The 576716-nt window shown below is 41.4% G+C and overlaps 10 protein-coding genes and 1 long non-coding RNA gene across 28 annotated transcripts in view; 8 read left to right on the top strand and 3 right to left on the bottom strand.

Annotated features, from left to right (window-relative positions):
- LOC134219598 (multifunctional protein r-like) overlaps positions 1-2320 on the bottom strand; it is a 6712-nt gene extending 4392 nt beyond the window's left edge. The window contains 1 exon segment of the mRNA XM_062698388.1: positions 1534-2320. Within this exon segment, the coding sequence (XP_062554372.1) occupies positions 1534-2320 (787 nt within the window).
- LOC134224115 (bromodomain-containing protein DDB_G0280777) overlaps positions 1-23930 on the top strand; it is a 379875-nt gene extending 355945 nt beyond the window's left edge. For all 11 annotated transcript variants that reach the window (XM_062703369.1, XM_062703368.1, XM_062703364.1 and 8 more), the window contains 4 exons: positions 9562-9652; positions 19275-19548; positions 19628-19728; positions 19790-23930. In XM_062703369.1, coding sequence (XP_062559353.1) covers positions 9562-9652; positions 19275-19548; positions 19628-19728; positions 19790-22576 — 3253 coding nt within the window. In that variant the 3' untranslated portion in view covers positions 22577-23930. The remainder of the gene's footprint in view (positions 1-9561; positions 9653-19274; positions 19549-19627; positions 19729-19789) is intronic.
- LOC134219591 (endochitinase-like) lies at positions 7299-7959 on the top strand. Its single transcript, XM_062698361.1, has 2 exons — positions 7299-7314; positions 7370-7959. Exons 1-2 carry the CDS (start codon positions 7299-7301, stop codon positions 7957-7959), a joined length of 606 nt encoding a protein of 201 aa, XP_062554345.1.
- Positions 23931-57245: 33315 nt separating the features above from the next.
- On the top strand, positions 57246-146909 carry LOC134224096 (potassium channel subfamily K member 18). 4 transcript variants are annotated; one of them, XM_062703336.1, is made up of 7 exons: positions 57246-57505; positions 57862-58631; positions 89660-89725; positions 105690-105787; positions 105995-106163; positions 145436-145638; positions 145707-146909. In XM_062703336.1, the coding sequence occupies exons 2-7, from the start codon at positions 58160-58162 to the stop codon at positions 146400-146402; spliced, it is 1704 nt and encodes a 567-aa protein (XP_062559320.1). In that variant the 5' UTR covers positions 57246-57505; positions 57862-58159; the 3' UTR covers positions 146403-146909. The 4 variants fall into 4 exon arrangements, with proteins under 4 accessions (XP_062559320.1, XP_062559319.1, XP_062559318.1 ...); XM_062703335.1 differs by having other exon boundaries at positions 57246-57632; XM_062703334.1 differs by having other exon boundaries at positions 57246-58631.
- Positions 146910-164952: 18043 nt separating this feature from the next.
- On the top strand, positions 164953-169952 carry LOC134224095 (inactive rhomboid protein 1-like). Of its 2 annotated transcripts, XM_062703331.1 has the most exons (7): positions 164953-166388; positions 166779-167873; positions 167936-168163; positions 168230-168568; positions 168638-168892; positions 168962-169219; positions 169289-169952. In XM_062703331.1, the coding sequence occupies exons 1-7, from the start codon at positions 165504-165506 to the stop codon at positions 169778-169780; spliced, it is 3552 nt and encodes a 1183-aa protein (XP_062559315.1). In that variant the 5' UTR covers positions 164953-165503; the 3' UTR covers positions 169781-169952. The 2 variants fall into 2 exon arrangements, with proteins under 2 accessions (XP_062559315.1, XP_062559314.1); XM_062703330.1 differs by having other exon boundaries at positions 164953-167873.
- Positions 169953-181238: 11286 nt separating this feature from the next.
- Positions 181239-205004, top strand: LOC134224094 (tRNA pseudouridine(38/39) synthase). Its single transcript, XM_062703329.1, has 6 exons — positions 181239-181429; positions 181504-181637; positions 181826-181917; positions 182075-182933; positions 182999-183150; positions 204673-205004. The coding sequence occupies exons 1-6, from the start codon at positions 181322-181324 to the stop codon at positions 204771-204773; spliced, it is 1446 nt and encodes a 481-aa protein (XP_062559313.1). The 5' UTR covers positions 181239-181321; the 3' UTR covers positions 204774-205004.
- On the bottom strand, positions 204917-494441 carry LOC134224093 (uncharacterized). 3 transcript variants are annotated; one of them, XM_062703326.1, is made up of 9 exons: positions 493265-494441; positions 453269-453297; positions 377821-378536; positions 347568-347690; positions 219470-220835; positions 206177-207297; positions 205951-206121; positions 205440-205557; positions 204917-205378 (listed from the first exon to the last, which is right to left on the bottom strand). In XM_062703326.1, the coding sequence occupies exons 3-9, from the start codon at positions 378482-378484 to the stop codon at positions 205339-205341; spliced, it is 3603 nt and encodes a 1200-aa protein (XP_062559310.1). In that variant the 5' UTR covers positions 378485-378536; positions 453269-453297; positions 493265-494441; the 3' UTR covers positions 204917-205338. The 3 variants fall into 3 exon arrangements, with proteins under 3 accessions (XP_062559310.1, XP_062559311.1, XP_062559312.1); XM_062703327.1 differs by having other exon boundaries at positions 453273-453297; XM_062703328.1 differs by lacking the exons at positions 453269-453297; positions 493265-494441 and having other exon boundaries at positions 377821-377983; positions 378427-378536.
- LOC134219547 (uncharacterized) lies at positions 241621-242965 on the top strand. The gene is made up of 2 exons (XM_062698291.1): positions 241621-241745; positions 241822-242965. Exon 2 carries the CDS (start codon positions 241826-241828, stop codon positions 242732-242734), a length of 909 nt encoding a protein of 302 aa, XP_062554275.1. The 5' UTR covers positions 241621-241745; positions 241822-241825; the 3' UTR covers positions 242735-242965.
- LOC134219545 (uncharacterized) lies at positions 244344-245125 on the top strand. The gene is made up of 3 exons (XR_009981603.1): positions 244344-244400; positions 244459-244697; positions 244763-245125. It is a non-coding gene; the product is annotated as an uncharacterized LOC134219545 (long non-coding RNA).
- Positions 494442-522439: 27998 nt separating the features above from the next.
- LOC134219536 (YTH domain-containing protein 1-like) lies at positions 522440-523809 on the bottom strand. The gene is made up of 2 exons (XM_062698283.1): positions 523358-523809; positions 522440-523280 (listed from the first exon to the last, which is right to left on the bottom strand). Exons 1-2 carry the CDS (start codon positions 523786-523788, stop codon positions 522626-522628), a joined length of 1086 nt encoding a protein of 361 aa, XP_062554267.1. The 5' UTR covers positions 523789-523809; the 3' UTR covers positions 522440-522625.
- A 15167-nt stretch (positions 523810-538976) lies between these two features.
- Positions 538977-540696, top strand: LOC134219535 (arylalkylamine N-acetyltransferase 1-like). Of its 2 annotated transcripts, none has more exons than XM_062698282.1 (5): positions 538977-539199; positions 539274-539448; positions 539504-539709; positions 540197-540327; positions 540449-540696. In XM_062698282.1, the coding sequence occupies exons 1-5, from the start codon at positions 539050-539052 to the stop codon at positions 540594-540596; spliced, it is 810 nt and encodes a 269-aa protein (XP_062554266.1). In that variant the 5' UTR covers positions 538977-539049; the 3' UTR covers positions 540597-540696. The 2 variants fall into 2 exon arrangements, with proteins under 2 accessions (XP_062554266.1, XP_062554265.1); XM_062698281.1 differs by having other exon boundaries at positions 538978-539199; positions 539259-539448.
- Positions 540697-576716: the final 36020 nt, after the last annotated feature.

Below are 576716 nucleotides of genomic sequence, written 5' to 3'. Positions count from 1 at the left end.
GCGTTCATAATGCTCATGCTCTAATGACCCTTTCGCCCAAATGACCCTTTAGGCCAAACGACCCTTTCGGCCAAACTACCCTTTCGGCCAAATGACCCTTTCGGCCAAATGACTCTTTGGGCCAAACGACGCTTTCGGTCTAATGGTCTGTTCGGCCAAGTGGTATATTCGGCAAAACAACTTTCGGCCTAGTAGTACTCGGTCAAATGGCTTTCGGCCGAATGGGTTTCGGCCAAAGGATCCTTCCCCCTTCAGGAGATATAATCAGCAGACTTTATCGTCCATAAGTCAAAAAAGTATACACTCCTGCTTCAAAGGATGCATTTTACCGGCATATGGCATAGGAAGATACGATTCTTGTTTTTCAATAAATGCATTTTCCCGACATAACACAAGGGAGTATATGTATGGTTCCTATTCGTAACGTATGCATTTATTAAGTACAAGGGAAAGGAAGATATACTTCCTTCTTTCAAAGAATGCATTTGCTCGGTAAAAGGTAAGAGAGGAAATAATTCCTTCTGTCAATTCAGGAATTTGCTCGGTTTTAGGCAAAATATTATATTATGATCCCTTCTTTCGAAGAATGCATTTTCCCGAAAGAAGGCAATAGAAAATATGGTTCCTTCTACCGAAGGACAAGACAAAAGACAGACAAAATACGATCTGATTCCTTATTCCAATTCAGGCATTTGCTCTGTTTAGGGCAAGGGAGTATATTATCCCTTCTTTTAAAGAATACATTTATCTGGCAGAAGGCATAAAACGACATAGTTCCTTCTTTCAATTCAACTTTGGATCGATTAGAGGTAAGGGAAGATATGCCCAGTCAACACAAAGTCGTATATGATGCCACATAAGATGCTAAAGTGGAGGCCATATACGTACAAGTTGTATGGAGAAGTACGTATATCGCCTCCACTTTAGCATCTTATATAACATCATATGCGATCTTGTGTTGACTGGGTGCTCCCTTCTTTCGAAGAATTCATCGTCCCAGCAGATGGCAAGAGAAAATATTGTTCCTCTTTCAAAGAATGCATTGTTGAAGTTTCCCTTCGTTGTGATAAAAACACACGGAATAGGTTTGAGAACTGATAACTATATTGAATTTCATCGTCCGTATTGGCTAATATTTTACATGTTATGGTTGTGAAACATAAAATATTATTTATTAAACAAGTTGTTTTTCAGCTGAACTGGCTGCACTGCCCGTGCAGCCATTTGGATAATTCGAAATTGAAACTCTACAAATGTCATATAAAATACATCCTACCACAGTTGACTATTACATGTATATTAAGGGAACGGGTGAAAAGAGAATTGTTTACAAAACAATCGTGATGGCCTCACGAGAGTTGTTATTGTTTATCAAGTGTTCTACTCGAGTGAATCGATTGGTATTTCAACACTTCCCCTCAATTCGAACGTTCAGCCGTTCAAATAAATATCTGTGTTGTGTCCTGGGTAGTCCTTTAGTGAAGGCATCTGCAGGTTGTTCTTCAGAAGAAAGGAACTTCAGTTTTAACTGACCTTTCTTGATCAAATCGCGGATGAACATGTACTTGACGTCCAAGTGTTTCATCCTTTGGTGACTCCTGGGTTGCTCCGCATACTTTATACAAGGGATGTTATCTTCCATGATAATTAATGGAATGTTGGCCACATCCAATTCTTCCAAAAGGTGTGTTAACCACAAACCTTCCTTAACAGCATATGATAATGCTATTAACTCTGCCTCAGAAGAGGACAAACTGACTGTTTGTTGTTTCTTCGTCGCCCATGCGACAAGATTTCCATAAACCTGGAAAGCATATCCAGATACAGATTTGCGATTATCCTCATCATTTGCGAAATCTGCATCTGCATATCCTATCAACACACTTTGAACCTTATGTTGTTGATACACTATGCATGTGTCCATTGTTCCACGCAAATACCGTAGTATTCGTTTTAGTCCGGTCCAGTGGATTTGTAATTTCATCTCATTAGCCATGGATAAAATTGTTCGAACACTCTCCATCTTTGCGACTGGAGAAAATGTTTCGCCATAATCGAACCCGGGACGTTGCGAACAGCCTTTGGCCACTAGCCGTGCCTTATATCGCCCGTCCTCCTTAATATTAAAAATCCATTTCGACTGAATTGGCTTCTTGGTGATGTTTTTCTCTGCCATTCTCCAAGTTTGATTAACTTCCAAAGATTGCATTTCACTGTCGATTGCAGCTTTCCACTGTTCCCAATCGTCTCGCTTTTTCAATTCTTCAATGTTTTGAGGAATCGGATCAACCTCCGAAAGCGATGATGCAATTTTGGCCATTTTATAATCAGTGTACCTAACCGGTAATTTTCTTTCTCGATTACTTCTTCGTACTCCTTGCGTATCAGATTCATCTTCTGAATACTGATCTTCGAAAGTACTTTCATAATCACTTTCTAGTGATATTTCTGTTAGTGTATTTTCATCACTAACCTCGTCTGTCTAGAGATGTTTTCTTCTCTTTCTCTATTTGCTTCAGGCTGTTGAATTTCTTCTGCATGTGAAATAGGAATATACTCGATTGTGATATTTTCTTCAGGGGAACTTTCATCTTTCTCATCTCCAAGATTGTCTGAATGATTTTTAAATAGTTTCTCTTCATCAAATATTACACTTCGTGATGATTCAATTATTCGAGATTTATTATTCCACAGCCTGTATCCATTATTTGCGTAACCCACAAAAGTAAGACATTTAGTCTTGGAATCTAATTTCAGCCGTTTTTCCTTAGGAATTTGGGCATAAGCTGTGCTCCCAAATATTCTCACATTACTCACATCTGGTCGTTTATTGAAACACATTTTATATGGAGTCTTGTTTTCCACAAGTCCATTCGTTGGGCATCTGTTTGTGACATAAACAGCACAATGTAGAGTTTACCCACATTTCCTTTGGCATTCCGCTTTCGTGTATCATCGCACGAACTTTTCCATCAAAGTCCGGTTTAATCTCTCGCTTACTCCGTTTTGTTGAGGAGTGTAGGGTATTGTGAATAACATTTGAATTCCGTTAGCTCTACAAAAACCTTGGAATTCATTTCCAATGTATTCACCGCCATTGTCACACCTGATCTTGGAGATACTTCGACTGAAGTGTCCTTCTACCAAGACTATATACTCTTGAAATTTCTCAAAGACATCGCTTTTCCGTGCTATTAAATAAGCAATAGTAAAATGTGTATAATCATCGGTAAACGTAACGAAACACCGATACACCCAACCGGCGGATGTTAGATTTTCTAACAATTCTGTATAAGAATCTACCAAAACCTGCATAAGAACTGGACATATGCGAAATTGTTAGATTCTTATACAAGTATTGTATAAGAATCTAACAATTTTGTAAGCTTTTCTAACAATTTTTGTTTGAGAGCTTACATTTTTTGCATAAGAATCTAACAATTTCGCATATGCCCAGTTCTTATACAGGTTTTGGTAGATTTTTATACAGAATTGTTAGAAAATCTAGCAACCGCCGGTTGGGTGTAGCCATTATACGTCTTCGCTTCCATAGGACCGCATACATTTGAATGTATGATTTCAAGCGGCCTGTTGGATCTTGGAAGCTCCTGATGCTCGAATCGCTTGCTGCTTTGTTTCCCTGCCAAACAACTCTCACATACCTCTGGACTTTTTGCTGTAGATGAACATTGATTGATTCCCTCAACCATGTTATGCTTTATCAGTTTTTCTATCCCAGAAAAACTCAAATGCCCCATACGCCTATGGAGCTTTTCCTTACTTACGTGGTTTGCACCAACCAACGCTGATGGGTCGATAATCGAATCGTGGAGAAATTCCATACAAAAGAGTCCATCAACCACTCTCCCTTTAGCAATAACCTCACCAAAGCTAATGAAAAGAACACTGTCGTTTACAAAAACGACTTTCTTCCCCATTTCAGTTGCCTTTCTTACCGAAAGAAGATTCGAATCCAGACCAGGAATAAACAAAACATTGTACAGCGTAATGGGTGTCATTTTATTTAATCCAATTACCGATTTCAATTTCATTTTCCCACTCTTCGTAGCCCGAAGTACCTGACCGGATTTTGCTGTCGAAATTGCAACGGGCTTGTCCAGCACCTTGACGTCCTCCAAAAGTGACTCGTCGGTGACCATGTGCTCGGTTGCCCCAGAGTCTACAATGAAGCGAACCTTCTTCTTCTTCTGCGCCGTCATCTTTCTTCCAGCAAACAGCGCGTACGCTCCATGCTTCTTCTTCGTCTGCTTCTTCGTTTTCGGACAGCGATTTCTATAGTGCTCCGCTTCACCGCATCCGAAGCACTTAACCGCGCTCTTCTTCCCTGATTTATTAACCAAGGCAACACTGGATCCATCCGGACGACCTCCGATGTGGACCGAAGCGAGTTCGGCATCCAGCAGCATTCGCTTGATGTCGTAAATCGGCTTACGACACAGCTCCTCGTTCGAAAGAACAGCCAGAGCGCCTTTTACATGGCTGTATTTTTCCGGTACAGCCATCAGCAAAGCGTGAACTTTTCGGAGCTTGTTAGGTTAGCGTTCATGCGATCTAACTCGCGTATGATTAGATCATACTCATCGAACAGTTTTCCTAAACTGTCGAAGCGCTTCATTTGGAGCACGCATAACCGCTGACGCATACTCATGAGAGCACCCGTGCCTGTCTTTTCATACGTTCGGATGAGTATGTCCATCGCATCTTTCGCGTAGGTAGCCCCTACTATTTTATTCAATACATCATTGCTGATTGCCATGACTAATTCGTCAATAGCGTCGGTGTCTTCCTCTTCTAGTAGCAACGAGAGTCGGACTAACAATCCTTCCCTTCCTATATGACCGTAAGGACGTGGCCGGCGCCGTTATTGACTTAGCTCCCGAAACGTGTACATTGAGAATGGGTAGCTAGTCCCAAGCCCCATTTATTGTGTTCTCTGTACAATTTCGCAAGTTCTAGTCAATCACGGAGTAGCAACTACGAATTGTGTGGTCATAATGCTCATGCTCATGCTCAATAGCGTCGGTGTCTTCCTCTACTCTCTTCCTATATTTCTCCAAACGCTCTCTTTCTTCCTCCGGCGTTGCACCAGCAACTGGAACGGCATACATCTCTTCGTCCGGCGTTCGTCGGAGGCAATGGATGAGCTTCATCTTAACCAGATGGTGCTCCATGCGCCATTTCCACGCCGGGAAATTTTTCTCGTTGCCATCGAAGATGTGTGTTCGATCGCCACGGAAAAATCCTACCGCCGTGTACGATCTCTCGACAGTGACCCTGCCGGTTCGATCGCTCGGTTGACCACCAGAGCTACCACCTCCGCTGTTGCCGCTGCCGCTAGCGATTCCACTGCTGCCGCTGAGTCCACTGCCGCCGCCGATTCCTCTACCGCTCGCGTTTTACAGCTATCCGCTGGGCCCATAACCTGTTGAAGTTTTCCGTCGCTGTGATGAAAACACACGGAATAGGTTTGAAAACTGATAACTATATTGAATTTCATCGTCCGTATTGGTTGTGAAACATAAAATATTATTTATTAAACAAGTTGCTCGTGTAGCCATTTGGATAATTCGAAATTGAAACACTACAAATGTCATATGAAATGCATCCTAAGTTGACTATTACATGTATATTAAGGGAACGGGTGAAAAGAGAATTGTTTACAAAACAATCGTGATGGCCTCACGAGAGTTGTTATTGTTTATCAAGTGTTCTACTCGAGTGAATCGATTGGTATTTCAACATGCATTTGCCCGACAGAAGATAAGAAAATGTATGGTTTCTTCTTTCAAATCAAGCATTTGTTCGGTTTAAAGCAGGAGAAGATATGATCCCATCTTATGAAGGATGAATTTTCCCGGCAGAAGCCAAAAGACGATATGACTCCTTCTTTCAATTCAGGCATTTGCTAGGTTCAATGCAAGGTGAGATATGATCCCCTCTTTCAAAGGATGCATTTGCTCGCTTTGAGGCAAGTGAAGTTATAATCCTTTCTTCAAAATGAATCCTTAAAAAAGCACGCATTCTTACTCTCTTTGGTTCTTTATTATAAAGCATGCATCAGTTCTGTCTAAAAAGAGAACTTGGAGCCTGATAGAAGGCCTGAAGTTCCATAATGTTATATACCAATAGACTTTGTTCGACAAACAGAAGTGATGTCTGCATGTATGAGCGTTTTAAGAGAGCGCAAAAATATGATTTCTTTAAAAAAAAAATACTTTACATAACACATGAGCGAATTTCTCATTTAAATGGGAGAAATGGTCAAGTTTCTGTCATACTCTTAAATGAAAAACAAAACTAGCTACCAATGACAAATTAATTTAATGTTGATTTATCTTGCTGGTATCACCCAAAAAACAAATCTGACAATTATTGTATAAAATCTGGGCATATACAATTCTGTAAGCTTTTTATACAAATATTGTATTAAAATAATACAAATCTGTATTATTTTAATACAATATTTGTATAAAAAGCTTACAGAATTGTATATGCCCAATTATTATACAGTTTCTGTAGGGTTCTTATGCAGAACTGTATTAAAATCTGCCATCCCCTGGTTGTTCCAGTTCTAACCTATACTGCCGTGAATCGCATATCTGTCCCAACTTTGCTGGGTTTCCTATTCATATGGGACAAATATGCGATTCACGGCAGTATAGGTGTGTCAACATTTGAAAAATCAGGTACTACCCATATGGTGGAAATAGGTTTCTAAGCCGAGTTACCATTTTTGCATTCGTATATCATGAGGCTAACACGACGATACTTTATAGCCGCGCCAATCTTACTTATCATTCACTCTAATAACTCTAATAACAATTATGCCAATTGACCGAACGGCCAAACGGCCGTTATGCCCAACGACATTATTATGCCAAACGGGCACAATCCACGCCTGCTTACCAGACTGAAGCTTTGAGTTGAACGTCAACAGTTATAGTCAATATTTAATAATCTTCTTTGAAATTATTATACTTCAGAAAGAATTTGTAATCAATGACAAATGCCGACGTAACTTACTGAAATCGCTTTTTTTGCCTTTACCGATTTTTTTTTAATTAAAGGGAATGCACATTTATTTCAGGATTTTACTGGGAATCACTTTATCCTAATCAGTGTGACCCAGCCCAAGTTTTATCTTCGTGTTTTGGTCCGTGTAGTTTGATAAGGAATTTGATTCATTGACGCATTCCATTGCATTCAGAATTCCGTTATAAAGAACATACTTAGCAGTTTCTTTTACAGTTCGTCGTAAATGGGTATAGAGCTTCGCTATGAACTTCTTCAAAGGTAATTTGTTTTAAAAAGAATATTTTCCATTTATTACCATTTATTACTATTACAGCATTCTTATGTTTTCTACTTATGGCCGCCATAATAGGCACAGTCCTCACACAAGATCTTTCTTGCGCTGGAAATGTGGGACTGAATAGTTTTCCAGATCCAATAACTTGCAACGCATACTTTCTATGCTTTGATGAAACGGCGATCCCGATGACCTGTAACGAGAATCTAATATTCGACATTTTCTTGCTGAAATGCAATTTTCCTGAATTATCCGTTTGTCTGCCAAACCTACTCTCAACTACAACTGCGGAGGTGACATCGGAAGTGATAGAAGTGACCACACTATCGCCTACAACAACCAGCACAACCACAATCGTGCCAACAACGACGATTATCCCAACGGCATCATCTACAGCTACCACAAGTGCAATCATCACAACTCAGTCAACAGAGATTCCGAGACCTAATGAAGAGCCCACCTGTCCCGATCGAGGACTGCATTTTTATCCGCACATGAGTGACTGCCACCGATACTATAAATGTTTCTACGGAAGACTCTACGTGATGTCTTGCCTGTTCTCGCTGGTCTGGAATCAAAATATTTTGTTCTGTGACTTCAGATGGAATGTTGCTTGCAGTGGTGCTTAGTTAGTGCGATGTTGATTATAGATTGCAATGATAGATGCAAAAGCATTCATAAAATAAAAGTATTTTAGAAAATTAAAGTAGTTTTATTTTTATTTTACTAAAAAATGTTCATTGTGCAATTTAAATTAAGTATGGATAAAATTATAATAAGCAACCGTGCAAAGATTGTGTTCGCTTCCGATTCGACAGGTACAAGACGGCGTTGAGCACAGCGAGCAAGGTGGGCAGACCAGGTGTAACACGACTTGGCGAGCGTGGGGCGCATTCGAGGATGGAGAGATTCGGCCTCGAACCGTGTATTGTGGCGTCAAATTGTTGATTCAGTGTTATCTGTTTAGATGTAACCTAAATAAATGAATGAAGATTATAATAAAGGTAGGGTACCAATATGCTTTTTAACTTTTTAGATCATTGCTGAATTATTAAACACACAATCTTCAGTCATGTATGGAGAAAAAATTCGATTTTACGCAACGTGCAGTACAAATAAACCATTTGTTTAATAATCTGCATTTGCGATATTTTCAACCAAACGAAGGTTTTAATCATTCATTAGAGAAACAGGATTTGAAAACATTAAATATGAAACTGTGCGAGTGACACCAACAACACTGCCTTCACAAAGACAAATAGCCTCAAATAGTTAGGCGACAACAGCTAATAGTCTTGTGAGAAAATTCATTCGTATTTCCAAAATTTTATTCGTATTGTTGTGATATCTACGTTAGTCAGTCAGTCAGTTATAATCTATTTAGTTGTGTAGAGAAATGTTCAACACCACTCAATCAATAGAGAATGAGCATGATGACCGTGCATTTCGTAGTTGCTACTCCGAAATGTTCAACACCACTCAATAGAAATTTTTCTTATTTTTCAGTTGCTCTACATTCCAACTGGAACTTGGCCTGCTTTTCCACTTAGTATTCTATTAGCATTTCCTCAGTTATTAATTGAAAGCTTTTCCTTGCCGCCATTGCATGAGTATGTATTTTATGCAGCAAGTACAATGGATACACTACCCCACGTGTGTCGAGAATGTATCCAACCCGAAAACATTCTATACCGGACCGAGAATCAAACTCACCATCTCTGGATTGGCAATATTACGCCTTTGCTCGCAAGGCTGCTGGAAACTCAAGAGTGAAGAAATTATACATATATAAAGGAAAGACCAACATTCAAAAGTATTGCTAAATAAATCCGAAAACAGTAAAGATTTGAAGAACTCAATAATTCAATAACAGAAATTTCGATTAAAGGAAATACAATTTGGTACCGAATTGATCAAATTGCAGAAAAAGCTGGAAAAGATTTGGTTAGTCTTCAACACGTTCAAAATTAAAGTGTCATTCACTCAAACATGTTTGACATATTTTCTATTAGATACTATTTTCAAGTTCGGCAATGAGAACTGGTCGCACAATTCATAAAACCATAAAATGATAAATTAATATTATCGCCTGTTATATTTCAACCATAGCTGCGCTTTGGTGGCACTGATTGTTATCACGATACCTTTTATAATGCCACGCCAACCAACAATCATGTACTAATTGTCCAGTCGTCATAAATAATTTTATTTTTCGCTTTTCTCTTCCACAGTGACATTAGCCGCGATGGCTTGTCCCAGTCCCATGACAGCGTTTTCTCGGAGTCCGCCGGTACCGCTAGCAGTCTATCGATCACGCTCAAGGTAAGCTTTATGATCGTTTACAATTTTTTGACTTCTCTCGCATTATTGATGCTGTTTTGATTCAAATGCCGAACAGACTCATTTTTCGTCGTTATTATTGCATGAATAAGCAAATTTTGTCGGTACGAAGTGCGAAGGACATTATAATTGTCCAAAAACGAGATAACGTTGAAATTTTGCATTCTAGTGCATTTATAGCGGTATTCGAAATTTGTGATAATTTTTACTATGCGGCACTTCATTTTATAGCTCCCATGTCCATCCCATCAGAAACAAAGCAATGGGAATTTGGTTTGTTTTTCTTATTTTTGTGATTTATGCCTTTCTCGTACAACAAAGTTGAACCAGAAGGCTATAATTTCACTCCAAAAGTCAAATTTTGATAGGAGGCTCAAAGACCCATAGTGTTATATACCAATCGACTCAGCTCGAAAAAACGTCTGTGTGTCTGTGTGTGTGCCCGTGTTTTTTAAGCAATGGAGGGGGAATCTGCTCAACAGACTTCCTGGGTTGGACGTCCAGGAAGTGCGGGGTTATGGACAACCTCCATCAGGAAACGAGGGAGGCAGGACTACATCTCCGACCCGCTAAACCGTTTCCATTGCCGCCAAGCCCATCGTTCCTTCGGTACAACCAGAAAGTATTGCTTCAAAGGGGGGCAAGTGTCAGAACCGGTGTAGATACTGTCTGAAGCAACCATGGCCTGTAAGGACCTAGGTAAGGTGGAAAGTGATTTCCCCATGGCGCCTCTTGACCCACGTACCTATCTCCGGTATCAACCTATGTGTCCATCTACCCTTAGTGGAACTGTCCCACGCACGTTGCCATTTGACCATTGAGGCCAACCTGACAGTCCTACGGATGCCTTTCGTGCCGTGCATTTCGAAGCACTCTATGTCTTCACCGATAACGATGTCAATAGGCATCATACCGGTGATGACGCAAAGTGCATCGTGCGACACGGTACGATACGCGCTCGCAACTCTTAGGCACATGAGCCTATACGTACTTTCTAACTTCGTTCTGTAGCAGTAATACGCAGGGCCGTGCCCCAAGCTAGCCCCCCATACCTCAGTATGGACAGAGCGACACTAGCCAGAAGCTTGCGCTTGCTGGCATAAACTGCAGAGCTATTTGACATCATCCGGGACAATGCCACTATAGCTGTGGAGGGACGCTTGCAAGCGTAATTGACGTGGCTACCAAAGGTTGCCTGCTTTTATCACCGCTTGTTTCTACGACTATTGTGGTGAGCCAGTTCTATCTTCCTGGAACTCATCCACCTCTCCACAATTACGATCGAGTGGGCTGCAGTCAACTGCACCTCTTCGATCGATTCGCCGTAGACCTCCAGCGTAATATCGTCAGCAAAGCCGACGATTACCACGCCCACCGGGAACTTCAACCTCAAGACACCGTCGTACATGACGTTCCATAACACCGGACCCAGTATGGAACCTTGCGGAACCCCTGAGGTTATGTCAACGCACTTCCGCCCCACCTCCGTGTCGTATACCAGTACTGTCGTATACCATTCTGGAAGTAGCTTCCGAGAATCTTGTACAGGTACTCGGGAATTCCAAGACGTAGGAGCGCATCTACAATAGCACTATTGAATGCATTCCTCACGTCGAGAGTCATTTCTGCACAATAGCGAACTCCCCTCCTCTTACGCTGGATAGCTATCTACGCGGATTTGGTAACCGACAAGATAGCGTCTGATGGGGCCCTCCTTAGCCGTGCGGTAAAACGCGCGGCTACAAAGCAAGACCATGCTGAGGGTGGCTGGGTTCGATTCCCGGTGCCGGTCTAGGCAATTTTCGGATTGAAAATTGTTTCGACTTCCCTGGGCATAAAAGTATCATCGTGCTAGCCTCATGATATGCAAATGCAAAAATGGTAACCTGGCTTAGAAACCTCGCAGTTAATAACTGTGGAAGTGGTTAATGAACACTAAGCGGAGAGGCCACTCTGTCCTAGTTTGGGGATGTAATGCTAATAATAAGAAGAAAACAAAATAGCGTCTACGGTCGACTTACCCTTTCGGAAGCCAAACTGGTTATTCGATAGACCATCCGCATCCTTCGTGCGTATCAACAACCTGTTGAGGATGATCTTTTTGAGCACCTTCCCCACCGTATCAAGCAGGCATATTGGTCTATATGCCGACGGATCTCCCGGTGGTTCTCCCGCCTTTGGCAATAGGACCAAGCTCTGCCTTTTCCATGCTTCAGGGAAAACTCCCTCGTCCAGGCATCTCTGCATGACAGATCTAAACATCTCGGGAGCTTCAGCAATGGCCGCTTTGATGGCCAGGTTCGGAATACCATCCGGTCCTGGCGCCTTACCTACACTAAGGGACTGTACAATCCCCGCAAGTTCCGCCACAGTTACTCTTCCCTCGTCGGCCACAAAGTGAGGCCAGGGACTTGGGTCATGACGTGGGAAGAGCCCCGCGATGATCCTCTCTAGCATCTCTGGAGACCGCTCTGTAGGGGCCATCGCCCCACGTGTCTTGTCCATTACGACCCTGTAGGCTTCACCCCATGGATTCGCGTTGGCACTTTGACACAGGCCCTCGAAGCAGGCTTTTTCGCTTGATCTGATCTCAGTCTTCAGAGTGGCTCTAGCAGCCACGAACGCCACCCGTCGTTCAACACGCTCCTCTTCTGTGCGTGCTCGCTGCATCCGCCCCCTTGCCCGTAGGCAGGCGCGGCGCAGGTTCGCAATTGCTTGAGTCCACCAGTAAGCCGGTGGCCTCCCATTCCTAGGACTTTCCTAGGCATGGTGGCATCGCATGCACGCGAGAGTACTGTTACCAGCTGCTCGCCGCTCAGACCGAGAGTATTGTGCTCGCGGCGGAGCGCTTCCTTAAACACCTCGTCGTCGAAGTATGATGTCTTCCATATACTAGGCCTCGCCCCTTCTTCCGTCCGCTGAATGCTGGTCGTATAGTCGATACTGTAGCGAACCGCCAGGTGGTCGCTGTGAGTGTAGCCATCATCTACCCTCCAGTTCGAACTACTCGTTTGACCAGGGCTCCAGAACGTAACGTCGATAATCGACCCCGTTCCAGCTGTAGGTACTTTTGGTACCGACATTAGCCAAGTCCACATCCAACATGGCCAGTGATTCCAGCAGGATCTGCCCCCGTTGATTCGTGGATCGGCTTCCCCATTCAACGGCCCAAGCGTTGAAGTGCCCCTTATCACCACCGGCCTACGCCCCATCAAGTTAGCCGTCAAACAATCTAGCATTCGACCGAACTGCTCGATCGACCATCGAGGAGGCGCATAGCAGCTGCAGAAGAAGACCCCATTGACTTTGGCAATGACGAAGCCCTCGTGTGTCGACGACACCAACTCTTGGACTGGGTATTTCCCCGATGTCCATATCGCCGCCATTTTAGACCCATCGGTGACCCAATTACAGTTCCTGGCGAGTACCCTGTAAGGATCCGCTATGATGGCGATATCCGTCCCACATTCAGCAACTGTCTGACACAGCAGGTGCTGGGCTGCAACACACTGGTTCAGGTTTAGCTGCATTACCTGCACTGTGATTTTGCAGCACGCTTAAACGCCGGGTACTTCGAACCCCCCATGGGGTGCTTGCTGTTCGCAGCTTTGCTTTGGTTCGTACAGCATTGTGCCTTATGCAGGGCTGGTAGCAAGTCACTTTTTAGTGACTTGGTCACTGTTTTGAGCCTAGTCACTAAAAAGTCACTATTTGCATCCAAAAGTCCAAAAGTCACTATTTTTCGGAAAATGGTCACTAAAGTCACTATTTTCGCACCACCGTTTGTAAAAAAAAAGTTCAAAATAAAAATCATTTGTACCTACCATTATCATCAACCAAATCAAATGTAAATCTGTTAGCAAAATATATAATGTTTGAAAAATTGCTCCAAGCCCGTCTTATGAAAGGCAGAGTGGGTTCGAACCATGGACTTCGGGATCGAGAGACACACAGACAGACCACACAGCGAAGATTGGGCATACGTTTAGGCAACGCCGTATATAAAGCGCAGGATTGTTACGACTACGAGGATTTCGCGATTTTCGCGGTTTTTTGCTATTCTCGCGGATTTGATACGGATTTACATAACGGTCGAGGCTTCGTGCGGATTAAGTTTTGGGTGGAAATTTAATAAATAAGGAGCGTAGGGTTTTGTTTTCGATAGCAAAATGTCGTTGAGAAGGGACTCAAGTCTATGCTTACCCAATTTTTTGGATATTTCCAAGCCATTATTGAATGCATTATACTTTTGAGAACTCGTTTAACAAGCATTATAAGGGTGAGAACTTCACTTGTTGTCATTTTTATTGTTTCTGAATATCCATTTCTTGTCACGTCAATTTTGACATAATTCCGAGATATTTCTTGGTTTCTGATTGATTAACCCCTCTAGGGGCCGTACACATATTACGTAAGCACTTATGGGGGAAGGGGGGTCGGTCAATATCTTACGCTCCATATAAATAAAAAATAATTTGTATGGAAAATATCTTACATGGGGGGAGGGGGGTTCGAAAAATCCAGAAAAAATGCTTACGTAATAAGTGTACGACCCCCTACGACGAACCACACAGCATGATATTGTCGGCGTAGCACCACATTATAATTCTATAGAATTCGGACATCGGGACTTCCGAACCGAATTTTCTTCCGAAGTTTTATCTGTCAAACTAATTGATGCGTTGTTTAGCGCATCTTTAGGTGAATCCAGCGCACTACTTCCTAAGTTAGGTAAGTTGCCTGTATCTAGAGAAAAATCCACCTTCGTTATAAAAAGCTTCCTAACTTTGTTTCTCTTAGAAGAACTTTCACTATAATTTATGTAGCGATGACCGCATAAATCTTTATGTAAAATTTCGTAAAAATTTCGCCTTGAATTTGGGAAATAATTTTCGGAAGGTTTTTCTTAGGAATTTACCAAACAATATCTACAGGAATTCTCAAAAAGCTTTCTACCGGAATTCATGATATAATCCGCTTGTATTTGAAGGAGATTTTTTTTTTATCAGGGATTCGCGGAGAAGTTTATATAGTAATTGACGTGCAGTTTCCGCGGAAATTCCTGAAAGACAGTAGGAATGTCTACAAAATATTCTGCCTCGAATTTATGGTATGAAAGAATTTCTGGAAGTTTTTGTACTGACATTTGCCATCGGATTTCTGTTGGAATTTCCGTTTGAACTCCTGGAGAAAAATTTCACAAGGATTGAAGTATTTTCGGCACAATATCTGAAAAAAAAAATCTAAAAATTTTCACTAGGTTTTCCACATAAAATCAACTTCCGCTGAAATTTCTGAAAAAAATTCAGAGTTTTCCAAAGCAATTTCTGCATCAAATTCAAGATTTTAGATCACATTTTACGAAACTTGAAACTTAGGATTCATTAATTCGGTAACATTCATGTTATATATAAGTTAATGTTTTTAATGAAACCGAGATCAGGGTTTCGAAAAAAACAAAGGCAAATGGATTCTACATGTATTTAAATTTGTTTCAATTAAAAATGTTATTTTCAATTATTAAAAATCGTATTTTAAAATTGTCATCATAATTTTGGATTTTTTAAGTTTTTTTAACATTTTTTTCCTTATAAAGATTCATAAGCTTTGTGATTCCAAATAATTCACTGTCTAGTAATTGATTAGATCATTTTATTTATTTTTTGCCGAAAAACCGTATTAATTTTTCAACGTGCCAAAACGAATGTTCACACGTTAGCGAAAGCCCAATCCAAAACATCCTTCTAGCACTTTTTCATACTGTCTTGCAGCTGAATCATCTATATATGGTGAAACTTTTGGGAATATATTTTAAGGAGACAATATTTTTTGATCGATAGTAAAAGACAGCGCAAAATTTGTTATACTTCATTCTGCCTTTTTCATACACAAACTGCAGTTTCACGAAAAACTTCGAGTTCATGTTAAACTTTATTACCACAATGCTGTAGAACTTGCTTCAAAATCGTTGTTGAAATTATAAGCATGGTTTAGTGTAACAACTTGTAACTCGTTACCTGCTCCCGTGTGCTACGGAATAAGGTTTACCATGGTCATATTGCTAGCCTCTGGATGTCCCAACGAATACCTTCCTCAATATCCAACTATGTGGTATTTATGATGGTGTCGCCAAGTCAGTTGTCCTCTGTTAAGTTCCATCTTCTCCCTAGTTACGATGAAGATGCACACGGCCAGCAGTAGTAATCCTCATGATTTTGTAAATTTAGTCTTTTCTTCTAACAAAAATTTGAAAAAAAAACATGATATCCCTAGTTTCCGATTTACTACGAGTTACTCAGTAACAATACGAATGCAGCTCAGCTCACTACCTGGTTAGTACTTCATACAAAAGTCACTAGTTGGTCACTTTTTCTGGTTCTGAAAGTCACTGTTTGGTCACTTTTTTCGTCATCGTTGGTCACTAAGTCACTATTTTGAAAGGCATTTATCGCCACCAGCCCTGCTTATGTCCCTCCAATCCGCAGCGTCGACAGAGCTTGCTTCTGTCAGGGCCTTTGCAGTCCCATTGCTTGTGCCCCGGTTCCAGGCACTTGAAGCAAACTTCGGGTTGCTCATATATGCCCACAGGGCACACCGACCATCCCACCTTGACGCTCCCTAACTTAACTACCTTGGAGGCGTCCGCTGCAGATAGCCGAACCAATGCTACCTGTGTCCCTGCCGGACCGAACGGCTGCGGTGGGCGTCTCCACTTCACACAGTCACCGCAGTGCCGTGACGAACTCTTCGACTTCGGTGATCTCGTCCAGGTCTTTAACCCTTAGATTCAACTCCGTCGTGAGTCCCCTCACCTTGACCGTCTCGCCTAGGACTTCTTCCGCCAACCCTTTTGCGAGACGCCCCGCGGCGCCCTTTTGCGTGCCCCGCTTTAGCTTGAGGATCATCTCGCCCATCCGGGTACGTCTCATTCGACGTACGTCGGCGCCGAGTTCACCGAGCTTGACGTCACTCCTCATCGCCTTCAAGACGTTCGAGTATTTAGCCTCGTCAGTTTTGAGGACTAGGGCATCGCCCCTGGAGCGATTGGCGCCTACCTAGACTTCTTGCTACCCTCATTCGCCTGGGCCTTCTTTTCGGCCCTTGACGTCTTCGGTTTCCTTTTGTTCGTGACCAGGGTCCAGGAGGCGTCATCCCCCTCTATTTCCCTGGTCTGGGGCGGCTGAGAGCTCTCAGCCTGCCGTAACCCCTTACCATCGTCTTTCCTGGGTGGACGGACCTTTCCAGGTCCTTCCTCCCCCGGTTTTGGAGGTACCTGGAGGTATCCTGGACTGGATCCCCTGGAGACTGTCTCCCCCGACGTGCCCGCGAATACTTGAGCCTCAGTCTGGGTAGACTTTGGCACCACCGTCTTCGCTGGGACACCCTGGCACGCCTTGCCCGAGCACGCGAATCCTTGGGCCACAGTCTGGGTAGACCTCGACTTCACGGGTTGCACGGGTTTGCACTTGGCCGTCCCGACCGCCTTCTCCAACTTGACGTCCAACATCGACTTTCGAAGTTTCAGCAAGCTCCCCTTGAGGTCCTTGCTGATATTATGCTTCGATGACGCAAAGATGATGGCGATGATGGCGTCCAGCTGTTCCGTCGCCACCTCAAAGGCCGAAAGCCCATCGCGTTTGCGGTTCATCGCCCCCACAAGTCATGGGCCGTCCATAACCTCTACCGGCCTACTACCACTAATTGAAGAATTGACTTGGTTTTCCATTTTGGTCCCACGAGTTACTCGGGAATAGAGGTCCACCACGCCAGAGCCCAGCATGACGCGGTAAGGGACAATTACTGTGGAGTAGGGCAGTTCAAATTTCAAAAATGTTCGAAAATTCCAACTCCCATATGTCTATTAGCATCATTTTGATAATATAGGAGTCCTGGCAAAATTTCAGGCAATTCGGTGGCCATTTGGGGGTGGCGCGAAGTCAATTAATGTTTATATGGAAATTTGTATGGGAAAAACTTAAAATTTATTCAAGTTTCCCTACAATTGTCAAATTGGGATGAATTCAAATAAACATCCCCAACCTCCCTTTTTGGAATCTATATAAGGGAGACCTCCGGATAACACATTAGTTATGAGTGGATTGAACGGTTCTATTGACAGTGTGAATATGAGATAAATGGCTAAAATGGTGTAATTAGCCTCAACGTAGCAGTGTAAATATAAATCAAAATTAATGAGTTATCCACTGGTTGAGCTCAAATAGACTCCAAAAATGGAGGTTGGGGATGTTTATTTGAATTCATCACGATTTAAGAGTTGTAGGGGGATTTGAATAAATTTTATTTTTTTTCCATACAAATTTCCATATAAACATAAATTGACTTCGCGCCACCCCTAAATGGCCACCGAATTGCCTGAAATTTTGCCGGGACTCCTAAATTATCGAAATGATGCTAATAGACAAATGGGAGTTGGAATTTTCGAACATTTTTGAAGTGTGAACTGCCCTACTGTGGAGGGTGCCCAGGTACCCCACAGGCTCCGTTAAAGGCCTAGCTCATTATTTCCCCACCCCCTGGCCATGCATCCCCTCGGCACGGGTCGCTTAACGCCTTGGGATTAAGGGTTAGGGACGATGATCCCGTTGGGCGCACCCCCTCACTCTAGCTGATGTCAGAAGGACAACAGTGTCCAGGCTGCACTAACAGCTAAGTATCTAAGCTAACCCTTAGCTGGCGGTCGATTGTCATCGGAAGACCCGTGGAAGCGTGAGATTGGAACTTGTGAGGACCCTTCCCAGACGTCAACTCACCATTTCGCAGCCCGTGTATGTCTGTGCGCAAAAAATGTCACTCATTTTTCAGGTACTTATCCTTAATCGATTTGCTAGCAACAAGTTGCATTTGACGCTCTCTGAAGTATCTCTGAAGTATAATATTTCCTATTGAAAATTGGCCAGATCGGACTATGAGCTCGGATGTTATGGCCAAATACCATTTCTTTATAAAAAAAATCGCGGAAAAAATTTCACTCATTTTTGGGCACTTATCCTCAATCGATTTACCCGCAATAAGTTGCATTCGACACAGAATTCTGTCCCATTGTCCCATTGAAAATTGGGCACGGAAGTAATGAACAAAATACATTTTTTATTTGCACGAGAAAGGCACCATCACCACTAGGTGGATTAATAAGGGTTTTATTAAATGTCTCAGCTGTTGATATTGCAGCACATTTTCGAAATGGACAAATTGATATGAAATTTGCAAAAAAGAATCCACGTGCCTTGGAGGGACTCGAACCCTCAACCTCCTAATCTCTAGATAGACGTATTCCTTCGTCAGAAACCTAGTTTTCACTCAAACAATTCTTCACGACACTCCAGGTTTGCTTACATGAACTCAGTTTGTAGTTGACTGGAAGATTGTCCTATGTAATTATTTTGTAAAATTCGGTCTGTTTAAAATAGTATATTTGGTTTTTAGTGTCCGTAGAAGTAAATTGGCCAAAACGTCCGTATAATGATCAATGAAAATCCCTAACATTGGTTTCCTTAAAATAGGAAAAACGTGCTCAGTATTGTTTTCCGTTCTAATTTCCATCACACTATCATAACTGATTCTGAAAACTTGTTTTCATTTCCAGAACGAATTGGCAGATGTGCTACGGAAGCGACGAAAAGATCGCCACCATGAGGCCTCCGATGAGGATCTTGGTCTACCGCAAAGTCCCATCACGCCACAGCGCAAAGATCGAGGAATCAACAAGAGCGAAGGATCGCTGAGCATTCTCAGCATGACCAGTTCCGATTTGGATTTAGAGGAACGATCAGCGTCCAATGCCAGTGGCAACAATCTGCTCCATCTGGATTCATCCAGTTCCAGTGTGCACAATCGGTCCAGTGATCCGGATGAAAATGGTAACGTGAAAAGTCGTTCAATGGTTTGTTATATTGATCTAAGCAATGCTCACCGTATCTTCATTTTATACATGTGCAGACTCTCCAGCATCGAAGCTCAGTCATTCAGCAGCCAGACACAAGCTAGCCGTTAGACCGAAGAAGAAAGGGCCAACGCGTGCCCGCGCTCGTCCACGGGAGGTATATCTTGGAGAATCATGTGTGTTTGGCAAAATCTAATTCACTTCTTTTTGTTTTACAGTCCTCCGTCTTACCAGCTACACCGGAGGTCAATGAAGACTCGTTTAAACTATCCACACTTGACATTCCAGCTGAACTTTCTCCTGTGGCAAATGAGGATGAGGAGAAGTGCCACTCTTTACCGTATATGCATCCAGGAGCTCTAACCACGACAACCCAGTCGGTGCTAACCAGTAGCAGTAGCACTACTATAATAAATAAATCGCCTGAGCAGCAACAGCCTCCGTTGAACTCTAAATTTTCTGCGTCGGTTTCATTGTCTGCATCGGGTGCTGCAAACCCCAATTCATCAATTTATGTCAACAGAAACATTTCTAAGAGCTACGATTTCAATGGTTTTAGTGGCGAACATTTCATCACCGAAGAAATCGACCAGACGACTGGTAGCAAGAAGGAGGATGATGGATTCTTCAAAAGGATTCTCAATTATAGCTTCAAAAAGAAAAAGCATGATCAAGGATCGAAGGACGAGCTGTCGACTGTTATTCCCGTAGCTTCGACAAGAAAGGAAGATAACACAAGTACGGTTTACATAACTCCTGGTATGAGCATCCCTTCGGAACCTAGTGTGAAGCTATCACTTCCAGTTTGTGAGGGGGATGTACCCGATATGAGCGGGTACAAGAAAATAAAAGCGGGACCAGCTTCTAGGCAAAGAGTCTTCCCGAAAGATATTTTCAATTCCGAAGTTGATGCCCCACGTGAAGGACAGCGCTATTCGTCTAATGTTGAAGTGAACCGTCATTCAACGTCATCCAATGGGAGTGGTTCGATTGTCATTAGCGGCGACTCCAAAGCTGTGCAGCACAAGAGTGAAGAATATTTGGTATCGAAGAGTCGAAAACTGTCAGAGCGTAGCTTTGACGATGAAGACGATGATGAAGAAATTGGACGCAGATATAATTCTAATGTTGATAAGCTGAAAAACCCTAAAATTTACGGATTGAGTCCGTATCAACAGAGAATTGCGAAAATTTCGGTCAATCAGAATGAGTCTCCTAAAGAAAGTCCTTCGAAGCGTAAAGCAGTTGAAAAGTCCAAGAGCTTCCGGGTGTATAACGATAAAGTGTCAAACAATTTGACCAACGCCAACAACTTGCCTAGTTTACCCAATTTGACCAATTCGTTGTCCATTGGCAACTTTAGCAATAATTTCTTGGAAACCGAGCACAAATTTTTCAGCATGACTGAGAATATCAACGTTGGGAATCAGAAAATATTCAAAGACTACATTTCAAATGTAGATGAACAGATTGGTGAAGATGGACGCGCAACAACGTCAACGTCTTCATTGCAAAAGTTTGAAATAAACGACAATAATCTGTTGAACCCGCGCGAACAGGAGCACGTGGACCATCAACCTAAGTCGATTGTGCTGACTACAAACGCAATCCCTCCACCAGAACCGAACGGAATTTTGCACAAGTCGAATCAAAATATTTCCCAAATCGAAGAAACCATCGATAAGTTGGTTTCGTCGCCATTCGTCAGCATTATCAAAGACGCAGGAAGCAACGATCGGTTGGACCAAGTTGATCCCCAGCTGTTGACCAACAATGTGCCAGAGTTCATGAAGATCCAGTTGAACCGCGTAGATACGCCTCGATCCAAATCGACAGTGGTGCTGTCAACTGCTACGCCGTTGAGCAGCACATCATCAACGCCGCCACCTAGTCCAGCATTACCGTTGTCCGTAGCAGATGAGTCTATCAAGACACGACGCTTCAGTAATGAGAACATAGAGATTACCGAAAGTAAGCCTCCCTTGCCACCGTCAGCAGCGATCGTTGCTGCCAGAAGTAGCTTCATTGAAGCACCGAAAAGTCCTCCAGCTTTCAAACGTGCTGACGTTGGATCGAAGCGCAATTCGGTAAACCTGTCTCAGGAAATTTCCGACGATAGAAAAGTGATTCTACAGCGCAGAACATCGGTAACCGAAGAAAAAATAAAGTATGAACGAAGGATTTCTTCATCGTCGGAGGACATAAAAATAGAGAGGAAAAAGTCTGGATCGGATGAAATATTGGAGAAACGGAGCAGCAATTATAACAGCGGTTCAAGTAGTGGAGACGAACTTGTCGTACTGCGGAAGAAGTCCATCGTGGATTCGATCAAAGACAAAGATAAGGATACTCCGGAATTGATGAAAGTATTCGCACGGAGATCGTTGAAACTTCGTTCCGATGAGGAGTATAGACCTGGAGAAGCAAAATCTTTGCTGAGCGTTGATAGTGATAAAGAGAACCAGTCGAGCGAGGAAAAGCTGGATAAAATTGTAAAACCCGATAACGCGCCGGTTGGATCAAAGAACATAACGGCCGGTGTAACCAAGGAGCATACCGATGGAAAAACAACACCCGACAACAACTCCAACGATGTTCTACGGAAAAGTACTACAAAACCGTTCGGCGTACCTAATCGGTTCGGAAATACTACGAATGTGCAAACCAGGAATACAGCCTCGTTCGTAGAACTTCGGAAATCGCTGATTCCAACCCCCACGGTAACCGTCAGTAATAATGCCAACAATAATAACTTTTCGAAGACCACACCGGATGGTAATGAGAACAATAGTATCAATGGAACCAGTAACAATAACAACAATAGCAACCGCCATACAATCGCTACCATGAATCAGTTCAATTTGAACGCCAACAATAATAATACCAATGGCAGTACCAACGGGAACTCCCATACTATAGAAGCCATTGGTGAGGCGAATGAGTTCAAGGGTATATTGCAGAGAAGGGCCGAATGGGAGAAAAGGGCAAAGGAGGGATTCAAATGAAACAGTTACGGATCTGAAGATTCTATTCAAGCGAGCAAAAAATCACTGTAGACCGGTGTAGTTCGTTTACTATGTGTAGAATAGCGGTTGGAAAGACTAAATTATCACTTTTGCTCATCGGTGTTTTCAATGAACTAGATGCTCATAATGTATACCTAACAACACACGAAAGTCGATATTTACCACAAAAACACAAGATTTCCATTAACAGTGAAGGCTTCCCAATGTTGCAAATGTCTACCCACCGAGTTGCATCCCCCAATGAACCGTAAATCAGCTTTGTTAGTAATGATCAATTAAGTGGACAAATGGTGCACTCGACAGAAATTTGATATTTTCGCAAAGGACGCAACTGATCAACCGAACTGATTTTAATTGTGAAGACAATACGAAAATTGTAATTTTAATTTGCCACACTCCAAACAGTTAGCGACTTGCTGTTGGGTCCGACGTGAAGAGCTTTGTTTTATAGCAGTTTAATTTGTTCCCTGCAGTTCCCTCCTTGGAAATGCATATTTAAACGATAATCAAAACACGAAATCAAAACTAATTTCAACACTAAACAAATGTGATAAAAATATTATAGTTATGTAAAAATATATTCGAACGCGATATTTTTGTTAGAATCTATACTAATGCATGAAGTTAGGCTTTATTATCTGATTATCCCCTTCTAAAAAGAAATCCACGATAATAACCATTTTTCTACTCGACTGTGAAATCGGTTTTACACAACAATTGAAGTTTTCCGTAAAATATGCTTAATTAGCTAAAACGAAAGTTGTTGATTCAAGTTTATACAAATCAGAACTGTACATACGGAGCGATTAAAAAATTGTCGCCCCCCATAGCTTTTAGTGGAGGATCATCGGCTGAACCAATTTCTGTAAAATCTTAGAATGGACATATTTATACGTATAGTAAAACCAATATCATTTAGTCGTACCAAGAACAATGTTATGAAGATACATATGTTTAGAAAAGTAGCTGCATCGAAAGCATGTTGAACATTGACAGATTGATCAGAGATAGATTGACGCCTTTTCAAGGTAGACCGCATATATTTACCGAAAGTTAGAGTATTTTATCAATCCAATTTTTCCGACATTTTCACATAGCATTCACCAAATCATTCACAAATTCAACCGACTACACACTTAGATTTCCATCATTGTCAACTGTTGATGGGTGAGAGAAAGAAGCTTTTGAAAGAAGGGATATTGGTACTATCCTGTTGACGATGATACGGCACGGAACGAGATAAAGCAAGAGTAGCAATAGCATTCAGTGTATATGTAGCTCCTATTGACGATACATAAACTGCTAATAAATTATGTACGATGAAAATGGAAAATTCCTAACTAATTTTTTTTCGACAATATCACATTCTAGTTGGCAGGATATAGTAACACCGCACTCGGCCAAACAGTGGCACATTGATAAAATTTTGTAAATGTTTAGGTTACTGCTGAAGCTGCTGAAGAGATTTGAAGGCTCAGTCGTGTGTGACACTTTGCGGAACCGTAATTCTCAAATATGATATCAATACAATGTATATCATCTTATCATTAACAGCTAGTTGGGACGGGACAAAGCCAAAATACTCGTGATGACTCAAGGTTAGAGATTACTTCATTCAGAACGGACGGGGTAGGGATTTAGGTTTAGGTTATTTCAGCTGCACATCCGGGTTATTGACGTCGATGTCGCATGGTTATCGTTTTACTCATTTTGCAAAAAAAGCAATAACTTCCAAAAGCCCCAATCGGAGCGCCTGTTGTCAATATCAGAGTCTATTATATAGAGTTACGCAAAGAGGATCTTCTTACACTTATTCTGAATGATGCTCTTGTTATTCTGTTTCCAACTTTCACTTTTGTTCAACCCTTCAAGTGACTTCACGGGAGCGTTCACTTCTAAAGCTTTTTAATTCGATAACCTAGTCACCCACAGAGTGAAAACACGTGAGTTTCTTGTTGCTACTTTATTGGGGAATGTATTGATGTTTTTTGAAGCTGTTTCTAGATCAAATCTAATACATTTCAATTCATGCGTTTTAATTCGCCATAATAAATCATTACGCAATAACAATACTTTCGCCTCACCAACAAGCATTTATTTACTTTGCTCGATAGGTAGACGGTTTGACAGTTCAATAGGTAGATTTGGCTTCACTCTTTGCGCAACTCTAGGGGAAGGTGGGTAGAGTTGATCCCCGGGGAGACTTGATCACCCCCTGTTTTATCGAGGACTAAAGTAGTTTTGTTCTAACGTATTTTTAGTATAGATCCTCTAGATAAATGACCTTTATGTGGTAAGTTATTTTGTAGATTGGAAGCCTTATTCGTTCTGCAGGGCGGTTTGTATATTTTGACCTTCCTAAAGATTATTTTGTTGGCCACGCAAAATTTGAACAACTTTTCATAACAATGACCAAATGCTTTCGTTTTTTCACAGCATAAAGCCATAAATATGCTTAATGATCTGTACTGATGAAAATGTCAACATTCCATCAAAGTTTTATGATATTTGGATTTGAAATTATTGCCTCAATATGGGGACACTTGATCCCCCATTAGTCACTCATACAAAAATTTGACGAAAAAATTCAAAAAAATATAAATCTATTCTCAGGCTTCTAATTTTTTGTAGATTTGACAGATTTGATGAAGAATTGTCAGAAAAAAAAAATATTGCGTAGATATCATAAAAAGGGGATCAAGTCTCCCCAAATTTTAAAATTTCATGTGCTGTCAAATTCACTAACAAAAATCGTCCCTGTATACGCACAGCAATTCGAAAATTCCGCGTATTTTGTAGTAAAAATATGTAAAAAATCTGAGGGCACCTTTCTAATTTAATCAAAGCAAGTTCTTGGAGAGGGATCAATTTCCCCCGAATATTTTAAAAGTCTATTTTTGACAGCACTCCAAAAAATCGATTGTGTATCAATAACAACAATAATTTAAGGACTGTTCTACATCAGTAAAGTTAAATACTATATTTCTAAGAGAGTTTATTTATTTTTGGCTGAGATACATCGGAAATCAGAAAAGGGGATCAAGTCTACCCAGTCTCCCCTATATATAATAGACTCTGATCAATATCTTACGCTCCATATAAATAAAAAATCATTTGTATGAAAAAAATCTTACATGGGGGGAGGGAGGGACGAAAAATCCAGAAAAATTGCTTACGTAATATGTGCACCACCCCTAATTCAGATGAAATTTCGAGGTGGCTCAAGTCGATTTAGTGTTTTGAGCCATTTTCAATTTTGAAAAAAATCTAACCGGTGATATGAATGCTTAAAATCATCGCAACGGAAGCGGAAGCTTTTGATGTGCTCTACAAATCTTGTGAACATTGCGATTCGTTCCGCTTAGGGACGATTCAAATATGACGTCCACTACTTTTTGAGATTTCTAGACCCCCCCTCCCCCCTCTGTCACGCTTTTTTGTATACCTAGTATATGCAGTGTCACAAAATCTTAGACCCCCTCCCCCCCTAAAACCTGTGACATCATTGTTGAACGACCCCTTACGACCATGTAAAAGTGATTTTCAAGCTTTTAAGTGCATTGAAACCCTGTTTCCCCTAAAAGTCGTTGTTCTACAAAATTCTTGAATGTATTACAAATTATTGCTAATTTATAATATTATTATTCCTTTTTTTCCAGGTCGAAAAGTAATATATTGTCAATCTGCGATTTACCGATAAAATCTTTAAAATCTTAAGCTGAACATTTGTCAGAAATTGTCACGTTAGGATTTCTTCAAAGAAGTTGTTCGAACAAAGAAGCTTTAATTTCACTTGTTCCTACGACGCACTTGATGGTTGAAGCATCAAGTGGTACAATGTACTAAATTTGGAAGTCGTTTATTATAAGAAGGAAAAGAAGACACAATGAAGCAAAACAAAAGAAAGAAGGAAGAAGAAGTAACAGGAAAAGAGAAGAAAGATGGAAGAAATGAGGAAGAAAGAAGGGAGAAATAAGGAAGAAAGAAGATAGAAAGAAGAAATAAAGAAGGATGAAAGAAGGAAGAAAGAAGGATGAAAGAAGGAAGAACGGAAGAAGGAAGAAAGAAGAAAGAAGGAAGAAAGAAGGATGAAAGAAGGTAGAAAGAAGAAAAGAAGGAAGAAAGAAAAAGAAAGTAGGAAGAAAATCAGGAAACAAGAAGGAAGAAGAAAGAAAGAAGGAAGAAAGAAGAAGGAAGAACGAAGAAAGAAAAAAGAAAAAAAGAAGGAAGGAAGGAAGAGAAAAGAAAGAAGGAAAAAGAAAGAAGAAATACGGAAGAAAGGAAGAAGAAAGGAAGAAAGAAGGAAGGAAAAGAAAAAAAGAAAGAGAGAAGCAAAAAAGAAAGAGTAAAGAAGGAAAAAAAGGAAGAAAGTAAAAAGAAAGAAGGAAGAAAAATAGGAAACAAAAAGGCAGAAAAAAGGGGGAGGAGAGAAAGAAGAAAGAGAGAAGAAATAAGGAAGAAAGAAGGAAGAAAGGAGGAAAAAAAGAAGAAAGCAAGTAGGAAGAAAAAAGGCAAAAGGAAGTTACAAATAAGGTAGAAAAAAGGTAGAAAAAAGGAAGAAAAATGAAGGAAGGAAGGAGAAAAAAAATTAGTAATAAAGAAGATTAAATATGAAAGGAAGAAGGAAGAAATAAGTGTGAAAGAAGAAAGGAAACATATGAAGTAAGTAGGAAAAAAGAAAAAGAGAATGAAGGAAAAAGGAAGAAGAAATAGAAAAGAAAGAATAAAAAAGAAAGGCCTCTCGTCCTTTCGACCTTTTGATGCAGTGTTTTTGTTTCGACCTTTTGTCCCTTCGACCTTTGGTCCTTTCGACCTTTGGTCCTTTCGACCTTTTGACCTTCGACCTTTCGTCCTTCGACCTTTTGACCTTCGACCTTTTGTCCTACAGCCAGGAACCGGTAGCACCTGTCCACTGAAGTTGGCTGGAGCACGCTTACTGGGCATACTGACCAGCCGATCTTCAGCTTCCCTTTCTCGGTGACCTTTTTGGCTTCCGCCACCGGTAGTCTGAGATAGGCTACCTGCGTGCCAAAGAGTCCCCCTCTTAGACGAACAGAGGACCGCTCCACTAGATCTGTCTTTATGCTCTAATTCACTATCATTAGATTGCACGTGGAAGGTAATCCAAGATCCCCATGGTAGCGACTACATGCCTATAGTCACCACAATCAAAAGCGGCTATCAACGATCAGTGCCAGTTAATGTTCCTTTCGACCTCACGAAAAACATTGACTGGCAAAAATTTGCATCGGACGTAAAAATTGGTGTTGAATCAACTGATATTCTTCCTCCACTGGATGAGTATCGATTCCATACCGAATTGATTCATAAAAGCGCACTAGAAGCTCAGAAACGACGCGTACATCTGTCTTAAGAAGACCAGCCACTCCTGGATGGGATGATGATTGTACTAAGTTATATTCCGAGAAATCTGATGTCTTCAAGGCTTTCTGTAAACACGGAAGGTCTGAGCTTTTCGAAGAGTATTTGAGGCTTGAAAGAAAGCTCAAAAATCTTCTCAAGGCAAAAAAAAACGTAGCTACTGGCGACGTTTTGTTGAGGGACTATCACGAGAAACCTCAATGACAATACTTTGGAAAACGGCCCGCAACATGCGGAACCGCATTTCCACCAATGAGAGTGAAGAATACTCCAATCGATGGATATTCAACTTCGCAAAAAAGGTCTGCCCAGATTCCGTACCAGCAGAACCGCTATTTCGAGAATCAGTCACTGATCCCGGTTCTTTGGGTGGACTATTCTCAATGCTGGAACTTTCTATGTCTCTTCTTTCATCAAATAACTCTGCTCCGGGATGCGATAACATCAAATTCAATCTTCTTAAAAACCTCCCAGATATCGCAAAAAGACGATTACTTGACCTGTACAACTGTTTCATGGAGTACAACATCGTACCACCAGAATGGCGACAGGTGAAAGTAATAGCTATTCAAAAGCCTGGGAAACCAGTGTCTGATCACAATTCATACCGACCGATTGCCATGCTATCGTGCATGAGGAAATTATTGGAGAAAATGATCCTTTCAAGAATTGACCATTGGTTCGAGCAAAATGCATTACTGTCAAATACTCAATTCGGTTTTCGAAAAGGTAAAGGAACAAATGATTGTCTAGCGTTGCTCTCTTCAGATATACAGCTGGCCTATGCGCACAAGGAGCAACTGGCTTCAGTTTTTTTGGATATTAAGGGCGCTTTTGATTCAGTTTCCATAGAAGTACTGTCAGACAATCTGCACAGTAGTGGATTACCCGTTATTTTGAATAATTTCTTGTACAATTTGTTGTCAGAAAAACAAATGAATTTTACACTCGGCACTCTGACAACTTCCAGAAATAGCTACATGGGTCTTCCCCAAGGTTCATATTTAAGTCCCTTGCTTTACAATTTCTATGTTAAAGATATTGACAATTGTTTGGAAGGACAATGCACGCTCAGACAACTTGCAGATGATGCCGTGATCTCCCTAAGAGGTTCATGTGCAAATGTCCTGCAAAGACCATTGCAAAATTCCCTAAATAACCTGACAGTTTGGGCCAGACATTTAGGGATCGAGTTCTCTCCGCAAAAAACTCAATTGGTAGTGTTTACTAAGAAGCGGTACCCAGCTCAACTGAAACTAAAGCTGTTGAAATATGACATAAACCAATCTTTATCTTCTAAATACCTTGGGGTCGTGTTTGATTCCAAGTGTACCTGGAAAACACACATTGACATATTGATTATTTGTTCTATCTCCGGAACTTGGTGGGGCGCTCACCCGGAATACCTCATCAAACTCTATAGAACGACTATTCTCTCTGTTTTAGAGTATGGCTCTTTCTGCTTCCTCTCAGCAGCTGAGTGCCACCTAATCAAATTGGAACGAATTCAATATCGTTGTTTGCGTATTGCTCTTGGCTGTATGCATTCAACGCATAACATGAGCCTGGAGGTGCTTGCTGGAGTCACTCCTATAAAGCACCGTTACTGGGAGCTCTCACTTAGAATACTGATCAAATGTGGAACAAGTAACACACTTGTATTAGAAAACTTCGATAATATGCTTGAACTGGCTCAACGTTCAAGATACCTGCGAGTCTATCTCAACTACATATCAACTACATATCAGATCTCTGTCTTCCATGTTATAATCCACCTCGAGTTCACTTCGTCAACGACAGTTCCTCAATTGAATACGATTTGTCCATGAAACACGCTATTCAAGGAATACCAGATCCAAGGTGAATACAAACAGGTGTAGCAGTATGCCAATTTCATGATTCAGCCATCTTGGATTTTTATATGGGGCAGCCACCGAGTTTGTTTATGCTTTGTACTGAAAATGAATTTTTCACCCCCGCGCTAGTCTCTCCCATCTACTGTCGAAGTTCGTAAACCCTGATAAAAGAACCCTGACCAGACCATCTTCGACAAATATCTATCCCTTCCATTTTTTTTCTGAAAAATATGAACATGTCAATTGCAATAACAGATATTTCACTGATGGTTCTCGCATCAACGGATCCACTGGCTTCGGTGTTTTCAATGTAACTTCAACCACCTTCCAAAAACTTCAGGAACCGTGTTCGGTTTATGTTGCTGAGCTGGCAGCAATTAACTTCGCTTTGGGGATAATTTCCAATCAGCCCGTAGACCATTATTTCATCTTCTCGGATAGTCTTAGTTCTATCGAGGCACTCCGGTCGATGAAACCTGTTTAGCACGCATCTTACTTTCTTACAACTATAAGAGAGCAGATGCGTGATTTGGTCGAAAGATCATTCAAGATTACCTTTGTATGGGTCCCATCCCATTGCCTAATCTATGGCAATGAGAAGGCGGACTCGCTAGCAAAGGTGGGCGCACAGGAAGGTGAAGTTTATGATAGACAAATCTCGAACAACGAGTTTTTCCCATTAGTCCGTCAGAGTACTCTTCAAAATTGGCAAATGAATTGGTCACACAATGAACTTGGACGGTGGCTATTTTCCATAGTTCCTAAAGTTTCTGCGCGAGCGTGGTTCAGAGGTGAGGACTTAAGCCGAGGCTTCATTCGCACGATGTCGAGGCTTATGTCCAATCACTATTCACTAAACGCACATCTCTATAGAATTAACCTGGTCGATAGCAATCTTTGTAGGTGTGGAGCCGGTTACGATGACATCGATCACGTAGTTTGGTATTGCAAGGAAAATGGCGCCTCAAGAGAGCAACTATTGGATACCCTTGTGGCCCGAGGTAAACAACCCTTCCGGGAACTAAGAGGTGTTTTGGGAGATCGCGATGTGGTTTATATGCAGGCCATCTATGCCTTTCTTTGCTCGTCTGACATCAAAGTCTAATACTTCAATTTTTTCTTTCTCATTTTTTTTTCTCTGTCTTATTGTTCCGTGTACCATGAAGCTCTGGCCATCCGGAAAATGCTCCCTGAAGAACCAAAACCCGAGCACGACGCTACGCCAAACCAGACATGACGTCAAATACCCGGATGAGCAGCTGAAAAACCTCCAACCTAAATCCCAACCCCGTCCATCACCAAATTACGCAATCTAACCTTGAGTCGCAACGAGTATCTTGGTCTTAGTCCCTTTCCCTTACTAACTGTTGATAATAAGATGATATCGATTGTAAATATCATTAAGAGTCTCGGCTCCGTTAAACAAAAACATACAAAAACTCGGATAACTTTTTTGTTATAAGAGATAGATCCATGGTTCTTTAACAAAAATGTGCGTCTTCAAAAGTCCTAAAAGTGCTCGGAACAAAGATTATGCGAGAAATGAATGTATAAAAAGTTATGTGAAGAATACCGATTTTTAGGGACCGCCCTAACGTATTTATTAAAAAGCTCATAACTTGCGAACCATAAGTGATAGAAAAATGGTTTCTTCGGCAAAGTAGCTCAAAATTAATTGCTCTACAACTTTGTGGAACATTGCACAAGTCTTTACCGAAAAATTAAAAAATTGATATTATGAACTTCTGAAATATAGGTACCACCCTAATTTCACTACATGGAAAAAAATCGTCAAAAAATATGATTTTTTTTTTCAAAAATACACTATATATCTAAAACTAATAGTTTTGGTGCAAACATTTTTGTCTTGCTAGATTCGACTCTGGGACCATTATTGTGCACTTGTCATCCGCATACAAGCTTCGTGATCTGTAAACTAGCCTTAAAATACTTGAGCACTTGAATCCAACGAAAAAATTTCCCGACGTTCGATGCGATGCGTTAAGCTGTTAAAATATCTACAAAGATAATTATAATATTATCTTTGTAAATATTTTTTTCATGTTTTTTTTGTTACAGTTAATGCTCAGAATTATTCAGAAAGCTTAATTCTATTAACTCATTCAGGAAAAACTTGCCTACCAATATTATTAAAATGAGGGAATTGCCTTCTCCGACCCGAAAAACGCTTTATTTCATCTCAACGAAACGAAAAGTACGAATCCTGTTGGACATAGATAAGTTTTCAATGAATAACTTCTTCTTCTTCTTTTTATTGGCATTACATCCCACACTGGGACAGAGCCGCCTCACAGCTTAGTGTTCATTAAGCACTTCCACAGTTATTAACTGCGAGGTTTCTAAGCCAAGTTACCATTTTTGCATTCGTATATCATGAGGCTAACACGATGATACTTTTATGCCCAGGGAAATTGAGACAATTTCCAATCCGAAAATTACCTAGACCGGCATCGGGAATCGAACTCAGCCACCCTCAGCATGGTCTTGCTTTGTAGTCGCGCATCTTACCGCACGGCTAAGGAGGGCCCCAATAACTACAGTAATGCTAATAGAACTCTAAGTTGAAAAGTGAGCCAAGTTCCAGTTAGAATGTGAAATAAGGTGGACCATAATGTGGAATTATTGAAAAAGTAGAAGAAAATTATGTGTCTTACCCATCACCATGTTTTCGAAAGTTATTTCATTATATTAGGGTAAATGTTCGATTTTAGACCCCTAGAGAAAGTGTATGCCGATATCTGGAAGACAAAAAAATTATAGCGCAGAAGATTTTAATTTTGGTCTTAAAAAGGGGGTTAGTAATGGAAGGGTTGAGGAAGATAATAAAAACAATCACATAAAAAAGGTCTAAATAGCGTTTTAGGCAATTGGGTTCTCATTTTATCCTCCCTTTACATTTAGGTATTGCATTTATTTTTGTTCATAACAGCGAAAAAAATATTTTAAAAAATCACTCTTTTCTTGGGAGGGTGCTTCAGGGAACAAAACGATGATTTTTCAATAACTTAAGAAAGCAAATTCCGATCGATTCACTTTTCAATAGGGAACAATGGAGCCCGATTCCACGTCGAATGCTACTTGTTGAGAGTAAATCGACCGATGCTTTATTAAAAATAGTGTGTATTGGAGTGATTCAAATTTTGACTCCCAGATGCTTCGACGATTGCATTTGCCATTTTAATAATCATTTGATTGATTTAAAGTTTGAATAGAAATCACTGTTAAAATCGACACTTATCTGAGAGACCGTTCCGTTAGGTGGCTCATGAACTATTTAAATATAATTGACACGTTGACTACATAGAATAGAACACTTCCTATGTTTAAAGCTAATTGTTGTTGCGAAGCGATTCGTCGTTTGGAAGCAAAGTTAAGTAGAAAACAAAAATGCATTAATGATATTTGATGTTATTCTTTTACGTGTTAAATTAAATTTTCCACGATTCAGAATTTCCTATATAACAGAGTTCGTACTTTTCGTTTCGGTGAGACGAGAACAAGCGATTTTCGCTTGTCATAAGACGAGTTTGTTCTATTCCATTTAATTCCACTACTTTATTGTACCTTTGACAGATACGTATCTCGACCATAACAGTAAGGCCGTCTTCAGTGCCTCGTACTTTTTTTTTATTGTCTTTATTAATGAGGTTTTCGGCCCTTGACCGGTTCACCTCATAGCCTCGTACTTGACATTGACACTGAAGACGGCCTTACTGTTGAGGTCGACATAGGTATCTGTCAAAGGTACAATAAAGTAGTGGAATTACTCGTCTTATGACAAGTAAATACATTCCACTAAAAGTTTTAAATAATTTTAGTTAAGCGACTTTCGGGTCGAATGAGAATCTGTTTTTCATGTCTGTGGTGAGAAACATCTTTCACTCGCTTCTTTTTTCTTTTAGAACAAGCCTGAAAGATAAACGAAAATCCTACTTGATGAAATAATTTTTTCGATTCGTTATTCTTATTCCTCACTCATTTTTCACAAAAACTTTCGGTAGGCATTTATAAAAAAAATTATAATCGACCGGGATTCAAACCCAGAGTGACAAAAATAGAACTGGGTTGCGCTCACTTTAGTCGTACCACCACATCTACTACCTATTGAGAATGGGTTATATGTTGCCCATATCTGAACCACTTCCCTTAATATTTTCATCATATTTGAAAAGTTTCACTATGACGTTACATTTCGAAATTAAATCATTTTTTTTAAATCACTAAGTGAATTAATCAGGGTTTCGCTCTTCTTGTATGTACAAAAAAACTGTACTCCAAAATCAAGCTTTTTATACAAGGCATTCGACTATGGAACGTATGGAATTCACATTACTATGCTCCATGAAATGAAACAAAAAAAATACATCAGAGCTACAGTGGGTCCAGTCATGAGGCACACTACGACGCGTTTATACTGTCTTCTCAAAGTCTATTATCATCACGCTGAGTGGTTCCTTACATTTTTTGTGCCTGGCGCCGCTAGTTCTAGTAGCCAGTGCGAATAGTTCATCGGACTTGTGAAGGTTCAGAAAAACATCTCATAATGGTGTATTCTCGTTCATTGTGCATTGTAATAACCTAATTTAAATGACCCAAGTTCAGCATCTACCAATAAATCACACCCGACGACGATAGCTAAATTATTTGTCAGTTTGGATAATAGTGATCTTTGAGTTCAGGTCTTTTCACATGTTAGTCGTAAAATATTCCATATGTTTAAGGTGAAGGTGGGTTGAGTACCAAAACAAAGCTTTGATAGTATTGGTACAATAAAAACTTTCATATACTGTAGTAGTATTGGTGTCGTATTTATAAAAAACAAAGAATATTAGTAGGGTGGTTCAAAAAACGACCCAGCACCACCACGCTCACTCGATTCCGTCCCATGCTCCGAGTGTCCTCAAAAAACCGATTTTAATAAAAACTGGTTGAGCGCAAACCGGTTTAAGTTTGTATGAAAACTATTTTTTTTATTGTCTTTATTAATGAGGTTTTCGGCCCTAGACAACTGTATGAAAACTAGAATGGGAAACTAAACCTTTTATTACACTGGCTACGGCGCTTTCTCTCCAAACGCTGGCGAAAAGAGAACCCACATAGCTAAAAGCAACATTCCAGAGACTTCAGTGAACGAAAACCGCACCGCAGGAAAGATCCATTGATTACGTAACGCAAATATAGCATTTTATACTCCACTCACCCTTATGTCACACTTTTTGTATGAAGTATCTGCTCCTGGTACGATAGTGTAGACTAGACTAGACTAGAAGTATCTGCCCCTGTTGCGATAGATATCACAGACAAATTCTGGGTATTTTGTTGAATTGTACGTTTCACTGATGCCTTCTGAGAAGCCTAATTATCATGCGAAAGAATCGCAACCTCGATTAAAATCGACTCCGAACTATTCGAACGACCATTCAATATGGATTGTCTATGGAGTTGAAGCTCTTAAATATTTCATCCAGTCATATGGTCTCGCCCCTCGCCATCGCCCAATGACGGGGTGCCAGAATCAGAATAATGTTAAATTCAACCTCGCCATATCAACTGTCATACAAACCTGAAACGACCTGCGCACGGTAAGCCTCTATTCAAACCAGCCCAAACCATTGGATGGCACCCAAATTTTAAATCATAATCAACTGAGCGTGGCGAAGCAAAATTATTTTTTGAGCCACCCTACTTATTAGTTTGCTGCTGCCGGTGCCGGTGCACCGCGGTGTTTACATTTGCCCGCGATCAGTTTTAATCGTTTTTTCGGGCAAAACTAGCAGTTTATACTAAGTTTTCGGTTCAAATAAGTGAGTGATTCCAAAAAGTGGTGTTTAATTTGCATTCTATCAACATTACGGGCTGCTCATGTGCGGAGAAGTGAGTAAAAAATTGATTTTTCCAATGCCCTTTGAGAAGAAGTGAAGTGCAGTGGTGAACGCACCAAATCGCGAACGGCTATTAAATTGGCACGAAACTGCTGATTTATGCTACAATTCAAGCCGGAATACATAGGATTCATTGAAGAAACATGTTCATTATCACGGGAAGTAAGGAAATATGCTGTGAACAGGTTAGTAATTTGAATATTAAACTTTTGTTCGATGCTGTTCGATGCATTCGAATGTTGGTGGGAGAGGAGTGCGGGAGATGTGGGGTTGGCCCGTGGAAGGTCCGGTGCCATATTGGCTGCCATCGTGGTACTCTTCCAACTATGTCCTTAACCGATGATCATATTTCTCCTCGTAGCTATTTTTCGGCGGTTACTAACCAATTAGACGCCAAACTGGCGCCTTTAAACTTCCAATTAGGTTACAATGCAACCACGATGAAAGCTTTTTGGCACGACAATCAATTATGGCAATTTTCCAGTTTTTCTGTTGCTCCGTTGAAATTTCTTTAGAAATTTCAACTGTGGTGATGTTATCGTCGGCGGTGTTCCTTGAAGCCGGCTATGCCAAGTCAGATGATGAGCTCAGTTTGAAAATTGTTGCTCTAATTTATGCGAATATATTGCATTGCTGGGTGAAGTCAGTTAGGAAGATACAATCATCTATGGCTATCCATAGTAAAGCGGTGACAGTTTTCCGTCGGTTCACTAATGACGTAAATCGACTGTGCTGGCGGATTGTGATTCACACGCTGCTGCATGAATGAGTGGGCTTCCTAATAATTCTTGCATATTTTCCCCTGCTTCCTAGAAGTTCCGTGGATGATCTTCAAGAGAAAATTAACTATGACGAATGGCTTAAAACGCATAAACCATTTCATGCGAAATACTCTGCTGAACCATTTTGTGATATGAACTCAAAGTTATCTAAATTTAAGTCTATCTCCAACTAAACTAGTGCAGGCATTTTTCCTATATTGCTTGGATTCCTTTCCACGTAAATCGAACAATCTATTGTCGTATCACAATCAGTAAGTAACTGGAATTAGTGAATGACTTGCCGCTGTAGAATATTCGCATTAGATCGTATAATTTAATATAGATTAATCTGGGCTCGTTTTCTCTAGTATTGTGACCTGGAGAAGATGGTCAAAATGCATTATTTGAACAGATGTTGACATAGCAATAACTCCCATTTTTAAAATACATCCAGGTTTTTTTACATGGTTTGGTTTTAGTCGTTTAAGACCTTCAGCGTCAATGAAACAATGTGTTAACCCCACGAAAAAACTCACAAAAAATCAAAGAAAACTCGGGTGGTATTTAAAATGATGTAAAAGTTCAGGTTAACCGAGAAATTAATGAATTGCAACTGCGTAAAAAATCTGAAGACTTACTGAAGAAGAAGACTAACTGCATGTCTCTCAATATGCTCATTGCTCATGCTCATGAAATTATACCAAAGTTTGGGTAAGAGGGGATGCTTTGGCTTAATCAGCCCGCATTTTAAATAATTTTTTGTATGGTGGATGCGCAAAAGTGAACTTTGAAGGTCCGTTAAGGTGCTTGGAACTCAATGTGAACCAAAAGTGAACCAATTGGTTCGTGTAGGAACAAATTCAAGTAAAATCGGAACTTTTGGTTGCTTGGGTGACGATTGTTGCGGCCTTGCGACGATGATTCTGCAGCATCACGCCGACGATGCCGATGCTGGGACCGCAATCCGCTGGACGCAACAGACTTCGACGAATGTCACTGGTGGCGATACACCGCTCTCCGTTGAATCTCGAATAAAATGGCTGCGCGGAAAAGTTGCTTTCTTATATTCAATATAGTATGCCCATTATCTTCAACCCCTTTATTAATCGCTACGGATGCAAATTTTATGTGCTCTTATTACGAATAACGATGAGGCGGAGCTAATTAGTTTACTTCATTAGACACAAGAATGCAGCTTACTCGCGCGTGCGAACCATTTTGTTCTAGATTTCGCAGAGAGCTGTTCAACGCGGTACAAGCATCGCTACCAGCAACCAGCGCGCGCGTGCCAGTTAGTTCGAGATTCTTTGGAAAGCGCTCGAGCGGTCCCAGATTTTGTGCCAAGTGGCGACTTTTCTAATATTATTAAACAAATTCTATTGAGCGCTTTCGATGCTGATGACGACCGCAAGATGATTTCCAGCAAAATAGAAACGAACTTGGGAAAGCAGCTTTCTGAATTGACTTGAAAAGACTTGAAAAGATTTCTTCGCCGGTAGCGGTCCAAGTAACATATTTGATGGCTGTCGACGGCGGTTGAAGAAAAATTTTATGCTGAAAGCACACTACGATCTATTTGGAACGTAAATATTTTACGCTCCACCTAATTATTGGTTAAAATTTGTTATTGTGTCAAGTATACAACCTAATATTCAAATGATTTACTATTAAAATTTTAGTAAGAGGTTTTACGTAGTTCAGGTCGAGCAATCATATCTTGTACACAACCCTTCTATTTTTTTTAAAATTGGATTTTGGGGAATTATACAATCCCAAAGAACCACGTATGAAGTGAAGAATCGGGAACTTTAATAATGCCTAACGTCCGTTATGCCTTACGAGCTCGCGCAGCCTACGAGGAAGGGCAGTGTGACCGAAAGTTAATTTGACGAAAGCTATTTGGCTGAACAAACCACTAGGGCGAAACCCACCTGAACGAAAGTCATTTGACAGCAGAGATTGAATCCAAAAGAGGATGAAAAATACTCTCACTTATTATCTCTGTATTGTTTATTGTCTATTGTGTGATTTCATTAACAGACTACAATTGGCCCTAATGATGTATGTAAATAATAATTAATACTAAAAACGCACATAGTCAAGAAAATATAACATAGCAGCATTGTCAAGATAAAAATTCAATCCAATCAACGAAAAAAATCAGAAAATATACGACGAAGAACATTCCGCGTCAAGTTGAAGTCGAACATGGAAGAAACTCTATTAAACGTTCTCTGGAGGCCGTAGATTGCAGTTTCTGCACCGTAGTTAGTGCGATGAAGGCTCCCTGAGGCTGAGGCTCCCCAGCATCGAACTGTTCCGTAGCGGTCTTGGTTGAACGTTCATGTTGACTTGCTGTAAAATTCTTTCGCAATCTATTCTTCCTTGAAGTACATCAGCTACATATAGGGCTCTGCCCACATCCCGGCGGATACGCAGTGGCTCTAAGGAAATCAAGCGACAGCGATTCTCGTAACTAGGAAGATGCAGCGGGTCTCTCCAGTTTAGTCTTCGAAGCGCAAACCGCAGGAAACGCCGTTGTTGTAATACGGGCTCCATACTGACGAACAATACTCTAATGTAAAGCGCACCAAAGAACAGTACAGCTATTTCAGACAATAGACGTTCGTAAAATTTTTCGCTGTTTTCATGACAAAGCCCAGGGTTCTAGACGCTTTGTCGACAACGTATGAAAGGTGGTGTGAAAATGTCAGTTTTGAGTCTAAAACCACACCCAAATCCTTCACGTGATTCACCCATTCGAGTGTAGTTCCCAGCAAATGGTAATTGAAGATAATCGGCTCTTTCTGCGTGAAAATGGGAGGCACTAAACACTGTGTTGTTTTTCCTATCTTTTGTCTCTTTCTAGCATTTTCACCTCGTAACTTTGGTTTATTTTGGTTTTCAGTTGTTTGATGTAACTGTAAATGTATCAGCATGTAGATCGCGAGTAAGCACGCGCCGGTGATACTTTTTCAAAATCATATGTGTTGTAGAGAAAAAGTTAAGCATTCAATGATGAAAATGATGACGATTTGATGATTGTTCGTGCTTCCCATGTCACCTTAACAACCATCCGGTTCGTAGTGCACCAATCAGCGAAGGCATTGATTTGACCTTGGAGAGTATGGCAATCAGTAACCGAGCAGATACGTAGGAATATCTTGAGATCATCAGCAAATGATAATTGTGGACCCTTATAGCCTATTCAGATTACGCCATTAATGACATAATAATTGGCGTTTCAGGGTAAATACGCTTTATGATGTCATTATTTACGTAATATTCCATACATTTTGCGCTGTCAAAAGATACCCGCTAAAAAGAGTCATAAAGAATTATTTAGTACGAACAATTATTACGAGATGGCTTTCGTTCTAACTGGAATGCAGGGAGAAATTCAACAAAACAAAACTGACAAGCGTCACGCTCTCTTTGCCAGAGAGAAAATTCTCTCTGTTTTCATTTCGTTTCGTAGTTGACAGTCATGCTCTTTCTGTCGCAGCAGGGTCAAATGCATGTTAGATGGAAATCTTCTGAGCGCTGAAGAATAACTCGGATTGTGATGGTTTTGTGGAAAGCATTTTATATGATGAAAAATAATGATGATAATTATTTATTCTCCACTTATTCAACATGAATTGTTTAAAAACAGATGCTCTCTAGAATTAACATGAAGTATTTAACTTAAACCTAGATTTAATAGAACAAATCGAATAAATTTTCAAAGTTCAAGGGCCAATGCGGAAGACAATTTAAAACGTAGGAATGGTTGTAAAACGAATATATTTGATGAATAAACATGATTTCATAAATTGTTTCAATTCTGCTCCTTGAATGGCTTAATATACTTTGGATTTCAACATTTTTCACGTGGGACAACTGTACGATTTGAATGGGATGTATATATAAAGTAGAATAACCTTAAATAAAACATGGATTGGTAATGCATTAATTCATCCAAAATCCAGTTTAAATTATATCACATTCACACGATTCGATTTTGTTAGAAGCTGTATCATTGATTGTCGAGTAGAACGCAATGGTTCAGTTTCAATTTTTGAAAAAAAAAATTAATTGCTGAGTTGCCCTTCATACATGGAGATACTGGTGGAAATACATTTTAGTTCGATAATATTTCTTGAAAATTGGTACAATCGTCCTTTTTTTATTTATTTGTGAGAATTCCCAAAAGTATCTAAATTTTTCTATCAAATCTCCGTTCGATCATAGTACAGAATCAAAATACTTTTTAAACTTAAAAATAAATTGAGGAATAAACTGATTCCCCGAAGAACGCCACCCAACTAATGAATGTAGCTTCGCTCATTATCCTTAATGAGAGCTTCAAATATTCTTCGAAAATCCCTTTTCATATTTTTTTATATTTTTTTTTTTTCGTAGAAACTTTGTTCAGAAAAAAATCAACCGTCTAAGACGAATTAAGTACTGTCCATTTAATTTCGATCTTATTGAGCGTCTGTTCTCCATGTCAGGATCGGCTCACAACAGCGTCTGTTCTCCATGTTAGGGGCGGCTGATCATTGTCCGAGTGCCAGCTAAGGACTCTAAGTGAAACTGTGCACCATGGTCCACCGGAAATAAGGAGGAATGGTCCTCCGGAAATTTAGGGGGTTTGGGAATCTATGACAAAAGGTCGAAAGGACAAAAGGTCGAAAGACAAAAGGTCGAAAGGCACAAAAGGTCGAAAAGGACAAAAGGTCGAAAGGGACAAAAGGTCGATCAAGAACAAGTTGATAACAAGTTGGGTGTATTCCGAAAGAATTTATGAAATGCATTTAACTTCAAGTAGAAATAACACACTCATCACATCAATCAAAGTTGAAGAATGAGCAATTTTCAAAGAAGGAGTAATTACTATGAAACAATATTATGAATATCTAGATAGTTCTGTTAGAGATAAAAAGATTGTTTATTTAGGAAATGAATAAAACTTGTATTGTACGAGACAGTTGGCAAAAAAAGTTGCTCTTTTATTTTAAACTATTTTTAGCAATTAAATAAAATTTATTCAAATGCAAATAATAGATGAAAATCTAGGTTTTCTGAATGTCGCTTCGAACTGTCAAAATAGTACACTCCGCAGCAACGCAGGCGCACGCATTGAAAAAAAAAAAACACTGGCGAGTAATATACGCCGGTGTATTGAATGTGCGGCGTGCACCATTTTGACAGATCGAAGTGACATTTAGAAAACTCAACATCCATCTATTAGTTGTACTCACTGAATGAATTTTATTTATTTGTTAAAAATTGTGAAAAATAAAGGGCAGAGTTTTTGCTAACTGTGTAGGACAACTCTGGTGCTAGATTGACTCTCTCCGTTTCAGGTGATTATAAAATAAAGCCAGAAATCGGCCATTTTGTAAACCACGTGCTTTTTCAATATTTTTTCAAGAGCACGCGATGAAAGAACCATAACGCGTATGGGGCTGAAATAATGGTAGATCGTTTGCTTAGTTATGCTGAACAATCATAATTTGATTTTCGCCTCTGTACGAAAACTATTGGAAATGTATGTAGATAAACGCGTGGTGAATATGAAATTCACCACGGGCTTCATTCTATAATTACCTTCAGTTCCTTGTCCATATCACCCTTTTGATCTTATTGATCTTTAGTCGACCTTTTGTCTTTCGACTTTTTGTCCTTTCGACCTTTTGTCCCTAACCCGGTGTCAGGCCCTGCAAGCCAGCCAAAAAAAAACATAAGCAACGAATAATCAACAAGAGAGTACGGACCGGAACCATCGGCGAAGACCACTGCGACGAAAAGGGACTAGCGATTGTAAACTCGTTTCGTGGAACTGCAAATCTCTCAACTCCATCGGGAGCACACGCATACTCGCCGATGTGCTCAAGGACCGTAAATTCGGAATCGTAGCGCTGCAGGAGGTTTGTTGGAAGGGATCAATGGTGCAAACGTTTAGAGGTGATAATACCATCTATCAGAGCTGCGGCAACACACACGAGCTGGGAGCAGCTTTCATAGTGATGGGCGACATGCAAAGGCGCGTGATCGGGTGGTGGCCGATCAACGAGAGAATGTGCAGGTTGAGGATCAAAAGCCGGTTCTTCAACTTCAGCATAATCAACGTCCATAGCCCACACTCCGGAAGAACTGATGATAATAAGGACGCATTCTACGCGCAGCTGGAACGTGAGTACGATAGTCATAGGAGATTTGAACGCTCAGGTTGGCCAAGAGGAGGAGTTTAGACCGACTATTGGGAAGTTCAGCGCACACCGGCTGACGAACGAAAACGGCCTACGACTAATTGATTTCGCTGCCTCCAAGAATATGGCCATCCGCAGCACTTCCAACACAGCCTTCCGTATCGGCACACCTGGAGATCACCACTGCAGACAGAATCACAAATCGATCACGTTCTGGTTGATGGACGGCACTTCTCCGACATTATCGACGTCAGGACATATCGTGGCGCTAACATCGACTCTGACCACTATCTGGTGATGGTTAAACTGCGCCCAAAACTATCCGTCATCAACAATGTTCGGTACCGACGACCGCCGCGGTATGACCTAGAGCGACTGAAGCAACCTGATGTCGCCACTGCATACGCGCAGCATCTCGAGGCAGCGTTGCCGGAAGAGGGTGAGCTCGATGGGGCCCCTCTTGAGGACTGCTGGAATACAGTCAAAGCAGCCATTAACGACGCAGCGGAGAACAACGTCGAGTATATGGGACGAAGTCGACGGAACGATTGGTTCGACGAAGAGTGCAGACAGATTCTGGAGGAGAAGGACGCAGCGCGGGCGGTCGCGCTGCAGCAAGGTACCCGGCAGAACGTGGAACGTTATAGACGGAAGCGGAGACAGCAGACCCGCCTTTTTCAGGAGAAGAAACGCCGCCTGGAAGAAGCGGAGTGCGAGGAGATGGAACAGCTGTGCCGTTCTCAAGATACACGCAAGTTCTATCAGAAGCTCAACGCATCCCGCAAAGGCTTCGTGCCGCGAGCCGAAATGTGCCGGGATAAGGATGGGAGCATCTTGACGGACGAACGTGTGGTGATCGAAAGGTGGAAGCAGCACTACGAGGAACATCTGAATGGCGCTGAGATTACAGGTAGTGAAAGTCAAGGCAGCGGAGGAGATGACTACGTCAGTTCAGCGGACGATGGAAGCCAACCAGCCCCCACCTTGAGGGAAGTTAAGGATGCCATTCAACAGCTAAAGACCAATAAAGCAGCTGGTAAGGAAGGTATCGGATGAGCTGAGCTCATCAATATGGGCCCGGAAAAGCTAGCCACACAAATTGATAGTCAGAATCTGGGAAACTGAACAGCTACCGGAGGAGTGGAAGGAAGGGGTTATATGCCCCATCTACAAGAAAGGCGACAAGCTGGAGTGTGAGAACTTTCGAGCGATCACCATCCTTAATGCCACCTACAAAGTGATACCCCAGATCATCTTCCGTCGTCTGTCACCATTAGTGAATGAGTTCGTGGGAAGTTGACGGCCGCTCGACAACTGACCAGATCTTTACTGTACGGCAAATCCTTCAAAAATGCCGTGAATGCCAGCTCCCAACGCATCATCTGTTCGTTGACAGTATAGACCGCGTAGAGCTATGGAAAATTATGGACGAGAACAGCTTCCCTGGGAAGCTTACCAGACTGATCAAAGCAACGGTGGATGGTATGCAAAACTGTGTGAAGATTTCAGGCGAGCACTCCAGTTCGTTCGAATCGCGCCGGGGACTAAGACAAGGTGATAGACTTTCGTGTCTGTTGTTCAACATTGTGTCATGCGGAGAGCCGGGTGTAACAGCCGGGGTACGATTTTCAACAGATCCAGTCAATTTATTTGTTTCGCGGATGACATGGACATCGTCGGCCGAACATTTGCAAAGGTGGCAGAACTGTACACCCGCCTGAAACGTGAAGCAACAAAAGTTGGACTGATGGTGAATGCCTCAAAGACAAAGTTCATGCTTGTGGGCGGAACAGAGCGTGACAGGAGCTCGCCACACAGTGTTACGATAGACGGGGATACCTTCGAGGTGGTCGAGGAATTCGTCTACCTCGGATCCTTGCTAACGGCTGATAACAATGTCAGTAGTGAAATACGAAGGCGCATCATCTGTGGAAGTCGGGCTTACTACGGGCTCCAGAAGAAACTGCGGTCGAAAAAGATTCGCCACCGCACCAAATGTGTCATGTACAAAACGCTTATAAGACCGGTTGTCTTCTACGGACATGAAACATGGACAATGCTCGAGGAGGACTTGCGGAGTATTCGAGAGACGGGTGCTTAGGACCATCTTTGGCGGTGTGCAAGAAGACGGTGTGTGGCGGCGAAGAATGAACCATGAGCTCGCCCAGCTCTACGGCGAACCCAGTATCCAGAAGGTAGCTAAAGCCGGAAGGGTACGATGGGCAGGGCATGTTGCAAGAATGCCGGACAGCAACCCTGCAAAGATGGTGTTCGCTTCCGATCCGGCAGGTACGAGACGACGTGGAGCGCAGCGAGCGAGATGGGCAGACCAGGTGCAGCATTCGAGGATGAAGAGATGCGGCCTCGAACCGTGTATTGTGGCGTCAAATTGTTGATTCAGTGTTATCTTTTTAGATGTAGACTAAATAAATGAAATGAATGAATCTTTAAAATCTCAGTATTAACCCGCTATTAATCCGTTATCGTCGCCATCGTCGTGAATGAATTTTTTGCAGCAAACACCTCCGACGACCATAACCGAATTGGATTTGGATTTGGATTGGATTTAGATTGGATTTGGATTGGATTTGGATTGAATTTGAATTGAATTTAGATCTGGACTTGATCTGGATTTGGTTTGACTTGAATTGACCTGACTGGATTGACTTGATTGACTTGGACTGGACCTGGATTGAATTTGGATTGATTTGATTGATTTGGACTGGATTTGACCGACCTGGATTTGACTCAGACTGGATTTGGATTGACCTGACTGATTTGGACTGGATTTGGATCTGATTCTGACTGACCTGGATTGATCTGACTGGATTGACTTGGACTGGATCTGGACTGATCCTGGACTGGATCTGGACTGACCTGGACTGGATCTGACTCGATCTTGGACTGACTGACTGGATCTGGACTGGAATTTGGACTGGATCGACCTGGACTGATTTGACCGATCGGAATCGGATCTGACCAGACCTGACTGGACCTGGACTGACCTGGACTGGATCTGGACTGATCTGATTGGACTGACTTGACCTGGACTGACCTGGATTGGATCTGGACTGGACCTGGACTTTGACCTGGACTGACCTGGATCGACCTGGACTGATCTGGACTGACCTGACTGGATCTGGACTGGATCTGGACCGACCGACCGACTGACTTTAGACTGACCTGGACTGACATGTGACTGGATCGACTGGATCTGGACTGGACTTGACCTGGATCTGACTGACCTGGACTTGACTGGATCGATCGGACTGGACCTGACTGACCGACTGGACTGACCGACTTGGACTGGACCTGGACTGGACCTGGACTCGACCTGGACTGACCTGACCGACTGACTGGATCTGATCGACCTGACTGATCTGGACTGACCTGACTGGATCTGGACTGATCTGGACTGGATCTTGGACTGACCTGACTGGATCTTGGACTGGATCTGGACTGACTTGGACTGGATCTGGACTGATCTGACTGGATCGACTGACTGGATCTGACTGGATCTGGACTGGATCTGGGACTGGATCTGGACTGACTGACCGATCCTGACTGACCTGGACTGGATCTGACCGACCTGGACTGACTTGGACTGATCTGGACCGGATCTGGACTGGACCTGGACTGGACCTGGACTGACCTGGACTGGATCCTGGACCGATCTGGACTGACCTGGACTGGATCTGACCTGACTGATCTGGACTGGATCTGACTGACCTGGACTGACCTGGACCGATCTGACTGGACTGACTCTGACTGGACTGACCTTGGACTGGATCTTGACTGACCTGACTGGACCTGGACTGATCTGGACTGATCTTTGATTGACCTGGACTGGATCTGGATTGACCTGACTGATTTGGACTGACCTGACTGGATCTGACTGGATTTGACTGATTTGGATTGACCTGACTGGATTTGGGACTGATCTGATTGACCTGGATTGATCTGGACTGATTTGGATTGACCTGGACTGATCTGGACTGGATTTGACTGGATCTGACTGACTGGACCTGATTTGACCTGGATCTGGACTGTACCGATTTGGACTGGATCTGATTGACCTTTGGATCTGGACTTGACTTGATCTTGGACTGACCTGGACTGGACTGGACTGGACTGGATTTGACTGGACTGACCTGACTGACCTGGACCGGACTGACTGGATCTGGACTGACCTTGACTGACCTGACCGACTTGGACTGACCTGGACTGGACCTGGACTGGATCTGGACTGATCTTGGACCGATCTGGACTGGACTGACCGGATGGACTGACCTGGACTGACTTGGACTGACCTGGATCTGACCTGGATCTGGATCTGGACTGGACTTGACTCGACTGGACTGATCTGGACTGGATCTGACTGATCTGACTGGACCTGACTGGATCTGGACTGGATCTGGACTGACTTGACCGACTGGACTGACCTGGACTGGATCTGACCTGGACTGACCTGGACTGGATCTGGACTGATCGGACTGGACTGATCTGGACTGACCTGGACTGGATCTGGAACTGATCTGGACTGGATCTGGACTGACCTGGACCGACCTGACTGACCTGACTGACCTGGACTGGATCTGACCGGACCTGGACCGATCTTGGACTGACCTGGACTGGATCTGGACTGGATCTGACTGACCTGGACTGACTTGGACTGACTGATCGACTGGACTGGACTGGACTGATCTGGACTGGATCTGGATCGATCTGGACTGGATCTGACTGACCTGGACTGGACCTGACTGGATCTGATCGACCTGGACTGATCTGGACTGACCTGGACTGGACTGACTGGATCTGACTGACTTGACCGATCTGGACTGACCTGACTGGATCGGACTGGATCGACTTGGACTGGATCTGGATCCGATCTGGACTGACCTGGACTGGATCTGACTGGATCTGGATCGACTGGATCTGGACTGACCTGGACCGACTTGACTGGATCTTGGACTGACCTGACCGACCTGGACTGACTGGATTGGACAATTTGGACCTGATTTGACTGACCTGACTGATCTGACTGGATCTGGACTGACCTTGACTTGGACCTGGACTGACCTGACTGGATCTGGACTGGATCTGACTGACCTGACTGGATCTGACTGACTGACTGACTGACTGGATGACCGATCTGGACTGACCTGACTGACCGATCTGGACTGGATCTGGACTGGATCGACCTGACTGGATCTGGACTGACCTGGACTGGATCTGACTGACCTGACTGGATCTGGACTGACCTGACTGGACTGGACTGGATCTGGACTGATCGACTGGATCTGGACTGACTCTGGACTGGATCTGACTGACCTGGACTGACCTTGACCGACCTGGACTGACCTGACTGGACTGACTGGACTGGATCTGGATCGACTGACTGGATCTGGACTGGATCGACCGACTCGACCTGGACTGGACCTGACTGGACCTGACTGGATCTGGACTGGACTGACTGGACTGGATCTGGACTGGACCTGGACTGACCTGACCTTGACTGGATCTGACTGACTTGGACTGACCTGACTGGATCTGGACTGGATCTGGACTGACCTGACTGGATCTGGACTGACCTGACTGATCTGACTGACTTGGACTGACCTGGACTGACCTGACTGGATCTTGGACTGGATCTGGACTGGATCTGACTGGATCTGGACTGGATCTGGACTGACCTGGACTGATCTTGGACTGGATCTGGACCGACCTGGACTGACCTGGACTGGATCTGACTGACTTGGACTGACTGACTGACTGGATCTGACTGACTGACCGACTGGACTGGATCGGACTGACCTGGACTGGATCTGACTGACCTGACTGACCTGACTGACTGGACTGACTGACTGGATCTGGACTGGACCTGGACTGGATCTGACTGACCTGGACTGGACCTGGACTGACCTGGACTGACCTGGACTGATCTGACTGGATCTGGACTGGATCTGGACTGACTGACTGGATCTGGACTGACCTGGACTGACTGACTGACTGACTGGAATTGACTGGATCTGGACTGATCTGGACTGACTGACTGGATCTTGGACTGGATTTGACTGGATCTGGACTGGACTGGACCTGACTGGATCTGGACTGACCTGGACTGGATCTGGAATCGACTGGATCTGGACTGACCTGACTGGATCTGGACTGACCTGGACTGGACTGACTGGACTGACTGGATCTGGACTGACCTGGACTGGATCTGGACTGGATCTGGACTGATCTGGACTGGATCTGGACTGACCTGACTGACCTGGACTGGATCTGACTGACTGGACTGACCTTGACTGACTTGGACTGACCTGGACTGACTGGACTTGACTGGATGACCTTGACCGAATGGATCGGACTGACCTTGGACTGACCTGACCTGACTTGGATCACCTGACTGGACTGACTGGACTTGGACTGATCTGATTGACCTGGACTGACTGGATTGATTTGGACTTGGACTGACTGATTTGACTGACTTGGACTGATCTGGATTGGATCTGGACCGATCTGGACTGGATTTGACTGACCTGGACTGACTTGGACTGGATCTGGACTGACTGACCGATCTGACCGACCTGGACCGACCTGGACTGATGGACTGGATCTGACTGATCTGGACTGATCTGACTGGATCTGGACTGACCTGGACTGGATCTGGACCTGGACCTGGATCTGACCTGACTGACTGAATCTGGACTGACCTGGACCTGACTTGGACTGGATCTGACTGACTGGACTGACCGACTGGACCTGACTGGATCTGACCGATCTGGACTGATCTGACTGGACCTTGGACTGGATCTGACTGGATCTGGACTGGATCTGGACTGACCTGGACTGACCTGACTGACCTGACTGATCTGACTGACCTGGACTGGATCTGGACTGGATCTGGACCGGATCTGGAACCGATCTGACTGGATCGGGACTGACTTGGACTGACCTGACCGGTCTTGGATCTGACTTCTGGACTTGACTGGATCTGACTCGATCTGACCGACTGACCTGGACCGGGATCTGGGACCTGGACTGACCTGGACTGGATCTGGACTGACCTTGGACTGATCTGACCGACTGGACCTGGACTGACCTGGACTGGATCTGGACTGGATCTTGACCGGACCTGGACTGATCTGACTGACCTGGACTGACCTGGACTGGACTTGGACTGGATCTGGACTGGACCTGGACTGGACTGGACCGACTGGATTTGACTGGACTGGATCTGGACTGGATCTGGACTGACCTGGACTGGATCTGGACTGATCTGGACTGACCTGACTGACTTGGACTGGACCTGGACTGACCTGGACTGGATCTGACTGGATCTGGACTGACTTGGACTGATCTGGACTGGATCTGGACTGACCTGACTGGATCTGGACTGACCTGGACTGGACCTGACTGGATCTGGACTGATCTGGACTGACCTGGACTGGATCTGGACTGGACCTGGACTGGATCTGACCGATCTTGGACTGACCTGGACTTGACCTGGACTGGATCTGGACTGACCTGGACCGGATCTGACTGGATCTGGACTGGATCTGGACTGACCTGGACTGATCTGGACCGATCTGGACTGGACCTGACCGACTGGATTGGACTGACCTGGACTGATCGGACTGGATCTGGACTGGACCTGACCGACTTGACCGGATCTGGACTGACCTGGACTGGATCTGACTGACTTGACTGACCTGACTGACCTGACCGGACTTGACCGGATCTGGACTGGATCTGGACCGATCTGGACTGACCTGACTGGACTTGATCGGATCTGACTGGATCTGGACTGGATCTGGACTGACCTGGACTGATCTTGACTGGATCTGACCTGGACTGACTGGATCGGACTGGATCTGGACTGGATCTGGACTGACCTGGACTGGACCTGACTGGATCTGGACTGACCTGGACTGACCTGGACCGGACTGGATCTGACCTGGACTGGATCTGACTGGATCTGACTGACTGGACTGGATCTGGACTGACCTGGACTGGATCTGGACTGGATCTGGACTGACCTGACTGGATCTGGACTGGATCTGACTGGATCTGGACTGGATCTGACTGGATCTGGACTGACTTGGACTGGATCTGGACTGGATCTGACTGATCTGGACTGGATCTGACTGACCTGGACTGACCTGGACTGGATCTGGACTGACTGGACTGACCTGGACTGACCTGACTGACCTGACTGACTGGACTCTGACCGACCTGGACTGACCTGACTGGATCTGACTGACCTGGACTGGATCTGACCGGACTGATCGATCTGGACTGGATCTGACTGACCTGGACTGGACCTGGACTGACCTGGACTGACCTGACTGGATCTGGACTGGATCTGGACTGGACCTGACTGGATCTGGACTGGATCTGGACTGGACTTGACCGATCTGGACTGACCTGGACTGATCTTGACTGGATCTGGACTGATCTGGACTGGATCAATTTGACTCGGATCTGGACTGGATCTGGACTGACCTGGACTGGACCTGACTGGATCTGGACTGACCTGGACTGGATCTGGACTGACTGGACTGGATCTGGACTGGATCTGACTGACCTGGACTGGATCTGGACTGATCTGGACTGACCTGACTGGATCTGGACTGACTCTGGACTGACCTGACTGGATCTGACTGGACTGACCTGGACTGGATCTGGACTGGATCTGGACTGATCTGACTGGATCTGACTGATCTGGACTGACCTGACTGGATCTGGACTCGACTTGGACTGAACTGGATCGACCTGACTGACCTTTGACTTGACCTGGACCGACTTGACTGGATCTGACTGGACTGGATCTCTGACTGACTTGGACTGGATCTGGACTGATCTGGACTGGATCTGGACTGGATCTGACTGACCTGGACTGACCTTGGACTGATCTGACTCAGATCTGGACTGGATCTTGACTGATCTGGACTGGACCTGGACTGATCTGGACTGGACTGGACCTGGACTGGACTGACTGACTGGATCTGACTGATCTTGGACTGGACCTGACTGACCTGGACTGACCTGGACTGGATCTGGACTGATCTGACTGACCTGGACTGGATCTGGACTGACCTGACTGACTCTGACTGGATCTGGACTGACCTGACTGATCTGACCGATCGATCTGGACTGACCTGGATCTGACTGGACTGATCTGGACCGACCTGGACTGGATCTGGACTGATCTGGACCTGGACTCTGGACTGGATCTGGATCGACCTGGACTGGACCTTGACTGACTCTTGACCGACCTGACTGACTGGACTGACCGGATCTGGACTGACTGGACTGACCTGACTGACTGGACTGGATCTGGACTGGACCTGACTGGATCGACCTGACTGACTGACCGGACTGACTGACCGATCTGGACTGACCTGGACTGGATCTGACCTGACTGACTGACCTGGACTCGACCTGGACTGACCTGGACTGGATCTGGACTGGATCTGACTGACCTGGACTGACTCTGACTGATCTGACTGACCTGACTGACCTGACTGACCGGACTGACTGGACTGACTGGACTGACTTGGACTGACCTGGACTGACCTGACTGATCTGGACTGGATCTGGACTGACCTGACTGGACTGATCTGGACCGACCTTGGACTGGATCTGGACTGATCTGATCTGGACTGGACCTGACCGACCTGGACTGGATCTGACTGATCTTGACTGGACCTGACCGACTGGATCGATCTGACCGACCTGACTGACCTGGACTGACCTGACTGGATCTGGACTGACCTGGACTGACCTGACTGGATCTGGACTGACCTGGACTGGATTTGACCGGATCTTGGACTGGATCTGGACTGACCTGGACTGGATCTGGACTGACCTGACTGACCTGACTGGACTGACTGGACCTGGACCTGACCTGGATCGACTGACCTGGATCTGGACTGGACCGACTTGACCGACTGACCGATCTGGACTTGACTGGACTGGACCTGGATCTGACTGACTGGACTGACCTGATCTGGATCTGACTGGACCGACTTGGACTGGATCTGACTGACGGACTGACCTGGACTGGACTTGACTGACTGACCTGACCTGGACCTGACTTGACCTGATTGGACTGATCTTGGACTGACCTGGACTGACCTGGACTGACCTGGACTGGATCTGGACTGGATCTGACTTGGACTGGACTGACTCGACTGATCTGACCGACCTGACTGGATCTGACTGACCTGACCGACCTGGACCGACTGGACTGGATCTTGGACTGACCTGGACTGGACCTCTGGACTGACCTGACCGTATCTGGACTGACTTGACTGATCTGGACAACTGACCGGACCCGGATCTGGACTGGATCTGGACTCGACTTGGACGACCTGACTGGATCTGGACTGACTTGGACTCGATCTGGACTCCTGACTGGATCTGACTGACCTGACTGGACTTGACTGACCTGGACTGACCTGGACTGATCTGGGATTGGACCTGGATCTGGATCTGGATCTGACTGGACTGATCTGGACTGACCTGGATCGATCTGACTGGATCTGACTGACTGACTGGATCTGACCTGACTGGACCTGGACTGGATCTGACTGGATCTGGACTGATCTGGACTGGATCTGGACCTGACTGGACTGGATCTGGACTGGATCTGGACTGGATCTGGACTGGACTGATCTGGACTGGATCTGGACTGACCTGATCTGACTGGATCTGGACTGGATCTGGACTGATCTGACTGGATCTGGACTGGACCTGGACTGGATCTGACCGATCTGGATTCGATCTGGACTGACTGGACTGGATCTGGATCGACTGACTGGACCTGGACTGGACCTGGACCGACCTGGACTGATCTGGACTGGATCTGGACTGGATCTGACTGGATCGACTGATCTGGACTGGATCTGGACTGGATCTGGACTGACCTGACTGACTGGATCTGGACTGGATCTGGACTGACCTGGACTGATCTGACTGGATCTGACTTGACTGGACTGACTGGACTGACTGGATCTGACTGACTGACTGGATCTGGACTGACCTTGGACTGACCTGGACTGATCTGACTGGATCTGGACTGGACCTGACTGGATCTGGACTGGATCTGACCGACCTGACTGGACTTGGACTGATCTGACTGGATCTGACTGACTGACTGGACTGATCTGGACTGGATCTGGACTGACCGACTGACTGACTGGACCGACTCTGGACTGACCTGGACTGATCTGGACTGATCTGGACTGGATCTGGACTGGACCTGGACTGACTCTGACTGATCTGGATCTGACTGGATCTGACCGGACTGACTGGATCTGGACTGGACCTGGACTGATCTGGACTGGATCTGGACTGGATCTGGACCGGACTTGGACTGGATCTTGACTGGATCTGGACTGATCTTGACTGGACCTGGACTGGACTGACTGACCTGACTTGACCTGACCGATCTGGACTGGATCTGGACTGGATCTGGACTGACTCTGGATCGACTGACTGACCTGGACCGACCTGGACTGACCGACTGACTGGACTGACCTGGACTGATCTGACTGGATCTGACTGATCTGACTGATCTGGACTGATCTGGACTGGATCTGGACTGAACCTGGACTGACCTGGACTGACTTGGACTGGATCTGGACTGGATCGACCTGACTGGATCTGACTGGATCTGGACTGACCTGACTGGACTCGACTGACTGGACTGACCTGACTGACCTGGATCGACTTGACTGGATCTGGACTGGATCTGGACTGGATCTGGACTGGACTTGACTGGATCTGGACTGGATCTGGACTGATCTGACTGGATCTGGACTGGACTTGATCGATTTGACTGGATCTGACTGACCTGGACTGACTGGACTGGACTTGGACTGGATCTGACTGACCTGACTGGATCGACTTGACTGGATCTGACTGGACTGACTTGATCTGATCTGACTGACTGGACTGACTGATCTGGACTGACTTGGACTGGATCTGACTGGATTGACTGACTGGACTGACTGGACTGACTGACTGATCTGACTGACCTGGATTTGACTGATCTGGACTGGACTTGACTGATCTGACTGGATCTGGACTGATCTGACTGACCTGGACTGACTGAATTCGACTTGGATGGACTGACCTGGACTTGATCGGATTGGACTGGATTGATCTGGACTGGATTGATTTGACTGATTTGGATTGGATTTGGATTGGATTTGGATTGGATTTGGATTGGATTTGAATTGGATTTGGATTGGATATGGATTAGATTTTGATCGGGTTTGAGGTAGATTTTGATTGTAGTGGACTCTATTGTATTTGCAAAAATCTTTGCCATTTTTTATTTTGTGTTTTTGTTTGTTGTCCAGCTTGCCTCCATCTTTTTCGGATAACGAAAAAAGGCCATTGACTTCATAAAATTGGTTGTTCTTTAGTCACCAATTAATTCCGTAGAACCATATCTAATTCCTTGAATAGATTTGTGGTACAGAATATGGTTATAAGAATGTATCAAAAATAGTCTTTTGCGACCCACAGTTCGAGAACCCATGTTCTAGTGCAATGTTGAACAAAGGCACGAAAGTCCATCACCACCAAAATCTATGACAAAAAGATCGATGGACACAAAGGTCGATATGACAAAAGGTCGAAAAGGCAAAAGGTCGAAAGGACAAAAGGTCGCAAAGAAAAAACGTCGAAAGGAACAGAAGGCCTAGAGGACAAAAGGTCGAAAGGACAAACGATCGAAAAGGATAAAAGATCGATCTAGAACAAGTTGATGGCAAGTTGGTTGTATTCCAAAGGAATTTGTGAAATGCATTTAAGGTCAAAGTGAAGTAATACAGTTGAGTCAACCAATGCTTTCCTGCGTCACAGCATGTGTGGAATTATAAAAATGACAGTTGTGCGTGGCTTCCTTTTTGATTGAAGGGGGGAAGGCCTTGAAAACGCGAGTACATTATGTTTTGGATTCCGGGAGGCTTGTCCTTAAGTCCTTCGCTGGCACTCGCACGATAATCACGGGGAGGTAGGGATAGCAGTTGCTGGGTAAGAGGCTAGTGATCGCGAAATGGGCTCTATTGTATTCCTTCAGGTACGCGATGTACCAATATTTCCCATACAATGCTTTGTATTATGAATATGGTAACTATAAAAATGAGTAATCGACGATGGTATGTCATTTCCCTGGAACTTATTGTAAAGAAAAATGTTCACCGGAAATCATTTTCCCAGGAAACCGTTCTCCAGAATGCACTCATCCCTAGAAAACTATATCCAAGACAAATTCATTCCCTAAATAATACTAAATTGTGTTGAAAAGGAATTCTTTTCCCCTATTTCCTTATTTCAATAAAATCTTCTACAATCTGCCTTTTGAAGAAGGAATCATACACTCAAAAAATTCGGTAGATATTAATACAACAGTGTATTGAAATCTTACAATTATGTATTATTTTCATACAGTATCTGTATGAAAAGCTTACATTCATTGTATTAAAACCTTGCATAATTGTTTACAGGATTCTTTTTACACGATTTTTTTTCGCTCGTGTTTTTGATCGTGTGATTTCAATTTACCACCAAAAGCTTCGCAACATGTTTAAAAAACCATAATAAATGAAATAAAATCACATGATAATCCCCGCTGGTTGGGTGTAGGATCACATGATAATTAATATGCGTTAAACATTTACACCCAATAGTTTTACTAACAATTCTGTATAAGAAGCTACCAAAATCTGTATAAGAACTGGGCATATGCGAAATTGTTAGATTCTTATACAAAAAAATGTAAGAAAAGCTTACAAAATTGTTAGATTCTTATACAATATTCGTATAAGAATCTAGCAATTTCGCATATGCACAGATCTTATACAGGTTTTGGTAGATTTTTATACAGAATTGTTGGAAAATCTAATAACCGCTGGTTGGGTGTAGGATGAGTGGAAAATTGAGAAAATGTAAATCGTGTAAAAACAGAATACAGTGTATATGCCAAGATTTTATACAATAATTGTAAGATTTGTTTTTGGGTGTACCCACTTTTGCCTTGACAAATGTAAAAGCATACATTTGAATAATTCTTTGCAAGTAATGCAAAACTATTCGTTTGGTCCTAAATATGTTCAATTGGTGGTCCAAAATACAAAAATGTTTGTTTAAAATAAAATCTAATAAATCTAAATTTGTTATAAAGTAATTCTCGCTGAGATCGAAACACTATTTGCACGAGGTTCTCAAAAATGCCTTAATTTATGTTCATTTGAAAGCTTTCGGCGAGTCTATAAAGGATCAGAGCTAAATTCCTCAGAAAGATGGACCCCTCTGAACCTTTTAAACTCAATCTACTTTCGCATGAAACCTATGCTTTGCATAAGCGCATATTGCGGTGTAATAAACGCGTACAAGACCATTCTCCTCATACAAGTAAAATATGAACGGAACGCGCGCGAATCGTGTGCAAGATGCAAACGAAAGAAACCCCGTCAATGGAGCCTGTCTCCGAGTTCACAGGAAGCGCATTAGGTTCTGCATCAGTATGGGAAGGGAACTAAACTCGTCCGCACAGAGGGAGCGAAGCGAACCAAAACAAAAATATTGCATGGTTTGGTCTCGTACCCGTACCTACACATTACCTCATTATACTCTTTCTCTGAAGGCGACCGGGTATTGGTGAAGCTGTAGCTTTCCTCAGTACGAATTGGACCGGCTCCGTGAGAACATCCGAGCGTTTGCCGCGAACAGCAGTAGCTCGTTATAGGATCGTACGGGAATAGGCAGTTGTCTGTTTCCCTGGACTGAGGTGCTGATCATATTATTACGTTTCTGGCGCGGATTTGTTTTGAACCGCATTTGGACCCCTACCGATTACTGAACATTCAAGTTCGGCGGAACGATTGTTTTGTTTTCTGTGGATTAATCCGTTCAAGGTTGGCGGTCTAACGATTTAGGAGTAAACAGCACAGTGTGAAGATATCAACGGTTTTAATTGCTTGACACGCGTGACGGGAATCTGTCTACAGTGTAGTGTCCGAGTGATTCTAGCTGAAATGAAAAGTTTTCATGCTCGATGTGGTTCGGCAATATTTGGGAAATTTATCGTCCGCAAGTGTAGTATTCCTACGGTCAATGCCATTTGATTTTTCTTCTATGCTGTAGAATGTGACCAATGAAAAAAATGATCGCTTAAAAGTGTCTCACATCGTCCGACGAAGGTGTCCCGGCGAGTCGTATTTTTGTGAATGCTGGAAATTCACAGTGCAGTCCGTTTTTCAAGTTGGCCGTAACGGAATGCAGATGTTTTAAATATAGAAAGTGAAATCGGTGAGCACAGAAGAATGTCATCCTGAGAAAAAGTAATTATTCTGTGGAAAAATAATCCTGGAAACAATAAAGTGAAAGTGAAAGGCACAGTGTTTTAAAGTAAACGTTTGGCACATATTAAACAGCCAAAGCCATGACTCACATGGAGTCTCGCCCAGGCGCCCCACAGCGCCCCAGGATCAACATTACGGTCCCGCCAGTCTACATGGCGCCTCCGATTCATTCAGCTCAGTATTCTCCAGCGCACTACTTCCAACAATACCATCATCAGCAGCACCAGAATCCATTGTACCAGCCACCGCCTCCAGCCAGTCCGTCGCGAATATCCGTGGCTAACGATGGGGTCAATCAGCCACCCGACTATACCGACTACTACTCCATGTACCCCGCCAAGGCTGGCGAATTCGTGTTTAAACAGTTCGAAGGATTCAGGGATTTCACGATGAATACTGCCAAGTCCGGGCTGGGTGTAGGAGAAAAATCAGTGTTTTGGCTGTACACAAAAATCACCAAGTGGTCACGGAACTGGTTCACCCATTTTTTCCTATTCTTGATGCTGTTCCTGTATAGTGTGGCTGGTGCAGCACTTTTCATAGCAGTAGAAGGTGAGACCATCGTTAAAGTTTTATTTCACATTTCGTTGCCGGTGCATGCAAATCAAACCGGCACAATTGCTTCGTTCCAGTGTTTTGCTAATTAGTTTTTGAATTTGTTCGGCCCGATATTTCATAATTGAATGGAAAATGCGACCCAATGGCATCTTACGGGAAATGGTTCCATTTACAAACTGTGACATGTGTTATGAGATAACGAGTTTTCCAATTAAGATAAAACAAAACTTGCGGTTTTCCAAAGATAAAGTAACAAAACTTACACTTACAGGTTGGAATCCCTATTAGCGAAATTTTATTTTTGCTTCTATTATGGGTGGAAACTTCAAATGGAATAGCTCTAGGGTAAAAGACCCAATAGTGGAGGAACTGAGCAAGCTCAACCAATTCGTGTTCCTATAATTTACTTGTTTTCTGTTATTCCGTGTAATGGCAGATCAACAAACTGATAGAACATATGGGTTGCTGCGTTTAATAAGTAGATTGTGTAGAAACAACACTATCGCAACTATAGGAACACCCAAAACTATTGGTAGCTTTACCCCAATAATATTTTGGCCTGATTATATGAACGTTCTTTCCAAAACATAAATCTCGCGCTTAGTTTCATAGGGGTGTAGCTGTATTGATCGATTTCTCTTAATCGATTTTATATTTTGTTAATAACACATCTGTTCAAAAGCTACAACCGTGATGCAAGATACAATCATCCTTCATCACACCAAACCATTAAATCATCCACAAACTAGCGCGATTCTGTACAATAATGAAAAGAAAACATCGACGAAGAGAAATCGATCAATACAGTTACACCCCTTGAAACTAAGCGTCAGAAATGCAAATAGCAGATAGCAATATTATTGTTAACCTTCCTTACGTGTTTGAGCCAATATCAAATTGTAAAATATACTTTTTAACATAACAATGTGAAGGTCTTCTCAATTTCGTGTAAAATTATTCCTGAACTTTGTGTTGTACGACGTTCCTGAAGGCCTCCAAAAAAAACTTAACGGGTCATATTGATATCGATTTGACTAAGCGATATCTCAGGCGTTTCTCAGTCAAATTCAAATTTATTTATTTATTTATTTTTTTTCGTCTGACAGTGTCAATTGTTATAAAATTTTAACGTTGCCGAAATTCTAATGTACTGATGTCAAAATCGAATACAATGAAACCTTCGTTAAAACGGCGAATCATGACGACGAAGCAGCTGATAGCAGCATAGTTGGTGTTTTGTACTGCTTCAAACAGCAAAACTCTAGGCCGAAGTGTTCTAGAAGCATGAGCATGAGCATGAGCAGGATAACCGTACAATTCGTAGTTGCTACTCCGTGATTGATTAGAACTTGCGAAATTGCACAGGGAACCAATTGAATGGAGCTTGGGTTTAGCTATCATTCTCAATGTGCAAATTTCGGAAATTCAATGCATTTTACTAAGTCAATTACGGCGCCGGCCACGTCCTTACGGTCATCAAGGTAAGGAAGGATTATTAGTTCAACTCTCGTTGCTACTAGAGACCGAGTATACCTCTGCATCTCCACGATAGTCTTAGGCAAGGAATGTAATTGTCGCTGAAAAATGCAAGAAACATACGACAAAAGAGAATAGCGATAACTCTTTGTCCCCATCTGCAGAGGATAAAGACATTGTTGCGTTCAATTTTATTTGCAACAAACATGGAGAGGTAATTGTTGTGAACTTTTCAAAATGCGATAACTTGTATATTTCAGAAGTAAAACGCAAATCATGTCAACAGATGGTTAAGTTTATGTCTAATCTATGATAACTGATACTAATTTAACCAAAAACATCATCGGAAACCGACTACTTCTCAAAATGCGTGGCAGGCGATCATTGTCCTATTCTGTTGCAGTTTGGGACAGATAAAGATAAAGAAAAAAAAAAAAGTCCCAACATTTACAAGAGAGGATAATGTTGTTGTCATTGGCAATGTTGTTATTTTACATTCCTTGGTCTTATGATAGGATATTGTGTTAGTATGAAGGGATATATTATCTGGATTCACCTTGGTAAGTGATGCGATCTATGGGATAGGAATATATGAATGAGAATTAGAAGTACTAGAGTAATGAGAAAGTATTAAGGTCTGAGGGAAGCTCTCTCGCGGTAGAGCGCAATTTTCGTACTAAAATGTCTATAACTCGGAATTGGGAATGAATGTCGCTTATCCCAACTGACAATCTCTTTGAAATTTATCAAGGAATGTTCCTACAAAATTTCATGGACCTACTATTTCCCAAATTTGAATTAAGCTTCTAAATTGTAGAACTGAAATTTTCGCTTCTCAGTACCTCTCTCCGATGATTTGAGGCACAAAAGAACCGAATTTCGCAAAACCCAACTGACAAAAGTTTTGAATTTTTCCAACGATCATTTTGATGTAATAAAAAGTATATGTCACCGCAATAAATTTTGCAGGAAGCTCGTTCTACTTCAACCAAGTTTTTTAAATTCCATACAAAAGTAACCATTTCGGGAGAGCAGCCAACAGCATATTTTCTTGTGGCGCACGGCAGGAAAGGAGCAATGAGAGCGGTAGAAAGACCGTCAACTTTGTATGTAGCGTGACACTAGAAAAAAGCGTATTCCTATTTGTGAACACGAGGATACCAAATATTTAAATTGAAATCTCATATAGGAATGAGATGAGATAAACAATTGAAAATAAATAAGACAAATAAGAAAAATAAAACAAATAAGCAAAATAAAACAAATAAGACAAATAAAGCAAATAGGACAAATAAGACAAACAAGACAAATTCCTACGGAAGTCCCTCCAGGTACTCCTCCAGAAGTGACTCCAGAAGTGCCTCCAGAAGGTCCTCCGGGAATTCCTCCGGAAGTTCCTTCGAAAATTCCTTCGGAAGTTCCTCCAGAAGTTCCTCCAGGAATTCCTCCTGAAGTTCCTTCAAGAATTCCTCCTGGAATTCCTCCGGAAGTTCCTCCAAGAATTCCTCCGGAAGTTCCTCCAGGAATTCCTCCGGAAGTTCCTCCGAAAGTTCCTCCAGGAATTCCTCCGGAAATTCTTCCAGGAATTCCTCCGGAAGTTCCTCCAGGAATTCCTCAGGGAGTTCCTCCAGGAATTCCTCCGAAAGTTCCTCCGGCAATTCCTCCGGAAGTTCCTCCTTCAGGAATTCTTCCGAAATTTCCTCCAGGAATTCCTTCGGAAGTTCCTCCAGGAATTCCTGCGGAAGATCCTCCAGGTATTCCTCCAGAAGTTCCTTCAAAAGTTCCTGCGGGCATTCTTCCGGAATTCCTGGAGGAACTTCCGGAGGAATTCCTGGAGGAACTTCCGGAGGAATTCCTGGAGGAACTTCCGGAGGAATTCCTGGAGGAACTTTCGGAGGAATTCCTGGAGGAGCTTCCGAAGGAATTCCTGGAGAAACTTCCAAAGGAATTCCTGGAGGAACTTCCAAATGAATTCCTGGAGGAACTTCCTAAGGAATTCCTGGAGGAACTTCCTAAGGAATTCCTGGACTAACTTCCGAAGGAATTACTGGAAGAACTTCCGAAGGAATTCCTGAAGGACCTTCCGCAGGAATTCCTGGAGGAACTTCCGAAGGAATTCCTGTAGGAACTTCCGAAGGAATTCCTGTAGGAACTTCCGAAGGAATTCCTGGAGGGATTTCCGAAGGAATTCCTGGATGAACTTCCGAAGGAATTCCTGGATGAACTTCCGAAGGAATTCCTGGAGGAACATCCGAAGGAATTCGTGAAGGAACTCCCGAAGGAATTCCGGAAGGAACTTCCGCAGGAGTTCCTGGAGGAACTTCCGAAGGTATTCCTGGAGGAACTTCCGAAGGAAATCCTGGAGGAACTTCCGAAGGAATTCTGGAATTCCGAATTCCTGGAGGAACTTTCGAAGGAATTCCTGGAGGAACTTTCGAAGGAATTCCTGGAGGAACTTCCAAAGGAATTCCTGGAGGAACTTCCGAAGGAATTCCTGGAGGAACTTCCGAAGGAATTCCTGGAGGAACTTCCGAAGGAATTCCTGGAGGAACTTCCGAGGGAATTCCTCTAGGAACTTCCGAAGGAATTCCTGGAGGAACTTCCGAAGGAATTCCTGGAGGAACTTCCGAAGGAATTCCTGGAGGAACTTCCGAAGGAATTCCTGGAGGAACTTCCGAATGAATTCCTGGAGGAACTTCCGAAGGAATTCCTGGAGGAACTTCCGAAGGAATTCCTGGAGGAACTTCCGAAGGAATTCCTAGAGGAACTTACTTTATTTTTCTTCTTAGTCTTATCTATCTTATTTGTCTTATTTGTCTCATTTGTCCTATTTGTCTTATTTATCTTATTTGTCTAATATTTGTCTAATTTGTCTTATTTTTCTTATTTGTCTTACTCACACCAGCACCACGGTTATCACCCAAATACTTTTCAAAGCTTGTGTGGAAACCTTGTACAGAAATCCTCCCACGATATTTTCTAATGTTGTTCTAGAAACGGCTCATGTTTTCATTTTTCAAAACCAGCTGGAGTTTGTTTATTTTGATTTCCTCATTGCGTGATTGGTCGGCGCTGCTGCTGTTCTCTCGCCGAACCACTGCATGAGTGATAAATTTCTTCACCATTGTTGCCAATTCCTTTTGTTCTCCGTTTACGGCAAATTCTCAAGCAATTGTAAACTGCATAATGATGAAATAATTTTCGCGACACTGACAGCGTCATTCTGGCGGGCTGAATTGAGCAATTTTCTCTCCCAGAGAGTGCTACCACGTGCTTTTTTAACGGAAAACCCTTCCCTCAGACCTTAAAGTGAATTCTAATGGGATTCATTTTTTACAATTTGAATTTGAATGCTATTGGATTTTAATACCACGCACACGTCTACCACACCATCGCTACCCGCACATCAACCTCACACATTCTTACTTGTATGAGGCCTGCACGAGCATAGCGACTGTATATAGCATTCGTATGCGGGTACAAATGAATACCAATCTATTTTAACATTTTTCATTTACTGCTACTAAGTAACAGGCAGCTTTTTATAACAATTCTATATTTAGAATCATACTTGCTAGCAATGAGAATTTGATTTGCAAAGAGATTGAGTTATATGATTAACGAAATTATCTAATAGGAAATTGGAAAGGGCCAGGGATCAAACCCCTAATCTCCTGCTTATGAGGCAGAAGCAGTGACACAAGGCCACCAAGCACCCGGCTCTAGGCCGAAGTGTTCTAGAAGGGGCATAAAGTTGTATCTTACCTTGCAAATCAGCACGTCATACTCCGATAGTAGAAGTTTGGCGATGAAATCTGCTTGCCCACATTCCACAAATTTGGCTGGTCACTCCAAGGTAGATGTCGCAGTGCATATCTGACGAACTTGTGTTGAACAGCTTCCAACCGAGCGCGGTCCATACAGCTTGATAAGGATTCCAAAACGGCAGAAGCAAATTCCAGTTGAGAGCGTACTAACGAGCAGTAAGGTGATTTGAAGCACACAGGAGCACGGAATTCACTGAACATTTTGAAAATGAATCCGAGCAGGCGATTTCCTTTATCAATGGTAGTTGATAGAGTACAGCAAGACAGCAAGAACCATCATATTCCGATCACACCAATCCTTGAAAATGTCCTAAAGCTTCTGCAGTTCTTGGCAGTCCGTGAATTTTCAAACAACGAGATACATTTTGAGATCGTTCGCGAACAACAGCAAGCCCCCTCGCTGTAAGATTAAGGTAACATTATAGATAGTGGAATATATAGATGAACGAAGATAAATCCTCTGTCTCCAAACGAACTGTCAAACGTGTCTCCAAACGAGCATGACGTCACGATTTCAATGGAAACGTTAAGGGCTGTGACGTCATATGCTCGTGTGCACGGGCAAAAAAATCGACTCAGCCATGCTTTCGCTCATCTATAGATTCTACTAGGGTAAATCACTACTTGGGCCTATGGACCCGATTCCCGGCTCACTGCACAGACAACTAAAGATTTATACTTTTTGGAAGCCGTAGGCTTATGATTGATAATTTTAAAAAAGTCTCCCGTTTATTTCGCACAATACTCAATATTTTTAAATTATTTATTTCACTCCTAATTGGTCCAATTATAGAAAACAAAAATGTAGATCTCGAACATTCGCTCTCCGTTGCTGCACCACTGAGCCGAAGTGAATCTTTCCACTTTTACAAAACGGTATTTTCATATAAACACCTACCTGGAAATCGCCACAGTACTCGATACAATCATTGGTTGAAGCTGTTAATCACCACACAATAATTCTAAACTCACACACTTTCATCTTTTCTAGTTGTTCGTTTCACAAGGACTAATATAAGCATATTAGAATACATTTGAAAATGTATCCTCAAACCAAACAAAAATTCACCTCGGCATAAAAACTTCTAGCCGCACCGTGCTGCCAAAAGGCCAGGATTTTTTTTAGTATGAAAAAAATCCTTCATCGTTCATAGTAAAACTATCTAATACGTTGACGCTATCATGTTATTTATAATTCTCTCGATTACAAAAAGTGAAAAAATATAGTTTTTAAGCGTTTGGAAGTAATTTGAATGAGCGAATATATCTTTTCAACCAAATAAAAATTATTATAAATAATAACATCTGGCATCATGTCGACGTTGAACGTGCATATTTTTGTTTACGTCGCATCGCAGATGTTGAGAGATTGAGCGAAATTTTGCTTAGGCCGGGAACTAGTTTGGAAATGGGCCGGATTTGAAATCGCTATGACTGAAATTAGTGCTGGACATCGTTTATTTAAATCAAATAAAAGCCTTTTCAAACGATGTTTACCAAGAAAAGCTATTTTTAAGCAGAAGTGAACCCCATTGCAGTATTGCACGGCCCACGAAATTGAGGAAAAAATGCTTCCTGTCATAAATATCAATTAAATAATGCAGTCGTATGCATGTTAGGCCGGGAATGGGGTAAGAAACCCTATCTATAGGTAACATCATTCACGAAGAGCGAAAACAGCAATGGACCCAGCGTACTTCCTTGAGGGACACCCAAAGCGTTAGAGAAACAGTGGCTTCCTATGATGACGGTAACTTGACGTTGCACAAGGTAGGATTTAAGCCAATTGCAAAAAGTTGTAGAGCATCCAATTTTCCCCAATTTAGCGAGCAGTATATCGTGATTAACTTTATCACTGCTTTATCGCTGCTTTAAGATCCGTATACTCGGCATCAACTTGAAGGTTTTTGCTCATGTTGTCCATACAAAACGATGTAAAGCATACGAGATTCGTTTCCACAGACCGACCGAAAGAAACCATGTTGACACTGAGTGATATATTTCTTACAGCAGGCAAATAACCTCTCGTAAATAATCGACTCAAACACTTTAGGTTCAATACCAAGTGCAGTAATTCCTCGATAATTTCTCACGTCACATTTGTCTTCTTTTTTGAAAATAGGAAACGTTGTAGAGCATTTTCAATGAGTAGGAAATTTTTGCTGTCGGAGTGATAGGTTGAATAGTATGCACCGAGGGATAGACAAGATGTCAGAGCTTTTGTAGGCCAGAAATGAAAATGAAAGACGATTTGATTCTGTCGACGGTTAGTAAGAGCACGGAGTGCTCTAGCGCGTCCCGTTTGAGACTACGTAGAACAGTATTAGTCTATGGTGGCTTTCTTGGAGGTTTTTGCTTCGGTACACAGGCAGATACACAATCGCGTAAAAGGCAATTAGAACGGCTAACTGCTGAATCGATGTCCAAGTCTTTCAAAACGTTCCAGACGAATCTGGATAAGCTGAGACGGAGCAATTGGAAGTCAGTCTTACGAAAATTCAAGCAATCGACTTCTGAACCGTTATCAAAGCAAACATGATGGCTATTCACGATAAATGATAAATATCAAGAGGATCGATCCCATCAGGTGCCTCATGGACCCAACACCAAAATAGCATTTTTGGTTTTATGACGGTCTGCAAAACCATAATGTGCTCTTCATGGCTATCATGAAACCAGCATAAAACCAAAATGTAACTGGGGCAGTCAAGAAGTGAATTTTCTTTTACGAACACCAAATCGAGGAACTGCGGCGAATTGTGCATTGTTGATGTGTACTTGCCTGCATTAGGTTTTCGGAAGACCCCTTCGCCAAACCCATACACAGGGCCGGGATGACTGTTGAATCGCTGGCTGGGAAAGCAAGACTGTGATGGAAGGTCCAAGGGTTTCAGGCTGGCAGGCTTGTATCCCGGAGATAATTGATGATTGAGAAGCCAATTGACTGGAAAAGACAGCTTCATCAGGTAGTGAATGATCACAGATTAAAGCGCTCTTGCCTGGAAATGCGGGCTGGAAGACACTTTATCCGCACCCATACACAGGACCATGACGACTGTTGAACGCTGGCTCGACTGTGACGGGGAGATATGGGCCTTCCTAAATGCAAATTCCGGTGCGTCCCAGGTTGATATAATTTAGCTGAGATCCATGACGAGAATAATTCCAGGAGAAGTATCTTGAAGAACCAGCGGCGACATTGGCTTCCTCATTTTCAGCGGTATTCGAAATTTTTGGGAACCGTAAGCACTGCCTTTCTGCTAGGGATCCAATTAAATTTTGAAAGAAAAAAACTTCATCATCCTTAAGACAATATCCTTAGCGACAAGTTCATAAATTTGGCGAAGCTGACAATCTGTAATCGTCGGAAGAAGGATCGTCCGTTGGCCACTTTTATATACGGACAAAAATTCCACAATAACACCGTGCAAGAACGATTTTATTACTGTGTTTTCTTAAAAATGTGCTCAATACTATTTCCTAGATGAAAAATAGAGAGTGCAGCTAATATTTCTACAGATGTTCAAGGTTCTCCAAAGCAATCTGAAGTTTAGAACCTTCATCTACCAGGTCAATTCTTCTAGGTACAAAACCAAAGCATCCCATGGTGTCCATAGATTATGTAGAGATTATGTAGATTTACGATTCAGATATGTCCAAATCGGATTTTCTAAGTTCTCCAAATAATTTTGAAGTTAAAACCAATTGATCCTCTAAGTGAACTGAGCTCGGTGCAAAAACCATGATGTCTATTAAAATCGGTTTTGCTCCACAGCGCTCATCTGATTCTGTATCATGTTCTGAGTGACTTTTGAAAATTCGAGCTCATTTGGATTAAAACTGATTTAGCACAAGCCGTTTCAAGTTTGCATGCAAATTAGTATGGGGGAATTTATTTTTTCATTATACTGTTAATGACGCTTCCCCATTAAGCGCAGGTTAGAAGAAAACCTCCATAGCTAGAAGAAATACTCAACAGCTTTCACCCAAAGAAAACCGCATGCTGATTAATCACCCCAATAATTAGTAATCGATTTTAAGGCATGTTGCGAATCTTTAGTCATGATCGTTAAACTTCTTTGAGGGCAACATAGTAGCCTGATTTTTTGTGTGCTATCTTTCGCGCCACGAGCAGCAATGTTGCCTGTTGAGGAGCTACGCAATTAGCTCCAGAAAATCGTGGTATAGATTAAATTCGATTACTAATTATTAACGATTAATTAAGATGCGGTTTTCGCTGAGTGAAAGCCCTTTAGTATTCCTTTTAGCTATGTAGGTTTTCTTTTAACCTGCGCTTAATAAGGAAGCATCATTATCAGTATAATGAAACAAATAAATTTTCCCATATTAATTTGCATGCAAACTTGAAACGAATTGTGCTAAATCAGTTTTAATCCAAATGAGCTCAAATTTTCAGAGGACACTCAGAACATGATACCGAATCGCTCATCTGATGGGCTTTAGAGGTCATGTGCATGATTTTCGATTTAGGTACGTTGAAATAGGATGTTTTGAATTATCCACATCATTCTGGAAGTCTGACCAATTGGTCTACTAAATCAACTTGCATCAGTACAAAACCAAAAGCAACCCGCGGTGTCCATAACGGCTTTTTGAAGCCATGTGATGTACAATTTAGATATGTCCAACTATGATGATCTTAGTTCATAAAATCATTCTGGAGTTCAAACCAAATTGTCCACGCTTAGTACAATCCTTTGGAAACAACCAGCACCATGTGTATGGTTTATGACTTAAAACGTGTCGAATATGACATTCTAAGTTCTCCAAAACTTTGCATTCAATACCAATTAGCATTCTATCCCGAACAGCAAAGGTCAGGGTGAGATGGTTACAGCAAATTGTTTGCGACCTATTCTGATCATATTTAGCTTGCAGGAGCCTGTAGAACATGGGTATTCTTAGGATGTCCCCCCATGCGTATGATCAATAATTTGTGTTTATGTGCTAGTAATTTACGATTTAAAGCTTTCGGAGCTTTCCAAATCGTTCGGGATTTCAAACCAATCAGATTATTGTATGAGAACTTCTCAAACAATAATCTGATTGCTTCGAAATACTGAACGTTTTGGAAAGCTCCGAAGATCGTATTTGGACAAACATAAATCTTAAATTATAAGCATGGTTTGTAGTGGTCTGTATAGCCATGATGGGTTGATATGGATTTTGCGGACCCCCCGTAGACTGCGTGGTTGGCGACGTGCGTCCATGGACTGAGCTGAATGAGGGCGTCTTTGATGAACTGTAGAGGCTACTCCAGTAGCCGTTGGTCTTGAGCGATGTTCTCCAATTTCCCCGAACGTTTATGGTTCAAGGTCTGATTCCGCGTACAGCCAGCATGTTCGTGGCCTTCAATCAAGTCGCTGGCCACTATCTGGTTATTTGCTGAATATTGTTTTTGCTATTCTTTCTTCCGACATTGACACTAATGTCGTTTTCGATTATTGCTGGGTCGAACCTAGTTCTGCCCCGGATCCGCTCTAACTGCTGTCAAAACGTTCGGTTATTTGTTCAGGTTGGACCGCGATCCGCACCAGATCCGACCTAAAACGAATGAGGTTCGCTCTGCCACTTTATCTAGGTTCACCAATACATTCAAACACAAACTGTCAAACTGGTGTTTATGTTTACGCTAAAGGAGAATGAAAACGTGAAAGACACGGATGGGCATTTGACTTTTAATCGTTTTTGTTTCATTTGTCAATTTTGTTGCTGTCTTCCAGGTAAGAATGAATTATTTTAATTAGTGGGATAGACAACTTGGGCAGGTTTTGTTCTACTATTGGCAGGGGGTTTTTGTCGTCCAAATTTTATGAACTTTGGCCACAATATTCTTTGGTATGCAAAGAATGCTTAGGCCAAATTTGAGCCTAGTCAGTCATAAAAACCACCCTGCCAATAATAGAACAAAACCTGCCAAAGCCGTCATTCCCCCTTTGTGTTGCCTTCAAGTTTTTCTGATGGTGAAACGAATTCAGGTACCGACATATTTTTCGCTGATTACCTCAGAAGGTTAAAAACAAAATGAGGGTTAAAAATTTTGTTGAAAATGTGATTGATAAAAGCAGTGGCGAGAAGGTAGCTGTAGCTGCTATTTATTCACTATTACGTTGTGTATTCGAAGATATACTTTCTATATATAGGGTATCTGTTCCCATATTAATAACAGCCCGTATATTAATCCTAACCGTCGAGGAACCAAATAAAAAATCAATTTTTTTTACAATTTTTCACATCGTACGTACACAATAATGGATGGAACACATTCTTGAATGTTCGGATATTATTCAAGATTTTGTTTAAGTACTGTTTTAATTCACAATAATCAAATTATTAAAAGATAAAATTGTAAAGCACTTTTATTTCCATTTTCCTACCTCTATACTGATGGTTTGATGCACTGCTCGATTGCTACTAGCATAATGTGACCAGATATATTTTGTGCCAGCGCGGGACATTTTTTTTAAATCCTTGTTTTTATTCAAAAATGTGCTTAAGTCAAAACTTTAAAATTTGATAAACCCCTCTGGAACTCGCTTGGCCCTGGATCAATCACACAATCCCACCTCTGTTGAATCTGTTCAACTTTTTACAACGATGCAAGTTCCTGATGGTTAAACTTATTTGTATTGGTTGCATGATTCATTTAGCTAACATTCAAAGTGATCATATTATTCGTTTTATGCAATTAGGCAGAGCGCTCAAATTTGCTTAAAATGTCTACATCTTACTCAGTTTTTTTATTATTCCCCGCAAACTGACAGACGATTTATCATAAATTTTTCCATAAGCTCGAAACAAAAAAAGATCCGAGCTTCTTAAAATTCGTCGAACTTGCTCAGATTTCAAGTGAAGTTTTTATTGAAATAATAACATACGAACACGGTGTGAGTTGAAATTGTTGAGCTAGGGATCCCAGGGGGAGAAGGCGGAGCACTGAAGCCCTACCCCGACATGTGCGACATCTGGATTTGGTTCTAAAATGTAAACAACAGTGTTAATTCTCTACCACCTTTTTGTTATGGTGAAGTAACTTTTATGCACACTTTTGTTTTCGATATTTTATCAAAAGAAAACACTCAATCATGTAGCAATATAACGATGTAGTATGCTTGAGATACCTGCACCGGTTCTAAGCTTCGATGCAGAGTACACGAGCTTTGTTCGCCAGTGACAGGCGTACGGGGCCCTTGAGGGATCCTACATTCAAAGATCTTGAGCCAATCGAGCATTGAGAACTGTCAGAATCTAAGCCAAAGGAGCATTGTTGGAGTCTGATTTATTAGAACATATTTTTAAATTTTGTCCAGCGTTTCGTCGAGTTCGATGTCTTCTTCCAGGAGAAAAAAAAATGATCGCTTTTGTTAAGTATGATAGGCGTTCCATTACAAAGAGCAACTATTATTTTTTTTTCCTGAAGGAGACATCGCACCCGATGCCGAAACGTTGGACAAAATTTAAAAATTTGTTCTAATAAATCAGTCTGCATAGCCGAAAAATCTCGAAAAATTTATTATTTCTGTAAATTTTAAAAATGATTTCAGTTCTTCACTTTAAAAGCATTGTTATTGTTGCAGATTGAGTAAAATATTTCTCTATAGCACGTTCAAATCTTCCATTTCACTTATTATAGCTCTTTTAGTAGGTATCCAATTGAACATCTTTCCTCGTTCTCGTGTCCATGTGGACACCAAAGCAGGCTTGTCAAAATTCCTCAAACTCGCTAGAGTTCAAGACGAAATAAAATTGGAAACTAACAAACACGTGTTTAAAGTGAGTGCTTGTGCTGCCGCTAGTAACATTTTGGCTTTATACTGGTTTTATCACACTCTTGTAGAGTAAATTATGGTCTTCAAGAGCGTTATAAAACTAAAAATGTTACTTGGGAGTTATAATTTTGTGGGTGGGAGACGGAAAGATACAAATGACGTTGATGACAATATGAGAAACCCTTGGGGAAACCTCTTTTCGGCGTCCAAATTATATTTCTTACATCTTAAATAAAATTATCATTAGTAACAAACAGAGTAAGGAAGAGCTAAACAAGCCTCCGAAGAGATGCTTTGTATGTGACGAAAATCGAAAATCATTAATCAATATAATTAATTTTCAAGTTATTGAAGAACGTTTACTAAATTACTGCTATTTATTAAATATTTCTTTATTTCGCGGGACATTATCTTGAAATAAGTGAAACGCGGCACGTTTCACGGAACTCTTTTCAGCGCGGGACAAATGACGAAAATGCGGAACTGTCCCGCGAAACGCGGGACGTCTGGTCACCTTATACTAGCAGATTCATCTGTTTTCACGCCGTTGTTTTCCGCTCAATTTCAAGCTAAAACAATTCTATTCCTTCAAAATTCACTTCACAGCACATAAAGCACATCACATTTTCACTATGAATATAATTATATTTGAAAAACCAACGCGATTTCCTATAGTTTGATATAGGTTTATTTCGAACAACGTCTAAATTATCCTTGTCCGTATTCCAAACTGTTTACATGGCTTGCAGTACTCTCAAGGGTTGCCGAACTAGATTTTTATTTCAAAGCGCTTGAATGAACTTTCACTGTGAAATTCAACTCTTATGTTTGTAAAATAAATTATATCGAAAAGATAAATTATGACAAACACAAAATTGAACTGATAAGATGGAAAACTGCAACAAAAACAGCAATTTTGTAATTATATTTCAACTCAAATACAAAAAAATGAAGAATTCGGCATCACTGCAATCATATCGTTACGTATACACACAAGTAATAGTGTGCGTATTTTATGTTGGAAACAGTATTATTGATATAGGTACAGGCATAGGATTAACTGTTTTTGAATGTTATTGAAATAGGTGCATGGCGGTGATGATGTTTTTTAGCTAAATACTTCTATAATGTGATGAAAATTTTATTTTTGAAGTTATCAAATTGTTTTCAATTAAAAATTACATGAGCCGAGCATAATTGAGGGGGTCAAACGCAAAGGGGTGACAAAAAGTTGGTTTTGAGAAAAATGGGTGCAAAGTTTTTCAATATTTTTTCGCTTCATACAAATTGTATGGAAGTTAAAAAAATCACAAATTTTCTGTGAATTTTCACATTTTTTATAAACATCGTACAGACTATATCAACATATTGCCGCAAAGCTTGAGAACCATAGATTTGTTTGCTGTAGTCAACTCAATTTTGACCAAAATGTCACTTACACCCCTCTGCTTCTAATCCCCTCAATTATTCTCATGGTTCTTGATTATTGGGTGAGAAATCAATGCATTTCATATGCGCATTGCCTTATTGTTATTGATATAGGAACAGATACCCTACGGAATTATACACTCTTTCAATGGAAAAATAGCGTACCGGAGTATCGGAGTATCATTTATACCAAAATGTTCGTACCATTATCCCAAGTAACACGGTTTGTTGTATGAGTGTAAAAAATACATCTTTCGAACATATAGTATGTTACGTTTTAGTATGAAAAACTGCTTTGATTACTTTCACACGACCCAAGCAGCGCAAAAATTATCGATATTTTCAACATCTTTCAGTTGCAACCTTGTTTTTGATTGCACATTCACAAGACTAAACTTAAGTACTAAGGATGTTTTCAGTAACCGACTTTCAACATGGTTCTGTCAAATTGAATAACAAAACAAAAATGCTGACCAACACGTTCAAAGAAAAAAAAATTATACAAAAAACGAATGAAAACAAGCATGCATGAAATGATGAACACCATTTTATTAATAATAATAAACATATACAAACTGAATAAATAAATCAAATTTGTTTCGAAGTCTCGGTCGAAACATTATATGCGGCTCATGTTTCATTGGCTAACTTTTCATTTTACTTCTCCTAAATTCATGCGCCATTGATTGAAGAAAAATATAACTATGCCGAAGCATAATTTTGAAATTGATATGTAAACAAATTCTCGAATCTGCAAAAGAAAAACAATATGGCGAGTTGTCGATAAACAACAGGGTCGATGAAGAACGTTCATAACATTGATCTTAAAAGATGTTGAAATTACGTTAAACTTCTATCATTGTGGTATATATTCTGACGAAACAAATGTCAAAAAATGAATATGTTATGACATTTTTCGTAAAATCTTTCTGTAGACATGTTTTATGTTGTGAGAATGTAAAACGAAACATCTCAAAAAACCAAACAAATGTCAAAAATTGACATGTTATCAGCAAGTTGTGAGAATGTAGTATGAAACTTCTTCTCTGATCAAATTGCTGTATGTTTTGCAAAAACCTTATCATAGCTTTCCTTGAACATAACATGTTTTGTATTTCATTTTCCCGACCTTTATTCAACATCATTATTAGATATTCGGTAATAATGATGTTTTCGGTGTTACTTGGGATTTTATTCGTTTGAGATTACGGATTTGAAGAATATAAACATAATTTATTAACCACGTTATTAACCTTTTATAAGGCAATGGTGACTATATTGCCATGATACGTTTTTCTGATTCTTTACAATAGTTTTACTAATTATTCACCTTGCAGAGGGTATATTTGCTACCTAGTAACACTCCAGATGATACTTGGCCAGAAAATAAATTCAAATGTAAATTCAGGAACAGTTTTTATACGAATTGAGCATAATTTTAGAGTGGAAGAAGCATTTTTAGTTGTAATTCGTTAAAAACCGACAAAGACATACTTTACCTCATTGGTATTTATTATGTTGAATCTCCTGTTAGCTATGTTAGCGGCTATGTTCCAGAGCGCCGACATTCCTTCACGGCAATCCACATTGCCGTCAACATTCATCACAAGTTCCTAATCACATAAATTTATTGATGGATTGATAGTCGTTTTTAAAATTAAACAATTAACAGAAGATAAATCTGACTCCCCCCCTGACTTCATAAAATAGGAAACAAAATTAAACTAATAACAAAATTGAATCTAATAAAATATTTCTATTTCTGCCAGCTGATAAAAGTGCGAACTGAAAACAAAACAGATGATAGGGCTTGAGTTCTCACTAACACCATCATACTGACTCGATCCCGATTCGTTTTTCGTTCGGTTATTCAGAGTCGGGGTCGGACCTGACTCAGGTTTAAAACCGAAAACGACATAAGTGACCAGCTCACTGAAGCCTACCATATTTCATACGGCTAACAATATTTTCTTCGTCATACACTTGATATAGCACCTGGTTCATACGTCTGGCCACACACCATTTTTCATTTTCCCTCTGAGTATTGTATATAGAACTTTTCGCTCGAAAACCCCGAAAGCTCTCCGGTTCTCCTATTTTAAGGTGATTTTAGAATGAAGCCCGTGGTGAATTTTAAATTCACCCCATGTTTATCTACATACATTTCCGAAAACCCTAATCTGGCGTAATAGTTTTCGTACAGTGCCGAAACTCAAATTATGATTGTTCAGCATAACTAAGCAAACGATCTACCATTATTTTAGCCCCATACGCGTTATGGTTCTTTCATCTCGTGCTCTTGAAAAAAAATATTGGAAAAGTACGTGGTTTACAAAATGGCCGATTTCTGGCTTTATTGTATAATCACCTTAACGCCCACGCTTCATGTCTGTAAATATCTAACAAGACTAAGGAATCACTCGACATGGGAAAGCAGAATTGCAGATGCCTTTCCCGCGTAAGGATCTGTTCTGGACTGAGAGGATGACGATGCACCCCCTGTGTTGCTTGCGCTTACCGGCGCTTCGACGCAGCAGTGCCAAAACACTTGGGCGTTGAATCTGTCATCATCGTCATTATCAATCATGCGCGAGGGGTAAGAAGGCATGACAGTATGAGCCTTGCATGCACCTCACATCCCCCTTCCACCAAAAAAAAAATCATGCTCATTAATTTTCATGCGGCATATATATTCTATACACAACAATTTCAACTATTACATCACCCGCATACATTTGATATGCTTAGAGCGCTTGGTACGAAGAATAATTATAACAAAATATTTTATTATGTTTCTATGCATGTCCCGATTTAGTGTGGAATCAAGCTTTAAGTTATGAAACCAATAAGTACAATTAGTTATACAATTTATATTTCTGCTCAGCGTTTTTACTGCATTTATAAATATAATCTTCTCTAAAGATTGGTTATTCATCATCCTCTCTAATATTAACTTTGGATAAGATGGGAATTCAGTCAAATTGTCTGTATTCTAATGGTTCTCAGAATCATGTTTGCAAACCCCCGCATTCCACAACTGGAATATTGATGCCTCGTGCCTCCCGAGTAGCACAAGCCAGTTAAATCTGGTTTCAGGAACTTGATTGCGACTAAATCTTTGTGGAATATATAAGTATATTATATATAAGAATATAATAAGTTATAAGCTGCAAAGTTACTAAGTCAAATACCATTTATGCTTCCACATATCTCGTGGCTAGCAAGGGTACTTTCATGTCCTGGGTAGTTGCTTAAATTTCCCCCACAAAGTAGCACATGCACGTTCAAATATATTCAAACATTTGCAGTTGTTGTCAACTTTTCTTACCCATTCAAATGCACTTAACCAAGTTGATAAAAAGTTATTGATACCAAGATTATCAGGAATATTTGAAACAAGTTTATTACATTGTGGCCAGTGGTATGTTCGATTTTCTGGGTTCCGTAGTACAGAACGTTGTATCAAAATTTCAAGAAAATGGTTAAGCATTAATACAGGACATCATTGTGTGGAAAGCTACCGCAATAGCTCTACTACTTACAACGCCACAGAAAAGTATATGGATCGTTAGCCATTGTAGGTAGTAATGTCCAGGCAACCATGGGGCATTAGCTAGATGGGGATAAGTTCCTGGTTATCGAGTTGAGCGACTTAATCGTCATTCAAGACCCCGGTGTTTTACCTTGCCAATTGGTCAGGGCGTTAACACAGTAGTCGCGTTCCGTTGACGTTATGTGTCTGTTTAACCGAGTGGCTACCTTGAGTGCTGCAAGCCAGCCGATACGGCTCAGTGGTCATTTGTAGCAGACTCGACATACCATACAATTTACGGAAGGTCGCAAATCAGCTTTCACGACTCACGCTGCTCGATGTGTTCCTCGCCTTGTTGTACCCGTAGGAGCGCTTTCTAGAACCATTTTCACCTCGTTGTAGTCCGAAGTTCTTACTGTGTGCTAGGCTCACTGCAGTCATTCGATTGTGGCGATGTACAATTAATCAGAGCTCAAACATATTCAACAGCATGAAGCCCATCGCATGATTATTCAAAACGTAGAATGACATAGTCAGACTACTACTTCATCGACTCATTCATTCAACTGTCACTGAGAGTGCTCACTATGGGCAGGAAAAAACATGATTAGCAAGGTTCATATTGACCTTCACTGCTGAAAGCGACTCACGGTTGAAAATCTAACTCAGTTCTATGTGATACATTACTTTTCTCATTTAAAACGTGATTAAATTTGAAATAATTCGGTTTGTAGAATGTGCATAAATATTCAATTACCAATATTCAACCGAATATTGAGCTAACAAGTGAGGAAATGTGGACTTCACCAAATAATTCCGATTATTTCACACTCTGCATGTAAGAGGTCACTTAACAACTGATGAAACTAGTGGTTTATTTGCCCCCTCCATGTTCTGTTTTCTATCTGCACCACACCATATATGCATATCGACACTTTCTAAGACCATGTATGCGGTGATCCTCTGCAAGCATTGTCTAGGACTCGTGTCCATAGAGGACTACCGGTCTAATACGCGTTTTGTGGATGGACAATTTAGCACGACAGCGAACCCTATTCGATTCAAATGTACTGCAGAGTCTAAAATAAGTATTATTTCTTGGCATGATGCGTCTCCGAATTTATCTGCTAGTATCGGTATCTGCGGTCTCCAGTGAGCCCAATTACGCGATCCCATCATTTCAATTCCGTTATAATATGTGCAAACTCGTTATAGGTCACTAACATTATCTCCACTTGAGCCTCTTCCTATTATGTACTTCGCCTTCGACGGACTGATGAAATTAGTCCGATCCGCTTAGTTCCTAGTCAGTCTTGAACTTTCTTGAAAATTTATTCTGAAAAGTGACATGCTAATATAAATGTCGTCGGCGAGGCCAAATAGTTTTTTTTATTGCAGGAAAATGTTTGCACTCATGTCAATCCCTGCTCTTCGCATAATTATTTTCAAAGTGATATTAAATAGCAAGCACGAACAATCATTACTGTGAATTATAAAATTGTAATTTTAAATCATGAGTATTCAATGCGTTTTATTCCGGCACCATTACCCGGCTCCATGTCCGGAGAGGACCACCACTCTTATGTGCGTTCTGTACATGATACATTTAGTACGGGTGTTAATCTTTTTTGACCGCAGTTTCTTCTGGAGCCCGTAGTAGGCGTGACTTACACACATGATGCGCCTTCGTGTTTCACGACTAACACTGTTATCAGCTGTTAGCAAGGATCCAAGGTAGACGATTTCCTCGACCACCTCGACGGTATCCCCGTCTATCGTAACACTGCTTCCCAGGCGAGCCCTGTCGCGCTCGGTTCCGCCCACAAGCATGTACTTTGTCTTTGACGCATTCACCACCAGTTCAACTTTTCTTGCTACAAGTTTCAGTCGGGTGTATAGTTCTGCCACCTTTGCAAATGTTTGGCCGACAATATCCATGTCATCCGTCAAATTAATGGATCTGGATCTGTTGAAAATCGTACCCCGGCTGTTACACCCGGATCTACGCATGACACCTTCTGGTGCAATGTTGAACAACAGGCACGAACGACCATCACCTTGTCGTTCGTCACCCTTGGCGCGTTCCAAAAAAAAAGGGCTTGAGAACGACCATGAAATTCGAATTATGATTCTTGACTAATTTTGTCGGTTTATCCGGGAATTTGTGCTCATGCATTAGCCGCCGTACCCGGTCTTAAATTATTTTTTTAAAAAATCGTATACTCTGCTTGCAATCTACTCCCATTGTATAATACTATCATTTTTTCCTCTAGCAATGCTCTTTGCTATTTGAGAGAATAAATGTTTTCATCTCTGATCTCTTATGAATCTTTTTTTTTATAGTTCGCTTGTTTGCGCGCCTCGCAGATTAAAAAATTATTCTAATCTTTTCGAGTTATCTTTATTTAAATTATGTGTATATTTTTTCATTTCTTTTTATTGGGTTCTATCAATCGTCTTGTTTCTACGTTTCTACAAGTTTTGCCTCGTACAACAAAGTTGTACCAGAAGGCAATAATTTCACTCCAAAAGTGTGTATGTGTGGAGCCCATAAATATCTTTTTTGTTAAACGCGTTTCATATAGAAAGACTTGACCGATTCGAGTGCAACTGGTTTCATTCGACGGAGCAGATTTCCTAGTTGGACACTATTGTTTTTGGTTTTCAATAAATCAAGTAATTTGGATTATATTTCTATTTTCCAATCAACAAAAACACTGTTTATTATCACACATTGAATCATTAATCATTTTAGCCGTGGTGCAATCCATTTCTCCCATAATTGAGTTATTTTATATCAAATCTTTTCACCGCCGAAATATAGGCAATAATCACTGCATTTACAACATTAATTCGAATTCAACATATTGAATCGAGAAAGGCATCATCACCACTAGGGGATAAATTTGGGTTTTTTTTTGCCTTTCTCGTACAACTTAGATGTACCGAAAGGCTATCATTTCACTCCAAATTCGAACTTTTAATAGAAGTCCCGGAGACCCATAGTGTTATATACCATTCGACTCAGCTAAATGAGCTGAACAAATGTCTGTCTGTCCGTGTGTGTGTGTGTGCACAAAATGCCATAAAAACATTAGCCAAATTTTTACATAGAAACTCTTAACCGATTTTCTTGCAACAAGTTGCATCTGACAGAGACTAAAACGCTGTTGATCACTATTAAATTTCACAATAATTGCGAATTGCAAAAAATAGATAATATTAAAATAGTGATGAGACATAGTCATATAGAACAATAATGTGTTATAAAAAATGCCTTGCATCTATGAATACTTTTAAAGATTATCCGTGACTTGCTCCCATTAAGAGTTTCATCGTACTATCAGGATGCTCGTGTTGCACGCATTTAGGCGTAAGTATGCTCTTCGTTCAGTTTCATAGTACTATGAAATTGTCCGAAAGTCAAAATTCGAACATACGAAATTCGAGAAATTTTTGGCAGCGCCGTCTGTCGTCTACTAGTGTAAATTTTCAATCATAACATTAGACGTTTTGCCTTTCTTGTACATCATCGAGGTGTAAGCGTAAAGGCTACATTTATTACCTTTTTTCGCGAGAAAAGGCACCATCACCGCTAGGTGGATTAATCTGTTTTTTTTTTCAAACGTTTGCTAAGAAGTGTCGTTGGTTCCAGGCATCTTTTTACCTGGCGATGTTTATTAAAAGCCATCTTCAGTTAAAATAATATTTCAAATGTTTTTCCATGCCCTTTCTTTTGTTTCTGGTGATCTTTATTAAAGCCCATTGACTTCTCTCAGCTTTTTCCATTACGTGTCGTGGTGGTTCACTATAGTCGAAACATTCTACGAAGGCGGTGTTCATTACACGCCATCATTTACTTTGTGGTCAACTATAGTTTGGCATAATCTTTATATCTAGCGGTCTTCTTACACACCATTTTTAATCAGCGGTTTTCATTACTCGCTCACAGCAATCGTAACATCTTTAATCCTGGAACCTGGAACTGGAAATGGTTTCTTCAGGAACCGTTTTTTTTTCAGGCGGTCTTCTTTACGCACCATCTTTTTCTACCAGCTGTCTTCATTACACGCTATTTCTCATCCTCGGCAAGTCTCTTTAGTTGCCATCTTTTAGTCAGGCGGTGTTCATTACTCGCCGTCAATTTTTTTTACTTTCTTTGCGTCTTCTTTACGCGCTGTTCTCGATGGTTCCAAATCCCATGCAATTATGTTCGACCTTGGCGGTTTTCATTACACGCCCTGTTTTCAGCGGTATTCTTTACGCGCTACAACTTTCCTTAGGTGCTTTTCATTAGACACCTTTTTACATGGCAGTTTTCAATACTCGCCATTTGTAAATTTTTCTTACCTCAACAGCAGTTTTCATTACATGCTGTGCTTTGTTTCTCTCTGACGATCACCGTTAGACCAAACGATCTTTTATAACACTTATCACTACACACACTCTTCAACAACCCGCATAATCATTGACCATACGTAGACCGCATCTATTATAATTGCAGAGAATAAGTGTTACTGTAGCGATGGTCTCACTAATAGTAGTTAACCATAAATTGACAGTCTCATATACTGTTTCAACAGTAGCTCAGATGGTAAACGGCCAAATGACCATATGAGTAATAGGCGGTTAAGTATAATTAACGTTTAAAACAGGTCGTTTTCAGAACAAAAATTTCGATGTACCATACATCAGTTGGTAGATGTACAATTGACGAACTATATAATTACACATCGACAGCATGGTATGTATTAACAGTAAGTGTTGATATAGGGTTGGTATGGTAAATCAAGCTTAAAATTGTATGCTAACAATGAAGCGAATAGTGACAATATATCTTATAACGCATATGTAATTTTGACTGCATGGTATGTCGTTTTTCATTATGCGGGAAGCGCTTTCAAAGCGCCCCATGGCAAGTGATTCCTTATATGTTTATTCTTATATTTTTCCTTGTTTATTTTGCTCCTGGCAGGATCGCCAATGTAAATATCTAACAAGACTAAGGAATCACTCGACATGGGAAAGCAGAATTGCAGATGCCTTTCCCGCGTAAGGATCTGTTCTGGACTGAGAGGATGACGATGCACCCCCTGTGTTGCTTGCGCTTACCGGCGCTTCGACGCAGCAGTGCCAAAACACTTGGGCGTTGAATCTGTCATCATCGTCATTATCAATCATGCGCGAGGGGTAAGAAGGCATGACAGTATGAGCCTTGCATGCACCTCACAATGTCCGTAAAAGGCAACTAGTAGAATCAGGGTTTTACACAGAGCAAATTTTGTTTCCGTCTGTATGTCTTTTCATATCACGGGAAACGGAAACATCATTGTCACATGCTACAAGTGTTCCGAGGTAAATATATTCTTCAACTATTTCAAATGCATCTCCATCAAGTACTACCCCAAACTAACATCACTAGGTCTTTCTCTATCTCTTCTGGCAACTATGTACTTTGTCTGCGATCAATTAAAATGAGGTCCATGTCGTCCACAAAGCCCAGGAGCATATGCAGCCGTGTGTTGATAGTGCCCTTTCTTTGAACCCCAGATCTCCTAATCGCGCCCTCGAATTGAACAATAAATTCGAAAGTGTATTACCCTACTTCAAGCCATCTATGGTCACAAACGAGGTGGACACTTCCTCAGTTATCCGAATTATTGATCTTGAGCCATCAAGCAAAGAATCCGAAAAATCCGTATCAGTCTAATTAGTTTCGCTGGAAAACCATGTTCGGACATTATCTGCCACAGCTCATTTCTTTTCACTGAATCGTACTCTACTTTGAAATCAAAGCACAGATTGTGAGTCTGCAAGTGATCCTTTTGTAATTGGCAAAATCTAGTATTTATTTATTTACTAGCAGACCCGACGAACTCCGTTTCGCTTAAAACTTTTTTATTCTCTGATGAGTTGATTGAGCTACACAGAAATTATGTTTCATTTGTATGGGAGCCCCTCTTTCCAAAGGTGGGAGGGGATCTCGAACAATCTTAAGAACCTTCCCCGGCCCCAAAAACCACTGCACACACATTTTCACGCAGATCGGTTCAGAAGCTTCCGAGTCCATAAGGGTCAGACAGACAGAAATTTATTTTTATGTATATAGATTATCAGACTAAGGCCGGAGTGGCCTGTGCTGCACATAAAAGTCTTCTCCATTCAGCTCGGTCCATGACTGCACTTCGCCAACCACACAGTCTGCGGAGGGTCCGCAAATCGTCCTCCACCTGATCGATCCACCTTGCCAGCTGTGCACCTCGTTTTCTTGTTCCCGTCGGATCGTTGTCGAGAACCATTTTCACCGGATTACTGTCCGGCATTCTGGCTACGTGCCCGGCCCACCGCAGTCTTCCGATTTTCGCGGTGTGAACGATGGATGGTTCTCCCAACAGCTGATGCAACTCGTGGTTCATTCGCCTCCTCCACGTACCGTCCGCCATCTGCACCCCACCATAGATGGTACGCAACACTTTCCTTTCAAAAACTCCCAGTGCGCGTTGGTCCTCCACGAGCATCGTCCAGGTCTCGTGCCCGTAGAGAACTACCGGTCTTATAAGCGTTTTGTAGATAGTCAGTTTGGTACGGCGGCGAACTCTATTCAATCGGAGCGTCTTACGGAGTCCAAAGTACGTACGATTTCCAGCCACTATGCACCTCCGAATTTCTCTCAAGTACACGAATTCTTCAACCACCTCGATTTCGTCACCACCGATATAAACTCGTGGTGGGTGGCTTACATTGACCTCTCTTGAGCCTCTTCCTATCATGTACTTCGTATTCAACGTATTGATGACTAGTCCCATCCGTTTAGCTTCGCTTTTCAGTCTGATGTAGGCTTCCTCCATCCTCTCAAAGTTACGTGCCATGATATCAATGTTGTCGGCGAAACCAAATAACTGGACGGACTTCGTGAAAATCGTACCACGGACCATCACCTTGCCGTAACCCTCTACGCGTTTCAAAGGGACTCGAGAATGCCCCTGAAACTTGAACTACGCACATCACCCGATCCATCGTCGCCTTGATCAACCATATCTGTTTATCCGGAAATCCGTTTTCGTGCATTAGCTGCCATAGCTGGTCCCGATCGATTGTATCATATGCGGCTTTGAAGTCGATAAATAGATGATGTGTGGGCACGTTGTATTCGCGGTATTTCTGCAATACCTGACGTATGGCGAACACCTGGTCTGTGGTGGAGCGTTCACCCATAAATCCCGCCTGGTACTGCCCCACGAACTCTCTTGCAATTGGTGTTAGTCGGCGGCATAAAATTTGGGAGAGTACCTTGTAGGCGGCGTTCAGCAATGTGATTGCGCGGTAGTTGCTACAATCCAGCTTGTCGCCCTTTTTGTAGATGGGACACACGACACCTTTCATCCACTTCTGCGGCAGAACCTCATCCTCCCAAACCTTGGTAATCACCCAGTGCAGCGCTCTAGCCAGTGCCTCACCACCGTGTTTAAACAGCTCTCCTGGTAGTTGGTCAACTCCAGGGGCTTTGTTGTTTTTCAGACGGCCGATCTCCTCCTGGATTTCCCGGAGATTCGGAGCCGGAAGTCGCATGTCCTGCGCGCGTGCTCCTAGGTTCATTACCATACCGCCACCGTTGTCTGCCATATCGCCATTCAGGTGCTCTTCGTAGTGCTGCCGCCACCTTTGGATCACCTCACGCTCGTTTGTAAGAAGGTTCCCGTTTATGTCCTTACACATATCGGGCTGTGGCACGTGGCCCTTACGTGGACGGTTCAACTTCTCATAGAACTTTCGTGCGTTATTAGCGCGGTACAGTTCCTCCGTCTCTTCACGGTCTCGATCTTCCTGGTGGCGCTTTTTCCTCCGGAAAATCGAGTTTTGTCTGTTCCGCGCCCGTTTGTATCGTGCCTCGTTCGCCCTCGTGCGGTGTTGCAGCAATCTCGCCCATGCTGCATTCTTCTCTTCTACTAACTGCTCACATTCGCCGTCATACCAGTCATTTATCTGATCCGGGGGCACCGTGCCAAGTGCAGCGGTTGCGGTGCTACCAATGGCGGATCGAATATCTCTCCAGCCATCTTCAAGAGACGCTGCGCCTAGCTGCTCTTCCGTTGGAAGTGCCACTTCCAACTGCTGCGCGTAATCTTGGGCTAGTCTACCGTCTTGTAGCCGCCCAATGTTAAGCCGCGGCGTCCGACTTCGACGCGTGTTGTACACCGTCAAGAGTTTTGAGCGCAGTGCGAACGTTCGCGAAGTTCGAGAAGGATTTACCGTCAATTAGAACGTGGTCGATTTGGTTTTCCGTTTCGTCGTTAGGTGATCTCCATGTGACCCTGTGGATATTTTTACGGTGAAAGAAGGTGCTTCGGACTACCATTCCGCGGGAGGCTGCGAAGTTTATGCATCGTTGTCCGCTATCATTCGACAGGCGTCCGGCGTGCAGGCGTCCTACCTATGCGTTCATATTGCCGATGACGATTTTAACGTCCCGCAGTGGGCATCCGTCATATGTCTGCTCCAGCTGTGCGTAGAACGCTTCTTTCTCGTCGTCGGGTCTCCCTTCGTGTGGGCAGTGCACGTTTATGATGCTATAGTTGAAGAATCGGCCTTTTATCCTCATCTTGTACATCCTTGCGTTGATTGACTGCCACGCAATCACGGGTTGGCGTATTTTACCCAGCACTATGAAGCCGGTTTGCAGCTTGTTGGTGGTGCTACAGCTTTGGTAGAAGGTAGCCGCTCGATGCCCGCTTTTCCACACCTGTTCTGTCCTGTCCAGCAGATTTCCTGCAGCGCTACACGTCGAAATTGCGGGGATGTAATTCATCGTAAATTATGCTGTCCCAACCTGCGAAGCCTAGCGACTTGCAGTTGCATGTTCCAAGCTTCCAATCGTGATCCTTTATTCGTCGCCTAGGTCGTTGCCGATTAATACGAGTCATATTATTTCTTATATTCCTTGTAATGATTGGTTTTACAGGCGCAAACCTCCTGTCTCGTCGGAGGTCCGTCGTGTCACGTCTGTTTTGTGTCCCACCTGACACCAGGACTTGGGCTTGTACGCTTTGAGCGGCACACGGTCGCTTTGGCGGGGCCTACTTGCGGATACATGCAGCTTTTTATATGAGCTTAACAGAGCCCACTGTCAAACCCAACCTTATCCTAGGCAAGCCCCACAACCCGCAGATGGCCTGGGGAGGGATCGTCAAGCCCTTGGACATAGTCCCTGCTGCCCTGAAAAAGGTCTTGGGCGATATTCCTCCTATTTCCCCGAACTCTTATGGTCCCGGGTCTAATTCTACCACGTGCACTAGGGTGGCTCAAAAAACACTTTTTCAAATTTTTTGATTGGCCGCCCTCTTATTCGTTTCTATTTGATGCCCTGATGCTCTGGACAAAATTTCAGCCAAATCGGTCAACGTTTGGGCAGTGCTAAACTCGTTGGAAGTTTATATGGAAAAATGTATGCAGAAACATCCAAAAACAGTGATTTGCAGTTGGAAGGCACAATTTACGATCAAGAGCCATGATACTCATTCAGCTCTTGTAAAATAAAATACAGAATGTTATGCTGAAAACCGCGAGAAGATTAGAGTTTATTACGCAAAGATATTAGCATTTTACTGGAGTGTTGTAGGGGCGAATTTATTTCTTTTCCAAGGTAAAAGAAACGAAATTTGCTCCAACCCCACTGCAGAGAAATGCTAATAACTTAGCAGGGCAAACTCGAATCTTCTCGCGGTTTTCTGCATAACATTCTGTATTAAATTCTCCAAGATCTGAATGAGTATCATAGTTCTTCATCGTAAGTTGTGTAGTTTAGCTGCAATTTACTGTTTTTGGATGTTTCTGCATACATTTTTCCATATAAACTTCCAACGAATTTAGCACCGCCCAAACGTTGACCGATTTGGCTGAAATTTTGTCCAGAGCATCAGGGCATCAAATAGAACCGAATAAGACGGCGGCCCATCAAAAAAATTGAACAAAGTTTTTCCCATACTAATTTGAGCCACCCTAACGTGCACCCAGCATGTTTGTGGCCTTCAACGAAGTCAGTGGCATCTATCCGATTATTTGTTGAATATTGTTTTTGTTATTCTTTCTTCCGACATTCGACAACGCGACCAGCTTACTGAAGCCTACCACAAATTTTGTATCCGACTGCATGTTGTGGGTCATAAGCTGGTTATTTATTCCGTAGACGGCCCTATTTGCAGCAGCAATACGTCTTTTCACTTCAGGGGCAACGTCATTTACAAGCGTTCCGAGCTAAACAAATTATTCAACAACTTCAAACGCACCTCCATAGAGCACTACCTCAACACCAACATCACTAGGTCTCTCTCTACCTCTACCCGCAACCATGTACTTTGTCTTGGAAGAGTTAATAGTTAAGCCTATCCTCGCCTTCTCCCTCTTCAATGGGACAAAAGCCTCCACTACTACTCCGCAATCGATTCCAATGAGGTCGATGTCGTCCGCAAAGTCCAGTAGCATATGCGACCGACCCTAGTCTGTGCCCTGTCTTATCTTCTTCTTATTGGCATTACATCCCCTACATGAACATTGCCGCCTCGCTGCTTTGTGTTTATTCAGCACTTCCACAGTTATTAACCGAGGTATATCATGAGGCTAACACAATGATACTTTTATGTCCAGGAAAGTCGAGGCAATTTCCAAACCGAAAATTGCTTTCACCGGCACAGGAAATTGAAGCCAGCCACCCTCAACATGGTCTTGCTTTAGAGCTAAGGCTAAGGAGGACCCCATTTCAATTTGATATTGATATCAAAATATGGGTCCTCCAGTTAGCTTGCGAGCAAGGGCGTAGGATTGCCAATCATTAGATGGCGAGTTCGGTGTTTTCGGGTTGGAAACATTCTCGACACCCTGAGCATAGTGTATCCATTATACGTGCCACACAAGATACATACTCATGCAATGGTGGGCATAGAAAAGCTTTCAATTAATAACTGACGAAATGCTAACAGAATACTTAGTTGAAAAGCCGGCCAAGTTCTAGTTGGAATGTAAAGCCATAGAAGAAAAGAAGAAGTGATTCCAAAATATGTTTTCTGTTTGCTCTCATTATAATTTTGCCTGGGTTTACCGGCTTGAGGACACTTTGTGTGTTGAAGGTGGCAGACTAATCTCAATTTATGCTTATTGTAACCCTGCTGAAATAGAAGCTCAAGGGTTATGCGTAAATATAAAGAACAAATCTTTTCACCTTAATCCTATCTAAACGTCTCAAAAATAGGATAGGATCTATTTCAGATTGGAGAACATCCCAAGTGGTAATTAGTAGAGTGCTGTCGCAGAGTTGCTCTAGATATGCGCGTTAAAGCGCACGTCCTTCAGCGCCACTCAGTGCCACCATCCGTTGATTTTGGTCACCCGTGGGATTTTTCAATTTTCGCGCTGTCAACCGGCGATGCATGATGGTTCAGAAGCAGCCAAACAACAGCGGGGTTATCTGTCTGCCGTGTGCCATCAGATGGCAGACGACTTATGATTTATGACGCAGGTGTGGGGTAAACAGCTCCATCGAAAAGCTATAAATTTTGGACATTTCGTAGAATAATATTCGGATTTGTTTAAAAGGCAAAGGCATAGATGGCGATGCTACTCACGAGATTTCGAGGCACTGGCTTCAGAAACGGCACCCCATTGAAACCATTACCTCAAAACCACCCACTATATGACAACATATTTTCCTTCAACCATGACATAAATATTGGGAGACGAATGATTCTGACATGACATTTTTTTATTCTACTCTTATTCTCTTTATTCTCAAGGAAAAGGAAAAATTATAAGACTTAGAATAACGCGCATGTTTTTTTTTTATTAAATCATGAAGTTTATGTCTTCCATCGTTATATCTTTACGAAAAATATTTCTCGATTGGCCAAAGCTCATTATTTACCCTATCAATCTAAAACAAATTGTAACACACTGCCCTAGGAATGCATTATTATAACGGACATGTGTTACTCAAGGGTCCATCGAGAACGAAGGAGATGATCACGCCGTTCGGATTCCATCAACAAGCATCGTCAGCAACAATTGACATAGTACACGCTGTAACAGCCAACGAACGTTGCTGCGGTCGCACTTTTCTCCATCGTCCGTTGCCGGCAGCGGCAGAAAAAGACAATATTTGACTCTAGGGGAAAGTTTAATTTTAGATAATGATTAACCGAAAGTATTGAGGAAAATGATGAAAAATATATAAATATAGAAATTGGTGCCATCTCCACCGAAATGAGGTAAAGGAGTGCAGCAGTTGATGATGATGTCGTGGTTGCCTATGTGATGACACTTTTTTGACGTAGGATGGGTGACAAAACTAACAGAACAAAACTGGAATGTGAAATCCATCCGAAAAACGAATTATTGGTAGAATTCCAAAAGTGTCGTATTCGTATACGATTTATCTCAGCTCGCCGAATTGAAGTGAAACCGCATATTGAATTACACAATGTGCAATTACACAATTTATAGATTCTATTTTTAGTAGACCACTAACAGCACTGACGAAGCCAATAGAAATAGGCCTATGGAATGTTGGTTAGGCAGTTTAAGCCAAAACACTGTTTTCCATATTGGAAAATAGCCTATCACAACACTAATACCGAATTTTCGTCCATAAAAAGAACTTAAATGAGTATAGGTAAAAAATAGTTGAATAAGTGAATGTAATTTGATTAAAATTTCTTAAATTTGTCTACGACCTTGAGACAGGCTTTACTTGCATAATCAAATTTATCAGCATACCAAACAAACTATCTAACTCTGCATTTACACATTTTATTCTCTAACATTCGTTGCTACTTTTCCTTTTTAATTTTGCTGTATTTGAAATGCTTTGCGATAAGTTCTTTGCGCTTATAGTTTTTGTAAGTATATTTGCTAACCCCAGCACTAATGGCCATATCCTTATTATTCTTTCCCTCTGTAAATATGTATATGATACCGCGACAGATGCAGGCGAAGCAGAAAACGATTTTCTTGCCAATGACATACCTTTCGACGATAATAATATGACAGGTGAGCAGGATGATTTATTATTTCCCATTTTCCCTAATCATTCACACTCATAACATTACTTAAACGAGTCAATCCTCTTCCTGTGAATAACAAGAAAGCATCTCATCAACTTTTCTTTATACTTTCCTACAGTCCATAAAATTTGAGTTTGTTTACATAACTTCTAGAGTGCCACTCCTGTTTACTGCAGGAGCAGCGATCTTCGCTCTTTTGAAAAATAGAAATTATTTACTACCGGCCCAATAATAACTGCGACTTTCAAAAAAGATCGTCTGTTTACCGGACTGTCCGCCGAGCCGCGCCGGTAAATTTTCATCAGGTTTATTTCTTTTAGTTACGCTGCCGCTGCGATGATGACGGGAGATTTTCTGCATTCGGGAGCATGGAAATGGAGGCGATCCTCGATTCCAACGAAAACGATGACGACATGGTTGGCCTCTGTGTTGCGGTGAGATCGTCGAATATTTCATCGGCTGGCACCAGTTCGCACGTGGGATGTTTGGTGCTTCTATTTACTAATAATGTCACGAAAATGTTTTCTTACTGCGTGATTATTAGTAATTTGGAAGTGTTTTTGATTTCCGCGCTCATACTTGGTCGGGGGAAATATGTGAACTTTGTTGTCGTGGTCCAAAACGGCACGGCCGCCATCAGAGTCGGATTTCAAAAATAACTGGTTTACGCGGTAGATCGCGGCTTGAGGGACGTCATTGATGATTTAATGAGGTTTTTCCCCACCACTGGGAAGGTCTATTTTCACAAGGGGCACCGACTATCCGTTTGTTGGCTTTGCAGTCACATCGTGCAAACATTGAGATGATTTCTAAACCTAATTAAATTACCAACGAACCGGATGAAACAGATGTTGAATCTGATGGCATTGTTTGTTTTTGATAAATAAATAGATATTTTAATGGTGGCATATTTTGAGACTCATTACGTCATTGGTGGAATGGTCAGCTATGATGTTTTGAGTGAAAACAATGATCGATTAAAACTGTAATTTGCTTTTTGGGATTATTTTTCATATCAATTCCGGCATACAGAAGTAATCATATTTTCGAACGATGCCACAGTTATTATGAAAACCTAATAAGGTTCTGCAAAATTGCACCAATCATATTTTTGATACATTTTTCATTCATTTATTTAGTCTACATCTATACAGATAACACTGAATCAACAATTTGACGCCACAATACACGGTTCGAGGCCGCATCTCTCCATCCTCGAATACGCCCCACGCTCGCCAAGTCGTTCTGCACCTGGTCTGCCCATCTCGCTCGCTGCGCTCCACGTCGTCTCGTACCTGCCGGATCGGAAGCGAACACCATCTTTGCAGGGTTGCTGTCCGGCATTCTTACAACATGCCCTGCCCATCGTACCCTTCCGGCTTTAGCTACCTTCTGGATACTGGGTTCGCCGTAGAGCTGGGCGAGCTCATGGTTCATTCTTCGCCGCCACACACCGTCTTCTTGTACACCGCCAAAGATGGTCCTAAGCACCCGTCTCTCGAATACTCCGAGTGCTTGCAAGTCCTCCTCGAGCATTGTCCATGTTTCATGTCCGTAGAGGACTACCGGTCTTATTAACGTCTTGTACATGACACATTTGGTGCGGTGGCGAATCTTTTTCGACCGCAGTTTCTTCTGGAGCCCGTAGTAGGCCCGACTTCCACAGATGATGCGCCTTCGTATTTCACGACTAACGTTGTTGTCAGCCGTTAGCAAGGATCCGAGGTAGACGAATTCCTCGACCACCTCGAAGGTATCCCCGTCTATCGTAACACTGCTTCCCAGGCGGGCTCTGTTCCACCCACAAGCATGTACTTTGTCTTTGACGCATTCACCACCAGTCCAACTTTTGTTGCTTCACGTTTCAGGCGGGTGTACAGTTCTGCCACCTTTGCCACCTATCTTGATACTTTGTCCGTAAAATTAAAACAGAAACATATTCGAGGGTGGTTCAAAAATCGATTTTGCCACGCTCATTCGGTTGTGCCTCTTGTTATGAGGGTTCTCCTAAAATTTGAGTTGAATTGCATAGAATTTCGTTTAAAGTTTCCATGAAAATTCTTTTTCATGAGACGCAGACAAAAATATAACCCACATATTTAAAAGGAATAACCTCAACGATAACCGCATTCTAATTTATCTTTCCAATAATAAGTAATCGAATTTCGAAATGAACCACTCTCAATTCATATCAATTTATACGTATGTTTGCTATAGAATACCCTTAGCTACGGACAAAAACGGGCAAAACAGTGAATGATTTTTCAATTGCTCTTGGTGCGGTTTAATGGTACTTCGATCATATATACGACCGTTCTGATTATTTGTTGGTTTTTAACATTCAAAACCCAATTGAAACAATGGTGCTTGAGATAAATTGTTATAAATAAATAGTGGAACAGTGTGAAAAAAATCAAGAGGGTTGTTGTTTATAGTTTTTTTTTGTTATTAGCCATTATTTGATCACAGAACTAATTACGACTTCAACAACCCATTTGATTGCGTTACGTAATTAATGGATCTACCCTAATGTTAAAACTTCAGTCTAACTTGAGTGAATACATCTTCTTGAACAAATAAAAATTATTATAAATAATACCATCTGCACAGCAAAAAAAATGTAATATCACATCAGATTTGATGCACATCATTGCCGTCGTAAATCGCGTGTATTATTACATCTGTTTGGTGTAACAAAAAATGACGTAATTGCCATTTTGTCGCCAAAATTAATCGATGTAAGACGTAATATATTCGACGTAATGGGGAAAACGATGTAATAACCAGCCAACAAAAACTTCGCATTCGGCGGCTGGATTAGAGGTGTTCGGGTGATTTCTTTCATGATTCCAAAATCCTTTTTCAAAAAAGTTAAACTTTATTTTATTTTTTATAATTTTACTCGTCAATATAACAAAATAATATAAATAATATAACAAAATTAATTTCCACTCCGGGTGGCTTAATACCCGGCATATAGGCAATTAACTTTGAATGTACTGAAAATAAATAATTAAATTTGATCAATATAACAAAGAATTTTTGGAAGTAGTAAAAGTGCTCTATAAAATATGGCCCTTCCGGTACATTTTCGGTTTTGGTGTTTAAAAAAAAATATCCTTAGATTTTCAGTTTTCATGATTAAAGAATAGTTTTTTAAGATTTTTGGATTTTTAGTAGACCTGTGTGCCGATAGAAGTATTGTCGGCAGCGGCGTGATAGAATATTTCCAGCCGGCGGTGACAGCGTGGGTTTACGTGGGTTGGTGTGGATTTATTTTATACATATATTTTTTGTCAGTTTTTGATTTATTTCACTTGAGAATTCCTTCGGAAATTTCTTGAGGAGTTTCTCCACAAATTTCTCCTGCAACATCATAAGAAATTTTTTCTCAAATATCTTCGAAAAGTCGTTTAGAAATTCCGCAAAAATTTGTTCAGGAATTCCTCCGGCAATTTCTCCTGCAGTTCCTCCCAATTTTTTTTTTCATTTTTTTTCTTTATTAGCGAGACTTTCAGCCAAAGGCTAATTCGTTTTGTCACCCAAAATTCCTTCACGAGTTCTTTCGGAAAGTCATCCAGAAGTTCATCCGATAATTCCCCCAGGACTTCTATCGGAAATTCTTCCATGGAATGCCTGCAGGAATTCTTACGAAAAATCGGCCAATTCCGCCAGATAGAAGCAAAGATGTTTATACAATCAACAAGCATTTGGCCGTTCAGGAGTTAATCGACATGGGGTCGCCAACTGATACGCTACTTATTTGCGGCGATTACAATCAACCGCGAATGCATTGGTCATCGGATGAAGAAGGAATTCACTGTGTAAATTCGTCTCAACTGCCCCTTACATCATCTACTTTAATGGACGAAATGGATTTCCTCAATCTCGGTCAAGCCAATCTTGTGCGTAACTTGCTCGGCCGTACACTGGATTTGTGCTTCTGTTCGTTCGAGTGCCCTGCTGTTGTAGATTGCTGCACTGCTCCTTTGCTTCCACTGGACTCTCATCATCCATCGCTTGAAATTTCAATTCCAGCCGTAACAACTAACAATGATTCGTTACATGTACCGCCGGATGTCTCACTAAACTTCCGTAAAATTGATTTCACGGCGTTGCAAAACTATCTGCTGACTGTTAACTGGACGCAAAGTCTCTCATCGAATAATGTGGACGAAATGGCAGAGACGTTTTGTGCAGAAATCGTGTCGTGGCTGCACTCTAATGTGCCGCATAAACGACCTGCAGCGTCACCTGCTTGGAGCACCCGTGAACTAAAGGAACTGAAACGCACACGTAATGCACAGCAACGTAAGCTTCGAAACTTACGTACCCCGGAGACAGTACGTTGCTTTCATCGAGCCAGTAATGCATACCGCCATCTGAACGCATCTTTGTACAAATCGCATGTGTTACGAGTTCAGTTAAACTTAAGAAGAAACCCTAAAGGATTTTGGAGTTTTGTAAATTCCAAGAGAAAGTCTGAATCTGTCCCATCAACCGTTTACATGAAACGGAATCTAGTTCAGCTGCAATGTCCTGTAAGTAGCCTCTGCACAAGAAGCTGAGTTAGCGGCTCTAAACGTTCCGATGAATGCAGTTGACCTCGAAACGTTTACGATAACCCCAGAAATGATTATGGTGGCAGCATCAAAGATAAAGAACTCCTACTCTCCTGGACCAGACGACATTCCAGCCGTAATATTTCGTCGCTGCAAAAGAGCTCTTACACAACCCTTGTGCCACATTTTCAACCGTTCATTCGCCGAAGGAAAATTTCCTTACGTATGGAAACAATCGGTAATGATGCCGGTATACAAAACGGGTGATCGTCGTAACGTGAAGAATTATCGAGGGATAACTAACCTTTCAGCTGCTTCTAAATTATTCGAAATCATAGTGAGTAGTGTGATTCTCGAGGGCACTCGAAATTACATTTCCTTTGACCAGCATGGATTTATGCCCGGTAGATCAGTTTCTACTAACTTGATGGAATTTACATCGACGTGCATAACACAGATCGAGGATAAAGCGCAGATCGATGTCGTCTACACGGACCTGAAAGCTGCCTTTGATAAAATTGACCACCGTATACTTCTTTGTAAATTATCTCGACTTGGATTCTCCGTACAACTACTGTCCTGGCTGAATTCGTATCTAACTGGCAGAGCATGTGTGAAAATAGGCTCGTGTTTTTCGACGACTCTTTCTAATAAGTCAGGGGTCCCGCAAGGTATCAATCTCGGTCCTCTCTTGTTCACATTGTTATTCAACGACGTGACGTTGCTACTGCGAGGTGGTTGTAAGCTAGTATATGCAGACGACTTGAAGCTGTATTTTATTGTACGTTCAATTGAAGACTGTGAACGCCTCCAAGCGCTGCTCAATGTATTCATCGTGTGGTGCAGCAATAACAAGCTGATTGTTAGTGTCCCTAAATGCGTGGTGATAACGTTCCATCGCATTGCATTAACGGAGTATCGCTGACCAGGGTACAACAAGTAAAGGTCTTAGGTGTTATGCTAGATGCTAAATTTGTGGCGAGATTCTTCAAATCTTCCTCCGTATCCGGATCGGTGTAGACTTCTAGGGCTGGACACGTTACAACGACGAAGGAAGATCCAGCAAGCGTTGTTTGTTGGGAAGCTTCTAACTGGAGAAACTGACTCACCGCATCTACTGTCACTTTTGGATTTCCGTACACCCCCAAGGCTGTCGCGTACCACGAATCTGCTACAACCTAGATTCCACAGAACGTCATTTGGATATCACGAGCCGATTACAGCGTGCCTCCGAATGTTTACGCAGGTGGAGAACTTGTTTGAGTTTGGTGAAGCGTCCAGTAGATTTTCGAAGAAGCTGTACAATTCAGTGTTAATTTAGTATTGTAGTAATTGTAATTTAATATTATATCATTCATTAAGACTTTGGGTCAGATGAAAAATTTTAACAAATAAACAAATAAACAAATAAGACAATTTCTTCAAAAGTTCCATCAAATATCCCTTCAGCAGTTCCTTTGAGAATTCTTCCAAGAATTTCTCCGTAAGTGCTTTTACGGATTCCCGAAATTTATCCAGAAGATCTTCCGGAAACTTCTCAAGGAGTCTTTGAGGACATTACCCCAGGAGTTCCTTCGGAAATTCATGCAGAGTTCCTACGGCATGTATGCCAGGCAATTCTTTCCTAAATTAATCCAGGAGTTCCACTGGAAATTACACCAAAACTGCTACTGATATATCTCCAGGAGTAGTCTTGGAATCCCTCCAGGATTTCATCCGGAAATCTCTTCAAAAGTTCTTCGAGAAATTCTTTCAAAAGTTCCTTCGGAAAATTTCACAGGAAATCCTTCGGAAATTCCTCAAGGAGTTCCTTCGCAAATTTCTTTGAGAATATCTTCGGCAATTCCTTCACTCTGAAAAGTCTACCAGAAATTCCTCCTGAAACTCCTCCAGGAGTTCCTCTGAAAAGTTCTCCAGGAGTTTTTTCGAATATTCTTTCAAGAGTTCTCAAGGAAAGATCCTTGGGAATTCCTTCAAAAAATACTCCCGGAAATCCTTCAGGCGTTCCTCTGGAAAATACTCCAAAAACTGTACTCCAAAACTGTACAAAAATACTTCCACTAAATCTTTGAAAACGCCTTTAAGAATTACTCCGGAAACGCTCACAAAACTATCTTCGAAAATTCCTTCAGAAGTTTCTACAGAAATTCCTTCAATAAATCCTAGAATTCCGGGAGTACAACTTGCAGACACATCATCTGTTTATTGATTTCAAGGCGGCGTACGATTCAGTGAAACGGAATGAATAATGGCAAATTACGCTTGAACATGGTTTTCCGGCGAAATTGATACGGCTGATTCGTAGAACGTTGAACGGATCGAAGTCAAGTGTAAGGGTTGCGGATGAAATATCGACGTCATTTGTTACCTTAGATGGATTAAAGCAGGGTGATGCACTCTCGAACCTACTGTTCAATATAGCGCTCGAGGGAGCGATTAGGAGAGCTGGTGTGCAAAGAAGCGGTACCATTATCACAAAATCGCATATGCTCCTGGGATTTGCGGATGATATCGATATTATCGGAATTGATCGCCGTGCCGCGGAAGAGGCTTTTGCGCCTTTTAAGAGGGAGACAGCGAGGATTGGACTCACGATCAATACCAGCAAAACGAAGTACATGGTCGCTGGCAATCAACGTGGGTTCATTAGTTGTGGTGGTAGCGAAATAGTGCTGGATGGTGAAAAATTTGAAGTGGTAGAAGAATTTGTGTATCTTGGAACATTAGTGACGTGCGATAATGATGTTACCCGCGAGGTGAAAAGGCGTATTGCAGCTGCAAATAGGGCTTATTACGGACTTCGTAACCAGCTTAAGTCCCGTAGTCTGCAAACGAAAACAAAACTCGCGCTGTATACTACTCTGATTCTTCCGGTGGCTTTATACGGCCATGAGACATGGACGTTAAAGGAGGCTGATCGGAGAGCTCTCGGAGTGTTTGAGCGTAAGGTGCTGCGGACAATACTCGGCGGTAAACAGGAGAACGGTATTTGGCGGCGTCGCATGAATCACGAATTGTACCAGGTGTATAAAGGGCTGGATATTATTAAGCTTATACAACACGGCAAACACTGGCCACTTGCCTGCACAAACTGATAGTCAGAATCTGGGAAACCAAACAGCTACCGGAGGAGTGGAAGGAAGGGGTTATATGCCCCATCTACAAGAAAGGCGGCAAACTGGAGTGTGAGAACTTTCGAGCGATCACCATCCTTAATGCCGCCTACAAAGTGATATCCCAGATCATCTTCCGTCGTCTGTCACCATTAGTGAACGAGTTCGTGGGAAGTTATCAAGCCGGCTTCGTTGACGGCCGCTCGACAATGGACCAGATCTTTACTGTACGGCAAATCCTTCAAAAATTCCGTGAATACCAGGTCCCAACGCACCATCTGTTCGTTGATGTCAAGGCGGGCGGCATACGACAGTATAGACCGCGTAGAGCTATGGAAAATTATGGACGAGAACAGCTTCCCTGGGAAGCTTACCAGACTGATCAAAGCAACGGTGGATGGTGTGCAAAACTGTGTGAAGATTGCGGGCGAACACTCCAGTTCGTTCGAATCGCGCCGGGGACTAAGACACGGTTTTCAACAGATCCAGTCAATTTATTTGCTTCGCGGATGACATGGACATTGTCGGCCGAACATTTGCAAAGGTGGCAGAACTGTACACCCGCCTGAAACGTGAAGCAACAAAAGTTGGCCTGGTGGTGAATGCCTCAAAGACAAAATACATGCTTGTGGGCGGAACCGAGCGCGACAGGGCCCGCCTGGGAAGCAGTCTTACGATAGACGGGGATACCTTCGAGGTGTTCGAGGAATTCGTCTACCTCGGATCCTTGCTAACGGCTGACAACAACGTTAGTCGTGAAATACGAAGGCACATCATCTGTGGAAGTCGGGCCTACTACGGGCTCCAGAAGAAACTGCGGTCGAAAAAGGTTCGCCACCGCACAAAATGTGTCATGTACAAGACGCTTATAAGACCGGTTGTCCTCTACGGACATGAAACATGGACAATGCTCGAGGAGGACTTGCAAGCACTCGGAGTATTCGAGAGACGGGTGCTTAGGATCATCTGTGGCGGTGTGCAAGAAGACGGTGTGTGGCGGCGAAGAATGAACCATGAGCTCGCCCAACTCTACGGCGAACCCAGTATCCAGAAGGTAGCTAAAGCCGGAAGGGTACGATGGGCAGGACATGTTGCAAGAATGCCGGACAGCAACCCTGCAAAGATGGTGTTTGCTTCCGATCCGACAGGTACGAGACGGCGTGGAGCGCAGCGAGCGAGATGGGCAGACCAGGTGCAGAACGACTTGGCGAGCGTGGGGCGTATCCGAGGATGGAGAGATGCGGCCTCGAACTGTGCATTGTGGCGTCAAATTGTTGATTCAGTGTTATCTGTTTAGATGTTAACTAAATAAATGAAATGAACACGACAGACTACGGTGGGCTGGTCACGTTGTTCGTATGCCGGAAGAACGTCAAGCGAAGATAATATTTAATAGAGAACCCGGAAGAGGCCGCCGCAGGCTTCGTGGAAGGCCGCATACACGATGGCTTTTTGCAGTTGAAGAGGACCTGAGGGCGCTCAATGTTCAGGGCGACTGGAAGCGATTGGCCCAGGATCGAGTCCAGTGGAGAAGGATACTCCATGCGGTGTAGGTTCATCGAAGAGCTGTAGCCCATCAAGTATCCAGTAAGTAAATCCTAGAAAAATTTCTCAAAGAGTTCTTTCAGAAATTCCTCCAGGAAGTCCTCCGGAAGTTCCTAAAAGAATTCCTCCAGAAATTCCTGCCGAAGTTCCTCCAGAAATTCCTGCCGAAGTTCCTCCAGAAATTCCTGCGGAAATTCATACAGGTATTCCAGCCTCTTCTATGAATATCTGTGGATGTTCCTCCAGCAATGCCTGCCAAAGTTACTCCAAGAATTCATGCTGCAGTTCTTCCAGAAATTCCTGCGAGAGTCCCTCCAATAATTCCTTTCGAAGTTGCTCCAGGAATTCCTACGGAAGATCTTTCTGAAATTGCTCCGAAAGTTGGTCCAGGTTTTTTTTAGGAAGATCGTATAGGAATTCCTCAGTATGTTCCTCCAAGAGTTCCTTCATAAGATCTTCCAAGAATCCCTCCGGAAGTTCCTCCAGAAAATTTCTCCGAAATATCCGCCAGGAATTCCATCGGAAGTTCCTCAAAGAATTCCTGTAAAAGTTTCTTAAGAAATTCCACAGAAAGTTCCTTCGATAGTTCCTCCAGGAATTCTTGGGGAAGATTCTCCAGGAATTCCTGGGACAGATTCTCCAGGAGTTCCAGCAGAAGATCCTCCAGGAAGAAGTTCCTCTAGGATTTGTTGCAGAAGTTGCTCCAAGACTACTTCCGGAAGTTCTCCAGAAAATTCCTCCAGGAAATCCTGCGGAAGTTCCTCCAGAAATTCCGGCGGAAGTTCCTCCTGGAAATGCTGCGAAAGTTCCTCCATAAGTTCCTGCAAAAATTCATCCAATAATTCCTTCCGAAGTTGCCCCAGGAATTTGTAACTAATGGGGCGATCCCTACCCAGCACTAATGAACGCATTCCCACTTTATTAACGTCTTCGTACACAGGTACCAGTCTTCCCACTTTCTTACGCCCTAATTCCTACCTCAACTCTCTCCCACTTTGATACGATCACACGTCGGCGAGGCCCCGTTTTTCGATCCACCGTTCCACCTACTTCTCGTTCTTCCTGTCGTTAGTCCAGACTGCTAAAATGGCCACTGAACACTGTCGGCTGGGAGTAGCTACTTGGTTGACCAGACACAGGACGTCAACGGAAGGACACAGCGGATTTTCACGCGATCTCCAGGTTGGTGGTTCCAGGAACGACCACGTCGTTAACGCCGACGCCAATTCCGACGGTAAAACCCCGGGGTCCTGGATGGTGATGGGGTAAGTTTTTGGCGGTTAACGATGGCGGTGGATGATCGAGGAGCAGATTAGTGATGGTATTACCTGGATGATTCCCAATATTCACTTCCGTTTTTCTCACTCCGTTTTTTTTATATCGCTAATATTGCTTTAAAATAGCTAGTAGTTTCCTTTATCGGAACTGGTAGTCGCATTCACGTCTTTCTTATACAAAAGTTGCGAACTAATGGTTCTTGCGATGGCGGTTAAGTCGCTCAACTTGATAACCAGGAACCCATCCACCCATCCAGCTAATGTCCCATGGTTCCTCGATTTTACCACCCATAATGGCTGACTATCCATATCGTTTTTTGTGGCGTTTGGTGGTGAGTAGCGGAACTATCGTGATGTGTTTGCGTTCTGCACAGTGGGTGTTGGGTGGTGTCCAGTATACATGTTTAAACAGCTTCTTGTTATGTTTGTACAACACTATATTACTAAACACAAAAACACGAAAATCTTAAAGGTCTTGGACAGATCAACACACCACTGGTTACAAATTCCTGCGGAAGATCCTCCAGGAATTGCTCCGAAAGTTTCTCCAGGTTTTTTTGAGGCAGTTCCTACAGGAATTCCTCCGTATGTTCGTCCAAGATTTCCTCCGGAAGTTCCTTCATGAATTCCTCCGGAGGTGTCTCCAAGAATTCCAAGAGTTCCTCCACAAAATTCCTGCGGATTTTTTTTCCGAAAGATACTTCAGGAATTCCTGTGGAAGTTCCTCAAACAAATCGTGTGAAAGTTCCTCAATGAATTCCTGCGGAAGCTGCTCCAGGAATTCCAGAGAAATTTCCTCCAGGAATTCCTGCAGAAGTTTCTCCAGAAATTCCTGCGGAAGTTCCTCCAGGAATTGCTCGCGAAGTTTCTCAAGGATTTCCTCTCGAAGTTCCTCCAGGAAGTCCTCTCGAAGTCCTTCTTCTTCAGGAATTCCTCTGGAAGTTCCTCCTAGAATACCTCAGGAAGTTTCTTCAGGAATTGCTCTCGAAGGTCCTCCAGGAATTTCTCAAGAAGTTCCTCCAGGAATTCCTCAGGAAGTTCCTCCAGAAATTTCTGAGGAAGTTCCTCCAGGAATTCCTACGGAAATTCCACCAGGAAATCCTGCGAAAGTTCCACCACAAATTCCTGCTGAAGTTCTTCCAGGAATTTCTCCGGAAGTTCCTCCAGGAATTCCTCTGGTAATAGATGTCACGCTTCTCACTTCTCTCTAATAATTTCTCACTTCTCACGGTGAGTAGTGTGAAGTGTGAAAAGAGATGTCTCACTTCTCACTTTTCAAAGTGAGAAGTGAGAAGAGAGCAATAATTAGTGTGAAGTGAGAAGTGAGACTAATAATTTTTCCCTTCTTACTTTGCACGGGAGTGAGTTAGACGTATCACTACTCACTTCGCACTTCTCACTTTAAATAGTGAGAAGTGAGAGATTATTAGTACGAAATGAGAAAGGAGACGTCTCAATTCTCACTAATCATTTCTCATTTCTCACTTCTCACACTGAAAAGTGAGAAATTCGAAGTGAGTAGTGAGACGTGTTATTTCTCACTTCTTATTTCTCACAAATCATCTCTTACTTCTCACTATGAAAAGTGGATTCGGGAACAAAAATCACGTTCTGAAAAACGTGACTGGTGCTCCCGACATTTCCACAAGAAAAACGTCGTAATATTGGGGACCTGAACCGCTTACGTCAATCTTAAATAGAAGCACTACGATGACTTGAAGTCAATTTAGTGGAAAACAATCGGATGTTGTTATTTTTTGACAATGAAAATCAGGATGAAAAAATCTCGATTTAAAAGTATGCGGGTGAAAAGGACATAGTGTGTGGGTAAAACGGACATGTTAAGGGTCTGTCTCATTTAGAGAATTAAACTTAAAAGTGACAGTTCGAAAACTAAAAAATCACCCCGTTATAAGAATGGCTGGTGCTACCCAGCAATTCCAATAGGACATCGATGGAAAATGATTCGATATCTGTCAAATGTAATCTTGCTCTGCGAGCAGGGTTATTTGATAATTATTGAAATGTCACTTTTAAGTTTATTTTAAGTTTAATTATCCAATTGAGACAGACCCTAAGAAATCAAGTTTAAAACAGTGAATTTAGTTGATGAATTGTATGCATAGGGTAAGCATTTCTAAAATAACCCTCTGGAAATAAAAATGTTGGATAATAATTAATATATTGGTGACTTACAATGATTTTACTATAAAAAGAATGTTACAACATACCATTTTTGTCTGAACAAAACTCGGAAATTTGAATTTCCTAATGACTTGGTGTTTTCGTAGGTAAAGAATACAAACCTTTCAAAATAAAATTTCGTTGGTGAAAATGTATGTACTTCATATGGTCCATATCATGCACACCAGAACGTGTCCGTTTCCACCGTGATCCAATTTCTTAAAAAAATATCAAAAAATCACATTTTGAGATAAGTCATCAATTCAACCCGTACACAATCTTTGGATAGACTAAGTTTGAGATTCCCAAGGATCATGCGGATTAGTTTTGCCGATTTCTGTTTAAAAAGCTTAAATACTGCACATCAAAAATTACATCATCATTGCAATTCAGCCATAGTTTACATTAAATCTTTAATAAACATAATAGTTTTGGCCATCTGCCTCTTTCGTCATAGTAACATCCGGAGAACACCATATATGTCTCCTTGGTGAAGTGGATCCGATCCTGCAAACGATGGCCGACGGCGGTCTCTCCCAGTGGCGTTGATTCACTGGCACGGAGCAAGGAGCTGGCAATGAAGTCCTCTAAAGAATAATTGAAGGTTGAAATTGGAGACCTCGTACGGATGAATCTGTTTCGACCCGTGGAGTGGGGATCGGTGTCACTGTGCACAACTTAATAGTTTCGAACGGCCTGTCTGATCATCAAATTGCTGTGTTTGTTGTCGTCAAAGTTCGAACCCGTGAAGGAAGCTAATTCATGTGCTCGGCGATTCTGCTAACATTATATCAGGCAGGCGCTTTGCAACGTCCGTCTCTTACCTATACCAAGCCCTGATTTTGGAAGCAAGTCAATCAAGATTTGGACAACAGTTGGAGAGCATCCAACTATGCCCAGTGGCGGAGGGTTAAGAAGACTACCGCTTACTGGATCCACACACCCAATTTAAAGGATCAGAAGATAGTCTCCTGGTTTCGAACTGGACATATCCGTCTCTCACATAACTTTCGTGGGGGTTCTTTCCGGATTTATGTTTCAGTGTTCCAGGTTTCAAATAACTTTCAACCGTAGTGCTCTTGTGGACGATGTCGTCAGTCTTAAGGCCCTTACCTCATTTTTTTCACAAGGGAGAATGCATTCACGCACGACTCAGCACACGTGCTTAGTAGAGTTGCCAAAATACCATATACGGTAGTATGCTGGAGTGTCGGACTCGTCCAGTGACAGGCAATAGCGACTAAACCCACCTTGGGCTTCGCCATAATTTCCCCCAGGAGCTGCCTCCCAGCATTACTTCTCTGGACTCTCATTATGGACGGACCTATTGGGTTGCTCAAACCGGGATCAGTTCTCATACTCAGAGGGAACGGACCCTTCCTGGGGTGACATTGCGCATCTCGATTCGAACGTAATTCTATCGAGTTGATCATGCGCATTACGGCTTTCGATTCGATCTCGAAAACGACTCATCGTTCGAGTATGCTCGAGGAGGTACAAGAATAACGAGATGGTTTGGCATTATGGAAACTCGATAGCACCCTGAAAACGACTCAAGTCGAATGAAAACACTCGTCACCTTTATGGCTTTCGAATCTTATCATAAGACGAGTTTGTACAATCCCATTTAATTCCACCGCTTAATTGTACCTTGACAGATACGTATTTCGACCTCAACAGTAAGGTCGTTCTCAGTGTCTCGTACTTGACTCTACAGCTCCATTCAAAATCTTGTACTGCGACTGAATGAAGTCGAACGAAATACATAATGCCACATTTTTTTTCGAAACAAATGCAAAAACGATGATTCGATTCGAGATGCGCAATGCCACCCTTGGTTTCAACAGCGTTGCTAGTTTCCTTTCAACAGTTACCGAACATCCATGGAACCACAGTGTTGGTAAAATAAAACCAATTTGGGGGCAATTTTTTGTTTACACATGCAAGAGTATCCTTTGTGCTATGCGATGAACGTCAATTCACTGTTTTTAACGAAGGAGAACAAAAGAAAACCTACGATGATTCAAATGGATGATTCAATTAGGGGAAGAGGCCCCAAAACGCCACTTTTTTGAAATGTGAATATTATCAATATGATTGAGATTTTTGACAACTTTTGAACGGCATCAACTAGCTATCTTGTTTGACTGATGCATAATGTAAACATACCCATGAATAGCGTTACAAATAAGACAATAAAGCAGTGTTTGCTTAGCTAGGGCATATTGCCCCCTCTTCCCCTAAGCCTTGAGTGTTTAGGTACTGATTTGATGCGTTTCAACTCATGCTTGATTTGAATCGCACATGAGTTTTGAGATTTTGAGTTATTCTCAACACTGGGCACCACAACCTGAACCAATAAATCGGTCGTTGAAATTAGGGTTGGGCTGAAATATAACCGGGAATAATCTATGCCGAAGCAGTCCTTCAAAAAAGAATCTCCGGAGAACAGCGCGTGTCGTACATAATCTCGTTGAAGTCGGGAATCCAGATGCCCTGTTCGGCTAAGGTCTGGTCCCGATAAAATTCGGCAGGCATCGTCTGACTTTTGCGATTAGCTTTTACCCATTTCTTGGTATCCAGCTTTTTAATTACCTACTGATGTTTCCTCGATTTTCTTGTGGATTTTTTCGTGACGTTAACCCAACTTTTGATAACTCCAAAGGCCAGAAATAACCCCAGTGTAACGTCGTATCGTGTTGCATATGTGAAATATGCGATTTTACAGCAATTGCAATTAATGTTGTTAGTCCCTATGCACACTTTCACCTTCTATTAAAACAGAATATTTCACTCTCGTCACTCGCTTGTGGTAATTTTTAGTTCTTTTCTACTTTGAGCTCTGTTTATGCTAGTTTACCGCAAGAAGAATTAAAATTTAAAAAAAAATCTTGTGAATTACCTACACCCAACCAGAGCGGATGGTAGATACTAATACAGTACTGCATAAGAACCTTATAGAAGCTTTATAATAATTTGGCATATACAATTTTGGAAGAATTTAATACAATTGTTGTATTGAAACCATACAGATTTGTATTATTTTAATATATCTGTATAAAAAGCTTATCTTATGCTAAGATTTTATACAATAACTGTCAGATTTTGGGTGTACATACTCATTTGGCAAAAAATGCACATACATAATTTTTTGTCTTTCGGATCATAGATATACATATAAAGAGGTTTAATGGGAGAATTTATGCAAACATCATCTATATATGATCATTTAACCTAAAAGTTCAAAATCTATTATTCAATCTTCCCAGGTACTCACGAGAAAACCATGGAAACGAACATACATCATGCGAAAAAAGTACTAGCAAAGAATTTGCGAATACTGGCGTTGGATCGTGAAAAATTGGAGGTGAGTGAAGCATAAATGGGAGCCAACATACCGAACACTGACCAGACGCGCTGCGCCAGGCAATAAATAATAATAAACTAGTGATGATGAAGACGTGTTGATGAGGGAAGAGTTAATGGTCCCGCGAATTAAATACTATACGCTTATTACCATCGTCGATTTCGTTTTAATTTTCCGCTATTCCGCATACATTTATCTATTTTTCAGAATCCCGATCCAGATCTCTGGGAAGGCCGAGCAATCAATCTGGTGGAGGAGTACAGTGCACTACTGTACGAATCGTACAAGCAGGGTTCGTTCGAAAACAAGCACAACAAAAAGACGTGGTCCTTCTGGAATGCGGTGTTTTATTGCGGGACAATCTATACCACTATCGGTAAGTGAAGGGATTTTCGGTCATAGACGGGGATGGGCTAATGGAAAAATGCTTATCGCGGGCCAATGTTGGAGATAAGTGGGAGTTTGATTATTAGTCGTATCATATGTTATTTGTTGGAACAAATAGAAAATCGTGAGACACCAATGAAAGTTTACGTTAACAGAAGTAGAAGCATGTTGTGTGACATATATTCGAAAACAGAACCCATGGCCACAGAAAACACGAGTGGCTCAGCAGCTCAATGTTTTATTTTCGATGTTTCTGTGTCACGAAAGATTACTAAATTTACGGTTAACATATGTTGGATCATGTCTTACTCAATAATAAACAATTGTAAAACATAGGTATAATATCATAAGGTTTATTTATACAATAAGGTCAGCTGGTAACCGGTTCATTCACAGATTATTTTAAGATTTCGTGGTCGCTTTATTTGATACTCACAGCTACGCTGTTACGAATTGATTAATTACATTGATTGAAATCTCGATTTTCTTTTGCCGTTTTGTATCTTTTCTCAGTTACTAGTGCTGATAATCTAATAATTATCATCCCATTCATTTATCGAAATGGCTCAATGTCTTTTCATTGGCTCAAATTGCATCAGCTAAATTTAAAAAAAAAACTTTGAATTCGCGAATCCTACAAACAGCTAGCGTAATTTTATTTCTTCTTTTTGTTTGGTGGGATGTCTGATTCAATAGTTTCCAAATAATTTATTTCTTAGGGTGTCTTAATTTGTTCGGAGCAAAATATTAGATTGGATATAACATTAATTTTAATTACAATGCCATTGACGGTGGCACATTTGCCCAAACAAGTTACTTCTCCATCAGACTTGGCATCAATCCCTTACAGTTCTCAAATTAATTGAGAGATACTTCTGATGACCTCCAGGGCATCATCAAAATGTGATATGGGGGACACATATACTTGTGATGGAAGTTCAGTGGACACTTCCGAATCGCAAGTCTTCCTTCCTTGTCTGCCTTCCTAAAGAACTTTTAACAATATCCAACCAATCCAACCACTTTAATTCAGTATTTGAAAAGAAATCGCAGTTTTTAGAAAAAAATTATTATGGTGCTTTAAGAAATTAGGGTGGCCCATCATATAAAAAAATAGAAAATATTTTTTGTATTTCTCGGAATAATGGCATGTTATGTTCTTTGTAGAACTTTTTTTTTTTCTTAAAAGTATACTTTAGGCCGAAAATGCATCTTTTCTCGTTAATCTTGCAATACGGATCCACGGTATCCTCGGTATCCACTTTTGAGAAAAATGTCATTTTGACAGAAATACGATTATAACTTTTGATCAGAAAAAGATATTGGGCATATTAACCCATCAAAAGTTGCATTTTTTTGAGCTCAAAAAGTCACCCGAAAAAAGCAGATCAAAAATACTGTTTTTAGGTACACCTTAATCCAATTACGTATAGTTGCTCTAAATCAGCTAATTAAGAGCTACAGAAAAAGCTTTTTTTGCGAAATTTATTGGAACAAGCTGCGCTACAACTTTGTAGAACATAACATGCCATTATTCCGAGAAATAAAAAAATATTTTCTATTTTTTTATATGATGGGCCACCACCATAATGATGACCTTACTATTTCTAACAATTTTGTAGAATAACATTTTATTTTAAAAAATATAGTTTTGGCGTAAAACGCATCTTTCCACGTAAAACTGTATCCTGGACCTACATCTACAGGATCTACGTGCAAAGTCATGCTCAGTTGGTTTAAAAATCAATGTTGATAAAGTAACTCACCACCATGACTGTAGACCGCAAACATTCCTTTTTTAAACGTTCACCGGTTCGCCGCCATCTGATCGAATCACATTATTTCACTCATCACGGGTTCATGAAATGCGGCCCTTGGCCCACTAAATATTTTTTTAGATATTTTTTGCGGACAACCATTGCTTCTTAAGTACTACTCTGCCATTGAAACGTTTCCTTTGAAGGCGATTTCGTACGGATTGCGACGTAAGTTGAATGGAAAACTCACTCTCAATCTGTTCGCAATTTTCACAGCTGGATCGGGAACTATATCCAGCGCCGCCTTCCTCATCATAGTTCTTTCAATTCGGCCAGTGGCTTTGAAGGACGCTTCGATCGCCGGTAAGATAGAACCACGATTTTTGTACATCTGCAAAATCCTAGCGACCGTAGGCTCTAGATAGACGTGACAACCCCTACACAATAAGGTATGAGAATTTAAAAAATAAAACTGTTGTGGAAATCACATTTCTTTACCGATTCCTACGCAACAAGTTGCATCCGATCCGATCCCAATTTTTGATACATACTGGTCATTGGGTCAATCCTCCGGGGTCAGCTGTCCTCGGAAAAAGTGGTCATTAACAAATTTAAGTCAAAACAGGTCGTGTGACACTTAAAACTTCATGATTTCATAAAACAATGATATGAATGATATTTCTAGGGGTCCTGGGTCACCCGGGTTAAATCCTCATGAATTACAATTTTCTAAATTGAGCCAAAATAACAAACTTAAGTCAAAACAGGTCTTGTGACACCTCAAACTTTATGATTTCACAGAACAATAATGAGAATAATATGTTCAGGGTTCCTGGGCCACTCGGGTTCAATCTAGTCACGTTGGCCAGAATTCGGAAGACTTTCGAAATGGCCATTTTCTAAATTGAGTAATAAGTCGTGTGGCACCTCATACTTCATGATTTCACAAAGCAATGATGAGGATGATATTCTCATAGTTCCTGGGCCACTGGAGTTTAATCCAGCCACAATCCAGGAGACCGCCGGAATGGCCATTTTCTAAATCGAGTCAAAATAGGTCGTGTGACACCTCAAACTTCATGATTTCACGTAACAATGATAAGAATAATATTTTATGAAATTCCTGGGCCCTATGGTTTCAATCTGGTCACATCGAACACAATCTGGAGGACAGAATGGACATTTTCTAAATTGAGTCAAAGCACATCGTGCAACACCTCAAATTTCATGATTTCAAAATGCAATGATGAGAAAGGTAAGACGCGCGGCTACAAAGCAAGACCATGCTGAGGGTGGCTGGGTTCGATTCCCGGTGCCGGTCTAGGCAATTTTCGGATTGGAAATTATCTCAACTTCCCTGGGCATAAAAGTATCATCGTGTTAGCCTCATGATATACGAATGCAAAAATGCTAACCTGGCTTAGAAACCACGCAGTTTATAACTGTGGAAGTGCCTAATGAACACTAAGCTGCGAGGCGGCTTTGTCCCAGTGTGGGGATGTAATGCCAATAAGAAGAAGAAGAAGGGTAATGGTGTCTTCCAGACATTTTATCAGTAAGTAAATAAACTTCTTTGGAGGTATTCACCTTAATGATCAATTCCCCAAAAAGTGAGATGATAGAAATGTATTTTTTTATTGTCTTTATTAAGGGGATTATTAGCCTAAAGCTGGCTCGTCTCCGCTGTATTTTCATATATTTTACAACATACAAGGTTTGTGTATTCACACAAGTTGTAGCAAAAGTTCTCCTGAAAAACTCATTACTTTTGTAACTTTATTATTTTTTTGCCAACAAGTTTTAAACACGCATACGGCTTATTTATTTATTTATTTATTTACTTGTCTTCGAACTAATCGTACAGACAGATACTACCAGCTTATTATACACCCAGATTTTTTTTACGAGAGGGATACATACTTCGTAAAACAACGCGTTAATTCGAAAATCCGTGAAAAAAAATACCATCAGAAAATTTTCTATTCATTGAAAAAGACTTAGAAAATTTACTGATAAGTGAAAAGTTTCTCAGTCTATTTGATTGACAAAAACTTAGAAACTGGATATTGCCGGAATGGGCTCGATGAGTGTAAGCCGGAAATTGATGTTTGGCGCCATTTTGCAATTCAAAATGGGCGACTTCCGATTTGCTAAAATGACTGAAAACCCATGCAATATGGATATTGCCGTAACGGGTTCGTTTAGTAGAAGCCGGAAATCGGTGTTCTGCGCCATTTTAGAATTCAAGACGGTCGAGTTCCGGTTAGACCTATGATTTTCTTATGCCGTCGCCGTTGAAGGGCATTGTACAATTTTGGTACTGTTGAGTTGATAATCAGGCCAAGTTCCAGTTAGAATGTAGAGCCATTGAAAAAGAAGAAGATGGGTCCTGTATGCCTTCGGTGGAGCAAAGGGCCAACTTGAAAGATCTCCATCCTGAGCGACGTCCAGCTATCGCTTTAACCTGTTGCCAGGTTAGATTTCGGTCGACTTCTTCTATGAGCCGTCATGAGCCTCTGGGTTTGCCTCTGCTGCGATGTCCCGCTGGGTTCCAGTCTAATGCTTGTTTGCATATTTCGTTTCCACCCCTTCGTGAAGTGTGGCAGACCACTTCTGATCCAGAGTTTCCGTTACTATCGGCCTCGGCCTTACTATCGGACGACGGAGCTCGTTGTCTGAGATCCAGTTGTGACACCACCAGGCACAAATTATGTACCGTAGGCATCTGTTGATAAACAACCGTATAACAGTACAGATTTCACGTTAGAGTTGAAAATTTTATTTTGATGCATTATATCTGCCTGTTCTTCCAGATATTACTTAAACTTGCAAAGGCAGCCCTTGCTTACTTGATCCGTGCCTCTATGTTGATCTTGGTGCCGCCGTCTGACGCCACTTGGCTTCCAAAATTTTGGAAGTTTTCAACAACAACCACGATTTGGTTTGTTGACTAAACCTGCGGAAGAGCAGTCGGCAAAGTCGTTGAGCTTACTCTGCATATCAGAGCGCCGTTGAGCGAGAAGTTCAACATCATCAGCCAATTCAAGTCGTTTAGATTCTCCATGGTTAAAGGCTGCCATAGGTTTGTCACCTACCAGAATCTCGTCGATTACAATAAGGAACAGTAACGGTGATAGAATACATCCTTGTCTCACACCAGCTACGACCCGGATAGGGCCAATTGGTGCAGTACTCTGCACAAAAAGGCCTCGTACTGTGCCTCGATGAGGCCGATGATTTTCTCAGGAACCCCCTTGCGTCTCAGGGTCACCATACATTCTCGTGATTGAGACAGACAATAAGGTCCACACAGGATCTTCCGGCACAGAACCCGGTCTGCTACCGTCTGAAAGTCGCATCGATCTTTTCCTAAATCCGGGCTAGGATAACTTTGCATAGAACTTTAAGGACGGCACACAGCAACATCATATCTCGTCAGTTATCGCACACAGCCAGGTCACCCTTTTTGGGCACCGTCACCACAGAGAACAGACGTTGAAGCTGCACTCGCTACGTTGTGATAACTTTTTACTGTTCATTTTGAAATAACTTTGGAATGTTGCCGTTATTCTGTGCAAAATCAGCGCTAGCATCAGCAAAAAATGCCGCTGTGCGCTAGTGTCGTTTTGCATACAAGAGTACACCAGCGCCATCGTGATGTGAAACAGAGTTTGTGAGTTGCAATGTCGACGTCGATGGCGTTGAGGTTCGGTTTGATTTTTTACACATGTTTTGGCCGAAATTTTGTTCGAGCCTCTATGTCTGTTCTCTGTGCCTTCACCAAGATACTTTGCAACTAATCGACCGGAAAAGTTGCGGTGTCCTATATATTACGAAAAAAACGATGCAGAAGTTTAGCAGATGTCATGGGGTCTGCTTTGAGCATCTCAGCTGATATGCGATCGACTCCTGGGGCTTTATTCTATTGTATGCATTGGATGGCTTTTTGAATCTGCAGTGCATTGCTGAGTGCATTGCTTCAATCTAGTCCCAAATCAATATCTGTGGTAACGGATGAAAATGATGCTACTCTCATACAATAGTCCAGGTTTGTACCACCTACGAATTTGTGCATATTGCTCAATGCTAATGATAATGCTAATGCTAATGGATGGCAGTTTGAATCTCTAGCAGTGATGGCGCTCCGGTGTTGACGCACATTACACGTCGAATCCTGGGCAGATCATGCTGAGTTTGTGGTGGCGTGGTTGGCACTTGAGAAAGTTGTTCGAAGTGCTCGAATTTCAGCTGGACAGTTGGGTCGGTTGCCTTCGAGATCAGTTTTATCAGTTGTTTTCAGGCAGACGTGTCCGTGAGGCGTGACCCCAAACGCCACCGTTAAGACTGCGCTGCCGGTGACTGACGAGGGTTTGGTGGAGGGAATGGGAATCGAACCCATGTTCATTTGCTTACAAGGCGAACGTGTAGCCAACTACGCTACGGGACCCCCTGCCGGAAGAATTCCTTTGAGGATCTTCCGGCGGAATTCCTTTGAGGAACTTCCGGCGGAATTCCTTTGAGGAACTTCTGGCGGAATTCCTTTGAGGAACTTCTGGCGGAATTCCTTTGAGGAACTTCGGGAGGAATTCCTCTGAGGAACTTCCAGGGGAATTCCTTTAAGGAACTTCTGGAGGAATTCCTGAAGGAACTTCCGGAGGAATTCCTTTGTAGAACTTCAGGAGGAATTCCTTTGAGGAGCTTCCGGAAGAATTTCTTCAAACAACTTCCGGAGGAAGTTCTCTGAGGAACTTCTGAAGAAATTTTTCCGAGAAACGTCTGGAGGAATTTTTCGCTTAACTTTTCAGAAGGACCTAAGTAACATGTTTGAATGAATTAATTTGGGTACTGCAATCAAAAGCTTTCATATTGGTCTGTGGAATGCAATATTCAAATTATTCCAGGAAAAAAATGTTACTCAGGTCCTTTTGAAAAGTTAAGCTAGATTTCTTTGAGGAATACTCGGAGCATCTCTCGGAAGAAATTTTGGAGGAACTCCCGGTGGAATTTTAGAAGGAAATTTCAAGATGAATTTCCGGAGGAGTTCTTGGAGGTCTTGCATGGGTTTCAGGTCGTTAATCAAACCGGAAGTCAGCCATCTTGAATTCGAAAATGGCGCCAGGCATCGATTTCCGGCTTCTACTCATCTAATCCATTCCGGCAATACTTATATTGTATGCAGTTTTACACTCCACTCTGCAAAACAATCGTTCCCACATCCATAAAATTATTCTAAGTGTTTTCCATTCAAAAAGACTTCAGCTGGGTACCGCGTTAATTCAAAAATTCGTGTAAAAAAGCCTCGTAAAAAAATCGTGTAAAAAAAACCTGGGTGTACTACTTTTAAACACACACTTGGTCATATTATAATCAAAATAAACATACACTTCATTAAAACGTCGAAAACAAATATCAAACGGGTTATTTTGTCCAAAAACGGTGCGGTGTGCCGGAAGATCTCGCAGGAACGTTAATGTTGACATTAATCAGGAGCGACGGACATTCAATGTTGCGGCACAGGATATCGAACACGAACAACCAGCGCCGTAGCGTGTGGTTGGCCAGGTTGGCCCCCGCCAAGGGCGCCATGCTTCAGGGGGGCGCCGAAAACCAGAATTGTACTATGGAAAATGATGACAAATCGCATCAACGTTTTTAACGCGGTTGGATACCACTTGAATTTTATTTGATTTTTTGGGGTGATTACTCTTTGTTTATTAATGCTGATGATCTCAACCGGCTAACATCAAACCATGCAAAAAAAAACTATTTACTCAAAACTATTTTCAAATTCACCGGTTCAAAGATTTTCAGATTCTTTTCCGTTATTAGCTGATATAGATATCAGAACGTTGGATCAGGAAGCATCCTCACTGATGGAAAAGGAAGTGAAAAAAAAGGAACAGGAAATAGAGAAAAGAAGAATGGAACAAGCTTCTGGGGAAGAAGCCCTAGATGAGGACTTCAATACGCCAAAGGCGAAACACAGAGCAGACTGTTAAAAACGCGAATATTTTTGGTTCTTGACTAAGAAATCTAAGCCGTTTTCAATGCTAGATACTACGAAGTAGTGATAGGGAGTTTGTATAAATTTGAGATACATTATGTCATTGTATGCAGGCAAACTATTTGAGGTTTAAACACGGACCTCAACAATGGCATGTGATCCAGTGACATATTCGATACCTTCAAACTATACACTTATATGATGGTGAACAAAAAGAAAAGCCGTTGAAAATTCTATAAAATGAATTCATTTTTTAGGTCCATAAAATCTGGTAAAGCTTCAAACGAAGACAAATCTAAAGACAAACCGTATATGAGAATCTGCATCAAGGTATTTCAGTAATGATAGCAACTGATCAACTTCAAAATTGAAATGTATTGACCTTACCACGTCAACCAATGCGCCAAGTTACCGAGAGCCCAGGAATTAATATATCTTGATCCGAATAAGTCCGGCGTTTTCTTGATACGACTTGGTCCAAACACTATTCCTACCTTCTACCAGTTCTACTTTCTACCAAAGTAGAATTTCATTTAAAGGCCTTTCAAACCACCACCGACCAAGTCACTCTAGATTTGGTTTTTTCTTTATTAATAATTACGATTCATGGTCTAATGGTGATTCCGAAGGTTATTCAATGCACTCCAAAGCAGGATTCTTCTTGATGCGACTACGTCCGATAGTGACCCATCCACTGACCGGCAACTTAAACGATGGAGGTTAATTGGCTTAGCTTGATCCACTAATGCATGAATTCACACTAAGTATAAGTCTAGATTTTTTTGTCGGCGACACACGCACTATTGGATCTAGTTTTTTTTTTATTTGCGTAGGTTTATTTAATCTTTCACAAAATCGTCAAAATTTTTAGATTTTTTTTTAATAATCCTTACTTCCTTTTTATTGGAATATATGCGGCTTAAGGAATTCATAAAGCAAACATTTAGCAAATGCACCACGCAAAAAAAAGTTCAAAAATTTCAAAAATATCCCATCTCGCTCAATAACGGATTTGCCAAGGGCGCTGGGAGTCCACGCTACGGCTCTGCGAACAACCTTTGAAGAAGGATTCTCCTGCTAGCCAGAGATGACAAATGACAAAATCAATCCACAGCGATGCTCATATTGGGGGACGCGGACGGGGTCATTCCACGGGAGTCGACGAAGCGCAAATCGAATGAAATTTCGTTGAATTCCCTCGATCCGATTACTCTGCACTACAGGATATGGGGCCCACACGAGGACAGCTTATTCCAGTGTACTGCGGACCAGGGCACAGTAGAGAGTTTTCAAGCAGTATATATCTTCAAACTCCTGAGCGTTTCGTTTTATAAACCCAAGCATTGCATACGCCTTGGCGGTTGTTGTAGTTATGTGCAAATTGAAGTTGAGCCTGGAATCTAGCTGGACGCCAAGGTCCTTGACGGTGCTGACTCTTGTGATACTGGCGGCAGACATATTATAATCGAAAACAGACGGACTTCTCGATCTACTAAGCGATATTACATTGGATTTTCTGACGTTGATTTCCATTCCATTTAGCGTGCACCAGTTTACCAATGCATCTACGTCAGCTGGAGGGCACAGCATTCTACCAAAGATGACACCACTCGAAAGAATTTCTAGTCATCAGCGAACATCGCTTTCGGGGATTCAATTGTGGTGCAAAGATCATTCACAAAAAGCACAAATATGGAGACGCATGGTACATTGTTTCAACAACTCCTTGTGGCTAAACATTTTGTAAGAAAATTCAAGGTTTATAATTATCTGCATACCAGTGAGACCATATTTGCTTCAAGTTATGGTCAAAAACAACATGGCCTGAGGTTGAGGTCCACTTTAAGTTTCACAGGGGCAATGACAAAATACGGAGGATTGGTCAGTTTGGTACGGTGGCCAGCTCTATTCGATTGGAGTCCAAAGAACGGACGATTCCCTGCCACGATGCGTCCTCGAATGTATCTGCGGGGTTTTCGTAGATCATCAGCTAGGCCAAGTAAAGTGAAAAGATTAACTTCTAACTTTCAATTTTGGTATAAATATTAAACTGAACCATTTTGACCGCAGTTCATGGCAGCTAAATAAAATTTCCATTTGAAATTAGAAATTTTCCATAAACAATTAGGAAATTGCCAATAAAAAAATCAGGGTAGGAGCAATAAATAATTATAAAATTTCCACAAATAAAACAAAATTTCCATAAACTATTAAGAACTTTCCACAAAACAAAAATAAATAAGCACTTTTAAAAGCAAAAATAGCAATTATAAAAGAAGAATTTTCCATAAAGAAATAAAAATGTTCCACGAAAAAAATACAAAATTTTCATAAATAAATCAATATTAGCAATAAACAATTACAAAATTTTCCACAAAATAAATATTTTTTTTCCATAAAAAAATAAAAAATTTCCACAAAATAATCAATAAAGAGCAATAAAAAAATAAGAAAATTTCCATTAAAAAATACAAGAAAGCAATAAAGCTGATGAAATTTTTTCATGAACTTTAAACGCTTTTAAAGAAGGGGTCATCTATGGAAAAAAAGCATGATTTCGTGGAAAATTTTTATTTTGTTATGGAAAAAATATATTTATTTTGTGGAAAATTTTGTTATTTTTTATTGCTAATATTGATTTATTTATGGAAATTTTGTATTTTTTTTTCGTGGAACATTTAATTTTTTTTATGGAAAATTCTTCTTTTATAATTGCAATTTTTGCTTTTAAAAGTGCTTTTTTATTTTTGTTTTGTGGAAAATTTTTAATTGTTTATGGAAATTTTGTTTTATTTGTGGAAATTTTATATTTATTTATTGCTCATACCCTAATTTCTTTATTGGCAATTTTCTATTTTCTTATGGGAATTTTCTAATTGTTTAGGGGGAGTATTTATTTTAGTCGCAGTTCATATTTTTCACACAGTGTTAAATCTTACCAAAAACGAAAAAATATTTTCGAAATATATATTTTTTGAAAATCTGTACTTCTCTCTAGTTAAATTATAGTTAGGGGTAATGACGGCTTTGGCAGGTTTTGTTCTATTATTGGCAGGGGGTTTTTTATGACTGATTATGATCAAATTTGGCCCAAACATTCTTTGCATATCAAAGAACATTGTGGCCAAATTTCATAAAATTCGGTCGACAAAAACCCCCTGCCAATAATAGAACAAAACCTGCCAAAGCCGTCTGTTCCCCTGTATAAAATTATATAATTATAAATAGTTCAAATAGAGAATAATGATGCAAATTGTCTCCTTGGATAAAAAAAAGTGCATATCTCGCACTTTGTTTCATAGGGGCGTAACTGTATTGATCGATTTCTCTTCGTCTATGTTTTCTTTTTATTATTGTACCGAATTACGCTAGTTTGTCGATGATTTTATGGTTTGGTGTGATAAAGGATGATTGTATCTTGCACCAGAATCAATAATCGCGGTTGTAGCTTTTGAAACAATTGAGTTATTAACAAAATATAAAATCGATTAAGAGAAATCGATCAATACAGTTACGCCCCTATGAAACTTAGCTCTAAAATAACAATTTTGAAACCAAATTTTCGTTTCCGGTGGAATCGCTAAAATACCCGAAACAAATTTACCTGTTCACGCCCGGTGTGTAGACAAAGAATCGCTGAAAGTTCTCATGAGCTGTTCTATGTATAGTAAGCTAAAGCAATTTATTGTATTAATAATATATTATAAATGGTTTCAACAAATTAAGATGTTTGTGAGTTGAACAAACACTAAAAACCTGGTCTAGAAATAAAGTGAGTTTTAAATAATATAAAGGAAGCGTTCCAAATAATTCTCTGCCAACAGCTCCGGTACACGCAACATCTTCTAATTTCGAACATACATCGTATCGCACGCCCTCCACCATCTTACGTGTCGTACAACATTCTACGCTGTATCACATCCCACTAGCTGAAATGAGCTGCGACACTTCGGAAAAATCATATGTTTTCCTTCTAGTAGAAACACACGAGTCTTCCTCTAATAGGTGTGCGCCAAAGCGAGCCCCACCAGTTTCACGCACACAAGCTTCCTATCCTACTCGGAAAACTGTTGAATGGCCACATTTCTGTTTACTGCATTGCACCAAATCTACACATTTACCACATCTGTATGATTATATGGAGAACCAAAAATCAAAACAAACTGAGATTTGCACATTTCGTCTGTAGTATGAAAAGTCGAAATGAGAATCAATGTCGTATTCATTCAAATGGGATTACATTATTACGTTTTACTAAAGCTTAAATATAAACACAAAATATGCACTTAACCAAGCTTCGATATGCACATACAATATTGCAGTCGAACGAATAAATTGCACTCGATTGACGCACTACTATCGAGTCTAGTTTGCGAAATCAATTCGCTACATGGTGCGTTATTAGAAAAGAAAAAATATATTCCAACAGCATAAAAATTACTGTAAAAGTGGTTATTCAAACTAATTAAAATTTTATAACATTAAACATATTAATATTGAGTACGCCTTCACTGGAGTCGCTTTTCGCGTAAGTTTTTTTTTTTCGCACTTTTGAAATAAATAGGAGATTATTTTCAAATTTTAAATCTTGATAGTGAACATTACACCCGGTTCTTTTTTTACACGGGTGGGTTTTAGATGATTACGACCTAGCGTTGATGAAACTATGAGTTAACCCCATGAAAAAATTCACAAAAAATCAAAGAAAATTCAGGTTACCACCAAAAAACTGTGAAAAATCAGGTTAACCGGGGAATTAAAGAATACCTACCGTGTAAAAAATATTGGCCAACAACTTCCATATTATAACAATGATAACTGGTAATAGCACGAGTTTGTACGGAATGTGCATACTAGTTTTTGGGCAATAGAAGCCATGCAATTCAGAGATGCAATTCCTGATCAAAATAACTGGCTTTACAATTGGTGCTTTAATGATCATTATACAATTTGAATGGATTTGATAATAGTAGTTTGTGCAACTAGTTGCAAAAAGATGATTTTTTCAGCACGAGTTGTACGTTCATCCAACGAGGTTGGATAAATACTACGAGTGCTGAAAAAATTGAGTTTTGCAACGAGTTGCACACGCTAGTTTTTGCAATGACGAAAAATGAGCTTTGTTATGATAAATCTGTACCAAAATAGTAAAGATCGATTTACTCCACATGATAATTCTTGCCAATAAATAATGTTGCTGCAGAGAACAATCAGATTCTATGTTATCATACCGCATCGCATAGCTCTACAAGCCTTGAAGCGATAGATGAACTCGTCTTCGGAAAATTCTTATGTTTTGTCCATCAAACTATTTCATTTATTACGCGACGCAGAGAATACACTATCTGAACACTATCCCAAGCTAATTCAGCAAAATGTAGTCATGTAACTACTGTTCCGATGTTGGATTTTCATTATAGCACCCAAATGAGTGCTATAATGAATATTATGCAACCCATTTGAGTTGCATAATGTTCATTAAAGCACCCATTTTGTTGGTATGGAAAAGTAGGCCGTTTTATCACTCAAAGACGAACTGTAAACCAGGTATTATGATCAGGAATTGCAAAAAATATAATTTGACACGATGACATGAAATCTGATTGTTTTCGGCAGCAACATGATTTGACACGAATGATTGTGTAAAGTAAATCATCTTTTTGCAAATAGTTGCATAAGCTACTATTAACTGTTTTACATTTCTTTTTCATGCCCTATAGGGTAAAACGACCCATTATGGAGGGGTTAAGCACCGTGTCAAAACAGAATTGATTACAAAAATTCTTCAAAATTTACCTGTTGGTCGATTTCCACATTGTAGTAGTTGAATAGGATGCTCGTTAAGTATAGTTTCCTAAATATTACGTCAATTGTGCTGTACTTATGTTGTTTTGTTTTTATCACAATAAAAACAAACTACCGCAATAATAGGACGCAGTTGCCTATCGTTGCGATATTTTTTGAAGGTCAGTCCTATTGATGCGGTATTGCATGTAATTCTTATGGGGAGCGATACCGCAACAATAGGACCTTAGCACTACCGCAATAATAGGCTCAAAGGATTCAAATTTTTAACGAAAAATGTTGATTTTTCATCATTTTGAACGGAATTTTGTCAAATAAAAGCTATTCTAGTCGTTGATCCGAAGAGTTTTAGCGTACCCACAATTGTTTTCAATGGTATTATATCCAGAACGGACTACTTTAACACTACCGCAACATTAGGGCATACCACAACGATAGGACGTTTTACCCTATAATGGATGAAAATGACATCAATATCACTACTTATAACATAAATTCGATTTTGTTATTGTTGAACGATACAGCCCCCCACAGTCAAGAGTCAAACACATTTATAAGCCACTTTGGTATAGAAAAAGCTGACAGGCCAGATAAGAATGCTACAGATTTTAATGCATTCTAATATCACATTATGGTTAATACTTATTAAACGAGTAATTCTCAGTTTAGAATAGTTTTTCGACTTATTTTTCATTAACAATAGCGCCCTATGATTCCATTCACTTTAATGAAAATCTATGTCCTTCCTTCGTCATAGAAAAAGCTATTATTTGTGTATTTTTATTTTATTACAGCAACATCAGAATTTGTTATTTTTGCTCTAAAATTGTAGACAACTTCTAAATCTGATATAATTCCGCTTGTAATCATGATATTCATATTATCTGTAAAGATATATCTTTAATTTCAGAATAACTAAATTCATCAGTTCCATTCTAATATTTACCCATACTGTGCAGCGCTAAATACCCTCTTTTCCAATGCACAGAAAATTCTCAAAAGGCAAACATCAACCAACATTACTGCCGGCATTTCTCTCGCTTTCTGAATAATACCCTCTACTAACGCGCGCTGCAGCAACGATTGCCTGGCAGTATGTCGGTGGCGATGGATATTTTCGTTATTTTTAGCTCTTTTCGCTCACAATTTTCCGAGCAGCGGTCCTGAACGGTCCGGCTCCGTAATTTGCTAGGCGACTGCGAGAAAAATTTTTCGATTCTATTTGCCCTTAAATGGGCTAAGTGAAGGCACGATCTCGGTTCAATCAGCTGATGCATTTTCGAAAATAATAATCGTTGATTGGTGGAGTGATAAACGTGGCTGGACTTCAAACGACAACGACCATGTGTGGCAGCTCTTGGAAAGGGTGAAAATACTTTCCCCGTGAACGAACATCAAAAATAAAACGGAAAATCAGAAGGAAATGTGATACTGTGTGTATATAAGTGAGAAAGTTTAAAATTATTTTAGGTGCTAAAACGGTGACTGAGCATCTGTGGTTCGTGACATCAGTGAACGGTGACGGCATCGCATGGTTCGCATGAATTAGAACATCCTAAACGGTAGAAAATGGATCCCAAATCGGATGTTCCTGTGGTGGCCCGACGGCGAAGGAAAGTGGCTCGTCAGCTGCGTGAGTCAACGCCGGATCCATCGCAGAGGGGGGCAGTCACCGATGGAAGCCAAAGTCAAGTATCAGATGATCAAAGTGGATCGGAGGGTAGAAGCACCGGTCAGAGCACAGTGGAGTCGAGTCCCCGTAGCTCGGTAAAAAGTAAGAAAAGTTTTATCGAACGAGCAATGGAATACAGCAGCCATCATAACAAAATCCTCAGCAGAAAGGACAAAAAGCTGACGGTTGTAGCAGCGAGAAGCCGATCGGTACCGCGCGACAGCGAGGAGGTTCCCAGCAGTCCGGAGATTTTCTCGTTGCTACGTCGTGCCAAGAAGAGTTTGTCTTCGTCGCGGTATGTTTGTCAAGCTATGTGACTACAATTATACTGCCATTGACGATATGGTGGTGACGATTACGGAGACTATTCGAGACATTTGACACGCGACTTGACCAGACAGCTAGGTGACATGACCGGGTGAAATTATTTGGCACCTTTTGGTGACTACGTAGAAAAAATTTGGCAACCTATCAGCAAAAACTGTGTTTGTTTATGAAAACGCGGAATGCCGTTTTCAAAATTACTTATTCATTTGGTTCGTTTGTTCGCTAAAATAACTCAACGGATTCGAAAGACTTGGTAAATAATTACTCAAAATCACTAAATAGTAAAATAAAGTATTAAATATAATGCACCATGAAATTATATAGCATATAGTAGAAACAAGAGAGATCATGGATTTTGGAGGATTCTTAGCCTTTTTCAGTGTTTTTCTTCGGAAAGTCATAAGGCTATGTATTTACCGTTATGAGCATTTCGATAGAGGGAATATTCTTTTTTGCGCCTATACACTGCGTAGTGCGTACCCCGTGTAAATGTCGGTGAGATTAAAATCAGTTCGTGTTTTTTAAATGACTAGTTAAGCTTCTCCAAACCCTTCAAGTGTTGTTGGTAAAACATGACACAGTCCCGGTGGTCAACGTCAACCAAATACTAGGAACAAGCGCACATTATTGGTTTCTGCGGCAGATTTGTGAACAAATTTCGACTTTCCGATTGAACACGATAGGGTAAAGTACCCAACCCCTAACCAATAGTGGACCCTTCAGCCGTTTTTACATTATTACAGTACAATGTTGATATTTTGCTATGAAATTTTATTGGGAGAACCTACCTTACAGTCCCATGATTTGATTACTACATGTATTGGAAATACTATTTAAAGTAAAATTATAGGATTTTTTACAATTCTATAAAAAAAACACGAGTGTGTCCATTATAGGAATATTTTGGGCGGTCCACAATAGGGAAGAACGATGTCCCGAAACGGAACATGAAAGCAATTTCCAATTATGGACTCCCAGAGGCAAATTCAGTCAGACTTTAAAATGCTTATTTCAACGAATAACGTCGTATATTTGATTGTTTTGTGTATGTATAGTAAAGAGGAGAATTTGTTATTAGATATCAAGCAGAATTATTATGTTGAAAATGTCTACTCCTTAAGACAGGAAGAGCCAAATTCCGATACTAGGGGTCAACTATTGGGTATTTTACCCTAATTTTCGAGAGTTTCCATCAAGGAAGGTTTCGATCATTTGGTACTTTTGGTTTGATAATTTAGTACTTTGTAATTACATCACAGAGCCTGAATTTCGAATATGTTTGTATGGTGAAGTTTAGGCAAAACTTTTGACGTAGGACTACGTCTGTGTTTTCTATATTGGGGTACACTTTACGATTGCGAAAATCGGGGACCGTCACGAAAATATGATAGACTTTAAACTTTAATATCTAAGCCGTTTCTCGATGGATTTTAAATTATTTTTTTTGACCATTCGATCAAGGATGAGTCAACGCTTCTTTGTATTTATTTTAAAATACTGATTTTTAACTATTTATTATCGATAATTGATAAAAAGTTTAGAAATAGGTGAACTAACCAATCACGTACATGCATCACTAGCACAGACATCAAAAATCAATCACTTGCGGGTTTGGATCTAATCCTCAGTTTAAACAAGATTTCACGCATAGCAGACGCATCAAAGCGATCGTAGCGAAGCGGACACAGCATCACGGAGGCGCTAATAACATTTTCAAAGAAAATCCATCGCATTGGTGGTGGTGCCCGATGTGTTGCTGCAGATTATTCAACCTCAACGAACCATAATTTCATATGGAGAAAAGGTTGACCATAAAAATAGCACTGTGGCGTTCCCGCACCGCCAGTGCCGATGCTGAAAATTTATTACAAATTGTGGTGTCAGTTAGTTGGAAAGGAACAATGAAAAAAAATGGTTCTTTTTAGGACCAACATTTTATGAAAAGAAAGAGTTAATTGCGAAAATGGACTGTTTCGGTGACATCGGGTTTGGCGTGGTAGTTTGGTTGCTGTAAGTGATTCCATCCATTCAAATTCACTACATCATCTCTCTCCGACGCGCTATCAAATTCGCTATTTACGATTGAGTTTTGCACTTTGAAGAAAGTTTATTTCGGATAGTCGGATCAACCTTCTTTCGTATAAAATCAATGAAAACGCCACCTCAGTGGAAACTATCTACAGCAACCACTCATCGGTGAACGTCGCTCGGACAGACAGATACCGAAAGATAATGTTTTGTAATATGAAGAAACTTCGTCTTGAGTCAAATTTCTGTTGTCATTCCTCGCAACAATGCATCTTAGATAAACAACATCTCATAACCAAATTGAGAATCTTGCGAGAAAGTTTCATTGGATTCTTGGAATTTATCATTCTCCGAACGGTCCGTTGTCTGTAGAAACCCGATAGAAATGGCTCGCGCGCGTCTTAAAGCAGCTTTCTTATATCTAATGAAGTAATTCCATTAACCCCGCCCCTTCATTAATCGTTATGAGTGCACATTATATTTACACCCATATCAGCTGGGCTTACGGGTTGAATTTAATAAATAAAAAAAAACTGCTGTTCGGCGCGCGCGAGCCATTTTGATCGGGATTCCACACAGCAGCACGAAGTGGGTGGCAGTGTGGCAATGCTGCAAATTTATTTCAACCTTTGGAGGCTTAGCGAAAAATCATCAAGTGGCGGTCGGACAGTTGAATCGCGAGGTGTCGACAAGCGATTGGATGCAGTTAGTTATTGGAATGGGAATTGGGAAAAGAAAATTGGTTCTTCTCAGGACCAACATTTTATGAAAAGAAAGAGTTAATTGCGAAAATGGACTGTTTCGGTGGCATAGGGTTTGGCGAGGTAGCTTAGTTGCTGTTGGTGATTCCATCCATTAAAATTTACTGCATCATCTCCCTCCGACACGCTATCAAATTCGCTATTTACGATTGAGTTTTGCACTTTGAAGAAAGTTTATTTCGGATAGTCGGATTAACCTTCTTTTGTATAAAATCAATGAAGACGCCACCTCAGTGGAAACTATCTACAGCAACCACCCATCGGTAAACGTCGCTCGGACAGTCAGATGCCAAGAGATAATGTTTTGTAATATGAAGAAACTGAGTATTCTAACAGTAATCTGCTAGAATTGGAAATGAACTATAGATATAGAGCTCGTTTCCTACATCCAATTAGAAATTCCATCAGTTACCTTCTCCTATCTATCACATTGGCAGCTCGTTAACCAAGACGGACCTCTGCCTCTCCAACCTAACCCAGAAATTCTAACAAATTCCGCATGAACTCGTGGCAAGTGCAGAGGTATATTCGGCTTGCAGTGGGCGAGTGATTGCATCATCATTTCCTCCCCCTTCCCTACATTGACTTGCATTCTGACGTGGAAGGCGCCAGTATGACCTAACAAATGAGATCACCAGTACTTGTACATTGAAGATGTGTGCTAGTCCCAAGCAAACATCTGTTGGTTCCCTGTGCAAGAACAGCTGATCTGGTCATAATGGAGTAGCAACTACGAGCAGTCAATCAAGCTCAAGTTCAAGCTCAAGCTGATTGCGCTATTCAAATTAATTCATGAAAAAAAGTTACTTAGGTCCTTTTGAAAAGTTAAGCGAGATTTGATTGCGAGAGTTTCTGCAGAAAAGGTCGAAGTGAGCCATGCTGTGAATCGGACGTATATTTTTCTCGCGCGTCAAATTTTGTTCAATCCGTAAGTGAAAAAAACCAACTTCAATTTTCCTGCAAGCAAATTCTACTGATGGAAGTTTTATCAAAATAAGAAAAGTTAATCGTTTTATGTGGAACATTTGATATGCAAAACTATTATTTCTGGATGGAGAGACGGTGAAACATTTACTGAAGATGCGACAAGATGCCACTCCATAACGATGTTGTTTCCGAAAATACAATTGGCGGTATCCTGAAGTTTGTTAAGTACTTTTACTTTTATTTATATATTATATTACTATTTAAATCGTAGGGGAATATGGGGAGACTTGACCTGTTTTACCAAGAACCGTAGGAGATTTTCCTGGTGTATTTTTTAATAGATGCTTAAGACAGATGATCGATTTGACTAGCTCCTTTTTTGTATGGCAACCGTACTAATTTTACAAGATTTTACGGTTTATGTGATTCGAACCTCCTAGAGATCTTTTTAGTGGTCACAAAAAAATTGAACGGCTTCTCCTTACATTGACTAGATGATATCATTTTTTCACAGCGAACTATTTAAAATATACAAACTTATCTGTACTAATGAAAATTTCAACATTCCTTCGCAATTTTAGGATTGAGTTGTTAACTCGATATGGGGACATTAGTCGCCAGTAGTACAATTTGGTGAAAAGATTTATAAAATATATGAAATTCGTTTTATTGAGTTTAATTTTCAAAAAAGGCTTAACCCTTAAAGGCGCAAGGCGATTTTTTTTTTAAATCATCGAAAGTATTTTCAGCGTAAACTACCATTAAAATTATTAACATTAAACGTATTTTCGGTTTGTTGTTTTAAAACAACATTGCGCATTTAAGGGTTAAAAGAGTATTGGCTAAGGGAATATCAAAAAATGGGATCCCCAAATTGTAAGACTATATGTCTATGTAAGACTAGTCTATGTATTTCGGAAATAAAAAATCGGACAGATTTGTACTTTTATTAAAGCTTGAAGAGAGATCAATTCGCCGCGAATGTTCTTAAATTAGATTTTATCAATATTTCAAAACAGTCGACAGTGTATCAACAACAATTTACATACCGCATATCAGTGAGTCTGTGTTAAAATCTCGTAAATTTGTTCAGTTTTGATTGTGCTATGACGTTAAAGAGACGAGCGGACCAAGTTTCCTTAGTATCCCCTACAGTAAGTCTAGAAACCTTAGCATTGATATGAGATTCCCTTTGATAAAGCAAAGTAACTAACAGTGTTATCAAACCACACCGAGATGTAAAAGCACCATACACGAATAGAGATACTTACAATACATTCTAAAGATTTTGTGACAAGCTTTCTGCCCTTTCTGGTGAGTCCGCATCTGATCGTGTTTCCTTCAATACGCAGAACGATCGCGCGATCTTTTAAATAATTTGTTCTACTTTGTACGGATGAGTAAATTAATCAATAAGTTTTTCTTACATCGCACAGATCAATCGCGCGGTCATCCAAATTATTTGTTCTGCGCTACGCGGTCAGTAATTTAATTAATTAGTACACGTTCGATTATGAGTTTATTTAACTTCGATCAAAATACACGCTACACCCGGCATACCGTTTACCAAAACGAACCCTGCTACACTCCCTACCCCATATATCCAACATCCCTGTGATTCCTCGTGGAAATGCAGATGACTCGTCGGCTTCCATTAAAGCGAGTATCACGTCAACATTTTCCTACCTATTCCCTAATTGACCTGCACTCGGACACGGCCGGCGTCGGTATTGCCTTAATTTTTGGTTACCAGTTCTTACACATTGAGGATGATGTTAGTCCCAAACATCATCTGTTGGTTCTCTGTGTAATTACAGCTGACCTGGCAATAACGGAGGAGCAACCGTGGGCGGTCAATAATGCTCATGCTCACGCTCATGTTCAATTTATGCATATTCTATGTCGAACGAATATCTAGTCTATATTCGGCAAAAGCTTTCTGAAAGTCAGAACTGATGTCGAGTTGCTTTTGGGTCTAGGTCCGCCAACATAAAGCAAGGTTTTTTTATTAAGTACCAATTTGCTACAAAGAACCTTACAACTGACTAAAAACTATATTTTACAATAAACACATATATTGTATTGTTTTAAAAACATTTCTTTGTTATTCCATTTTTTGACACTAATTTGGCTTTTCAGATTGCCTATACTCCCATCTGTATGGCTTTTGGTACAATATGTTATCGTCTCCACTGTCAACCATAAAGCTGCTTTATATTTACAGTTTTTATTTGCAATGCCACATTGAAGTAAATCTAACGTGTCATTTACCCTAATGTTGAATTTGTTGCTAATCCCACGATTTAACCAGTTCCAAATATGTTCAGTGTCAACAGTGTCGATTCTTCCACAAGAATCACAAGTTGGCGAATTAGTCCCTCGTACTTTGTGCCTATATAACTTTTCTATACACGGAATGGTATCCCTAAATACAAAAAATAATGTTGATCTGGATTCACTAGTTAGAAAATTTTGGCTTACGTTTTCATAAATCGCTTCCCAATGGTAATTTGGATTTTTCTCCTGCTGTTTTATTTAAATATTTAGATTAGTTGTTAATCCATACTAAATTTGTTTGCTAGTTTTGAGATTCATTTCGTTAAATGTTGATGCTTGTTCAATCCATGCACGTGTGTTTCTGGACAAATCTTTGTTCAAAGCTTGTCTTATTATGAAATCATCAGTTGTACCATTTTTACTCGAACAAAACAAGCTTTTGATGGAAAGAGCTTTAGATTTAGATTCGACATCTGTTAATGAGAGACCACCTTTGACTACTGGAGCGTACAGCTCATTCCGCTCCACCTTATAGAAAAATTCTTTCCATATAAAATTTCCACACTTTTTTCTAAGTATGGCGATGTGTTTGTTATCAGGCGGTATAATTTGTGAAACATACACGCTTAAAATCAATAACACAGAGATGTGTTTGCATCACACAAAACGGACCTAATGCGGAACATCCCCTAGATGAGCGATAGTTACACAGCCATAAAAATAGCTCGTGTGGCTTTATTGAAGCTTGGATTTCAATATTTTCAACAGTATTTGGTTCCTCATGAAACAAGGAATCTGTACAAACGTTTACGTGTTGAAAAGGACCGTTATCACGACCGTACGAGGCATTTTTGTGCCTGTGTAACTGTCGCTCATCTAGGGGATGTTCCACATTAGGTCCGTTTTGTGTGATGCAAACACATCTCTGTGTTATTGATTTTAAGCGTGTACCACAATTTTGAAAGCACATATATATTTAGAATCCATATTTTTTGAACGAAGTTAAGTTTTCTGCTGAATTGTAGTGCTAAGCTATAAGTAATGTTTTGTATCAAGTCTTCGTAATTAAAATCTATCATATCTGCAAATTTTTCTGAGAATTTAACTCCTAAAATCTTCAAGTTTTTTGCTTCAGTTATCAACTGCGGACCGAGAAGGCAATTGTTAAGTCTCAAATATTTTGATTTTTGGAAATTTATTTTGATTCTGGAGAATATACTGAAGTAATTTGTCAATTCCAATGCAACACTAAACTCCGCATCATTTCTTAGCTTAGCTTAGCTTAGACTGACTGTACATATCAATGGTTGCTACTCCGTGATTGATCAAAACTGGTGCAAATTGCACTACGATCCAAGTGAATAGTGGTTGGGATTTACCAACTATTCTCGAAGTGCACGTTTCAGCAGCTCGCAAATGTTGATCAATAACGGCGCCGGCCAAGTCCTTACAGTCAGTTGGGAAAGGGAGGAAATGTGAGGGTGTGGTAATTGTTGCTACTAGAGACCGAGAATACCTCTGCATCTCCACATTTACCACGGGAAGGAAGTAGTGTTAGTTGGGTGGGGTAATCAGTAACATAGATCGGGATTCACCATGGAAAGTGATGTGACCTATGAAACTTCTACACAGCAGTATTAGCTAGAGATGGGCAAAACGGATCACTTTAATGAACGGGTCAGATCTGGGTCATTCATTCTAATGATCCGGATCTTTCAACCAGGTCGGATCCTTAGAACAAAACGCAAGAAGAATGCAAAATAGTGAAACGTTTGTCATTCAGGCTCACACTTTTGAACCGTACTGACAATAACTTCACCCTTTCTTGTTTAGAAGCGTATGGATTACAAACAATGGACTTTTTATTTTATTATTTCCTTACAAATAATTATATAGTTTGCTGATCTGGTGATCCGGATCTTTTAAAAAATGATCCACGAGCCATTCACTCACTTTAAAGATCCGGATCTTTTTAACGGTTCCGGATCTGAACGCCCATCTCTAGTATTAGCATTTCCTTAATTTGTTCAATTGTTCATTCTTCGCGAGAATAAACAATCAATCGCTCAAAGTGAGCGATTGTTCATTTGAATTTCGGATTAGGCGCCCGCGTTATCATTTTATTAACGTAAGAAAAGTAAAAAAGAGACGGGATTAAAATTGAAGATAATTTATAGTAATCGAAAGCTTATGTTATTCAGCAACCCTTATTTTATCTCTATTTGACGTTAAGTAAGAATGTAAATTTACGTTCATTTTACATGTCGTTTATTTTGCATTACTTTCGCGCGCGTGTGTGTCACTTGCCTTGACCAGTATACCGTAATCAGGATCTCACTGGTATCAATCCTGATGTGCCGGTTGGCACTCGTGTTGGGCTTGTGCGCTTTGAGCGGCACACGGTCGCTTCCCAGTCTACATAAAATCGCACATGGTGCAATACAAGATGCTAAATTGGAGACGATATACATACATGTTGTGTGGAAAAGTACCTCTATCGCCTGCACTTCAGCATCCTACACGACACCATATACGTTCATGTGTTGACTGGGTTTGATAGGGCCTGCTTATGGACACATGCAGCTTTTTGTAGAGGTTTAACAGAGCCCACTGTCAAACCCCACCACATCCTAGGCAGGCCCCCTAACTCGCAGTGGCCATGGGGAGGGGTCGTCAAGCCCTTGGACATAGTCCCTGCTGCCCCTACACTAAACTCCGCATCATTTCTTATAAAAATATTCAAATCATCCGCATATGCAATAATTCTTATGAAAACATCATTGACTAATACACCTTTAATGTTTTTATCTATCATTCTAAGCAAAGGTTCGATATACAAAGCGAACAGAGCCATACTCAATGGGCATCCTTGCCTCACAGAGCATTCAACTGGAAACGAGCTTGTTAAAAAACCATTGAATAATACTTTTGAGGTTGCATTTCTGTACAACTTTTGAAGGCAGTATTTAAATATTTCAGGAAACTCAAATTTCTTCAAAATCGCCCAGAGAAAATTGTGGTCAACGCGATCGAAAGGTTTTTCTAAGTCTATGGACATTATAACACCTTTGAAGTTTCTACATTTGTTTGCTTTAATAATGATGTTTCTAAGCAGTGTAAGATTGTTGACAGAAGAGCTATTTTCAATGCTTGCAGCTTGTCCAGGTCCCAATAATTTATCCATGATAGGTTTCATTCTGTTACATAGAATCTTTACAAAAGATTTATAGTCACTGTTAAGCATACTTATAGGTCGTTTGTTATCTAGACTAAAACTATCGCCTTTTTTCGGAATTAGTGCTATTATACCAGAAGAGAACAGACCGGGAGCGTATTCACCTTCGACATAATAAGCATTGAATAGTACCACCATTTCATTTTTAAGCAAGTCAAAAAACGTTTCGTAAAATCCGTAATTAACACCATCCGGACCCGGAGAACTATTTTTGGAAGCCTCTTTAATCGCTTGTTCAATTTCCCCAATCTCAATCGGTTTAGCTAATTGTTGCTTGTCAATTTCCGTCAGATGTTTATCAAGAGGGTCTAGAACGTTATTGAAATCACCTGGACAAGAATCGTTGTTGTTTTTAAATTTGTCTTTGCATTTGCATTTGCAATATTGCATTTTTCAAACTCGAGGGATTGGTCAACTTCAATTTTAGCATTTTTGAGTAAGATGAACGATTAATGAAAGAAGTAACATGAAAGAATGAAAGTTTTTCGTCGGAATGCAAGGAATGTGATCACAAAAACATTTATAGTAGAAACTTTTTTCTCGTGTTATCTGTTGATTCAAATGAAACGAATCTCCTAATTCCGTTTTTCAGATCATTGTTCCACCAGAAACTGATGTTTTGAAATGAGTGTCTATTTTTTAACTGGATGTACACTGATTTAAATTTATCCTGAATTTCCCTGTCATAAATCAAACTGGAGTTTAGTTTCCAGTAACCTCTCCCATATAAACTTATTTGTTCACTCCTTTTTACCCCCATGGTCATAACCGATAGCGATAGTTTCGACTTTCTTAACCTGTTCAATGAAAGCTTTCGACCCGTAAATTCTATCAAGTCTTGATTTTGAATCACCTCCCACAAAAGTAAAACATCGATTCAAGTTTTTCGAAAGCTCTACATCCGACAGCTCAAGTCCACTAACCAGTTTTTTTAGTCCAGCACATATATTTTTAGTTGTTCCCAGGGAATCAATATTCGAGCAACGCCTAACAATATACCCTTTGTCGTCAACAAAGTTTGTTACTGACAAACACACCTAGCGACAAACCTTTATCAGAACCCGAACACAATATGACAAGAATCATTTGCCTTGCCTGCTCTTATATTTCCGAGAATACGATGCTAATATTGTAACCATTGTTGGATTCTCGAATATTTCCATAAAAGCAGAAACTATGATAGCATAAAACCGAAATTTGCTCTAGAAATAATGCAAAATAACGGGATGAAAAGTTAGCAACAAGATTGTCTTCTTTTTTGTTGCTGACAAAATTTTTCGGATCTTTGTCATTATTATCTCCGACAAAAACAAAGCTTTGTCGTTGGTTCTCTTTTGTCGCTTGTTTCGCAAGCGAATTTCAGAAAAATTGATTCCCTGGAACTGTTGAATCTTGTCTATCAAGTATGCAGTTGAAGTCCCCAAGAAAAACATTCTCTCTGAACTCACCAATGTGTATCATCATATTCTCAGTGAACAGAATGTCTCTTTCTCGTTTATACTTCGAGCCTGAATGCGCATAGACGTTAACAAAGTTCACTCCCTCAATCACAACCGATGTAATCCGACCGTTAGTGTTCAATACCAGATTTGAGTATTCGATATTAGTGCGTACTAAAACACCCGTCCCCTTCCCGTCATCACTAATATTCACTATTGATGTGTGTGTCGGCAAGAAAGAGAAGTTCTCAAACGTAACTTCTTGCATGAAGATAACATCAAGATCGTTATTCTACACAAAGTCGTCTCATCTAATCGACTTCACATATCTAAACATCTAATAGACTTCAGATTGATCGTAGCAATTTTTCGAATGTATGACATCAGATTCACGTCAGAGGGCCACTTATTCACACTCACGATGAGTTCCCCGTAAGCTACCACGAGAGACTCCCCTAGAGCGACTTCTACTTACACTATCACCGGATGAATTTTCAATGTGCGGTTTCTTTTTCTTTCCTCGTCCTCTACCTTTTTCTTTCTCCTTGTCAGAACTATCGTTTTCGATGTAGAAACCGATGCTGGTGGTCGTTTCAAATTGTTCTCCTCCTTGCTCGCACGTGATGTATCATCCATCTCCATCGAACTGTTAGTTGTGTGTGTCACTTGCACATCAAGCTCATTCCGTTTCACCGCGACATTACTGTTTTCCCCAAAGTTAACCACACTTTCTGGATGAGAACTCCCTTTGCCCGTTGCCACCTCCTGACTGATTGATTGTTCTTCTGATTCTCCTTGGCTCAAGGTCTTAGAGCTTGATTGCTGCGGTACTTTTAACACCGTCATGGACGATACAGGTACGTTTTCGTTTTCATTGTAGCTCGTAGCGATCCGTATATTCGCCGCCACCTGACTGTACAACCGATTACCTGTCATCACAGAGACCGCTTGACCTTTCATATCCGCTAACTTGGGACAGTTAGCTTTGTTGTGTCCCTCTGCCTTGCAAAAAAAGTACTTGTTTTTCAACCCTTCATAATAGCATCGCGCTCTGAAATGCCAAATGTACAAATGTGCCAAATGTATAATGTTCCTCCATTGTTGCAGCGAAACGGTTAAAACTGTTATTGTCCAGGAATTTGACATAAAATCGCTGATCGTTTTCATCTTTGTATAACGAATGAACATCGGTAGCAGGAACTTTCAACACGCGCATCATGAACCGTAAAACATCCATGTGTAGAGGAATCTTTGCAGATTGAGCAAAAGCCAGTTTCAAAGTGTTATTTCTGGTTTCCATGTTAGATCTATTCGATGAATAGATTCCGCAAAACAAACAAAAATCGCATTAAGTGTGAGCAACCGTTTATCACTTGGTAATCACTCTCGAGTACGTGCTCACTCTTCGGCGTCCGAGTATAAAGTGAGGTATTGGCATTGCATTGTAGACCCAAGCTTGATTTGTGTATCGGATTTACTAAAATAATCCTACAGGACATTTCAGGAGAAGTTCCATGAAGAATTTTTGAAATTTCTGATCAATTACAATAAAAAAATATTACTGAAATTCATGTAGGAATTTTTATTTATTTATTTTTTTTTATTTATTTATTTACTAGCAGACCCGACGAACTTTGTTTCGTCTAAAATTAATTTATTCTCTGATTAGTTCTCGAGTTATGCAGAAATTGGTGTTTCATTTGTATAGGAGCCCCCCATTCCATAGGAGGGAGGGGTCTCGAACCATCTTAAGAACCTTTCCCGGCCCCAAGAACCTTTGCAAACAGATTTTCATTACATTTTCATCATCCTATTTTATCGACATGTGAATTAAGATACAGCAGGCACAAAAAACTTAAAGGCTAACATTAAACATTGAGGAAAATTCTGCTCTTAATCTAGCAAAATTTTCTTTAATGTTGAGTCTTCCATGTATCATTAACCCTTTATAAGGCAGACGAATCTAAACAATAAATTAACAAAAACAACAATAGGATGCAATGTTGACATGGTATCAAACTCAAATGTATGTTTGTTATACGTTAAACAGTTCAGAAACATGGAAAAATTGGTGGCAATGTAGTTGCCACTGCCCGGCAAGCGGGAGAACAGGTAACAACAAAAATAAAATAAAGATTTTAAAAAATTAGGTTTTACGTGAAACCGGTCAAATCAAGGTACGTTACACTTTTTGGTGAAGAGTTCTAGTCGGAAAACGCATTATAAGTGAAAATTTTTTTTTGCGCTTTTGTTCCCAAATCAAATATCCAAAAACCAAATATACAGAATGGCAAAGCTTTTTTCACGCTAATTACGTAATAATCTAACACAGGAAATTCAAAATAATTAATACCAACTGGAAAAAATATATCTTTATCGTTTTTTAACGAATTATAAGTGAAAATCCTTCTTCCACTCGGAACTTACGATCTGTTCGTAAAAAAATACTGTTCTCAAAATGACATTTCGATTTTTTCATGGCTCAAATTCACCTGGGGTGTTACTAGGAAGCAAATAAAGCCACTACATGGGAAATAATAAGTAGAGCTCTTGTTAATAAATAGAAAAATATATAATTTGTTGGTGGCAATATAGTTGCCACTGCCTTATAAAGGGTTAAACCTTTGCACAAATTCACGAAATTTTATTCCTTTAGGCCATGTGAATGCATTCATCACCTTTGCTTTTTAATTCATTTGCATCACAACTTTGAATGAAAAATAATCAAATGTCTTCCTTGGTAGCATTTTTTGCAATGTTGGTCAAATAAAGCGAAAACGTTTCAGGATGACTGACTGGCAAATGTGACGGCAATTTCTTTTATGATGCATTCCTTTATGATGCAACGAACGGAAGGACAAAATAATCGTAGCAACATAGATAGTCGTGCGTTCTCTTTTCTTGTAAAACAATACCATACAGCATGATAGCAAGTTTACCAAACTTGTATACAAGTGCGAAAAAACAAAATCGGATAGACAGCCCCCACCGAGAAGTGAAGATATCTCGCTCATTTTGCTTTGGACACCCTTTTTTTGGTCAGATGTGTAAAGCAAGTTGAAATGCAGCATCATGCAGCAAGTTGCTTACAGCTTGCATGCAATACTGACGGACGAATTACGTCAAATATTGTAGGGGAGGAGGGGCCCTCCTTAGACGCGCGGCTACAAAGCAAGACCATGCTGAGGGTGGCTGGGTTCGATTCCCGGTGCCGGTCTAGGCAATTTTTGGATTGGAAATTGTCTCGACTTCCCTGGGCATAAAAGTATCATCGATATACGAATGCATGATATACGAATGCAAAAATGGTAACCTGGCTTAGAAACCTCGCAGTTAATAACTGTGGAAGTGATTAATGAACACTAAGCTGCGAGGCGGCTCTGTCCCAGTGTGGGGATGTAATGCCAATAAGAAGAAGAAGAAGAAGATTGTAGGGGAGGAGGTTCGGTTGTGGGTACCCTTTTGTGTTTGGTCCAAAACTTTGGCCCTGGTTGATCTTATGTCGACATTTGCATAGCAATCGAAAGCTAAACTTATAACCTTACTACTAGCAAAGAAATTAATATGATTTCATCGATTTAGAAAAAATATTGACAAATTTAGAAAATTTGACATTTTTGGACATTTTCATTTCGTGGTTCGGTTGTGGGCACCCTTGAAAACTTAGCTAAAAATAAAGAAGCATGAATAAAATCCACCCAGATTTAAAGACAAGGAATAGTTTATTCATTCTAAAAGCCAGGAGACGCTAAAAAACTCAAATCAATTCACCTAGCAGTGATGATGCCTCCCTCGGTGCATTAAGGAGGATGTTGAAAAAAATCACATAAGAAAGGTCTAAAATAGCACTTTAGGTAAATGGGTTTTAATTTTTCATTGATTTACGTTTTATTGGTATGCATCACAGTCAAAAAAATCCTGATTAATCACCCTAGCGGCAATAGTGCCTTTCTCGTTCATTTAAAAAAATAATATTTTGGCCATAAATTTTGATCCCATAGTCCGATCTGACCAATTTTCAATAGGAAACAATGGGAAAGCATTCCCCGTCGAATGCAACTTGTTGCAAGCAAATCGGTCAACGCTTTGTTCCAAAAAGTGTGTGTATAATGACTAGACATGCCCAAAGAACAAAAATATTAAATAAACTCATTATTTCGAACAATTATGTCAAACTAATTATAAAAACTTATTATAAAAATAAGTTAAGGGCCAAGTCAAACGATATTGAATGATTTATCAGTAAAATGAGGGTGCCCATAACCGAACCAATAAAGGTGCCCACAACCGAATTTCGCAGCCTTTCTGGAACGAGAAGAAAAAAAAATTCGCGCTAACATTTTTTATGGCAATCGACATTGGGCCTCAAAATAGATTAAATTTACTGTGTAAATACGCATTAGAACTCACTTTTTGAATTAAATCCTTTAATTTTTGACACTTTGAAAGGCCAAAAAAAACTTTCGTGTTGTTTTTTTTTTTTCCAAGTTCGTTTATTTGGTAGGCTCAGGCGTGTATAACACTTTACGGAGCCATATTTCTTTGTGATATATACAATCAATGACATTTTTTTTTCAGTTAGTAAGAGAGGGATAGGAGCCAGCGTACTCGTGGTGACTCGAGGTTAGTTTACAATATTAAAGGATGGACGAGGCTTAGGATTCGGAATCAAGGAATTTCGGCTGCTGATCCGGGCATTTGGCGTAAGGGACGATGTGGCGTGTCGTCGTGCTCGAGGATTGGTTCTACTGGGAGCGTCTTCCGGATGGCCTGAGTAACGGAGATCTACGGAACATAGAGACAGAGACAGTACAAAAAAAAACTTTGACAGAAGAAAAAAAATAGATTTTGATGTCAGAATCACAAATGAAACTATAAATGGCCTGCATATAGACCGCATCACGATCCCCCAAAACACCTCGAATTTCCCTGAAGGGTTGTTTACCTCGGGCCACTAGGGTATCCAATAGTCGCTCTCTGGAGGCGTCATTTTTCGAGCAGAACCAAACTACGTGATCGATGTCATCATAACCGGCTCCGCACCTACATAAGTTGCTATCGACAAGGTTTATTCTGTACAGATGTGCGTTTAGTAAATAGTGATTGGACATAAGTCTCGACATCGTGCGAATGAAGCCTCGACTTAAGTCCTCACCTCTGAACCACGCTCGCGCAGAAACTTTAGGAACTATGGAAAATAGCCATCGTCCAAGTTCATTGTGTGTCCAATTCCTTTGCCAACTTTGAAGAGTACTCTGACGGACTAATGGGAAAAACTCGTTACTCGAGAGTTGTCTATCATAAACCTCACCTTCCTGTGCGCCCACCTTTGCCAGCGAGTCTGCCTTCTCATTGCCGTAGATTGAGCAGTGAGATGGGACCCAAACAAAGGTAATCTTGAATGATCTTTCGACCAAAACACGCATCTGCTCTCTTATGTTTGTAAGAAAGTAAGATGCGTGCTTAACAGGTTTCATCGACCGGAGTGCCTCGATAGAACTAAGACTATCCGAGAAGATGAAATAATGGTCTACGGGCTGATTGGAAATTATCCCCAAAGCGAAGTTAATTGCTGCCAGCTCAGCAACATAAACCGAAAACGGTTCCTGAAGTTTTCGGAAGGTGGTTGAAGTTACATTGAAAACACCGAAGCCAGTGGATCCGTTGATGCGAGAACCATCAGTGAAATATCTGTTGTTGCAATTGACATGTTCATATTTTTCAGAAAAAAGTGAGGGAATAGATATTTGTCGAAGATGATCTGGTATTCCTTGAATAGCATGTTTCATGGACAGATCGTATACAATTGAGGAACTGTCGTTGGTGAAGTGAACTCGAGGGGATTATAACACGGAAGACAAAGATCTGACGATATGTAGTTGAGATAAACTCTCAGGAATCTTGAACGACAAGTTAGTTCAAGCATATTATCGAAGTTATCTAGAACAAGTGTGTTACTTGTTCCACATTTGATGAGTATTCTAAGCGAGAGCTCCCAGTAACGGTGCTTTAAAGGAGTGACTCCAGCAAGCACCTCCAGGCTCATGTTATGCGTTGAATGCATGCAGCCAAGGGCAATACGCAAACAACGATACTGAATTCGTTCCAATTTGATCAGGTGGCAATCAGCTGCTGAGAGGAAGCAGAAGGAGCCATACTCTAAAACAGAGAGAATAGTCGTTCTATAGAGTTTGATGAGGTCTTCCGGGTGAGCACCCCACCATGTTCCGGAGATAGAACGTAGAAAATTGATCCTTTTCCGGCATTTTTGTATCAAATACTCAATGTGGAGTTTCCAGGTACATTTGGAATCAAACACGACCCCAAGGTATTTAGAAGATAAAGATTGGTTGATGTCATCATTCAACAGCTTGAGTTTCAGTTGAGCAGGATACCGCTTCTTAGTAAACACAACCAATTGAGTTTTTTGCGGAGAGAACTCGATCCCTAAATGTCTGGCCCAAACAGTCAGATTATCTAGGGTACTTTGCAATGGTCCTTGCAAGACAGCTGCACATGGACCTCTTAGAGAGACCACGGCATCATCTGCAAGTTGTCTGAGCGTGCATTGTCCTTCCAAACAATTGTCAATATCTTTAACATAGAAATTATAAAGCAAGGGACTTAAACATGAACCTTGGGGAAGGCCCATGTAACTAGTTCTGGAAGTTGTCAGAGTGCCGAGTGTGAAGTTCATTTGTTTTTCTGACAACAAATTGTACAAGAAATTATTCAAAATAACGGGTAATCCATTACTGTGCAGATTGTCTGACAGTACTTCTATGGAAACTGAATCAAAAGCGCCCTTAATGTCCAAGAATACTGAAGCCAATTGCTCCTTGTGCGCAAAGGCCAGCTGTATATCTGAAGAAAGCAACGCTAGACAATCGTTTGTTCCTTTCCCTTTTCTAAATCCAAACTGAGTATTTGAAAGCAATGCATTTTCTTCGACCCAATGGTCGACTCTTGAAAGGATCATTTTCTCCAATAATTTTCTCATGCATGATAGCATGGCAATCGGCCGGTATGAATTGTAATTAGACGCTGGTTTCCCAGGCTTTTGAATAGCTATTACTTTGACCTGTCGCCATTCAGGTGGCACAATGTTGTACTCCATGAAACAGTTGTACAGGTCAAGTAATCGTCTTTTTGCGATATCTGGGAGGTTTTTAAGAAGATTGAATTTGATGTTATCGCATCCCGGAGCAGAGTTATTCGATGAAAGAAGAGACATAGAAAGTTCCAGCATTGTGAATGGTCCACCCAATGAACCGGGATCAGTGACTGATTCTCGAAATAGCGGTTCTGCTGGTACGGAATCTGGGCAGACCTTTTTGCGAAGTTGAATATCCATCGATTGGAGTATTCTTCACTCTCATTGGTGGAAATGCGGTTCCGCATGTTGCGAGCCGTTTTCCAAAGTGTTGTCATTGAGGTTTCTCGTGATAGTCCCTCGACAAAACGTCGCCAGTAGCTACGTTTTTTGCCTTGAGAAGATTTTTGAGTTTTCTTTCGAGCCTCAAATACTCTTCAAAGCTCTGACCTTCCGTGTTTACGGAAGGCCTTGAAGGCATCAGATTTCTCAGAATACAACTTAGTACATTCATCATCCCATCCAGGAGTGGCTGGTCTTCTGATGACAGATGTACTTGGAACGCGTCGTTTCTGAGCTTCTAGTGCGCTTTTTTGAATCAACTCAGTAAGGAATCGATATTCATCCAAAGGGGGAAGAGTATCAGTTGATTCAATACCAATCTTTACCGCCGATGCAAATTTTTGCCAGTCAATGTTCTTCGTGAGATCGAAAGGAACATTAACTGGCTCAGATTGTTGATAGCCACTCCTAATTGTGGTGACTATCGGCATATGGTCACTACCATGGGGATCTTGAATTACCTTCCACGTGCAATCTAATGATAGTGAATTTGAACATAAAGACAGATCAATACGGCTTTGTTGACCATTAGGTCCTATTCGAGTTACTTCACCAGTGTTCAAAATATTCAAATTGAAATCGTCACACAAATCATAGAAAATAGGCGCTCTATAATCGTCATACGTTTCGCCCCATCCAATACCATGTGCGTTCATATCACCCAATATCAATACTGGAGATGATAGGAGGAGACTGCGCTCCAAAGATGCCGACGATTACTAGCGGCATTTGGAGTAATGTACCCTGACGCTATGCAAAGACCTTTATTCTTTACATTGATTTGGCAAGCGACGATCTCTAGGCCATTAACAGACGGAATGGGAATTCTGTAGAAAGAGTAGCACTTTTGATCCCCAAAAGAACGCCACCATAATGATCATCCTGATCTTGGCGAATAATATTAAAATCGTGGAAGTTGATTTCATCTTCAGAAGAAAGCCATGTTTCACAGAGTGCAAATATATCGCAATCGGAATTGCGAATCAAAACTTGAACACGTCTAATTTATTTTTCAGACTATGACAGTTCCACTGCAGCACAGTGATTGTATCTTGCATGGCCGTATTATCCATCGAAAGATACAATTTCTGCAAGAAGGGCCATGAAACAGTCAATTGCTTCAGATAACTTTCTACTGTTGGTATAAAGAGGTCAATGAGTGGCCTCAATGAATTCGGAATATTGAACAAATTCAAAAACGGTCCACGAGGTCCTTAAAGGAGATCAATCCTCGCTTGGACGGAATATTTTTTCTGGAAGTGCGAATTGCATTTTTCTTTCATTGATTCTTCCTAACCGGATGTTTCTTGAAACATCGGTTTTAGGCAATGGCGGGAATGTCTTGCTGCAACTAGGATCCAAAGGAGCAGTGAAGACAGATTGCTTCGGGATTTTAAATAATCCCCATTACCTTCAGATTTTGGCAAGCTTTTATGGATGACTTTTGTTCTCTTACGGCGCGATCCCGGGGAAGACGGTTGCTTCCTCTTTTCGGGCACGTGTACCTTCGAAGAATCATCCATATCAGCTACGTCGGAGTCCAATTCATCAGTGGCAATAGAATCGTAGTAATCACTTACTCGAACGGCAGCTGAAATAGCAGCCGTGGCGGTGGTTGTGGCGGATGTGTCTTGCGACTTAACCATTTCCGCATACGACTGCTTGGAGCGCTGTACCAACGAGCGCTTCACTTTTTGGGTGCGCTTTTGTACACCGGGCATTCTTAGAACCATGGGGAGGATCCATGCCACAATAAGCGCACTTTGTAGCTTGTTGTTGACAGGACTCCTCCCTATGCTTTTCAAAACATTTGCCACAACGGGGCTTGTTGTCGCAAAACTCGGCAGTGTGCCCCAACTGTTTGCAGTTGGTACAATTGAACACCCTCGGCACAAAAAGACGCACCGGAAATAACATATTTTCAATATCTTCATATTTTGGGAGAATCAAACCGGCGAACGTCACCCGAAGCGAACCTGACTTAGAATACACTCTTTTACCATCTACCATGGTAGCTGAATGCAACTCCTTGCAATCCAGAATATCCACAGTAGACTCCATTGCATTCTTTAAGCGGCCTTTTCCCGCAAGTACATCCTTGCAAGTCAGGCTCGCTGCGTTGATCACACCTTCGATTTCGACCTCCCGCGAGGGGACATAAACCAAATATTCAACATTGTAGGCCTTGTCTTTAGCGATTTCGTTTGCATCCTTGTATGTAGGTGCGGTTATGCGTAGTTTGTTCCGATTTACCTGATGGAAATCAGTTTTCGGAAAACGACGCGTCAAATCTCGCTTAATGCCGAGAAAATCTAGGCTTTTCACTTTCTGCCGAAAGTAAACAACCCAAGGCCCAGGAGAAGATGCATGGTAGAACCGTGTGCGACCACCATCTTTGGGAGGCCCACTGCCCTCCGCAGTCTCCGCCTCCATTATCACCTCGCAAGGTGTTGGAAGTATAGTTATTACAAGCTAAGAACTAATAACTATTAACTAATTAGAAAAAAAACTAATAAAAAACTAATTCAAACTATTCTAATCAGACCCACTCTGTGGGAGAACAATACAACAATCTTTGCCACTTATCTGCGGCTGCTGCTGTAGGTAGCAGCAGTAACAATAGCCTGCTTCACTGGCGTCGCCAGAAGCAGCTACTTCCCCTCGCCGACAGTGATCGCCTTGGATCCGTAGGTAGGATACGCACCACACAATAGCACTCGCACTACCGAACAAAACCCGTGATGAGACACAGCACACACGTCTGGCTCGTTCGAACTATCGGCACGGAATGAACTTTCGTGTTGTTTTTCTTGTACGAAAAATTTATTTGTTTCTAGTTCAAAGTAGAGATGCCCATCTTTTTTTTTTTTTTTTTATTTCTTTATTAGAGTGATTTTTTAATATTTGATTAAGTTCATCACTGAGATGCCCATCCGGTTTGATATTGATCACAAAACATCATGCTATTATAGCAAACAAATGACGGTTGTCAGAATGACAGCATCTCTTATCTGTCAAAAGTTACATAGGGGTGCCCATAACCGAACGGTGCCCACAACCGAACCTCCTCCCCTATATATTTAGGCTATAATCCGCGTAGAATTACGCTGATAATGGCGTTCCATTTATGTGCATGATTTTTAGCATAAATTTCATTGGCTTTTTGCTATCTGTGTATCGTAAATGTATACAGAGATGATAAGCTAGAGATTTTCTCATTTTCTTTTGGATTCAATCCCTGGATCCAGATGATGTTTCCATTCGACAATGCACACAATTCACTTTCGGTCAAACCAACAAATTCAACGTGGAATGATCGACCACAATCTCCTTCGAACACAATAAACGTTTCTATATACATATCTTTTCCTTGGCGATTGCTCACAATTGATTTCTTCTTAATCTACGTTGTAAAACACAATGCAAACAAATTCGTACACTAACGGATTTTCACGATCTAATGTTACCTAAGTCCGAAACGATTCTTTGTAGCAACTTGTAGCAACTTATTGAACGTTTGACGAAATCTTAGCGAGAAAAACCTCAGTGCAACGCGCAACGAAACGAACAAATGTTTGGGGTGTGTGAGGGTGTTCCACTTTGATCTCAAAGGATTCTAAATGACTTGGTTGTGATTATGTTCTGTTATCTATGAAATACTTGAAGCTGCTTGGAGTAAAAGCGTAGGGTTGTTAAGCCGGAGGTGGCGAGTTCCATTCTCGGTTTTCGGGTTGGAAATTTTCTCGACACACTGGGCATAGTGTATTCATTGTACTTACCACATACGATACATACTCATGCAATGGCGTTCATAGAAAAGCTTTCAATTAATTACCGAGTTGTAAAGCAGGCCAAGTTCCAGTTGGAATGTAGAGCCATTAAAGAAGAAGATAAATCTGACGTATTTCTTGATGACTCTGGTACAAAAAGCTTTGTATTCCGTTGACGCACAGTTCTAGACCTGAAGACCTCTAAAGAACACTGACCATTAGTAGTTTAATTATGTAAATTGCGATCTTTAACATCCTACAATCCAACAACTTATCTGTACAATTATAGCAAACCCAAAACAGACGATTCCAGCGATGGCGGTAAAGTGTCGGACACCGAGGTTCGCAAACGTCGTGAACGAATCGAACGTTACCAATCGGAGCGAGTCAAAGACGGCGATCCAAAGTCGTCACAGCTCCAAAACAATCTCTCACGCTTCAACGAAGAACGACGCAAATTTGAGTTGGAAAAACTCAAATTTCTACAGGAGAAACGAGAACTGGACCGGATGAGGCTGAGGCGGTTTGAAAAGTATCGCGAAGAAATGTTGGAGGAACAGCGAGCTAAGTTGCAGGTCGAGCTACGAAACCGGGAACGTGAAGAGCGATCCAAGAGTATTGAAGCTCCGATTCTGCCTCCAGCACCACCAACGAGATCCAAAACACCTGTGTCGCCTGCAGCGACCAGAAAGAAAATTTTAATTATTCCAAAAACGTCCAGCCCATCGGCCTCGAGCAGCGAAGAAGAAGGGAACATCACAAGCGACGAGGAGAAGACAACTACCATTAGAAGGAGATTTTCTCCTAGAAAACCTAAAAGGCCCAGATCTACGAAGCTCGATATAGCTCAATCAAAAACGCCAGAGCCCGCGACTTCCCCTGAACCTGAGTCAGAGCTTCCCTCGGATTTTCCGCCTGAACCGGAACCTTCGGAGGAGGCGCCAATTGTCACAGCAGAGGTTGAATCGGCTGTTGCGGTTGGCGCAGAACCGATAATTGTGCCGGAGCAAGCGAAAGAAGCGGAAATGGTACTAACCCAGAGGAAAGTTGCGAAAACTGATAAAGATGATGTCAAAGAGGAATCAGACAACAAGCTAGTTGTTGGAGAGGAAAAGGCTGCAGAGGATCATACGGCAGATGAAAAGAAAGACTTGGCAGATGTTAGCGATAAGAAAGTCGAGGGACCTAAAGAGAAGAAGCGCAGGCGAGCGCTGTTGATTTACGTTGAGAAAAAGGATGACTTGTTTACTTGGAGCGAAATACTGAGCGAAATGAAAGACTTCTGGTTAGACTTTTTAGATGATAATCCCTTGGAAATCCGAAGAATGAGGTTGCAGGTTAATGAGTGTGTGTACTATTTTGGAGTAATGGTGATGCTATGTGGAATTGGTGGCGTTATATTTAGAGTCACCGAAGGTACATTCGAGTCACAATACAAATGTGGCGTTAAAAGAGTTAAGCGGGATTTCATCGATCAGCTTTGGGTATCCAGTCATAGTCAAAGGTATTGTTTGATACAGATGGGTTGAACTTTTGGTAATAATTCATGATTTCAAGGGAGGAGGACTGGAAACAGACTGCTAGAGCAAGATTGAGGAAATTTGAGGAAGAGTTGCAGGTTGCATTCGAAGCTGGAATGAAAACCTATAGTGGCAATACGGCATGGAATTTTATCAACGGCGTGATCTATTCTTTGACTGTGGTGTCAACAATTGGTAATTCTATTTGTTCCAACAAATCATACCGTTTTGGATTTCTCATTGAAGATATTGCAGAATTGTGTATAACAATCCGTCACATGACTAACTCTTCTTCCGCTTCCAGGATATGGCCACATATCACCATCTACAACGACGGGTCGAGCGTTGACCATCATATATGCTATCATTGGTATTCCCATATTTCTTATAGTTCTTGCCGATTTTGGCAAATTGTTTACTAGAGGGATCAAATTTTTATGGGCATACGTCCGACGGTTATACTATACGGGATCTATTCGCAAAGTGCGAAAAACAGCTCAAGTAAAGGTAAGAACGCTGAATATGTATGCTTGTCTATCGCCAATATTAATTAAAATTTCCATTTCCCTCTGCAGGAGGTTATGAAAGGACTCAATGTTGTGTACGACATGGTCAGGCGTCCCAGCGGTGAACACGAACTACAACCGACCAATACGCAGGGCACAGATCTGCCTCAGCCTTCCACTTCAGTGGAAGCACCTCCAACATGCGAATCACCGGCTACTCCCGTCCCCGAAACGTTCGAAATCGATGACGAATTCAATCTTCCAATATCAATTGCAATCTTTATACTCGTTGCTTATATGCTTTTTGGAGCAACCATTTACTACACGTGGGAGAATTGGTCTTTCTTCGAGGCTTTCTATTTTGTGTTCATATCGATCTCAACTATCGGATTCGGAGACTTCGTCCCCCAGCATCCCATCTACATGATGTGCAGCATTCTCTACTTGATTTTCGGCTTGGCTTTGACATCCATGTGCATCAATGTTGTTCAGCTGAAATTGAGCGATAGCTTCCGACAGGCTAGTGCTAAGATTGGAGCGACCATTGGATTGCAAATGGCTGAAGCCGCTTCTTTACAGCAATCGCAATCGCAATCTCACATGCACACCCCGGTGGAGCTGAACGCGGTACACACGAGTACCCCGACTAGCGCGAACGTCGGTCCGGAACAAACTCTTCCTCCCCTGAATGGCGATGCAACCCAAGTGCTTCCAGAAAAATCTGATAAAATAAGCAACATTGTTGCTAATGATAGCAAGAAGTAGGTAACAAAGTTGAAAGCGGATTTAATCTCGAATGTTGACTGAATATCGAATGGAAGTTGTGTGAAAATGAATTAATTATTAGCTGTTAAAACTGCGATAGTTCTTTCCGGTGTTAATGAATCTATTTTCCTAGAATAAGCGAATATGCCATGCACAATCGCCATATTAGCCAATAAGCGCCTTGCGAAAATGAATTTCATGAAATTTTTACAATCTGTAGTTATTAAGAACAAAATGTACCAAACTCAACAAATGAATTATATTTTTGAACTCTTCGTCTTAGTTAGAATATGGAAAATTAAAATTACCATTTTTGCTGATTGACTCGTGATTAATGCAACAGTGTGTTTGATAGAACTTTGTTACATGACATAGGAATATAGCGGCAGCGTACTAAACCAGAGGAGGCATAAAGCGAAGGATGCTAGCTTTTACAATGAATTGTTAAACATTATTTTTGAAGTTTTGCCAGTGCTGAATGAAAATAAAATCGAAATAAATAGTAAATTCATTTCGTTTCTTTGTGGATGACAATATGATTTTTAGGGTTTGGATTTCTCACTCACTCACGCGACAACTGATCACTCCACCATGCATTTTATCCGGATAAATTACAGTGCGATAAACTCCGGCACAAGCGATGGTGCGAAAAATTGTTATCCTTCTTCCCATGTTTCGCGAAAATCAAATGCTGCTTACTCTCCTCTGATTACCTCTCCAAACTGATTGAATCAGACAATGCGCCACGATAAGCAGAAGTTTAAATACAGCAGTTTTTCACTTCACTTTCAATCAATTCATGTGGTAGCGATAAAAATGCTGTGTGAGAATACTTCCTCACAGGGGAACATGAAAAATCACACTCCGGCTTAATGGATTAATCGCAGGTTTTTATTCATATAAGTGAGAATTGATTTTAGAAAGCTATAAACGTCCGAGTGAAGGATATTTGAAACGCAGACCATTCAATAGATCCGAAGTGTGATTTATTAGCGAAAAAAGGGTTACATGAACCAGAAGAAAAGGAACCAGAAATATTATATTTTCAAAAAAAAACCCAGATTAATCAACCTAGCGGTGATGATGCCTTTCTCGTGCGGTAAAAAATAGTATTTTGGCCATAACTACCAAGCCTATTGTCCGATCCGTCCAATTTTCAATAGGAAAGAATGGGGCAGTATACTGCGTCGAATGCAGCCTGTTGTGAGGGAATCCGTTCAGGGTAAGTGCATTAAAAACGAGCTGGGCTTTTGTCCGCGCTTTTTGATGAGAAAAAGTATTTTGGCCATAACTACCAAACCCATTGTCCGATCCGTCCAATTTTCAATAGGAAACAATGGAGTAAGATACTGCGTCGAATGCAGCCTGTTGTGAGGGAATCCGTTTAGGGTAAGTGCATTAAAAGTGAGCTAGACTTTTTTACGCGCTTTTTATGAGGAAAAGTATTTTGGCCATAACTTCCAAGCCCATAGTCCGATCCGGCCAATTTTCAATAGGAAACAATGGGGCAGTATACTGCGACGAATGCAACCTGTTGCGAGTAAATTGGTTGAGGGTAAGTGCAAAAAAAGTGAGCTAAACTTTTTGCTCTTTTGGTGCGCACATACACACACACACACACACACACACACACACACACACACACACACACACACACACGCACACACACACAGACATCACCTCAATTCGTCGAGCTGAGTCGATTGGTATATAACACTATGGGTCTCCGAGCCTTCTATAAAAAGTTTGTTTTTGGAGTGAACATATAGCCTTTACGTATACTTAGTATACGAGAAAGGCAAAAATAGCGCTAGAAAAATATGAAGAATTTTTTAAAACTCTTCGCACAAATTCTAGAAGCTATTTAATTGGGAACATTTAGCAATACGGGGTTGGACTTTTCTTATATTATATAAAAAAACGTAGTTAAGATTTTGATTTTTATTTTGTGATATTGCACTCTATACTACTCGACCCCCGTACTGCTAACTACTTTTAAATAAAATGCTTCCAGAATTTTTGAAAAGAGTTTTAACAGTTTATTCACTTTATTAACCAATACGGTTGGTAAGCAGGCGGTTACAGAAAATGGTCACTAAAGAAGGTCGTGGGTTTAATCCCAGGCCAGTTCCATTTATTCTACTTTGTATCTTTCCATATATTTGTCATGTTCTAGCAATTGCCAAAACTGGAAATGGGCTTTCATACCGCAAAAAGAATTTTTGCTAAAATTTTTAGTATTACACATGATTTATTGATCGTTGGATACTTTTAAATACATTCACTTGTGTCTTACATGAGGTATTGTAATATCTCTCCACATTCAGGCATATGAGATGTTATACGATCTCCAAATTGTCCTGGAAGTGTATCAAATGCTCTACCGAATCAACCAAGGCTTTCACGATGTTCCCAGAATCGGTGTCAACTTAATTATGTCCTTCGATTATTTTTCTTTCACTTGCGTCTTCAATTCTTCCATGTATGAAGTTGTAAGATCTCCAAATTGTTATCAGCCGCGGTATCATTCCAATCATGCCCTCCGAGTATTTGTCTTTAACTTGCGTCTTAAGTCCAGATATATGAGATATTTTAAGATCTCCAAATTGTCCTGGAGTTTGAATCATATGGTCTACCGAATCAACCAAGGCTTCCACGATGTCCCCAGCCGCGGTGTCAACCCAATTTTGTCTTCTGAGTATTGGTCTTTCACTTGCGTCTCAAATACAGGCATATGAGATGTTGTAAGATCTCCAAATTGTCCTGGAGTTTGAATCAAATGGTCTCATGAATCAACCAAGGCTTCCATGATGTCCTCAGCCGCGTTGTTAACCTAAATTTGTCTTCTAAGTTTTAGTCTTTCACTTACGTCTCAAATACGGGCATATGCGATGTTGTATGATCTCCAAATTGTCCTGGAGTTTGAATGAAATAGTCTATCGAATCAACCAAAGCCTTCATGATGCCCTAAGCCGTGGTATCAACCCAAATATGTACTTCGAGGATTTGTCTTTCACTTGCGTCTCAAAACAAGACATATGTGGTATTATAAGACCTCCAAATTTTCCTGGAGTTTGAATCAAATGGTCTAATGAATCAACTAAGGCTTCCATGATGTCCTCAGCCACGGTAACCCAAAAGTGAATGTCATTAAGGTTTATATGCGTATTATGGGCTGTGTACGAATAATGGGCACTATCACTGAAATAATGAACCACCACTCGTATCACCGCTCATTGCGAACAATTTCCATTGAAACTTTTCTGCTCTTTTTATTCACTTTTTTTATGTTCCTATTCACACTACCACAATCTTACCAGCCCACCGTAGCTTGTCGTATTGTTTGGGATCCTCGCTGATTTTGTTGTCGACAAGCTGACTCACACCGTTGTACATAGTACATCACCTATTAGGCGAAGCCCGCTGTTCACATCACAATGCAACCGATACTGCATGAGTGATCCAGGAGCAAGCAAACCCCTGTAGGTTTAATTGCTAGTGATGAGCGCATTCGATTTTCTTCTTCTTCTTCTTCAATGGCTCTACATTCCAACTGGAACTTGGTCTGCTTTTCAATTCAGTATTCTATTAGCATTTCCTCAGTTATTAATTGAAAGCTTTTCTATGCCCGCCATTGCATGAGTATGTATCTTGTGTGGCAAGTACAATGGATACACTATGCCCAGGGTGTCGAGAATGTTTCCAACCCGAAAACATCCTAGACCGGACTGAGACCCTTAGACCATTTTCTAAATGAGCTATATAGCTTCTAGTCGTTTTGCTCATTATGCACCTTTTTCTGGTATCAGCCGAGAAACTGTCATTTTATTATTTCATTCGTCTTTCTGCTACATTCCCGTATAGATAAAAAGCAACAATTTTATTTCAAAGAGTCTTATTGTTTAAAATTGACGCAAATTTGTCTGATTAATATTAGAACACTGTTGGCTTTTTAAGTTTCCTGATGTGCCAATTGCATACCGAGCCTTTTGATTCCAGCATGTTTGCCAACAGTTCAACAGTAATGGTAAGAGTTTGGTAACATGCAACCGTAAGGCTCTCGAGCAGGCATTGAAAAAATCAGATCATGAGAAAAAATAAGGTTAATCTAAGCCAACTTGATGCTCTGCCGCGGGGCAACCTTAATTCCCCCTTAATGATCTTCAACGCTCACCAATGAAAGCCTATTGAGTGAAGCGAATCACTTGGTCATTACGGTGCGCTGATAGAAGAAGCCATTCAAGCATTCTAAAAATGAAGACCTCTATGAGTCTGGAACTCTAGCACACTGAATGGGAGGCGTTGATACTTTCTCTCGACTATGCTTGAAAGAGCAGACAAGGCAGAATGCATAATGTGGTTGGATTGTTTCGTTTCCTTGTACTAGAGCAAAAATCGTAGCTTACATGGAATTTTTTCATGGAATCGCTGAATATTGAGTGTTTGAGCATCAAACAGGCAAGTTCATCGATGCACCCCTTGGCGAAATATGCGGCTGGTGGTTGTGCGTAACCACCCATCTCCCAAGAGAAGGTTTTTCTCAGTAACGGTGCCATTCCAAAATTGATTAGTCTACTACCAGCCAATGAACGGTTCGGACAGGGTCCAAATTACCGAGGAATTGTATCCAAAATATATGTTTAGTGTTTAAGTAAAATAAATGTAGTTTCTGTTAAATAAAGTGTTGTTTAATAAACCAATGTAGTGTGATGTGTAATGTGCTGTGGACCTTAAGCAAATAAATATGTAACTGTGTAAAAGGCGTGTTGAATTTGGACCAAAAGCCCGAGGAAACCAACCCAAAGCCCACGAATAGAATCCCAATCGGCCGCCCAAGATTGTGTTCACCTCAGCCCCAAGAATCCCCTTTGGAAAACCGCCAAATTATACAGTCCACTTCGGAGGTAGAGGACCAGCTCCCAAACATTGAGTAATGATAACATCAAACCTGTCGTAAGACGAGTTTAGTACCGCTACTTATGTCTACCTCTACCGTAGGACCGTCTTCAGTGTCTTGTACTTCACTCGACTTGATTTGACTATCTGAATTTACATGAGACGTCAAGATAGAATGAAGTCACCAATTCAATTAGCTTTGTAGGCGTCATGAAAGACATGTATTTATTCATTACAGATATGTTCCGATTTTGTCACGCTCCGATTTTATCACCCTTCGATTTCGTCAATAAAATTATTCCGTTTTTATCATCAATATTTTTTTTAGAAATTTAGCTTTTTAAATTAAATAACTTGGGTTAGTGTCTGGCCAAATGTTGTATTTATAGTATTTCAAACACTAAATCACGGTAATAAAACCGTAACTAACAAGACAAGGTTTCTCTTCACCGACTTCCCCTCATCGATATAAAAGGGACAAGATGCTGGTTTGTTTGCACTTTATCACTTCAGGACGAAGGATTACACTGTTATCTGGCGTTCGGATATAACTGAAAATTGTTGAGAAACTTTTTCGGATGTTCTAGGCCGTCCAAACTGTTCTGGAGTACATATTCTCGAATGCATTAGGATATATGTCTACAAATATAATATTCTAAGCTGGGATATATGTCCTGATGTCCCTAAGCTGGGATATATGTCCAAAGGCACGGCAAATGCTGGGTAAAGCGTACCATTGGTACTTCGCGTACCTGAAGGAATAAAATAGACCCCATCTCGCGGTCCTTAGCCTCTTACCCAGCAACTCCTATCCCTACCTCCCCGCGGTGCTGGCCGGGATACGAGCAACCTTAGGGAAGATCGGGTAACCAACCCCGGTGGGAACTATGGTCGTATGCTGACAGGGAAGGGGGGGTTTGCTCCTCTCCGGAGGTGCAAATCTTATTGAGCGTCTGTTCTCCATGTCAGGATCGGCTCACAACAGCGTCTGTTCTCCATGTTAGGGGCGGCTGATCATCGTCCGAGTGCCAGCAAGGGACTCTAAGTGAAACTGTGCACCATGGTCCACCGGAAATAAGGAGGAATGGTCCTCCGGAAATTTAGGGGGTTTGGTGTCAGGCCCTGCAAGCCAGCCAAAAAAAACTCACGCAACGAACAATCAACAAGAGAGTACGGACCGGAACCATCGGCGAAGACCACTGCGACGAAAAGGGACTAGCGATTGGAAACTCGGTTCGTGGAACTGCAAATCTCTCAACTTCATCGGGAGCACACGCATACTCGCCGATGTGCTCAAGGACCGTGGATTCGGCATCGTAGCGCTGCAGGAGGTTTGTTGGAAGGGATCAATGGTGCGAACGTTTAGAGGTAATCATACCATCTACCAGAGCTGCGGCAGCACACACGAGCTGGGAACAGCTTTCATAGTGATGGGCGATATGCAAAGGCGCGTGATCGGGTGGTGGCCGATCAACGAGAGAATGTGCAGGTTGAGGATCAAAGGCCGGTTCTTCAACTTCAGCATAATCAACGTCCATAGCCCACACTCCGGAAGCACTGATGATGATAAGGACGCATTCTACGCGCAGCTGGAACGTGAGTACGACAGCTGCCCAAGCCACGACGTCAAAATCATCATAGGAGATTTGAACGCTCAGGTTGGCCAAGAGGAGGAGTTTAGACCGACTATTGGAAAGTTCAGCGCTCACCGGCTGACGAACGAAAACGGCCTACGACTAATTGATTTCGCCGCCTCCAAGAATATGGCCATTCGCAGCACCTACTTCCAACACAGCCTCCCGTATCGGTACACCTGGAGATCACCACTGCAGACAGAATCACAAATCGACCACGTTCTGATTGATAGATGGCACTTCTCCGACATTATCGACGTCAGGACATATCGTGGCGCTAACATCGACTCTGACCACTATCTGGTGATGGTTAAACTGCGCCCAAAACTATCCGTCATCAACAATGCACAATGGGGAAATCCGATATCAAAGGTGGAAAAAATTGACAACTTTCTTCACGAACAACTTACAGAAGAGATCAAGAGCTTATTCGAAAGGGAATTTTGCAAAGAATTCAGTGAGTGCTGTTTCATGGACGTTTAACGCTTCTGTATGTAGTTATTGAGCTCGTTTTGCCCTAATGCCCCATATATTGCGAGTTTCCAAACTATTTGTCATTTTATCTTTAAGACATTGTTCTAAAATTGTGTTTATCTCTTCACTGTGGATCCACAGAAGGGCACTAAATATAATTTGTTGGTAAAAGTTGGAAATTTAAGGGATTTTGGGGTCAAATAAGCATCAAAGTGCATTTTATGTGCAATTTTCATGTATTCTGTAAAAAATAGTAATATTTACAGATAAGTGTTGATATTATTGACTCAAAGTGTTGAACAGATGTTGACAAATGTTTGCCGAACAAAAATTAATGAAATAATTCGTTTCACAAATGTTTTATTTGGTTATTTATTGAGTAAAAAACGATTTTTAAAAACTTTTGAATAGCACCGATGCCAAACATTTCCAAATCATACCCGATAGCACAACTAGACGAGAATAGTCATGTGTTATGAGTCTTGAAGTGATCATAGATAGGAGGTGATGGGAGATACTCTTTTTCTTACCTTTTTGCCCAAATTCCCCTATGAAATAATATAGCTCAATGATTCTGAGCAAGAAAATTATGTAGTAATGTTAATTTAATTGATATTTTCTAATGATATAATGAAAATAACAAATAATCATATATTTCATTAAAAATATTGAATTATAGGGGATTTAGGGGTCATACAGCTCATTTAATGTAACTTTTTATACAAAATGGGATAACTTTTCTCACGAGCGACTCACAGATAAGGTTAAGGGCTTATTCGAAAGCAAACTTTCCAAGAAATTCAGTGAGTGATGATTTATAGACATGAGACACTTTTGTATGTAGATGGTAGATGAGATGGTTTTGCCCCAATGTCCCATACATCAAAATTTTTCATATTTTGGTACTTTTATCTTTTAAAAATTACACTGAAATTCTGTTTTCCCCTTCATTGTAGATCCATACATATCACTATACATATTTTGTTGGAAACAGTTGGAAATTTAAGGGATTTTGGAGTCAAATAATCATCAAACTGCATCTATGTGAATTTTTCATGTATTCTGTAAAAAATAATGATAACCAAGAAATCATTTGCACTATATTACGTCGAATAATCATTTAGGGTTAATATACGGTGATTTAAAAACTTGTAAGCATTAATGTAGCTCTACATATGGTCAATTTTGGCGAAATCTACAGCCGATTGATTATTCGGATATTTATAGATAATAGGGTAGAGAACCATTTGGGCAGCACCCCCTATTCCCGTCAGCAACGTTCATTACTCGAGCCTATTACATCCGAAGTACTTGTTTTTAAGTACATGGTTAGTTTCTGTCGATATCTAGTGATGTACAAACAATCAAGCCATTTGGTTGTAACCCGGTCGAGTTATCAACGTTGTGGACGGGAATAGGGGGTGCTGCCCAAATGGTCCCGCTCCCTAGTTGATATTATTGTCATAACTTTTTTTAACAGAAATTGATACCGTAAAAAAACAAATATCCATATATAACATTAAAAATGGATTTTTAAGGCATTTTGGGACAAATAAGTAATTATGTATTTTAAAAAAATGGTTCTGAGCCCTGAACCCTTGGATTGTTTTTCAATGCAATCTACGAATATTTGTTATTTTTATAGTATCATTGACAAATTATAATTGAATCAATGTTACTCCATCATTTCTTAACCCAGTATCATTGAGCTACATTATTTCATAAGGGGAGTTTGGGTAAAACGTTATGAGAAAAGAATATTTTCTATCTATTCCTATCTATTATCACATCGACTTATATATTTACTCTTTTATAGTTGTGCAAACGGATATGGTTTGGGAATGATTGGCATCGGCACTTTTCAGAAGCATTCAAAAAATCGGGTTTTACCCTATAAATCACAAAACAAAACACTTGCAAAATAATTTACTTCATTAGAAATTGTTTCGTAAACATTCAAACATCAATGTCTGTAGAACATTTTTGGAGAATAATAATATTTTTATTAATTTTTACAGAATACATGAAAAATTCACGTAAAGTGCAATTTAATACTTATTTGACCCCAAAATCCCTTAAATTTCCAACTTTTACCAACAAAGCATGTATAGCGCTTTTCTATGGATCTATAATGAAGAGAAGAACACATCTTTAGTACAATACTTGGAACATAAAAGCACGAAACATATGAAAACTGTGATGTATGGGACATTGGGGCAAAACGAGCCTAATAACTACATACAGAAGTGTCTCATGTCTATAAAACATCACTCACTGAATTTCTTGGAAAGTTTGCTTTTGAATAAGCCCTTAATCTTATCTGTGAGTTGCTCGTGAGAAAAATTATCCCATTTTGTATAAAAAGTTACATTAAATGAGCTGTATGACCCCTAAATCCCCTTTAATTCAATATTTTTTTTTATTTGTTATTTCCATTATATCATTAGACAATATCAATTGAATTAACATTACTACATATTTTTCTTGCTCAGAATCATTGAGCTATATTATTTCATTGGGGAATTTGGGCAAAAAGGTAAGAAAAAAGAGTATCTCCCATTACCTCCTATCTATGATCACTTCAAGACTCATAACACATGACTATTCTCGTCTAGTTGTGCTATTGGGTATGGTTTGGAAATGTTTGGCATCGGTGCTATTCAAAAGTTTTTAAAAATCGTTTTTTACTCAATAAATAGCCAAATAAAACATTTGTGAAACGAATTATTTAATTAATTTTTGTTCGGCAAACATTTGTCAATATCTGTTCAACACTTTGAGATAATAATATCAACACTTATCTGTAAATATTACTATTTTTTACAGAATACATGAAAATTGCACATAAAATGCACTTTGATGCTTATTTGACCCCAAAATCCCTTAAATTTCCAACTTTTACCAACAAATTATATTTAGTGCCCTTCTGTGGATCCACAGTGAAGAGATAAACACAATTTTAGAACAATGTCTCAAAGATAAAATGACAAATAGGTTGGAAACTCGCAATATATGGGGCATTAGGGCAAAACGAGCTCAATAACTACATACAGAAGCGTTCCACGTCAATGAAACAGCACTCACTGAATTCTTTGCAAAATTCCCTTTCGAATAAGCTCTTGATCTCTTCTGTAAGTTGTTCGTGAAGAAAGTTATCAATTTTTTCCACCTTTGAAATCAGATTTCCCCATTGTGCAATGTTCGGTACCGACGACCGCCGCGGTACGACCTAGAGCGACTGAAGCAACCTGATGTCGCCACTGCATACGCGCAGCATCTCGAGGCAGCGTTGCCGGAAGAGGGTGAGCTCGATGGGGCTCCTCTTGAGGACTGCTGGAATACAGTCAAAGCAGCCATTAACGACGCAGCGGAGAACAACGTCGGGTATATGGGTCGAAGTCGACGGAACGATTGGTTCGACGAAGAGTGCAGACAGATTCTGGAGGAGAAGGACGCAGCGCGGGTGGTCGCGCTGAAGCAAGGTACCCGGCAGAACGTGGAACGTTATAGACGGAAGCGGAGACAGCAGACTCGCCTTTTTCAGGAGAAGAAACGCCGCCTAGAAGAAGCGGAGTGCGAGGAGATGGAACAGCTGTGCCGTTCTCAAGATACACGCAAGTTCTATCAGAAGCTCAACGCATCCCGCAAAGGCTTCGTGCCGCGAGCCGAAATGTGCCGGGATAAGGATGGGAGCATCTTGACGGACGAACGTGTGGTGATCGAAAGGTGGAAGCAGCACTACGAGGAACATCTGAATGGCGCTGAGAGTACAGGCAGTGAAAGTCAAGGCAGCGGAGGAGATGACTACGTCAGTTCAGCGGACGATGGAAGCCAACCAGCCCCCACCTTGAGGGAAGTTAAGGATGCCATTCAACAGCTAAAGGCCAATAAAGCAGCTGGTAAGGATGGTATCGGAGCTGAGCTCATCAAGATGGGCCCGGAAAAGCTGGCCACTTGCCTGCACAAACTGATAGTCAGAATCTGGGAAAACGAACAGCTACCGGAGGAGTGGAAGGAAGGGATTATATGCCCCATCTACAAGAAAGGCGACAAACTGGAGTGTGAGAACTTTCGAGCGATCACCATCCTTAATGCCGCCTACAAAGTGATATCCCAGATCATCTTCCGTCGTCTGTCACCATTAGTGAACGAGTTCGTGGGAAGTTATCAAGCCGGCTTCGTTGACGGCCGCTCGACAACGGACCAGAGCTTTACGGTACGGCAAATCCTTCAAAAATGCCGTGAATACCAGGTCCCAACGCATCATCTGTTCGTTGATTTCAAGGCGGCATACGACAGTATAGACCGCGTAGAGCTATGGAAAATTATGGACGAGAACAGCTTCCCTGGAAAGCTTACCAGACTGATCAAAGCAACGGTGGATGGTGTGCAAAACTGTGTGAAGATCTCGGGCGAACACTCCAGTTCGTTCGAATCGCGCCGGGGACTAAGACAAGGTGATGGACTTTCGTGCCTGTTGTTCAACATTGCGCTAGAAGGTGTCATGCGGAGAGCCGGGTGTAACAGCCGGGGTACGATTTTCAACAGATCCAGTCAATTTATTTGCTTCGCGGATGACATGGACATTGTCGGCCGAACATTTGCAAAGGAGGCAGAACTGTACACCCGCCTGAAACGTGAAGCAACAAAAGTTGGACTGGTGGTGAATGCGTCAAAGACAAAGTACATGCTTGTGGGCGGAACCGAGCGCGACAGGGCCCGCCTGGGAAGCAGTGTTACGATAGACGGGGATACCTTCGAGGTGGTCGAAGAATTCGTCTACCTCGGATCCTTGCTAACGGCTGACAACAACGTTAGTCGTGAAATACGAAGGCGCATCATCTGTGGAAGTCGGGCCTACTATGGGCTCCAGAAGAAACTGCGGTCGAAAAAGATTCGCCACCGCACCAAATGTGTCATGTACAAGACGTTAATAAGACCGGTTGTCCTCTACGGACATGAAACATGGACAATGCTCGAGGAGGACTTGCAAGCACTCGGAGTATTCGAGAGACGGGTGCTTAGGACCATCTTTGGCGGTGTGCAAGAAGACGGTGTGTGGCGGCGAAAAATGAACCATGAGCTCGCCCAACTCTACGGCGAACCCAGTATCCAGAAGGTAGCTAAAGCCGGAAGGGTACGATGGGCAGGACATGTTGCAAGAATGCCGAACAGCAACCCTGCAAAGATGGTGTTCGCTTCCGCTCCGGCAGGTACGAGACGACGTGGAGCGCAGCGAGCGAGATGGGCAGACCAGGTGCAGAACGACTTGGCGAGCGTGGGGCGTATTCGAGGATGGAGAGATGCGGCCTCGAACCGTGTATTGTGGCGTCAAATTGTTGATTCAGTGTTATCTGTATAGATGTAGACTAAATAAATGAATGAATATGTCCAAAATATCTATGTGATCATAAGACATAAATTGATCGAATATTGAATAAACGTAAACTATTTCAGGGTCTCCAAAACGCCCTGGAGTTCAAAACATGTGATATACCCGATCAACCAAGCCTTGAACGACGTATTCGTGCATCGTTTAACATTTTTGCAGGTACATTGAGCCGACAGGATTTCACTCGTTACTTTTACATGCAACTATAGGCCTTTTAGATTCTCCAAAACATCCTTGAGTTCAAATCAGTTCAGAACATGTGATCTAGTTGATAGGCACATGCGCATCATTTAAATCCATTTCACTCAATGATGTTCAATGTATTCTAAAACGTTCCCAAGTTCAACCCAAAGTATCTACCGGGCAACCAAGGCTTCTTGCAATGTCCTTAACATCGATATGTACCTAACCTGGTTCAATAAGCATGTGCGCACCATGCAAACTCTTGAATTCGAGATGTACCTGTGTATCGCTAAACATCCCAGCAGGACCGTCGAGCCGAAAGAATAGTTCTCATTACTTTTACAAAATACTACAAGTATTTTCTGTTCTCTAAAACGTCCTGGAGTTCCGAACATGTGATCTACCCGTTCAACCAAGTCCTAAATGATATATCCGTGCATAACATCATAAACATTCCAGCAGTTCCATCGAGCTGGTAGGATATCACTTAATTCTTGTACAAGCTACACTGCCGCTAATCGCAAGTCGAGCACATCTGTATATGGAGGCCCATATACAGATGTGCTCGACTTGCGGTTAGCGGCAGTACAGTGGACCCTTCATAAGTTGATATTCTTAGACTCTATATCAAATCGTTGAAACAAATGATGCCATACTAAAATGTTTTCACGATTACTTTGATATTACTATTACTTTCGATCAATTTTCCAAGAACTTCTGTTCCACATCTTAATACCAACTGTAATACACATCTCTTCAAAACGTCATTCATCTCAGATCATTTCAATACCAAATTTTCAAAACGACTTTGACCTATACAATGATCCAACTTATGAATGATGTTAGGTATGATATCCCAGTAAGTCCATTTAGCTTATATGACATCAATCATCACTTGTACTAGCCATTGCAGGCCTTTACGGTTAACTAAAATATTCTGGAAGTCGTATTGTTTTATGTTAAATTTATGTTTATGTTTATGTTAAATATCATCGAAGTCCGTTTTACGCCTCAACAAGAAAGTCCGCAGCTAAATTGCTCGACACAAACACCTCCTTAGTTATTGTGCATCTAGTAGATATCTTGATCTTAACTAAAGATCATTTTGGAGGACCTTGGACATCTTCTTCTTCTTCTTCTTTTGCTATGGCTCTACATTCCAACTGGGACTTGGCCGGCTTTTCAACTTAGTATTCTATTAGCATTTCCTCAGTTATTAATTGAAAGCTTTTCTATGCCCGCCATAACATGAATATGTATCTTGTGAGGCAATTATAAAGGGAACGCTATGCTCAGGGAATCAAGAATGTTTCCCACCCGCAAATATCCTAGACCGGACCGGATCTAACTCAGTCATCTCCGAATTGGCAATCCTACGCCTATGCTCACAATGCTAACTGGCGACCCCTTGGGCATCTTATGCTCATGGAAATTAGGATTCTATGATTTTTTAACTGGATTTGGTACATATCGATGTTGAGGACATTGGAGGAAGCCTTGGTTGCCCGGTAGATACTTTGGGTTGAACTTGGGAACGTTTTAGAATACATTGAACATCATTGAGTGAAATGGATATGAATGATGCGCAAGTGCCTATTGGACTGGATTGGGTATATGCCGATGATGAAGAATTTGCATAAGCCTTAATTGATTTAGTAGATACCGTGGGCTGAATTCGAGAACGTTTCGGAGAACCTTTAGCATCTCGTATTCCAGAAAACTGATCACTGTCTCAACGATCAAGATGACTAAACTTGATTGGATGTTCAGACAATGTAATATAGGATCCGAGTATTTAAGATTCATCTGCAAGCTGTCAGAACCAAAATCTTCCCAAGGTTTTTAATATCTAGGTCTTCAGGGTATAGTCAAACTTGACCTCCAATATTTTTTCTAGGTAGCCAACATCCTGATAAAAATTTTTGCTGAAGAAACTAGGGACCTATCTCTCCTCGGTGGTTTTTCATAGTCAATCTCAAACGCTGGGCATGTATGACCCATCCGTCCCGAAAGGGTTAAGGAGGTCAAATATTTTCAAATTTATTGTTATGTTATCAACGGATGCCACCTTATCTTCCGGAACGTCTATAAATTATGTCACGCTTTTAGTGAGAGGGAGGGGGTTTCTAATCGTGTGACAACTCATATCAATTTATTAGAAATTTGATACAAAAAGTGGGAGAATGAAAGGAATGATTGAATTGGTTAATTTTTGCGTAACATCATTTATGGACGTTCCCTTGATGCACTCCTTACTTGCCAGGAACTTCAACCAGTCACCATTGATGATCAATATACATTTCCTATGTCTTTTCACTAACCCTTGCCTCTCATTAGTATGTTCACGTGGTTTATAGACAGTCCCTTAGCATTTAAAAATGTTAGAACCTGAAAATCTCACATTTTTCCAGCAATAAATCATTTTTACTAAAATTTTAGCTAAAATAAATAATCTAAAAAAATTATTCCGATTTTATCAACTGATTTTATCAACTCAACTCATATTGTTTAATTTCTGATTGTAAGGTACTCCGGGGCAAGTTGAAACGGTTTTTTCAAAGTTAAAATTCGAAGTGCTGTAAAAAAATCACCCTTTGGTATATTTTGAATCCGTTTGCGGTGTTTGCTAGTTCGGGCCAAATATTATACATAAAAAATAAGCAACCTTAACAAACTTTTTTATAAATATTTTTTATATTTAAATTATTTTTTTATATGCATCGTTTCAACTTGTCCCGCGAATCGGGGCAAGTTGAAACACTGTGTTATATTCAGACGTAAGCTAATTTTGTCGTATTAATAACAAAATGTATGTACTCAGTGACACTCAAGAAGCACGAGGTTGTAAAGGTGACTATAAAACTGCCAGGATTCGCATTTGCGTCCCATGTAAGTTTTTGACGTTTTTAATTTTCTTTCAGAAATTAGCTGAAAATTGTCTCCTGTTTAAGAAAAACTGATGAAATAGTAGGCTTTGTTCTAGAAATTTGAAAGCAAATCCCACTTTTGTTGTCTCATCTTGATATTTACTCGCATAAAAATCAGATTCCAGATTTTGATAGGTACTCTTTTACACAAAAAAAACTTATGGTTCACTTAATTGTCCTACAGCCATAAATATGGAATTGAAGAATATTATGTAATTGTTTTGGAAAGATACCAATTTTTTTCAATTTATTATTTTTTTTGTATTGCCCAATGTAAAACAAGTTATTGATAAATGCAACTGCAAATTACTCAAGTCCGCGAAAATGACATGGGACTCTTATGCGAATATGGGCAGTGTACAACAAAGCCACAAGCGTATTTTCAGAGACCAAATTCGGTTAAACGCACTACCCTGAAAATTTATCGAATTGATTTCCTCCTACTGATGACCACTCGGATTACTATTCAGGATGCTTCATTATTTGGTTCACTTGTATATTGCGAAGTTGATTAATTCGATTGTGGCTTCTTCACAAATGCACATTAACTAACATGCCATCATATTTCTCATAAACTCTTCTATTGGAGAAAGAGGCAGATGGGGAAGTGGAAGGTGGAGTTAACGAAAAGTTTACATACCGTCGTTCGGGGTGACATTGGGCCGGGGGTAAGATGGGGCCAAAAATTAAAAATGTTTCAACTCCTAATATCTCAGAAACTGTTACGAATTTTGATGAAATCTTCAAACGGTTCGAAATTATATTGAAATTCACGTCTAGGAAATCACAAAACAAATTCCAAGAACTAATTGTGCTCGTACGATAATCCTTGGAATTTGAATGTAAAACTATTGAGCGAATGAACCCGTATTAAAATAAAGTCAGTAATGCCCCACAAAGCAATTACATAACTAGTTTTTAGATCGATGTATACCTGGTTATCATGTTACGATAATCTGTTGTTGTTTCATCGAATTTTAATAATACTTATATAGCGGTTCTGGTTTTTCGTAGCAACGAGCAATGCACGCTGAAAAGGGGTGAGATTGGGCCAAGCCTTTGGTTGATTTGCCATACATAGTTGGTAAGAGCCGTAATGTATGCAATTATTTTGAATGAACGATTAAATCGTTCCATCGTCACCGCTGAACTATTTCATTTGGCCCAATGTCACCTCCTGTACGGGGTGAGAATGGGCCAATTTTGAACAACATATAACTTTGAAGAATTTTCATAATTCATTATTTTTTTCCCACACAGCGGTAAATTTATTATTCAAGCTTGTACCAAACTAATTAAAACATGATTCCAATGTTAACTACTAGAGCTTTGTAACATTTACTTGGAACATACCACATTTTGGCCCAATGACACCCCCGTTGGCGGTACTCTATGTTTTATTTTTCTGAGAGTCAGTGCTCGTAGATTACGAATCTCAAAACTGCAGTTTAAACATGACCCCTTTTCATTCTAGTGGAGATTGTAGGAGGGTTGCATTCATGACCGAATGGGCGAAAATTTATTAAATATTTTATAAATTTGTGTTTTTTGAATGTATGTTTTTTTAAAACCATGCTGAATTCTGGAAAAAAATACTTTTAATTGCAAGGGTGCTGTTTTGAATTGTTGTTTCAAATTGCCCCGCATCACGCATTTCTATTTGCCCCGATGAGCTGAACATGCAGAGCAATATCAAACAACCAAAATACAAAAATGAAAACGGATCTCTCATCGATTTTTCATAATCATTATGCTTATTCAACATTGATTGATTACCTGTCGTGAAAATTTGATGAAAAAACTCTTCCAAACATTGTTTTGAGACCTGTTTCATTGGCACGTTGTTTTGGATTTTGCAAAGAACGAAAAATGAACAATTGCAGGGATTGCCTTTGAAAGCTGCAATCTTTCGGGAATAACAGTCAGAAGGTGCGTTTAGGCGAGTAGTTTGTTGAAAAAAATTATCAGAGCATTCGGTCTTTTCATATCTGAATTACAGCTTCCGTTTCAACTTACCCCGCATTTCAACTTGCCCCGGTGTACCTTACTACAATTTTGGAGTTATTGATAATATCGCAAAATCTCCTACTGTCGTGCATTCTTTGAAGATAGTCCATCTATTTTGTAGTACATGTTTCAAGTATATAACCACAGACAAACATACGTAAGAGCTTGAACATTTTTCTGAAAAATCCATCGCTCAATTCCTCTACCACCATCTTGCGAGCATGTTATACGAAACAATGTTTCGTATGACATTGTCACCAGAAGGCGCTAGAGTCAAATGTCAAACTCGAAGGATTCCGACGCTAGCGCCTCTAGTTGTGAAACGCTCAATCAATCAAATTCAAATTGGTCGTTTAAGTAATGATTGATGGTATTTTCTATAGTGTTACGTCTGTTTGTCTGTGATATAACCATGGACTCAAAAATAAATTAAATTTTATATGAAATTTTTTCCCCGTTTCTGGCTAAATCCTCATTTTTGCAAAATAAAAATCCCGTCGTGGTGCCAAAATCGGGAAGGGATTATAATATCTAAAACCGTTTTTTGTCAAATTTTCTGCCCATCAATGTAAACCGTGCAGTTACAGAGAAATTACGAAATGGAACGCTTGAAGGATCTTATTTTCTCGGAATGTCTACTGTATTAATCATAACTGATGTTCTTGTTTTGCTACAACTCTTACGATACTAAGACCTTAGAAGCAATTGAAAGCTGTCTTGACGTCCTTGGCGAAATTTGAAGATGTAGATACAGATCAGCAGGACAGCCCAACCACTTGTTTGCCTTCATCTTCATTCCGGACGCAACCAATCCAACGAATATGTGGCGAAAATTCGCTGCACGTGGCAGGCAAAATCATGTGTCTTTTGTTTTCGTCGATATAGCGCGTAGCACGTGTCATGCGCACATCGTGTCCCCCCGTTTGTTATTTGGAATCGCTCGAGCCAGTTTTTCCTCTCTCGTACGTATATTTACGTACCACAGTAAGGACCAAACAGGGATATGGATGGATAAGGGGAGCTTGTTATGGTGTTTAGCACCAGCTGGCCGTTGTCAAAATCCAACGCTGCCAACCCGATGGTGGAAAAGTGTTCTGTGCTGGGAGAGCTAGTATCACTAAAAGATATACAAGAGGGCTGGAAATCTCTGCTGTTGCTGGTGGACCATGGCTCTAGAGTGAGTGCAAAAAATCACGAGAGGCAGGACGTGAAGGAAAAAGGATTCGTCAAGATTTATGTTCGTTTTCACATATCTTCTGAATTTAGGCTAATTGTGATATAAGCTGTTAATTTTCTGTTACCAATCGACAAATCTCCAGCTGTTCGGTGCTGGTGAATGAACGCGCAGTTAGATTCAAAACGGGTACCATAATGAATGTAGTGAAAATTTTCCATAGCTCGCTATCTGTTCTGGGGTGTGTTTATTTTAGTGAGCTCAGCCATTTTGGAAAATCATTTCCTTCGCATAAGTAGAAAATTCTGAGCTGAATATTAGTGAATTTTTAGTAAATGGTGTGAATAGATGTGTAGGATAATCGGAAATTTCGCTGATGTATAAGTAGTAAAATAATTCCAAAGGAGTACTGAAATGAGCAGAAGCCGTCGTTCTTCATTTGGGCATAGCCACTATCAGCAGCAGTTTACTGTCACTTCAACAATTAACTACGGCGATGGATTATGTGATAATGGAGCGAATGCGCCTCAAAATGGGGCTCCGTCTCCTTCGAGGTTTAGCGAATCATCCTATTCCAACTTGGGAACCCGTTTGACGGCATTTGTGACCCCTCCTAGTGGCGAGTGCTACCGAAATGATGAAAATTTGCGGCCTTGCTGTATTCCTCCACCATCCTCTACAGCACAACCACCATCGAGCGATCGATATTCCACCAGCTCGGCCCCCACATCCATTATCGCGTATCCTGATAACAGAAATGCACCTCATCATCGCTCAATGTCACCCAGTTCCAGAACGCGCTATCCTGTCCCGGAAAGGTTTCGTGATCCCCCGGCACCCAAAACAGATCAGTTTGGAAATTATTTGATTAATAACCCTCCCCTAATGACCAGTTCAGAAAGCTACAATTATTTGACCTCGACTGTACATACACCTGTTAAGCGTTATATACCAACACCACCCCCGCCGGAAAACTATCAACAAGACATGGGAATCGGCCCTACCATAATGGCCGGACTGATAGCCACGAAAGGAGGAATCAACATCATCAACCAATCAGTTCCAAGGACACCTATAGTAAGCACTCTACCATACCGTCTGAAAGTAGAATCCAAAGTATCGTCGGGGCAACATTTATCCGAAGATGCAACCGATCATTATGCCACGCCTCCTCGTGCAAGGCCAGTTAAATGCCAGCAACCACTTTGCACTTTTGCGCAATCTGCCACACTTGGAAGGCAAACACTGCAGCTGTGCCCCGGAGCTTCGGAGTATTCAATGCTTCGTACACCGACACCTGTAAGTATCATGAGTGAACCCATGAGTGCAAACCCTACCGATGAAGAAAATTGCTACCACTGCAGTAGCCTCCGCAGAGCCACCGGTGTTCATCAAACCACTCAAACTTCCGGTCCAATCAGCCCCCAACCACTGTCTATTTCATCCGTATCGATGTCTGAAATGGAACGCCAATCCCCACTCAGCCCTCCGTCACTTGTATCGCACACTTCCTACTCCCATCAGCATCCTCTGGTAGCTCCGGGAGATGACGGTCGAAATGCATCCTCCCTAATAATCTCCCAGTCACATACGCTCAATAGTTCGTGCAGCAACCCATCAATTATAATCCAGTACCAACAGCAACACATCCAACACCAACAGATCCAACAGCAACCTCTCTATCAACAGCTTCAACAACTGCAACAGCAACACGCACAGCATCAACATCAATCGCTTCCCCTCCAGCAAATCCCTACGCCCAGACTACAACCAGATTCAACACCATCTACGCTTCAACGCAACACTCAACCGCAAATGCGAACTCGACTGTCGCACAAACAGCGCATAAAAGAGTATCTACGGCGAAGTACTTCGCAGTTCTTTGGAGTTGATCAGTTCAACGAAGAATACGAACAGCAGAAGTGGGAAGACCGCCAGAAACGATTAGCCATTCGACGATTTGGACCACTGAAAGAAGACGTTGTGGTGGGAAGAGTGAACGAAGTCCACGTGGATGTGTTGAACGAACACAGCGATCGGCCAGACGTTCTGCCTGCACAGAGCCAAGACGAACCGGAAACGGAACAAAATCGACGCCAGCGATTCAACCCGTACTACAGACACGACGGCAGCGATGGTTTTCAAGTCGAACGAAAGCCGTCTGTTTCACAGATGATTGCGAATGGGTTCGTTTTCGTGGTACAAAGCTTGAGAAATCGAATCCCCAGAAGACAAAAACAATGGTCTAGGAGCTTCGCTCCTGGGCACGTTGCTTTGAACAATGATGATAACGACATGTGCGATGGGTTAACGCCAATCCAAGATGACGAACTGTTTTTCGATATCCCAACGCTGAGCAACCAGCAACAGGTAGATCACGACTTGGGAGCAGATGGTTCTCGGCAAATTTACATGATCGATCCAAACCGAGCAACGGTCAGCAACGGTTGGATAACGAAGTCAGCGGAACTCCAAATTCAACAGCAACGACCCGTACGTGGAAGGAATGGTATTTATCAGTACTATGGCCAACGTATAACGGCGCACATTTTGGATAGCGTATTAGACAACTCTCGACGTCCCTCCGGCCACAACATCAAGCTTCTGAGGCCAGAATCGCTAGACGACCGCTACGATTATCGGCCATTTTTCGCCTATTGGGTGAACACGACGCATATATTGGTGCTGCTGCTCACACTTTTATGTTACGGAATAGGCCCGATAGGAACGGGCTATGAACCGAAAACGAGCCAAGTTCTTGTAACTAGTTTAAGCTTACAGATGGTCAGTATTCGTCATAGCTAAGTTCAAACCACGAACGGTTTTAATAAGTTTATTCACTTTAGGTAACTCACTACGAGCACCAAAATATATGGATCGGCTTAAGAAGAGATGACCTCGTTCATGTGGGGGCAAAGTACGCCCCGTGCATGCATCGAGATATGAAGATAATGGAATTGATATCGAAAACACGGAAGCAAGAACGAGAAACGGCCTGCTGTATACGAAACGATGACTCCGGATGTGTTCAAAGTTCGCAAGCTGACTGCTCCGTCCGTGGACTGTGGCCAACGGTGGGTTCGAATGTTGATCCTTTAATCGACTGTCTATCAAAACATTTTGCAAACACTTTGTTTCAGACTATTTCAACGTGGAAGAAATGGTCTCCCGGAGATTCGGGTCCAGGTGGACGGATATCTGGCAGCGTGTGTGGTCTAGATCCAAAGTTCTGTGACGCTCCGGCGTCGATCGCACCTCATGAGTGGCCGGACGACATAACCAAGTGGCCCATCTGTAGGAAAAATAATCAAGTTTCCCAAAAGTTTCGCATGAAGGATCACACCGCCGAGCATATGGTGTGCGAGGTTATAGGTCATCCATGCTGCATGGGAATCACGGGAGAATGTCGAATCACCACTAGGGAGTATTGCGACTTTGTGCGAGGATATTTTCACGAAGAGGCCTCGCTGTGTTCACAGGTTTGTTTGCGCCATAGCTTTTAGATTTAGGACATTAAACTCATCAGTTTTTATTCGATCCATTGACAGGTTTCTTGTCTGAATGATGTGTGCGGAATGTTTCCATTCATCGGCACCGACATGCCGGATCAGTTCTATAGGCTGTTCACGTCACTGTACCTTCATGCAGGTATTTTGCATATATTGCTTACCTTTGCCTTCCAGCACATTCTCCTGGCGGATTTGGAGCGTCTGTTGGGATCTCTTCGTACCGCGATTTTGTACATTGGTTCCGGCATTGCTGGAAACTTGACGAGTGCAATTTTTGTGCCGTATCGCCCGGAGGTAGCGTCTGCATTGGAATTAGAAATATTAGACGCCTTCTAATGGCCTTATCATTCGTATTTTATGTAGGTTGGACCACTGCCATCACTAGCAGGGACGATTTCATCGCTCCTTACGCTGCTGATTCTGTGCCACTGGCGGAATCTCAAGCGACCCCACATAGCTTTGCTCAAAGTAATCGTCGTAGGAGTTTTAGTGTTCGGTATGGGAATGGTGCAGTGGCAGCAGAACTTCACCGGCTTGATATCGGGATTGATCTTTGGATCAACGTTCACGCTGGCTCTTACACCGTACCTTCACGTGAGAAAACACACGAGGAAACGAAAGGTATGGCTGTCGATCTCATAATTAAACTCAGTTGAACAAAATATTTCAAATTGCGGTTTTAAATTGCAGATAAACCTAATCTGGACGTGTTTCGTACTTCAGTTCGTGCTTTACATGTTTATGTTTCTTGCGTTCTATCTGTTTCCGTCTCCATTCTCGCTCAACTTTGTGGATGGTAATCAAATTTCCAGCATCAATGACAATGGCGGTGTACACGATAGCTTCAATCCTTACGATACTTTCAACTACTTCAACAATAAAAATAGTGATAGAAACGGCTTGGGCGGTTCCGCCGATAATGGGGCTGGGGGCGATCAAACTTCAAACGGGCATCGGGAATACGATCGAGGTGGTGGTGGCGGAGGAGGCCGTGGAGACAGCGGAGGACGTTACGGAAACGGAGGAGCTATCAGCATGTCTGGCGGAACGATCAAGAATATTAACCCGAAATACAATAATATGCATAGCAGCAGCAACGCAGATCTTAACGCTAAAACTAATACTTTTAAAGAGGTAGCTATATGTGAAAAGGGGAAGTGCAATCTGCGTCCGAACGCATGACGTCGAAGTGTTTTATGGTTTATTCCATTGCAGTTAGTTTACATTTTTTTCATTCTCGCAATTATTATTGTAACGTTACGCGATAACGAATATATACTGATATACTATATATACTATGAATAAAGAAAACAGGAAAACGGCAAGTAAACGTCTGATTTGGTGGAAAACATAATCTGTTTATTTTCATACGATTTTTAATTGCCACATATCTGAAGTAAATAACAGCTTATTTACTATATTACGGTAAAAATAACTATAGCAAGGGCATAGGCACGAACGACTTTCAGCTGAAGATTCACCCACGTTCGCTTTTCGAATTTATCAAAATTTTGATCATAGCTTCCTATCGCTTAGTCTGATCTGGCAAATTTTCAATAGAAATCAATAGGACAGAATTCCCCGTCGAATGTTACTTACTTGATACTTGATATGCTACATCTCTTCGATGAACCTACGCCGAATGGAGTATCCTTCTCCACTGGACTCGATCCTGGGCCAATCGCTTCCAGTCGCCCTGAACATTGAGCGCCCTCAGGTCCTCTTCAACTGCAAAAAGTCATCGTGTACGCGGCCTCCTACGAAGCCTGCGGCCTCTTCCGGGTTCTCTACTAAATATTATCTTCGCTTGACGTTCTTCCGGCATACGAACAACGTGACCAGCCCACCGTAGTCTGCCGTTTTGTATAAGCTTAATAATATCCAGCCCTTTATACACCTGGTACGATTCGTGATTCATGCGACGCCGTCAGATACCGTTCTCCTGTTTACCGCCGAGTATTGTCCGCAGCACCTTACGCTCAAACACTCCTAGAGCTCTCCGATCAGCCTCCTTTAACGTCCATGTCTCATGGCCGTATAAAGCCACCCGAAGAATCAGAGTAGTATACAACGCGAGTTTTGTTTTCGTTTGCAGACTACGGGACTCAAGCTGGTTACGAAGTCCGTAATAAGCCCTATTTGCTTTAGCTTAGCTTAGCTTTGACTGACTACACATATCTATGGTTGCTACTCCGTGATTGACCAGAATCAGTGAAATTGCACAAAGAATCAACTGAATGATTGACTGGGATTGTTCAAGCATTCTCAGTGTGCAAGTTTCAGTGACTCTAAAATTCAAATGATCAATAACGGCGCCGGCCACGTCCTTGTAGTCAGTTAGGAAGAAGGAAGGAATATTAGTAGGTGGTTTTTGCTATTTGAAGACCGTGTTTACCTCTGCGTCTCCACAAAAACCACAGAAAGGATTATCAGTTAATTGGTGGGAATCGTTGGATCTGGATTCACTCTGATAAGCGATACGACCGTGCCATTCTTTATACACAGTGATTTTACCTAGCCATGAATCGGGCGCGAAAAGTAGTACAAACTAACTACCGGCCTACCGGGCACGCAATGCAGAACACAATATTTCGGCCGATCGTGCGATCGTTCTGCTGTCCGAAACAAGAGAAATCTCGCACTGAACTGATTTTTATTACCGGCCGCGCAAAGCAGACCACAATATTTCGGTCGATCGCACCATCGTTCTGCTGTCCGAAACAAGAGAAATCTCGCACTGAACTCTCCGTAATAAGCCCTATTTGCAGCTGCAATACGCTTTTTCACCTCGCGGGTAACATCATTATCGCACGTCACTAATGTTCCAAGATACACAAATTCTTCTACCACTTCAAATTTTTCACCATCCAGCACTATTTCGCTACTACCACCAACTAATGAACCCACGTTGATTGCCAGCGACCATGTACTTCGTTTTGCTGGTATTGATCGTGAGTCCGATCCTCGCTGTCTTCCTCTTAAAAGGCGCAAAAGCCTCTTCCACGGCACGGCGATCAATTCCGATAATATCGATATCGTCCGCAAATCCCAGGAGCATATGCGATCTTGTGATAATGGTACCACTTCTTTGCACACCAGTTTCCTAATCGCCCCCTCGAGCGCTATATTGAACAGTAGGTTTGAGAGTGCATCACCCTGCTTTAATCCATCTAAGGTAACAAATGACGTCGATATTTCATCCGCAACCCTTACACTTGATTTCGATCCGTCCAACGTTATACGAATCAGCCGTATCAGTTTCGCCGGAAAACCAAGCATAATTTTCCATAATTCATTCCGTTTCACTGAATCGTACGCCACCTTGAAATCAATAAACAGATGATGTGTCTGCAAGTTGTACTCCCGGAATTTATCAAGGATTTGTCTCAGGGTAAACATTTGATCCGTCGTTGATCGGCCATCACGAAAACCTGCTTGGTATTTGCCGACGAAGGACTCTTCAAGCGGTCTCAATCTGTTGAACAGAATACGGGACATAATTTTGTTCGCCGAATTAAGGAGGGTTATTCCTCGGTAATTGGCGCACTCCAGTCTGTGCCCTTTCTTAAAGAGAGGGCAAATGAGGCCGTCCAACCAGCTAGCAGGCATTTCCTCGTCTTCCCATATTTTCGACATAATATGGTGCAGAACTTCATACAGCTGCTCACTGAGAGAAGTTCAGCCGAGAGCTGGTCCTTCCCCGCAGCCTTATTGGTTTTCAGCTCTTTGACAGCTTTTTCCAACCTCATCTAGTGTAGGTGACTCCACAGCTTGTCCATCGTCGCTAATATTTATTCTGTTCACCGATGCACCATCACTTCCTCCATTCAACAAAGTCTCGAAGTGTTGCTTCCACCTGGCAGCCACTTCAGTTTTATCTGTCAGCAAATTCCCTTGTTGGTCGTTGCACATGACGGGAGATGGCGCTGTCTTTCTCTGCACGCCATTGACAGACTCATAAAAACCTCCGCATATCGTTCTGCTCCATTTTTTCCTGCGCCTCACTAATCACTTGTTCTTCGTACTCTTTTTTCTTCCTGCGTTGGGTTCGTTTTTCGGCTGGTCTTACTTCCTTGTACCGATCTCTATTCGATCGGGTACCTGACACCAACATCCGGCTTCTGGCAACGTTTTCGTTCTCGTCTGTCACTCTCTGACACTCCACATCGAACCAACCCGTCCTGGGTCGCCTCTGTGCAGTGCCTACCACTTCTCGTGCTGTAGTGCTCACCGCTCCATGGATCGACTCCCATAGATCGTTGATGTTGTCGCTAACGTTGATTGCACTTATCCGTTCGTCGAGCTTCTGGCGGTACTCAGCCGATACTCGCTGGATATTGTAACGCATCGTTCGCTGTGATCTTTCGTTCGATACAGTTGACAACCGTGATCGAATTTTACTGACAACGAGGTAGTGATCAGAGTCAATGTTCGGACCTCTGAATGTCCGCACATCGATAACATCCGAGAAATGGCGCCTATCCACCAGAACATGGTTTGGTTTATCTGGTTGCAAGTTTCACCATTTGGGTGTCTCCAGGTGTGCTTTCGGATGTTCTTTCGTGCAAAGTAGGTGCTACTGATGGCCATCCCTCTGGCAGCAGCAAAATTTACTAGCCGGCTCTCCCTACCGATTATGGGACGGAAAAAGTCCTCTCTACCGACCTGAGCGTTAGCGTCTCCGATAACAATTTTCACGACATGCTTTGGGCACTCTCCATAGGCTTTATCAAGACATTCATAAAACGTGTCCTTCACGTCGTCGGATTTATCGTTTGTCGGTGCGTAAACGTTGATTAGGCTGTAATTGAAGAATTTGCCCCGTATCCTCAACCCACAGATTCGTTCGCTAATGGGTTTCCACCGCATCACTCGCTTCATCTGCTTGCCCATCACTACGAAACCAACTCCATGCTCTGCTTTTTCACCGCCGCTGTGATAGATGTTATACTTGAATGCAGTGTTGGTCGTGGGGTCCACGGCTCGGAATTCACGTTCTCCGGATCTAGGCCATCGGACTTCTTGAATAGCGGCCAGAAGGCTCACTCGTCCAGGTTCATTTAGGGTCCTGACATTCCAGGTACCGAGTTTCCAATCATAGTCCTTATTTCGTTGCCGGGTCGGTTGCCAAAAATAACGTTCTCTTTTTCTTCTATCTCCATTTTTCGTGGTGTTTGAGAGGCTTCAGTAAGCTACCTTACCGGGGTCGCGTTACCTACATCGCGATGATGGGGCTGCCACCTTAGGTATAGCTGACGCGATACAGCATTTCGTTAATCAGCCGCTGGGTACCAGGCAGACACTGTTTGAGCCGCACCTGCTGGTGAACAGACGCTCGAGGCGTACCTCGATTTTTTCAAGAAAAACAGTGATATCTCTGTCATCCACCAATGAATTTACTCGGTTATGTAACCAAAACGTGCATTTTCTTTTGCTCTAAAATTTTTTGGAAGACGTCACCTCGATGAAAATTAAAACTAAAAAGTTGCAATCAAAATATTGATTTTTTAAGGTCACCCTAACATAATTATTTAAAATTATCTTAACAAACGATACAAACGACATACAACAATGGTTTCTTCAGCAAAGCGCCTCAAGAACTTCGTACAATGCTAAAATTATAAATACAGAAGTTAAAAAAATTATCTCAAAATATAGTGGGACCACCCTATTGCAACAAACTTAAAAATAAAGCTTAAATAATAAGCTTTGACATTGCTGAAGACACTTTGATCCTAAAATATTATCATTATGGTGAAAATATTTTTTTCCTCCTAATTTTACGACGTGGCCCACTGTGCAATGGTAGTGAGAGGAACACACGGAAGTTCTTATTACTGAACAAATTCTCTTTCTTGAAATGGTCTCGTAGACAGAGCTAAATCCCGGGTTGCTTCATTGTCTAGTTTTTGGAAAAAACTACGAGTTTTAGGCGTTGGGAAGCCCATAGCCGACGACGTGTGCCCTTTCGACCCAGATACAATCAACAGTTATTTTGCGAAGCACTTTACGAACGATGTTAGTAGTAGCTTCCGTCATCACAACACCCGATCAGCAGCAAATTTTCGTTTCCAGCATATTAGATCCTTTGAAGTGGTGAAAGCTTTCTGCAATGTCAAGTCAAGTGCAGCTGGTAGCGATGGGATCACTAGGATCACTACGAGGTTTTTGCGCATTATTCTACCATAAATCATTAACCAAATTGTCCACTTGTTCAACACGGTGATCGACACATCAAAGTTTCCTTCTGCTTGGAAAAACGCTATTGTCATTCCACTGCGCAAAAAGACACATCTTAATTCAATCGATAATCTTCGGCCAATCAGTTTGCTGTGTGTACTATCTAAAGTTTTAGAGAAAGTTCTAAAGTCGCAAATCAACGCATTTCTTGATGCCTCACAACTTCTCTCTACCTTTCAAGCTGGTTTTCGTGAAGGCCAAGGGGTAAAATCAGCGCTACTACGAGTTTATGATGACATTGCTTCTGCCGTTGATAACAAACAGAAAGCTGTGTTACTCCTACTCGATTTTTCTAAGGCCTTCGACACTATTTCGCATCGACGACTATGCCAAAAACTGGAAGATCGGTTTTGTTTCGAATCACCTGAGAAATCTAAGAAACTCGTATCTATTTGGAAGAACGCAAGCCGTGCATTGCGCAGGAACTTCATCCACCAGTATCATGGTTACTTCAGCTGTCCCACAGGGATCTGTTCTTGGACCTTTGCTGTTTTCGCTATATATCGATGACCTTCAAGATACTCTTCGTCACTGCCAGGTTCAAATGTTCGCTGACGACGTACAACTCTTCTATATCCATTTGGATTCTTCAACTGCAAACAGGCTTATCAACGAAGATATTCATTTTTTGTCAATATAGTTGTGATGCAAAATTAAATTATCACCTAATTTCACGTCAAAAGTGACGCTCGAATATGTCGTTGTCACAGCACCTAAAATTACATGATTATTTTTAGGTGTGTGTACAATAAAAGTCGCTACACATCCGTTCGTCACCTACAGGAAAGTTTACTTGGATGTCCATTTCGTCGTTTTTATCAGATGAGATGCTGCCTTTATATACATAAAATCATTGAGCGGCGCGCCCCACCCTACCTGTTTCAGAAGCTGAGGACATTTCAAGGACGCAGAACGAGGAACTTCATTATTTCTCGTCATAATTCATCACTCTATGGCGGCACTTTTTTTTTGTGAGAGGAGTGGCTGTTTGGAATGCGCAACCAATGAATAACAAAAATATTTCTTCGGAAACATTGTACAAGAAGGCTGTTAAAGAATACTATAATTTTGCATAGAACCATTCTGTAGTTGCTAGTACTTATTTGTTTTAAAACTATTTTTTTATAACGATATTGACATTTTATAAGACTTCGTCTTAAGTCATGTGATAATAAACAAAGAAAGAGAAAGAAATCCCGGGTTTGTAGCTTTACTGGCGATATTCTAGAAGCAAGACAAGGATGTGGCTAGGGCTCCGATGTATGGCCAAAAACAGTATTACTGTTCTGTTTTCTCAAGACAGGATTGATTTCCTATTGATAAGGGGCGCGCCTTCAATGGGATTGCTCTCTGTGAAGGGTCTAAATAGCGAGACCTTGTCATGGTGCTTTTGAGAAAACAAAACAACAACTGTATCGAAACCGATACTGCATTGCTTATCAATAGCACTGGAGTAATTCGACATGCACTTAAACACTAGGGATACGGGTAACGCTACAATAGATCTAATAACTGGTCGCAGTGGCACACCCGAACAGGAAAAAAAATGGTGGGGTGCAGATGGCGGACGGTACGTGGAGGAGGTGAATGAACCACGAGTTGCATGAGCTGCTGAGAAAACCATCCATCGTTTACACCGTGAAAATCGGACGACTGCGGTGGGCCGGGCACTTAGCCAGAATATCGGACAGTAACCCGGTGAAAATGGTTCTCAACAAAGATCCGACGGGCACGAGAAGGCGATCAGGTGGAAGATGACTTGCGGACCCTCCGTAGACTGCGTAATTGGCGACGTGTAGCCATGGACCGTGCCGAATGGAGAAGACTCTTATATACCGCACAGGCCACTTCGGCCTTAGTCTGAATTAATAAATAATAATAATACTAAGTCCTTTTTTGTTGTATTGATGTATTTCTTATTTATTCTGATTGCTGTATTATAAGTATATTTTATACATGTTTGTATAATAATAAGATTTATGGGACATTTGTATCCTTATAGTCATTCAGACTTCAGATGTCAGAAGACGATTATTATTAAATAAATAAAAATATATAAATAAATATTTCTCCTACAAGAATTCCTATAGAAATTCTCCGAAATACTTATTCAGGAATTTTGGGGAATTGCCACTCCAAACGATCCTCTTACACGAATTTTGTGGAATCTCTCCTTTTATAATTAAGCTGAATTCCTCCTTAAGGAATTTGGAGGAATTTATCCTCCGAGGATCCTGGCAAATTATTCACCTCATCCTAGAAATTATAGATCATTCTCTCTCTAATAATTGTGAGGAATTTCTTCCTCACGAAATATGAGGAAATCTTTTCCTATGAATTATAGGAAATATCTTCTCCTTGTATTCTGGGGAATTCCTTCGATAGGACTTCTAAAAAGTTCCCTTTACAAGAATTCATGTGAAATTGTGTGGGAAGGTTTTTAATTCACTTCAAGAATTCCTTATCTATGAGTTTTAGGGGATCCAAATTCTATTATCAAGAAGTTCTGAGGAAAGAATAATACGTGTCCCAGAATTTCTGGATAGGGAACTCCTGGGAAATTTCCTTCATCATTTCCTGTAAATTTCTGTATGATTTTCGCATATGTCATGCAGGAATTCTCTCATCTGATCTTTTTTGTTGACATTATATCCCCATTTGAAAATTGCAGTATCGCAGCTTGGTGTTCATCAAACACTTCTACAGTTTTTATCTACGAGGTTTCTAACTAGATTCACTATTTTTGCATTCCAGTATCACTGACATGATGATGCTCAAAGGCATAGGGAAGTACTAAAATAAACTTACACCGTACCGGGACATAATTAAGTAGATCCAATCACCTTCTGCATGGCTTTGCTGTGAGGTCACCAGGTTAAGGAAGGAGTAATTCAAGATTTTTGATAGTGTCTTCACTAGGAATCAATGATGGACATGCAAATATTATATAAAAAAGTAAATGTTCGACAAAATGATAGTTTGCAATCGCGCCGCCAATCGATTGCAACAGCTTACGTTGCAACAGTGCCCCTAATGAGACCTTTTTATAGTATTGCTGCGGCGACCAAAGCTGCTTAGTAAACCAAATCAAGTCTGGGTAGTTTTTAAAACCCATCAGAAAGTTCCAAATTCTTTCTTATTCAACTTTTAGTTGTCTTGAAATCTAAAAGTTTTACTGAACCAAACAGAATCTTAAGAATCTTAGCGTGATAATTGGAAATTCAAAATTTTCGGGAAATAGCAACTAAATCCCCAGAACACTTTAATAGACAAGTTTGCAGAAAGAAATCCCTTCGAAATGTTTAGATTCGATACAGCCTTTCGATACGTCAGATTGAGCTTGAGCTTGAGCTTGATGACCGCACAATTCGTGGTTGCTACTCCGTGGTTGATCAGAACAATCAAAATTGCACAGGGAACCAATAGTTGGGGCTTGGGATTAGCTATCCAACCTCAATGTGCACATATTGAGAGTTCAAGACATTATAGGATCAATAACGGCGCCGGCCACGTCCTTGCGGTCATCTGGGAAAGGAAGGATTATTGGTATGACAGCTGTTGCTACTAGAGACCGAGAACACCTCTGCATCTCCACAGTTGTCACAGGAGGGATTCTCATAAGTGGGACGGGGTTAATAATTGCATGGCTCTGGATTCACCTTGGTAAGTGATGCGACCCATGCAACCTTGATGAAATAAATCAGATATTTAATCCTTTCAACTGGTATCTGGATACAAATACACGCCGTCACCATAAATGACGAACTGTTCAATTATTTTTAAATGCGAAATGTATCAAAAATAAGTAGATGTTGATTCATTGTTAGTATTAGTATCTTTACTGGAGGTTTTGATACTTGTTTTGAAAATTTGTTCTAAAAAGTGTACATCGATTCTTATTGTGGCGAACTGTCAGTTTTAAATTAATTATATACAGAAATTATTATCACAGACAAACAGACGTAACAGGTAAAACTTTTTTTTTAAATCCATCAAACAATTACTCTACTACCCTTTCGTGTTCATATGCTGCTCATAATAAAGTTTAATACAACAATGTCAAAAGAAAGCGCTAGCGCAAAATGTCATTGAAATAATGGAATGAATTTAAAATGAGAAATTCATCACAGTTGTGTATGCTTGCCTTTGTTATTGTCATTCGCTTTATCACGAAATGTTACGCGGAATGGACACTAGTCATAAGTGAAATGTAATCTATGATTTCAAACTAAGACAAAAACGGTCAGAAAAAGATAATAAATAAAGACTGAACTCTACACCACCCATATATTCGGGCATGTCCGTACTCACCTTACCCACATGTGCGAAGGAAATGTTGATGTTGAACTAAGGAACTTCGGAAATAATGTTAATAAATATGCACATAAAACACTCTTTTGGTAGGCTTTTGAATAACCGATACGATATGCATCAATTTTCTGTATATCTACTGTTGATTATTTAGAATGAATTGGTCACTGTACTATTAATTATAATGAAAAATCAGTTTAGTAAATGAGTATTCGCCTAGCCCATACCTCGAAAGACAAAAAGTTGTATGATTGAAATTCATACCACTTTTTTTAGATCGGCAAGACATCAACGTTTGCTATTCGTTCAACCAATAAAATCCCCCTATAACCAGCTAATAAAATTGTCAAACTTAATCAAGTTCAATAATAGTCAACCGCGTACTGTTTCTCGTAGAATGCAACTTCTCATTCAAAACAAAAATTTTAGTTTTTCAAATGCAAATATCTTCCGATTTTTTTACTTTAGGGAACCAAACGTATCACCTATTCCCCGTGCAAACACACCTGCTCACTTTATTGAGCCGCATAGCCAAAAAAACATTTATGAAGTGAAGCAATTCTTTGTTACGGGAGAGGCAAAAGGCAAAATGTATACAATTAAGAGAATAATTATAAATTATGCCACGCTATTACAAATAAAAACTAGAGGTCCAATACAATTAACATGTCTTTAGATCATTATAGGTATCAAACTAAAGCACTAATATAAAAAAATACTTCCGCGAAAAAGGGTATTCACTTATTCTCCATGATCACGCTTCCACAAACACCATACTTCCAATGGAACACTATTGAATTTATAATAAATCTTCTTCTGGTTTGCTTTAGCTACCATATATCAGCCAAAAGTATGCAAACGGCTGATTCATAGCCTTTCGATACGTCAGATTGTTCAGATATGCAACGCTCTATTAGCATTAGATTTAGTAAGAAAGCTTAAGATCATACGTTGCAAAATCAGGATTTGTTAGAGATTGTACGGTAACCTAAGCAATAGTAAGCACCCTATGTCATTTGAAACTAAAACCGCTTAGGGGGGATTGGGCAATATGGGCATCCTAAGGAAATCGTTCCTAAACGCGCGGAAAAGCTAAAACAATGATCATTCAAATATAGTTGACTTATGCTTGGGAGTGTTACCTTTCATGTTACGTCGATGAATGATGAAAAATGCGTTTGAAGATTTATGGAATGCACTTTTGAAAATGTATTGATATTAATGTGCGTTCCCGACTATATAGGGCAATATGAGATACCATTTGGGGCAGTATGGGCCACCAATCCAAAACGTTTTTTGGGAGAGAAAAGTGTCGTAATATGGATGACACATCGCACATTGTATGGTGACAATAGCCCTCTACTCAGGTGTTGTAGACTCTTCAACGAGGGTTATGATATCAAGACGATTTTCAAAAATAGATTAAGATCACTACTTTAAGTTATACAATCTGTGCAACAAACAAATGTTGAAGATTTGCCCCAACTGCCCTATCCAAAATTTCACGTTGACTCAATATCAAGATCATGTATAGGTCGATCGGGATGGCAAATGTTAGTCTTAACCGTGTGAAGCCCAATATGTACTAGCGAAAGATATTTTTTTAGTTACAAGATAAAGATTATCACTGTCGTCGCTGTCCGGAACATCTTTTGCTGGCGAGGATAGGGTGCTAAATGTCAATGAAGGAAAAATACATACGATTTGACAGTTCGGTACCAAACATGTTTCGGAAAGCAGAACGAAGGGAACCGAAGCGACAATCTTTATCTTGTATCTAATATAATTTTTATACTAGCATACAATCCACATTATCCAATCATAGAGGAACGCATGTTTTCTAATGATTTAAAATATAAATCTCTGCGGTTATAGGTGCAAACTTTTGACATTTTGACGTTTATATGGCTGCGTACTTAAACAGGAAAAGAGAAAAAGAATACGCTTCGCCTAAAAGTAGTCCCTCAACCATACATTATATAGTTGAGGGACTACTTTTAGGCGAAGCGTATTTATTTTCTCTTTTCGGTTATAAGTACGCAGCCACATAAACGTCAAAATGTCAAAAGCTTGACCGTGCTCGTGCACGGTGGCATTGCTGACGTTTGTTTGTAAATAGTAATTAGTTCGTTTCGGTGTGCTGTCGGCTAACAATTTTGAGGAATTGTTTATATGCGATTTCTTATTGCTTATAATTTAGATGAAATGGATCTTGACGTGCAAGTTATTAAAAAGTCCAAAAGGCATACGCGGGATGAGTTAGAAAGCTTCTCACAACAGGTAAGAGTTTTCACTGTTTCAAAACCCGTCATAGGTCTGATATTTCTGATTCGTTTATAATGTTTTCATAACAGCAACTCGTCGACCGAGTTATTCAGCTTGAGTCCCAGAATTTCCAGCTCAAAAACATCATTCAAAAAGTGACGGGAATCAAAGCTGATGACCCTAAGCCAAACGATAAAAATCAACGGAAATTTGATTTTGCAAGGTTTGTTTGTATAACAATTTTTACACGTGTTACTAGGGGAATATGGGGATAAATGTGCAATGATTATTAGATCATTAGATAAAATTGAATGCATAATATAAAAATGAATAAAGAAAACTTAGAATTGACGCACATGTCTGCAAATTTTTCATTATTTGAATAACCTAAACATTTCGAATTGGTTTCAGTTGCCACAAACGACACATTTTATTGAGGTTCTACTACTTGGGCTGGGATTATCAAGGCTATGCCTCACAGGAAGATTCTGCTCGTACAATTGGTAAGTACTAGTATGGGTCATGGGTCTCCAGTAAGCTTTGCGAGCAAAGGCGCAGGATTGTCAATCCAGAGATGGCGAGTTCGATTCTCAGTCCGGTCTATAAAACTGTATTAGTCGAAGTCCCACCTATCTAAAACACACTTCATTCTAATTGTAGAACATCAGCTTTTCAATGCACTGACACGGGTGTGCCTTATCGAGAGTCGAGAAACATCCAACTATCATCGATGTGGCCGTACGGACAAAGGTGTGAGTGCCTTCCATCAGGTGGTTAGCTTGGATGTACGCTCCAAGTTCGCCCCTGATAGGCAGCTGGACCCCGAATCAATCGCCAACGAAATCAACTACTGCCAACTATTGAACCGTGTTCTACCGCAAGACATTCGCTGCGTAGCCTGGATGCCGATGGTAAATCCAAACTACAGCGCCAGATTTGACTGCCGTTCCCGGACGTATCGATACTTTTTTCCTCGCGGAAACTTGGACATCGCTGCCATGAGAGAAGCTTGCACTCATCTGGTTGGGGCACACGATTTCCGCAATCTGTGCAAAATGGACGTGGGAAATGGCGTTGTTACGTTTACTAGAAGGATATCGTACGTTTCAATTGAGGACTCACAGGGCGATGCGAATGAATCTTCCTATGATATGCTGTATCTCGAATTGCGAGGTAAAGCGTTTTTGTGGCATCAGGTACGTTGCATAATGGCTGTTTTGATACTCGTGGGAGAGAGGAAGGAAAAACCAACGGTGATCAAAGAACTGCTCGATGTGGAAAAGAATCCGTGCAAGCCGCAATATAGTTTAGCCAGTGATTTACCGCTGAACCTGTACGAATGCGAATATCGTAGCAAAGGTGTGTTCGATCCGGCTGTGTTCGATAAAAATGCTCCAGTACAGGAAGAGGACGAAGAGATGGATGATCATTCGGATTTGCGAGAGTGGGTGTATGAAGAGGAAAGCCTGACGCGAACGATTTCTGAGTTGCAAGGTCTGTGGGCTGGCAATAGTATCAGGTTAGAAAAGCATAGAATTCTGCATACTATTGTGTTTCTCACAATGAATTTTGTTTTTCTTACAGGTCAACAATGTGTCGAGAAATGCTAAAAAGTTTGCAAGTCATCTTTGATCAACGGTTTCCGAAAACGGATAAGCCGATTTGTCAACATGCGATACTTCTTCAGGGTGTACAATCGCGCGATTACAAACCGTTGATGGATCGGAAAAAATGTGGTAAGTGATCAAACACTACAGTTACTATGTACCATTATCGAATGGGACAATGTGTATGGCATTCCGTGCCAAGATACACCCTTTATCAAGAGATAAACTGTCGACTGTGAGCAGTAAAGCTCGTGATCTAAATAGACTACCGTTCTTTGCGTGATCTAAATAGACTACCGTTCACCTAAGGCAATGCGGCCTAATTATGATCAAAAAACGCCATTACGATGTTTGTTTGAAATTTTTCGTACCGCTGCACAGTGGCTAAACTCGTGTTTTGGGCGCGTTTATTTAATATTACCTTTATTATGCTATTTAGCGTAACGGTGTCTTCGAGAAATTTAATCAGTAAGATAATGCGCTTTTTTGGAGATATTCAGCTTACTGATCGATCCCCCTAAAAGTGAGATGAAAAATTTACTTTTTCCGCTTCACAACATATAAGGTTTGATTCTTTATAAAAGTTGTAGCGAAAGTTCTTCTGAAAAACTTTGTCCAAGACACCAAGTTCGTAATTCCGTTACTTTTGGAGATTTTTTACGTTTTATGATGACAACCCTTTAAATTGGGTTTTTCATCATATCTTTTTCTTTTTCATTTCTGCATTTTTTGTATGTTCTGGAAAGTTTTGGATAATATTAAAATACACCGTTAGGTGACTATTGTGACTTGGAAACTTAAAAAATAAAAAGGTTTTAACAGTTTTATTGGATTTTTTAGTCATATTTGATTTAACTGCTACTTGACACCGGGCAAATAGTTGCAGTCAATGTCATACGCATAACAAAGTACAAGTAATGATCTTTAACCCGTTTCGGTCTGACCTAGAAATCAAAATTAAAATAACCCGTGTAGGCTCATTTTTGGTCCGATTGCCATGAAATTTTCAGGAAAGAAGCGTCATCATGTCTATTTTTTGGTACATGACTTGATTTGACCATGGTGCCAATCCGGCCGGATTTATTAAGGGGGGGTCCTGGGTCAGATGCAGTCAAAAACGGGTCATTTTTTTAAAACCATTGATAAATGAACGAAAGTGACCAGAATGCTGATGCAAACGTGGTCAATCATAATTGACCAGCATCAGAAGTTAGTTTTGATACATTTGAATCACCAGGACATGGTTCCGAATGTTCCGGGAACCTGGTTCCCTGGGGTATCCCTGGGGTGGTGGACACTTTTCAAGTGGACACAACCCAGTCTTGCGACATATCAAACTTCATGGTTTTGGAAGATAATCCTAATAGATGAGTTTTTGGGAGGTTTTGGACACATTGGCCACATCCGGAAGTGTTCCCGGGAGCCTGGTTCCCTCAAGAAAGTGGACAAATCTCGATTAGCACCGAAACCCATCTTGCGACACATCAAACTCCATGGTTTTGAAAGACAAGCTCAATTAATGGGTTTTTGAGAGATTTTGGACACATTGGCCACGTCCGGAAGTGTTCCCGGGAACCTGGTTCCCTCAAGGAAGTTGACAAATTTCGATTAGCACCGAAACCCATCTTGCGACACACCAAACTCCATGATTTTGAAAGACAAGCTCAATAGATGTTTTTTTAGAGATTTCGGACACATTGGCCACATCCGGGAGTGTTCCCGGGAGCCTGATTCCCTCAAGGAAGTGAAAAAATTTCTATTGGCACCGAAACCCATCTTGCGACATATCAAACTCCATGATTTTGGAAGACAAGCTCAATAGATGGGTTTTTGAGAGATTTTGGACACATTGGCCACGTTCGGAAGTGTTCCCGGGAGCCTGGTTCCCTCAGGGAAGCGGACAAATTTCGATAAGCACCGAAACCCGTCTTGTGACACATCAAACTCCATGGTTTTGAAAAACAAGCTCAATAGATGGGGTTTTGAGAGATTTTAAACACATTGGCCACGTCCGGAAGTGTTCCCGGGAACCTGGTTCCCTCAGGGAAGTGTACAAATTTTGATTAGTACCGAAACTCATCTTGCGACATATCTAACTTCATGATTCTGAAAGACACGTGTTATTTTTTAGAGGTTTTTGACACATTGGCCTCGTCCGTAAGTGTTCCCGAGAGCCGAAACCCATCTTGCGACACATCAAACCCCATGATTTTTACAGACAACCTCAATAGATGGATTTTCGAGAGGTTTTGGACACATTAGCCACTACCGGAAGCGTTCCCGGGAACCTGGTTCCCTCAGGGAAGCGGACAAATTTCGATAAGCACCGAAACTCATCTTGCGACATATCAAAATCCATGGTTTTGAAAGACAAGCTCAATAGATGGGTTTTTGAGAGATTTTGGACACATTGGCCACGTTCGGAAGTGTTCCCGGGAGCCTGGTTCCCTCATGGAAGCTGACAAATTTCGATAAGCACCGAAACCCATCTTGCGACACATCAAACTCAATTGGTTTTGAAAGACAAATTGAATACATGATTTTTTTTGAGATTTTGGACACATCCACTCACTCACATGTGACCAGATTTAGTCGCAATTAAGTTGCTGCAACCAGATTTGCCTGACTTGTGCTGCTCGAGATTGGCAACGACCGGAAGGCCCAGGGTTTGCAGAAATCGCTCTCAATAGATAACGAACAACGATAAAAGAGAGGCAAAAACTGTTCCAAATCATAACAAGCCATGATAACAAATTTATCAAATTTGTATGCAAGTGCGAAAAAAAAAATCGGATAGGCAGCCCTCACAGAAAAATGGTGATTCTCGCTTTGTTTTCGCTCCTTCCGTGTTGGTTACTGCACAGCTGTGTAGAACAAGTTGAAATGCATCATCAGAGCCAGTGCCCCCCGCATTTGGAGCTTTCTAAAAGAAATTTATCATGGGGTATAACATCCCGAATCAGTTCCACTTTCTTGATGCAACCAGGCTCCCAGGAACACTTCCGAACGTGGCCACTGTGTCCAAAACCTCTCAAAAACTCATCTATTGAGCTTGTATTTCAAAATCATGGGGTTTGATATGTCGCAAGATGGGTTTCGGTGCTAATCGAAATTTGTCCACTTCCTTGAGGGAACCAGGTTCCCGGGAACACTTCCGGACGTGGCCAATGTGTTCAAAATCTCTCAAAAACCCATCTATTGAGCTTGTCTTTCAAAATCATGGAGTTTGATGTGTCGCAAGATGGGTTTCGGTGCTTATCGAAATTTGTCCACTTCCCTGAGGGAACCAGGCTCCCGGGAACACTTCCGAACGTGGCCAATGTGTCCAAAATCTCTCAAAAACTCATCTATTGAGCTTGTCTTTCAAAATTATGGAGTTTGATATGTCGCAAGATGGGTTTTGGTGCTAGGCAAGATTTGTCCACTTTCTTGAGGGAACCAGGCTCCCGGGAACACTTCCGGATGTGGCCAATGTGTCCAAAACCTCCCAAAAACTCATCTATTAGGATTATCTTCCAAAACCATGAAGTTTGATATGTCGCAAGACTGGGTTGTGTCCACTTGAAAAGTGTCCACCACCCCAGGGATACCCCAGGGAACCAGGTTCCCGGAACATCCGGAACCATGTCCTGGTGATTCAAATGTATCAAAACTAACTTCTGATGCTGGTCAATGATGATTGACCACGTTTGCATCAGCATTCTGGTCACTTTCGTTCATTTATCAATGGTTTTAAAAAAATGACCCGTTTTTGACTGCATCTGACCCAGGACCCCCCCTTAATAAATCCGGCCGGATTGGCACCATGGTCAAATCAAGACATGTACCAAAAAATAGACATGATGACGCTTCTTCCCTGAAAATTTCATGGCAATCGGACCAAAAATGAGCCTACACGGGTTATTTCAATTTTGATTTCTAGGTCAGACCGAAACGGGTTAAATTAATACCTGAACTGTAGAGTTGTAAGCGAATGTAAGTAATGTTTCAACAAAAACCATTTCCTACTTTGCACGGTAGAAATCAATCACCCATCACAAGGAGTTGATGAACCAATGCACCATGCGTCTCCATAAGAGTGTATGATACCAGTATTTTGCGCTCGATAATGGCGGCCGAGTGAGTGCCTTTTTGACATTCAAGAGGTAGAAAATATTTTCAAATTTTTATCAATGTAGGCCTTGATTAGTTGAAAAATATTGGCACTCATACGGAATCTACAAATAAACAATTGTCAAAATATTCTCCATTATTTATGTTGTTCAAAGATCATATAGTTTTCCTATGCATACCTATTTTGTAATTATTTAACTTAATTTTATAGGAATGTGAAAGACACCAAGATAAGGACGAATCCATAATGCTTATTATTGATGGTTTTATAAGAGGAAAGGAAATCTGCCACCAGACACTTCAGTGAAGTGATACTAATATAGTGTAAGGCTGAATAGACTACGCTAGACTCACTAAAACCAACTTCCTTTGCAATAACCAATTCCATCTGACCTTAAAACTATATTCTATGCTATTGTCCACCTAGGCCATATTGGTTAACTTGGAGCCACGAAGCAGAAGAATATGCTCACATACTTGATAGACTTGTTGTTATCCCTTAGTATATTCATTGTCATTGCCGCTAAGGGTCAGTAAGTCTCATTCAGTTTAAGTGGTCTGCTAAAGGTGGCTACATGTTGGTAGTAAAATGCTTTAAGTCCTGTAACCTGTCCATCGGCTGCGGACACTTCAGCCGCCCTGGTAGAGTCGAAATGCTTTTGGGCACATGTAGTGTATAGGAAAAGTATAAATGGGCGTCGATGTGCACGAAGTGCACGCAAAGCAGTAGTTAAGCGAAATGCTCTACAGTAACTCTTAAAGAATTGTTGGGAAAATTGGCAAAAAGAGGGTGCAAATGAAATTAGTTTCGGGGAATTTCAGTGAATCGAGGGTAGTGAATCCAGCCGTAAACTATCTGAGTATTGCCTCATCTAGGTGTCAGGTTGCAGATTTTTTTTTCTCAAGAAAAAAACACTGATCATAATTATTATAGATTTGTCCTTACCTTGTGGCTTTCATATTCCTATAAAATAAAATAAAATAAATGATGATAATTAATGCATGAGAAAATTACCAAATTCTCGCAGAACATAAAGGAAAATATTTGACATTTGTTTGTTTGTAGATTCCGGGGTGAGTGCCAATGTTTTTCAATGAATCGAGGCCTACATTGATTAAAAAGTGTAAATATTTTCTACCTCTTGAATGTCAAAAAGGCACTCACTCGCCGCCATTATCGAGCGCAAAATACTGGATACATACATCGAAAATGTTCAAAACTTTTTTGCATAAAATGCTATAAATCTCCAAAAGTAATGAAATTACGAACTTAGTGTCTTCGACAAAGTTTTTCAGGAGAACTTTTTCTACCAGTCTCGCGAAGACATATATCTTCCATGTTGTAAAGTGGAAATAAATAATTTTTCATCTCAATTTTAGGGGGATTGATCATAAGGCCGAATACCTCCAAAGAAGCGCGTCGACTTACTGTGCGCTGTCGTGTTCAAACCGAATATCAGAATTCTTGTAAACCCCGGCTAACCACATTTCTGCAAAGTATTCACCGATTTTGGCAAACCATGTTCTGATCAGTGGCATATGGACAGCAGTTCTTTGTTAGTGGACTCGAGACTCACCAAAAGTCTCCAGATGAGGCTTTAGGAACAGTCTGAACCATTTTATACAGAAAAGCCATAATGGGCTGTTTGAAGCAACAGTGGTGGAAAAAGTATTCCCGGTTAACAAGCTAATGATCAAAACCCACGATATCTCAATGTTATTCCTTTGAAACACATATTTTTCTTCCTCAGTTCAAAGTTAATATTCTATTCGTATTATTGAAACACAAAAAGTCCAGATCGCATCGTTCTGGATAAAAAAACCTCTTAGAAGTTCACGTCTCCACGCTCAGCAATGAGCAATCATAAAAACAAGACACAGCCAACCACAGATCGTATATTAAAAGAGAAATTTTATCGCATATATTATTATTTTATATCAAACTCATACATGACTACTAATAAATATTACCAAAACATAATTAATTATTTATTTAAGGCCTACATCAACAGACTACTTATGTCCTAATTATGTTAATAAAAAAAATATAAGTATACATATCGTCAAAAACTTGGAAAAAAATGGACACAAACACTAAAACAGCCATCTATTGCGATGTGAACATTTTTTGAATCTTCGACGCAGCGTCTGACGAGGCATGTTGAAGTCGAATATTGTAGAAACCCTGTTGAATATACGCTGTAATCCTTCAATACTACCGTTCATACTGTAGTTAGTCCGACGGAATGGCATTCTTAACATAGCGTTATTGCGAAGTGTTCTCGGCTGTACGTTAATATTAATATGTTTCAAAATGTCACTACAATCTATTCGGCCTTGCAAAACGTCTGCAACAAGTACAGCTCGAGCGGTGTTACGGCGTTCTCTTAGCGGCTCCAGATCGATAAGTCGACAGCGGCTTTCATAACTTGGCAGGCGTAATGGATCTCTCCACGGTAGCCTACGCAGAGCAAATCGTAGGAAGCGTCGTTGCACGGACTCAATTCGTTCGGCATTGTTCGTATAATTGGGATTCCAAACGGCGGAGCAATACTCCAGTATCGACCGCACCAGTGAGCAATACAAAGACTTTAGACAGTAAATGTCAGAAAATTCTTTACCCATCCGAAAGATGAAGGCCAGGGTTTTGGAAGCCTTACCTACAACGTATGTGATATGCATTTTGTACGTCAGCTGGGAATCCAAAATTACGCCCAAGTCTTTGACATGACTCAGACGTTCTATGCTGGTATTCAAAAGCGTGTAGTCGAATCTAACGGGATTTTTAATCCGAGAAAAAGTGATCATCGAGCATTTTGCCGGATTGACTATCATACGGTTGACGTTGCACCAATTGGCAAAGGATTCTAACTGACGTTGAAGGAAATAGCAATCGTCGATGGATTGGATTTGCAAGAACATTTTCAGGTCATCAGCATACGATAGGCGGGGAACTTCGAGTACAAAATTCACGTCATTGAAATATAGTAGGAAGACTAACGGACCCAAATGGCTTCCTTGGGGTATTCCCGATGTAGCCACGAAGGAATCAGATCTGCAGTCGCCGATAGCAACCGTTAGTTGGCGGCCGGATAGATATGATCGGAACCATTCCAATAGAGTGCCATTTACTCCTAACTTGTCTAATTTGACGATAGCGATGAAGTGGTTTAACTTATCAAAAGCAGCTGACAGATCTGTGTAGATGACATCTGTTTGAGCTCTTTTCGTCATGCTGTTCGTGATGAAAGATGTAAGGCACAATCAATTAGTACTAGTGGAGCGACCGGCTATGAATCCATGCTGAGTTTCATGCTTTCAGTTTCATCCATGCTGAGATACCGTTCTCCTGTTTACCGCCGAGTATTGTCCGCAGCACCTTACGCTCAAACACTCCGAAAGCTCTCCGAGCAGCCTCCTTTAATGTTTTATGGCCGTATAAAGCCACCGGAAGAATCAGAGTAGTATACAGCGCGAGTTTTGTTTTCGTTTGCAGGCTGCAATACACCTTTTTATCTCGCGGGTAACATCATTACCGCACGTCACTAATGTGCTAAGATACACAAATTCTTCTACCACTTCAATTTTTTCACCATCCAGCACCATTTCGCTACCATCACCACTAATGAACCCACGTTGATTGCCAGCGACCATATACTTCGTTTTGCTGGTATTGATCGTGAGTCCAATCCTCGCTGTCTCCCTCTTAAAAGGCACAAAAGTCTCTTCCACGGCACGGCGATCAATCCCGATAATATCGATATCGTCCGCAAATCCCAGGAGCATATGCGATTTTGTGATAATGGTACCGCTTCTTTGCACACCAGCTCTCCTAATCGCTCCCTCGAGCGCTATATTGAACAGTAGATTCGAGAGTGCATCACCCTGCTTTAATCCATCTTAGGTAACAAATGACGTCGATATTTCATCCGCAACCCTTACACTTGATTTCGATCTTGACGTTATACGAATCAGCCGTATCAGTTTCAATATCAATTATATAAATTCAATATAAATATAAATCAATAAACAGATGATGTGTCTGCATGTTGTACTCCCGGAATTTATCAAGGATTTGTCTCAGGGTAACATTTGATCCGTCGTTGATCGGCCCTCACGAAAACCTGCTTGGTATTCACCGACGAAGGACTCTTCAAGCGGTCTCAATCTGTTGAACAGAATACGGGACATAATTTTGTACGCCGAATTAAGGAGGATTATTCCTCGGTAATTGACGCACTCCAGTCTGTGCCATTTCTTAAAGAGAGGGCAAATGAGGCCGTCCAACCAGCTAGCAGGCATTTCCTCGTCTTCCCATATTTTCGACATAATATGGTGCCGAACTTCATAAAGCTGCTCACTGCCATGTTTGAGAAGTTCAGCCGGGAGCTGGTCCTTCCCCGCAGCCTTATTGTTTTTCAGCTCTTTAACAGCTTTTTAAACCTCACCTAGTGTAGGCGACTCCACAGCTTGTCCATCGTCGCTAATATGTATTCTGCTCACCGATGCACCGTCACATCCGCTATACAACAAAGTCTCGAACTGTTGCTTCCACCTGGCAGCCACTTCGGTTTTATCTGCCAGCAAATTCCCTTGTTGGTCGTTGCACATGATGGGAGATGTCGCTGTCTTTCTCCGCACGCCATTGACAGACTCATGAAACCTCCACTTATCGTTCTGCTCCATTTTTTCCTGTGCCTCACTAATAACTTGTTCTTCGTACTCTTTCTTCTTGCTTCCTTGTACCGATCTCTATTCGATCGGGTACCCGACACCAACATCCGGCTTGTGGCAACGTTCTTCTTGTCTGTCACTTTCTGACACTCCACATCGAACCAACCCGTCTTGGGTCGCCTCTGTGCAGTGCCTACCACTTCTCGTGCTGTTGTGCTCACAGCTCCATGGATTGACTTCCATGATCGTTGATGTTGTCACTAACGTTGATTGCACTTATCCGTTCGTCGAGCTTCTGGCGGTACTCAGCCGAAACTCCTTCCGCCGACAATCGCTGGATATTGTAACGCATCGTTCACTGTGATCTTTCGTTCGATACAGTTGACAACAGTGATCGAATTTTACTGACAACGAGGTAGTGATCAGAGTCAATGTTCGGAGCTCTGAATGTCCGCACATCGATAACATCCGAGAAATGGCGCCCATCCACCAGAACATGGTCTATCTGGTTGCAAGTTTCACCATTAAGTGGCTGAGTAGTACAAGGGTAGAGTATCTGCCTTCAGATCCAGTGATCGAATGTTCGAGACAGTATTGTTTACATTTATTTTTCATTATTTTCACTGGATCGTAACAATGCAGATGGAAACTCGTGAAACTCGTTATTCAGTATGTATATGGCCTCCACTTTAGTAGGTATATGGCGATTCTGTGCACTATATACAAATAATTTTCAAAATGTTGACTGGTGAGGAAGGGGGGGGGTCGCTGAATTCTCCCTTCCATCCAAGAAACAAGGTTTCAAGACCGTCCTGCCAAAGCGCGGATAAAATAGAAGGAAGCTGGAGACTTCAGATATTCCTTCTAACTCTAACATTGGAAATAATTCTTCTCCTATCGAACTGAGCAATCAGTTCGATTTGATTAATGACGAAAAATCTAGCCCAGGTGATTCGATCCATGCGATGTTGCCGAGTTCTCTGGCTTTAGGAATGGGATTTTGAATAACCTTCAGGGGATCAAGGTTTCATTTCAGATTGCCAGAAAGGGTGACTGCCGCGTTTTGCCGGGATCCTTTGACGATCGCAAACGTCTTCAGTATTTAACTGAGAAGCGCCATAAATTCTTCACATACGACGACAAAACTGAGCGATTGTTCAAAGTCGTTTTGAAAGGTCTCCCTAGTGACGACAAATCACTGGATGAGATTAAAATTTAAATTTCTGAATTACTTGGATTTTTACCAGTCCAAGTAATTAAGATGAAAAAGAAATCTCGCTCTGGTACTTCCCAGAGGGGTATTTCTCAAGAATTTTATTTGATTCACTTTAACAAAAATGAACTAAATAATATGAAAAGTTTTGAAAAGGCCTGTATTATGTCCCATGTCCGTGTTACATGGGAACATTTCCGCAGGCCTGGGGGAAATTTCCAAAACCCCACTCAGTGCCGTAAGTGCCAAAAGTGGGGTCACGGAACTAAACATTGCCACATGGATGCTAAATGCATGATTTGTGGTGGAACCTCTCATGCCAAGGACGCCTGTCCTGTGAGAGAAGATTCCAATAAATTTAAATGTGCCAGTTGTGGGGGCAATCATAAATCCAATTTCTGGGAATGCCCTTCACGCAAAAAAGTTTTGACTTCCCGTGCAAAATTGATGACGGGAAATTCCAATCGGATCCCAGATTCGACGGGTAGAAATTTTTCAAACGCTCAAATTTCGAAACCAGTTACCGGTCGAGCAATTCATACCCACCACAATTCACAAACAAATTTTGCCGCTCGTCAACGGGTAGCAAGCACTTCAGTAAATTCCAATTTTTCGAATGTACCCACGTATGCAAACATCGCTGCTGGTAGACAAAATTTCTCTTCTCAAAATGAGGTTTATACCCATGTCCCAACGGAAAATAATGGTCATGTTGCCGATTCAGGTAGCATGACTGCTTCCGATTTTGATTTTTTAACTGAACAATTGCATCACATGATTGATGCAATGTTCAAAGCAAATACCATACCAGAAGCTGTTCAGGTTGGTATAAAGTACACAAAAAAATTGTTATCGGACTCCGTTTTAATGGATCTAAATAATTGTGTGAAAGTTCTAAATTGGAATGCCCGCTCTCTAAAGGGTAAGGAAGATGAATTATTCAACTTCCTAACAGTTCATAATGTGCATATTGCCATTATAACTGAAACCTATTTAAAACCAGGACTCTCCATTAAACGAGATCCAAATTATTTTATCTACAGAAATGATCGTCTTGACAGCGCCTGTGGTGGGGTCGCCATTGTCATTAATAGACGTATCAAACATAAATTATTTTCTTCGTTTGAAACCAAAGTTTTTGAAACCTTGGGAGTTTCTGTTGAAACAAATTTTGGTCAATTTTCCTTCATTGCAGCCTATTTGCCTTTTCAATGCAATGGGCAGCAAAAGAATTTGTTGAAAGCTGATCTTCAAATTCTGACTCGCAACAAATCAAAATTATTCGTAATTGGTGACTTCAATGCCAAACACCGTTCATGGAATAATGCTCAAAGCAATTCCAACGGCAACATTTTATTTGAAGATTGTTCTGCGGGATATTATACTATTCAATATCCCAATGGCCCAACTTGTTTTTCATCCACTCGAAATCCTTCGACAATTGAAAGCAATACCGTAGCTGCGACTGAGCGTGGACGTGGAAAAAGTTGCTTGTCAGAAAGCCCATTTTGATTTTTTTAATGGATGAGCAGCTGATTGGAACCCGATTCCAAGTACAATGAATCCTTCAACCTCATAGATCTACTTGATTTGCTGACTATTTGGATGCTGTTGTGAAACGGCTGGAGCATAAATGCTGCCTAGAGCTCGTGAATCTATAAAAATGCTTAAGATTTTGCTCATTCACCCGGACTCTTTGTGTACCAGCGAAGTACATTATGCTGTAGAATAGGTATTCTTGGAAAAAGGTAAACATCGGTAAAATCGATCGGAATGTCTGGAGCCCATAGCCCTGTTGATGAGCAGTTATTTCGGTAAGATCCAACCATTTTACTTAGATGCTTTGTATAACCGTGGCTCAAAGTTGCGTGCCTACATAGTGAATGGGTTTCTAACCCGTTCCGGCCTGCTATTGTCCCAGGTGGAAGATTTCCTCCACTTACCAGGGGCATGCAGTATGAAATTTGATTGGACAAAGAGTTTAAAAGCCTCGGAGTTAAATATTGTGGAACTGCTTAATCTGAGCTGCAATGTCCAACTTGTGAGATGCAGAGTTCGACTAACTTTCGGGAAAATCTGAATAATTTCGTCGTATATGATTACAGAATCCAGGCAGGCATGAACAGGTTTATTTTATATTATTTCTTTCCATAATTTATTTTTTATTTAGAATTAAAAATCCATATAAACTCTCCTTAAAAAATCAATAAACACTTAACAACAAATTCTTCGAAAGCTTTTGAACTCATATGATGTTTATGGTTGTTGTAACCCTTTAAAACTTTTTAATACTTATTGAGTCTTAAAACTTTTTTTTAATATTCTAGGAAACGTTTTGAAACCCCAGTCATTTAAAAAAATAGTTTACGTTATCGCTGTTTTTATTTTAAAATTTTCTAAAAAGAGTTCGCGTTCACTCATGCAGAACAATTACGCGATCATCATTTTTTCTGCTTTGTACGAGCAAGTAAATTTTATTAGCCAGTGAAAGTTTATAGTGTGCGTCCGATCGTGATCGTGCAGAAGGATCTCGCAATCATCGAAATATTTTGTTTGTCATAAGACGAGTTTGTACAGCTCCATTTAGCTCCACTACTTTATTGTACCTTTAGACAGATTCGTATTTCGACATCAAATGTAAGAAATATTTTGTTTTGCATTGTGCGAGTGAGTACATTTATTAGTAATTAAAAGTTCTATGTGCGGCTGATTGTTTTACGCAGAACGATCGCGCGATCATCGAAATATTTTGTTCTGCGTTGTGCGTGTGAGTAAATTAATGAGTAAGTAAAAGTTTGGGGCACATCTGTTCGTGTTACCTTTGGCACACAGAACGATCGCGCGATCATCGGTATATTTTGTTCTTCTTTGTGCGGTCGGTAAGTCGATTAGTTAGTGTGCGTTCGTGTGTGTTTTTGTTTAACATCGATCAAACTACACGCTACACACGGCATACCGTTTACCAAAACGAACCCTGCTACACTACCTACCGCTACCCCATGTATTCAACATCCCAGTGATTTCTCGTGGAAGTGCAGATGACTCGTCGGCTTCCATCCAAGCGAGTATCACGTCAACATTTTCCTACCCATTCCTTAAATTGACCTGCATTCGGACACGGCCGGCGCTGGTATTGCTTAATTTTTGGTCATCAGTTCTTACACATTGAAGATAATGTTAGTCCCAACCATCATCTGTTGGTTCTCTGTGTAATTACAGCTGGCCTGGCAATAACGGAGTAGCAACCGTGGGCGGTCAATCAAGCTCAAGCTCAAGCTCACTCGAAATCCTTCGACAATTGATTTGGTTTTAACGGATTCAAGTCAGCTGTGTGGCCAATTGGTAACTCATGCTGACTTTGACTCTGATCACCTTCCTGTAACATTTGAAATCTCACAAGAAGCCATTTATAATCCAATCAGCTCTACTTTTAATTATCATAGAGCTGATTGGGATTTATATGAAACGTGTATCGATGGGAATTTTGATGTTGATATTCCTCTCGATACCAAAAGTGATATTGATAATGCTCTCGTATCTTTGAAAAATTTAATTGTCTAAGCCAAAGGCATTGCAATTCCTAAATGTTAAAATAAATTCAACTCCATTATTATTGACGACGATCTTCAGCTACTGATCCGTCTTAAAAATGTGAGAAGAAGGCAATACCAAAGAACTCGCGATCCCGCGTTGAAAGTTATTTGGCGAGATTTGCAAAATGAAATTAAAAAACGTTTCGCTATTCTGAGAAATACCAACATTGAGAATAATGTCTCGAAGTTGGATCCCAGTTCGAAACCCTTTTGGAAATTAACGAAAACTCTTAAAAAACCTCAAAAGCCAATTCCAGCGCTTAAAGAGGGAAATAAAATTTTATTAACAAATGGCGAAAAGGCTCAAAAACTTGCTCAGCAGTTCGAGAGTTCCCATAATTTTAGTCTAGGTCTCACTAGTCCAATTGAGGATCAGGTTACACGGAGCTTCGAAGACATTCTCAATCAAGAGAATGTTTTTGACCCTTCGTTGGGAACTAATTTGGATGAAGTGAGATTTATTACTAGAAAATTTAAAAATATGAAAGCCCCGGGTGATGATGGTATTTTCTACAAACTTATCAAAAAACTTCCTGAGAGCTCTTTATTCTTCTTGGTTAATTTATTTAACAAATGTTTTCAACGGGCATACTTTCCAAATACATGGAAAAACGCCAAAGTTGTTCCAATTTTGAAGCCGGACAAAAGTCCAGCTGAGGCTTCTAGTTATCGCCCAATCAGTTTGCTTTCTTCAATAAGCAAACTGTCTGAAAAGATTATTTTAAATAGAATGATGGTTCATATAAATGACAATTCTATTTTTGCTGATGAGCAATTTGGTTTTCGCCATGGGCATTCAACCACTCATCAGTTATTAAGAGTTACGAATTTAATTCGGCTCAACAAATTTGAAGGATATTCGACTGGAGTTGCTCTTCTTGATATAGAGAAAGCATTTGACAGTGTTTGGCATGAAGGTTTGATTGTAGAATTGATGAATTTCAATTTTCCTCTGTACATCATTAAACTGATCCAAAATTATTTATCAGATCGCTCACTGGAGGTAAACTATCAGAACTCTAAATCTGATAGATTACCTGTAAGGGCTGCTGTTCCCCAAGGCAGCATACTGGGGCTCATATTGTATAACATTTTTACTTCTGACTTACCTGATTTATCACCAGGGTGTCAAAAATCTTTGATTGCAGATGACACGGGCCCTTCAGTCAAAGGGCGAAGCCTTCGTGTCATTTGTAGTAGATTGCAAAAAAGTTTGGATTTTTATTTGCATTATTATTTGCAGAAATGAAAAAAATCTTCGAATGCTTCAAAAACTCAGATTATAATTTGCCCACATAAGCCGAGAGCTTAGTATTTGAAACCTTCTAGCAGACTTATTGTCACTATGAATGGGGTTCCAATTAATTGGTCTAGCGAAGCCAAATATTTAGGACTTCTGCTGGACCAAAAATTAACTTTTAAATATCACATTGAAGGCCTTCAAGCCAAATGTAACAAATATATTAAGTGTCTATATCCACTTATAAACAGAAAATCAAAACTTTGTCTTAAGAACAAACTTTTGATTTACAAACAAATTTTTAGACCTGCTATGTTGTATGCTGTGCCAATATGGACTAGTTGCTGCAATACCAGAAAGAAGGCATTCCAAAGGATTCAAAATTAAATTTTAAAAATTGATTCTGAAGTTGCCTTCATGGTATAGTACCATGAGACATTTCAACAAATATCCAACAAAATAATTTCCAATATTAGACAAAAATCGTTGCAATCTTCTATTGCAACGATTAGCTCCTTGTACTCTTAGTATAAATTAGGTTAAGTCTAGTTTAAGTTGAAAACATTGTAATTCCTAAACCAGTGTTCAATTAATCCAGAGGAAAAATTTTAACTGCCAGAGGCAATTGAAATGTAATAATAATAACTAAAAATGTAACATAGCAAATAAGGATGATAGTGTTAAGAAAACACGAAACACCTAGTCTAAGAGATAAATGCATGTATTAGATAGTTGGCAAATAAAATTATTTAAAAAAGAAACATAAAAAGTATGATGTTGAGAAGATTTGGGAGTTCCATGCAAAACATCGTTATTCTCACTTCGCTGATATGGAAGAAGAAAACAATCCCCGGCGAAACCGTAGAAATCGTCTTCGTTGGAATCCTCACCCTCCCTTTTTCTATTCGAACAGCTACACTGGTAGACATTAAAAAGTGCCCACTTGCCATTTTTCATACAAAATGGTCAACTCTAGATCTCGGTTGCCCGTGAACCGATTTTGCTGAAAATTTGACCAGAACCCAGTTGTAACCTTAATGATTCACAGGGTAAATAATTATTGCGGTAATACAAAAATGATTTTTTTTTGCAAGAATTTATTTTTTAAATAACTTAAATTCTATAGTTTGTAGTCTGGTGACATGTTCAGCAAAAATGCGTATTCTGGCAATACCAAAAAGTTTGCTGAAGATACATGTACTCTAAGAGTTGTAGTTTTTTCATATTTGAAAAACTTTATTTTTTTCAAAAATATCGTTTTGGTATCACCGCAGTAATTGTTTAGCCTGTGAATCAATATTGTTGAAACTTAAGTAACTTAGAAACTTAGGCTCTGGTCAAATTTTCAGCAAAATCGGTTCACGAGCAACTGAGATGCAGAGCTCTAAAGTTGACCATTTCGTATAAAAAAAGGTAAGTGGGCACTTTATTATGTCTCCCAGTGTACTTCTTTTTTACCTGGGGCACTTTCTCCACTGGTAAGGTGAGTCTTCTTTCGGTCAAAGCGTTGCAATTATGGCAGTTTCAACTGGCGTTTATGCGCCAAAATGATTCTGCCGCCCAGAGAAATTTTTGATACTGTCGATCAAACTCTCTCTCTCTCTGTTTTGTAAGGTAAGATCCATTAATTACGTAACGCAAAAAATAGCAATTTTCGATCTATGTACATGGCAGCTCAAGCTCTTTGCTTTACTGCTACTTCCAGCATGTCTTAGCTCTCGTCGAAATTGATGAAATAGCAACAAATCAATTTAACATCCGAACTGTCGGAAATTTAACGTAGACAGGCTTTAGTTTGGTCTTCCAGTACATGTTACGATTATTGAGAATATGTTTTTATCTAGTGAAAAAACCTTATGAGAACGGAAGGTAAAATTTTATCAAAAGAAATAAAAAAAAAACAATTTTGTTTTTTTTTTTAAATTTTATTATGGATGTCTTATAGCCTATTCAGATTGGGCTATTTATGACTTTGTTAAGTGAGAGGGTACCGTGGGGCATCGAAATCCGTACACTTAAGCACCTTAGTATATGAAAAAGTAATTAGAAAATAGAAATCGAATGTAAATAAAACGTTTGTCATTGACACAGGCGCATGAAGGCTTCTACTTTTGAAGTGTTTCACATTTACTCATTAAAAACTACGAAAAACATGATAAAATAATGAATTAAATCAACAACTCCTGACTCGAAATCCGTCCATCGTGGACGGATTACGAATCAAAGGATCAAAATCCGTACAGCTATTTCGTCTACAAATATTTAAATTGAAACAGTCTGATTGACTAAACTACCACTGTAAATAGTTCGATACGCACCTTGAGAAGCGATCCCTTCGATTTGTATTCCGCTTATCTTATGTAATGATTTGTAATTAGCAATTAAAACACAGTTACTTTTTGTGCAATTATGCTCTACCCGAAAACAAAATGGCGGCACAAACTCCGCGTTTGATGGCTGGAGATTTGTTTTTGATTTTTGTTGTTTTAATCTCAAAGCCTTCTTTCCAATTCTATGCCCTAGAAGCTGACTGTCAAGTATCTGAACAGGATAAGATTAATTATTTCTACATTAATTACCTTTAACCTCCTTTAATCTATTGATATCTCATGAGGTGGACGGATTTCGATGCTGTACGGATTTCGGTTCCGCACGGTATCCAATTATTACGAGGTGTTCAGACTGCAGCAAGATAATATATCTTGACGTTTCCATGTTTCCTCATTTGCACGCTACAGGGTTGAATTCAAGGAGAGTTTTAAAATTTAATTTGCGAAATCAAGCATTTGTGTGGCGACAATCGAACATTTTTTTCTGAACAAAGTTTCTACGAAAAAAAATATGAAAAGGGATTTTCGAAGAATATTTGAAGCTCTCATTAAGGATAATGAGCGAAGCTACATTCATTAGTTGGGTGCGCCGTTATTCGGGGAATCAGACTATTCCTCAATTTATTTTTAAGTTTAAAAAGTATTTTGATTCTGTACTATGATCAAACGGAGATTTGATAGAAAAATTTAGATACTTTTGGGAATTCTAACAAATAAATAAAAAAAGGACGATTGGACCAATTTTCAAGAAATATTATTGAACTAAAATGTATTTCCACCAGTATCTCCATGTATGAAGGGCAATTCAGCAATTTTTTTTTTAAATGGAAACTGAACCATTGCGTTCTACTCGACAACCAGCTTCTAACAAAATCGAATCGTGTGAATGTGATATAATTTAAACTGGAATTTGGATGAATTAATGCATTGCCAATCCATGTTTTATTTAAGGTTATTCTACTTTATATATACATCCCATTCAAATCGTACAGTTGTCCCACGTGAAAAATGTTGAAATCCATAAAGTATATTAAGCCATTCAAGGAGCAGAATTGAAACAATTTTTGAAATCATGTTTATTCATCAAATATATTCGTTTTACAAACGTTTTAAATTGTCTTCCGCATTGGCCCTCGAACTTTGAAAATTTATTCGATTTGTTCTATTAAATCTAGGTTTAAGTTAAATACTTCATGTTAATCCTAGAGAGCATCTGTTTTTTTTTAAACAGTTCATGTTGAATAAGTGGAGAATAAATAATTATCATCATTATTTTTCATCATATAAAATGCTTTCCACAAAACCATCACAATCCGAGTTATTCTTCAGCGCTCAGAAGATTTTCATCTAACATGCATTCGACCCTGCTGCGACAGAAAGAGCATGACTGTCAAATACGAAACGAAATGAAAACAGAGAGAATTTTCTCTCTGGCAAAGAGAGCGTGACGCTTTTCAGTTTTGTTTTGTTGAATTTCTCCCTGCATCCCAGCTAGAACGAAAGCTCTCTCGTAATAATTGTTCGTAATAAATTCTTTTTAGCGGGTATCTTTTGACAGCGCAAAATGTATGGAATATTACGTAAATAATGACATCATAAAGCGTATTTACCCTGAAACGCCAATTATTATGTCATTAATGGCGTAATCTGAATAGGCTATTAACCATTATTTTAAATTTAGTGATAGGAAAACATGTTCGGGCGTCAGCTGTCATCAGTTATGTGACTTCATTCAGCCAGTTATCACATATTAGCTGACTGAGCTTTAAGTAGATCCAGATGGACCAGCTTACAGCGACTAGGGTAGCTAGGCAGGTTAACCGGGTCACTCAATCTGAGACGACGTAAAGAGCTCCAAATCATTGAATTTCACAATGGAACAATATAGAGCCTTCAAACAGTCGTTGATCTGTTTTCCACAACGGAACAAAAATATTACCTGTGATGTAGCTTTTGACACAATAATGTACGAAGTGTGTACTTTGAAGGTCAATTTAGTATCGATGAGTAGGTACTCCCAAAGTCCCAAGTCTTCCACTTTTGTTCACTGTAGGACGAGTGTTTGCATCCGAACGAAATAATCGAATAATTGGACACATTTAATGACATTCAATTGATGTGACACCATTCGGCAAAGGCTTTCAGTTGTCATAAGACGAGTCACGCTATGTTTAAAGGCAACTATTATGCAAAGTGAATGCACCCCGGATGTTAAGCCGTTAGGTCATAGTTTTTGACCTCTAGTTTAAGGATCTGTGTCGATTGAAATATTTCATCGGTGAAAATTTGACTTTTTTACCATTTAAGGGGATATTTTTAACCTAAAAATCTATTCTGATTTTTTTTAATTTTTTTGAGGCAAGTTTTATAAAATTCAGGTACTACATTTTTTTCCTGACGCTTCAAATAAAATTTTCATATAAAAACAATTTTCATATGATGAAAGTAGCAGAAGTTATACTAGAAATACTGTTGATATCGAACATATATTGCATTTTTCGATAGCGAATTCTTGTGTTACTGCATATCTCATACAGTGTCTATTAAAACACCAGCAACCCTGCACCACTTGTTACCATAGAAACAGAATTTAACGCTGGACAGGTCAAGGAAGATGCTCGATTATATTTCAATTGTGTTCATAATCATCTACTGGAAGGAGAAGACTATGACACAATTTTAGACAAAACCCTTCCTCCAGCGCTACATTAGCTGGTGGGATTGGTCTACTAAATTTTCGGCCCTGTAGCAAAAAAAAAACCATCCAGACAAATCTGAAGTCTGGACAGAGGTCAACGCAGCTCATCACGCTCAACTTGGATTCACCGGGCGTTACTGCCGAAGTCTTTTAGTAAAACGAGGTGTTTTGAAAGGAAAATAATGCAATGGCTATTACAAGGTCTACTACAGGTAGTTGATTGCTGTTTAAATGTAACATTGTTGGACTTCTATTCAAATGCCATACGAGTTTTTTGTGACAGTTGGATAACAGCCGGGCTAGCAATCACCGAAAAATTTCTTATTTTGAAATTCCATGTTCTTGAATTTTGTGAGCGCATCACAGGGAGGCCTTACAAAGTATACGGAGTAAACAACGGAAGACATCCACAAAAAAATCAATACTACCTAGCAAAACTAAAAAATGCCAGATAACCACGAACAGTATGCAAGTAAACTGTTATCCACGGTGGTAGCATATAACAGTGGTCACATAATGTAGTCGTCCATTGAGGTTCAATCAAGTTTGAAATACAGAACATAAATACTACTTTGAACTAGTGCGTAGTTTTAACTTTTTGTTGATTGGAAATGTTTAATAATTAATTAATTTAATTAATTTAATAATACTTCTTCTTATTGACATTACATCAACCACTCTGACATATGCCGCCTCGGAGCTTAGTGTTCATTTAGCATTTCCATAGTTATTAACTGCGAGGTTTCTAGTCCAAATTACCATTTTCCCATTCGTATATCATGAGGATACGATGATACTTTATGCCCAGGGAAGGCAAGAATATTTCCTAGACAAGACCGGGAATCGAACTCACCCACGTTTAGCATGGTCTTGCAGTGTAGCAGTGTAACTTACCGCACGGCTAAGGAAGGCTCCATATCTATTCATAATAAACCGTAAGAACATTTAAGACTTGCAGTAATTTTAATATAACTTCTACTATTTTCATCATATGAAAAATGTTTTTATATGAAAATGTTTATTAGAGCATCAGAAAAAAAAGTAGTGGTTGGATTTTATATAACTTGTTTCAAAAAATTTAAAAAAATCAGAAAAGGTTTTTAGGTTAAAAATATTACCTTAAATAGTAAAAAAAGCCAAAATTTCACCGATGAAATATTTTAATCGATACAGATCCTTAAACTAGAGGTCAAAAACTATGATTTAACGGCTTAACATCTGAGGTGCATTCACTTTGCATAATAGTTGCCTTTAAACATAGCGTGCGAGCACAATGTGGTGCGAGTTTATACAGTCCCATTGAATTCCACCACTTAATTGTATCTTGACAGATACGTATTTTCTTATCAATGGCTTTCAGTTGTGGTTGCAGAAAGGCTAAGCCATTAGTCCCTTTTATCGTAAAATATAGCTTGAGAACGTCGGCATATGGCAGTTTTAGGCACTTCAAAACAAGATGTACATCTTCTATATAAAGCAGGATTAAGAATCGATCGAGATGGCTGTCTTGAGGAACATCGGACCAAAATGAAAACGGTGAAGAAACGTGGTCTCCGAATTTAACAGACATTCTGCGGCTAGTTAAAAGATACGATCGAAGCCAGACAAACATGTTTCCATTCATGCCTAGTTTGTCATACATAATCCTGCAGTCCAAATTTAAAATTGTTTATAGTTTTTTTTTAGTTTGATGTCATAATTTCTGAACAATATTAGTATCAGCCTGAAATTGTTATCAAATATAAATTTTCAATTCTGATGAATTTTTTTATTATTATATTTTTGTACAGAGAGCCTGGAAAGCCGAATTGACCATTACTCGAAAAAGCGTCGCATCCAGGTTAATTCCAAAGAAGTGCCAGCCAATGAAGTGGGAAACGATACAGCGTAGACGCGGCTGCCGAACAGTGACGAAGACAAATTTGAGAGCTGAATTCATAATCAGTCCAACGAGACTTAATTATTATTCCAAACCCGTATGTGCAGAATACATCAATGTGAACTGTGAAGTGTGTATTAATGGAAACGAGTCGATGAAAACGAATGAGAGAAATCTAATCTTTATTACCTTTGCATTGTTATCACCTTAATAAAAGTTTTGTACAAACATGCTACAAAGAAATCTTTGATTTTTTCGTGTTTTTCCTTTTTTTGCAATCAATAACCACTATCTTCGAAATATTCTTAATTATCATCCGTCATATAAATTTAAACCTAATTAATATTAATATAATCTATCTTTTGAAATATGTAAACATTTTCGCTACGATGTTAGAACAGAAAAAGTGACTAGAATAAAGTGCCGAGAAACTCAGACTAGCTGCTGTTCATTTTGGCGTAGCACGGAAGTTGTCGAAATAATCGTGTAGGGAGTGCTGAACGTCAGGACAGAGTTGGTCATATTTGGAAAGTTCTAGGTGCATTGGAGAAAGCAAAGAAAATCGGCCTTGTAAATCTCAATTTGGCAAATTATCCACTGATTTGGCGCGTTGATATCTGAAAAAAAAGATAATAGATTAAAAAGTGTATGAAATGTTTCGTTCCAAAGAATTCTCACTTCCGTCTTGCAAGCTTCAGTATTACTGGCCCTTCCTTGATGTTTTTGAACAGTCCAATAGTTTCAGCGTGACTCATTCCGTGCACTGCTACGTCATTTATTGAAATTATTTCGTCACCTGCAGTTAATAGAATTCAAACGATAAAAGGGTTCTTCAAGAGTTTCAAAATATAACGAGTATTAAAAAAAGCATTTTTGTGACGATTATTTTTTTCCCATCAATAATCAAAGTTTATTTCAAGAATTTTATTTGTATTAAGTAGATTAAGAAGATAAAAATAATATTTCTTGACATACTTTCTCTTTTTTATCACACACATATTTTCATTAGTTGTTATCGTCTAAGGTCGTTCAAACATATTAGTCAAGCATAGGTATTTATTATCATCCAATTATCATTTGGAGTGATATTTGGGATAATGGTTAGAATTGAAATGATGATAAAAAGGAATAATTCGAAAGCGGAAGAGCGTTATGCAATCGCACATAGTGATTCAGATGGAGTTCTTACCTGCCATGAGGTTGCCATCCAAAGCGGCCTGTCCACTGGGGAAAACTGTCTTCACGTAGATTCCCATACTGCCCTTTGGAGAATCTCGACCACCAACGATACTGAACCCAAGTGATTTCATTCCGACGCCTTTATAGAAAGTGACCGTCAAGTAGGTGCATTTATGGATTCCTAAACGACACCAAATTTAGCATAAATGACATTCGGAAAGAAATACAACACTTACCCTCGATGTACGACGAACCCTCTTCATTGATTAGGATTCGAACACCCGATTCGTATTTATTGTGGTCCATCGAGTTGTTAATTTCATCCTTGTTGCTGATATTTTGCTCCGTTTTAGAACGCTGCAACGGAATCGGATCCATGGGATCATCTTCCGAGGAGGTACTAACTTCGCTCGAGTTAGAACTTGACCCACTACCGGGTTCGTTACAGGACTTCAGTCGGATTCTTTGTACTGTCTTTGGCAGGTCCTCTGGCTTTTTGATTCTTATCGAACGGTAATCCAAACTGTTTTGACGGTTACTGTTGCTGATACTGCCAAAGGGTACATTCCTTCGGATAGTGTCCGAAATAATTTCCACCATTGTGATTGGGCTGGCCGTCACGTCATCATCATCGTCACACTCGACATTGCTGGCAAGATGTGCGATCGACGAGTGATGACTCAGATTACCTTGTGATACCGGGCGGTAGAGTGTGCGAAGCCCTGCTTCAGTTGAGTGACCACCATTTGTCGCGGCGGGTGGCACTATAACGATATCCTCATCACTATCTTTGATCACTCGTTTCGATCCAAGAATCTGCGAGTAACCACCCTTCCCGAGAGCTTCGCTCCGTTGCTTACTTAGCATTTGCCACTTTTCATCGTCACAGATAGTGTTGGAGATCGAGATACGATTGGCATAGACCGGAACGTAGTCCGCTGGTGAATAGATCGGTGCAATTGGAAGGGAAGCTTTGGGTTGTTGCTGAGTTTGTTTGATTCGTCCGTTCGAAATTGAGGTTGAGTAGTTAATTGTCGTCATGCATCCTGGCGCTCCAAGGACAGACTGTTGCCTTGGGTTAGCATTATAAGAGCCAGAATTGGTTGATGATGGTCCACTGACTCCGCCGTTGACCTCCAGCTCGCTGACCTGCTTGGTCGTAACGCTGGCGTCTATCTTGATCTTTCGATGCAGGTCGGCATTGAACGTAGTTAGCTCGTCATGTGCTATGACAAGGTCTACAATGTTGTTGACAAAAGTCGATAGTATGCGCTGTACCGTGCTGGGAGATTGCAGGCCACGTAAATGGTGTCCGTTTACGTTGACAATCTCGTCGCCATTTCGTAGGCGGCCGTCTCTGGAAAGGGTTTAGGATAATTTGGTGAATTTTTTTACAATCGATCCATTTAATGAAATATACAAAATAAAAACTAGCTTATTGTAGTTGTGATGCAATTGGGAGGGAAACCTCTACTATCAATCAAAGTGCTGTATCGATCTCAACAAATTCATTACAAGGCCAACCCAAGTCACCTATTTTTTATTTTGGGAGGTTAGAAAGGAATCTGAAGAATAGAACCTTCGGTATTACCTTCATAGTCTTTATGTTGTTCTGAGACCTTAATAGTGGATTAATCGTTCGTCAGAGAAGTAGAAGCAGAAGTATAATATAATTATGGAGAATGTTGGATTGTTGAGTCTTAAAAACAAATATTATTCCGAGATAGCGACCACGGCTGCATGTTTATAACAGTATAATAACTAACACAGGGCCAAATTGTTCACCTCTGCTTCTTAGGCATTGGGGTCCATTTCGACCAAAGCACACTGCTGCGTACAAAGCCATATGCCTTATCGCTGAGCTAGGGATGGTCTCTTGGCCACTGAACAACAAGATAGCATACATTTGGCCGATCAAATACCAAAGGATATCTTATTATAGAGAAAGGAGAATCACGAAAGGTAGAATTGCATTGGGCTGTTTGATCTCAGGCGGACATTTTTAACCAACCGTCTTGGCCGTCTGGCCGTATGATCGGCCAAGCGCTTAGTTAAATCTGCCTTTCGTGATTTTGCCTTTTGTGATTCCGCCTTTTGTGTTTCTGCTATTTGTATTGTTCCGCCTTTCGTTCATTCTGCCTTTTGTATTCCGCCTTTCGTAGGACGCCCGACCCTCATTTGACTGCCTATAACACAATGCTGTATAATTAGAGAATCCATTTCCCGACATTTTTTCTTTATTTTATTTTATTCTATTCTTCTTCATCTGTTTGATACTTAATGAAATGTGACGAGGAAAAGCCAGTTTGAGTAGTAGAGTAGAAATTGGCATAAAAACCTCATATCTTGACACGAAATTCGGGCTTAGTTCACAAATCGCCACACCAACAGCAGCAAACATCTCAAATAATGCAGAACTTAGTATTCAATCGGAGACCTATTTTATCCTCTGAAGCAGCTGTTCTCAACCTGGGGTACATGTACCCCTGAGGGTACCTTCGCCGGGCTCAGGGGGTACCTTGGATAAAAATGCATAATGGCGGATTCTAATCAAAACTTATTGATAAAGTTTTGAAATATGTATAATTTTATTTTATTTCAAAATTTTGCCCGGAAGCCTCCTTTCAAGAGGCCCGGAAGCCTCCTTTCAAGAGGCTCTTAAGCCTCCTTTGAAGAGGCTCGGAAGCCTCCTTTGAAGAGGCTCGGAAGCCTTCTTTGAAGAGGCTCGGAAGCCTCCTTTCAAGAGGCCCGGAAGCCTCCTTTCAAGAGGCCCGGAAGCCTCCTTTCAAGAGGCCCGGAAGCCTCCTTTCAAGAGGCCCGGAAGCCTCCTTGCCCGAAAGCCTCTTTCAAGAGGCCCGGAAGCCTCCTTTAAAGAGGCCCGGAAGCCTCCTTTCAAGAGGCCCGGAAGCCTCCTTTCAAGAGGCCCGGAAGCCTCCTTTCAAGAGGCCCGGAAGCCTCCTTTCAAGAGGCCCGGAAGCCTCCTTTCAAGAGGCCTGGAAGCCTCCTTTCAAGAGGCCTGGAAGCCTCCTTTCAAGAGGCCTGGAAGCCTCCTTTCAAGAGGCCTGGAAGCCTCCTTTCAAGAGGCCTGGAAGCCTCCTTTCAAGAGGCCTGGAAGCCTCCTTTCAAGAGGCTCGGAAGCCTCCTTTCAAGAGGCTCGGAAGCCTCCTTTCAAGAGGCCCGGAAGCCTCCTTTCAAGAGGCCCGGAAGCCTCCTTTCAAGAGGCCCGGAAGCCTCCTTTCAAGAGGCCCGGAAGCCTCCTTTCAAGAGGCCCGGAAGCCTCCTTTCAAGAGGCCAGGAAGCCTCCTTTCAGGAGGCCCGGAAGCCTCCTTTCAAGAGGCCCGGAAGCCTCCTTTCAAGAGGCCCGGAAGCCTCCTTTCAAGAGGCCCGGAAGCCTCCTTTCAAGAGGCCTGGAAGCCTCCTTTCAAGAGGCCCGAAGCCTCCTTTCAAGACGCCCTGAAGCCTCCTTTCAAGATTCCCGGAAGCCTCCGTTCAAGAGGCCCGGAAGCCTCCGTTCAATAGGCCCGGAAGCCTCCTTTCAAGAGGCCTGAAGCCTCCTTTCAAGAGGCCCGGAAGCCTCCTTTCAAGAGGCCCGGAAGCCTCCTTTCAAGAGGCCCGGAAGCCTCCTTTCAAGAGGCCCGGAAGCCTCCTTTCAAGAGGCCCGGAAGCCTCCTTTCAAGAGGCCTGAAGCCTCCTTTCAAGAGGCCCGGAAGCCTCCTTTCAAGAGGCCCGAAGCCTCCTTTCAAGAGGCCCGGAAGCCTCCTTTCAAGAGGCCCGAAGCCACCTTTCAAGAGGCCCGGAAGCCTCCTTTCAAGAGGCCTGGAAGCCTCCTTTCAAGAGGCCCGGAAGCCTCCTTTCAAGAGGCCAGGAAGCCTCCTTTCAAGAGGCCCGGAAGCCTCCTTTCAAGAGGCCCGGAAGCCTCCTTTCAAGAGGCCCGGAAGCCTCCTTTCAAGAGGCCCGGAAGCCTCCTTTCAAGAGGCCCGGAAGCCTCCTTTCAAGAGGCCCGGAAGCCTCCTTTCAAGAGGCCCGGAAGCCTCCTTTCAAGAGGCCCGGAGGCCTCCTTTCAAGAGGCCCGGAGGCCTCCTTTCAAGAGGCCCGGAGGCCTCCTTTCAAGAGGCCCGGAGGCCTCCTTTCAAGAGGCCCGGAGGCCTCCTTTCAAGAGGCCCGGAGGCCTCCTTTCAAGAGGCCCGGAGGCCTCCTTTCAAGAGGCCCGGAAGCCTCCTTTCAAGAGGCCCGGAAGCCTCCTTTCAAGAGGCCCGGAAGCCTCCTTTCAAGAGGCCCGGAAGCCTCCTTTCAAGAGGCCCGGAAGCCTCCTTTCAAGAGGCCCGGAAGCCTCCTTCAAGAGGCCCGGAAGCCTCCTTTCAAGAGGCCCGGAAGCCTCCTTTCAAGAGGCCCGGAAGCCTCCTTTCAAGAGGCCTGGAAGCCTCCTTTCAAGAGGCCCGGAAGCCTCCTTTCAAGAGGCCCGGAAGCCTCCTTTCAAGAGGCCCGGAAGCCTCCTTTCAAGAGGCCCGAAGCCTCCTTTCAAGAGGCCCGGAAGCCTCCTTTCAAGAGGCCTGAAGCCTCCTTTCAAGAGGCCCGGAAGCCTCCTTTCAAGAGGCCCGGAAGCCTCCTTTCAAGAGGCCCGGAAGCCTCCTTTCAAGAGGCCCGGAAGCCTCCTTTCAAGAGGCCAGAAGCCTCCTTTCAAGAGGCCCGGACGCCTGCTTTCAAGAGGCTCGGAAGCCTCCTTTCAAGAGGCCAGGAAGCCTCCTTTCAAGAGACCCGGAAGCCTCCTTTCAAGAGGCCCGGAAGCCTCCTTTCAAGAGGCCCGGAAGCCTCCTTTCAAGAGGCCCGGAAGCCTCCTTTCAAGGGCCCCGAAACCTCCTTTCAAGAGGCCCGGAAGCCTCCTTTCAAGAGGCCCGGAAGCCTCCTTTCAAGAGGCCGGAAGCCTCCTTTCAAGAGGCCCGGAAGCCTCCTTTCAAGAGGCCCGGAAGCCTCCTTTCAAGAGGCCCGGAAGCCTCCTTTCAAGAGGCCCGGAAGCCTCCTTTCAAGAGGCCCGAAGCCTCCTTTCAAGAGGCCCGGAGGCCTCCTTTCAAGAGGCCCGGAAGCCTCCTTTCAAGAGGCCCGGAAGCCTCCTTTCAAGAGGCCCGGAAGCCTCCTTTCAAGAGGCCCGGAAGCCTCCTTTCAAGAGGCCCGGAAGCCTCCTTTCAAGAGGCCCGGAAGCCTCCTTTCAAGAGGCCCGGAGGCCTCCTTTCAAGAGGCCCGGAGGCCTCCTTTCAAGAGGCCCGGAAGCCTCCTTTCAAGAGGCCCGGAGGCCTCCTTTCAAGAGGCCCGGAAGCCTCCTTTCAAGAGGCCCGGAAGCCTCCTTTCAAGAGGCCCGGAAGCCTCCTTTCAAGAGGCCCGGAAGCCTCCTTTCAAGAGGCTCGGAAGCCTCCTTTCAAGAGGCCTGGAAGCCTCCTTTCAAGAGGCCCGGAAGCCTCCTTTCAAGAGGCCCGGAAGCCTCCTTTCAAGAGGACCGGAAGCTTCCTTTCAAGAGGCCCGGAAGCCTCCTTTCAAGAGGCCCGGAAGCCTCCTTTCAAGAGGCCCGGAAGCCTCCTTTCAAGAGGCCCGGAAGCCTCCTTTCAAGAGGCCCGGAAGCCTCCTTTCAAGAGGCCCGGAAGCCTCCTTTCAAGAGGCCCGGAAGCCTCCTTTCTAGAGGCCCGGAAGTGTAAATATTTAACATAAAACTCTAATATTATTTAAATATCAGCTACATTTCTTACGAATACCGAACTAATATTAAACTAAAGTTAAAACGTAGAAAACGACTTTGAATAAAATAAAGAATAAATAGAATGAATTACGTAAAAAAAACATAAATCGAAATTGAATACGTGCCCGCTCATCCCTACCTTCCTCCAAAAACCCGTCATCGCTGGGACAGGCTCTCTAGAAGGTGAACCGCTCTTATCATATAAAGTTCTCGTGGCACAAGGGGTACATCTTTATTTCTTCTCGTTTGCCCCTTAGGTGAACATTGATTGTTCGTATCAACGCATCCATCCTAGAGGTAGGGAGTAGTTTTTTCCAACTGGTACTCGTCGCCAATAGTGTGGAAAGTGTCGCGATGTGCGTTTAGCTCCATTCGACTAGAAGACAAGTGCGGTTTGCCACGTTCCGCTTCGGAACGGCTCCGCCTTCTTGTGAAGCCCTTGTTCGATCCCCGCCGGGAAGCCACGTGTCGATTTTGGTACGGAATAATAGATTTGAATAATATCTAACAAGGTACCTCCAAACCCGGGGGAGGAAGGACCTAAAAAGGCGTCTCGCAAACGGGCGCCGCCTACAACGGGGGCAGATTCTGCTGGAATCACAGGCCATGTTGGATGTGGATTTGGCCAATTTCCCCAGTCAACATTTTGGTACCCATATCTCTTGATATAGGTTATTATATAAGAACCAACTTAATCGTATATAATGCACAGATTGACTATATACGTACCAAAGTGGAGGCGATATAGATACATACGAGTTTTATTATACGATTTTTCCGACATCATGAGAACAGTATTACGATTATACATAAAAATATGAAAAACAAAAAAAATCTTACCAGCACCAAGTCTTGAACATGCGATCTTTGGATTTGCAGGCGGATACTCTACCATTGCACCATACTGCACATCTTGAACTGATTCGGATTTTTGTCCAACATAAACTACACAATTTATATCTTTATAACTGCTTGAAACTTCAACGAGCCGTTTGGACTGAAGTGGTTTCGATTGTTTTACGATTCACATAGGCATTCATTCGCACTCATATAGGATATTGCAAGGAGTATAAGTCTTTACGAGTTTTTATTCACACAATTACGATTGATTTTCACTACGGTAAAAATTATCGTATACGATGCATTCAATACAACATCCTTTGACAATAATCTGACAAAGTTTGATATACAATGCGATTCAGATTTTTGATGGACGCAAATGCGACTTTATTTGCTGTTTGTTATACGATATGTGGTTTACTGGGTCGGTACCAAAACCTACAGCTGGAACGGGGCTGAGTCGATTATCGATGTTACGTTCTGGAGCCCTGGCTAAACAAGTAGTTCAAACTGGAGGGTAGATGATAGCTACACTCACAGCGACCACCTGGCGGTTCGCTGCAGTATCGAGTATACGACCAGCATTCAGAGGACGGAAGAAGGGGCGAGGCCTAGCCCTCGTATGTGGAAGACATCGTACTTCGACGACAAGGTGTTTAAGAATGCGCTCTACCGCGAGCACAATACTCTCGGTCTGAGTGGCAAGCAGCTGCCACCAGCTGCATGCGATGCCACCATTCCTGGGAAAGTGCACCCTAGAAACGGGAGGCCACCAGCTGACTGGTGGACTCAAGCGATTGCGAACCTGCGCCGCGCCTGCCTACGGGCACGGAGGCGGATGCAGCGAGCACGCACAGAAGAGGAGCATGTTGAACGACGGGTGGCGTTCGTGGCTGCTAGAGCCGCTCTGTAGACTGAGATTAGATCAAGCAAAAAAGCCTGCTTCGAGGGCCTGTGTCAAAGTGCCAACGCGAATCCATAGGGTGACGCCTATAGGGTCGTAATGGCTTTGTGGAGCTGCCAGGGGCCAGGGTGGCCGACGAGGGAAGAGTAACTGTGTCGGAACTTGCGGGGATTGCACAGTCCCTTAGTGTAGGTAAGGCGCCAGGACCGGATGGTATTCCGAACCTGGCCATCAAAGCGGCCATTGCTGAGGCTCCCGAGATGTTCAGATCTGTCATGCAGAGATGCCTGGACGAGGGAGTCTTCCCTGAAGCATGGAAAAGGCAGAGCTTGGTCCTATTGTCAAAGGCAGGAAAACCACCGGGGAATCCTATCTCAGATTGAACTATGGCAGCGGTTCTCAACCTTTTGTTGAGAGGTACCCCTTCGAACTTTTGCATTAATTGAGGTACCCCATATTTTTTGCTGTAAATGAAAATAAGCGTAACCCATAAAATTCTTGAAAAATGGACCTGAAATCCCTTGAAAGTTTGCTTCTGCGCCTCTTGATAGGGGGCTTCCGAGCCTCTTTAATGGCGGTTTTTGAGCCACTTAAAAGGAAACTTGCTAGAATGTTGAAAGGACGCTTCTGAGAAACTTGAAAAAACGCTTCCAAGTCTCTTGAAAAAAGAATTCCGAGCTTCTTGAAGGGAGGTTTCCCATCCTCTTGAAAGGAGGCTTCCGGGGCTCTTGTAAGGAAGCTTCCGGGCCTCTAAAAAAATAAGCTTCCGGGCCTCTTGAAAGCAGGCTTCCTGGCCTCTTGAAAGCAGGCTTTCTGGCCCCTTGAAAGCAGGCTTCCGGGCCTCTTGAAAGGAGGCTTCCGGGCCTCTTGAAAGGAGGCTTCCGGGCCTCTTGAAAAGAGGCTTCCGGGCCTCTTGAAAGGAGGCTTCCGGGCCTCTTGAAAGGAGGCTTCCGGGCCTCTTGAAAGGAGGCCTGGGCCTCTTGAAAGGAGGCTTCTGGCCTCTTGAAAGAAGGCTTCTGGCCTCTTGAAAGAAGGCCTGGGCCTCTTGAAAGAAGGCTTCCGGGCCTCTTGAAAGGAGGCTTCCGGGCCTCTTGAAAGGAGGCTTCTGGCCTCTTGAAAGGAGGCCTGGCCTCTTGAAAGGAGGCCTGGCCTCTTGAAGGAGGCTTCCGGGCCCTCTTGAAAAGAGGCTTCCGGCATCTTGAAAGGGACGTCCGGGCCTCTTGAAAGGAGGCTTCGGAGCCTCTTGAAAGAAGGCTTCGGGGCCTCTTGAAAGAAGGCTTCGGGGCCTCTTGAAAGAAGGCTTCCGGGCCTCTTGAAAGGAGGCTTCTGGGCCTCTTGAAAGGAGGCTTCCGGGCCTCTTGAAAGAAGGCTTCCGGCCTCTTGAAAGAAGGCTTCCGGGCCTCTTGAAAGGAGGCTCTGGGCCTCTTGAAAGGAGGCTTCTGGCCTCTTGAAAGGAGGCCTGGGCCTCTTGAAAGGAGGCCTTCCGGGCCTCTTGAAAGGAGGCCTGGGCCTCTTGAAAGGAGGCCTGGGCCTCTTGAAAGGAGGCCTGGCCCTTGAAAGGAGACTCCGGGCCTCTTGAAAGGAGGCTTCCGGGCCCTCTTGAAAGAAGGCTTCCGGCCCTCTTGAAAGAAGGCCTGGCCTCTTGAAAGGAGGCCTGGGCCCTTGCAAGGAGGCTTCCGGGCCTCTTAAAAGGAGGCCTGGCCTCTTGAAAGGAGGCCTGGGCCTCTTGAAAGGAGGCTTCTGGCCTCTTGAAAGGAGGCTTCCGGGCCTCTTGAAAGGAGGCTTCCGAGCCCTCATAAAGAAGACTTCCGGGCCTCTTGAAAGAAGACTCTGGCCTCTTGAAAGGAGGCAGGGCCTCTTGAAAGGAGGCTTCTGGGCCTCTTGAAAGGAGGCTTCGGGCCTCTTGAAAGGAGGCCTGGGCCTCTTGAAAGACGGCTTCCCGTCCTCTTGAAAGGAGGCTTCCGGGCCTCATGAAAGGAGGCTTCCGGGCCTCTTGAAAGGAAGCTTCCGGGCCTCTTGAAAGGAGGCTTCCGGGACTCTGGAAAGGAGGCTTCCGGGCCTCTTGGAAGGAGGCTTCCGGGCCTCTTAAAAGGAGGCTTCCGGGCATCTTGAAAGGAGGCTTACGCGCCTCTTGAAAGGAGGCTTCCGAGCCTCTTGAGGCTTCCGGGTCTCTTTAAAGACGGTTTCGGGCCTTTTGAAGGGGGGCTTCCGGACCTCTTAAAAAGAGGCTTCCGGGCCTCTTAAAAGGACTCTCCCGAACCTTTTGATAGAATGCTTCCGAGCCTCTTGAAAAGAGACTTTTGAACCTTTTGAAAAAATGCCTTAAAACCTCTTGAAAGGAGGCTTCCGAACCTTATGAAAGGAATCCTCCGAACCTCTTGAAATGAGGCTTCCGAGCAGTGACGGGAAATGTCATTTCGATGTCATGGGACTAATTTGCTAATAACTTTTTTCACAAGTAATTTACAATTATGTTTTTTATCAAGCCCTTAAAGGACCCGAAAACTTTTTCTTACAGAAAATTCCATCAAATATGATATTGGCGGCGTGAGAGCCGAATTAGTGCCATTCCGTTACATTTTTTTAATCTCCCTCTCTTAGCTCACACTTTGTATTTAGAACAATAATCTGTTCGACAAAGTTTTGAGACCCTTTAAGTACAACATGTTGATTAAAAAATCCGAGCTGTAAATGACTATTAAAAAAAGTTATTAGGAAATTAGTAATAGTAATGCCATGACATTTTTTTTGACATTTACCATCACTGCTTCCGAGTATCTTGATAGGAATCTTCCGAGCTGCTTGAAAGAACATAGAAAATAGTTTTGAATATTCAACGACGTGTTAAAATGCATTCGATGTTCAATTGAGATTGACTGGATTTTACAAGCAAGACCAACTTAAAATGTATTTCGATTTAAAATAACAGTACCCTTATTTTCATGCTGCAAATATGTGCATGAAAATACATCTGAAACCACAACATATTTTTATCTGTGAATGTTTCCGAGCTAATTGGAAGAAGGCTTCCGAGAACCGTAGAACAATGCTACCAATCCTCTTGCAACATGGCAACCGAACTATTCGAAAAAAAACCCAGATTAATCCACCTAGCGGTTATGGTGCCTTTCTCGTTCGTACAAAAGGTTTGGAAAAATCTCAAATAACACCAATATGTGGATTGGTCGATCCCATAGTCCGATCTGGCCAATTTCAAATAGGAAATAATGGGACAGGATTCTGCGTCGAATGCAACTTGTTGCGAGCAAATCGGTTGAGAATAAGTGCCCGAAAAATGAGTGACATTTTTTACGCGATTTTTTCGTATGAATTTGTATTTTGACCATAGCTTCTGATCCCATAGTCCGATCTGGCCAATTTCTAATAGGAAACAATGGGACAATATTCTGCGTCGAATGCAACTTGTTGCGAGCAAATCGGTTGAGGATGAGTGCCCGAAAAATGAGTGACATTTTTTACGCGATTTTTTCGTATGAATTTGTATTTTGGCCATAACTTACGATCCCATAGTCCGATCTGGCCAATTTCAAATAGGAAACAATGGGACAGAATTATGCGTCGAATGCAACTTGTTGCGAGCAAATCGGTTGAGGATAAGTGCCCGAAAAATAAGTGACATTTTTTACGCGATTTTTTCGTATGAATTTGTATTTTGGCCATAGCTTCTGATCACATAGTCCGATCTGGCCAATTCCAAATAGGAAACAATGGGACAAGATTCTGCGTCGAATGCAACTTGTTGCGAGCAAATCGGTTGAGGATAAGTGCCCGAAAAATGAGTGACATTTTTTGAGTAGTTTTGCGCACACACACACACACATACACACACACATACACACACACACACACACACACACACACACACAGACATCACCTCAATTCGTCGAACTGAGTCGATTGGTATATAACATCATGGGTCTCCGGGCCTTCTATAAAAAGTTTGTTTTTGGAGCGATCATATAGCCTTTACCGTATACTTAGTATACGAGAAAGGCAAAAAGCCTTCATGCATTTCAAACGGAGGCTTTCGAACCTTTAGACTCTAGATTTTAGTTCAGAAGCATATTATTACCATATTATTCAACATTTTGTTTCGATCAGGTAGATTGCATTGAAGAGTTTTATTTTTAATTTGTTAATTCGAAATTTTGTCCTTTTGATCTTTTGTTCCACAGCCTGTCATACACTGTGCTGGTTGTTGAAGGCAGGATTCAATTGACTTTGATTTATTGATCGCCATGCATATTATTTACAAGTTTAAGGCAAAGTTATAAAATAAAAAATACACTAGTATCAAAACTTTATAAATGAGTTTTGATTGGAATTGTAATACGTCCGCCATTACGGATTTTTGTCCGAGGTACTCCCTGGGGCCAGCGAAGGTACCCCCAGGGGTACATGTACCCCAGGTTGAGAACGAGAAAGGAATCATCGCCGCTAGGTGGATTATTCTGGGTTTTTGTATTTCTTTATGGACATTTTCATATTTTTCATGTTGTTATTGCTCTTTATTGATTTTTTTTTTGTGGAAAGTTTTTATTTTTCTGGGTAAAAATTGTGGAGCTTTTTGCAATTGTTTATTGCTAGCAATAATTTTTATAAAATTTTGTATTTCTTTCGATGGAAATTTTTTCTGTCTTTTTGGAAAATTCCTCTTTTATAATTGCAAGTTTTGCTTTTAAAGTGCTCATTTATTTTTGCTCTGTGGAAAATTCTTATTTAATTACGGAAATTTTGCATTATTTAGGGAAATTCTATATCCATTAATTGCTTGATTTCTTTATTAGTACCACCTTCGGTATAACTTTAACCGACATTTAAAGTTGAACCAGCTGGACAAAGTTAATTGCCTACAGAAGGGATAATCTAGAGATCCTAGGTTTATGTATCGTGTTTCGCTCATTTGTATTGCACTTTTGTTATAGTGACAATGCTTATTTAAGGTGACTCGGTGAGGCACTGCACACCGTGTTATTTTTCCTATCTTTTGTCTCTTTCTAGCATTGCCACCTCGCAACTTTGGAGCGGCGTATTTCGGTTTTCAGTTGTTTGATGTAACTGTAAATGTATCAGCATGTAGATTGCGAGTAAGCACGCGCCGGTGATACTTTTTCAAAATCATATTTGTTGTAGAAAAAAAAATTAAGCATTCAATGATGAAATGATGACGATTTGATGATTGTCTGTGCTTCCCGTATAAATTTGGTTGAGGAATGCGTGAAATATTGCTAAGTCAAATCCGGGTCATATTGACCCGAACACCGTTAGTGTGAGTTTTTTAGCCCTTCAGGAACGTCGTACAAAGTAGGTCAACGTTCAGGAACATAGTTTTCCACAGTTTAGTCTCCTTAATAAAGACACAAAAAAAAAAGTTTTCCACAAAATAGGAAAAGTTAACAAGTTTCAGACCTTCACATTGTTGCTTTAAAAAGTTATTACAATATGAAAGTGCGATTCGGATCATATTGACCAAAACACTGTAGGAAGGTTAGAAAAGTTCAAGAAGTTTGTGAAGAAACGTGGTTATAGGCACATCTTACGAAGATCATGAAGGCTTGGAGCAATGGGTACACATCTGCTGAAAGAGGTTTACCCGAACACAGTCCCAGTAGATAAATTATTATCACGTGAACTTTTCATGGTCGAAATTTCACTGCCCTTATCCCGCGTAACAATTTTGCCTTAGAAATTCAGATTCAAAATATACCAGACATCGCTAAGAGGCACCAATTGAACTCGTTTAAGATTTCATAACTTCTCATCATTGTGTGTGTCCTGTTCATCTTCATGATTCATGATTCTTTTCCAGCTTTACAAATGGGTTTAAACGGTTTAAACAGACGATTTTTTTCAAGATAGACAGTTCGGCTTTCGAAAGAACCAAAAGGAATGACTGTTGCGTACTGCTTACTTCACGTACTGCTAACTTCACATCTACGCTTATTCAGTGTGAAGACAGGCTACGAATAGTTCAGTTTACTGCTCATACCTATAACTATTCGTACAATCTTTCAACAGCAATACAACCAACAATCTTACCTATAAGCAATTCCTTCCGGGTCGATTTCCGTCACCAGATACCTAGTTTCGCAGTCTCCCTCGTCCATGTTTACCGTCTGCGGTGTCAGTTCTATGCCGATTACCTCTTCAGCATTGTGCTTCTCCAGCTTGATCTGCCGAAATCGTCGTCGTATTGTGCTACAGTCCAGATTCTGCACCGATGCAATCGAGCTCGACGATGACAGCCGTCTCCGGCTGCCAAACATGTACGATTGATCTTTACTTCTGATGGCATCGGCATACGGATCCACCAGACTTGATGCGCCGTGCTGAATCGTAAGGCTGTTCGCTGCCGAATTGGATCCATGTTCGTCGATTTTGTCTTCAGCGTGCCGACCGTCACTATCGTAGCCAGACTCGTTGCTGCTAAGGCAGCTGCTCAATCTTTGGTAGTTGCTGACAAAACTGTGATCATCTGTTAGCGTTTTTATGGAATTGTTACGTGATATGGAACTTAAATCGCACGTCGTAATCGATTTCGAATCGTTTCCGGACAAAAACACATCTCCATTGTCGGAAATGTTCAACTGGGAATCAGTGATGGAAATGTTATCCAGATCTGATCGTAGACTGATGACCGATCCGCGATTTCCCGAACGAAGAAGGTTTTCTTTTATTCGATTGTAATTTATTACTGAGCCACCGTTTTCCTCCGGCAGTACCGACAACTTGGAACGAAGGAAGGCATACGGAAAGTGATTTTTCTTCGAAAGCTGTTCTTGTGTCGCCGAAGCTTTCGCTATGTCGTCGCAGCTGGATGATTTTGCCGAAGAAGACTGCTTCGGGGTAGATTGTTCCATCGAAGAAACGTTCAGATTTGTACTGCTGACAGCGTTTTTGTGGTTTCCGTTAGCCAAATTGATTCCTTCAGTCGGGTCGTCGCACTTGATGTAGGACGAAGTGTTCAATTGGCTGGTTGAACTACTGCGGTACAGCGTAGAGTGTCCATCGTTTTTGTTTTTGGTTATGAAGCCCACTTGGGATGGCGTATTCTGCTGTGGACTTGATTGCTGCGGTTGGGGTTGCTGCTGTGTGTTGGTTTGTTGCTGTTGTTGTTTTTGATGTTGGGTCGAACGATGGTTGAGCATTCCAGTAGATCCCATGCGATAGAAGAAATTCTTGAATGTACCTGACGATCGTTCGCTATTCAACTTCACCAAAGGATCATTTGCCGGTTGATATGCTTTCAGAGGAATGGTTTTGCTTTTCTTGATTGTATCCGTGTTGAAGATGGGAACGCAGCTGGGTGTGTTTGTCGATGAGGGTGACGTTGGAGGCTTTTGAGCATCACTACCGCGGCGTAGGAGATCGAATTTTTTGCCCATTTTTCGACCCCATGTGAAAACTGGAAGTAGAGAAAATAATAGTACAATATTAGCAATAAGCAAAAAACAGATAGATGAGAGTTTTAATTAAGTATAGCGGTCGGCAATCTTCTGAAAATAATATTGCAAAATCAACTCACGCGATAACCAGCACGATTCTCCTCCCCCCAATTGTTCAAGCTTATTTTACACGGAGATTAAAGCTGGTCACCTGACATGACAAAACTTTACAGTAGAAGTTCAGGCGTTGCGATAACTTGGTTTCGGTTCCTGAACTGCTGAGAACACATTATCGCAGACATTAGCACCACTGAGCAGCGGCAATATTCATTGCTATCACCACTTCCCTCGAAGCGTTTCCTAATTTTTTCACAGTCTGACCAAGTTTTCTGTGCCTTGGAACGAGCCAATTGAGAAATCTATACATTCCATGATTAAATGAACCCTCGCTGGTACTTTAGACATCGATGGAAAAAATACGGTGACCACTTCGCCGGAGTCGCTTATCAAGTCAAATGGATCATAGGTTAGGTAAAGTTAAAATCTCTCCTTCCCTTATTCAATATCAGGTTCTTTGACATTGTACAACCCTGAATCGACAATTTCCCTAAAAATCATATTTCCATAAAAAATCATTTTCTCAAAATAAACATTTGGTCGAAATTAATCTTCCTTGTTAGTTGGATCGTCGATATAGGGGGAGATCCCCCAGTGCCGGACACATCAGCCATTTAACGAAAAACTCTCTAGTTATTCGGATTATGTATACTTATTTACCATATACACAAAATATGATCATTGATGATTCATACAAACTATATTTGATCACTTGAACACGTTTTTCGACGATGTATTTGATGATGAATTTTGGTGAAAATTTTCGTTGTTCAGAAAAGTGTGCCCGAGTACCGGACACTTTTCCACCATGTTCAAATATGACCAAGTTCCTATTACATGAGTAGAGACATCATTTAGAATAGTAATATATTTCCCTTGCCTCAAGTTGTAGATATTAACAAGTTTAGAGCTTATTTGATTCTCCAGCTCAATTTATTACACCCTACTCAAAATTCCCTCTATTTTCAAAAACATCTTCAATTTTTGTTTCTGATTATTTTTGTGGTTTTCGAATACCCCATAAAGGAAAAACATTTGAATTGAAGTAAGTTTAATAAAACAGGTGCAAAGAATGGCTATTTGATCACATGAAAAAACTCACTGTCCGGACCTGGGGGACAACTACCTAATACAGAAATTGATTTTGCACCATAGATACATTATATATCTATCAAATCATGATCGCTATTTGATAAATGACTAATATTGACCATCTCGGAATAATCAGAAGGCATTCGATTGATTTTAATATTATTGATTCAAACCTTCTAAAATAAGGCAATACATGATTTTTTTTGACATTTTTGTTCAATTTCAAATTTTGTGCAAAGTTTACAACATGAGGATCTGATATTCCATGTAGACAAAGGACTTTTCAATAGACGATGGAGGGGTCGCTGCAAGTGTTGTTTTCAGATGTGTCCGGTATTGGGAGGTGTCCGGCGCTGGGGGATATCCCCCTACCTATGTCTGTCGTATTACATTCCGAATACCTTCGAGCCATCAAGCGTTGCATATATTAGCCTAATAAGTTTCACCGGAAAACCATGTTCAGATATTATCTATCACAAATCGTTTCTTCTCACTGAATCGTATGCTGCTTTAAAATCAATTAGCAGTTGGCGAGTCTACAAGTTGTAGGACCAGAATATATCAAGGATTATCCGCAGATTCGACATCTGATCTGTTGTTGAACGACCCTCACAAAAACCTGCCGGATATTCACAGGCGACGGAATTCTCTAGCGGTGTCACTCTATTAAGCAGAATACGCAATAGAATTTGGCACGCCAAGCTCATAAGGATGATCCCTCTGTAATTGACACTCTAGTCTGTGCCTTTTCTTATAAATCGGGTATATGAGGCCATCCAGCTAACCGGTAGGGTAGTCGTTATTACCGTTTGGTTGAAATTGACATTTCGCCGACAATAACATATCATCAAAAACCATTTTTTCTAGCAAATCAAAAAAACAGATTTTTGTCAAACCCACGCACTGCTAGATCTTGTTGGGTCAATAATTTCAACTCTGGAAAGGATCAATCGATGCACACGGCATCGCTATCGGACCGATTCAGATTAAGAAAAATCTGCCTCTAGAGTGGGTTTGACGATGATATGGAACCATCCGAGTGGCAAAATTCAGCCGGTTTTAGCTGCAGCGGCTTAAATACAACTTGATTTGGTCATACATAAATCATAGGAACCGATTTATAACAAGTGTGTTGCTTGGACACTACTGTACTACTCTGTACCCACTGTGAATCTATGACAAAAGGTCGAAGGACAAAAGGTCGAAAGACAAAAGGTCGAAGGACAAAAGGTCGAATGGACAAAAGGTCGAAGGGACAAAATGTCGAAAGGACAAAATGTCGAAAGGACAAAAGGTCGAAGAGATAAATAGTCGAATGGACATACAATAACAACTTATGTCCTTCAAACAATTCTTCAATTTGAGTTATCCATTTATTATTGAAATACTACCAGTTGTTATTGCTCAAATGTTATTCATATAAAAATCAGTTATTATTTTTTGTTATTTTAACTCTTATTCCGACCATACGAATAACTAATAGTGGTATTTGAAATTAATACCTCGTCAAGTTATTCATAAGTTATTTTTTTCTGCTCGGAAAGCGACGGCCGATCACCAGCTTGGGCAGTTGTTAAATCTAATCTCCTCAGTTGTCGGTTAATTGCCAAGCAGGCACTACGTGCGCTGAGAGATTTGTTTAGCTCGTGATCGATGTGTTATTCGCCTGACCCACAGAAAATCGATTGTTACCGTGTGCGGGAATTAAAACCAACTACTTGTGGGCAGTGAAGTGGGTGATTAGTGATGGCTTAGAAAAAGGTAGCAGCTCTGCTATAAAATAAGAGTGATTATGCTAATTTATGTCCACCCCACAGCCCAAATCATAAAAATGATACTCCTGCTCCACGAAGCAAGTAGAATGGAGTAGTGAGTGTTTTTCGAAGAGATCGGTAAGAAGTTCAAAAGCAAATCCGATATTACTGTGATCTAAGTGACCAACCCTCCTTAGCCGTGTGGTAAGACGCGCGGCTACAAAGCAAGACCATGCTGAGGGTGGCTGGGTTCGATTCCCGGTGCCGGTCTAGGCAATTTTCGGATTGGAAATTGTCTCGACTTCCCTGGGCATAAAAGTATCATCGTGTTAGCCTCATGATATATGAATGCAAAAATGGTAACTTGGCTTAGAAACCTCGCAGTTAATAACTGTGGAAGTGCTTAATGATAACTAAGCTGCGAGGCGGCTCTGTCCCAGTGTGGGGATGTAATGCCAATAAGAAGAAGAAGAAGAAGTGACCAACAAAGTGATCCATCATAATGTACCTCCAACAGGCCTTTCGTCCACTGCATACAATTATGTGACGTGTCCTGTGAGCTGCATTCCAGAGCGATGGTGGACTGGTGGCTGGCACGGATAGCTGGCATGGGCCGGCAAGCATTCGCGTTCTGTCCGGGCTAACATCAAGGTTTGCGGTCGCCGAAAGATACACGGTTACACTGACACACACACACACAATTTAAACTTAAGGTTAAGGATTTAGCGTCAGTACACTAATATACATCTTTAAAATGCATGTGAAATTTATGTTTTTATTTTGTTGCAATGATTCCGAGTAGTGCTTTTTTTATGGGTCCACTATATTGTTCTCGGAGGCTCGGAAGCCTCCTTTCAAGAGGCTCGGAAGCCTCCTTTCAAGAGGCTCGGAAGCCTCCTTTCAAGAGGCTCGGAAGCCTCCTTTCAAGAGGCTCGGAAGCCTTCTTTCAAGAGGCTCGGAAGCCTTCTTTCAAGAGGCTCGGAAGCCTCCTTTCAAGAGGCTCGGAAGCCTTCTTTCAAGAGGCTCGGAAGCCTCCTTTCAAGAGGCTCGGAAGCCTCCTTTCAAGAGGCTCGGAAGCCTCCTTTCAAGAGGCTCGGAAGCCTCCTTTCAAGAGGCTCGGAAGCCTCCTTTCAAGAGGCTCGGAAGCCTCCTTTCAAGAGGCCTGGAAGCCTCCTTTCAAGAGGCCTGGAAGCCTCCTTTCAAGAGGCCTGGAAGCCTCCTTTCAAGAGGCTTGGAAGCCTCCTTTCAAGAGGCCTGGAAGCCTCCTTTCAAGAGGCCTCAAGCCTCATTTCAAGAGGCTCGAAGCCTCCTTTCAAGAGGCCTGGAAGCCTCCCTTTCAAGAGGCCTGAAGCCTCCTTTCAAGAGGCCCGAAGCCTCCTTTCAAGAGGCCCGGAAGCCTCCTTTCAAGAGGCCCGAAGCCTCCTTTCAAGAGGCTCGGAAGCCTCCTTTCAAGAGGCTCGGAAGCCTCCTTTCAAGCGGCTCGGAAGCCTCCTTTCAAGAGGCCCGGAAGCCTCCTTTCAAGAGGCTCTGGAAGCCTCCTTTCAAGAGGCCCTGGAAGCCTCCTTTCAAGAGGCTCGGAAGCCTCCTTTCAAGTGGCTCGGAAGCCTCCTTTCAAGATGCTCGGAAGTCTCCTTTCAAAAAGCTCGGAAGCCTCCTTTCAAGAGGGTCGGAAACCTCCTTTCAAGAGGCTCGGAAGCCTCCTTTCAAGAGGCCCGGAAGCCTCCTTTCAAGATGCTCGGAAGTCTCCTTTCAAAAGGCTCGGAAGCCTCCTTTCAAGAGGCTCGGAAACCTCCTTTCAAGAGGCTCGGAAGCCTCCTTTCAAGAGGCCCGGAAGCCTCCTTTCAAGAGGCCCGGAAGCCTCCTTTCAAGAGGCCCGGAAGCCTCCTTTCAAGAGGCCCGGAAGCCTCCTTTCAAGAGGCCCGGAAGCCTCCTTTCAAGAGGCCCGGAAGCCTCCTTTCAAGAGGCCCGGAAGCCTCCTTTCAAGAGGCCCGGAAGCCTCCTTTCAAGAGGCCCGGAAGCCCTCCTTTCAAGAGGCCCGAAGCCTCCTTTCAAGAGGCCCGGAAGCCTCCTTTCAAGAGGCCCGCAAGCCTCCTTTCAAGAGGCCCGGAAGCCTCCTTTCAAGAGGCCCGGAAGCCTCCTTTCAAGAGGCCCGGAAGCCTCCTTTCAAGAGGCTCAAAAGCCTCCTTTCAAGAGGCTAAAAGGCCTCCTTTCAAGAGGCTCGGAAGCCTCCTTTCAAGAGGATCGGAAGCCTCCTTTCAAGAGGCTCGGAAGCCTCCTTTCAAGAGGCTCAGCCTCCTTTCAAGAGGCCTGGAAGCCTCCTTTCAAGAGGCTCAGAGCCTCCTTTCAAGAGGCTCAGAGCCTCCTTTCAAGAGGCTCAAGCCTCCTTTCAAGAGGCCTGGAAGCCTCCTTTCAAGAGGCTCAGGAAGCCTCCTTTCAAGAGGCTCAGGAAGCCTCCTTTCAAGAGGCTCAAGCCTCCTTTCAAGAGGCTCAGAGCCTCCTTTCAAGAGGCTCGGAAGCCTCCTTTCAAGAGGCTCAGAAGCCTCCTTTCAAGAGGCTCAGAAGCCTCCTTTCAAGAGGCTCGAGAAGCCTCCTTTCAAGAGGCTCAGGAAGCCTCCTTTCAAGAGGCTCAGCCTCCTTTCAAGAGGCCCGGAAGCCTCCTTTCAAGAGGCTCAGGCCTCCTTTCAAGAGGCTCAGAAGCCTCCTTTCAAGAGGCTCAGAAGCCTCCTTTCAAGAGGCTCGGAAGCCTCCTTTCAAGAGGCTCGGAAGCCTCCTTTCAAGAGGCTCAAGCCTCCTTTCAAGATGCTCAAGCCTCCTTTCAAAGGCTCGGAAGCCTCCTTTCAAGAGGCTCAGAAGCCTCCTTTCAAGAGGCTCTGGAAGCCTCCTTTCAAGAAGGCTCGGAAGCCTCCCTTTCAAGAGGCCCGGAAGCCTCCTTTCAAGAGGCTCAGAGCCTCCTTTCAAGAGGCTCAGGAAGCCTCCTTTCAAGAGGCCTGGAAGCCTCCTTTCAAGAGGCCTGGAAGCCTCCTTTCAAGAGGCTCAGAGCCTCCTTTCAAGAGGCTCAGAAGCCTCCTTTCAAGAGGCCCAGAAGCATCCTTTCAAGAGGCTCAGAAGTCTCCTCTTAAGGTGCTCGGAAGCCTCCTTTTAAAAGGTTCGAAAGCCTCCTTTTAAAAGGCTTGGAAGCCTCCTTTCAAGAGGCCCGGAAGCCTCCTTCCAAGAGGCTCAGAAGCCTCCTTTCAAGAGGCCTGGAAGCCTCCTTCAAGAGGCTCAGAAGCCTCCTTCAAGAGGCTCGGAAGCCTCCTTTCAAGAGGCTCGGAAGCCTCCTTTCAAGTGGCTGGAAGCCTCCTCTCAAGATGCTCTGAAGTCTCCTTTCAAGATGCTCGAAGTCTCCTTTCAAAGGCTCAGAGCCTCCTTTCAAGAGGCTCAGGAAGCCTCCTTTCAAGAGGCTCGAAGCCTCCTTTCAAGAGGCCTGGAAGCCTCCTTTCAAGAGGCTCAGGAAGCCTCCTTTCAAGAGGCTCAGAAGCCTCCTTTCAAGAGGCCTGGAAGCCTCCTTTCAAGAGGCCTCAGAAGCCTCCTTTCAAGAGGCTCAGAAGCCTCCTTTCAAGAGGCCTGGAAGCCTCCTTTCAAGAGGCTCTGGAAGCCTCCTTGCAAGAGGCTCGGAAGCCTCCTTTCAAGAGGCTCGGAAGCCTCCTTTCAAGAGGCTCGGAAGCCTCCTTTCAAGAGGCTCGGAAGCCTCCTTTCAAGAGGCTCGGAAGCCTCATTTAAAGAAGCTCGGAAGCCTCCTTTCAAGAGGCTCGGAAGCCTCCAAAAGTCCTCAAAGCCTTATAAGAAGTTCGACGTATAAACTTAATTTGAATTGAAAGTTTCACTGAATAGCGAAAACTTTAGACAACTTTTTGGTGAGCCATATACAGTAGACGTTCGATAACTGCAAGTCATTTAACTGCAATGCTTTTTAACTGCAATTCGATAGTTGCAACAGTTTTGCAGTTATCGGACCGCTAAACTTCAAACTGATGTCAAATTCAATGACAGCTGCATTGCGCTGCACATTTAGATGCACTTTTATTGCATCTGACGTCGATTGACAACTGTTTGACGTCTAGAATGCGTTGCAGTTATCGAACGGCATTCGTGAACTGAAAAGTAAACATTTTGCAGTTATCGAACGGCTACTGTACCCAGTTGGTTTTCTGGTCATATGTCTTAAGTGATGCTTATTTTCATTAACAGCTAAAAAAAGAGGTACCTCAATGAAGGTCAATGCTCAAATGTTGAATTTCATTTATTTAGCGTACATTTAAAAAGATAACACTTAATCAACAATTTGACGCCACAATACGGTTCAAGGCTGCATTTCTCGATCCTCGAATGCGCCCATGCTCGCCAAGTCATTCTGTACTGGGTCAGCCCACCTCACTCGCTGCGCTCTATGCCATATTGTACATGCTGGAACGAAAGCGAATGCCCTGTCCATCGTACCCTTCCGGCTTTGGCTACCTTCTGGATACTGGGTACGCCGTAGAGATGGGCGAGCCCGTGGTTCAATCTTCGCCGCCACACACCGTCTTCTTACACAACTAAGCACCCGTCTCTCGAATACTCCAAGTGCTGACAAGTCCTCGAGCATGGTCAAAGTTTCCTGTCCGTAGAGGACTATCGGTCTTATGAGCGTTTTGTGCATGACACATTTGGTGGGAGTGTGAATCTTTTTTGACAGCAGTTTCTTCTGGAGCCCGTAGTAGGCCCGACTTCCACAGATGATGCACCTTCGTATTTCACGACTTTGTTATCAACCGTTAGCAACGATCCAAGGTAGACGAATTCATCGACCACCTCGAAAGTATCCACGTCTATCGTAACACTGCTTGGGCTCTGCCGCGCTCGTTTCCGCCCACTAACATGTTTTTTGTCTTCGATGCAGTCCAACTTTTGTTGCTTCACGTTTCAGGTGGGTGTACAATTCTGCCACCTTTGCAAATGTTCGGCCGACAATGTCCATATCATTCGCGAAACAAATAAATTGACTGGATCTGTTGAAAATCGTACAACAACAGGCCCGAAAGTCCATCACCTTGTCTTAGTCCCCGGAGCGATTCGTTACGAACTGTAGTGTTCCCTCGAAATCTTCACACAGTTTTACATACCTTCCACCATTGCTTTGATCAGTTTGGTAAGCTTCCAAGGGAAGCTGTATTCGTCCATAACTTTCCATAGTTCTACACGGTCTATACTGTCGTATTCCGTCTTGTAATCGATAAAAAGATGGTGCGTTGAGACCTGACCTGATATTCTCTGCAGGACGATTTGCCGTACAGTAAAGATCTGAACCGGTATCGAGCGCCCATCAATGAAACCGGATTGATAACTTTCCACTAACTTTCCATAACTCGTTCACTATTGGTGATAGACGACGGAAGATGATCTGGGATATCACTTTGTAGGCGGCATTAAGAATGGTGATCGCTCGAAAGTTCTCACACTCCAGCTTGTCGCTTGATGAGCTCAACGCCGATACCATTCTTACCAGCTGCTTTATAAGTATTAAGCTGTTGGATGATATCCTTAAGGTGGGGCTAGTTGGCTTACATCGTCCGCTGAACCCCCGCTTCCTTGACCTTCCATAAACAGATATTAATTGATTTTTAGTTATTTATTCCATCTAATTGTTCTTGGCTCATGGTTTGAAAAAATAATGTCGTATTATTAAGTTTAGTTTCTTCAGCTATAGGCTCGCCTATATGGACCAATTTATATGAGGTTTCTGTTTCTGATCTGGAGTAGATGTTTTCACAGAACAATGTCTGCCGTGTTGCTTCTCCAATTTGGCAATAATCACAGTGGTCAAACGACCTGAAGGCTTGTAGTAGGAAGATAAATTAATTCAGACAGCTTACCATATCGGAGCTTTTTTTTCCTGATGCACCATATCGCATTACATAATGTCATGTTCTAGGTCCATGTTGTGGCATTCAACCAGCGTACGACTAGTGCCGTGAGGGGCTTACGCAACATATGAAACCACGCATGACCAACCAGTAACCACTTTATCGCCAAATTTGATGCACGACGCACGACGCAAACGGAGCTCGCTTTAAGGGTAAACTAGTTTCCATGTTTGTTTCTATTAGTTTTGATGGGAATCTGCTCAGGTGATTTGCCTTTAATGTTCGGCGTAAAACAACCAGGTTGATCGCAATCGTAACACATTACTCGAGACAAGAAAGAAGCAACATGCAGTCATAAATTAAACACTAACAATCCCAGCCTGATTGCCCAGCGGCTAGGATAATTTGAATGTGAACTACATCGTTATCCTTGACCCAATTTGGCAGATAGGCAGACTCATATTTCAATTTGCACCCAATTCTAGCCGCGCACACCGCGGGTTATTGGAGTGCATATTTCATTCTCCTACGCATACGATGCTCATAAATTTCGAAACCGCCAGATCAGGCTGCGACTTCATCGAAGCACACTGCACTATGGCTACTTCCCGTAAGACTTGGTGACTATTATTGGCGTTTGATACATTGTTAAAAAAAACTTAAACGCGATTAATTAATTTTTAAAGGTTCAAATGATTGAGTCAGCATGAACATTTTATTTAATTTGTTCATGACCTAGCGGTAGAATGCGCAGCTACTAAACAAGACCATGCTGAAGGTGACTGGGCTTGATTCCCGGCCCGGTCCAAAAAAATCGGATTGGAAATCGCGTTAGCCTTAGATAATAGGTACGAATGCAAAAAATGATGACTAGGAACAACTGCTAGGCAACCTTACAATAAATTACTGTGGGAGCACTTAAAGAACATTGAGCGGTCCAGTAGGAGAAAAAGGAGAAGAAGAAGGGTGTTTATTATTTTAACTACCTAAAATTTTGCATACTAGGGCAGATTTCATTGATCCGAAAACAAAATTTACTAAAGTTTAGACCGTGTAGCGTTGTGACTAATAACTTCGATCAGATATTTCATTCTTCTAACTTTTCCTGCCTTGTAGATGTATCATCACATTTTGTTCAAAATAAGTCTTTCAAATTATCTATTCGAATTATTTTAGATCTGTTTCTGGTAGGCATATATTGGAAATTATTTTCATCAGCAAGTTTTGAATATTGCACAGAAAAAATCTTTATTTTTTAAATGACTTCTACCTCCGTTACTCGTCTATGATCCATACTCTTCATTTCCTTCTGATCTGATCGATAACTAACGGTTATTTGCGCCATAGAATGCTTCGCTTGGCCAGGAATGTGTCCATATTGTGACTCATACTCAAATATATGACCACAGAGAAGCTTCCATCATATCGCATCGTGCTCTGCATCTGTTCCGTATCAGATCCAAAGTTGCTGCTAAAACAAGCACGACTGGACTGCTCGCAGCCCCGTACCCAACCAGTTGGAAGTAATGTTCAGTGTACAGTGTCGCAGGCAAACAAGCTGCGTTTGTCGCCATCGTTGATCAGGTTTCCCGCGAACCGTGGCTTAGTCTGAAGAACGTTGCTTTATTCGGAATAAGTGGATGTATAATTTATTACCCACTATCGGCAAGGTATTATGTCATCTTTAGGGGACACCATTTCTAGCCAGCTCGCTTCTGTCCATTCTTCATCACAGCCCGGACTGGCACAGATGGTGTTTTCATCTACGGGAAAAGGATGGTCCAGATGCAGTGTTGTGAACGTATATAGGCGGGCTTCTATCGCGCCGAGGAAGGTCAATATGGCGGTGTGTGTTTTGTAGATTTTTTTAAGCAAAACAGTGAGCAATCGTCAACTTGGGACAAACTCTAAGTGTCAACCCTCTACAATCCATCTATCGGATGGAATTTCAAATCACTTTACCTTAAATCTTGTATTGATTCGCGGTGTACCGCAAAGCAAAAAAAAATCTAAATTTGTTCAAAATGTAATTTACTTGGTGCTTATGGTTCAAAGACAAGATCAATTTTGCCACAATGTTTACAGATGTCGCTTGGATTTGAATTGTTTTATCTTTTGCAGAGCAAGAAAATTTTCTGGATTAAAAGACGATTACACCTCGAGTATTAAGCCGATCTCTTCTGCTTTTGGCGCAATATTGAACGACAGACACAAAACACCTACTCAGTCGGATTCCATTTAACTGTGTAATATGAATTTATCGAATTGTGTGTTTATGGATCTACTTTCATACCGACCCACCGTCATTGCGAAAATCACATCACTAATGGTAGCCCCTGGGGCAGGCAGTCACATTTGTGCTACCGATCGATATATCAACGATGAGCAATTATTCCATCGTTTGAGTTTCTTTTCCTAAATGGTTACGCACACGCACAGTCCATCCCAGTATGGCAGGAAGGCTCACTATCTTATCGATGCTGCATCGGATGATGGCTTAGCACTGTCCTGCGGTGTGGCCCAGTGGGATCCCAGAAGTCCGCGGGTAGATATGTCAACAACGGGACAGACGACGTGTGTAACCTGTTTCAATTAATTGCCATTCTACGAATTGCAAATAAAGCTAAACCCTAGATCGCGACCTGAGGCTGAATGCAGCTGCCGCGAGCGATAGGCTGTGGTCGGTATCTCGTGAGCTGTGGTTTGTTTTGACTGGCTGGCCGAGGCTCGATTTCTTCGTACACGTCGCGTATCTTCACGTGCCCACTACCAGATAAACGCACTTACGTACATGGTAGCTAACTGTACAAATGGTTTCAAACAGGCATTTGTCATCTGATTTTATCCTCGGGTATCGTCGAGCCGTGATTGCGAACTATTCCCGGGAATTGAACGGACCAGGTGCAACATAACGAGACATGTTTTAATTGTGGAGATTATTGATTCAATTGTAGCTTTGCGCCCTTGAGTCAACTAGTAGCAAATGGTAGATAAGGATGGTATTTAAAGATCGTGTGGTTTGTATCGCAATTTATTGCTTTGGAAATTACCTGATAATTATAATTAGAAAACTATACTTTGCAGTTATTGAAAACTGTTGATAAGAAAATTGTATACTTTATGTACAAATGATGTCATGCATAAATCGGACTACCGCTAAGCTCAAAAAAACTTCTAAGAAAAGAGGAATAGTTACACTGCTACTCGCGGTCTTTCTTAGCCTAGCAGTAAAATGTGACTGGGTTTGATTCGCGGTCCAAAAACATCGCGGATAACAGCTGTTGAAGTGCTACATAAACACTAAGCTGTGAGTTGACAAGGTCCCAATGGGGAATGGCCAAAACAGTAAAAGAAGAAGATTACCCCAGACAACATTGTGCGGAAGTAAAATTCCGACAAGTGATGGTAATCCTACAGGGACACCGTTTTGGAAAAAAAACCTCTTAGAAGGTCACGTCTCCACGCTCAGCAATGAGCATTAATAAAAACAATTCTGAATTCTCCACTTCCTTCTAAGAAACGAGGTTTCAAGACCGTCCTTCCAAAGCGCGAAAAAATAGAAGAAAGCTGGAGACTTCAGGTGTTCCTCCTAACTCTAACATTGATAATAATTCTTCACCTATCGTACTGAGCAACCAGTTCGATTTGATTCATGAAGAAATTGAGCAAATCGAATCTACCTCTAGCCTGTGGTATGTGGTATCTGTTGCCGAATTTTCTGGCTTTCGGAATGAGATTTTGAGTAACCTTCAGGGGATCAAGGTTTCATTTCAGATTGCCAGGAAGGGTGACTGTCGCGTTTTATCGGGATCCTTTGACGATCGCAAACGTCTTCTTCAGTATTTAACCGAATTGCGGCAATTCTTCACATACGTTGACACAACTAAGCGATTGTTCAAAGTCGTCTTGAAAGGTCTTCCCAGTGATGTTAAATCACTGGATGAGATTAAAATTGAAATTTCTCAATTACTTGGATTTTCACCAGGGCTCTTCGTATTACCCCTTCCAAAGCAATGTTGAATAGCGACAAGAAAGACCATCACCTTGCCGTAACCCTCTGCGGGTTTCGAAGTGACTCGAGAATGCCCTGAAACTCGAACTACGCATATCACCCGATCCATCGTCGCTTTGATCAACCGTGTCAGTTTATCCGTTTGCGTGCATTAGCTGCCATAGCTGGCCCCGATCGATTGTATCATATGCGGCTTTGAAGTCGATGTATAGGTGATGTGTGGGCACGTTGTATTCGCGGCATTTCTGCAGTACTTGGCGAATGGTGAACACGTGGTCCGTGGTGGAGCGTTCGCCCATAAAACCCGCCTGGTACAGCCCCACGAACTCCCTTGCAATTGGTGCTAGTCAACGGCATAAAATTTGGGAGACTACCTTGTAGGCGGCGTTCAGTAATGTGATTGCGCGGTAGTTGCTACAATCCAGCTTATCGCCCTTTTCGTAGATAGGACATATGACACCTTCCATTCACTCCTGCGGCAAAACTTCCTCCTTCCAAATTTTGGTAATGACGCAGGGTTCTAGCCAGTGCCTCACCACCGTGTTTAAATAGCTCTCCTGGTAGTTGGTCAACCCCAGGGGCTTTGTTATTTTTCAGCCGGCCAATCTCCTCCTGGATTTCCTGGAGATCCGGAGCCGGTAAAATTATGTCCTGCGCGCGTTCTCCCAGGTCCTTCACCATACCGCCATCTTCGTCTGCCACATCGCCATTCAGGTGTTCTTCGTAGTGCTGCCACCACCTTTAAATCACCTCACGCCCGTTTGTAAGAAGGTTCCCGTTTATGTTCTTACACATGTCAGGCTGAGGCACGTGGTTCTTACGTGAACGGTTCAACTTCTCATAAAACTTTCGTGTGTTATTAGCGCGGTACAGTTGCTCCGTCTCTTCGCGGTCTCGATCTTCCTGCTAGCGCTTTTTCCTCCGAAAATCGAGTTCTGTCTGTTCCGCATCCGTTTATATCGTGCCTCGTTCGCCCTCGTGCGGTGTTGCAGCAATCTCGCCCATGCTGCATTCATCTCTTCTACTAACCGCTCACATTCGCCGTCATACCAGTCGTTTCTCTGATCTGGGGGCACCGTGCCAAGTGCAGCGGTTGCGGTGCTTCCAATGGCGGATCGAATATCTCTCCAGCCATCTTCAAGAGATGTTGCGCCTAGCTGCTCTTCCGTTGGGAGTGCCACTTCCAGCTGCTGCGCGTATTATTGGGCTAGTCTACCGTCTTGTAGCCGCCCAATGTTAAGCCGCAGCGTCCGACTTCGACGCGTGTTGTACACCGTCGAGAGTTTTGAGGGCAGGCATACTGCAACGAGGTAAAGGGCAAAACATACTTTTGCATATAAACGATAAAGACGGATCCATAAAAAACTGGAAAACGATCCATAAATAACATCTGAATGTTCCTTAAAATGCTACCATAAATCCATAAAATAGATAATGAGATAATTTTAGAATAAGAATAATTTTTCGATCCATAACTAAGCTCAAATTTAGCAATTAATTGGGAAATATGTTCCATTAACATGGTCAAGAAAAACAATACAATTCTTGCTATTTTCCCATGAAAGTATGACAAATGATCCATAAATCTTTGTTAATGATCCATAAAAAACTACATTTTGATCCATGAAACTTCAAATTTGCGCATTTTTTTTATCGTGATGATGATCCATAATTTCAGTAATATGATCCATAATTTTAGTCATATGATCCATAATTCTGGCCATTTGATCCATAACTTTGTTCAAATGATCCATAGTTTTGGTGATATGATCCATAAATTGATCCATAGATTTTATAAAATGTGTGGATCAATTAATATGGTTTCATTGTACTTCTTTCCAAGCATTATGGATCACATTATCAAAATTATGGATCATATGGCTGAAATTATGGATCATCATCAGGATATAAATTGTGCAAATTTGAAATTTTATGGATAAATATATAGTTTTTATGGATCATAAAAATATTATTTGGAATCTCTCGAACTATTTTATGGATTTATGGTAGCGTTTTATGGAACATTCAGATGTTATTTATAGATCGTTTTTCATTTTTTTATGGATCGTTTTTCCACATTGAACGGTGCAAAGTAAGGGCTGCCGAGGTAAAGGTCGGATTCAATATTCGCACTGCGGTAAGTGCGGGCGTTCGTGATGTCGGAGAAGAATTTACCGTCGATTAGAACGTGGTCGATTTGGTTTTCCGTTTCTTGGTTAGGTGATCTCCATGTGGCCTTGTGGATATTTTTGCGAAGAAATAAGGTGCTTCGGACTACCATTCCGCGGGAGGCTGCGAAGTTTATGCATCGTTGGCCGTTATCATTCGATACGGTGTGAAGACTAACCGGTCTATACATTTCCTTCCTTCCTACCTGTGCGTTCATGTGGCCGATGACGATTTTTGACGTCCCGCTGGGGGCATCCTAACACACGATGGCGCATCTTACCCAGCACTATGGAGCCGGTTCCCAGCTCGTTGGTGGTGCCACAGCATTGATAGAAGGTAGCCGCTCGATGCCCGCTTTTCCACACTTTCTGTCCTGTCCAGCAAATCTCCTGCAGCGCCACGACGTCGAAGTTGCGGGGATATAATTCATCGTAGATCATTCTGTCGCAACCTGCGAAGCCTAGCGACTTGCAGTTCCATGTCCCAAGCTTCCAATCTTGATCCTTTATTCGTCGCCTAGGTCTTTGCCGATTATATCGAGTCGCATTATCTCCTATATTGTTCGTAATGATTGGTTTTCTAGGTGGCTTATTGGGCCTGCGCAAACCTCCTGTCTCGTCGGAGGGCCGTCGTGTCAGGGCTGTTTAGCGTCCCACCTAACACCAGGACATGGGATTGTGCGCTTTGAGCGGCACACGGTCCCTTTGGTGGGGCCTACTTGCGGATACATGCAGTTTTTTATAGGAATTTAACAGGGCCCACTGTCAAACCCCACCATATCCTAGCCATGCCCTACAACTCGCTGATGGCCTGGGGAGAGATCGTCAAGCCCTTGTACATAGTCCCTGCTGCCCGTGTATTAAACAATTAGCAAATAAAAAAATAAATATTAAGGCGTATTATAGTGATTCTGGTGGCGTATTAGGTCGCCCATTTTCGGATGTCACTTCACGAGTTTTACGGACTGTTTTGACGTAAACTACGTCTAAGGGGAAGACTCAGATACAGGGTGTAAAACCGAAATTTCCAAATTCGAGACCGTCACGAAATTAGGATAGATTTCAAACGCTAATAGCGTCTTTATCTTTCGATGGATTTTCGACATTTGCTTATCAATCGATTCAAAAACTCTCCAGCAATTTGCCAATTCTATTGATACTATTGATTATCAACGTTAAACTATTGAAAATGTTGTTTCTTTCCAAACCGGGTGAAAAATTAAATTCCGTTCATATATCCCCAACACGGACATCAGATTGCAGTAAGGTACGGGCCTTTTGATCCACTGCTTCGTTTTCCCTGTATATAAAAAGCCCCGTGTTTCGCGTGCGCGCGTCATTTTCATTCTGGATGTCACTGCGAGCGGACCAGGGCGTCCAGAAGCGGTCCCAGTGACAACGGCTGTCTCAGCGGTGTGGTGGTGCGGATGAAATTTTTTCGGTCGGTGGTGGTGGCGGTCGTGGAAGCAGCAGCACATCATTTTCATCCGTGTCTCATCTTCGGCGGATCTGGCAATCGACGGCGTTCGTTGAGCCGAATCATCGGATGGCGGTCCCCAGTGCCCAGTGGCTGCTGATAAGGCACACTAGTGGCAATTAATCGGTTCTTTTCAGGACCATCATTATATTTGGGAGGAAGGTTAAGTTGAAATAATTTTCCTAAAGTGCAACCGTTAGGAACTGGAAAATTTTTCGGTGAAATTTTCTAGCGTAATTCGGAGTTGTATGATTTTAGTGATTGAGAATGTTGATATTAGACAAACTTTCTTCATAGAACAAAGCATAATTGTTTGGCATCGGTAGCGGAATCATAGCATTAGTGCCGGTCCGAGCATAGGCTGTCATCGGAAGATTGCTACAACAATTTATTCACTAATGTGGCGTTTGCAACGATTTGCATGTTGTCGGCACAACATGAAATTTTCCCGCGAGACTAATTTTGTATTTTTCCTGTTGATTGAAAAAGAAATCGGATCCGAGATGAACTTTATTCAAAGCGCAACGCTGACGTCGGTAGTTGAATCCCATGCAAGTATCGGAAGGAGACCATGCAAACAATTGATTCGCATTATGACTGAAAAAAAATGTATGGCGTCAGTCAGATTTGCTACAGATTTTTTGACGTAAGCTTCGTCTAAGGGGAAGACTCAGATACAGGGTTTAAAACGGAAATTTCCAAACTCGAGACTGTCATTATTAGTTGGGATAGATTTCAAACGCTAATAGCGTCTTTATCTTATTTTCGACATTTGCTTATCAATCGATTCGGAAACCCTTCAGCAATTTGCCAATTCTATTGATACTATTGATTATCATTAATGCTTAATTTTTTTTCTACAACAAATATGATTTTGAAAAAGTATCACCGGCGCGTGCTTACTCGCAATCTACATGCTGATACATTTACAGTGACATCAAACAACTGAAAACCGAAATACGCCACTCCAAAATTACGAGGTGACAATGTTAGAAAGAGACAGAAGATAGGAAAAATAACACGGTATGTAGTGCCTCCCCTAATCACCTTAAGGGAAGATCCTTTAATTACGTAACCCAAAAATTGGGCATTTTCAACCCCCCCTCCCCCCTATATCACACTTTTTGTATGAAGCATCTAAAAATTATGTAGGGTCGTCACACTTCGCCCAACCCCCCTCCCCCTTCTAAGCGTTACGTAATTTGTGGACGCTCCCAAGAGCCACTTTCATTGATGGTAGCCGATCGTTACCCTAGCAGCACAATTCACGTTGATTTGGTTGAAATAACTCATATATGACCAAATTTAGTCGTATATGAGTATAATAGACTGTTTTACAACATGTGTGTTGCTCGGGTAGTACTTCATATCAAATATCATATCATATCATAACATATCAAAGAATATTGTGGCCAAATTTCATAACATTTGGTCAACAAAAACCCCCCTGACAATAATAGAACAAAACCTGCCAAAGCCGTCATTCCTCCTACATCATACAAGAAAATTTAAACTAAGCGCTGCTAATGTTAATGACGACGACCGCGCGACCCACCCCATCGCCGGGAATAAAATTTCCGGTAGGAGCTCCGCCGATGCCGAAGGTGGTACCACGGTCTGTTCTCCCGCGACATCTCGAACGAAATGGCTCGCGCGCGCGGAAGAGCTGCTTTCTTGTAATCAATAAAGTTGAACCTGTAGCCACGCCCCTTTGGTGAGTGTGTGACGGTTACACAATATTTGCAGTCATACCGGACAACAAAGAGGCGGGACTAATGAGCCATCTTTATTGATTATAAGAAAACTGCTCTCCCGCGCGCGCGTGGCCCATTCCAGTTCGAGACAGCAGCACGTACGGACGTGTTTTTTGTTCGCGCATTTTGACGTTAACTACGTCTAAGGGGAAGCCTCGGATACAGGGTGCAAAATGAAAATTTCCAAATTGGGGACCGTCACGAAATCATGTAAGATTTCAAACGGTAATGGCGACTTTATCTTTCGACGGATTTTCGAGATTTTGTTATTAATAGATTCGGAAACTTTCCACCAATTTGCTAATTGTATTAAAACTATTCATTATCAACGGCAAACTATTGAAAATGTTATTTCTTTCCAAACCGGGTGAAAAATTCAAAAATAATCAATCCCGTTCATAAATCCCCAACACGGACATCAGATTGCAGTAAGGTAGGGGCCTTTTAATCCACTGCTTCGTTTTTCCTGTGTATAAAAAGCCCCGTGTTTCGCGTGCGCGCGTCATTTTCATTCTGGATTTCATGGAAAGCGGACCAAGGCGTCCAGATGAAAATTTTTCGTTCGATAGTGGTGGCGGTCGTGGCAACAGCAGTACATCTTTACATCCGTGTTACAAGCAGCATTTTTGGATCTGGTAATTAACGGCGTGCGTAGAGCCGAATCATCAGATGGCTGTCGCGCAGTCCAGTAGTTGTTGTTGGTGAGGCACATAAGTGGCAATGAATCGGTTCTTTTCAGAACCACCATTATGTTTGGGAGGAAGGTTAAGTTGAAATAATTTGTCTATAGTGCAAACGCTAGGAACTAGAAAATTTTTCAGTGAAATATTCTAGCGTGATTCTGAGCTCAATTATACTAGCACTTAACTACTCTTCTTGCTGTGGATTAAATTTTGAACAATGATTCAGTGATTGATAAGTGATTGAGAAAGTTGATATAAGACAAACTTTATTCATAGAACAAAGCATTTGTTTGGTATCGGTAGCGGAATCATAGCATTACTGCATTACTATGTATTCGCATGGATGGAAATAAAACCTTAAACAACCAGCAAGCTACCTACTAGAATTATAATCTTGGTGGGAAATTTCACTTGACTGTTACTGCTATCCACGCGAATAATTATCGGCAGCGTCTTTTTATAACGCGCGCTTGTGATTCTGCTACCGATGAAAAACAATCTGCCATCACCAAGCAATTAAGTTTTACCACAGAGAACAGACATGGAGGCTCGAACAAAATTTCTTGCAAAACGTGTGTAAACAAACACACCGAACCTCAACGCCATCGACGTCGACATTGCAACTCACAACCCAAGTAACCATACGCATTATAAAGTTGCTTCAAAATAGCTTCATATCCATGTATAATGCAGTCTTTTGAAGCAAACAAGCATTGTATGCTAATAAAATGCCAAATTAATGCTACAAAAGGCGAAATAGCGTGCCAATGTAATGCTATTTGATGAGAGCACTTGTGTAGCACCACTGATGCTGTTTAAATGCAGCGAAACTGCTGTCAAATCGCACAGCCCGTTTATAGCATTGCTAATGTTATTAGAAAGTTAAGATTTTATTTTTATTGCAATTATGAGAAAATGATTTTTTATATGTTCTGAAGTAGTTTTATCTCAATGAACATGCAAAATAAAAGATAAATAATCAATATCATAGTTGTAAAACTTGTTTTTACAACTTCTATATACATTTATTATTTTACTCTAATATGAATTGGCTGATATCAACGTAATTAAATTTAACTTCTCTTGGTCTCGAACTGAGGGTGCGGTGTCGTTCTTCTCTGGAGTGCTTCCTTGCTGCCTGAGCCATACGGGATATGCATGATTCCGATGAAAAGTGATCTATTTAACTCGGTTCGTTTGATTTGAAGCTCAAATGAACAGTGGTGCTAGTATGCACCTTGTAGTCGCAATATTAAATTCGAAGATAACGAAGTTTCCATTGCTTTTGTCCTTTCGACATACACATATACATTTACGTAATTAATGGACAATCCCAACGAGCCATTAATTTATAAAAATTAACCTCATAATTTATACATCTTATTTATACTATAGTTTATTTTATATAATTTCATTATTAATAAAAATGACGAAGTTTCATTTATTGAAAAACCGGCAACTCTGCTTAGAACGGTCGATAATAAGAGAAACGTCAAATTAGATTTGAAAACAAATATTGCTGATTTCTTTGAAGCATGGATTCTCAGCACAATTCGCAAATCACACTTTTTACTGCTGATAATAGTTGCCAGTAAAACTAGAGATTTTTTTCTTTTTCTGGACTTCATGCTCAAGTACTTTTTAATCAAATTGCACTACTAAAATATCTATATTCAACATGTATAATATAAACACGGTATTTAAAAAAAATGTTTCCTAAAAATATCTCGAAAATGAAAAAAAATATTCCCATGAATAAGTTTATAATTATGTTCAAATATATTCCAGCCATTCTGGCAACACTGCTAAATATAATGACAGTTCACGTTCATGCACAAGAAAGATGGTGTAAACAAAAAGCAAGTAAACGAATTAGCCTGCATCTAACGGTAGGCAAGAAAATTTCGGTCTGTTTTTCATTGCCATTACCATCTAAATATAAATAAATTTGTGATCAACACCAAGCGGACAACTTATGAAAGTAATCACAGGTAAGCAATTATTAATTTTCTACTGATGTATTCGTTGCGTAACTAAAATATTTCATTTTTCATTTTTCACTTGTAGCACCATGAACGACAATGAAAAAGGATCGGAAGGCTCCGATGGGATTTTGTCCAACAGTCCCATTGACTACAACCAGAATTTCGATTCTGATCAGTTTTCCATTGAAGCGCTCGAAGATGGTTCTTTTTTCGAACCTCGTGAATCTTTGGATGTCGATGACTCTAGTACGAAGGAGAACAACCCTCGAAACCTAGATACCGGTGAATCAAACGGAGAATGCAGCAAGCTTCGGGGCAAACAAAACAATTTGTCATTATGTGGAACTTTTTTCAAGCGCAAATTTGTTGGAGAGACTTCTGGAACCAAGTTTGCATCGGAGATTATTTATGGTGACACCGTTGCGGATATTTTGCATGGAGTATGGCAAATTGTAAGACCTGTTATTAAGCAAGAAGTTATCTTCGAAGAGGACAACGGAATCCAAGTTCCTTGTTGGATGAATACCGAACCAACATTTGGTGACTTGGGAAAGTTTGTTTACCTGCAAAACCATGTAAATCGTAGGCGCGTCAATGTCGATAAAGTCGACAGCAAGCTACTGATCAGTTGGCGATCTAAGGAAATTCGTGTACATGTTCACATGTACTCAACTGCAGTATCGTGCAAGCAGCTGTGGGAATTAGTTGATAAGAAGTTGATTCGGTTCCAGAGCAGTGATCGAGCGGGAGCTCCCACCAATCAGTCTCTAACTGCATTAGCCAAGCAACTTCAAGACATCCATGGTGCTCACTTCAGCGGGCATGCAAGTTCCTGGAAAATTTGGGCGAATTATATACACTCTGTTCCTGCACACGAACGTGAGCGTCGGATGAATGAACTACCGCCGTATTCAATCATCAATTTTTTTTCGATCGGTTCCTATCTCGGAGGCAGTGCAGTTGGAAAGCGCTCGCAGTGGGCTGTCGGTTGCTAAGACTATCAATGAAGCGTTCACAACAGACCTTTCAACGTTGGAGAATGAGGTAAACGAACTCCTAACCTTAGGTGGACGTATCAAGCACCGGATTCAAGCGCTACAAGTCAGATGCTCGACCAACACTGGTATTGTTACAGCCATGCAGGATTCCATTAAACCAGAGGAAGATGATATTAGCCGTTCTTTAGCTGAGAATGTCTCGGATATGGACGATGTTGACCATTTGTGATCGAGCTTAATGTATTGGATAAGATTTTATTTCAATAAAAAACGATTCGCAATTGATAATTATTTATTCTGAATAGGTAATTGATGGAACAATATCTGAAATTACTCTGTTTGTGGATTTGTGTTGGCATCTGCGTCATCCATGTTCAGGGAAATGGAACTTTTCCACATTCCACCTGAAGGATCGAATGATCCACCAGAAGAATAACCACATTTTTTGTATAAGCTCGTACAGTCATAGTGTCGCAAGCCCATGAATGTTTCCAATGCAAGGTGAGACATATTGGCGTTGGAATTTTCAGGGTAGATTTTTCTGATCCGGGATTTTGCCATACCAAAAATTAACTCCACAGGATTAAAAAACGGACAATAGGGAGGTAAAAATACAGGAATAATCCCAATCGATCGCAAATATAATATTATATTTGGATCACAGTGGATCCGTGCGCCATCCATGATCCAAACTGAGTTGAATCCGGGATAACGGTGAACTCTATCGTTATGGAGAGCAAATTCGCGGCAACATTCAAAAAATATTCTCCGCGTAAATGTTCCCGCAGTTTCAAAGCTGTCAAGAACTCCTTGGAGACCGAGGAAACATAAAAATGATGCTCTTGGACGCCTTACGAACTCACCTCTAAAAATTAATCTTTTTCCTTTCACTCCATATCCCCGTTTCCTTAAAACACCCTTGTTGTCCAAGGATACTTCATCCAGGAATACAAGCATATAAATATCCCAATCAAAGGAATTCATTTCGGAACAAAATCGCAGTATCTCCTTTTCCTTTATCTGTATCGCCCTACGTTCCAACGCCTTCCAGGTCAGTCCTTCCGCATGAAGGATTCTGCAAACCGTTGCTGCGCTTATTCTTTTGCTAAACTGGCAGTGGAACAGGTCTCGACATTCATCCAGATATAGCACTGGGTTCTTCTGATAGAGTCCAAGAATCCATTGTCGCTGTTCAGCGGAAAATTTTCGGTTTATCTGCTGTCGCTGCTTGGGGGCCACTAATCCGTTTTCTTCATAAGCAGAAATCCAATTGCTGATAGTCGTTTTGCTTTTTCGGTAAATAATTGCCAGCTGTGCTCTTTTGAGGCCGAGAAAATAATAGCCATAAAGGCAATGAAACTTGGTATTTGCCGAAGCCCTCTTATGTTGAACATTTCGTAAAATAACGTTTCCGTTGGCCATTCCTAACTACTGTGTGCAGGAATCAGAAAAAAAATCAAGCAAAGCTAATTGAATTTGAACCATAACAAAGGGCTGACGTTTCAACCTGTCAAGCGATCAACAAAATTTTGACAGATCACACTTGTGAATCACACTTGTGCAGGTTGCTGTTTCAAACTGTGTAGTCCAATTGAGTGTGAACAGCGCAATAATAATATGCAGTCGTTCTGTGCTTATTTGATTCATAATTCCGATATTATTGGTAAGTTATTCTCAATCAATTTTAGTTAGTTTTTAGTTAAATTCCTTTTTTCTTACAGATATATTAATCTCAAAACATTATTGTTTGATTATTCTATCAAACGAAAAGGCAAATATTTTGATACCGGAACTACCTGCGATGTGGGTCAGCCAAACAGAATGGAAAACGGAGGTGCAGGTCTGGAAGGAATACTTGATTACCGGCAACGAACGGACCATACATACCAGCGGACACTAAAATATTGTGAGCCTACCGGACACCGGTTAAAATGAAGTGGAATAGTGCAAGTTTGATATTGTAAGTTCCGCTAAACTTCAGCATATGTTTTCTATATTGAATATCTTTCTTTATGTTTTCTGCAGGATGGAGAATGGCAACATATGAATTATTTAAAAAAAATAATAACATCGAAGACACCGAAGCATGAATGTGGCGAAAAATGTTCGTGTGATATAAGGATTTTTTCCGACATGGAGATGAAAGGACGTGAACCAAAAAAGTATGCCGCAGATCTTCAATTGAATGTATCCCTCAGGTTCATCCTCAATCATCACAACAGATTCCAGGAAAGGAATCACGTGTAAACAATAAGCAAGTATCGATCTGAACGAGTACCATTAAAATTTGTTTCCGAAACGTGAACCGAGATTTAAAATTAGTCACTTTTGGATTAAGTTACTTTTTGTGATAACGATTGGACAATAAATTAGAATGCAAAATTTGAATCAGATTATATTTATAATTACTGAACATGCGAACGAAAATACCAAGCATGCTGAGCATTCAATAATGCTTGTGATTATGTACTTCTCATACTATTTTGCTTCAATGCTATTTTTTATTTTCAACGTATTCAATACCGTTGACGGGGATGACTGACCTAATGTATCCGAGGACAAGAAATTTGAATTATCAGAGACTTTTGAACGATTTTGCTATCCGACCTCCAGACTGTCGGTGAGGGTGCAGACCCATTGTCATCCCCGACGATGGTATCTAAAAATAGATTCGGACATCGCATTCTTAATGCAGATTTACAGCAGATATGCTCTATGGAAATTTTTGGTGTTTCTATACATTAAATAAGCACCATAGACGAATATAATGCTAATAATAATGCCACATTTGTCAAGGCTTCAATGCATTAACGATGCTTGTATAGGACATGTAAGCTGCAAGAATGCTATTATTTAGCTTTCAAGCAATTCAAATGCCATTATAAGGCTATTAACATGCAGTGACTTAATGCTTACGGTTACTTGGGAATCTCATTTTGACAACACGATGGCGCTGGTATGCTCTTGCATGCATAACGACACTAGCGCACAGTGGCATTTTTTGATGACGCTAGCGCTGATTATGCACGGGATAACGGCGACATTCCAAAGTAATTTCAAAATTAACAGTAAAAAGTTATCACAACATGGCGAGTGGAGCTTCAACTTCTGTTCTCTGTGGTTTTACTTTGAACAAAATTCATCTCGCCTCAAGTTGTGACTTAAGAGCTACTTTCTCTGATGGTAGCCAATCATTAGTACTTCAGACAAGAAAATTTAATCTGAGCGCGAACGACCGCATGAACCACACCATCGATGAGAATGAAATTTCCGGTAGCAGCTCCACCGAAGCCGATGGTGGGACTACGATCTGCTTTTCGCGACATCTCGAACGAAATGGCTCGCGCGCGCGGAAGAGCTGCTTTCTTGTAATCAATAAAGTTAAACCTGTAGTCACGTCCCTTTAGTAAGTGTGTGACGGGTACACAATATTTGCAGTCATACCGGACAACAAAGAGGCGGGACTAATGGGCCATCTTTATTGATTATAAGAAAACTGCTTTCCCCGCGCGCATGGCATTTCATTTGAAATATCGCGGAGAGCGGTCCCAGCATCGGTAGAGATGTCGCGAATTAATCGATTACTTCTTATTACTTATTTGTTGTGATAATCGATTAATTTTTAAATCGATTACTTCCCAACGATTAATCGATTCAATAATCGACAAGAATCGAGAGTAATCGATTAATCGAGATTTTACGACATCTCTAAGCATCGGCGGAGTTGCTGAGCAAATTTTATTCCAAATACATATGGGATATTGGAAAAATCGGTTCTTCTCAGGGCTTCCATTCTATACAAAGGAAGATTGAGGCGAGGCGAACTTTTTTCAAAATGCAAATTAACCGCTTGGAGACGCCATAAAGTTGCCTGGCGTCCGTAGCAGAATCACGAGCGCGCGTCGGAGGGAGATGCTACAAATATGTATTCGCATGGATGGCTTCAGTGGCAGTCAAGTTTAATTCTTTCAAGATTCTTATTTGGTTTTGTTATTCCAGCCTATGACGTGGGTCGTGTGGTCGTTAGTGATTCGAAATATGCATTATTGGGAATTAAACGATTCTTCTCATGGACACCATTTTAAACATAGGAAGATTGAGGCGAGACGAATTTGTTCAAAGTACGACGTCGTAGTAGAATTACGTTGCCGTTCGTAGCAGATTAACGAGCGCGTATTGTAGAGAGCTGCTGCAAATATGTATTCTTGCACTGGCACTAGATTCTTTTGTTTTACGTAGTTTACGTCGGGCGGTCGTGTCTTGTACACAGCCCTTATGATTTTTTTTACGGTGACGAACTGTTTTTACGGTGACGACTCTTAGCGCGAAACAACGGACACGAATAGGAATATGGAACGTTTGAACCCTAGCCCCGTAGGGTAAATTGGCACAACTTTCCAATGAGGCACGTCGCATGAAGCTTGAGATACTGGGACTGAGTGAAGTCCGTTGGTCAAACTTTGGAGAACACAGAACGCCGTCGGGACAAGTTCTGCTATACTCTGGTTTACGAGGTGAACACGCTCCCCGGCATCGCGGAGTTGGCTTCCTACTAAGCGCTCAGGCACACTCTGCGCTTATGAAGTGGGAACCTATAAGCGAAAGGATAATCGTTGCCAGATTTAGAACACGGGTCCGAAACCTTACTTTAATCCAATGTTATACGCCAACCGATGCTGCCGATCTGCAAGACACAGAGAACTTCTACAGTAAACTCAATGCCGTCTTAGATAGAATTCTGAAGGGTGATATCAAGATCTGTTTGGGCGACTTCAATGTGAAGATCGGATCCGACAACTCGAACCATGAGCGCATTAATGGACGCCATGGTCTCGGAGAAATGAGCGAAAACGGAGAGCTGTTCCCAGAATTTTGTGGTAATAACGACATGGTGATCGGGGGATCGCTCTTAGCTCATCGGCCGGTTCACAAGGTTCCGTGACGGCTTGACAGAAATCAAATCAACCACATCTGCATCAGCCGAAAATGGAAACGGAGCCTTCATGATGTACGGAATAAACGTAGTGCTGATAATGCGTCTGATTATCACCTCCTCATCGGCGAAATACGCCTGCACATTGCGCGGATTCATCGGCAGGAGGAAAGAGTTGGACGACGATTCAACACACGCCGACTGGAAGATGCCACGATGAAACGGTCCTTCGTTGAAGAACTGGAGACGCGTGCTGCAGATATTCCGGAAGGTGGCAGCGTGGAAGGCCAATGGACCACCATCAAGAATGCCTTCATCGCCACCAGCGAGAATAATCTGGGCGAACTACGCACCCAGAGAAAACACCGATGAGACCTGGAGAAAGATAGAGGAGCGAAGAGAAGCCAAAGCCGCGATAGAGCCATAAATAACCAGAGGAGCTAAAGTCTTACCCGTCAACGATACTCGGCTCTTGAGAAAGAAGTAAAACGCTCATGTCGACGGGACAAGCGAGCGTGGGCAGACTCTCTGGATGACGAATGAGAAAGAGTCGTAGCAACCGGGGACATTCGCCTCCTCGACGATATCTCACGACGCTTACGCGGGACGAAGATGAATGCAACAATGCATATGAAAGACGCGGATGGCCAGTTATTGACCGACCCAACTGACCAGCTGAAACGCTGGTTCGAGCACTTGGAACAACTTTTTCAAGTGCCAGCCAAACCACCACCACCTCGGCATGATCTACCTTGGATTCGACGCATAACACGCTTCAATACCGAAGCTCCATCACTGCTAGAGATTCAAACAGCCATCTAAAGCATGAAATCTAATAAACCCTCAGGGGTCGATCGCATATTAGCCGAGTTGCTCAAAGCTGACCCCCCCCCATGACATCCGCTCAACTACTGCATCGTTTATTTCGACACCGCAACTTTCCCGGTCGACTGGATGCAAGGTATCTTAGTGAAGGTACCCAAAAGGGGTGACCTGACTATATGCGATAACTGGCGAGGCATTATGTTACTGTGTACCGTTCTCAAATTTCTGTGCAAAATTATCCTAGCCCGGATTCAGGAGAAGATCGATGCGACTCTCCGGCGGCAGCAGGCCGGATTCCGTGCCGGAAGATCCTGTGTGGACCATATTGTAACGCTTCGCATCATTCTGGAGCAGGTCAACGAACTCCAAGAGTCCCTTTACTTGGTATTCATTGACTACGAAAAAGGATCTCAAACAACGAGCTCCACCGTCGTTGTCACCAGAGGCCGATAGCAACAGAAATTCTGGATCGGTGGTGGGGCTGGGTAGGCCACACTCTACGTAGGGGCGGAAACGAAATCTGTTAACAAGCATTAGACTGGAACCCAGCGGGACATCGCAGCAGAGGCAGACCCAGAGGTTCATGGCGGCGAAGCCTCAATAAAGAAATAAAAGAAGTCAACCGAAATCTAACCTGGCAACAGGTTTAAGCGATAGCTGGGCAACGCTCAGGATGGAGATCTTTCAAGTCGACCCATTGCACCACCGGAGGTGTACAGGATCCATAAGTAAGTAAGTAAAATCAATATTCTTCCGACCTCCGAAAAACGTGGTACGCTGGAAAAGGTATTCACAATCCTACAAAATCATATAAAGGTTTGTTTAATCGTGAATCTTTTTCAAACACATCCAGTAGGGGTTGGCCCAATTTTGTGTGGGATGTCTGGCCGAGTTGAAAATTTAGTAAATGCCAATTTACACCAATTTTTACCGATTCCCCAACAACATGCAGCATCAAAGGAAGAGATATCATACTTAAGTATACGCTGACGGAGGAAAAGAAAGTAGCGAGAGTTGTAATAAATTAACTTAAAGTGTTAGAAAAAACTGGAAAGTGAAGGGTGGAGATTTTTTTACGTGCCTAAATATTACACTGCCTTTTTCTCACTTCGTGGAGCTTAGATAAGTTATTTTCAGCATGTATACGGTTTCATCCACCCGTTAAACGGCTACAACTTTTCATTTAACAAACGTCATCGATCAGCGAAGAGTAAGCCATGACTCTGCCTCTTTTATCGTTGGACCATCGTACAAAACAGAGGCGTCAAGCCAGCAGCGTACTGATCTGTGATTCCATAGCTTTCCACAATTTTCTAAACTTGTTCCACTGATCCATTTGATTTGTTTTACTTCTTTTAGCAAACAGTCAATCTACCCTAGCCCTGGCGTGAGCAAATTTCAAAAGAATCCCTATTTTAATCCAAAAAAAAATCACCAAAAAATCCACAAAAAACGGGAAAATTATTTAAGCTCTTCTAGTGGAATGTCTTCATCTGTCATAAGGCGTGTTTAGTACTATTCCATTTAACTTTACCACTTTTTGTAATCTTTGCATATAAGAATAATTTTTCGGAAGACGTGCCGTCATTTTTTCTTATATAAACTGTTTGTAATAGGTATTTCGTTCCATACAATAAGTAAAACAGATTGAAGAATGTGAAAGTTTATTTTGTGAACTAGGGTGTTGTGTGGATGCGATAGCGATATAACCGTGTTTTTTTTCTATGCAAAATATGTTGAATCGTCACTGTGCTCGTGCTCTTTATCTAACTCCAGCGAAAAGGGCATTTGAAGATTTACTAGGGTAACGGTACCAATAGTGGAGGTATTAGTAGATCCACAAAAGAAAATATTTTTAAAAAATTGATAGTTATGGGAAATGCACTGCTTTAATATCTTAGTCAATAGATAAACTAATAAATTTGCTAACAAAAATGAGATAGATGTCATTTAACATCAACAATTATCAAATATTGCTTGCACCACTATGGCTACACTGTTCCTTTAGTGGCGGTAAAAATTAATTTTGGTTCCTATAGTGGTGCTATCCATTGGTTTCTTATGAGACTCGCCACTATTGGTACAGTTGCACCACTATAGGTGCAAGGGAGTCAATTTTGTTAAGGAAAATCATTGTTTTCAATAGTTTTTCAAGCGAAATCTTAAGATAAGTTGCATTTAACAGGATATTTAAAGCATGACGCATCAGCTGAAACCATCGTAAACTATATAAATATGATAAATCTCATTAAAACCCCACTACCTCCACTATTGGTGCTACCTCCACTAAAGGTACGGTTACCCTATAGAGAATTTGCCCAAAAACATTCGGCTACAACACTTCGCAAGCAGAACAACGATAGATGACATCAAGAAAAATTTCAAGAGTATTGAAGATCAATTGAAATTTTTCAACGATGTGCCGGTGTCCGATAAGTACAACTAAAATAAATTTAACCTGTTATTATTATCTACCACCGGATTCCAGATTACCTACACCAGAGGTTCCCAAACTGTGGGTCGCGACCCCCAGGGGGGTCGTAGGCTGTTCAGTGGTGGGTCGCGAAAGACAAATCTTAATTCATAATTTTGTTACTATTTTGTCCCACAAATCTATTCCATATTTTGAATTAGGGTCTAACTAATGATTAAATGATTAAAGAACAACAAACCTGACGAGGTCAACGGCCTTTTTTTTGCTATACGATATTTGGGCAAGTAGAAAGAAGTCTTATACAATCCAAATGTAAGCCCCGAACCCAATCCAAAACTATTCCAAAATCCAATTCGAATCCGATCTAAATCAAATCCAAATCTATTTAAAATCCAATCCAAATCTAATTCAAATCCAATCCAAATCTAATTCAAATCCAATCCAAATCTAATTCAAATCCAATCCAAATCCAATCCTAATCAAATCGAAATCCAATTCAAATTCAATCTGAATAAATTTCAAATCCAATCCAAATCCAACCCAAATTCAATTCAAATCCCATCCATATCTAATCCACATCCATACAATGATGGGATATAAAGCAATTGCTTGTAATTTGTCCAATCTAACACGAACTCATTTTTATCTAATTTCACAAAATCAATGCATTTGGTACCTGGTGGGTCGCAAGCAATATGTGATTCTGCTAGGTGGGTCGCACATCCAAAAGTTTGGGAACCTCTGACCTACACTATATAGTTAAACGAAGTTTTTTACAGCGTGCTATACAATCTCAATCTATTTGTCCAAAGGCTTGACTGATGTGTTTTATTATCAAAGATTTGTTTTATTGTTTTAGTATCAACTTTTCTTTTCATATTCATATGCCAAAGTTTTTAGAGAGTTTCAAATAACTGCATGCGGTAAATTCGTATTTATTTTGGTTTTTGGTCAAATTACATAACCAAGTCGCGACCAAGTCGAAGCTTTGTTAGTTCGTAGCATTATTTTCTCGAATAAAAGAATCATAACGTCCGATATATTTGACAGCTCTTGGAAAATAAAAATGAAAAACCTTTTAAATCAGACACGAACTTAAATAAAACATATACATTTCATAGTTGTCAATTGTCAATGACCATTGACTTTCGGTCAATATTAGCAGGAAATACTCAAGGTGTATCAGGGCAAAAAAATGTTGCCTTTTATAGAGTATTCCATCATGGATTGAGCCAAAAAGAAGGAATTTGATGAGTCGTTGTAACTTGGGCTTGTTTCATGCAAAGAAATATATTTGCCCCCAACTTTACTTCAAAAGATTACATGATTACAGTTCATAATCTTTCTAAGGCATTCTTACACTTAATTTAATAAAAAAAACTCGTCGTTTGGATTAAACCCAATCATAGTATGAATTACTACAAGTAGCTCTTTATATAATATTAATATCAGTATCAGTTAATATAGATACTGAGAGACTCATTTTTTGTTATAAATTCATCATTTGGAACGTCTGAAAATTACCTGAATTATGAGTGGGTGTTCCTTTTCCGAACTGGGTCACCCAGATCGCGTGTAGCACAATAAAATTATTCGACATAAGAAGAATAAAAAAGAACCAATATGTTTTCAGATTACGAACGTGTGAAAGAAGTTTCATATTTATAGCATTACAGAAATAACAGCAGAATGATCGACAAATGGAAATATGGGTAACTTTAGTTGGAAAGCAGGCCTAGTTCCAGTTGGAATGTGGATCCATGGAGAAAGAAGAAGAAGAAGAAGAAGAAGAAGAAGAAGAAGAAGAAGATAGGTAACTTTTAATATAACGGAAATTATCTTGTCCCTATTATGCGCAAGTTTTTATACGAAAAATGTTGAAACGTTGTTTAAGATGCAATTAGATCTGAACTGTGTTTGTTTTGCCAGAGTAATTAATTGTAAGTTTAGTGCGCGTGCGATCTTGTTTCTTCTAGCGTGCAGAACGATCGCGCGATCATCGATATATTTTGTTCTGCTTTGTGCGGGTGAATAAATTAATAAGCAAGTAGAAATGTAGTGCTGGATAGTGTTTTCTTTAGTAGGCAGAACGATCGCGCGATCATTGAAATATTTTGTTCTGCTGTGTGCGGTCGATAAGTTAATTAATATGTGCGCGTTCAATTGTGCGTCAGTGTAACCTCGATCAAACTACATGCTACACCTTGCAAACCGTTTACCAAAACGAACCCTGCTACAATACCTACCCTATATTTCCAATATCCTAGTGATTTTTCGTGGAAGTGCAGATGACTCGTCGTCTTCCATCAAAGCGAGTATCACGTCAACATTTTCCTACCCATTCCTTAATTGACCTGCATTCGAACACGGCCGGCGCTGGTATTGCTTTATTTTGGGTCACCAGTTCTTACACATTGAGGATGATGTTAGTCCCAAACATCATCTGTTGGTTCTCTATGTAATTACAGCTGACCTGGCAATAACGGAGTAGCAACCGTGGGCGGTCAATCATGCTCATGCTCATGCTTTCACTAAATTATTTTGGAAACACTTTGTCAAAGCAATCGTTGAAAATACAACAAGGCAGTGATAATTGAGATGTCACATTCTTTGCGATTTTTAGTTTTTTTTGCGACAAAGTATACACGTCCAGAAAGTTTCATTGAGATCTGAGAGGTCTTCTTCTTCTTCTTATTGGCATTACATCCCCACACTGGGACAGAGCCGCCTAGCAGCTTAGTGTTCATTAAGCACTTCCTCAGTTATTAACTTCGAGGTTTCTGAGCTAAGTTACCATTTTAGCATTCGTATATATCATGAGGCTAACACGATGATACTTCTATGCCCAGGGAAGTCGAGACAATTTCCAATCCGAAAATTGTCTAGACCGGCACCGGGAATCGAACCCAGCCACCCTCAGCATGGTCTTGCTTTGTAGCCGCGCATCTTACCGCACGGCTAAGGAGGGCCTATCTGAGAGGTCTCCGATTACGATTTGACGCAAAATGCGTCCATAGTTGCCCTTCTTCGATTCAGTTGAACTCTCAAACCAGTAGAAGCATAATTATTATTTTTAAATTATTTTGCGAAATTATGCTTCAACAAGTTTCATCTGGCCATAATTTGGCTTCAACTGGTCACAACTTGGCCGTGTTGCGGTGCAGAAAATTAATATTCAAAAAAATATGCAATTATTGATTTTTTAATGAATTTATGGCAGACTGATATGTGTACTGAATGATATGTACATGATTCTCAAAGGTTATTAAAAAGTAATTTAAAACACTCGTTTTGAAGCATCATTAACCTTATTTTGATCATTTTCACTATGAAATTCATTTAATTCCACGTAAAACTTGCTTCTGTTATAACATAATATCTTTTACTATAAATGATGGAAGAAATGAACGAGAAAACATCAAATTCATAACAAATTATTTAGCAGATTTTGCATACAAATGATTTGGATGCACTGGCCACCACCTCATCGAAGCAACCGACTGAGGCAGTCAAAATTTAATTGTCACATCTTGTCCTAGGTTTTTGTCTAGTTAAGTCAAACACACAATATTAGACAAATGAAGCAAAACATAAGAGCAGAAAGGGTACTTCTGAAATATGTTCAAAGAAACAATGCAGAAAAAACCCAAAATCGCGAAAGTTATAGGCGAATCTAACCAAGCAGTAGTTGAAACATGTCGAATCATTGTTTTTTTTGTTCACTAAAAATTTAAACTTTACGTTTTCCACATAGAACAAACCGATATTCTCGGTTTATGAACAATAAATTGCGCTCTGGTTGTTTTCAAACGCCTTTTGAGTGAATTGTTATGTTCACAAATGCGTGAAACGATGTGATTCGGCTTGAAAACTCAGGTGCAGGGAATCAATTTTTCTGAAATGCGCTTGCGAAACAAGCGACAAAAGAGAACCAACGACAAAGCTTTGTTTTTGTCGGAGATAATAATGACAAAGATTCGAAAATTTTTGTCAGCAACAAAAAAGAGGACAATCTTGTTGCTAACTTTTAATCCAGTTATTTTGAATTATTTCTAGAGCAAATTTCGGTTTTATGCTATCATAGTTTCTGCTTTTATGGAAATATTCGAGAATCGAACAATGATTACAAAATTAGCATCGTATTCTCGGAAATATCAGAGCATGCAAGGCAAAGGATTCTTGTCATATTGTATTCGGGTTCTGATAAAGGTTTGTCGCTAGGTGCGTTTGTTAGTAACAAACTCTGTTGACGACAAAGGGTCAGTACTGCTAGTTTTCGTGATCGTCATGTGAAAGCGAAAACAGTTGAATTTTCATTTTCAAGAGACCAATTGAAAATGTAGCGGGTTCTCGGTCACCTGTCACATCACAAGCAGTCATGATGAGAATGTGGCTTCGTTTTGAAATCCAAATTTCTAAATAGTTTTGATAGATCTGTTCAAATAACGATGACTAGTCGATAAAATGATTATATTGTTCCTTGTTTTCGAGTTAGAAGTAACATTATTGAAAAAGAAACAGCTTATTTATAGTAGTTTGATGCGCTTTCATGAAATAAAAATCTGGGAAAATGTAGCGGCATTCCTTTCATTGTTTTTGTTTTCTTTGAAAGCAAGAGAGGATAGAATGTAAATATCGCGTGACTTCTCTCAATGAAAATGAAAATCTCAGTACTGCAAAGGGTATATTATTAGGCGTTGCTCGAATTTTGAATCTCTGCTCAGGTGCGATGCTTTACTTCAAAATTGCAAACGAGTTTGCTCGTGTGTGAAGGCTTGATGATTGAGATTTGAGAATGAGTTTATCAACACTGCAAAGGAACCATTTTTTTGTTCCACTAAAAATTTATCAGGTCAAATTAGTTTATTACTTACTTTTATTTTAATCCTATCTATAGGTTCATTTGCCAAATGTTAATTTACCTGCAAAAAAAGAAACAAAAATCATCAGATATGAAATTATTCACGCATCAAGTAACACATAAAATATCGTTAACGCCGGCTATGGAACACAAAACTCCAATGTCTTTGTTTTCAACATTGTATGCTTTTGGTATAAAAAACGCTTGATATTAATCGATATCTCGTCCGTGGAGAAACCGGAAATTAGCAATTTGAGAAACCAATAAACGAATGATTGAATTAAATAGAAAAAAAGTACACAAACCACATGTGACCTTGTCAGTCGAAGAAGCGCACATAATACTTCAATCAAATTGCGACTTGGCGCCCACCGCCCGGTGAGCCGACTATGGCAGGTATGTGGTAGAACGGTATGCAAGGGAAATTTCGCAGCATTGCCAAACGCACGACAATAGAGCTTTGCACGGAAACATTCTTCAGAGCGGAGGTGTTTGCCGATCAAATGAAGCGCCACACCACCGATGAACAAACCGACAATAGTTCCTAAGAGTGTTTCCTTGAAAGATACAACATGATTTGAGAACATGATTTAAAGAACGTTTGATTGTTGCGCCGTTAATTCGAGTAAATGTAAAGCAAGAATGATCAAAAATAGGTAGAGTTGCAATACCGATATTTCCTGACGAAGGGAAAGTTTTTTAAAAATCACCAGTTCGGCGCTGAAATATTGATATTTTTAATCTAATGTAAAATATGTAAAGGCACCGTCTCTATGTTTGAATACAACCCTGATGGTGAATCAAACATTTGCATGATTTAAAATGTCCAAACGTTGCTGAGTTTTTTATTTCTCTTGTTATTGGACTATTTTCAATTTTCAGCAATAATACGGCAGAGTGTGTTATACTCTCTGTTCAGATAAGTGTTGTTTTACAGAAATCGAACCACGCATGTTGCCCATTTCGCATAAAAAACACACACACACACAGGCTTGCTATCACAATGTAAATTTCACGGAATGAGACCCACCTCCCGTCCAACAGGCCCCCGAGTTGGTGTTCCCGTATAAAATCAGCCACAAATGAAAGCCTAATGTACCGGAACGAATACGATTGACCATGTCGAAGATGTTCACTTGTGCAACAGAACACAGCCAGCGGCACTGATTGGCCATAGTTTTGCCATGTGCTGTTGGAGTTTACGTTCATTTTTACCATGACATGTCGTGAGGCATTCCAGCGTCGTGGCTCGCAATCACGTGTTTCACTCAACATGACTTCTAACACCAGGCGAAATATAGTTGTAGGACCATGCGTTTGAGACCTCCGGGGGGTTAGTTGGTATTGGCACGGTATTATCAATATTTTGCAATATATAGGCAATCGTAATTCTTTCCGGATTACATTCTTCGATGACGTAGCTCTCGGAGCAGCAATATAATTAGTAATTTTTAATGAATATATTATATAAACATTTCATTTTGACTAGTTTATTGAAAATTTTTGATGATATTTCTTGGCACCTACGGTAAGTTTCAAGAGAAAAGAAAGAAAACGTGAGATACAAATCATAAAATTTTTTATGTTGATATTCAAAAGTATGTTTTTTTCTGGGAAATTTAGCAAATTAAAAATCCTTTATAGATTAAAAATCATTTTTATGAAAATTTGTAAGAACTGACATCGTGTAAGCGAATTTTTCAGGGAAATTCGAAAGAATTTCCTATTGAAATTTAAAGGAATTTGCCGTGGGAATTAAAAAAAATAGTAAATGCTCCTTCTGTCTCTACTATAGAGCATATATTCAAAATCGCTGATAATGAGGTCTTGAAAGTAAAATTGAATACATTTGAATAAAAATAAATTCATTAAAAACTATATGGGGTTATTGAACTGTTTGATTGTAATTTGAAACGATTCTAAATAATATAAAACTTAGGATAAAACAATCCACCCAGTCGCTTAATCAAGTGAAGGTATCGATGGCAAGCAAATATTATGTGCACTCAGTGAACCATCTTTGATTGCTTTATGAATTCTGGCACACGCACAAGCCAACGTAAACCATCGCCTCTCTTGAGTGCGCAGCATTCGCGGTAATTAATGCAAACAATTAAGCTCGGACGTCTATCAATCAGCGATAATATTTGCCAAATGTAAATTAAATCCAGGCCTCGGTCAACGGAGTCACTGCGATGCGATGCGGGGACCATTTTGCCGAAGTCAGGCTTGCATCATTGCACTGCTGTGGGGGTCAAACGGTCAACCATAAGGCCGATAATTACGTACCCATCAATCGTCATCATAACAAGCCATCAAATCTTCCCGTGCGTCGATAGGTCAAAACGAGCTTGTCAAATAGCACGGTTCGGAAGGTTACATGCTAAGTTTGCTGAAGGCCAAACGCCACGGTACGATGACCCGGCCCGGCCCTAGGAGCTGACTAGTTTGAGTGCAGAGATGTGTCACAATCATTGAGGCAGTGTATCGACGTCGTACCTACTAGTTCACAGTTAATCATTAATCGTACATGCATCGTGCTCCGCAGGTCTGTGCGGGTTTCGATTTTAGTTTTTTTTTTTGCTTTGTTCAACGATTTGTTGGAAGCATGTCTACACAACAGCCGAGAGAAAACTTGCTCACACTGTTCGCATCTAGAATACAGATGCGTAGCTGGAGGTAAACGTCCGTTGATATGTCCAACAAAGCAATGTTCATGTAATTGTTGTGAAATAATGTCAATATTGAGTTAATATAGAATCCTGCAGGCATCGAACAAATGAAATTAATCGCATGCTGCCACTTTCCATGACGATATTGTACTCACTACATGGCGATGGCCTTCAGTTTCAAAATATGCACAGTGATTTAACTTTATTTTTGGATTGACATTTTCTCTGGCTACGTACCTGACTCGATTACAAACATATTGCAACAAATTAACTGTAGGTGCCGATGGTGCAATTTGTTAGTTCAAACTGAGATTTACTAGCACTGTCAATGCACCATGGGAGGAAGCTGATCAACGCCATTGAGTAGGTACCAATGTATGCCTTACCAGAAAACTGAATTCGGAGTAAAATTAGTTGAAGGTATCTAGATTTCCTTAGTTAACGAATAGTTGTTGAGAACTACACACCCAACCAGAAACTGGTTGGTTTAATACAGTTCTGAATTAAATTCTTGTAAAATCTGTATAAAATGTCCCTTCGGCGCAGCACTAAATTAGAATTCGGAAGTCGGAACTTCCGAACCGAACTTTCTTCCAAAGTTTTATCTGTCAAATTAATTAATGCGTTGCTTAGCGCATCTTTAGGCGAATCCAGCGCACTACTTCCGAAGTTGGGTAAGTTGCCTGTATCTGGAGAAAAATCTAACTTCGGTATAAAAAGCGTACTAACTTTGTTCCGGATAAACAATACATTTGTGCCTTCTACATCTCGATAACCTCCCTATCTCGATATCTCTCTACCTCGATGTGTTCCGATCATATTTTCGTTCTGGACTCACACTCTTCCTGTCGATAGGATTTTCCCAAATATATTCCCATATTAACATAAATTGCCTTTGCGACACCCCAAAATCACAGCAAAATTATTTGCAATTTTCCAAGAATTCTTATTCAATGTAGGATCGTTGTAGACTATATATATATTATTGTATTGGCAAGCATCTAATAAATAATTATTTTTATGTCAACCGCCAACGCAAAGAAACATTTGAACCGTTTGTTTGAGAAACTGCATATGTAACATTTTTGACCAAAATGAGATTTTTATATATTCTGAATCCTCGTCCAAAAATACATATTCTGGCAAAAAACACGAAAAAAAAAATTTTGTTCAGGAATGTATGAAAAAAAAATTCGTTTGTTTGAGAAACTACATATGTCCACGTACTTTGAAGAGCAATTGTGGAGTTTACACTTTTTGCACTGAAAGTGCCCCAGGGTGTTGAGTTTTGCCAAAAACTATTGATCTGTATCGAAGAAATCGAAAAATTCGGTGGAAATTTGTTAAAAAAACAGTAGTTTGTTGTTTACTCGAAATAGTGTAAAATGGACTTATGCAGTTTCTCAAACAAATGATTCATTTCTAATAATGGCAACGAGGATCAAAAGTCAAAAGTCGAATTTTTAAGGAAATTACTATACCAGGTGAAGAAAAAGAAAACCTTATTAAAAATAATAAGCTTTATCAAAACAGGAACATTTTATCAAAACAAAAGAGATGGGAGGGCCTGATATATGCCTGTTTAGATGAAACACCATTTCCATGATTACCATGTGGTTGGAAAAATTCTTTTTTTTTTAACATTTCAATTAAAACGATTAAGTTAAACATGACTGTGAAATCTAGGGCAATCCCTAATATTTCGATTAAGGGTATGTCAGTACAACTGGAGGCGATCCTCAGAGCAGATGAATGCTAGGAGGATTCCAGTATTCCTAATAGAAAATGGTTGTGTCATAGCATCTGTAGCCGATCCTCAGTGTACAGAGAAAAATAAAACCAGGTTGATTCCTGATTTAATAACAAACCGCACAATTAGAATTAGATGACTAATAATACAAAGACAATCCTTATGTGTATCTCGGAGGCGGTTCTCGAGAAGAAATAAAAATATAATTTTAAAAGTAGTCCTCTTGTAGAGACATTAAAAAACAGAATTTTTACAAACATATAATTTACCAGGGATCATATTCATGGGCTACGAAATGGTGAGTTGACATCCGGGAAGGAGCGTCTAACATAGCTCTGGTCCTCACAAGTTCCAATACTCACGCTTCCACGGGTCTTCCGATGACAATTGACCGCCAGCTAAGGTTTGCGAACTTAGCTGGTAGTGTAGCCCGCCCAAGCAGCACAAATCAAGTGAATATCATATTTCCATATCATTGTAAATCGTTTAACTTCACGTAGAAGTAACACACACGAAATCATTAATATAGTGTACTACCCTTGGTGGGGGCATCCATCAATTCAGCTGTTATTGGTCGACGGTACAGCAGCAGTGCCTTTCTCTGCTTTGTTCTCTCCGAGGCAGCCAATTTGGTTGCGACGAGACGGACGCAATGAGAAAACAGAACTGTGCAATAAAAATCCTATTCGACCAAATGCTGATGTCATATTAGAAATTTGGAGACAGTACTCGTTGATAGCAAATCCTTCCGCACGCGATGGCATATGAGCAAGTCAAACCACCTTCCTTTTGCCAGTGGAGATATATCAGCTTCCACACTGATATTCTTCCCTCCCCCTTCATACGGGAGCTTGGCAGAAAGGAGGTCGTGTGATATGTGCCATCACAAATATTGCCCTCCGCTCGCTTTCAAATCGACTTCTATAAAAAACATTCTTCATGCCTGCCGTATCCTAACGGGAACTATCAATTCTATACTTTCGCCTCTAATTCTATTATGAACATGTACGTCCAAGTTTGGAAGATGATATTAGCATTTCCATATCATTGTAAATCGTTAACTCGTAAAACGTTTACTTCACGTAGAAGTAACACACACGAAATCATTAATAAAGTGAATATGGTTGCAGTAACTTTACTGTGACTAATTCTGGTCACACATAAGTTACTGTGATCTATATGTAATATGCGTGCTGCTCGAGTGGGAACTGTTGTCCTTCTGACATCAGCTAGAGTGAGAGGGTGCGTCCTGTGGAGTCTGCCTAGGATGTGGTGGGGTTCGACAGTGGCGGACCCGGCTCCAACAGCGTCTATTCTGGCATCCAGCGGCTGAGTATGAAATACTATTCCCCGGAAGTTATACCTAAGACGGCAGCCCCATCCCGGTGGATAGGGAAGCTTGAGATCCTGGGGCTGGGACTGAGTGAAGTCCGTTGGCCAAACTTTGGAGAACACAGAACGCCGTCGGGACAAGTTCTGCCATACTCTGGTTTACGAGGTGAACACGCCCCCCGGCATCGCGGAGTTGGCTTCCTACTAAGCGCTCAGGCACACTCTGCGCTTATGATGTGGGAACCTATAAGTGAAAGGATAATCGTTGCCAGATTTAGAACACGGGTCCGAAACCTTACTATAATCCAATGTTATGCGCCAACCGATGCTACCGACCTGCAAGACAAAGAGAACTTCTACAGTCAACTCAATGCCGTCGTAGATAGAATTCCGAAGGGTGATATCAAGATCTGTTTGGGCGACTTCAATGCGAAGATCGGATTCGACAACTCGAACCATGAGCGCATTATGGGACGCCTTGGTCTTGGAGAAATGAGCGAAAACGAAGAGCTGTTCGCAGAATTTTGTGGAAATAACGACGTGGTGATCGGGGGATCGCTCTTCCCTCATCGACCGGTTCACAAGGTCATAAGAGAGTTGGACGACGTTTCAACATACGCCGACTGGAAGATGCCACGGTGAAACGGTCCTTCGTTGATAAACTAGAGACGCGTGCTGCAGATACTCCGGAAGGTGGGAGCATTGAAATCCAGTAGACCATCATCAAGAATGTCTTCATCGCCACCAGCGAGAACAATTTGGGCGAACTACGCACCCAGAGAAAACAATGGATCACCGATGAGACCTGGAGGAAGATAGAGGAGCGAAGAGAAGCCAAAGTCGCGATAGAGCGATCAAAAACCAGAGGAGCCAAAGTCTTAGCCTGTCAACGATACTCGGCTCTTGAGAAGGAAGTAAAGCGCTCATATCGACGGGATATGCGAGCGTGGGCAGACTCTCTGGCCGACGAAGGAGATAGAACCGCAGCAACCGAAGACATTCGCCTCCTCTACGATATCTCACGACGCTTAAGCGAGGCGAAGATGAATGCAACGATGCCTGTGAAAGACGCGAATAATTAGTTGTTGACCGACCCAACTGACCAACTGAAACGCTGGTTCGAGCACTTCGAACAACTTTTTCAAGTGCCAGCCAGGCCATCACCACCTCGGCATGATCTGCCTAGGATCCGACGTATAACACGCGTCAATACCGAAGCTTCATCACTGCTAGAGATTCAAACAGCCATCCAAAGCGTGAAATCGAATAAAGCCCCAGGGGTCGATGGCATATCAGCCGATATGCTCAAATCTGACCCCATGACATCCGCTCAACTACTGCATCGTTTATTTCGTAATATCTGGGACACCACAGCTTTCCCGGTCGACTGGATGCAAGGTATCTTAGTGAAGGTGCCCAAAAAGGGTGACCTGACTGTATGCGATAACTGGCGAGGCATTATGTTGCTGTGTACTGTTTTCAAAGTGCTTTGCAAAGTTATCCTAGTCCCGATTCAGGAGACGATCGATGCGACTCCCCGGCGGCAGCAGGTCGGATTCCGTGCCGGAAGATTCTGTGTGGACCATATTGTCACGCTCCGTATCATTCTGGAGCAGGTCAACGAATTCCAAGAGTCCCTTTACTTGGTATTCATTGACTACTGAAAAGCTTTCGATCGTCTCAATCACGAGAATATGTGGGGCGCCCTGAGACGCAAGGGTGTTCCTGAGAGAATCATCGGCCTCATCGAGGCCTTTTCGTGTACAGTGCTGCACAATGGGGTCTTGTCCGACCCTATCCGGGTCGTAGCTGGTGTGAGACAAGAATGTATTCTATCACCGTTACTGTTCCTCAACGAGAATCTGGTAGGAACGATTTGATCGTGAACCAAACCGCGGGCTGTTATGGCAGCCTATAACCATGGAGCACCTTAACGACTTCGAATTGGCTGATGACGTTGCATTCCTCGCGCGCTCCAACGGCGCTCTGATATGCAGAGCAGTTCAACGACCTTGCCGAGCGCTCCTGTTCGGCAGGCTTAGTCAAAAACAAATCGTTGGATGTAAACACGGTAACCCCTTCCAGTTTCACAGTAGCCGGGCAACCAGTGGAGAATGTTGAAAGCGTCAGACGGCGGCACCAAGATCGACATAGGCGCACGGATCAAGAAAGCAAGGGCTGCCTTTGCGAGTTCAAGAAATATCTGGAAAAACAGGTAGATAAGAGAACGCACCAAAATACGAATTTTCAACTCTAACGTGAAATCTGTGCTGTTATACGCTAGCGAAACATGGTGTGTATCAGTGGAGAACACTCAACGGCTGCAGGTGTTCATCAACAGATGCCTGCGGTATATAATTCGGGCCACATTCGGCTCCACATTAAGTACCAATGTCTCTCCCACTGTACTTATTGAATGGTATATTCGGGAAAAATGACCACATTTCTAAAGTAGCGGTGATACACATTTCCCTACAAAACGATGTGTTATCCTTTGGAAGTTCCTGGAAGTTCATCCGGAAGATCCTCCAGGAATCCCTCGGAAGATCTTCAAGGGATTCCTCCGAAAGTTCCTCCAGGAATTCCTCCGGAATTGAAAACTCAGATGTGAATATGCACATTATGTGGATTCCTCCGGTAGTTCTGCCAGGAATTCATTCGGTAGTTCCTCCAGGAATTTCTCCGGAAGTTCCTCCAGGAATTCCTCCGCCAGGGATTCCTCAGAAAGTTTCTAAAACTCTTTCTTTGGAAGTTTCTCAGAAATTCCTCCGGAAGTTCCACCAGGAATTCCTCCGGATGCTTCTCCAGGAATTCCTTTAAGAATTCCTCTCGAAGTTCCACCAGAAATTCCTCCACAAATTCGTCCGGAAATTCCTCCATCATTCCCATTAGAAGTTGCTACAGGAGTTTCGCTGGAAATTCTTCCAGAAGTTTTTAAGACGGTTCCACTAGAAATTAGTTGGAATGTTTCTCCAGACATTCTTCGAAAAGCTTCTCCAAGAATTCCTCGGAAAAGTCCTTCAAGAATGCTTCCCGGAATTCCTGCAAAAGTTCCATCAAAATTCTTCCAGAAATTCCTACAGAAGTTTTCATCAATAGTTTCTTCGGGTCTTTTTCCAGGAATTCCTTTCGAAATTCCTGAGGAAGTTCATCCGTAAGTCCTTCAGATAATTCCTATGGAGATTCATGCAGGAATTCTTTCGGAAGTTTCTGAAGCATTTTCTCCAAATTCCATTTGAAAGTTTCTCTGGAGTTCAGAAATTCCATCCCCGTGAATTCCTCCAGAAACCAACCTGTGCATTATTTAGATTTTTATGGAATGTCTACCAGTTTTCCCTAAAGAAATTTCTTCTAAAATTCTCCCTGAAGTTCCTTCGGATATTCCTTCAAGATTTTTTCATAAACTACTTCGAGAACTTTTCGGAAATTTCCTCTGAACTCCTTTCGCATCACATACAATTTCGAAAATTCTTGCAACAATACTTTCAGAAGTTATTCTAGGAACACTTATGGAAATTCAATTGCGGATTCCTCCAGAAAATTTTGATAATCGATAAATTCCAACAGAAATTAACCCGGCAATCCCTTCAGGTATTTCCCAAAACATTCCTTCAAGCCCCCTGATAAATCGTTCCAAATTTCTTCAGTATATCCTTCAGAAAATCCCTTGGACATTCCTAAACAAAATCGTGTAGAATGCACACGGAAATTCAAATATAATATATTTGAAATTCTCTCAGCAATTTTCACAGATTTTTTTTACAGAAATTCCTTCCGAAAGTCTCCCAATTTTTATTCCTGGCACCAGTCTTCAAAGTGCAGCCCCGCGCAAATGTTTATCCGTGCTGCGGCACAAGAATGAACATTCGCTTCGGGATCGAACGTGCACTCGTAAAAATGAACATGAACCCGAGCGTAGGCTGGATGCTCATGTTTTGCACCGAATTCACAGCGGCGCTCGAAAATTGACAGCACGGTACAAAACATCGGTTACAATCAACAGACATTGCTTGGTTGGTTTGGTTTAGCATTTTGGTGTTGAAACTCTAGCTAGTTTCAATATAATTGAATTTCAATGGTTCGATGATACTTTGTTCGTTAAAGTAAAAAGGAACTTATTTATCATCTTATGCGCGTAGATATTTGAATCATCCTCAATAACAGAGTAAAAGGACATTTTACGAAAAACATCATAAGAAAAGTCCAACCCCGTACGTCAAACCATTTTTAATTAAATAACCTTTAGACTTGTTAAGAAGAGTTTCAAAAATTCTGTCGGTTGCTTCCCTGTGCATTTTTTTTTTTAACTAATTGTCTTTCGCTTCTTCTTCGACGAGATGGGAACTTTAAGTTTTATGAAATTTCCTTTTGAAGTCCAACTACTTGCACTGACCTATTATTACACAAGTGGAAAATAGTGTTATGAATGTGTATACTGGAGTCGCTTTTTAAGCGGATTTCATGAATCACGCGATTTTTAATCGGATTTCGACATTTAAATACGCTGTTGTTCAACGCATTTTTTTTACAAAGTTTTTCTACGCGGATGTACGTAGAACGTATTCCCCTCGCAAAAACCGACCTCATTGTATTTGATTTAAGCTAGTAGGAACGCGGTTATATTTTAAAATGCCGCATAAGTTTGCGATATTCGAGGACAGTTTTGTAATCCGTGATTTTTTTCTACCTTCAGTCATTATTAAAGTACATCATCGGAAAACATGTTCAAATAATCAAAAATGGATCGTATATTTTTGTGTATGCAGGGTACCTGTCGCAGAATCCGAAATTTATAGAATTTTACGTAATGTGACCAGTGCCGTAGCGTGTGGTTGGCCAGGTTGGCCCCGCCAAGGGCGCCAGGCCTTAGGGGGGCGCCGAAGTCCAAAACTGTGGGAAATGATGAAAAATCTCATCAAGTTTTTTTACGCGCTTGGATACCACTTGAATCGAACAGGAAATACAATTGAAAAGAAGTATGGAACAAGTTTCTGGGGAAGAAGCCCCAGATTAGGATTTCAATGCGTCAAAGACGAAACACAGAATCAGTGTTGTCATTCTCCTCTGTGTAATAAAGAGCGAGTGCCAGATTACTCTCAACACTCTTCTACAATTGAGAGCATCGCACTCGTCATTGATTATCACTACACTCTTTTCCTGCGCGCAGCGATGAATTAAGCTGCGCTCACATTTTAAAGCACTGCACACTGTCCCAAACTGTAGCGTGAACAAAGAGCACTTGGATGCGCTGTAGTGATTGAGTGTCAACTAATTCAGTGAACTATACCAGTGCGCACTGAAGATTCCGCACTGCAGTGCGAACTGAAGTGAGCGAAACAGTTGGTCGGGGTTCAGTCAAATCGCACCAAGCGCACCAAATTACCGATTTTTCTACTCAAACTTTCATTTAGTAGATTTAATTGATCACAAATCGTATCAACCCCATAACTGAGGATAACCTTCTGCAAATGGCGCGGTTTGGCTGAACCCCGACCAGTTGATTGCTGAGATCGTTGGGATGGACGGCGCAGCGGCATGACTGCCGATGTTGTTTTTTCTTCTTTTTCTTCTTGCTTCGTATTTCTTCGCACAAGGCAATTATTTGCATGCTGCATTGATATTAGGTCTAGCGCAGTTGTCCCCAGCATTTTTACTACCAAGGGTCGCACAGCAATTTTGAACTGTTAAAGCGTGTTTTACATAGAAATTTTAAGTTTAATCAAAATGAATTTTATACCTATTACACAACGAATCAAATTCGTTGCCCTGGGTTTTCTTCAAATAATATGTTTGTAAGAACATTTTTACAGTTGGTTTTATAGCCAACTGATTTTAAGTTCATACTAACAGAAACTTTTGCGGCAGCGGACATGAGACGAAAAATATTTTTTCGCAACAACACCTCTTCAGCATACTTTGCAGAACATATTTTAAGCTATTTTCCAAATGAGCATATGTCGTTTGATCTTAGGATTTTGAACTTTTGTTGAAAGATTATTGTTCATTACAAAACAGTAACGATTCCTCAACTTTAATTTATCGTTTCAAGGAATTCAAATATGCGAAATTCATGCGCGAAAATGCAAAAAATAAATAAAGAGATTTTGATTAGTTAGTTGATTTTGAAAATTTATTATTCCTTATTTGAGCGGTCAACATTGAAATCGTCCAATTCCTACCCGAGCTAAGCCGGACTAGGGCCCAAAAACTCGTTAGTAGAGACAACAATAATGAATCTTCCAATTCTGTGTCATTTAACATTGAGATGAGTGATTGAGTGAGATTACGAGACCTCATTGATTATAACTTGTCGCGCGAAATAACGAGAAACATGATTTTGAAGCCATGTAAACTTGCCAGCGGTGTTGAATAGAAATCGAGTAAATCTGCATTCCGCACTATTTACCGTGTTTTCAGATTTCCGAACAATTGAAGTTTACTGAAACGTTGATAGTCAATAATTTCTTGGGATAGAAATCAAGCTACTTTTCATTTGAATGTTGCTAAGGCCTAACTTATATTGAATGCATTCATTATTTCATTATTTTGATCTTAAGTTCAACATTTGAATCTGCGAACAAAATAGGACGAATTAGCTATTTTCATATTCTATATATGATATATATGATGATATATATAGTTAATCATGATGATAACATAATTTTTGCTTTAGGGTGCTTAAACATCTTAATGTTGTGAACATGATAAATTGGCTTTTCGTGTCATCTCATGTTTATCAACGGGCCACATATTGTGTATACAGTCGGAATTCGCTGGTTGGGATCTTAATACTTGGGTCACTTTTTAGTTGGGCCTCCGCTGGTTGGGCCATGGCCCAACTAAAAAGCAACCGAACGTCAAAATTCAATGTAAATACGGAAAACGGGATTGAGCGTCACTGGACATCATTTGTGATGTTCAAGTCGAAATACACGTGTTCAAATGGCTGTCAGTTGACCCAACTAAAAACCGAATTCGTTAGTTGGGCCGAGGTCGTGGCCCAACCAGCGAATCGCGACTGTATTTTCAAATACTTCGCGGGCCGCAGAAGAAGGTTTTGAGGGCCGCATGCGACCTGCGGGCCACTTTTTGGCCATCACTGGCTTAGCGCATAGGTAAATGCCTTGTGATTCACAAGACGATGCGATGGGATTGAGAACGATGGAAGGAACACTTTTTATGGAATTGTCTATATTCAATGTTGGATTTTATATTTTTTTACAGTGCTGCTTTTCCATAGTCTTCACATAAATTGCAAATAGTAGATACATAGTCAAAATACAATCAAATTAGGCAAACATTTGAGAAGACATTAAAATAGAACAGATCAAAGGTTCTTAAACTTTTAGGATTTGCGACACACCAACATGGACATGGACAAAATGCATATGTTTTTAAAAATTGAGCATGAGCATTATGACCGTACAATTCGTAGTTACTACTCCGTGATTGACTGGAACGTATGAAATTGCACAGAGAACCATGTGAATGGAGCATGGGATTTTCTATCCATTCTCAATGTACACGTTTCAGAAGCTCACGTATTTTAAATCAATCACGGCGCTGGCCACTTCATTACGGTCATATAGGAAAGGAAGGATTGTTAGTTCGACTCTCGTTGCTACTAGAGACCGAGAACACCTCCACGATTGTCTTGGGAGGAGGATATTTTATCTGGATTCACTTTGGTGAGTGATGCGATCTATGGGAGGGAGGGGATTATATGAAATGCAAAATGCATATGTTTTTCAAAATTGTATGGAAAAAGAGTTCTACCTAGATTGAGCAAATCATAGTTGCTTCATATCACTCATTATGTTTGCCAATTTTTAATTCTTCATATTTTTAATTTTAGTATTCCTATTATATACTACCTTTCTTGAACAACACTACAGGAAAGCTTTAAATTTTATAAACTCGACGATCTTTTTTCGTTCAGTTTTAATTTGGAATAGTAGAGTTCGTTTAGGATCGCTTAATTATAAAACTATAACGAGATTGATGAAATAATCAAGAGGGATTAATGCCTTCATATTTAACCAGCATTTGAATGTTCGGTATTTTGTTTACCGAGCTTCAACTGCGAAATTTCTTTTTTTACTGAAATTCTAGTATTTCAGTAAACCAACGTTTGGATGATTATTTTGACGTTTACTTATCTTTACTAAAGAAATCATTAAATTCCTAAGAAAATTATTTTGAGCTTTTTAGTGGAATGTTTTCACCTGTCATAAGACGAGTTAATACAATCCCATTGAATTCCACCACTTAATTGTATCTTGACAGATACGTATTTCGACCTCAAAAGTAAGGCCGTCTTCAGTGACTCGTACTTGACTCGACTTGAAGAAAATGATCGCAGCTTAAACTATTTATACTATGCGTAGGTATAATAATTTATCTAGGTACTTATCTTTCTACTGTGCTTATTTCTACTCGCTTGATGCGCTTAATGCTTAGGTATAAACTTGAAGAGCCAGGAGCTACCATTTCCTTGATCTTTATTCAACAATCGCGTTTGTACCTGTCGGTAGATTTCCAAGCTCTCAGTAACATCAAGTTTCCACGGAGAAGAGACATTTCTTAAAATTTTAATGTTCATTTTCTTCAAGTCGAGTCAAGTACGAGACACTGAAGACGGCCTTACTTTTGAGGTCGAAATACGTATCTGTCAAGAAACAATTAAGTGGTGGAATTCAATGGGATTGTATTAACTCGTCTTATGACAGGTGATTAAATTCATAAATTGTTAAACAACACAAAAAGTCGGTAGAAATATATACAGCGCCACTCAGCCAGAGATCGCACAGCTGTGTAAAACAAGTTGAAATGCATCATGAGAACCGGTGCTCTCTGTCTGCAACTTTTTAAAAATAATTTATCATGAAGTATAGCTTCCCAAATTATCGTATTGAGCATCTGGCATATTATGCTATATATCGTTAGTGATGCTGATAAAGAGTCAGAGATTTTCTTTTTATTCAATCTCAGTCTGACAGTAATAAATCAGAACCTACCAAAGTTTTTATTTATCCATACTTTTATTTTATGCAAAATAACATTGACTGTCCAGACTCTGGTCTGGTCTGGTTGACTGTCCAGTCAGTAAAATATTTTTCCCAAAAATAAATCCTCATTTACTGACTAACTCAGTTATGTTCATATTTATTTGATATTTTTGAATATGCTGAAAACTCGGTAATGTAAAATATTGCTGTTGAAAATACTGGGTGATCTGATCCGTATTCAGAAAGCTTAGTGAAGTTTTACCGACTCTGGTCAAATTAAGTAGCTGTATGGATAATAACGAGAAAGGTGATATCACTTTATAAAAAAAAGTTTCTTGAGATAGAACATGAAGAACAAAAAGTAATCGAATTTATGATTTTGAAAATATTTTTCAGCTTTTGCAGACTTTCGTATTGGAATTTATGTACTTCTGGTTAAATGGTTCAATGGTTTTTTTTAAATTGGTTTTAAAATGTATTTCTATTTGATTAGTTGAGTTTTTGATTCATCACTATTTTGATTTAATATATCTTATCTCTTTTAATTTGATTTGCATTATATTCATTCATGTAAAATTTGAGGATAATTTTCGTTATTTTTTTCATAGAAATCTGTGTATGCAAAGAAATAGTAGTTGAACGTGCTTAGTTCCTCCACTATTGTGTCTTTTATCCTGATAATGAAGTTAATGCGCTAGTTTCAGTAACTTATAATAAATGATAACAAAATTTCAATAATTTGGTTTAGGTTACTGCAACTCGCGTTTTGACTCCGTTATTAGTGAAATTTAAACAACGAACAATTCGGCAGTGTTGTAGAAAAACCTTTGCAAGAAGTACATCATTCATTGCATTTTGAAATTTAGCCTCTGGAATGAGTTATTAATAGTGTTCGAGCCCAAGTTACCAAATGATCAAAAACATCCTTGTTTAAAACGCTATGACTGTCAACTCTGTTCATCCTTCAGATTCACAAATTTAAATTATTAAAATCCCGCAATAAATGTGGTACTTGTTTACAATAGCATTTGAGTAATTCTCGCTGAAACCGGGCCACTATTTGCACAAGGTTCTTAAAAATGCCTAAATTTACATTCTTTCGAAAGCTTTCGGCGAGTATATTAAGGATCCGAGTTAAATTCATCAGAAATATGAACCACTCGTTAGTTATACACGAAATCATTTTTATGGACCCCTCGATTTTTGTCAATTCTTGACTCACCAAAACTGTCATAATTCCAACATTTCTCAACCGATCATAGAGATCAGCATATTGTTGAAAAGAGGAAGAGTGTATCCTCAATTTTCAATAATAAAAATACAAGCTGCCATATTGAATTTGGCCGCCATCTTGGATTTTATTTTGGAAACCATTTTTCCGCCAAGTTCGCAACCACCGATTTTGAATATTAATGCATCGATGGAAAGCTTAGCTTATATTGTGCATTCTGTCCGAAAATCTCAGGTGTATGTTTTTTCTATCAAAAGTTATGTATGATTTCCCAAATTATTTTTTGAAGGGCCATCTGACCAACGAACATTATTTTTATGGTTAATATGGTAATACGACGTCAGTTCATTGATTTCATACACTATTCTAAGCCAAATATGTTTCAAAAATCAAAAGCATATCTACAACAGTATTTTATTTGAAGGGCTCAAAATTTTTGAGCATAACGGAGCCGTATTCAAGTTATTGTATTAAATAATTCAAGAGTTTTGTATTGGTAAATCGTACATAACTTTTGATAGAAAAAACATACACCTGAGATTTTCGAACACAATTCACAATATAAGCTAAGCTTTTCATAGATGTATTAATATTCAAAATCGGTGGTTGCAAACTTGGCGGAAAAATGGTTTTTAAAAAGAAATTCAAGATGGCGGCCAAATGCAATATGGCTGCTTATATTATTATTATTGCAAATTGAGGATACACTCTTCCTCTTTCCATCGATATGCTGATCTCTATGATCGGTTGAGAAATGTTGGAGTTATGACAGTTTTGGTGAGTCAAGAATTGACAAAAATCGAGGGGCTTATAAAAATTATTTCGTGTATAACTAAAGAGGGGTTCATATTTCTGATGAATTTAACTCCGATCCTTGATATACTTGCCGAAAGCTTTCGAAAGAATATAAATTTAGGCATTTTTAAGAACCTCGTGCAAATAGTGGCCCGGTTTCAGCGAGAATTACTCATTTCTTTTATCGCTATACTTTAGCAATCCGAAAGATAGATCAAAACGAAGAATGACAACCTAAAAGTTTCATAAAAATTTATTTAACAGCGCTACGCAATCGCTACTACTACTATTTAAAATAGTAAAGTTTCATGTTACAGTCGATTGCTGCTGTTGATACTTTCATACAGCGTACCCGTTTCACCTTGATTCCGGAATCCGGACTGTTTGCATGCGACTCATGCGAGTCCTGCATCACAACATCGAGCAGGGAGCGAATAATTGAACAGCAGAATCGTTCGAACGCAACTCTGTGGTGATATCACTGCAGTGGTACACTGGGGTGAGGCACGCTGAGGATCTCACTGAAGTGAGAGAACTTGAGTGCACCTAAAATGCAATTCTCTAGAGTGGTGAGTAGGTGTACGCTGCCTTGATTTCTCTACGCAAGCGCTCTCTTACACGCGCATACCAGATCACTCACAGCAGAAGGTTCATTTTACGCGCTGCGTTTTGATTCTCTTATCCTCATTTCGATAGAATCTCTTACACTCTAGTGTAAAACCCCAGTGAAATGACATCACTGCACAGAGTACATTGTAAAAACCGCGTATAATTTTTGTTCGTGGCTAAGAAATCTAAGCCATTTTCAAATAATAGATAGGTACTTGGAAGTAGTGAGAGGGAATTTGTTGGAATTTAAGATCAATTCTTTCATTTTATGCAGGCAAACTATTTGAGGTTCAAAAACGGACCATAACTATCGCATTTCATCTAGTGACATTTTCGATTCCTTTATACCAGACACTTGTATGATGGTAAAAAACAAGCAAAGTTTACTTAAGGACTTAAGGAATTCATAAAGCAAACATTTATTAAATCCACCACGCAAAACAAAAATTATTTAAAAAAATTAACTATTGTTTTTTTTTGGAAGCTTCATTTTCCGTTAAGCGTTACGAAGCTAAAACCATGTTTTAATTCCAATTTTTCATGATTCTTATGTACTAATGTTGGTTTTGGGGAACTGAAAGACTCGCGATTTGGTTATGGAACACAATTATACAGTAGGAAATAAAGAAAATTTAGGGTGCTTAAGTAATAACGATGCGGATGTTCACATAATTGCCATTCGTGACGATGTTTCACTTCTGTAATGGAACGAACTAACATTTTCTTGGGAGGCAATACCGAGAGGAAGACTTAGGAAAGGGAAACGACAGACATTAAACTGGAAAACAAGAGGAAGATATTCGTGATGAGGTATCGCAGGAAAGAGGATGAGCGGACTATGATTACATTCTTACATCAGAAACTCAGAAAAATATATTAAGCTCTTTTAGTGGAATGTATTAAACCGTCTAAGACGAATTAAGTACTGTCCATTTAATTCCACTAGTTAATTTCCGTTATCTTTGCAGATACGTATTTCGACCACAACTGTGTGGTCGTCTTCAGTGTCTTGTACTTGACTCGACTTGAAGAAAACAATCGCAACTTACACTATTTATACTACGCTAGGTACCTAATCTAATCTTATTTGCCTACTTTATTTACCTATACTGTAAATTACTTTATTGTTTAGGTAGAAACTTGAAGAGCCAAGAGCTGCCATTTCCCTGATCCTTATTCAACAGCGCTGTTTGTACCTGTCGGTGGATTTCCAAACTCTCAGCTACATCGAGTTTCCATGGGGAAGAGACATTTCTTAAGATTTTAATATTTGATGCCGTAATTGGGTGATTTTCCTTATACACATGCTCTGCTACCTTAGATCTAAATTCGTAATGTAATCCCTTATCGTTTTCTCTTTTCGCCTTACTCACTTCCGCCATATGTTCCTTGAACCTTATATCTAATGATCTTTTTGTTTGGCCTACATAGATTTTTCACATTGGGAACAACTTATCTTATAAACGCCTGCCTTATTCAACATTTCTACTTTATCCGTTCGTTAGAACCCAATAGAGACTTGAGTTGGTTGCTTCTACTGGAGAATACTAGATCGATGCCGAATTTCCTTAGTCGAGGGCGTAGCTGGTTGGTGATGTGTTTATCATATGGGACCGAAACTCTTTTCAGCGGCTCCTCTATCGGTGTCAGCGTTGTATGTCCATTTCGTCGTAGGGTCCTTTCCTTCTTGTTGATGATCGCTCGTATAGTCCTCTCCTGGTATCCGTTGATCTTCGCTGTTTCCAAGATGTATTGTAGTTCCTTCGTTTTTCCTTCTTCGCTCAGGGGTATCGTCTGCATCCTGTGGATCATGTGATGAAATGCTGCCATTTTATGTTGGTACGAATGGTTCGATGTATATGGGATGACTCTCATGGTGTTCGTGGGCTTCCTGTAGATTTCGAGGCTCAATGTTGTATTTGCTTCCCTGATGACTAGTAGATCCAAGAAAGGTAGTTTACCTTCTTTTCCTCTTCGAAGGTAAATTTGATGTCCTTATGCACGTTGTTTATCGCTTCCAAAATCCTGGGTAGATCCTTTCGGTTGATGATGCTGAAAATATCGTCGACGTATCTCCACCACTTCTGGGGTAGTATTCCTTGTTCTTGTAGGTTGTTCTCCAGATTCGCCATGCACAGTTCGCACAAAAACGGTGATAGCGGATTTCCCATCGGTGCTCCTTTCGTCTGTTTGTAGTAGTTGCCACGAAATGTGAAGTAGTTCTCCGTCATGCATAGCCTTGCCAGATTTAGGTACATCTTCACCTTTCCTCGCCATGTTGTTTCCGTCCTTTGTGTTAGCAGCCAATCCTCTAGAAGATTCAGAGCATCTTTCACTGGAACGATAGGGAACAATGCCGCTACGTCGAATGATACCATTATGTCCTCTTCTTCGATGTGTCCTGATTCCAACAGCTTCTGGGCGAACTCCCCTCACCTGCTGGGGAATGGTTTCGGCATACTTTTGAACTTCTTCACCAACCATTTGGCTATGTTTTGGGTAGGGGAGCCCACTGATGAAAGTATCTCTCGCATCTCCTTCCCGGGTTTATGGATTTTGGTAGTCCTTTAATCCTAGGTAGAACCGGGTTTACTGTCTTCACTCGGGCTTCTCCGATGATCGCCTTACACTCCTTTATTGTTTTGTCCGTGAGTCGTATTAATCCTGGTAGCGGATCCACTCTCAAATGTCTATAAGGTCCTCCGTTGATTTTCGTCGTCATCTGTTCGTCGTAGTCCTCTTTATCCATTACCACTACTGCGTTTCCCTTATCGGCTTTTACGTAGTATACTGGTTTTTCCTTAAGCTCCTTTAGAATCCTCCTTTCGTCATGGTTCGTTGTCCCGTGCCGTCCTTCTTTGATGGCGTCTGCCACGATGTTCCTCGCTGTATTTTGATCCTGTTGCTCGATGTTTCGGGAAATCGCTGTCTCCATGTCCACGATGATCTGTTCCACGTCTGATTTCTGTGTGATCGCATACCCCAGTCCCTTGTTGAGGTGAGCTAGTTGTTCCTCCGTAAACTGCTGTGTCGAACGGTTCACGACGAATCCTTCGATGATCTGTACGGTGGGTTTGTCAGTACGGATTTCCTCTGCTGATTTCACTCGCAATTTGTTCAGTTTTTTCCTGTGCAGTCTCCGCTTCCGGTCTGATTCACATTCTTCTGCCCTCTTTACCTTCTTCAAAACAGGTCGAATGATTCCGGGTTATCCTTCGCTAACTTCAAATGCATATTGTAGCACTCCAAAGTCACTCGTTCTAATTTAGCGTAATGCCTCTGTATCGATGTCTTCATGAACTCGGACTCTGCTTTCTTATTAATACTTTTGGTACATGAGATCCCATCTTAATCTTATGGCTGACGGGTGTCAGCTTCTCTTTAGGCACTTCCTAAGGAAGGCCACGTCCTTATTAATACTAGCGATTGTTCTCCTCAAATTGAGAAAAGTATTTCGCTCATGCCGCTCGGATGCCATTTTCAGAAAAATATATTAAGCTCTTTTAGTGGAATGTATTAAACCGTCTAAGACGAATTAAGTACTGTCCATTTAATTCCACTAGTTAATTTCCGTTATCTTTGCAGATACGTATTTCGACCACAACTGTGTGGTCGTCTTCAGTGTCTTGTACTTGACTCGACTTGAAGAAAACAATCGCAACTTACACTATTTATACTACGCTAGGTACCTAATCTAATCTTATTTGCCTACTTTATTTACCTATACTGTAAATTACTTTATTGTTTAGGTAGAAACTTGAAGAGCCAAGAGCTGCCATTTCCCTCATCCTTATTCAACAGCGCTGTTTGTACCTGTCGGTGGATTTCCAAACTCTCAGCTACATCGAGTTTCCATGGGGAAGAGACATTTCTTAAGATTTTAGAGATTAAGAGAAATTAACTAGTGGAATTAAATGGACAGTACTTAATTCGTCTTAGACGATCAGAAACTTTCAAAAATTGGTTATCAAGGGACATGTAATAGAGTTCAAGACCCGCCAACACTTTGCTACTCTCAACAAACAATTTGAATAAACTTATTTTTCCAGGACTATTTTTAGGTGAATAAGCGCTTCACCCGCTTTCAAGGTTTGTTAGGAGGCTTTGGTTGTTTTCCTCGGACCGGGAGATATTCCTTCAGCACAGATCTGGGGCCACGATGTTCCTTGCATACCCACACGACGTAAATAATATCCTGATATTCCTCGCTGCAAACAGATTGTCTTCCGAGAGTCTCACTCTGAAAAGATGTGCATTCAAAGTGTAATGATTGGACAGTGGTTCGAATGAAGTCTCGTCCCTTATTAATTTTTTTGAAACATGAACGCTTCGACATCTACGGGCGAATTAAATACAGCCAACTGCCCAACACCTCTTTTTTCATTTCTGTTGGTTTTGTTTCAAGATTCCTGAGGCTAGTTCAAGGTTTTCCTGACGAACTAATAGAAAAAATCATCGAAGGCTATTTTCTGGTCGTAAACATCATCGTACAAGCGCCCACCTTATGCAAAGGGTCCGCTTTCTAATTTCCCGGGATCGAGCAATGAGAAGAGACCCATACCAATTTATTTGAAAAGTATCCCAGCTCTTATCATGCTTTTTGTTTTGAACATGCCAAGAAAGTAAGGGGCGCCTACTAACGGTTTCGCGAAAGGCGCTGGGAGTTTACGCTACGGCTCTGAATGTGACTAATTTGTCCGGCGCTGAGGAATATCTCTCTACTTGGGATGGAAATGTGTGTATTTGGGCAATAATGCAATAATCAACAATCAGGAATATTTAATTCATGGGCGTAGCCAGGATTTCGAGAAGGGGGGGGGGCAACTTTTTTGGTCTTCTAAATCGTAGTTTTATAGTAGTTTTATAAAAACACATGAATATAAACACATGAAATCAAGTCCAAACCAAATCGAAACAATAATGATTAAAACAATAATGGATTTAAAAATGCGTGATTTATTGCTCATCAGATATTTTTAAATAAAGTGAGAAAGTTATTAACGAACTAAGTATTCAGAAAGAATAAAAAATCGGCTATAACAATTATTATAAAAATCCTGCATTCTTCCATAAGTTTAAGAAAACTAGAGCCATACATCTGAATTTCAAAACAAATCCTCTCTGAAATAATATTTATTATAAAATAGGCAGAAAAATCTATATGCAAGCTTTCTCCAGGAATTCCTTCGACAATTGCTCCTGGCATTCTATCCGAAATTCTATCAGGGATTCTTTAGAAACGCCTCCAGCAACTTCTTCGGCAGTGTCTTCAGGAATTCCACCATAAATTTTGCCGGGAATTGATCTGAAAATTCCACCATTATTTACTCCAAGAAAATCTTCACGAACTTCTTTATAAGTTCTGCAGAATTCCCTGCAATAATTCAAATAATTTCGTGCTGTTTCCCATAATTTTTAAGAACAAGAATATTCCGTAGAAGTTCCGCAGAATTGCCAGTAAACATTCCTGAGAATTTCACGAAAAATCTTCGAATTTCTTGTGTACATTCCATAAAATTTTCCGTGAATCGTTTCAAATAATTTCTTGTGAAAATTTCAAAGAATTTCTCCAGGAATTCTACCGGAAATTTATACAGAAATAATACCGAAAATGAAATCAACAATGGAATTTTCGGAGGAATTCCTAGATAATTTCGCAATGAAATCCTGAAAGAATTCCGGTGGAAACTTCAAAATTTCCACTGGTAGATCCTCCAGGAGTTTCTCCGAAAATTCCTCCTGGAATTCTTCCAGGAGTTCCACCGGCATTTCCACCAAGAATTTCTCTAGGATTTCCTTCGATAATTCCGGTAGTTCTATCGGCAGTTCCTCTGGCAATTCTTCCGGGAATTTCGGCAAAATTGGAATTTATTTAGGCTTCTTCAGGAATTTATATAGATTTTCCACCAGAAGCTCCTCCGAGAATTTCTCTGCGAGTTCCTCAGGGAATTCTCTGGGAGTTCTTCTGATGATGATGATGGCCCAGCTACAAACCCCAACTAAGGTTTCAGCTAGACGAGATTTGTCTATAAGATGAATTCTTTTGTTTCCGAGAATGCTTCTGGTAGTTTCCCCGGAGTTCCTTTGAAAATTCTCCCGGGAGTTTCTTCAGAAATTCTTCCAGAAAATTCCTTCGAGAGTTCCTCCGGGAATTCCACCAGCAACTCATTCGGGAGTTTCTCCGGAAATTCCTCCGGGAGTTCCACCAGAAGCTATTCCAGGAAATTATTCAGGCTTTTTTCAGGAAATCATTTAGGCTTTCTTCAGAAATTAAGCTGAAAATTCCTCCCGAAGTTTTTCCGATAGTTTCTCTGGGAGCTCATCCGGGAGGTCCTCTCGGAATTCTTCTAGGAGTTCCTCCTGAGATTCCGGGAGTTCTTACGGGAGATCTGACGGGAGCTCCTCCGGCAGTTCCTTCGGGAATTCCTCCGGGAGATCCACCAGTAGTTTCTACGAGAATCCCTCCGGGAGTTTCACCGGCAGTTTCTCCGGGTGTTTCTCTGGAAAGGAACTCCCGGAGGAACTCCCAGAGTAATTTCCGGAGGAACTCCCGGGCGATTTTCTATAGGAATTTCCGGAGAAATTATCAGAGGCATTCTCGGAGGAACTGCCGGTGGAACTTCTGGAGAAATTTATTGAAGAACTACAGGAAGAATTTCCGGGGGAAATCCTGGAGGAACTCTCGTAAGAATTCTAGATGAACTTCCCTGAGAATTCCAGGAGGAACTCCTGGAAGAATTCTTAAAAGAACCTCCCGGAGGAATTACCGTAAGAACTCCCAAAGAAATTCGTGGAACTTCTGGAGGAATTTGTAGATAAATGCCCAAAGAAATGCTAAATGAATTCCTGGAAGAAATCCTGATTGAATTCCCGAAGGAATTACTGGTGGAACTTCAGAGGAACATCCGGTGGAATACCATAGATGAAGAGAAAAAATATTTCTGAAGGAACTTCCGAAATCCCATTTCCCGTAAAATTCCTGCCAAATATCGTCCAGGAATTCCCTGTAAAGTTCCTGGAGGTATTACTGGAGAATTTCTTGGAAAAACTCCTGGAAGAACTCCCGGAGGAACTCCCACAAGCACTTCCGGAGGAATTCCCACATGGAAGTCCTGAAATAACTCTTAGAGAAGTTCCTAAAGGAATTTCCGAAAAAAATGTCTGAAGGAATTCCCAGAAAAATACCAGAAGAAATTAATGCAGAAATTCCAAGATGAAATCCTGAAAGTATTCCCAGATGAATTGCTGAAGAAAATCCCTGCGGATTGTTCCGAAGAAATTTCTGGAAGAACTCTTGGCAGATATCCGAGTAAACTCCGAGTGAAGTCCGGAAGGAATTCTAGTACACTTCCGCGGAAAATCTCCCGGAGAAATTCCTGAAGGAATTTCTGGAGAAGTACCTGAAGAAACTCCCGAAAAAATACCTGTTAGAATTTCTGGGGTAATACTTGGACGAATTCCAGTAGAAATTTATGAAGATATTTCTAGAGGATTTCTTGAAGGATATTCTGAAGTAATTGCGAAAAAAATTCCAGATTGGAATGCTAGATGATTTCGCTATTGAATGTTTGGAGGTATTCCCGGAAAATTTCCTGGAAGTAATACCGGAGGAATTAAAGGAAGAGTTCCGAGAGGAATGCCCAGAGAAGTTCCTAGAAGAATTTCCGAAGGAATTTCTTATAGATTTACAAGTGAAATTATGGAGCTAAATCGGAGGATTTCCGTCAAATATTTTTGAAGAAACTTCTGGTAGAATTTTGGGAAGACAGGCACCGGTAATCGAACCCAGCCACCCTCAGCATAGTCTTGCTTTGTAGCCGCGTGTCTTACCGCACGGCTAAGGAGGGCCCCTTTGACCTACACACTTGTCAATTATTCGACTGGTGTATGGCTTTAAGAATGTCAGAAATTCGTAATAAGCTTTGTCAACCATGAGATTACAAATATTCTTCTTCCATCGAACTTAAACTTTTTATTATCATCAGGATCAGATACGATGTCGTTTTCAACCAGAACATTGTGTCAGTGTTCTGTTATAAACTACAACAATCCTGATACGAGGATCATCCAAATAAAAAAATCAAATATGTAGTAGCTCCAGCGAAGATGATGATTTACTCATTAAAATTCCTTGATATCCAAAACAAGAACATACCTTTTAAATTCTGCTATCAAGTCCTTCAGGTGACGCACTTGTCGCCGTGGCACGTCCAGCTATCAAAATTTAATTACTCCACGTTTGCTCTAGATACCTCCAGTGCACCAAGCCAAAACCGTCCGATCACGAACGCAGCACTCCGTCCCATATTAGTCACAAACATCCTTCACATTGGTCTATCATGAACGTGTTCGGTAATCTCAATTTATCCGAAAATAATTACTTCAACATGCGATAGCTGCAGCCGCCGCCACCGACGACGACAACGACGAAGCGACAGTTCGGTTTAATTGCTATGGCCGTGTCCTTCCTTCCTTCCTTTCCGGGGCATTTGCAGTGTCTATGACACTTTAGGATTGCAGCTGGTGCGGCGACAACACTTCGCATAAATGTTAACTCCACTCATGTCAGCATTTGTCAAAGACAGATATTGTGGCACTCTTGATTATTGTCCGGTTCGTATCAAAACGTGTCACATGGGTACCGCATGGGCGGAATGCCGCCAGCAGCATCAATCAGGTGCTGATCGGAGCTGAAGACACGTTTGAAGGTGTGTTTAATGTTAAACTTGTAATAATAACTTTGACTGCTTTAATAACACTGTATTACATATTGATTAAAACCATGAATTAATGTGGAATTGAAGGTCAAGGTGAGTAGTATGGAATTTTTGAACTACGGAGACATTAAGCACAGATATTCAGATTCATTGCTTATTTTATTTTTAATCGTTTTACAACATTTTTTTCACTACAGAGCCCTTGATCCGTGGTTTCGTTCCAAAGCACAGTTTTCCGGTTTTTCGATTTGCATTGTTACAAAATACAAGACAATTTAAAGCGTGGATGAATGCAAAATATAATTAAAATGAAATCCGCCAGTTTTCCAATGACATCACAAATTTGCACATTGCTACCACGGCTAATCAACTTTTCGTTCCGGCCTTGGCAAATAATTCCAACCGCACCATCTCAACTAGCTTGTCACTAACGATTCAGGAATTCGCCACGCATCACCACGCCCCATCCATATTCGCAACCTCGGAATCACACATAAGTTTCATAATTTGAATAATTATGATAAAAAAGTACGTCCATTAACGTTTATCTACACACCACGTGCAACCGATTCCATCGTACCGACTAAACTGCTCTTTCTATGCTATCGACGCAAATGAAATCGTAACGATATTCCTCGGACCGACCGCCACCAGACACTCAGCCCAGCGCTGCACTTATTCATTCACCCACCAAAGGTATGCATTAGATAGCCCAGGTCCAGGTGTCGATTATGCGCTGACCAATCAATTCTGACTTCTCTTTCGCTTTTGTTGTTGCTACTGCTGCAACTGTCTACGGGCCGCTGCCGTGTTGTTGTTGTAGACGGTTGGATGGTTCAGTGATCGCGCACATTCAAATCAGCCGGCGCAGGCCAGTCACCTAATGGTTCGTTGTTATGATTTAGGTAAGTAGCCGACATGTATTTGCAAATCACTTCCAGCCAGTATAGTTGTGGCTGGTTTTTCAGCTAAGCATAATCAGGAAAATCATAGCATTAGTTCACTTAGCAGTGTGTAACTTGGTCGGTTGGTTGCACCCTTGGATATATTCTATAATTTGAGACTGTAAATGCATGCACCTTTTTAGCTTTTATGACCATTCATATTCCCTAAATGTTAGGTACCGCATACTACGCACCTCTGGAGAAAAGTTTGCCTGTACATGTTAAAGGGCCTTCTGGTTATCTATGCATGCATATGTATTTTGTATTTACCATTAATGATTGATTGAACTATTTATTTGGACTGTTCACTGCGTTATCACTTTTTAAAAGCTAGGTATATGCTTTTTAGATTGTGAGGTGAATCCCACTTTCAAGAGCACACATTTCTAAAAGCAAGCGACAGGCAATAGCGAACAAAAGTTATTCACCTTTGCTCCAAAAAACGCGAGATGAAGGCTAAGATGGATTGAGCAGCTATTTTAGGAATCTTTCGAGATTGTCACTGTAATATTATCGCTCCTACATGTTGACCCATATTCAACAATCTAATGGGTTAAATAATTCGTATCCAGTCAAGTTTACAGTGTTGTATGTTATTCCAAAATATTCGATAAATATGAGTTAACATAATCAAGATTAAACGATTCTTTAGATAAACGTTATTTGGCCAAACAAATGAAATTTAAATAAACTTGTCTTTTTTGAAAAATATATAACCTGGACATTTTTTTGACACTATGAAAACATCGAAGGAAGGCACAAGAATGGATTCAAGTATTACCTGATTTAAACCAGAACCTTGACGGACAATTGGGTTTTCCACAGGTAACAGATATTTAACCCTTTCAGGTCCAAATTTTTCTAAGCGGTATTACCCAGCAAATCTGATTTATTCCATTTAGTTTCGAGATTAATATTATTATTTATTCAGACAAAGGCCGAAGTGGCCTGTGCGGTATATAAGAGTCTTCTCCATAGTTTCGAGATTAATAATTGTGAAACGACAAAACAAGATGGAAAATATTTTTTTTGGGTTGTGCTAGATCATCCAAACTATCCTTGAGTCCAAAACTTGCGATCTACAGTTACCAAGCTAGCTTTTTTCGTCACTCCAAGCTAGGATATGTATTTAACCATATCCAAAACATATTCTGAAGACCAAAAGTTATGGTAAGATGGTTTTGGGATATCCAGGGTTACCCAAACCGTCCTTGAGTCCAGAACTTGTGATCTACAGCCACGACACTAGTTTTTTTATGTATTCAACCATATCCAAAACATATTCCTGAAGATCTTGGGACAAAGTGCACATATGCTTTGTACTGGCTCTATAATAGCTTTCGATTGCCAGAAAGGCGAAATATATTGCTAATGGTTACTTGGGTTTTCCGTCACTCAAAGCTCCAATATATATTCACATGCATATACTTTGTGAATTTTTTTCTTAGCAACTGTAGATTTGTACACTTTATAAAATTTAATGTTATTCATTATTTAGATTCCTAATCCTTTTTTTTTTGCCAAAGCAGGCGCTTAATGATATGTATAAGAGAAAACTTATACATTGTATTAGTCACTTATACTTTTCATTAACTTATGAATGTTATTAGCTTTTTGGTATGGTATAATTTATTAGGTGGGATAATGAAATGTATTGATATTTTCGAAAAGGTTTTTGCCATAACTTATAAGGTTTAAGGTCCTGAACTCAAGGATAGTTTGGATGACCCAGAATATTTCCAAACCATGTTACGATATCCGTTGGCTTCCCAGGAGAAGTAATGGATATAAATGAATGTATATTGAAGCTTTGAGTTCTGAAAAACGATTTTCTTGCAGCTGCAAATCTCAAGTCCCGAACTCAAGGTCCGTTTGTATGACTCAGAATATCCTCAAACTATCTTACGATGTCTGTTGGATTCCAGGAGGTGTAAAGGATATATGTAATTCAATGAGCATTGAAGCTTTGATTACTGAAAAACGATATTCTTGCAGCTGTAGATCTCAAGTACCGAACTCAAGGACAGTTTGGATGATGCAGGATATATCAAAACAATTTTACGATACCTGTTGAGCTCTCAGGAGGTGTAATGGATATCATTGAATACATATCAAAGGTTGGATTACCGAAAAAAGCTTCTAAGCAGATGCATATCTCATGTCCCGAACTCAAGAATAGTTTGGATAACCCAGAATGTTCCAGAACTATCTTGCGGTTTTTTTACCTTCTATAAGATGTAATGAACACTGTTGAATACTCGAATAAACATTTAGTAACGAAAAAACATTTTTTTGCAGCTGTAGGTTTCAAGAATTCAAGGATAGTTTGGATGGCCTAGGATGCTTTCAAGCCTCTAGAATGATGAATTCCGGGGCTTTCGGGTCTCTCGAAAGGAGACTTCCGGGCCTCTCGAAAGGATATTTCCGGGCCTCTTGAAAGGAAGCTTTCGGGACTTTTGAAAGAAAGCTTCCGAGCCTCTTGATAGGAGGCTTCCGAGCCTTTTTAAAGGAGGCTTCCGGGCCTTTTTAAAGGAGGCTTCCGGGCCTCTTGGAAGGTGGCTTCCGGGCCTCTTGGAAGGAGGCTTCCGGACCTCTTGGAAGGAGGCTTCCGAGCCCCTTGGAATGAGGCGTCCGGGCCTCTTAGAAGGAGGCTTCCGGGCCTCTTAGAAGGAGGCTTCCGGGCCTCTTGGAAGGAGACTTCCGGGCCTCTTGGAAGGACGCTTCCGGGCTTCTTGAAAGAAGGCTCCCGGGCCTCTTGGAAGGAGGCTTCCGGCCTCTTGGAAGGAGGCTTCCGGGCCTCTTGGAAGAAGGCTTCTGGGCCTCTTAGAATGAGGCTTTCGGGCTTCTTAGAAGGAGGCTTCAGGGCCTCTTAGAAGGAGGCTTCCGGGCCTCTTAGAAGGAGACTTCCGGGCCTCTTAGAAGGAGGCTTCCGGGCCTCCTGGAAGGAGGCTTCTGGGCCTCTTGGAAGCAGGCTTCCGGGCCTCTTGGAACGAGGCTTCCAAGCTTCTTGGAACGAGGCTTCCGGGCTTCTTGGAAGGAAATAGGCTTCCGGGCCTCTTGGAATGAGGCTTCCGGTCCTCTAGAAAGGACGCATCTGGGCCTCGTGGAAGGAGGCTTCCGGGCCTCTTGGAAGGAGGCTTCCGGGCCTCTTGGAAGGAGGCTTCCGGGCCTCTTGGAAGGAGGCTTCCGGGCCTCTTGGAAGGAGGCTTCCGGGCCTCTTGGAAGGAGGCTTCCGGGCCTCTTGGAAGGAGGCTTCCGGGCCTCTTGGAAGGAGGCCTCCGGGCCTCTTGGAAGCAGGCTTCCGGGCCTCTTGGAAGGAGGCTTCCGGGCCTCTTGGAAGGAGGCTTCCGGGCCTCTTGGAAGGAGGCTTCCGGGCCTCTTGGAAGGAGGCTTCCGGGCCTCTTGGAAGGAGGCTTCCGGGCCTCTTGGAAGGAGGCTTCCGGGCCTCTTGGAAGGAGGCTTCCGGGCCTCTTGGAAGGAGGCTTCCGGGCCTCTTGGAAGGAGGCTTCCGGGCCTCTTGGAAGGAGGCTTCCGGGCCTCTTGGAAGGAGGCTTCCGGGCCTCTTGGAAGGAGGCTTCCGGGCCTCTTGGAAGGAGGCTTCCGGGCCTCTTGGAAGGAGGCTTTCGGGCGTCTTGGAAGGAGGCTCCCGGGCCTCTTGGAAGGAGGCTCCCGGGCCTCTTGGAAGGAGGCTTCCGGGCCTCTTGGAAGGAGGCTTCCGGGCCTCTTGGAAGGAGGCTTCCGGGCCTCTTGGAAGGAGGCTTCCGGGCCTCTTGGAAGGAGGCTTCCGGGCCTCTTGGAAGGAGGCTTCCGGGCCTCTTGGAAGGAGGCTTCCGGGCCTCTTGGAAGGAGGCTTCCGGGCCTCTTGGAAGGAGGCTTCCGGGCCTCTTGGAAGGAGGCTTCCAGGCCTCTTGGAAGGAGGCTTCCGGGCCTCTTGGAAGGAGGCTTCCGGGCCTCTTGGAAGGAGGCTTCCGGGCCGCTTGGGAGGAGGCTTGCGGGCCTCTTGGAAGGAGGCTTCCGGGCCTCTTGGAAGGAGGCTTCCGGGCCTCTTGGAAGGAGGCTTCCGGGCCTCTTGGAAGGAGGCTTCCGGGCCTCTTGGAAGGAGGCTTCCGGGCCTCTTGGAAGGAGGCTTCCGGGCCTCTTGGAAGGAGGCTTCCGGGCCTCTTGGAAGGAGGCTTCCGGGCCTCTTGGAAGGAGGCTTCGGGCCTCTTGGAAGGAGGCTTCCGGGCCTCTTGGAAGGAGGCTTCCGGGCCTCTTGGAAGGAGGCTTCCGGGCCTCTTGGAAGGAGGCTTCCGGGCCTCTTGGAAGGAGGCTTCCGGGCCTCTTGGAAGGAGGCTTCCGGGCCTCTTGGAAGGAGGCTTCCGGGCCTCTTGGAAGGAGGCTTCCGGGCCTCTTGGAAGGAGGCTTCCGGGCCTCTTGGAAGGAGGCTTCCGGGCCTCTTGGAAGGAGGCGGCCGGGCCTCTTGGAAGGAGGCTTCCGGGCCTCTTGGAAGGAGGCTTCCGGGCCTCTTGGAAGGAGGCTTCCGGGCCTCTTGGAAGGAGGCTTCCGGGCCTCTTGGAAGGAGGCTTCCGGGCCTCTTGGAAGGAGGCTTCCGGGCCTCTTGGAAGGAGGCTTCCGGGCCTCTTGGAAGGAGGCTTCCGGGCCTCTTGGAAGGAGGCTTCCGGGCCTCTTGGAAGGAGGCTTCCGGGCCTCTTGGAAGGAGGCTTCCGGGCCTCTTGGAAGGAGGCTTCCGGGCCTCTTGGAAGGAGGCTTCCGGGCCTCTTGGAAGGAGGCTTCCGGGCCTCTTGGAAGGAGGCTTCCGGGCCTCTTGGAAGGAGGCTTCCGGGCCTCTTGGAAGGAGGCTTCAGGGCCTATTGGAGGGAGGCCTCCGGGCCTCGTGGAAGGGGGTTTCCGGCCCCCTTGGAGGGAGGTTCCCGGGCCTCTTGGAAGGGGGCTTCCGGGCCTCTTGGAAGGAGGCTTCCGGGCCTCTTGGAAGGAGGCTTCCGGGCCTCTTGGAAGGAGGCTTCCGGGCCTCTTGGAAGGAGGCTTCCGGGCCTCTTGGAAGGAGGCTTCCGGGCCTCTTGGAAGGAGGCTTCCGGGCCTCTTGGAAGGAGGCTCTCGGGCCTCTTGGAAGGAGGCTTCCGGGCCTCTTGGAAGGAGGCTTCCGAGCCTCTTGGAAGGAGGCTTCCGGGCCTCTTGGAAGGAGGCTTCCGGGCCTCTTGGAAGGAGGCTTCCGGGCCTCTTGGAAGGAGGCTTCCGGGCCTCTTGGAAGGAGGCTTCCGGGCCTCTTGGAAGGAGGCTTCCGGGCCTCTTGGAAGGAGGCTTCCGGGCCTCTTGGAAGGAGGCCTTCTGGCCTCTTGGAAGGAGGCTTCCGGGCCTCTTGGAAGGAGGCTTCCGGGCCTCTTGGAAGGAGGCTTCCGTGCCTCTTGGAAGGAGGCTTCCGGGCCTCTTGGAAGGAGGCTTCCGGGCCTCTTGGAAGGAGGCTTCCGGGCCTCTTGGAAGGAGGCTTCCGGGCCTCTTGGAAGGAGGCTTCCGGGCCTCTTGGAAGGAGGCTTCCGGGCCTCTTGGAAGGAGGCTTCCGGGCCTCTTGGAAGGAGGCTTCCGGGCCTCTTGGAAGGAGGCTTCCGGGCCTCTTGGAAGGAGGCTTCCGGGCCTCTTGGAAGGAGGCTTCCGGGCCTCTTGGAAGGAGGCTTCCGGGCCTCTTGGAAGGAGGCTTCCGGGCCTCTTGGAAGGAGGCTTCCAGGCCTCTTGGAAGGAGGCTTCCGGGCCTCTTGGAAGGAGGCTTCCGGGCCTCTTGGAAGGAGGCTTCCGGGCCTCTTTGAAGGAGGCTTCCGTGCCTCTTTGAAGGAGGCTTCCGTGCCTCTTGGAAGGAGGCTTCCGGGCCTCTTGGAAGGAGGCTTCCGGGCCTCTTGGAAGGAGGCTTCCGGGCCTCTTGGAAGGAGGCTTCCGGGCCTCTTGGAAGGAGGCTTCCGGGCCTCTTGGAAGGAGGCTTCCGGGCCTCTTGGAAGGAGGCTTCCGGGCCTCTTGGAAGGAGGCTTCCGGGCCTCTTGGAAGGAGGCTTCCGGGCCTCTTGGAAGGAGGCTTCCGGGCCTCTTGGAAGGAGGCTTCCGGGCCTCTTGGAAGGAGGCTGCCGGGCCTCTTGGAAGGAGGCTTCCGGGCCTCTTGGAAGGAGGCTTCCGGGCCTCTTGGAAGGAGGCTTCCGGGCCTCTTGGAAGGAGGCTTCCGGGCCTCTTGGAAGGAGGCTTCCGGGCCTCTTGTTTCATGGAAATCCAAACAATTGAGTGGTTGTTGTTAATGATTCTGAAGGCGCATTGTTGGAATTAATTTGGTTCTTTTCAGATCCACAATTTATGAGAAATCATGGTATTATAGGAAATTTTTTTCAATGCGCAAAATATAATCGCTTGGTGACGGCAGAAATTTGCCATTGGTAGCATAATCACAAGTGCGAGACGCTGCAAAACTTAATTCGCATGGATGGCGTCAGAAACAGTCAAAAGAAAATGTCTATGATGATTACTTACTTACTTGATGGGCTACAGCTCTTCGATGAACCTACGCCGAATGGAGTATCCTTCTCCACTGGACTCGATCCTGGGCCAATCGCTTCCAGTCGCCCTGAACATTGAGCGCCCTTAGGTCCTCTTCAACTGCAAAAAGCCATCGTGTACGCGGCCTGCGGCAGTAGATTCGAGAGTGCATCACCCTGCTTTAATCCATCTAAGGTAACAAATGACGTCGATATTTCATCAGCAACCCTTACACTTAATTTCGATCCGTCCAACGTTATACGAACCAGCCGTTTCAGTTTCGCCGGAAAACCATGTTCAAGCATAATTTGCCATAATTCATTCCGTTTCACTGAATCGTACGCCGCCTTGAAATCAATAAACAAGTTGTACTCCCGGAATTTATCAAGGATTTGTCTCAGGGTGAACATTTGATCCGTCGTTGATCGGCCCTCACGAAAACCTGCTTGGTATTCGCCGACGAAAGACTCTTCAAGCGGTCTCAATCTGTTCAACAGAATACGGGACATAATTTTTGTACACCGAATTAAGGAGGATTATTCCTCGGTAATTAGCGGACTCCAGTCTGTGCCCTTTCTTAAAGAGAGGGAAAATGAGGCCGTCCAACCAGATAGCGGGCATTTCCTCGTCTTCCCATATTTTCGACATAATATGGTGCAGAACTTCATAAAGCTGCTCACTGCCATGTTTGAGAAGTTCAGCCGGGAGCTGGTCCTTCTCCACAGCCTTATTGTTTTTCAGCTCTTTAACAGCTTTTTAAACCTCATCTCGTGTAGGTGACTCCACAGCTTGTAAATCGTCGCTAATATTTATTCTGCTCACCGATGCACCGTCCCTTCCACTATTCAACAAAGTCTCGAAGTGTTGCTTCCTCCTGGCAGCCAATTCGGTTTTATCTGTCAGCAAATTCTCTTGTTGGTCGTTGCACATGACGGGAGATGGCGCTGTCTTTCTCCGCACGTCATTGACAGACTCATAGAACCTCCGCATATCGTTCTGCTCCATTTTTTCCTGCGCTTCGTTTATCACTTGTTCTTCATATTCTTTCTTCTTCCTGCGGTGGGTTCGTTTTTCGGCTGCTCTTGCTTCTTTGTACCGATCTCTATTCGATCAAGTACCCGACACCAACATACGGCTTCTGACAACGTTCTTCTCGTCTGTCACTCTCTGACACTCCACATCGAACCAACTCGTCCAGGGTCGCCTCTGTGCAGTGCCTACCACTTTTCGTGCTGTTGTGCTCACCGCTCCATGGATAGACTCCCATAGATTGTTGATGTTGCCGCCAACTTTGATTGCACTTATCCGTTCGTCGAGCTTCTGGCGGTACTTAGCCGACACTCCTTCCGCCGACAATCGCTGGATATTGTAACGCATCGTTCGCTGTGATCTTTCGTTCGATACAGTTGACAACCGTGATCGAATTTTACTGACAACGAGGTAGTGATCAGAGTCAATTTTCGGACCTCTGAATGTCCGCACATCGATATCATCCGAGAAAGTTTCACCCTTTGGGTGTCTCCAGGTGTGCTTTCGGATATTCTTTCGTGCAAAGTAGGTGCTACTGATGGTCATCCCTCTGGCAGCAGCGAAATTTACTAGCCGTAGGCCGTTGTCATTGGTAGCGGAGTGAAGGCTCTCCCTACCAATTGTGGGACGGAAAAAGTCCTCTCTACCGACCTGAGCGTTAGCGTCTCCGATAACAAATTTCACGTCATGCTTTGGGCACTCTCCATAGGCTTTATCTAGACATTCATAAAACGTGTCCTTCACGTCCCGTATTCTCAACACAGAGATTCGTTCGCTAATAGGTTTCCACCGCATCACTTGCTTCATCTGCTTGCCCATCACTACGAAACTAACTCCATGCTCTGCTTTTTCGCCGCCGCTGTGATAGATGTTATACTTGAATGCAGTGTTGGTCGTGGTGTCCACTGCTCGGAATTCACGTTCTCCAGATCTAGGCTATCGGACTTCTTGAATAGCGGCCACGTTCACTCCATCATTCTGCAGTTCATGAGCCAGAAGGCTCACTCGTCCAGGTTTATTTAGGGCCCTGTCATTCCAGGTAGTTTCCAATCATAGTCCTTATTTCGTTGCCGGGTCGGTTGCCAAGTAGTTGTAACAGTGACCCACTCTCACCCCCATTTGACCGATTATCACTAGCGACGACCATCATTGCGGCCACACAGAGCTGTTGATGTTGCCACACCTTTTTAAAAAAAGGCATTTCCCCAAAACAAACCGTTAAATTGAAACTCTTTTTACTGTTTTTGATAGTTTAGGTATCCTATTACATTGTGTAGAAATCATACTCAAAATAAAAAAAATCGAACTGTACTATTTAGATTTATATAAAAAAAGTCAAATCCGGGTGAGACGCGACACCTCAAGGAGAGACGCCGCACGTAAAAACTGTTGGAGAAATATGATAATGATTTGTTTTTGGCGTTGAACGTACTTTTTTAGAAAATGTATTTGTATTTCAACCCAAAAACAAACAAATTTCTTCGCGTAAACAATTTGTTATGTCTATTGAATAAAAATACATAACAAAAATACAATACATAGGGATATAAGTCAGTTCTCCCACAATGAATTACAGAAATCGTCAAAAAATACACATATTACGTTCCTCTATATTCACGACGCATTTTTTAAATTGTCTGACATTCTAAGACGGCCTAACATTCTTCATTGCAATGCATTTTCATGCCTTTTTTTCCTTTCCTACCCATTTTAATAACAACCGAAAAAGAAGAAATGGGGCGCAAAATAATTAATTTCTCATTATTGTGATATTTTTAGTTGTGAGCAGTGAGCACGCATGATAACAATAAAACACGTCGAAATCGTTCCTTGTGCAAATATCATTAATTTCGGAGCATGTTATTAATAAAGCAACAAATAGCCAATAACGTCTGGATTTATTGTGCAGGATTATCCTCCCAATTACATGCAATATCTTGATTTTCGTAAGTTACATGATTTTTCCACTTAATAATAATATTTCATTGAAGTATTGATAGTAGAGCTGTGCGCCGCCGCGCCGCGGCCGCCGACGATTTTTAAGCGCCGCCACCGCCACCATTTTTGACCGGCGCGTCGCTGCAATTTTTTGACCTAGCCGCCGATGAATTTTAGGCGAGCCGGTGAAATAATTTGGCCTTGGGGGTTCATATCCTTTGATTTGTTAGAAGATATATACGTTCGCAAAATTTCGGCTGCGCCGCTGAAATAACATGTACATCAAACCTCTTTTTACGTCACTTATTGGGAGGATGTAAAACGAATAATGATGAGGAAAGAATTTTGGTTCATATAACTTGTTTTTCACTATATGTATGGATCTTTGGATTCTAGTTGAACTTTTGTGGTGAATATGTTATAGCTAATATATTTCATTCAAGATAACTCAAGAACTCCCTAAAGTACAGGCCTTATCCTCTATAGTCATAACGAAAGATCAAATAGCTCCTTTAAGGAATGAAACATGTTTTTAGTGATCATTTTAATCAAATTGGCTTTTGTTTTATTCCAAGAATTCCAAAAAGTCTAAGACTTGGAGTAGGTACAGTACACGTAACGAAAAATCTATCAGCTCCTTTAAGATATGGAACATGTTCTTCATTTAAATCAAATTCTATATGAATTGAGCTTTCCGGTCAAAAATTTTTATTTGGTTAATTGATTCTTTAATTTATTTAAGATCAACTTTTCCAAAGAATCCATTTTTAACGCTTCTAACTATTTTAAAAAATTAAAACAAAAATCGGAAAAATGCTGTTTTTCAAGTTTGGCCTAGCATTTGCCCGATCTGGAACCAACATCAGTTTAGTTCTTCAGGCCGGTTCATACGTGAAGCACTTTTTCATCTTTTGGTTTCAATTTTTAAAATAGTTAAAAGGTTAAAAAATGTGAGTTCTTGGGAAAAGTTGACCTTAAATAAGTCAAAGAATCGACTGAAACAATAAAAACGACACTCAAGGAAAGGTCAATTGAATTCCTGTGAGGAATGGAACCAAGTCAAAATTTTCTAGAATTGGAGTCCAGGTCTAAAGGCCAATCCGCATAATGAAAGATCTATTTGCATTTTTCAGAAATGAACATGCGGTTAGTGATCTTCTAATTAGCATTACATATCTCACTGGGGCATTACCGACTCGCAGCTTAGTACTCATCAAGCACATCCACAGTTGTTAACTTCAAGGTTTCTAAGCCAAGTTACCATTTTTGCATTCGTATATGAGGCTTAGACGATAATACTTTCATGCTAGGAGAAGTTGAGAAAACAAAAAGTTCCCTAGACCAGACAGAAAATCTAACCCAGCCACCTTCAGCTTGGTCTTGCTTTGTAGCTACGCATCTTACCGCATGGTTTAGAAAGACCTCGCTGTTTGTGATCATTTGAATCAAATAGCATTTGACTTAATATTTAGGGCTTATGCAATTTAGTGACGTGGATTATAAAGAGAATGAACCATCTTTAGAAAAAAAAAAGAAGAAATATCCAACTTGGTTCTATAGATTTCTTAAAACGTAATACGCTGGAGAGAGTATTAAAAATCCTACAAAACGGTATAAATGTTTCTAGGGTAACCTCACTTTTTGTTTATAAATTGTGATTGTTTTCGAAAACATCTCGTGGGGTAGGTTTGCCGACTTTTGTGTGGTCTGTTAGGCCGAGTTGAAAACTTAGTAAATACCAATCGACACAATTTTTTACAGATTCCCCAATAAAAGCAGCATTGAAGGAAGAGAAAATGCTCGCGAAAATTATATCAAATGCAAGTATGCTCTGGCAGAGGAAATAAAAGTAGCGAGAGTTGTAAAAAGTTCACTAAAAAAAAATTAAAAGACTAAAAAGTAAAGAGTTAAGATTTTTTTTACGTGCCTAAAAATTACAAAACTATAAACACTACATTTTTACAACTTCAAAACATTGCCCAATGATTAATTTGATGTGTTTCATATATTTTAACAAACTCGGCCAACCTACCCCAGCCTTGCGGTTGGTTGGCCGAATTCTCCGCTGCATTTGTTTTGTTATAACTTTTTCCTCAATTTGTGTTCATGGATGAAAATATGTCACAAATGTGCCCAAGTCTTGTATATTTATGACAGTGAAAACCGTCTATTGAAAAGTCGAACCAGAATTAGTACAGACATTCCGAAAGAAAAATTCGGCCAACTAGCCCCAGTCTCCCCTACCCGTGCAGACCTTAAGGCCTAAATTCCAGTGAATTATTGGATGAACTGAAATAGAAACATTGTTGAACGTTCATCCAATTCAATAAAAAAAATAACACAATCAACATAAACGATTTAGAAAAGCTAGCAGCTCTGAAGGAGGTCAACACCTGTACTTCAGGGAATTCTTATATGAACTGGGATGCAATAAATGTTGGAAGAATATCAATTTTTATTCTATGTCAGTAGGGGCGAGTCCTTTCAAATTATTCGTGAAAATTGGGGAACGGTACTTTGTGTTTATTATTTTATTTGCTCGGAAGAAGCTAAGGAAACGAAAAGATTGTGAGCCATTGTATTTGAACGACGGAGGTCACAATGCCAAGCAGAATCATTACTCTTAATTGTTTGATCGAACTCAATGCAAGAATTCCCCCCTCTCCCACAAGAAAATTTTCTCGCTATGCCACTAATTCACCGGATATGGTATCCTTTTAAAAGAAATCTGATTTTATTACTGATGACAGATATTTTAATGTAATGTGCTATCAGATCGTGCGATACGTTGATCAGGATTGCATTTCTGGCAATGTCAAAACCAACATTGAACCATTTTACATAGAAGAGCTAGAAATCAGCGAACACCTTTTTATATAACTAGTACCAAACCAGAAAATCTTCCTGATACCATTTTTAAGAAACCACTTTCTGAAAAATTTGTTCTCTCGGAATTTTGGAAATTCATTTCTAGAAACTGCTCTATCATCGATTCTTTCTACAGGAATTCTTAAGAACTAATCTCAAAGAAGTTTGAAGAATAGCCCCTTTGAGAATTTTGGAAACTTCCTTTTTTCTTAATTCTGTGCAAATCCTCCCCCAGGAATGCTGCGAAACTTCTTCTTCAGGGATTCTGGGAAGCTCATATTACTAGAACACAGGGTTTTTTCTGCCTTATGATTTATGGGGAATCCCTTCCCAGTAGTTCTGATTATGTACCCAGTACACCTTCGGATATCATGGAGAATTCTTTTGGATTTTTGGGGATTTTGGGCTCCATCAGACTGTAATTTTTTCCTTGAATTCCGTACAAATTCTTCCTCAGGAATTCTAGCAAATTCATGTTCCATGAATTCTGGGAAATTTATTTTCCAATCTTCTTGGTTTTTCCATATCCAAAAATTCCTCCTCAGGAGTTATAAGAACTTCGATACCTCATCCGGAATAATGGGAAATTATTCCACAAAAAAATTAAAGGACTACCTACTTTCTCACTTCAAACCCAGTATTCCTTTTTCTTAAATTTCTGTGGAAATCTCCCACCAAGATATGTCGGAAGAATTCTTCTTTAGAAATTATAGGAGCTAGATATACAAGAATTGTGATATATTTCTGCTTTAGAATTTTATAGAATTTAGTCTTCAGAACTCAGAGAATTTCATCTTACAAGAATTTCTGCCAAGAATACTCATTGAGAGGATTTAGGGAATGACCGTTCCAAAAGATCATGCCAATCCCTCTAGCTAGAATTTTTAAAAATCTCTTCCCCAGAAATTAAGAAGAATTTCTCCTTCAGGAATTTGGAAAAATTTATCCTCTTATGTTTCTGGTGAATTTCGCACCATTGGCAAGATAATTATTCTCTCTAATAACTCTACGGAATTTCTCTCTCACGAATTATGAAGGAATATTCTCCTATGAATAATAGGAAATTTCTCCGACTTGACTTCTAAAAAGTTTCTTACACAAAAATTACTTTGAAGCTCAAGTATTCTAGGGGGCTTTATTCTCCCAGAGTTTTTTATTCACTACAAGAATTCTTTACCTAGGATTTTTAGGGATTCCCTTATCCAGAAGTTCTGCGAAATGAATAAAACGTATCTTAGATTTTCTGGATAAGAAACACCTGTAAAAGTTCTCAGAAAAAAGAAATGTCTCAAGGATTCTCATGTATGTTCTGCTGACATTTTCTCATCTGAACTTTTTGGTTGGCACTACATTCCCCATTTGAACATTGCCATGTCGAAGCTTAGTGTTTATTAAGAATTTTCACAGTTATTAATTGTGAGGTCTCTAAGTAGACTAAGTAAGCTAACACGATTATCCTCATAGGCACAGGGAAGTACCAAAAAACTTACACCGAACCATGCTTGGCTTTGCTTTGTAGCCGTCAGGCTAAGGAAGTCATAATTCAGATTTTTTGATAGTGTTCCCACTAGGAATTACACAACCTCCTGAGCGAGCAATTGAAGAATTTAAAATGAATAAAATTCAAGAAAAATGTCTGGATAAATCACTGTAGGAAACCGTAAAGAAATTCCTGAAGAAAGTTTGAGAGAATTTTCTAAGGAACCTTAGGAGATTCATCTCATGGTATTCCCGAAGGAGTACTTTACAGCGTATGTACAATATAAACTATATTTATTGCGATTAGGGCACGAAGACCAAATATTTAAAGAAGGTATTTTCGTCACCCACCGACGAAATGTTTGAAGAATAATTTTGAACTGCGCCGATCCGAGCCGCCGCCGCCGTTAGCAAATTGCGGTCACGCCGCCGCCGGTTCAAAGTAGATCGGCGCACAGGTCTAATTGATAGTAGGTAGGTGCGGCGTTTCACCCTGAATTTTTTACGGCGTCTATACCGATTGCAACGGATAGATGCCACATCACCATAATTTTCACCCAAAACATAAATTGCTTCCAAACATAACATACAAGGTTTTTAGAGGATACAAAATGAAATAAACATGTGGATTTGTAAGAATTTTCCCAAAACTGAACAAAAAATCTGTTTTAGAAATAGCGTTAGAAATTTTACGGCCTCCGCGACGTAGATAAAAGTGTTTAACCGTCATATTACTTTTTTGGCTGATGACTTACGTTTTTGTTTTCGCTACAAAAGCCACCCTCTCATATACATTTGCGCCAATAAATCAAGATCTGGTAGAAATCTCTGTGTGGCATCTATACCGATGCGGCATCTCACTCGGATTTACCCTAAACCAAATTTAAGTCTTTGTGTTGTCTTGATTATTTTCGTATTTAAAAAGGTCAATGAATTGGTTGAATGGTTAATGAAGCAAACATTCTTTTTACCTCATACTCTTTTAAGGCCCTGAGTTGCATAATGTTCATGAAAGCACGTTGTTATGGAAAAGTAGGCCGTTTTATCACTTAAGGACATAGAACAAATCATGCATAGTGTGCGTTGAATTGAGCTCAAATTATTAAAACAAATCAACTGTCATGCAATCTTATCATTTCAAGACAAAATTTTCAAAACAACTTATCTGCTTTTGTAAACAAAGATTCAAACGACGATTTGACGAATCTGATAGCTCTCCCACGCAAACCAACACCATCAACAGGTAGCGGAAACCTTCTGCTACCTGTTGGTGGTGTTAGTTTGCGTGGGAGAGCTATCAGATTCGCCAAATCGTCGTTTGAATCTTTGTTTACAAAAGCAGATAAGTCGTTTTGAAAATTTTGTCTTGATTTGAATGGTGTGCCCATAAACATGGAAAGATCAATTATCAGTTTTCTGTCTAGGTGTAAACTAATCCGAAATGTGAAGAATTGATCCCCTGAGACACCAATGTATTACCTTCACCTTCCATTTCGCCCGAAGGTCTTCGTGTCGGTTCTGCTAGAAGACCCACCCAATACCAACATTTGCACTAGTGCGTTCTGAGCTTGGTTATGAACGAAACGCTATCGCTTTAGTTTTGCAGATACATACGTAAACACCTTGCAAAAAAAGAGCGGCATCAGAACGCAGCTTGTTCTTCTCATGAGTAGCCAAAATGCGAGGAAGGGTCGTTTGGCCGAAACCCATTTGACCAAAAGCCATTTGGCCGAATGCCAATAGGCCAAATGACCCTTTCAGCCAAACGACCCTTTCGGCCAAATGACTTTCGGCCAGATGAGTTTCGACCTAATGGTTTGTTCGGCTTAGTGGCATTCGGCCAAACGACCGTAATTGAATGTTCGATCGTCAAATGCTAAGAGTGGTTGACTGCCGGTAGAGGGTCCCGGGCCGACAGTTTTCGGGGAACCCTAAATGAACGAAAATTTTGGATTTGGTACAAAAGGTTTTGTGGGCCTTAGATCACGCCCGTCCCCACCCCCGCGGACCCCTTCAAGCTCAGGCACTAAACGCAAAAAAAAGCGTTCCCGAATTCGTGAACCAGCAAAAATACACCGTGATTTAATTCATGGATTCGGGAACACCAGTCACGTTTTCCAGAACGTTTCAGAAAACGTGACTGTATTCCCGAATCCATGACTGTTGTTCCCGAAAAAATACACCGTGAACTCGTTAGTTCACGAATTCATGAACGTGTAGATTTAATTGAAGTGTAAGTGTGTATGTCTGTTGTATATTGTTGGTTATCTGTTATATAAAGAATCCGCTCTAAAAAGATATAGTAACCGAATGTTAAACATGAAGTGTATTTTTTACACCAGTGCCATACCTTTCTGGGGACGCATTCACTGCAAAGGTGAAACAATGCAAAAGAATGCCCACAAGCTCTGCCTTAACAACATGCCTACCAGCAGTTGTGTCGTGCAAACTAGCCCTAACAGCGAGGCATCAAAACCGATTTCGCCCAATGACCGCAACATGCATATATTGGCGGCAATTGGTCACTATTTAGATCCAGTAAACGCATGGGGTCGCAATTGTGCCATCATTGCAGCGTTGAGATCCACATGAGGTTCGACGATTTCATCATTATGGGCTACAGACAATTGATTTTCAAATTGATGCATTGGAGAATTGAGCGCAAAAACTCAAAGGTGTCCAAGGCGTCGACTTGCGAGAAAAGCTGTACATAGTTAAATGGTTACTGTGTGGATGACCTAGTTAAACGAAACATTAGTTGCCCCCCATTTGGATTAATGGAACTAATAGCAGAATAATTTACTAATCAAGCAAAATTGCTGGGACATTTCTAGTGCTAGATTGTTTATGCTCGGTCGATCAAAGCATCGATGTACTGAACATGAAAAAACATGTCATGCATCAATCAAAAGTGACCTCAAAATGTGGCAATCTCAAATTATTGAGTATCTCTGAGTTGCGTGAAATCCTACGAAAACCCTTCACATTGTTTTAGGTCAATTTTCATGACAGCCGTAGAACGTGTCGGAAATTTACTACGAATAATTATTTCCACCGTTTCGGTCAATTTCCAATTATTGGCAGAAGTATTATTTACCATCATCATATCGTTTCACACATCATTACAATGTTTTTCATCGAAAGGCATAACTCACAACACAAACATCATCAATCATATTTCCTGACATGAATTTAAAGAAAAACAAATACCGAACACGAACGAGGTTACTTGACCACAACTGTGACCTCAAAAGCCAGCACCCTTTGAAACAATGAATTAAAGCATAAAATTAATTTAAAGAACCAATTAACAAGTTAATCTTTCAACCGTAGCTTTACTGTTCTTGAGCACTTCTTCCATTGTTTCACCCTGGCCACGATTAATTACGGTAATCGATCACGACAATTGTCGCGCCCCCAGGGATTTCTTCTGTGCAAAAAATTAATTAGGGTAAATGTACAAATGTACGACTTCGAAGCAACGGGGCAAAATCACAAGGAGTCAAATTTCCGAAGACGGATTGTATCAATTTTTAATGCTATGTCGTTTTCCATTTTATTCTGAACAAGATTATTTTAAATTTACTAACAATATTTTGAATATGATACTTTGGAGTGCAATTTATGTCATATCGACAACAGCACAAATTGACAGACAATTGGTGCACCCATCCTAGAAACCGTTTTATATATGGCCGAATGGCGAACTTCAAAAGAATTCAACAAAACAACACTCAAATCAAAATGATTCGCATGGGCGACTGGCGTTGCTTAGCCGAGCACCAGCCATCGGTGACGCTTGGAGATCGACCTTCCAAGGTATGCATGAATAGTAGAATGGCGAGTTATTTCGAATGGTTTACATTTTGAAGAATGCAATTTCCCGCCCAGTTCGAAACTATTGAACTCGATTCACGACCTGCAGTTTGTCGTTTATGAATCACCTGAATGGGAGTGATGTTGAGTTGTGCTTTGGAAATTGTGGGTTTAACTTTTGTTCGGAATTTCGCAATGCATTGATTTATGAAATGGACTTTATATTCGGCAAATTTCCTTAATTTTAGCTCTGATGGTGGACTCTTTTTCAGCCCATGGTGCATCGTTCATTAATAAATCTAAATCATTTTAAAATGCGTAAGGTAGGAAATTATAATGTGCTGCCTCAAATGAAATACGTAAGCTGTAATTTGGAAATTACCGTTCATCTAATGTGCGAAGCAAAAAAACTTGCACAGCATGCCTGCCTAAGTGGCTGCTTAAAAAAGTGTATAATGTAACTAAAATATGGTATGCTTCATGCGTTATCATCTAGGCCTAACATTACCCCACAATCTTACGGTTATGCCAAAAAATTTCATTAAAAAAACTTTTCCAAAGCCTACGCAAAAACAATACGATCAGTATCAACTGTTTTCTTCTTATATCTTTGAAAATAAAACTTGCTAAAAATTTATTTCAAATTTGGATTCAGCAAGGTACACCCACTTGAAGTGAAATAATCAGGTTTTCAACAGTTGCGAAGTGAACTTTTATCATCCACTGTGTAATAACCTGAAAAAATCTTTTCAAGTCTAGTATGTGCTTGTACCGCAACCGCTACTATAGTTGAATGGTAAAATGTTCGATTTTTTTCATTGGTCATATTATCCACCCACACTGCAGTTGTATATATGTGACTAGTTCTGCGAAGCACCTTCTTCCTCTCTGATAGTGGTCGAATATCTGATTGCATGCAGGTAGCTCGACCTATCTGATGGTCGATTGCATAGCAATTACGAAATGCGATTACAGTAATACTGCGAAGTAGATTGAACTGGATTAAAACTGGATTTGCATTCGTTCATGGGAACTGTAATTTTTTTGCGAAAAATGAAAGCAGATTTTTTTTTAAATACAATGCCGACCACAGAACTAGCGGTTACGATTTTGATCGGGTAGCCGAATTCGGGGTAAATATGTCACCTTAAGAGATTTCTTCTGTAGTTTTCGTAAAACTCATTGTTGAAACTTTAATATGCGTTCAATACTTATATTTATATTTACTTATATGTTCACTAATGATTGGGTCCCATAACAAAAACAACATTTCCTCGAATGCTTCTTTTTTTTGAGTGCGGTACAAAGCGATGGTTATTTAGTTAGCCACGCGAGCGGAGGCATAGGGTTGCTAATCCAGAGGCTACAAGTTTGATTCTCGGTCGACCTAAGATGTTTTCGAGTGGGGAGCATTTTCCGCTCCTTGAGCACAGTGTATCCATTGTACGGCCACACAAGACATTCTTGCAACTGGCAGGCACAGGAAAACTTTCAATTAATAACTGTGGAAATGCTAATAAAACGCTGAGCTGACACCCCAAGTTCTAGATGGAATGTTGAGCCATTGAAGAAGAAGAAGCAAAGGTCGGAGAATAATGCATTCTTAAAATGAACGCTGCCCGGTATAGAGCGAAGAATTTTTTTATTACATTTCCTATTTAATTTTTTCTCGGTTAACTTGAATTTTTTTTGAACAGCTTTTGAAGGGGAAGGGTCGTTTGGCCGAAACCCGTTCGACCGAAAGTTATTTGGCCGAACTAACCATTAGGCCGAAACCCATCTGGGCGAAAATCGTTTGGCCGAATAGGATGTTTGGTCGAATAGGACGTATGGCCGGGTAGGACATTTGGCCGGGTAGGACGTTTGGCCGAATAGGACATTGGACCGGATAGGACATATTGCCGAATAGGACATTTTGTCGAATAGAATGTCTGGCCGAATAGGTCATTTGACTAAATAGGATATTTGGCCGAAACGGATATTTAGCCGAATATGACATTTGGTCGAATAAGACGTTTGGCCGAATAGAACATTTGACAGATTAGGACATTTGGCCGAATAGGACATTAGACCGAATAGGACATTGGGCCGAATAGAACATTTGGTCGAATAGGACATTTAGCCGAATAGGAAATTTGGCCGAATAAGACATTTTGCAGAATAGGACGTTTGGTCGAATAGGACGTTTGGCCGAATAGGACATTTGGCTGAATATGAAATTTGATCGAATAGGACATTTGATTGCATAGGACATTTTTTTTATTTTTTTCATTTTAATATTTATTTTGACGTAAACTACGTCTAAGGGGAAGACTCAGATACAGGGTGTAAATCCGAAATTTCCAAATTCGAGACCGTCACGAAATTAGGATAGATTTCAAACGCTAATAGCGTCTTTATCTTTCGATGGATTTTCGAGATTTGCTTATCAATAGATTCGGAAACTCTCCAGCAATTTGCCAATTCTATTGATACTATTGATTATCAACGTTAAACTATTGAAAATGTTATTTCTTTCCAAATCGGGTGAAAAATTCAATTCCGTTCATAAATCCCCAACACGGACATCAGATTGCAGTAAGGTACGGGCCTTTTGATCCACTGCTTCGTTTTCCCTGTGTATATAAAGCCCCGTGTTTCGCGTGCGCGCGTCATTTTCATTCTGGATGTCACGGTGAACGGACCAGGGCGATTCAAGCGATAACGCCTGTGGTTTGGTCTGTGGTGGTAAAAACTCAAAACTCATGGACGATTCTAATCAAGCGTGAGTTGAAACGCACCCAACTCAGCACTTTAAAACTCCTGGATGAGTTGAATCATCGTATGTTTTCTTTTGTTCTCCTTTGTTAAAAACAGTGAATTGACGTTTCTCGCATAAAATATTAGACACTCTTTCATATATAAGCAATAAATTGCCCCCAAATTAATTTCGAATGCGTTTTAAACCAAAATGATGTTTTGGCAAATGAGCGGAATGACGCGTTTTAGCATTACAAATTCAAGCGTGATGCATTCCTGATGATGCATTCCACAGATGATTTCGTTCGCACGGGAGGGATCGTTGATTAAAATTTATGAGTGATGATGCGGATGAAATTTTTCGTTGGGTGGTGGTGGCGGTCGTGGCAACAGCTGTACATCTTTACTTCCGTGTTCCCAACAGCATCTTTGAATCTGGCAATCAACGCCGTGTTGTTGAGGCACATAAGTGGAAATGAATCGGTTCTTTTCAGGACCACCATTATGTTTGGGAGGATGATTAAGTTGAAATAATTTTTTGACGACTCAGATACGGGGTGTAAAACGGAAATTTTCAAATTCGAGATCGTCACGAAATTAGGATAGATTCCAAACTATTAGCGTCTTTATCTTTCGATGGATTTTTAAACACTAACTCTGCAGAAGTAAAATGATGGATTGAATCTAATGAATTTTTGCGTAACTGCTGCCGATTTTACGCAACCATCTCATGAATTTACTCTCAATCAAACCAAATTCCTCCAATGAAAAATGTAATGCCCTGAAAAGGACAGATTTCAGATCATGCGGATTTCTAATCACCAACACAACAGCAACCATTCGATAGTCAGAATATCACAAGAGTATTTCACTTAAATGCAGATGCTGGCTCTATGATTTTACCGCTACACTGCAACATATTGCCATCGTTGGATTCTCTGTCGCGACGATCCTGTTACGAGCGCTACCTACGCCACCAGTGGGAACGAAGAGCGTGCGTCAGAAGGAGAAGCGAAAATGTATTCGCATGGATGGAAATTAAACCTGAAACAAGTAACAGTCTATCTACTAAAATTATAATATTGACGGGAAATTTCACTGGTATTGATGCTATCCATGCGAATAAATTTTTGTAGCGTCCCTGACGCACGATCGTGATTCCGCCACCGACAGAAATATACACCACCATAGCCGCCATCGTAGAGAAACACGCAAGAAAAATTCCATCTCAGTGTTGTTGATGCTGACGACGACGATCGCGCACCCACACCATCGCCGGGAATAAAATTTCCGGTAGGAGCTCCGCCGATGCCGAAGGTGGTATCACGGTCTGCTCTCCGCGATAACTCGAACGAAATGGCTCGCGCGCGCGGAGGAGCTGCTTTCTTGTAATCAATAAAGTTGAACCTGTAGCCACGCCCCTTTGATGAGTGTGTGACGGTTACACAATATTTGCAGCCATACCGGACAACAAAGAGGCGGGACTAATGAGCCATCTTTATTAATTACTAGTCGACCCGGCAGACGTTGTCCTGCATAGTAGGCGAGAAAGTGCGTTCTGAAATACGCATGCAAAATGCCCATACGATTCCTTATTTTAGCTTTTCATGGTTTAGTCAACTTTACCCGTGATTTTAGCATTAGGAAATATCATATAAACCCGTCGGAAACTATAACGAATGTTTCTGCTGAAGAAATGAAAAAAATCCACCCAGCCGTTTTCGAGTTATGCGGATACGAACACAGACCATTTCATTTTTATATATAAGATAAGAAAACTGATCTCCCGCGCGCGCGAGACGAACACCCCCTGACAATAGAACAAAACCTGCCACAGCCGTCATTCCTTCTACTTCATACAAGAAAAATTAATCTGAGCGCTGCTAATGTTAATGACGACGACCGCGCGACCCACACCATCGCCGGGAATAAAATTTCCCGTAGGAGCTCCGCCGATGCCGAAGGTTGTATCACGGTCTGCTCTCCCGCGCGCGCGTGGCATTCCATTTGAAATGTCGTGGAGAGCTGTCCCACCATCGCTCCCAGAGTTGAATTCCAGCTGAGCGATTTCCAACTCGTGTCGTGGATCATGTGCTCATCATCGACAATCGGTTCTTCTCAGGTCCACCATTCTACACAAAGGAAGATTGAGGTGAGGCGAATTTTATTCAAAGTGAAAATAAACCGCTTGGCGACACCATAAAGTTGCCTGCCGTCCGTAGCAGAATCACGAGCGCGCATCGGAGGGAGATGGCTTCAGTGGCAGTGAAATTCTTTTTCGGTTTTGTTATTCCAGCAGCACAATTACGAGCGCGCGTCTTAGGTGCTGCAAATATGTATTCGTATGGATGGCGTCAGTTGTTCCCAAGTGAAATTTTATATCAAGATAATGATTTTTCAGAATCACCATTTTACACAAAAGAATTAATTTACCAGCATTTTGACGTAAACTACGTCTAAGGGGAAGACTCAGATACAGGGTGTAAAACCAAAATTTCCAAATTCGAGACCGTCACGAAATTAGGATAGATTTCAAACGCTAATAGCGTCTTTCTTCATAGAACAAAGCATAATTGTTTGGCATCGGTAGCGGAATCATAGCATTAGTGCCGGCTGTCATCGGCTGTCATCGGAAGATTGCTACAGCAATTTATTCACTAATGTCGCGTTTGCAACGATTTGGATGTTGTCGGCACAACATGAAATTTTCCCGCGAGACTTTAATTTTGTATTTTTCCTGTTGATGATTGAAAAAGAAATTGGTTCCGAGATGAACTTTATTCAAAGCGCAACCCTAACGTCGGTAGTTGAATCCCAAGCAAGTATCGGAAAGAGACCATGCAAACAATTGATTCGCATTATGACTGAAGAAAATTGTATGGCTTGTATGGCAGTATTGATGTTTGCTACAGATTTTTTCACGTAAACTTCGTCTAAGGGGAAGACTCAGATACAGGGTTTAACAGCGTCTTTATCTTTCGATGGATTTTCGACATTTGCTTATCAATCGATTCGGAAACCCTTCAGCAATTTGCCAATTCTATTGATACTATTGATTATCATTAATGCTCAATTTTTGACGTAAACTACGTCTAAGGGGAAGACTCGGATACAGGGTGACAAATGAAAATTTCCAAATTCGAGACCGTCACGAAATCATGTAAGATTTTGAACTTTAATAGCGCCTTTATCTTCCGATGGATTGTTGAGATTTATATATCAATCGATTCGGAAATTCTCTACCAATTTGTCAATTATATTGAAACTTTGGGTTATATTTTCTTGTCCGCAAGAGTCTCGTTTAGGCCGACGCCGTTCAGTGCGGTTGGCTTTTGGACTTTCCTTTTTGTGCGGTGTTTCGCACAAAAAGTAGAACAATGGAGCCGGACCAGCGACCGCGGTCGAAACAAATGTAACAAAAATGCGTAATGTACCTAGTGCATGGTGTATAAAAAGCGATCCAGATAGGGGCATGTTTGTGCAGGCATGAGACGATCAATTGTTATCAATGCCAATGCCCTTGCTAGTAATGCAATCAATTTATATTAAAAAACGACTTTGGAAAAGGCATTTTTTCGCAAACTGAAAACTAATAAAGCCGTACACATATTTATTAAAAATTATGGTCTCCGCAAAGTCAAGGGCGAGGAGGTAATCTTCTTCTTCTTCAACTGAATCGAGCGGCATGAAAATTTGAATGCAGAGGTTGTTGGGGCCGGGGAAGGTTCATAAGATGGTTAGAGACCCCTCTCCTCTTTGAAACCTGGCTCATATACAAATGAAACACCAATTTCATCATAACTCGAGATCAAGCAAATGGAAACAAATCTGGCGTATGGAGGTTTTGGAAGAGAAGACATGTTTCTGTGGTGGTTTGCAACGCCTCCCCTTTCTGGATTTTACTTTCGCCGATGAGATTTGAGATTTTGAGATTTTACCAACCAGACAGTAAAAGTTAGAAGGGGCCATCCAGAAACCACGTGGTCATATTTTTGAAGATTTTTAACCCCCCCTCCCCCCATGTGGCTTATCGTGGTCATTTGGCAGACCCCCCCTCCCCCCCTATGACCACGTGGTTTTTTTTCAAGTCTAAAAATTTAAAAAAAAAACTGGTGTAAGTAAAACATATGGTTGAACCGATCAATTTTGAAGATGGACAATTTCAACTGATTCAAAATCAAACTAAACCCAGCATGGAAATTATAAAATTTCATGAATTCGAACATTTTGATGATGTTATCATGTTGTAATGTGTATCGGGTATTAGGATATCTAGAACTCGTACACCTTCGATGCATCAGGAGGATACAAAAAAATGTGGACTCGCGAATATTTTATAAAAATTTCGAGAAAAAATTGTAATGGTTTAGAAATTTTCCAAAATATCCCTATATTTTCAATTTATTTAAAAAAAATTTATTAGTGATTTTTTTCAAATAGTTATAAAGTTCATCACTGAATATCCCTATAGATTCCTAAGAGTATTTGGGACCTTCCGTAGCTCTGGAGGTACTGGAAATTCTTAAGATATATTAACCTCAGCGAAGCCCCTGAACTGAACTCTTACAACAAAAAGTTTATCAGAGAATCACAAAGTTAATATGTAATCTTAGAGATGCAAATAAAACCTCCTACTGTTGTTTCTTTTGAGTAGCATTCCTGTAGAAATTCCAGTTTTGCTTTCAGAATCATCAAATTAGTTTACATTCCAATATTAATAGGTTTTTCTAAGAGCATACAAGTTTTATTCAGAATCTTAAAATTCTCTTCATTATGCCAAGATTCTATGATTCTAATCAGAACCATAACACAATATCCTTTATATTCCGTTGCCTGAATTATACAGTTTTGGCTTAAAATTCAAGTTTTCATTTTAAATCCACAGTTTCTAATATCTTTGGGTTCCTTTTGGTATTCTAGAATTTATTGTTATATTTTGGTAATTAACCCTTTCAGGACGATGTAAAAAGGATTTAACATACATATTTAGGGTTTCCACTCGATCTTGCCAAAACTATTATAGAAAGAACTGAAAACTCGTATTTTTTTCGGGTGTCACAGGCCAAACTGCTCTGAAGTACATATCCTCGAAAGTATCAAAAATTATGTCAAGAAACAAAATGTCCTAAGCTGAGAATTTATCTACAAATATCTATGTTATCATAAGACATGATATTAAGGAGTTTTGGAACGACCCGATCAACCAAGTCCTGAACGATGTATCCGTGTATCGCTAAGCATCCAAGCAGGTTCATTGAGCCGATGCGATTTCATTTATTATTTTCACAAGCTACAATAGACCTTCCATGAGTTGATGTTTTAAGATACAATATCGACTGAAATAAAAACTCAGCCTAAAAAAATTTAAAGAAATTATGGTATGAGCAATGAAAAAATATTAAATTTTCTACAAATAATGCAAAGTTTCCATAAATAATTAAGTATTTTCCACAAAACAAAAATAAATTAACACTTCTAAAACCAAAAATTGCAAATATAAAAGAAGAATTTTTCATAAAGAAATCAAAATTTTCCACGGAAAAAATACAAAAATTCCATAAATAAATCAATATTAGAAATAAATAATAACAAAATTTTCCGCAAAATAAAAATTTTGTAATTGTTTATTGCTAATATTGATTTATTCATGAAAATTTTGTATTTTTTCGTTTGATTTCTTTATGGAAAATTCATATTTCATAATTGCAATTTTTGCTTTTACAAGTGCTAATTTATTGTTGTTTTGTGGAAAATTTTCAACTGTTTATGGTAATTTTGCATTATTTGTTGTAGTTCTATATTTATTTAATACTCACACCCTGATTTCTTTATTGGCAATTTCCTATTTTATTATGGAAAATTTCTATTTTTTCTCTATTAAAGAGATTTTCAGTCCAGAGCTGGCTCATCTCTCAAAATTTCTAATTCTTCATTGAAATTTTATTTTGATATCGACTCGTGGAAGCCAACGATGCCATACTAAAAATATTTTCTCAGTCACTTAGATGGTTCTTTCGAATAATTTTCCAAGAAACTTTTATTCCACATCTCGAATATGCTTCAGTCAATGATCCTTTCAGAAGGGACTCATAGAGGAATAAATGTATTATAGACCAATCATTATTTTGGAGTTTGGATCATTTGATTTATCCAATTAACCAACTTATGAATGATGTATGATATAATATCGCAGTGTTCGGAATGATTCAAACATTTCAATGCTCTTAGAATCGAAATCTTCCCAAGGTTTCGGATATCTGAGTTTTCGGGGTCAGTTTGAGCTCTCATATTTTTTTCTGTAAAGCCAATATCTAGATGAACAATTTTACTGAAGAAAATGGTGGCCTAGCTCTCTTTTGTGATTTTATATACAATCTAAAACGCTGGGAATATATGACCCATCCATCCTGAAAGGGTTAATATTGGAGTTCAATTTCAATCGTTATTATAAAACTATTTTTAACCTAGATTGTTTTAGGAACTGGAGTTTTTTCTGGAACACTGCCACTTTTTTCATACCGCAGGAATCTACTTAGTTCTAAGACCCTTTTATGAATTTAAGAAGCATTCTATTTAGAATTTCATGATGATTTTTTAAAAGCCAGCTTCTCTATGTCATATCCTTTTTCATACGCACTACTAGAATTTTGTGCATTTAGAACATTTAGGTGCATTATTAAATTTTTCGATCAATTATCCTAATTGTTCAATATCATAAAAACTAGGCTTCTTATTGCCTACATTTATTGCTTGGATTAATTTTAAATTCCAAGATCTTCTAAATTTTCAAGAATAATTATTCTGGAGTTGCAAGGGAAATCCTTCGGAGTATTGACAAGCCATTTTTTTTCCGAAATTCTGTGGAAGAGTTCCGAAAAATGTTCGGTAGAAATTTTGAAGAACTAGAAGAATCCGAAGTGCATATTTACGATGAAAATTCCATTAAACATCAAATTCCGAAGAATTTTCGGTATAAATTAGAAAACAAAATCCAGCTTACTTTTTTTACAGAATCTCTAAAGATTTTTTTCAAAATCCTTGGCAACTTTAATGAATCTTCAAAGGAAATTCTTCTAAATTTCTAATGGAATTTTTTTTCGTTTTCCAAAAGAAATTCTTAGACATTTTCAGCAGTTTTTTCTTCAATTTCCAAAAGAAATTATTCGGAATATGCCAAAATATTTCCGATGGAAATTCCTAAGATTTTCCAGTAGAAAATCGAAAAAAGTTCATCTGAAACACCAATAATGAATTTCCCAAGGAAATTCCGTTGTTTTTACAAGTGAAAATAACGAGAAAATTGTACTATTGAAGGAATTCCTTAAAAAATTAAATCAAAATTTTGAAGATTTTCTGATGTGAAAATTTCTAAATCATTTCCTGTGCATCTTTGCATGGTAAAGATCTAAAGCAATGTTTAGCTGAGCCTACAAAGAAATCAAAATGACTTCCCGAAGAAGAATGAATTCCCGATGAAATTTTGGAAGCATTTATGGTACAAATTTAAAAAACAAGAACCTTGAGAATTCTAAAGATTTATTTTTTTGAAAACCCGAAGAATTTTTTGAAGATAATCCATAGACTCTTCCGTGAAAATTCTAAATAATGCCTCGAATGAAAAAATACTTGGATAATTTTAAAAAATGTGATAGAATTCACAAAGAGCGTAAAAAAGTATTCCGAAAAATTTTCATTTCAAAATTCCAAATTTGAAAAAAAAATCCAGAAACAAAAAATTTACGGAACTATAAAAGTGTTTCATGTGGCATTGGCTGTTCAATATCTCTTGGAAATTCAGAAGATTTTTTCTTGAAAAATTTAGAAGTCTTCTTGTTCTATGGCTCTATATTCCAACTGGAAGTTGGTCTGCTTTTCAACTTAGTATATTCTATTAGCATTTCCTCAGTTATAAATTGAAAGCTTTTATATGCCATCCATTGCACGATTATATATCTTGTTTGCTACACAAGTACGATGGATACACTGTACCTAGGGTGTCGAGAATGTTTCCCACCCAAAAACATCTCGCCTTTGCTCTCAAGGCTAACTGGAGACTGAATATTTTGAAGTGCACTCCTTAATGTTCGAAAAACTTCTTTTGGAAATGAGGAAGAATTTCTGGTGAAGGTTCGGAAGAACTTGTCGAAGAAATTCATTAGAATGTAAAAAAAATATGAAAAGATGAACGTTTTTTTCAACCGAAAATTATATCTATTTCCCCCCGACTGTTTTGAATTTTCAGACAGAATTCACATGGAATTTTTTTTTTCGGAATTTACACTGAAGATGTTTTGTTTTTTTTTTTCATTAACAATTTGTAGAAAAATTTCCAAGCAAAATTGTTCAGAGAGAATTGTTCTAAAATCATTCTGAATGCCAGCACTTTATCAGGATTATATAAAGTAATGTCAAAGTTTTTACAGGAAACTTCTTTACTGGATTTTTCCTGAATATATTCTTTTGAAGTTTTTTTCTTGGATTATTGTAAAAACATGAATAATTATGGATTATTGTAAAAAGATAAACAATTTGTAGCTGCAGTCCGCTGATGCAAAAGTGTCGGCGGCGTGATGCCAAAAACCATCTGCGGCGGTGGCGCGGCGCGGCGGAATTTTTTTTTTATATTTTCCCATTTTTTCTTACCAAATTTTTGTTGTGGAAATTGAGACTGAATCGCAACCTGTTTTTACGTTTATTTTTTTATGGAAAAAGGATCTAAGGCTAAGATGGTCAAATAGCGCAGATATGCATCGGTGTTACGACCGACGCTGCGTTACCGGTTTTTGTCGATGCACACCTGCGTCTTTTTAACGCTGAGTTGAAAAGACGCTACTTGGGCATCGGCCCGAAGATGCGCTTTGCGTTTAATGATTAAATAATTAAATTTAAATGATTTGTATTTTTTAGTTGAAGTTGTAAAAACGATACTTGGGCATCGGCCCTAAGATGCGCTTTGCGTTTAATGATTAAATCATTATATTTTTTTTTTGTATTTTTTACACCGCTATTGTTATTCACCAAAAGTTTTTCGTGTAAAAAATACCACGTGGTTCGAGAGCAACACCCCCCCTCCCCCAATGTGGCTTATCGTGGTCATTTTCCAAACCCCCCTCTCCCCCCATATATGACCACGTGGTTTCTGGACGGCCCCGAATGTAATAACACACACACACACACACACTATCTTTTCCTGTCCGCAACGTTTACTACTCGCGCGCACCACAACCAAATTAATTGGGTTTTGGTACATGATTGACATTTTATGATTTCTAGTGATGCACGAAAAACAAGATATGCCTATGATTGGAATGTTTCTGAATAATAAATGTTGCAAACGGAAAAGATAATGCTACCCTAGGGCTTCTATTGAAATATTTCATCAAATGCTTCAAAACCCAAATGTAGGCAATTCGGATCCATGAAAGGCATCATTACCACTGAGGACTAAATTTGGGTTTTCATAGTAAATTTTTTAAACAATTGTCGTATCCAACAATTTTCATATTATAATATACGCTAGTTTTGTTCGAAACCAGTGACATAAGTAATCAAATGAATTTTCTAAAAATATTCATGCATGATGGCACTACAATCCTTAATGAACAAAACTGCCTTACGTAGTTTACGTTGGGCGGTTGTGTCTTGTACATAACACTTCTGATTTTTTTATTATCCCCCCCCCCTCTTGACATTTCGGAGACTAGTAGGACAAAAAGTCAATTGAATATTTGTAACGGCCTTATTGACAAAAGTTCATTTCTTTCAAATAGCCATTCGACGGAACGTCACTAGAATAAATGTACCATTATCAAGGATGTTATCGATCATTTAGTAGTTTGTCAATAACTCATTCCAGAGGCTAAATTTCAAAATGTGTTGTATGGTGGACTTTTAGTGCGAAGGTTTTTCTACAACTCTCCTTAACATGTCGATGTTCGAATTCCACTGCTAAAGGAGTTACGGTGCTAGTTGCTATACTTATACTAAATGATAACAAAATATGCAATCATTTAGTCAAAGTTACTGCTACTAGCGCTATAGCTCCGTTATTAGTGAAATTTAAACAACGAACTGTTAGGCAGAGTTGTAGATAAACCTTTGTACTAGAACTCCACCATACAACACATTTTGAAATTTAGCCTCTGGAATGAGTTATTGAAAAACTACTAAATGATCGAAGGCAGATTACTAAATGATCGATAACATCCTTGACCATTATTTTTAATTCTTAATTCTAAAATCTGATTTCGAATAAATGTCCATTTGGCTAAATTTCCATTCGACGTAGTGTCCTTTTGACAAAATGTAATTCAACCAAATGTCCTGCGTCTCTTTAGGATTAAAAAAAACATTTTCGACTAAATGTCCCTTCGACCAAATGTCCTTCCGACGTAATGTCCTTTCGACCAAATGTCATCCGACTAAATGTCATTAGACGAAATGTCTTTCGACGAAATGGTAAAGATTCCATTTTAACAAATAGGGCGTTTGGTCGAATAGGACATTTGGCCGAAAAGGACTTTGGACGAATAGGACATTTGGCCGAATAGGACGTTTGGCTGAATAGGACATTTGGCTGGATAGGACGTTTGGCAGAAAAGGACATTTGGCCGATAAGGACGATCGGACGAATATGAAATTTGGCCGAATAGAACGTTTTCCAAATTGGACATTTGGCCGAATAGGCCTTTTTTTCTGAATAGGAAATTTGACAAAATCGGACGTTTGGACTAATAGGACATTTTGCCGAATAGTCACTCCACAATTCTCACTTCTCACGATAAAAAGTAAGAAGCGCAAAGTGTGTAGTGAGAAGTCTCACTACTCACTTCGCGCTTCTCATTTTTTACAGTGAGAAGTGAGTAATGAGGAGTGAGAAGTTAGACGTCACAAATTATGAACCATTCTTTCCCCCTTCGTGCGCATTATGGTTACCCCAGCTCGTGCTTTTAAAAAAGCACGTGGTTTCCAAGATCGCCGATTTGTAGTTTTGTGTATGATTTACGATTTAGATATATCCAAATCGGATAATCTAAGCTTTCCAAACTGTTCTGGAGTTCAGGCCTAAAGGGTCCACAACATCAACTTCTTCTTCTTATTGGCATTACATCCCCACACTGGGACAGAGCCGCCTCGCAGCTGGTTGGATATTTTCTTCAATAGGAAGTACCGAGATCTTGGTGATTGGACGCCGAAATGTGGAACCGTCGCAGAAGACATCAACAACACTGACTAGTCCATCGTTGCCTGGATAAACAGCAGAAATACGACCTAATTTCCAATGTAATACTGGGTTGTTTCTATCACGAAGTAAGATGATCATTCCTGGACGAATATTTGGATGCATTCTTAAATTTTTCTTTCTCGGTTGTAGAGTATTTAGATAATCTTTGCTCCAGGCAAGCCAGAAATCTTCACGCATCTTCTTCAAATGTTGCCATCGACTTAAACAGTTTGCATTGATATTTTCCAAAACGGTTCAGCGGCTGCTATGAGAGGTCTTCCGATTGAATAATGGGCAGGAGTTATTACCAAAGGGTCGCTTGGATCATTCGATATACTGAAAAGCGGTCTGGAATTTAGAATGGCTTCAATTTCAGCTAATACTGTTGAAAGCTCTTCAAATGTTAATTTCGCACTTGCAGCAACTCTTTTCAAATGAGTTTTAGTTGATTTCACTGCAGCTTCCCACAATCCTCCGAATTGTGAAGCGTCCGGAGGAATAAATTGCCATTCAATCTCTCGTATTTGACAAAATTGCTGTAGACCTTCAAGTGATTGTTGATTTTGAAATTGACGATAGAGTTCATTCATTTCATTATGGGCTCCTTTGAAATTGGTTGCATTGTCTGAAAATATTTTGTATACCAATCCTCTTCTGCTGATAAATCGTCTGAGAGATGCCAAAAATGCATCAGATGATAGGCTGGAGACTAATTCCAGGTGGATTGCCTTTGTGGACATGCACACGTAAACGGCTACAAACGCTTTGATTGTCTTGTTTCGGGTTTGTTTTATCAAGAAAGGACCTGCATAATCTATTCCAGTGACAAAAAATGGTGACGATGGAACAAATCTGGCTTCTGGTAAATTTCCCATCATTTGTGAAGTGCTTGAAGGATTTGCGCGGAAACATTTAATGCAGCTTCGTGTAACTTATCTTACTGTTGATCTTGCATTCAACAACCAGTATCGTTGACGAATCGTGTTGATTAGTCCTGCTTGACCAATATGTAGCAATTCAGAATGCAGGGTTTGAATAAATAGTCGTGTTATAGGATCTTTATCTGGTAAAATGATTGGATTTTGACGTAAACTACGTCTAAGGGGAAGACTCGGATACAGGGTGTAAAACGAAAATTTACAAAATCAAGACCGTCACGAAATTAGGATAGATTTCAAACGTTAATAGCGTTTTTATCTTTCGATGGATTTTCGAGATTTTCTTATCAATCGGTTCGAAAACTCTCCAGCAATTTGTCAAATCCATTGGAACTATTGATTATCAACGGTAAACTATTGAAAAATTCAATTTTTCTATACCCAGTAAAAATTTCAGAACCAATCAATCCCGTGCATAGCGCGTTTTAATCAAAGGTAATTGCCTACTTGGCTATTATCTATTATTGAATTATGCATGATGTATGAATAGGAGTGCTTCCTTCATCATTGACCCTCGATAAAACTCAAGAAAAAGTAGAAACATGGAAATGTGACGACATTATTCGCGAAGTCGAAGCAAAATTCTTCACACAAACAATGACAGTTCTTTATGGGTTTTTACAGTAGAGCAACAGAGAGGAGGAGATGGCGGCCATGTTTCACTCAAACTCTGACAGATAGCAATGGGATTTCCCATAGGAGGGAAGAGCAGAATTTGCTTCGACTTCGCGAATATAGGGTAAAATACCCAACAGTTAGTGGTATTTTACTTCGACTTTGAATGCACCGGTTTTTTATACGTATAACGTAGTTTACGTCGTGCGGTCGTATCTTCTACACAACCCTTCTAATTTTTCGATTCAAAAGGTAGCTTTGATCGATCAAGACGTCCTCCGACGCGAAGTATTCCATTCTTGTACATTGGGCGAAGATTGTTGATCTTTTTTCAAGGTTCATTATTCAACACTCTGCGAATTTCATCGTCGAGATTTACGTGCTGTATGACTTTGAAAATAGTTTCTGTAGATTTCCTCAATTCCATAATGGTAGGTAGCTTTACTATTTCACGAGCAGATTGTTCTTTTCGACAATTTTGAATAAATCGCAAAACATAGGCCATTATTCGTTAAATTTTTCGAAAGTTACTAAATTTGCGAAATACTTGAAATGGTTCAATCTTAACAACTGGATTCGATATAAGTGGATTGATTTCAGGAAGAAGTTCTTCTGGAATATCTTCAATTTCATCAATACTATACTCCTTGTTTTTAAGAAAGTCTGGTCCATTCCACCAAAGGTTGTTTACTTGTAATGCTGAAGGTAACTGTCCTCTAGATACGATATCCGCAGGATTTAATTCTGATTTGATGTAACACCATTTGAATTCACTTGTTTGATCTCTAATTTCTGAAATACGGTTTCGGATGCTGCAACTTGTTGGCGGGTTTATTCATCCAAGCCAGGACAATTTTACTATCGAACCAAAGTACAACTTTTTCAAACGGCATCTTGATCGCTGGGATTATTTTCTGGATTAATCGTGTTAGTAACAAGGCAGCACAGAGTTCTTTTCTTGGAATTGACAATTCTTGTAGAGGTGCTACTTTAGATTTGCTACTCAAAAGGCATGTTTTGGCTGTTCCGTTCCCGAATATGCTCCTGAGATAGACGCAAGCTCCATATGCTCTACTTGAAGCGTCTGCAAAACCATGTTATTCATACAGGTGTGCTTCATCGAACGTCACTCGTCTTGGAACTTGCTGATGAAGAATGTGTATAGCCGCCAGACATTCTAAATACTCACGCTCCTCTAATGTGGACGTGTACAATACACATGTGGAAGTATTGGCTTGAGAAATGGATTGCGAGTGATTTGACTATGCGTCCAATTTGGGAATCTCGAGCTCGTTCAGTAGCCACTAGGTTACGAAGGCCGACGGAGGTCCTTCGTAGCTTAGTTGGTTAAAGCACCAGTCTAGCGTACTGTATGGTCATGGGTTCGAGTCCCATCGAAGGGAAAGTGGTTACCTCCAATACATTTTCCAAATCAATATCTTCCACATAACGTACATATTCACATATGGTTCTTTTTGTTTCTATAATCGTATTCATTTTTGAGTAACTAGGCGCATTGATTAACAGTTTATCGTTTTTTGGTTCCCATAATAAGCCTAGTACCTTGATCACCTCGTTATGACTGTATTCCTTAACAGCTACTTGCTTTTCTCGTGATTCTATAGGAATTCGCTCTAACAGCTTTTTTGAATTTGAACACCACTTGTGGATAGGGAAGCCTCCTCGTGTTAACATCATTTGTAATTGTTCTTGTGCTTCAATGACTTCTTCAAATGTATCTGCTCCTGATAAAACATCATCTACGTAAAAATCTTCCTTCACAATTTGAGCAGCTATTGGCAGATCATCAGATTCTTCTTCGGCAAATTGTACTAGATGTTTAATTGCTTGAAATGGAGCTGATGCGGTGCCATATGTTACAGTACTAAGCTCCAACATTCGTAATGGATAGAAAGGGTCTTCTCTCCAAAATATTCTCAAATACTTTGAATGCTTCATTGCTTATCGAATTTGTCGATACATCTTTGAAATATCCGGGGTGAAGGTATACTTATATCTTCTGAATCGTAGAATTATGTCGTAGATACTGCTTTGCACAACTGGTCCAACTTGCAAAACATCGTTAAAACGTCGCTAAGATTTGAAACATTTGGAACTTCTTCCACTTCCCAAAATTTTTGAATAAGTTTCTCTACATTTGCAATCGATGCAATGTTGCATTGTTGAGAAAACTGATCACTTGATTTGTCCAATACTCCAGCTACTACCCATCCGAAATGCGTCTCATGTACTTGTGGAAGATTCGATGAAAGCTTTATATGGTTGGTCTTCAGAAGATCGAAAAAGAGTTCTGCTCCGATTAGCATATCAACTTTGTCTGGGGTTTGAAACTCAGGATCTGCTAGTTGAATGTTCTTTGGAATATTTCAGTTGCTTTTGCAAAATCGTGATGTTGGAATTATTCCCGTTATATGCTCAGATACTAAACATTCAATGTTGGCTTCATAATCACTTATACGAGAATATATTTTTAATTCAACTTTGTCCCGTACTACAGTTCTAACAGAATTTATTCCAGTGATTGGGACATAGGTCCGTTTCTTTTGGATTCCAAGACGATTTGCCATCTCATTGCTGATGAAGTTTACTTGTGAGCCGCTATCTAATAAAGCAAGGCAAAAATGAAGTTGTCCTTTCTGGTCTTGAGCCTTTACTACTGCCGTTTGTAATAATACTGTTTTGGTAGTTTGAGCATAATTACAAGAACATATTGTTGAAACAGGTCGCATTTCTTCAAAATCAGATTCAATGTTAGCAGTATTATATACTTGCGTTGGAGAACAAGATCTGTAGTGCGGCTGAACTGAAACATTCGATTTGACATCTTTCTTGACTTTGTCGTTATCGTTTCTGTGGAGAATGGTATGATGGCGTTGACTGCATTTTCGGCAATTCATATTTGAAGGGCAATTTCTCAAGAGGTGTCCTTTCCGTAGACAGTTGAAACATACTTGAGCTGTTCGAACTTTTTCGATTTTCTCCTCGGCAGAAGATGTTATGAAATCACAGCATTGATAGTTTGGATGGTTTTCATTGCAGAAATCACAAGTAATATTATCGCTTGAATCCCTTGCAGCTATGAAACTTTTCTGAGGTTTGAACAAATTGACGCTTGGTTTTGATTTCTGCATTTGACTAGTTGAAGATCTCAGTGTAAAATCACAATTCTCCAAAACTTGACAGCGTGATTTGAGAAATTCCATAGTTGGATAGTATTTTGGCAACGCACCTTTTTGTTGCTGTGATTCCCAGGCTTTGCGTGTAGTTTTGTCCAATGCATTTACAACGAGATAGACAATAATATGTTCAGATATTCCTGTGAATTCTTGCTTGAGATATCGTAAGCCCTCTACATGACACAACACTTCATCAATCAGGCATCGAAGTTCTTTGAATGATTCTGTTGAAATTGTTTTCAGTGACAGCAGTCCACGAATATGGGTTTCAATTATAACACGATTATTTTCAAATCTCTCGGTTAAAATATTCCAGGCTTGATTATAATCACCTTCACTCATGATTTTAGCATCAAGAACACCTGCTGCAGACCCAATCAGTGCTTTATCTAAATGGTATAATTTGATGGCATCTACATCGGCCGTTTTCCATTAGATCTTGAAAAATTGCTTTAAATTTCGGCCAATTTGCGTAACTGCCATCGAATGTTGGAAGAGGAACTGTCAATGGCTGCTGTTGAACTATTACTTGCGGCAATGGAGCGTGTGACGAATTTCCTCTATCCTTAGTGATAAGAATTAGTTCTTCCACAGCTATGGAACAGAAATTGTATAATTCCTCGAATGAAGAAAATATGTCATTTTGTTCAGAAACTGCTTCATCAGGTACCAGAGCCAGGATTCTATTATGCGCAGAGTTGACTTCATCAAAGGTAGCTATGAGGTTTTTCGCGGTGACGTTTAGTTGTGGCAAACTTATCATGTTGTTTTCTTCAATTAACACGTACGTCCCCAACCCCCATTTTACGACAAAACTCAAAATTCAAAACCACGCAGCTCAGCCAATTTCTAACGGATTATCAAGCACTTTTCTGGAATCGATCACAAAATTCCAGTAGTTTTTGGAACCGAGGTTAATTTTTGTGAAATGGCCATGATTTCGGATATATTCCGATGAGTACTGGGGTTACCTCCCTCCCGGAAAAAATGGCCAAAAAATGGCTCCAGATCGGCTTCGAAATCCAACTTGCGACATTTAAAACTTCATGATTTTGCAAAACAAGTACACTGGAGTACTTTTTGGTAATTTTCCATCGAATTGGCCACCCTCCTGGTATTTCCAGGTTCCTTTAGGGAAGTGGCCACTTTTCTTTCAATCTTGGAACCCATCTTGCGACATATCAAACTTCATGATTTTGCAAAACAAGTACACTGGAGTACATTTCGAAGATTTTCGATCGAATTGGCCACCTTCTGGGTACTTCCAGGTAGACCTGTGCGCTGATTGAAATTTGACCGGTGGTGGCGTGATAGATCTTTTTCAGCCAGCGGCGTCACGCCGTTGGTGATTGGCGGCAGCGTGGATTTTTTATTCAGAAGTTCCTCCAGGAATTCTTCCAGAACTTCCTCCACGAGTTTTTCAAAAGATCGTCAAGAAATTCCTTTGGACATTCCTCCAGATATTCCTCTATAAGTGTCTCTGGGAAAGTCTTCCAGATACTCCTCCCGGATATCGTCTAGAAGTTCCTTCAGGAAGCTTCTCAAAGAATTTTTTTTTTTTTTTTTATGGATCCTGTACACCTCCGGTGGTGCAAAGGGCCGACTTGAAAGATCTCCATCCTGAGCGATGCCCGGCTATCGCTTTAACCTGTTGCCAGGTTAGATTTCGGTCGACTTCTTTTATTTCTTTATTGAGGCTTCTCCGCCATGAGCCTCTGGGTCTGCCTCTGCTGCGATGTCCCGCTGGGTTCCAGTCTAATGCTTGCTTACAGATTTCGTTTCCGCCCCTACGTAGAGTGTGGCCGACCCAGCCCCACTTCCGATCCTGAATTTCTGTTGTTATCGGCCTCTGGTGACAACGACGATGGAGCTCGTTGTTTGAGATCCAGTTGTGAGGCCACCAGGCCCGAATTATATACCGCAGGCATCTGTTAATGAACACCTGCAGCCGTTGAGTGTTCTCCACTGATACACACCATGTTTCGCTAGCGTATAACAGCACAGATTTCACGTTAGAGTTGAAAATTCGTATTTTGGTGCGTTCACTTATCTGCCTGTTTTTCCAGATATTTCTTAAACTCGCAAAGGCAGCCCTTGCTTTCTTGATCCGTGCGCCTATGTCGATCTTGGTACCGCCGTCTGACGCCATTTGGCTACCAAGATATTGGAAGCTTTCAACATTCTCCACTGGTTGCCCGGCTACTGTGAAACTGGAAGGAGTCACCGTGTTTACATCCAACGATTTGGTTTTGTAGACGTTGATGACAAAACCTGCAGAGGAGGAGCGATCGGCAAGGTCGTTGAGCTTACTCTGCATATCAGAGCGCCGTTGCGCGAGTAGTGCAACGTCATCCGCCAATTCGAAGTCGTTTAGGTGCTCCATGGTTATAGGCTGCCATAACAGCCCGCGGTTTGGTTCACGGTCAATCGCATCTACCAGAATCTCATCGATTACGATGAGGAACAGTAACGGTGATAGAATACATCCTTGCCTCACACCAGCTACGACCCGGATAGGGTCGGACAGGACCCCATTGTGCAGCACTCTACACGAAAAGGCCTCGTACTGTGCTTCGATGAGGCCGATGATTTTCTCAGGAACCCCCTTGCGTCTCAGGGCGCCCCACATATTCTCGTGATTGAGACGGTCGAAAGCTTTTTTGTAGTCAATGAATACCAAGTAAAGGGACTCTTGGAATTCGTTGACCTGCTCCAAAATGATGCGGAGCGTGACAATATGGTCCACACAGGATCTTCCGGCACGGAATCCGGCTTGCTGCCGCCGGAGAGTCGCATCGATCTTCTCCTGAATCCGGGCTAGGATAATTTTGCACAGAACTTTGAGAACGGTACACAGCAACATAATGCCTCGCCAGTTATCGCATACAGTCAGGTCACCCTTTTTGGGCACCTTCACTAAGATACCTTGCATCCAGTCGACCGGGAAAGTTGCGGTGTCCCAGATATTACGAAATAAACGATGCAGTAGTTGAGCGGATGTCATGGGGTCAGCTTTGAGCATCTCGGCTGATATGCGGTCGACCCAAGAATTACTCCAGGAATTTCTCCGGAATTTCCTTCAGGAAGTTCCTCCAGGAATTCCTCCAGAAGTTTCTCCAGGAACTCCTCCGGAAATTCATCCAGGAATTCCTCCGGAAGTTCCTACAGGATTTCCTCCGGAAGTTCCTCCAGGAATTCCTCCGGAAGTTTCTCTAGGAAATCCTCCAGAAATTCCTGGAATTCCAGGTGGCCAATTCCAGTTTTTCGGAGGAATTCCTGGAGGAACTTCCGGAGAAATTCCTGGAGGAACTTCCGGAAGAGTTCATGGAGAAACTTCCGGAAGAATTCCTGGAGAAACTTCCAGAGGAATTCCCGGAGGAACCTCCGGAGGAATTACTAGCGGAATTTCGAAATGAATTGCTGGAGGAGCTTCCGGAGGAATTCCTGAAGGAATTTCCAGGCAAAATCCGGGAGGAATTTTATGAGGAACTTCCCAGAGGCACGGAGGAATGGCCAATTCGATCGAAAATTGCCGAAATGTACTCCAGTGTACTTGTTTTGCAAAATCATGAAGTTTGATATGTCGCAAGATGGGTTCCAAGAGCGAATGAAAATTGGCCGCTTCCCCAAGGGAACCAGGCCCTGGAAGTACCCGGAGGTAAGGGTATGCGATAACACAATTTTCCTGACGAAACGAAACGAAACGAAATTAGAAATGCTACTGTTGGATCGGAACGAAACGAAACGAAATTCAAATTTTCTTCCGAAACTTCGAAACGAAACGAAATCCGGGTCCATTTGATTCGAAATTTTACGAAACGAAACGAAATTTAATTTTTTTTCCGCGGAATTTTTATTAAAAGTTTTTTAGCATTATATAGATAATGCAAAAAAGGAATAAAAAAATCCGCAGAGGAAATAATTTTGTTTAACATTTTTAGAGTCAAATAAGGTCGATACAAGTACCATCATCTGGGAGGAAGATGATCATTATTAAGACAAAACATTCCCGTAACACGGTAGATCACTTTGGCGTAGTGTGTTGCGGTGTAAGATCTACCAAACAGAGCCCTAGTCTAATCCATTTTTCTAGCTAGGGCAATAAGTTGTGGTAATTAAGGATTCATCGTATTTAGTCCTCGCTACCAACAGCAGTCTCAGAAATAAAACATAATTAATGTTACCTTGCAGACAGTTGAAAGACTCGAATTCCTCTTGTTTGAGGCTAGACTATATGCAGCGGAAACAACTTTTCAAGCAATTAGTTAAAAAACCTCGGTACCCGGTTCTAGGCTGAACTGAATGCTGGACAAATCGAATTAGGGGTTTAAATACGTACTAACTCTTCTTGAACTGGTGAATAATGGTAGTGAGAGGAACACACGGAAGTTCTTATTACTGAACAAATTCTCTTGCTTGAAATGGTCTTGTAGACAGAGCTAAATCCTGGGTTTTAAGAGTTTCACTGGTGATATTCTAGCAGCAAGACAAGGATGTGGCTAGGGCTCCGATGCATGGCCAAAACAGTATTACTGTTCTGTTTTCTCAAGAAAAGATTGATTTCCTATTGATAAGGGGCGCGCCTTCAATGGGATTGCTCTCTATGAAGGGTCTAAATAGCGGGACCTTGTCATGGTGGTCTTGAGAAAACAAAACAACAACTGTATCGAAACCGATACTGCATTGCTTCTCAATAGCACTGGAGTAATTCGACATGCACTTAAACACTAAGGATACGGGTAACGCTACAATAGATCTAATAATTGGTCGCAGTGGCACACCCGAACAGGAAAAAAAAAGACAAAACATGCAATAACAATGTGTGTTTACATTTTAAATCGAAACAAATATTTTCAAAACATGTACTGGTATACGTTGCAATAATCAACAACTTTAGTTTTCTGAAATGCATTTAGCAAAATAAATTAAATTATCACACATTTTTTGAGTAATCTGGTTTGGGGTGAAGTTGATCAAGGCAGCTCTACTAACATCATTATGACCTAGTAGTCAAAATACACTAGGTTATATGTATGAATGCTGAATTTACTACGTAAAGAAGTCTACGAAGTCAATATTTGAAACGAAAATAGCGTCATTTATGACTATCTCTCTCTTTGTTCCACAAAATACATTTTCATGATTATAATCGAAAAACTCGGATTTTTTATAACCCTCTCCCCCTTGACCTTTCCGGCATCAGTAGGACATAACTTTTATTAAATGTAACGGCCTAAGAGCAAAATCAGCAATCCTCATTTTGAATATGAATCTGCAACATTTATTTGCCCAGCAGCTGTTCTAGATTCATTTTTTATACCAGTCAGTTGTCAAAAACTTAAAACTGCCATAACGCTCAGTTCTATTTACTGCAGATTTGAACCACGAATGAATCACGAGTTTCAAATATTTTGGTGTATGAATGCGTCATTTTATCTACGGATAAATCCACTTTGCAATTACGGCGCCTTTCTTGGCAGCAACATAATGATTTCATTTAATTGAAAATTTTAAAAGGATGTTTTGGGGAAACCAGCGAGTTCGTTCTATTTTGTTCCATATTCAAACAAGAATAATTTGAAATGAAACTGAATCACTACTGATTTCATTCTACATAATTGTGACCCAAATGCCATAGGGAGAATCTAGCTTAATTTTACAAAAAAAAACATATGTAAGTAACAGGTTATTTTGGATCTATTCACCATTTTCAAAAGTATGCCTCTCACCATAAACAACGTGAAAATATTCATCGCCTAATATCGCTTAATATTTCCAAAAGATTTCATATTGATTAGATCTGTTCACCATTTTGAAAAGTATTACAGATTCAAAGTGCCACCCATCCATTTCAATTAACATCTTGAATAAAGTATACAGGTAAATTTTAGACCAAATTCATGAAGATTTATTGAATGTTATTGAACTTTCAAAAATGGTCTTTTCAACAAATCTAAGCAGTATGAAAGCTGTTAATTGCAATACAAAACTCGACTTTTTTTACGTTGTGAGTTTTTTATGGTGGGGGGCTTCATCAATCACTTTTTTTTAAGGAGTTAGCCTTGGAAGATAAACGAAAATCGTAACTGCTAGATGAAAACGATTTTTCGTTTCATCACTTTTTCACAAATTCTTTAGTACGCCGCGGTGCGAGTTGAACCTAAACAATAATATCCTTCAGATGCGCTGACAACATTTTCACGCTATCTGCATGTAGGCATCAGGGTCTGGGTCATTTGGCATAAAGTCATTTGGCATAACGCCATTTGGCATAACGGTCATTTGGCATAACGGACATTTGGCATAATTTTGAACTGCAACAAAAAAGTGGGTCATTTGGCATAATTTGGAACTGTTAAGGACAAGCATCTCGAAATCCAAAACAAAATTCATTCGCGTTTTCAAGGGCATACCACTCAACTGTCATTTTTATTATTCCACGGATGCTGCGACACTGCAAAGCTGAAACAATAAAAACAAAAGTCGTCAACTGCCTCCGTATTGAGTGGTGTGCCCTTGAAAACGCGAGTGAATTTAGTTTTGGATTCTGTGACGCTTGTATTCTGTATTATAAACAAACTTCTATTTTCATAAAAACAATTACTTTTAATTTTGAAAAAAAGATCAAATCCCCCATTGGATTCTTGCGGGCAAACGCCCACTTTAAAAGAGAGATCACTTCCACCATTGCCCTAATCCGGACAAACGCCTACTTTTAAAGATAAGGAATCACATCCACCATTGGACTAATCCAAGCAAATGCCTACTTTTCAAGAAGTGATCATATTCACCATTGCCTTAATTCGAGCAAGCGCCTAGTTATAATGAAGAGCTCACATCTACCATCGCTTCATTCCGAGGGAACGCCCTAATTTTAAGAAGAGATCACATCCCCAATTGTCGTAATTCGAGAAAGCGTCTACTCTTAAATAAGGGATCACATCCACCATTGCCTAAATCTGGGCGAGCAACTACTTTTTAAGAAAGGGTAATATCCACCATTGCCTTAATTCGAGCAAACACCTACTTTTGAAAAAAATTGCATCCACCATCCGAGCAAGCGCTCCATACTCGGCTAATGCATGCTTTCTTCGAAAGGATTGTGTATTTTATTATGCTATATTCACTATTCCAGGTTTTTTTTACATATGTCATTTATTTTATGAATAACAAAAATTATGTTATATGTCCGTTATGCCAAATGACCCTTACTTTTGTCGCTGTAGTCAATTATGCCAAATGTCCGTTATGCCAAATGTTTTTTTATGCCAAATGACCTTATGCCAAATGGCATTATGCCAAATGACTTTACGCCAAATGACCAACTCCCTAGGCATAACCCGTGGATTATGTGGAACTGTCTACTTGCTACGTATTTCCTGGTGCCCCGGAAAACGTTCCGAATTCCATGATGAATCTGTTTAGCCGCTATTTCTGCAGCTCTGCAAAATGAAGAACAAATTTCCGTAAGAAAATACGGTTATTTGCTGATTTTAGCAATAAAATGAGAGCTAGGACAGGATTTAATCTTTTAATCGAGACTGCTATGTTACTATTCAGTCGGTAGCTCTAAAGAGGTGATCGCCATGCCAGTATTAGACATGGTCGGGTTTCGGGTTTTCAAACCCGAAACCCGACCCGACCTCGAACCTGACGGGTTTGGGTCGAGTTCGGGTTTGGAAAATTAGAACAATGTCGGGTTCGGTCGGGTACGGGTTTGTGAGATGATAAACTGTCGGGTCTGGGTCGGGTACGAGTTAAGGAAATAAAGTATTGTATATTTTTTATTCGCTTCTAGTAATTTTCAGGCTTGTTCGTTACTTTTTCAAATGTAAAGAGACATATAATGTATCTAATTTGAGTTTTCCGCCAAAAAATTAGTTCGGGTCTAGCTCGGGTTTATGACTGCAAAAATTGTCGGGTACGGGTCGGTACGGGTCATAGTCAATTTTCACTATAAAATGATAAGACAGGATTTCCATTTGAATGCAAGAATGGTTGAGAATACGTGCAAAAAAAATGGCGGGATTATTTACGCGCTTTTTGTACAAAAAATAGTATTTTGGCCATTACTCATTCTATGCCAACAACTCGAACGCAGACATTTATGATTACACACGATAGTTTTTTATACACGGGGGATGCGTTCCGTGTAAAAAAAGTTTTCAGTTCAAAATTCGAAAATTCGTCTAAAAAAAGTTTTATGATTTCTCGACGAATCATGCAAAATGGAGCAACTTTGCAAACATTTTGTATGGGATTTTTATTTGCACGGCTGTGTAAAAAAAAAATCCGTGTAAAAACAGAATCGGGTGTATTGCTAAATATTAACTGTTAAAAACAGCAGCACGTCCAAACTAACAACAAACTGCCCTACGGAAAACCCGGCACGATTGTGACAAAAAATCGGAACGATTTTGAAGCGTTTGAATAATCTGGATCTGCAGAATCTAGAAAAAATATAGATTTCCATGATATATGGAATCAAAAATATCTGAAGGTAGAAGTTTAAGTCATGACAATGATCTCAATCGGAAAAATATGAATCAGTTGCAGAATCCGAAATAATAATAATAATCAGAGAATGCCTCAAATCTGGAGCATTCTTAATTCTGCAAAGATCTAACAATCCACTATATCAGGAAAACTTCTGAAACGTCACGCTTTCAAACAATGGTTGTTTAAACTGAATACTTTCAAAAGACAACGGAAAACAGAGAATATTCAGTAGTCCAGTGAGGATTATTTCGCTTTTCAAAGAGTTTCCACAACTAGAAGAGCACAAATCGAACAAACGCCTCAGAATACATTACATGTTACATACACAAACACAACTCAGTTAAACTTAAATAAAAATATAGCATACCAAAACGATGAGATCTACAAATTATTTTTACTTCACTGAACAATATTATTTAAATTAACAAATATGCATTACGTTTTACACTTGAACACTTTTAACAAAACATCGAAGAAATTTTCAAGTCGCAAGCGTTTCAGTTGAAGATACAGAATTGTATTATGTAGTGAGATTTAGTAAAAGATTTTATATGTATAAAATATTGAGTAGAGTTTGAATGGCTTTACTAAGCGGCGCAGCCGATTTTTTTTTATAATATAAAAATTGGAATTATTAAAAATAATTTTCGAAATTCCGCGAAATTCCGTTAAATTTCGTTAAAAGAATGATTTTTCTGTCGAATTTTTTTAAATTTAACGATACGAAACGAAATTAGAAAATTGGATTTCGCCATACTCAAATTCCGCGGAATTCCGCGGAATTTCGTTTCGAATGCCCTAAAACGAAATTTTTCGAAATACCGCGTATGCTTACCCGGAGGGCTGCCAATTCGATCGAAAATCGCCGAAATGTACTCCAGTGTACTTGTTTTGCAAAATCATGAAGTTTGATATGTCGCAAGATGGGTTCCAAGATTGAATGAAAATTGGCCACTTCCCCAAGGGAACCAGGCGCTGGAAGTACCCGGAGGGTGGCCAATTCGATCAAAAATCTCCGAAATGAACTCCAGTGTACTTGTTTTGCAAAATCATGAAGTTTGACATGTCGCACGATGGATTTCCAAGCCGATCTGTCAGTGACCATTTTTTCCGGGAGGGAGGTAACCCCAGTACTCCCCGGAATATATCCTAAACCATGGTCATTGCACGGTTCCTAAAACTATAGGAATTTTGTGATCGATTCCAGAAGATTGCTTGAAAATCCGTTAGAAATTGGCTGAGCTGCGTGGTTTTGAATTTTGAGTTTTGTCGTAAAATGGGGGTTGGGGACGTACGTGTTAATCTTTGAATTCTTAACATGGATTGTTCAACCTTGTTTCGTTGACGGACATATCCTTTAATTTCTTTCATTGTTTCTTCGTTGACATGTTGTTCCCAGGTTTGGAATCCGTGGAATGATTCAGACAGATTTCTTGCCAGTGAATGTTGAGGCGTTGAAGATTCATTCACTTGAGCGGGAGCTTCTTGGTTTATTGGATTTTCAATTGGAATTGATTATTCTGAAGTGATGTTTTGTCTATTTCGAGGTATTCGTCTAGTTGGCATCTTGCGACTTATGTACGGTATGAGTTGGATGAATTGTCTACGTTGGATGGATTGTTTATGCACCACAAGAAGTTTAATTCAGTACTTGTTACGTAAAGCTTGATACACCTCCGGAACGAGAAAGGATTACTGATTGATGACTTGAACTATCAACAACTGATTGAACTTGTACACCCAAATCGGTGAATGACTGAAATTGGAGCGGCGTTTGCAGATTGATTACAACTTGACAAGGACTTAACCGACGGATTGATGTATTGTATACGACGGTATCACCATCAGAACGTCTTCACTTATTGACTTTCGGAAATGACAGATCTTAGGAATTTCGTACGGTTCGACTTGCAAGATTCGGATAGTTCTTGACTCGCTTATATCCGGTTCGAAGGACCAATATGTTTGATAGCGGAGGAAAATATTGATAATGGATGATTCAGTTCCAGAGGTTTTGAATAGAGATTGGTTCTTTGGGTTTATCATGTATTCGCTTTAATGGTTTGATAATGAATGAGCTCTAACTCCCCGTAGAGCGGTATTTATAGTAAACTAGCGTCAACAATGTACAGTGGTTGCTAAGATAAAAAAATACAGAACACATTCCTACACATTGGTTGCTGCGATGCAGGAACATATATCATGAGACTAACACGATTATACTTTTATGCCCAGGGAGGTCGAGACAATTTCCAATCCGAAAATTGCCTAAACCGGAAATCGAACCCAGCCACCCTGAGCATGGTCTTGCTTTGTGGCTGCGCGTCTTACTGCACGGCTAAGGAGGGCCCCTTACAACATCAACTACCGTCGGTAAAAAACCAATAGCACCACATTGTGCACGGAAAGGTCTTCAGAGGCTATGCGTATGGCTTGGTTCTTTCTTGGTTGGCTTCTATCGTTTGCTGAACTGACGTAGTCATCTCCTCCGCTGCCTTGACTTTCACTGCCTGTACTCTCAGCGCCATTCAAATGTTCCTCGTAGTGCTGCTTCCACCTTTCGATCACCACACGTTCGTCCGTCAAGATGCTCCCATCCTTATCCCGGCACATTTCGGCTCGCTGCAAGAAGCCTTTGCGGGATGCGTTGAGCTTCCGATAGAACTTGCGTGTTTCTTGAGAACGGCACAGCTGTTCCATCTCCTCGCACCGTAAGTGTGAGTTTTTTTGTGGCCTTCAGAACGTCCTACAAAGTAGGTCAACGTTCGAGAACATAGATTTCCAAAAATTAGGAAAAGCCAAGAATGATAAATTAATATTGATCGTCTTAGGGGAAAATGTTACAAGGTGGAAATACTTCGCTTTTCCGTTTACTTCCGCCATATTCACTTTGTATCAAAAGATACGTATTTCGTTTTCTACTTGAAAACTTCTTCAGTGTTTTGTTATCGACAACAAAGCGACAACGAAATACGTATCCGTTAATACAAAGTGAATATAGCGGAAGTAAATGGAATAGTGAAATATTTTTACCTTGAAAAAGGGTGTTGAACTTAATCTAGAATTAAAAAAACACCTAAATAAAGAATTTAAAAAAAATTACCTTGAAAAATCAAAAAGTTTTAAGCCTTCACATTGTTGCTTTAAAAAGTTGCATCACAATAAGACACTCCTGAACGTATATTTGAACGTTGCTCTCTTCTGTCGATTATTATGTGTTTGTAGATACTTTATTTTCGAGGAATTTGCACTCGGGGAATTGTTTTCCCGGTTAGTTGTCGTACAATCGTTGCAACCAAATCAGATTGATATAAGTGCCTGACAAATGAGCTAGACTTTTTTACTCGTTTTTGTCTCGAGAAAATATATTTTGACCAGAACTTCTGAGCTCATAGTTCGATCTGGAGAAATTTTCCCGAAAGCCATTTGGCCGAATGCCACTAAGGCGATAGTTTTTTGGCCGAATATACCATTTGGTCGAACACACCATTAGGCCGAAAGTCATTTGGCCGAATGGGTCATCTGGCCGAAAGAGTCGTTTGGCCGAAAGGTTCGTTTGGCCGACAGGGTCGTTTGACTGAAAGGGTCGTTTGGCCGAAAGGGTAATTTAGCCGAAAGGGTCGTTTGACCGAAACACTCATTTGGCCGAAGGGGTCGTTTGGCCGAAAGGGTCGTTTGGCCAAAGGGTCGTTTGGCCAAAGGGTCATTTGGCCGAAAGAGTCGTTTGATCAAAATGGCCATTTGGCTGAAAGGGTTGTTTGACCGAAATGGTCGTTCGGCCGAAAGGTTCATTTGGTCGAAAGGGTCATTTGACCGAAAGAGTAATTGGAACGTAAGGGCCAAAGGTGAGAAGTGAGAAATGAGGAGTGAGAAGTGATATGTTAGAAGTGAGAAATGGAAAGTAAGACGTCTCACTTCTCACACCTCATTTATCACTTCAAACTGTCAAAATGAGTAGTGCGAAGTGGGTAGCGAATCGTTTCACTACTCATTTCGCACTTCTCACTTTTTACAGTGAGAAGAGAAAAATGAAGAGTGAGAAGTGAGACGTCTCTCTTCTCATTCCTAATTTCTCACTTTTCAAACGACCCTTTCGGCCAAATGACCCTTTCGGTCAAATTACCTTTTCGGCCAAATGACTCATTCGACCAAATGACCCTTTCGGCCAAATGACTTTTGGCCAGATAGGTTTCGGCCTAATGGTTTATTCGGCCTAATGGCATTCAGCCAAATGGCTTTCGGCCGAATGGGTTTCGGCCAAACAACTCTTCCCTCAAAAAATTAGTGATAATTTTTTACGCATTTTTCGAGTACAAAAATGCATATTGTACATAATTTGGAAGGCCATAGTTCAATCTGGCAAATTTTTAATATGAACTAATGGGACATCGGTTAAGGATTAGTACCTGAAGAATAAGGATGATTTTTTTGCGCGATTTTCGTGTAAAAAATGTATTTGGCCATAATTTCGGAGTCCATAATCCAATCCGGCCAATAGGAAGCATTGGAACAGGATTCTGCGCCGAATGCAATTTGTTGCGAGTAAATCAGGTAAAAGTAAGTGCCTTAAAAATGAGATAGCTATTTTTACACATTTCATGTATGTATTATGGATTTCCCGTCGAATGCAAGCCAGTAAATCAGTTGAGGATATGTGCCAAAACAGTATACGAGAAAGGCTAAAATCCAAGAAAACGAACAAAGGGGTGGCCTTCTTGCCCTTACTGAGACTTTTGCCCCAACATCAACAATTTTAAAACTAACTTTTTTCCGTGAAAATAATGTTTTTCACTGATTGGCTTTATCTGTGTACCTGTTGGGTCGCTTAATAGATAGTTTACTGCATAAATGCCGAGTGGCACAATGGGCCCAAAAATCCGCTACATGTTTGGTCAAGGCGAAGTTGAATCGGATGATATGCATAGTTCGAATTTCAGAATTGTCCACGAGTCCCTTCGAAATTCGCAATGGTTCAGGAATGATATTTCGTGCTTACTGGTTTCACGTTTTGGTGGGACACAAATTTATCTATTAGTATAATTGTAAATTTTGTTGTGGTTTTGTCGAATGCAAACCAATTACCTACTGAGTTGTGTAATACACAGAGTGGAGTGTTTTTATCAATTTTCCACATTCCAAATCAATTGGTACCTCCGTTTATGGAAGTTGATCTACTCCAGTAGTATTAATTAAAGTATGAAAATTATTGGCGAAGGGAATAGGGGCATAATGTGCTGCTGCAATTAATGTTTAAAGAATATTTTATTCATACGAAACCTGACAGTTAATAAATATGCTGGTGCTTAATGTATAATAAGCTGTAATGTCATATTATTAGAGATAATTGATAAAAAATTGAAGAAAAAAAAATTGTAGAAAGTACAACATGTTCGAAAGTAGCACGCTTGTCGTTTACAAGATTGGCGGGACTGCGTGAGTGTTCCAGGACGATTCGAGTTAAATTAACAACAAAAAGTGATATCAATAAAGGTGGTGGATATGTAAAGGACTAGCTGGACGTACGTTGTTTGAAGCCACACTGATTCAAAATTGCACCAATGCAATTGAATGTAACGTGGATTCGCATGTTCCATGCCTTACTGTGAACTGATATTGAAGCGGTTCATATGACGTATTGTAGTGCATAAAAATATTCAATCTAAGAGATATTGATCGTACTCACTATGCCCCTATTCTCCCTATACATTACCAAAAACAGCACTCATCTAGTAAGTGGCTTAATACGGTTACGATAGGCATGAGTTCGCCATGAATATGTTTTGCGATGGAGGGAGGCTTGTGCACTTGTCCACCGAACCACTGCCATATTTGTTCATGGTCATTGGTTTTGTCATTAATATCTTAATAGCATTAATTACTCACCAGCCAGCAATAAAATCAAGCTGAAGTGCGAGTTCGGTTGCGTATCGCGGTGATGGTAGGTGTTTGCGTTTAAGGCATTTCCTGTTGGGATCGGGTATCGTTCATTTATTTGCACGATCCATTCATTCACTTTTTATTCTGCGAGACAAATTAGCCTCTCTTTAATCCGGTAAAACAAACATACGTCCGCCGTCTCCGGTGGTATTACCGGAGATCCGTTTTGCTGTCGATCTGCGGCGGCACATTAGATGTGAATGACACTTGAACCAGAAGTGATTCAAAAGTTGATTCAACACACGTCACAGGCGACAGTCATGCCAGCCTGGCCTGCAGCAGTGGCGCGTGGTGAGCAACGGTGGTATTATCGACTGTTGAGTGGTTTTTCATCTCCTCATCTAACTTTGTACCTCGGTAGCTGAACGGGCCCGCAATACCAACCATAGTGGCTGTCATTTGCATGGTCCTGCTTTGGATGCCAGTCCATTGGTGGGAAGTGAAGAAAAGTGTATGATAATAATTAATATTCATTTCCTAGCCTAATGAATGTCAACTGTTGAGATGTTCGTTAGGAATACCTTTTCGACGGTGGGGAAGCAACTGTAGCTGGCGGGTAATAGATACCTTAAGCCGGCAGTCAGTGGCAGGTTATTTCGCAAATATTTACCAACGAGCACATGCAATTGCGATTTCTGGTTAAGAGACGCCCACTGGTTGACAGCATTTCAAAGGTTTCCGTCGCATGAAATGGGCGTCGATGCATACGAATACGAATGAATCGTTGACAATCATAATAGAGCATGTTGGAAGGTTATCTCCGGTTTGCAAAACAAACAAAACTATGTGTACATTTGAATAACGAATTTTTATTCCTTCCAACAACGAATTTAAATTGCTTTCAATTCCACAATTGAAATCTATTTTGAATAGAAGTCAAAATTATTATCCTAGCGTTCTGTAATCCATTCGATATCTCGAGGGTAACTTGATTCTACAGATTCATATTTATGATTGATTAAAATAGAAATATAGATTGTTTAACTTAATTTATTGAAGTAAGTCAAAACCGTAAATTTAAGCTAATACGAACCGGTTGTGGAAAAAATGGAATTGAACTTCAACATATTGGCTGAATCATTAGCATGATTTATCTTGATCAGTAGATTATATGTCAACACACTGCTGTTACGTAATCCAAATCGAATGAAAATCAACGTCAAGTTCAAAGAAGGAAGTATTAAATAAGGTAAGTGATTGCAGTTTTCGCTTTCGTCCGTTTCCTGAGTCGAGCCCCTTCCTTTCCACTGGCTACCAAGAGGTTCTGCTACTTAGTTAACCGTTCGCTTCGTGGTGGTACGATGGCGACGACACATTGGACCATTGAAAGTGAAATCATAATTTAATGCAATGGGATGGGATGAGATCAAATGGCGATTTTTTCTCTACTACTAGTTGGAAGGTAGATTTTTTTCTTTTTCTGGTGAGCGACGTGGTTCGTAAGCGAAGTAAGCATCGAACGACGAAATTGAAAGTGCCGCGCTTTATATAATTATGTAGTGTGGCTTTACCTGCCATATCACAGCATACAGCTACCTAGTAAAAATAAAAACCCTTCGCCTCTAGTAGTTGCTGAACGGCATAGAAACTGGAATCATTAAACAACAAGAAGTAAATTATCCTTTCACTTTTTCACCCTTTGATTTCGCCCGGCAGAAACCTGTTATGATTTCCCAAGGAAATCATCCTGGCATCCCTACAGCTGTTGCTAATCGTAAGAAAACAATGAACCACCAAGTACCAACATGCTCTAGGCAATCTGACTACAAGATCTGTACCACCTTGAACTGTGCAGCATGCATTTGTCATGGTGGATTTCTCCACACAGCTGGCGGACTGGCGGTGGTACTACTGGATGGACTTTCAAATATGATGAAATTGTTACGGTGCTGAAGTTGTGGAATCAATAAAGTAGAATATATGAGTGAAAATTCACCCAGCTCTGGTGAGTTTTCTCCCGCCTTAAGGTACACCATTAACTTAAAATTGACTATTTTAATCAATTTGGTTATTTGACTTCAGACAGAGATTTGACACCTTCGAGCTTAAGCTCTTATAATATTATTATCAGAAAATATAGTTTTTTTTCATGATTTGCATGTCGCATACTGTAGACTCACAGTCCGGTAAACGAGCACGAATGTGGTGTTAAATCCTCCCTAGATTGGCATTCTTGATCTCGTCTGTGATGCTTGGACAAGTGCACTAGCGGCTATAAATAAGCCATAAATTAATCGGGCATTCCTGCCGGCAAATGCAATGCACCATGCCCAACGCCGCATTCGATTTTGCAAGAGAAAAATATCGTATTGCAATTGCATCTCTGGAAAGGGGATGTAAATGGGTTTAAATGTTTCTTTGTTAGGTCTTGATCATAAATTCGTCGTGTTTGGTGCTTTGCAAACGTGGTCGTCATCTTTCCTCAAAACTGGTTTAATGAAGTCAATCTCTTTTTTCAACTAACGTTATTTGCTAAATATCTAATAGATGCATTCATTTCTTATACTAGGTGTTTCGTGTTTTCTTAACACTTTTATCCTTATCCATTTTTAGTTATTATTAATACATTTCAATTGTCTCTCGCAGTTAAGATTTTTCATTTAGTTGAATCAAATCATGTAGGAATTACAATGTTTTAAACTAAACTTAACCTAATGCTAAGGGTACGAGGAGTTAGTCGTTGCAATGTAAGATTTTAATTTATTGGACATTTGTTGCAATGCCTCAATATTAGAAATTCGATGAAGTTCATTGTATGCCACGGAGGAAACTTCAGAATCATTTTCAAAATTTTATTTTGAATACTCTGACTTGCCTTCTTTCTGGTATTGCAGTAATTAGTACATATTGGTGGCACAGCAAACAACATGGCTGGTCTGAAAATTTGTTTGTAAATCAAACATTTGTCCTTAAGACAAAGATTTGATTTTCCTTTTATAGGTGGATATAGACACTTGATATATTTGTTACATTTGAATGTCTTCAATGTGATTTTTAAAAGTTAATTTTTAATTTATCAGAAGTCCTAAACATTTAGCTTCTCTAGACCAATTAATAGGAACCCCCTTCATAGTGACAATATGCCAGCTAGAAGGTTTCAAATAAGAAGCTCTCGGCTTATCTGTGAATATTATAAGCTGAGTTTTGGAAGCATTCGGGGAAATTTTTCCTTTTTTGCAAGTAAGTGGAAAAAAATGTCCAAGCTTTTTTGTAATCTATACTACAAATGACACGAAGGCTTTGCTTTTTAACAGAAAGGCCCATGTCATCTGCAAACAATGATTTTTGACACCCTGGTGGTAAATCAGGTAGGTAAGTCAGAAACAAAAATGTTATACAATACGAGCAACTCCAGTCGAATATTCTTCAAATTGATTCAGTCGAATTAAATTCGTAACTCTTAATAACTGATGAGTGGTTGAAGGCGAACACCAAATTGCTCATCAGTGTGGTAGACATCCATTTATAGCAATCTATTATACCAAACCCCCTATGGAGTTCTCTAAATGAATAAAAGTGTGCGTGAATCCGCTGTATTCCTCTCGCGTGTATGTGATGATTTTGCTGCAACTGGATTACCACCCACTTTTATTTTATACATCCTACACAGAGACATTGGTGTTGGTGATTCTTGCTTTGGAGAACTCAATTCGAGCCAATGACAAGCGCGGTGTCATCATCATCAATAGACACAGCCCGCTGTCATCATTGAAACGCAGTATGAAAAAAAATATAGTCCGGGACATCCTGGTTACGATCTGGCGATGGGCTAAACAATAGGATGTCAATAGCCTGACTCAATTAGATGCTAATAATACTAACACTGACAAACACGGGAGTAACACATCCAATGCACGATCGAAGATAGCACTTCTAATGCGGCTGTAGGACAAAAGGTCGAAGGTCAAAAGGTCGAAGGACAAAAGGTCGAAAGGACAAAAGGTCGAAGCGTCAAAAGGTTGAAGGGACAAAAGGTCGAAACAAAAAAAACTGCGTCAAAAGTCGAAGGACAAAAGGTCGAAAGGACGAAAAGTCTTTTTTCTTCCTTCTTTCTTATTTCTTCTTTCTTTTTTTCCTTCTTACTTCATATGTTTCCTTCCTTTAATTCTTTTTCTTCCTTTTTCTTCCTTCTTCCTTCCATATTCCATCTTATTTATTTCTAACTTCTTTCTTTTTCTTCCTTCTTTGCTTCATCTTCCTTCCTTCTTTCCACCTTTTTTCTTCCTTATTTCTTCCTTCTTTTTTCCTTCTTTCTTCCTACTTAGTTCCTCTTTTTTCTTTTTTTTCTTCTTTTTTATCTAATTTTTATCTTCTTGTTTTCTTATTTTTTCCTCCTTTCTTCCTTATTTCTTCTCTCTTTCTTCATTCCCTCTCTCCTCTTTTTTACTTCCTTTTTGTTTACTGTATTGCTTCCTTCTTTCTTTTTACTTTCTTCCTTTTTTCCTTCTTTACTCCTTCTTGTTTGCTTTTCTTTTCCTTTTCTTTCTTCCTTTTTTCTTCCTTTCTTCCGTTTCTCTTCTTCTTTTTTCCTTCCTTCCTTCCTTATTTTTTTCTTCGTTCTTCCTTCTGCCTTTCTCTCCTTTTTTCTTCCGTCTTTATTCCTTCTTTTCACCTTCTTTCTTTCTCCTTTTTCCTTCTTTTTTCCTACTTTCTTTTTTCTTCTTTTTTCCTCTTCTTCATTCTTGCCTCTCTCATTCTTTTCTCTTTCTTCTTTCTTTCTCCTTTCTTTCTTTCTTCTTCTTTCTTGTTTTCTGTATTTCTTCCTACTTTCTTTTTTTTCTTCTTCTTTCTTCTTTCTTTCATCTTTCTTTCTTCCTTCTTTCTTACTTCTTCTTTACTTCCTTCTTCCATTCTTCTTCCTTCCTTCTTTCTTTCTTCCTTATTTCTATCTTCTTTGTTCCATCTTTCTTCTTTATTTTTTCTTTCTTCCTTTTTTCTTTCTTTTTTGTTCCTCATTTCTTTCATCTTTCTGCTCTTTTTCTGTTACTTGCTTCCTCCTTCTTTCTTTTGTTTTGTTTCATTGTGTCTTCTCTCTTTCATCTTCCTTCCTTCTTTCTTTCGTCCTTTTTCCTTCTTCCATCTTTCTTTTTCTTCCTTTCTTTGTTCTTGTTTCCTCTTCTGTTCTTTTTCTTTCTTACTATATATGTTTCCTCCTTTCTTCTTTCTTCCTTTTCACTTCTTATTTACATCTCACTTCTCACTTCTCCGTTCCTCACTTCTCACATCACATTTCTCACTTGTCACTTTTTACTTCGGGGCTGTCCATATACCACGTAGACAGTTTAGGGGAGAGGGGGGGTATGTCGATTGTCCACGGTCGATACAAATTTTTGAAAATTTATATGAGCAAATGTCCACGCTGGGGGAGGGTGGTATCCAAATCTGACCAAAACTAGTCCACGTGGTATATGAACATCCCCTTCTTATTTCTTCCTTTCCACTTCTCACTTTTTACTTCTCACTTCTCATTTATCTATGCTCACTACTTCCATCTTGCATCTCACTTGTCACTACTCACAACTCCCATTTCATTTCTTGTCTTTTTGTTCTTTCGACTTTTTGTCCTTCCACCTTTTGACCTTCGACGTTATGACACATATTCGACCTTTTGACTCTTCGACCTTTTGACCCTTCGACTTTTTGACCCTTCGACCTTTTGTCATTTCGACCTTTTGTCCTTCAATCTTTTGACCTTCGACCTTTTGACCTTCGACCTTTTGACACAGATTCTCTGGAGCGATCAGTCTTCTCGCAACATCGGTGCTCACTAGACTACCGTTATCACAAATCGTGGCGACGAGTGGAAAATCGAGCGGAAAAATCATAAGAAAATTTTGAAAACTTGTGATTTAGTTTAGGGAAATTGCGTGCTACTAGTCGAGGTATGTAATACGTAGGAAGAAAAATGTGGAATACATTGATTGATGCAAAATTAAAAAAAAAAAATGAGAAAAAGATGCCCGAAAAAGGTTAAATCTGCAATGGACGCTCTATTAATTTTTAGTGCTAGAGTGGCAGAGGTGGATATTTTTGTTTGATTCTTTTAATAGGATTTCATGAATGCTTGCCAAAATGGCTATTGAAAATAAAGAGAAGTTACTATTTGAAGATGTACAAGTGCTTCGTAAAAAGGAAACAAACTTGATTTCGAACGCCATTTTGTTCTTGATAGTGAAAATGTTAATTGCGGCGCTGGAAAGATGGACTGATGATTATAGAGAAGTGTAGACAACACCTTGTGTTGGTGAATTAAAACAAAGCGGTGTATTAGGATAATGACAACAAATACTTTGTTGTGTGCTCACCGGGAAGTTACAAAGAGGGACTGTATTAGTGACATGATTTTGGTAAACGGAAAGGTGTACTAAAAAAATCTTTTTGGGCTGCTGCTATTGAAAAAACTGTTTTGATGGATACTCTCTTAAAAAGAGGGAAGTTGGTAATGTAGGGGCAGCAGGGACTATGTCCAAGGGCTTGACGATCCCTCCCCAGGCCATCTGCGAGTTGTGGCGCCTGCCTAGGATGTGGTGGGGTTTGACAGTGGGCCCTGTTAAACCTCTATAAAAAGCTGCATGTATCCGCAAGTAGGCTCCGCCAAAGCGACCGTGTGCCGCTCAAAGCGCACAAGCCCAAGTCCTGGTGTTAGGTGGGACGCTAAACAGCCCTGACACGACGGCCCTCCGACGAGACAGGAGGTTTGCGCAGGCCCAATAAGCCGCCTTTAAAACAACTATTACGAACGACATAGAAGATAATACGACTCGATACAATCGGCAACGACCTAGGCGACGAATAAAGGATCACGATTGGAAGCTTGGAACATGGAACTGCAAGTCGCTAGGCTTCGCAGGTTGCGATAGGATAATCTACGATGAATTACATCCCCGCAACTTCGATGTCGTAGCGCTGCAGGAAATCTGCTGGACAGGACAGAAAGTGTGGAAAAGCGGGCATCGAGCGGCTACCTTCTACCAAAGCTGTGGCACCACCAACGAGCTGGGAACCGACTTCATAGTGCTGGGAAAGATGCGCCAACGCGTGACTGGGTGGCAGCCAATCAACGCAAGGATGTGCAAGATGAGGATAAAAGGCCGTTTTTTCAACTATAGCATCATCAACGTGCACTGCCCACACGAAGGGAGATCCGACGACGAGAAAGAAGCGTTCTATGCGCAGCTGGAGCAGACATACGATGGATGCCCACTGCGGGACGTCAAAATCGTCATCGGTGACATGAACGCTCAGGTAGGAAGGGAGGAAATGTATAGACCGGTCATCGGACCGGATAGTCTGCATACCGTATCGAACGACAACGGCCATAAATGCATAAACTTTGCAGCCTCCCGCGGAATGGTAGTCCAAAGCACTTTCTTCCCACGTAAGAATATCCACAAGGCCACATGGAAATCACCTAATCAAGTAACGGAAAACCAAATCGATCACGTTCTAATCGACGGTAAATTCTTCTCCGACATCACGAACGTACGCACTTACCGCAGTGCGAATATTGAATCCGACCACTACCTCGTCGCAGTATGTCTGCGCTCAAAACTCTCGACGGTGATCAACACGCGTCGGAGTCGTCCGCCGCGGTTTAACATTGGGCGGCTACAAGACGGTAGACTAGCCCAAGACTACGCGCAGCAGCTGGAAGTGGCACTCCCAACGGAAGAGCAGCTAGGCGCAGCATCTCTTGAAGATGGCTGGAGAGATATTCGATCCGCCATTGGAAGCACCGCAACCGCTGCAATAGGCACGGTGGCTCCGGATCAGAGAAACGACTGGTATGACGGCGAATGTGAGCAGTTAGTTGAGGAGAAGAATGCAGCATGGGCGAGATTGCTGCAACACCGCACGAGGGCGAACGAGGCACGATACAAACGGGCGCGAAACAGACAAAACTCGATTTCCGGAGGAAAAGCGCCAGCAGGAAGATCGAGACCGTGAACAGACGGAGGAACTGTACCGCGCTAAAAACGCACGAAAGTTCTATGAGAAGTTGAACCGTTCACGTAAGGGCCACGTGCCACAGCCCGATATGTGTAAGAACATAAACGGGAACCTTCTTACGAACGAGCGTGAGGTGATCCAAAAGGTGGCGGCAGCACTACGAAGAGCACCTGAATGGCGATATGGCAGACAACGGTGGCGGTATGGTAATGAACCTAGGAGCACGCGCGCAGGACATGCGACTTCCGGCTCCGAATCTCCAGGAAATCCAGGAGGAGATCGGCCGGCTGAAAAACAACAAAGCCCCTGGAGTTGACCAACTACCAGGAGAGCTGTTTAAACACGGTGGTGAAGCACTGGCTAGAGCGCTGCACTGGGTGATTACCAAGGTTTGGGAGGATGAGGTTCTGCCGCAGGAGTGGATGGAAGGTGTCGTGTGTCCCATCTACAAAAAGGGCGATAAGCTGGATTGTAGCAACTACCGCGCAATCACATTGCTGAACGCCGCCTACAAGGTACTCTCCCAAATTTTATGCCGTCGACTAACACCAATTGCAAGAGAGTTCGTGGGGCAGTACCAGGCGGGATTTATGGGTGAACGCTCTACCACAGACCAGGTGTTCGCCATACGTCAGGTATTGCAGAAATGCCGCGAATACAACGTGCCCACACATCATCTATTTATCGACTTCAAAGCCGCATATGATACAATCGATCGGGACCAGCTATGGCAGCTAATGCACGAACACGGTTTTCCGGATAAACTGATACGGTTGATCAAGGCGACGATGGATCGGGTGATGTGCGTAGTTCGAGTTTCAGGGGCATTCTCGAGTCCCTTCGAAACCCGTAGAGGGTTACGGCAAGGTGATGGTCTTTCGTGTCTGCTATTCAATATCGCTTTGGAGCGAGTAATACGAAGGGCAGGGATTGACACGAGTGGTACGATTTTCACGAAGTCCGTCCAGTTATTTGGTTTCGCCGACGACATTGATATCATGGCACGTAACTTTGAGAGGATGGAGGAAGCCTACATCAGACTGAAAAGCGAAGCTAAACGGATTGGACTAGTCATCAACACGTCGAAGACGAAGTACATGATAGGAAGAGGCTCAAGAGAGGTCAATGTGAGCCACCCACCACGAGTTTATATCGGTGGTGACGAAATCGAGGTGGTTGAAGAATTCGTGTACTTGGGCTCACTGGTGACCGCCGATAACGATACCAGCAGAGAAATTCGGAGACGCATAGTGGCTGGAAATCGTACGTACTTTGGACTCCGCAAGACGCTCCGATCGAATAGAGTTCGCCGCCGTACCAAACTGACTATCTAGAAAACGCTTATAAGACCGGTAGTTCTCTACGGACACGAGACCTGGACGATGCTCGTGGAGGACCAACGCTCACTGGGAGTTTTCGAAAGGAAAGTGTTGCGTACCATCTATGGTGGGTTGCAGATAGCGGACGGTACGTGGAGGAGGCGAATGAACCACGAGTTGCATCAGCTGTTGGGAGAACCATCCATCGTTCACACCGCGAAAATCGGAAGACTGCGGTGGGCCGGGCACGTAGCCAGAATGTCGGACAGTAATCCGGTGAAAATGGTTCTCGACAACGATCCGACGGGAACAAGAAGGCGAGGTGCACAGCGGGCAAGGTGGATCGATCAGGTGGAGGACGACTTGCGGACCCTCCGCAGACTGCGTGGTTGGCGAAGTGCAGCCATGAACCGAGCTGAATGGAGAAGTCTTTTATGTGCAGCACAGGCCACTCCGGCCTTAGTCTGATGATAAATAAATAAATAAATTGGTAATGTGTTGGTGAAATAATAATGATTTCAAAGCGGAAGCACAGAAATATGTTTGAGTGAAGAGCGTTGCCATGTATAAATTGAGAAGAGGAAAATAAATTTATATTCAATAGACTCGAGAATGAATCAAGAAACCAATTCAATTACGGTTGTTACGAAAAAAAGCAGTGTTGCCGATTTAATTACTTCTACAACAAAATAAAATATGTTTGAAAATAAAAGCTGCCGGTTTAATTACGGCCGATAACAGTGAAACAGGGGTGTCCCGTAGTGTAGTAAACGTGGCCGGACTAGCACCCAAAAGGATGCCAGTCCGCGGTGGCTGTGATATACATTAACGTACACGTCAATGGTTCTAGTGAGACTAATCTTTATTATTATGAAAACGACTTAACCTAAACTCATGAATACGATTGCTTACCCTCAAGTGGGTAGCGATCGTTCTCTCTGTTTTCTCATTTCCATGTTTCTTCACAGGCAGGATCAACTGCCTGCCGTTGGTCCTTGCAATGTTGGTGATGTAATAAAAGTTTATTACATCTTTTTGAAAAGAAACATGGAAATAATCTATTCAGGCAGATAGACATGTGGTGATGCTCAATAGTTCTTCCAGCTCACCACATTACTATCCCCTAAAACGAAAAGTTTTCATTTTACAATTCATTGGATAATGAAAACTTTTCAGTGAATAATAACTGTTGGCATGAATTAACGAGATCCCCTCCTCCCAAAAAAATAAGAGCAAGAAAATTATATTAATTTTATACGCGATCTGATATGTCATATTCATTGTGTATATTTGCATAAAAATATGATCCAAAAAATGTGCTATGGGATCTAACCACTTGCACTGTTGCTCTGGGCTCGGACCTCTGGCTCTGTGGCTCTGGATTCCGACCTCTGGCGTAAAAAATGGATCTATAAAACGGCTCAGTACTCTGACCTCTGGCTCGTAGCTCTGGGTGCAGGACTATGGCCAATAAATGATGGATAAAACTGACACCTTTGTAGGGTACTTCATTTCCGTCTACGGTATGGCACCCCGCAGGGCCCTGCAGGAAAGAAGTAGGGTCATCAATAACTTCTTCAACTCATTGAAGAATCATCGAGCCCTGTCGATCCATTTTAATTAATTACAAATTAATATACCATATCAGATAAATGAGGAAAAAATTAAAACTTAAACAAAAGCCATTTAATTTTTTCGGTAGAAGGGTTTCACGTTTGGATGCCTATTTAAATAACATTAAAAAAAATATTAATAATTATTAGCAAAGTCTAAAATTCCTTAAATTGAACCAAAAAGCATATTGGTTGTTTAGATGTTAGAAGATAATTATTATACTTATTTGTTTCCAATGACGAATCGGATTATCGAGACTGTTTTACTAAAAATATATCTAATTTCGCAAACACAAATTAAAAATACAAATCTTCTTATTGATGGCATGTTCCAATTGGAAAAATATTTCTGGAAATTTATTGTTCTATGATTACTTCCACAGTTATCCATTGCGAGCTACATACGCTCTAATTTTAACATCTTCGAATTGAGGGGCAAGAATTTTGAAAGAAAACATTAGCCCTGATAGCACAGCATAGCACAGTACACTGAAATTTATTACTTTAAAATAAACTTTTCTATTTATCTCGGTTTTCCTCGTTTATCTCATAAAAACGATTTGAAAAAAAAAAATAAAAAGTTTGTGTTACTAACTTACGTGCACCAGGATGTTTCTATTCCAAAGTCGTTGACCTACCGCCATGTTGAAAGACCTCCACAGCGTTTTAGGTGGTAATGGTGATTGGATGTTGATATGTTTTTGGGTTTTAAGATCGCTGGTTTGTGTTGGCTGGAGGGTTCCATCGTCGATTCGCATCAACAGCCGGTTGACAATAATTTGCTGGTTCGTAGCTGTTAATTTCGATCTCAGCGACGGTTTTTCCATGATCGGTTTATTATTTCCTCGGTTGTCGCTGGGACGTTCCACTACTGGGCACTGACTATTCGACGGATGAAATCCATTTCCTTCTCTCCACACAAATTTCACTTTAATCCTTGGTTTTATTAATTGTTCAAGGACAACACATTTTCGATTTGAAACTTTGCTGTTTAACCGCTGCCACCAATGTAGTAAACGTGGCCGGACTAGCACCCAAAAGGATGCCAGTCCGCGGTGGCTGTGATATACATTAACGTACACGTCAATGGTTCTAGTGAGACTAATCTTTATTATTATGAAAACGACTTAACCTAAACTCATGAATACGATTGCTTACCCTCAAGTGGGTAGCGATCGTTCTCTCTGTTTTCTCATTTCCATGTTTCTTCACAGGCAGGATCAACTGCCTGCCGTTGGTCCTTGCAATGTTGGTGATGTAATAAAAGTTTATTACATCTTTTTGAAAAGAAACATGGAAATAATCTATTCAGGCAGATAGACATGTGGTGATGCTCAATAGTTCTTCCAGCTCACCACAGTAGCGTAGTTGGCTACACGTTCGCCTTACAAGCGTATGGTCATGGGTTCGATTCCCAGCCCCAGAAACACTAAGTAGGCACATCGCCATAATGGACAAAATAATACAATACGCCCCTGACGATCTTAGACAAAAGTTATTGGAAAAGGAAAAGCTTACTTTAGATGACACGACCAAGATAGTTCATGCGCATCAATCGGCTAGATACCAATCTACCAGGATGAACCACAAAGGAGTAGATTTCAAATTTGAGCACTCTGTAAATAATCTTTCGTCAAGCAGCACTGGCACTGGCACGGATAGGAAACCTCGATGCCAGCGGTGTGGTTTCAACCAACATCGTCAAGGAGAGCGGTGCCCTGTGGTAAATGAAACCTGCCTCCGTTGTGGCAAAGTTGGACACTTCCGTACAGTTTGTCACTCTGGCATTCGATCTGATTCGGTAAGTAGAAAAAAACGATTATCTGACATTTATTTGAATTATAATATTGAACATTCAGGGATCTTTTGATCGCAAACGCAAGCAGCATTTCGTTAAAAGTGATCCTTCTTACGCCTCTTAACGACCCAAAATAGTTTACAATGTCACAGATAAAAAAGAAAATTTGCCTGTTTACAATGTGGGAGAAGATAATGATGAACTTATAAAATGTCATGTTGGTGGAGTTGGAATCTTTATGTTCACTTGTCATAAGACGAGTTTGTACCCTCCCATTTACAGTGACCGGCATAATAAAAAGCCCACTCGTCGTTTTTCATACAAAATGGTCAACTTTGGAGATCTAGATCTCGATTGCGTGTGAACCAATTTTGCTGAAAATTTGACCAGAGCTCAGATATAACTTGAATTTTACCACACCTGAGTTTCGACCATATTGATTCATAGGGTAAAAAATTACCGCGGTAATACCAAAACGATTTTTTTGGCAAATTCAACAAGCACACCGGAAAACGAAGATAACTCTCTGGATTCTCCGAAGGACATAGTACCCATCATCATTCCATCTTCAAACACCTACTCTTCGGCGATCGAATCTTACCATTAGACCTATGGACCGATTTAGCCCTTCAAGATAAGTATTGATACGACGCTATATGATCAATTCGCCTATTCATGACTATGCTACAATTTATATTATTATTCATTAGAATTCCGTTAAAAAGGAGGATGTGGTAGTCATCCATTTATAACAATCTATTATACCAAGAGAGACAAACCCCCCTATAAGATGCTAAACACTGACAAACACGGGAGTAAAAAAAATCAAGATCGGAAAAAAATATTTCAAAAGAACTGTTGCAATGCATTCGAAAATAAATGTGAATTGATATTATTTGGACATCTTCCTTGTGATTTTCTTGTTATATTTTATAATACACGAGGCACCATCCCCGCTAGGTGGAATATTATGTTTTTTCAGCTGAATTAGGCTGTTTTTGGTCATATAAGCGCTTTTTCTACCTCAAAAGATTGTTGCGATGTTTGTAAACCAAAATGAGCACACTGTTTTGTGCATTAATTGTCTGGGTATTACCAAAGGAATGTTAGCAGTGAAACCATTCTGTATTGCATAATTCTTCTCCAGCTGATACCAACTTTCAGGTGAAATACAATCTAAAATAGCCACCGCGATAATAAAAATACAACTAAACGAAACATGATTGAAAAAATGTGTGGCACCCTTTCACTTACCATTTTTGCTCTCCTTGGTGGCTGACGACACCACAGTGGCAGCCACGGCGATTGTTGTGGGTGGATCGTCGTCCAGCACCATGACTGGAACAGCCGTCACTACCTTGTAACCGGGCAGGGCACCTGGATGGCGGGAAAAGAGTACAAAGAGTAGCTACATCAGTATCGCAATCTCCAATCATCGGAATCACAGAGCGGAGTTTGTTCATATGTTTGATTATGTAATGAACTGAACTTTGGATTGGATAAAAAAACAGAAACGTATTAATCCATCTATTGGCGAAGTTGCTGCTCTCGTGCCTTAAAAATGCCTTGAGAAAGGTATATAAGAGCCACATATCTTCAATGGGGTTGAGGTCTGGAGATTGTGAAGGATGCGGGAGCGTTGATTCGGCATTGTACAGCAGCCACTCTTTGGCGAGATTGGAAAAATGTTTTGAACCATTGTTTTGGACAAAGTAAAATACGAATCCGTGATTCGCGCTTGCTATCAAGTTATCCTTCAAAATGTCGAAATGAATGGAACGATCCATGGAATTATTAATAAACCTTAGGTTTTGATGCCATTTGCACCTGAAGTACCCCAATTTTGTTGGATCCAATCCTGTTGCTGGTTTGCGTCATTCCCTAACCAGTCAGTCCCGAAATTAAATTTTATCTCGTCCATGAAAATGACATTCTAATTGAGCTTTTGCGGCTCAGCCACAGGTTTTTGAGCATACACAAGTCGCTTCTTCATATTCTTGGCAGATATGACATTCTTCCACGAGTTGCGATTACGGTATCCTTCAATGACTCTGATATCCGATATCGCTCCTGAATTGCGGACTGATTTTGATGTTCGCACACTTTAGGGGCACTATCCTTAAGATTTTGTCAAATTCCGTGGAGAAGAATGCGGTTGTGATAGTCAGTTAGCTTAGACTTATGGCCAGTGTCGGAAGTAGTTTCAAGCAATTTTGATCTTAGTTATGAGTTATGTATAACATACTGTACCGACGAATACGACAGATTACCAATACCGACTATTTTGGACGAGCTTTTTCCACCATACTGGATAAATTTTCTTGTTACTATTGTGAAGTGGAACAACCATTTTTCTACAGAACAAACACTTTGCTGCTAAAAATTATTCAAACTTGGTAGAAAGTTTTATTAATCACTTTATAGTTTTTTTGATCACTGACGGAATTTCTAGGAATCTCTTTGCAAAATCCAATCGGCATTTCTCCGGAAATTCTATTAAAAATTCCATAGTAAATTCCTGTAAAAATTCCTTTGCCAAATTTATCCGAAACTCTTTCAGGCTTTCCTTTGGATTTTTTTTCGAGAATTCATTCTGAAATTTCTTCTAAATGCCCTTCAGAATTGTTTTCTACTCCAGGAATTCCATACAGGAATAATTTAGAAAATGTCTCCATCGTTTTCTCTAGAAATTCCATCGGAACTTCCTTTTTTTAGTAAAACCGTACGAAATTCATGCAAGTATTATTCCGGAAATTTTGTTCGTAGATTTTTTCCTGAAATTTATTAAAAATGAAATTTTCGGAAGGATTTTAATGGAAATATTGAAGGTATTTTCAGATGAATTTTTCAAGGAGCTCTTAAAGTAATTTCTAAATGATTCGTGATAGATTCTACTAATGAATTTCTAAAGAAATTCCTGATATAATATCTAAATAAATATTCGAAGGTGTTGGGGAACTCCTAATTAAATTTCTGGAGGAATGTCCAAAGATATGGGATTCCTATTCCTTTTTTCTTCAATAGTGTTACCTCTTTCTCTACTATACTGGGTGTCATTTAAATTTGTAGAAATCGAGAGCGTTACGCTGAAAGGGAAGATTTTGAACGTTACTAGCGCCTTCATCATCTTTGGATGGATTTTGAAGATTTATTTATCAATCGACTCGGACACTCTCAGAAATTTGCCAATATCATTGAAATTCAAGATTTTAAGATTATACAATTTCAATTTTTGTCAAAGCTAATACAAATTTTATATGTGACCAATTCCGTGTATTCCTATCACGGACATCAGAATGATGTAAGTCACGTCCTTCGCGCTTACCGCAAGATTTTCTTTATGTATAAAAGAAGCAGTGCCTACCGTGTACGAGTCATTCCAGTTTGTGACAGCAGCGCGTACTGACGTGCTTTTTGCTTGCGATCGTGATGGCACCTCAGGACCACTCCAATTTTTGAGGATGCAGGCAGTGGAAGGCACCCTTCCAGATGACCCCTTTTTGCACCGTTTAAGCTTGGAAAAGTGTATCGGTGAGCCAATCGCAGGCACCTTAAAAGAAAACCGAGGACAGACTTACGCGCTCAAAGTTAGGAGCCAATCCCAATTTGATCGACTGCTGAAAATTTCCCAGCTAAATCGAGGAACATCCATTATTGAACACGTCAAAATGTGTAGTTACTAACTATGACACAGTCGGACTAACCGACGAATACCTCTTGAGTCAGCTGTCGAGTCAATGCGTTAAAGATCTCCAACGTATCAGGAGACGAACATGAGACGGTATTTCCGAAAACACATCTACAATCATCCTATCGATCTCAGGAACTGTTGTCCCTGAGCATATCGACTTCAGATGGACTCGCTGTCGTACACGAAACTTATATCCAAGTCCGATTCAGTGTTATCAGTGTTGGTAATACGGTCACACAGAAAAACGATGCCCCAATCATCCAGTCTGCGGAACTTATTCTCAGATCTATGTTGAGGTTACTAAGGAAACCAGCTGAAGAAGAACACCAAAGGTACCACAAGCATTGGGAACAACTGCCGTAACCCACCCTTCTGTAAAATCTGTCGTTGTGCAACTCACGCCGTCTCTGACCGGAAATGCCCAGCGTATCAAAAGGAAGTTGACATTCAGCATATCCGTGTTGATTGTGGAATCACATATCCTCAGGCCAGAAAGGAATATGAAGCCCGCCAAGGTAGCAAGTCTTCTTATGCCGCGATTGTGAACAACAGCCGGGATCAAGAAATTGCTGAACTAAAAGCCACGATACTACAACTACAGTCCTCCTCCAAGGACAAAGACGACAAAATTGCAGAAATGGAACGCTCTCCCCAGACCCACAAAATAAGCAACCGCTTCGAAACAGTGAAAAAGAATGGAACTATCGAAAACTTGATCAAACAGGTTTCGAAGCTCACAGCAACGGTTGACAAAATGGAAATGGCGCTTTCTATGAAGGACCAACAAATTTCAAAGAGAGACAAAAAGATTGCCGCGCTATAGGCTCTAGTAACAGTCCAGGAATCTCACTCTATTCTCCATCGCCGACACGAAGGATGACCACAACGGAAGTATCTCCCAGAGTTCTAATGAATGGCTTCTTGTTGATGATCCTGAACCGAGCGAGAGGAGTCGACCAGGTCCCCGCCTGGTTAGACGCCAACGATGATATGAAGGAAGAGACAACCCACCGGAAAACAATTGACACCAATAAGGAAAACGAAGAAGAAGCCTCAGACGATAGCATGATTTCGGCTATCTCTCAGAAATCAGCTAATTCCAATCAAACAGCAGACTCCTGTAGGACAACAACTTCCAAGCGACAACTAACAAATGATAATGGAGAATCTAGTAGTGATTCACAAACTAAACCCCCGAACACGAAGCGGAAAAGTGTGTGTTGGAATAGGTAAAAACAATCTTCCAGCAGCTTCTGGTAATTGCAGCTCAAAGCTGAAAAAAGGATTTTTATTCATAAGTATAGGTTATAAATGATTATAGGCTGGCTTAATGGTTTATTACATTTGGTATTTCCTAGACCTGTTTCTCCCTTCTAATCGTACGATCGACCCCTGTTACGCCTAATCTCTCCTACGAACCGTTACAAACTGGTCAGCTAACTGGGAAACTAGTGAAAATTAGCTCCACCCGTTGTCCACGTGGAACTCTACCTTCCAGGTAATAAAGGAAAAAAATGTAATTTAGAGATCTTTCTTGATTCAATAACGCACTTATGTCTACTTATTCGCGCATTTCAACGATGTAGAAAAGATAAGTAACTGGTTAAGACTATATCTTGCGCATTAAATAGAAAACACTATTTTCTTTCACGGGTTGCTAACTGCTAATTTCTGGAAATTCTCAACTAATTGATAATTTAAACTCTTCTTCCTCTGAGTCTCAAACGCCGAGGTACAGCTGTCAGTAGCGGATGCCTCATCGATCAAACGATGATCGACACGTCCGCGGTGTCAGTGCTGCCAGAAAAGTGTGGATTTTTCCTCCCCTTGGACCAGAATTTTCCGATTCAGAAAAATATGACATCCTCCACAAAACCTCGCAACACTCATCAAGCTCCTGTATCTCTTTTATCTTTTCCAAAGAAAGGTTTTAAGTTGCGGACTCCCCTCGGTGATAATTCATTTAAATTTACCTTTAAACGCCAAACGGTCAATAGGACCTTAACAGCAGCTCCTTCACCCTTGCCAGTAGAGGGTGTCAAGATGGAACCTGCGTACGGTGAAGCACTGTCGGGGTTATTTTGTTTAATGTTCTCGTGCAACTCTAGCGATTCAGTGGAACATGAAAGGATTTTTTACACAATTTGGCGGATTTAGAAATAATGGTTCACAACCCGGGAAGAAGCCATGAACAGAATAACAAAACATGATATTAACTTGATTGATATAAGAGAAAAAAGAACAGGGCACAATATCAAAAATTTGCACCGAAATATCATTTAAATATCAAGATATGATATGGATAAAATCAAACTAATGGCACTTGATATCAATCACTTATTACAAATAACATATCTTGATATCCTCATGATATTTTAGTGAAAAGATTTGATATTGTCGTCTGATCTTTTATCTCTTATATCAATCATGTCCATATCTCATTTTGCTATCTTATAAATATTTGATATTATTGAGCTATTTTCGTCTACGCGGGAAGCTGCACCCAATAGTCCTTGCATTGCAGGAAATACATCGTGCAACCCCGACAACGATGAACAACACTTTGGGAAGCAAGTACCAGTGGTTTACAAAAACCGGGAAAAATCTATACCATTCCGTTGCCATGCCATGTGATAGCACAACTGACTTGTCAGCCGACGAGATCGAACTGAATACAGAGTTGCCAGTTGTTGCCGCCCGCATACCGTGGCTTTTATCGTTTTCTGTGGTGTATTAATTAATGGTGTATTCCAAACGGCAAGATCCCAAACTTCCGGAATCAACTGGATGACATCATCAAGAACATACCAGAGCCTATGCTATTGATAGGAAATTTTAATGCACATCACCGAGCTTGGGGTAGTTGCAATACCAATACCCACGGATCTGACATTATAAACCTCGCAAACAAACATGATCTTACAGTTCTTAATGACGGCTCTCCAACCTTCATACGAGGGCAATCGGAGAACGCACTGCCGTAATCTGAAAAAGTGACGTATACGCCTTTTTCAAAAAATGGTGTTAACGAGTACAACTCATCGAGCTCTTTAACAGAAACATGGAAAACATGCATGTTGTAAAATGGCTGTTACGTCACTTTTCCAGATTACGGCAGCGCAGTTCTAGAACAATATTTAAAATGGGCGTAACAGCCAAAATTTATTCCTTCTGATTCTTCTTCTACATATATAGCTATATAGCATTAACGATAACCAATCCTCATCAGAAATCTGGGGCCGGATTAATAGTCTCCAGGGAAAACGACGAGCAAAAGGAATTGCCGTAAAAATCAATGGATGTACTACAAGAGAACCAAGTGCCATTGCTAACGCTCGGGCGGATTACTTTTACGAAGCGTCATCATTGCTCAAATATCCCGCCTAGTTTTTGAAACGCAAAAGAAAATTACCGTTCCATCATCATTTTTTTTTTCAAGTTCGTTTATTTGGTAGGCTCAGGCGTGTATAACACTTTACGGAGCCATATTTCTTTGTGATATATACAATCAATGTCATTTTTTTCAGTTAGTAAGAGAGGGATAGGAGCCAGCGTACTCGTGGTGACTCGAGGTTAGTTTACAATATTAAAGGATGGACGAGGCTTAGGATTCGGAATCAAGGAATTTCGGCTGCTGATCCGGGCATTTGGCGTAAGGGACGATGTGGCGTGTCGTCGTGCTCGAGGATTTGTTCTAATGGGAGCGTCTTCCGGATGGCCTGAGTAACGGAGATCTACGGAACATAGAGACAGAGACAGTACAAAAAAAAACTTTGACAGAAGAAGAAAAAAAAAATTAGATTTTGATGTCAGAATCATAAATGAAACTATAAATGGCCTGCATATAGACCGCATCACGATCCCCCAAAACACCTCGAATTCCATCATCATTGGCAATCACAAATCCAAGACAATGGCCGAAGAGTCAAGCGTTTCGCAAGGCTTCGTAATCGCGGTAACTCTTTTTCTAATAGCCATGAGCGGTGTTTTCCTATGCTTACCAATATCTTGCTAATCGTCATTGGGAAACACCCTAGGCAAATTCGACGAAAACTACATGCAGCAACCAACGCCGTTTCCAAATGGGCTAACCAGACTGGATTCGATATATCGGTAAAGAAAAGTGCACGGTTACACATTTGTTCATCAAATCACCTAGCGCCACCGAAACGTCCATGTAGACTTTAAGATCCGATGGACATTATGCATAAATAAAATATAAAAAAAAATAAAAAAAAAGAAAAAAAAAGAAAGAAAAGAAACCAATATCGATAAATGGAAAACCTATCCCTAATAGAAAGTTCAAAGAGAACTGTTAATCCAGGTTAATTCTTATTAGATCCATTTCCGGTCGTCGCACCAGGTCGATTGGACTTCTCATTTTCGCCTAACTGCGTTTTCCCGGTCCAGTCCGGTCCCAGCCCAGGACTCTACTACTAACTGTCCGTCAGTCAGTCAGCCAGCCAGCCAGTCAAAGGGCGCCGCCTACAAGAAATTGGCGGAGGAAGTCCTAGGCGAGACGGTCAAAGTGAGGGCACTCACGACGGAGGTGAATCTAAGGGTTAAAGACCTGGACGAGATCACCGAAGTCGAAGAGCTCGTCATGGCACTGCGGCGACAGTGTGAAGTGGAGGCGTCCACCGCAGCCGTTCGGCTACGGAAAGGTCCGGCAGGGACACAGGTAGCATTGGTTCGGCTATCTGCAGCGGACGCCTCCAAGATAGTCAAGTTAGGGAGCGTCAAGGTGGGGTGGTCGGTATGCCCTGTGGGCATATACGAGCAACCCGAAGTTTGCTTCAAGTGCCTGGAACCGGGGCACAAGCAATGGGACTGCAAAGGCCCTGACAGAAGCAAGCTCTGTCGACGCTGCGGATTGGAGGGACATAAGGCACAATGCTGCACGAACCCTCCCAACTGTTTGATCTGTTCCAGCAAAGCTGCGAACGGCAAGCACCCCATGGGGGGTTCGAAGTGCCCGGCGTTTAAGCGTGTTGCAAAATCACAGTGCAGGTAACGCAGCTAAACCTGAACCACTGTGATGCAGCCCAGCAACTGCTGTGTCAGACAGTTGCCGTATGTGGGACGGATATCGCCATCATAGCAGATCCTTACCGGGTACCCGCCAGGAACGTTAATTGGGTCACCGATGGGTCTAAAATGGCGGCGATATGGACAACGGGGAAATACCCAGTCCAAGAGTTGGTGTCTTCGACACACGAGGGCTTCGTCATTGCCAAAATCAACGGGGTCTTCTTCTGCAGCTGCTATGCGCCTCCTCGATGGTCGATCGAGCAGTTGGGTCGAATGCTAGATTGTTTGACGGCTAACTTGATGGTGCGTAGGCCGGTGGTGATAGCGGGGGACTTCAACGCTTGGGCCGTGGGATGGGGAAGCCGATCCACGAATCAACGGGGGCAGATCCTGCTGGAATCACTGGCCATGTTGGATGTGGACTTGGCTAATGTCGGTACCAAAAGTACCTACAGCTGGAACGGTGCCGAGTCGATTATCGACGTTACGTTCTGGAGCCCTGGCCAAACGAGTAGTTCGAACTGGAGGGTAGATGATGGCTACACTCACAGGGACCACCTGGCGGTTTGCTACAGTATCGACTATACGACCAGCATTCAGCGGACGGAAGAAGGGGCGAGGCCTAGTCCTCGTATGTGGAAGAAATCATACTTCGACGAAGAGGTGTTTAAGGAAGCGCTCCGCCGCGAGCACAATACTCTCGGTCTGAGCGGCGAGCAGCTGGTAACAGTACTCTCGCGTGCATGCGATGCCACCATGCCTAGGAAAGTCCACCCTAGGAATGGGAGGCCACCGGCTTACTGGTGGACTCAAGCAATTGCGAACCTGCGCCGCGCCTGCCTATGGGCAAGGAGGCGGATGCAGCGAGCACGCACAGAAGAGGAGCGTGTTGAACGACGGGTGGCGTTCGTGGCTGCTAGAGCCGCTCTGAAGACTGAGATTAGATCAAGCAAAAAAGCCTGCTTCGAGGGCCTGTGTCAAAGTGCCAGCGCGAATCCATGGGGTGACGCCTATAGGGTCGTAATGGCCAAGACACGTGGGGCGATGGCCCCTACACTGCCCATGATTTCATAGTTGACGTATCAACCATTGCACTTGCGCGTGTATTTCGAATGATTTAAGGACAAATATCACAGATTTTTGAAATTTTAACCCGCAAGCACCTAAATGAGACTTGGTACATGCAACGTATCGATGTTACAGCGGTTTTAGTAATCTCTTAAAGGCGTAATAAACTAAATTCGCTGAAATTTTGAATGGTTGATACGTCAACTATGAAATCATGGGCAGTACAGAGCGGTCTCCAGAGATGCTGGAGAGGATCATCGCGGGGCTCTTCCCACGTCACGACCCAGGTCCCTGGCCTCCCTTTGTGGAGCTGCCATGAGCCAGGGTGGCCGACGAGGGAAGAGTAACGGTGGCGGAACTTAAGGGGTTGAACAGACCAATATGCCTGCTTGATACGGCGGGGAAGGTGCTCGAGAAGATCATCCTCAACAGGTTGTTGATACGCACGGAGGATGCTGATGGTCTATCGAGTAACCAGTTTGGCTTCCGAAAGGGTAAGTCGACCGTAGACGCTATCTTGTCGGTTAGCAAAACGCGGAGATAGCTATCCAGCGTAAGAGGAGGGGAGTTCGCTATTGTGCAGTAGTGACTCTCGACGTGAGGAATGCTTTCAATAGTGCCAGTTGGGCAGCTATTGCAGATGCGCTCCTGCGTCTTGGAATTCCCGAGAACCTGTACAAGATTCTCGGAAGCTACTTCCAGAATCGAGTACTGGTATACGACACGGAGGCTGGTCGGAAGTGCGTTGACATAACCTCAGGGGTTCCGCAAGGTTCCATACTGGGTCCGGTGTTATAGAACGTCATGTACGACGGTGTCTTGAGGTTGAAGTTCCCGGTGGGCGGTGATAAGGGCAGGCAACTGCACGGTCACCTCTGAACGCTCCATCAAACTCTTGGGGGTAATGATCGACGATAAGCTCACCTTTGGTAGCCACGTCAATTATGCCTGCAAGCGTGCCTCAACAGCTATAGCGGCATTGTGCCGGATGATGTCCAATAGCCCTGCGGCTTATGCCAGCAAGCGCATAGCTGGCTAGCTTTGCTCTGTCCATACCAAGGTATGGGGGGCCAGATTGGGGCACGGTCCTGCGTGTTAACTGCTACAGAACGAAGTTAGAAAGTACGTATAGGCTCATGTCCCCAAGAGTTTCCAGCGCGTACCGTACCGTGTCGCACGATGCACTTTGCGTCATCACCGGTATGATACCTATTGACACCGTTATCGGTGAAGACATAGAGTGCTTCGAAATGCGCGGCACGAGAGGCATCCGTAGGACTGTCAGGTTGGCCTCAATGGTCAAATGGCAGCGTGCGTGGGACAGTTCCACTAAGGGTAGATGGACACATAGGTTGATACCGGAGATAGGTACGTGGGTCAAGAGGCGCCATGGGGAAATCACTTTCCACCTGACCCAGGTCCTTACAGGCCATGGTTGCTTCAGACAGTACCTACACCGGTTCGGACACTCGGCCTCGCCCGAGTGTCCGGTGCGCGTAGGTTTAGAGGAAACGGCGGAACACGTGTTGCTCGTATGCCCGCGTTTTCACACAATGCGTGACCACATGCTTGCCACATGTGGTCTGGACACTACCCCGGACAACCTAGTCCGGAGGATGTGTAAAGATGAAGTTGGCTGGAACGCCTTTTTATCGGCTATCGTCCAAATCGTCTCGGAGCTTCACAGAAGGTGGCGCGTGGACTCGAGGAATGGCTAGTTCAGGCGCAAATAAGAGGTGGTCCAAGGGTTCGGAGTCGGCTTCATGGGTCATACCGGTGCCCTGTGGTCGAACTCGATTCTTTTATCGAACAAGTGGCCGCGTGAAAAACAACATGGTATCGTCGCTTTCGCGGCGTCGGTCAACCGGGCGGGATCCGAGCCCGAGGACGGAAAGGGGTCCTCGTCAAGGCTGGGGCAGGCGTAGGCACCGCGTCGGCAAGTCCCTCTGTGTGCTGGCGAATAGGCCCTATCGCAGAAAAGTCAATTTGGGGTGCACGCGGCATCATCATTCTTGATACCAGTCGTGCAGAGGGAAGCAGGCGCGAAGTCGACCCTGTCCGAGGACATAGGGCGTGGTAAGGCCACCTGGAAAGCCGGCAATGCGCTGGCACGATACCATGGTGTTCTTCTAAAAAAGCGAGTCACGATGTTCGATGCTGCAACCTCGAGGGTGCGTTATGCACTGGCCCCCCTTTGAAGCATTACTTTCTGGTTGTACCGAAGGGACGATGGGCTTGGCGGCAATGGAAACGGTTTAGCGGGTCGGGGATGCAGTCCTGCCTCGTTGGAGGTGGCCCCTAACCCCGCACTTCCTGGTCAACCCAGGATGTCTGTTGAGCAGATTCCCCTTCCACTGCTTAGGAAAAAAAGCCAGCCAGTCAGTCAGTCAGTCAGTCAGTCAGTTAGTCAGTCAGTCAGTCAGTCAGTTAGTCAGTCAGTCAGTCAGTCAGTCAGTCAGTCAGTCAGTCAGCCAGCCAGTCAGTCAGTAAGTCAGCCAGTCAGTCAGACAGGTCGACAAAACTCAGAGTAGTTGATGCATTCATTAGTAGCAGATTATTATACGGTTTTCAAATCACTTCTAGAACTTCAAACGAAATGCAGCTATTTACAATAAGGCTATTCCAACAGTTTCTGGCTTACTTAATTCCCTCAACACCGGCAAATGCAGCAGCTGAAGCCGGCGTTCTTCCATTTAAATACAAAGTCACTTTAGCCATTAGTACAAGAGCTGTTAGCTATCGGGAACGTACTAAGGACGATGAGTTGGTGTGCTTCCTTGATGCGCAAGCCAACCGTACCCTACAGTCTGTGGCTAACACCAGACTTCCGCCGGTGGCTGGTCTCCATCGAGTTAGGCCGAGAAGCTGGTTGGCCAGAGAGCCCCTTGTGGATAACTATATAAAAAACAAATTCAGAAATGGCGCCAAGCATATTATCATAAAAGCATCTTCTCAAAGTACAATAGAATGGAAATTCGATATACAGATGGTTCTAAAAAACTGGACGTGTAGGTATTGGGGTCCGCAGTAACAAGTATACAGAACAATACCAACTCCCAAACACCTGTTCAGTTTCACCGCCGAAGCTGCAGCAGTGTTTCGAGCAGTTTCAAAGCCTAGTGAAAATGCAATACTAGTTATCACTGACTCTTCCAGTACACTATTGACGCTCTCATCTTCAATATGCAAGCACATATATATTCAAAGAATACAAAATATTCTAGAGAAGTCAAAGAAGGAAATTACTTCCATCTGGATACCTGGCCATTGTGGAATACCAAGAAATAAGAGAGCAGATGTATTGGCCGATCAGGAGAGGAAAACAGACAGGAGCTCATTTTTGAGGTAAATTAAGGTCGACAGTTCAACACACAATCCCGAAGAGTCCAGATCACATTCTCCTGACTACGTACAGGACACACTCGTGTCTCCCACAACATGGGAGGTAATGGAAGCTTTAGAATACTGTGCGAAACTTGCAATTTGCACAATTCAGTAGAGCACATCTTCATCGATTTCCCTGTACTAGATGAACTGCGCAAAAAACACACATCACTACCTTGCGATCAGCACTGCAAAATGACAAGATCAGCGAAATTTTAACACGATCGTTTATAAAAGACGCCGGTTTATATATTCTGATATAACTGCCCCAACTCTAAGTAACTGCATGGTAATCCCGGCTACAATCCCAGTCAAATTCATCATTCTACTTACAATCCCATAGATAAGTAGACATAATAATTAAAAAAAGCATCGCGCACTTGTACCTTTACTTTTCCTTAAATTCACAGTGTGCTACCGCCATCGGGGGGTGACAATGGGTCTGGGGGGTGAGAATGGGTCATCGCTCTAACCGGCAGCCTGAAGGTGGTAGAGCAAAATCGTTCAAAAAGGTCTCTTATATTTTAATCTTCTTGCCCTCAGGTACATTCAATCCATTCTACAAGCATTCTAAGTAGTTGAAACAGTGACCCATTCTCACCCCCATTTGACCCATTGTCACCCCCGACGATGGTACATTAATGACCTTGACACGGGGAATTGGCTTCAATGCACTTCACGGAAACAACCAGCAGTTAATTTAAACAATTCAACACCATTTCTAAGATAAATCCATTATGTGCTATTGTCCATCAATTGCGATTCGAGCTGCGCCTGTTTTCGGGAAATTAAAATGCCACCAACTCTAGTGCATACTTCGAAGCATCGACAAGGAATGAAGTCATTCGAAGTGAGCACTATGCCGAATAACTAAGTACATCGATTTTTTAAAATCTCAGTTTTGTGTGTCCAGATTTTGTCGCGGACAAGCCTTATCTATATACATCCGATTCTGTTTTTACACGGATTTTTTTTACACGGCTGTGTAAAAAAAATCCCATACAAAATTTTTGCAAAGTTGCTCCATTTTACATGATTCGTCGAGAACTTTTTTTACACGGATGTTCGAATTTTGAACTGAAAACTTTTTTTACACGGAACGCATACACCGTGTAAAAAAATAATCGGGTGTATATATAAATTAAATGGTCTGTGTTCCTATCCGCATAACTCGAAAACGACTGGATGGATTTTCTTCATTCCTTCAGCAGATATGTTCGTTATCGTTTCCGACGGGTTTATATGATATTTCCTCATGCGAAAACCACGAGTAAAGTTGAGTAAATCGTGAAAAACTAAAATTAAGAATCGTATGGAAATTTCGCTTGGGCAGTTCACAACGCGCATTTTCGTCTACTATGCAGGACAACGTCTGCCGGGTCGACTAGTTACGTTACTGGTATTAATCCGACTAACTTGTTGCTGATGAGTCGTTCGTTGTCCATTACGAAAATTAACGAGTGTACCTTATATGATTCCAATTGAAGTACCAAGCGAAGAAAAACACATCAAATGTAATAACCATAAAACTGTAACGATTCATAATCAAGTCCAAGTTCGTTTCCCTGAACCTGGCTGTAACAATGTTGTCTTGAACGAGCGTGGAATAATTAGTTAAACCTGTAGAGCTGATTTCGCTTTTTATCCATCTGATTTTCAAGCGGAGCACCGGAACAAAGATTAATGAACGCAGCTCACAAACACTGGTGACAGGTTGAGTTTGATTCGATTACCGTTGCATTGTGAAACGTAGGATGGAATGCCATTCATGGATATACGTTAGAGGTTTACTCTCGATATCATGTTACAAAGCGATTTGGAGATTGCACCTCTATAAACAGTCGATGTAGCACGTTACTACCATTACAAAGTGAATGTTTTTGGGGAAAACATCTGTCACCAGTAAGGGTCTATCCTTATCTATCCTTATGTAACGAAAGGCTATAAGATAATGTGATAGGTGCCTTGGAGGCTCTCTTTTGCGAACGACTTTTGGTCGCATTTGTACCACTTCTAACATAACGCTTACTGAATCAATTCATAGTATGAATTGATGCCATCAGTTAATTTGTTAAGAGCTGTAGAGGAAGTTCCAAATGACCGTCAATATGTGCCGCTAATTGCACAAATACAAGTGAAAGGTAAACATAACCACCCATTAGAAACAGAGAGAACTAATGAAATCATAAATCCGAATGCACCCTGAAATTAACAAATAAATCAAATGAAATGTGGAAAATCTTCCCTCCTGAAAAAACACACACAGGACAGAAAAAAATACACCTCAAGCAATTGTTGATTTATGAGCCCGCTAAGTAGTGCCCTGCTTGTGTGCAATGCGCCGCGAGTACGATCCAGCAAAAGTGGCTCATAAATTGTTCCGATTTTTGCACGTGCCAAAGTCCCTCTCTACGGTCATCTCGATGCACGTAGCCTCTGATGCTGCTGCTGCTGTCACAGCATGCGCGCACTCAAGAATTAGTTCGCTCTCATACAGTTGCAAATCGGATTTGAGTGCCTGCGGTGGTCAGTTTTCACCCAAAGTCCCGAGCGCTGCAAGCAAATCCCTGCCTTTCCATAGTGGCAATAAATTTTCATTTTCTGTAGCTTTTAGAGCGGGAGAGGGTGTCTCAAAATACATTCTAACAGAAAAACATTTGTTGTTTAAAAATTGTTTCCCAGCATGTATACGAGATATGACAAGAAAAAAGTGAGGGATATTTCCTGCCAATTACAAAACAGTACTTTTTGCTTGCAATGTTGGTTTTAAATGTGTTTTACATCTATTTCCGTTAAAAAATACCCTGCCATATGTGACAGTCTACTGAAGTACATTTTGATTCGTGCTCACCCATTTTTACGCGACTATCATGCTCGTGGCTGCAACCGGATGGTTGATAGAAGTGAAGATTCCTGATTCGGTTAACTTTGTAACTACATTGTAGGAATTAAATCTTTGCTACCGTTCTGCCTCGGAGAGGAGCGTAGCCATTATCAGAGGAAATCTTGAAAAATGTCTTTCCTTCCACAGTTGCATCTTCTTAAGTTGACGTTTGCTCACAAATGCGGACTTGGACGGATAAAACTGAGAAGGTGTAAATTAGCTCGGAGCAGTGCCCAGATAATTGAGATAGCAATGATATATGTGTGCAAGACGATTAGTCATGAGAAACATGTGCCATCGGAATTCAATGTGCTACAGGAAATGCTTAACAAGAAAATCTAAAATCCACACAAATATTTAATAAATTCCAAGACATTTTTTGGGAGATTAATGAAAAGTCTCGTAATCTTTGGAGTAATTTCTAAACCATTCACTCCGCAATTGTAGATACCAATGTGGCATGTACATAACAGATTAATTAATTCTCATACTATAGATCCACGCATATCGAACGTTCAAATCCATTCGTGGACATAAATGACGTATCAGAATTTTTAGTTTCTAGTCCGAGATCTCACATCACAATGCACACATCTAGTATCAGTTACTATGTTTTGCTGGCGTCATTTGCCTTTTCCTATTAACTGGCTTCGACTGTAGAAAAACTTATATTCCAAAATTGTCAATAAAGATATTAAAATTGTCGTTATATGTTATCCAAACAACAAGTGAGTTATTCATGATGACACTGAGCAGCTTATAAATCTACTACAAAATGCATTCATGTATAAACATATATGGTATTTCTCAAATTAAAATATTAAGACAAATATGTTGGTCTAAAAACAATGATTTAGCCACAAATTCAAGATGCAAATATCGCGTAGAATTATATTCAACAGGAAACCCACAGAGAAACAGACGTAACACTGAAGGAATTCTCATCGATTATCAATTCAACGGTATTTTTAAATATAAGTGAATGCGAAATTCTCAACCAGAGGCGTATCACATTCCTTCGAGTTGAAATTTCTCACTAACGCGCACCATCGGTTAAAACTGTCATACTAAACTTTATTTTGAACAACATGCACACAAGATGGTTGTAGAGTTAGTCAAAGATAGATTTTTCAGGAAAATGTACTATCAAAATTTTGGTGATGTTTTTACTCAAATTAATTCAATTTTTGTCCGATTTGTTTGAAATTTTCAGACATGAACCAGAAATTATCATAGATTCAGAGGATCGATTGATTGGACATGTTGGTCCACTGGTTCCGGATTTATACGGAATCCCAGTGGGGTCTGTCGGGTGGCCATTTAGGACATTTTTGACTTTTATGTTTGTTATTCGTACCAATATCATCTTTTTATACCCGTATCATAAAGAAAACTTATTTGCGATGCTTCTGAACAAATTTGGATGCATGATGGTCACACTGGAACCGGTTCCGGGGCTCTAACTGGGGACATATATCAGAATACTTCGAAATGTATCATGAGGCATATCAATCATCGGTATTTTTTGGCGAAAGATATTTTGAAACTAATTTTAGATTTCTACTATCAATTTTGATCCTTTTGATCCAGTTGATCCAAACATCCCGGGACACCTGGAACCAATTTCGGGGACCCTGTTGAAGACTTGAATCCGGTTTTTGAAAAAAATATAGCATGCGACATATCAAACTTCATGCTTCACCATGATAAAAATGTAGGATAACATTTTTTAGATCTTGATTCTACTTCTGGCCACTTCCGGAAGTCGAAGAAAGCGGTTTTGAAGTTTGTTTCATAAGTTGAAGTTCGTTACCAAATCTGTTAATTGTACGCACATTTCGACTTTTCGAAATCAGATCAAGAAAAAAACAATCATAGGTTTGCCTCTAATATAATTTTGAGCCTTATATATCATGTTTCAAGCACCCGGAACCAGTTCCGTGATAGACCTGTGCGCCGATTGCAATTTATTTGGCGGCGGTGTGATGAATAATTTCAAGTAAGCGGTGGCCACGTGCCGACGGAGGAAGCGGTGCGAAATTTACTGCCTCATTTCGTTCGGAAGTTCCTTCAATAATTCCACCCGAAGTTCTTTTAGGAAGTTCTTTCAGAAATTCCTCCGAAAGTTCTTTCAGGAATATCTTCGGAAGTTCCTTCAGAAATTCCTCCTGAAGGTCCTTCAGGAATTCCTCCGGAAGATCCTTCAGCAATTCCTCCATAAATTCCTTCAGCATTTCCTCCAGAAGTTCCTTCAGTAACTCTTGCGGAAGTTCCTCCGGAAAATCCGTCAGTAATTCCTCTGGAATCTCCTTCAGGAATTCCTCCGGAAGTTTCTCCAGGAGTTCGTCTGGAAGTTTCTTTAGCAATTCCTTTGGAATTTTTTTCAGGCATACCTCCAAAAATTCTTCCAACAATTGCTCCAAAAATACTTTCAAGTACTCCTCCGGAAGTTCCTTCAGTATTTCTTTCGAAAGTTTTTTCAGGAATACCTCCGATTGTTCCATCTAAATACCACCGGAAGTGCCTCCAATTTGAACGAAAATTCCACCAGCAGTTCCTTCAGCTACTTACCCGGAAGTTCCTGCAGCAATTCTTAGGAGAGTTCCTTCAACAATTCCTCCGGAAGTTCATTCAAGAATATCTCCGGAAGTTCCTTCAAGAATACCTCCGGACGTTCCTTCAAGAATACTTCCGGAATTTCCTTCAGGAATTCCTGCGGAAGTCCCTTCAGGAATTCCTCCAGATGTTCTATCAGGAATTCTTCTGGAACTTCCTTCAGAAATTCCTCTAGAAGCTAATTTAGGAATTCCTCCGGAAGTTCCCTCAGGAATTCATCTGAAAGTTCCTTCAAGAATTTCTCCCGGACGTTACTTCATTCAGCAAATCCTCCAGATGTTTCTGAGGCAATTTTTACGGAAGTTCCTACAGCAGTTACTCCGGTAGTTCCTCCGGAAGTTTCTTCAGGGATTCCTGAAGAAACTTCAGGAGCAATTTCTTGAAGGAATTTCCGGAGGAATTCCTGAAGGAACTGCCAGAAGAACTCCTGAAGGAACTTCCGGAGAAATTCTGGAAAGAACCTCCGGAAAAGTTCTTGAAGGAACTTCCGAAGAAATTGCTGAAGGAACTTCAGGAGGAATTGCTCGGGGATTTTCCGGAGGAATTCCTGAAGGAACTTCTGGAGGTATTCCTGAAAGAACTTCCGGAGGAATTCCTGAAGGAACTTCTGGGAGAATTTCAGAAGGATCTTCCGAAGGAAATCCTGAAGGAAATTCCGAAAGAATTCTTGAAGGAAAATCCGAAAGAATTCCTGAAGAAACTTCCTAAGAAATTCCTGAAGGAACTTCCTAAGGAATTCCTGAATAAACTTCCTAAGGAATTCCTTGAGGAACTCCTAAAGGAACTTCCAGAGGAATTGCTGAAGGAACTTCCAAAGGAATTCTTGAAGGAACTTCCGAAGAAATTCCTGAAGTAACTTCTTAAAGAACATCCGAAGTAACTTCTTAAAGAACATCCGGAGGAATTCCTGGAGGAACTTCCGGAGGAATTGCTGGAGGAACTTCCGGAGGCATTCCTGGAGGAACTTCCGGAGGAATTGCTGGAGGAACTTCCGGAGGAATTGCTGGAGGAACTTCCGGAGGAATTGCTGGAGGAACTTCCGGAAGAATTCCTGGAGGAACTTCCGGAGGAATTCCTGGAGGAACTTCCGGAGGAATTCCTGGAGGAACTTCCGGAGGAATTCCTGGAGGAACTTCCGGAGGAATTCCTGGAGGAACTTCCGGAGGAATTCCTGGAGGAACTTCCGGAGGAATTCCTGGAGGAACTTCCGGAGGAATTCTGGAGGAACTTCCGGAGGAATTCCTGGAGGAACTTCCGGAGGAATTCCTGGAGGAACTTCCGGAGGAATTCCTGGAGGAACTTCCGGAGGAATTCCTGGAGGAACTTCCGGAGGAATTCCTGGAGGAACTTCCGGAGGAATTCCTGGAGGAACTTCCGGAGGAATTCCTGGAGGAACTTCCGGAGGAATTCCTGGAGGAACTTCCGGAGGAATTCCTGGAGGAACTTCCGGAGGAATTCCTGGAGGAACTTCGGAGGAATTCCTGGAGGAACTTCGGAGGAATTCCTGGAGGAACTTCCGGAGGAATTCCTGGAGGAACTTCGGAGGAATTCCTGGAGGAACTTCCGGAGGAATTCCTGGAGGAACTTCGGAGGAATTCCTGGAGGAACTTCGGAGGAATTCCTGGAGGAACTTCCGGAGGAATTCCTGGAGGAACTTCCGGAGGAATTCCTGGAGGAACTTCCGGAGGAATTCCTGGAGGAACTTCCGGAGGAATTCCTGGAGGAACTTCCGGAGGAATTCCTGGAGGAACTTCCGGAGGAATTCCTGGAGGAACTTCCGGAGGAATTCCTGGAGGAACTTCCGGAGGAATTCCTGGAGGAACTTCCGGAGGAATTCCTGGAGGAACTTCCGGAGGAATTCCTGGAGGAACTTCCGGAGGAACTTCCGGAGGAATTCCTGGAGGAACTTCCGGAGGAATTCCTGGAGGAACTTCCGGAGGAATTCCTGGAGGAACTTCCGGAGGAATTCCTGGAGGAACTTCCGGAGGAATTCCTGGAGGAACTTCCGGAGGAATTCCTGGAGGAACTTCCGGAGGAATTCCTGGAGGAACTTCCGGAGGAATTCCTGGAGGAACTTCCGGAGGAATTCCTGGAGGAACTTCCGGAGGAATTCCTGGAGGAACTTCCGGAGGAATTCCTGGAGGAACTTCCGGAGGAATTCCTGGAGGAACTTCCGGAGGAATTCCTGGAGGAATTCCTGGAGGAACTTCCGGAGGAATTCCTGGAGGAACTTCCGGAGGAATTTCTGGAGGAACTTCCGGAGGAATTCCTGGAGGAACTTCCGGAGGAATTCCTGGAGGAACTTCCGGAGGAATTCCTGGAGGAACTGTCGGAGGAATTCCTGGAGGAACTTCTGGAATTCCTGGAGGAACTTCCGGAGGAATTCCTGGAGGAACTTCCGGAGGAATTCCTGGAGGAACTTCCGGAGGAATTCCTGGAGGAACTTCCGGAGGAATTCCTGGAGGAACTTCCGGAGGAATTCCTGGAGGAACTTCCGGAGGAATTCCTGGAGGAACTTCCGGAGGAATTCCTGGAGGAACTTCCGGAGGAATTCCTGGAGGAACTTCCGGAGGAATTCCTGGAGGAACTTCCGGAGGAATTCCTGGAGGAACTTCCGGAGGAATTCCTGGAGGAACTTCCGGAGGAATTCCTGGAGGAACTTCCGGAGGAATTCTGGAGGAAGTACGAGACACTGAAGACAGCCTTACTGTTGAGGTCGAAATACGTATCTGTCAAGATACAATTAAGTGGTGGAATTCAAGGGGATTATACAAACTCGTCTTATGACAAGTGAAGACATTCTACTAAAAAGCTCAAAATAATTTTATTAACAGTTTTAGTTTGATGGAACGAATCGCTAGTCCAGCACGGTGAACCTTGTAAAAGGACTATTGGATAGAGGCTTAAGGAAAAGGACGTAATGATCCCTTCTTTCAAGGAAGCATTTGCTCAGCAGAAGCCAGAGAGGATATAACTCCTTTCAATTCAATCATTTGGTTCGCACGGTTCAATGCAAAGGAAGATATGATCCTTTTTTACAAATCGTTTTCTAATAAAAGGGAGAAAATCATAACAAGCCACAAATGTCAATTTAATTCAATGCGGATCTATCTTGCTGGTAGGTGCGTCAACATTTGAAATGGTCCCGTTTTGATAGGAAGCTTTTTAATTTGTCACGCCGTACAATCCCGTTTCCAATTATCATGTAATGCCCATATGAAGGAAACCACGTAACTGAATGGCTCAACAAATCTTACTTATCCATTACATAGCTCAAATAAAAATTATGCCAATGACCTTATGCCAAATGACCATTATGTCAAACGGCCGTTATGCCAAACGGGGTACAATCATGCCTAACGTCGCGGACCCGTGGAGCACAGCGAGCGAGGTGGGCAGACCAGCTACAAAACGACTTGGCGAGCGTGGGGCGCATTCGAGGATGGAGAGATGCGGCCTCGAACCGTGTATTGTGGCGTCAAATTGTTGTTTTAGTGTTATCTGTTTAGATGTAAACTAAATAAATGAATCAATGAACGGTTTGGTTGAAAATGTGATTTTCGGCCGCGAAGGTATATATGGCCGAATAGACCGAACGGGTCATTCGGCCGAAAATGTCGTTTGGACGAACAGGATAAATGGCAAAAACAAACAAGTCGTTTAGCCCAATAGGTCAGTTGGCTAAAGCGGTCATTTGGCTGAATCATTTAACTAAAAGGACCATTTGGCTGAAAATATCGTTAGGTCGAAAATTTCGTTTGGAAGAAAAAGTCGTTTGGTTGAACAGGACATATGGCCCAACGGATCATACGACCGTAAATGTTGTCTGCTGAACGAGCCATTTGGCCAAAATAGTCATGTGGCTAAACAATTGTGAATGCAAAAAAAGTGGGAAGATAAACGATAACTAAAAAGCGAGATGTAAGAAATGAGTAGTGGGAAATAATAAATAAGAAGTGAGAAACGAGCATGAGGATGATTTACCGCCCTTGGTTACACAAAGAATCAACAGATGATGTTTAGGATCAACGTACTCACTTCTCATTTCTCACTGCTCATTGTAGAAAGTGTGATGTGACAATTGAGTAATGAGACGTCTCACAATTCACTTCGCCCTTCTCATTTTGTACAGCGAGAAGTGAGATGTCTCATTTTTCACTTCTCACTGTAAATAATGAGAAGCGCGAAGTAAGTAGTGAGATGTCTCACTACTCACTTCGTGCTTCTCACTTTTTCAGTGAGGAGTGAGAAGTGAGATGTCTCTGCGCAGCTACAAAGCAAGACCATGGTGAAGGTGGCATAAAAGTACAGGGGTTAGGCAAAATGATTGAGATAGGCAAAATTTGGCCCAAATTCAAATCCTTATAACTTTTTGAAAAATTGATGAAATTGGACAAAACTGGAAGCATTCGACGACAAATTTTGTCAAGATTTAGGAACATGCTTGGTCACGAATACTGGCCACCGGACACCGGAGATGTTCCGGATTTTCGGAGGCCATGTCAAAAACACTTTTTTTCTGCCGCTCGTATTTTTGTGTGGTTTGAAGTTACATCGATAAACACTATTTTCCTAGAAACAAGATCTTATTGAAAATTGAATGCGGGTGGTTGCGCTAAGATCGGTTGAAAATCATCCGAGATATGGCCATTTCAGTAAACCTGGTTCCGGATACTATGGTCAATTATGTATATCCTTCCAATCACGTATATATTATCCGGTACCATATCAATATTGGTATCAAACTTCAAGATTTTTCATGGAGATGCTTCAGAAAGCATATGCAGGACGATCAGTTGCCCTGACCACTCTGTAGTAGGTTCCAGGTGCCCCGGGGGAAGTGGTCAATTTGAAAAACGTTCAGAACCCTATCAATATGGGTATCAAACTTCAAAATTTTTCATGAAGATGCTTCAGGAAGCATATTCAGGATGATCAGTTGCTCTGACCACTCTGTAGTAGGTTCCAGGTGCCCCGGGGGAAGTGGCCAATTTGAAAAAACGTTCAGAACCCTATCAATATGGGTATCAAACTTCAAGATTTTTCATGGAGATGCTTCAGGAAGCATATTCAGGATGATCAGTTGCTCTGATCACTTTTTGAAAAATTGATGAAATTGGACAAAACTGGAAGCATTCGACGACAAATTTAGTCAAGATTTAGGAACATGCTTGGTCACGAATACTGGCCACTGGACACCGGAGATGTTCCGGATTTTCGGAGGCCATGTCAAAAACACTTTTTTTCTGCCGCTCGTATTTTTGTGTGGTTTGAAGTTACATCGATAAACACTATTTTCCTAGAAACAAGATCTTATTGAAAATTGAATGCGGGTGGTTGCGCTAAGATCGGTTGAAAATCATCCGAGATATGGCCATTTCAGTAAATCTGGTTCCGGATACTATGGTCAATTATGTATATCCTTCCAATCACGTATATATTATCCGGTACCATATCAATATTGGTATCAAACTTCAAGATTTTTCATGGAGATGCTTCAGAAAGCATATGCAGGACGATCAGTTGCCCTGACCACTCTGTAGTAGGTTCCAGGTGCCCCGGGGGAAGTGGTCAATTTGAAAAACGTTCAGAACCCTATCAATATGGGTATCAAACTTCAAGATTTTTCATGAAGATGCTTCAGGAAGCATATTCAGGATGATCAGTTGCTCTGACCACTCTGTAGTAGGTTCCAGGTGCCCCGGTAGAAGTGGCTAATTTGAAAAACGTTCAGAACCCTATCAATATGGGTATCAAACTTCAAGATTTTTCATGGAGATGCTTCAGGAAGCATATTCAGGATGATCAGTTGCTCTGACCACTCTGTAGTAGGTTCCAGGTGCCCCGGGGGAAGTGGCCAATTTGAAAAAAAAACGTTCAGAACCCTATCAATATGGGTATTAAACTTCAAGATTTTTCATGGAGATGCTTCAGGAAGCATATTCAGGACGATCAGTTGCCCTGACCACTCTGTAACAAGTTCCAGGTGCCCCAGGGGAAGTGGCCAATTTAAAAAACGTTCAGAACCCTATCAATATGGGTATCAAACTTCAAGATTTTTCATGGAGATGCTTCAGGAAACATATTCAAGACGATCAGTTACCCTGGCCGCTCTGTACTAGGTTCCAGGTTTCCCGGGGGAAGTGGCCAATTTGAAAAACGTTCAGAACTATATCAATATGGGTATCAAACTTCAAGATTTTTCATGGAGATGCTTCAGGAAACATATTCAGGACGATTAGTTGCCCTGACCACTCTGTAACAAGTTCCAGGTGCCGCTGGGGAAGTGGCCAATTTGAAAAACGTTCAGAACCCTATCAATATGGGTATCAAACTTCAAGATTTTTCATGAAGATGCTTTAGGAAGCATATTCAGGATGATCAGTTGCTCTGACCACTCTGTAGTAGGTTCCAGGTGCCCCGGGGGAAATGGCCAACTTGAAAAACGTTCAGAACTATATCAATATGGGTATCAAACTTCAAGATTTTTCGTGGAGATGCTTCAAGAAACATATTCAGGACGATCAGTTGCCCTGACCACTCTGTAACAAGTTCCAGGTGCCGCGGGGGAAGTGGCCAATTTGAAAAACGTTCAGAACCCTATCAATATGGGTATCAAACGTCAAAATTTTTCATGAAGATGCTTCAGGAAGCATATTCAGGACGATCAGTTTCCCTGATCACTGTGTGGTAGGTTCCAGGTGCCCCGGGGGAAGTGGCCAATTTGAAAAACATTCAGAACCCTATCAATATGGGTATCAAACATCAAGATTTTTCATGGAGATGCTTCAGGAAGCATATTCAGGATGATCAATTGCCCTGACCAATCTGTAGTAGGTTCCAAGTGCCCCGGGGGAAGTGGCCTATTTGAAAAACGTTCAGAACCATATTAATATGGGTATCAAACTTCAAGATTTTTCGAGGTGATACTTTTGAATGCATTGTAGAACCAGCAGCTGTCATTACCACTCTGTAGTAGGTTCCAGGTGTCCTGGGGAAGTGGCCAATTTGCAAAATGTTCGAAACCATATCAAAATGAGTATCTATGTTCAAGGTTCTTCATGGAGATGCTTTTCGTCTCTCCTGTCGAACTACATCCTGACCATCTACAAAACGCTCATTAGACTGGTCGGCCTCTATGGCCACGAAAGTTGGATGTTGCTGGCGAAGGACCAACGCGCCCTTGGGTTTCGAATGGAAGGTGTTGCGGACCACCTATGGTGGGGTGCAGATGGAAGACAATGGAGGTGGTGGTGGAGGTCAATGAACCACAATTTGTAACTGTTAGGAGAACTACCTACACGGTACAATTTTGGCGCTTACAGTGGGCCGGGCAAGAAGCCAGAATGTCAGATGATAATCCGATTGAGTAGATGCTTCGATAATAATCCGACCGGTAAAAGAAGAAGAGGCGTGCAGCGGTTACGGTGGATCGACCAAGTGGAACGCGACCTACGGATCTTTCGCAAAAATGAAAAACAGACGTCATATTCAGGATTTGTCATCATATCAACAAATACCTTGTCTTCCAAAATAATTTGATAATCGGCAGGCTTCACTTTGCCCTTAAGTGCCATAATAGGACCATGGCCTTGTCAAGAAATAGCACCCAACACAATTGCTAAGTCATGCTTGCGACCTGCTGCCATTGATGGCAGGCCATCTTACACTTGGTCGATCCACCGTGACCGCATCGCGCCTCTTCTTCTTGTACCGGTCGGATCATTATCAAGCACCCTCTCAATCGGGTTGTCGTCTGACATTCTGGCTACATGCCCGGCCCACCGTAACCGCCAAAATTGTACCGTGTGGTAGTTCTCCTAACAGTATCAAGTCGTGGTTCATTGGCCTCCACCACCACCTCCATTGGCTTCCATCTGTACCCTACCGTAAATAGTCCGCAACACCTTCCATTCGGAAACTCCAAGGGCGCGTTGGTCCTTCGCCAGCAACATCCTACTTTCGTGGCCATAGAGGCCGGCCAGTCTAATGCGCGTTTTGTAGATGGTCAACTTCGTGCGGCAGCGAATTCTATTCGACAGGAGAGTCCAAAAGCATCTCCATGACAAACCTTGAACTTTGATAATGAGTAGTGAGTATTTGATATGGTTTCAAACATTTTGCAAATTGGTCACTTTCCCAAGACACCTGGAACCTTCGACAGAGTGGTCATGACAGCTGCTGGTTCTAAAATGCATTTAGAAGTATCACCTCGAAAAATCTTGAAGTTTGATACCCATATTCATAGGGTTCTGAACGTTTTTTTTCAAATTGGCCACTTCCCCCGGGGCACCTGGAACCTACTACAGAGTGGTCAGAGCAACTGATCATCCTGAATATGCTTCCTGAAGCATCTTCATGAAAAATCTTGAAGTTTGATACCCATATTGATAGGGTTCTGAACGTTTTTCAAATTGACCACTTCCCCCGGGGCACCTGGAACCTACTACAGAGTGGTCAGGGCAACTGATCGTCCTGCATATGCTTCCTGAAGCATCTCCATGAAAAATCTTGAAGTTTGATACCAATATTGATATGGTACCGGATAATATATACGTGATTGGAAGGATATACATAATTGACCATAGTATCCGGAACCAGGTTTACTGAAATGGCCATATCTCGGATGTTTTTCAACCGATCTTAGCGCAACCACCCGCATTCAATTTTCAATAAGATCTTGTTTCTAGGAAAATAGTGTTTATCGATGTAACTTCAAACCACACAAAAATACGAGCGGCAGAAAAAAAGTGTTTTTGACATGGCCTCCGAAAATCCGGAACATCTCCGGTGTCCGGTGGCCAGTATTCGTGACCGTGCATGTTCCTAAATCTTGACTAAATTTGCCGTCGAATGCTTCCGGTTTTGTCAAATTTCATCAATTTTTCAAAAAGTTATAAGGATTTGAATTTGGGCCAAATTTTGCCTATCTCAATCATTTTGCCTAACCCCTGTATCATCGTGCTAGCCTCATGATATACGAATGTAAAAATGGTAACCTGGCTTAGAAACCTCGCAGTTAATAACTGCGGAAGTGCTTAATGAACATTAAGCTGAGAGGCGGCTCTGTCCCAGTGTGGGGATGTAATGCCAATAAGAAGAAGAAGAAGAAGATGGTGAAGGTGGCTGGGTTCGATACCCAATTCGGTCTAAGAAATTTTCAGGTAGGGAATTTTCTCGACTCGATTTTCTCTAATAAAAGTGGAAGAGCTGAATAAATACTAATCTGCAAGGTGGCAATTTCTTAGTAGGGGATGTAATGCCAATAAGAAGAAGAAGAAGAAGAAGAAGAACTCCGACGTAGTAGCGCACAGTTACTCACCCACAGCACAACACAATCCCGGATGTCGCGACTACTTTACGTTCTAATATGAACACGTCTACTAACGAACTAATTTATTTACTCACCAATAGCACAAAGCAGAAGCAGTGTTACGATACACGGAGATACCGTCGAAGTGGTCGAGGAATTTATCTACCTTGAAGCCTCAATACTGTTAGTGATGAAATACGAAGGCGCATCATTTATGGAAGTAAGTGATGAACCTAATCTTCTTCTTCTTATTGGCATTACATCCCCACACTGGGACAGAGCCGCCTTGCAGCTTAGTGTTCATTCATTTAGCACTTCCACAGTTATTAAAAGCGAGGTTCCTAAGCCATGAGGCTAACACGATGATACTTTTATGCCCAGGGAAGTCAAGACAAGTTCCAATCCGAAAATTGCCTAGACCGGCACCGGGAATTGAACCCAGTTACCCTTAGCATGGTCTTGTTTTGTAGCCGCGCATCTTACCGCACGGCTGAGGAGGGCCCTAATATTTTTTTTAAAAATCACTAAAATGAAGTAAATTTAAAAAAAAAATGGAGCTCGGGCCTACTACGGGCTCCAGAAAAACTTCTTCTTTTTCTTCTTCCTCTTTTTTACGGCTTCAGAAGAAACTGTGGTTAAAAAAGATTTACACCAGCACCAAATGTATTGCGTGTGTCATCCTCAACTCAGATGGGGGCGTTGGTCAAGTAGTACTACGATTAGTTTAAACATATCTCATGCTTAGTCATGGTGCCCTTTTAGCTCCGAAGACTAGTACTACTACAAAAAGTATTCATATTCGGAAAGTTGTTACCGAATACGATAACAATAAATATCGACACAGTTGCCTATAATTAACCTAATGTGAGACTCCGCATGAAGTACCCATAAGGCGGAATACACAGGTAAGTTACACTCTATGTGTGTATTCCACACTCCTGTGAGCGGAGGAACGAGTATGTCATCCGGAGCAAGATTTTTTTTATGTACAGGTTATCCGACTTCGTCGGTAGATGGGAATAACCAGCACGGGGGGGAAACATACATTTTCAGTGCAAAACGTAAACAAACGAGCATAAATTCCATACAAAAATCCAAGATGGCTGAGTTGGAGATATTGACAAGTCGGATAACCTGTACATAAAAAAATCCTTCAGCAATTGTCCCGGGTGTGTCATCAAGTGAAGCGTATCTGGCCCTGTTACTAGCTTTCGAGAGGCACAATGCCACCAAGTGACCCGATTTTTTACCCGTGCCGACATTCGGTGACGAGCTGTATTCTGACGACGGGTTCAACCAAACCATTCAAACATCAAACTGCCGGCCAACTCGTGGCTGAGGGACCAACAGGGCGTGTTTTCCTTAACGACGCCGACTCTGGCCGCCCACCGGCCGACATGGAGCGCAACTCAGAACCTCACCCGAGTCCGGCACCAAAAAACGAATCCCTCAGATATCCGTTAGCCCCGTTTCATCCGAAGACCCATCCCGGCTGTGTTCGCCGGTAACTGCCCAGCTCCGGACGACAAGTTCTATTTCAACCCGGAGAGAACAACTGGCCGGATCCGCAAAACGAACCCCCCCAGGCGGCAAAGTAACCCACCGCCACCCAACATCTCGCACGGAGAGTTATAATTACGAAGGTATGACCAACAACAAACGGCCGCAACGGAACTAACACTAAACTAACCACTAAATCAAAACAAAAAGAAAAACATTCAGTCAAATAAATAAGTGAAATGCATCTCGATCTTTAATTAATTTTTCGCTTTCCTCAGCATGCAATTGTGTCGATTTAGAAGTTTTGTCCACTCCTCATCTTCTTCCTAGTCGTTGTGTCCCTCAAGCAGGCCTTTAACCGGCCCTGAGAATTAAGACCCTTAGTGAGCTAGTTTGGGGACGTGTGGACGTGCACTGCCTATTTAGACGTGTGGACGTCACCGGCAGTTACAAAGTACAGGGAATGGCATGTGCTAACTGTTTATAACAGGCACAGGGAAACTTCACGAGGACGCTCTTATTCGTACTAACTACCCACAGAATAAAAGTCGAGAAGAGCCACCGTTGCTAACTAAAGAGTGAACCGGATAGCTGGGACTCCCACAATATCCACGACAATAACAGCAACGATGCCCTGTACGTATTTAGTGTTCAATTTTAACTTATTAGTTCAATTTTCAATTAACAATGAACGAAAGAAAGAAAAGAATCCAAACGAGATCATCGAATTTTTCCACTATCAAAGCAGCTCAGGTTTTGAACAGGACGCATAAAAAATATCCGAAAGACTACATTATTTCAATGTGTTTAGTGCCCTCCTTAGATTTAAATATGTATTCCGTGAGGAATGCACTCAAGGCCATCTTTGGCGGTATTAGCTGTCTAAATGTAAGCTAAATACCTATATCTTCGTGACATAAAGCCGAAAACATTTGAAATTATTTGACAAACATTCCACTCATTTGGTTTCATATGAATTTCATCACAATTGTTTGAATTTCCATTGAAATGTTACATCAGTTTTTCTCGTGAATCTAATTCGAATGGAATTTCATCTTGCAATCAATTCAAAATCTGAATTCCTGATTAATTCCCAGAGAAGCTCCTGGTGAGGGTATTGTAATGATTTTTCTTGTATCCATTTGTGTATGGTATATTGATTTATATTCGGCATTTGATTTTGTGTTCTAAATCCACTTAATACATGAACTAATTGAAAACTTTCGAAGCTAACAGCGTTGTATGAATTTGTTTATGGCAATATTTTTGCAGGTTCCTATTCTCTGACTGAAAATTGGAACCACCAAGTTCATATCAGTAGACCTCTTCTCTACCGACTAGGCTGTTTGAGGAATCAGCATTGGAATTTACATAATTAGAATTCGCCACATATCCAGATTGTTTGTTCTGCAATCAATCACTGTTGATGCAATGAGCATAGTCATAATTGATTCTGCTAATATTTTCCCATCATCTAGCTAATATTTCCAAATCTGCAGCTCCGGCTGAAAAACATTCCGAATTCCGGAACATGCTTTGACAAGTATGATTTGGATTTCTGTTTCTATTGCTGATGGAAGCGCAGACTAAAAACTGATTTATGACCATTGCTCACGGGCTTCTGCAAATGAATCAGATACCTATGAACTTTTGCTCGCTTTGAACCAACGGAAACACGAAAGAGACACTATGGTGGATATGCGTTTATGCATGACAGGTATGCGATGCTCATTTTTTGGTATCGCAACATGTCTGATGAGAGCTTTGAATTAAAATGTTGCCTAATGACGATTAATGCATTGGAATCTGGACATGCTGTATGATAGCTGTCTATAAATATCAAAAAAGTTCGGAGATTTGTTCCAAAGCGTTCAATATACCACCAATAATCAATTTGTTTTACGGTAATTGCAAAAACACGTGTTTGCTATTGAAAATTGAATTTTTGCCACTTTATTTTTATCATCCAGAGCAATTCAAATGGCGCATACCCGAAGTCGCTCATCTCGTACAAACTTACCAATTCCGTTCCTGCCAATCAACGGTCCGATTGCGTTTATTTTATTGGATTGCAAATGTTGCTGCTGCTGCTGCTGCTTCTGCTGATGCTGGTGCAGTAGTTGGAAATCCGATGACTGTTGGGTTTGCTGTTGATGCATCTGTTGTGGGTGCGCTGGTGACAGCAGACCTCCGCCGAAGCCACCACTGGCGGTAGCACCCAAAGCGACTTGATTGCGAGCCTTCTCCGATAATCTAATATTCTCGGTTTTGTTATTAATTGTGCAAATTTTATCATTCGCAAGTGGCGTTGTGGCCTGGCCCGATGCTGCGTCCATTGGTTTCGGCAGAATGATGGCAGTGACACCATTAGCATCGATGGCTCCGGCTTTGGTTCCGTTCGTGAGTGCTGCCGCTGCCTCTGTCGAGCTCGAGGTTAACGTTGATGGGTACCGCTGCTGCAGCGGAGGACCATTCCTGCTCGATAATGTGGTGAGCGCTGTGGCAGCTGCTGTCGATAAGAGCGACCCAGCGTTGACCAATGCCGAACTTGATTGGGTGACGCTCGAAATGATAATGTCATTACGGTTGCCACCGGTAGCCACAAGGGTGGACGGGGCTTCCGCTGTCGGTTCTGCTGGTTGTATCTGAATTTCCGGAAGCTTCTTGGTTTTGAACAAACGCATGGCGACCGCTAGGGCCGTAGATGCGAATAAATGTGTGCCCTTCTCAGGTCATCTGAAAAAATGTGAAGGAAAAAATGTACACTGTCAGAACGATTGATCTGTAGATTTGTTAGAAAGCATATTGCAGAAAGAAGATAACAAGTTGATAAAAAAATGTTGCCAACGTTGAATTTAGCAGCATGAAAATTGTTTTGTGGCTTTTAAGCAATTTTTCAAACAATTGATTCATTTCGAATCCACTATGAGATTGCTGGATAGAGCTTGAAGCCAGAATTTTCGGTTTGGCAATTAAGACTATATGTAGTTATGCTATGCTAAATCTATGACAGTAAATATAAGTCGTATAAGGTCTACGCCTGCAGTAACTCTGTTTACCAAAACTACCCTTGATGTACTTCAATTAAAATTAATCCCGCTCTATCTTAATAATCATAAACATGTTCGTAATTGTTATCCTATTTTCATTGCGAATGATTCTTATTTATCATGAACGACGGCGGCCGCGACGGCTGCTTCTCGTAACGATAATGAACCATCCAACCAGAAAAATTATTGCAATCCATTAGAGAGCGGGCAGACGCCCGAGGAACATTTTGCAGCTGAAGTGGAGCTGCAGCACCATTCAAGGAACTAACAAAAACTCTCAAGTAGCTTCCAGCGATCGAAACAGGAACGTTGCAACTGGATATCGTTCGTTTCTTCCCCACCCACTTGCCAACGCATTTTCTCGAGGGGGTGTCCGAGAGGCGAAGTATCGACAAGAATGGAATTCGAGCAGGAAGAGTTATGCTAACGATACCATCACGAGACCCGGAATGAATTGATGAAATACTAGTTGTATCTCAGAAGACCAGAGAAAAAAGCTGGGATTTTGCGAGAAACCATCATCAAAGCTCATTTCTATTATCTGCTGGTGGAGCTCGCAGTGGAACGAGGGGAAGCTGGATGGGAAACAGAAGCATACCGAATTGCAAATTACAAGGAATGGCTCGTTAATACGCCTGCAGAAATAGTTCGCCGCACCGCATTGGGATCCTATTATTTGCTCAAGAATCTGTACGATTGCTTATTATCGCATTTTGTAGAATTCTTGGATCTGTAGCAGTGGGATGCGCTTTGATTTGCGCCACGGGTCCATCGCAATGACAGATGGAGTGAATCAGAGAAATACAATTCCAAGCATCGATGTGCATCACACTGCCGGCAAAACAAGATGCTCGTGCCCGTTAGCATTAAAATAATAATTATAATTAGCGAGGGAAATAATTATGGCGATTATTTTCCAACTCATCCACCTCAACAGTTCAAATGGGCCATTGCGCTGTTTCAGGAAAAAAAAAAACAGCACTCACCATGGTGTACAGAACTGAACAGCCCGCGACAATTCGAGCGCGCTAAACGGTCACATTTTGAAGTCTTACCGAAGAGCAATTTCGCTGTCATTGTCTTTTATAGGCCCAATTATGTGGAACACTTGTTCTGGAAGCAAGACGATGAAGAATCTTCTTAATGACTGCGTGGCGCCTTCCACTGACTGCCAGGGAACGAGTTAATGCCACCATTCAGAATGATTGTCTATTAGATGGGCCATTCAACTTGGCCAAGTACGGGTTTTCAATGGTGCGGTAATCCTTACGGAAGGGTGTTTTCGTGAGCAACAGGTAATAGTAATAAGGGTTTATTTGTTACTGTGTGTTCTGGAATATTTTTTTTGTAAATTATTTCAAATATTCACAAACTGAATCAGGAAGGAAACAACTTTTAGTCATTATTCCAGGATCGATGACTGTAGAATATCATACATGAAGATGTTCTTTATATAATTTTTCAAACCCTGAATTTTGAGAAAAACACTTTGAGGCAATGATCTATCATTCTTCAACTTGTTGCTAGTAAATCGATAAGGGTTAGCAGGTAGAAAGAGTAAATTTTGGTTCGCACATATACAACCAATTGATTTAGAAGATTTTATCACAGTAATAAAATCTTACAACTCTGCACTATCTGCATTAACATACGGAGATAAGTGTTTGACTGTAATATATGTAATTTTTGTTGGTATATTCGGCTGTGCATGCAGTCCAACAGTTCTAACAGAACGAAGATTCCATGTTCGTCCTGACGTTGCAGAATCTTTATTTGCCAATTTTATGTGAGCTTCGCAGCCGTGCAACTAGCGGCGTTAGTGGTTTAACGCATTTGCATGCCAAGGAGTGAGGGTTTCGATTCCCGCCCTAATGCTAAGAAAACTTTCGTGAAAGCGGATCGCACTTGGTGTTGTGAGAATATCTTTTCCATAGTCTAATGCAGCGTACACACCAGTCAAGCAGTTTGACAAACGTTGACTCAGCGCCCAAGAAAACGCTTTGGTTGCTGCTTTGTTTGAGCGTGTGTGAAGTTGTTCGAACAACCATTTGACAGTTGGCGGCTAGGCTGGAAAAAAATAAAACGGTTTGATTTTGGTTAGAGTTGTCGGGGACGGAGTCAAGGTTCGCCAAACATGTTTGAGCATTTGTAGTGAAGCTGCACAAATCCCTGTGGGGTTTGGGCCACACATTTTGGCGATCCTGCCAGTCTATTTTTTTGATCCTGTCGCTGACTTCATGAGGTGAGGTGAATTAAAGTGGTTAAATTGTGACGAGTGATATATTTCACTTTGCAAAATCACAAGGCGCGTCTCGAAGACCGTCGGAAAATGGTTTGTGGTTTGCTAAATCACAAGACGCGTCTCGAAGACCGTCGGAAAATTGTTTGTGGTTTGCTAAATCACAAGACGCGTCTCGAAGATCGTCGGAAAATGGTTTGTGGTGGCGCATCTGAAAGGCCGCTGGAAAAATGGTTTGTGGTTTGAAGAACATCAAAGCCTCGCCATGGAAGACCGTAAGAAATTGGTTTGTGTTTTGCAAAATTACAATGCGCGTCTGGAAGATCGGTGGAAATGGTTTGTGGTTTGGAAAACTATAAGGCGTGTCTGAAAGGTAACCAGAAATAATGTTTTGTAGTTTGTGAAACTTCAAGGTGTGTATGGAAGACTAACGGAAAATGGTTTACGATCTTTAAAATCTCAAAGTCCAGCAAGCATTTATTTTGATTAAAACATATTAAGATTTCATAAAGCCACTTGGCGATGTACATGAGACTACCAGTTGAGCTATAATATAACGAAATCTGAGAGAAATGGAGAAATATTCAATGCTGCTGTACTGTTCGAAGCTGTTCGGAAAGCCAAATATATTATCTAGAAATTTATCTTGGAATGTACTGACTTAGTAGCCATAGCGGGATTACCTGAAGGAGCAGATATCTTGGAAATTGAAAAATTAATATGGTTGCCGGTTTTTACAAAGCTATTCGGAAGTTCGAATTTATTATGCGTAAGATTAGTTTGGAGTTATTGGCTAGCAGTACTACTTGATGCCAAATGGTTAATAGTGTACTGCGAAACTAAAAATTGGATTAAATGTACGGATTTGGATTGGATTTGGAATGGATTTGAATTGGATTTGGATTGGCTTTGAATTGGATTTGTATTGGATCGGATTTTGGTTTGGATTTGCATTAGAATTGGATTGGATTTGCATTAGAATTGGATTGGATTTGCATTAGAATTGGATTGGATTTGCATTAGAATTGGATTGGATTTAGATTAGAATTTGGATTGGGTTTTGATTGGATTTTGATTGGATTTGGATTGGATTTGGATTGGATTGAATTTGGATTGGATTTGGTTGGTTTGGATTGGTTTGGATTGGATTTGGATTGGTTTGGATTGGTTTGGATTGGTTTGGATTGGATTTGGATTGGTTTGGATTGGTTTGGATTGGTTTGGTTGGTTTGGATTGGTTTGGATTGGTTTGGATTGGTTTGGATTGGTTTGGATGGGTTTGGATTGGTTTGGATTGGATTTGGATTGGTTTGGATTGGTTTGGTTGGTTTGGTTGGTTTGGATTGGTTTGGATTGGTTTGGATTGGTTTGGTTGGTTTGGTTGGTTTGGATTGGTTTGGATTGGTTTGGTTGGATTTGGATTGGTTTGGTTGGTTTGGATTGGTTTGGATTGGTTTGGATTGGATTTGGATTGGTTTGGATTGGTTTGGATTGGTTTGGTTGGTTTGGATTGGTTTGGATTGGTTTGGATTGGTTTGGATTGGTTTGGATTGGTTTGGTTGGTTTGGATTGGTTTGGATTGGTTTGGATTGGGATTTGGTTTGGATTGGTTTGGATTGGTTTGGTTGGTTTGGATTGGTTTGGATTGGTTTGGATTGGTTTGGTTGGTTTGGATTGGTTTGGATTGGTTTGGTTGGTTTGGATTGGTTTGGATTGGTTTGGATTGGTTTGGATTGGTTTGGATTGGTTTGGTTGGTTTGGATTGGTTTGGATTGGTTTGGATTGGTTTGGATTGGTTTGGTTGGTTTGGATTGGTTTGGATTGGTTTGGATTGGTTTGGATTGGTTTGGATTGGTTTGGATTGGTTTGGTTGGTTTGGTTGGTTTGGATTGGTTTGGATTGGTTTGGTTGGTTTGGATTGGTTTGGATTGGTTTGGATTGGTTTGGATTGGTTTGGATTGGTTTGGATTGGTTTGGATTGAAATGGTTTGGATTGGAAATGGTTTGGTTGGTTTGGATTGGTTTGGTTTGGTTTGGATTGGTTTGGATTGGTTTGGATTGGTTTGGGATTGGTTTGGATTGGTTTGGATTGGTTTGGTTGGGTTGGTTTGGTTTGCTTGGACTTGGTTTGGTTTGGTTGGATTTGGATGTGGATTGGGTTTGGATTAAATTTGGATTGGTTTGGATTGGTTTGATTTGGATTGGTTTGGATTGGTTTGGATTGGTTTTCGGTTGGATTTTCGATTGGTTTGGATTGGTTTGGATTGGTTGGATTGGTTTGGATTGGTTTGGATTGGTTGGTTTGGTTGGTTTGGATTGGTTTGGTTGGTTTGGATTGGTTGGATTGGTTTGGATTGGTTTGGTTGGTTTGGATTGGTTTGGATTGGTTTGGATTGGTTTGGATTGGTTTGGATTGGTTTGGATTGGTTTGGTTGGTTTGGATTGGTTTGGTTGGTTTGGATTGGTTTGGTTGGTTTGGATTGGTTTGGTTTGGATTGGTTTGGTTGGTTTGGATTGGTTTGGTTGGTTTGGATTGGTTTGGTTGGTTTGGATTGAAATGGTTTGGTTGGTTTGGTTGGTTTGGTTGGTTTGGATTGGTTTGGATTGGTTTGGATTGGTTTGGATTGGTTTGGATTGGTTTGGTTGGTTTGGATTGGTTTGGATTGGTTTGGATTGGTTTGGTTGGTTTGGATTGGTTTGGATTGGTTTGGATTGGTTTGGATTGGTTTGGATTGGTTTGGATTGGTTTGGATTGGTTTGGATTGGTTTGGTTGGTTTGGATTGGTTTGGATTGGTTTGGTTGGTTTGGATTGGTTTGGATTGGTTTGGTTGGTTTGGATTGGTTTGGATTGGTTTGGATTGGTTTGGTTGGTTTGGTTGGGTTGGTTGGTTTGGTTGGTTTGGTTTGGTTTGGTTGGTTTGGTTTGGATTGGGTTTGGATTAAGTTTGGATTGGTTTGGATTGGTTTGGATTGGATTGGTTTGGATTGGTTTGGATTGGTTTGATTTGGTTTGGTTTGAATTGGTTTGGATTGGTTGGATTGGTTTGGATTGGTTTGGATTGGTTTGGATTGGTTTGGTTGGTTTGGATTGGTTTGGTTGGTTTGGATTGGTTTGGTTGGTTTGGTTGGTTTGGATTGGTTTGGATTGGTTTGGATTGGTTTGGATTGGATTTGGTTGGTTTGGATTGGTTTGGTTGGTTTGGATTGGTTTGGATTGGTTTGGATTGGTTTGGTTGGTTTGGATTGGTTTGGTTGGTTTGGATTGGTTTGGTTGGTTTGGGATTGGTTTGGTTTGGTTTGGATTGGTTTGGATTGGTTTGGATTGGTTTGGATTGGTTTGGATTGGTTTGGATTGGTTTGGATTGGTTTGGTTGGTTTGGTTGGTTTGGTTTAATTGGTTTGGTTTGGTTTGGTTGGTTTGGTTTGGATTGGGTTTGGATTGGTTTGGATTGGTTTGGATTGGTTTGGATTGGTTTGGTTGGTTTGGATTGGTTTGGATTGGTTTGGATTGGTTTGGATTGGTTTGGTTGGTTTGGATTGGATTTGGATTGGTTTGGTTGGTTTGGATTGGTTTGGATTGGTTTGGTTGGTTTGGTTGGTTTGGATTGGTTTGGATTGGTTTGGATTGGTTTGGATTGGTTTGGTTGGTTGGATTGGTTTGGTTGGTTTGAATTGGTTGGTTGGTTTGCTTGGACTTGGTTTGGTTTGGTTGGTTTGGATATGGATTGGGTTTGGATTGGTTTGGATTGGTTTGGATTGGTTGGTTTGGATTGGTTTGAATTGGTTTGGTTGGTTTTCGATTGGATTTGGATTGGTTTGGATTGGTTTGGTTGGTTTGGATTGGTTTGGATTGGTTTGGATTGGTTTGGATTGGTTTGGATTGGTTTGGATTGGTTTGGATTGGTTTGGATTGGTTTGGTTGGTTGGATTGGTTTGGATTGGTTTGGATTGGTTTGGATTGGTTTGGTTGGTTTGGATTGGTTTGGTTGGTTTGGATTGGTTTGGATTGGTTTGGATTGGTTTGGTTGGTTTGGATTGGTTTGGATTGGATTTGGTTGGTTGGTTGGATTGGTTTGGATTGGTTTGGATTGGTTTGGATTGGTTTGGATTGGTTTGGTTGGTTTGGATTGGTTTGGATTGGTTTGGATTGGTTTGGATTGGTTGGATTGGTTTGGATTGGATTTGGTTGGTTTGGATTGGTTTGGATTGGTTTGGTTGGTTTGGATTGGTTTGGATTGGTTTGGTTGGTTTGGATTGGTTTGGATTGGTTTGGATTGGTTTGGATTGGTTTGGATTGGTTTGGTTGGTTTGGATTGGTTTGGATTGGTTTGGATTGGTTTGGATTGGTTTGGATTGGTTTGGTTGGTTTGGATTGGTTTGGATTGGTTTGGATTGGTTTGGATTGGTTTGGTTGGTTTGTGTTGGTTTGGATTGGTTTGGTTGGGTTGGTTGGTTTGGTTGGTTTGGTTTGGTTTGGTTGGTTTGGTTTGGATTGGGTTTGGATTGGTTTGGATTGGATTTGGATTGGTTTGGATTGGATTGGTTTGGATTGGTTTGGATTGGTTTGATTTGGATTGGTTTGGATTGGTTTGGTTGGTTTGGATTGGTTTGGTTGGAAGTGGATTGGTTTGGTTTGGTTGGATTTGGTTGGATTGGTTGGATTGGTTTGGATTGGTTTGGGTTGGTTTGGATTGGTTTGGTTGGTTTGGTTGGTTTGGATTGGTTTGGATTGGTTTGGTTGGTTTGGATTGGTTTGGTTGGTTTGGATTGGTTTGGATTGGTTTGGATTGGTTTGGATTGGTTTGGATTGGTTTGGATTGGTTTGGATTGGTTTGGATTGGTTTGGTTTGGTTTGGATTGGTTTGGATTGGTTTGGATTGGTTTGGTTGGTTGGATTGGTTTGGTTGGTTTGGTTGGGTTGGTTGGTTTGGATTGGTTTGGTTTGGTTTGGTTGGTTTGGATTTGGATTGGGTTTGGATTAAAGTTTGGATTGGTTTTGGTTGGTTTGGATTGGTTTGGATTGGTTTGGATTGGTTTGGTTGGTTTGGATTGGTTTGGATTGGTTTGGATTGGTTTGGATTGGTTTGGATTGGTTTGGTTGGTTTGGATTGGTTTGGATTGGTTTGGATTGGTTTGGATTGGTTTGGTTGGTTTGGATTGGTTTGGATTGGTTTGGTTGGTTTGGATTGGTTTGGATTGGTTTGGATTGGTTGGATTGGTTTGGATTGGTTTGGTTGGATTTGGTTTGGATTGGTTTGGATTGGTTTGGATTGGTTTGGTTGGTTTGGTTTGGATTGGTTTGGATTGGTTTGGTTGGTTTGGTTGGTTTGGATTGGTTTGGTTGGTTTGGATGGTTTGGTTGGTTTGGTTGGTTGGTTTGGATTGGTTTGGATTGGTTTGGATTGGTTTGGATTGGGTTTGGTTTGGTTTGGTTGGTTTGGATTGGTTTGGATTGGTTTGGATTGGATTTGGTTTGGTTTGGTTGGTTTGGATTGGTTTGGATTGGTTTGGATTGGTTTGGATTGGTTTGGATTGGTTTGGTTGGTTTGGTTGGTTTGGTTGGATTTGGATTGGTTTGGATTGGTTTGGTTGGTTTGGTTGGTTTGGATTTGGTTTGGATTGGTTTGGATTGGTTGGGTTGGTTTCAGTTGGTTTGGTTGGTTTGGATTGGTTTGGATTGGTTTGGATTGGTTTGGTTGGTTTGGATTGGTTTGGTTGGTTTGGTTGGTTTGGATTGGTTTGGATTGGTTTGGTTGGTTTGGGATTGGTTTGGATTGGTTTGGTTGGTTTGGATTGGTTTGGTTGGTTTGGATTGGTTTGGATTGGTTTGGTTGGTTTGGTTGGGTTTGGTTGGTTTGGATTGGTTTGGTTTGGTTTGGTTGGTTTGGATTGGTTTGGTTGGGTTTGGATTAAGTTTGGATTGGTTTGGATTGGTTTGGATTGGTTTGGATTGGTTTGGATTGGACTGGTTTGGATTGGTTTGATTTGGATTGGTTTGAATTGGTTTGGATTGGTTTGGATTGGTTTGGGTTGGTTTGGATTGGATTTGGTTGGATTGGTTTGGTTTGGTTTGGATTGGTTTGGTTGGTTTGGATTGGTTTGGATTGGTTTGGTTGGTTTGGTTGGTTTGGATTGGTTTGGTTGGTTTGGTTGGTTTGGTTTGGTTTGGATTGGTTTGGTTGGTTTGGATTGGTTTGGATTGGTTTGGATTGGTTTGGTTGGTTTGGATTGGTTTGGATTGGTTTGGATTGGTTTGGATTGGTTTGGATTGGTTTGGATTGGTTTGGATTGGTTTGGTTGGTTTGGATTGGTTTGGGTTGGTTTGGTTGGATTTGGATTGGTTTGGTTGGTTTGGATTGGTTTGGTTGGTTGGTGGTTGGTTTGGTTGGTTTGGATTGGTTTGGTTGGTTTGGATTGGTTTGGATTGGTTTGGATTGGTTTGGATTGGTTTGGTTGGTTTGGATTGGTTTGGTTGGTTTGGTTGGTTTGGATTGGTTTGGATTGGTTTGGATTGGTTTGGTTGGTTTGGTTGGTTTGGTTGGTTTGGTTTGGATTGGTTTGGATTGGTTTGGATTGGTTTGGATTGGTTTGGTTGGTTTGGATTGGTTTGGATTGGTTTGGTTGGTTTGGATTGGTTTGGATTGGTTTGGTTGGTTTGGTTGGTTTGGATTGGTTTGGTTGGTTTGGATTGGTTTGGATTGGTTTGGATTGGTTTGGTTGGTTTGGTTGGTTTGGTTGGTTTGGATTGGTTTGGTTGGTTTGGATTGGTTTGGATTGGTTTGGATTGGTTTGGTTGGTTTGGATTGGTTTGGATTGGTTTGGGATTGGTTTGGATTGGTTTGGATTGGTTTGGATTGGTTTGGATTGGTTTGGATTGGTTTGGATTGGTTTGGTTGGTTTGGTTGGTTTGGTTGGTTTGGATTGGTTTGGTTGGTTTGGTTGGTTTGGATTGGTTTGGTTGGTTTGGTTGGTTTGGATTGGTTTGGATTGGTTTGGTTGGTTTGGATTGGTTTGGATTGGATTTGGTTTGGTTGGTTTGGATTGGTTTGGATTGGTTTGGTTGGTTTGGATTGGTTTGGATTGGTTTGGTTGGTTTGGTTTGGTTGGATTTGGATTGGTTTGGATTGGTTTGGATTGGTTTGGATTGGTTTGGTTGGTTTGGATTGGTTTGGTTGGTTTGGATTGGTTTGGATTGGTTTGGATTGGTTTGGATTGGTTTGGTTGGTTTGGATTGGTTTGGATTGGTTTGGATTGGTTTGGATTGGTTTGGATTGGTTTGGATTGGTTTGGATTGGTTTGGATTGGTTTGGATTGGTTTGGTTGGTTTGGTTGGTTTGGTTGGTTTGGATTGGTTTGGATTGGTTTGGATTGGTTTGGATTGGTTTGGTTGGTTTGGATTGGTTTGGATTGGTTTGGTTGGTTTGGTTGGTTTGGATTGGTTTGGATTGGTTTGGATTGGTTTGGATTGGTTTGGATTGGTTTGGATTGGTTTGGTTGGTTTGGATTGGTTTGGATTGGTTTGGATTGGTTTGGATTGGTTTGGATTGGTTTGGATTGGTTTGGTTGGATTTGGATTGGTTTGGTTGGTTTGGATTGGTTTGGATTTGGTTTGGATTGGTTTGGTTGGTTTGGTTGGTTTGGATTGGTTTGGATTGGTTTGGTTGGTTTGGATTGGTTTGGATTGGTTTGGATTGGTTTGGTTGGTTTGGTTGGTTTGGTTGGTTTGGATTGGTTTGGATTGGTTTGGATTGGTTTGGTTGGTTTGGATTGGTTTGGTTTGGTTTGGTTTGGATTGGTTTGGATTGGTTTGGTTGGTTTGGTTGGTTTGGTTGGTTTGGATTGGTTTGGATTTGGTTTGGATTGGTTTGGTTGGTTTGGATTGGTTTGGATTGGTTTGGATTGGTTTGGATTGGTTTGGATTGGTTTGGATTGGTTTGGTTGGTTTGGATTGGTTTGGATTGGTTTGGATTGGTTTGGTTTGGATTGGTTTGGATTGGTTTGGATTGGTTTGGATTGGTTTGGATTGGTTTGGTTGGTTTGGATTGGTTTGGTTGGTTGGATTGGTTTGGATTGGTTTGGATTGGTTTGGATTGGTTTGGATTGGTTTGGTTGGTTTGGATTGGTTTGGGATTGGTTTGGATTGGTTTGGTTGGTTTGGATTGGTTTGGATTGGTTTGGTTGGTTTGGATTGGTTTGGATTGGTTTGGATTGGTTTGGATTGGTTTGGTTTGGATTGGTTTGGATTGGTTTGGTTGGATTTGGATTTGGTTTGGATTGGTTTGGATTGGTTTGGATTGGTTGGATTGGTTTGGTTGGTTTGGATTGGTTTGGATTGGTTTGGATTGGTTTGGTTGGTTTGGTTGGTTTGGATTGGTTTGGATTGGTTTGGTTGGTTTGGGATTGGTTTGGATTGGTTTGGATTGGTTTGGATTGGTTTGGGTTGGTTTGGATTGGTTTGGATTGGTTTGGATTGGTTTGGATTGGTTTGGATTGGTTTGGATTGGTTTGGTTGGTTTGGATTGGTTTGGATTGGTTTGGTTGGTTTGGATTGGTTTGGTTGGTTTGGTTTGGTTTGGATTGGTTTGGATTGGTTTGGTTGGTTTGGATTGGTTTGGATTGGTTTGGTTGGTTTGGATTGGTTTGGTTGGTTTGGATTGGTTTGGATTGGTTTGGTTGGTTTGGATTGGTTTGGATTGGTTTGGATTGGTTTGGATTGGTTTGGATTGGTTTGGGTTTGGATTTGGTTGGTTTGGTTGGTTTGGATTGGTTTGGTTGGTTTGGATTGGTTTGGATTGGTTTGGATTGGTTTGGATTGGTTTGGATTGGTTTGGTTGATTTGGTTTGGATTGGTTTGGATTGGTTTGGATTGGTTTGGATTGGTTTGGTTGGTTTGGATTGGTTTGGATTGGTTTGGTTTGGTTTGGTTTGGTTGGATTTGGTTTGGTTTGGATTGGTTTGGATTGGTTTGGATTGGTTGGATTGGTTTGGTTGGTTTGGTTTGGTTTGGTTGGTTTGGTTGGTTTGGTTTGGTTTGGATTGGTTTGGATTGGTTTGGTTGGTTTGGATTGGTTTGGATTGGTTTGGATTGGTTTGGATTGGTTTGGTTGGTTTGGTTGGTTTGGATTGGTTTGGTTGGTTTGGATTGGTTTGGATTGGATTTGGTTTGGTTTGGATTGGTTTGGATTGGTTTGGATTGGTTTGGATTGGTTTGGTTGGTTTGGTTGGTTTGGTTGGTTTGGATTGGTTTGGATTGGTTTGGATTGGTTTGGTTGGTTTGGTTGGTTTGGATTGGTTTGGTTGGTTTGGATTGGTTTGGATTGGTTTGGATTGGTTTGGATTGGTTTGGATTGGTTTGGATTGGTTTGGATTGGTTTGGTTGGTTTGGATTGGTTTGGTTGGTTTGGATTGGTTGGATTTGGATTGGTTTGGATTGGTTTGGATTGGTTTGGATTGGTTTGGATTGGTTTGGTTGGTTTGGGATTGGTTTGGATTGGTTTGGATTGGTTTGGTTGGTTTGGATTGGATTTGGATTGGTTTGGATTGGTTTGGTTGGTTTGGATTGGTTTGGATTGGTTTGGATTGGTTTGGATTGGTTTGGATTGGTTTGGTTGGTTTGGATTGGTTTGGATTGGTTTGGTTGGTTTGGATTGGTTTGGGATTGGTTTGGATTGGTTTGGGATTGGTTTGGATTGGTTTGGTTGGTTTGGTTTGGTTTGGTTGGTTTGGTTGGATTTGGTTGGTTTGGATTGGTTTGGTTGGTTTGGATTGGTTTGGATTGGTTTGGTTGGTTTGGATTGGTTTGGATTGGTTTGGATTGGTTTGGGATTGGTTTGGATTGGTTTGGATTGGTTTGGATTGGTTTGGATTGGTTTGGATTGGTTTGGATTGGTTTGGATTGGTTTGGATTGGTTTGGATTGGTTTGGATTGGTTTGGTTGGTTTGGTTGGTTTGGATTGGTTTGGATTGGTTTGGATTGGTTTGGTTGGTTTGGATTGGTTTGGTTGGTTTGGTTGGTTTGGATTGGTTTGGATTGGTTTGGATTGGTTTGGTTGGTTTGGATTGGTTTGGTTGGTTTGGTTGGTTGGTTTGGATTGGTTTGGATTGGTTTGGTTGGTTTGGTTGGTTTGGATTGGTTTGGATTGGTTTGGATTGGTTTGGATTGGTTTGGTTGGTTTGGTTGGTTTGGATTGGTTTGGATTGGTTTGGTTGGTTTGGATTGGTTGGTTTGGATTGGTTTGGATTGGTTTGGTTGGTTTGGTTGGTTTGGTTTGGTTTGGATTGGTTTGGTTGGTTTGGTTGGTTTGGATTGGTTTGGATTGGTTTGGTTGGTTTGGATTGGTTTGGATTGGTTTGGTTGGTTTGGATTGGTTTGGATTGGTTTGGATTGGTTTGGATTGGTTTGGATTGGTTTGGATTGGTTTGGTTGGTTTGGATTGGTTTGGATTGGTTGGTTGGTTGGATTGGTTTGGTTGGTTTGGATTGGTTTGGTTGGTTTGGTTGGTTTGGATTGGTTTGGTTGGTTTGGTTGGTTTGGATTGGTTTGGATTGGTTTGGATTGGTTTGGTTGGTTTGGATTGGTTTGGTTGGTTTGGATTGGTTTGGATTGGTTTGGTTGGTTTGGATTGGTTGGATTGGTTTGGATTGGTTTGGTTGGTTTGGATTGGTTTGGTTGGTTTGGATTGGTTTGGATTGGTTTGGTTGGTTTGGATTGGTTTGGATTGGTTTGGTTGGTTTGGTTGGTTTGGATTGGTTTGGATTGGTTTGGATTGGTTTGGATTGGTTTGGTTGGTTTGGTTGGTTTGGTTGGATTTGGATTGGTTTGGATTGGTTTGGATTGGTTTGGTTGGTTTGGTTGGTTTGGATTGGTTTGGATTGGTTTGGATTGGTTTGGATTGGTTTGGTTGGTTTGGTTGGTTTGGGATTGGTTTGGATTGGTTTGGGTTGGTTTGGTTGGTTTGGATTGGTTTGGTTGGTTGGTTGGTTTGGATTGGTTTGGTTGGTTTGGATTGGTTTGGATTGGTTTGGATTGGTTTGGATTGGTTTGGTTGGTTTGGATTGGTTTGGATTGGTTTGGGTTGGTTTGGATTGGTTTGGGATTGGTTTGGATTGGTTTGGTTTGGTTTGGATTGGTTTGGATTGGTTTGGATTGGTTTGGTTGGTTTGGTTGGTTTGGATTGGTTTGGATTGGTTTGGTTGGTTTGGATTGGTTTGGTTGGATTTGGATTGGTTTGGATTGGTTTGGATTGGTTTGGATTGGTTTGGATTGGTTTGGATTGGTTTGGGATTGGTTTGGATTGGTTTGGTTTGGTTTGGATTTGGTTTGGTTTGGATTGGTTTGGATTGGTTTGGATTGGATTTGGATTGGTTTGGATTGGTTTGGATTGGTTTGGATTGGTTTGGTTGGTTTGGATTGGTTTGGGTTGGTTTGGATTGGTTGGATTTGGTTGGTTTGGTTGGTTTGGTTTGGATTGGTTTGGATTGGTTTGGTTGGTTTGGATTGGTTTGGTTGGTTGGTTTGGATTGGTTTGGATTGGTTTGGATTGGTTTGGATTGGTTTGGATTGGTTTGGTTGGTTTGGATTGGTTTGGATTGGTTTGGATTGGTTTGGTTGGTTTGGTTGGTTTGGATTGGTTTGGATTGGTTTGGATTGGTTTGGATTGGTTTGGATTGGTTTGGATTGGTTTGGATTGGTTTGGATTGGTTTGGTTTGGTTTGGTTTGGTTTGGATTGGTTTGGATTGGTTTGGATTGGTTTGGATTGGTTTGGATTGGTTTGGATTGGTTGGTTTGGATTGGATTTGGTTGGTTTGGTTGGTTTGGTTTGGATTTGGATTGGTTTGGTTGGTTTGGATTGGTTTGGATTGGTTTGGATTGGTTTGGATTGGTTTGGATTGGTTTGGATTGGTTTGGATTGGTTTGGATTGGTTTGGTTGGTTTGGATTGGTTTGGATTGGTTTGGATTGGTTTGGTTGGTTTGGATTGGTTTGGTTGGTTTGGATTGGTTTGGATTGGTTTGGATTGGTTTGGATTGGTTTGGGTTGGATTTGGATTGGTTTGGATTGGTTTGGATTGGTTGGATTGGTTTGGATTGGTTTGGTTTGGTTTGGATTGGTTTGGTTGGTTTGGATTGGTTTGGATTGGTTTGGATTGGTTTGGATTGGTTTGGATTGGTTTGGATTGGTTTGGTTGGTTTGGATTGGTTTGGATTGGTTTGGATTGGTTTGGGATTGGTTTGGATTGGTTTGGTTGGTTTGGATTGGTTTGGATTGGTTGGTTGGTTGGATTGGTTTGGTTGGTTGGATTTGGTTTGGATTTGGATTTGGGTTTGGTTTGGATTGGTTTGGATTGGTTTGGATTTGGTTTGGATTGGTTTGGATTGGTTTGGTTTGGTTTGGTTTGGTTTGGATTGGTTTGGTTTGGATTTGGATTGGTTTGGTTGGTTTGGATTGGTTTGGATTGGATTTGGATTGGTTTGGTTGGTTTGGATTGGTTTGGATTGGTTTGGATTGGATTTGGTTGGTTTGGTTGGTTTGGATTGGTTTGGTTGGTTTGGATTGGTTTGGTTGGTTTGGATTGGTTGGATTGGTTTGGATTGGTTGGATTGGTTTGGTTGGTTTGGATTGGTTTGGATTGGTTTGGATTGGTTTGGATTGGTTTGGATTGGTTTGGATTGGTTTGGTTGGTTTGGTTGGTTTGGTTGGTTTGGTTTGGTTTGGATTGGTTTGGATTGGATTGGTTTGGTTGGTTTGGATTGGTTTGGTTGGTTTGGATTGGTTTGGATTGGTTTGGTTGGTTTGGATTGGTTTGGATTGGTTTGGATTGGTTTGGGATTGGTTTGGATTGGTTTGGATTGGTTTGGATTGGTTTGGATTGGTTTGGTTGGTTTGGATTGGTTTGGTTGGATTTGGATTGGTTTGGTTGGTTTGGATTGGTTTGGATTGGATTTGGATTGGTTTGGATTGGTTGGATTGGTTTGGATTGGTTTGGATTGGTTTGGATTGGTTTGGTTGGTTTGGATTGGTTTGGTTGGTTTGGATTGGTTTGGATTGGTTTGGTTGGTTTGGATTGGTTTGGTTGGATTTGGATTGGTTTGGATTGGTTTGGATTGGTTTGGATTGGATTTGGATTGGATTTGGATGGGATTTGGTTTGGTTTGGGATTGGATTTGGATGGGTTTGGATTGGATTTGGATTGGATTTGGATTGGATTTGGATTGGATTTGGATTGGATTTGGATTGGATTTGGATTGGATTTGGATTGGATTTGGATTGAATTTGGATTGGATTTGGGTTTTTTTTGCGTTTTCAATGAGAGAAAAAGGGAAATGTGGGATTTGAGTAAAGTGACTTCAGCGTGTGTTAATAGATTCACACATCAGTCAAATGTCAATCGGCGAGCAGCAAGCCATGATTTTTCCTTTTCTAGTCAGACCTCCGCGGCGTGCACACGCATCCACGGAGAGTCGCTGTCATAACTTCGTTCCGGCCATTCAGGGCCACACAACCCCCATATATTTTTTGATGGTTGGTGCTCAAGTTGGCGCTTCGGACGTTCGTGTGCGATATTGTTGGTCGAATAAATTGATTGCTCGTGCCGCTGTTGATAAAACTTGATGGATGTTTGAATGAACGAGAGGGGGAGTGCATGTTGGTCAAACTGCTTGACCGTGTGTACGTTACATAAAGCTAGGTGTTCAATCTGTCAAAACCTGTGATCCTGGCTTTTTTCTTTTTACAAATTCCCGAGCAGCACAATTCAGACCGATTTGGTTGCAGCAACTCAAATACGACTGAATTTGATTGTGCATAGGACGCAGAAACTCGCCTATGACGAGTGTGTTGCTTAGGTTGTGAGACTTCTTCATTTGAGTGTTGGCAGTGTTGGAGTACAGAAATATTAGGTTAGACAATTAGGCGACTGTAAATATTTCGATTAACCGGTACATTGGGGTACTTTTGAATACCGCATCATTTTCAATAACTACTTTCTGAGATGGATTCGTGCGGAGTATGTTCAAATGTGCTACATGCTGGTATAACAATAGCATGCAGTGGTACTTGTGGTATGGCGTATCATTACAGCTGCGTAGGAATGACCAAATCGTACTATGGTGGCCGATCTGCTCCGTTGGCTAGTACTGACATGAGTGGCGGAACATCTTCTAGGCATTCCGCGGCTCAAGTAAGATCTGCATCTTCCATCAATAATGATGCGACGCTGCCACTAATGAGGTAGAGTCCTTCTACGTTACTCCATTCGAGCCTGGCCAAAACGAAGGTGACGTGAAGAAGCACGTAATGGATATCTCCAACACCAATTCATCCGTCGTAAAAGTGAAAAAGCTCGTTCCTCGTGGAAAGCATATCAATGATTTGTCTTTCGTGTCCATAAAAGTGTCTTTACCCAAATCTGCAACTAAGAAGTCAGCGACTCATGGTATTGGCCGGAAGGAATCTCTGTCCGCCCATTCGAACCCAACCCAAAAAACGGGTCGGCAGTAAGTCTTGCGAAATCGGATTAAACTACTATATTCTATAACTAGTCAGCCTCACTTGGAACTTACAAGTCGAACATCGGGACGCAATTTTGCCGCTAACTCTGAGGAAGCCTCTATCCCTCTCAACGCAGTCGAGCCGCTTATGCCAGCGACCAACAGCCCTCCCGGTCCTGCGTATGAGTTAAGAGATGAGGTCTTCCGAATTCCGTTTCTGGGAAAGTACAATAAGAGCTCAATCGTTGCCCTACCTGATAGTGATAGTGTTCCGATTTCCAGTGCTCCATCGTTCAAATACCCGAGTTCCGATGTCAGCATATACTACCAAAATGTTGGAGGAATGAATATTCTTATTGAAGACTACCGTCTCGCCGCTCTGTACCAATGCTACGACATCATCGTGCTTGTTGAGACAAGGCTAGATTATAAAACGCTTTCTGGTTATGTTTCCGGGGACGGATACGAAGTATTACGATGTGACCGCAACGCAAACAACAGCGCGAAAGCACAAGGCTAGAGGCGAAAGCAATCGAGGATGACGCTTTGAATTCCGTCGTACAAGTTTGGGTATCCATCGCGTTCAAAACCCGTCACCTGTTACTCTGTGCTGTCTCCATACCTCCAGATCGTACTCGGGATCTTCAACTCATCGATCGTTGTCGGTCAGTTAGTACTGTGTCGGGGAACGCGGCTCCTTGCGACGAAATTGTGATATTGGGGGACTTCAACCTTGCGGGCGTTGCTTGGACTCCAATTCATAGTGGTTTCCTCTGTCCAGATTATGCGCTCTCTACTTTTCATCCGGGAGCCATCGCGTTTCTTGACAGCTACAGTTCTGCAGATATGTTCCAGATCAACTACGTGACTAATGAAAACAATCGTTTTTTGAATCTTTGCTTTGTGAACGGCATAGCTACAACGGCAGTGTCCTACGATTTTCGAAAGGCAGACCACCGTAGTAAAGAAGCTGTGTTGTCAAATTTGGAATGAGATTGAGATTGAGATTTTGGATCCAGACGACGTCAATATCGCTGCACAAACTTTCTCGCACGTCTTGGCCTATGTTTTAGATAGGCATGTCCCGAAGAAGATCACTCGCGATGGCTCCCGTGTTCCTTGGATGACAAATGAGTTACGTACGCTGAAAAGAACGAAGAAGGCCGCCCTCAAAAGATTCACCAAATATCGTACACTCCCGCTCAAACAACACTATGTCAGGCTCAACTACGAATACAAACGCTTAAGTAAGAGCTTTTATCACCGATACGAACAGGGAATTCAATCTAGATTCCGACCACAGCCAAAATCCTTCTGGAGTTACGTAAATAAACAACGCAAAGAGAAAGGATTGCCATCATCTATGGTATATTGGATAAATTATCGGCCTCGACACGACAAGACATCTGCGGTCTATTCTCTACAAAGTTCGTCAGCGTTTTCTCAAACGAAGAGCTCCTGCCGATCACATATCATTGACCGCAGAGAATGTTCTCGTCACAAATCAAACGCTAAGCAGCATGGATGTTATGGATGTTTGTGACACGACGATTTCCAATGCCGCATCAAGACTGAAACCCTCATTCCATCCAGGCCCCGATGGGATTCCGTCCTCATTACTCAAGAAACACATCGTATCCCTACTTCCCCCGCTTCGAAGCATTTTCCAGCTTTCTATCTACCGGTTTGTTCCCATCATGCTAGAAAGAAGCGCAAATGCTGTGCCTAGCTTCGTATGTTACCGACAGCTCATTAGAACAAAATCAAACGAATGATATTTACACCGATCTCTCTGCTGATTTCCATAAGGTGAACCATGAGATTGCAATTGCCAAGCTTGAGAGGGTTGGAACCTACGGCGATCTTCCAAGCTGGTTCCGTTCCTATCTTACGGATCGGCTACTAATAGTTGCTGTAGAAGCCTGCTATTCGCTCAGGTTCAACGCCACTTCTGGCATTCTGCAGGGCAGTCACTTGGGACCGTTGATTTTCCTGCTCTATTTCAACGATGTGAATTCTGTTATCGAAGGTCCACGGTAGTCCTATGTAGACGACCTCAATATTTAGCTGAAGATCCGTTCATACACAGATTGATACACGATACACGGCTGCAACGCCAACTCGACACCGTCGCCAATTGGAGTTCATTGGATCGAATGGTGATCAACCCGGAAAAGTGTCCCGCTATTACTTTTTTCTCGAAAGTAAGAGCCGATTATGTTCGACTATAAATTGCGAGGAACGATAATCGAGCGTGTGAATCACGTGAAGGATCTCGGGGTTATTCTGGATTCACAACTGACTTACAAACAGCATATCGCATATATCGTTGATAAGGCTTCAAGAGCGCTGGCAGTTGTGTTTCGAATCACGAAAACATTCTACGATATAGATTCCTATATTGCTTTAAATCGTTATATTGCTCTTTAGTGCGCCCCACTCTTGAGTACTGATCAGCCGTTTGGACTCCACACTACAACAACGGTGTGGAACGGCTGGAATCCGTCCAGCATCTTTTCTTTCGATTCGCTCTTCGGAGGCTGCCCTGGAGCGACCCTTTCCGGTTACGAAGCTACGAGAGCCTCTGTAGCCTGATCAACCTCGAACACTTTGCGAGTTAGAAGGGACGTCACCAGAGCATTGACCATCGCTTATGTTCTACAAGGCAGGGTTGATTCACAGGTTCATCTTGAGTTTATTAACCTGAACGCCCGCGCGATAGCTCTACGTAACAATGTCATGTTGAGGCCAAGACACCATCATACGAATTACGGGCAAGAAGGAGCTTCAGGCGGTTTGCAGCAGATAATTAATCAAGTTCAATTCATTAAGAAAAACAAACAACCATGAGTTCATCATTATTTCATATTAAGGTGATTATAGAATGAAGCCCGTGGTGAATTTCAAATTCACCACACGTTTATCTACATACATTTCAAAAAGCCCAAATCTGGCGGAATAGTTTTCGTACATTGCCGAAACTCAAATTATGATTGTTCAGCATAACTAAGCAAACGATCTAACATTATTTCAGCCCCATACGCGTTATGGTTTTTTCATCTCGTGCGCTTGAAAAAAATATTGGAAAAGCACGTGGTTTACAAAATGGCCGATTTCTGGCTTCATTCTATAATCACCTTAAATTGAATTGAATTATCTGTATTTACGAGATTTTCGGCCCTAGGCCGGTTCATCTTGTAAGTTATTTTACATGCAATTGAATCATTTTACCACACCATTCGGGCGTTGTGCCCCAGGCCCATTTTCAAAACATTCTATAAATGCGTTAGAAAATCATGAAAACCTTGTAGTTCATTGTGAAATGTAGCTGGGTTTGTAAATTTTGCTTGGGTTTGCAACATCCGATAAATAAATCGTATATTATTCATAAAACATTACTAGACCAACATTTGAAAAGGGCGTAACAGCCAAAATTTATTCCTTCTATTCCTTTGTCCACATATATAGCTATATATGTAGACGAAGAATCAGAAGTAATAAATTTTGGCTGTTACGCCCTTTTCAAATGTTGGTCTAGATTATGCCTGCGGGGAGCTTTGTAAGGCATCCTCTCCTACGTGTTAGTCGGCCACTAGTAGGTATATTAGTGTGCGATCAAATGCGCATTTTTTTTCGTCCATTTGCCCCATTAACACAGTAGTGCGAAACGATCGCTTGATGGATGGCCGTCAGCCAGCTGCGTATGTACACACCACGCTGCAAAGCGACTATCATATCAAATTGTGCCATAATTTCGCGGAAATTGATCAAAGTTCGCTTCACGCGTATTAATTATTTATGTTGTTTTTGTTTACTTCACTTCCCGATTGAAGACTGAAAGATATGAGCAAAACGGTGGCTTTTTTTCTTTTGGAACGACCATCATAGGGCTATGAGTCAAGTTTTGTTCAGTTTAGCATGTTCTAAAAAAAACTGTATTCTTATCGGTTACACCGATTCGATACGGATTTTTCACTGTATTTTAACATAAATGTTGGACATACTGCATCAATAACGGATGCAAACCACGATCAAGTATGAAGGATTTTTTTTGAGATCTTCTAGGTCTTCGAAGCCTTCCTTGAGTTAAGATCTTGATGATCTACATAAACAACAACGCGTTTTATGGGGCCTCTATCTTAATTTAAAGTGGCAATGCCATATGAGACATAATTAAATTATCCTTCCTGCCTATGATGAAGCCTACGTTCGGCACAAATTTCTTGACTTTTTCTTTCAAGTCATAGTGTCACCCATGCATTTATATAGGGCCGTTACTTTCACGCACCAGCGAGTGAGCTGAATCGACTGTTTAGCTGATGACATACTGGGAGCGAAGAAGAGAGGAGCGAAACGAAGAAAAAAGGTTGGAGTGAAGCGAAGCATTCGCCTGCAAGCTCTTTCAATGACCGTTCTATGAAAAACGCTTGTACCTGGCATAGTGAAAGAGATGCGAAGAGGCGAGAAGCGACTGCCAAAGAGGTGAAGCAGATCGTGGAGTGCTTTGCCGCGCGAAAACGCTAAGGAACACTTATTTGCTTTGATTTGAAACTGGAAAAAGTGTTCGGTTCCCAAAAAATGTGCAAATTAGGAAACATATTAAAAACGTAAACAATATCATTTTCAGCTACCACCTTCTTCAACAAATATTGTATAAATCATCTGATTTTTTTGTATGACTCTTCTCACTCTCCTGAACGCGTTACACAATTAATATTATGTTTAAAACATTTCCTTACATGTATGAATCATATCTGACAAGGAGTAGACTCTTTATTCTTTTAGAAGTATACTGCCCCTATTCGCATAAGCGTCCCATGTCAGTTTTCTTCAACTTGAGAAATATGCCGTTGAATTTTTCAAACTCGTTTTACATGGAGAAATTGAAAAAAATCTAATAAATCGATAAAACCAGCAACCTTTCTGAAAATTTGGCATAATATTCTTTATCTGTATACATTGCTATGGGACTGTTAAATGGACCTTTATTACATTGATGTTTTGTGCGAAAGGGTTTCAATATCTGGAATGTGACTGTTATGCGAATAAATAGCAAGATGGGACAACACAAGTGGGTTTTAATTTTCAAATTTCTAGAACAAAGACTATTATTCTAACAGTTTTTCTTATAGATGAGTTCATTTTAAGCTTATGAGGGGCAGCAGGGACTATGTCCAAGGGCTTGACGACCCCTCCCCATGGCCACTGCGAGTTAGGGGGCCTGCCTAGGATGTGGTGGGGTTTGACAGTGGGCTCTGTTAAACCTCTACAAAAAGCTGCATGTGTCCATAAGCAGGCCCTATCAAACGCAGTCAACACATGAACGTATATGGTGTCGAGTAAGATGCTGAAGTGCAGGCGATAGAGGTACTTTTCCACACAACATGTATGTATATCGTCTCCAATTTAGCATCTTGTATTGCACCATGCGCGATTTTATGTAGACTGTGAAGCGACCGTGTGCCGCTCAAAGCGCACAAGCCCAACACGAGTGCCAACCGGCACATCAGGATTAATACCAGTGAGATCCTGATTACGGTATACTGGTCAAGGCAAGTGACATACACGCGCGCGCGAAAGTAATGCAAAATAAACGACATGTAAAATGAACGTAAATTTACATTCTTACTTAACGTCAAAAAGAGATAAAATAAGGGTTGCTGAATAACATTAGCTTTCCGATTACTATCAATTATTTTCAATCCCGTTTCTTTTTTACTTTTCTTACGTTAATGAAATGATAACGCGGGCGCCTAATCCAAAATTCAAATAAACAATCGCTCACTTTGAGCGATTGATTGTTTATTCTCGCGAAGAATGAACAATTGAACAAATAAGGAAATGCTAATACTGCTGTGTAGAAGTTTCATAGGTCACATCACTTTCCATGGTGAATCCCGATCTATGTTACTGATTACCCCACCCAACTAACACTACTTCCTTCCCGTGGTAAATGTGGAGATGCAGAGGTATTCTCGGTCTCCCTTTCCCAACTGACTGTAAGGACTTGGCCGGCGCCGTTATTGATCAATATTTGCGAGCTGCTGAAACGTGCACTTCGAGAATAGTTGGTAAATCCCAACCACTATTTACTTGGATCGTAGTGCAATTTGCACCAGTTCTGATCAATCACGGAGTAGCAACCATTGATATGTACAGTCAGTCTAAGCTAAGCTAAGCTAAGCTAGATGAGTCCATTTTAAGCTTATTTCTGAAAGAAAATCAAAATCGTCAAAAATCGGCATGGGACTCTTATGCGAATCGCGGCAGTATACATTTGTTACGGTACAACTCCAACACTGAACTTGTTTATAGCTGCTACACGACGGTCGAAACGAAGCAGTCATTTCATAGAAGAAATGTCATTTGTATGCAAAATTAGCTGATTTTCAATGAGCCAAAGAGTCCATATTTTTTGAAGCCTCAAACTATTTTTAAAATCGAAAACAAAAACCAAAAAAGTGCTGCACGTATGAACAGGCCTGAAAAATTCACCCGATGTTCGTTCAAAATCGGCCCAATCTAAAAAAAACCAGCACTTGCTCGATATTTGTTTTAAATTTTAAAAATACTTAGAGGCGTTCTTTGGAAAAGATGACATTAAATCAGGCAAAGAATCGATTGAGCGAATAAAACTTTTTGACGGGAAAGGTCAATTTTTCTCGAATTTATTCAGAAATAATTACAACCCGCCCATCAATTTTGTTCCAGTGTAAATTCGGAAGATCTGTCAAAGCAGAAATATTTTTTAAAAATAACAAAAGGCAATTCGTACCGGAGTCTACGGATTTATCTTAGGACCAGCACCGGGACCTCGGATCAGGAAACGTCGTCTTTTTTGGATCGTCGAGCAGTAGCAGTATTTCAACGCGATACATTCTCTAATGGACATTGAATAAGCGGAACATCGATCTGGACTATCCACGTACTGAGATCTACTGAGCTGTTTGGTGTGTTTAATCACGAAGCGATCAAAAGCGGTTGTTCAATTTTTTCGTAGGTAGTTGTTAATATCATTTTTTTTTTCAAAAAGGGAAAATGGAAATTGAATCGGAACAACTAATTACCCTTGTTTTCACCAGAAAACCGTTGTGGGATAAAACATCGAAGTCATACCGGAACAGGGAACTTGTTGATAAGCTCTGGCGACAGGTTTCTAATGAGTTGGAATCAGATGCAACCAGTAAATATTACATTTGACTATTTTAATGAAAAAATAATCTATTTTACAGGGATGCATACTGTGGTGACCAACGCCATTAGGAAAATCAGCCAAAGTCCGCCACGACAAAGATGGAACCGCACGTCTTACCTCTTCCGCGTTGTAGATACCAAGTGCCCTCAAAAGGTCTCGGCTGATCGTCTCTTGTGCAGCAGTGTTGCCGATGTTGCTATATCGACTGCGTTATGATAGTCGATGTCGACACCTAATATCGGGAAAGCCCATGTAGCATCGTCATACTTTAAGGTCATACCACACATCTCCCTTCTTCAGTAAAAAGAAATTAGTACCCACAAAACCAAAAATGGAAAATCGTATTCGTTTTTCGGGTAGTGATTTTTTTCAGGAATTTCCATCTCAAAGTTTGCATCGTTTTGCAAATATGGAGATTTTATATCGAGCTGGTAATAATAGCTGCCAGCGGGATGATTATTTCCAAGATGCAACGTTAGCAAAGCACTAGCTGGGAAAGGCACATACCGAAGCTTGCGAACCTGGAAATAAACAGGAACGGGATTCTATAGACGATTCGAATATCAATCCACATGAGATGAAACCACGGTAACTTGATTATTTTGTCCAGCAATGTGTATGTGCATCTAATATATTTCGCTAATGAAGTTTATTTTTAGTTCAGTTCGATTGATCTGACGTACTCCTGCAGGTATGCAGGGGCCTTCTTGCTTCGTGTGTTGCGTGGAGTTCTAGTTGTCAGTTCAGCTTCAGCACCATTCGCTGCTGTAGGCTGGTGTGTACCCTCGTTAGTTGCTCGAGCAGTGTCAGAATCATCAGGCTTCCTCCAGTCTTGTACGCGCTTTGTTTGGGTCACGTGACGCTTTATAGTATGACCTCCTCCGCTGATAGTAAGGCTACCATTCTTCTCGTCGATCACCGTGTACTGTAATGGGGAGAAACGCGATTCGCCTTTTCCCCGATGCGTGCGTTCCACTATCACCTTATCCCCCGGTTTCACACGACATTGCCGTGCACCCCTACGCTTGTCTTCTCTTTCCTTACCCAAGAGCTTCATTCTCCTGTCTCTGTCGTTGAGGAGTTCATCATCGACAGTTGCTTTACGGTACTCTAGTAACGGAAGACCTCTTTATCTTACGTCCTGAGAGTACTTCCTCAGGAGGGAATTTCGTCACGCTGTGTGTTGCTGCATTATGTGCGTGCACTGCGCTGCGTAGCTCTTCGATGTAGTTTGTCTTATTAACGGAAGCACTTACCATCGCCTTGTTGATAAGCTTCATATAGCCCTCAACAAGTCCGTTCTGTTAAGGGAACAGTGGCGTGGAAAACACTGGAGTAATGCCATGTTTCGTACAGAAGGACTTGTACTCCTCACCATTAAATGGGGGACCGTTGTCGCTTTTCATAAACTTTGGTATGCCTTCCCGGTCGAAAACCTGCTCCAATACCTTCTTTATATGCTCAAAGCTCGTTGACTTCACAGGTTGGGCAATTAGGTATCTTGACCTATAATCGACGATTACCAGAATCGAAATTCCACCGAACCTGACGTACGGGCCGTTGAAGTCAAGGGCAATTGTCTCCCAGACGGCTTTAGGAGCAAATACGCGCTGCATTGGAGTAGGTCGTTCTGGTTTGCCATTGATAGCGCAAGTTTCGCATGACTCCACCCATCGTTGAGCGTCAGCGGACGATCACCGCTGATCGGGCCACCATACGCGCTATCTCAAGATACTTTTTTGTTTGGCTACTGATGGGTGTCCTTCATGGGAGATAGTCAAAGCTCTCTTCCGTAGTACCTCTGGAACAACCACGCATCCGGTTTTCATTAGCATTCCGTCATGAATCGACAGGTCACTTTCAAGCAGCTGGAACTGTCGCAAATGGGTAGGCCAACAGTTAGAACGAAGCGAACTTATAACTCCTTGTAGATCCTGATCTTCTGACGTGGCTGACTTGACTTCATTGTCTGTGAGGAAACCAACAACATTTGCTTCTAGGACCGCCACCTCCCACGGGCTAGCATCGTCATCGAAAGCATCATCGTCGCCAATGTACAAACGAGAAGGCGGGTCGGCGATATTATCGGTTCCACTGATGTACTCGACATCGTACCTATTTATCGGATCATAAAATAAGAAAAATGTCTAACAAATTGAAGAGATTCTTGTACCTGTATGGGCTCAACCTCAACGCCCACCCATCTGCTCGGGTTAGAGCTCTTTTCGAATCCTCCCGTTGCCGATTCAATATGAAACTCACTCCTTGTACGTCTGTACGGAGCGTAAATTTCCTTCCTAAAGGGAAATACGAATAGTGCTCCACCGCCCAAACCGCTGCCAGAGCTTCCCTTTGATTCTGCGCATATTTTCGCTCAGTTGGCGTTAGAGATTTAGATGCGAAGCTAATAATCCTCGATGATCCCATCTCGTTCTCTTGTATTAGCACCGCTCCTAGTGCGATAGGTGATGCGTCCGTATATTAAATTGTCCTGTCGACCTCAGAGTAGAATCCTAGTGTTGTACAGCATTTCACGATTCGTCCCTTCACACGTTGGAAGGCTTCACTTTGCTCACGGCTCCATGACCACGTTTTTGATGCGACGACTGCCCATAGTGGACTAGTGATTTCCGCGAAATTTTTGACGTGGGGGCTAATAAAGGCGGCCAGGCCTAGGAAGCTTCGCAGCTCCGAAACAGTCACAGGTTCACGGAAGTTCTGGATGCTTTTAATCTTTTCCTCATCGACGTGAAAACCATCCTGGTCAACTTCGTGACCAAGAAATTTAATACAGGTCCTGTCAATTTCGGATTTCGCAGTATTCAGTGTTAAATTATTAGCTTCGAATATGGCCAGAACTCGCTTCACAGTTTCCCGCAATTCCACAAGACTTTCCGCGAAGATTAGTACATCGTCGATGTACATATACTATGATTTGTTTTTCGCCGGACAATATACGAGACATTTCCCGCTGAAATATTTCGGGGGCGCAATTCACGCCGAACATCAGTCTGGTGAAGCGGTACATACCGCTTTCGGTGAGAAATGTTGTTAGGTCTCGGGATTCATCGCTAAGCTCCAGGTGATAGAAAGCATTGCTTAAATCAAGCTTTGCAAAGTACCTTGCGCCATGGAGCTTCACTTTCAATTCCTCCAACAGAGGAAGACGAAAGTTTTCGCGGTTGATCGCCTTGTTGGGGGCCCTCATATTGACTACTAGGCGGAAGTCGTTTTTCCCCTTGGCGACTGCCGACATTCCGCTTATCCAATAAGGAGGTGACGTTACTTTTTCGACTATGCCACGTTCTTCCATTTCCTCCAGTCGACGTCTGGCTGCCTCTCGAAAAGCGGCAGGCACGTTATAGTAAGCGTTTTTAACGGGTGGGACTCTTTTATCCACGCTAAATTTCACCGTCACTCCGGGCATTTTTGGGAATTCTTCTGGTTTAGGCGGTTCTTCTAGGTTGCTGATGGCTGTTGTCACATGCAGTAGACCCATGTCGTTTGCCGTGGACCGACCGAGTAGCGACCTTCGCCCCTTGGAATGACGTAGAATACTGCAGATGTAGGGGCCGCCTTTGATCCTGTTACGCTTATTGGTGCTTCAAATACGCGCTCGATGGTCATGGGAGAATCCGATCCATACCCATGAAGAGCTTTTTGGCGTGTGTTTTGAACAAATTTGAGTTTGATCAAACCCGATTTGATGTTTCTTTCTAGTCGAAACCAATCTTCTCCGCCAATCACATTCACATCCGCGCCAGAATCGATAAGGAATCTAATGTTAGTTGAAGTTCCTAGAGAGCAGGACACAAGCACGTCTTCGAGTGATAAAGCGTTGACGAACTACAATAGGAGATGAAGGGTTTGTAATGAAAACTATTTTTTTATTCAAAGGAAAATATGTTTATTTCAAATATGCAACAATTTATACCTTTTCATTCTCGTCTTTGAGGTCCTCCACTGGGAAATTATCGCGTTTAGCTCGAATCTGTTGCACGTGATATTTACGGCATGCCGCTGCATAGTGCCCGCGGACTCCATAAGAGTTGCATCGTTTTTGCAAAGCTGGACATGGATAGTTCTTGTGAGGGTAAAGATTGCACCTCGGGCATCTAGTGCGACGACCTCGCTCCTCTAAATCTCTTCGTCGGTATGCTGGCTCATAATCTTGACGTTGGTTTACTGATTGATATTCCGGTTGTCGATATGATGATCTCCTGTCTCGTTCATCGTGGCCTGGTCGTTGTCTGTTGAATCGTACACTTGAGCTTGGACGGTTGACCTCGTCGCGTGTTGCAGCCTGAACTATGAACATGGTTTCGTACCCGAACGTTCTAGCGGACTTCGCCAATTCTTTATTCCGCAGGCCCTTGAGGAGCTGGGATCGTACGAATCGATCCTGATCGCGGGGCTATATTCGCATAGCCGAACCTTTCCCATTAAGCGCGCGTGATAAACAATAGCGGACTCACCCTTCTCCTGTTTCATACTCGAGAATGCCTCGTGCTCGGCCGCTGAATCGGTCATTGACCGAAAGTAAGCTTTGATGTTGCTCACGAAAGTATGATAGCAATTCGAATCTGTCAAGCTGGGTCTGAGTTTTGCTGCTCTTATGATGCCTTGTAGCTCCTCTCCAATTGATAAAAACAGAAGTTGGCATCTTCGCACCGGATCGTTCGTGTTGTTGAGGGTGGCCGCTATTTCGAAATTTTCGATATAGCGGTTCCACTCCTCCCACATTTTGCTTGCAGCAATGCCGTTAGGGAACGGTTTAATGTTGTCCCATCGAATGTTAGATGTCACAGTAGATGATGTAGCAATTTGTGCTCCCCAACTATTGTCTGTGTCCGCAACAGGTGCCTTTGGTTGGAAGGTGTTCACTGCTTTGGAGAGGTCGACCAGCATGTTTTCGACTTTTTGAAGGCGGTCGTTCGTACTGGCTTCAGCGCCGAGTTTCGTGGAGTCTGGGGGATCTTTCAACGTCGCGTATTCGTCCCCGTACTTGTTCCATTGAGCAGCTGTCGATTCCATGCCGTCGCTAAGGTCGCACGAGTATTCGGACTTCTCATCGGAGCATTCACCGTCCTCAATTCTCGGTGAACATACTGGGTAGAGGTTTTCGTCGTTTTCTTCTTCATCGTAGGCGATCGGGGCTCGTACGTACTTGCCGTTGCTCGACATTATGAATAAGCTTGATTCGATCTGTAATGTGTAATGTATGTATGCTATTGTATTAAATACCGCACCTCCGTATTTTCGTTATTTAGGGTATTTTCCAGTATTTGAAGACGTGTAGTGGTATTGGAAAGTGCAAAGAACATTAAGAAACTAGTAGTGATAAACAACAATTCTAGGCTTCAGTGAAACTTCTCAGAAACCGTGCATTCTGAATCCTATGCGATTCAATGTTCATATATACAATCATTGGTTTTGTTTCAAAAATAGGTAGTGTTAAGCAGACGTCGTGCTGCATTTTAACACTGCGGACGTCCCGTTCCGCCATAACACTGCGGACGTCCCGTTCCGCCATAACACTGCGGACGTCCCGTTCCGCTATAACACTGCGGACGTCCCGTTCCGCTATAACACTGCGGACGTCCCGTTCCGCTTTAACACTGCGGACGTCCCGTTCCGATATAACACTGCGGACGTCCCGTTCCGCTATAACACTGCAGACGTCCCGTTCCGCTATATCACTGCGATTGTATCATATGATTTTTTTCTGCCACGTCTAGTAGAAGTTAGACCAAGGCTCAGTAGCTCTCCTTGTCGTATTCAGCACATATTCTCTTTTAGTGTCCATCGTTTGAAAAACATAAATAGATCGTACAGATCCGCTTGCCTTAAAACGAACTTTACACTTTCCGTGAAAAATATTTATGTCTCCAGTTATTAGGTAAAAATGACTTAAATATGGGGGGGGCTCTGTTCTCTGGCGATTTGACTGATTTTCCCCGCGTGGTTAAATGATAGGTGCGCGTATGGCGATTATCAATTTCGATAGTTTGGAAAAGTATATTTATTTGCCCGGGTTTTTAATATTGATTTTGTTTGCTACAGCTTAGTAGCCTCCTGGCAGGATCGCCAAAAATGTGGTGACCAACGCCATCAGGAAAATCAGCCAAAGTCCGCCACGATAAAGATGGAACCGCACGTCTTACCTCATCCGCGTTGTAGATACCGAGTGCCGTCGGATAGTCTCTTGTGCAGCAGTGTTGCCGTTGTTGCTATATCGACTGCGTTATGATAGTCGATGTCGACACCTAATATCGGGAAAGCCCATGTAGCATCGTCATACTTTAAGGTCATACCACACACATACGAGGTTCAATCCATCGCGCAGACCAACGCTCAACCGATATTGCAATCAATTTGATCTGGAAAACGAACTACTGACCACGAAGATGAGAATAGGAATAAATACGAGGTCCAGTTCGTTACACAAGTCAATGCTCAACCGATTATCCAACCAATTCGATCTGGAAAACGAGGTGCACAACAGCAGCTACTTGATATTGAGGCCAGGAAGCTGAGGATACTAGAAAAGAAGGTAGATAAATCTAATACAAAAGACGAAGATGAAGACGAAGCATTTTTCAAAAGCATACTTCCACATGCTAACAAGCTGAAGCCGGAAGATAAGTTAGTGTTCCGGATGGGAATACAGAGCGTTGTGCAGAAGCGTTTGTATGAAAAACCCAAGAGGACACAAAGCATGCAAAGCTCCACGCCGTTGCACACAAATGTTGAAATAAGTACTCCACAACCTTCACGCTCAAACCAATGAACTTCAAGCCGACAGCAGAGTCAAAGTGTTTCTATCGAGTACGATGACCAGGACGAAGACAATGGCAACACGATGACAACAACAGCGTACTCTCCTATGATTACCGCCTATCTCCAGTGTAGAAACACAACAATAAGGGTAATTTTGAACTGTAAACATTTACTTTTCTTTAAATACATAAATTCGAAGCTAACTTTATAGTGCATTTCTGGTCATGAATCCTTTGAAATAGTCGCGAACAAAACGTCCAGAATTTGTACTGACTTTGCTAGGAGGCGTTGCCGCATTGTCGGTTTCCCTCCCAATCGGTGGCCTCTTCCAGCTGTAAGCTGACTCCTTCATGGCCAATAATTACGTTGTGTAGGATACACATCGCTTTGACTATATCATCAGAATCCTCCATTTTAAGCTCATTATGCCGAACGCACTTTCAACGCATTTTCTTGCTCTTGACAACCTTGAGTTGAAATACGCAAGGGAAGTAGTCAACTGGTTTCGTGGGTATGGACGGATCAAGTGTCGTCGTCGGCATTTCCATGGTTAGTTCGTTATCGGGTAGTAAAGCATCTGGTGGAACATTGAGTTTTCCTTTGATCAAAAGTTGATACATATCAGAACGTTCCAGCATCGCTCTGCTTACCGTATCCACCGATTTCCACCATCAACGATAATCCAGTTGCTAGAAATCTGCAAGAAATGTGATAAATCTTTTCAAAATGAGGTATGATTTGAAAATAAAATATCTCTTACCTGATAGTGATAATCAACCACTTACAGGGTAAAATCGGTTCTTTATTGCAGTTTGTCCAATTTTCATCAGTTTCCTTTCAATCGAACTCAAAATCACATCGAAGGTGTCCATATCCATTCTAGTGAATGAACGAAATTTTTCCGGACATTCACGTAGGTCGTCGTATAGCCTGTAAAACTCCCCATCGCGTTTCCGGTTACGGTACATGGGATAAATGGCAAACTCCCTTCCTGTCCCAATAAAAAGTTAATTGTGCTTGGTGAAGCGAAATATTCTTCATCTGACGAATCCATCTTTAAACTTGTTTATTTGTTGCGTACACGGAGAAAAAACAGTCCAGTTTCCAGTTTAAAACAACAAAAAAATAGTTGTTTTTTTTTCAATCTCAACAATTGGTCAATAAGAAACTATAAGAAAAATAAAAATAAAGACATCAAAAATGTAATTTTGGTAATTAATTTTTTTCCTTGTTGTGGAAAACAAATAATTATAAAAAGTGCAGAAGGATTTAGATTGATTTTACATTACAAAGTTTCAAACTACAGTATACACACCCGTTGATCCGACACATGTATGGTAGAATTATCGAGATTTCTCTTGTTAATCCGATACAAATGAAAAATGTATGTCTTTAAGAAAGGGCACAGACTGGAGTGCGCCAATTACCGAGGAATAACCCTCCTTAATTCGGCGTACAAAATTATGTCCCGTATTCTGTTCAACAGATTGAGACCGCTTGAAGAGTCCTTCGTCGGCGGATACCAAGCAGGTTTTCGTGAGGGCCGATCAACGACGGATCAAATGTTTACCCTGAGACAAATCCTTGATAAATTCCGGGAGTACAACTTGCAGACACATCATCTGTTTATTGATTTCAAGGCGGCGTACGATTCAGTGAAACGGAATGAATTATGGCAAATTATGCTTGAACATGGTTTTCCGGCGAAACTGATACGGCTGATTCGTATAACGTTGGATGGATCGAAATCAAGTGTAAGAGTTGCGGATGAAAAATCGACGTCATTTGTTACCTTAGATGGATTAAAGCAGGGTGATGCACTCTCGAACCTACTGTTCAATATAGCGCTCGAGGGAGCGATTAGGAGAGCTGGTGTGCAAAGAAGCGGTACCATTATCACAAAATCGCATATGCTCCTGGGATTTGCGGACGATATCGATATTATCGGAATTGATCGCCGTGCCGTGGAAGAGGCTTCTGCGCCTTTTAAGAGGGAGACAGCGAGGATTGGACTCACGATAAATACCAGCAAAACGAAGTACATGGTCGCTGGCAATCAACGTGGGTTCATTAGTGGTGGTGGTAGCAAAATAGTGCTGGATGGTGAAAAATTTGAAGTGGTAGAAGAATTTGTGTATCTTGGAACATTAGTGACGTGCGATAATGATGTTACCCGCGAGGTGAAAAGGCGTATTGCAGCTGCAAATAGGGCTTATTACGGACTTCGTAACCAGCTTAAGTCCCGTAGTCTGCAAACAAAAACAAAACTCGCGCTGTATACTACTCTGATTCTTCTGGTGGCTTTATACGGCCATAAGACATGGACGTTAAAGGAGGCTGATCGGAGAGCTCTCGGAGTGTTTGAGCGTAAGGTGCTGCGGACAATACTCGGCGGTAAACAGGAGAACGGTATCTGGCGGCGTCGCATGACTCACGAATTGTACCAGGTGTATAAAGGGCTGGATATTATTAAGCTCATACAACACGGCGGACTACGGTGGGCTGGTCACGTTGTTCGTATGCCGGAAGAACGTCAAGCGAAGATAATATTTAGTAGAGAACCCGGAAGAGGCCGCAGGCTTCGTGGAAGGCCGCGTACACGATGGCTTTTTGCAGTTGAAGAGGACCTGAGGGCGCTCAATGTTCAGGGCGACTGGAAGCGATTGGCCCAGGATCGAGTCCAGTGGAGAAGGATACTCCATTCGGCGTAGGTTCATCGAAGAGCTGTAGCCCATCAAGTATCAAGTAAGTATGTCGTGCCCCCTTTGATCGCCGTTTCGTTTCTCTCCAGCCTCTTCGCTTCGCTTCGCTTCTCTCCTCTTCGCTCCCAGTATGTCATCAGCCTTACTGCGGGCTGCGTGTGCGGTGAGAAGAGAGATCTTTTGTTTGCTTTAGCTTTGATTGTTGCTGCTAACAATTTTCAGTTCTCACTGCTAGGAAGTGAGTGTAAACAGGCATTGGTATCTGTAAATTGCCTTATGATTCATGGTGTTTAAGCACTGCAAATAACTGCTGTATAATCACCCGACTTGAGAAATTAGATTGCAGATAGAACACGTCTTACCTCACGAAAGCGCACAGCTTAAAATGGCGATGATACTTGGACTGCCGTAGCTACATCCGCTTTTGCCTTTGTCAGGATAAGCGTCAGTAGTGCCAATGTTTGCAGCCAAGTTACCCCCATTGCATGACAGTGATACCAACACTGCCGTCTGCAATCTATGACATATGTTAAGGCCAGTATGTACCTCACAGTATCAATATCCTACAAATCTCAGTCACCGAAACCAAAACATCAACGGTACTCCAAACTATTCTTGAGTTCAGATCTTCGATCTTCAGATCTTCAAAGTGATTCATAGGTTCCAAAGTTTTGTGTGTTAGTTGGTGGAGCCTCATGGGCCCCACTCCACTTGACTGAGTAAAGTTGTATTGCCGTCTCTTTTTTCCCACGGAAATTTAACTAAATTTTTGTCAAAAGCGGGACTATTAAAAACTTTTTAGCTTTTGAAGATGTAGAGTTAAATTCTATATCAGTGGGAGAAAACGAGACGACAATAAAATTTTACTCAGTCACTGAGCACATGAACGTGACAACACGAATAAAACCTACACAGAACCTAAAAAAAAGTTTAAAGAACTCAACTTTGAGTACGAATTACAAATTTTTAACTCAATATTAGGTAGTTTTTTCATTCCCTCTTATGAATGATTTTATAAACAAAGAGAGCTGCATCGACCCAACGTGTGCTGTTCCGTGGAAGAAGCCAAATTTGAGTTGTTTTCACCATAGTCTCGGGTGAATGAAAATAACATAAATTTGAGTTGGTGAAACTTCATAGTGGGTGAAAATTTAACACGGGAGTGAAGGCAAAGTACCCACCGGATTTTATCGCATTTTACTTATTTTTTGGCTTCTTCCACGCAAGGGCGGATTTGAGTGAAGGGAACCATAAAGTGAGTTATTTCACGGTTCCGTGTAGGGATACGTTTCGAATAGCGAGCGTATTGCGAGAAGATAGAAAAATTCGAACGAGGGTCCGACGGTCGACCGTCGGAGAGTGGTTCCGCAAACGTCAAATCACTTGATGCACGGAAAATAATGTTGTTTGATTTTTTCGGTGTGACTGTTGATTATTGAAATCAAAGAAAATATGTAACTTTAAACGAGTGTTACATGCCGCAATATATTATAAATAAGTTTTATGGTACTTTAAAGGCATTTCGGAACGTATTTATGCGATTTTGAAACATTTTAGACTTATCGAATATTCTTGATATACAGGAATATCAACACTTTTCGCACAGTGCATATCATTTGAAGTTTCCGACACTCAGTCTTCTTCTTCTTCTTTGCTCCGCAAAATTAGAAGTTTTCTCTGTTCTTGCAATAAGATGGGCATTGGCCTTTTCACGAGACGTTTAAAAACAGCTGATTTTATCGTCAATTGACAGGTTCTTCTATGAAAGTGACAGCTTCGGGGTTTTCCAGGGGGGTGAAACGCCTGTCATCCGCGGTACAATGGCACTCTACCCAACATCGCTTTTGGTACTTCTGTTTTTGGTACCCAGTTTCTGGGTAGTATACCCGAATGCAGCGCTCATTTTGGGTGATTGGTTCGTACGCAGTTAGTGCTCATTATCGGCATTTAACTTCTCCTGACGAAAACTTGCAATTGGTTGAGGTACATCGAGCCTTTTGTGTTTGTATGGCTTCTTTATGTCGAAAAATACCTCGTCGATATTTCCGAAGTTTTGTTATCATGAAACAAACGAAATTAAAACAAAAACATTGTACGCCATATTGAATGAATGGTGGGTAGGCGTATTAGCCTTCTCTTCAGTCCCCTGGGGTTTTCAGCCTGTTCAGCAGTTGTAAACAAGTGCAGTCTCGGCAGTGTCACATGAAAAGACCTATTGGACATAAAGGCCAAACACATATTGGATTGCTGACCATGGCTGACGGTGGCTGACGGTGGCTGGGTTCGAATCCCGGTCCAGTCCAAGAATTTTTTTGGTTGGTAGTTTTCTTGACTTTCCCGGGCATTAAAGTATCATGGTGTTAGCCTTATAATATACAAATGCAAAAATGGTAACTTGGCTTAGAAACCTCGCGGTTAGGGCGGCAATACTCCGGTGGGGGATGCCAACGAATAATAACACGAAGAAGAAGTAGCAGATGAACTGAACTGGTTGATCGCTTATAGCTGAAAAATGCGGGTTACTATTTAAAAGTGGTTTCGAAGTTAGAAATACTAAAGATTGTAAAACTTCAAGTGAGCATGAGAATTCTAAAAGTACATTAAAGGGAATGCCCCGTACTGCTAACAGTTTTAATTTAATGGGAATTGTTTTATTTTCTTTATTCAAGTTATTTTTTTTAATTAATGGCAATTGGAATTTCAAAGAAGATTTTCAAACATTTGTTCGTATTCTTTCCCGAGCAGTTCATATTCCATTTTTTTCTTTTTCTTTATGGAATATCAGTTTACTGATTCATCATATAGTTGAAGATGGGGCTTGCCTAGGATAATGTCTAACAGTGGCTGCTTCTGCTATTGAACTTCTTCGAAAAGCTGCATGTATCCAAAATTAGGATTCGCCATAGCGACAGCAAGATTGGTATAACATATCTTCATAGTTCATAGACATCTAAGCACTTGTTAGAAAGAGTCACGATCATCTGATATATTTGAACTGAGCAAGATGACCTAAGCTTGGTTTGGAACACGCATCACGCTTCCACACGATTGTAGATCTGACGACCTGAACTCAAAAACGTTTTGGATGGCCTAGCATGTATTGAAATGTAGGATAACAGATCTTACGATAGGCTTCAAAGGGTCTGCTCAGAAGTGTTTTGATTGAAGTCGAAGTCATTTTGGATGCGTAGGCCTTACAACCAAAACTTCAAAACGTTTTGCAACTTCTAGATTGCCTCTATGCGTCACGCAGAATATTTTCACATAATCGTCTGATATCTTTAAATTCAACAGGATGACCTGAGCTTGGTTCGGAACACGGCATACGCTTCTATATCGTTTTAGATCTGACGGCCTGTATTCAAGAACGAATTGGATGGTCTTGCGTGTGTGGTATGCAGCAAGAGTGGTAAAGCACATCTTCATAGACATCCAAGGACTTGTTGGAAAGAGTTTTAATAGACTCCATGATTTTTTTGAAGGTCGTTACCGCATAGGCCTTATGACTTACACTTCAGAGAGATTCGGGAAATCTAGAATATTACTTGGGGAAAAGCCTATTTTTTCCACATAAATTAGGCCGATACAAATATTTAAAAACAATTATGTCTCATCCCCCTGGTTTTTTTGGCCTAAATATTTTGAGGGGGCAACAGAAAAAAATCGGGCAGTTTTGAGGATTTTCAAAACATTCTTTAACAATTCTGAGGAGTTTTATTGTTTTTTTTTTCATTTTAATATTTTTTTTATTGTCCCTCCTTGAACTTTCGGAGACCAGAAGGACATAATTTAAATTAAATATTTGTAACGGAAGGTGTATTAAAGAGCAGGATGGACATAGCCAGCGACGGTCAAGCTGTAGAACCACCAACACTGGACGAGGTTAAGAAGGCTCTAAACGAGCTGAAAAACAGTAAAGCTGCTGGGAAGGACGAGATCCCGGTCAAGCTTCTCAAACACGGAAGTGAGCAGCTGCATCAATCAATCCACCACATTATCCAGAAATATGGGAGGATAAAGAACTGCCTGCCGGCTGGTTGGATGGCCTCATATGCCCAATCTATAAGAAAGGGCACAGACTAGAGTGTGCCAATTACAGAGGGATCACCCTTCTGAACTCGGCGTACAAAATCCTGTCGCATATCCTGTTTAACAGACTGAGACCGCTTGAGGAGTCCTTCGTCCAGGCAGGTTTTCGTGAGGGCCGATCAACGACGGATCAGATGTTTAGCCTGCGGATGAATTCAGGGAGTACAACTTGCAGACTCACCATCTGTTCATTGATTTCAAAGCAGCGTACGATTCAGTGAAGAGAAATGAGCTGTGGCGGATAATGTCCAAACATGGTTTTCCGACGAAATTGATTAGACTTATACGCTGGATGGTTCGGAATCAAGTATTCGGATTGCAGACAAAGTGTCAACCTCGTTTGTGACCTTAGACGGATTGAAGCAGGTTGATGCACTTTCGAATTTATTGTTCAACATTGCATTCGAAGGCGCTATTAGGAGTTCTGGCGTGCAGAGGAACGGCACTATCATCACACGGTTGCATATGCTCTTGGGCTTTGCGGACGACATCGAACTTATTGGAATCGCAGTAGTGGAGGCTTTTGTCCCACTGAAGAGGGAGACGGCGAGGATAGGCTAAACCATTAGCTCTACCAAGACAAAGTACATGGTGGCAGGTAGAGATAGGGGAAGACCTAGTGGTGTTGCTGCAGAGTTAGTGCTTGATGGGGATGTGTTTGAAGTTGTTGAAGAATTTGTTTATCTTGGGACGCTTGTGTAATGTGACTATGACGTTTCCCGTGAAGTTAAAAGACGTATTGCTGCTGCGAATAGGGACTTTTACGGATTACGTAACCAGCTTAGACCCCGTAACATGCAGACGGAAACGAAATTCGCTCTATACAAAACTTTGATTCTACCGGTGGCCCTTTATGGACATGAAGCATGGACATTAAAAGAGGCGGACCGGAGAGCTTTCGGGGTTTTCGAGCGAAAATTGCTGCGTACAATACTCGGAGGGAAACTAGAAAATTGTGTGTGGCGCAGACGCATGAATAATAAGCTGTATCAAGTATACAAAGAAGAAAATATTGTGAATCGTATAAAATACTTCAGTGGGCTGGTCACTTAGTGCGAATGTCGGAAGAAAGAATAGCAAAAACAATATTCAACAGAGAACCAGATAAAGGCCTTTTACTTCGTGGAAGGCCACGAACACGCTGGCTGCACGCGGTGGATTCGGATCTGGGACCCTGAACGTTCGGAGAAACTGGAGGAACATCGCCCAATACCGACGATTATAGAGCTCTACGATACGCCAGACATAGGTGTATCGACGCTGTGTAACCAGTGGTCCCATTTTTGTTGCTTGTCGGCTCCACCGCAAGTGCATATTCCCTCCACCATCAAACCCACCGTGTACTCCGACACTGAGTAACAAGCTTACAGCGGTTTGAGCGTGAGCCAAAAAGAGTGCCCACCATACTTTTTTCATGTGCCAATAGATGGTGCACGGAAGGGTTGCCAGATCGACAAGCCTGTCAATGTTCGTGCTTTGTCGTATCTTAAAATTAATCGAATAACTCAGCTTTCAGCCGGAGGAAGATTATTAAGTTCCATGACCGCGAAAAGAGTGGAAGTGCGCGTCGGAACATATAAATATAACGTAGTTAAAAAAGTATTGAAATATAAATACTGTGTAAGATTCTTTAATCGGATTGCCGGTGTTCGCAAGTGTGATAACCGAGAAGGGCGAGTTAGAAAACGGAGAAAAAGGTAAAAATCACATTCGTGACGTCACAGGGGGTGCTAACCATGCGGTCAGGTCCAGAGCGGCCTTTTTCTTTTTTCCCCATCGCTTGGTGGCACAAGCGGTGGATTGTATTCCCCAGGATTAACGTCGGACGATTCGGACAGGGCTCTGGATACAGCAACGGTCTTTCGTGGAAGAATTCCTCCATCTTTGAAATCGTTCTCGTCGAAGCGTGCGTGGCCATCTTGGCGAGAGTGCCATTCCTATCTGTGTTCCGTCAGCGGCCATTCCGCCATCACGGTATCCACGTGGCCGGGGCGTCACCATCGACATCTCGGGACAGCTTTCGGCGTCACCCATCGCATCACGCCGGTCGCCAGTGAACGCGGCCATTTTGTTGGCGCATCGCCAAGCTCTCGTTCTGTGGATCACCAAGCCAGATCGCCAAGCTCTCATCCGGCGCATCGTCAAGCCCTCGTGCTGTGGATCGCCAAGCCCTTGCCCATCGTCAAGCCGTCGTCCGGTGGATCGACAAACCTTCACCCGGCGCCTCGTCAAGCCTCCATCCAGTACGTCGCCAAGCCCTCGCCCTGCGCCTCATCGTCCAGCTAGCGTACAGGCGCATCGTTCAACCTCCAGCCGTTACGTCGCCAAGCCTCCGTCCGGTGCAAAACCCGGCCTGCGTCAACGTCAATCTACCTGCCTCCTGCCACCCATTCGCCACCGGATGCCGGTGATCATCAACAACCGCAAGTACCCCCCCACAATGTTTTGTGACGTCACTCAATCAAACAACCCCATGCAGAGGGGAATAAATCGCATGTAAAAATGTACATCAGGTAGCACTTTTTTCCACACAAGCAATCCCTAAGGTTTTTTATACAGTTTTCTCTTTGTGCTCGTTCTCGGACTCAAAAAGGAGTCACCAGGCCTCGCTTTCCGCGGGCGGATATTTGATTATTTTCCTTGGCAGCTTTTGAGTCCCTCTTGGTGCGACACGGTCTGCCGGCTCTTTCGCATTGTAACATTTATTGGTACGTGTCGCGTAACACCAAGAAGGTGTGTTTGCTCCTGCTGAGGGGAGTTTCCGGTGCGTGGTAGGTACTACGGTTATCGACCATATAATTGTCTCCTCTCCTAGCTGCGGCGTAGCTAGTGGGCAACAGCTGTAGCCAACCAGGTATCCAGGTAGGTATTTGTAACGGCCTTATCAGATATCTTTGAACTGACCAGAATAATCTGAGCTTGGTTTGAAACACGCATTACGCTTCTACATGATTGTAGATCTGACGATCTGAACTCAAGAGCATTTTGGATGACCTTGCTTGCATTGAAATGTAGGATAATAGATCTAACATATCTTGACAGGCGACTAAGAGTCTGTTGAAAAGATTTCTGATGGAAGCTGAAGACACTTTGGAGGCCGTTGCTGCATATGCCTTACGAGCTGAACTTCAGAATATTGAGAATTTCCACATGAATCATTTGATATCTGTGAACTACGCAGGATGTACTGAGCGTATTTTGATGTGCTGTTACCTACCGTTTTTGGTAACAATGTTGTTATGTGTTGGAGAGGCCAGCTGATGGTCTGGAGAATATTTATTGTTTTTTTTTTTATTCAAATGGTATGTTTATATTTCTAATTTAAATGTCTAAGTGTATAATAATCGTCTCTTTCCACATTTTTGTGTTTGATTATGATGTTTATTTTACGCTTAGTAGCTTAAGGTGTCTTTATTTATTATTTATTTATTTTTGTTATGTATTCCGATTGTAGATTTTCTTTATTTATTTAGATGCTTTATTTATTTACTTATTTATTTATACATTTATTTATCTATTTATTGAACTATTTATTCGGATGCATTATTTATTTATTTCCTATTTATTGAGATAGTTTATTTATTTATTAATTCATTATTTATTATTATTCTATTTATTCAATAATTTATTGAGATGCGTTATTTAAATCTATATCTAAAAATTTATTCACAAGAAATGAAAAAAGGAAAACAAGTGTCCGGTTAGGATTGTACAGGCTTTGCATGTAGCCAACAATCGGAATTTAAATATTATTAGTTTGACACCTACCTAAAAATAATTAATATTTTACAATGTTATGGAAACTCATATGTGAATATGTACGTTATGTGGAAGATATTGATTTGAAAAATGTATTGGAGGTAACCACTTTCCCTTCGATGGGACTCGAACCCATGACCCTACAGTACGCTAGACTGGTGCTTTAACCAACTAAGCTACGAAGGACCTCCGTCGGCCTTCGCAACCTAGTGGCTACTGAACGAGCTCGAGATTCCCAAATTGGACGCATAGTCAAATCACTCGCAATTCATTTCTCAAGCCAATACTTCCACATGTGTATTGTACACGTCCACATTAGAGGAGCGTGAGTATTTAGAATGTCTGGCGGCTATACACATTCTTCATCAGCAACGGTACTGATCAAGTGAGGTTGTGTAAGCTATTTGCCAGTCGGTCGTCAAGCTCAGACCCGACCGCATTGCGTAGGCAAGAGCACGCAACTCAAGTTCAGTTCAATCAAAGGTAATTGCCTATTTCCGGGATTAAGCCACCCGACTTGGACGTTAATTTACAATGTTATGGAAACTCATATGTGAATATGTACGTTATGTGGAAGATATTGATTTGAAAAATGTATTGAGGTAACCACTTTCCTTCGATGGGACTCGAACCCATGACCCTACAGTACGCTAGACTGGTGCTTTAACCAACTAAGCTACGAAGGACCTCCGTCGGCCTTCGCAACCTAGTGGCTACTGAACGAGCTCGAGATTCCCAAATTGGACGCATAGTCAAATCACTCGCAATTCATTTCTCAAGCCAATACTTCCACATGTGTATTGTACACGTCCACATTAGAGGAGCGTGAGTATTTAGAATGTCTGGCGGCTATACACATTCTTCATCAGCAACGGTACTGATCAAGTGAGGTTGTGTAAGCTATTTGCCAGTCGGTCGTCAAGCTCAGACCCGACCGCATTGCGTAGGCAAGAGCACGCAACTCAAGTTCAGTTCAATCAAAGGTAATTGCCTATTTCCGGGGATTAAGCCACCCGACTTGGACGTTAATTTACAATGTTATGGAAACTCATATGTGAATATGTACGTTATGTGGAAGATATTGATTTGAAAAATGTATTGGAGGTAACCACTTTCCCTTCGATGGGACTCGAACCCATGACCCTACAGTACGCTAGACTGGTGCTTTAACCAACTAAGCTACGAAGGACCTCCGTCGGCCTTCGCAACCTAGTGGCTACTGAACGAGCTCGAGATTCCCAAATTGGACGCATAGTCAAATCACTCGCAATTCATTTCTCAAGCCAATACTTCCACATGTGTATTGTACACGTCCACATTAGAGGAGCGTGAGTATTTAGAATGTCTGGCGGCTATACACATTCTTCATCAGCAACGGTACTGATCAAGTGAGGTTGTGTAAGCTATTTGCCAGTCGGTCGTCAAGCTCAGACCCGACCGCATTGCGTAGGCAAGAGCACGCAACTCAAGTTCAGTTCAATCAAAGGTAATTGCCTATTTCCGGGGATTAAGCCACCCGACTTGGACGTTAATTTACAATGTTATGGAAACTCATATGTGAATATGTACGTTATGTGGAAGATATTGATTTGAAAAATGTATTGAGGTAACCACTTTTCCCTTCGATGGGACTCGAACCCATGACCCTACAGTACGCTAGACTGGTGCTTTAACCAACTAAGCTACGAAGGACCTCCGTCGGCCTTCGCAACCTAGTGGCTACTGAACGAGCTCGAGATTCCCAAATTGGACGCATAGTCAAATCACTCGCAATTCATTTCTCAAGCCAATACTTCCACATGTGTATTGTACACGTCCACATTAGAGGAGCGTGAGTATTTAGAATGTCTGGCGGCTATACACATTCTTCATCAGCAACGGTACTGATCAAGTGAGGTTGTATAAGCTATTTGCCAGTCGGTCGTCAAGCTCAGACCCGACCGCATTGCGTAGGCAAGAGCACGCAACTCAAGGTCAGTTCAATCAAGGTAATTGCCTATTTCCGGGGATTAAGCCACCGACTTGGACGTTAATTTACAATGTTATGGAAACTCATATGTGAATATGTACGTTATGTGGAAGATATTGATTTGAAAAATGTATTGGGTAACCACTTTCCCTTCGATGGGACTCAGACATGACCCTACAGTACACTAGACTGGTGCTTTAACCAACTAAGCTACGAAGGACCTCCGTCGGCTTTCGCAACCTAGAGGCTACTGAACGAGCTCATAATTCCCAAATTGGACGCATAGTCAAATCACTCGCAATTCATTTCTCAAGCCAATACTTCCACATGTGTATTGTACACGTCCACATTAGAGGAGCGTGAGTATTTAGAATGTCTGGCGGCTATACATTCTTCATCAGCAGCAGTCAGTACCGTTGCTGATGAAGAATGCTGTATGCAATCAAATGGATAAAATAATTGAACTGAATATTGTTTAGCGTAAGACATCGTTATAGAGAAATCCTGAACCTGAAGAACTATTGTCGTGAGAAGATCGGAGAGAAACTTTCTAGAATATTCTAGGAAGCGTAGAAAGATATAAAAGAAAAGGATGAACGAGAGAGAGGGGTTGTTGTATAATTTGAATCGTCCGGAGGAGTGAAGAAAATGTCGGTTGGTGTGTTAATGGACAATTAACTGCCACAGTTCCTGTTTCAGTGCGTATAACCTTTTTCTTCTATAGTAGAATTCAAGACCTGAACTCATGAATGTTTTGGATAAATTGGAATGTCCGCAATAAGACTATCAACAAATAAATTGCATCTCCACATTTGTTTGTGATTTTACTCTTCTGTCTGACATGATTTGGTACCTATATCACGTGACAATATTTCAAGATATATGACCAGAGGTATGATAAATAATAAATAAGGAATATATTGCTTTCATTATCGGTATCTATAGTCATAAAATAAATATGAAACGTTCCACCACAGACAAACAGACATAACACATTGAACATTTACTCATCAAATTCATCGTCGTACAAACATTAACGACATCTGTTGTTTTCACTTAGTTGGGCAAATCACGAACCAGATGGCGTTAGTGGGCAAACGTCAAACTCGAGCAAATCCGATGCGCACGCCACTTGTGACCGATTGGCCAACTAATGATTTTTTAAATTACCCAGTAAATCAGTGAACGATGAGAATTTCATAAGTGTTATGTCTGTTTGTCTGTGGTTCCACCTCACTTCTACTTGATACTTGATTTCATGTATCTACTTCGTTTTGTGACGTTAGAGATTGATGGAACTTGATTATTGAAGGAATATTATAGCAAAAAATAACGAAGAAAACGACATCTTTTTAATTTTATTGATGCGGGAGTGGTCTGGCGGGGTGCTACCTAGGTCAAAAGAAAGCCCTACTAATCCCCTTTGAGAAAAGCCCGAGGTCATAAAATAGGTCAGCTTTTAATAATAGTGACCGAAGACGTTGGAAATATCCATGCTATTGCCTTTCTGCAAGACAAAGGTGTATCGAAAGGCTATGACATCACCTTTAAATTATTAGAAGGCATATGAGACATAGTCTCGTAACAATTATCTAATTGAGGTGATGCATATATTTACTCTATTTGTTTCTTGTATACTCAATAAAAATCAAATTAACTCGTAAAAATGCGAACGTCGATGATTTGTTTATACCTTAAATCTACTGGATTGGATCGGTTGTATATCCCAAGAGTAATAGCCGACTACTAATTATATTTTTAAACGTTCACACTTCTTATATAAGAACTATTATCTCGCCGCAAACTTATTTAGAAAAGAAAAATTACCCCGTTTCTTACTGATTTTTTTTCTTAATTTGAGAGATTTGCAGCCCTCGGTTAACTCATCTCTAGTTTACTGAAAAATGAAACCATCGGTCAATGCGAAAATGTAATTGTTAGATGCATTTAAAAATTAAAGCCCTCATAACTGGTAGGTGAATAAATCCGTTTTTTTCCTCAAATTGATCGAATCAATGTGAGCTACTGCCTTTACGAGCCATGTTTTGCTGCAGTCATCGTTATAAAAATAGGTTACTAGCGTAGTTGGTAACAAATCATCTTCGCCATTGTGTACATATTACAATATCTATTAAATAAATTATAGTTAAGATGTATGCCATGAGATTCATAAATAATAAAAATTGATTAACGATATGTAGGTTAAGTAGGGAAAAACAGAACTTTGCGGGTTTTGTCCTATTATTGTCAGAGGATTTCTTGAGATCAATTATGTTTAAATTTTTCTAGAACAATCTTTGTATATCGAAGAATGTTGTGGCCAAGCCATTGTTAAATTAAGTTTCCCCCATAAATAGAATAAAACCAAAGTCTTAGTAGATAGCAAACACTTTGCTACATACGTTTTACAGTAAACTCAAATGTTTAACAACTAACTTACATGATAAACACAGAAACGATATTTTTTAGGACAAGTGCAGTGGTTGACATAAGTTGCCACAAACATGTCTTGTAATGCAATATGAGTATTGATATTATGAAATAGTGAATCAAAACCAGCAAACATCAACAGCTGAAATACTGAACGTGTTAAATCATCGGAGCCGGTTTTCAAGTACAAGCATGAGAAGGAAGGAAGGAAGCAAACAAAAAGTGCATATTACGACAAGAAGCTCGGGAGGGCCCCTCACTTGATGATCATCGACAAACGGGCAAGTGACTCTTGTTCAGTGCTGGAATAGGCGGATCGTCTAGTCATCCATCGTCGTCGAAAAGTAAAGTAAATTATGAAAGATCATAGCCCACGAGATGCAGGGGAAAGTGAATGTTCATCACGAGAGGCAACTCGGGCAAGTAGCAGTCTGGTCTGCGCACCTCTACGATATGTAATCGTGTCGTGGAGGAACATGCTTCCCTGTAGGTATTGGGTTGTCTTTGGGCGTTTTTCCACGGTGCGATGGGTGATAAAACACGCGGAAGTATTAGGGCCGGCCGCGCCTTACACGGACATTGCATTGGACGCGTTTGTTTTATTTTGATTGCGGTGTGAGACCACTTGGACGTGTCATTAACGTGATTACCGCGTGGCGGTTTGTGATGTTTTTTTTCTGGCCACAATTGCGGAGTGTCGATATGGGTGCGAATGGTTTTGTAAACAATCACAGGCAAAGCTATGTATGTAAAATCAAGCTTTTTCTGAGAAAATCAGAGCATACGTATTTAAAATTTAGAAATAATCATCGAAACTAAAAAAGACCCGCCCACAATGTAACAAAAACTACCCCAGTCTCAAATGTCCAATGAAACAAAAAAATGCAAACGCTGTAGTAAATCAATAGAAACAAGCATAAAAAGTGAGGTCCCAATACACTCGTTCCAATCAAATGAAAACCATTGATTGCCTACCGCACCAACCCATAAAATTATCGACAATTAAAACTGAAAACCAACGTTCGTGAGCCCATCACGGAAATGCAACATAACCGGGCGAGACGAAGCCTGGGAACGACACCGCGACGAGTTGATCAATTTGCCATTAATCGACTGATTGTGGGCCCAGCTCTGCGTATATCCTCCGCAAGGCCCCAACAACGAATCGCGTCACCAATCGCGACAGTGTGGAGCGAGCGGGGTCGGGATGGTGGCGGCGATATAAATTACACAGCCTTGTATTGTTTCAATTAGCGCCTTTTTCCAGGCACGCATCCGACGAGGAAAATTGCGATTTTTTCGTCCGGTTTTCGATTCCGATGAGCAGTTCAGTATACCGGTAAGGGGCGCGCCCCTCACATGGTCCAATGTCCACGTGAGTAGGGAAACCTGCCAACCGCAACATCGAAATGGAAAATTAAAGTGAAAAATGGTAATGACGATGACGGTCCTCATGACAACGATGATGGCGGTTGGCCACAGTTAATCATGCCAAACCAATTTTCCATCTCGCCGGTTTGTTTGTGGATCCGCCTCGAATTGAAAGGTGATCACCGAAGAATGATACCGCCGTGAGTGTGGGATATTTTAAATGAATTGCAAGTATTGTTTAATTAACTATTATACTTATTAAACTTCAAAGGAATGTTGTCGAAGTTTCCGATAGCATTTTATCTTGTACACACTTAGAAAAATTCGTGTAAGTTTAAGTTCGATTGCATGCACATAAAAGGAGCGGCGCATATAACATACATTTAAGTCTGTTTTTAAAATTACATGACAGTGTGAAAACAAAAAAAAATACACGTCATGACGTAAAAGTCAACTTTTGAAGCTGTTGTACTTTTACATCATGACGTGTAAAGTAAATAGAACTTTTGTTTTTGTCTTCATTTTTTCACCCGAAAAATATAACAACCTACCTGGATCTGTAGCTGAGCATCCAATGATCTGCATTCGCATATCATTGTTTACTGCCTTAGTTGCCGTAACAGCGGTGACTCAAAGATTTGAGCGAACTTTGAAAAATTGCTTTATCAGAGCTCTGCCTTCCCTCCGCAGTCCGCACTACGGAAAGCCTCCTTAAACTCTTGACAACTTCCCTTTTCATTTCATCACAGGATCTATGTTAGTACATGAAATTTATTACAGTATACAAAACAAATATCACATTTCTTTTGAACTTAAACTAATCACATCGCATGGATAAGCTTACACAATCATATGCAAGGAAAAAAAGCAATCCATCACACGGTTTTTTTTTTCTGCGGTACAGCAGCATTCCGCCAGTAAACTGCTAAGAAAACGGAATAAATTCTACTTTTCGCCACGAAATAAAAAAACACTTATGATTTATTTAGTTTAGTTTGTGTTTTCATGGGGAAATCACTTTTTTATAGCCACGGAAATCAAAATACCGAAACACACCGTCGCCAAACCACAAGTTTTCGCCACTGACGTTCGATACCTACTGCATCAATCGATGTTATGATGGCACGCCACCAAATTCATGTAAATTTACATCCTGTACAGTCTAAATCAGCATCACTGCGAAACTGAATACTTGGTGTTGAGAGTACATTAAAGCATACGTAAATATAAATCTCATTTGTGTTCGCGTCGCAAAATATTCAAGTACAACTGAGATTCAGTCGTACGTAAATTTCATATTTTCTTAGTGTGTACATAACGATGCTTCAAAAGGTTATATCGTAGATTATCCTGTTGCAATTTGCAAAACCTAATGACTTGCAGTTCCATGTTCCAAGCTTCCAATCGTGATCCTTTATTTGACGCCTAGATCGTTACCGATTGTATCGAGTCGTGTTATAACTCGAATCCATCTCATATTCCGAGCACTCAATACATGGAGAGTTATCCAAAATATTTCGTTATTAATGGACTATAGGGGGATATTCTGCAAGATAAATTCCTTTACAAAACCTACAATTGTAGTGACATCGGTTCTGATGATGCATTTCTACTTGTTTTACACATGATCATCAATGGCAATTGTACTAGAACGAACCGTTCTATCACAACGTCGCGACGGTGGGGGAAATATTTCTCTGCCCTTTTTTTCGCATTTGTATCAGGTGATGAGGTTTTTCATGTCTTGTTATGATCGAAACAACTTTAGGCTTCTTATCTATCGTGGATAATATAAATTAAGAGCGAGTTCTGCCATCCTTGCACTATGGTCCCGGATACAGATTTACGCGGAAAGATATATTTTTTAGAAAAAACTGTTGTTCTACAAAATTGTTCGAAATAGTAAGGCCATCATTATGGTGCAATCAAGAAATAGGGTGGCCCATCATATAAAAAAATAAGAAAATATTTTTTTATTTCTCTAAATATTGACATGATATGTTCTACAAAGTTGTAGTGCAGCTTATTCCAATCAATTTTAAGTTGGCTGATTTAGAGCAATTTTACCTAATTAGATTAGGGTGTAGCTCAAAAAACCAGTATTTTTATTCTACTTTTTTTGTTTTGGATTTTTCGAAAAAGTCGTCTTCAGGTGACTTTTAGAGCTCAAAATGCAACTTTTGATGGGTAAATATGCTCAATATCTGTTTCCGATCAAAAGTTATAATCGTTTTTTTTTGTCAAAATTACATTTTTTTCATAAGTTGATATCTCCGGTTAGGGCAGACCAAAAAAAATATGTTCACACGGTATTTGAAAGAGAAATTTATATTCCTTTTCATGTCAAAAAAAATGGAGATATGTTATCTTTTTATCTCAATTGTTAGACGCGTTGTTTACAACAAGTGTAATCAACGCGCAGTACCTAATACCTCTTCTGTTTAAACCTCTCGCTATCTTGGCCGTATCCGTTACCGCTCGAATTGCTTCGATGGTAGAACAAACCCTTACGGAAACCGTACTGGTTGCTGGATAAGCCACCAGCACACTCTGTATAAGCCGACAATCTATTCAGGATGACCCTCTCTAGCAGCTTCCCAGCTGTGTCGAGTAGGCAAATTGGTCTGTATGCCAAAGGGTCCCCAGGCTGTTTGCCAGGCTTCGGTAATAGCACCAATTTCTGCCGTTTCCATCGATCTGGGAAGTTTCCTTCGTCCATGCATGTTCATGTCTCGGAAACAGTCCCTCTACTATTCCGGCTAACATCTCTGGGGATCTCTTCAGGAGGTGTGCTATTGGTCCTAGACATCACTATCCTGTATGCATCTCCCCATGGGGTGTCATTCGCCATCCTGCACAGCTGTTCAAAGCAGGCTCGCTTGTTAAATTTAATCTCGTAGTTCAGAGCTCTGCTCGCTGTCTGGAATACCCCACGTCTATCGAATCACTCAGCGTCCGTTCTAGCACGTCGCAACCTTCTTTTAGCTCTAAGACAGGTTCTACGAAGATCTGCGATCGTGTCAGACCACCAGTACACTGGTTGACGATTGCCTGGGGGCTGGGTCTTCCTTGGCATCGCTATATCACAGGCGCGTGTTAGTACCTCCGTCAGTTCGTTACCGCTCCTGTAGTCCTACTTCCCCAGCGCAGCGCCTCCTCTAACAATTCTCGATTAAACTGGAGGTGCGCCATCCGGGATCAGTTGCACCACCCCTTCTCGTCGTACTTTTCCGGATATACTCGACCATAAAACGTACCTCCGTGGACGTGGACCATCCATCCTGGTTCTTCGGTCCATCCTGCACTGCAGAAGGTGACGTCGATACATGAATCACCGTTCGGTCCTCTAAACGTTGGCACTTGACCTTCGTTCAGCAGAACTACGTTCAATACCGCTAGTGACTCTAGCAGGATATAACCTCTAGCGTAAGTGAACCGGGAGCCCCAGTCCACTGCCCACGCATTAAAGTCACCTGCTACAACTACTGGTTTAAGGCCAGTTAGTTTCGCCGCAAGAATATCAACTACCCTAGTGTACTGCTCTATACTCCATCTAGGAGGACTCCGTTTACCTTTGCTATGACAAAATCCTCATCGTCGGGAGAAGATATTATCTTCTGGATGGGGTATCGCCGACAAGTCCAAATTCCCACCATACCGGACTTGTCCGCAATCCAACTGCCGTTCCCAGCAGCTTTACACTCGATAACCGACTGTTTTCTTGCGGCTACAGTTGGGCCGCCTCGCAGTGGTTCAAGTTTAGCTGTGTTACTTGCATGTCTGGAGCCTTCTAGAGGCCGGACAGGCCTGAGCACCGGTGAGATGCCTGTTGTCTGCCCCCGGAGGACAAATCAGACATCTTGGTGCAGCCTGGCAGGTGCGAGCCTGGTGGTTTTCGGCTTCGCACCTACGGCACAGCTTACTACGGTCAGGTCCCTTACAGTCATAGGACTTATGACCGTGGCCAAGGCACCTGTAACAGGCCTGATTGGGTTTTGCTTGTACTCAGCTAGCACACGGACCAGCCCACCTTCAGTTTTAGCTTATCCAGCACCTTATTGGCCTCGGCCATAGGTACTTGGAATGAGGCAACCTGCATTCCCGCAAAGCCTTTGCGTAGCCGAATCGCGGATTCCTGGATCTCGACATTGCACTGCTGCTTCAGTGCGTCTACCAGGTCTCCGGCTTCGGTTATCTCAACCATGCCCTTGCACTGGATGTTCAAGACTGGGCACAGGACTCTAACCTGAACCCCGTCACCCAGGACCTCCTCCGTCAACTTTTTATACTAGGAACTCTTCCGAGTAGCATCCCGCTTCAAGACGAGAATCATCTCGCCTTTGCGCGTTCTTTGGATGCAGTTGACATCCCCTCCTAGACTAGAGACCTTCTCGGTGCTTCTCATAGTCTTTAGGACATAGGCATAGCTTTTATCGTCAGTCTTGACAATAATCGCTTCGCCTCTGTCCTTCCGCTTGACACTGTCATTGGAAGGCGCACCCTTTTTCACACGGACTCTACCCTTCTTAGCAGTGACCTGCTCCGCACCTTCGTTTCGCCTTTCTTGGATTCACTACCTCCGTCCATGGTAGGTCTTCCTCCCGGCGATCCTCTGGTATCATCCTTGGTGGAGGTACCATTTTCCTCTCGGTCTTATCCACTCGGACTTTCTCGGCTGTCTGTACCAAGGCTTTTTTAGCTACTTTCAGGTCCGCGTCCTGCGTGACCTTACTTAGTTTAGGAGTTGCTCCGCTAATTGCCATACGCCGTTGAAGCTCTGCAGTCTGGCTCTCCGCCAGCTGCTTCCCCTCTGTAAGGAGCCGAATCTTCGATTCAGCCTCCTTCAAGGCCTTCACCGCTTGGCTAACCGCCAACTCCTTCTCTTCAGTAAGAAGACGGATCTTGTGCTCCGCCTCCTTACTGGCTTCCAGCAAGGACTTCCATTTCGACTTCGCTTCCACGACTAGAGCGCAGAGGGTTAGTACGGCCTGCTTCAAGTCCTTACTGTAATTCACCCGGTTGTCCAGGAAGGACATAATTACGTCCGATACATCCGTAATCACTTCCATGGTCTGGACTCTATCATCCCCATGGTTGGTCATCACCGAGTTGATGACTTTGGTCAGAGTGGGGCCGTCCATTTTGACGTCGACCGGCACCTCGTCTGACCCACCACGGGCTCCACCATCACCTCCCCCCGGCGACCTTTGGGGTGACCGATCAAGGCCACTGCGCCTGGCGAAAGGGTTGTCTTTGTCGCCATTCGCCTCACCTCCCTCCCTCGAATTTGTTTGTTTTAATGTGATCATTGCAGTTGGGTCCCCCTTGCGGCAGCTGTCGAATCCTGCTGGTGTAGTCGCCTTCGCGATCCCATGGTTACCTATACATACCTTGCGGCATGCAGGGAGGCCATGCGAGGCTTGACACTTTCGTGTTCAGAGCCAGATCAGTGCTAGTCAGGAAGGAGCATCTGAGCCTACTCCCACTCAGCTACCAGTTGAGCTACAGGATTGTACCGCGTGCTACAAGGCCCGCCACCGTTTTAGGGGATGGAAGACAGCCTGGCCATTAGCCCATTCGCCGTTTCAGGTCGGTGTCACCCGGCCTTACTAAAAGACTACCAGCCCTCGCGTTCACAATATTTCAATATCCAGATACAAAGTCCAATAACACGCAACCAGTATACCATAATCAGGGTCTTACTGGTATCAACCCTGATGTGCCAGTGGCACTCCCTGGGCTTGTGCATTTGAAGCGGCACACAGTCGCTTTTGATTGGGGGCAGCAGGGACTTTGTCCAAGGGCTTGACGACCCATCCCCATGGCCACTGCGAGTTAGACCGGGACCATCGTCCCTAACCCCTAATCCCAAGGCGTCAAGCGACCCGTGCCGAGGGGATGCATGGCCAGGGGGGTGAAATAATAAGCTAGGCCTTTAACGGAGCCTTTGGGTACCTGGGCACCCTCCACAGTAATTGTCCCTTACCGCGTTATGCTGGGCTCTGGCGTGGTGGACCTCTTTTCCCGAGCAACTCGTGGGACCAAAATGGAAAACCAAGTCAATTCTTCAATTAGTGGTAGTAGTGTAGGCGACAACCCCTTCGCAAGAGGTGGGTTGTTCAGGTCTCCGCCTAGGAGGCCAGAGGCAATAGTCGGCAGCTCAGTGCGCAGCGCCAGCGTGGGTCACTCAACCTTCCTCTCGGCTATAAAAACGCCGGAAGGGGTTATTGACGGCCCATGGCTTGTGAAGGCGATGAACCGCAAACGCGATGGGCTTTCGGCCTTCGAGGTGGCGACGGAACAGCTGGACGCCATCATCGACTTTGCGTCATCGAAGCATAATATCAGCAAAGACCTCAAGAGGAGCTTGCAGAAACTTCGAAAGTCGATGCTGGACGCCAAGCTGGAGAGGGCGGTCGGGACGGCCAAGTGTAAACCCGTGAAATCGGTGGAGTCGAGGTCTACCCAGACTGAGGCCCAAGGATTCGCGGACTCGGGCAAGGTCGAGTCGACCGAAGGCGTGCCAGCTAAGACGGTGGTGCCAAAGTTCACCCAGACTGAGGCTGAAGTATTTGCAGGTACGTCGGGGGTGACTACTCCAACGGAGCAGACACAAAAACGGGAGACAGTCTCCAGGGGATGAGCTCCCTGGGGCCGCTCCAAAACGCGGAGGGTTACTACCCCGAACAAGGGTAGTGGGGCTGAAGCTGAACCCCGGTCAGGTACCTCCAAAACTGGGGAGGAAGGACCTGGAAAGGTCCGTCCACTCAGGCAAGACGGTGGTAAGGGGTTACGGCAGGCCGAAAGTTCTCAGCCGCACCAGACCAGGGAAATAGAGGGGAATGACGCCTCCTGGACCCTGGTCAAGAACAAGAGGAAACCGAAGACGTCAAGGGCCGAAAAGAAGGCCCAGGCGAATGAGGGTAGCAAGAAGTCCAGGGTAGGCGCCAATCGCTCCAGGGGCGATGCCCTAGTCATCACGGCGGACGAGGCTAAGTACTCGGATGTTTTGAAGGCGATGAGGAGTGACGTCAAGCTCGGTGAACTCGGCGCCGACGTACGTCGAATAAGACGTACCCGGATGGGCGAGATGATACTCGAGCTGAAGCGGGCGTCTCGCAAAAGGGCGCCGCCTACAAGAAGTTGGCGGAGGAGGTCCTAGGCGAGACGGTCAAGGTGAGGGCACTCACGACGGAGGTGAATCTAAGGGTTAAAGACCTGGACTTCTTCACCTCTTATACCTCAGACTAGTTTTCAGCGCATGACTAAGCACCGCTTAAGAGTCAAGAAGGCCCTAAGTAGGGCTTCCATTTCGAGAAACGATTACCCGGGATTCCCGTTTCCCGGGATGTTCACTTTAGTTTCCCGAATTTCGTGGGAAATTATTATGTTAAAATATTTAAAATTTGATTCAAATACCGAACAGACTTATGTTCCGAATACTCTTGGTTTCGAGATATGTCTGAAATATTTCATTTGAATATATTATGGGCTTTTTCCAAATTATTATGAGCCAATGCGAACTATCTGGACATGTCAGAGTATAAAAGTAAACAGATTTTAGGTTTTGAGGTCATTACAACTGTCTAACAACAAAAACTCGCCGTAATTTTATGCGTTTTTAATGCTCTTCGAAATTTAAAACTTAGTTTGATTGAAAGAATCATTTAATCTTGAAAGTACGGTATGGCCATCAAGCGCTCGTCTGATTTTTTTTTGTGACAATTTATTTTCTAAAATATTTATTTTCAAATATTACTTCAAATACCCTAAATTTAAAGAGGAAATATGCTCAAATGTTCGTAATATTAATTAAAGCGGTATTTCAATCAACCTTGGCCAAAATATTGATTGTATTAAATAAAATATATGGTCGAGTTTCAGAATGATTAACGCTAGAAACTCTCCGGCAACAATACAAATGATAGAACAAATCCTCTCAATGCCGTCTTTTTCAAGGATGAATACGAACATTATGGAAATGTAGCACATAGCGGAGGTCATCCGGACACAGCATATTTTTCTCTTGAACTCGTTTTGCAGGAAGAGTTACCGCTTTTCGAACTGAACAGAAAAAAATCTCAAAATTTTCAACAATTCATTGATCATATCTAGGAACTTTTTTCAAATAGGCGTAACTGTGTTTGACCTTGAAATTTGAAATGGCTAATACTCTCTCAATTCAGCATATTTCATTCAGCTAACGGTACTACCAGATAGATCGGAATCTATTCCTTCTGTTGGGCACATAAGTTCACCAAAACAGTTTAATTAATGAGCACAGTCGCCGTTCCAAAAATCAAGCTTAGAATCATGTACGCCCATTTGAAAAAAGTTCCTAGATATGAGGAAAATGATTGCAAGCATCAATCGCTTTAGGTCGAATGTATATTTTTATCCTATATTATTATTTCAAGCCATTCTCCACGATAGATAGAAGTTGATTCCCGGGAAAAATAGAACCCCTAACGATAAGGAAAACATTAAACGAAGCACATGAATTTGCGTTGGATTGATTTGAAACACGGTTTTCGTCTTCGAATTTTCAAAAAAAAACTTTGTTTACAATAAATATTTAGTTGTTTACCAAGGTGGCTTCACATGAAAAACCTTTTTAACAAACCAAAGAATTCCTTTCCCGTGGCGCTCACGGAGATGCAGAGCATTCCTCTTATAATCTTATAATAATAATAAGTATCAAACTTATTTTCCTCTCCTAATCCTAAATTGACTGTAAGGGCGTGGCTGGCTCATACTGCCCATAGCAGCTGTTTCTTACACTCAATTGAAGTCGGTTGAGGATGAAAATTTGACAATATTTTTTGCATGCCTCATATGCACAAACACATATACAAGGACAAACAGACAATAGCTTGGTTCGTCGAGTTGATTGTATAAAAGACTATGGGTTTACGAGCCTCCTATAAAAAGGTTGATTTTGGAAGGAAATGATATCCTTTTGTTACAAGTTTTTGTATGAGAAAAAAATTATTTCTTCATACTTGGTAAACTGTAGTCGTAAAAACTTTGCCGTCACATTTCTGAAACACAACCTAAAAGACATATATTTGTGCATTTAAGAAAGGTGCAGAGGATTCGTCTAGTGAGCAAATGTATGCTATTAATAATTCTCTATCTGTTTATACTATATTCGTATATTCTGGTTTTGATTTGGCTAATAACATACCCGAGCAGCACAAGTCTGACGAAAATGGTTGCAGCAACTTGATTGTGACTGAATCCGGTCACATAAGAGTTGCAGTAACCTATAAGGAAGTTGTGTGCTGCTTGGGTAATACCACGCTGATAAATGAATATGAAGTATGCTTCAGCATAAACATAAATCTTAAATGAAATAAGGTTTAAAATAGAATTTGAATCAGAATACAAAAAAAAAATCACAAAATTTCTATATTTTTATATACATACTTACTGACGTAAAGCTGAACTGATATGAAATTGATCACATTCGGGAGCACTCATTCCACGATGAATTCCTTTGAAAGCGGCACAAATGCTGGGGTATTGTCTTATAGCCAATGCTAAACGGGAACACGGCGATTTATTACAGATTGCTTCTTCTGTAACTATAATTCTATTGATCGCAAAGTAGTTATTTGACTTTGAGAAAATGAAATCAGAATTGCGCACATAATGTAAAACCAATTCAACAAAAATTCCGCGGAAAAAAAAATAAAATTTCGTTTCGTTTCGAAAAATTTCGAATGAAATGGACGTTGATTTCGTATCGTTTCGAAATCGCGAAAGTAAATATTTATTTCGTTTCGATTCGTTTCGAATCAACACAGACATTTTAAATTTCGTTTCGTTTCGTCAGGAAAAAGTGTCTTATCGCATACCCTTAATACACAGGCCTTATAACAGGCCATTGTCCGAGCCGATATCACTTGAAGCTGTTAGGAAAACTTCAAGATGATGTATGTCGTTTCTGCGGCATACATGTAGAAGACTCGGAACATCTGTTATGCCATTGTCCGGCAACTTTTAGAAAGAGATTACAGTTCTTCAACAAGGGGCTGATAGAAGTTTGGAGAACAAGTCTCAATATGGTAGTACGATTCATCAGAACCATAATACCGCATTGGGATAACGCTGGTAGTTAAGGTAATGCAATTGCTCTAAATAGTAATGATACGTCAACTTGACAAAGCTAGATCAAATGGGGCATATATCACAATAGATCTAACAAATGGTCGCAGTGATTAAAATACCCAACAAGGAAAAAAAATGTCAACCACAGTTTGACACATCAGCCTCTGGCCGGTAGAGCCTACCAAGTCATGCCTTTTCTATCTGCCACACCACGCGTTCATGCTCTAATCCGCTCGATTTCGTCCATTGTTTTCTTGGATCCTTGCCGTCATAAAATAACAGTTCTGACATCACGAGATTCCGCCCGTTGAAACCTCTTTAGCCACTACAACTGTCCCAGGAACACCCGATTCCGCCGGCGTTCGTATGCGGCGAGATGCTGCTGCAAGTGTAGCTTCCAGCCGAACCACATAAAGCAGTGGTCCCCAGCATGCTTACTATCTAGGGCCGCATAGCAATGTTGAACTATTGAAGCGGGCCGCAGTACATTTGCATGATTTGTTTTTCATTTAATGAAAAAATGTTCAACTTAATCTGAATGATTTTAAACCCTCTGCCGCCCATGGTATCTGTAGAACACCATAACATTTTGCACCTTCTACCTTTCGTCGAATTGTTTCAACAACAAAAAGCAATATTTGGCACATCTTCATGGTTCCATTAGACTGCAAATATAATCAATTTTGGGTACTAATAACTAAGCTATTGGAAACAATCAATTAACTATTGATTTACAATCAAAAGCTTTTTTTCGTTTTCCACAAATTTTAGCTATGCTAAATAACTTTTGTTCTAGCATTTTTCTCAAAGATGATTCCTTCTTAATAAAATCTTTGGAAAAAGTCGTCGGCAGGAAAGGGTCAATATTTATTTCACATTTCAATAAAATTACTTGTGATGAATCTTCTTTAAATAATTTTTTTTTTTAATTTGGCCAAACCCTAACTTTTATTTAAAGTTTTCTGATTTCAAAGCAGTATATAACAACATTAGTTAAACCAGAAGTTCGATATTTTATTTGTTTAAATCTACAAAAAAAATGCACGATCTTGCTATTTTTGTAGCCCGGTGCAATACCAGCGAAGTTGTTTACTGTTAGCCTTCGTAACATCTATGAAGTGATTAATTTAATTAATCATGATGATGCTCAAACATCGTAATGATGTGAACTAGATAGATTAGTATAACAAAAAACTGATCATGATGAAAAGGTTGTGTGTCATCTAGTTCTTGTCAATGGGCCACATGTAGTGTATATCCTGAAATCCTTCGCGGGCCGCAGGAAAAGTCTTCGAGGGCCGCACTTTGGGGATCACTGACATAAAGTAAAATTCTTGATTTTATTAAGGTCCACCCTACGAAAAACACCTCCATCCAAACAATGCCCTGGGACCCAGGAGAAAAGAATCTTTCCAAACAAACAATATTTTAAATGGAGATCCCAATTCAAATAAAATTCAAAAATTCCATACCAATAATTACAACTCTAACGTCACATTGATATAAAAAGTTTTTCCAAATAGCTTTGAATAAACTGCTTGATACACAATTGCATGCTATCTGGAATCTTTTGACGTAATAATTTTGAATAGATGAAAATTACATACACGAAACCCTTTCCTCGCTGATTGACGTGACCTTAACGAACTTCCACCGAAACGGAATAAACACAAAATCAAATGCGTTGATAAACACTCATCCACTGGAGAAGACTATTGCGAGCACGGTTCGGTTCCTTCGGCTACTGTTGATAATTAAATGGTACACACCACTGCTGACCGGTCTGAAGATTCGGTTTTATCTCACAGAGTGGTAGCAGCTCACGCGGCACGCGGTCAACCGGTCATCATCTCCGCGCCCTCGTACCGTGTCCCTCGTCAGCCGCAGGTGAGTTGTGTTCATCGCGTACCGAATGTGTGAGGTAACAGGTTTTGGGCGTTTCGGAAATTGCATCAGGTTATTTAAAGATTTATGTTCGATTCTCCCGGCCGCAATGATGTCATGCAAACAGGGCTTTTGGCACCACGCCGTTGACAACCTTGAGCGGATAACCAATCGCCTGAAGTGCACTTTTTGACAGGTTCGCCGACCAGTCGTGACGGGGACATTGACCGCCGCCGATCGAACGTTGGCTGCAAGTGATCAAGTATTGTGCTACTTGCTCGGTCGATTTGATTTCTATGGAGCGTTGAAGTAATTCAAATTATTATTGAAAACAACATGCTTTCAACGCTTGGCCCCGGTCTGGACCTTGTAGGTATCACTTTCACTGAAAACCTCATAAAAAAGAATCGTTACGCTTATGAGATATTTGATGTTTCATCATCTTTACGCGAACGATTTTCACTTTTCAATACCACATTAGCCACCAGCTGCAGCATTAAAGCCCACAGCTTAGGCAACTTAGTTAGTCAGACCAGCACCGCACCGGCCTGACTCACTATTCCGCTCCGTTGTAGGCCTTTGCACATTGTGCAGTATGGTTATATGGGGTACCCGATTGAATGTGGCTTAGGGCATACCAAAACTTGATATTCAATATTGTACGGCCATGTATTGTTTCGATTAGGGATTCTTTTACCATGTTACATATTCCTTAAACAAGCAAAGCAGTACGAGCTGCCCTCGTTCGTGTTTTTCACTTTATTTCATTTAATTATTTACTACTAAACTAATACTACGACGATCTATATAAAATGGATCACCTGAGATAAATTTTCATTTAAATAACATTAACTGTGAAAATATTGATTATTTTTAAACCATTTCTAAAAAAGTCAATTCAACATTTGGAGCACCCTTTCAACTCATGTGAACAAAAAAATATCCACCATAAAGCCAGAGAACATCAACATCATCCATCCAAACATCATCGTACATCCTCGCCACCTTGCACCATGCATGTAATAACCGTTCATGGTTCGTTATTCATTTTCGATGCTTTTCCCTCATTTTTTGGCAAAGCTATCTATAAGACCCTACGCGTGCACCTATTTTTTCCCAATCCGGACTGTTTGCGTTAATTAATAACTCACGAACGAAATGAATGGAGAAAAAAAAAGTTCAACAAAAATTCCCATCACATGCTCGATGGCTCATTAAAATCAATCTGTGAATCAGCCAGTGCCGCACCAAAAGTGCTCTTCTCGTTCGTGATTGTAATCGCCTGCACCCATTCGCAGCGTGTAAACTCTTCGATTGATTGGGTGCGATGATGATGGATAAACATGCCATGATGAACGATTCCGAGGAAGCACGTCTGCAATGCATAACCAATAGACCGACCCAGCGTCATCATATGGACAAATTTTATATTTGACTTTGCTCATGAGGCACAGCAGGGAGCATGACATTTCTAGAACAGTTTCTACTTTCGAACACCCATAATTCTGGGTGATTTTTGTACTTTCATATTAGCTCTATTTGACAATTTAGCAGTTCTTGTAGTTTAGTTTAATTATGAAATGGCAATTATATGGCATATAGAAAAAACATAAAATAACAATGAGCAACTCGATAGAAGCGTGTGCTTGGTAACAATGTCTTAAGAGTTGATAGTCATTGATTGACGTCGTGCCACCAACTGCGAGTTTGATTCCCACCTCAGTCACAAAACATTTTGTTAGAAAAAAATCTGTGGAAAATTGTGAAATTTTCTACAACGAAAATTTCAGGCAGATAAAAAAAAAATACAGCTAACTGTAACTCGGTGAAAAATAAACCGATTTTATTGATTCGTACAGAGTTGGCTGGGAAAATTCATCTAGCTTTGGAAAACTAAAAAACAGATTCCCGACCAGTAGATAGTAACAGATTTATATTAGAACTTGTTATTCTGTTACAGCAGTTCTTTATAACAGTGGTAGTTTTGAAACATATACCATTAGTAGTTAAAATAACAAAAAATGTTACAAAATATCTTCTAGTTTTAACAAAAAAAAACTAAATATGTTATTATCGAACGAAAATATAACTCGATATGTTACATTAAAAGCGGTGAAAATAGCTTATTCTATAACAAATTATGTTATTGAAAAGATTATGATTATCCATATTGTAGGCAATTAACTTTATTCAGCTGGTTCAACTTTGAATGTAATTCAACGGGCTCGGTAGTCATATGGCTACTGCTTCTGCCTCATACGCAGGGGGTCGTGGGTTCAATTCCAGGTCCGTTCCATTCTCTTACTTTGTATCTTTCTCTATATTTCTTATGTTCTAGCAATCGCTAGAACTGGAAATGGACTTCCATACCGTTTCCATTACTATACTTATACCTTCAACTTGAGTATTCTAGCAGTAATCTGCTAGAATTGGAAATGAACTATAAAAAACCCAATTTAATTCACCGAGTAGTGATACTGCCTTTCTCGCATCTAGCCAAGACACCAACCTTATATGGTGCTAATATGGTTCGATGTACCATTTTCTTTATAACTTTTGAACGCATCAGTCGATCGTTATCAAATGCAATAGTAATCAACTAGGCTTTGTCCCCTATCCAATGAAACTTGTTAGGAGATAATCGGTTGAAGATTACTATATGAAAAGTTGTCTAATGTTTTTTATTAGCTTTTGTGCACACACACGTACACACACACATACACACATACATACACACATACATACACACGGACAGACGGACATTTGCTCAGCTCGTCAAGCTGAGTCGATTGGTATATAACACTATGGGTCTCCGAGTCTTCTATAAAAAGTTTGATTTCGTAGTGAAATAATAGCCTTTCGGTACAATTTTGTTGTACGCGAAAGGCAAAAACAGCTCGTTTCCTACATCCAATTAGAAAATCCATCCTATCTATCACATTGGCAGCTTGTTAACCAAGACGGACTTCTGCCTCTCGCACCTAACCCAAAAAAAATCCAACAAATTCCGCATGAACTCGTGGCAAGTGCAGAGGTATATTCGGCTTGCAGTGGGCGAGTGATTGCATCAACATTTCCTCCCCTTCCCTACATTGACTTGCATTTTGACGTGGCACGCGCCAGTATGACCTTACAAAGGAGATCACCAGTACTTGTACATTGAAGATGTGAGCTATTCTCAAGCAAACATCTGTTGGTTCCCTGTGCAAGAACAGCTGATCTGGTCATAATGGAGTAGCAACTACGAGCAGTCAATCAAGCTGCTCAAGCTGGTTCAACTTTGAATGTAATTCAAGAAGAGATGTCGGAAATTAATCGATTACTTCGATTAATCGATTCATCGTTGTGATAATCGATTAATTTTGAATCGATTACTACCCAACGATTAATCGATTTAATAATCGAGAAGAATCGAGAGTAATCGATTAGTTACTAACCGATTAACCGGACCTTCGGTACCTTCGTTTTTTTTCAATTGTAGGCAATTCAAATGTAGGCATGGGGGGTCCCGTAGCGTAGTTGACTACACGTTCGCCTTACAAGCGAATGGTCATGGGTTAGATTATCAGCTCCCTCCACCAAACCCTCGTCAGTCGCCAGATCCGTAGCGTTCTGGGGTACGCGTCTTATCGTCACGGCTGCCTGATGACGACTGACAACTTGTTCTTCTCGGAGGATTTCCTGCAACGTTCCCGGATAAATGACAACCGAACAATGCAACGATCATTGCATACACGACATGGACAAACGGACACAATGGACTCACGATAAGATGGACAGGCAACGACAACAACAATGATAAAGGAAAATCTAAAAATAGATTCTGTGTGGATTCTGGCAGCAGAATGCCACAGTAGATCTCGGCACAGTAGCGGTTCAGTAACACAGAGTGCCTATCAAATAAAGAAAGGAATAAAAAAAAGTAGGCAATTTTTTCTCGGTAAAAATATACATAACACATTATGTTATAATCATGTTATGATGATCATGAAATTTTCTTTCCTCCATCTTTGAAAGAGAATTTATAACATAATTATTACAAGCATCGTTATTTGTAGCACTTATTGGTATAATTGTGATAAAATTTTGTTATGACTAACTGGTCGGTTTGTATCTTAGACACGTTTGCCTGTTGGAGGAATACGTAAAGTGTGAAATATTTATTATTACTGACGCTGATAGAAGACTGGTGTGACCACTATTGATACTATCGTTGCGATTCAACTAAACCACAGATAACAGATATTTAAGCTAGAACAAATTTTATTGAAAATCCTGTGTAAACTTTTGAATTGATATACGTTGGCCCACTACTGCCATCTACTCAACAGATTGCGGCAGTACATACGGACGCAGCTGATTAACAACCGTCGAACGCAGCCAATAGATTTGACAGCCGCATTCGGGCTGCGTTTTCAATAACAATGATCCTTGCGCTATCTCTAATCGATTGCCAAACGCGGTTCCAATTTAATATACATTTGAATTAACGGTTGCCGATATTTACACACGTTTCGGATGCCAGCCTCAATATCTGTTATCTGTGACTAAACCCATCCGGTAAATATCGTTTACTCATTAATGAGTACTTTTTCTCTGATATCTATTTGTCTCTGCTGAAAAAAAATTATTATTTTTCGGTTAACCTGAAAAGCTTATTAAACACCACCTGAAATTTTTCTGATTTTTTTTCGTGGGGCTTAATCGACTAAAACCACATCGTGTAAAAAGAAATGGGTGCACATAGGTGTCAATTTTACGCGAGTCGTTTTTTGTGCGGTTTTTTATGTGGATTTGAGAATTAACGCGTTTTCAAGGCGGTTTTCTCAATTCACGTGGTTTTTTATGCGAATTTCTCAAACAAATCATTTTTTAGTGGACGAGAAGCTCGAGAAAACCACGAAATATCGGTTTTCAATAAAGTCGTGTTTTACGCGATTTTTGGAATTTACGCAACCGACGTCATTTTTGCAAGCAATCCTTTCTTCTGAAAAAAGTTGGTACTGAAAAGATCCGACTTTTCTGACCACCAACAGCAACCAAACGTAGCAAGGAAATGTCGGTGACGGCCACACGATGATTCACTTTCTGCTAGAATTCCACTCTCCGTGAACTCGTGTTTGAACTCAGCCCGTAAGTTGCACGATTTTGATGTTTGTGCTTGCGATGTACATACGAGCCGAACTCTCGCAATTCATTTTCAGAACTAACTCTCTCATATGTATTTTTGTACACATGCCAACCAAGTAGGATGAGTATTTAATATTGTCCGGCTCCTACACACTTGCTTCATCAGCAACGGCGCTCAATGAGGTAGGGTTGTGTGAGGTTGTGCCAGTTGGTCGTCAGATCCCGACCCGACCACACAAGCGAAGAGAGATCTCCACTCGAGTACAGTACATTCAAGTTTAATTGCCTATATCCAGGGCTGACAATAGTCATTCTCGTCGCATGAAGAAAGCGAAAAAAAATTAGTCTCCGTCATAACATTGCACGACGCAACACCTATTCGTTTTCTTCGCGCCGCATGCGTACCACGACGATAGTCGCGCAGCCAAAAGTTATGACGATTTTCGTCGTCACTTCTTCACACAATTGATTGCACGTCATTATAGACGGACTAGTTAAAAACATAATAGCGTCTCAAATAAACAAATAGTAGGAACTTTGGTAACATAAATGTACCGATAACATCCATAACGCTTTCAAACGTTGCTTCAAATTCATTATTACGAAGGATTAGTAAAAATCTTCGCATGGCAGCTGCCGCTTGAAGAATAACGGTATGAAGACTTCGTTCTTCGATGTCGTCATGACGATTTGGTTACACGACGAAAGCTAACGTCGTGCGCGTCATTGACGATGTGTAGAGTAGCAATGAAGACACTGTAACTCGTCGCTACTGTGGCATTTCGTGCTACACGGTTAGAAAAAAGTACCTAATTTTAGGTACTTTTTTTCTCTTGCATCTCCCTCCCTCTTCCCTTTGTTGTCATAAAATGAAGAGCAAAACCACTCAACAAGGGCATTAAAGTGTGGGAACCCAACGTTGAGTAATCTCATGTTTACAAAAGTTAAGTGAAATTTACCTAACTTTTGGTTAGTTTCTATTTAAAATTAAGTATATTTTACTTAAAATTAAGTGAATTTTATTTAATTTCAAGAAAAAATTACTTAATTTTGGGTTCCCACACTGAACCCCCGATTTGAATGAAAAGTACCTAATATTAGGTACTTTTTTCTAACTGTGTATGACGATGACGATTGTCAGCCCTGCCTATATCTACTTGGTAACCAACACCACACAGTTTTTAAAATTCAGAATTCTTAATGTATTTATTTGGAGTTTTCTTATTGAAGATCGAAGAAGGCTTTGCACGTGGTTGATTGTGTTTTGTTTTTGTGTTTTGTGTGTCAGTGTCCACGATGAGATAAGAAATCTCGGAACTGAATGCGTTCTCATAATTTATGTACGATTTATATGGGAACATCTTTTCAAAAAGCATTTTCTAGCAAAAAATTAAAAGATGAATTAGTTTATATCAATAATTACCTATTGCTGTGCTGTCAAATTGTAGTCCTCAATTGCTGCACAGTCTGTATGATGAAACCATTTTATTCATTCAATTTCTCCACCCCAGTGTATTTTCAGTGCTGTGGCTCTGGCGTGCATTTGTTTGACAGTTTGACAAAACTTTTAGAAAATTCAAATATCTTTCGAATAGTTGTAGTTACTTAGTTAAGATTGTGAAATCGTTTAGATGGAGTAAAATCAAAGAGCATTTTTTTGCACAGAGTGTAGAACAACACTGACCTCCACTATTGGTACCGTTACCCTATTTCAAGCAGCACCGCGAAATCAATAACAAAGTACCCACCTGCAACAAAGCAGTCTGTCAAATAAACTGTCCTTTTCTGAGAGGCAAAGGACAGTGAGTTTTATCTCATCTCAGGTCAGCGTAGTAGGGGAAATGGGGGTGAGACGCCCACGTTAACCTTCCTAGTGCATTGGGGTCAATTTTCGCCCAGAGACGATTTAAAAATGTTGCAGCTTCGTAACCAAATGAGATAACGTTTTGAAATTTTCTGACTTTTCCTAGCTTTTGGAAACGCAAATATTTGGGTGATAATCAGCTTTCAGCGACCTCTAGGAACGCCACAACAGCTCTTTTATGATGGATTTAATGAATTGACCTCTTTGGCGAACTTTCCGGATCTTCTGAAGGACTTTCGGTGGCCAGGCCACTCAGGTCTATCACAATAGATCACCATAATCATTTGTTACTCAGCGTTCAAAAATGAAAAGCTTTGAAAAAAAAAACCGTGCTCCTCTAGGATGAGTTTAATGAACTGATAACTTTTACAAACGTTCCGGATTTTCTGGAGGAACTCCGGTGGCCATTCAGGTCCATCAAAATGATCACCAAAATCATTTGTTACTCAGCGATCGATAATGAAAAGCTTTGAAAAAAACGTGCTCTTCTAGGATAAGTTCCATGAATTGACCACTTCTACGGATGTTCCGGAACCTCTGGAGGACCTCAGGTGGCCACTCAAGTTCATCACAATGGGTCACCACAATCATTTGTTATTCAAAGGACGATTATGAAAACTTGCTTACTTACTCTTCTATGATGAGTTTCGTAAATTGACCAGTTTTACGGACGATCCGGATCTTCTTGAGGACCATTGGTGGCCACGTAGGTCCATCAAAATGGGCTACCACAATCGTTTGTTACTCAGAGTAAAGCTTTGTGAAAGCTGCGCTCGTTTAGGATGAGTTTCATGAACTGACCACTTTTACGGACATTCCGGATCTTCTGGAGGGCCTGCGGTGGCCACCCAGGTCCACCAAAATGGCTCACCACAATCATTTGTTACTAACCGCACTCTTCTAAAATGAGTTTCATGAATTGACCACTTCTACGGATTTTCGGATCCTCTGGAAGACCTTCGGTGGTCACTCAAGTTCATCACAATCATTTGTTACTCAGTATTCATAAAAAAGCTTTGAAAAAAAAGGGGTTCTTCTATGATGAGTTTCGTAAATTGACCACTTTTACGGACGTTCTGGATCCTCTAGAGGACCTCCGGTGGCCATCCAGGTCCATTAAAAAAGGTCACCATAATAATTTGCTACTCAGCGTTCAAAAATGGAAAACTTTAAAAATCCGCGCTTTTCTATGATAAGTTTCATGAATTGACCACTTTTACGGACGTTCCGGGTCTTCCGGAAGGACACCGGACCGTGGAATAACCAAGAATTGTGTTGATTCATTTCCATGGATGGCTGCATATACCTGGGAGTTTGTCAGAGACCACCGACCTTCAAGGAACCATGGTATTGTCACTATTGCGAAAGTTTGAGCAATTTGAAATGGTTGATAAGGAGTGCCAGCTCCTCGTTCCATGCCCGTGGACTCGCTTCATTGGGGTAGACCGACGCCGGCCATCGTGCGCAGAATCCATGAGGAGAGGGATTCTGTATTCTTCAGAGGTGGCTGCGGCGAACGTGGCGGCTTTGCGGCAGATGGCCGCCAGCGCACGGTGGTGAAGGCAAGATGCCTGCCTCAGCACAGGCAGACTCGGCTGGTGTTGAGGGTAACAATCTTGGGGCGGCTCGAAAGTAGGAACTAAAGGTCGGTGAGTTTCAACGAGTTTACGGTGGTCGATACAGGTCCGTTAGAGGACATAAAGTAGGTGGCTGTCTGCCCGATCTTTAACCGGAGACTTCTGTTGTTGGTTCGATGAGGCTTACACAAGGTTCGAACTAGGTTAACTCTGGTCCGACAGTTTTCTTTAACTTCGCGAAAGTGAGGAAGGAACGAGAGGCTCTGGTCAATGGAGACTCCGAGAACTTTCACAATCTTTTTGTTGGGGATGGACTGGTCACCCATCAAGATGCTCGGTCCGGACAGCTGATTCTTCCACCTACAGACGTGTCCTCGAGCATGATTACCAATTATAACTTGTAAAGAGCGAGGAAATTCCGGAGAAAAGCAAGGAGGTTGCCGGAAAATCTCCACTCTGTCAACTGATCGAGGATGAAGGGGATCGAAGCATAGATATTGCTGAAGATATTGTTGAAGACTCTGGAGATATCCAAGAAAACTAGATCCACGTGCTTGCCGTCGTTGTAGGCGTTTTGTAGTACATCTCCCAGGTATGCAAAAAAAGTGTCCGTGCCATATCCCGGGCGGAACGCGTGTTGGCGATAGACGCCGATTCACTAGCATTTCAAACAGACAGACAGACCAATGATTGGTTGATCAACTCCAGAAACAAGATTTTAGCGGAGGGAGGAAGGTTTTTAATCATGGGATAACCAACCCCATTTGGACCTGATGATTTTCCATTACTCCTTGAGAAAAAGGAAGCTCAGGAGTGGAAAACGGAGAACTAAAATTGGAGTTTTGAAGATCCGGAGTAGACCTGTGCGCCGCCGCGCAACGCCGCCGCGCAACGCCGCCGCCGCCGACACTTATTGACGTACGCCGACGCCGGTCAACGTGTCGGCGGCGCGCCATACGCCGGTTAACTCGACGCCGCCGAATTTCGTATTTCACGCCGATGATTGGCCAACACAAAAATCACAGTATGCAGATCGTTTGCATCTGTCGATCCAAGGCAACCTATCAGACATTAATTAAATAGCTGTTATACCTTTAGCAGATTTGTTTGCTTCTATCTCTGTCACTTTTACCCGCATTGCAATGTGGTGTGTTAAATGTTAGATCATCCAAGATATTTTTGGCTACAGAAAGCAATAATGGTAACTTGACTTCTAAAGCTGGAACCCGATGGAGCACGTGACCCACCAAATTGAACATTTCCTGCACTCTCCTTGTACTTAAATAGCCAGAATTGTTCTAAAAATAACGGTTTCGATTTATTTTGATAAACAATTCCCAAAGAAATTACTTGGTTTTCCTGAAATAATTTCCGAAGGAAGTCCTAGAGGAAGTTCTGAAGGAATACCTGAAGAAAATTCTTAGAGTCTTGAGGAATTTCGGAATTTATCTCCGTTTGGAAGATTTTCTGAAGGAATCCCTGGAGAAAATTCCGAAGGAATTCTTGGAGGAATGTCCAAAGAAATTCTTTAAGAAATTTAAGTATGTCGATAATTCCTTTGGAAGTTCCTTTGAAAATTGCTGATTGTCATAATTAATCGTAGGAGAGTTTTTTTAAGAATCTCCAGAAATATTGGTTTCATTTGTGGAGGTTTTTTGAAGGAATTCCTGGAGAAATTCCCGATCGAGTTCCTGACGGAATTTTTGTAGGTATACTAGAATGATTTTCTTGATGACTTACCGAATAAATTTCCTAAAGAATTATTAAAGGTATTTACGAAAAAAAATATGTGAAAATTTTCGAAGGAGCTCCTGCAGTAAGTTCCCAAGGAATTCTTGAGAATATTCGAATATCCGCAATCTCAGGCATGGTAGCGGGTCACTTTTAGTGACTTGCCCAAAAAAGTGACCAAGTCACTAAAAAGTCTCTTTTTTCGAGCTCAAATCACTAAAGTCACTATTTTCAACTATTTTGAAACTTTTGGCTAATTTTAATTTTGGCCAATTTGTAGAGCTCATGGGGGAAATTGAATAACCGATCGGAAAAAAATGATCGCTAAGTGCCTTTTGGTCCGAAAGTTGCTCTTAATTTCTTCGTGACCTAATATTCGCTTTGAAACCAACCGCCAACCGTTTATGAGATTTTCGACAATAATTTATTGAAAGGGTTTCATGTCATGGTTTATAAACTATAAGTGATGCAAACAGAATGCGCACAGGGATTTGTTGATTTTATAAGTTTTTTCAAAAGCTATTAAATTTCATTTCGTATCAATTGAACTGTTTACGTTCAGATTAATATTTTCAATTTTAGATATACTTTCCAGTGTTTCGAGGAAACCGAGAGTGAGCAAGGGGTTGGTAGAAAGGTCATTAATGCATTCCTTAAGCAAACATGCATGCTTTCCATTTTTTGTAACAAGTAAATATATCAATTTTGTAGCATAAAATGAATCGAAATATTAAAATCTGCATCTGTGTTTGATAATGTAATGGGATTTGAGGCGGTTTATTGATTACGTACCAATACTTGTGAATTTAAAAAAAAATATATTCAGTTGATATACATCTGAAACTGAAAACGCATAAATTTTGGATACTCAAATATAAAAAAAATTTGATGATTTTGAATTTGACACACACCGTATGATATTCCGAACAAACTGCTTGTTCAGACATGTCATTAACAAAAAAATTGATTTTGAAATGATTCTTTGATCTCTGGCAAAAATCTGTGCTGTAACTATTTCTAAAATAACATAATTTCGACGCAAATACTACAGTTTTTATGAGACGGGGAGAAAATTGTTGTTTTTTTTTTGTTAAATAAATTATAATTTCGATTGCCGTACAAAGCTTTTGGAATGTATAAAAAAGTTTGGTTCTAGCTTGCTTTTTTTCTTTTCTTTCTTAAAACTTCTTTTCAAATTGTAGCTACATCCAAGATACAATGCATAACATAAACATTTTTAGTTTCAGTATGTTTGGTCATGAAGAATAGAAAGTCTTTAGCGATAAAATATAAGTAATTGAAAAGAATTTTAACATTACCATTTTTTTCATGGATTAATTGAATTTGCTTGAAGTAATGAAGCTGATGAGTTTCCTTAATATTTTTTGAAATCAAAGGGGGTAAGTGATAAAATCTGTCAAGTTTATCAATCTTCTTCCATACAAATCGTATGAAGATTTAAAAAAAAACTAATATACTGGGAATTCTTATTTTTTTTTACAAATACCGTACAAAGTTTATCAATACACTGACGCAAATTTTTAAAACCAAAGCATTTTTTGCTATAGTCAACTCAAAGTTGACCAAAATGTCACTTACACCCTTTTGCTTCTCACCCACTCAATTGTTTACCCAGTTAACCAACATGTTTCGTACAAAGGAGTCGTTTTTTACGCAGGTGATTGGTATTTCCCGTAAACTTTGTAAACTTATGTGGAATTTAACCCGCGTAAAAACTAGTCTGGAAAAGCTTGTAGGAAACATGCTTTTATTTATTATCAAACTAAGGCCGGAGTGGCCTGTGCTGCACATAAAAGACTTCTCCATTCAGCTCGGTCCATGGCTGCACTTCGCCAACCACGCAGTCTGCGGAGGGTCCGCAAATCGTCCTCCACCTGATCGATCCATCTTGCCCGGTGTGCACCTCGCCTTCTGGTTCCCGTCGGATCGTTGTCGACAACCATTTTCACCGGAGAACTGTCCGACATTATGGCTACGTGCCCGGCCCACCGCAGTCTTCCGATTTTCGTGGTGTGAACGATGGATGGTTCTCCCAACAGCTGATGCAACTCGTGGTTCATTCGCCTCCTCCACGGAAACATGCGCGCGTAGTTTTATTTTATCGGAATTGCTTAATTTTCCACGGACACTTTATTATTATGCTTACTAGTAAGTTGTCCATTCATGTTCATAAATTTCATGATTTCATAATGTAGATTTACTGCTCCTCGACTTCATCCCATAACTCCTATGTTCATCCCAAGAAAAACAAATAAAAATGATTTCCATTTGTTTCTTATTCTTGTGATTTTTTACACAGTGAGCATACATGTTTGTGAAAAGTTACAATGAATATTGTGCTGTTTTTGTTTGTTTCGCGATGAGATGAATATATGTTTAGTGAAATATGAAAAAGGAACAGTCCCCCTTATGAATATACTTTGGGATGCATTTTTACAAGTTTTATAAAGAAAGTTAGTTTCGAAAATTCTTTATAACGTTGCTATATTTTCCATAACAACAGCGATTCCGACCGCAGACTTATAAACTTGATGAGTCGAAATAATTCTATGTATGAGAAATAATTAAATAAGTACCATTGCCACATAAAAGTCAATTTTTTGTCACTTCAACTGAAAGTGACTATTTGGCCACTCTTTCTGGAACTGAAAGTCACTATTTGGTCCCTTTTTTCGTCAGCATTGGTCACTAAAGTCACTATTTTGAACGACATTGGTCGCTACCGGCCCTGCAATCTCGATATTTTGGGAGTTTTCCTTGGCATGTAATTTTGATTCTAGAGTCAAAACTTTATATTTAAATTCCAATAGCTGTTTGGAAAATCTATTTCAAATTCCTCCGTAAATTACTTTCAGAATTCCTTCAGAAACTCATTTTAAAATTCTGTTCGAAAGTCTTTTCCGGTTCTTTTTCGGTTATTCCTTCAACAATTGAATCGAGAATTTCTTCAGGAATTTCTTCGAAAATCTCTTTGGAAACCCCTCCGGAAGGGCATTTGTAAAATTTTCAGAAATTCTTTAGGAACTTTGGAATTCCAGGAAGGCTTTAGAAAATTACTTCAGTAAACCATACAAAAATACTGCAGGAATAGTTCCGGAAAGAATTCGAATTTGGAGAAATTTCTAAAGGTATTTGAGAGTTGAACTTATTTTCAATTAAAAAAAAACACCTAAAAACGTTTTAAAAAAAATGAAGGAATTTACAAACAAAATGTCCGAAGATTTCCCAATAGAAATTCTGAAGAGATTCCCATAATAATGCTTAAAGTTATTTAAAAGGAAATTTTCGAAGTTCTACAGAAATTTGTGGAAGAGTTGGTAAAGGAATATCCGAAGGGATTCCTATAAGAAATATGAAACGAAGTCCTGAAGAATTCCAGAGGGAAATTTCGAAATAATACCAAAAATATCTTCCTAGAGTTTCCGAAGAAATGTTTTGAGGAATTACTGAAAGATTTTCTATTAGAAATTTCCGAAGGATTTCTCCCAAATGTATTTTCGAATGTATTCCTAAAACAGTGTCCGTAGGTACTCTCATAGAACTTTTTGAAGGATTTTCCATGGGTATCTAATTCTCAAAGGAATTTTCAAAGGAATCCCTAAAAAAAGTTTCGAATGAATTACTGAAGAAATTCCCAAAAGACTCCGTAAAGGAATTTCCGAAGAAATCCCTCAAGTAGAAGGAAATTCCTGATGGAACTTTTGAAGAAATTTCTGAAAGAATTTCCGAAGAAATACCCTAATAAATTTTCAAGGTAATTCTTGGTGGAAGTTCTGAAGGAATTCATTAGGTAAATTTTAAATTAATTCTTAGAAGTCCTTTCTCGAATTTTCTGAGGAATATCTTGAAAAATTTCCACACGAATTTCTGGATTTATATCCGAAATACTTTCCAATGAACTCATGTGCTGTGATGCGGAAATGTCCTAGTGGAGGATGTAGTGTAAACTTTTGCTGTGGAGATACTATTAGCTATTAGGATGTTCCCCCATCAGTCTGACTGAGGCTAGCAATTGTACAAAAAACCCTAAAATTCATAGAAAACATGAAATGCCTTGCTGCGTGATTTTTTTTTCTCAGCTCAAAATTCTTCACGCCGATTCACGCCGCCGCCGCCGCCGCCGAACATTGCTTACGGCGTGACGCCGCCGACGCCGCCGCCGTTCACAAATACTTCGGCGCACAGGTCTAATGAGAAATATGTGTTAACATTATTTACATATAGATTTACTCACCCTGATTGCCTTTATTTATAATCGATCTGAAGCATGTTAGTCCCTCAGCTGACCCATTGACCCATAAATGTGTGGGCAGCATGCTCTCAATATAATAAGCTAGATACTGAATGTCAACTGCTCGATCGATATTTCACAGGTGTAAGTAATATCTACCCATTTTCAAGTTGCCATTCCCTTCGCTACGAAGCCATACACCGCCGCGGAGGTAGCTCGGTGGTATACTAACCAGTGTGAGCGATGTGTAATTGAATTAGCGCTGCTGCTGCAGTGTGCATCATCGTGGCTAACGCTACCGTCATGCTTTCTTTTGACCATGAAAATCAAAGGGAAGACACTCTCACTTCGTCTGCACTGCGTGCTTCTGCTTCTATCTTTGTCTATTTTCCACACAGTAGTCCCTTACCGTTGTTGCATGAGCTAACAACCATGTGACGGGCGACAAGCTATCGAAGCGGTGTTCCACGTGAGAAAACCGTCGCGACTCAGTGGTAGCGTTCAGTGGAGCGATTAGCCCTACCGCAGGTCATCGTTAATTTTCACCGGACATCATCCGTGCAGCTGACCTGCCCTGCCGATGATGTTGTGTTCAGAAAATGAAACGGATTGAGCGGTAAAACAGCGGACAGATGATGCTGCCGCTGATGAGCGTATTTATTGTTATTGTAACATGCACAAAAGTGAAAATCGTTTAGTTGTTGCTTGCCAAGAAACTTTATAATCTACATGCCAAAACAAAACTGCTATGTCCAACAAGTCTTCTCCGGCGGTGTGTGGTTGCTGTCCGAGTGGAAAGCTATCACATTCTCTTGGCAAAATTCACACATCAATACACTTACCTACATTGGCGTAGCCGGGTGTTGGAAATCTAAAGAAAAAAAGAATAAGAAAATATTAATTACAATGTCTATTTTTAAATATTTTGGAGTGGAATTTCCAAAAATAAGCCAAAGACTGACATGGATACTTATGTGTTTCATTCTCATGAATCCATATCTGGAATGCTATCAGAAATCAAAAATGGGTGAACACTTAGTTATGATCTTAGACAAAAATAACAAAATGAGGATAACTGCTTCCAGCCACATTCATCTTCACTGTGATTCCGGAGAGGAAAGAATTGTTGTTGTTAGGGATTGAATCTAACAAAAATGGTGTTTTTTATGTTATGCAGCAAACCGTGAGAGATTTTCTTCGCAAGCTATCATGATATAGAACTGATTTGGGGGGATATACCCCATGAAAAATTTCTTTTAAAAATCTCCAAAATCCAGGCCGGAAGCTCTATTTTCGTATTACTTCTACGTCGTATTTCATTGAAAACCTTTGCAAAACCGCATCTTTGCAAAATCGCAACACCCGTGCAGATGTATGGATATCAATATCAAAGACCTAACAGCTCCGTACAAAGTATCATGGACAACAAATTCAAACATTTCGACAAACAGCTCAGTATCGAAATACTGTGATTCATACCTGCTTCCATAGTTTGGGGAATTCTCCACTAGACAAAGATCGGTTGAATATAGTTCACTCCGGAAGTGCAAGAGCTTTGGTGGATTCCAACTCAGAGTGTCGTAAAAAACTTTATCGACTAAGACAGTAATGATAGACACGTCATATTCAATTATTCAGTCAAATACTTCATCAGCGACTGACGGATTGCAGACGCGCTTGAAAAATTCTGCAAACAGATTTGCAGATTCTGCGGGAGATTTGACAACATTATTGAGATTTTGGATATCACGTGACCTGCCATTCGATTGCCTTCCCTTTTTAACATTTGACCAGAAATTGTTAGGGCCATTTTTAGCGTTTCATTCTAAACCATTAATGTACTCATGGAAATCATAATATTGAGCATCTGGGTACTCCTGTTCTATGATTCAAAAGGCAAGAGAATTTTCTTCGGACCGTAAAATAGCGTTTTCAACATTTTTGTAATCTATTTCTGAGCGTTCTAAGATTGCTGTTCCTCCATGGTTAAGTATCACGGGACTTATAGTGATTTTTCCGCAGAACATGTTGACGAATCACATTGTAGATGACTTCATAGAATATGCATACCGCATCATCCGCAGAATAATCACAAAGCAAGGAATTTCAATCAATGCAATGTTTGATGTATGTCTGCAATTGTCGGTAGTCAAACTGTTTGCCCTCGAAGTCATCATCGGAAGGAGCTGTTAATAGAAGGGATTTAAGCAACAACGGTTTGTGATGTAAGCCGGCTTTCAGAACAGGTGTGGGCGGTTCAATCACTCCCACTTTGTCCGGTTTGTTAACAAGTGGTAGATCGAGGAGCCAAGAGTTTCGATAAAGAATATGCGACACTAGAAAAAGGCCAGAAGCTAGTTCAAATTCCGTCAGAGAGACTGCAGATTCCGAGCAAGTGTTGGTTGGCAAGTGTGCGACAATAACTCCACCTTAATGCCACGACGATGTGGCAAATTGTATTAGCCGAAAAGAACTAGAATGTCGTTACTAGAGGTGTTACATAGTTCGTTCACACAATAGGAATGCTACTCATAAACCGCTGGAACCGAATTGGGTCTCACATAAACAAAGCAAACATAAACCATTGTAGTTGGCTGTTTGATGATTTCAGTAATCTGCTTCAGGTTAGTCTCAAAGGAACTATCTCACTGTGGAACTGTTTTTTCTACTACTATTAGGGTACATCCACAAATTACATATCGCTTAGAGGGGGAGGGGGATTGAGCGATGTGTGACGGTCCATACTAAACTTTCAAATGTTTCATACAAAAAGTGTGATATAGGGGTCAGGGGGGTTGAAATGCCTAATTTTTGCATTACGTAATTAATGGATCTTCCCTTAGTCCCCCACTTAGTTTTCGTGAAGGCAATAACGTCATTTTTATATGCTTCAAGAAATGTTTCTGGTCTGAATCATCTCAGGAGTTAAGAAACTATCTTTGACTTTCAGGACAAATATTTAATTTCCTAGATTTCTGAAAGATTCCCAGAAAACATGACGCACATCCTTAAATTTTTCAATTTTTGATATTTTTACAAGCTTACAAGCTTACAAGAAGCTATCATCGACACGACGGCCCTCCGACGAGACAGGAGGTTTGCGCAGGCCCGCCTATAAAAACAACCATAACGAACGACATAGAAGATCAGCGAGCAAGGTGGATCGATCAGGTGGAGGACGATTTACGGACCCTCCGCAGACTGCGTGGTTGGCGACGTGCAGCCATGGACCGAGCTGAATGGAGAAGACTTTTGTGTACTGCACAGGCCACTCCGGCCTTAGTCTGGTAATCTATATACATAAAAATGAATTTCTGTCTGTCTGAACCTTATAGACTCCGAAACTACTGAACCGATCGGCGTGAAAATTTGTATGCAGAGGTTTTAGAGGTCGGGGAAGGTTCTTAAGATGGTTCGAGACCCCTCCCTCCTTTGGATAGGGGGGCTCCCATACAAATGAAACCGAAATTTCTGCATAACTCGAGAACTGATCAATTTTAGGCGAAACGAAGTTCGTCGGGTCTGCTAGTAAATAAATAAAATTATCATCGAGGACTTAGGGACGTTTTAATTGATATCGAAGGAACAATCGAGTTAGGAAGGTATCGAGATAAGGAACCCATTCGTATTTTTTTTCCAAAATATCAAACACTTTTCATAGCATGGAGAAATATGGTTTAGGGCCATTTGACCGAATACCGTTTGGGAGAATAATTACAATTTGTTTTCCTATTAAGTTAAGTGAGATGTTCGAAGTGAATAGTAAAAAGTGAGAAATGAGATGTTCGAAGTGAGTACAGAGTACTGAGAAATGAGATGTAGTGTACTTGTGAGATGTGTACAGTAACAAGTGATAAGTGAGTAGTCGGAAGTGAGAAGTGAGCGATGAGATCTGAGATGTGATAGTAGCATAGTGAGAAGAAGGAAGTTAGTGTTGAGGAAAACAGAAGCAAGACATGCGAAGTGACATATAATAATTGAGATGTGAGAAGTGAGATGTTGAGAAGTGAAAAATTAGTGGTGAGATATAAGACAGAAATAAGGAAGAAGAAAGAAAGGAAGAGAAGTAATAATGGAGAAGAGAGGAGGTTAGAGACAAAATAACGATAAAAATAATAAGGAAATGTAGAATAATGAAAAAAGAAGAAAAATAATCAAGAAGAAAGATAAAGAAGAAGCAAGGAAAATGGTGAAGAATTAAACAAGAAGGAAGGGAGAGAGAAGTGGACAGAAGCTAATTGAAGGAATAATGATTAATTTTACAATTTTCCATTCTCACATCTCATTTCTCATTTGTCATATCTCATTGCTCATTTCTAACTTCTCACTCTTTGGTCCTGACTTCTGCTTTCAAATTTCTCACTTCTCACTCCTCATTTCGCCTTATTTACTTCTCACTTCTTACTTCTCACTATTCATTCCTCACTTCTCAATTTACTTTTTACTTCTCACATCTTTCTTACGAGATGTGTGAAATGTCACATTCCACACTTCTCGATGCACGCTTCAAGAAAATTTCACTACTTACATCTCATTACTCACTTTTCACTACTCGCAATCTATGTGGGGCCCTCCTTAGCCGTGCGGTAAGACGTTCGGCCATTTGGCGCGACACCGTGTGATATTGTGCATTGGAAAAATGCCTTCGACTTAGAGAGCATCCTGTAAGGGAGGTATTGACTTACGGAGGAAACGCTGTATGATATATTCCAGGGACTTCGAATTTCATCGAGTAATTGAAAATATCGAGTTACAGAACTTCGAGTTGGGGAGAGTCCACTGTAATAACTTTCTGAAATTTGTTTGCATCATTGCCATTTGGCCGAATGCCATTTTTTTCAGTTGTGAAGTGTGAATGTGAAGTGAGAAGAGTAGTGAGTAGTGAGAAACAGAAGGTAAGATAAGATAATTGTGATGTGAGAAGCTATAAGAGAGTCATGAGTAGCAAAAAGTGAGTAGAGAGAATCGAGGACTGAGAAGTGAGAAATAAGAAGTCAGAAATTAAAAAGAAAGAATTAAGTAGTGAGGAAGCAGTAGTAAGAGTTGAGAAGTGAGAAAAAATAGAAATAAGGAGTGGAAAGTGAGTAGCAGTGACACGAATTGTCGTGAATGTTAGCGAACAGTCACCTAGGCGAAATTTGAATGTCACTTGGTCACAAGCCTTAAGGGCCTGCCATTAAGCCGCATAGTGCATTTTCGGTGCAGCCACTTATGCCTCAGCAAACGACACTTGTTGCTGAATGGTGTTTCCATGAATTACCAAGAGAGTCATTCTTTATCTACGTTGATACGTTTCCGACTAAACGAAAGCAAGTTTGTTATAGAGCATTCTAGATTTTCCCTTGAACAAATGCGTCACCGGAATTATGCAAAACAAATGCGTAATATAGAAAATTTTCACGCACACTATGCTGTCCAAATGCAGGGTGCAGCTTTCTTTATAAGCAGCTGTAGACGATGGTCTTACTTGATACTTGATGGGCTACAGCTCTTCGATGAACCTACGCCGAATGGAGTATCCTTCTCCACTGGACTCGATCTTGGGCCAATCGCTTCCAGTCGCCCTGAACGTTGAGCGGCCTCAGGCCCTCTTCAACTGCAAAAAGCCTTCGTGTACGCGGCCTTTCACGAAGCCTGCGACCTCTTCTGGGTTCTCTACTAAATATTATCTACGTTTGATGTTCTTACGGTATACGAACAACGTGACCAGTCCACCGTAGTCTGCCGTGTTGAATAGGCTTAATAATATCCAGCCCTTTATACACCTGATAAAACTCGTGATTCATGCGACGCTGCCAGATACCGTTCTCCTGTTTACCGCCAAGAATTGTCCGCAGCACCTTACGCTCAAAAACTCCGAAAGCTCTCCGATCAGACTCCTTTAACGTCCATGATTCATGGCCGTATAAAGCCACCGGAAGAATCAGAGTAGTATACAGCGCGAGTTTTGTTTTCGTATGCAGACTACGGGACATAATTTTTTGGGACTATTTTTGGATGTCCGAGCCGCACACATGTTTATTGGCAAATTGGTCCAAATTGTGCTGCTAGGGTGGATATAGAAACGAACGGAAAATGCAAATCATATGGTTTTCCATTTTGGCCGAATACTTTCCGACCGCTAGGCAAGTCGCACCAACCTCCCGGCTCAACGCACAGAACAAAGTGTTTACCTTGCTTCCCGCCTTTCGTTTGAGCTTCTGTTGAATTCTCCGGTGGCTCAAAACAGTCGGACACGCACAACCAGGCCTTCGCTAGCCGCGATTGTATCCAGCCGACACGTAGTGGACCACGAGGGCTGACGGTTTTAGGACCGGATGGAGCAGAGGCGGTGCAAACAATCCATAGATTGGTGATTTGAGGATAAGCGCAACTATTGGTTGTAATTGCCGGTCTAGCCAACCGGGAGCACTTCCGAGACTCTCCGAATCAGCTGCCTCAGGGTCGGCACACTCTCGTATATTTATCGCGGGACAGGGAATCTTCGCACTTGAATTAAGGAAAACCTACCAGCACTTTTCAAAGATTTTCACAACTTTATTGGCTACACTCCTTCTAACTTTCCTCCCACTTCCTTATCCAATAAACACACCTTACAAGGCGGGGCCCCTAACTTCACTCCACAACCAATTCCTCTCCTTCTCCGCGTTTCTGCTCTATCTCTCTGCCTTCTACGGAAGGCTTCGACCACGTCGGGTGACGTTCCGCGCCGTGGGTGGCACCAAGGGTTCGTCGGCGGATAGCTGCGCGTGCTAGACTACCGATATGTTGACGGATCGGTCTTCGGCGAATAACGGCACAAGGACTCCCCGGGAACTGGGGCCGTATCGCAGATACAGCGGTCGAAATAGCGACACCACGGTGGAACAACGGGGTCCTAATTTGATTAAAACGAAAATCACGTATCACAAACACGATCACAATACAGGCATTCCGCAAGTTGCCTGGAAATGAGGTTGGGCGGTTACCTGATTTTCTTCCCTATGCTCACAATCTGGTAAATTGAAACTGTTTAAATTTAAACTTTTACTTAGCGCTTTGGACATCTAGTCTTGTTCACGACTACCGGGTAAGTGAACGACTTTTCCCAGACCAACCAGCCCCAAGGTTCATGACCCCATCTCCGGTCATCGACTTTTCACAGTCTCCATCCCTTTCTCGTGCCACCCATTTGTGCAACCCATCATGGCCGCTTCCAACTCCGTATCCTGTGGCTAATGGTGGTGGGTTGAAGAAGCTTGGAGGGTGGTTGGTAGCAGCTAAGGTGGTTGCTCCTAATATCTATCTACTTGTAAGCCAAGTGTACTCTGCTGAGAAAAAACCTCAAAACTCACACAAAAACATACATATTCACGATTATTAAAATACAAAATCTCTTCAATACACACAATTAACAAAACCGAACACTTAAATGGTTAAAGATTACTTATATGAAAAGATTCAAAATTATTTTATCGACAGTAATGTTTGCACTCAGAAGCTACTGTAAAAATTGCAGCTCGCACCCACCTAGACTAGACTGGTTTGGCTGTTTTTTTACAGTGGCTTCTATGTTTAAACAACTTTAAACTGGCGTTGTACACCACCCACACACCTCCTACCTTTTCTCAATGACCGCTCTATAATCGTCTGCTAAGGTTAGAGAATATGCGTCCCAATATTGGTGGAAATCGGGTGAGGGGCTTAGAACTAATATTAAATTGTTAGTTTTCTAAACAATACTCAGCCCCAATAACATCCCGCATGCCAAATGACCCTAAAACCCCTCCATAATTATTTCCTTGGGATAGAAAAAAACGTATTCCCAATTTGACAACGGTTTCAACAACAACGTGGTAGAATAAAATGAAAAACATAGTACTAAGCTCGTCTTATAACAGGTGAAGTCATTCCACTACAAAACCTTAGCAATTTTCTTATTCCAAATTTGTTTAAAACTGCCCTTGACCAGTTAAGAAGTTATTAAGAAGTTAAGAAGTTACACCAAGACAGATATCTAAAGAATATCCCTCACCCTATACCCTCCCCCTTTTCCAAAGATCACCTCACCCCTCTTATCAGTCGTTTCCTTAAGATAAAGAATATGTCTAGGAACTTTTTTCAAATAGGCGTAACTGTATTTGACCTTGAAAATTGAAACGGCTGGTACTCTCCCAATTCTGCATATTTCGTACAACTGACATTACTGACAGATAGATCGGAATCTATTCTTTCTGTTGGGCACATGAGTTTTCCACAATATTTTAAAGGGAGAGCACAATCGCCGTTCCAAAAATCGAGGTCAGAATCAATTACGCCCATTTGAAAAAAGTTCCTAGATGTTTTCCAAATTTTGTTGAAATAGGTCAAGGCGTTCAGAAGTTATGCTGAAGCATTCATACAAACACACATACACACACATTGAGCTTTATATAGTGTTACTGCTCCTTGACTTCATCTCATAACTCCGATATTCATTCCACAAACAAAAGCCATGAAAAGAAATTTGATTTGTTATTTATTTTTGTTATTTTTCAGCAGTGAACAACACGCGTGTTAGTAAAACGAAACGTCGAAATTGGTGTTGTATTTTCTTTGTTTCCCGATGAGATTAGATGAAAAACGGAAAAGTTCGCCTATAGATTAGTTTTCTCAGGTTCAATTCCTAGCCTCCCCCTAGCTTCACCAATGTTTACTTGTTTAGCTTGCGTTACAAACCGTAAGTTTTTCTTATCGCTGTGAATTGCGATTTCCAATGAGTTTGTTGGACACACAGAAAACAACCGCACAACATGTGGTGATAAATTGTTTTCAGCAACTATCACATTTGGCAATGATGTCGGTTGTCTGCTGTCTGCTCCCTGGCGTTCCTAACAAACTAAATTTTGGAGAAAAAAAAAATAGCAGCTCTTTGATTGCTCCACATTATTATACACTAGCGGTACCGAAAAGAAATGGCCCCCACTCCTCAAATCAGTAAAGCGTTCAATCTGGTTCAAGTTACTACTGGAGGCTTTCTTGATCGTAATTCCAATTCCAATTGCCATCATCTGGGTAGGTTGCTGCATGCGCCACTGCTGCTGGCTGGCTGGGCACGACAACGACCGGCCGGCGGTAAGTCGATTGTTTCTTTTTGTCTGTTTTATTGACCTCGCCTCTAGAGTCCGTTAGTCTGGCAAAAACGACGTAGGCATATTATATTGTATTATACGGCTGTATCTAGGGGGGCCCGGATTGCGTTGGAAGTATTGCTGATACACATTTTGGACCCCGTACGGCGAGGTTCTTTGGTTCGAGCCACAGGTCGCCGATCGTGCCATTTTCGATGTGGCACAATAAAAGTAGATAAATGGCGCACTATTTCAGAAGTCTGTGGACATAATCGATGCGGAGCAATTGGCCAGTTTGACCACATTCCATGCGGTTTGGGAAATGTTTACTGCTTGCACGAGTGTAACTGGCAACGTTGGGTGTTGTATTTTTCTTATCATTAAACTTTAGAAAAAAAGGCCAACAATCTTCAGAGGGTATTCTATTCCTTCAGTTCTAATCTATACTCTCTCAATTTAAACCATTAAACCCTATTTTAAATGTTTTTAATTTTTAAATCTTCAAGACGTTTTTGATTATATAGGGCTTCAACTACAGCACATGATATGCAAATTTATAAAGATTTACTTACTTCCGTTAAACTATTTTTGTAATTGGATAGATTTTCCCATCGTTGTTTTGATTTTTGTGAATCAACTTTTGAGTTCTCAAGTATGTAAGTATTCTTCTAAACGAAAGAAAAACTGAAGTAACTATAACTCGAACTGACAAAATATAACCGACAATAAAAAAGTTACCTGAATTACCTTAAATTCGAGCGATAATACGTATGACTCACTCTTCCCCAGTGAAACTAAATAATCAAATCAAAATCGCTAAATTTCAGTTTCAAATTGTTTCACCAATTCTGTAGGTCGATGCTTACATTAAAATTATTTTATGAAAACTAGGATTTATTATTCACCAAGACAATCGATTATTTTTAGACACTGTTCATCATTTTAAAATCAGACAATAAAAATTGATTTAATTATAAAACTTCTCTGGTTGATTCATCTTACATAGGATGGTGGAAGTGCCGATAATTTGTTACTCCTATGATGGTGCCTCAGATAAATGTGCATTATGATGTTCAAAATCTGTTCACAGCTACCTATTATTGTGAACGCTTTTATTGCACGCATTTTTTAAATCAACCCTGCAAGACCGGTTGATTGGGCACCGATTCGAATTCACTGCTTTCTGCGTCAATTAACTTTTTTTTTCCTATCTCAATCACTACAACACCACAGTTAAGTGAAAGCATTTTCATTACATAGGCAGAAGGCCCTCTGCCAAGTCCACATGTCTTTTCAACGCGGTTTTATGTTGGAGCGGCGGTACTGGCTTTCGGCAGTGGAGCGAAACGATTCGTCCATCATTAGCGAAGAAGTGACCATGACGACTGTGATGATAGTGATTATGATAATGATCATGGTGATGAAGATGATGTTGATGACGAAAAGTTATTAGTAGTAGACACGTTAAGGTTAAATGTGTGTTTTCTCGAGTAACTCTACGCTTCTGCTGGAGCTTATCCTGCATTGCTATTCTTTTGGGCTCTGACACGAATTAAACTTAAAAGGGATAGCCTGGAATTAAATAAAAAAATGATTATATAATAATAATACATCTATCAAAGCACCTCTCCGGAGGTGCAAATCTTACTGAGCGTCTGTTCTCCATGTCAGGATCGGCTCACAACAGCGTCTGATCTCCATGTTAGGGGCGGCTGATCATCGTCCGAGTGCCAGCGAGGGACTCTAAGTGAAACTGTGCACCATGGTCCACCGGGAATAAAAAGGAATGGTCCTCCGAAAATTTAGGGGGTTTGGTGTCAGGCCCTGCAAGTCAGCCTTTTAAAAAACATAAGTTACGAATAATCGACAAGAAAGTACGGGCCGGAACCATCGGCGAAGACCACTGCGACGAAAGGGGACTAGCGATTGGAAACTCGATTCGTGATACTGCAAATCTCTCAACTTCATCGGGAGCACACGCATACTCGCCGATGTGCTCAAGAACCGTGGATTCGGAAGGGATCAATGGTGCGAACGTTAAGAGGTAATCATACCATCTATCAGAGCTGGGGCAACACACACGAGTTGGGAACAGCTTTCATAGTGATGGGCGGTATGCAAAGGCGCTTGATCGGGTGGTGGTCGGTCAATGAAAGAATGTGCAGGTTGAGGATCAAAGGCCGGTTCTTCAACATCAGCATAACCAACGTCCATAGCCCACACTCCGGAAGCACTGATGATGATAAGGACGCATTCTACGCGCAGCTGGAACGTGAGTACGACAGCTGCCCAAGCCACGACGTATCATCATAGGAGATTTGAACGCTCATCTTGGCTAAGAGGAGGAGTTAAGACCGGCTATTAGGAAGTTCAGCGCTCACCGGCTGACGAACGAAAACGGCCTACGACTAATTGATTTCGCCGCCTCCAAGAATATGGCCATTCCAGGCACCTACTTCCACACAGCCTTCCGTATCGGTACACCTGGAGATCACCACTGCAGACAGAAACACAAATCGACCACGTTCTGATTGATGGACGGCACTTCTCCGACATTATTGACGTCAGGACACATCATGGCGCTAACATAGACTCTGACCACTATCTGGTGATGGTTAAACTACGTCCAAAACTATCCGTCATCAAGAATGTTCGGTACCGACGACCACGACTGAAGCAACCTCATGTCGCCACTGCATACACGCAGTATCTCGAGGCAGCGTTGTCGGAAGAGGGTAAGCTCGATGGGGCCCCTCTTGAGGACTGATGGAATACAGTCAAAGCAGCCATTAACGACGCAGCGGAGAACAACGTCGGGTATGTGGGACGAAGTCGACGGAACGATTGGTTCGACGAAGAGAGCAGACAGATTCTGGTGGAGGTACCCGGCAGAACGTGAAACTTTATAGACGGAAGCGGAGACAGTGAGTTGACATCTGGGAAGGAGCGACCTACACAGCTCTGGTCCTCACAAGTTCCAATCTCTCGCTTCCACGGGTCTTCCGATGACAATTGACCGCCAGCTAAGGGTTGCGTACTTAGCTGGTAGTGCAGCCTGAGAACTGTTGACCTTCTGACCAGCTAGAGTGAGTGGGTGCGAACAACGGGACCATCGTCCCTAACCCCTAATCCCAAGGCGTTAAGCGACCCGTGCCGAGGGGATGCATGGCCAGAAGGGGGGAAAATAATAAGCTAGGCCTTTAACGGAGCCTGTGGGGTACCTGGGCACCCTCCACAGTAATTGTCCCTTACCGCGTCATGCTGGGCTCTGGCGTGGTGGACCTCTTTTCCCGAGCAACTCGTAGGTCCAAAATGGAAAACCAAGTCAATTCTTCAATTAGTGGTAGTAGTGTAGGCGACAACCCCTTCGCAAGAGGTGGGTTGTTCAGGTCTCCGCCTAGGAGGCCAGAGGCAATAGTCGGCAGCTCAGTGCGCAACGCCAGCGTATGTCACTTAACCTTCATCTCGGCTAAAAAAACGCCGGTAGAGGTTATTGACGGCCCATGGCTTGTGGAGGCGATGAACCGCAAACGCGATGGGCTTTCGGCCTTCGAGGTGGCGACGGAACAGCTGGACGCCATCATCGACTTTGCGTCGTCGAAGCATAATATCAGTAGGGAACTCAAGAGGAGCTTGCTAAAACTTCGTCGGTACGGCCAAGTGCGAACCCGTGAAATCTGTGGAGTCGAGGTCTACCCAGACTGAGGCCCAAAAATTCGCGGATTTGGGCAAGGTCGAATCGACCGAGGGTGTGCCAGCGAAGACGGTGGTGCCAAAGTCTACCCAGACTGAGGCTCAAGTATTCGCGGGCACGTCGGGGGTGACTGCTCTAACGGAGCAGACACAAAAACGGGGGAGACAGTCTCCAGGGGATGAGCTCCTGGCCAAACGAGTAGTTCGAACTGGAGGGTAGATGATGGCTACACTCACAACGACCACCTGGCGGTTCGCTACAGTATCGACTATACGACCAGCATTCAGCGGACGGAAGAAGGGGCGAGGCCTAGCCCTCGTATATGGAAGACATCATACTTCGACGACGAGGTGTTTAGGGAAGCGCTCCGCCACGAGCAAAATACTCTCGGTCTGAGCGGCGAGCAGCTGGTAACAGTACTCTCGCATGCATGCGATGCCACCACGCCTAGGAAAGTCCACACTAGGAATGGGAGGCCACCGGCTTACTGGTGGACTCAAGCAATTGCGAACCTGCGCCGCGCCTGCTTACGGGCAAGGAGGCGGATGCAGCGAGCACACACAGAAGAGGAGCGTGTTGAACGACGGGTGGCGTTCGTGGCTGCTAGAGCCGCTCTGAAGACCGAGATTATATCAAGCAAAAAAGCCTGCTTCGAGGGCCTGTGTCAAAGTGCCATCGCGAATCCATGGGGTGACGCCTATAGGGTCGTGATGGCCAAGACACGTGGGGCGATGGCCCCTACAGAGTGGTCTCCAGAGATGCTGGACCCAAGTCCCTGGCCTCCCTTTGTGGAGCTGCCAGGGGCCAGGGTGGCCGACGAGGGAAGAGTAACGGTGGCGAAACTTGCGGGGAGTGCACAGTCCCTTAGTGTAGGTAAGGCGTCAGGACCGGATGGTATTCCGAACCTGGCCATCAAAGCGCCCATTGCTGAGGCTCCCGAGATGTTCAGATCTGTCATGCAGAGATGCCTGGACGAGGGAGTCTTCCCTGAAGCATGGAAAAGGCAGAGCTTGGTCCTATTGCCAAAGGCGGGAAAACCACCGGGGGATCCGTCGGCATATAGACCAATATGCCTGCTTGATACGGCGGGGAAGGTGCACGAGAAGATCATCCTCAACAGGTTGTTGATACGCACGGAGGGTGCGGATCTATCGAGTAACCAGTTTGGCTTCCGAAAGGGTAAGTCGACCGTAGACGCTACCAAATCCGCGGAGATAGCTATCCAGCGTAAGAGGAGGGGAGTTCGCTATTGTGCAGTAGTGACTCCCGACGTGAGGAATGCTTTCAATAGTGCCAGTTGGGCAGCTATTGCAGATGCGCTCCTGCGTCTTGGAATTCCCGAGTACCTGTACAAGATTCTCGGAAGCTACTTCCAGAATCGAGTACTGGTATACAACACGGAGGCGGAGCGGAAGTGCGTTGACAAAACCTCAGGGGTTCCGCATGGTTCCATACTGGGTCCGGTGTTATGGAACGTCATGTACGACGGTGTCTTGAGGTTGAAGTTCCCGGTGGACGTGGTAATCGTCGACTTCGCTGACGATATTACGCTGGAGGTCTATGGCGAATCGATCGAAGAGGTGGAGTTGACTGCAGCCTACTTGATCGCAATTGTGGAGGAGTGGATAAGTTCCAGGAAGTTAGAAATGGCTCAACACAAGACTGAGGTGGCTGTTGTTAACAACCGAAAGTCGGAAAAACAAGCGGTGATAAGGGCAGGCAACTGCACGGTCACATCTGAACACTCCATCAAACTCTTGGGGGTAATGATCGACGATAAGCTCACCTTTGGTAGCCACGTCAATTAAGCCTGCAAGCGTGCCTCCACAGCTATAATGGTATTGTCCCGGATGATGGCCAATAGCTCTGCGGTTTATGCCAGCAAGCGCAAGCTTCTGGCTAGCGTTGCTCTGTCCATACTGAGGTATGGGGGCCAGCTTGGGGCACGGCCCTGCGTATTAACTGCTACAGAACGAAGATAGAAAGTACGTATAGGCTCATGTGCCTAAGAGTTGTGAGCGCGTACCGTACCGTGTCGCACGATGCACTCTGCGTCATCACCGGTATGATGCCTATTGACATCGTTATCAGTGAAGACATAGAGTGCTTCGAAATGCGCGGCACGAGAGGCATCCATAGGACTGTCAGGTTGGCCTCAATGGTCAAATGGCAGCGTTCGTGGGACAGTTCCACTAAGGATAGATGAACACATAGGTTGATAACGGAGAAAGGTACGTGGGTCAAGAGGCGCCATGGGGAAATCACTTTCCACCTTTAGAGGAAACGGCGGAACACGTGTTGTTCATGTGCCCGCGTTTTCGCACAATGCGTGACCACATGCTTGCCACATGTGGTCTGGAGACTACCCCGGACAGCCTAGTCCGGAGGATATGTAAAGATGAAGTTGGTTGGAAAGCCGTTTTATCGGCTATCGTCCAAATCGTCTCGGAGCTACACAGAAGGTGGCGCGTGGACTCGAGGAATTGCTAGTTCAGGCGCAAATAAGAGGTGGTCCAAGGGTTCGGAGTCGGCTTCATGGGTCATACCGGTGCCCTGTGGTCGAACTCGATCCTTTTATTGAACAAGTGGCCGCGTGAAGAACAACATGGTATCGTCGCTTTCGCGGCGTCGATCAACCGGGCGGGTTCCGAGCCCGAGGACGGAAAGGGGTCCTCGTCAAGGCTGGGGCAGGCGTAGGCACCGCGCCGGCAAGTCCCTCTGTGTGTTGGCGAATAGACCCTGTCGCAGAGAGGTCAATTTGGGGTGCACGCGGCATCATCATTCTTGATACCAGTCGTGCAGAGGGAAGCAGGCGCGAAGTTGACCCTTCCCACCTTCCGAGGACATAGGGCGTGGTAAGGCCACCTGGAAAGCCGGCAACGCGCTGGCACGATACCGTGGTGTTCTTCTAAAAAAGCGAGTCACGATGTTCGATGCTGCAAGGACACACAGCTTACCTCGAGGGTGCGTTATGCACTGGCCCCACTTTGAGCATTACTTTCTGGATGTACCGAAGGGACGATAGGCTTGGCGGCAATGGAAACGGTTTAGCGGGTCGGGGATGCAGTCCTGCTTCCCTCGTTTGCTGTTGGAGGTGGCCCCTAACCCCGCACTTCCTGGACAACCCAGGATGTCTGTTGAGCAGATTCCCCCTCCATTGCTTAGGAAGAAAAAAAAAAGATGCGGCCTCGAACCGTGTATTGTGGCGTCAAATTGTTGATTCAATGTTATCTGTTAAGATGTAGACTAAATAGTTGACAATAAATGAAAATCAAAGCTATTCGACGTCCATCAAAAGACGACTATTCGATATTTGATGAGTTGCCTAATTTAAGTTTGATTTGAGTTTAATTCGGGAAATAAAACAGAGTCTTCTTTTTCTACTCTTGCTATGCAATTCTGTCGTTCTATGCATAATTGTCCCATGCAGTAGGAACTACATCCAAAGGCTTAACAATCCCTCCCCAGGCCATCTGCGAATTGTGGTGCCTGCCTAGGATATGGTGGGGTTTGACAGTGGGCTCTGTTGAACTTCTATAAAAAGCTGCATGTATCCGCAAGTAGGCTCCGCCAAAGCGACGGTGTGCCGCTCAAAGCGTACAAGCCCAAGTCCTGGTGTTGGGTGGGACGCTAAACAGACCTGACACGACGGGTGGCCCTCCGACGAGACATGAAGTTTGCGCAGGCTCAATAAGCCATCTTTAAAAACAGAGAAAGCCATTTGGCCGAATGCCACTAGGCCGAACGGGTCATTTGTCCGAGAGAGTTATTAGGCCGAAAGGGTAATTTTGCCGAAAGGGTCGTTTGGGTGAAAAGGTTAATTTGGCCGAAAGGATAATTTGGCCGAAAGGGTCATTAGGTCAGAAGGGTAATTTAGGCGAAAGGGTCATTTGGTCGAAATTGTCATTTGGCCGAATAGGTCATATTAAAAGTGAGAAATTAGGAGTAATAAGAGAGACGTCTCAATTCTCATTCGTCATTTCTCACTTTTCACTGTAAAAAGTGAGAAGCGTGAAGTGGGTAGTTGGACGTCTCACTTTCACAGGTTGCAACAGAATAATCTACGATAAGTTACATCCCCGCAGCTACGACGTCGTAGCGCTGCAGAAAATCTGTAGGACAGGACAGAAAGTGTGGAAAAGCGGGAATCGAGGGCTTACTTCTACCAAAGCTGTGGCACCACCAACGAGCTGAGAACCGGCTTCATAGTGCTGGGCAAGATGCGCCAACGCGTGATTGGGTGGCAGGCAATCAACGCAAAGATGTGCAAGCTGAGGATAAAAGGCCGTTTCTTCAACTATAGCATCATCAACGTGCACTGCCCAAAGAAGCGTTCTATGCACAGCTGGAGCAAACATACGATGGATGACCACTGCGGGACGTCAAAATCGTCATCGGTGACACGAACGCTCAGGTAGGAAGGGAGGAAATGTATAGACCGGTCATCGGACCGGATAGTCTGCACACCGTATCGAATAAACTTCGCAGCCTCCCGCGGAATGGTAGTCAAAAGCACTTTCTTCCCCCGCATAAATATATCCCCAAGGCCACATGGAGATCACCGGACAACCAAATCGACCATGTTCTAACCGGATTGACACGAGCGGTACGAGCTTCACGTAGTCAGTCCAGTTATTTGGTTTCACCGATGGCATTGATATTATGGCATGTATTTTTGAGAGGATGAAGGAAGCCTACATCAGACTGAAAAGCGAAACTAAACGGATTGGACTAGTCATCAACACATCGAAGAAGAAGTACATGATAGGAAAAGGCTCAAGAGAGGTTAATGTAAGCCACCCACCACGAGTTTGTAAAATCGAGGTGATCGAAGAATTCGTGTACTTGGGAAATTCGGAAACACATCATGGCAGGAAATCGTACATACTTACTCGCAAAACGCTCCGAACGAATGGATTTCGCCGCCGTACCAAGCTGACTATATACAAAACGCTTATTGGACCGGTAGATCTATACGGACACGATACCTGGACGATGCTCGAGGAGGACCAACGCGCACAGGGAGTTTTCGGAAGAAAAGTGCTGCGTACCATCTATGGTGGGGTGCAGATGGCGTACGGTACTTGGAGGAGGCAAAAGCTGTTGGGAGAACCATCCATCGTTCACGCCGCGAAAATCGGAAGACTGTGGAGAGCCTGGCACGTATCCAGAATGTCGGACAGTAATCTGGTAAAAATGATTCTCGACAACGATCCGAAGGGAACAAGAAGGCGAGGTACACAGCGAGCAAGGTGGATCGATCAGGTGGAGGACGATTTGCGGACCCTCCGCAGACTGCGTGGTTGGCGACGTGTAGCCATGGACCGAGCTGAATAGAGAAGACTTTTATGCACTGCACACTGCAATGCAGTTGCTACGCTGTGATTGACTGAACTTGCGAAATTGTACAGAGAACGCAATGAATGGGGCTTGGGATTAGCTACCCATTCCTCAATGTACACGTTTCGGAGGCTCAAATATTTAAAATCAATATCGGCGCCGGCCACGTCCTTACGGTCATTTAGGAATGGAAGGATTGTTAGTCCGACTCTCGTTGCTACTAGAGACCGAGTATACCTCTGTATCTCCACGATTGTCTTGGGATAGGATATCGTTTTAGTTACAAAGGATAATTTATCTTGATTCACTTTGGTGCGATGCGATCTATGGAAATAACACTAATACGAGTTAAAAGTTAAAACATGTACGCCCGGTGGCATATGAAAACTGAGGATATTCGCGTTTTGGACGACCGCACGGAAGCGCAGCACTCTGTACTCACTTGCTCGATGGCTACAGCAAACTATTGAAGAGTGCGCTTTTTCGACCGAGGCGACATGCGCATGAGCCACCGAACACAAGTTAGATATTTTATTTCTTTCCCGGCGACTAAAACACGCACTGCACTTACTTGTTCAATGGCTACTCTTATTACCGGCCGCGCAATGCAGAACACAATGTGTCGGCCGATTGCGCGATCGTTTTCGGAGTACAAGTTGCAGACACATAATGTGTTTATTAATTGCAAGGCAGCGTACGATTCAGTGAAACGAAATGAATGATGGCAAATTATGCAAGAACATGGTTTTCCGGCGAAACTGATGCTACTGATTCGTGTAACGTTGAATGGATCGAAATCAAGCGGATGAAACTTCGACATCATTTGTAACCATAAATGAATTGAAGCACAGGGAAACGCACTGTTCAATATAGTGCTCGAGGAAGCAATTGGAAGAGCTGGTATGCAAAGAAGCAGTACCGTGGGGCATCGAAATCCGTACACTTAAGCACCTTAGTATATGAAAAAGTCATTAGAAAATAGGAATCGAAAGTAAATAAAACGTTTGTCATTGACACAGGCGCATGAAGGCTTCTACTTTTGAAGTGTTTCACATTTACTCATTAAAAACTACGAAAAACATGATAAAATAATTAATTAAATCAACTACTCCTGACTCGAAATCCGTCCACCGTGGACGGATTTCGAATCAAAGGATCAAAATCCGTACAGCTATTTCTTAACTAAATATTTAAATTGAAACAGCATGATTGACTAAACTACCACTGTAAATAGTTCTATATGCTCCTTGAAAAGCGATCTCTTCGATTTGTATTCCGCTTATCTTATGTAATGATTTGCAATTAGCAATTAAAACACAGTCACTTTTGGAGCACAGGAGCAGATTCAGCGAGGATTTGGACTTACAAGCAATACCAGCAAAACGAAGTACCGTGATGTGCCCTAGTTTCGCGCGCGCCTTCGCGCATCATAAAATTATTATTTTTTTTTTCAATTTTAAGGTGCCTGTCAAAATTAAAAAATCGGGAGGATTACAAAATATTAAGCATATGCGGTATTTCGAAAAATTTCGTTTCAGGTGGTTCGAAACGAAATTCCGCGGAATTTCGCGGAATTTGAGCATGGCGAAATCTGATTTCTTGATTTCGTTTCGTTTCGTAAAATTGCAAAAATTTCGCTAGAAAAAGCTAGCTTCTAACGAAATTTAACGGAATTCCGCGGAATTTCGAAACAAATTTAAACTTGAACCAGTCCTTATATTATCAAAAATTTTGGCTGCGCCGCTGCACGAAATCGTTAAGTTGTTTTCAAAACTTTTGGTTATACATTTTTTTCTATTAACGCTTACTACATATCCCCATTCTTAGTCGACAAATACGTTTGTAGTTTTCTTGTATAAAACATGTTCAGTGTTTTTAACCAGTAATGCTAAAACATTCTGCCGTGTTGATGTTGATCACGCCAGCTAGTGTTGAGAACGCGAAGTGATAAAACTAATGTCTGCATCGAAGAGCACAAAATTATTTAGTGCGGAATCGATAGTGTGTTGTAAAAGCTTATTAAACGAAGCACATTGATCTTGCGTTAATTATTAAGTGTTCTTAATGTAATCAACTAAAATTAAAAATTTAAGAAATTTGACGAGAAAAAACGCGTAGCTCTTCTGACGAAGCATACTATGATCCGGGGTTGTATCAGTGAACGTTAAGTATTTAAAGGGGAGGAGGGGTTTGGTCACGCGTTACTTGTTGATGCATGAGGGTGAGGGGGGGGGGGGATTGTGAAATCTGCCAAAGACACACAGACAATAGCTCAATTCGTCGAGCTGATTGTATATAAGACTATAGGTCTGTGAAATTTAATCTGAAATACATAACTTTTTTCATTTTAGAAAGGTGCACAGGATTCTTCTAAGCTTGAGCTTGAGCTTGAGCTTGATTGACTGCTCGTAGTTGCTGCTCCATTATGACCAGATCAGCTGTTCTTGCACAGGGAACCAACAGATGTTTGCTTGGGACTAGCACACATCTTCAATGTACAAGTACTGGTGATCTCATTTGTTAGGTCACACTGGCGCCTGCCACGTCAGAATGCAAGTCAATATAGGGAAGGGGGAGGAAATAATGATGCAATCACTCGCCCACTGCAAGCCGAATATACCTCTGCACTTGCCACGAGTTCATGCGGAATTTGTTGGAATTTCTGGGTTAGGTTGGAGAGGCAGAGGTCCGTCTTGGTTAACGAGCTGCCAATGTGATAGATAGGAGAAGGTAACTGATGGAATTTCTAATTGGATGTAGGAAACGAGCTCTATAGTTCATTTCCAAATCTATCAGATTACTGATAGAATACTCAAGTTGAAGGTATAGGAATAGTAATGGAAACGGTATGGAAGTCCATTTCCAGTTCTAGCGATTGCTAGAACATGAGAAATAAAGAGAAAGATATAGAGTAGGAGAATGGAACGGACCTGGGATTGAACCCACGACCTCCTGCGTATGAGGCAGAAGCAGTAGCCATATGACTACCAAGCCCGCTTCTGAAAGGTGCACAGGATTCTTCTAATGAGAAAAATGTTACATATGTGGACGAATCCGGCTTTCCACGCTCGGTTATGGCGGCTTGTCGGAGTGTAAAAATCAATCGGTCGCTGTACTGTTTGACACTAGCTGGAGGAAAACTCACTGTCGAAAAGGCCTTCCTCCAGCTAGTGTCAAGCAGTACAGTGACCAATTCTTTTTTTTTTTTTTTTAATCTTTATTAGAGTGATTTTTAAGGTAGTACAAAGTTCATCACTACAGTGACCAATTGATTTTTACACACCGATAAGCCGCCATTACCGAGCGTGGAAAGCTGGATAAGAAGAAATAAGTTTTGGCTGTTACGCCCTTTCCAAATGTTGGTCTAATAATATCATAATGCATACGCATGGCAGATGTGGATACATAATTGAGTATCCCACTAAATAAAAAAAATAAGCAATCATTTTCTAATTTTGACTTAGCTCAACACAAATTCTGGGGTATTGCCTTATCGCCGATTTATCACATGCGGCGAGAATGGGGCGATTTATCACAGACTGCCTCTTCTGTTATTATAACTCTATTGGTCGCAAAACAATTATTTGAATTCGAAAAAGTGAAATCTGAATTGCGTACACACCAAATTCAAATAAAATATTTCAATCAGCTATTTTGAATTTGCCGAAAATCAGCAACTTATTTGGTATTAGCTGAAATTCAGCAAATCTCACTAGATTGCTGAACATTTAGCATATTCGTCCGTTGATGGCTGTCACTGCCTTTGCCTGCCTTTGTGAAAAAGTGGTCACTGTATTTGTTCGCTCAGTTCGCGTTTCCGTTTTTGTCTACAAAACTTTTAAATTCTTTTTAAATATGCAGCGAGTGAGTAAATGGATCCGGAAGTTTACAAGACGTTACCGAACTTGAGTTATTTGGTAAGACCCATAAGAAGTTGAAATCATCATGTTTTTCAGCTCTGGGAAATGGCGGATATCTTAATTTATTTAATATTTATATTCTAGCATGAAGACAATTTCGAGCAATTTGCTTCCGGATATTAGAAGACCAAGAAAAGATTCTCGTCATCAAGATACTATAGTATGAGATTGTGCATTGTACATCCAGTACATCGATAATTTTATTTTGCTGAAATGGCTGCTCGGCAAAATTCAGCAAAACTTTGCTGAAATTCGGCAAAAAAATGGTGTGTACACACCAAAATCTTAAATAGCATTCCAGCAAAACGATTTGCTGAAAATCAATCAGCAATTTTGGAGATTACTGAAAGTCAGTTATTTGTTTTGTTTTAACTGAAAATCAGCATACTTCTTCAGATTACTGATCGTTCAGCATTTCCCATCTACTTGACAGTTCCACAATATGAAGAAAAGAAGCCATTTTCATTTTATGCAGGAGCTTTTTCAATTGCTGTTTCTGGCGAGGTTTTTGATTTGTATTATTTAGATAATGAATCACTGAATTCCGCTCAATCCAACATGATACTGGTAAGTATTTCTTCTAATAAGTCATATTGTATGTACATTTCTTTAAGATTAATATCGAATCATGATATGGATAATTTAATATATTTTTCAGCCAATCCAATCGAAGAGGATGTCCAGCGCTTGAGGTCCTTCTTTTCACACAGATCCGATGAATGTGTATTAGGGTGGCTCAAAAAACACTTTGGGCCGCCCTCTTATTCGGTTCTATTTGATGCCCTGATGCTCTGGACAAAATTTCAGCCAAATCGGACAACGTTTGGGCGGTGCTAAACTTGTTGGAAGTTTATATGAAAAAATGTATGCAGAAACATCCAAAAACAGTGATTTGCAATTAGACGGCACAATTTACGATCAAGAACCATGATACTCATTCAGTTCTTGTGGAATTAAATACAGAATTTTATGGTAAAAACCGCGAGAAGATTAGATTTTATTACGCAAAGATATTAGCATTTTACTGGAGTGTTGTAGGGGTGAATTTATTTCTTTTCAAAGGTAAAAGAAACGAAATTTGCTCAAACCCCCCTTCAGAGAAATGCTAATAACTTAGCCGGGCAAACTCTAATCTTCTCGCGGTTTTCTGCATAAAATTCTGTATTAAATTCTCCAAGATCTGAATAAGTATCATAGTTCTTCATTATAAGTTGTGTAGTCCAGCTGCAATTTACTGTTTTTGGATGTTTCTGCATACATTTTTGCATATAAACTTCCAACGGGTTTAGCACCGCCCAAACGTTGTCCGATTTGGCTAAAATTTTGTCCACAGCATCAGGGCATCAAATAGAACCGAATAAAAGGGCGGCCCATCAAAAAAATTGAAAAAAGTTTTTCCCATACTAATTTGCGCCACCCTAATGTGTATATCTATTATACAGTAGACGTTCGATAACTGCAAGTCATTTAACTGCAATTCGATAGTTGCAACAGTTTTGCAGTTATCGGACCGTTAAACTTCAAACTGATGTCAAACTCAGTGACAGCTGCATTGCACTGCATATTTAGATGCACTTTTATTGCATCTGACGTCGATTGACAACTGTTTGACGTCTAGAATGCGTTGCAGTTATCGAACGGCATTCGTTAACTGAAAAGTAAACATTTTGCAGTCATCGAACGGCTACTGTAATGATTTTAAATTTCCAATGTGCTCTTTAAAATAAATTAAATTTAAAAATTATTTTCTTAATAATTTGGATCGAAAAATCTGATTATCAGCATGATGCTGTCGAATCCTGCAACGGCCAAACCAACTGAATTTTCAGCTAACTTTTCGAATTTGCTGATTATCCAGTAAATAGTTGGCAAATGAAATGTCAGATCACTTGCCGAAATTTTCAGTAATTTCTTTTTGCTGAAATGATTGCTGATTATTCAGCTCGGCAAAATTCAGCAAAATTTTGCTGATTTTCGGCGAAAAAATTTGGTATGTACATAATGTAAAACCAATTTAATAAAAATTCCGCGGAAATAAAATAAAATTTCGTTTCGTTTCGAAAAATTTCGAAATTATTGAACCTTGATTTCGTATCGTTTCGAAGTCGCGAAAGTAAATCTATATTTCGTTTCGTTTCGATCCGAATTAACATAGACATTTTAAATTTCGTTTCGTTTCGTTTCGTTAGGAAAAAGTGTGTTATCGCATACCCTTACAAAATATTGTTGCTGTTGAATGTTTTCACGAAAGAATTTGAAAAACAAACTTAGTTTAGTACACCAAATAAAATTATTTCAATTTGTTCCTCCCATCGACCGCCATATTTGCTTATACTTAGCACAGAGACGAAGCACATGACCTAAGTAAACAAATGATTTTACTATGCAATAGTGGCTACTTTTTGGAACTGAGAAGCGTGACGATTCTTACATTTTTTTTAGAAAATAAATACAAAAAGCTAACCACGAGGTAAAAACCGTATAGCAGATATGGATTAGATTTTTACGGACCTCGTAACCAGCTCAAGTCCTTTAGTCTGCGGACGAAAACGAAATTTGCGCAGTATTCTATTCTGATCCTTCCGGTGGCGTTATACGGCCATGAAACATGATGTTGATCGGAGAGTTTTTGAAGTATTTGAGCGCAAGGTACTGCGGACAATACTTGATGGTAAACAGGAAATCGACATCTGCGATGGCGCTGGATGAATCACGAGTTATGCCACGTGTTTAAAAGGATAAATATTGTTATGCTTGTACAACACGGTGGGCTGGTCATGTTGTCCGTATGGCGTAAGAGCTTCAAGCGAAAATAAGCCGTCTGGGCGTATTTGCGTGCTTTGAGATTTGGGTTCGATTTCCGCCCTAGCATGGAGAATTTTTTTTCATAAAGCGGAAAATTATTTACTGGTCCACTGGGTGTTGTGTACGAAAGGCACACGAAAGTTACGTGCACAGTGTGCTCCACATGTTTCGAGGCTGGTGTTGCACGCTTTGTCGAGGTTAGTTTGATAATAAATAAAACTATTATCATGATACTTCATCTTTCAGAAACAATTGATTCGGAATCGAAGTTATAAGTTTCCATATGTCATAAAACATATTGGCAGCTGGAAAACAATAAAAATGAGGAACGAATCATTTTAAGCTTCTTCTTTGTTGAGAAACAGGATTAAAATAGGCTCATGAACTGCGGAATATTATTTCATGGATTTCGTCTGAGCCAATAAAAAATCTTAAGCGCTAGGTGTCAGAATTAGATTTATTGATTATTGCCCCAATATGGCAATCACTGACCATGGCCATGACTGATACGATACACCTATAGAGCACTACTTCGAAGATTACCACACAAGAATGTGTACAAAGAAACAATGTTAGCATGACAAACCAATTGGCTACACAGCAGACAAGAATGAGGAATGGATCAATACACGAATTACTTAAAACGGATAGAAAACGTGTCTATTAGGCTGTGCCAAAACATACTTTGCATGGCATCAACGTTAACAGCAAATGATTTTCAAAGCCTTAACAGAAACCAAAAGCATTGAAATATAGTACTACCAATAAAATTGAAAATAGTCGTAGTTTGATAGGATAGTATTAAGATTTGAGAAGTCTATTTTGCCTTATAATAATTTATATTAAAATACTATTTAAAACAACTGTTCGAGTTTTCTATACGTTCAGATATTATAATAAAAGACAATAGTCCATAGAAAATGCAGATTCAAATGTTCTAAAAATAAAAGTACAAAATTCATATTAGAACAGGAATATATCAGAAAAACGTAACCACAAGTCCTCAACATGAAATTCGCTGAAAATCAAAATTATAACCGCCAGGTATACCCACCAGAACCTCATCAACCCGGCATTTCCACCATATGGCGTTCTCCTGTTCCACAGTGAAGTCAGTCTCATATTTCGTTCCGAGTCATTTTGTATTGTTCAGCTTGTCAGAAGTAATCAGACACCCACTGTGCGGAGCTCTGGCACTGGCTTTAATACACGTTATTATAACCGTTGTCCATCGGCCATTATCGCTAATTAGCATCATCTTCAATCACCACGTCATGCATCAGCGGGCACTTTTTTTCATGCTTCTCCGAAACGACGATATCCCCGTAGGTATCCCCATTCAACGAGATTGTATTGTACCGAATCAGTCTACTCGAATTTCATCGATTATTTTAGCATCCAGCAGATGATGCTGAATGAACGTTGGGTTGCTGGTAATTGATAGAGACATGAACAATTTATTGAAGCAGAACAGGCCATAGTCCTACGGTATGAAACTGACCTTTATGTTTAAATCATGCATGGTGGAAAAGGAGAATACGGTAACAACATTGTGGCGTTACAGAAAATAAGCATATAGCTTTCAAGACTGAATTTTCATAGAATAAAGAGTAGAAGTAAAAGGTTCGCCCTTTCACATTTTATTAAATTAGAAAATTATTTTGAGCTTTTTCAGCGGAATGTCTTCACTTGTCGTAAGACGATTTAGTACTATCTCATCAAATTTCGCCACTTGATTGTAACTTCACAGTTTCGTATTTCGAGCTCATAGGTAAAGCCGCCTTTAGTGTCTCTACTTTATAATCAAGTTGTGGAATCGAATGGTATAGTACTGACTCGTTTTATGACAAATAATGTTATTTAAATTCGAATTGAGTATAGTTTATAAAATGTTTTCAGAGCTTGGTGGCGATATACAATTGAATTTTCTGCATCAACCATACTTTACTAGCAAAGATAATAATAATGTTTATGTCATGCACATATTATCAAGAGAACAAAACTTTTAACTCTAGGAAAAACAATATATTTGTAACACCGTACTTTCACCTAAACGTGCTGACGCACATCTTAACCAACCATACTTAACAAACGGGATTCCGAAAGCGATGGGAACCACTAACTTCAAACGCAAACGTTGCAATCGCTTAATTGGATTAAATCTCGTAAATGGCAAGTTCAGAAACGAACCTTATGTTTTATGAATGTTTTGTTCGGTACATTTAATCCATGTGCTCGCCGTAGCTATAGTTCCTTCTGGTTGCCATCGCCACTGATTGTAAGGAATTTATTTCGCACAGCTCCGACCATACATCACTCGAAAGCACACGCGGACGATGACGATTCGCGTTCCAGGGAAAAAGGTTCACCGTCAGCACTGCGCCCCATAATCATCGCCAGCAAATGTGTGTCAGGTAACCAAGGTGTTAAAATCCTCTCCAAAACGGTTACGATCGAAAAAAAAAATGGTTAATGGATAAAAGTATCAGAACGGTACGGCTAACTGCTGCTGCTCGCTGTTCAACACATGGTCATTTAGTTCTTTCAAGTGCAAGGGGGTTCAATCCGGTGAATTCATCCTTCGTTGGAAATAACTGTCTGTCAATGTGAAATTCAGCTCGGTAGATGATGAAAACGTTAATTAAGATTAATTTACTGCCAAACTAACTGGCTTTGTTCGGCACTTAGCGACTCATTGAGCCGAAATGGAAACGTGTGAAAACAAAACTAACTTATTAAAGATGTTATTGATTTTTGATACCCACCGTTTTGGCAAATCAGCGGTTCAACCGATGAAGTTTGCAAACAGAGGCTTTATTATGTTTGCCAGTGTTTACGAGCGACCCGCTCCGGGTGTATTTTCCAACGTAAAACAATAAATTGGTCGTCATTAATCATGCTCAAACATTTGCGTGCTAGCAGCCCATTTCGGCTCATTCGATCAAACACAGACGCATTAGCCCATAATTGGAAATATGGGTTAGGTGGTTTAATGCAACCCAATTGCAGTGTACTGCGGTTTCTTTGGATTCTTTCGCTGATTGTTTGAGGAGATAATTACTTTGTGTAGTAAGTGTGGTTTATTTGATTGATTGTTTTTACTAATTCTCAAATATATTGGATTGGACGTCGTGTTTTTCCACAGGCACCATTTTAAATGATTGTGTAAAATGTAAAAATGTTTTACAAATTTATTTTTCGCTCTTTAAGTAGTAATCTTGGAACCTTATTTTATGTTATTGCTATTTGACTGATTATAGATCGACTGTACGTTTTAATTATATTTATTGAACGGCTACTCAGTCTTTTAATTTCACAACGAGTTTACTATTTAACCGACGTTTCTTCACCAGATGTATTTTTTTCAAGTGAAAAATATTTCTGTTGTTGATGTTCAATAAAAAAAAATTAATTTTATTCGGTTTGAACCTGCACAGACTGAAGTACAGACATCTGGGATGACAATGGGTTCTGTGGGTGAGACTGAGAACATCTAGACTGACTGGAGGTTGGATAACAAAATTATTCATTGCATTAAATTCATGCTAAGGGCCTTCTAAGATGCCGAAATGTTGACCTACTTTACCCACACAGTTCGAACAAAACCTGTAAATTTCCGTTCAAGTAGATGTAACAAATTGACCTCCGTGCTTAACAACATAAAGTTATAGGTTCTTTTAAATTTACACGTGCTGTAATTTATTTGTTTATATTTTTATTGGAAAATAAAAAAAATGTGCCAACATGGGGAATCGAACTTCGATCCACAGAGTGAGAGCCTATCTCGATAGCTACTCGAGTATTTCCACTTCTTGAAAACGAGCAGATCCAAATAGAACAGGTTAAGCGTTCTGGCGATTCAACTACTCTCTAGCAGACTAAACGATATCTTAAATTTACACGACACGGAATCTCTTCCAAAACGGAACTGTTGGAGATTGAGTTTGTTGAAAGCATAACAGATTTCTCGTCGGAATAGGCAACAAACAAAGAGTTACAGTGATGAAATGCAGCGCAATAAAGGCTGCTTTGTTTTTATATGGGCAGATATCCATTTTGGTTGATGCTTATATGAATAAAATCGATGCCAGCTGCGGTTTGAATGAAACGCAATGAAGTTTGTTCTGATTTGTTTTGACAGCCACGTGCTGGCTCATCAAGGTTTCTGGTTGAATCATGTAAAACTAAGATAAACTGAATTTAAATTTCAATTATTTTATCGTTTCCATCACAGAACTTGAAATTATGGTCTGGTACACATTCTGTTACCGAATTTTACATTCAATTATGAGTTCCGTCGTGTCTAATTTTCATAATATTTTACTGTGCATTGTCATCGACATATGCATTTTTAAACAATCTGCAACATGTGTCGAGATGTCTGTTGTAATTCATACGGTGTCTCGTGGTTCAAAATAATAGAAAATTGTGTAGTCGGCAGATCGACATATGAAAGCTGATTTCCCCGAGTACGCTATTGCAATTGGTGTAGTCACTTATGACAAGAATAAAAAGTAATTATAAATATATTCAGCTCTTCCGGAGTGTACGCAAACCAATGAGTATGGTCATACGGAGGCAGATTATGGTTATCAGGATTGGAAAGAGATGATAGAATGCCCGTATTTGAACTCAGCGCTCAAGAATGCACCGAACCACTGCAGACATGGGCAATGGTCGGAAGGAGTACGGATCACAGTAACATTTAGGTTTTAAAATGGTTTTATGAAAGTCTTAAAGAGCAAATCATGATTTTCAAGACCGTTATAAAACTAAAAATGTTACTTGGTGACGTACGGAAGGAGTGTGGATTGACGTAAGAAGACAAGCGAGGCGGCATACGTACACCGATTAAGTGTAAGGTAAACTAGGCAAGTTGAAATGCGGGGTAAGTTGAAACGAAAGCTTTAATTTAGATCAGAAATGGCCGAACGCCCTGCAACAAACTACTCCCCTGAGCACATCTTCGGACTGTCATTCTCGGAAGATAGCAACTACTGAAAGCACTCCCTGTCATTGTTCACTTTTCGCCCTTTGCAAAATGCAAACCAACTTTTTCGTATAAAAAAGTTTTACCGAAAGGCCATAGGCCATAGTAAACATAAAAAACAACTTTTGATAGAAGGCCCGGAGACCCATATTGTTATTTGCCGTTTGACTCAGCTCGTCGAACTGAAATAATGTCTGTATGTGTGTGTGAGTGTGTGTGTATGTGCACAAATTTTTAGGCACACTTTTTTAAACTTGGCATTATCCGATTTACTGGCAACAAGTTGCATTCGACGGGGAGTGCGGTCCCAGTATTTGCTATTGAAAATTGGCCCGATCGGACCTTGCATTTCAGAATTATTTAAAAAAAATATTAAAAAAATATTGCCAAGGGTCTAAATATTGAAGAAGTTTCTTGTGAAGTTCCTTTTAATGAATCCAATGACGACATAATCGAAGACTTGATAAAGGAAGAAATCCTGGACTGTACAGGATGCGTGACTAATTTTGGCAGTAATTGAAATATTTAGCAATTTCAAATATCCAGTACTGCTCGGTATAGCTGAATCTTGTCCTGCAATCATACGGCAATCAATTTGAAATTTACTGCAAAAATTTGCCTCGACGCCTCAAATCTACCCGCTATCAAAAGCTGTAACGCCCGAAACCACTGGCCGGCAATTTGGCGTGATGGGCAACAATGGATGAACAGGCAACCAAGTGTGGCAGCCAGTGAACTGTCCTGAATATTGATAGTAGAATCTATAGATGAGCGAAAGCATGGCTAAGGCGATTTTTTTGCCCGTGCACACGCGCATATGACGTCACAGCCCTTAACGTTTCCATTGAAATCGTGACGTCATGCTCGTTTGGAGATACGTTTGACAGTTCGTTTGGAGACAGGGGATTTTATCTTCGCTTATCTGTATATTTCACTATCTATAGTCCTGAAGGAGTAAAACCATAACAATCAAAATGGGTATTCTGCGCCAAAAGGGATTTTGTTGAAAAATATGTTTGATACAAAGCTGGATTGATCGTGAAATTATTTTCCTGGTCATATGAACCCTACGATAAGATTGACTTTAGCTGTCGCATTGCAGAAAGGGCGGATCGTACATCAGATGGATGAAAGGAAATCTTTCCTGCACGGTGATCTTCAAGAAGAAATCTCATGTCAGTACTTGATGGTGTTGCAGAAGTCCCGGTACGGTTTTAAATTTTAGGACGTAAAGTCAATGTCAACCTCTCTCCACGAACAGCCTAGATAGCGGCAGCTGGTTATCTGGCTAAGAATAGCATTACGGATTGCCTGTTCCAGTGATAAAAGTCCATCATACAGGTGACCCCCAATTCTCGGTATAATGCGGCTTTATGCTTACCGTGCCTACGGGGGTCTAATAAAAACCTACCGCAAACGGAGCCTGTAAAGCACCAGGGCCCCCTTCACAGTATTTAGCCCTTGCTGCGCTAACCGGAGCTATGGCGTAGTTGAATTTTTGGTTCTCCGAGATAATCGGCCACTCTTGTTCAATCTCAACGTGAAGTTAGATAAGAGTGGGGTATGAATATGTGTTTTACTTAGTTTTTCAACAAGCTGTCACCTATATGGATTCGCATCATGCGATTTTTACAATGTACTTTGTGTTTGTCACCTATATGGATTCGCATGATGCGTTTTTCACAGTCCACTCTGTGTTTCGTCTTTGACGTTCGTCCATTGTTACGTCCTCAGTGTTTTTGTGACACTTCTCTCAGTCCCTAGCTTAATGCGCTTTCCTATGAATGGTATATCATATGCATTTGTATTGTGTGACTTATTCAGTATATTTTATGCTTCGCGTTTCATTGCGTTTTACAAAATGCATCGTATGTATGTATTTATTGATTGTTTCCTCCTTCTCTAGAAACCTGTTCCATTCTCCTTTCCAACTTCACTTCCTCTTCCTTTCCCCTTTTCACTTCCTTCCAGGTCAGGTAAATGATGAGAAAGGCCAGTGAAGGCGATGGCACAAATCTCCCAAATTGAGGGGAACGTGCCTCGTAAGCCGTCGTTCTGATACCTGATACGGTTTAAGGTAGGCCCCTTAGTGCTGGGACGAGAATCTGAGGCAAGTATTGATGAATGTTGGATTCTTAAGATCACATCCTTGTGATAAAAATTAAATATGAATAGGAGCCGGGAAAAATGAACTTTCCATAAGAAGTAAGTATCAACAAGATTCTGAACGAAAGTGGATTACAGACTTAAGTAAATATCAAAAAAACCACCGTAAAATTTTGGACAGACATATGTATACCTTATTATGGCTTCAGGGCCGGTCTATCTCGAACGATATTACCAGCACCTTAAGCCATTCCATTGGAGAGAGTTGTACGGTGGCTGACAGACACTAAGGCCACATTTTTGGAATATATTTGCAACAAAATTGTTGAACAGGAATACAGTCCGCTGGTCAAGAAGCAGACATCAATGGCCACCTCGTCCAGTTCATCCAGATACAATCGTTGCATAGGAATGACCCTAAACTAGGAGTGCAAACATGTAAACATCAAGCTCTATTTTATTCGTGACTACATCGCATCCGGACACATCACTTTTGAACCTGTTGGAACCAGTAATCAGCATGCATTTTCACAAAAGCTTTGAGCGTTGGACAATTTGAAAATATACGAAGGACCATTGGATTTCACAATCGTGAGGGGGTGTAGAGGTAGGCCTTGAGAAGTTCTAGACCGACATTTGAAGAGGGCGTAACAGCCAAAATTTATTCCTTCTGATTCTTCATCTACATACAAAGCTTTATAAGTAGATGGAGAATCAGAAGGAATAAATTTTGGCTGTTACGCCCTTTTCAAATGTTGGTCTAGTGTTGACAGACGCTTCTTAAAAAGGTCAAAACAGCTCAAATTTATTCTTTGCAGTTCGTTGTCTATGTAAATAGCTTTGTTTGTAGATGAGGACCTGGAAAGAATTATTTTGAGCTAATACGCTCGGAAGCCTCCTTTCCAGACGGTCGGAAGCCTCCTTTCCAGAGGCTCGGAAACTCCTTTCCAGAGGCTCGGAAGCCTCCTTTCCAGACGGTCGGAGGCCTCCTTTCCAGACGGTCGGAGGCCTCCTTTCCAGACGGTCGGAGGCCTCCTTTCCAGACGGTCGGAGGCCTTCTTTCCAGACGGTCGGAGGCCTCCTTTCCAGACGGTCGGAGGCCTCCTTTCCAGACGGTCGGAGGCCTCCTTTTCAGACGGTCGGAGGCCTCCTTTCCAGACGGTCGGAGGCCTCCTTTCCAGACGGTCGGAGGCCTCCTTTCCAGACGGTCGGAGGCCTGCTTTCCAGACGGTCGGCGGCCTCCTTTCCAGACGGTCGGAGGCCTCCTTTCCAGACGGTCGGAGGCCTCCTTCCAGACGGTCGGAGGCCTCCTTTCCAGACGGTCGGAGGCCTTCTTTCCAGACGGTCGGAGGCCTCCTTTCCAGACGGTCGGAGGCCTCCTTTCCAGACGGTCGGAGGCCTCCTTCCCAGACGGTCGGAGGTCTCCTTTCCAGACGGTCGGAGGCCTCCTTTCCAGACGGTCGGAGGCCTCCTTTCCAGACGGTCGGAGGCCTTCTTTCCAGACGGTCGGAGGCCTCCTTTCCAGACGGTCGGAGGCCTCCTTTCCAGAGGCTCGGAAGCCTCCTTTCAAGAGGCTCGGAAGCCTCCTTTCAAGAGGCTCGGAAGCCTCCTTTCAAGAGGCTCGGAAGCCTCCTTTCAAGAGGCTCGGAAGCCTCCTTTCAAGAGGCTCAGGAAGCCTCCTTTCAAGAGGCTCAGAAGCCTCCTTTCAAGAGGCTCAGAAGCCTCCTTTCAAGAGGCTCAGAAGCCTCCTTTCAAGAGGCTCAGGAAGCCTCCTTTCAAGAGGCTCAGAAGCCTCCTTTCAAGAGGCTCAGAAGCCTCCTTTCAAGAGGCTCAGGCCTCCTTTCAAGAGGCCTGGAAGCCTCCTTTCAAGAGGCCTGGAAGCCTCCTTTCAAGAGGCTCAGAAGCCTCCTTTCAAGAGGCTCAGGAAGCCTCCTTTCAAGAGGCTCAGAAGCCTCCTTTCAAGAGGCTCAGAAGCCTCCTTTCAAGAGGCTCAGAGCCTCCATTCATGAGGCTCAGGAAGCCTCCTTTCAAGAGGCTCTGGAAGCCTCCTTCCAAGAGACTCAGAGCCTCCTTCCAAGAGACTCAGGAAGCCTCCTTCCAAGAGGCTCAGGAAGCCTCCTTCCAAGAGCTCAGGAAGCCTCCTTCCAAGAGGCTCAGAAGCCTCCTTCCAAGAGGCTCAGAGCCTCCTTCCAAGAGGCCCGGAAGCCTCCTTCCAAGAGGCTCAAGCCTCCTTCCAAGAGGCCTGGAAGCCTCCTTCCAAGAGGCTCAGAAGCCTCCTTCCAAGAGGCTCAGGCCTCCTTCCAAGAGGCCTCAGGAAGCCTCCTTCCAAGAGGCTCAGGAAGCCTCCTTCCAAGAGGCTCAGGAAGCCTCCTTCCAAGAGGCCTCAGAAGCCTCCTTCCAAGAGGCTCAGAAGCCTCCTTCCAAGAGGCCTCAAGCCTCCTTCCAAGAGGCTCAGAGCCTCCTTCCAAGAGGCTCAGAAGCCTCCTTCCAAGAGGCTCAGGCCTCCTCCAAGAGGCCTGGAAGCCTCCTTCCAAGAGGCTCAGGAAGCCTCCTTCCAAGAGGCTCGAAGCCTCCTTCCAAGAGGCTCAGGCCTCCTTCAAGAGGCTCAGAAGCCTCCTTCCAAGAGGCTCGGAAGCCTCCTTCCAAGAGGCTCGGAAGCCTCCTTCCAAGAGGCTCAGGAAGCCTCCTCCAAGAGGCTCAGGAAGCCTCCTTCCAAGAGGCTCAGGAAGCCTCCTTCCAAGAGGCTCAGAAGCCTCCTTCCAAGAGGCTCGGAAGCCTCCTTCCAAGAGGCTCAGGCCTCCTTCCAAGAGGCTCAAGCCTCCTTCCAAGAGGCCTCGGAAGCCTCCTTCCAAGAGGCTCGGAAGCCTCCTTCCAAGAGGCCTGGAAGCCTCCTTCAAGAGGCCTCAAGCCTCCTTCCAAGAGGCTCAGAAGCCTCCTTCCAAGAGGCTCAGAAGCCTCCTTCCAAGAGGCTCAGAAGCCTCCTTCCAAGAGGCTCAGGAAGCCTCCTTCAAGAGGCTCAAAGCCTCCTTCCAAGAGGCTCGGAAGCCTCCTTCCAAGAGGCCTCAGAGCCTCCTCCAAGAGGCTCAGGAAGCCTCCTTCCAAGAGGCTCAGAAGCCTCCTTCCAAGAGGCTCGGAAGCCTCCTTCCAAGAGGCTCAGGAAGCCTCCTTCCAAGAGGCTCAGGCCTCCTTCAAGAGGCTCAGGAAGCCTCCTTCCAAGAGGCTCAGGAAGCCTCCTTCAAGAGCTCAGGAAGCCTCCTTCCAAGAGGCTCAGAAGCCTCCTTCCAAGAGGCTCAGAGCCTCCTTCCAAGAGGCTCGGAAGCCTCCTTCCAAGAGGCTCGGAAGCCTCCTTCCAAGAGGCTCAGGAAGCCTCCTTCAAGAGGCTCCAGCCTCCTTCCAAGAGGCTCAGAAGCCTCCTTCCAAGAGGCTCGGAAGCCTCCTTCCAAGAGGCTCGAAGCCTCCTTCCAAGAGGCCTGGAAGCCTCCTTCCAAGAGGCTCGGAAGCCTCCTTCCAAGAGGCCTCAGAAGCCTCCTTCCAAGAGGCCTCGGAAGCCTCCTTCCAAGAGGCTCGGAAGCCTCCTTCCAAGAGGCCTCGGAAGCCTCCTTCCAAGAGGCTCAGAAGCCTCCTTCCAAGAGGCCTGGAAGCCTCCTTCCAAGAGGCTCGGAAGCCTCCTTCCAAGAGGCTGGAAGCCTCCTTCCAAGAGGCCTCGGAAGCCTCCTTCAAGAGGCTCTGGAAGCCTCCTTCCAAGAGGCTCAGAAGCCTCCTTCCAAGAGGCCTCAGAAGCCTCCTTCCAAGAGGCTCTGGAAGCCTCCTTCCAAGAGGCTCAGAGCCTCCTTCCAAGAGGCTCAGGGCCTCCTTCCAAGAGGCTCAAGCCTCCTTCCAAGAGGCTCGGAAGCCTCCTTCCAAGAGGCTCAAGCCTCCTTCCAAGAGGCTCGGAAGCCTCCTTCCAAGAGGCTCAGAAGCCTCCTTCCAAGAGGCTCAGAAGCCTCCTTCCAAGAGGCTGGAAGCCTCCTCCAAGAGGCTCAGAAGCCTCCTTCCAAGAGGCTCAGAAGCCTCCTTCCAAGAGGCTCAGAAGCCTCCTTCCAAGAGGCTCAGAAGCCTCCTTCCAAGAGGCTCAGAAGCCTCCTTCCAAGAGGCTCAAGCCTCCTTCCAAGAGGCCTCAGAAGCCTCCTTCCAAGAGGCTCAGAAGCCTCCTCCAAGAGGCTCGGAAGCCTCCTTCCAAGAACTCGAAGCCTCCTTCCAAGAGGCTCAGAAGCCTCCTTCCAAGAGGCTCAGAAGCCTCCTTCCAAGAGCTCAGAAGCCTCCTTCCAAGAGGCTCAAGCCTCCTTCCAAGAGCTCAGGAAGCCTCCTTCCAAGAGGCTCAGAGCCTCCTTCCAAGAGGCTCAAGCCTCCTTCCAAGAGGCTCAGAAGCCTCCTTCCAAGAGGCCTGGAAGCCTCCTTCCAAGAGGCTCAGAAGCCTCCTTCCAAGAGGCTCAGAAGCCTCCTTCCAAGAGGCTCGGAAGCCTCCTTCCAAGAGCTCGGAAGCCTCCTTCCAAGAGGCTCAGGAAGCCTCCTTCCAAGAGGCTCAGGCCTCCTTCCAAGAGGCTCGGAAGCCTCCTTCCAAGAGGCTCAGGAAGCCTCCTTCCAAGAGGCTCGGAAGCCTCCTTCCAAGAGGCTCAGAAGCCTCCTTCCAAGAGGCTCAGGAAGCCTCCTTCCAAGAGGCCTCAGAAGCCTCCTTCCAAGAGGCTCGGAAGCCTCCTTCCAAGAGGCCTGGAAGCCTCCTCCAAGAGGCCTCAGAAGCCTCCTTCCAAGAGGCTCAGAAGCCTCCTTCCAAGAGGCTCAGAGCCTCCTTCCAAGAGGGCTCAGAAGCCTCCTTCCAGAGGCTCAGGAAGCCTCCTTCCAAGAGGCTCAGAAGCCTCCTTCCAAGAGGGCTCAGAAGCCTCCTTCCAAGAGGCTCAAGCCTCCTTCCAAGAGGCCTGGAAGCCTCCTTCCAAGAGGCTCAGGCCTCCTCCAAGAGGCTCAGGAAGCCTCCTTCCAAGAGGCTCAGAAGCCTCCTTCCAAGAGGCTCAGGAAGCCTCCTTCCAAGAGGCCTGGAAGCCTCCTTCCAAGAGGCCTGGAAGCCTCCTTCCAAGAGGCTCAGAAGCCCTCCTTCCAAGAGGCTCAAGCCTCCTCCAAGAGGCTCAGAAGCCTCCTTCCAAGAGGCCTCGGAAGCCTCCTTCCAAGAGGCTCAGGAAGCCTCCTTCCAAGAGGCTCGGAAGCCTCCTTCCAAGAGGCTCAGAAGCCTCCTTCCAAGAGGCCTCGGAAGCCTCCTTCAAGAGGCCTCAAAGCCTCCTTCCAAGAGGCTCAGAAGCCTCCTTCCAAGAGGCCTCAGCCTCCTTCCAAGAGGCTCAGAAGCCTCCTTCCAAGAGGCTCAGAAGCCTCCTTCCAGAGGCTCAGAAGCCTCCTTCCAAGAGGCTCAGAAGCCTCCTTCCAAGAGGCTCAGAAGCCTCCTTCCAAGAGGCTCAGGAAGCCTCCTTCCAAGAGGCTCAGGAAGCCTCCTTCCAAGAGGCTCGGAAGCCTCCTTCCAAGAGGCTCAGAAGCCTCCTTCCAAGAGGCTCGGAAGCCTCCTTCCAAGAGGCTCAGAGCCTCCTCCAAGAGGCTCAGAAGCCCTTCCAAGAGGCTCGGAAGCCTCCTTCCAAGAGGCCTGGAAGCCTCCTTCCAAGAGGCTCAAGCCTCCTCCAAGAGGCTCAGAAGCCTCCTTCCAAGAGGCTCGGAAGCCTCCTTCCAAGAGGCTCGGAAGCCTCCTTCCAAGAGGCTCAGAAGCCTCCTTCCAAGAGGCCTGGAAGCCTCCTTCCAAGAGGCTCGGAAGCCTCCTTCCAAGAGGCTCGGAAGCCTCCTTCCAAGAGGCTCGGAAGCCTCCTTCCAAGAGGCTCAGGAAGCCTCCTTCCAAGAGGCTCAGAAGCCTCCTTCCAAGAGGCTCAAGCCTCCTTCCAAGAGGCTCGGAAGCCTCCTTCCAAGAGGCTCAGAAGCCTCCTTCCAAGAGCTCAGAAGCCTCCTTCAAGAGGCTCAGAAGCCTCCTTCCAAGAGGCCTGGAAGCCTCCTTCCAAGAGGCTCAGGAAGCCTCCTTCCAAGAGGCTCAGGCCTCCAAGAGCTAGCCTCCTCCAAGAGGCTCGGAAGCCTCCTTCCAAGAGCTCGGAGGCCTCCTTCCAAGAGGCTGGAAGCCTCCTTCCAAGAGGCCTGGAAGCCTCCTTCCAAGAGGCTCAGAGCCTCTTCCAAGAGGCTCGGAAGCCTCCTTCCAAGAGGCTCGGAAGCCTCCTTCCAAGAGGCTCGGAAGCCTCCTTCCAAGAGGCTCGGAAGCCCCCTTCCAAGAGGCTCGGAAGCCTCCTTTCAAGAGGCTCGGAAGCCTCCTTTCAAGAGGCTCAAGCCTCCTTTCAAGAGAGGCTCTGGAAGCCTCCTTCCAAGAGGCTCAGGAAGCCTCCTTCCAAGAGGCTCAGGAAGCCTCCTTCCAAGAGGCTCAGCCTCCTTCCAAGAGGCTCAGAAGCCTCCTTCCAAGAGGCCGGGAAGCCGCTTTCCAAGAGGCTCGGAAGCCTCCTTTCAAGAGGCTCGGAAGCCTCCTCCAAGAGGCTCGAAGCCTCCTTCCAAGAGGCTCAGAAGCCTCCTTCCAAGAGGCTCGGAAGCCTCCTTCCAAGAGGCTCAGAAGCCTCCTTCCAAGAGGCTCAGGCCTCCTTCCAAGAGGCTCGGAAGCCTCCTTCCAAGAGGCCTCGGAAGCCTCCTTCCAAGAGCTCAGAAGCCTCCTTCCAAGAGGCTCGGAAGCCTCCTTCCAAGAGGCTCAGGAAGCCTCCTTCCAAGAGGCTCAGGAAGCCTCCTTCCATGAGGCTCAGAAGCCTCCTTCCAAGAGGCTCAGGCCTCCTTCCAAGAGGCTCGGAAGCCTCCTCCAAGAGGCTCAGAAGCCTCCTCCAAGAGGCTCAGGAAGCCTTCTTCCAAGAGGCTCGGAAGCCTCCTTCCAAGAGGCCTCGGAAGCCTCCTTCCAAGAGGCTCAGGCCCTCCTTCCAAGAGGCTCAGGCCTCCTTCCAAGAGGCTCAGAAGCCTCCTCCAAGAGGCCTCAGAGCCTCCTTCCAAGAGGCTCAGAAGCCTCCTTCCAAGAGGCTCAGAGCCTCCTTCCAAGAGGCTCGGAAGCCTCCTTCCAAGAGGCTCAGGAAGCCTCCTTCCAAGAGGCTCAGGAAGCCTCCTTCCAAGAGGCTCAGAAGCCTCCTTCCAAGAGCTCAAGCCTCCTTCCAAGAGGCTCAGGCCTCCTTCCAAGAGGCTCAGAAGCCTCCTTCCAAGAGGCTCAGGAAGCCTCCTTCCAAGAGGCTCAGACGCCTCCTTCCAAGAGGCACGGAAGCCTCCTTCCAAGAGGCTCGAAGCCTCCTTCCAAGAGGCCTGGAAGCCTCCTTCCAAGAGGCTCAAAGCCTCTTTTCAAGAAGCCTGGAAGCCTCTTTCCAAGAGGCTCGGAAGCCTCCTTCCAAGAGGCTCGGAAGCCTCCTTCCAAGAGGCTCGGAAGCCTCCTTCCAAGAGGCTCGGAAGCCTCCTTCCAAGAGGCTCGGAAGCCTCCTTCCAAGAGGCTCGGAAGCCTCCTTCCAGCACGAACAGGCAACTTTTGGACAGCCATGTATTCGGTTAGTTTTCAGATCCGTTTTTCATACATCTTAAGTTGAGAACCGCTGCTCTACGTTAAATTGAACCTGGAGCGCAGAGGGCCAAAGCAGGATTTCGAGTGGCGCGTGATCTTCTTTGCGCGAGAAAACGGTTTGTGGCAGGGAAGGATGGCTTACGAATTCATTCAACACTAAGGTGAATATCGTATTCATTAGGTGGCAAACGCTGAAACATAAAATGGTCTGGGCGTGTTGCAAGAATGCCGTTCAGCCATGCCTTTGAGATGGTGTTGGTTTCCGATCCGATTGGTACAAGAAGGCGTGAAGCGCAGCCTATTAGATCAACAAGCTTGCCGAGTGTGGGGCGCAATCTAAGATGGGGGGATGTACCGGCTAACCGAGAATTGAGGCGTCAAATAGTTTATTCGGTTTTATATGCATAAACAAAAAATTAAAAATAAATTGTGATGACTGAGTGAACGCAGCGAGAAAGATTGATCAATCCAGTGGCATACGATTTGCTAAATCTCCGATGACTGCGCGGTTGGCCGCTACAACGAGCGGAACGAAGTGGACTTTAAGTCTTGCACAGGCCACTTCGTCTTTTGTCTGATTTAATGATAAATCGAGTAAAATATAATAAATGATTTTTATTATGTTGAAACATGGGCAAACAAGCCGGATGTTCTGTTTCAGAATACATGAGATAAGTCACGCAGTTAATGAGGCGCCGTTTTACAGCGCAACTTAATCAGATTCAAACTAGCTAATGCATCGTTAATCCATCGCAAAGTTAATGTTTTGCGTACAGGCATTCATTATTCTTTTTTGCCATCATTAACAGATAAACACAACGTAAATGCTTTGAAATTAGTAATGTAATACAGAAGTCAGAATTGTAACGATCAGACCTCAACAGTAAGACCGTCTTCAGTGGCTCGTACTGAACTCGACTTGTAATGCATAATAAATCTAGTCAAGTACGAAAAGACGATCTTGCAGTTGATGTTGATACATATCTGTAAAATTACAATAAAGTAATGGAAGTGCATGAAACAGTGCCACATAACTCATCTTGTGACATGACAAAAGTTCTGCTCCAATTTTAGAAATTTCTCAATATAAACCGACGCCACATTCATGTTAGGAATTAAGCTACATATTCTTGATTGGCATTTTCGCCTGCTTTATTGCACGATAACTGCTACCATAAACTGTGGTCAAAGAGAATTGTCGGTAAGTTGGCCATTAAACTACCGTTCGCGGGTATTAAATAGCAACATAATTGTATTCTTAGACAATTACCTGGATTCAAGCAGCAGTTAGCAAGCGACGTGACACAATTAATATGCCTTCTTTAGTCTAGTTTTATATGTGTTTCATTTTTCAGACGACACTGGCTGGATGACCCCTAATTCAGCACACAGCACATTTCGAACTTCGTTACACCCGACGACACACGGATGTAGAAGGCAACTAATAAAGCAATTAAACAGATTCCTTCACACCAACACAGAACGTGACTTGCGTCGATGACCGAGCGATGCCCACGCGTTTACGGCAACCCGCTTATAATCCTTCTGACATTAAAGCTTGGCTTCTAGCCCCGTAATCCGTAGTTAATTGTCAAAATCACTCTCATGAACACCAGGGACATGTTGTTTACCAGCAGCACAATCTTTCTCCATTCTTCAATCACTCTGGAATTTCTGATTAATACCGCTCCCACTTACAATTCCTATCGGGGAAAATCTTCACATGGTCATTTGAGATACACTGCTGTCATGCACTTCTAAAAATCTTCTTATGGAGTTTATTACTTTTATTTTCATAAAGGCTAAGATTGGATAGCTTTGAATCCAGCATCATACGAAGTACCATTTAGTGGCATACGAACGCTGCCAGCTTACGCATTCTTTATTCCAGATCAATCATCACACTCTACCTACACTTCTCCAGCTTCCACATCACTTCCCCAATATCATCGCACCAGAAATCCGTTGGGTGTTTTTGTTTTTATCGCAGCTTTTTCTCCAGCTCCACTCTTCACGGCAATCTTGCAAGCAAATTAGCTTTAATTGAATGATTAAATGGAAACTGAGAAGCAAAACAAAATCCCGAAAAGCGAAACAAACGACCAACAGCGACGAACACGTGAATTGAGAAAATTCTCCCCAAGGGCGACGACGACGCGGCGCTACATTGCCAGCCAGTGTTCGCTGATTAGACTCGCGCACCCATTCACTCACTAAAGATGTGGCCACACCGCCGAATGTGCACCATCAGCATGCGAGAATCACTTGGAAGCTGCGGGGAGAACAAATCCTGCGGCACAACGAAAACAACGCACACACACGATCCGAAGCAACAGGTGCTGCTGCGTCCGGGCTGTTGCTATGGTGGTGTTCACCTTCGAGCATACGCCAAAAGACTGAAAGGCCGATTGCTTGAGCTCGGTTAAAGAGCGATATTCCCAACCTACCAAGCAACTCTATAGTCAACAACCACCTGGCGGGTATGGATATTTGCTGCCGGCCACCGCACACCGCATGCATGGCGAAGAGAACCGGCCCGATGGGGATGCAGAAAACGGCGTCGTCGTTCGTCGTGTTTGTGGCACCACAAATCGCGAGAAGACTTAGAAAACGCTAAAGCGTTTGGCGTGCTCCTCTGACCGAACCACACAGATATGTGCAGCGACTAGCGACGAACCCGTTTGGTACGGATTGTTGATTGCCTAAAAATTTATTGATGATTTAGAAAATGTGAATTATGAGATTGATGCTTTTTTTACCAACATTACATTTCTAATATGTTGCGAATTCTACTTCGGTAGCCATTTACCCCAACTGGAGAGTTAAAACAAAATTTGAATCAAATTTAGGCATTATATAATCCAAATATCATCAGGAGAATATAGTTCAAATTTGTATCTAAGCTTCTGCTGACGCCTATAATGCCTTCTTAATTAGTGTTCTTTTCAGTACTTAATGAAATAGATTAAAACTAAATACAGTAGCTTAGGAAAAAATCAGCGCGCTGTTGCAATCACACTAATAAAAGCAACTGTGACTCAAATTTCCCCATCGTACTAGAACAGTTATCAATGTGGGTGATTAGCTTTGGTAGTGTAGCTTCCATTTCTGTTGGGAGAATTGTTGATCATAATAAAATAAAACAGAGGGCTGTATAGAGAGTTCCATTTTTGTTATAATATTTTTTCGTTTCTATAACTATATTCCCAGTGATAACCTTAAAGTAAATTTCTAGACACTTTTTATTGATTATGGTAACAAGACAAATATTATAAAGAGTTATATGAAAAAGATATAATAAACCATATGTGATGGTGTTCAAATGCTCAACTGTATAAAAGATTGCAAAGCTTTTTGAGCATGCGATGTACTACATCAATGACGCTTTCAACCTAAAGCTCCTTATATATGTAAGATGAACTTGTCGATGAAAGACTGCAGTTTTGATTTTCTAAATTGAAATAGAAATTCATATTTATTTTCATCAATATTACAAAACTAGTCGTGATGTAGCTTGTAGCTTCAAATAATCAACATTCTGAGCCGGAACAAGTCTTGGTGATTATGAATGGAGAAATATGATAGTCTGGATCTTCTGGCAGGTGAGATGTCGGATAAGTGCGCCGCCGCCATCAAAAATGAATCACATCGCCAAATTTTGTTCTGCTAAGCCGATGGCTAAGACAAGACCATTGTAAATAAGCCTTTGTGCCACTTGGTCCACCAGTGGAGAACAGTGCATAACGCACCCACCGGCCAAAATGGTCTCACTCATATAATCTGTTGTTTATTTATAAACGCTAATTACAATTCAATATTAGTTATTCATTTTTGAACTACAATGGAAAAAGTGAGCAAAATCCTTTCATATATACCTACTTAAATTTAACGATTTGCGATTTTCCACCTCACCCGGAAGATTGTCGTTCAATCCAAGATGAATACACCACTAGGTGTTCCTATCTGCCAAATTCACGATTTAGCCATCTTGGATTTTAGTAATGAGGCATTCCACGGGGGCATGTCAGTCGATCCTGAGCGACCATTTCGAAAATATTTGAAACTCTGCACAGTTTTTCAATTTCATCTAAATCGTCATTTTTCGATATCAAATCTTCATATTGAGTCACGACTAACTTTTCAAAAGGGTGTATGTGAAAATGGTTCAAAAATATTTAAAAAGCTGCACAGCAAAAACGGAATGTTCGATTGTTATGATTTTTTCAGCAAAGTTAGACAACTAAATGGTGATTCTTAAGAAAATGTGCACAGTAAAAAAAATTGTTTTTGCCTTTAAAAATATCATTTTTGTCACAAAAACTCAAATATCTCAAAACCCTATCTTTTTCGAACGTAATTTTTTTAGGGAAAACGGTCCATTATATTAGCTATCTACCATAAAAATTTGGTGATGGTAAACTAATAAACAAAAAAGTTATGACATTTCAAACATTTCACAATTTTCACATTTAGTAAAAAAAAATTTTTTTCTGTGTAAGTTATTTCGAGAATTGCAGTTTGATGCAGATTTTATTGTTAAGGGACGTGATTTAAACAAGTTGTTTTCATGATATTTTGATTTAATTATTCATAGCATCTATAAGAAACATGGTTGGCAAATGCTGGGTAAAGCGTACCATTGGTACTTCGCGTACCTGAAGGAATAAAATAGACCCCATCTCGCGGTCCTTAGCCTCTTACCCAGCAACTCCTATCCCTACCTCCCCGCGGTGCTGGCCGGGATACGAGCAACCTTAGGGAAGATCGGGTAACCAACCCCGGTGGGAACTATGGTCGTATGCTGACAGGGAGGGGGGGGGGGTTTGCTCCTCTCCGGAGGTGCAAATCTTATTGAGCGTCTGTTCTCCATGTCAGGATCGGCTCACAACAGCGTCTGTTCTCCATGTTAGGGGCGGCTGATCATCGTCCGAGTGCCAGCGAGGGACTCTAAGTGAAACTGTGCACCATGGTCCACCGGAAATAAGGAGGAATGGTCCTCCGGAAATTTAGGGGTTTGATGTCAGGCCCTGCAAGTCAGCCTTTAAGAGAAACTTACGCAAAGAATAATCATCAAGAGAGTACGGACGGGAACCATCGGCGAAGACCACTGTGACGAGAAGGGACTAGCGATTGGAAACTCGGTTCGTGGAACTGCAAATCTCTCAACTTCATCGGGAGCACACGTATACTCGCCGATGTGCTCAAGGACCGTGGATTCGGCATCGTAGCGCTGCAGGAGGTTTGTTGGAAGGGATCAATGGTGCGAACGTTTAGAGGTAATCATACCATCTACCAGAGCTGCGGCAACACACACGAGCTGGGAACAGCTTTCATAGTGATGGGCGATATGCAAAGGCGCGTGATCGGGTGGTGGCCGATCAATGAAAGAATGTGCAAGTTGAGGATCAAAGGCCGGTTCTTCAACTTCAGCATAATCAACGTCCATAGCCCACACTCCGGAAGCACTGATGATGATAAGGACGCATTCTACGCGCAGCTGGAACGTGAGTACGACAGCTGCCCAAGCCACGACGTCAAAATCGTCATAGGAGACTTGAACGCTCAGGTTGGCCAAGAGGAGGAGTTTAGACCGACTATTGGAAAGTTCAGCGCTCACCGGCTGACGAACGAAAACGGCCTACGGCTAATTGATTTCGCCGCCTCCAAGAATATGGCCATTCGCAGCACCTACTTCCAACACAGCCTCCCGTATCGGTACACCTGGAGATCACCACTGCAGACAGAATCACAAATCGACCACGTTCTGATTGATGGACGGCACTTCTCCGACATTATCGACGTCAGGACATATCGTGGCGCTAACATCGACTCTGACCACTATCTGGTGATGGTTAAACTGCGTCCAAAACTATCCGTCATCAACAATGTTCGGTACCGACGACCGCCGCGGTACGACCTAGAGCGACTGAAGCAACCTGATGTCGCCACTGCATACGCGCAGCATCTCGAGGCAGCGTTGCCGGAAGAGGGTGAGTTCGATGGGGCCCCTCTTGAGGACTGCTGGAATACAGTCAAAGCAGCCATTAACGACGCAGCGGAGAACAACGTCGGGTATATGGGTCGAAGTCGACGGAACGATTGGTTCGACGAAGAGTGCAGACAGATTCTGGAGGAGAAGGACGCAGCGCGGGCGGTCGCGCTGCAGCAAGGTACCCGGCAGAACGTGGAACGTTATAGACGGAAGCGGAGACAGCAGACCCGCCTTTTTCAGGAGAAGAAACGCCGCCTGGAAGAAGCGGAGTGCGAGGAGATGGAACAGCTGTGCCGTTATCAAGATACACGCAAGTTCTATCAGAAGCTCAACGCATCCCGCAAAGGCTTCGTGCCGCGAGCCGAAATGTGCCGGGATAAGGATGGGAGCATCTTGACGGACGAACGTGTGGTGATCGAAAGGTGGAAGCAGCACTACGAGGAACATCTGAATGGCGCTGAGAGTACAGGCAGTGAAAATCAAGGCAGCGGAGGAGATGACTACGTCAGTTCAGCGGACGATGGAAGCCAACCAGCCCCCACCTTGAGGGAAGTTAAGGATGCCATTCAACAGCTAAAGACCAATAAAGCAGCTGGTAAGGATGGTATCGGAGCTGAGCTCATCAAGATGGCCCCGGCCAAAGCTGGCCACTTGCCTGCACAAACTGATAGTCAGAATCTGGGAAACCGAACAGCTACCGGAGGAGTGGAAGGAAGGGGTTAAATGCCCCATCTACAAGAAAGGCGACAAACTGGAGTGTGAGAACTTTCGAGCGATCACCATCCTTAATGCCGCCTACAAAGTGATATCCCAGATCATCTTCCGTCGTCTGTCACCATTAGTGAACGAGTTCGTGGGAAGTTATCAAGCCGGCTTCGTTGACGGCCGCTCGACAACGGACCAGATCTTTACTGTACGGCAAATCCTTCAAAAATGCCGTGAATACCAGGTCCCAACGCACCATCTGTTCGTTGATTTCAAGGCAGCATACGACAGTATAGACCGCGTAGAGCTATGGAAAATTATGGACGAGAACAGCTTCCCTGCGAAGCTTACCAGACTGATCAAAGCAACGGTGGATGGTGTGCAAAACTGTGTGAAGATTTCGGGCGAATACTCCAGTTCGTTCGAATAGCGCCGGGGACTAAGGCAAGGTGATGGACTTTCGTGCCTGTTGTTCAACATTGCGCTAGAAGGTGTCATGCGGAGAGCCGGGTGTAACAGCCGGGGTACGATTTTCAATAGATCCAGTCAATTTATTTGCTTCGCGGATGACATGGACATTGTCGGCCGAACATTTGCAAAGGTGGCAGAACTGTACACCCGCCTGAAACGTGAAGCAACAAAAGTTGGACTGGTGGTGAATGCGTCAAAGACAAAGTACATGCTTGTGGGCGGAACCGAGCGCGACAGGGCCCGCCTGGGAAGCAGTGTTACGATAGACGGGGATACCTTCGAGGTGGTCGAGGAATTCGTCTACCTCGGATCCTTGCTAACGGCTGACAACAATGTTAGCCGTGAAATACGAAGGCGCATCATCAGTGGAAGTCGGGCCTACTACGGGCTCCAGAAGAAACTGCGGTCGAAAAAGATTCGCCACCGCACCAAAATGTGTCATGTACAAGACGCTTATAAGACCGGTTGTCCTCTACGGACATGAAACATGGACAATGCTCGAGGAGGACTTGCAAGCACTCAGGTATTCGAGAGACGGGTGCTTAGGACCATCTTTGGCGGTGTGCAAGAAGACGGTGTGTGGCGGCGAAGAATGAACCATGAGCTCGCCCAACTCTACGGCGAACCCAGTATCCAGAAGGTAGCTAAAGCCGGAAGGGTACGATGGGCAGGACATGTTGCAAGAATGCCGGACAGCAACCCTGCAAAGATGGTGTTCGCTTCCGATCCGGCAGGTACGAGACGGCGTGGAGCGCAGCGAGCGAGATGGGCAGACCAGGTGCAGAACGACTTGGCGAGCGTGGGGCGTATCCGAGGATGGAGAGATGCGGCCTCGAACCGTGTATTGTGGCGTCAAATTGTTGATTCAGTGTTATCTGTTTAGATGTTAACTAAATAAATGAAATGAATGAATAAGAAACTTAGACACGATCCAGTGTTGTGATCAAAAGTATTGATAGTGTCATAATTTTCATTGCACGTGACTGGCGAACAATTCTTTTAATAGTGTTGAAACCTGTTGATAATAACGTTGATAGAAACATATCAGAAATGTTATTTTTAAGACAAAAGCTGCAAAATCAAAGATTTATATACACGTGTACGTCTATAGTTTACCCGCAAAAAATATACCTCTTAGAGAATAAACTTTATGATCGAGAGAAAACGGGTATCTTCAACAACAACAAATGCATGATAGGTACATACCATGACAATGCTCACGAAAAAGCAAAAAAATTACTACTACTAAGGTTGTTAAAGATCTTATAGTAATTTTTTTCTTCAGTCAAGCAAATGACACCAAACTAGTCAGTTAAAACTTAAAAGTGATTTTTGTTTATTGAAATATTACGAACAACATGAGTAGCCGCTTTCTCAACTGTTGTAGGCCGTTTGATGGAAAAAGTGTTCAAAAGAGTTACGAAATCTCACCGAAAGCACCATAGATAAACTGAAAGCGACTGGTTATGCTCCAATGTCCACATTGAATACAAATTTACGCATTTGCACGTCCTGCCGTCTAAACGTTGACAAAAGAGCAATCTGTATATCATCGGTTGAGCAGAGCGCAGGAAGTTCGAAAACGACAGCAACTGAGGAATTGCCAGATGTATCGACAACAACTGAGGAATTACCAGAAGTATTAAGTGCTGAGAGCCTTGCCACCGTACCATCAGCGAAATCTGTTTCAACAAATCAATCGGAAGATGAGTGTATCCAAAAGGTCAACATCGAACGCTTTAACGAGGGCATAGCTGGGATAAAAGTGACTCCGATTAAATGGAGTAAGATGGACTACGTTTATTACCCGGAGAAAAAATACCGTGAAATAAACGAAGCTGTACGAAGAAACCTCTTCAAATTAGGACCTGATGATGTGGAAAATACAGACTACGATGAGGTAATTATAAATATGAAGGAAAGGTTCTCGAATGCAGCCACGACAAGGAAGACAAGAAAAATTATTGATTTTGTCGATGCTGCCAAGTTCGTGGTCTATTCAGGATGCCATTGATGAGTTCAAAACCAATAGAAATACAGTAAAAGAGGCAAAACAATTGAAGAATAACTGCCTTTCAACCAAAAATACTAGGTCTAGTACTGCATTAACAGATGAGACAAAAGAAATAGTAGTTCAATATTTTGAAGATGATGAAGTAAGTCGAGCTATGCCTGGTCAAAAAGATTATGTATCAGTAAAAAGATGGAAAGCGTCAAGCAATCCAAAAACGATTAATGATGACGACTTTGAAAGAAGCGTACACACGCTTCAAGGAAATTCACGATAATATTAAAATAGGTTTTCCTCATTTGCAAGCCTTCAGCCAAGGCAATGTAAGCTTCTTTCCAATTCAGGAACACATAATGTGTGTGTGCACAACCCATGAGAATATTAATCTTATTTTACATAGTTTGAAAAGAATCAATTTAACGAAGGATATTAAAATGTTAACTGGTAGTCTTTTGTGTGAAAATACAACATCAAATTGCTATCTACGATCTTGTTCGAATTGTCCAGATTCTTCATCATTGGAAAATACTTTATTCGCTGAGTTTGAAGAAAAATATATTGATCAGTTATCATTTGAGCAATGGGTGACCACGGATAGGTGTGACATAGAAACTATTGTAAAACCTGTAGATGAGTTTGTGTCATATTTTTGCTTGAAATTAGAAAGTTTAATCCCTCACGATTTCATTGAAACAGAACAATCCAGCTTTTTAAAAAATACGAAAAATACATTACAAAATGGTGAATTTTTAGTCATTTGTGATTTTTCTGAAAATTACAGCTTTGTATTGCAAGATGAAGTGCAGTCCCATCACTGGAACGTACAACAAGCTACAATTCATCCATTCGTTATTTATTTTAATGGAAGTACGCAAATTGAACACTTAAGTTTTATTATAATTTCCGAAGATTTAAGACACGATTCAGTATCCGTAAACCTGTTCATTGAAAAAATGATTAACTTTTTACGCGTTGATAAGCATAAAGAAGTCAAAAAGATATATTTCATGTCTGATGGAGCAGCGTCGCAGTACAAAAATCGTAAGAATTTTTCGAGCCTATGTCAATTTAAATCAATGTACGGAATTGATGCAGAATGGCATTTTTTTGCTACATCACATGGCAAAGGTCCTTGTGATGCTATTGGAGGAACAATAAAGCGCATGGCCACAAGAGCAAGTTTAGCCAAAGAACGTGAGCAATGTCCGTCTAGCTGGCAGGCCACTTATCATAAAATTGAAAATAAATACCTCTAAGTTGATGTACCAAATGCGTACCTATGCGTACCTCCGGGGATTTTGAACGTACCTCAATATTTCCTAGAAAATCGGTGGCCTGCTGAATAGACGGTCGATTTTTCGAAAATCTTCGTAAAACTTCTCAATTTTATCGCTAATGTAATGTACCAAGTACGTACCTTCCGGAATTATATTTGTTTTCAACGTACCTCAAAATTTCCTATACTTTCTTATACTAAACTTTTCAAATCGCTTTATATGTTAGATAACTCGACGGAATCGGATTCCTTGGAAAATTCTAGGCCGGAAACATATATAAAACCTTATACTTAAGTTGAATAATGGCAGTTTTATACTAAAAAGCGTGATTTCGGGCCAAAAATCATATAAATACATTAGAAAACTCCTAAATACACACCAAAACATAAATAAGAGCTTACGCCTGAAAGTAGGCAATTAACAGAACGCTCGAATATTGTATAAAATGCATTTCCATCAATTTTCAATTCAAAACGAAATTAAAAACCGATAAGATATACTTATATAGTTCAAAAATGCATATCAATAAGGTACATTGCACAAATCGACCAAAAATGTCCTTCTGATCCTTCAAGGACATTCTCAGGTATCCCAAGTTTGTCGCAATTGCATGGCATGCCAACGTACCTCGATAGAAATATTTCTTATCAAATTATTTAATAAAAAGTCAATTATTCCAGATCAAATCCAATTAATTCGAATTTCTTTAGGTACATTGCACAAATCAACCCCAAATGTCCTTCTGATCCTTCAAGGACATGCTCAGGTATCTCAGATTTGTCGCAATTGCATAGCATGCCAACGTATCTCGATAAAAATAATTTTAATCAAATTATTTAATAAAAAGTCAATTATTCCAGATCAAATCCAATTAATTCGAATTTCTTTAGGTACATTGCACAAATCAACCCCAAATGTCCTTCTGATCCCTCAAGGACATTCTCCCAGGTATCCAAAGTTTGTCGCAATTGCATAGCATGCCAACGTACCTCGATAAAAATAATTTTAATCAAATTATTTAATAAAAAGTCAATTATTCCAGATTAAATCCAATTAATTCGAATTTCCTTAAGTACATTGCACAAATCGACCCCAAATGTCCTTCTGATCCTTCAAGGACATTCTCAGGTATCCCAAGTTTGTAGCAATTGCATAGCATGCCAACGTACCTCGATAAAAATAATTTTAATCAAATTATTTAATAAAAAGTCAATTATTCCAGATTAAATCCAATTAATTCGAATTTCTTTAAGTACATTGCACAAATCGACCCCAAATGTCCTTCTGATCCTTCAAGGACATTCTCAGGTATCCCAAGTTTGTAGCAATTGCATAGCATGCCAACGTACCTCGATAAAAATAATTTTAATCAAATTATTTAATAAAAAGTCAATTATTCCAGATTAAATCCAATTAATTCGAATTTCTTTAAGTACATTGCACAAATCGACCCCAATTGCCTTTCTGATCCTTCAAGGACATTCTCAGGTATCCCAAGTTTGTCGCAATTGCATAGCATGCCAACGTACCTCGATAAAAATAATTTTAATCAAATTATTTAATAAAAAGTCAATTATTCCAGATTAAATCCAATTAATTCGAATTTCTTTAAGTACATTGCACAAATCGACCCCAAATGTCCTTCTGATCCTTCAAGGACATTCTCAGGTATCCCAAGTTTGTCGCAATTGCATAGCATGCCAACGTACCTCGATAGAAATATTTTTTATCAAATTATTTAATAAAAAGTCAATTATTCCAGATTAAATCCAATTAATTCGAATTTCTTTAAGTACATTGCACAAATCGACCTTCAAGTACATTGCACTAATCTGGGATACCTGAGCATGTCCTTGAAGGATCAGAAGGACATTTGGGGTTGATTTGTGCAATGTACCTAAAGAAATTCGAATTAATTGGATTTAATCTGGAATAATTGACTTTTTATTAAATAATTTGATAAAAAATATTTCTATCGAGGTACGTTGGCATGCTATGCAATTGCGACAAACTTGGGATACCTGAGAATGTCCTTGAAGGATCAGAAGGACATTTGGGGTCGATTTGTGCAATGTACTTAAAGAAATTCGAATTAATTGGATTTAATCTGGAATAATTGACTTTTTATTAAATAATTTGATTAAATTTTTTTTATCGAGGTACGTTGGAATGCCATGTAATTGCGACAAACTTGGGATACCTGAGAATGTCCTTGAGGGATCAGAAGGACATTTGGGGTTGATTTGTGCAATGTACCTAAAGAAATTCGAATTAATTGGATTTAATCTGGAATAATTGACTTTTTATTAAATAATTTGATTAAATTTTTTTTATCGAGGTACGTTGGAATGCCATGTAATTGCGACAAACTTGGGATACCTGAGAATGTCCTTGAAGGATCAGAAGGACATTTGGGGTCGATTTGTGCAATGTACTTAAGGAAATTCGAATTAATTGGATTTAATCTGGAATAATTGACTTTTTATTAAATAATTTGATTAAAATTATTTTTATCGAGGTACGTTGGCATGCTATGCAATTGCGACAAATCTGGGATACCTGAGCATGTCCTTGAAGGATCAGAAGGACATTTGGGGTTGATTTGTGCAATGTACCTAAAGAAATTCGAATTAATTGGATTTAATCTGGAATAATTGACTTTTTATTAAATAATTTGATAAAAAATATTTCTATCGAGGTACGTTGGCATGCTATGCAATTGCGACAAACTTGGGATACCTGAGAATGTCCTTGAGGGATCAGAAGGACAGTTGGGGTTGATTTGTGCAATGTACCTAAAGAAATTCGAATTAATTGGATTTAATCTGGAATAATTGACTTTTTATTAAATAATTTGATTAAATTTTTTTTTATCGAGGTACGTTGGAATGCCATGTAATTGCGACAAACTTGGGATACCTGAGAATGTCCTTGAAGGATCAGAAGGACATTTGGGGTCGATTTGTGCAATGTACTTAAGGAAATTCGAATTAATTGGATTTAATCTGGAATAATTGACTTTTTATTAAATAATTTGATTAAAATTATTTTTATCGAGGTACGTTGGCATGCTATGCAATTGCGACAAACTTGGGATACCTGAGAATGTCCTTGAGGGATCAGAAGGACAGTTGCGGTTGATTTGTGCAATGTACCTAAAGAAATTCGAATTAATTGGATTTAATCTGGAATAATTGACTTTTTATTAAATAATTTGATAAAAAATATTTCTATCGAGGTACGTTGGCATGCTATGCAATTGCGACAAACTTGGGATACCTGAGAATGTCCTTGAGGGATCAGAAGGACATTTGGGGTTGATTTGTGCAATGTACCTAAAGAAATTCGAATTAATTGGATTTAATCTGGAATAATTGACTTTTTATTAAATAATTTGATAAGAAATATTTCTATCGAGGTACGTTGGCATGCCATGCAATTGCGACAAACTTGGGATACCTGAGAATGTCCTTGAAGGATCAGAAGGACATTTTTGGTCGATTTGTGCAATGTACCTTATTGATATGCATTTTTGAACTATATATGTATATCTTATCGGTTTTTAATTTCGTTTTGAATTGAAAATTGATGGAAATGCATTTTATACAATATTCGAGCGTTCTGTTAATTGCCTACTTTCAGGCGTAAGCTCTTATTTATGTTTTGGTGTGTATTTAGGAGTTTTCTAATGTATTTATATGATTTTTGGCCCGAAATCACGCTTTTTAGTATAAAACTGCCATTATTCAACTTAAGTATAAGGTTTTATATATGTTTCCGGCCTAGAATTTTCCAAGGAATCCGATTCCGTCGAGTTATCTAATATATAAAGCGATTTGAAAAGTTTAGTATAAGAAAGTATGGGAAATTTTGAGGTACGTTGAAAAACAAATATAATTCCGGAAGGTACGTACTTGGTACATTACATTAGCGATAAAATTGAGAAGTTTTACGAAGATTTTCGAAAAATCGACCGTCTATTCAGCAGGCCACCGATTTTCTAGGAAATATTGAGGTACGTTCAAAATCCCCGGAGGTACGCATAGGTACGCATTTGGTACATCAACTTAGATGTATTTATTTTCAATTTTATGATAAGTGGCCTGCCAGCTAGACGGACATGTTTCATTCCATTGTCGGAAAATAAAATTAAAGCAAAACTATACTCAAACTGTGCTGATAATAATTCAAAAGTGTTCGATATTTTAAAAAATTGAATAAAATAAATAAAAATAAGTATTAATAAACTGTTTTCATGATATCATAACCCATACCAAAATTCAAACCCAAAACTCTTAGAGTTTCTATAACAACATTATGTAACTGCCACATTTAATTTAATACTTAGGATAATATTAATTCATTTTATTTATTTATACATATAATATTTATACATATAATATACATAATATCGATGAATACATAAATATGGAATATCATACAAACAACTTGTTTAACTCACGCAAGGCCCTTAACAATAAAATCAGCATCAAACTGCGATTCTTGAAAAAAAAAAAATACACGGAAATTTTTTTTGTTTACTATATGTGAAAATTGTGAAATGTTTGAAATGTCATAACTTTTTTGTTTATTAGTTTACCATCACCAAATTTTTATGGTAGATAGCTAATATAATGGACCGTTTTCCCTAAAAAAAAATACGTTCGAAAAAAGATAGGGTTTTGAGATATTTGAGTTTTTGTGACAAAAATGATATTTTTAAAGGCAAAAAATTTTTTTTTTACTGTGCACATTTTCTTAAGAATCACCATTTAGTTGTCTAACTTTGCTGAAAAAATCATAACAATCGAACATTCCGTTTTTGCTGTGCAGCTTTTTAAATATTGTTGAACCATTTTCACATACACCCTTTTGAAAAGTTAGTCGTGACTCAATATGAAGATTTGATATCGAAAAATGACGATTTAGATGAAATTGAAAAACTGTGCAAAGTTTCAACTCAATAGAAAATCATGAATTAAAAATTTTCTTAAATTTTGATGCTGTTGCTTGGAATCGCTCAAGTGCGAGTGCATGATTCTATTTGATGTTGGGTACCTACCGCAATTGCGTGGACGCTGCGTGCACGCAAGCTCAAAACCGCTACGTGGACATTGGCCCTTAGACGGCGAATCAATACACGCCGACTTGAAGATCCAGCTGTGGAGAGATCGTTTATAGAGGAACGTGGATCTCGGGCAGCGGATGTTTCGAAAGGTTGCAGCTTAGGAGGGCAGTGGACGGCCATTAAGAATGCCTTTATTGAAACAAGCGAGAACAACCTGGGTGAGCTGCACACACAGCGGAAGGAGTGGATTACGTATGAAACATGGCGTGGGTGAACTCCCTGGCCCACGTAGGAGAGAAAGCTGCAACAACTGGCGATATTCGCATCCCCTACGATATCTCACGACGCCAGATTGGTTCAAAGATGAATCCGAGGATGCAGGTGAAAGACGCGACAGGTCAGTTACTCACCGACCCAACTCATCAGCGTCAGGTTCGAGCATTTCGAACAACTTCTTTAAGTTTCGACACCAAACCAACCATCAACATCCCGGCATGAGCCGCCAAGGGTACAACACATTACCCGCGTCAATTCCGGAGCTCCATCATTGCAGAAGATTGAAGCAGCCATCCGAAGCATGAAATCCAACAAAGCTCCAAAGGTCGATCGCATTTCAGCAGAGATGCTCAAAGCTGACCCCATGCTATCTGTGCAAATGTTGCATCAACTATTCTTGAAGGTCCCAAAAAAGAGGGATCTGGCTGGGTGCGACAATTGGCGAGGCATCATGTTACTGTGCATTGTTCTCAGAGTTCTGTGCAAAGTTATCCTCAATCGGATACAGGAGAAAATAGATTCGTCGTCGGACGGTGGAATCAAGCAGCACGAATCAAGGAGGTTAGAGCTGCTTTTGCGAGTTTACGAAATGTGTGGAGATCCAATCAGATTAGTCAACGCACCAAATTTCGAATATTCAACTCGAACGTAAAATCTATGTTGTTATACGCCAGTGAGACTTGGTATGTATCAGCAGAGATTACGCAGACCCTGCAAGTATTTATCAACCGATGTCTACGTTTTATAATTCGGGCTCGGTGGCCTCATACTTGGATCTTCAATGCTGAGCTCAATCGACGATGCCATCAAAAACCGATACAAAACAAGGAAATAAAGGAAGTCGACAGGAATCTGACCTGGGCCCAGGTCAAGACTGGAGCTCTTTTACGTTGGCCCTATGTACCTCTAGGGGTGCTCAGGATACATGAATGAGTGAGTGAGTATTTTCGTCTACCACTGCTCTGCGATCTACACTAATGATGTCGATGTCATCCGAAAAACCAAGGAGCTGGTAAAAAATATTGATGATGGTTCCGTTTCTTCGCACACCAGATCTTTGAATTTCACCTTCCAGAGCTATGTTGAATAGTAGATTAGAGAGTGCATCGCCCTGCTTCAATCCACTTAACGCCATGAACGAATCGGATGTCTCACCAGATATTATGACGCTTGATTTGGATCCATCTAGCTTTGCACGAATCAGCCTAATAAGCTTTGGACAAAAAAAAAAAAACGTGACGGCGGATGTATTTCTTTGCTTTTACTTTACTTTCATTTGAATTACTTCCCTAAAGGCATCAAACCTCCTCTCCTTTTCAAATCACTTTACAATTTTGGTGCACGTCCAGTGAGAATGTATTCTCGTTTAAGGAAGTGGAATAAGTTCATCAATACATACTTAACTTATAAGCTACTTTTAATGTCTGGTTTTACTTTTGATTGTTTAACTTTTGATTCATTTAATTTTGATTTTGATTGATTAAAATCTAGTTAATATTGCCTACCATAACCAGCAAAGTGTATGAAGGACTGTAGGACAAACGGTCAATAAAACGAAACGATGAAGGCACAACATTTGAAAATCTTCAATGCAATCTGATTGTGAAAATAAAATGTGTATGCTACCGTCCTGAAACTGTGAATCTAAAGGATAAAAAGCCCCATTTGAAAGGCTTAAAGTACTTTTTTTTCGAAAAGTCGAACAGCTCCGTTGCAAGAGGCTTGGAAACCACCTCTAAAGCAGCTCATAAGCTTCCCTTCAAGAGCTTCGGAAGCCTCCTTTCTAAAAGCCTTGGAAGAGGTTTCGATACCTTTCAAGAGGCTCGGAAGTCTTTTTTCAAGAAGCTCGATAGCCTTTTTTTTATACGCTTGGAAGCCTAATATCAAGAAGCTCTGAAGCTTTCTTCTAAACCGCTCGGAAACCTTTCTTCAAGAGGTTTGAAAGCATCCATTCAAAAGGGTCGAAAACCTCCTTTTTTCCTCTTTTCAAGATGCTCGAAAGGCTTCTTTCAAGAAGTTTGAAAGCCTCCTTTCAAAAGACTCGAACGCCTGCTTTCAAGAGGTTCGAACGCCTCCTTTCAAGAGGCTCGAACGCCTCCTTTCAAGATGCTCGAACGCCTCTTTCCAAGAGGTTCCAAATCCTCCAAAAGCCTTTCAAAAGGCTCGGAAGTCCCTTTTCAAGAAGCTCGATAGCCTGCTTTAAAGAGCCTTCGAAGTCAAGAGTCAAGAGGCTCGGAAGCTTCTTTTCTATACGCTCAGAAGCCTCATATCAAGAGACTTGGAAGCCTTCTTTTAAACGGCTCGGAAACCTCCCTTCAAGAGGTTCGAAAGCATCCTTTCAAAAGACTCGAACGCCTCCTTTCAAGAGGTTCGAACGCCTCCTTTCAAGAGGCTTGAACGCCTCCTTTCAAGATGCTCGAACGCCTCATTCCAAGAGGTTCGAACGCCTCCTTTCAAGAGGCTCGAAAGCCACCTTTCAAGAGGTTCCAAGTCCTCTTTTCAAGGGGCTCCAAATACTTCTTTCAAGAGCCTTAGAGTCCTCAGAGAATTCCTTTCAAGAGACTCGGAAGCCTTCTTTCATGAGTCTCAGAAGCAGAGATGCATCATGAACAGCACATGAGCCATGAGCGTGCCTTGGTATTCTTAGTTTTGAACTTTGAACACAGTTCAGTGTGCACTGGGTTGGTACACAAGGAATAGTTTTGAAAATTCATCGAAATGTAAAATTGCAACTGATTCCAACAAACGAATAAACATTCAATATTTAATTAATGCCGTTTGAATTTGCTTCCCTAGGATACAAGTTGCTATGTTTGGTCAGTGCTCTTGAACAGCGTGCTGCGATCAAAAGATTTGAACACGAACACGCGTTCTCGTGTTCAGAATGCATCTCTGCTATGAAGCCTTATTCAGACAAGCTAAGAAGCCGCTTTCAAGATGCTAGGAAGCATCCTATTAAGAGAGCCTTTCAAGAGGCTCAGAAGCCTCCTTTCAAAAGACTTGGAGGTCACCTTTCCAAAGTCTTAGAGGCCCATTCCAGATGGTTTAGAGGCCTTCTTTCCAGAGGCTCGAAAGCTTTGTTTCGAGAGGCTCGGAATCATCCTTTCAAAAGGTTTCGATACCTCCTTTCAATAGGCTCAGAAGTCTCCTTTCAAGAAGTTCAATAGCCTACTTTAAAGAGCCTCCGAAGTCTCCTATCAAGGGGCTCGGAAGCTTCTTTTCTATACGCTCGGAAGCCTCATATCGGAAGACTTGGAAGCTTTCTTCCAAACGACTCGGAAACCTTCCTTCAGGAGCACTGCAGCCGCACTGGAGCAGTGTTGGGAAATGTACGTTAAAACACTCTAATTATGCGAATATTTCATCCAGTCAAATTTCTTGCACCAAACAAGCCGAAACAGTTTGCAAAACAAATGTACGCGACATCGTGACATTTTTTTTTTGCCGACTAAGCAAACTGTTTGCTTGCTGCTACGTTAGAGTCGTGCCGGCGTGCGGTCAGCATTCGCATGAGATTTTTTGTTTCGGCTCGTGCGCAGCGCAAACAGAACAGAATCAGTCATTCGTACAGTACATTTTTGCTGCTATTATCATGTCACATTGTTTGTACCGGACAGAATGTTGCACAACATTCTCTTGTGACAATTATAGTGTTGTAGACACATGCCATTCATCTCAATGAATGTATTAACCGCGAGTAGTTCGTATCATGTGACAATATTCGTGCCACCTGTGAATGTATCGCTATCTACGCCAAAATGAATGTTCCGGGCAGTCATAAAACAATGATGCTTATAGAAAAAGTAAATTAATAAACAATTTGTTTGGTTTGGCTGCTTTGGAGCCGCACACTTATTACGTAAAGACTTATGGCGGGTGGGCTAAGAACAAAAAAAAAATTATAATGAAACATTTTTCATAGGGGAGGGGGTTCAAACCCCGGAGAATTCACTTTCGTACTGAGTGTATCGTCATTTTATATCCCGAGTAAGATTTCTCTTAAACAATAAATCGTCAATCGTCAAAAAAAGAACGTTCTTACAGGCTTAAAAATCATTTAAATAATTTAATATTTCAACTATTCGAGCCAGATTTATTTTTATTCTAAATAAAAAAATTATATTTCTAAATATATTCAAAAAAGCACTATAACCAATATAATAAAAAAAAATAGGCTCGTACCTGTAATTGTGTGATAAGTAATCTTATTTTCTTGGTACATTCAAAGTTAATTGCCTATATGCCGGGTATTAAGCCACCCGGAGTGGAAATTAACGGTTACCCTCCAATACCTTTTCCGAACTAAATCTATCACATGTTGTACATATGCATAATCAAGTTTCAGACATAGTAATTATTTTCTTGGTTGAACCACAATTTTTATTTCAAAATTTTGAATTTTATTGTTGAAAACCCAGGTTGGGGAAACTGGGGTTAAATGCACCCTCGGGGCAAAACGACCCATTTGCATTTTTGAATACATTTTCAGCAGTTTTTCCAGAGTATTTACTATAGCGTATGTAGTCTCTAACTAGCGATCCAGTAGTAAAAATTAATGAAAATATTCCTGGAACATCGCCGAATATGCCAAAAAATCGTTTTGCCCCGGGAGTTCATATTACCCCAGTTACCCCTAATTCCACTAGCGGTGATGATACCTTTGTCCAAACAATCAACGCTTTTCAACTATAATTGCCTACCTTAAGGCGTTTACCGACGCTTGCTTTAGACATAGATAAATGATTGTAACGTTTGATGATCAAAGTTACACCAAATTGAAGAGTCAAAAAACTCCATAAAAAGATTTTTAAAACAGCTTAGCTTAGCTTAGCTTAGCTTAGACTGACTGTACATATCAATGGTTGCTACTCCGTGATTGATCAGAACTGGTGCAAATTGCACTACGATCCAAGCGAATAGTGGTTGGGGTTTACCATCTATTCTCGAAGTGCACGTTTCAGCAGCTCTCAAATGTTGATCAATAACGGCGCCGGCCAAGTCCTTACAGTCAGTTGGGGAAGGGAGGGAATGCTAGTGTGTGGTTATTGTTGCTACTAGAGACCGAGAATACCTCTGCATCTCCACAATTACCACGGGAAGGAAGTTGTGTTAGTTGGGTGGGGTAATCAGTAACATAGATCGGGATTCACCATGGAAAGTGATGTGACTATGCAGTATTAGCATTTCCTTGATTTGTTCAATTGTTTATTCTTCGCGAGAATAAACAATTAATCGCTCAAAATGAGCGATTTTTCATTTGAATTTCGGATGCGGCACCCGCGGCATCATTCCTTCAACGCAAGGAAAATAAAAAAGAAACGGGATTTAAATTGAAAATAAAGTAATAATCACGGCTGTTCAACCAAATTGATAGTAATCGGAAAGCTAATTATGTTATCTCTATTTGAAGTTAAATAAGAATGTTCAGCCAGATATATTTTGTTAATTTACGTTTATTTTACATGTCGTTTATTTCGCATTACTTTCGCGCGTGTGTTTGTCGCTTGCCGTGTCCAGTATACCGTAATCAGGATCTCACTGGTATTAATCCTGATGTGCCGGTTGGCACTCGTGTTGGGCTTGTGCGCTTTGAGCGGCACACGGTCGCTTTTCAGTCAATATAAAGTCGTACATAGTGCAATACAAGATGCTAAATTGGAGACGATATTGATACACGATATACATTAGAGTGGGGCGTCATGGTCATTTTTTCAAATCAATGGTTTTTCGAAGCCATTCTGGGTCCTGAACAACTGTGCAGAATTTGGGACCGATTGATTGCTTCCTCGCTTTCCGCATCGCGTTTGAAGTTTGTATGGAAATTAGTATGGGAGAACCTATATTTTTGCATTTCTACTACTAGAGGTTTCAGTTCATCGTAAACCAAGTGGCACATTGCGTTAAAGTATAACCCAAAGGATGCCGAAAAACTTTGCTGAAGAAGGCACGTTGCTGGAACGTCCACGAAAAAAGTTATAACGCTTCGAACATTGAGTGTTTAAACCATATGCAAAAAATCGTTTATTCTGCCAGCACTGCCGAACTACGTAGACCAATAATTTAACTGAGTGTTATTTCAAAATAATTGATCTTATAGGGCTTTAGAGCTAATGGGAGCTATCCGGAATTATTTCATAAAGAAAAAAATCCGACAAGAAGGAAGATGGGTTTTGCTTTTCGATAACCATAGATTGTCCGGTAGTGCTGGCAGAAACATTGATTTCTTGCATATGGTTTAAACAATCAATTTTCGAAACGTAATAACATTTTTTGTAGACCTTCCAGCTACGTACCTTCTTCGGCAAAGTCTTTTGGCATCTTCCAGACTATATGCTAACGTATTGAGTCACGTGATTGATGATAAATTGAAGCCGCTAAGAGCAAAAATGTAAAAAAGTACGTTTTCCCATACTAATCTTCATGTAAATTTAAAACGCGATGCGGCATGCGAGGTCGCAACCAATCGAGCCCATATTTTGCACAGTTGATTGGGGTCCCAAAACGATTCAGAAAAACCTTGATCTCACTTGATCGGACGAAGTTTGCGTTTTTCCATACAACTGCGCCCACTCTAATATACATACATGTTGTATGGAGAAGCACCTATATCTCTCCACTTCAACAGCCTACACGACACCATATACTTTCATGTGTTGACTGGGTTTGATAGGGACTGCCTATATAGACACATGCAGCTTTTTGAGGAGGTTCAACAGAGCCCACTGTCAAACCCCACCAAATCCTAGGCAGGCCCCCTAACTCGCAGTGGCCATGGGGAGGGGTCGTCAAGCCCTTGGACATAGTCCCTGCTGCCCCTTCCATAAAAAGATTTTTAAAACAAGTTAAAAACTATGAAATAATCAAGAACAATTGCCTAATACGTTACACATGTAGCAGTGCTCGTTTTAAAAATATGAGAAAAGCCACTTACGGAGGAAATTATCAATGTTCCTCCGGATCACGGCACTATAGATCGTGGTAACGGAATGATTGATAGAAGCATAATTCGTAACCTGATTGCAGTTCAGGATAGCGATCCGTTTATTGATAATATGGTAGTCACATATGCTGAAGTCGTAGTCAACGCTAGATGTTAGCTTAGATTTTTTAATGTGAGAACGAACGTCGTCAGCACAAACAGCATACTTCTTGAGAAAATATCAGCATAAGCACTTTCAAGGACACATGTTATGGTCATATTTCTTAGATTTTTTTTATTCAAATGGTCCTAATTGATTTTGAAAAGGATATACATACGCCGAAAATAGCTACTAAATCAATATCGATAATCCGTGAACGTGAATTTTAAAATAAACGTAAGAAACGGCTCAACGAAATCGATTTCTAGTGGGTTTTGCCTCCCGTAAACTGTTCATCTTTCTTAAATCTTTTACTTGCTGTGTATATGCAAATCGAGTTTTCATAGTATTGTAATTATTGTTCATTTCGGGTTGCCAATACCCGGAAAATAGGAAATTAAACTTATAAATCCCAAAATCCGCGTAAAAAAGCACAAAAAGCGAGCTCAGCGTATAAATAACTGTATTATTTTCAAATATTTAGCTCCATTGGTGATGCATTCATCACCTTCAAAATTATATTACATTCGTTTCATTTGTGACACATATTATGTCGCATCGAAAAATGTCACGGTAGCTCATGACTTTTTTATCTGTCATGCTACAATAATTTGTGTTACATGACCGTCATACATGCAACGCGTGACCATCAACAGATTTACAGTTCAAGACAGTACATTCTAATCCACTGAACAGAATCGAGTTTAATTACCTTTGGCGCAAATCGACTGTCCAGAGCTTCTAGAACAGATCCCAATTAACGTTCCTTCACGGCGACTTCGCCATTCACCGTTTTTTACCCTTCCACACCACAGAACTAACTATGGTTTTTACAATCCATTCGATTCTTGTTTACGTTCGTTCAATGATGTGGCTGATGTGTTTGATTTTAATATGTCAAAAACTATGTTTGTTAATAGAATTAAGGAATTAGATTAGGTATTTTTATATAAGATCAACAGTCTGTACGAATTATTCGAAGACGGTGTTAAATAAATAAATAAATAAATCCCAGAAGGAGTGCTATACGTAGGTACTGATATATTCGTTCTAATCTCTAAAATAAGCAAGGAGTGAAGAAATGATTTTTTCCCACCGAAAGCGGTTATACGTTGTGAAATTATTGTACGAAAACATTAATCGTGGGGAGAGAAAATAGTAAAAAGCTGTGATGACTGTCATCTGCTTGGCGTCGTGGCTGCTGCTGCGGCTGCCGTGGTTTTGTTTTTATTTTATTTTTTGCATGGAAGAATAAATGGTAAAAAGAAATGTCAACCATTCCCGTCCCTGTTCAGGAGGCTTGGAAGCCTTCTTTCAAGAGTTTCAGAAGCCTTTTTTCAAGAAGCTCGGGAGCCCTTTTCAAGAAGCTCGTAAGCCTCATTTCAAGAAACTCGTAAGCCCTCTTCCTAAAAAGCTTGGAAGCCTCCTTTCAGAATTCTCAGAAGCCTTCTTTCAAGAGTCTTAGACACCTCCTTCCAAAGGGTTCAGAGGCCTCCTTTCAAGAGATTCGGAAGTTTTCTTTCAAGAGGCTCGGAAGCTTTTTTATGGAAGCACGGAAGCCTCAGTTCAAGATACTCGTAAGCCTCTTTTTGGGGCTTGGAAGCCTACTTTTAGGATTCTCAGAAGCTTTCTTTCAAGAGGGTCGAAAACCTGCTTTCAAAAGGCTCGGAAGCGTCATTTCAAAAGGCTTGCAAGATTGATGTATAAACTAAATTAGAATTGAAAAATTTCACGAAATAACTAAAACCTCAAACAACTTTTTGGATAGAAACCATGTAATAATGGAGAACCATATATCTTTTTAGTTTTCAGGTCCGTTTTTGCCTTTCTCGTATACTAAGTATACGTAAAGGCTATAATTTCACTCCAAAACCAAACTCTTGATAGAAGGCTCGGAGACCCATAGTGTTATATACCAATCGACTCAGCTCGACGAATTGAGGTGATGTCTGTTTGTGTGTATGTATGTATGTGTGTGTGTGTATGTGTGTATGTGTACAAATTTTGTAGACACACTTTTTGGAACTTAGCATTAACCGATTTACTCGCAACAAGTCGCATTCGACTGGGAATGCGGTCCCATTGTTTGCTATTGAAAATTGGCCTGATCGGACATTGCATTTCGGAATTATTGAAAAATCATTGTTTTTTCCCAAGGGTCCCCCCTTGGAAAAAAAATTTCAAAATCGAAAAATTTTTTTTTCAAGAATGGTGGGAATGCATAGTAATTAATGCAAAAACATGCAAAATGATAGAAAATATGCGATCTATCCCCCTAAAGTGCTTTTTTGACCTTTCCTATGTGATTTTTCAGTACATTTTACGATGCACGAGAAAGGCATCATCGCCGCTAGGTGGATTAATCTGGGTTTTTATATATCTTATTAGTTTCGCTTATTTTCAATACGACGATGAATGCAAAAGTTCGAAGGGGTACCTCTTAAGAAAAATGTTGGGAACTGCTGCCATAGGGAATTGCTTCAGAAATATCTTCAGGAGTTTCTTTAGAAATGAGCATGAGCATGAGCATTATGACCGCTCAATTCGTAGTTGCTACTCCGTGATTGACTAGAACTTGCGAAATTGTACAGAGAACACAATAAATGGGGCTTGGGACTAGCTACCCATTCTCAATGTACACGTTTCGGGAGCTCAAATATCTAAAGCCAATAACGGCGCCGGCCACGTCCTTACGGTCATATAGGAAGAGGAGGATTGTTAGTCCGACTCTCGTTGCTACTAGAGACCGAGAACACCTCTGCATCTCCACGATTGTCTTGGGATAGGATATCGTTTTAGTTACAAAGGATAATTTATCTGGATTCACTTCGGTAAGTGATGCGATCTATGGGATGGGAAATAACACTCTCGCTGTCTGAAACTTTCACTTTCTGATTTATTCACTCACCCGCGCAAATCAGAACAAAATTACGACGACCGGCCGATCGTTTTCCCTTCCGCACAAAGCAAAACTAAACTTCGACGACCTGCCGATCCGCTTACTGGAGAAACACGACCGGATAAGAAACAAACTTTCACTTTCTGATTTATTTACTCACCCGCACAAAGCAAAACTAAACTTTGACGACCGGTCGATCCGCTGACTCGAAACAAGAGCCAACACGCACTGAACTAATTAACTTTACTACCGGCCGCGCAATGCAAATCTCAAAATTTCGGCAAATCGCGCGATCGTACGGCCGTCCGAAACAAGAGCCAACACGCACTGAACTAATTAACTTTATTTCTGGCCGCGCAATGCAAAACACAAAATTTCGGCAAATCGCGCGATCGTTCGGCCGTCCGAAACAAGAGCCAACACGCACTGAACTAATTAACTTTACTACCGGCCGCGGAATGCAAATCACAAAATTTCGGCAAATCGCGCGATCGTTCGACCGTCCGAAACAAGAGCCAACACGCACTGAACTCTATCTTCAGGAGTTTCTTTAGAAATGAATGTGAAATATCCTCTAATACTTCGTAATTTTTTTGGAATTCTCCTCATAAAATGCGCCAGGAAAAGGTTCGGAAATTCATCCAGTAATTTAGAGCAGAAATTTTCCTCCGAATGCCTGACAGATCTAGGAAATTTCTGAATTAATTTTTGAAGGAAACTCTGAAAGTATTTCTAAACGTTTAATAGGAGGATTTTGTTGATACATTTTCAGTGGCATCGCCAGGAATATTTCTCGTGATCGCAGCAAGCCATGCGCGCGGATGGTTGCTTTTAAATTTGCTGTCACGTTTTTGTTCGATTCCGCAAGAAATAAATTCGGCTGATGTATATATTTTGCATATGTACTAGAAGAGAAGTTAGAAGAGTTATCTGAAGTTTTAGATTTGGTGACAATAACTAAAGTGTATTCTTATTAGAGCGCGCAAAATCGTTTGTGTAATTTGTATACGGGCATGTATTTGGTGAAAATATGTTTGAATGGGTGATAATACAAGGAAAATATGGATCAACAACGAATTGCTCGGAATAGCGCTGGAAGAGTAGTGATTTTTTTCGTGGACACTAGTTGTGGTCTTTTCTTCCTCAGTTCATTTATACGGAATTTGATCAATTTGGTGAGATTGTTTCAATTTGTTTTTATATGATTCCAAAACTAAATACGCGCTGGATTTAAAAATTCGGAAGTTTGTTTATGGATCCATTATCCAATTGATAATGGTAGCATAAACAGGCGGGGCTTATTGCAAGTGAAAGTGACCTCTGACTGGACGTGAGTTACCAGGCAGTCTGAAATGGGTTACTGGAGCTGCAGTAAAGCTAACACTCCCGGGCTAAAGCTGACTTTATTAAAGACAGCTTTCTTCCATAATACCACTGCTGGACAGTGGGGGTTAGATTGAAGATACACACACACACATCGCCAGGAATATTTCTCTAAAGGTTTGTTGCAGGAGAAGTTTTCGGTGAGTTCTCTGTTGTAGCACAAGCCATGGATGCTTCAGGAAGTATACAGGTTTTGAAATGCGGCTTCACCCACCTGTCCACGATGTCCAGACGTAACAAAAACGCCTAAGCATATTCTGTTCACATGTCCCCGGTTCGAATAGGATAGGAGTGCGATGCGATGTACGATGCATGTGGAATGGACTTTTTCACCGATAGCATCGTTGGAAGAATGCCGAATAGTGGCCTGTTTGCAAAAGTGAGGTCCAGGATAGCCGACATCCTACAACGAGGTGAACGGGAACGCAAGCTACTCGGCTGTATCCTATTTTTTTACATTTAATCGTTTGGCTGAATCGATTGTAAAGCAGAAAACCGGTTTTGCCGAAAGCGACATATGCCTAAAAGGGACATAGCTTAGCTTAGCCTAACTTTAACTGAATACATATATCTACAACGTTGCTACTCCGAGATTGACCAGATTCAGTGAAATTACACAAAATTTTTGTGTAATTTAATAATCAACTGAATGATGGACTGGGATTGTTCAAGTATTTTCAGTGTGCAAGCTACAGTGACTCGAATGTTCCAATAACATATAACGGCGCCGGCCATGGCCTTCTAGTTAGTAAGGAGGAGGGAAGGAATATTAGTAGGTGGCAAAGCAGAACGAACGAAATAACAGAGGTTATGCCGATCTGGAAATAGTCGGCGGCGGTGGCGTTATCCTTTCTACGCCGGGAGTCACTTGAATGGCTGCGTGAATTGGCATGGCGATATTTTTATTGCCTCGATTCACGGTATTTTTTCCTGATTTTTCTCGGATTTTTGTTGGAGCATAAATTATTCATAAAAAATTCTCTTTGGGATATCCTCAGATAGCTTTGGGACATTTTTGAAAAATTCTTCGTAAAATTGTGTGGAAACTCCCCGAAAAATTCTTGGAAAATTGGAAAATCCTTTGAAATTTCCTCGGACTTCTTTTAAAATTTCTCCGAAAAATCGTCGGAAATTTTCTTGAATTTATTAGGAAATTCTCTGGAACAACAAGTCCTATTTCTTCCGTGGTCGCTGTGAGAGGTCGCAACGTTCTCTCTCTGGATCTTTTTTAACTCTTTCAGGCCCACAGGGCCATATATGACCCCAACAGAAAAATTAGTGTACAATAAACTATGTTAATTCTTCCTGGAACGTCGTAAGTAATCCAAACTATTTGTGAGTTCAGGACATCTACTGCTGCAAAAAAGTTTTTTTTGTAACTGAGAGTTTATTTGAGTATTCAAACATGTTCGTTACATCTTATGGAAAATGAGGAAAACACCGCACGGTAGTTTTGCGATATTCTGGGTTTTCCAAACTATTCTTGAGTTCGGGATTTGAGATCTACAGCTGTGAGAAAATCTTTTTTCAGTACTCAAAGCTGCAATATGCTTTCAATTATATCCATTACACCTCCTGGGAGGTCAACGGATATCGTAAGACAGTTTAGAGATATTTTGGGTCATCCAAAATGTCCTTGAGTACAGAACTTGAGATCTACATCCAGTTAAAAGCTTTTTTTGGTGTTCAAAGCATCAATATGCATTTATTTGTAGGGTAAGATGGTATAATATGCCCCCCTAAGGCAATACCTATGAAAACTTTTTACTTTTCAACGCAATTTATGCAAACTTTGTGTTATTTGGTAGTTCAACAAGTCGCAAATGCATTGCCTGTAAGTAGTCATATAAAAATATTACTGAAAACACGTTATAAAGCTTTTTTGAAAAATCGTGAAAAAAGGGATTTCAATTATCTATCCCATAATAAAAAGGTTACAAATCCTTATGCGCTTGACATTAAAAAACCAACATAAGTCCATTTAAGCAGGTGTGAATAACATTTCAATATTTTCCATATAATTTGGAAGCAACTGCTGCAGGCTCGCTGCGCTGGTAAGGGCATATCGTCCTGCCTACACTCGGGCGTATTGACCAGTACCAAAGTAACATATTTTCGAAATTCGTTACATGTTTGAAGATGAAAACAATTTTATATCATTTTAACCACTGCGAAAAGTTATTTTGTTGCCCAACTGAGAGTTCCAGTGCAAATTTTGGGGACAGTATGCTAGAGTCGCTCCAGAATGTGGAGCAAACAAGGATTAAAAGTTACATAAAAACCGTAGCTTCTTGTATTTTGCAATTATTTTCAATATGTAATACAAAAATGCTTCCACATTCATATAGTATGATGGTTTTACAAATATATAAAGGTACCATCTGATTTTTACCCTTAGTTAGTTATACACACTTAGTTTAGCTCGGCACTTTTTGATTCTTTTGCCGAGATCCGCACAGCCGAGCGCTCGGTTCGTGACTTTCTGCTGATATCTCAGCTGAAAAAGCAATTTGTTTACTGCGGCACTCAAAGGAGCCACCGTAATCATACGTTCATTCAGCCGTTATTTCAGCTAACGAACTTTAACCGAGATTTGCACAGCCGAGATCGGTGGAAAATTTTAGTTTTCTAGAAAAATAAGGGGAGCGTTTTGGTCAGATGGGGCGCAATATACCGTCTTACCCTATTAATTACATCAATGGATATCGTAGGTTAGGAAGTATATGGAGCTGTATTGGAGCTTTGAGTGACGGAAAACTCAAGTAACCATTAGCACTATATTTCGATTTTTCGGCAAATATAAAGCTATTATGGATCAAATATGAAGCATGTTCGCACTGTGACAGCGCTATAGTCGCGATATACGGATTTTTGTCAATGCTTACGGTTACCTGTGAAATCTACTGCTGTGGTTGTTGATCGCAAGTTCTGGACTCAACGACGATTTGGATGACCCAGGATATCACAGAGCAATCTGACCATGTTTCTTGATCTTCAGGAATATGTTTTGGACATGGTTGAATACTTTTCCAAGCTTGAAGCGACAAAAAAGATACGTCAAATCGACGTTTGAATCTTTATTTACAGAAGCAGATAAGTCGTTTTGAAAATTCGGTACTGAAATGTCCTTTACGAAAGTAAAGTGGTCTAGGCATGTAGCACCACCTGATGAAGCCAAAAGTTAATTGATCAAAGTCAGATATTAATAATAATATTATCAAAAAGAATCGACGGTTCTAGTATCTTGTTTGTTTATTGTCCAGTAGCCATAACTAAAATCTGGCTTAACTCACTACTTCTGGGAGCACATAAAATATTCACTAATACTTACTACTGCACTATCTTCTGATGATTTAAATTTATTATTATTCATTTCGAGGTAATATGAATATGAGAGCGTAAGATAAAAATAGTTCCTTCATAACATATAACAAATGATTAAAAGTAAACTTAACAAGATTAAATTAAAATTAATTATCATACTCCGCATCGTTACTGTTTCCATACGGACGTTGCTTTTGGCCGCTTTCATCGTCGTCTTCATCGTATTCGCCACCTTGATAGCGATCTTCATCTGCTTCCTCATCATGTTCATCCTGGTCGACTTCATCGTCGTAATCATCACGATTTTGTCTGACACCACTTCTGCTATCCTTCCAGCTGTTCTGATCTCCACTCTGGTCTCGCTTGGCATCGTCATTGAAGTTTTTCGAAAAATCTCCAAAGTCTGCATCATATTTGAAACCATTATAGTTATGACCAAACTTTGTTTGGCCAGAGTTCCTGTCGCTTTCATGCTTTTGATTGTCCTTTTCATCGTCTTCATCTCTTTCTTCTTCTCCTTCTTCTTGTTCCTGTTCTTCATCCGAGTCATCAATTTTCTGTTCGATGGTTTCCTCCTTCGGTAGCCCATTCTGATGGTTCCTTCTTCCATAACCTTTCTCAGAACTCTCTTGCTCTTGTCCATGGTAAACCACTGTTTCATAACCATTGTGGTTGTGTTTCAGCATCGTTTTCTTTGGAAGAGCTAGTTTACTGCCAAACTCTGGAGTAGCCGGCCGTTTAGTTGGCTGGATTGGTTTCACTCCGTAAGTCGCTTGATGGTTGGGATTTTTATGATCATTGCTAAAGATGGACACAAAGAAACATTGTCGTACAATTGTGAATTACACATAAATAAAAATAAGAACAATAAAACCAACCTTTGCTCTTCGATCACTTCGTAATTGGTGTCATGATTTTTCAAATCATTCTCATTATCTCGTTTGCGATAGCTTGATTCTTGTTGAATTCCATGATCGGCATCATCTTTCGATTCTCCATTTCCACTTTCATACTCATGCTCGTAATCATCCCCATCTTTGGTATGAAATGTCTCCACGTGGTGGAATCCCCCTTGCCCTTTCACTCTATCCGATTTAACGTAACCGACTTCATCATCTTTCGCACCATCCGAAGTATCATGTCCATACACCGGACCTTTCAAAGCACTGGAAGTAACTTTCAACACTTGTGGATTCATCTTCGGAATGAATGGATTGGGATCAAATATCCCGGGATACAAACTGTACCCTACAGAACTTTTCAGCACCGTGACACTTAGAACCACCACAATTCCGATATATCGCAACATTTTGACTATTGTACGCCTTCAACGGACGATCTCTACTCCACTTCTTACTAACGACGAATGATAATCTTTCGAGACCAACAAGTGAATTTTATAAATCTTAATCAAAGTTTCAGCGACCCAGTTACATAATTTCATCTTTCATTGATTTGCCTTCAAACGCTATTTTGATTGTCACTTTTACCACATTGACACCACCCACCCAGTGCTTCGTTGACCACAGACAAGCCCGTAGCCGCAGATTTCAGAACTCAATCGACCGGAACTACCCGTTGGCTGTTGAAGAAATTATGCAGGACTGGTACCCAACAATCGGAAAAGCAGCAACAACGGCCACGAAGAAAGGCCATATTTGACAGCAATTGTTTGGAGTTGTTCTGCGGAATCGATTAGCCGCCATTGGGGTTGTTTCGGAAATTTCAATCACACTGCGTTATTATTTCCAACGATGTTGGTACAGTTTGAGTTGGCAGATCATTAGGAGTGGGATGGTGTCATTGCTGTGGTTTATCGTTACGATACCTTCATTACAGTAGTGCGAATTAATTAGATTTGGGTGACTGCGTTAGTGAAAAGGCAGTGAAATTAATCGAGGTGTGGCAAATGTTCACCGCTATCATTATACTAAAACTTTGAAAGAAGGGAGCATTGAAATAATGTTTTTTGTTTTGCTTGGAATTAATTATGATTATAATTGCTGCCGTGGAGAACTGTACAATAATGGCTCAATTAATTGAGTACCATTTAATGGACTTCATTATTTACACGATGATTAAAAGAGCTTAACTTACTATCAAAACATCGAGAATTAGTAATTAAATAGTAATTAAACTAATGGCAGTGAATTTCATTTGTATTTTAAAATGATCTGACAGTTTACAAAAAATAACTGACTGACGCCACTCTGAATAGTAGTAATTAAGTAAAAAGCCTGATTTTTACACCTAGCGGTAGTTCTATCTTTCTTGTGCATTATAAAAATTGTATTTTGGTCATAACTTTTGGTCTCATAGTCCGATCAGGCCAATTTTCAATAGGAAACAATGGGAAACGATTCCTCGTCGAATTTGTTGCAAGAATAAATTCCTAAAACAGTTTTATTTTACACACAAACACACACACAGTCAGACACTTCACTGGTCGAGTCCGACACTTCAGTAAGCATACGCGGTAATTCGGAAAATTTCGTTTCAGGTGGTTCGAAACGAAATCCCGCGGAATTTGAGCATAGCGAAATCTGATTTTTGGATTTCGTTCCGTTTCGTAAAATCACAAAAATTTCGCTAGTAAAATCTAACTTTTAACGAAATTAAACGGAATTCCGCGGAATTTCGAAAACAATTTAAACTTTAATCATACTGCCTCTAACGGACGTGTATTATCAAACATTTTGGCTGCGCCGCTAAACAAAATCATCAAACTCTTTTCAAAACTTAATGTTATACAATTTTTTTTATTAACGCTTACTGCATAATCTTTTTCTGAGTCTATACGTAATATAAGTCTTCAATGCTTTGTTAGAAAAGTCTAACAGAAAACGAAAAGTATCTTTAATATCCTATTTTTTTAATGTATTTAGATTAATATCCTATTTGTCAATGTATTTAGATATATGAATCAGATCAGTATGATTTTGTCAAAAAGCAAAGCAGTGTCGCTAATTCCTAGGGCTCTTGTGAAGTCTTTTTAAATTGCCTCTTTCACATTGATTTTGAGTTGGATTGATTTCAAACACGGTTTTTTTTTCGAGTTTTCAAAATAACTACGTTTACAATAAATATTTAGTCGCTTACCAAGGTGGCTTCACTTGAATTAGCTTTTCTTTTAGCAACGATTCCTTTTCCGTGGCGCTCACGAAGATGCAGAGCATTCCTCGGTCTCTTATAACAATGAGTGTCAAACTAATTTTCTTCTCCTAACAGTAGATCGTCGAGCTGATTATCTATAAGACTGTGGGTCTCCGAGCCTCATATAAAAAGTCGAATTTGGAAGCAAGTGATATGCAGCTTTTTGTATGAGAAAGGAAAAATTATTTCTTCATACCTGGCAAACTGCTGCCGTAAAAACTTTGCGATCGAATGTCTGAAATACATATCTCTGTGCATTTTAGAAAGATGCAGAAGATTATTCTAGTGAGTAAATGTATGCTAATATGTATGCTAATAAATGGAAGGAAGACTAATTTGTTTTGTTGTTTTATATTGGTCTTTTGTACCGGAAATTCCGAATTTCCGGAGCTTGTTCCATGACCATTGAATGGCCAGTTATGCCCTAACAAGAAACTATGGCGTTTTCTAGATTACTCATGAGATTCTGAGAGGATTGAAGGGTCGGAAGCCTAATTTGTTTTGTAGTTTTATGTTGTTCTTTTGTACCGGAAATTCCGGACTTCCAGGAACCTGTTCCGTGGCCATCGCATGGCCAGTTTCACCCTAGCACCCTATGGTGTTTTCTAAGTTACTTATTACTCTGAGAAGTTTGAAGTGTCGGAAAACCAATATATTCCGTGATTTTATGTTGGCCTTTTATACCGGATATTCCGGGTTTCTGGAACCTGTTCGGTGATCATCCGGAAGCCAATTTATGTCTTATTTTCTATTGTTGTCAATTATTCACATTGACCATTAATTACTTCTACTAAAACACCTGTTATGACGTTAAAAATTTCAAAATATTGAACATTTGCTCAAAAAAAGACTTATGCCACACTTCAAAACTCCCCCCACTAAAAGAGAGAGGGTCATGCTGAGCATTTTACCCACCTACTTTCTGGAACTACCATTCCCCTTGATCACAGTTGAAACATTGCATTTTAGTGGAAAATTGCCCGAGAACGAGCAAGTTGTCAAGATTCGTGCCGGCAGTTTGAGGGTCAATTCTCTATGTGCGTATACACCGGACAGATGAGGATATAATAAATGAGTATCCAACTACCTAGATAAAAACAAAATCTGGTTTTGAGTTAGCTCAATACCATAAAACCATACTGATAAGACAACATGAAGTATGCTTCAGCATAATACAGGTCGGACTCGATTATCCGGAGTATCGATTTTATTTTCACTCCGGATAATCGAATCACCACAAAAAAAAATCAAATTTGCATTTAATAACGAAAAACTTATGCTTTATTTTATTTGCAGTGGAGTAGTCAGAATTTGGTTGAGAAAAACATTGATAAATCCCCCTAGCGGTATCGGTGACTTTCTGGTGTAATATGGAAAAATAGTATTTTTGCCAAAACTTCTTATCCATGAAATCTTATCCAGTGAAATTATCAATACGAAACAATGCTTCAATAGGAAACAGGATTTTCCATTAAATGCAACCAGTTGGAAGCAAATCGAATAAGGATAAGTACCGCAAAATGGGTTAGATTTTGTGCACTCAAACACACTGACATCACCTCATTTGCCGACCATAGACGGTCGGTTTTCAATACTATGGATCTCCGAGCCATCTAAAATAATGTTAAAAACGTTAAAATTTTTAAATTATCTGAGTTTTAAACATTTTAAGATAATTTGGGAGATTACCTCTGGAAGCTGGAAGTGGTCGCCGTGGTCAAAACTAATAATTTGGTTTTGCTGAAGATATTAACTAAACCTAAGCTCTGGTTACCTAAATGAACGTCCATAAATTACATAAGTGTGACAATCCATAATTTTAAAATGATTGATTTGTTTGACGGGAGTGATGGAGGAGGGTTTGAAAATGGTCGATTTTTGCGTTACGAAATTAATGGATTATAAGGGGATATTCTGCAAGATAAATTCCTTTACAAAACCTCCAATTGTAAGGACATCGGTTCTGATGATGCATTTTTACTGGTTTTACACATGGCAATTGTAATAGAACGAACCGTTTTATCACAACGACGGTGGGGGAAATATTTTTCTGCCCTTTTTCGCATTTGTATCAGGTGATGAGCAATTTTCTTCATGTCTTGTTATGATCGAAAAAACTTTAGGCTTCTTGCATATCGTCGGAAATATAAATAAAGAGCGAATTCGGCCATCCTTGTTATGCACTCAAACTATGGCAGCGAGGTTACGTTTTCATGTGTCGAATGAGTGACTGCTCCATCAATTTTGGAGCCACATTGGATTGATATAAACAGCAAATCTGAAGATTTTGTCTCAAATGCAACAGCTTTATTGATAATCGATCAAGTAATTGCAAGGAAAAGAAAAGAGGAAACAGACCTCCATGGGAAAGTAACTGAAGCGAGAGGTTTGTGAACATGTTATAGAAAAAACAGTTTATTCATGGACTTAAGAATAAATATATAAAACACCCCTACTTCAGTCCCTACCATTCCAGCTAGGTTTAGGTTTTTTCAAGTAATCATATTTTGTATGGATATGACGGTAATATATTCATTTGAATTCATGGATTTGACATACAAGCCTATAGTCAAATTTCAATATACAAAACGGCCCATTTTCAACCCCCTCGAACAACCTTGATACGTCCCATATTGTTGAAATAGTCATATTGTTTATTATAATATTGAAATTTCAAAATTAAAATAAAAAAAATCGAAGAAAAAAAAATACTCCTGATAATCGAGTCTAAAATTCCGAATAATAGAACTCCGGATAATCGAGTCCGACCTGTAACATATTTCTTAAGTAAAATAAGGTTTTTAACAGAATTTGAATTCAAACACAAAAAAATCCCACAATTTCTATATTTTTCTATACCTACTGATATTAAACTAAACTATAAAATTGATCAGATAAGGGGACCCATACTTCACGATGAATGGGGTATTACTTTATCGCCAATGGTATATAAACGGGAATTCGACAATAACTCTATTGATCGCAAAGAAGTTATTTGACTTTGAAAAAATGAAATCAGAATTGCGTACATAATGTAAAACCAATTCAATAAAAATTCCGCGGAAATTAAATAAAATTTCGTTTCGTTTCGAAAAATTTCGAATTAATGCAAGTGCAAGAATGCAAGTCTATGTAGGGAAGGGGCAGGAAATGATGATGTAATCACTCGCCCATTGCAAGCCGAATATACCTCTGCACTTGCCACGAGTTCATGCGGAATTTATTAGATTTTTTTGGGTTAGGTACGAGAAGCAGAGGTTCGTCTTGGTTAATGAGCTGCCAATGTTATAGATAGGAGGAAGCAACTGATGGAATTTCTAATTGGATGTAGGAAACGAGCTTTCTAGTTCATTTCCAATTCTAGCAGCTACTGCTAAAATAGTCAAGTTGAAATTATAGTATAGAAATGGAAACGGTATGTAAGTCCATTTCCAATTCTAGCGATTATTAGAATATGACAAATATAGAGAAAGATACAAAGTAGAAGAATGGAACCACCACTATGGGTACATTGTTCCTTTAGTGGCGGTAAAAATTAATTTTGGTTCCCATAGTGGTGCAATTCATTGGTTTCTTATGAGACTCGCCACTATTGGTACAGTTGCACCACTATAGGTGCAAGAGAGTCAATTTTGTTAAAGAAAATCATTGTTTTCAATAGTTTTTCAAGCAAAATCTTAAGATAAGTTGCATTTAACAGGATATTTAAAGCACGACGCATCAACTAAAACCATCGTAAAGTGTATAAGTATGATAAATCTCATTTAAACCCTTGTTTAAACCCCACTACCTCCACTATTGGTGCTACCTCCACTAAGGGTACGGTTACCCTACCAAAGAATTTTTGACAAACAACGAAAGTATTTGAAAAAGTAGGCGAGAAACAAAACATTTTCTGGGTTCTGGGATTTGCTAAAAGTCATCCAGAAGGTAAGTCATTATTAGACATAATAAAACTATTAATTATATATTTCAAACATTGTGCAGTTTTAGTATATCCACAACGGAACCGACCAACCCATTTTAGTTTCTATCGGCCTCTAGCGGCACTGGTATTTAGTGTTCAATTGTGAGAACACCAGGCTTGGATTATGCACCGCAGTCTGCGCCTTGACGTGCGGTTGGCTGAGCTGGCACCTGCCAAGAAGGTCAACTCTTGACGAGCGTCAGGATCAAGATTTCCTCCATGAGAAATGGAACAATTTTGAAAGCTAATAAGTTCAAAAAATCTTGATGTATTAAATTCAAAATGTCATTAAAAGACGTGAAGTTTGATATCTTATTGATGACATCTATTGGATGGTCCGAATTAGTTCCATTTCTGGTCGCTATTGGCCATTCACCGAGAGACTTCTGGATGATTTCGTAATGTTTACAGCAGTGATAATGTGGTTGCTGTTTTATATTTTAGCTTTTGGACTTGCTTAGGTCCGAAGACAGATCTGATGACGATTTCGACTTATTCAGAGTTGAATTCCGACTAGGTCCGATGACTATTCGGACAATCAACCAAAGAGCTTCCGATTTTTTCTTTCACATAATCAAAAGTTTACTGAATCTTAAGAAAATCGTTAAAACCTTAATTATTAATTTCAATCTAATATGTTTTTAGGTACGCTTCAAATGCTCTCATCGCCCCACCAAACGCTGCAAAATGAAAATGAAATGAAATTCGTTTAGGTACATTTCAAATGATATTTTGCCTTTCTCATTAAATGAAAAATATTGCAAGTTTTGTTTATGTTCCTAATAAGAAAATGATAATCCACGCTACACGACCACGACCACAGGCATCTATTGGTGAACGCCTGTCCTTTTCAAGTTAGAACCTGTAATGATCATACTTTCCATAATACTATATGTTCAGAAAATGTCGAAAAAATATTATGTCATATGGAATATGACCGAATGTGAGTCCCATCATGTTAAAACAATAAGATATCTGATCTTAATATTCACTTTGGTTGATTTTTATGCCAATTCGAAGCTATTTTCAATTGAAATCATATTTTTTTCTCAGATAATGAATATCGAGCTCATATTATTCATCTTGTAAGCTGCGTGGTTCATGAATCACATCCAATTCCTCTTCAGAGAATTTAAAAAAGTATGGAAGAATAGTGGAGAAATTCATAGGGCAGTGGTTCTCAACCTTTTTCTTGAGAGGTACCCCTTCGAATTTTTGCATGATTTGAGGTACCCCCTCTCGAAAGTAGGCTTCCAATCCTTTTAAAAACATAATTCCGAGCCCCTTTGAAGGGAAGCTCCATTAAGCTTTTGAGTCCCTTTAGAGTAGGCTCCCGCACCTCTTTATTAGAGGCTTCTGAGCCTCTTGTCGAGAGGCTTCCAGTTTTTCGAGTTTTCGAGCCACTTGAAACGAAGCTTCCGTTGCATCTTGAAAGAACGCTTCTGAGCCTCTTGATAATACGCTTCCAAGCCAAGTAAGAAGATTTCTAAGCTTCTTGAAGCGAGGTTTCCGAGCCTCTTGAGAGGAGGCTGCCGAGCCACTTTCGAGGAGGCTTCCGAGCCACATGAAAGTAGACTTCCGAGCCTCTTGAAAGCAGGTTTACGAGCCTCTTGAAAGAAGACAACCTAACCACTTGAAAGAAGGCTTCCGAACCTCTTGAAAAGAGGCTTCCGAGCCTCTCGAAAGAAGGCTTCCGATCCTCTTGGGAAAAGGCTTCAGAGCCTCTTGAAAGGAAGCTTTTGAGCCTCTTGAAAGAAGGCTTCAGAGTATCTTGAAAGGCTCTTGAAAGGAGGCTTCCGAGCCTCTTGAGAGGAGGCTTCCGAGCCTCTTGAGAGGAGGCTTCCGAGCCTCTTGAGAGGAGGCTTCCGAGCCTCTTGAGAGGAGGCTTCCGGGCCTCTTAGGAGGAGGCTTCCAAGGCTCTTGAGAGGGGGCTTGAGGCCTCTTGAGAGGAGGCTTGAGGCCTCTTGAGAGGAGGCTCTGAGGCCTCTTGAGAGGAGGCTTCTGAGGCCTCTTGAGAGGAGGCTGAGGCCTCTTGAGAGGAGGCTTCCAGGCCTCTTGAGAGGAGGCTTCCTGAGCCTCTTGAGAGGAGGCTTCCTGAGGCCTCTTGAGAGGAGGCTTCCAGGCCTCTTGAGAGGAGGCCTGAGCCTCTTGAGAGGAGGCTTCCGAGCCTCTTGAGAGGAGGCTTCCGAGCCTCTTGAGAGGAGGCTTCCGAGCCTCTTGAGAGGAGGCTTCCGAGCCTCTTGAGAGGAGGCTTCCGGGCCTCTTGAGAGGAGGCTTCCGAGCCTCTTGAGAGGAGGCTTCCGAGGCTCTTGAGAGGGGGCTTCCGAGCCTCTTGAGAGGGGGCTTCCGAGCCTATTGAGAGGAGGCTTCCGAGCCTTCCGGCTTCCGAGCCTCTTGAAAGGAAGCTTCCGAGCCTTCCGGCTTCCGAGCCTCTTGAAAGGAGGCTTTAGAGCCTCTGGAGAGGAGGCTTCCGAGCCTCTTGAAAGGAAGCCTTCGAGCTGCTTGGAGGCGTAAAAAGATGCTTCTAATCCTCTTGCAACGAAGCAACCGAGTTTTTGTGAAAAAAAAATCATTTTGTTTATTCGACGTTTTGTTCGTTTGATCTTTTGTTTCGCAGCCCTTCATACATTGTGCTGGTTGTGTCAATTGAGATTTACTGATCGCATTACATATTATGTACAATTTAAATTTTTGAAATAGAAAATACACAATTATCAAAACTTTATCAATGAATTTTGATTGTTTCGTCCAGGGTGGGACGACCCTACGTTGTGTAATTTTAATGGTGATTCTCCGGGCGACGAATAAAGAAATACTTCTGCTTTGAACTGGACGGTTGATTTATTGCCTCCGAGAGGCAGCGTGCCTGCTCGGAGGTTACTATGAACACTGTACAACAAGCATAGTTGAGAGTCGCCTTTTATAAGCGACTCTTAGTACGGAAACAATATTACATTTATTTGGGGACGTGTGCACAACATTCAAATTTTAAATCTAATTAGATTTGCAGCGCGCCAAATGCAACGTATATAACGCAAGCAATTGGCGCGAAGCAAGTGAACAAAAAGATCACACAATTGAACGGCGACCTGCACGGTTCTCTGCTCGCTTGCCACGCTGCGATGAAGCGATGTGTGATCGAACATACTGCCCCCCAAAAACGAATGTTTTTCAATTCCCTTTTGTGGCCGACTCATCTGCTGTTGTCATTCGATCCTCGTTACTGCGGCGTGATCAATTTGTGCACACGATAATAGCTTGGTTTGGCTGATGCAGGGCAGATGCAGGAATGTTCATTGATGTGATGATGGGCTTACGGAACGGATTTCGGTTGATTCGGGTGGATCAGCTGATTTACGGTTTGATGATACGGCGGCTACGGCCAATCGACTTTGATGCTGATGCTCGATGATGACGTACGGGTCCAATGTTGCGGCGCTTGGGCCAATGGGGTTTGACGCTGTGGTCTACGAAAATGACGCTGACGGTCCGGATGTGACCGCTGGAGTCCTGATATGACCGCTGGGGTCCGAGTGTGACCTTGGGGTCCGGGTGTGACCGCTAAAGTCCGGATGGCGCTGCGGCCGGGAAGGTTGACCCTGATGGTCCGGATGTGACCGTTGGGCCCGAATGTGGACGCTGGGTCCGACTGTGGATGCTGGGTCCGGTTGTGACCGTTGGGATCCGTATGTGACCGCTGGGGTCCGAGTGTGACCGCTGGGGTCGAATGTGACCGCTGGGGTCCGAATGTGACCGCTGGGGTCCGGATGTGGACGCTGGGTCCAAAATGGCGCAACGGCCGGGTGGGATGACGATCCCTGGGGACGGATGGTACGCTCCGCTCCCCTAACAGCCCTGTGGCTCGGCACAGCGGCTTGGTAGCTTCTTCTTCTTCGGTGATTTGTAGCAGTCCGGCTGAAACGGCAGGCTGGCCGATTGGGATGCACGGCATCCGACTAGGCAGCACGGGTTCGCTGGGACGTTCTCCAAAACGATGAGCCGAAGAAGAGATTCGATCCAGTGTCCCACTGATGTCAGCAGCTTCCTTCTCTTCGTAGTCCAGAAATCCACTCCAGGCACCATCCTGGTCACGGCACCAATGTTTCGTCCAGGGTGGGACGACCCTACGTTGTGTAATTTTAATGGTGATTCTCCGGGCGACGAATAAAGAAATACTTCTGCTTTGAACTGGACGGTTGATTTATTGCCTCCGAGAGGCAGCGTGCCTGCTCGGAGGTTACTATGAACACTGTACAACAAGCATAGTTGAGAGTCGCCTTTTATAAGCGACTCTTAGTACGGAAACAATATTACATTTATTTGGGGACGTGTGCACAACATTCAAATTTTAAATCTAATTAGATTTGCAGCGCGCCAAATGCAACGTATATAACGCAAGCAATTGGCGCGAAGCAAGTGAACAAAAAGATCACACAATTGAACGGCGACCTGCACGGTTCTCTGCTCGCTTGCCACGCTGCGATGAAGCGCTGTGTGATCGAACTGCTCGTAATATGTCCGCCATTACGCATTTTTGTCCGAGGTACCCCCTAGGGCCAGCGAAGGTACCCCCAGGGGTACATGTACCCCAGGTTGAGAAGCGCTGGTTTAGGTGGATTCTCAATCTAAAGCAATCATTGGTCGGCATATTAGTTCTAGTTTTTGGAGAAAGCATGAAACATGATGAAAGCAAACGTCACATAAAATGAGAAGCAGTGGAAAAAATGCATCTTGAACATACCCTTGGAAAACCCGGAACATTTCCGGTGACGAGGAACCAATCTCAGGTTTTACAGGAGAACAGTATACTAGAAGAGTGTCCGCTTCTTATGGTCCTGGTTTGATCAAAATCGGATGATTTTACGCAAAGTTATGCTAATTTGTATTTTACGTATCTCAACCTTTTTTTAATTTGAATTTTACCTATCTCAACCTTTTTGTCTAACCCCTGTATATTCTCCTACATTGCAGTTTGTTGAACAAAATTCCTGGAGAAATTTTCGGAGGAATTCCCGCAGGAATTTCCGGGGAATTTCCTGGAAGAATTACTGGTGGGATTTCCGTACGAATTCCTAAAAGAACTCCCGTACGAATTCCTGAAAAAAATCCCGTAAAAGCTCCTGGAGGAATTTTCGGGAGAGATTTTCGTATGATTTCCTGGCGGAATCCCCGAAAGAATTCCTGAACAAATTCCAGGAGAATTTCCAGAAGGAATTGTTGCAGAAATTCCCAAAACAGTTCCTGTAGGAATTCCTGAAGCAATCGTTGGAGAAATTTCTGGAGAATTTTTTTTGAGAAATTTCCGGACGATTTTTTGAGATATCCCCACAGGAATTCTTGCATATTCCTAAAAGAATTGCTGAAAGAGTTTTTGGAGGAATTGCCCGAAAAATTCCGCGAGGAATTGCCGTAGGATTTCCTGGAGGAGTACCCGGAGAAACGCCCGAAGTAATCCTCGAAGAAATTTCCGGAGGAATAACTAAAGAAATTTTCTAAGGAATAACTGAAAGAGTTCCCGGAGAAATTCCAGAAGGAACTTCCAGAAAAATTCTAGGAGAAGTTTGTGGAAATTCGAAATGAACCGGAAAGGAACCTCCTATGCAGATGCCACGTGTCTTACCTATATGCTGGTTCGCAGTCGAATGTGACATGTTGACTTGCTGCCTGGACGAGCCTGCTGCGATGGCACTCGAGATCAGTGCCGAACATGCAGTTGTGAGTAGCGAATATTATCCTCGTTGTACACTAGATTGTAAAAGCTATTTCACACCCACATAGAGTTCATGAAGGAGTTCCCAGGAAATACCAAAGCGATTCCCGGAGGAATTGAAGGAAGTTCCCGGAAGAATTCTCGAAAGAATTCCTGAACTCCTAAAATTTTTTTTTTAAATACGTAGAAATTGCAGGAAGAAGAATTCTAGAAAGAATTCCCGGAGGATTTTCCGACTGACTTCCTGGTAGTCTTCCATGAGAAATTTCTAGAGGAATTCCTAGAAGAATCCCTGCAGAATTTCTCGTATGAAAATACGAAGAAACTTCAGGAGGAATTCTGTAACCAAGTGTTACAGATTCTTAGGTTTTTAATATTTGCTTTATGTATTTTTTTTAATGTCACGTTTCTGGGGCTTAAGTGTTGGGTTAGTAAATTTAATTAAGTCAAGAATAAAAATGTTTGTTAGTAGCGTTAGTGTTTTCGAATATTTAAATTGTATAATAAATTGTAGAGTGGGCACAAGGAGGGCGACATGTTGAACATCAGTGGGTGCAACAACACAACCTGCAAGCGCGCGCAAAACAAGTAACAAAAGGGGGTGGTGATAGAAGAAAACTCTCATCTTGGGAGGGATTGTGGCGCAAAAGGAGTCCGCCATCCCTCACTTTTAGACTATTATATATATTTAATAAAAATGAACGATAAAAATTATTTTAAAAAGTGTCCAAGTAGTTCGTTTAAGTGAGTGGTAAAATTATTCGGGTGTGATCAAGTTCAATCAGGTATGTGCATAGCTAAGTGCAGTACGGCCTAATTTATTTTAAAACTAACGTAATACTAGTTACGTTTAGTACGAAATTTGCTAAAAGTTTTTCCCCCAGTTACCCTTACAGGACCTTTTGTGGTACCTGAAGGTACAACGCCATTTTGTTTGCCGACCAAAGGTTGGCGAGGCACACGATCGGCCTAGTGGTCCCTAGCTGGCCACTACGCCTAACACGTAAAGGACCATCGTACGCTCTAGCCGTGCGCGGCTATAATTCGCCAAGAGGCGATTCCACGGGCCCAAATTGGTGCTCTAAGTGCTAAAGAGGGCCCCTCTCGGCAGAGTCATTCCGGTATCGTCCTGGGCTCTGTCGATTAAGCCTAAGAGGGAAGACGCCAGAGAGAGAAGCAGATCGCACCATCAAGCCAAGTCGATCTGCTATCCGATCCACCAGTTTTTTCCGACAACTACCACCATCCCGCCGGAGACTAGACCAGAAGGCTGGATCATCGGCGAGCGCTCGTCCACCGTCATCAACGAGTTCAACAGGCAACGCAACTCCAACAGCAGCAGTACCGGTACGTCAATTCCCACAATCAGCAATAAACCACCCACTCTACATTTTAAATCAATAGTTTTTTTTCTAATGGATTCCCACCCACACTACAAAAAGCAATAAATTAAATAAACCCATAGTTTTCATCCACAATAGATTTCCTTTTTAAAATATTCCAAGAAAAGTGACGTTAATCTGCACGTTGTTCGCGAAGCCCCTCCGATTACCCAGTAGTAAGCCGGCCGTGAGACCCAGTTCGAGGGGTCACTTGCTACTGAGAAGTTTACCGCGAGCTAAAGAAGGGTAAAAATTCCTTGAGGAATTTCTGGAGTAATTCCTATAAGAATTCCCGGAGATAACCCTGCCAGAATTCTTGGAAGAAATCCCGGAGGAATAGGTGGATCAACTACCGGAGGAATTCCTGGAGGAATTTCCGGAAGAAATCACAGAAAAAATCTCAAAGGAAATCTCGGTGGAGTCTCTGGAGGAATTCTCAAAGGAATAGCTGGAGAAATTTCTAGAACAATTGCCGAAAGAATTCCTGTAGGAGTTCCGGCAGGAGTCCCTGGAGGAAGTCTCATAGGAATTTCCGCAGGAGCTTCTGAACGAACTTCCGGAAGAATTCCTCCAGGATTTCCCGTAAGAATTCCTGAGGAAATTCTTGGAAGAATTTCGTCAAAAAATCTTGGAGAAATTCGTGGAAGAATCACCGGAGGAATTCTTGGAAGAATTCCCGAAAGAACATTTAGAAGATTTACTAGTCATTCCTGGTGGAGTTCCCGGGGGAGTTCGAGAAGGAATTCCTGAAGGAGTGATTCCTGGAGTGATTCTCGGCGGAATTCCCGTAGGAGGGTTTTGCGGAAGAATTCCTAGAGGATAATTGGAATAATTCATGGAAGATTTTTTGCAGGAAATCCTGAAAAGAGATCTGATGGAATTTCCTGAAGAAATGACCCCCCCCCCTTCTCCCAACGCTGGGTTGACACCTTTGCGTGGTATGTTACGGTGTAAGATCTAACACGGTCACATTGTCAGCCACAGGCAAATCCTGACCCAACGAATATCTTCCCCAATTTCCAACTACGTGGTACTTATGAGGGTGCCGCTGAGTCGGGAGCCTCTCGTTAAGTAAGTACTACATCAACACTTCCTTCCCCTCCCAAGTCACGGTGAAGATGGGCGTGGCCAGTAGTAGTAATCCTCATGCTTTTGTGATTTTTATCCCAGATTGAAGTCAAGGAGCACACACACCTTGATTTCTGATAGCAATCTGAATAAGGAATTCAAAAGAAAAACATGAGGATCACTAGTGTCCAATCTACGCTGATGGAATTTCCTGAAGTAATGCTGCGGATATATATGGAAAAATTCCTGGGGGAATATCTGAAGGAATTCCTGGGCGGATTTCCGTAGAAAGTCAGTCCTAAAATAATTGTTGTAAGAGTTCCCTTGGATATTATCGTGAATTGCTTCGAGATTTTTACTAGGAATTCATTCAGAAATTACACCATGGATTCCTTCGGAAATTCCTCCAGAACATCGTTTGAAATTTCCTCAGGGATTTATTCCAAAAATTCTTACAGGTATCCCTTCAGGAATTGCATCGGGAAATCCTCCTGCAGTTCCTTCGAGAATTCGCAATTATCTCTAGAAAACTACGGTGTAGATTAAATTCGATTACTAATTATTGGAACGATTAATTAAGATGGACATTCCGATACCACCTGTTCCGCAACACTCCTTTTCCAGGGCAACGGAAGTGTCTGTAGTGGATGCTATTGGGTGATTGAAGGCACTTCACTTCCAACATGCCGTCACATCTAGCAGACTACTCATACTGCGTGAGAATTACTGACCCTTACTTACTTGCTGCCGAATGAGTGCCAATGTTTTTCATTATATCATGACCTACATTGATAAAAAAGTGTAGATATTTTCTACCTCTTGTACAGTATCTGTTCCATTATTAATAACATGCTCTAATATCAATAACATTCGTTAAACAGGCAATTTAGGCTCAATTTGTGTCGTGTTTTGTTGTTATCCGGCGTGATCTTTGCTTAAAAAAAATCACAATTCAAATAAGACGTCGTTTTGATACCGTTTTGGCTCGAATTTCGAACATGGCTCATATCCCGAACACTCGCTATTAAATGGCCATTTTGGCGTTATTTATGTATTTTTTCCATAGAAGCTTGAACTCTTTTGCAATCTTGATCCTCAGTATGGAAAACCAATGAAAACTTTAGTTTTAGGGCGCTAAAACGCCAGTGCTCGGGATATGATCCTATTCGGAATTTGAGCCAAAACGGTACCTTTCCTGGATTCAGAAAATTCTGATTCAAGTTGTGATCGAAGTGACCCGGTGCTTGTTGTGGCGAGCACTTCTGTCACCACGAGTCATAAATATCCGCTATGTTCCGGCGACTGAAAATTCCGTGTAACCAACTCTCGTACGCAAGTGACCTTCTCAAGAAGAAATTCCTTTACTCGTTGCAGCTGGAAGCCAATGCCGACGCTGACAAGTGGAACCAAAAGCGTGGTCAGGGGGTGTTTACGCTTTCAGTGAGTCAGCAAAACAGTGGTTTCTAATAAGGTCCTCCATTGAATCATTGTACTTATAGTTTTTATACAAGCAGGACATTCCACGGCCATTTAGCATTCGATTGGCCAAGTCACAAGATGAGCCACATATAATGCATTTTATAAGAGAAAATTTCTACAACGAAGAGCCGTTGATCAAAAGTTTGAACATCAATAAGTCCGTTGCGAACCCTTGCTTGGAGTCATATTTGTGCAACCATTTGAAATCAGGTTGGACGGATGAAATGCGGTTGAATCTGATCTGATAGTTTTCCCTCTCTTTAAGGCTTCACCCTCATTGCCGTGGAGAAAGACAACCGAATCGTCGGCATTTCCGTCAATCAACGCAACTGCGCATGGGATGGCGATAGACTGCGTGAACAAGCTGATCGTGTTCAATGCGATCCTCTGCGAAAGCTGTTCTACATCTGGTCGATAATTTCCAAGGAGCCTCGCCTCCATCAAAAGTTCAACACGTCGTGTATCTTTGAGGTAAGCAGGACTGTGACTGACAATAAAGCTTTTGTGCACTAGCGGTTTTAATATTTGAATTCAACCTACAATTAGTGCTAGTATTCATGCTATCTTATACTATGCTACCGGTTTTGCAATTTAAATGATCACTTTTGTGCCACGCATTCCACGAATACTTAGTAGATTATCTAATTTGGGTACTACTTACACATCGTAAAAACAAAAGAGGGTCTACTCCCTCACTAGAATTGATTTTAATCTCAAAAGAATTCAAAGCAACCACGCGCGTCTTACCACAGGAGCTTTGAAAGACCCTATAATAAAGAAAATCAGTTATAAGAAATCTCCGAAGGCAAAAGCGTATCAGCATTTTCATTCCACACTGTTCATAAGCTCATGCGCAAAAGCACTCCAATGCTTCGCCATGCCTTTGGTTCCACTATTCTCCACATGAGGCGTCCATGTTCCACATTTTTTTCCTCACCGTTCCTATTTTTTTGATCAGATTGCCATCCTCGCAACAGCACGTGAGGCTCAACGACAAGGTATCGGATATCAATTAACGCTTCATTCGCTGCGTTTGGCGCGTGATTTAGGCTTCGACGTGGCTCGAATGGATTGCACCAACGAATACAGGTAAGCTCGGTCAAGAATGGTAACGTGTTCTTTCGTTCGACACCCAAAGTTGTTTGCTGATGGTATCAACTTTCAACTTTTTTTTTGTTTCTTTCTTTTGCCGTTCCGTTGGTTGACACAGCTCTAGGCTAGCGAAACGGGCAGGCATGGAGTGCATGTGGTCCGTACCGTACAAACACCTGGTGGATAGCGATAAAAACCCAGTGGTGAAACCGGAAGACCCCCACACCCACATTCGAGTGCATGCGACACATCTGAAAGGCGCTTAAAAGCTTACGAGATAATAATGTAATCTTGTATCTAACGAATAAATCATGCGAATTGAATTAGTATGGTAGATTCGGGGCACACATTAAAAAATAAATTCAAATCTTTCCTAGGGATTATTTTGCGAAAAACGTGTAGGGAGTGAGTGGTAGTAATGGACCCCTTAAGGACGGAAATTTACTTCAATCGCTTCGCTAGAGTCAGACTCATGACATATCGTCATTCTGTAGCACCAGATGACTAGTAAGTGAGTATTGAGTTTGTTTACATACGTATTATGGGGGACCATTTGATTTACATGCTAGTAAAGGACCCTCTAACGTATTTACTTCTACAAATTAGTTAATATAGCTTAATTTTAGTATCCCAAGTCAAAACAATTGCATGAAACAACTACCCTGATATGTGAAGCAACGTTATCCAATGGAAATTTGCAGGAAATCGTTGATTCCAGCGTTAACTTTTGGTGTTTGTTCAGGGGGGTCCATTATACGCACGGGGCCATTACTAGCACTCACTCCCTAGTTAAAATGTTTTCAACCCTTGAAAATCTAAAGGTATCATACTTTTCCATATCGAAACTAAACAAAATATGAAATTCCATGTCGGCTCAACGTTATTTTGCTATGAATTCTAGTAATCAAATTCAATTACTTACGGTTTCAATAAAAAGTATAAGTGAAATAAGGTAATTAAGAAAGATTTTGGGTGTTTCTTACTTACCAAGTACTGTTATTATTGATGTTGGAAGAAATAAATATAAGTACGATCAATCGAGCATGTGATGCTTTTGATTTCAGAATAACCTTGGATATATAGTCCACTTATCTGGCTCTATTTGATATGTTAAATGGGAAGTTTTAAAAAATGATGGCTATTCCTTTTAATGTTGGGCCTTTTTACACATATTTCTCCAGTCTTATGTCCGATTTGTGATCTTCGCGGCTGATTTGGAAGATAATGAATAGATCTTTAACTTGACATTTTACAGAACACATTCTTTTTGGAAAACATGTAAAAATTTACACCAAAATTGCACTTTCTGTTCAAAATTAACATAATTTTATTAAACTATATTTTTTGAAAATGGGCCGTCAAAATTTTAAAACAAGTGTGGGAAGACGATCGTGCATCTTTTTTGTTTGAATTTGCTAATTGTATCAAAACTATTGATTATCAGCGTCAGTAATTGCAAAAGCGCACAACTCTAAAAATTGATCCTTTGTCAGGACCATTACTATACAAAGAAGAGGGCTTGATTTGCCATATTTGATTTTGATGCATGAATTTGCTAAAAGATTTCTATTTATACTGCTGAATGGCTAGAAACGATAGCGCGGCAAATCATTTTGTTTTGCAGCAACCACTGCCGACGGACACTTCTGATGCTGCTAGGACCGCAACCGACGCCATTATCGCCACTTTTAGTTTGACCAAAAATCGTCTCAAATCAATTATCTTCCGTTCGAAATGGGTGCTATGAAAGGAAGTCATATTCATATACGCATCTTGATGCGCCTTCATAACCACTGACAGCAACAAAACGATTCTCCAAAGCTGAAGAGAAAATTTCACTTCCTACCGCTCAATAACGGCAGAAGCTACCTTGGTTCAACCAGAGCATAAAATATTCATCTTCATGAAGCAACTTCAGTCCGAATTTTGACAAACATCGCATGATTATTCAAAACATAGAATGACATAGTCAAACGACTGCTGCACCAACTCATTCATTCGACTGTCACTGAGTGTGCTTACTATGTGTAGAAAAAAACAAATTTAGCATTGTGTATATTGATGTTTACCGTTTGAAAGGGCCTCGCGGATGCAAATCGGATTCAGTTTTGTGTGATAAATTACTTTACTCAATGAAAACGTGTTCAGATTTCAGATAATTTATCGATTTGTAGAATGTGCATAAATATTCAATGACTAATATTCAACTGAATATTGACAGTCCAGAGCCGAAAATGAATGTGCCTGGAAGTGAGCTGACAAGTGAGGAAAGGTGGTCTTCACCAAAAAAATTCGATTATTTTACACTCTGGGTTCAACCTTAATTTTATTTTACTTCAAATAAATTTCGTCTAAAACCAACTCTTTTCCGTTTCAAATGATGGTTTTGAGAAGAACTAATTAACGCTTCTTGAAGCCTTGTTGAGAATGTATAACTAACTAGACATTTTCACTTGAGTGAAATCCAAATGGCTGATACTTGCTAGAAAATTTCGTTTTCAATCATAAGCTGAGAGACTCGCACTCGGGAAAGCAGCTTTCTTTTATCCAATAATATATAATTTAATATTTTCAAATATGCGTCTCAACAATTAATACCACCATTAAAACGATTATCCCAACCTAGCGAGAAAATTTATCCTTTTATCGTTCAATGGCTATAGACGCTACCGCGGCGAATAAACTGTCTGCGCCAACCACCGCCGAAAGCCATCACTGATGCTGCTGAGATCAATAACGACGCAATCATTAACATTTAATTATACGCCACTTTAATAAAAATACGCCTGAAATCAACCCTTCCGTTCCAAATGCGGGTTCTGAGAAGAAACGATTTATGCTTCTTGAGAACCTTTTGAGCATTTACAACTACTAACAGCAACCAACCGATTGTCCGAATCTTACGAGGATATTTTACTTTTCATATCAGATTTTTCCCAATGCTCTATTATATATAGGGGGGATGACGGCTTTGACAGGCTTTGTTCTATTATCGTCAGGGGGGTTTTTTATGATTGATTATGTTCAAATTTGGCCTAAACATTATTTGCATATTAAAGAATATTGTGGCCAAATTTCATAAAATTTGGTCGACAAAAACCCCCCTGACAATAATGTAACAAAACCTGCCAAAGCCGTATTTTCTCCTATTTTGATTGAGAGATATTCTCACCACATTTTCTTAACTACTTATATGGGTCCTGTAAACCTCTGGTGGTGCAAAGGGCTGACTTGAAAGTTCTCTATCCCGAGCGAGGCCCAGCTATCGCTTTAACCTGTTGACAGGTTAGATTTCGGTCGACTTCTTTTATTTCTTTATTGAGGCTTCGCCGCCATGCGCCTCTAGGTCTGCCTCTGCTGCGATGTCCCGCTGGGTTCCAGTCTAATGCTTGTTTACAGATTTTGTTTCCGCCCCTACGTAGAGTGTGGCCAACCCAGCCCCACTTCCGATCCCGAATTTCGGTTGCTATTGGCCTCTGGTGACAACGACGGTGGAGCTCGTTGTTTGAGATTCAGTTGTGAGGCCACCAGGCCTTAATTATATACCGCAGGCATCTGCTGATGAACATCTGCAGTCGTTGAGTGTTCTCCACTGATACACATCATGTTTCGCTAGCGTATAACAGCACAGATTTCACGTTACAGTTGAAAATTCGTATTTTGGTACGTTTACTCATCTATCTGTGGTGGCCTATGCAAAATAATTCCGTATTCCCTCCCCTCATGTTCCCACCCCTCGGATATGTGATCTTGCCGCGATGGGTGGGCTTACGCCATTAGCACTGATATGGCAACCAAAGACATATCCTGTCGTGGTGGTATCACATGTTGACTATTTTTGTTTGGTGCCGCGTTACATATCTGGCATTGACGCACTAATTTAACGCATGTGCATGTGATCCAACGGACATCGTGTCTTGGAGCCTTGAATGGTAGTGCAGTTAGCTAGAGGCCTTTTTCATCAGTGATAATGATGTAAGTTCTGGGATACCCAGCTTTTCCCGGTCGGCCGACAATGAGCAAACCGGAGTCGTTTTGTTTTCATAGGCTCCTAACCAAACATTGAGGTTTCTGTTTTTTATACATATTTCATGAGTCGTAGCCACGCTTATATTTAGCTAGCTAGGCATAAACAAAGCATTCAAGACATTCGTAGGGAATTGACTGCTGGATTCACTGAGTAGAAGTTTTTTTAAACTAGGAACATGGTGCCAATCTTATTTTGTTATGTCTCACTTCGAAGAGCCATAATAAAAAACACCACACATTATAATGGTGGTATATGAACAATCTTATAACGGCTTCATTCTCGATAATTTTTGCTAATAGTTAGGGAATAGGCGTGATAAAGCTCTTCTTTGCCACCAAAAAGTGAATCCTATTGCTGACTCATAACTAATCATTAGTACATTATAGATAATAACAGTTTGGAAACGATTAAGCTACTTCTTAGAACACAATAATAGTCTTAGACTACTTTGACAAAGGAATAACAATAAAATTGACTCAATGCACGAATAGTTTCCTGTTTTTACAAGACATAACTTATTACATTGTATTTGATAGTATTGACACATAACAAAAACCATGAAGAACCAATAACTTAGGCAAACAAAGTAATTCAAGGAACGCATACTTCATACCTTCTCACCATAAAGGCAAGGATGACATCGTACAGATCAGTCTGTATGATTAAGAATGAGATATTAGGAGAGAATATCTGTTAAAGTTGTAAATATAATGTCTTTCGAGCCAGTTCAACAGTGTCTCAATGGACAACATGATCCTTGTACAGCTGAAAAACTGTTCGAAAGTTATTATCTTGTCATTTTTTATAAATCGGGGATTGAACACTTTCTTATATTTGATAAAAAAAATTCTGGCTCAGTTTCTACGATGAAGCATTGGGCAACATGTTCCATGTTAGTCGGATAAACTGCTTTGGTCGATTTTGAGTGCGGACAATGGCAATAGACGTCTAAATAGCATAAAAACTAGCTAAATAATTTGACTCTGACAAGAAAATGACAAAAATGACTTTAATAGTTTAAATACGTGGTTAATTAATACGATGTTAGTTAGCATAAGACCTCTCTGACAATTTATCAACGTAATTCCCTCTGATTCAGTTGCAACAGCGTCTTCTTGAACGAAATGTTCCGTGTACGGCTGGCAAACTGCTTCGAATGGAATTATGCTACGGTATCATCAAAGGCCTGGTGCAGAGGTTTCTACTCCCGCCAGTAAACTTTCATGAAAAAAAAAGTTCTGTTCCTGCAAAGAATATTATCACACATCCATCGTCTTCCATTCAGGGATTGAACTTATCATTTCATTATCATTTAGTATTCAGCCAATAACTCATTCCAGACGCGGAATTCAAAAAAGTGTTGTATGGTGGACTTCTAGCACTATTTGCCCTCTACAAATTTGTCTATGTACATGGTACATTGCTCTATGTCTAATATTTACAGCGTGAAACGCTAGTATCATTTAATATACTAAATGATAATAACACTTATTATCATTTAGTATATTAAGTGATACTAGCGTTTCACGCTGTAAATATTGGACATAGAACAATGTCCCCTCAACAAAGTTGTAGAGGGGAAATAGCGCTAGAAGTCCGCCATAGAAATTCAGAATTCCGCTTCTGGAATGAGTTATTGGCTGAATACTAAATGATAATGAAATGATAAGTTCAATCCCTCTCCATTTAAAATGCTGATTCTAAAACGGACCGGTTTATGCGCTTCGATACACATCCGCTGACGATTGGACGCAACAGATTCCGACGACTACCACTGATGCCGGAAACGCTCCGTGGAATCTCGAACAAAATGGCTCGCGAGCGCAGAATAGCTGCTTTCTTATATTCTATGCCCATTAGCCCGCCCCTTTGGATCATTATGGGTGCAAATTTTATGTGCGCTCAATACGAATAACGAAGGGGCGGAGCTAATGAGCTTACTCCATTAGATACAAGACAGCAACTTTCTTGCGCGCGCGAGTCATTTTGTTCGAGATTTGGCAGATAGCGGTCCATCGCGGTCCCATCATCGCATCGCATTTTACTGAATTGTAGTACAGCCTAAACTATTTTATCTGGTCGATATGGGATTACACTTGGATTTTTTTAACTGGAACAGAACACAAACTTGTTGAAGACTTTTGAAATTGACTGATATGATAGTTGGTATGGATGAGGTCATAGATAGCTTGTCCAGTTATCCAAGAATTTTCTGGAATGAATAGCTTCAGTTCTACACTCCTGAACAAAGACCTGTACTGCCGTTCTACGCATAACTGTCCCATGTATATAGGAAATCCCAGCAAACATGGGAGAAATATGTGTATGACGGCAGTGCAGTTTCAAATGTGCAATATGCTCTCTGTAGTAAAAAGGATAGAACGTGTTCAAAGGATATGATTTTGGTCACTCAAGAAATCAATGGAGTAAGGCTTGCGGACTACACGCATAACCAAAGATCAATTTGTCCGATTCAAAAATGTCACATGGTTGCTGTAGTACAAAGATAAGATTGCGTCCACAGCATATGGTCTTGGTCATTCAAGAAATTTCTGGAGTAAGGCCTTTTAGTCTGGTACATTGTAGCTTGCTGGGCTGATCCGCCCTTAAATACGTGGCCTAAGCGCCACTCCACTGGGGAGACCACGAGTACAGATTTATTTCCCGGACGAGACTCTCCTAAGGGCGGGTCCATTTAATCTCCTCGAAAGGAATTTTTCTGATCGCTCCAGCTAGCTAGCGAACAAGCGATCAAACGGGTTTACCCTATAGATAGTGGAATATATAAATGAGCAAAGATAAATTCTCTGTCTCCGTCTCCAAATAAACTGTCACGGTACAGTACCGTACTTAGTACCCGGTCAAAAAAAAAACGAACCAAACCATGCTTTCGCTCATCTATAGATTCTACTATCTATAGTTTATCCTAATTAACGCAACTTCCTCATACAGTTAGAAGGCACTCAGAGAATTCGGTTAAAGTTTCACCCATACTCAAATGCGATGCAACAAGTTATGCTGCTCGCAACATCTTATTATCGGAGATCTACCGATCGTCGCGCAACAAATAACAGATAGGAGGTGGACTTACTGCCCTACGTCACACTCAGCAGGGGATTGGGATAGAACTACATTTATTATAAACAAGAGTCAGACTAGTTAAGACGGAGGTGGTTATCGTCAGCAACCGTAAGTCGGCACAACATGCAGTTGTACACGTGGGAGACGTCGCGATCACTTCAAAGCGGAGTCTGAAGATTCTTGGGGTCATCATAGACGACAAGCTTACCTTCGGTAGCCATGTCGAATATGCGTGCAAGAAGGCTTCGACTGCTGTGGCGGCATTATCGAGGATGATGTCCAACAGCTCCAAGGTGTGCGCCAGTAGACGTAGGCTACTGGCAGGCGTTGCCGCATCTATTCTTAGGTACGGCGGCCCGTCCTTGGCAAAAGCACTGAGAGTAACCAGTTACCTGCAGAAACTGGAGAGCACCTACCGCTTGATGTGTCTCAGGGTGATATCGGCCTACCGCACGGTATCGCGCGACGCATCCTGCGTGATAGCGAGTATGATGCCAGTCGGGCTGGTCATCCGGGAAGACGGGGAGTGTTTTGACCTACGGGGCACCAGAGGAGCCCGCGAGCGTACCAGGGTGACTTCGGTTGCCAGATGGCAACGCGAGTGGGATAACTCCTCGAAAGGTAGGTGGACCCACCGGCTGATTCCTAACATATCAAGCTGGGTGGGGAGACCCCATGGGGAGGTTCACTTCCATCTGACACAATTCCTGTCAGGCCATGGCTGTTTCCGACAGTACCACCACAGGTTTGGGCACGCGGAGGTCCTCGTCTGCCCTGACTGCCCAGGTGTTGACGAAACTGCAGAGCACATACTGTTCGTATGTCCTTGTTTCGACGTCGAAAGAAGAGCAATGCTAGACGTTTGCGCCCGGACACAACTCCGGATAATCTTATCCAGAGGATGTGTCAAGCGGTGGAGAAGTGGATCGCAGTCTCGACTGCAACCACTCAGATTGCCTGCAGCTTGCAGAGAATCTGGCGCGCCGAGCAACAATCGACAAGCATGACTAATATGTGATTGGTTAGTTAGAGCGAAAGTGCCGAACGCGGAGAAGTGTGTGAATGGTCTGCCCATGCAGAGGTAATGGCGCAGCGGGTGGCAACCGAGATCGTCACCTCGAAGCATGGCAGAAGTGTGAATGAATAGGTGTAGGTATGTATGGACTGCACTCGCCGCGCTGGGAGTAGCGCAGGAATGTTGGTTCCTACGACTACTGATACCCCGCGGCGTGGCAGAGGAGTGTGGGCGAGCATCCAAGTCAGTCTCACATGGTACGAAAGGAATGAGTTGAGTTGAGTTGAGCTAGTCTCATATGGCATGAACGAGGTGAGTCAGACTCACATGGTATGTCAGAAGTGGGAACCTAAGCGAAACGTCCCACAAGGGATGCCAGAGGGAGTGTTAGGTCGAATGACTCGAGTAGTATGTGTCAGCGCGAACTGAATGAAAGAGGTGAGCAGTCTCGTATGGTACGATAAAGGTGGGCATACAAGTTAGTCCCACATGGCATGAGAAGGGTGGGCACAAAAGTTAGACCCGCACGGCATGAGAAGGGTGGACACACAAGTCAGACCCATAGGAGCGTTAGCGTGTGTGCAAGCATGGAGTGTATAGGGTTTGGGTGGGCATACAAGTTAGACCCACATGGGATGAGAAGGGTGGGCACACAAGTTAGACCCACACGGCATGACAGAGGTGCAACAGAGTATGTAGGGTGTGTTTGAGGGTCAGTCTCGTCAGTCAGTCAGTCTCGCATGGGACGGGTGCCTGTGTGAGCGAGAATGAGCGAGTACGTTTAGTACTGCCATCCCCCAGAAGTAGTACTGGGAGGTCGTTCCTGGGGGAAACGATGGTGGAGCCCAAGGGAGTTTAGTCGGTATTACCGGTATGGTCGAGACCGACACTCCAGTACACTTCCGTGTGGTAGTTTGGCAACTACAATGCACGTGTACTGGGTTAGTGTGTAAATGCATTCTCCCTCGTAAAAAAAAAAAAATAGAGTCAGACTAGCTTTTATGTGTACATGTATTTGGTTTCACGTTTCAGTTTCATTCATGTTTAGATTTGTGTTCGTCCTCTTTAGTCTGTCCCTATTACGTGTGCGTTTTCTGTCCCTGACTAGTTTGTGCTCATGTGCTTTTTGTGTTCTTGGTGTGACGTCACATTTCTAGCAGCGTATCGGTGGGATAGTCTGCGCTCCTGGTGACAACAAAAATTTAACGGCAGCAATTCGTCAGGCACGCTTTCACGGTGTCACAAATTTCTTGATTTTTTTTGAAGGCGCATTCCTTCTCTTCTTTTTTTCTCTAGTCTTCTCACTAGATAAAAACAACTCCGAGGCGCCCTCAGCGGACGCCCCACTCCACGAAAAAGATTATCAGCTGGATGGACTCACCTAAGTCTGGATGGGTTACCGGGTCAGTCGTTGACCTACGGTCAGGTCAATGTGCCCGTCTCGAGGGACGACGATGATGCCAAGCGGCTGCTTGTTAATGAGTTGATCGCCCGCTGAAACAGCGATGATTAGGGTGGTCGGTATTGGCCATTTTTGACAAATACCGGTATTCGGTATTTGTGGTGGAGACAATACCGGTAGAATACCGGTTTTTGTGAAAATTTCAAGTATTAAAAATCGTTTGATTTGAACTTTTTTTTGGATAAAAAAAAACAATATTTGACAGCTAATTATTTCAGAAACGAATGTGCTGCTTCAAGTATTTTCTAACTCTCGTCCAAATTGATAAAATTACTTCAAATCTCTACAAGGTGAACCGGCCCAGGGCCGAAAGCCTCACTAATAAAGATAATAATACACCTCAAATCATTTTTATATTACATAAGTGTTTAATATGAGCAGATTTTATTTTTGTTTAGTCAAACAATCGTCGTAGGGGCTAAAACCAATGAAAGCAACGTCCATTTCCTAGAACTCCACTATAGCAGAACGTTTCTCCTGAGCTTACGATTTGGTACGGATGAGTTTGTGAAAAAGTGTCTCTCATATTGGTTTTCAAGACTATGACGAAAAAACAAAATGACTGCATTAACCCTATAGACTGAGAGAAAACTAATAACGATAATAGAAAGGACAAAAGTTTCTACTAGTAATGGGATCAGTCAAGTGACGAGTAATTTTATATTTAAATCCCAGAGAAACAGACGATGCGTGCAATTGGGAGACAGTTTTCGAGAGACTGATTTGATTTTATTCTGTTATAAATGTAACGTATCTCTGGAGCACAGTTGTCTAGTGTTCTGAATGTTTTTTGAGTGGCTTCATTTTCAACAAGAAAGAACTTAAGAAAATTGTTTTGAGCTCGAGTACGAGACACTGAAGACGACCTTACTGTTGAGGTCGAAATTCGTATCTGTCAAGGTACAATCAAGTGGTTGAAATCAATGGGATGGTAAAAACTCGTCTTATGACAAGAAAAGAACGTTATTTGTACAATTACTAATATTCCGGGGTCATACGGTAAAGGCCCTTTTATTATTGTTATTACAGACGGCCGGCATTTGAAGAAAATTTACATCCACATGAACAAAAAGATGATACTGCCAGCCAATATAGACAGAGTTGCATATACCGGTTGACAGAAAAGCTTGGAATCGAACATCTAGGGATCCAAGGACTAGCATTCCTCCACGGTGCACAATTACCATTACTAATCATAATTCATTTGTCTCGTTACAGAAAATACAACTTCTTCACTAATCTTTTCCTTTCCTGTCAACTCTCTTTTCTTTTAATGTATCCGACACTTGTGGGACTGGCTAAGCCCAACGCCTGCTTGTGGTTGGAAACCGGTGTACTATACGGTCTAGCGCATGCTAACGGTGAAGGCTTGCTTCACTACTGAACATTTCACTGTGTTGCAACTATTCGGAAAGAAACAATCTTCGCGTATGTGATTTTGTTTCATGTTTGCAACATGAAGTGCAGTATTCTTTGTTTGATTGTTTCCAAATGTCAAACACGTACTGTATTGCAATTTTAATGAAACATTGATCACAATTCGAAAGTTTTTGACATCTTAATGCAACTTTTTCGTGCTTTGATGTTTTTCTAATGCCTTTAATGAAACTGAATAGAAACAAGGTGCTTTTAGGAAGATGTTGCGTGTGCTACTTGGGTGGTAGGTCTTCACCTAACTTAAGTGTAGATAGGCGGACGATGTCGGGCAGGGTGAAGGCTGATAAATTACAATTACAATTACATGTACTTAACGTCACTCTATTTTAATTTTTTTAAAGAAAAAATGAATAAATTAACAAACGCGCACACTTCCTATACACTGTCTGGTCATGGCAAATGGAAGAAACTATGTTCCCTCAAATTAAGGAAAATGAATCCCGGACAATCCGAAGATTCGTCATTTCCCGAAATTTCTTCGTGCACATTCGTTACTGCATAATTCCGAAAGATAAAACGGTGCGCTAAACCTGCTGCCGTCTTTTTCCAACCTTTCGAGGCGACAAATAAACTAGCCAAAGGAAAGATTGGCAAAAGTTTATGGCTTTTTTTTCAAGTTCGTTTATTTGGTAGGCTCAGGCGTGTATAACACTTTACGGAGCCATGGTTCTTTATGATATATACAATTAATATCATTTTATTATACAGTTAATAAGAGAGGGGTAGGAGCCAGCGTACTCGTGGTGACTCGAGGTTGGTTTACAATGTTCAAGGATAGACGGGGCTTAGGATTTGGGATAAGGAAATTTCAGCTTCTCATCCGGGCATTTGGCGTCAGCGACGATGTGGCGTGTCGTCGTGCTCGAGGAATGGTTCAACTGGGAGCATCTTCCGGATGGCAAGAGCTATGGAACTCTGCGGAACAAAAAGGCAGACACTAAACAAAAAAAAAACTTTGGAGAAAGAAAAAAAACATAATATTAAATTTTGTTGTCAGATGCACAAAGAAAACTATAAATGGCCCGCATATAGACAACATCACGATCTCCCAAAACAGCTCTAACTTCCCTGAAGGGTTGTTTACCTCGGGCCTATCATTTTCCGAGCATGAACAAACTACGTGATCGATGTCATCATAACCGGCTCCGCACGTACATAAGTTGCTATCGACAAGGTTTATTCTGTACAGATTTGCGTTTAGTGAATAGTGATTAGACATAAGTCTCGACATCACGCGAATGAAGCCTCGACTTAAGTCCTCATCTCTGAACCACGCTCGCCCAGAAACTTGGAACTATGGAAAATAGCCACCGTTCAAGTTCGTTGTGTATCCAATTTCTTTGCCAACTTTGAACAGTACTCTGACGGACTAATGGGAAAAACTCGTTGCTCGAGTATTGTCTATCATAAACCTCACCCTCCTGTGCGCCCACCTCTGCCAGCGAGTCAGATCCGAGAAGATGAAATAATGGTCTACGGGCTGATTGGAAATTATCCCCAAAGCGAAGTTAATTGCTGCCAGCTCAGCAACATAAACCGAACACGGTTCCTGAAGCTTTCGGAAGGTGGATGAACTTACGTTGAAAACACCGAAGCCAGTGGATCCGTTGATGCGAGAACCATCAGTGAAATATCTGTTGTTGCAATTTACATGTTTATATTTTTCTGAAGGGAATAGATATTTGTCGAAGATGATCTGGTATTCTTTGAATAACGTGTTTCATGTACAGATCGTATTCAATTGAGGAACTGTCGTTGGTGAAGTGAACTCGAGGTGGATTATAACACGGAAGACAAAGATCTGAAGAAATGTAGTTGAGATAGGCTCCAAGGAATTTTGAACGACAAGTCAGTTCAAGCATTTTATCAAAGTTATCTAAGACAAGTGTGGAGTTTATGGCTTTGTCGCCTATGCTAAAAGACAGTTCCACATTTCAAAAGTTTGAATTTCGTTTTCCGCTTATTAACATTTAAACGAAAAACAATTAATTATCACAAAATTATGATCGTTTCAACATGCTGTCTGTAGTACAAATTATAGAATGCGTCCACAGTATATGATCTTTGTCAAATTGCCTGATTCAAATATGGTACATGTTCTCTGTTGTACAAGAATAGAAAGCGTTCAGAGCATGAGTTCTTGGTCATCTAAGAAATTCCTGGAGTGATCCACACGCGTAACTAATGATCCATTTTGATTGACGTATGGTGCATTCTCTCCGTATTATTAACCCTCTAAGACCCGGGACGAACGGATTTTTTTCAAATGGCTCGCATTCAGCACCTGATCGTCGGAATTCCTCGCGGTTTCGTTTGTGCTCAATGGGAATAGCTATATTTTTGCTCTGATACATTTTTAAATAGAAATTTTTGTTCAGGTCCGAGTTATTGCTAAAAATAAGTGTGCGCGGGGGTGTTTTCCTATAATTCAAACATCTCTTCAATATTCTGGACGTGTTCATGCCCAAAATTTATCAAATCACCCATCAAACCAACCCAAAAAGATATTTGTAAAGATTCTTAGTCGATTCCGATGTTTTCTCCATTTCAGTAGGGCAGGATTCAGTAGGGCCGCATTCAGGGGTTACAATGGTAGAGTATGGGCTAAAAATTCAATTACAATGAAATTTGCATGAGGTAATAAACATGCGGCTGCGCAAATTTTACAAATCAGGAGTTTTAAATATTTAATTTTCAATTGAAATTGACCTTCTGAAATTCTTATCAGGGCCGGATTTATGGATCAAAATGGGGGTGACCAGGGGCCATATCACCAATTGCAATGAAACTGGGCATGCGACTGCTCAAACTTCATGAAAACACATCAGGAGCTCAAAGAACTCTGTTTGAATTTGAAATTGACCTTCTGAAATTTTGACCAGAGCCGGATTCAGGGGTCCAAATGGGGAGAGCAAGGGCCATATCACCAAAAGCAAAGAAACTGGGCATGCGACTGCTCAAACATCATGGAAACACATCAGCAGCTCAAAGAAATCTGTTTCAAATAAAAATTGATCTTCTGAAATTTCAACCAGGGCCGGATTTAGGAGTGAAAATGGGGAGTGCAGGGGCCATATCACCAATTGCAATGAAACAGGGCATGCGACTGCTCAAACTTCATGAAAACACATCAGGAGCTCAAAGAATTCTGCTCGAACTTCAAATTGTCTTTCCGAAATTTTGACCAGGGCCGAATTCAGGGGTCCAAATGGGGAGAGCAAGGGCCATATCACCAATAGCAATAAAACTGGGCAGTGGGCATGCGACTGCTCAAACTTCATGAAAACACATCAGGATCTCAAAGAACTCTGTTTGAATTTGAAATTGACCTTCTGAAATTTTGACCAGGGCCGGATTCAGGGGTCCAAATGGGGAGAGCAAGGGCCATAACACCAAAAGCAAAAAAACTGAGCATGCGACTGCTCAAACATCATGGAATTATTAATAACACGGAGAGAATGCATCATACGTCAATCAAAATGGATCACTGTGAAATTCGAAATCTTCTATAAGGATTGGTTTCAGTCACGAGTAATAGCGTTGACAATGGTCACAGATAGCTAAGCCAGTTGTATGTACAGAGAGAAACATTTTCTAATTTAAAAAAAATATGCAAAAATTGGTATTTTTAAGAGCTTAAACTTTTCAGTTAAATGATTTATGGATTGATTTGAAAACTTTTTCTACAGTCTTAAGTTTTTTATTTTCACAGTCAAAGCACTCAGAATAAAATTTGTAAAATAATCAAACAAACCACAATATTTCACATTTTTGGCAACACTGACAGAAAGAAACAATGTTATTGGCAGCCCACGGCTTTCTGTCAGTGGCAATTAAAAAAAAAATCAGCGGACATTGTCCAACATTACCACCATGGTAAACGCTTTTTTTTTCATAATTTATTGCTAATTTATAATGTAAGATCTTTATTTGGGAGATTTTTTATTCTCAACCAGTTCAGCATTTAGATATAGTGATTCCGACATTGATGGAGCTGCGGAGTGTATATCCTGCTGCTGATTGGTTACAGCATTTGTATTTGTTGTCTAAACAGAAAATGCTATGTCAATGTGTGTTGCTCCATAAAATAACAGAATCTGCCATAATGATGAATTTAATCACCGTGAGACAATTATGCGTAGAAATTAAGCAATGGGACAAATAGACTTGATGTTGTTTTCAATGATTTTCCGAACAAAGTTCGAAATCTGTTAGAGTTTTCTAAAAGTATGCATCAAAACAGACTGCTCTATGATGAAAAGTCAAAATCCACAAAAACTAACATGGGACAACTATGCGTAGAAGGGCAGTGTATACCTATTTAAAAGGAAATAGAAGAAAAAATTGATGAATTTTGGTTGTATAAAATTGTATTTTGACGTACTTGGTTGAAATTAAAAGAAAAAAACTACTTGTCGTATTGAGAGCGCACTATTTAAATCAAATGTAAAACACACACTTTGAGAGGAAAATGTTATTTTTAAAAGTTGGCTCTTGTTGAAGTTATTACCGAAGTGACAATTTTTGCATTGGTAGTTTTAAAAATCTTATACTTTCTACTGAAAATCACTAACTGGTTTTCCATTCTTCCTACTTTGTATTTTTCATATACTTCTCATGTTCTAGCAATCGCTAGAGCTGGAAGTTGGCTTTCATACCGTTTCCATCTTCTATTCTATACATACAACTTGACTAATTCTAGCAAGAAGCTGTTAGAATCCGGAATGAGCGAAAAAGCTAGCTTCTGTATCCTATTAGAATATGATTAGAATGCATCCAATTAGAATACCCCTTCATCTGCCATATATCCTAACCCCCAGATTCCAATGGAATTCCGCATGAACTCGTGGCGAGTGCAGAGGTGCTCTCGGCTTGCAGTGGGCGAGTGATTGGATCATCAATTCCTTTCCATCCCCGATAGACCGTAAGGGCGTGACCAGCCCCGTTATCGACCATTTTAAAATACTTAGAGCTCTCGGACTGTGCACGTCGAGGCTGGAGAGTAAATCCCATGCTTCCATCCATTGGTTCCCTGTGCAATTGCGATCGTTCTGGTCAGTCACGGAGTAGCATCTACGAAATGCACGGTCATCATCCTCATACACATGCTCAACTGGTTTTCTTAATTTTTCCAACGTTTCTTTTAATATTACCACAGATAACAGATATTGAGGCTGGCATCCGATACGTGTGTAAACATCCGCAACCGTTAATTCAAATGTATTTTAAATTGGGACTGCGTTTGGCAATCGATTAGAGATGGCGCAAGGATCATTGTTATTGAAAACGCAGCCCAAATGCGGCTGTCAAATATATTGGCTGCGTTCAACGGATGATAATCAGCTGCGTTCGTATGTACTGCCGCAATCAGTCGAGTAGATGGCAGTAGTGGGTCAACGTATATAAATTCAAAAGTTTACACATGATTTTCAATAAAATTTGTTCTAGCCTAAATATCTGTTATCTGTGATATTACCAACGATTGTTTTTGTGTGTAGTAGTTAACCATGTAGTAGTAGCGGTAATTAACAAATTTACAGCCATAATGCTTTGAAGAAGATCGTTTTTTTTGGATCGAAACGTCGGCGATGAAGTAAAATTGTCAACTATATTACTCAGGACTGAAAGCCAATCCGAAAATTTAATAACATCATTAAAACAGGCCTGTTAAATTACATGTGTAGATTTAAAAGCCATGAACGTTCTCCATACATATATTCTATGTACCACAATAGGCACACAACATGATTAAAACAGATCTATAGATCGTTGGTTACGCGTGCAGATCTAAAGGCTTCACTTAATGGAAATCTTGGATAACCGCGAACATCTTCTATACACATAACACATTCGAAACAGGCGTGTTGATCATTAGTTACGCGCATAGATCTAAAGGCCTACACTTCAGGGATTTCTTGAATAACTGCAAACATTTTCCATACACATATTTTAATGTATGAACCATAATGGACACATAACATATTTAAAAATAGACCAAATAACTTTGATTACGCGTGCAGATCTGAAGACCTCTATTTCTGGAATTTCTTGAATAACCAATAACATCGTCCATACACATTTTCCAATCTATGTTATACAGTGAACACAAAACATATTCAGAACAGGCCTATATTCTATGAATTTATGCCATTTTGATTTGACACGGTGCATAGGATATAAGACTCAAACCTTAGCCTAACATGCTGCGGTTGAGCACATTTATCGATTTAAATATTCATATATTGAAGATCTAACCGAAACTATGCCACCAAACAGCTCTCTTACTTTTGGTTATTACACTAATTATTCAAAAAACAACAATAATGGTTCAAAATCTATTATTAAATCCATCAGAAGTTTCTTGCAAAATGGACTTTGTTTGACCAATTTTCCTAATCTCGGCTCTGGTGTTGGATGCTTTTTCGGCGCATGAAATGGTGCTGCATTATTCACTGTAAATCGTTTGTAGGTAGGTAATTGGGTCCTAAAGCCCTACACCGTTTATGGTTACAAACGATAGTGCATCGGTCAAGAATACATGAACCGATATTATAAAAATTCTGTTAATAGTTTAAGTCAGTAAAAATGGTATTTTTGAGTATGAGGCTTTTTAAGACATGTTTTGGGCTAAGCAACGTTTGTTGCTGAAAAGACAACATTTCTGAACGAATGAACCATTAACCCAAAACGTCAGACCCATATATTAGCTGTCAAAGGTTAAGTCAAGTGCCCTGCGGTGTTTTGCTAGCGCGTTTAAATCATTATTCTGTACGTCAAACAAGACCAAAAATGTCGAAGAAGCATTTTCCACCATATTTTAAATTTCAAATGACCAATGTTCCTTTCAACTTTTGAGTCGAAATAAAAACGAACGCGTTCAGGATGATTAGCTTCATTGTTTTCTGAAAGAAAATCGAATTTTTATTCTTTATTTTTTAACCCAATTATAATGTCCTGCTTCAAGTGAAAATCGTCAGCCGTATTTTGGCAACGAGTGTTCTAATATTGTTCAAAAAAGTTTTGGTTAATTGTGTCACTATTCTAATGAAAATAGTAAATTTAATATGAATGCTAAAACAGTGTGATTGTTATCCTTTCATCCAATGTTCGAAAATAGGTAAGTCCATTACAAAAACTACTTTATTGGGCAAAAGAAAAATCTCTTGCACTGGCTGCCTACTTGTGGTTTGGTTTGTTAGCAACTGAGTCAAAGCATTTTTTCACGCAGGTTTATTCCGTTTATCAGTTGAAGAAGTGCATGAATCTTGCGTAATACAAACAAAGTCGGCTTGATACACTTTTTCAAAGAAGCATTGAAGTTTTGAAAATCGATGTATTATTGTTGAATTATTGATTAATTTGCGTTATGAGCCAACGTTGCATCCAGGCCTAATATTACCTCCCGTTACCCCATATACCGCATACTAAAAAAATGGTGTACTTGTTAAAATTGCATACTAATACCAACACGTTTATTTCACGTCAAACCAGCAAATATTGGAATGGACGAATGAAAGCTTTCATGGCCAATTCAGATTTTCGTAGGACAATTATACAAAACTGAAAGGGTATTATTGATGACCGATTCTTTATAAACCATGATTTATTCATTGTGCTAATAATATGCAATGGAAAGCAGGAATTCTAATATGTTACAACTTAGTTAGAGTAGAGTCAGTGGTTGGGCTAGCGTTTAAATTAGATTTGACAACCATGAAGTACAAGCAACGACGGGAATTAGCTCACTACCCTACAACTGTTAGTTAAAAGCCTCGTCGAAGGGCTTTGAAAAACTTACCGGCAAATCGCCAAACAAAGCACTTTTCAGGAAGGAAACAGTTCTCCGTATTCTTGCAACTCGGTCAACATGCGCTTGCAACCACCCCTCAAGGGTATTAATAAATTTTACACCAAAGCTAGTGCCAAGGCAGTTCTACATTCCCAGTGTGGTGCTGCAACATGTGTCGTTTGTTTCCTCTTAACGATTAGCAACAAAATGCTCTCTCCGGACGAGATGCTGCCGGCATTCTTACCTTTCCGTTCAGAATGAATGGCACTGCACAAAGTGAATGAAAAGAAGTGTCACTTCCGGGCGGGCAGGTGCTGGGTGCTGGCGGAAAACGTGGCCAACGCTCGATCCACCCAGATACTTACAAAACCGAGAAACATTCCTCAGAGTCATCCGAGGGAGGGAAAATAATAATGTATACAGTGGCAAAAAACTGCAGCAGAGAGAATACGTAATTCTTTGGTGCCAAACGAAAGCTTCCTTCCCACTGACTGGGTCGAAAGTCAACTCAGCCTGAGGCGGCAAAACGTGTGACTTCTGTTACCTATCTACGAATCCTTCTGCCTTCTTGGTTGGCTGTTGGTAGATGACATCAGTATGGGGAAGCCTTCGAGGCAGTCAAAAGGTAGGGAAAAGCGCCACCCGTCACTCAAGAAGGAATTTAGTGAAAAAGCTTGCAACGCTCGGTTTTATGCAGTGGGGAGGATGGTACAAAATTGTTAGTTTCGTCTTGAACTCAGCAATAAGTTCATTGAAAACGTTTAACATTTTTTTTTGATTTTAAAAGTTTCTGAATGTCATTAATCTTTTCGATGCTCAATTGAAATAAACGTGATCCTATCGCTTTCTTACAACAAGAAAAATGTTCAGGCACAAACTAATAGAGAATGGCGGCACTTAGCTTTCTTTAACCTTTCGTCAGTAACCCCTCTGTATGGAAAACAAGAGTGCAATCCTACCGCGCTCCGCCGTGTTACGAACGCTTTGGTCGGACGGGTGATGTAAAGAGCTTGACAGATACAGAGTGGATGACACCCCCGTAAATGAAGTGTTTTCAGTCTTTCCTGCAGAAGCTACCCTATGCGGGGACCAACTATGGTCTACGGTTGGGTTTGTGTGTCTTTGAATTGGTATGTCGGTTGGGACGTCGCTAGGTGGCTTACACAGCTTTCCTCGTTCAATGCTCCGTTTATGTTGCCTGCTGATGGTTGACTGGATGTGGGAAAAGGAACAAGAGAAGGAACATAAATAAATCAACACCGCCTTCTAAAAATAATTTCGAGATTAAATATTTTGAAAGGTCTTTATAATTTATGGAACCTCAAGTTTGAGAAAGACAAGAAACTACTGCTGCTTGAGCAGAAATAAGGTATGTGGACAGAACGATCATTTGTGTAAGAAATAAATCGTGAAAAATAAAATAAAAAACTTTGAATGCAATTTCTAAGTAAAAATAATTTGCATTTTCATTGAGAATGTTCAGCTTTTAAATGCCTTTATCATGGTTTTTCTTTTCAAAATTCAGACTGTGCTATCGGAGTATCGCAACAATTATCTAAACATTTATATGACGGAACTCTTCAATGCTGTATTGAAATTATACATTGATTTCGATTCACCCATACTTTTCATATCCGACCGGAAAAAAAAATCTCCTGAATAATTGACTATCACATGGCCCTTTGTGACTCGCAATAAATTCGATGCAAATTACATCAGTGAGTTTAAACGAACCATCCATTGTAATTGAACATAGATAATTTGAATTGCATATAAATTAAGCGTAAAACCTTTCACTGGATCACACCACCCACCCCCGCGCCCACGATTTATCGGATTACCCCGAGTTTGCGGCAGCGCTGATATGTGCGCTGGAAGATGAGATATTTAATTCTATCAAATATGTAAATTTGCATAGTTGGTTTGCATCGATTCCACCAATCTAATCAACCTGGGTGATACTGGAACAAATAATGTCGTGGGACAACACAAAAAAACGCCGGCAATATCCTCCATTTGTTTGCAGTCGTGCCAGAGAGTAATTTATTTTCCGGCGCCACCATCCTGTTGCATGCAATCAGCGCAATGTGTGGCAAAGGAGTCGATCGGATAGATATGCAACATTTGCCCAGCCAGATCAGATATATAAAGGTAAGGGTATGTGATTATACATTTTTTTTGGTGTTGATAGAATGTAAATATGTTATTCGAAAGAGCATCTACATTGTGCTAAGAATTCAGAATGAACATTTAAAATTTTCACAAAATGTAATTTATTTATGGTATTGGAAAAAGTTTTGGTAAAAGTTTTCATGTAGGAATTACGGCTATCTCAGTCCTGTAACCATTAAACGGTAAACGTTTTATTTTGCCCGATTTTTCGATCGTTGGGTGTGGCCTATATTTTTTAGAGAACTTTCAATCACAATATTGCACAGTTTTAGTTACTTTAGTTTAGAAGCCCAAATTATGATCATACGACACCTAGGACGACATATAAATAAGGACGAAAACGATTGACCAAGTAAGATTGGATTAAGCAACTAAAACTGTACAATATTAAAATTGAAAATTTTCTAAAAAAATATAGTTTTTCCCTTGAAAAAGGCCAAATCTAATGGCCGAAACGTCGGGAAGAATAAAATGTTAACCGTTTAATGGTTTTTAAGACTGAGATAAGAGAAATTCCTACATGCTATTTATTTAGCTTACATCTAAACAGATAATACTGAATCAATCAATTAACGCTACAATATACGGTTCGAGGCCAAATCTCTTCAACCACGTCCACAGTTGCACTCTAAGCTCGCTTAATCGATTTGCACTTGGTCCGTCTAACTAGCTCGCTGTGCTTCTTGTACCTACCGGGTCAAAGTGAACCCCATCGTACCCTTACAGCTTTAGCTACCTTCTTGATACTGGATTCGCCGTAGAGTTGGGCGAGCTCGCGGTTCATCCATCGCCACCACACACCGTCCTGTTGTACACCGGCAAAGATGGTTCCTAGCATCCGTCTCTCAAATACAAGGAGTGCTTGCAAGTCTTCCTCGATCATGATCCAAGGTGCATATCCGTAGAGGACCACCAGGCTTATGAGTCATTTGTATGTCATACATGCATTGAGGATGTGAATCTTTTATTACTGCAGTTGCTTCTGGAACCCATTGTAGGCCTGACTTTCGCAGATGATGCGCCTTCGCATTTCGCGACTAACATTAGTATCATCTGATAGCAAAGATTCAAGGTTGACGAATTCCTCGACAAGGTAACCCCGTTTATTGCAACTCTGCTTCTTAGATATTTACCACACATTAACGGCATTTTTAAGGATTTGCCGTACAGTGTAGTCTGACAAGTTGTCGAGCGGCCGGTGGTTGGCTTCCATTGCCCGGTGAACTGACGTAGTCATCTCCTTCGCTGCCTTGACTTTCACTGCCTGTACTCTCAGCACCATTTAATTATTCCTCGTTGTACTGCTTCCATCTTTCGATCACCACACGTTCGTCCGTTAAGATGATCCTTATCCCTAAACATTTTGGCTCGCGGCACGAAGCCTCTGCGGGATCGGCAAATCTGTTCCATCTCCTCGCAGCCCGCTTCTTCCAGGCGGCGTTTCTTCTCCTGGATAAGGAGGGTCTGCTGTCTCCGTTTCCATCTATAGCGTTCCACGTTCTGCCTGGTCCCTTGCTGCAGCGCTGCGTCCTGCTCCACCAGAAAGCTGCCTTAAGATGATGCGCGTAATCAGTAGCGACATCAGGTTGCTTCAGTCGCTCTACGGAGGTTGGACAAAAAGGTTGAGATAGGCAAAATTTTATCGAAATTCAAATCGGCATAACTTTGCTAACTAAAATAATCTGATAAAACCGTAGCGGAGATATTCCGGGTTATCTGAGGGTATGATAAATATGCATTTTTTTCCACTGCTTGTCTTGTGACATTACTTTCATCACGTTTTATTTTTTCCCCAGAAACAAGAACTGATTTGCTGACCAATCTCTTAGTCTTCTTAACGGATTCTCGATCTACAAGCCAGCATTGGTCAGCAATGAGTTGAAGTTTCTGGGATGAAAACAAACATCACACAAAATGACAAGCAGTAGAAAAGATGCATTTTAAACATAACTTCTGAAAACCTAGAACGTCACCGTTACCCATTAACTGATTTGAAACAGATTGAGGACAGACAACTAGAAGAGTTTCTCACCCAAATAAATATTTAAAAAAAATAGTTCTGGTTTTACCAAAATCGCATTATTCTCTGCAAAGTTATGCTAATATAAAATTCTACAAAAAATTGCCTATCTTAACCATTCTCTCTAACCCCTGCGGTCGTCAGTGCCAAAATTAGTTGATGAAGGATAATTTCGAGTGCAGTTAATTTATTTATTTATTCTCAGACCAAGGCCGGAGTGGTCCTTTCAATATGAACATAAAAGTCACCTCCATTCAACTGGGTTCATGGCTGTACGTCGTCAGCCTTCAGCAAATCGTCTTCCACCTGATCGATTTACCTTGCTCGCTGCACACATCGTCTTCTTGTGCCCATCAGATCGTTGTCGAGAACCATTTCCATCCTGCAGCCGTCCGATTTCCACGATGTCAACGATGTATGGTTCTCGCAGCAGCTCATGCAACTCGTGATTCATTCGTCTCCTCCACGTACAGTCCGACATCTGCACCCCATTATGGATGGTACGCAACACTTTCCTTTTTTTTTTAACTAATTTTATTTGCTAATTATCTAATACATGCATTCATCTCTTAGACTAGGCGTTCCGTGTTTTCTTAACACTATCATCCTTATTTGCTATGTTACTTTTTATTTATTATTAATACATTTCAATTGCCTCTGGCAGTTAGAATTTTTCCTCTGGTTGAATTGAACCATGTAGGAATTACAATGTTTTCAACTTAAACTAAACTTAACCTATTTTATACTAAGGGTACAAGGAGTTAATCGTTGCAATAGAAGATTGCAACGATTTTTGTCTAAAATTGGAAATTATTTTGTTGGACATTTGTTGCAATGTCTCAATATTGTAATTCTATATTTGGTACTATACCACGGAGGCAACTTCAGAATCATTTTCAAAATTTTATTTTGAATCCTCTGGAGTGCCTTCTTTCTGGTATTGCAGCAACTAGCCCATATTGGCACAGCATACAACATGGTAGGTCTAAAAATTGTTTGTAAATCAAAAGTTTGTTCTTAAGACAAAGTTTTGATTTTCTGTTTATAAGTGGATATAGACACTTAATATATTTGTTACATTTGGCTTGAAGGCTTTCAATGTGATTTTTAAAAGTTAATTTTTGATCTAGCAGAAGTCCTAAATATTTAGCTTCGCTAGACCAATTAATTGGAAACCCATTCATAGTGACAATACGTCTGCTAGAAGGTTTCAAATAAGAAGCTTCCGGCTTATGTGGAAAAATTATAAGCAGAGTTTTGGAAGCATTCGGGGAAATTTTCCATTTTTGCAAGTAAGTGGAGAAAATATCCAAACTTTTTTGCAATCTACTACAAATGACACGAAGGCTTCGCCCTTTGGCTGAAAGGCCCGTGTCATCTGCAAACAAAGATTTTTGACACCCTGGTGGTAAATCAGGTAACTCAGAAGTAAAAATGTTATACAAAATGGACCCCAGTATGCTGCCTTGGGGGACACCAGCCCTTACAGGTAATCTATAAGATTTAGTATTCTGATAGTTTACCTGCAGTGAGCGATCTGATAAATAATTTTGGATCAGTTTAATGATGTACAGAGGAAAATTAAAATTCATCAATTTTACAATCAAACCTTCATGCCAAACACTGTCAAATGCTTTCTCTATATCAAGAAGAGCAACTCCAGTCGAATATCCTTCAGATTTGTTGAGCCGAATTAAGTTCGTAACTCTTAATAACTGATGAGTGGTTGAATGCCCATGGCGAAAACCAAATTGCTCATCAGCAAAATAGAATTGTCATTAATATGAACCATCATTCTATTTAAAATAATCTTTTCAAACAGTTTGCTTATTGAAGAAAGCAAACTGATTGGGCGATAACTAGAAGCCTCAGCTGGATTTTTGTCCGGCTTCAAAATTGGAACAACTTTGGCGTTTTTCCATTTATCTGGGAAGTATGCCAATTGAAAACATTTGTTAAATAAATTAACCAAAAAGGATAAAGAGCTCTCAGGAAGTTTTTTGATAAGTATGTAGAAAATACCATCATCACCCGGGGCTTTCATATTTTTAAATTTTCTAGTAATAGATCTCACTTCATCAAAATTAGTTCCCAACGAAGGGTCGAAAACATTCTCTTGATTGAAAATGTCTTCGAAGCTCCGTGTAACCTGATCCTCAATTGGACTAGTGAGACCTAGACTAAAATTATGGGCACTCTCGAACTGCTGAGCAAGTTTTTGAGCCTTTTCGCCATTTGTTAATAAAATTTTATTTCCCTCTTTAAGCGCTGGAATTGGCTTTTGAGGTTTCTTAAGAATTTTTGTTAATTTCCAAAAGGGTTTCGAACTGGGATCCAACTTCGAGACATTATTCTCAAAGTTGGTATTTCTCAGAATAGCGAAACGTTTTTTAATTTCATTTTGCAAATCTCGCCAAATAACTTTCAACGCGGGATCGCGAGTTCTTTAGTATTGCCTTCTTCTCACATTTTTAAGACGGATCAGTAGCTGAAGATCGTCGTCAATAATAATGGAGTTGAATTTAACTTCACATTTCGGAATTGCAATGCCTCTGACTTCGACAATTAAATTTGTCAAAGATACGAGAGCATTATCAATATCACTTTTGGTATCGAGAGGAATATCAACATCAAAATTCCTATCGATATACGTTTTATATAAATCCCAATCAGCTCTATGATAATTGAAAGTAGAGCTGATTGGATTATAAATGGCTTCTTGTGAGATTTCAAATGTCACAGGAAGGTGATCAGAGTCAAAGTCAGCATGAGTTACCAATCGGCCACACAGCTGACTTGAATCCGTTAAAACTAAATCAATTGTAGAAGGATTTCGACTGGAAGAAAAACAAGTTGGTCCATTGGGATATTGAATAGTATAATATCCCGCAGAACAATCTTCAAATAAAATTTTTACATTGCAATTGCTTTGAGCATTATTCCATGAACGGTGTTTGGCATTGAAGTCACCAATTACGAAGAATTTTGATTTGTTGCGAGTCAGAATTTGAAGATCAGCTTTCAACAAATTCTTTTGCTGCCCATTGCATTGAAAAGGCAAGTAGGCTGCAATGAAGGAAAATTGTCCAAAATTTGTTTCAACAGAAACTCCCAAGGTTTAAAAAACTTTGGTTTCAAACGAAGAAAATAATTTATGTTTGATACGTCTATTAATGACAATGGCGACCCCACCACAGGCGCTGTCAAGACGATCATTTCTGTAGATAAAATAATTTGGATCTCTTTTAATGGAGAGTTTAAATAAGTTTCTGTTATAATGGCAATATGCACATTATGAACTTTTAGGAAGTTGGATAATTCATCTTCCTTACCCTTTAGAGAGCGGGCATTCCAATTTAGAACTTTCACACAATTATTTGGATCCATTGAAACGGAGTCCGATAACAATTTTTGTGTGTACTTTATACCAACCTGAACAGCTTCAGGAATGGTATTTGCTTTGAACATTGCATCAATCATGTGATGCAATTGTTCAGTTAAAAAATCAAAATCGGAAGCAGTCATGCTACCTGAATCGGCAACATGACCGTTATTTTCCGTTGGGACATGGGTATAAACCTCATTTGAGAAGAGAAATTTTGTCTACCAGCAGCGATGTTTGCATACGTAGGTACATTGGAAAAATTGGAATTTACTGAAGTGCTTGCTACCCGTTGACGAGCGGCAAAATTTGTTTGTGAATTGTGGTGGGTATGAATTGCTCGACCGGAAACCGGTTTCGAAATTTGAGCGTTTGAAAAATTTCTACCCGTCGAATTTGGGATCCGATTGGAATTTCCCGTCATCAATTTTGCACGGGAATTCAAAACTTTTTTGCGTGAAGAGCATTCCCAGAAATTGGATTTATGATTGCCCCCACAATTTGCGCACTTAAATTTATTGAAATCTTCTCTCACAGGACATGCGTCCTTGGCGTGAGAGGTTCCACCACAAATCATGCATTTAGCATCCATGTGACAATGTTTGGTTCCATGACCCCACTTTTGGCACTTACGGCACTGGGTGTGGTTTTGGAAATTTCCCCCAGGCCTGCGGAAATGTTCCCATGTAACACGGACATGAGACATAATACAGGCCTTTTCCAAACTTTTCATACTATTTAGTTCACTTTTGTTAAAATGAACTAAATAAAATTCTTGAGAAATGCCCCTCTGGGAAGTACCGGAGTGGGATTTCTTTTTCATCTTAATTACTTGGACTGGTGAAAATCCAAGTAATTGAGAAATTTCAATTTTAATCTCATCCACGACGACTTTGAACAATCGCTCAGTTTTGTCGTCGTATGTGAAGAATTTATGGCGCTTCTCAGTTAAATACTGAAGAAGACGTTTGCGATCGTCAAAGGATCCCGGCAAAACGCGGCAGTCACCCTTCCTAGCAATCTGAAATGAAACCTTGATCCCCTGAAGCTTACTCAAAATCTCATTCCGGAAGCCAGAAAACTCGGCAACAGATACCACAATTGGCGGAATCCTTTGCTTTTTCGCATGAATCGAATCACCTGGGCTAGAGGTAGATTCGATTTGCTCAATTTCATCATTAATCAAATCGAACTGATTGCTCAGTTCGATTGGAGAAGAATTATTTCCGATATTAGAGTAAGAAGGAATATCTGAGTTCTCCAGCTTCCTTCTATTTTTTCCGCGCTTGGGCAGGACGGTCTTGAAACCTTGTTTCTTTGAAGGAAGTAGAGAATTCAGAGACTCCCCTTCCTCTTGTTTTTATTAATGCTCATGGCTGAGAGTGGAGACGTGACCTTCTAAGAGGTTTTTTCCCAGAACGGTGTCCCTGCAGGATTACCACCGCTTGCCGGAATTTTACTTCCGCAAACGGGTCCAACGTAAAACGAAGGCACGGGTCCTTGCAGAGATCGTAACGGGATCAGTGGGTACAAATAGCGCTAAGAAGCACCGTTGAAATTAAAATAGCTTCGGGTAGTATTAAAAACTTCCTTCCGCAAAGAGAGAAAGAACCGCACAGCACGAAAGCACGATGCGGTCGGACACTTTCCTTTTGAAAACTTCTACAGTGCGTTGGTACTCCACGAGCAACGTCGAGGTCTCGCGTCTGTAGTGGTCTACCGGTCCAATGAGCGTTTTGTAGATTTGGGACGGCTGAGAATTTTATTCGATCACTGCTTCTTGTGGAGTCGTTTGCGTTTCCGATGCGTTTCCGAAATTGTCTGCTGGTGTAGTTTTCGGTGGTCACCAATAATTCTTGAACCACCTTGAAGTCGTCAACACCTATACAAATTCGTGATCACGTTATCTTCTCGTGACTCGTGTCAATCCCTGCCATTCGTATTACCCCCTCCAAAGCGATGTTGAATAGCAGACATGAAGGACCATCACCTTGCCCTAACTCTCTGTGTGTTTCAAAGGGATTCATGAATGCCCCTGAAACTACGCACATCAACCGACCCATCGTCGCTTCGACCAACCGTATCAGTTTAACCGGAAATCTATATCCGTGCAATAGCTGCCATAGCTGATCTCGATCGAATGTATCATTATCATATGAGGTTTTAAAGTAGATGAACAGGTTATGTGTGGTCATGTTGTATTCAATATTTTTATCGTACGGCGAACACGTGGTTCGAGGTGAAGCGTTCGCCAATGAATCCCGGCAGGTACAGCCCAATGAACTCTCTAGCAATTGGTAATAGTCGACGGCATGAAATTTAGGAGAGTACCTTGTAGGCGGCGTTCAGCAATGTTATTGCCCGGTAGTTTGAAAATGAAATGGTTTGGACTTCCGACAATCAGCAGCTTAAGCGCCACTCTCATTTTGGAGAGGCTGCTGTTGCTGTTTGAGCACTCGGCTAGAGACTCTTTACAAGGCGGGTTTGTTAAGGCTCAAAGGTACGAAACTCGTTGTTGGCTCTGGGAAAAAGTACTTTGTTAAGTTCCCCGCATCTACCGTTCCGCGGTAGGGATTTGGACCACTGTCACGGTCACTAGCTATAGTAAACCACCGAAAGAGGTAGCTATCCACGCGGCTAGATTGTTCTAACTTTTAACGCAGCTACAAATTTGGTTTAATTGTTTCTCGGATTTTATTCACCCTAGTTGTAAATAATTTATGAGCTATACAATCAATTGAAGTAGTATTAACTCTTGTTTCGACACTTATTTCCATAAAAAGCAATCACTGGAGCACAATGTTAATCCGACAAAGGCTTAATATTTAGCTAGTTTTACTTTTTGTGAACGACTGTTTCAGCCAACAATTTCCACCAAATTAAATTAAAAACCCCGACTAATATCACTCGATCCCACTCTTCTGATCTCTTCAAACAATACCTCTGTATCGGATGCTGTTAAAGACAAATGCCATCTCATTTTCCTTACTGCTATTTGTGTTTCCTCCTCTGTTTTTTAGGATGGAATGTCCTTGACCATACGATCTGTTTTTTTATTATTATTATTTATTCAGACTAAGGCCGAAGTGGCCTGTGCGGTATATAAGAGTCTTCTCCATTCGGCTCGGTCCATGGCTACACGTCGCCAACCACGCAGTCTACGGAGGGTCCGCAAGTCATCTTCCACCTGATCGATCCACCTTGCCCGCTGCGCACCTCGCCTTCTTGTGCCCGTCGGATCGTTGTCGAGAACCATTTTCACCGGGTTACTGTCCGACATTCTGGCTACGTGCCCGGCCCATCGCAGTCGTCCGATTTTCGCGGTGTGAACGATGGATGGTTCTCCCAACAGCTGATGCAATTCGTGGTTCATTCGCCTCCTCCACGTACCGTCCGCCACCTGCACCCCACCATAGATGGAACGCAGCACTTTCCTTTCGAAAACTCCAAGTGCGCGATGGTCCTCCACGAGCATCGTCCAGGTCTCGTGTCCGTAGAGGACTACCGGTCTAATTAGCGTTTTGTAGATTGTCAGTTTGGTACGGCGGCGAACTCTATTCGATCGGAGCGTCTTGCGGAGTCCAAAGTACGTACGATTTCCAGCCACTATGCGTCTCCGAATTTCTCTGCTGGTGTCATTTTCGGCAGTCACCAGTGAGCCCAAGTACACAAATTCTTCTACCACCTCGATTTCGTCACCACCGATGCAAACTCGCGGTGGGTGGCTCACATAGTCTTCTCTTGAACCTCTGCCTATCATGTACTTCGTCTTCGACGTGTTGATGACTAGTCCGATCCGCTTAGCTTCCCTCTTCAGTCTGATGTAGGCTTCCTCCATCTTCTCAAAGTTACGTGCCATAATATCTATGTCGTCGGCGAAACCAAATAGCTGGACGGACTTATTGAAAATTGTACCACTCGTGTCAATCCCTGCCCTTCGTATTACTCCCTCCAAAGCGATGTTGAATAGCAAACACGAAAGACCATCACCTTGCCGTAACCCTCTGCGGGTTTCGAAGGGACTCGAGAATGCCCCTGAAACTCGAACTACGCACATCACCCGATCCATCGTCGCTTTGATCAACCGTGTCAGTTTATCCGGAAAACCGTGTTCGTGCATTAGCTGCCATAGCTGGCCCCGATCGATTGTATCATATGCGGCTTTGAAGTCGATGAATAGATGATGTGTGGGCACGTTGTATTCGCGGCATTTCTGCAGTACTTGGCGAATGGCAAACACCTGGTCCGTGGTGGAGCGTTCGCCCATAAAACCCGCCTGGTACTGCCCCACGAACTCCCTTGCAGTTGGTGCTAGTCGACGGCATACAATTTGGGAGAGTACCTTGTAGGCGGCGTTCAGCAATGTGATTGCGCGGTAGTTGCTACAACCCAGCTTATCGCCCTTTTGTGGATGGAACACACGACACCTTCCATCCACTCCTGCGGCAAAACTTCCTCCTCCCAAATCTTGGTAATGACCCAGTGCAGCGCTCTAGCCAGTGCCTCACCACCGTGTTTAAATAGCTCTCCTGGTAGTTGGTCAACCCCAGGGGCTTTGTTGTTCTTGAGCCGGCCAATCTCCTCCTGGATTTCCTGGAGATCCGGAGCCGGTAGAATTATGTCCTGCGCGCGTTCTCCCAGGTCCATCACCATACCGCCATCTTCGTCTGCCACATCGCCATTCAGGTGCTCTTCGTAGTGCTGCCGCCACCTTTGGATCACCTCACGCTCGTTCGTAAGAAGGTTCCCGTTTATGTCCTTACACATATCAGGCTGTGGCACGTGGCCCTTACGTGAACGGTTTAACTTCTCATAGAACTTTCGTGTGTTATTAGCGCGGTACAGTTGCTCCGTTTCTTCACGGTCTCGATCTTCCTGCTGGCGCTTTTTCCTCCGGAAAATCGAGTTTTGTCTGTTCCGCGCCTGTTTATATCGTGCCTTGTTCGCCCTCGTGCGGTGTTGCAGCAATCTCGCCCAAGCTGCATTCTTCTCTTCCACTAACTGCTCACATTCGCCGTCATACCAGTCGTTTCTCTGATCCGGGGGCACCGTGCCTAGTGCAGCGGTTGCGGTGCTACCAATGGCGGATCGAATATCTCTCCAGCCATCTTCAAGAGACGCTGCGCCTAGCTGCTCTTCCGTTGGAAGTGCCACTTCCAGCTGCTGCGCGTAGTCTTGGGCTAGTCTACCGTCTTGTAGCCGCCCAATGTTAAGCCGCGGCGGACGACTCCGACGCGTGTTGATCACCGTCGAGAGTTTTGAGCGCAGACATACTGCGACGAGGTAGTGGTCGGATTCAATATTCGCACTGCGTAAGTGCGTACGTTCGTGATGTCGGAGAAGAATTTACCGTCGATTAGAACGTGGTCGATTTGGTTTTCCGTTACTTGATTAGGTGATTTCCATGTGGCCTTGTGGATATTCTTGCGGGGGAAGAAAGTGGGAGGGAGGCTGCAAAGTTTATGCATCGTTGGCCGTTGTCGTTCGATACAGTATGCAGACTATCCAGTCCGATGACCGGTCTATACATTTCCTCCCTTCCTACCTGAGCGTTCATGTCACCGATGACGATTTTGACGTCCCGCAGTGGGCATCCATCGTATGTCTGCTCCAGCTGCGCATAGAACGCTTCTTTCTCGTCGTCGGATCTCCCTTCGTGTGGGCAGTGCACGTTGATGATGCTATAGTTGAAGAAACGGCCTTTTATCCTCAGCTTGCACATCCTTGCGTTGATTGGCTGCCACCCAATCACGCGTTGGCGCATCTTTCCCAGCACTATGAAGCCGGTTCCCAGCTCGTTGGTGATGCCACAGCTTTGGTAGAAGGTAGCCGCTCGATGCCCGCTTTTCCACACTTTCTGTCCTGTCCAACAGATTTCCTGCAGCGCTACGACATCGAAGTTACGGGGATGTAATTCATCGTAGATTATCCTGTCGCAACCTGCGAAGCCTAGCGACTTGCAGTTCCATGTTCCAAGCTTCCAATCGTGATCCTTTATTCGTCGCCTAGGTCGTTGCCGATTGTATCGAGTCGTATTAACCTCTATGTCGTTCGTAATAGTTGTTTTTAAAGGCGGCTTATTGGGCCTCCGCAAACCTCCTGTCTCGTCGGAGGGCCGTCGTGTCAGGGCTGTTTAGCGTCCCACCTAACACCAGGACTTGGGCTTGTGCGCTTTGAGCGGCACACGGTCGCTTTGGAGGAGTCTACTTGCGGATACATGCAGCTTTTTATAGAGGTTTAACAGGGCCCACTGTCAAACCCCACCACATCCTAGGCAGGCGCCACAACTCGCAGATGGCCTGGGGAGGGATCGTCAAGCCCTTGGACATAGTTCCTGCTGCCCCTAATGTTGTGGTAAGAACCTGTTTAAATATGTAGGTAATACCAAATAACCAAATCTTTCAAAATATCGCACACCCCGAATATGTGATGACGCGGGGTTTGACACTGCACTGCACAGTGGGAAGACATTTTTGTTCGTTTAATTATTTATTGCACCACCGCATTGTTATCGAGTGCATAATGTTTATTTAGTGTACCATGGGCCATTATCAGCAAATAGCAACACCCGTACCCGTGAAGGCACCTTCTGGTGGCTTCACGGGGATGGTAATTGTGGTGATTGTCCCAACCTGCTACTGTGGTGGTGGTGCGATCAGGGCAAAGAATGGTGAGGATTAGTGGGAAGGGAGGTAGTTCACTTCCCAAACTTGTGAATTTTCATTCGACGTTTTTATGGCCTGCATCATTATTATTGCTGCAGAACGTGAATATCGCATTTCATCTATTTTAATTCGTTATTGCAATGGCAGATGACAACGTTGATGAATCCTAATTGGGTGACTTTTATATGAACCTGGTACTGGGTTATATATTCCCCTTATAGAAAATTTATATTGAAGTTTTGTCAAACTCTAAACAAATGTGCAATGACAACAAAAATCATATTGCAACAAGATGAGTGTTCGTTTTTCCACGTTATTCTCAATTCAATAATTTGTCAACAAACTTTGTCGTATCGACTTCGTAGACTGTGAACGTTTTTCTTCAACACCAATTCCCCTATCTGATAGAGGAAAGCGTATTTTAATAGGATATTTCCGGTGATTTTCTCAGGATGTGCCTGTTAAAGCACTTGGCCTAAGCTGCCGTAATCTGAAAAAGTGACGTATACGCCATTTTCCAAAAATGGTGTTAACGAGTACTACTCATCGAGCTCTTTAACAGAAAAATGGAAAACATGCATGTTGTAAAATGGCTCTTACGTCACTTTTCCAGATTACGGCAGTAAGGTCCCAAAATAATACGTATTCAAAAAGTATGGATTTGTACCGCAAATTATCAACAATAGTTATGTTGCTTGATTTATTCATTCTCATCATCATTTGAAACGTTGTCACCAAGATGATAGAAATTAAAATATTTCAGGAATGGTCTTCCCAACGAACAATTTCAACTATTCTAACCATGAAAAGTTTTTCTACATAAAAAGGGCTCATTTCTAAAACTATCCACAGCTATTTCCAAAACCTTCAAACCTTGTTTACTGTACACTAGACGCAGTATGGCGCACTGCTCCTTAGCATAGCATTAATTTTTCATCAAATCCATCCCGGCACGAAACTTGAACGATTGCACATCCGGCAACAGTATCAAAAGTCAGGAGCTGGAAGCCATCCGAAGCCAATAAGTATCTTGCAAACTGTGTGCAACACTCACTACACAATGCATTGTTGTACTGTTACGCCGAGCTGCTGCCGGGCTACGGAAGAACGCTTGTAGCAGAACGAATAAGCTCCTTAGAAAACAGACTGAGCTAGATTTCCCTACAAGGTTTCCCTTGATGGAAATAAGAAAATGGAAAGTTCCACCGGCAGGGGCCAGCCAGGTTCTGGCTGTCTGGATCTGGAAGCTTGAGCACAGTTTAACTTTTCCAAAATGAAAACAGAGCACTCGACTGTTGAATTCCGATGGTAACTTTGGATGCACTTAATGACAACAACCCAAGTTGTCTGTCTTTGAGAGGGTGTTTTCGAATAACGGTGTCGGAAGAAGAGAAGACTATTTTCACTTCCCCACTCCTCGGTACATTTCTGAACTGAATGTTAAACATTTAAGCCCTTAAAAGTTTACTATCTGCTCGTTTGTTCATTGAAATTGAATAGAGTCTGTGCTCCAATTTGGAAGCAAAGAGTCCATATAACGAAGAAACTTCCAACAATACGATTTTTGCGAGTATCGTGACTTTTCGAGAGTATTCTGCTCTCTTACCTCTGACAACGCAATTGTTTGCATTACCAGCTGCTGAATGTTAGTGTACCATTCGTAAGAAATGCAGACCCTTTTGCCTTTTGTTTGAATTAAACTTTCATTTCCGCTTCCGTTCTGTATGTACTCTGGGCGAGCCACATAACAGAGCCTGTTAAACTGACTCTGTCCTTTGTTAACAGTTGGAATTCAATGTGGATGAGTGTTGGGATAACTTTGCCATCTACGAGTGGACTTGCTCCGTAACTACTCTTGTATAGAAAAACCCAGATATATCCACCTAGCGTTGGTGGTGCCTCTCACGCCCATTAAAAAAGAATAGATAAGCACATTAGAAACGTCAAATACAACATTAGGATGATAGTTTCCGTTATTTCTGTCAAGCAAGGAGCCTTGGCAAGAATAAAACAATGTTTTCTGAATAACTCTGAAACGCCATGGCCTATTGGACCAATTTTCTAGGCCGCGTTCCACGTCGAATGCAACCTGTAGTGAGATGTGTCACACATTTTGTGTCTCACATTTTTGTACATTCACACGCATACAGACATCACTTCAATTCGTCAAGCTGAATCGATTTGTATATAACACTATGAGTACCTGAGCCTTCTGTAATTAGATCGACTTTGGAGTGGTTCAATAGCCTTTCCTTAGAATACTTAGTATACGAGAAAGGCAAAAAGAAACTAATCAAAGAACTTCATCTCCACGTGTTTACAAAATAGCATGATTATCAGAAAGCAGAAACTTTTGTAAAATGCAAAATCCAGTGATTCTACTTTTCTTGAAACTAATCAAGCTCTCGGCCAGGATCAGAGTCAATAGTGATCACTTGTTGTGAGAAATTCGTTTGAGAATAACACTGTTTGCTGCTAATGTTTTTGCTTTTCTCGTATACAGCTCTTCTTCGAATAGCAAATCAAAATCATCGAAAAATGCAAATAACAGTCGTTCTCGGCGGCGTTCTAATCGAAACAAAATGTTGAAATAATTTGTAAGTATATGCTTCTGTACTAAAATCTGGAGTCAAAAGTTCGGAAGCCTTCATTTGAGAGGAATGAAGGCTTTTTTCTTCGTTGGCAAAGGATTGGATGCATCCTTCTAGTCTTCTCGGAACTTCCTTCCAAGCAACACGGAACCCTCCTTTTAAGACGCTCAGGAGCCTCCTTTCAAGAGTCCTGGAACATTCATTTATTTAGTTTACATCTACACAGATAACACTGAATCAACAATCTGACGCCACAATACACGGTTCGAGGCCTTCCTCTTAATACACTCAGGACTCAGGAGCCTCCTTTCAAGTGGCCCGGAGAACTCCTTTCAAGAGGCCAAGAGGTCTGCTTTCAAGAGGCTCGGAAGCCTCCTTTCAAGAGGCCCGGAAGTCTCCTATCAAAAGGCTCAGAAGCCTCCTTTCGAAAGGCCCGGAAGCCTTCTTTGAAGATTCTCGGAATCTTTCGTTCAAGAGACTCGGAAACTTTCTTTCTTTGACGAAGTTTTACCCAACGGATACTTTTGTGTGTTTTATTTTAATTTTATTTATTGTTTTTGGGGCATTAACGACTACAACGATCGCCTCGATGATGATGATGATGGATTTTTTACTTTATTGACGTAATTATTAATTTAACTTTTCTTTGTGTAGTCTACAAGAGTTTGAGCCTCGCGCGCGAAATACAGGTATAAATTATTTCAAATTTAATTTTCGTGTGCCACATTTTGATCTGTATGAA

This window comes from Armigeres subalbatus, chromosome 3 (assembly GCF_024139115.2).
Source record: "Armigeres subalbatus isolate Guangzhou_Male chromosome 3, GZ_Asu_2, whole genome shotgun sequence".
NCBI lineage: Eukaryota > Metazoa > Arthropoda > Insecta > Diptera > Culicidae > Armigeres > Armigeres subalbatus.
Note: the sequence above shows the minus strand (reverse complement) of the source record. Positions and strands in the feature narration are given on the sequence as shown.

Bases quoted from the DNA above. Each gene is read 5' to 3' on its own strand.
- LOC134219536 (XM_062698283.1), bottom strand. From the start codon at position 523,788: ATGTTGCGATATATCGGAATTGTGGTGGTTCTAAGTGTCACGGTGCTG. The intron at 523,281-523,357 runs GTTGGTTTTATT...GTCCATCTTTAG, and splicing joins GAAGTGATCGAAGAGCAAAG to CAATGATCATAAAAATCCCA.
- LOC134219547 (XM_062698291.1), top strand. From the start codon at position 241,826: ATGAACGACAATGAAAAAGGATCGGAAGGCTCCGATGGGATTTTGTCC.
- LOC134224094 (XM_062703329.1), top strand. From the start codon at position 181,322: ATGCGATTTCTTATTGCTTATAATTTAGATGAAATGGATCTTGACGTG. The intron at 181,638-181,825 runs GTTTGTTTGTAT...AATTGGTTTCAG, and splicing joins CGGAAATTTGATTTTGCAAG to TTGCCACAAACGACACATTT. The intron at 181,918-182,074 runs GTAAGTACTAGT...TTCTAATTGTAG, and splicing joins AGATTCTGCTCGTACAATTG to AACATCAGCTTTTCAATGCA.
- LOC134224095 (XM_062703330.1), top strand. From the start codon at position 165,504: ATGAGCAGAAGCCGTCGTTCTTCATTTGGGCATAGCCACTATCAGCAG. The intron at 168,164-168,229 runs GTGGGTTCGAAT...ACTTTGTTTCAG, and splicing joins TCCGTGGACTGTGGCCAACG to ACTATTTCAACGTGGAAGAA. The intron at 168,569-168,637 runs GTTTGTTTGCGC...ATCCATTGACAG, and splicing joins AGGCCTCGCTGTGTTCACAG to GTTTCTTGTCTGAATGATGT.
- LOC134224096 (XM_062703333.1), top strand. From the start codon at position 121,310: ATGGATCCCAAATCGGATGTTCCTGTGGTGGCCCGACGGCGAAGGAAA. The intron at 121,708-143,900 runs GTATGTTTGTCA...GTACAATTATAG, and splicing joins AAGAGTTTGTCTTCGTCGCG to CAAACCCAAAACAGACGATT. The intron at 145,116-145,168 runs GTATTGTTTGAT...CATGATTTCAAG, and splicing joins GTATCCAGTCATAGTCAAAG to GGAGGAGGACTGGAAACAGA.
- LOC134219535 (XM_062698281.1), top strand. From the start codon at position 539,050: ATGTTCCGGCGACTGAAAATTCCGTGTAACCAACTCTCGTACGCAAGT. The intron at 539,200-539,258 runs GTGAGTCAGCAA...TTGTACTTATAG, and splicing joins AGGGGGTGTTTACGCTTTCA to TTTTTATACAAGCAGGACAT. The intron at 539,449-539,503 runs GTTGGACGGATG...CCTCTCTTTAAG, and splicing joins GTGCAACCATTTGAAATCAG to GCTTCACCCTCATTGCCGTG.
- LOC134224093 (XM_062703326.1), bottom strand. From the start codon at position 378,484: ATGCGTTTGTTCAAAACCAAGAAGCTTCCGGAAATTCAGATACAACCA. The intron at 220,836-347,567 runs GTAAGTGAAAGG...CTCTACTTCCAG, and splicing joins CACCAAGGAGAGCAAAAATG to TTTTCACATGGGGTCGAAAA. The intron at 205,379-205,439 runs GTGAGAATTCTT...CTTTTTTTTCAG, and splicing joins CTGAAGCTTGCAAGACGGAA to ATATCAACGCGCCAAATCAG.